The following is a 576,716-nucleotide window of genomic DNA, read 5'->3' as shown; positions in this document are numbered from 1 at the left end:
CACACGATACTGGGAATCATGGACTAGCCAAGCTGACATACATTTTTGGGGGGCACAACTCAATCCCTAACAGGAGGGTTATTAATTGGCCTAATTTCAATATTGTCCTGCCTCAGGCAACAGGGAGGCCTGAAGAGAGGGAGAAAGATGAGGGAACAGCTGGTCAGTAGAGCAGTCAGAACCCACACAACATTTATTAAGTTTGTTGTCTTATGTGGGCATGGTTCATAGTGTCCCAAAACAATTACAACAGTAACAGCAAAGATCACTGATCACAGGCCACCATAACAAATACAATAATAATGAAAAAGTTTCAAATACTGTGAGAATTACCAAAACGTGACACAGAGACATGAAGCAAACACATGCTTTTGGGAAAATAGCTTATGCAGGGTTGCCCCAAACCTCCGATTTGTAAAAAGATGCAGTATCTGCAAAGTGCAATAACGGGAAGCTCAATAAAATGAGGTATGCCTGTAATTGATTCCAATTGCTCTTTCCAGTTCAGTTGTTTTGGTGGAGGGACTGACCCTAGAGCTTTCAACACCACCACTTTGTGTGACATCATGCTTCAGCCAGAGTTTTGAGTCCCAGCTCAACTGACTCGGCATGTGACCTTGGGCAAGTCATGACCATGTCTCGAGCCTCAGTTCCCCATCTCTACAATGGGAGTTAACAGCACCTGGTTAGGTAACTGTGAAGCACCCAATACGGTGCTCGTATGCAGAGGTGCTGAAGGAAGGGAACACCTGAGGAGGTCAGTGGGCCTCTACCTGCCTCCCCTGACGAATCTGTTGCTGAGCTTTAGGAGAGGGCAGAGCCTGGTGGGTTGTCCTGGGCGAAGGGGTGGAAGAAGCTGTCCAGGCCTTGTCTGCAGCTGGTAAATAACTGTCAGGAGAGGCTGTCACCCCAATGTCCCTGGCATGGGGAAGCAAACACCAAGACAGAGATCTCAATGCCCTCCCTGAGCCCAGGGCAGCTGCTGGCCAGTGGGGATTCATGTCTATGCTCCAAGCCCAGGCAACCAGCACCATTGGCTGTCAAGGCCAGGTAGCCCTGGAGGAGACCACCTACACCCTCCTGCTCACCTCAAGTCACAGTGGGCATGGGACTGTCAGTGGCAGAGCCCAGGTAGGCAGGGAGCTTCCATGCCCATCTCCCTTGTAGATGCCATTTCTAAGGGTGTTAGGGTAAAAGGCTCGACCCCAGCTTTCTCCTCTTAAGCTTCAGCATGCAAACTCCAGGAAAGGGTGCGCTCTGGGGGCAATTCCTGAAGCTGAGCTCTGGTTCGGGCTCCAAGGACAGGAATGAGCTAGCCAGGCAAGGGGGAGGGCAGGGCCAAGCACTCAGCTGTCCCCGCCTTCAGGGGCTCCATGTCTGTCCTCTGCTGGGGAGGGGGCTGCATACCTTGGCACAGCTGCATGGCCTTCAGGGACCCTCAGTAACTGGATTGGGGGCAGAGGGCCCGGGGAAGATATCCAGCAGCACCTGTGGGGAAAAGCCTGGGTCAGGCCTCCGTGAGGGGCCCTAAGGGGCTCTAGCTCAGCCTGTTGTGCAGAGAGCCTACTCTTTCTGGGCCCCAGTGTCCTCTCTGAATACCGAGGCTGGGCCCAGTCTGGCATCCTTGTCCACTCGCTATTCACGAAGCCCTGCTCTGTCCCTCCTGGCAGGAAGACAGGACTGTGGTAGAAGTGCTGGACTTTGCTGACATGGGAGTGTAGAGCAGGAAGTAGCCTCCCACTGAGGGGGCTCCAGCACTTCTGGGGTAAGGCAGCTTGGAGCCAAGACTGCACCATGGGTATGAAGGTTTGGCGGGTGATGCACCCAAGGCTCCAGCAAAGGAAGTGAAGCATGTGGCGTCAGGCGGGGGGCAAGTCCACACCAGGAGTAGAGGGGGAGGTATGGCCCAGGCTGGGAGCCTGGAAAAGAGCTAAGGCACTTAGAAGATCCTGAGCCGCAGGGACCATTCAAGGGAGGATGGCTGGCGCCGATGCGGCCAAGGGCAGGGTAAAAGGGCTCATGAGGTGAGAGGAGGTGGCGATACCCCAGGACCCGCCTGGCACATGCCCGCAGGAAGCTCCCATGTGTGACCTTATGCACACGTACAGGTCTCAGCCACTGGGCCCAGCTCACGGCGCTGGGGGTCCAGACCCCTGACTTCTGGCCCTCAGCCTGGAGCCCTGCCCTAGCCCCAAACTGAGAGCACCGTTGCACCCCACACTCCAGATGCTGGGCCTGAGTGTCTATCCACCCTGCCCTCCCCGGTCTCTTCAGAGGACAGGACTAGGACTGGGGGGGGGGGCATCTGGAAGGTGGCCAGGTGTCTTCTGGGAGGTGGGTGGGCTCGAGCCACTTGTCTGATGGGGAAGTCTTGTCTGCTGTCCAGGTGAAAGGCCATGGAACCTGCACAGGGAGATGCTCACCATTTCCCCAAGAGCGTCTCCACAGCCCCCCCCTCCCAGAGTGCCCTCATTCTGCAGCACTCTGAAGAACGAGTGCCCCACCCCTACCCCACAACTCCCAGAAGGCTTCTCAGCCACTTCCTCACATGCACACCAGGCAGGCCCACCCACAGCCTCTCAGTCCCCTTCCATGGTGGCAGATGGGATCCCTGCACCCACACCTCACCACAGCCAGGCCCACACCACTCACCCACACCTCACCACAGCCGGACTCACACCACTCCTCACCCACACCTCACCACAGCCGGACTCACACCACTCCTCACCCACACCTCACACCACAGCCAGGCCCACACCACTCCTCACCCACACCTCACACCACAGCTGGACTCACACCACTCCTCACCCACGCCTCACACCACAGCCAGGCTCACACCACTCCTCACCCACACCTCACACCACAGCCGGACTCACACCACTCCTCACCCACATCACACCACAGCCAGGCCCACACCGCTCCTCACCCACACCTCACCACAGCCGGACTCACACCACTCCTCACCCATACCTCATACCACAGCCAGGCCCACACCACTCCTCACCCACACCTCACACCACAGCCGGACTCACACCACTCCTCACCCACACCTCACCACAGCCAGGCCCACACCACTCCTCACCCACACCTCACACCACAGCTGGACTCACACCACTCCTCACCCACCCCTCACCACAGCCGGACTCACACCACTCCTCACCCACACCTCACCACAGCCAGGCCCACACCACTCCTCACCCACACCTCACCACAGCCAGGCCCACACCACTTCTCACCCACACCTCACCACAGCCGGACTCACACCACTCCTCACCCACACCTCACACCACAGCCAGGCCCACACCACTCCTCACCCACACCTCACAACAGCCGGACTCACACTACTCCTCACCCACACCTCACACCACAGCCAGGCCCACACCACTCCTCACCCACACCTCACCACAGCCAGGCCCACACCACTCCTCACCCACACCTCACCACAGCCGGACTCACACCACTCCTCACCCACACCTCACCACAGCCAGGCCCACACCACTCCTCACCCACACCTCACCACAGCCAGGCCCACACCACTCCTCACCCACACCTCACCACAGCCAGGCCCACACCACTTCTCACCCACACCTCACCACAGCCGGACTCACACCACTCCTCACCCACACCTCACACCACAGCCAGGCCCACACCACTCCTCACCCACACCTCACAACAGCCGGACTCACACTACTCCTCACCCACACCTCACACCACAGCCAGGCCCACACCACTCCTCACCCACACCTCACCACAGCCAGGCCCACACCACTCCTCACCCACACCTCACCACAGCCGGACTCACACCACTCCTCACCCACACCTCACACCACAGCCAGGCCCACACCACTCCTCACCCACACCTCACACCACAGCTGGACTCACACCACTCCTCACCCACACCTCACACCACAGCTGGACTCACACCACTCCTCACCCACACCTCACCACAGCCGGACTCACACCACTCCTCACCCACACCTCACACCACAGCCAGGCCCACACCACTCCTCACCCACACCTCACACCACAGCTGGACTCACACCACTCCTCACCCACACCTCACACCACAGCTGGACTCACACCACTCCTCACCCACACCTCACCACAGCCGGACTCACACCACTCTTCACCCACACCTCACACCACAGCCAGGCCCACACCACTCCTCACCCACACCTCACCACAGCCGGACTCACACCACTCCTCACCCACACCTCACACCACAGCCAGGCCCACGCCACTCCTCACCCACACCTCACCACAGCCAGGCCCACGCCACTCCTCACCTACATCTCACACCACAGCCGGGCTGACACCACTCTTCACACCTCTCACGTCATACCCACACTACATCCACACCTCACACCCTATATCCATACCGCACCCCTACACCACACCCCATATCCATACTGTACCCCCACACCTCATACCCACACCCCACAACCATATCATACCCCCAAACCTCACACCTCTACCCCACACTTCCACCTCATACTCTACACCCACACCTCACCTCACCCCATACCTACAGCCCACACGTCACACCTCCACCCTACACCTCACCTTACCCCACACCTCCACCTCATACTCTACACCCACACCTCCACCTCACACTCTAGACCCCACACCCCACCTCACCCCCACACCTCACACTCGCAGCCTCATCCTCACCTGGCCTTGGCTGGTCCCTCCACCCAATCTTTGTTGGAAAAACATTGTGCTGCACTTTCTAGAAGAAAGCAGATTCCAGCTAGAAGCCAACACAAGTGAAGGCATGGAACACGCGGCCCCGCGAGGAGACAGGCTGCCAGGACTGGCAGGGCTGTCCTCACAGCCCTGAGACGGAGATTGGGGTGGTGTGGAGGGAAAGCGGCTCCCTCTGCTGAGGACACATGGCACCGTGGCCAGGGGGTGCAGGGTCAGCAGGAGACGGAGTTGCAGTTCCCCCGACACTGGCCCTTTTCTTTCTGCAAACACCAGTGTGGCTCAGGTGTGCAAGGGGTCTGGCTGTGTGCTTAGAACAGAGAGGAAGGGGGTGTCTGTTTCCCTGAAGGCCAAGGGGGGCCGCAGAGTCAGGGTGTCAGGCAGGAGACAAATCTCAGGGAGTTAGTGACATTTAGGCTGAGGTCTGGGCTGACCTGCGCGTCCCCAGGCCCCTTCCAGCCACGTGCTCTCTGAGCAGTGCTTCTGCACTGTGCCCACATTGTCTCACCTATCAGGCCAGTGACAGCCCCGTGTGCTGGGCCACACTGTCACTACCCTGTGTAGGGAGCAGCCAGGGGGAGACACGGGAGTGGCCTGAGGGCACATCTGTCTGCCTAACCCAGCAACGTCCCGAGGCTTGGTAGAGAGGTCCTGCCTGCAGGTTCGGGAATGGATAGACGTAGCCCCCTCATGGACGGGAACCCGATGTGATGTCAGCATCACTGAATTCCACAGCCCTCACTGGCTGGGACCCTGCCTCGGGAGCCGCCCATGTGGAGCTGCTGTGTAAGCCACCTGAGCTCCCAGAAGACACAGGACGCACTGATAGGCCCCCACGGGAAGAAAAAAGAGCCGCCACTGAGTAAGCAGAGACTTCTTGAGGGAGGTGGCGTTTCAGAGGGAAAAGACGTCGCAGGCTGACGTGGGCAGGAGGGCCCCAAAGACCCACAGCAGCTGGGCAGAGCCAGGCGGCAGTGGGCAGCCAGGCCAGGCGTCCGGGGAGCCAGGTCATGCCACGTTTAAAGACATAGCTCTACTCTCTGTAGAGCCCCGACCACCCTACCAGTGCCCTGGGCCAAATCTGGAAACAGAAATGAAGTGAGGAGCCACAAGGCGTCTGTAAAATTAGATGACAATGTCACTTAGCCCTTAGAGCTTTGGCAGCTGTGTCTGCTGGGCAGAGACCACCCACGAGGTGGCTTCTCTGCCCTGTTGGGAGCCCACAGCAGGGCGCTCTATCTGCTTAGCCACTGCCTGGGGGCCCAGGTCACCAGCCAAGGTCCCCTGATGCCCGCTGGTGTTGCGGTGAGGCCCAGTATCCCACGGGGACGAGGGCTTGGCACAGACTCCGTCTCAGTGAGCACAGCCAGCCTCATACAGCAACAACGTGTGGTTTATTTTTGGATATACAGTGTTTGCGGCCATTTCAAAAAAGTCCAACGTCCACCTCACGTCTGCCCTCCCTGCTCTCTGGAGCGGACAGCCAGGCAAGGGCCAGGGCTGTGGGTCGCCCACCACAGCCTCACATACCCAGCACACAGCGATGCGGCCGTGGCAGTGTGCCGACAGCCACCTGCCCTCCGATGACAGTGGGCAAGAAGCCCCGCTTGGACAGAGAGCGAGGCCCCTGCAGGGAGGGGCCAGTGAAGCCTGGCTGCCCCCACCTGCCGCAGCCACTGCAGCCCTGCTCCCTCTGGGAAGGATGCTCAGATTGCAGGTCGGACAGGCCCACAGGGAAGCACAGCTGAACCCTCCAGGTGCCTGAGGCAGTCACGGGGCGTCCAGGCGGTCCTTTTCTCCAGAACTCAGCACCCTTGGGCCTCTCCATACAGGAACGCAGGGCAGGGAGGGGTGAGGCCCAAAGCAGAAAATTATGAGGGGACCCGGGGTTACTGACTCCGCCCTCCAGCAACAAACCAGACTCAAACCAACTCCAGGCTCTCCAGTGATCCGTGTCCCCTGAGATGGTCCTGAGCTGGACTGCTGCCCTATCTATGCCTGTCCATCACTCACCAGCAGGGCCCTGCCCACTTCAGGAAGTGACCCCATCGGGAAAGGCAGGTGCAGGGGTGGGGTCTTTCAGAGTAACACCCTCCCCACTCTACATTCTGGGTGTCTAGAGGCGTTTCAGCTTCACTCTCTTTCTGGAAGTCCACATTTGCAGCACTGGCACTTGGCCATTGCAGAAAGCCTCCTGCGCTACCCGGCCGGGCCGGCAGGGGGAGGCACGTTTCTGAGAAGAGCCCAGCTTAGGTGCGCTAGGTGCACTGCCAGGCCAGCAAGTCTACCCCGGCTTCATTAACCCTTTCCTGACATAACAGCAGAAAACCAAAACCACCTGACAATCAAATGAATGCCATTTCCAACAGAACTTGGATTGCTAACACGATTGTTGCTTGTCTGAACTTTCTGGGAACTTGATAAAGTCAATCCCTTCTGCAGACAGTTGATAAGGTGGGGTTTTAATGAGTGACGACCTCACCTTTTACCGAGCGTCCCGGCCATGCAGCAGACTGTGTCAGATCTAAGAAAGTCAGCTTCTGCTACAGCAGCATCAGCAGAGGCCTTGCACGCTTGTCTTAAGATACAGGTATACACATATATATACACGTATATACATATACACACATAGGCATATACGTACACACTCTCTGTCTGGATGAATCATCTCAACCGGGGGCAGGCAGGTGGGTCTTTGGCTTGGCACTCTCACCAGAGCTAGCTCCAAGAACCTTTGTTAACAACCAAATGTTTTAGATCCTATCACAGACAAGGTCAATTAAGCTCTAAATTGGGCCTAGCTACAGAAATTTTGCCGTGGAATGGTCCCAAATTTCATACCCACAGTGTCATTGCTTTCAGATGTGAACATCTGCTCAGGACATCTGGCTGTGATACTTCGCCTCCCTCAGAGCCAATGACATAACCCTGGAGGTGTGTGGGGGGGGGGTGTCTCCGCGTCTCACAACACGTCTAGAGGACTCGTTAGGAGGAGGAGCTGGGACAAGGCCTGGGAGAAGGTGACTTACTTCTCGGTTAGTACTCAGCAGTGGTCCACTCAGACACCAGGCCCTTCTACCGTCTGCGCTGCTCACACCACTGGTGTGGCCTTTGAGCGGTGGCCAGCAGGGAAGGCCTCACAGGAGGCCTCTAAGCCCCTCTTGTGGCCTAGGCACACCTGCCTCATGCTGGTTTGGCAGGAAAGGGCTGGAGAAAGTGGCCACTCTTGGCCAGCACAGGGGCTCTTGGGGAGCCCCACCTGTGCCCCACAGCCTCCCAGGTGCAGACACTTTGAAGCGAGGGAAACGGCAGTGTGGCCTGGACTCAGGTGACACTAACTCGAGATACTCAAATTTCTCTTCCTTTTCAGACTCAGGAAATAGCTGTAAAATGGCCTCCACTCACCACACCGAATGCCCAAACCACAGGCTGCATCTGTGCTCTTGACCAAGCCGATCGGGCGGCAGAGCACTGAGTGACCCACGGGCCACCCCAGGCCAGCCAGAAGCCCCTGCTGGAAGAGATTCCGCAGCCCTACATCAAGTGTGCCTGCTCTTGGGGCCCAGGGTCACCTCTGCCCTGGGAACAAAATGTCAGCCTAGGCCTTGGGCCAGGGGACAGGAGCTGAGGCCCTGCTGGGGCCCTGGAGCCACCCCTTCTCCTGCCCCACCCAACCACGCAGGTCTGCACTCCCCCGGCTGATGTTGGAGGAAGGGCCCAGAGCAGCTGGGGTCTGCCCAGATACCCGGTTTATTCTTGACCCAGAGGGGCTCAGATAAAACGTGGTTTGGGGTCCCGGCTGGGCATTGCTGTACAGGGGGGTGTGGGCAGGCAGCAATGCCCACCTGCTGGCAGTCTGAGGGCTGGCCAGCACAGGGCCTGCTTGGGATGGCACAGAGGACACCTCCCAGAGGCTGTGGCTGAAGGACAGGCAAGCAGCCCCATAAGGCGGGTGAGGCTCGGGGGCACTCTCCCTCCCTCGGTTCCTACGGTGGTGGGTGGGAGTTCCTGTACATGGGCGTCCTGACCAGGCGCAGATGCATAACAAGGGGGACACAGGCCCCAGACACGCTGACGGCATGTTTAGGGTGATGTGAGAGGAAGCGCCTGGCAGGTGTGGGGCACGAGGCACAGAGAGGTTCTGGCTCATGCCCGCATGCAGCGTGTCGCACGAGCCATATCGCTCACATGGATATAGAAATAGTTACGTTAAAATTCATCTCTTTACTGATAGAATTCAATTTCAAATCCTGAGAAGAAAAGAAAGGGAAGGATGGGCTGGGTGTCTGCTGCCCGCCACCCCCCAGAGTGCATGTGTCCGGAGACCCAGGCCGCCTGCATCTCGCTGGGGGAGCACCCTCCAGAGCTCGATGACACCAACTCCCACCCAGGGGACAGATGGAGAGGCTAGTGGCCGCCTGCAGGGGTAGGGGCATCGTGTCCCAGATGCAGGAACGGCTTTGGCCTGGCTCCGATTAACAGCGTCTGACGCTAGCTACAGCATGGAGGGCTAGCAGGAGGGCTGCTCTCCCTTCCTGTGAGGACTCAGGCTCGACCCCGACGTTCCCACCTACATTCCCTGCATGGTCCCCTCACCACAAAGGGGCGTTTCTGCCAGATGGCAGAAGACACAGTGGCCGCCTGGCCCTGTGCTGGCAAGGCGGAAGCCATCCGGAACAGCTGCTCCGCAGAGTCCCCACCGCCCCTCCTCACCGCCCACTCCCCAGCCTCAGCCCGTGGTGCCCTGGTGGACATTCCGCAAACACTTCAGCAGCCGGTGGTATGGGCTTCCCGGGGCCGCCACCACCTCGAACACAGACTGGAAGGCCCTGCGGTCAAGCTCCTCCTCTATCTGGTGGCGGTAAAAGTCTGTGGCGACCAGGCAGAAGAGGTTCACATCCACCGGCTCCAGCTTGCCCATCCTGCTGATGACGTGTGGGAGGCTACAAGGGGGTTAAGGAGCAGGCAAGCAGTGTGGGGCTGTCCCGTCCCGTGTCCCGTCCCGTCAGCACGCTCGCTGCCCGCCCCATGGCTCCTGTCACCTGAGCCGGCAGCAGGGAGGGTGGTCCGCAGCCCAGGCTTGGCAGAGCAGAGCGGAAGGGCTGGGCGCAGGGAGAGCGCCGCCTCAGCACTTACCGGGCCTGGCTCCCAGCGGCGAGTTCAGCAGCTGGTGCTCCTGCTGCTGCTCTGGCCAGTGAGCCAGTGCCTGCCTGCCCGCCCACCCATCCAGCCCCGCACGCTGTGCAAGGCCTGTCAGCACGGGACAGCTGCCTGCTTTAAGGCTCTTGTGGTCTGTCTGGGGAAGGCTGCCAAGGGGGGCTTTCTGGCAGAGACAGCACTTCAGGGGTGGGGACTGGATCTTACTTAAGACTTGTGCCTGAGAGGTTGGCACGGATTGATGACAGAGAATAATGAGAAGCAGCATAACTGGACACCCCCAGCTGCTGTGGACGGATTGGGGCTGGGTGATGTCCGGGGGCCTCACTGCCTACACTGTGCTGCCCGAAGCCCACCGGGCCCTCCCCACCCCTGCTCCTAGGGGAGCCACCTCAGCCTGAGGAGGACAAGAGGCTCAGACCCCTGCTCACAGGGGCCTTGAGCGCTCGGCTCCTCCAGACATTCCTGGGTAGACGGCTGACATCTTCTTCGTGTTTCCTTATCAGTGGGTGTTCTCTTGGCCTGAGGTAAACAGCATCTTGACACCTGGGGCTTTTTGTTTTGTTTTTGGCAGAGATCAGGCCTCAAAAACTTTAACTAAAAACACAAGAACTCCACGCTGACGGAAGACGGGGGACTGCTGGGAGGCAGGGCCACAGGGCCCAGGGAAGGATACACTGCTGACACCCAAGGGCTGGTGGAGGCGCTGACAAAGAAGCAGGAGAGGCTCCACATGGCCATGGCCACGGGTGTCCGCTGTGTGAAGTTGGAGAGCGAGAGCATCACCCAGTCGCGCACCATGGATGACTGCCCCGTGCTGTGCAGCGTCTGGAACACCTGGAAGACAGCGGAAGCCAGGGCCATGGGGGGTGCCGAGCTGACGGGACGCAGGGACACGGGGCCATGTGGGGTGCGGAGCTGACAGGATGCAGGGACGTGGGGCTGTGGGGATGCAGAGCTGATGGGAAGCAGGGATGTGGGGCAGAGGAGGATGTAGGGGTGGCAGGGGGCATGGGGCTGTAGGGGCACGGACGGCAGGGGAGGACACAGGGTGGCAGGCAGGCCTGCAGCTGCAGTCTGCAGAAGGAAGGAAGGCAGTCTGATGGGCAGATCTATGTCCTGAGGTGGAATTGGTGCGACGAGGCCTGGCGGGGGTGTGCCTCCAGGCTGCCCTCCCACCGCATCCCAGCCCGCTGGCGCCTCTCACCTTGTACACAACAGTGGCCATGAACTGGGGGTACGGCTGCTGGTTAGACAGAAACTCCCCGATGACCTTGTTCATGACGTCCTGGGGTGGGAAGAAGTCGTCCAGAAACTGTGGAAGGATCCGGGCCACCACTCTGGCTTCACAAGGAAAGCCCTTCCGAATCCTGAGGAAAAGGAAGTGGTCAGGGCCCCTCTGATTCCCAGAGCGCCTAGCTCTGACCTGGCAAAATGCTGGGGCCACAGCACAGGCAGCCTGACCTGGGACCCGGGCTGGGGCTCCCGGAATGGGGTCCATGGAAAGCAGGACCCCATCCCTCCCTTTCGTCTGCGGTGAGTCCTAGGAACCAAGAAGGGGCTGCTCAGTCACATAAAGCAAAACACAAAGTAAAACTCGAGAAATATTCTGATGGTGACATCGTAGATGACAATGGAACACTCGAACAGAACCTGTCCCCATTACGGTCCACTTTTTCCCCCGTCAGAAGCTCCCTGAACTTCCCAACAAAGCATATCCTGATGAGGCAGACTCCTTCTCAATCGTCTGGGACCCCAAGTGCACTTGTGTGGGCTCCGCCCTCAACAGGCCATAAAACTGGCCTCAGGAGAGTATCCTCTGAGCTGCCTGCAGACAGTTGCCCTACTATGATTTTATCGTGCACACACAACGTCTGTAGTTACAGAAAAGGTCAGAAGTGGCCCAGAACCTGGGCTTAGCTGATTCCAGGGGTGCCACAACCTTCCTGCCCACACGCCAGCTGCTGCCGTTGACAGGGCACCACCACTGCATTGAAAGTCACCTGCTGTCAGGGCTTTGCAACGTAGCGACGCGTTTCCCCAGTGCTCACAAGCAGCCACGTGAAGCAAGCACGGGCACCGTGCTCCTAAAATCCCTCATGTGTGCACATGTTTGCTCCGCTGGCCTCGAGAATGGCGCTCCTGGGGCAGGGGCCTGGGCTGTGACCTCCGGCCTCAGCTCCTACAAGTGCCCATGTGTTGGAGGGCCTCAGTGAGCATGCGTGGAGGAGTCAGCGGCCATCAACACTCAGGTTAGAATCTAATATGGAAGCAGGCTTGCGTGTGCTCAGCTGCCCAGGCCACCTCAGCCAGCCTAAGTGCGTGGGCACAGGGGATGATCCCGTAAAGCGTCTCCTGTACAAAACCAAAAGACGCCACCAATGGAACTACCTGAGGACCACAGGTAACATGGAGCAGGCTGGTCTCTGAGAGGCCGGAACCCATCCCTCAGCCAAATGAGGGGCTGGGAGCAGTCCTGGGCCTGCTCTTGAGAGGTGCCCGCTTCCCAGGACAGCAAACTAAGTTGATTCTGAGTAAGTGTGGAGAGCCTGGGAGCAGCGCTCAGGGGTTCTGGCTTGGTGTCTGTTTACACCTTCTCCGTGACCTACTGGAGGCTTGTCCAGAGCTGTTTCTCACACTGCTTGGAGGCTCTATCATATGTCCTCCCGTGGCCTGGAAGGATCACAATATGTGTCCCAGGAGCTAAGAAAGCGCTGCTCCAATCCCAGCTGTGGGTCTGGCTTCTTGCTCAGGACAGAATGGGAAGCTGAACCTGCTAGCTTAGTGTCTCCCACAGTCCTCATGAATGTGCCCCATCCTGACACCCTGACTCTGTTCCGGGAATGTTGAGTATACTGGGGGGGGGCCTGGAGTCTGAAACACCTCATTCCAGGACTACCAGCGCCATGGAGCCCCAAGTTAGAGCCCTGATTGGGGAGCCACAAGCAGGGGAGCCCTGAGTGGGGAATGCAAGTGACAAGCCCTGAGTGGAGAGCCCTGAGGGGAGCCCGAGTGGGGAACCCTGAGTGAGGTGTCCTGTGGAGCCTGAGTGGGGGGCCCTGAGTGGGGAGCCACAAACAGGGGAGTCCTGAGAAGGGAGCCACCAACGGGAGTCCTGAGTGGGGAGCCCTGACTGGGGAACCCAAGTGAGGAGCCCTGAGTGGGGAACCTGAGTGGGCAGTCCTAAGTGGGGAGCCCTGAATTAGGAGTCCAAGTGGAAAGCCCTGAGTGGGATGCTGAGTGAGGAGCTCGAGTCGGGAGCCACAAACAGGGGAGTCCTGAGTGGGAAGTCCTGAGTGGGAAGCCCTGAGTGGGGAACCTAAGCGGGGAGCCCTGAGTGGGGAGCCTGAATGGGGAGCCACAAACAGGGGAGCCTCGAGTGGGGAGCCCTGAGTGGGGAACTGCGGGCAGGGGATCCCCAGTGGGAAGCCCAAGCAGAGAGCCTCGAGCAGGGGAGCCGTGGGGCCTTGGTCGCAATGCCCTGAGAGGTGGCGGTGAGGTGGGCAAGTGTGCACGGATGGAGCTGCTCCAGCTGAAATTCAAGGACAGTCAAGAGCAGAGAGGCAGGTGTCAGGTCTCACCTGTCGAAAAGGACAGATACCCGCTCCATAGCCACGATCACCGACTCGCTGTCCGGGGCTGCAGGGGTGGGGTCTGCCGTCTTCCCTGGGCTGACTTTCTCCTTCCCTGGAACACAGCCATCAACCCCAAAGTCAGTACCTGGTGACGCTGACCAGGCCTGCAGAACACACTTGACACATGGCCTGACAGACTCCTCAGGCTGACCCAAAGTCAGGACCCCACTCAGGGCCCTTGCTTGGCAGTGCAGCGGGGCCAGGGATCACATCTCAGAGCCACTCTTGTCTGTCCTGACCCTGACACAGAGGGTTGCGACCCTGAGCGTGTCCCCCCACCTCCCCGCTCGTGGCTTTAGAAACTCCTCCCCAGATACAGTGATGGGCTGGTTGAGAGTGTCCAAGCCCAGGGGCACTGGCAGCTCCTTGTCCACACACGTGGGTAGTGAGCTGCGGTGTCCACTCACTGCAGGACAGGCCTGGACGAGCCCCGGGCTGCATACCTGTGTACATGCAGGTGAGCATCAGGCCCAGGGCGGCCATGGCGCGGTGCGGGCTGTGCACGTTGACACGGTCGACGCTCAGCTTGACCAAGGACTCGGTGTCCAGCCGCGACAGCTGCTCCGAGAGGAGGAGGCGCTCCAGGCCCCGCAAGACGCAGTGGAAGACGGCCGATGGGGTGGACTCCTCGCTGCCCGACAGCATCACACCGCACATCTGGGCAGAGAGAGACCACTCAAATCCACACATCTCCTGTCTGCCTCCCTGCCTCCCTGCAGACTGAATCCACCAGGACGATGACAGAGAGGACAGCCGTGGAGGCTGCCACACTGCCGCAGGGAAGCTGGGCTGGGGCCACACATCTGACCGGTGCTCACCTGGATGATGGAGGCAGAGAACTCAGGCCCCACATCCAGGGGGTAGTTCTCGATCAGGTAGAAGGCGGTGGCACACATCAGTAGGACGTGCTGTTGGCTGTGGACGTTCACGCAGCTGGAACACGGATGATAACGGAGCTCAGCGGGATGCAGCGGGTGGCAGCGCACACCTCTAGAGCCAGGCGTGCCTCTCATGTGACAGTGGGTGCCCCCAGACACCCCCCACCCACGTGCTCAGAGCCTCGTGCCCGTGTGTCCTGGGGCCTGTCTACCATCAGACGGCACCTCCAGGCCACGTGCCCTGACCCTGTCCCAGCACTTCCTGCTCTTCGTAATGTTCCATGCCCTTCTCAGCCTCTCCCGCCTTAGGAGTTGCAGGGTCAAACTGTCATACTGACACCTGTGCCCCTCACTATGTGGGCAGGCCGCGGGGCTCTTGAATCCATGCCCTGTTCTGCCTCCCGCCCCTGCCATGCTGTCAGCACACTTGGAGTGGCCCATCTGGGCCTGGCTCAGGGAGCGCGGAGGGACCCCAGCACCGGCTGCCCTGCTTGCACAGAGCTCATCATCCCTCGAGGAGGCCAACGGCAACAGTCCTCACCATGCCAGCCTGGACCAGGGCAGGGGCCTCTGGCGGGTCCCAAACACCAGTGCCGTCAAACATGCCCCACTCACATTGTCCTGTCCTGAAGCCTCCCACACGCTGCCTCACTGCGATCTCGGCCGTCGGACCTTCGAGGCATCACCACCTCATTCCAAACCTTCCAGTGAACTCTCCCTACCTCCTTGCTTTCGGGCTGCTCTCGTCAGATGGACGGCTGACTCCCTCCCGCAGCCTCACCACAGCTCCATGTGCCCCCCCACCCGGGGGTGGTTGTCGAGGCAGCTCCTCCTGGCAGGAGTCTAGAGCCTCGGGTTTAGCCCCGTCTCTCTGGGACAGCAAACTGGAAGCTCAGCCCTGGGACACTGCTGTGAGCCTGAAGGGTCATAGCTGTAACGAGTGCCTTTCTTTCTAAGGAGCTTCGTGTCAGCTGTGCTTTATCAGGGAGGTAGCTGAGCAAAACCGGCACAGAGGGCCGCTGTCAAGTAAGGTGGTGTGAGAACGAGACCAGAGCGGGAAGCTTGGGGAGCACTGGGGCACGGAGGCTGGGAGTGGGGTGCTGCCGGGAGGCTGCGCTCGGGGGTCAGGCCGGGACTTAGCAGGCAGAGAAGGAGTGCTCCTATCACTGAGGGCGCGAAGCCGGTGTGTGTGTGCAAGCGTACAGGTGGAAGGGTGTGGTAGAAGCCAAAGGAGGGGGTGTGTTCCAGCAACTGGTGGAGGGAGCCCCCGAGAGACAGTGGCAGGGACGGTACTGCGCCCTCCTGCCCCGCAGACCCTAGGCCAGTGCTGCCTGTGAGCAGCAGGCCTGCCTGGGTCCCCCAACATCTGCACGCAAGCCTGCGGTCTGGGGTGCACTCACTGGGCGACGGCCTTGAGATTGGAGAGCAGGTAGTCGCTGACGACAGGGATGAGCTGCTTGGCGGTGTCGTCCAGCAGGTCACACTCGAGTACGTAGAGCACACCGTGCAGGGCCCCGATCCGGCTGGGCAGGTGGCTGCTCCGGAGCGCGCTCTCCAGCAGACGGCTGACTGGCTCGGCCACGGCCTTGTCCTAGAGCAGGCACACACGGAGGCTCGCCCCGCACCAGACAGCGCACTCTGCCCGCACTGACCCCTGCGGGGGGTCCAGTCAGAAGCTGTGGCTCTCTGGGAGGAGGAAGTGAGATGGGAGACCAGCAAGCAGGGAAAGTCTGCTGGCAGGCCTAGCTGCCATCCTCAGAAAGGCCGCTTTGGAGGCGGGCCCTGGTCTGGAAACGGGGAACAGGTTCTCGCCACGCCTAAACTGTGCAAACAACCCGGTTCATTCTGAAGGACAGTAACCTGCCTTCCTTCGGGGGGGTCTGAAATCTTGCTATGTACCAGGTGGAGGTGCCTACGTGACCGGCCCTAATAAAAACCCCGGGCGCCGAGTCCATAACAGGCCTCCCTGGTAGACAATACTTCAAATGTGCTGTCATGCTCGTTGTGGGGGGAATGAAGTACGTCCCGTGAGAGTCCATAGGGAGAAGACCCAGGAAGCTCACGCCTGGTTTCCCCAGACTTGGCCCCATGCACCTTTTCCCTGTGCTCAGCTTGCTCTGTGTACTCTTGCTGTAATGACACTCAGCCGAGAGTACCACTACCTGCTGAGTCCTGTCAGTCGTCCTAGTGAACCACCAAACTTGGGAGTGGTCTTGGACACAACTAGCTTATACTAGCTTAGACCAAAACAGCATCAGTTTCATTGAGCATCTTAAATACAATGAAGTTAAAAAAAATGAGTACCATGTTTCTTGAGATTTGCTCCAATCAGTGAAGGGAACAGCTTCACAGAACACAGAGCCCCGGCAGTGAAGGGAAGAGCTTCACAGAACACACAGGGCCCCGATAGTGAAGGGAAGAGCTTCACAGAACACACAGGGCCCCGACAGTGAAGGGAAGAGCTTCACAGAACACACAGGGCCCCGACAGTGAAGGGAAGAGCTTCACAGAACACACAGGGCCCCGACAGTGAAGGGAAGAGCTTCACAGAACACACAGGGCCCCGACAGTGAAGGGAAGAGCTTCACAGAACACACAGGGCCCCGACAGTGAAGGGAAGAGCTTCACAGAACACACAGGGCCCCGACAGTGAAGGGAAGAGCTTCACAGAACACACAGGGCCCCGACAGTGAAGGGAAGAGCTTCACAGAACACACAGGGCCCCGACAGTGAAGGGAAGAGCTTCACAGAACACACAGGGCCCCGATAGTGAAGGGAAGAGCTTCACAGAACACATAGGGCCTGAGGCAGGTGGTGGCCTGTGGGTTTGTAGACCATTCCCATTCCATGAACTAGCAGCTGGCTGATGCCCTCATCTTCCTCAAAGGCAGTGACCGCGGGTGGGAATTCTGCACCCTTATTGTCCTAGGCTGAGAGTGACTCCCTCTCCTCCTTCTGAGCTTGTCCCAGTGCTCGGTCCCCGCCCCCACCCCCACAAGGCTGTGTGGCACCTTCTTAAAAGCTACCCCCACCCGTCTCCAGACCTCCTTCCAAAAGCATAATCCTCGGGTTTGCTGTCTGTGGACTGCAGATTTCCCTGGGTCTGACAAGTATCTCAAAAGACACAGAGAATCTGGCGTGACGCTGTGCCGACGCACACTACGCGAGCACCTGCACAGAGACGGGGTCTTTACACAGTGCTCGTGTGCACACACGAGCACTGGGGGGCCGTGCCATGCATGCCTCAGGGCCTGTGCCTCACTATTATTCTATATGTGATTGGCTGACAACGTGGCATTTCCCTAAGGGGATCTGGGCCTAGGCACAAAAACACAATTACAATTCACCCGGCAGCTGAAACTCCCCACAAAGATAAAAGGACCCTTACAAGTCCAGCTGCTTTTACAGTCTCTGCAATCCGAGGGGGTACACTTTGAAGAGATGTGTTCACAGAATGGTAGCCAACACACGCATTGTTTCTGCTCCCTGAGGGCCTCTAGTAAGTCACCAGCGTGGCTCCAGGGCTGGGAGCCCCCGTGGCAGACAAAACCTGCTTGGAACCTGTGGCTCAACGAGGGCAAGCTCCACGTGGGAGCCCGGATGGGAAGGGGCAGCGCGGTTGTGGGCCCTGGGATCACAAACCTTGAGCAAGGCTGCTAGCCGCCTGCAGCTTGGCTGGCCTGGGTGTGATGTGGACAATGATGGGCCTTACCTTCATCAGGCTGTGGAAGGTTATGTGGCGGGAGGGAGAGCCCAACAAGCGCCAGCTGCGGTTACTACTGTTATACTTGGAAAGGCAGGAAGCTCTCAGAACTCTGGGGGAGGGGGCCACGATGACCCCAAATGCCTGACCCCTGGCAGCAGCATGGGCTGAACGATGCATCCCTATTGCTCTCATGAAAAGGGTCCCTGGAGGCATCTGAGGGAGAAAACACTCGATAATGGGCTGCTGCCACTCAACAAAGAGCAAACAGGATGCCGAAAGACAGCTTGGAGTTGAGCTGTATCTCTCTGATGGCAGAGCCGAGATCCCTGAGTATGCTCTGACAAGCAGGGCCCACAGGTATGTGTCTCACTGTACACGGAGCAGATGTTTACATAATACTAAACCCACTGCTGTCGGGTGGATTCTGATTCATAGCAGCCCCACAGGACAGAGCAGAACTGCCCCATAGAGTTTCCAGGGAGAGGCTGGTAGAGTCAAACTACCAACCTTTTGGTTAGCAGCCGTGGCTCTTAACCACTGCGCCACCAGGGCTCCTTACAGGATACTAACTGTGGTATTGTGAGAACACCGTGGAGAAGGCACTAGGTGCTGCACTGGCTGAATTCTAACAAACCAGAGGCAGAACAGGAGGCACTTAGGAGGAGCTGTGTGAGTCTTATGTTGAGAGACAACGGTACCCGGTGGAAATGGAGATGCCCAGCCACTCCCAGGAGAGAGACTGTAGACAGAGGTGCACAGGGACCTGAGACAAGCCGAGGAGGCCCGGGGCCATCGGGCCCGTTGGCAGGCCGTGGCAGAAGAGGGAGGAGGGAATCATGTGTTCACTGTCTACTCTTGTGGGCGCTCCTGGAACATGAGGAGGAAGGGGTCCAGGAGGCCCACACCTGGCTCGCCCCCAACATGTTGCTTCACGTGGACTGTAGGAAGACAACATCAATGGACTCTTCCCCCTCCCCTTGGTCCTCTCAGCTCACATGGGCTATGGAAGTTCAGGATGGGTCTTCAAAGGCTGGGGCCGCACCTAGAACCTTCTGCCGACAGTAGGCACCAACAAGGGGAACCCAAGAGCTCTGGTAGACAGCATGGCTCCAAGCTGCCTCCAGCTTACCATGCCCAGGACGGCGGCTGCTTTGCACGTGGCTGGCACCAGATACTGAATGAGAATCTCGTCTTCTGAAGGGTGCACCCTCCGCAGCTCTGTCAGCGTCGTGTACATCATCTCAAACTGGTTGCGTTCAGTGAACAAGTCTGAGACCACAAGAAGCTGTGGACACAGAAGTGAGGGCAGAAAGGAGGAATTATGCCACGAGGACTGTGGGAAACTCGGTCTACAACGCTGCTGGGGCAATGCATGTTGTGATGGTCCAGACAGAATAAAATCCAGATATATGTGGGCTGCAAACTGAAAGGCTGGCGGTTCAAGTCCACCCAGAGGCATCTTGGAAGAAAGGCCCTGCAATCTACTTCTGAAAAAATCAGCCATTGAAAACCCTCTGGAGCACAGTGCTGCTCCAACACACACGGGGTCGCCATGAGTCTGAACAGACTTGACAGCATCTGGCTCTTTTTCTTTCCATAAACAAATGCTCTTTAGGGTCCTCACTGGTCTCAAGAATGGAAAGGAACCCTCGACCAGAAAGCGTGTGGCGGCTGCCCTGGATTGGTGCTGCCACACAGGGCCCCGCGGTCCTGAGATGACTGCACAGACCACGGAAGCAAGCCTTTACAGCTTCCACAGCAATCTCCACAGCACTTTTACTGGGTTTTAAGAGTCTCAGCCTGCCATGGATTGGAAATTTAAAAAAACCATTCATTTCCTTCCCTGGCTTGAGAAACATGAAGTTAACTACAGATTTGTAAGAGTTCCTTCACAGATTACCAGAGACTATACACCACCAAAGGAGCCCTGATGGCACAGGGGTTAAATGCTCGGCTGCTAACTGAAAGGTCAGTGGTTCAAATCCACCAAGGGCTCTGCGGGAGAAAAGACCTGGTGATCTGCTCCCGAAAAGATTACAGCCTGGGAAACCCTACGGGACAGTTCTACTCTGTCCTACGGGGTCATTATGAGTCCAAATCAACTGACGGCAATGGGTTTGGTTTTTTGGATTATACCACCTAGGTTGTTGCTGGGGGCGCGGGGGCTGGGTTGGAGGTTGTTGCTGGGGGTGTGTGGGAGTGTGGGTGTGTGTGTCTAAGGCCCTGAAAGGTGAACTCACAGATCGAACCACTTCACTGATGAGAATGACGGGAGTTCTCCTGGCTGAGCTTGATGGCAGGACCCAGCGACTGTACAGTTCAAGCAAAAACTGCGAGCAGGAATGGATGTCCACCCCAGCCCGGTGTTTCCTGAAGAGAGCACACAGAAAAATGAGTATTTTTCACCCTTTCAAATACCCCCAAACAAATCAAATGACCAATGAAAAACGTCTAATTGCTTCAAAAAATCTTCAAATGGCAAATGGAGAACCTGGAGTTGGCAGGCGACGTGGGTGGTGAGGAAGGCACGGGCACTTCAGCCTCCTCCTCCTCCTCCTCGTCCCACTCCTCTTCCCGCAGGGGTGTGATGTTGTTTCCCAGCCACACAGAGTGTATTGAAACCTTCAGGAGAAACAGGTCACTCAGGCCAGCACTCAGAGCAAGCACACCAGGGGGACTGCTCCTGGTGCACTTGGCTCCACAGCTGAGCGGCAAGGGCAGCCTGGCCTGAGAATAACCCCGTGGAATGGACTGTCACATAGCAGGGCAGGAGGGCAGAGGCACAGGAGGGCACCTGGTAGAGGAGCCTCACAGAGCTGAGACGACTAGAGAGCTGCGTGAAAGCTTCAACCTCAGGGAAAAAAAGACCTGGAATGAGGAGTGGTCACTCCCACAGGAGCAGTGAGGAGGGGGTGAAGGAAAAAAGCTTGAGAATGGAGACTGTCATGGCCAAGGGATATCTGAATAAAGTCCTGGCAAGAATGGAAACAGTTCATGAGATTTCAAGCCAGGTACTCACTCACTGGTAGTTATCTGTGGTAAGCCTGGTACTCACTCACTGGGAGTTATCTATGGTGAGTCTGGTACTCACTCACTGGTCATTGTCTGTGGTAACCCTGATACTCACTCACTGGTAGTTATCTGTGGTGAGCCTGGTACTCACTCATTGGTCATTGTCTGTGGCAACCCTGATACTCACTCACTGGTGGTTATCTGTGGTAAGCATGGTACTCACTCACTGGGAGTTATCTATGGTGAGTCTGGTACTCACTCACTGGTCATTGTCTGTGGTAACCCTGATACTCACTCACTGGTAGTTATCTGTGGTGAGCCTGGTATTCACTCACTGGTCATTGTCTGTGGCAACCCTGATACTCACTCACTGGTAGTTATCTGTGGTAAGCATGGTACTCACTCACTGGGAGTTATCTATGGTGAGTCTGGTACTCACTCACTGGTCATCGTCTGTGGTAACCCTGATACTCACTCACTGGTAGTTATCTGTGGTAAGCATGGTACTCACTTACTGGGAGTTACCTATGGTGAGTCTGGTACTCATTCACTGGTCATCAACTGTGGTAAGCCTGGTACTCACTCAGTGGTAGTTATCTGTGGTAAGCTCGGTACTCACTCACAGGTAAGCTATTTGTGGTAAGGCTGGTACTTACTCACTGGTAGCTATTTGTGGTGAGCCTAGTACTCATTCACCGGTCATCTGTGGTAAGCCTGGTACTCACTCACTGGTAGCTTTGTGATAAACCTGGTACACACTCATAGGTAGCTATTTGTGGTAAACCCCATCTGTCGGAATTACTTGCTAAAAAACGGCCCTCTACAAATCCAAAAGGAGTTGATGTGCTAATTTTGGAAATGGCAGGGTAGGGGATAACTGGGAAAGCTGGGGGGCTGAGGGTGGTGCTGGGAGCAGTGTAATTGGGCCCACGAGGGGTGAGCCTCCCCAGGAGGCGGCTAGGGCTCCTGCTATCTGCCCCATGCCCCTGTACACCCCACCTCGAAACGCCTATTGAGCGTTTGCTGAATGAAGGAAGACGTGAAAGCAAGCTGTGTTTCCACAAACAGCTATTTTCCAAAACCGGTGCCACTGATCCCAACTCCTGCTCTGCACAGCCACTACTCCTGTCAGTCCCACCCCGAGCAGGCTGGCAGTAGGCAGGGCAGACTGAAGGCCAGGGCCCAGACGGCCTACCTGGGGCTGCGAATAAACTGTGATTTCGTAAAAGCAATCTTCAGGCCTCATCTCCCCACCCTACCCTCTTACTGCTTCCCAAAAGCAAGTGGTAGCTCAGTACTGGGGTGATCTGGGGGCCAGCAGCCCACACACGGCAGGGCTGGCATTACATTTCAGCCCCCATTTGCAAATGGATGGGCTGGGGCACGGACGCTGGGGAAGCACGCAGTCACGTGGCTGATGATGGGCTCAGTGCCCAGCGGCCCTAGCTTGGCCCCAGGCACCCGGAGAAGAGTTCTCGCATAGCCTGCTCTTCAGACACACCTGGCCATCAAACTCACAGCGGGTTCGAAGGGCCACTGTCCCTTATCTAGGGGGGATGCTTCTCCGCAAAGGAGAAAGAATGGAGGCATCTGTTGGTGGCTCCTTTTTCAACTGACGGAGTCTAAAACACGACCAGAGCAGCAGCTCCCTGCTTCTCACGCCCTCGCTCGCTAAGGCCAGCAGGCACGGGCAGGACCACGGGGGGCTGTGCCAGCAGAGGACGGGAGCCAGGGACAGAGCGTACGAACCCAAAGCCCTCAGAACTATCAAATATTCTGAACGCCATTCGGATAGATTTCTTCTGAAACTAAAGCTACGAAGAAAGCCGCTGAGGGGGAGTGACGGCAGTGGGACCGCACCACATCATCAGTAAACCAGCGACGCGCTGAGAGGGGTGACGGCAGTGGGACCGCACCACATCATCAGTAAACCAGCGACGCGCTGAGGGGGGGTGACGGCAGTGGGACCGCACCACATCATCAGTAAACCAGCGACGCGCTGAGAGGGGTGACGGCAGTGGGACCGCACCACATCATCAGTAAACCAGCGACGCGCTGAGGGGGGGTGACGGCAGTGGGACCGCACCACGTCATCAGTAAACCAGCGACGCGCTGAGGGGGTGACGGCAGTGGTGGGGGGGAAGGCGCAGGGACGCTCAGGCCCACCACCAGGCCCGCGGATGTTGACTGAGCGCACCTAGACAGGCGCCGCCCTGAATGCTCCACGGCGTGCCCGCAGTGTATGAGCACCACGAGACGCACCACGTGTTTGTGGCTGTCCCGTTTCTCTGCTACCTGCCCAGCTACCTGCCACTAGGTGGTCGAGCTGACATTCAAACTGTCTGCCCACTGAGAACACTGTGGCCGCTTTTTTTCTCTGAGCTGGTGGCTGCAGAGCGTGTGCCCAGCTTTGCAGCCCACTGGAGCCAGGGGCCCTCACTGCCTGAGCTCTCCTTCCTGACAGCGCTGCACAGCCCGGGCCCTTGTGTCCCCGGCCTAACCTTTCCCACCTGATTCTAGCTCTCACACTCTCCTGTATCTCACACACACTTATCCCATCACATTTATACAAAATACCCGAGTGCAGGGGACAAGGCCGTGGGCCGACAGGCTGGTGAAAACAAACCTGGCCAAGCTTGTAGCTCATGTTCCCCAGCTCCCGCTCGGGGTTGGTCTGGAGCAGGAGCCTGTCATGGCTGATGAGGGCACCTGCAAAGCAAAGGCACCATGAGGCTAGTGTAGACACCCTGTGATGACCATGTGTCAGGACAGAGCCCCAGCCCTCCAAGTCATTCTCTCCCGGCCCCGCAGGTGCCCCGTGCTCCCCGCAGCTGATGAGGGCACCTGCAAAGTAACGACATTACAAGGCTGTGGTACAGACGCCCTGTGATGATGGCGTGTGGGCACAGCTCAGCGCACAGCCCTAGCCCTCTGAGCTGCCCTCTCCCTGCTGGGCAGGCGCCCCGTGCTCCCCCACGGCTGCTTTGCCTGGGCCTCTGGCATAGGTGTGCAGAACCTCCCAGGTCTTCAGGGCTTTATCACTCTGTAACCTGTTGGACCGACAGGGCCGTGGGGCAATCTAGACATCATTTTTCCTGGCTCATGGCTTGTTCCTCAGCCTCTGACTCTGCAACAGGGCTGAGCTGACAAAGCACGTGGTCAGCAGCTACGGACAAGGCACAGAGCCCAAGCAGGTGCTCACTCTGCAGCCCCAACGACAGTTCCAATGGATAAGACCTTCTGGCTCTGCCTTGGCACCGTGCTGCCCTGCTCTGCCTACCAGGTGCAGGCACAGGCCTGATTCCCCGTGATGCTGTCTCTCCCCAAGTACACCCACCATCTCCCACACGCTGCACGCCCAGGCCAGATGACTGCCTCACCCCCACGCTGCTGTCTCTCCCTGTGTACACCCACCGTCTCCTGCACACTCCACGCCCCACACCAGATGACCACCTCACCCCCACGTGTCCCACTGCCTGGACCTCCGATGAAGGCCCAGTCTCCGATCCTCTCTGTCATCCTAGCATCCTTCAAAATTTGAAAGGTGAAAACCACCAGAGCTTCCCCAGCTTTGCCCGGAAACGAGAAAGAACTCGTACAATTCCGGATGGAGATCCTGCCAAGAGGCTCCTGACTCCCCGCCCTGGAAGCATCTGTTCTCCTCAGAGCTCCTGGGGTCCCTACTCTGAACCTCCTCCAGTCTGGCTTCCTTGACAGCTAGCTGTGTCAATGCTTCATCCCCCGCCTTGGCCAGGAGCTCCTGAGGGCTGGCCCCACAGCCCTTCCACCTCATGGTCTGCAGCACCTGGTGCCCAGGTAAACATGTGCTTGCGGGAAACACTGCCCTTGCTTATGAAACCCTTTTCAGGCACCAGCTTCTGAGCGCGTAAACCTGCAAGATCTAACAACTTCTGAAAAACCAAGAAATCACAAAGACTGCTAAATACCGTTGTGTCAACAGAAGACATGGGCATTAAAAAAAACCCCACAGAATTCTCCTTCTTTAACCCCGGGTCACGTGCCCACAGGGCAGGTGCCTGACTTGGGGCCCAGCTGGAAATCCATGTGGCCAAGGCAGGGGAGCTCCGCCACCGAGCCAGTAGGTGCCTGCAGGTGGGATGCCTCAGAGAAGCCAGAGACCCAGTGTTTCTGTGAGTGCTCTTGACCCTGAACAGAAGACCCCATACAGGTTGCATCTTTCAGCCTCTAAGAACTCTTCTACTTCCCAAGCTCGAGTGGCGAGTCCTCAAAGACGGTGCTCCAGTTCACATTCAGACTTCGTGTCCTCAAGACGGTTACCACCACCAGCCCTGAGTGAGACTCTTCTCTGACCAGGGCCATGTGTGGGAGCTGCTACGAGCACCACCACCATTCAGGGCTACCTGCCTAACCAGTGTTTTCAACATGCCAGTCATGGCCCGCTCCAGACCAAGTACAAACAGCCCCCAGCTCCCCTGCACAGGTACCTGTAGTAGCTGGAGACAGAGAAGGGACGGGGTCCCATGCTTGATACGAATGATGGGTGGCGATATTCTCTCTCTTGGAAACCATTGCTTGAACTTCCTGCTCTACAATTCCTCTGATAACACTTAACTTCCTCCCAAACCTAAAATTCAGAACAAAAGTTAAACAACAGTTTCCTTCCTTCAAAATCCTAACAGTGAAAAACACTGGGACGCCCCAGCTTTGCCCAGAGGCGACGGAGGAGCCTGTACAATTGCAAACAGGGACTCAGGTACAAGCCAGCTCCCGTCCGTTCCTCCGTATTCGGGCACTCTAGGAGCTTGTCCGTTCTTGTTCTTCTAGAGCCTGCCCCTCAACTCTCAAATGACCCCGTGCAATTCTGTGTCTTACTTCAGCCTGGCCCCAGGCATGAAGTCATCCCTGGAGATACCAGAACCCTCCACCTTTTCAGCACCTCTCGAAGGAAGGCAGGGGTGCACTGTTTTTGTTTTTAATTTTGACAATGAAAGAAGGGGTGCCAGGTGAGTGCTGGTTACCCAGGGAGGACCCTCCCTGTTTCCCACGGGCGTCTGTGCCCGAGGACATGCAGGAGCTGCAGGCAGACCTGGTTTCGAGCGCTTTCAGGGGCTTGTTCCGGGGCTGCTGCTCCAAGCAGCTCACAGCAGGGTTGCCGGCCACAGGAACGGTCATGGCACTTAGCACCAAGGAGGTGATGGCCTGCACAGCCAGAACGTTGATCTGGGTTCTCTCTGTGTCTTCCTAGAAGGAGAGCCCAGAGGTTACCAGGTTATGAGCAGCAGAACCCAGCAACCAACCCGGTGTCACCCCACACAGAGCAGGGTAGGCCATGATTCTTGAGCCAGAGGGCCACACAGTCTTGTCAGGAGGAGAGGAAATCTGAGTATATGTGGAAGTAAGACCTGGGTGCCAGGAAGGACGTGAGCCCCCAGCCGTGGAGGACACGAGCCCTCAGCCAGGAAGGACGTGAGCCCCTAGCCATGGAAGACATGAGCCCTCGGCCAGGAAGGATGTGAGCCCCCAGCCATGGAGGACATGAGCCCTCAGCCAGGAAGGACATGAGCCCCCAGCCATGGAGGACACGAGCCCCCAGCCATGGAGGACATGAGTCCTTGGCCAGGAGGGACGTGAATCCCCGAGCCACAGTCTTCTTCATCTGCATAAGGGCACACTAGCATAGCATAGAACTCACAAACATCTATCTGCCCTGAGATAAATCTGTTGGGCAAATGTTTACTTTTCAAAGCAAGGTTTCCTGTGGACACAAAACTCCCAATAGGAATTATTCTTTAAGAAACTGTCCTTAAATTTCCTCCCTGATTTTAGGGACTCTGCATATAACAATGTGTTAGCTCTTAGCTTTAAAACAATCTAGATGATTGTTTTCTCTCTGGGCTGTTATTTTTACAAGTTCATATAGCACCTACTATCAGAAATTGAGGACTCACATCACACGACTTTTATATCTGACTTTGCTTTACCAGGACATGGTTCTCATTCATACCGTATTAAGATAACGTTAACACTCTGAGAAGCCTAATAAAACCTTTGTCTAAGACAGTCAGGGAGAGTAACCACACGTCCATACTCCTGGCCTTCATGAAGTGCCTTTTCACCTTAGCTCAAATCACACACGCCTCTGAATATCAACAAATAAAGAGAGCTCAGAAGTACCGACAAGGACGTGGGTGTGCCCACCCTTCACAGGCCTACAGGCTGCACTGCTGCAGCACTGGAATTTCAGACATGCCAGCGTCTAGGAGGTTTGTCCCCGCTTGAGGACATCGGTCACAACACAATCTGGCTTACTCCTTTGAAAATAAGGTGGGGGGAAAAATGCAGCCCGCTGCCTTCCTCGTGCCCACCACTAACGGGTGACAAGCTGCCCGCTGGTCTCCCCGTCACGAGGTCCCAGCCACAGCTGTAGCATTCACATGGCACTGGGCCCACCTGGCCTGCCTGTCACAGGTCGCAGCCGCAGCGTTTACGTGGTGCCGGGCCTGCCCGTGGTCTTACTTCTGGCTGGCTCTCCTCCTGCTCCATGGCGAGAGGCTGTGTCACCAGAACTCCGAGGAGGGTGGCCCACGTTTCCTCAAACTGGGTGCGGCTGGTCCACCCTGGGAAGGCAAAGACTAGCTGAGGACAGAGTCCCCAACTCCTGGGCTGTTGCACACGAAGCTGAGAGTCACCCTCATTCCGCACTGCACTTGGGACAGGCACTGCTCCCGGGCTGCTGAGATTAACCCCTCTCTGCCCAGGGGACACTGCCATCTCCATTTACCAACGCAAAACACACAGAGTTGGCTCCACTGCCAGGCCACAGGATGGGTAAGCGGCACAGGCAGAATTCAACCCAGCAGTCTGCTTCAGGGGCCACAGCCTGACCACGGCCGTGCCCGCCCAGAATGAGGAGAGGGAGGTCAGGCAACCAGGCCTAGAAGGGTCAGAGCCACTCTGTCCAGCTCACGCAGCGATGCCATCAGTTGAGGTGAGGGTGCGCAGATGTATGGTGCCACTAAACACCACTGACCTGCCCACCTCACGTGGGTGGACTGCACGGCGTGTGCGCTTGATAAAGCTGCTGAAAAAAAAGAAGTTAAAGCAATGGTTTCTCTGACCCTGTCCACAAGTAGCAAAAACAGGGGATCGAAAGAGGACACAGTCCACTTAGGAACATTCCAGGGCTCCGTGAGGGCATGTCTGCTGGGTCATCCTCAAGTGTCATCACCAATGGGTGACGTTCAAAGTGGCCTTCAGTAAACACTCTGAAACCCAAAACCAAATCCATTGCTGTTGAGTCAATTCCAGCTCCTAGCGACCCTATGGGACATAGCAGAACTGCCCCATAGGGTTGCCAGAGAGCAACTGGTGGATTTGAACTGCCGACCTTTTGGTTAGCAGCCGTAGTTCTTAACCACTGCACCACCAGGACTCCTATACAGATATAAATCTATCTGAATGTCTCTAAGGAGGAGCCATGGTAGTACAGTGGTTAAGAGCTGGGCTGCTAACCAAAAGGTCAGCAGTTCAGATCCGCCAAGCGCTCCTTGGAAACCCTGTGGTGCAGTTCTACTCTGTCCTGTAGGGTCACTATGAGTTGGAATCGACTCAACAGCAACGGGTTTGGTTTGCTTTTATATGCCTCTAAGCCTAAATTTTTTTTTTAAGCCTATCTACATCGAGTTTACCAAAGAGATCCTGAGGTTTGATTTTTTAGTTCTTCTGTCCTTTGGATAGCACCACTTTTTTTTTTTTTTTGTCCTTAGCAACCCCACATCTGTCACCTGTAGCCTGAGGCATAGAAGCCTTAAGTGCAGCCTCAGAGGAAGGGGGAGAGGCCAGGAGAGGGTCTGGCCACCTTTAAGGAGAGGAAGGCGACAAGCTCCTCCCTCGTGTTCCATTTTGGACACAGCAGTGAGCTGTCCACTGACCAACAGAGAAAAGCAGAGGCAGGGAGGTACCTGCTGCCTGAACTCCTGGGATCAAAAGAAACACAAAATGCGCAAACACTGTAAAGAGCAGACCGCTGGGGGACCAAGGGAGGGACCTGATGATGGGTCAGGACTGCTGAGCGACAAGGATGTCCCAGGGAGACACCTTGGAAGGAGCACAGCCATGGAGGACTGACGTGCTACAACCCCACCAGACTGGAACTCCAGCGATAAAGTGGAGACAAAGAGTGGGAATTTACACTTAGCTTCGGAAAGCAGAGAAGAAAGCCAACAGGGAAACCCTTAATACTACCATTTACTGAGACACCATGTGTGGGTGCCTCTGTGTAGTTTCTAATTTTGCAGCAACTCTCTGAGAGGTAAAAATGGCCTGCCAGTACTGCCCAGTATAGCTATTGGAGGCACAGCCCTGGGCCATCTGAGCCCCATGTCATCTTTTTCTCCACTCTAGCAGGCTGACTCCCAGGAATTTTATGCCAAGAGATTTAACAAACCATCCTCCCCACCGTGTACATTCTACAGATAAAAAGATGGACCCCAAGGCTAAGAGAACAGGCTCAAACAGGTAAACACAAGGAAACACTCTGAGAAAAACACTATTTAGCGTAAGTGCATAATAACCAAAGCAACCATTGCAGTGGTGGGGTTGATTCTGACTCACAGTGATCCTATAGGACAGAGGAGAACTTCCCCATAGGTCTTCAAGGAGCGGCTGGTGGATTCTAACTACTGAACCTTTTGATTGGCAGCCAAGCTCTTAACCACTGTGCCACCAGGGCTCCAGGTTAAATTTGGCTTTACATTATCAATTACAAGTGCACCTATCCTGACTTCTAACAAACGTGATATAAAAACCTGGGATTAAACACACGCGTGCACACACAGATCTAATTTATTATCGTAGAGGAGGGTTTCAGAATATACTGCAAACCATCGTGGTGTGCGTTTCTACCCCCTCCTGGCTCTTTCATGGAGTAAGAGCAGAAGCCCTAAGACATAACCTTGGTCCCTATTAGGTGTCCTGTGGTGTCTGAGGGCTCTGAGGGAGGAATCTGAGGAATCAAATCTGAGGAATACCTAGGGTATTGATTCGATAGATGAACTCTTTGAAGACCTCCTTTTCCTGAAGAAACTCCACAGGGATCTCAGGAAGTGCTGTGCCAAAGTCCCCTCCGGGTTTGGGTGACCACCCGAGTTTCCACACCTGAGAACATAAAAAGAAATAACCTTGCCCAGACTGGGTCAGGATAGCCGCGGTGAGGAAACAAAGAAACCCCACTCCTCTGCCCCCATGTCCCTCCTGAGCCCAACCGCCCATGGAATGCTTATACAGGCGTTCCTGAAAGCAAGCTCGCTGCCTTCCCGGGAAAGCTGCTCCAAGTCTTGTGGCTCAGGATCACCTTCCCCATGGACTGTTCACCCAAATCTGCCCTGGCCCCTCCTCATCCGGCCGCTTCCCCTCCCACTAACACTGCCACACATCTAAGTCAGTCTGGCTCCCCACAGGAAGACAGGTGTGTATACTAACAGCCAGTCTTGGGTGAAGTTCAGCCACACATCGAGGAAATACTTATTGGCAAGCAGGCCCCCAAACAGCCCTGCTGTCCGTTTCCATAAGGCTGTGGGGCCCTACTCGGTGGCCTTCGGTGGCCTGACAAGCACTGTGCAGGGACAATCCCCTAAGGCAGACTCGGCTGTCCAGCCAGCTCTGCCGACAGACCTCCCTGGACGAGGTGGATGACTAACAAGAGCCACAGGCCAAGCGTCCACTCCAGAGCCCGTGGCCGTGTGCCAGGCAAGGCCTCAGAGACAGCGCCTGTCAGACTTGCTCCAGCTCTGCTCATTTCACAGATGAAAATGATTCACTTTAAACCCCAGATACTCCCCACGCCCTCAGGTGCACTTCAGAGGGAGGTGTCAGCAGGGGAGCCACAGTGCGCAGCTCTCACCAGGGCCCTGCAGAGAGCTCCGCCTGGTGTGGATGACGCTACTCACTTGGCTGTTTGTCTACACTGCCTGACCCAGCTGAGGTACCCTTAAGTACGTCAGACACTGCTACCTCTAGACTACTCGCCTGGGTGGTGTGTCTACACTGCCTGACTCAGGTGAGGTTCCCTGAAGTACATCAGACACTGTCACTTCTAGACTACTCACCTGGGTGGTATGTCTACACTGCCCATCCCCGCTGAGGTACCCTCAAGTACATCAGACACTGTCCTCTAAACTACTTACTTGGGTGCTTTGTCTACACTGCATGTCCCGGGCTGAGGTAGTCTTAAGTATGTTGGACGCTGTCCCCTCTAGACTACTCACTGGGGTGGTGTGTCTACACTGCCCGTCCCGGCTGAGGGACCTTCAAGTACATCAGACGCTGTGCCCTCTAAACTCCTTGCTTGGGTGCTCTGTTTACACTGCCATGTCCCGGCTGAGGCACTCTCAAGTATCTTGGACACTGTCTCCTCTACACTACTCACTTTGGTAGTTTGTCTATGGTGCCCATCCCAGCTGAGGTACCCTCAAGTACATCAGACGCCATCCCCTCTAGACCACGACGGCAGCCTCCAGCGTCCTGAGTCCAGCCTCTGCTCTTCTCAAAGAGCATCGCCAGTCTCAAGCGCACCCTCTGCTGATCTGCAGCAGTGCCCCTGCCCAGGGGGATAAGGCTGAGAGCCCCGCGGTCCCCTGCCCAGGGGGATAAGGCTGAGAGCCCCGCGGTCTGCTGACGACCTGCTTCTCAGGTGTGCCCCTCCTTCCTTTTCCCCAGGGGACACGGGGCATCAGGGGTGCCAACGGCTCCCTGCTGTGACACTATGTCCAGGACTGCCACACGTGAGGCCTTTTCTCAGAGTGGGACGCTGCCTGGAAGGGTTTCAGGCCCCCCGGGAATGCCCATCTCACCTCTCAAGGTCTCCAGAGAGACTGCACCCAGGCCTGCAGGCACACGCCCCCCTCTGTGCGCTAACGCTGTCTGGCTAACATCCATCCACGGATTTGACCCTGCTGTGGAAGACGCTGCTGCTGCAAGGCTGGGGAGGGGAGGAAGCAAGCTCCCCGGGGAGAGGCCAGCCTCAACCTCCTCCAGCCCTTCTGGTCACTGGAAGTAGCAGCTGGTTAATAACGCCTATTCTAAACTGATCCTAAAAACAATTCAAAAGAGGGGCTGAAACGTGTGAGCAGTCCCCATAAGTGACCACTTGCAGAGAGAAATGCTCACAGGAGGGGTGGGGTCACTTGAGAGTTCTACCACCGCTCAGCTAGAGGTAAGACTTTAACCGTGTGACGGCTCACCTCACTTCACATGACGCCAAGGAAACAACAACAGTGTCACAACCAAAGCCCGAGGCTGTGGCCACAACGGCACCTCGAGACGCTGTGGCCACAACCACACACCAACATGCTGTGGTCACAACCGCACCTTGAGACGCTGTGGCCACAACCACACACCAACATGCTGTGGTCACAACCGCACCTTGAGACGCTGTGGCCACAACCACACACCAACATGCTGTGGTCACAACCATACCTCGAGATGCTGTGGCCACACCCGCAAACCAAGATGCTGTGGCCAACACCACACACCAAGATGCTGTGGTCACAACTGCACACCGAGACGCTGTGGTCATGACCACACACCGAGATGCTGTGGCCACCACTGCACCCTGCGATGCTGTAGCCAGGGCCTTCCTGACACATTTTCCCTTATTTTAGTCTTGGGCAATGAAAGTTTCGCACTCACCAGGGGCGGGACCCGTGTGTAGCTGTTGACGAGGGGTAGGCGGGCCAGGCTGATCACGGTGTTCTTTAGCACCGAGGTGAGGAAGGCGGGTGTGCAGCTGTTCCTTTTGTGACCCAGGGCGAGCACTGACTGCAGGGCCTCCACCATTTCCGCCACCATCTCACAGGCTGTGCTGATATACTGTGGACCTAGTTCAACAAGCAAGCATGGTGGAGAGAGGACCAGCTGGTCAGAACACACCCCAAGCCTGCCCACCCCCCCGCTCCTGATTCCCATCCCTTCCCAGTGCAAAGGGCCCACCCACCACCAGATACCCAAGCCAGGGACGTGTGGTCACCCCAGATGTCTTCTTCTGCCCCTCTGTCCACATCAACTCAGTCCCCATTGCCACCAGGATTGTCACAGCCTTCTTGAACTAGGTCTCCTGCCTCTGGTCTCCAGACCTTTGCCCATCCCTGGCGATGCGTACCAACACCCAGAGCAAGCGTGCAGTTCCTCAGCTGACGACGTCTGTCAGGACGCCTACCTGTCTCTGCTGCTCCCAGGACCCCAGGCTTGTCCCTACACTGGCATATACAGAACCATGCTGAAATCTCTAGTGCTCATGTTTCCCCTAGATCAGGGGCTCTCTGTGGGCTGGGGGTGGTGTCCTGACACACGGCACACCCTAGCCTTCTCAAATGAAGGGTGCCAAGTTCCACCTGGAACCCCCGATGCAAGTTGTTGAGGACCACGTGCACCCTGAGTAGAAACCACAGCACTAAACTAAAGCATCTGGAGTCTGGGGGTGCTCTGGATCCAGCCCTCAGCATGGATGAAAATGCTACTTGTTGAGTTGATTGATACATGTTTAGGATCAGAGGTGGATATTACCCACAGTCTAACAGATTGAACTATTTAGGCAACTTCCTAACATAGAGAAAGAATTCTTATTGAATTTAAAGAATTAAGTCTCAAGAGAAATAACCAAAAACTCACTGCCGCTGAGTCAGTTCCAACTCATAGTGCCTGGTTGCCTTTAATGAACGTTTTCTGGGAAACCTTTAAGAGGTATCATCGCATCAAGATAATTAAAAAACCAGGCTTCTTCCGGCTAGGTTGAAAGTAATTGGTCTAAAGAGGCTCACGGAGAATAAGCACAATCACATTAACCCAAATTCCACACGCTCCGCCGGGGCCCACACTGCTCTGACTCAAATCCTGAAAACCTGGACTATCTTCAGCGGAGATGCAAATTATAACTAAAATAACAGTCGGCACTCACTGAGTGCTTATCATAAACCTGGTACTTGTCCTGGTGCTTTGCATGTATTGACTTGGTTAAGCCTTACAACGATCTTGTAATGGTTGCACCATCCTCATCCTCATCTCAGAAAGGCCAGATAAACGACCTGCTTCAGGCCGCACAGCATAAAGGCCCGGCAGGGACATCAGCGTTCTGCGAGTTCCTCTGGGAGTCACAGAGGAATGGCCGGAAGGGGCCCGAGAGGTGCAGACGAGGGGTGGGGTGTTCCAGGCAGTGACCTCAAGTCTCCCTCCACGGAGGCTGAGCCACGCAACACCGCTGACCTGAAGTCAGTTTTCAAGACCCCACGTTCACTGCGTCATGAGTCTCTCTTAACAAGTGAATTCCAAGTCCCCAGAGACGTACATGGGGTGTTTGAGTCCACTCTGTCCTCTCTGATGGCCTTTGGCACGTTCGTCCTCCTCTCTGGGCTGAGAAGCTGGTCCCCAGGCCGCACTGCAACTGCGATACGACAGAGCAAACATGCCGTTCCCAACATGTCACGGCCCCACTACCCAGCCCCACAGCTGCGCTGCCGCACAGACACTCAGAGGGGCGGACTGTCAGGCGAGGTCGGGTTTCCTACGGTCACTGCGAGCAGGCAGGAAACACCAGAAACACCAGACTTAAGTACCAACCTCCTGGTTAGTCCTGAATTTCAAGGATTCGGCTATCGGCATTCAGGTTTCTAGATCCTTCCACTATTTGCCATCTCTAACCCTGAAGGTTTTTATCAGACACTTCATGATTCATTAAGGCTAAAAGCATAATCCCCAAGAAGTCTGTCTTTTAAAAATTAATCTCTGGATCTTGGTTTTCAAGTTGGCTACAAATGCGCAGATGAAAACAATTTAAACAGCGAAACTTCAAAATACCACTCTACAATGTTTAATTTAAAAACACAAAACTTCAAAACACCCCCTAACATGTAAACTATAACGTCTAATTTTTAAAATTTTTTTGGCTAACGACTCTCACCAAGAACACTGTCCCTTGGCAAGAGTAAGTAAATTTTATTTTATAAACCATTAGTATTACAATGCAGTATAGAAACAATTGTTTTGATTACAACAGAAAACAAGTCATCTTGTTAATCTTATGATCACTCAGGACTGAAAACACGAAAATGTCAACTAGGACCAGAGAGCAAGGGGATATGGCATTACAAGTTTTTGTTTTTTTAAGAAAGCGGCAGCCCCCAAATCTTAACAAAACGACTATAAATACAAGTTAAACTCCAGTGTAGGCTCCAAGAGGGTTATGAGCTGGGCCCTTCCACAGCAGGCCCGTTTTTACCTTCCTCCTTCCCCAGTTCCTGACGTGGGCCGGGCCCCAGGAGGCCGGGTCAGCCTGCATGGGCTAAACGTGCTGCGGAGGCTGGCCCGGCGGACGGGGACAAAAACACAGAGGCTGCCTTCCTGACGTGGGCCTGGCCCCAGGAGGCCGGGTCAGCCTGCATGGGCTAAACGTGCTGCGGAGCCGGGCCCGGCGGACGGGGACAGAAACACAGAGGCTGCCTTCCTGACGTGGGCCGGGCCCCAGGCGGCCAGGTCGGCCTGCATGGGCTAAACTTGCTTCAGGTGCTGGCCCGGCGGATGGGGAGGGAAACACAGAGGCTGCCTTCCTGACGTGGGCCTGGCCCCAGGAGGCCGGGTCAGCCTGCATGGGCTAAACGTGCTGCGGAGCCTGGCCCAGCGGATGGCTACTCACTGGTCTCGAGGATGAAGCGCACGCAGTGGATGAGGGAGCAGGCGTGGCTCACGAACTCTGGGGAGGAGACAACGAGCCAGAGGCCCGGCAGCCGCAGTGCTAAGCAGCAACAGTCCAGGCCGGCCTGCAGGTCCAGGCTCAGCGGCATCTGCTCATGGATTAAATGCCACGATAGGGCCTGCAGAAGAGACGCATTACAGAAACACGTCAGCACCAGCTTCCTGGCGATGCCACATAAGTTGCAGCAGGGTGGATCCGTGCGTAGCTGTCGGGGACTCAGGAGGCCAGCAGGTCCCAACCACACGGCCCTTCCCTGGAAGACAGCTCTCATCCTCCTCTCTGCTGCCCCCACTATGCCCCAGCACTCCCTCCTGACTCCAGCCCCAGAGCCCCGAGTTCACTTCCTCTCCGCTGCCCCCACCATCCTCCAGCACGCCCTCCTGGCTCTGGCAGCAGCGCCCTGGCTGGCTCACACCCAGAGTGCCTCTCTGATAGGAAGCCCACCCTCTTTGGGCTGCCTCATTCTCCAAGGCTCAGCTCTTGAGAGCTCTTCCTTGGCCCTGGGCCTCTGGGCCAGACCTGACACACTTTCCTGGGCTCGCACGGCACCAGGCTTGGCTCTGCATAACCACAGAGGCTGCTTGAGAGGATGGCTTTTGGAGACAGCCAGATGTACTTTCTAATGCCAAGCATGCTACTTCCTCGCTGGGTGGACCTGGGCAAGCCATTTAGACTCTCTGAGCCTTGCTTTCCTCATCTATAAGACAAGGGTAACAGAGCCCCCGCTCAGGGCTCTCTGAGAGAACCATGCCAGGCGAGACATGGGACAGCTTTCATCCTGCACACAGCAGGCGCTTTGCACCTGGCAGCTCTGCAGCCACCTCTGTACTGTGACCATGTTTGCGTGCCAGCCTGTCCCACTAAACGAAAAACCTGAAGATGGGGGTCACAACCCATCTCACCTGGTTCAGGGCCTGCCCAGCCCAGGTAAGTGTGTATCCAGTGTTTCCTGATCAGCTGAACGAATCCCCTTTGGACACGTCCCTGTCTCTGGTGTCAAGTGGCAGTGAGAGCTGTGCCGGGTCAGAAGTGCCGGGCCACACGGGCTGGGCCACGTGGGTTGGGTCTTGTGGGCTGGGCCATGCAGCCTGGGTCAGAAGGGCTGGGCCATGTGGCACTCTAGTTCGTGAAGGACCCAGGCCAGACCCTCCGTTGCACAGGTCTTCCGCAGCGTGCATGCCTTTCTTCGGTAATTATAAATGTTAGCACGAACTGCGTGTTAATTCCCCATGGCTGAAATGCCCAGCCTTACTGCTCAGAGTAAGACGATACATTACTCAGATTATTGTTATCTTTAGGTCTCCAAAATTAGGGTCCACATTATATTTTTAGGGCTCTTTTTCCCTGGGAAACCCTGGTGGCATAGTGGTTAAATGCTACAGCTTCTAACCAAAATGTCGGCAGTTTGATTCTACCAGGCGCTTCTTGGAAAATCTGTGGGGCAGTTCTACTCTGTCCTGTAGGGTCGCTATCAGTTGGAATTGACTCAACGGCAGCAGGTTTGGTTTTTGGTTTTTTTCCCTGGGAAAAAATTTTAAGTGGCTGGTCTGTCCTACAATCAAGGGCTTCACAGAATCAAGAAAATACAGAAGTCACAGGCAGCAGACCTGTGACCCTATCCAGTACTTGGGAGTCCCCCCAACAGCTCGGCTGCATCTCTCCAGTTATCCTGGCTTCTCTGTCGCTGGTGCCCTTTTCCCTCGGCTGCTGAACAGACACAGAGCGGACAGCACAGTGGAGGGACGGACACGGGGCTGGCAGTCCACACTCGGCCGGCTCTCCTGAACACCAGGTTACTGGGCTCTGCAGCAGAATGGTTACTGCTGTCCTAACTATCTCCTGAGGCCACTGTGACTGTCTGACCAAGAGGCTCTGGTGGGGTCAGTGCTGCGAGACACCCAGGACGGGGGAGACATGAGGAGCGACAGAAGGTGCTCACAGCTCCTGGTTTATAAACGACTCTCTAGTGTTCTCTGTACCTTCCCCTCCCACAGTCACATGCCATCTCACCTCCATGCTCCTGGGCCACTCCTATCCTGCCTCTCACCTCGAGTGTCATCACCACAAACTTGACAGCATCCTGCTCCTTGTCGTGGGGGAGGTGCAGATGGCTGGGCAGTGTGGAGAGCACCATCAGGTACTGGGCCAGGGCCCGGGCCAGCGTGGTCATCGCCTGGTACAGTGTGGTGTCCCCTGAAACAGAGGGGCTGTGTGGGTGGGTGCACACAGCGGGGGCCCTGGGCTCTTCTGTGAAGATCTGATGAGAGCGGATGGCATCTGTGCTCAGCAGGGAGTACCTTCACAGAAGACATCCAGAGCCCAACACGCGATTCTGGGGACTCACACTTCCCAGGGTGTGTCCAAGCGCTCCTGCGCGCACTAACAGAAGAGTGGCAAACACACACGGCGGGACAGGGCGAGCCTCGATTTAAGTGCTTCCCATTTGTGAGAGGGGCAGCACCCGCTGTGCATTCACTCTGTGCATGGGCACTCACTAGGCCCTACGAGCTTTTTAAGAAATAAGACAAGCTTTCATTTTCATTACCGAATAGGTCGTTCAGCTTGCTCCAGTAGGCCGAGGCCTCGGCGGGCAGGAAAGGCTGGAACGCCTGGTGGGTGGCAGGGAGCTGCTGGACGATGCTGGTCATACGGTCCAGAGTCACCAGACGGGCTGTTTCAAAGAGGTGGCTCCTCTGGCCTCCAGAAATTTCACTCATGCCAAGGCTTAAGCACGGGGCCAGCAGGCTTAGGTTGAACTCCTGAAAGTGAAGCGTTAGGGGTTAGCCACAACACCGCTAAGCTTGCAATTAGCCAGAAAAAAAAAAAAAAAAAAGCAATAGGAGAAAGGATAATACACACATCTCTGAGGTAATGTAGGTTGTATCATACAAATATTTTTAAGAATATCTGCCATAAATAAATTAATAATTCCATTTAACTTCTATGCTCAAAAAAAAAAAAAAAAAATGCTCGGTAGAGTATATTTCTTGCCTGTTTTGGATACTTAAATTTTTAAGTACTATTTGGATTTCTTTTTGATGTTTCAAATGTGTTTCAAATAAGAAATTTAATATGACTTAACATTTTAACTGATAAAAACACAAAATTAAGAAATCCATGAAGGACCAAAACTCCCTGAGAGTTTGGAAAAAAGACGTGGCATTCACAAGCAGCTAAGCCAAATCAAAGTAGCCACGGAAATGCCAAAACCCTGGTTGGAGGAAAAGCATTTCTGGTGACAAGGCTCCCACTTCTACTGTGTTTTGCCAATTTTTTTTTAACCATGTAAGGATTAAATTTCCCAGGTAGAATATCAAGTTTAGATTAGCTGATACTCAGAAAAGCCTATTTCATCATCGGTAACCCAAACGGAACCTTCCTGTTATAGTCAGTACTCCTGGGGCTATCAAAGCACAATTAAATGACTGCCCTAACGGGGAACACAACAGAGTCCCTGACTGAACAAGAGAGAAGTGTGGAACGGAATTCAGATTCATGGAGAAAGACCACAGTTAATGGTCTGACTGAGACTGGAGGAACCCCCGAAGCCATGGCCCCTGGACGCTCTGTTAACCCAGAACTAATACCATTCCCCAAACCCACTCTTCAGACAAAGATCAGACTGAACTATAAAACATAAACCCTTTGGGTTCTAACATGGGGAAACATGGCTGGAATTCCATCCCATCACTGACCAGATCAGAGTCTCTGCCATGAACAGAGAAAGGTGAATGCTACCATCATGAGTAAATCACAAGACGTCGAAATGCATCCAGCCAGCAGACGTGAGCAACCAGAGAGGTCAGGCCCAGACACCTCCATGCCACTCACCGAGTCCATCATGGACGCTCACCGAGTCCAGCATGAATGCTCACCAAGTTCATCACTGATGCCACCGAGTCCATCACAAACACACTCACCGGGTTCATCATGAACGCGCCCAGCTCGTCAGGAGGGATTCGATGCACCAGCTCCGCGCCTTCCAGCAGCGCAGAATCCGACCTAGTCCAACACTGGGACTTGACGAGGCGTATGTACCAATCCTGGAAAGAGTTGATGGTGGATCACAGGAACACAGGCAGGCAGGGCATGTGAGGCACTTCCACTTTACCAGCAATGGGCTGTTTCTTTGCCACCACCCCTCACACCTTAGGGTTCCAGACCAAAGATGGGGGGACCTCCCCCACTGGACTGTGAGAGCAGCTTTGGTGATATGAGACTTTGGCTGCTCGTGTGGGCTGTGCCTTCAGACTCACTGTTCCCCAGCTGGGACAACTGTCTCCCCCAAAACTCAGGGAGGGTGACCCCTCACTTGGCCCTGCACCATCACCCTCTCCTGGGATCAGTTGCTTTACTTGTCTCCCCTCAGCTCCTGGGTGCAGCTGGGGTTGGGGGCCGCACAATAAACAGAGGCTGAGAACTCAGGCCAGGGTTTTTGCTGTTCTATGCACGGGCTGTTGTTTTTTAAACCAAAGTTCATGTTTACACTGAACTCTCTCCAGGAAACAGAGTACCAAGGAGTACTCTGCCAATTCTTTTCCTATCATCTCAAATTCAGTAAAGGAGAAAAGACAGGAAACCATCTGAACTTCTCCAATAAGGCTGCCTTCCTGCAAAGGCTGGACAGGAAGAGGAAGCTGGCTCATTGGCCAGCCCTCAAGTGGGCGGCACTGGCAGTACACAGGGCCCCAAACAGTTCCCAACTCTGAAGTGCGAGCAGTGAGGGTGATGACCACTAACAATATCCCTGAACGTGGCAGAGTCCACACACAGGAAGCCAGAAAGTGCAAGGAAAGGGAGCACTCGCCACTGGCACATGCTTGAAGGCCTGTGCACTCACAGGTCCTGAAGGCCACGGCCAAGCGTCTCCTCACACCCACCCGACTCTCCACACCTCTGTACTAAAGGCCTGTGCACTCACGGGTCCTGAAGGCCACAGCCAAGCGTCTCCTCACACCCACCCAACTCTCCACACCCCTGTACTAAGGCCTGTGTGCTCACGGGTCCTGAAAGACATGGCCAGGCGTCTCCTCACACCCAGCTAACTCTCCACACCACTGTACTAAGGCCTGTGCACTCACGGGTCCTGAAGGCCACCGTCAAGCAACTCCTCACACCCACCCGACTCTCCACACCCCTGTACTAAGGCCTGTGCACTCGCAGGTCCTGAAGGCACGGCCAAGCATCTCCTCACACCCACCCGACTCTCCACACCCCTGTACTAAGGCCTGTGCACTCGCAGGTCCTGAAGGCCACGGCCAAGTGTCTCCTCACACCCACCCGACTCTCCACACCCCTGTACTAAGGCCTGTGCACTCGCAGGTCCTGAAGGCCATGGCCAAGTGTCTCCTCACATTCACCTGACTCTCCACATCCCTGTACTAAAGGCCTGTGCACTCACGGGTCCTGAATGCCATGGCCAAGTGTCTCCTCACACCCACCCGACTCTCCACACCCCTGTACTCAAGCCTGTGCACTCACGGGTCCTGAATGCCATGGTCAAGTGTCTCCTCACACCCACCCGACTCTCCACACCCCTGTACTAAGGCCTTTACGCTCACGGGTTCTGAAGGCCACGGCCAAGCCTCTCTTCGTATCCACCTGACTCTCTATACTCCTGTCCTAGGAGTTCCAAGTCAGCATTTCCTCTTACTACCACCCTTCTTGATGCCAAAGTCTCCACCCCACTCCCCAACCAGAGCCAATGTCAACTTGGGTTGGCTACAGACTCCCCCTGAGGTGGGACCCTGTGCGTCACTGGGGAGGAGCTGGGCAGGTTGCAGCCCTCAGGAGCGAGGTCAGCATCGGGACCTCCCGCTGACCACCGAACCCCTCACACAAGGACAAGTGCCTCTAAGTGGGCCCCAGGTGCCTCTCTCTCTCTCATACACACGCACACACAGAGAAAGTACTAGACACTTACTTTATCTGGGCTGACTGTTTCCAGGGACATCTGCTCATCCCCGTCCAGCGGGTGGGAAGTGACAGGAGGGGAGGGACTTGGTGACTCAGGGACAGTGGAGAGACGGAACCTGTCCAGCAGGGAGTAGAGTCTTTGGTGTCTGAAATGCAAACACACGGTTGACATTTTTAGGCTCCGTCTGAGCTTGGCAGGGTAAGGAAGAAATAACAATGGCTTCTTAAAGTAAGGTGCAACTTGTTTAGAACTTTTTCTTCATAACTATTTTCTCAACACTCAAGTAGGCCATGATGTAAATTGAGGCCCTGACTTACTTTTAATAACCACAGTTTACTCCCCATAAATATTTTCCAGAAATTTCATTTTTGCTCAGATATTGCAACAAGCACTGCCTGGCATGACAGCTAATAAAGACATTCTTTATGAATGCAGAAGTGACCATCTGCTCCAAGACCAAGTGCATGGGCTCTCCTGTTTAATCTCCTAACAAGGCTCAATGCATACCCATTTATGGTCATTAGCAGAGCCCTGATGGTGCAGTGGTTAAGTGCTCGGTTGCTAACCGAATTGTTGGCAGTTTGAATCAGTTGCTACGTTGGAGAAAGAAGTGGCAGTCTGCTTCCGTAAAGACTATAGCCTTAGAAACCCTATGGGGCAGTTCTACTCTGTCGTACACGGTCACTATGCATTAGAAACTGACTCAACGGCAATGGGTTTGGTAATTTCTTTTACTTATTTTTATGGTCATCTCATGAAAGAGTTGCACGTCTGGTCCTCATCTGGGCTGAATACAAAATCTAGGGTGAAAAGATAATAAAAGCTTGACCTCGCAGCATCTGCTACGTAACGCAGATGACTGCACAGCTCAGCCCTGTACACAGCAAAACCAAGCGGGCTTCCGCAGTACCCCCCCATGCCCCGCCCGCTGGAAGACACCACCCGCAAGCTGCACTTAAGACGGAGTCACAGCACGGTCATTATGTTCACACACACACATTTCCCCCGAAGGAGGAAAAAAGGTAAAGGCTTTGATTCATTTTTTATTGTTGTTGCAGTCATGGAAATATACTCACGTAACGATTTCTAATAAAGGCCTCTAAAAGACTTTGCAAACAAAACTAGGTGACTAAATAGCTATGAAGAGAGAAAATTTTAACAAGTTGCAGATATGATCCTTGCGTGCCAAGAACGGGGTAACATCTTTCAGATTTGACAACCCTCATTTAGCAACGAGATTATATGCTTGCTCGGATAAAGCGGGGGCTCCTGTTCCCACGTGCCACGGGACAGCGAAGAGACGACACAGAGACGGCCGGCTGGGCCGCCGCCTCTCACTTTTTATAAAGCCAGAGCCTTTTGTTTGTTTTGGGGAAGGCACTTCTGTGGTAACCCCCCCACTTCCGGACAGTGTCAATCTCCTGTCCCGTGACTCACTCCCTTACTAACCTACACTTCTGGATCTCGGTCATACGAGCAAGGCGTCCCCGCCTTTCCAGCCTTACCTCTGCGCCAAGCCGCTGCTCTGAAGGTACTCCTGAATCCTGTTCAGTTCTTCCAGCGGCAGCTGAGACACACTGCTCTGTGGGAGAAGGAGGATGTCGGTGGGTGTGCGACACACAGCCCAGCACCGTCATCTCATGCTCGCTCACAAGGGCTGAACCGAGACACGTGGAGCTTATTTTCGCAAAGGCAGACAAGAAGGAAGCACAGAGACGGTTATATCAGACACAAGGGACAGCGACTGGACACGTGACACCTGCTTCCATCAATGGCCACGTGAAGCACATGCCTGTGAGGAAAACCACCCAACTGTTGTACCTGCACTGCTACGCCATCACTAAATATCAACACCCGTGTCGTTTTCAAACCTGCACATTTGCAGCCAGCAGCATTTCCACGCGGCGACAGGCAAGGGTGTCGACCCTGCGCGCCAGCACGCGGAGCGGGGTGCCCAGCAGCCGGTCCACGTACAGCGTCAGCACGGCGCCCGACTGGCTGAGGTGGATGCCCTCCAGGCACTGCAGCGTCTTCCTCAGCATGGTCGGCTGGCGTGTGGGAGGAGAAAGGAAGGAGGGCAGATCGTTTTGCCCGTTGGAAACTGGTGTATTTTAAGGCAGAGAAAGCTCTGATCAGCACTAGCTGGCCGTATGAGGACTTACAGTCGAAAGGTTTTCACAGCGAGACTGAATTGCCTGGATGAAGAGGCCGCTGGCGGCAGAATTCCGGTGGACGGCGCTAATGAAGTCCTGGACCGGGGGCTCGTGGGACAGGCTGATGAGATCCTGAATGTGGTTCACGATGAGCCACGTCAGGTGCTCCGAGTCGTGCAGGTTCTGACACTGAGGAGACACAGCGAGCAAGAGACTCGTTTTCAAGGAGACGGGAAGAAACGCTAACGTCACAGAGGAGGAAACACAGATGCCAATTTTAACCCTCACTGAACGTGCAGACTAACTGAACGCAGCTGAGGGTTTACAGCACGATGGCAAAGTTCAGCTGCCGCGGGGAGACCAATGGACCCCCAGGGATCCTGTCCGTGAGGAAGCTGCCTATGGGTCCAGCGTGGTGTCCAGGGGCAGTGGGGGAATAGGGCGGCCCACACAAGGCAGCCTGCGCGGAGCCCTGTCGCTCAGGCGAGAAGTGTCCCCTCCACAGCCACTCCCGCCCCGCCAGGCTTCAGCGTGGCCCACTGAGGTCTGAGGGCGGGGTCGGTCGCTCTCCAATTTTCTAGTGGTTCAGCGGGAAAAAAGAGTTCACGGTAACTGTCACAGCTCTAATAAAATCCTGAACCCTGAAATGAACAGATTCTCACTTCCTCACTTCAGAGTCATAAGGAAACAGGAAATTTCCATTCTTAAATACACACGCTGCCTTTTCATCTAATCATCCTTCTAGGCAGGAACTGTAAACCCAGTCAGGTCCTTGACGTTTGGGTAGCAATTACTACTTTTCATTTGGGATCACTGGACAGTGTTAACTTGTAAAATTAATACTGCTTTCTCTTACATTTCTGTGAAAAGATATCATCCTATAATTACCTTAGTTCTCAAAAGTGGAACAAAATGGAAACATGACTTCCACATCAAGGACGTAAAGCAAAAAGTGGCTGCGAACAAGCTGCTATCACAGCAGAGCAGCTCTGGGGAGACAGCTCAGCTGAAGGGGCCTCCCCCGCCCGCCTGGGGGTCTGGCCGGGCCTCCCCCGCCCGCCTCGGGGGTCTGGCCGGGCCTCCCCCGCCGCCCTCGGGCGTCTGGCCGGGCCTCCCCCGCCCGCCTCGGGCGTCTGGCGGGGCCTCCCCCGCCCGCCTCGGGGGTCTGGCCGGGCCTCCTCCGCCCGCCTCGGGGGTCTGGCCGGGCCTCCTCAGCCCCCCTTGGGCGTCTGGCCATGCTCTGCTGTGATGCCTAATGGCGCCATGTTTGCTCCAACGAAACGTCTATGTTCTCGTACAGACGTGGAGAGGTACTGAACCCAACCGCAATGTAACAGCAGCTTGTCTCTGAGCAATACGATTACAGGTCTTATTTTTCCTCTGTTTGCATGTTTGGTTTTTGTAAATATTCTATGGTGAACATGTGATACTAGTTGTGTGGTTAAAAACTATATAAATGTTATTTTTTTTTACAAAAGAGTGGCATTCAAACAAAAATCTTTTAAAATGCAGCAACGAACATTTAACACCTTTTGTACAGATTAATAAAATTGAAAAAAAACCAGAACCCCAGTAAACACTGGTGACTTGTTCTCGTTATTATTATTGCTATCGTCATCATCCCACAGCTCCCCTTGACACAAGAGAGGTGCCCTGCACCGCATCTGGCCCAGGGTGGCCGCCATGCTTGCTGAATGAAGGGCGGCTGAGTAAAACCTTTTACAGAGACAAGCTGAAACCTCAGAGACTGGAGGGCCAGGTCTGGCTTCTACTTATACTCCAGAGCATGCGTGAACATGGGTTTCAGTTTTTTAGTTTGGCAGGGTATGTGGAATGGTGAGAAGTGGGTCTGGGCTTAAGACCGTCTGTAGGGAGCATCACCTCCCTGGGGTTACTTTCCCGGCCCCCACCCCCAACCGCACACATTTTCAAACTTACAACGTAATCACAGAAAAGAATGAGCGCTCCTCTTCGCACGATTTCTCGATTGCACATTCCCAGTTTGGAGGTCAAGTCAGACTCCTCCTCCTCTCCCAACATCTGAGGGCTGAGTGACTTGGTACTGGAAAGGCTGTGTCTTCTAGAAGAAGCAACAGATTGCACTGACAATAGCTATGTTCGAGTCTAGGTCTAAGACAGACAGTTATCTTAAACACTGCCATACCAGAAGGACGGGTGGGTAATATGTCTCCTCAGTTACGTACTCCTGAGCTCTGAAAAAGCACATATGAAAAACTAAAGAAAACTGGGCATTTTACAGGCAGAAAATATAAGATGCTTGACTGAAAGGTGAAACCCACCATTCTACAAAGACTGCCCATTCAACCAGCAGTCTGATTTCAGAACTGAAGACGAACTTGCCCTGGCTGTGTTGATAATGCCGCCATTGTTTGTGCAATTCCACATTTTTAATTTGCCATAAAAATTGCCCACTGCCAGAAAACAAGCCTTTAAACGTTCATATTTTACTATTCAGTTACCAACTGAACACTGTAACTGTAAACTTGCCCACAGTGTATATACTATTACAAAAAGTCTGCACTGGCTGACAAAATGGCTCTGCAAAACTAATTCCAGGCTAGTGAGAGTTATTTCCGAGTCTCTAGGGGGTGCAGTTACACCCTTGGGTGCTAACTGAATGGCTGGAGGCTGCAGTTCACCCTGAGGCACCCTGGAAGAAAGGCTTGACAATCTACTTCTGCAAACTCAGCCATTGGAAATCCCATGGAGCAAAGTTCTACCCCGACACACATGGGGTTGTCACGAGTCAGAGTAAACTGGATGGCAATTCATTGGTTTTTTTTTTTTTAAGTCTGCAAGTTATTTCTCTTTATATTTAACTTCTCACTTTGTCTTTTTAAGCAAAGGGGAATTATAAACTTCAAAACTCTCAATTCTAGCCAAAACATTTAAAACACAATTGTTATCACACATGAGAGATGCCATTCCTGCCCCTCCAACTTCAGGGTCTGACCCAGGACAATGCCATTCCCGTGGTGGCACAGTCTCGGCCACCTTCTGCACAGGTGTAATAGTGACGGAGGTCACGTCGGGGCAAGAATATCTGAAATGTATCAAGCGTTCCTGTAACGCATCAGGATTTGGAAGTGAAAAAAAAATTTCTACAGATTAAAAAAAAATTAAATTACCATTTCTCTTCCAACTGGTGTGCGTGTGGATAAGCAAACTGTGGTACCTCTAGACAATGGAATGTTACTCATCAAGAACAAGGAACAAACTGCTGATACATGCAACATTGCTGAGTCTCAAACGCATACTACTGAGTGAGAGAATCCAGACCCAGGAGGCCCCATATTGCAGGATTCGACCTCCATTACGTTCTGGAAATGGTTAAGCTATAGGGACAAAACATGGATCAGAAGCTGCCAGGACCCAGGGACGGAGCAAGGGGGTGATGACAGGGACATAGGGAAGCCTTGAAGTGACGGTTCTATATCTTGACTGTGGTGGCAGTAACCTATGTTCGTGTAGAAGAGTGCCCTGTACCATGTTGTAAAGTACACACCAATAAAACAGCCAACAGAAGCCCTGCCTTCCTCAGTCAGCCACCCTGCCAGGCCCATGAGATTCACGCTGACTCTCTTAATTTTCCTTTTTGCAATAATACAGCTATAGGGCAAAGAGCCTCCAAGAGGGAAAGGGTAGAGCTTGCAATTCAAATACTGACAGCAGACATAAAGAAGGTCCAACACCAACCCAAACCGAGTCCCAATGTGTGCCAGCGCGATGCCCAAGACTCAGGGCGGAGGCTGGTGGGGCCTGACAGCGAGCAGGCGGTCCTGTTCAGGATGCCTGTACCTGCAGTCCTCAGAGGGGGCGGACGGAGAGCAGCAGATCATCACTCAAAACCACACCACACCCACGGTGCTGCCAGTCACAGAGGACCCCAACATTTCCACCCCAACGGGGGCAATCAAAAAGCAATCCTAAATCCAGGATAATGTCTTCCAGAAAACAGGAGCCACCAAGGTCAGATCCCACTGAGGTGGCCGAGTGCTTCCTGGAGCTGGGCTCCCCAGGGTGACTGGGAGCCGGGCTGGTGCGAGAAGGGGCCTTGGCAGGATGAGCACAGACCCTGGGAGGGAGCCACTTGAACCTGTATAAGGGTCTGACAGAGCAACTGTATGCCTGTTGCGTCTAAAAACAAAAGACAGTGGTTTGTATTTTGCATTTCCTATTTCCAGGAATTCGTTTCTGTTACCTTCTGGAAAGAAAAGAAACTGCCCCCGCACAGGCACCGTACCAGGAGCGCTCTCCTAGCGCATGGTTTAGACGACACTCTGCTCCTGGGAGACAGTTTGGGCATGTGCGGGGTTTTTTTCCTCCCTTCTAACATAGTAGGACTTCAAACACTTCAGTACTAAGACACGTATTTCATCATATATTAGTTTTTTTTTTTTTTCCTTTCATATGACCATTAAGACGCTGTGGCTGGTGCTGCTGTGTACGGAGGAGTCAATTCCAACTCATAGCAACCCAGGCTACACAGCAGAACCATCCCATAGGGTTTCCGAGGCTGTCATCTTTACGGGAACAGATTGCCAGGTTTTTTCTCCCACAAAGCTGCAGTGGGTTTGAACCACCAACCTTTCGGTTAGCAGCTGAGCATTTAATCACAATGCCACCTTTATGAAACTGTAAGTATAGATAGCTTACAGAATCAACTAACTTTATTTCAGGGTAATAGAAGGGACATTACAAAATATTATAAACAGGGAAGTTGGGTCAGACACAATGGAGAGACACGGTCACAGAGTAAACCACCTGCCTTCATGACAAACTGCAGCTTGCCCTTGTGCACCCGGGTGGAGACGTCTGCCTGGTTCCTGTCGACATTCACTCCTGGTGTCATTCTTCTAAGCACTGACCATCTTGTCAGGCACTTCTGTCATTCCAGGTCTGGGGACGCGGCTCCCAGGTCCGGGACAGTTTCAGACATAACGTCACAGTAAACAGAGGCACGCACGTCAGAAAGGGAACGAGCGGACAGGCTGAGCAGGGAGGTCACGAAGCCGATAGAGAATACTTGCGAGACAAATGGCTTTTCAAACTTGAAGTTCAAACGACAGTTAAGATCCCACCAACACACAAAAGACCAAAGCACATACAACAGGGAAAGACACAGTGGAACCCTGGAGGGCTGGGCAACGGGGCCTCCCACTAGCCATGGAGCTGGTGGATACCACCCCACTCGGCTCACAGCCCCGTGGAGCCAGATGGACAACTCGAAGTGGAAGCATCACCTGGGAGCTTGGCAGAAATACTGTTTTCAGGCCCCGCCCGAGACCTGCAGGATCAGACTCTGTGTTTTCACCAGACACGTTTCAGTTTAAGAAGTGCTGAGCTGGGAGAAGCTGACTTTCTCCAGAGAGCTAGGAGGAATAGCTCAAACAGTTGATACGACACACTTACAGTGTAACGGTCCCATCTGCAACCAATCACAGGGAAGGCACAGGATGGGGCAATGTCCTGTTCCGTTGTGCGTGGGGTCGCCACGTGTCAGGGCCAGCACGACGGCAGAGAACAACAAAAACGGTCTCTAAGAATTTCCAATGTTTTCACTGGTCTGTCTGCTCCAACTCGATTATAAGTACTCTGAGGGCAGGAAACAGCTACTGTTTTTCCTTTTAACATCCCACAACACACGAAACCAAGCAGACGTGCCGTAACGCCTACCAGCACTGGACTTCCCAGCTGAAAGCAACAACGGATTTGTCCACATGGGACCCAGGGCCTCGGACAGCTTGCTGTGTCCACGCCAAGCAGAGCAGTGGCCGCAGCCCCAGGCCCTCATCGTCTTTTATGTCTAGAGCGTCCTCTCTATGGTGTGGCCTCAAGCCTTCCAGGAACGCTGCAGAGGACTCGGCTGGGGGCTTACAGCTCTTGCCTGCACACGTGTAAGGATGTATGAGCCAGCAAGCATCTAGAAATGGGGGCATAAACCCGACAACTTCTGGCAAAAGGAGGGCTACCCGCAATTACATACTTAATAAATCCTTTTGAATGCTTTTTTTCTTAAAGGTATTTCCAAGCAGTTTTGAAACCTACTTACTCATTACCTAAGAATAACCAGAACCACATTTAACTTATAACGAAATTAAGGCATTGCAAAACCTCTGGCTGTGGAACTAACTTAGGCACGAGGAGGACCTAGTGGAGGGGGACAGCAGGACAAGAATAACGGAAAGCTGGCATGGCGTCAGGGAGCTGGTCAAGCCCCACCGAACAAACGGAGGCTATTCTGAATGCCTTTACTCAGACCACATTGTTTCTTACAACACTAGTGCCTGTGAAAGAAAGAGTAACACAGAGCAGAAATTTTACACAACTTCGTGAAACATGGAACATGAAAATGCTTAATTAGTCCAAAGGACTAAGTGGCCACATTTACCATGGCCTCCACCAGACTGAGTCCAGTACAACGAGATGGCGCCCAGCTACCACCACTGACTGCTCTGACAGGGATCACAACAGAAGGTCTCAGACAGAGCAGCAGAAAAACGTAGAACAAAATTCTAACTCAAAAAAAAAAAAAAGGCCGCACTTGCTGGCCCGACAGAGACAAGGGAAACCCTGAGAGTATGGCCCCTGGACACCCTTTCAACTCAGTAATGTGGTCACTCCTGAGGTTTACCCTTCAGCCAAAGATTGAACAGAGAATGGAACAAAACAAGACTAAAGGAGTGTACCAACCCTGGGTCAAGGACTGGAAGGCAGGAGGGAACAGGAAAGCTGGTAACAGGAAGCCCAGGGTTGAGAAGGGAGAGTGTTGGCATATCGTGGGATTGTTAACCGATGTCACAGAACAATGTGTTTACTAACTGCTCGATGAGAAACTAGTTTGTTGTGTAAACCTTCATCTGAAGTAAGATTTAAAAAAAAACAATAAACAATTTGCCATCAAGTAGATCCTGACCCGTGGTAATGCCGTGTGTGTCAGAGTCCAGCTATACTCCAAAGAAAAGGCTTTAAGAGTGGCCAGATCTCAGGTTACTGCCAGTCTGCAGAGAGAGTACCCGGCCTGCCCCTGGGCCCGGAGGGGGCGCCCTGCGAAGCTTACTTTGGGGTCTGCTGCACCTCGGCCCACCAGCGGTAGTCGGTGTAGTTGGCCAGCAGCAGGAGCTGACACCAGAGCAGCACGAGGGACGGGTGGGTGGGGATCATGGCTCGCACACGCGAGTTCAGGCCCTCCAGGGCGTAGAAGCTGCCATCGGAGCCGTCGCTGGTGAATAGCCTAGTGGCGGCCGCCGTGATCCTCCGGAACATTCCTAGAACAAACCAGAAGTCAAGCAGATTAAGGGGAACCTGCCTCTGCTGGTCGCTGTGCTCCAAGGCCACGTGGTCCGTGAGGATCAGAAACAGAAGAGATAAGCACGCACTTACACGTCCTTTCCTACACTGATGTATCCAAAGCACTTGGCACTTAGAAACTGTGACTTTTCTAAGGAAAAAACAGACATTCTCTTTATTTAGTAGATCAACCAGGAAGGCAAGTTTTTTTCACTCTTGCGTTCTCTTCAGAGTGAATTTCCAGAAACATTTCAGTGGGACCAAGCTCTCCAAGGTACCCCACACCCCCAGCCTCAGGCGATGTAGGCCCCGGGCAGCTCCACTCAGCAGGGGGCCAGCAAGCACTCAGCACTGCCGGGCACGGGCCCAGGGTACGGGTATGGCGCAGCCTCAACGGTAACATGACACACTGCAGAAGTGGCAGGTCACCCACCCACCCTAATTACCTGCCATAACTAATGGCTCCTTTGCTTGCTAAGAGGCATTCCTAGGTGGTGCAAAAAGTTAAGCACTCAGCTACTAATGGAAAGGTTGATGGTTTGAGTCCACTCAGAGATATCAAAGAAGAAAAGCCTGGCGATCTACTTCCAAATGACCACGGCCACTGAAAACCCTGTGGAGTGCAATTCTACTCTGGACACATGGGGTCACCATGGGCTGGAGCTGCCTCGATGGCCACTGATTTGGTGATTTTGTTTGCTGAGAACTGAGGGGCAGAAACATTCCCAAGGGGCCGTGTGAGCAAGCATGACAGGTGCCCAGAGGAAAAAAACAAACAGCGTTCTCCCACAGTTCCTGGCTCTTGAAGGCTCCACACACACTACCAACAGCCCGAAGGCCACGCAGGCCCTGCTCCTTCGGCTTCTGCACACGACTGAAACGTACACTGGGACGGGAGTGCCCCCAGCACGGCAGCTGGCCCAGCACGGCTGGCCACACAGGCCGATGCAGGCCCACCCAGGAGCTCCTCCACAGCACCTGTCTCTGGGGCCTGGGAACAATCCCCTCCTGGAGTGAAGGACTCCACTTTATCCCCTCCTTTGGACAAGCACAAGCTCAGCTCGGCATGTTTCTCTCTTCACTGCCGTGGCTTTACGCGGGACAGACCCTCACCCCAAGGACAGACAGATGCCGGTGCATGGCCCCACACACTGCAAAGCACTGTGGGGAAGGCAGGGACGAAAGCCTGGCAGGAAATGCCTCCCTTCCCCAATACGGAGGACTCCTGGCATGACTGCAGGAGGGTCAAATCTGACTTCTGACTTCAGTGTCGGCACGTCCAATGTAAACAAGTCCTAAAACGGCAAAAACAACTAGGACATCTGTCTTCCCTTATCAGTTTGTGATCTGAGGCAAAGGAGCGCGCTCACCAAAGCCTGGCCGTCGGAAAAGAGAAATCCCACATGCCTCTGGTCCTTCCTGTTCCTAGGGTTTCTCTCTGGTCAGCACCGCCCCCCTTCCACCCCAACTCCAGCCCCCACACTGGCTGCATCCCTCTCTGGGCCCCCCGACCCTGCCTGGGTCCCTTGTGGGGTCAGAGGGCATGAGTGAGGAGCACAGCCTGCCAAGAAGGACTCTGGAGCCTGGCCATGGGGACGTGGAGGACAGACCATGGATGTGGGGCTTTAGTGAACAGGGAGTAAGACACCAGGATCAGAGTTGTTTTGGACAATTAAGCGTCAACGGAGGCAGTCTGCTTCTGTGAAGATTACAGCCTAGGAAACCGTACCAGGCAGTTCTACTCTGTCCTGTAGTCTCACTATGAGTCGGAACTGACTGGACAGCACACAACAACAACAATCATAAATGCTGATCTATTTAACAAGAATAAGAACCTCTGGAGATGAAACGGCTATGCTAGGTTGAAGAGTTTTAAACATACGATAGAGGTGTCAGCAGGACACCAAGTCACATGTCTAGAAGTTGGATGGAAATGAGACAGAGACAGTAGAGTGGCCAGGGCTATACAGACTATGACCAGGGTCATCCACCCACGCAAGCAATGACCAAAGTCACAAAGGGGATGATTCTACCAAGGGAGAGGACAGAGAGGAGGGAGGCAGAGAGAGAGAGAGAGACAGATAGACAAAGAAGAATCAAGAAGCCATCTAAGGATAGAAACTCAGGGAGCATGGACCTTTAAGAAGTTGCAAAGAGAAGGCTATGAAAGAGAAGTCAAGGGCAAAGAGGGCTTCAAAATGAAGAGGGTGGTTCCCCAGAACTACGCCGCCGGAGGATAGGGACGATAGGGACTTAGAAAAGACCACGGCTGGCCGCTGAGAAGGCCGTTTTGGTAAGGAGGACAAGAGGCAGACTGCTGTCAACTGAGAAGCAAGAAAGAAAGTGAAACACCAGAAGGAGTAAGAATCAACTTCTGGAATGTTCATTTTGAAAAGGTATGCAGTAAAAGAGAGGGAGGGGGGAATAATTAAGGAGGCAGCAAAGACAGGGCTAGTATTTTTCATGTTAGACTGGGTTTATGCAGCTGGAAACAAAAGAGAAGCAGCCCCAGGCGAGAAAGGGGAGAGAGACAGATGTCGCTCTAGAGGGTGTGTGCTGTGTAGTCTGGTGAGTAAACACAGGAAAATTTAAGACACAGCATGGAGGGTGTGAAAGAAGGTGCAAATGCGAGGTTTCCCTTGGGGCAGAAAAGGGAAAATGGCTCTGTTCTTTGTCAGTAGGACAAGATGATGGAAGGAGCCCGGTTTTGAGGTGAATGAAGGGCAGGAGGAACTGGACACGCCAAGTGGAAGGCCTTGCTTTCTCTCTGCAGAGAGCAAGAGTCGATTACTGTTGGGAACTGAGGTTTGAAGGTGGGGGTGTTCCGAGGAGAACTGGTAAAGGGTGTGGACAGACACCCTCCAGCCCTCCCAGGACCCTGTGTCTGATGGATTGTTGGGAAGTTATCAATGACGCTGTCGCAATACCCCCCTCGTCCTCCTCCAAAGGGCTTTGACTTTCATCACCCTGGAATCTCCTGGTGCTCATCCTTGTGGCATATCAGACACGGCAAACTGCCAGTCAAAATGTGTGCCCCAACCCCAACAGAGCTGTTGCTGGGAAGCGGTCACCTGCCAGGAGTCAACACTCCGCAGTACCCCGTGTCACTGCCAAAGAAACTGGGCAGAAGCCTTCCAGACCTCCTTTCTCCCTACCCCACCTGAGTCCAGAGGATGCTGAGGCCTGGGGGCAGGGGAGCCACAAGGAGGAAAGGGGCCTGGGGCCCGAGCCCCCACCTGGTGGGAAGCCACCATGAGCCAGGAGCACCCTCACTGCACTGTCACAGAACAAGACACGGACTTCTGTGCGGAGCCACGGGAACTGTGAGGCTTATCGGCCGCAGAGCTATCACCACTTTGACTAACACAGCAGCAATCCTGAGCCCACGGCTGAGGGCAGAAGATGGCTTTTCAGGGAACCTCTCTCCCTGTCTCACAAGCAGCAATGACTAGCTGACACCCAGAGGAAGAAGGCAAGGCTCTGGACAGTGAAGGTGGCACAGGTGGCAACTGACACTACCAGGACAAGGGAAGCAGAGGGGCCAAGTGCCCGCAGACAGCAATGAGCTGATGAGGACAGGCCAAGGGGCTTGAGCGCCCTGAGGCAGCAATGAACAGACGGAGGCTAGCCGAGGGGGCCAAGCGCCGAGACAGCGATGAGGTGACGAAGGCAGGCCGAGGGGGGCCATGCACCCCGAGACAGCGATGAGCTGACGAAGGCAGGCTGAGGGGGGCCAAGCACCCCGAGACAGCGATGAGCTGACGAAGGCAGGCTGAGGGGGGCCATGCACCCCGAGACAGCGATGAGCTGATGAAGGCAGGCTGAGGGGGGCCATGCACCCCGAGACAGCGATGAGCTGACGAAGGCAGGCTGTGGCAGGAAGGCACATGGTAGGCCGTGCCTGGAGAAGGCCTGAAGTTCACCAGCAGCTCCCACGGGCAGGCCTTCTGGAGCTGAGGAAGGAAGCACTGAAAGAACAGCGGAAGTGGCTCAGGAGACAAAGAAAGTCGCCTTCCAGAGCTGGCAGGGGGAAGTGAGGGTTCAGGCTCAGGAGGCAGGTTGCCTGGGTGCCCATCCCAAGCCTCCACCTATGGACTCAAACACTCCTCTATCTTGCTGTCTCCCAGTTTTCATATTGCGCTGAATCTGAACTAGGCACACAACTTTGGGAGTTGTGTCCCCAAGCCCCCACCAGCCAGGGGGACAGCTGAGGACTAGAAGTCAAGGTCACTATTGAGACTAGTTTCCATTTCGGAAAGAACATCTTAAACAGTCAGTCCAAAGGTGTCAAGTTCTGGAGGAGAGGTGGAATTCACTGCCCTTGCTTAAGCAAAGCATGAAGACAAATGATCACTTTTATATACTAAATGCAACTTGTTTATATAAAGGGGCAAGATGATTTATTTCAGTTCTACCTCCAAGCCACCAAATACAGTAATTCTGCCACCTAGTGTCTTTAATAGAAATTGAGTCAAAATAAATGAGAGAGACAGACCCCCCCCGCCCACCCATTTGCAAAGGTTTGGCCAATTAAACAACGTCCAAAAACACAAGCAGCAAAACCCATGTGCCGCAACACCACGCCCCTGCCCTATTCAGCAGAGCACATGGCCTCTCATACCTGTGCTGTCTGGTATAGTAACCACTAGCCACATGTAGCTATTTAAATTTAAGGGTAAACTAATGCAAATCATAAAAAACCAAACATCAGGCTTCTCAGTCACACCTGCCGTACTTCAAGTTCACAAGAGCCACAAGTGACCAAGGCAGCTGTAGTGGTGCAGATCTGGGGTGCCCCTGATGGCACAACATCGGCTGGACAGGATCTCAATGGACAGGAAACAGACTGCCCTGAACGTTGAGAAAAGGGGGACGAGAAGTCGGGGCTGTGGGACAGCAGTCACCGTCACTGCAGAGACCTGAGTGAATGTGCGCAAGGACGTGGGACACTCCACTCCTAACCACGAAGGCGGAAAGCAGCCCTCAGAGCTGAGCTGTCTCTTCCGGCACCAGTGCCACACCTGTCCACGGCAGGGTATTAAAATGCCCACTGTAATAGAAACGACATGCTGTTCATAAAAGAGGCATAATTACTGTCTCAGCTTTAAACCTAGTGTGGTGGGCCAGAGAAGCACTAATTAAAAGATCTTGAAAAAGAAAATTCTTTCACTGTTAGTAAATAAGAAGGCTTGAAACGAGAGACCTCTCTAAAATTAAATTCTGGCCATGCCCCTGTGCCCAGGGTTAATACCATGTAAGAGAGGCAGGCATAGAGATGCTCTCTCTCCGGGTCTTCCCAGGGCCACTTGCAGGGGTGGAGTATCCAACAGGCAAGGTAAGCACGGTGCTTACCTTGCTTACCAGATCGTCTATAGTGAACAATTTCACGTTTTTTCACCACATCAAAGATTCTGCTTCTAGGTATGGCTGGCATCTGTCTCTCTCAAACCACACAGCTCCTTCGTACAGAATCAAAGCCTCTTTTCAAATTTACAATCCCTGACAGGGACAGAGGACCCAGTAAGCAAGGTAAGCATGAGCTTACTTGTGCTTACTTCCTAATCTGCAGTGACCAATTTTACTACAGGTAAAAAGGTAAGCACCGTACTTGCCTTGCCTATTGGACAGTCCTCCCCTGGCCACGTGTGACTGGCCCTGCCTCTCCAGCCTCCTCTCCTGCCCTCAACCTCATTCGAAGCCTTTCTCTCAGCCTGGAACAGGTCTCTTCAAAAGGATAGCCCCTTCTCTCCCCTCAGAAAGCCTGCCCTGACCTATTCGTCCCTGATTTTTCTGTCATTGGGCCATCTTTTTCCTTCACAGGAAATATCACAATCTGCAACTACATATCTGTTTGCTGTTGTCCCCACTAACTGTAAGCACCACAAAGGCAAGGAGGGTGTCTGCCTTATGGCCCAGCATGTACCCAGAGCCCTGCACAGGGCCTGGCTGACTCCCTAAGTCCCTGTCGAATGAACAAAGGCTTCAACTCACTACTACTACTTGCTCTAAGGGTTTGTACCTAAAAATGTGTTTCTTTATAATTTACATTAAAATAATACATACACACAATTTAAAAATCCAGGAAGAGAGAGGGGCTTCTGATTCTAGAAGTCTCCTGTCCCCTCACTCCCCAAGGAAGCTTCTTTTTATTGATTCTGGGTTCAGTTCTTCTCCACATTCTGACTGCTGTGCTCTCTCACTTGTAGCAGGCCATCCCTTACTGTGTCTTCCTGTTCCTTCTGGAAAGTAACCCTTACCCTCAGAATAATGCTGCCCAGTCTCCGCCTTGCCGAGGCTGGCCAGAGGACCCATGGACAGGCAGGAGACCCAAGCAGGGCTAATCACACGCCTCCTTCATGGGCTGAGACCACAGGCTGCTGGAGGCCATTCCTCCTGCCCTGTGGAACGAACCTCCAGAGGAGGCAGCCCACACACAGAAAGCAGAGCTGAGGCATGAAAACACTCCATGTGGACAACAGAATTCAAACCACCAGGCCCAGCCTCACCTAAAAAGAACGACCAGCCCAGCACTTTCCAGGGGCCAGACCAAGAAATCCCTTTTCTTGCTCTAGTTTAGGATAGGGTTCCGTCACTGCAACTCAAAGACTGCTGAATAACTTCCGTGATTTACAGACTGGAGACAACCGTAGACACTGTTAATTCTACCCTATTAAAGATGAGTATGGATTGCACCTCAACATACAGAAAACAAAAATCCTAACAAATGGACCAATAAGCAACATCATGACAAATGGAGAAAATACTGAAGTTGTCAAGAATTTCATTCTACAACCACCGCCCACAGAAGCCACAGCCAAAAAATCAAACAACGTGTTTCATTGGGCAAATCTACTGCAAAAGGCCTGTTTAATGTTTTGAAAAGCAAAGATAACATTTTGAGGACTAAGGTGCACCTGACCCAAGCCATGGTGTTTTCAGTCATCTCACACGAATGTGAAAGCTGGACAATGAATAAGAACACCAAAGAAAAACTGATGCCTTTGAGTTATGGTATTGGTGAAGAATACTGAATACACCATGGACTGCCAGAAGGATGAACGAATCTTAGAAGAAATACAGCCAGAGTGCTCCTTGGAAGCGAGGATGGCAAGACTTCGTCTCACGTACTTTGGACAGGTTATCATGAGGAACCAGTCCCTGGAGAAGGACGTTATGCTTGATAAAGTAGAGGGTCAGTAAAAAAGAGGAAGACCTTCAACAAGATGGACTGACACAGTGGCTGCAACAATGGGCTCAAGCACAACGATTGTGAGGTTGGCGCGGGACCGGGCAGTGTTTTGCTCTGTTGTACACAGGGTCGCTAGGAGTTGGAACCAACCTGACAGCACCTAACAACGTTAAAGGTGAGACTTAGCTCCTTTACACTGCATCCTGCCAATCTGAATTATATTTTTGGTTCTCTTTGGTTACTTTTACAGCCTCTATTTTTTGTTCCGTCAACCTTAAACGTTATCACATAACCCAGAGCAACATGAGAAGATCCACACCTGCTCCTTATGTCCTTCCATCTCTTCCTCTGCCTTCCACTTCCCAGGCTAAGTCAGTTTTCCTTTTTTGTCTGTCAGAGCTAAAAACATTTTTATTCTATTCTACAACCATAATTCAGTAGTTAGGTCTTTCGTGTTTTATTCATACACTGATTCCAGAGATGAAAAATCCAATAGCATTTACATTATAATTATTGAATACTTTGCCTGATCAGAGCCAAGAAGCTTAGAAGGTTTGTACCTCTTTTCTCATGGTCCTTGGTCATAACCCTGCACCACTTAAAGGAAACATTTTTAATGCCAAGGTCTTTTGTCATATCAACTCCTTCCATCATATCATGCCACACTTTGGCTTGCTTCATAGTTGGACCACAGCTGCCTTGCTGTTTTTCCTAGAGATCAGAGTTGCCTTTGTTTTTTTCTAAGAGAAGAAAGATGTGCCTGTCCCATCACTGAAGTCTCCCAGCTTCTTATTCATTTTATTTAGAGAAAGATCCTTGAAAATGCTCATCCCCCTAGAAGCCACTGACTGTCCTAACAGGGACTGGCCGTGTCCAGTGCTGGCTGCACGGCTGACACCTTGTGACTTCCCTCTTGGGTTCATCGTCCTTTTTACCTCACGATCACTCGTAAGGGTAACAAAAACACCTCAGCCTTACAAATCTTAAAGCATCCGAGAGCCCTCAGGTCTACTCTCACCACCAACATATTCGAACAGCACACTGAGCACAGCTTCAGTGTCCAGCACAGCCCCGTCCTCGGAGTGTGTGCAGTGCAGGGCGGGGACACCCAAGTGCCCCACAGGCCCATCTGACCCACCTACCAGACTGTTTGCAGTGCAGGGCGGGGACGCCCAGGTGCCCCACAGGCCCATCTGACCCACCTACCAGACTGTGCGGTGCAGGGCGGGGACGCCCAGGTGCCCCACAGGCCCATCTGACCCACCTACCAGACTGTGTGCAGTGCAGGGCAGGGACGCCCAGGTGCCCCACAGGCCCATCTGACCCACCTACCAGACTGTGTGGTGCAGGGCGGGGACACCCAGGTGCCCCACAGGCCCATCTGACCCACTTACCAGACTTGAAGATGTGGATCAAACACATCAGCAGTGTGCCTAGCTCTTGGCAATAGAAAGTATGTTGCTGTTCACTCATTTCCACTTTCAGCTGTTTGGTGACAATGTCCTCTAAGAGAATGCCGACCAACTGGAGTAGAAATCTTCAAAGAAAGGGAAAAGGATCGAAGTGAATTAGTTGACTATGTACAGTATTTGTGTGAGGTATGTAAGAAATGCAGGTAAAATAAACTTAAAGTGAAACGTTTAACACCATCCCCTTGGACTAGGTCACTTTTTCTGAGTATCACCTTCCCTCTTACTAAATGGGACTGCTATAAGAATAAAATGAGACAAGTAGTGTTTACTTAACTTTTTAAAAGCTTTGTAAACTGTTAAGCATTACACAGATATACCTGACATATAAAATTTATGTCTCATGTTAAGCCACTTGCTTAAACGCAACACAGGTGCCTAGAAACCGTGGGAGAGAGCCATGCTACCTATGTTAAAACTCATACAAAAAGGCGCCATGCAGAGTTACTGGGTTTATTTCCATAAACAGCATGGGTCAGCTCCATCGGTGACAAACTCTGAGGGGGCAGCTAAACCGAAGTTACACAGTAGAGCCGGCCAGGAGAGCACGTGGTCTGAGATCATGCTCACAGGGCACATCTAAGGAGCGCTAAACTAGTGAGCCCTCTGGTCCCGCAGAGGTGGATACACACGTGACTAGCAGCAAGCACTCACAGTAGCTCCACGGTGATCACCACCCTCAGGGAGCTTCCAAACCAGCAACAAGGAAGACAGGTTTGGCACCACAGGCACGCCCAGGGGAGTGCCGTCCACCATGGCAGGAACAGTGTTTTATTAGTGACAGTGTTTAGAATCACCAGCACCCAGTGAGAATAAAAGTAAGACCAACTTGCAGTGGGTCTTCTCATGGTTTTAAATTCTCTGCGGACAAGGCACCCTACCGCCGCCCCGCCCTTGGTGTGCCACCATGCTGGAGTCTGTAACAAGAACACGAGACGGAACGTGGCAGAGCCGTGACAGAGGTACAAAGCAAGGGCTCAGGCAAGGCAGACCAAGCAAACACACTGGTACACAATTCTTTACCTGGTCACAGAGCTAAAGCAAGACTGGGAAAGTGCCGGAGTTATTCCAGGCTCTCTGCTCACAAAACACTACAGCGCTTCCCAAAAGACCTGCATTCGCTCACTAAAAGGTTCAGATATAAAACGTACCTGGAGAAGGTTTCTTCTGGCAAATTCTTCGTTTGTCTCCCTTCACTGTGCTCTTCCAGCATTGAATTACTGCTCCCTTCTCTTAACCTATTAATTACCGGACAGGAGATTAAATATGGGGAGAAGGAAAGCTCCTGAATGCGAGAAAGAACGATATCTTCAGTTGACTGGGAAATAAGAACCCTCAAAATGGCGAGGATCCCCGATATCCACAGCTGAACAGTGCTCACAGATGCCTGGAAGGAAGAAAACGAACCCGCTGTAGCAAAGGAAGACTCAACGTTAATTCTTTTCCTGGCTGTTGGTCTCATGGAAGAAAAAGGCCCCCACCGCACCATTCCACCGGTATGTCATGTCATTACGTCACCGGTTCTGAGTGTGGCCCCCAGAGAAGCAGCAACGACATCACCTGACAGCTTGCTAAAAATGCAAATTCTCAGGCCCCACCCAAACTCCCTGAACCAGAAATTCTGGGGGTGGTCCCGCTGATCTGCACCTTCACAAGCCCTCCTCCAGGAGACGGTTGTGAATCCAACAGCCCACCACGAGGCCAGATACTCACCATTGTGTTTGGAGTAACGAACATGCTCCGTAAAAGCATGTCCACAGGACGGAGGGACGAGGGGGCCAGGATTTCAAATAAAGTGTTTAACACTCCAAGGGCTTCATGAGAATCAACGTGCATCTGTTTCAAGTAAACATGACAATGGTCTCCGTGTAAGCCAACAAAAATGCCAGCATTACATAAATTGGCTTATACATCTCAAGGTCAAATGCCATCCCCTCAGTTAAATACACCTTAAGTATAATAGTGAACCAAGCTAATATTTTTCAGAACACTATATCAGCTATACCTTTACATAATGAAGACCTTTTAGATTATCATAAAAATAATAATTATCTTTCTGTGAATGACTCAAACAACATAACAGTAAAGCCTGTGAAAGCCAGAGCCTATGTATGATGGAAACCTGTCCGAGAAAGAAAATTCAAATATTTTCCACTAATAGAGAGAGAGAGAAAAGTGGTAAGACTGCACTCTGTCAGAGGTGAAAAACTTGTGAGACCCAGAAAAACAAGGAGGTCACCTCCACTCCCGCCTCCAGGCCAGCTGCCGCCACGCCTGCGTGGGTGGTCCAGTTGTCTCCTGCCCCGGCTCCCTGCTCTGCCCTTACCTCCCAAGTCTCCTCTCAACGTGACTGTAAGAAAGAGCCTCTTAAAAGTCAAATCCTATCATGCCACTCCTTAGCACCAAACCCTCTAGTGGCTCCCTGAAGTCCTCTACGTGGTAAAGAGCCTCCCAGGACCCGTCCAGGCCCCTCACCCAGGCCCCCAGGATCACCTCTCTCCTTCCTCTCATTCCACTCAGCCCATCACTTGCTCTGCCCACACCAGCCTCTGTGCTGCTTCCACCCCGACAGGCAAGTCCCACCTCGGGGTCTTTGCACGACTGTTTTTTCTGCCCGGAAGGTTCTCCCCAACACCTGCTAGACCCTCAAGTTTACTCAGATACCACCTCATTGGCAACACTTTTTCTCGTCACACAATTAGCAATGCCCGCCACCCCGTCTGTCAGACTGTTGTCCTGAGGTGGCTTGAGGGTTGCTGTGATGCTGGAAGCTCTGCCACCAGTATTTCGAGTACCAGCAGGGTCACCTCTGTGGACAGGTTTCAGAAGAGCTTCTGACTAAGAGAGACCAGGAAAAAAGGCCTGGAGATCTCCTTCCAAAAAGTAGCCAATGAAAACCTTATGGATCACAACAGAACGTTGTTCAATGAAGTGCTGGAAGATGAGCCCCTAGGTCGGAAGGCACTCAGTACACAGTGGCCGCAACAATGAGCATCAGCATACTAACGACCGTGGAGATGACACAGGACCAGGCAATGTTTCACTGTAACGTGTGGGGTCACTAACGACTGCGGCGATGACACAGGACCAGGCAATGTTTCACTGTTGTATGTCAGGTCACTAACGACTGTGGAGGTGACACAGGACCAGGCAATGTTTCACTGTTGTATGTCAGGTCACTAACGACTGTGGAGGTGACACAGGACCAGGCAATGTTTCACTGTAATATGTGGGGTTACTAACGACTGTGGAGGTGACACAGGACCAGGCAATGTTTCACTGATGTATGTCAGGTCACTAACGACTGTGGAGGTGACACAGGACCAGGCAATGTTTCACTGTAATATGTGGGGTCACTATCGACTGTGGAGGTGACACAGGACCAGGCAATGTTTCACTGTAATATGTGGGGTTACTAACGACTGTGGAGGTGACACAGGACCAGGCAATGTTTCACTGTAATATGTGGGGTTACTAACGACAGTGGAGGTGACACAGGACCAGGCAATGTTTCACTGTTGTATGTCAGGTCACTAACGACTGTGGAGGTGACACAGGACCAGGCAATGTTTCACTGTAATATGTGGGGTCACTATCGACTGTGGAGGTGACACAGGACCAGGCAATGTTTCACTGTAATATGTGGGGTTACTAACGACTGTGGAGGTGACACAGGACCAGGCAATGTTTCACTGTAATATGTGGGGTTACTAACGACTGTGGAGGTGACACAGGACCAGGGCATGTTTCACTGTAATATGTGGGGTTACTAACGACTGTGGAGGTGACACAGGACCAGGGCATACTTCACTGTAATATGTGGGGTTACTGACGACTGTGGAGGTGACACAGGACCAGGGCATGTTTCACTGTAATATGTGGGGTTACTAACGACTGTGGAGGTGACACAGGACCAGGGCATGTTTCACTGTAATATGTGGGGTTACTAACGACTGTGGAGGTGACACAGGACCAGGCCATGTTTCACTGTAATATGTGGGGTCACTAACGACTGTGGAGGTGACACAGGACCAGGCAATGTTTCACTGTTGTATGCGGGGTTACTAACGACTGTGGAGGTGACACAGGACCAGGCAATGTTTCACTGTAATATGCGGGGTTACTAACGACTGTGGAGGTGACACAGGACCAGGCCATGTTTCACTGTAATATGTGGGGTTACTAACGACTGTGGAGGTGACACAGGACCAGGCAATGTTTCACTGTTGTATGTCAGGTCACTAACGACTGTGGAGGTGACACAGGACCAGGCCATGTTTCACTGTAATATGTGGGGTTACTAACGACTGTGGAGGTGACACAGGACCAGGCCATGTTTCACTGTAATATGTGGGGTTACTAACAACTGTGGAGGTGACACAGGACCAGGGCATGTTTCACTGTAATATGTGGGGTTACTAACGACTGTGGAGGTGACACAGGACCAGGACATGTTTCACTGTAATATGTGGGGTTACTAACGACTGTGGAGGTGACACAGGACCAGGGCATGTTTCACTGTAATATGCGGGGTTACTAAGGACTGTGGAGGTGACACAGGACCAGGCAATGTTTCACTGTAATATGCGGGGTTACTAACGACTCTGGAGGTGACACAGGACCAGGCCATGTTTCACTGTAATATGCGGGGTTACTAACGACTGTGGAGGTGACACAGGACCAGGGCATGTTTCACTGTAATATGCGGGGTTACTAACGACTGTGGAGGTGACACAGGACCAGGCCATGTTTCACTGTAATATGCGGGGTTACTAACGACTGTGGAGGTGACACAGGACCAGGCCATGTTTCACTGTAATATGCGGGGTTACTAACGACTGTGGAGGTGACACAGGACCAGGGCATGTTTCACTATAATATGCGGGGTTACTAACGACTGTGGAGGTGACACAGGACCAGGGCATGTTTCACTGTAATATGCGGGGTTACTAACGACTGTGGAGGTGACACAGGACCAGGCCATGTTTCACTGTAATATGCGGGGTTACTAACGACTGTGGAGGTGACACAGGACCAGGCAATGTTTCACTGTAATATGTGGGGTTACTAACGACTGTGGAGGTGACACAGGACCAGGCAATGTTTCACTGTTGTATGTCAGGTCACTAACGACTGTGGAGGTGACACAGGACCAGGCAATGTTTCACTGTAATATGTGGGGTCACTATCGACTGTGGAGGTGACAGAGGACCAGGCAATGTTTCACTGTAATATGTGGGGTTACTAACGACTGTGGAGGTGACACAGGACCAGGCAACGTTTTACTGTAATATGTGGGGTTACTAACGACTGTGGAGGTGACACAGGACCAGGGCATGTTTCACTGTAATATGTGGGGTTACTAACAACTGTGGAGGTGACACAGGACCAGGGCATGTTTCACTGTAATATGTGGGGTTACTAACGACTGTGGAGGTGACACAGGACCAGGGCATGTTTCACTGTAATATGTGGGGTTACTAACGACTGTGGAGGTGACACAGGACCAGGGCATACTTCACTGTAATATGTGGGGTTACTGACGACTGTGGAGGTGACACAGGACCAGGCAATGTTTCACTGTAATATGCGGGGTTACTAACGACTGTGGAGGTGACACAGGACCAGGCCATGTTTCACTGTAATATGCGGGGTTACTAACGACTGTGGAGGTGACACAGGACCAGGGCATGTTTCACTGTAATATGTGGGGTTACTAACGACTGTAGAGGTGACACAGGACCAGGGCATGTTTCACTGTAATATGCGGGGTTACTAACGACTGTGGAGGTGACACAGGACCAGGGCATGTTTCACTGTAATATGCGGGGTTACTAACGACTGTGGAGGTGACACAGGACCAGGCAATGTTTCACTGTAATATGTGGGGTTACTAACGACTGTGGAGGTGACACAGGACCAGGCAATGTTTCACTGTAATATGTGGGGTTACTAACGACTGTGGAGGTGACACAGGACCAGGGCATGTTTCACTGTAATATGTGGGGTTACTAACGACTGTGGAGGTGACACAGGACCAGGCAATGTTTCACTGTAATATGTGGGGTTACTAACGACTGTGGAGGTGACACAGGACCAGGCAATGTTTCACTGTAATATGCGGGGTTACTAACGACTGTGGAGGTGACACAGGACCAGGCAATGTTTCACTGTAATATGTGGGGTTACTAACGACTGTGGAGGTGACACAGGACCAGGCAATGTTTCACTGTAATATGTGGGGTTACTAACGACTGTGGAGGTGACACAGGACCAGGCAATGTTTCACTGTAATATGTGGGGTTACTAACGACTGTGGAGGTGACACAGGACCAGGCAATGTTTCACTGTAATATGTGGGGTTACTAACGACTGTGGAGGTGACACAGGACCAGGCAATGTTTCACTGTAATATGTGGGGTTACTAACGACTGTGGAGGTGACACAGGACCAGGGCATGTTTCACTGTAATATGTGGGGTTACTAACGACTGTGGAGGTGACACAGGACTAGGCAATGTTTCACTGTAATATGTGGGGTCACTAACGACTGTGGAGGTGACACAGGACCAGGCAGTGTTTCACTGTAATATGTGGGGTCACTAACGACTGTGGAGGTGACACAGGACCAGGCCATGTTTCACTGTAATATGTGGGGTTACTAACGACTGTGGAGGTGACACAGGACCAGGCCATGTTTCACTGTTTTATGTGGGGTTACTAACGACTGTGGAGGTGACACAGGACCAGGCCATGTTTCACTGTTTTATGTGGGGTTACTAACGACTGTGGAGGTGACACAGGACCAGGGCATGTTTCACTGTAATATGTGGGGTTACTTAATGACTATGGAGGTGACACAGGACCAGGCAATGTTTCACTGTTATACGTGGGGCAGAAATTCAGCCAGCGTTTACTGTGCACTCAGGCCTTGGACCTCACCCTTCCTCAGGATGCGTACATGACAACAAGGAGCTAGAGCAAAGCTCACAGAGAATCACTTTCAAAACAGCGCCTACAGGCATGAAACCCATGACCATGTGAAAACACCAAATCCATCAACCTACTAAAATCGGTGTCTGCCAGCCTCACCAGAACCGAGACGCCCCTCCCCATTCTGTCACATGGTCTCAGGAAAGGAAGCCCTTTACTAAAGCAGAACAGGCAAAAAGTGATGAAGAAAGCAACTGTACACGGGAGCACGCCTGTAAGTTTTCATCAAATGCCAAGAATTACGAACTACTTGGTACTGTCTAGAGGACTAGTTTCTTTCACTGGGAAATCAAGATGGACAAACACGTCTGTGCTGGCTCCATTCAAAACACAGCCTGAAGCCTTGCCGGGCAGCTGACGTGACGTGCTGACGGGACCATCGCTGCTGCCCTGCAAGGCAGACTCATCCTGGCACAAAGGTGTCACCACAGTGGTGTACAGCTCTCTGCTCCCAGATGCCAGGGCCCATGTGGTCCAGCGACTTGGGGCTTACTTGGCTCTACCCTAAATGGCATAGCCAGGTCATTTTCTCCCACTGTATTTGTGGAAACAACCAATCACATTCTTTGTATTATAGAAATTCTGATTAACCGATGGGCAAGTGTTAGATTGCCTTTGAAGTGGTAAGAAGAACAACCCAAATTCTAAAGGTTGAAAGAAGCACTTGACTGATTAGAATGGAGGAAGCAGAGTAAAAGAGCAAAGGACGCAGGCTTTGGAGTCAGCCTGGACTCGGCCCTCGTGGACCACTTTGTAGCTGTGTGATGCTGTAACCTAGGCAACATTGCCAAGCCTCCCTTTGCTCAACCATGAAGTGAGCAGACGGGACCCACCAGACAGGGCCGTGGTACAGATACAGGAAATATCACTGCCCTGTGTCCGGCACTGGTGCTGCTGCCATAGATCTGGATCTACCGCAATTTAATGGACGCTGGGCACGATCACCCTCCTTCCACAAGTACCCTCACCCACCTACATGTCTCATAATTACTCCACACTAAGGTGCTAAGACTGTGACGACGGACCTGCTGCTTGGCCAGCATGGGCAGGATGATGTCCGCTATCTGTCGCGACAGCCGCTTCCACTTGTCTTCGTTCTCCTTGTGGCACTGCTGCAGGACGAGGGTGAACATCTCCAGCACCTGGAAGAGGCATGGCGGCGTCAGCAAGGCTCCCAGCAGAGAGTTCCCTTTTCCGTACTCAACGTTCCATCACTCGCAGGGATTCCAGCTCAGCTGAAGACCCTGGGGTCAAAACCCGCGCCTCCCCAACACGGCAGGTCCCTTCAGGCTGATGACTTGGGCCGGCACCCTAGGACGTGCAGTAGGCGGGGAAATCAGGAGGAAACGCAAGGGGCGCTTGGCGAATGGCTCAAGGGTACGCTCCAGCTGCACTCTCTGCCCTGGATGACTCGCTGTCAAGGTTATTACTACGGAGTCCACAAGAGTCACAATCAGCAAAAAGGCCACACTTAGAGGACCTTTGGCAAGACACAGCCAGCCCTGACTGAACTACACACTCTGCAGACACCTGCTGCTGCTGCGTACATCAACCTCAACTCTGTTCTCTTCAGGGGCCATCTCCAACAGCGCTTAGTTTCAACAGGGTCATACGAGGCCAAGCACTAGGAATTAGCATCACTAGTGACAATGTATGTCTAAATAAAAAATACTTAAAACCTGGGAAGGGTCTAGGCCCTGGTGGCACAGTGGTTATGAGCTTGGCTGCTGTTCGTATCCGCCAGCCACTCCTTGGATACGCTATGGGGCAGTTCTACTCTGTCCTATTGGGTTGCTATGAGTCAGAATCGACTGGACGGCAACAGGTTTGATGTTTTTGGTTTCAGGGTCTATGACATCCACTTGTGTGTGCATCATCTAAGGCTGCTTTCACACTACAGCAGCAGGGCTGAGCAGCCGCCGCAGAGACTGAATGGGCCACAGAGTTGAAGAGATTACTACCTGACCTTTTACAGAAAAAGTCTGCCGGCCCCTGGTCTATAATACATAACTGCTATAAAGAAGGAGGAAACCCTGATGGCATAGTGGTTAAGAGCTCGGCTGCTAACCAAAACGTCGGCAGTTCAAATCTACCAGCCGCTCCTTGGAAACCCTATGGGGCAGTGTACTCTGTGCTGTAGGGTCACTGTGAGTCAGAATCCACTCGATGGCAGCGGGCTTTCGGTTTTATAAAGAAGGAAACAGCCTAATCTCTATAAAACCTGCCCCAACCACCTGGCCGTCTCTCTTCGAGGGGTTTCTATACCACTTCTGCCACACGAGAGAAATCACCCTCAATTCCAGGAAAAGCTCTGTGAGCCAACCTCGACCTCACTAGCTGACCAGATCAGCCACCGTCTCTGTTCTCTCTCGTTCGACATGCACAGCTGATGAGCTACTCTCCGACTGGCTGCATTTGCCAGGAGTCACTCCTCAACCTCAGATCTCTTCATGGAAGTTGTACTTTTTACTGTAATTAGGTGGTGTAACTAAATATTAGGAAACCCTGGTGGTGTAGTGGTTAAGAGCTCGGCTGCTAACCAAAAAGTCCGCAGCTGGAATCCACCAGGCGCTCCTTGGAGACCCTATGGGGCAGTTCTACTCTGTCCTATAGGGTTGCTATGAGTTAGAATCAACTCAACGGCAACGGTTTTTTTTTTTTTTTTTTTTTAATTAAATATTAAATATTTAACTAAATGTTGTTGATGTTGTTGTTGCTGTGTGCTGCTGAGTCAATTCTGATTCATGGTGACCCTAAAGGACAGAGTAGAACTGCCCCATAGGGTCTCCTAGGCTGTTATCTTTATGGAAACAGATCGTCAGGTCTTTTCTTCCGAGGAGTAGATGGCGGGTTCAAACCACTGACCTTTCTGTTAGCAGCCAAGAGCTTAACCATTACGCCACGGGAACTCCGTAACTAAATCATTACATACATCAATAAACACCGATGCACAAAGTGTTGTCTCTGTGCAAAAAGTTTATGGTTTTGTAGACACTGAAAGACCAACAACTAAAGAGAACTGCCAAAATAAGCAAGGGCTGGCAACTGCCAAGTCAAAGGGAGGCGTCATTTAAGAAGCTAGATTGCTGTACTCAGACTGCCTTAAAATGTCTTTAAATTTTGCTCCACTTTGATGTTGGGTGCCGTCAAGTCAATTCTGATTCATGGCGACCCCATGTGACAGAACAGAACTGTCCTATGGCATTTTCTTGGCTGTAATCTTTATGGGAGCAGATGGCCAGGCCTTTCTCCTGTGGAGCTGCTGGGTGTGTTCAAACCGCCAACCTTTTGGTTAGCAGCCAAGTACACCACCAGGGCTCCTCTGCCCCACTCTCAGGAAAGTAAAACCAGAAATCCGTTCTAAGACAACGACCTTGGCCCTGTGTCAAAACATTGGTAACTAAATGTACAGTAAAAGTCTTAAAAGTATTCCCGATGTGAGGTGCCTATCACCTTTAAGAATCCCACCACTGTGGCCAACTTTGTCCGTTAACAGACCTTTGGTCCCCGTTTCAGGACGCTCTCTTGACTGTCAGATGTGCATCAGGTGGCTTCCCCAGGGGGCTGTACACCCTTCAGTGACAGGTACCACTGGCTCATCTGTTTCTCCGGCCTCCCCAGCCCTAGGGAGCCCAGAGCGTGTACAAAGCCACAATTCTTGTCTAACAGGTCAGCTCACTGGACAAAGTGGCACCTCGCCCGTGACGGACCCTGTCTCCACGTACCTGGTGGTACTGGATGAGTCTCAGCAGCATAGACACCACCACCTCTTTCTGGGTCTCCAGCTCCTTTCCTGCGTCTGCTTTGTTTGTCCCTCTCAGCACAAAGAGGTCGTGCACAATGGGCTGCAGGGCCGGGATAGCTGCGGGCACACGGGGAGCTGGTCAGCACTGTGTGAGCCACACTCCTGAAGACACAGCTCATGCTTCCACAGCGCTCTCAAGGGACAGACAAAGCTCTAGTCAGCACTGTGTGAGCCACACTCCTGAGGACAGAGCTCATGCTTCCAAAGGGCTCTCAAGGGACAGACAAAGCCCTAGTCAGCACTGTGTGAGCCACACTCCTGAGGACAGACCTCATGCTTCCACAGCGCTCTCAAGGGACAGACAAAGCTCTAGTCAGCACTGTGTGAGCCACACTCCTGAGGACAGAGCTCATGCTTCCACAGCGCTCTCAAGGGACAAAGCCCTAGTCAGCGCTGTGTTGAGCCACACTCCTGAAGACAGAGCTCGCGCTTCCACAGTGCTCTCAAGGGACAGACAAAGCCCTAGTCGGCGCTGTGTGAGCCACACGCCTGAAGACAGGCCTCATGCTTCCACAGCGCTCTCAAGGGACAGACAAAGCCCTAGTCTGCACTCGGGTTATAACAAGGGGCACATTACGGCTACTGATGAGCAGAAGAACGTGCAGTGAGATTACCATCACACCAGCACAGGAGGCTAAGGCCTTCCTCTGAACACTCATTTGTTTTGGGAAGACTTTTTGAAAAAAGAAAACTGGGGTCTCTGTGGCATAATATCACTTTTGAGAAAAGGTGACACAGGCTCAAAAGTCAATTAAAAAAATAATAAACCTTCCCAACTAACCAAAATAGCAACATTCCCGGTCTTGTGCATAATCTACTCCAGATTTAGCTGAAGAGGTGACGTTTCTCCAACAGGGTGTATTCAGACACACCATTAGATTTCTGTGCCGTCTTCAGTAAACTCAGTCTGTCATTACATAGCTTTCCCCAAGTCTTCTCTTTACACTAAACAGCAGTCAAGAAAATTCTTAGTCTAACGCACCCACGATGAATAAACCACGGAAGAAATGCCTTTCACTGGGAGAGGGTCTGACTACTTCTGTCGTGGCCCCCAGACAGGCATTCTCTGGGACCCCCTACAGATGGCCAGCCTCCCCGGTGAAGGTACTGGGCTGGCTGCCTGCTGAGTCCAGGTCCAAACACTCACCTATGTCCGGGAAACCAGAGTCGTCCCTGCGTTTGCCACGTGCATTTCCAACTCTCCCTGGCCTCTGGGTCCATACATGGAGTAACCTACTTTTGCTGAGGCAGGGACTGGAAGTGACAGCCAGGTTGTGGAAAGACTGGCTCACTTAGCGAGCATGAACATCAAGCCAACAGCCAGGCCCCTGCCTCTCGGCCCAGCTCAGCACCCTGCTCTACTGCAGGTACGTTCCGTGGAGGACAGTGGACACGATGGGGCCGTTCTTACATCTGGGGAGGTCTTAGGATACATCGCTATCAAAGTTCAAAAACCTACAGATCCCTGACAATGGAGTCAGAGGAGCCAGCAGGGAGTTGCTTGGAGATTGATTTTAAATGTTCAAGGAGAGATTTACAGCTCACTCTTAAAGCCACACACTCGTCCCAGAGGCTGGAGGGAGGCTGGTGAGCAGCTGACCATTTTCTGCAACCCATATTTAAGCTCCTTTAAGATAACCATGCAGGACCCGAGGTCGTGAGTCAGGGTCAAACTCTACCCTCCAACACCACTGGGTACTGGATAACATATCCTGTCACTTGATTTATGTCAAGTTGGATCTGTAAAGTCTTTGTGTTTCATACTGAAGAACAGGAGTATTTACGTGCAGAACCTACTGTCTCAGACCCATTTTTTTTGTATTTTTTTCTTCTAAGTAGATTATAAACTCCTGAGAGTAAAGAATGTACTCTACTTCTTTTCAACACCTCCAGCCACACACGTGCACGTGCAGGCACACACACACAAACACACACACACACACACAGAGCCTACAAAGCACAGGGCTGGACGTAGGCATGACAAGAGACTAAGGCTGCCAGGCACATCGCAGTTACTGAGGACCCCAGTTACCATGTGTCACAGCCTTCCTCCCACTGGCCATGATGCCATCGCAGAGCTGGATGATTTTAGGAATTCCAATGATCTGCTTTGAATGATAGCGTTCATAAGACAGCAATACCAAGAAGAAAAAGATGTTTGGGATAATCGCCTCCGATTCCCTGGAAACAAAAACAGCCATTTAGACGCTTCCTTTAAAAAGGAGGAGACACCATCCGTACAAGCAACACGATGCCACTCAGGACTCGAGGCTGAGAAGAGAGGACATCCAGCTAAAGGGAACTCAGCGATCTAATGGAACCCCATTGCCACCACCCAGCTGTCGGCCTACAAAATGGGGGCGCTGGCAGGTGAAGGGCTCAGTGCGGGCGTGGGGAAAAGCACCCCGGCAGCACTGGTGCACGCGAGGTGCCACCTGGCTAGCTCTCCCTCGGCCCCTTCCATCTCCAGTTGAGGAACCTGGATTCCAAAGGGAAAAGTGACTTGTCCGAGAAACACAGCCACACTGTCACAAGGATGCGATTAGGAATCTGGGTCTCTAGGCCTGAGGGAGGCTCCGAAACACTCTTCTTCTGCTCTGTGCGCCTTTAACTTCAGAAACTAAAGAATCTTACTTTTAATAATTATACTTAGAAATCTATGTCTGCCATAGCAAGAAGTATTAAATGTCTAGCAAGGAAAAGCGGCAATTAACGAAGTACACAGTAATTACGTTTTACTGAAGACAACTGTATCTGAAAAATGCTTTCTCTAAGAAGATTAAAACAATTAGTGCCCCATCAGATGAAATCTCACTTAACAATCTGGCATCATAATTAAGTGCTTTGAAATATGAAATGAGAACCGAAAACACATGTAATTAACGGATGCAGAGCTACTGAGACACTTCCTAATTTTTAGGGGACGCAGAAATGCACAGCGCGTTCATCACATTTCCACTGAGAAATGATCTAAGCAAAGCTGCCTAAGTGTCCTGTAAGGAAAAGGCCCATCTCAATCATCTAAATTCACATGTCAAGGCCTGACAAGGACAAGAGCGCTGAAGCAACAAAACACTCTTACCTGAACTGGTCCACTTCGATGTATTCGAACTGTTTCAGCACAAATCCAATAAACACCTTCAGGCAGGAAAATAAAAAATTTCACATCATGTAACAGGATTAAAATCTGCAAATTAGGTTAATTGTAAATAGCAGGTTGACATTTCTTTCTACTTATCTGTGTAAATTTTTAACACGTTTCCTGAGAGCAGATAAATCTGCTTATAGACAACAACTTAAACAAGTTCACTGAACACTGAGGTAAAGCCTCACTGAAAAAACAAACCTCAAAAGATAGCAGGCAGTACCCAAAAGACACACGTGGGGGCTCACGTGATCCAGCTCACGACAAACCATGAAGCACAGGTTTCTGCCTGCTGGTTTAGTGATGGCCAAATTAATGCATCCTCTGTCTCTCCCCACCCCCCACCCACACGGACCAGTTCAGCGGAGGGGCGAGGGGGGGTGGCCTGAGGGACAGAGGCGATGCCTTAGGACTAGATTAAACCCAGTTTTGCATCACGCTCTTCACACACATCCGTTTGCTCTTCCCTGGATGAGATACTTCAAAAGAGTAAAGTGTGGAGCTTCTATTTTTCTCACAGCCTCTGGGCATGATGCCAGACACACAGCAGGTGCTCAGTAAATCATTATCTGAATTGAGTTAAACCTTTCACCGGGTCTAGTTTTCTCTCTTTGTTCATCTAAACGCGCAGTGTATTGATTCCTAAGAATCTGCTGGGAGAGAGGCTGCTGTACAAAAGCCAAAGAGAGCAAATGTGGGCTACAGAAGGAATGGCATCAGAGACATAACACTACCAATGTGAGAGGTATCTGGAAATAGTTTGCTGGATTGTGGCAGAATGAGAGCTGGGGCCCGGAGTGAACCACAAGCTAACAATGCAGTTACCACGCATGCACAGACGAGCACGGGCAGTATGAAAGAACGCTGAAGCCACCCTCTCTCAAAGTTTATGTACTGGACAGAGATTTTAGAAAGACAGAAGAAAAAAAGCAAAAATCATTCGAGTTTTGATAAGGCTCCATGTAGAATGAGTAAAGAAGGAAATGTGACGAAGAGTCAAGTCTATCTAACAATTCTGAAGAGTGAAGAGTTGTTTATTTTTGTTGCTTACTAAACATGAGGAACATTGGTGGCTCAGTGGTAGGAGTCTTACCTCCCATCGGTGAGACCCGGGTTTGGCCAAAGCATCTCACGCACCGCCACCACCCGTCTGTTGGGGGGGCCTGCGTGCTGCTGTGACGCTCAACAGGTTCAGTGGAGCTTCTAGACTAAGACAGACCAGGAAGAAAGGCCTGGCGATCTAAATACCAGCCACTGGAAACCCAGTCCGATCCCCAACCTAACGCGGGATGGCACAGGATCGGGTGGAGTTTCGTTCCACTGGGCATGGGGTCACCATGAGCTAGGAGGGGCCGACTTGAGGGGCGCTAACCACAACTAACACTAACCACAACTGAAAAAAAGGTAGCCAAAAAGAGATCAGTCTGTAAAGACCACACGAGAAAATCAGCATCCACCTAGGATGGGTCGGGATCAGGAAATTCTTAGGAAAAAGTAGACTGCATCCTCTGATGTGTTCGTACTAGTATGGACCAGACCGATACTCTCTCTCCCCGCTGTGCATACTCACCGTGGCCCTGGGGTTCTTATCAGGAAGGACCCATGGAGCCCTCCTTATTCTGTGAGTCTCTGTCACACACCCAGGGGCCGGCTCCCCTCGTAGCCACTGCCACCCCCTGTGTGAGACCAGGGCTTCCCTCTACCAACCGCCTAGTGTGAAAGCTGAGGGAATGGAGCTGCCCAGCCACTCCTCAACAGCCTAGTCCCTAAAGAGCGCTTTCAGACTAACTCTCTTCTGATAACTTTAGTGAAGAAGGAAGAGTAGCGAGGTCAGGCCAAGGACTGAGCGCTGGGTCCACCCCTTGACACCGCTGACCCTCGAGATTGACCCCCCTTCATGCCACTTGTGGAGACTCAGTGTCTTGAACATGTGTCCTTGTTTCTCCTAGAGATACAGACACTTGGTGGTGAGCGAAGGTGCGGGCAGTTCTACAGACACTGTTAGGTCTAGGAGGAAATGGAGAATTACAACATCTCTATCTCCGAAACTTTCCTTACTCATGTGGAGAGCAGCCAGGATCCCAACTCAACAAGGACGGTCAGGGTCTGGCTGCCTCCAGGCAACCTCACCTGTAGTGAATTTAGCTAGACTCAGGCCTGATTAAGAGATGCAGCGTCATCAGTGACATATCTCGGTGCGTCTCCTAGCTGGTGCCAGAATCTCCCCCCGCAGTGAGGAAGGCAGGGCTGCTGAGGCTCCTACTTGTCAGAGGACAGTGACGCCGCACTGGAGCCAGGCCGTGTGGCTCCCAGGTGGAGGTGAGGAGCACAGCCGCAAGTACCTTTCTGTTGGATCTCATCCCTTTACAAGAGGCTAGTGGAGTCTGGACTGCTTGAAACTGTGTATCGTAACTGAGAGTCTCTATTTAAAACAATGGATTGTGCACAAATGTCCCCAAAACTATAAATCTTAATTATATTTTATAATTTGAATTCATACTTTGTTTGGAGTGAGGGCAGGCAAGTGGATGGGAAGAACCTTTGGCGATATTTTTAAGACTGAACCCAGCGGGGCACAACACAGACTTGGGAGGGAGGCCTGGGGCGCGGATGTCCAGACTGGCCAAGGCCTGCTCTGGGTCCAGGATTCTGCAAGCAGCCAGTTGCGTGCAAGAGGCAGGAATTGGTGGGGAACAAAACTGCACATTTTTTACGGTATATTTCAGTGTCTTTTTCAGGTGATTGATGAAAGAATACACAGACAGGGTGAAATGACGAACAGGGATGAGGCGAATGGCAAAGTGACAAACCTGATCCGAATCCAGAAGACAGTAATTGACCCGTAACTGAACCAGCTGCGCCAGCAAGTCTAAAACCTGCTTCTGTAATTGCACAGATGTTGTTGTTGTGTACTGTTTTAAAGCTTTTATAACAAGCGGCTCAAATAAGCGAATGTGATTATGAATAGCGTTCTATAAAAAAAAAAAAAGAAGGTTCATTAGTGATTCTTCTATGAAAAGCTTCAAGCGACCGATCTGCAAAGTCTCAGCTCAATGTTTATTTCTAGCACCGAAACTGTCTTGCGCTGAAGTGCCTTCTAAGCTACAGCTCACAATTACCTTATCTGCACGGTTCTTTGTGACGCCTGTGAGGTTTGTTTTCAGTTGGGAAGACACTTTCTGGAGCACGTCGAACCACCTGCCGAACAAAAAAGAGGGCAGAGACAAACATCCTTAAATATTCTCCTCCTATACTTGGCTCTACTCCAGTTCAGACGAATTTCATAGTCACAAAACCGTTAGTCTTTATAGTCAGAAAGAGCTTTAAAGGCCACTCAGTGTAATGATAGTACGTTCTTTTTTAAAGAAGATAACTGAACTAAACTTTGAGTCTGCAGTTGATGGATGGACAGTCATCAAATGCTGTCACCTGCAGGAAGCCACTCAGGGCTGAGCTCTCCTCTGCTGCCAGGAGAAGTCTCTAGGTGATGACAGAGAAATGGGAAAGTCCTAGGTCAGGGCTGAGCTTTCCCCTGCTACCAGGACGAAGTCTCTAGGTGATGACAGAGAAATGGGAAAGTCCTAGGAGACCAAAGCATCTCAAAGATTTGGTAATCTAGAGGGTAAAAAAATACAAAAAACTTAAAAAATACTTAAACCAACTACATCCTCTAAAAAATGTAAACACATACATGAGATTAAAACACAAGAAAACATACACATACACACGGGTGTTTGTTCATTTACTCCTGCGTTACCACACAAAGCACTCAGAGAGGCCTGCCCCCATTCGGACATACAGCTGGCACGTCAGTGACATTAATGTAAAGCCAGACACACGGGCATTTTCCTTGGGTCCTGACTTGAGTGTTTAAACTGTTGCTGTTTGGTTACTACATCTATAAAATAAGGGACTCTATTATTCTATTAGTGAGTAGCAACTCAAATACTGTATTTTTACAAAAATGACAAAGGCGTTATACGCTTTTTTTTTTGCCAACCGCATCCTCCCCCTGTGAGGTATTTTCACAAACATGCTATGCTAACTTTTTTCATAGCTACATGTAAAAAAAAAAAAAAAAAACTGGCACAGGGTGATTTGGAAAATACCGCACGGGAAGGGTGCAGTTGGCAAAATAACACGTGATGTGCTATTCGCATAGAAATACGGTATCTGCCAATAATGATGGTAATTTAAGAAACACCCACAGTATTAAGGCATCGCAGGCCAAAACATAAACGTAAGTGAAAAGAGGCTTTTAGCCATCGGGCTCATAAAACCCAAAGTCATCTATCCAGGATTTTTCTATGCCCTTCAAATGCCTCTGAAAGCTAACACACTGCCGTGTTGAAGCTGTCTTTTCACCTCAGTTAGAGACGAGAACAGCTCCACGACACACGCCACATCACAGAAAGGGGAATGTCATGAAATGTGCTTTAAGTGTACGAGGACGTGCCACATCACAGCTCTGCTGTGTTGATGGGAGTAGAGTCGGCGCTTCACGCACAGCCGCCTGGCCTCTTCTTCCTCTTCCCGACCACCTTTGGGATGGGAGAACCCCATAAACACCTATCCTGCTCACTGGACTAGGCACGTCTGTGAAGGCAGGGCTACTCCACAGCCACCTCTGCATCAACGATACAAAGCAGACCCTTGGAGATGTGAGTTAGTTTCCGCTTTTCACACAGATTCACTGGTCCTCTTTCGTGTCCCCACCAAAGACAGCACATGGACATGGGGGGCAGGGGGCTGTTACCCTGAGGCGTCCGGCTCCTGCTCCGCCTGCACCATGTTTCTCAGACTGGCATCTGCCAAGGCCTGGGTAAAGTGGGTATATGGCGCCATGAAGCAGTAATGGTAGAGGCCTGGCCGCACACTGGAGGAGCCGAGACGCTGGGCGTGGCCTTGAGACTTGCTGGGGTTGGAAGACAAGCCGTCGAACTGTGACGCCAAGTTTGTTCCAAAGAGAGTCTTCAACAACTACAGTGAAAGAGGCAAAGTCATCAACACGTGACTTCACGCAGCCTGAGCAGCACCTGGGGGTCTCCCACACAACCATCGAATCCATCCACAAGTAACTGGACGTCTGCATGAAATACGGACTGTGAAACGCTTACTGTGGGTCACGTCTGTACCCTGTGGCGCTGCTGCTGGATGTGCTGCTCAGACCTTCAATGATAACAACTGACCCTAGTACTTCGAGTGGCCTTATAACTCCAAGTGAGGCTGAGCATTCCAAACAAGGACCCGGAGAAGGCTGAGATGACGGCTAGGTACCAAAGAACCAGTGGAGCTACAGGTGCCCCGCCCTCCAGAGGGACAGACCTCCTCTGCCAAGAGCACGAGACGTGGAGGTGCAGGAAAAACACCCACTCTCCTACACTCCACCTTGGCCCTGAAAATGGAGTGAGCGAGGCCTGACAGGTAGGATGGCCAGATCGCCCTGTCCTTCCTGCTGACCACACCTCCCCCGACCCACCCTCTGAGTGACACACAGCATTGCAACATCAACTCCGCAGGGAGGGCTCTGCAGTACAGGACTGCTGAGGACTTCCTCACCTGCTGAACACAGACCGTCGCCATCATCGGCTCCCGGTTAAAGCAGGATTTCAGGTACCCAAGGATCTCCTCAACACACTACGGAGACAATAAGCAGGAAGACATTGAAGTAAGTGTTGTGAACCCTAGACAGGAATCAAAAACACAGGTAGCTTCTGTTTAAGTTGTACACATTAGTAAAAACCAGAGGAAGGCTGTAATTTCCAATTTATCATTTTGAACAGAGAAAAGCAATAAAAAGTACAGAAATCAAAGTAGACACATTTCAACTATTCATGCGTGCATTTAGTATTCATGTACTGACCCCTCTCTTCCTTCCTTCATTCATTCATTCAGCCAGGATTACTGTGGGTCTACTACAGGTCCAGCCCTATTTTCAGGGTAGGAATGCCTAACTATACAAGCATCAGAAAACCCCGAATTTGTGGAGCTTACATTCAAGTGACCGTAATACATTTCCCACAAAATAATGCACCCCTAATGTGCGATTCACCACAAAGTAGTCCTAGAAGGTCTCAAACGATCTGCAAAAGTGGCCAAAAAGACTGCCTTAACCTTCCTATCTCCCAAACTATTTTATCATCATCAAAAATCACAGGTACGGCATCTGGTATCCTTATGAAAAATCATAGGAAGACCCTAAATCTAAGAACCTCACTAACCAAGGTGTCATGGATTGAATTATGTCCCCCCAAAAACGTGTGTATCGACTTGGTTAGGCCAGGATTCCCAGTACTGTGTGGCTGTCCTCCATTTCGTGATTGTAATTTTATGTTGAGAGGATTAGGGTGGGATTATAACACCACCCTCACTCAGGTCACCTCCCTGATCCGAGGTAAAGGGAGTTTCCCTGGGGTGTGGCCTGCACTACTTTTTATCTCAAGAGATGAAAGGAAAGGAAAGGAAAGCAAGCAGAGAGTTGGGGACCTCAAGCCACCAAGAACGAAGCACCAGGAGCAGAGCACATCCTTTAGACCTGGGGTCCCTGCGTGAAGAAGCTCCTCGTCTGGGGGAATATTGATGAGAAGGCCGACAGAGAGAGAAAAGCCTTCCCCTGGAACCAACGCCCTGAATTTGGACTTGTAACCTACTTTACTGTGCGGAAATAAATTTCTCTTTGTTACAGCCATCCACTTGTGGTATTTCTGTTATGGCAGCACTAGACAACTAACACACAAGGCATGTGAATCAACGGTGTACTTCCTCAATCCCTAACTAATGGTAACCCAGTTGCTATTAACTTTGCTGAAAACCAACACCAATGATGCTGAAAATGCCTCTGGCTTAATTTACCTGATATAATTTCCTGTACTAAAAAGCAACAGACTTCTGTTGGCTTCAAATACTCAAGGGCCATACATTTTTAAAACTGATTTACTCAGATTAGATTCTAAATGCTGAAGGTTGTACTTTTCAGGGTTGACCTTGTTACGCGTCACCTTTTGTTTTTACTAGTGCATAGCAGATGCTTAATAAATGCTAGAAGAACTACAACCAGAGTCTTTCAAATCCCGATCTGTCTAACAACAGACCATACATCTTAACAACTGCATGGAACGTATGGAACACCTGACGTACACCAGACACTGAGCAGGCACTGGGAGCAGGGGACAGGATGCTGTGCCTGGCTCTCTAAGGCCAGGGTAACATGTCCCCATCGCAAATACTAATGTGCAATATAATGTAGAGAGACTTCCACTTCAAGAAGGGGTAAGTGAAATAAAATTTATCCTCCGGCCTGAAACAACCTGAAAAAATAAAAATACACAAAATAAGTGAAACAATAATTTTCAAGATACCGAGCATCACGCCTTGAAGGACAGGAGCAAATGAGGTGGCAGGTTGTGGCGCAAGGAGGGTGAGCAAGGTAAGCCCAGGGGACTCCTCAGTTGAGGAGAAGGAACTGAAGAGTCCTGGGAGACCAAGACAGCTAGGAGTCATAGGACAAGTTCCTGGGAAAAGAGGGCTCACAGAGAGAACCCTGGAGATCTGCAGGGCATTCGTCCCCTCGAGGACTGGCAGGTTGTGAGCGTGCAGGTGAAGGCGCTACCGAGGCTGGGGAAAGAAGCATCTGGAAGGACTGCAGGAGCAGTGCTTGTGCTCACATGGGCCTGAAAATGGGTACTGCTGCCACTAGCCAGATCGGAAAAACGCACCATTCATGGGCACTGAGAAGAGTACTTGGTAAGTGAACGAAGGCTGGTCTCAGCTGTGGTGAGTTAAGTAGCCTTAGACCATATACTGCTTCAACCCATCAAACAAATCAAAAAAGCAATACCCAAAAAATCAAACTACTTCCAAGTTACTTAACTGCATCCCAGAATAAAGCTCGAGAAAATTTACGGAAGCTACAGACTGGGAAGAAAAAAATCTTTGGGAATGACATATCTGATAAAGGTCCAATCTCTAAAATACATAGAAAACTTCAACAACTCAACAACAAAAAAGACATAATCCAATAAAAAAACGGGTAAAAGACATGAACAGATACTTCACCAAAGAGAACATTCAGGCAGCTACAAAATACATGAAAAGATGCTTCCCTATAGAACAGAGTAGAACTGCCCCGTAGAGTTTCCAAGGAGTGCCTGGTGGATTTGAACTGCCGACCTTTCGGTTAACAGCTGTGGCTCTTAACCACCATGCCATCAGGGTTCCCCATTAGCCATTACAGAGGTGCAGATCAAAACTACAATGAGATACCATCTCACCCTTGTAAAAATGGCACTGATCAAAAAAAACAAGACCTCAAATGCTGGCAAGGTTGGGGTAAGATTGAAACTCTCATACATCGCTGGTGGGATTGTAAAATGGTACAACCACTATAGAAACCGAATAATACTTCCTCAAAAAGCTAGAAATAGAAATACTTTATGATCCAGCAATCCCGCTCCTAGGTACGTGCCCTAGAGATCTAATAGCAGTGACATGAAGATACAAGTGCACACCTATGTTCACTGTAGCATTATTCACAGTAGTGAAAAGATGGAAACAACCCAAGTGCCTATCGACAGATGAATGAATAAACAAATTCTGGTACATACATAAGATGGAATATTATGCAGCTATAAAGAATAATGGTGCGTTCTCGAAACATTATAGCATGGATTAATATGGAGGACATGCTGAGTGAAATAAGTCAATCACAAAAGCACAAATGCTGTATGGTCTCACTTTTATAAAAAGACAAGAGTAGGCAGACATAGAGAAAGCAACATTCTTTGATGGTTATCAGGGATGGGAGGGGTAAGGAAGCGGAATCACTTTCTACACAGTAAACCCATTGCCATCAAGTCAATTCCGACTCATAGCGACCCTATGGGACGGAGTAGAACTGTCCCCATAGAGCTTCCAAGGAGCGGCTGGTAGATTCAAACTGCCAGCCTTTTGGTTAGCAGCCATAGCTCTTCACCTCTGCACCACCAGGGTTCTTTCGAGATAGTAGACACTTGTTATTTTTAGTGAGGGGAAAGGTAACAGACAATATGGGTGAAGTCTGTACAACTTGATCAAGGTAAATGATAACACTAAGAAGTACACAATAAGGGACAATTTTGGTAAAGGCTGACATATACAATTTTGCAATAAAAACAGTAATTAACACCCCAAAAATGTGTATGGTTACATAGGTAGAGATGTATGCATGCATGTGTACAGGAAGGCACATGTGAGCATATGGGTGTGCATGTACAGGTTATTTGTAAGCATATGTATATACATGTTTGTGTATGCTGCATACATATTCACATATACAATAAAGTACACAGCGGGGCACAGTTACAGATACTCCCTAGATATAACCAAACACCTCAGGGATTGGTTTACAGGGTTTGAAGGCTTAAGACCATTGTCTAATGGGACACCTTGGTCAACCACCATGACATGGTTTATAAAAATAATGCTCTACATCCTAGTTTGGTGAGTAGCATCTGGGGTCTTAAAAGATTGAGAGCGGCCACCCAAGATACAACTATTGGTCTGTACTTGTCTAGAGCAAAAGGGAAAGGAGGAAACCAAAGACTCAAAGAAGAAACTAGTCTACAGGACTAATGGCCCACACAAACCACAGCCTCCTCTATCACGAGACCAGAAGAACTAGATGGTGCCCAACTACCACTATTGACCATTCTGACCAGGGACACCAAAGACTGTCCTAGATAGAATGGGAGAAAAACATAGAACAAAACTCAAAGTCCTTAAAAAGGCCAGACTTCTGGACCAGTAGAGACTAGAGGAACCCCTGAGACTATCACCCTGAGATACCCTTTAAACTTGGAACTGAAGCCACACATGGAGGTCATCTTTCAGCCGAATAACAGATTTGCTCATATAATAAAAATATCAGCCATGAGTACTGTGCTCCTTTAAATAACCATCTATATGAGACCAAATGGTCATCATTGACCCTAGACCAGAGAGAAGAAAGAAATGACGGGGGCAGGGAAGCTAGATTAATGGGAACACAACAAGCAGAATGGGAATAATGATAATACTGGCACGTTGTGAAAAACGTACCAGGCACACAGAGGAGCCCTGGTGGTGCAGTGGTTAAGGACTCAGCTGCTAGCTAAAAAGGTCAGCAATTCGAAACCACCCGCTGTTCCTTGGAAACCCTATGGGGCAGTTCTACTCCATCCTACATGACTGCTATGAGTTGGGATCAGCTTGATGGCAATGGGTTTGATTTTCTGGTTTAGGCACACAGAGGCAGGAAATCATGGTCCACAGTGTAAACAATCAATCGAAGTGTAATTGATCAATCAAAAGTGACTCAGTGCTGACAGAGAGGTTGGAATTAACAGAGAAGGCCAGAACAAGGTATTTCTAACTGTATTCCATACGTTCAGGAAGTTACGCAGAGACATAAAAAAGGCCAAAATCAAACTTCCAGACATGAAAACGACAATGTCAATGATGAAAAACACACTGGATGGGATTAATGGCAAATCAGACACTGCAAGAGATGAAAAGATTAGTGAACTTGAAGACGCAGCAAAAGAAAGTAAACAAAATGAAGCAAGAGAGAAAGAATTAAAAAAAAAAAATAGAGAGAAAAGCATACCAGTGGACTATGGAACAACTTCATGCAAGCTACTATAAGGTCATGGGAGTCCCTTAGGAGAGGAGAAACGAGGTTTTTACTCATGTCACCTTCTCAGTGAGGCCCTCCAGGCCACCTTCAGGCAGGTGCAGGCCAAGTGTACTCGATGACAAGAAAGTCAATACAAACCTTCCCAATGTCCTGCAGAGTTGCCAGTTCTAGAAGCTGTGAAAGAACATCCAAGGCAGAGCGCAGAAACCCCCCGAACTTCTCGCTGCTGTTCTGGAGATCCAAGGTGACCTTGAGGGTGAAGGAGAGAAGACAGAGTTACAGGCACCGCCACTGTAGGACCTGAAGCAAAGATGCCAGTGTTGCCCACTGCAGTGCAATGTGCTCCACTGTGCAGCCCTACACGCTCGCTGCTCTGGGGGTATACGTGTGGGTGCCTCTGTGTGTGTGTCTGTGTGTGCAGGTATGTGTCTGTGTGTGTGTGTCTGTGTATGTATTTCTGTCTGTGTTCTCAGTGCTGGGAAAACACTTCAGAAAGGGAATTACTCTGAGACAGTCATATTAAAACTGTTATCTTTCAAAGGACATCATCAAAGTTATGCTGATACTACTGAAAGAAAGAATTCCCAGTCTCCTGTCAGATGAGGAGGATCTCTAAAAGGACCACGAGAACCAGTGTCTGATATACAGGCTTATCAAAAAATATGAAAAGAAGTCCCATTCCCCATGCTTTAGATCTCTGGGGAAATCAGTATCAAATTCAGACATAGTTCTTTGATGTGGCTACAAAAAGTATTAAATTAGTCTTCAAAACAAACAAACCCATTGCTGATGAGTCCACTCTGAGTCATAGTGACCCTACAGGACAGAGCAGAATGCCCCCATAGGGTTTCCAAGGAGTGGGTGATGGATTCAAACTGCCGACCTTTTGGTTAGCAGCTGAGCTCTTAATCACTATGGCACCAGGGCTCCAAATGAGCTTTAAGAATTAGTACTAAATTAAGATTCTATGGATTGGCTTACTGAAATCAGGCATCAATTCCTCCATTTACAGACTGAGAGGAGAGGTCAGGGACAAAGAAGATGTACAAGAATGAGGGCCAGAATGAATACTGGCAAAATGCTGTAAAAATGCTCCAATGAATAAAGGAACCCAGCCACCAATGATGAAGAGGCAAGTGCTGTCCATGCAAAAGGAGAGGCAAGCAGGCAAGAGAAAGACAGAAATGAAAATGTAAGCATACTGCTGACATCCGCTTGGGGTCAACAGGCCAAGGAAAGGAGGGAAAAAACCAGGAGGTGACAACTGAGGACCCAAGGGGCAGGGTGATGTGATGAAGCCATGCCAAGAGGAGATGGAGGGGAAGAGGTCAAAAGCCCGAGGAACGTGAGTGAAAATGGGCCCAGGGACACTTCTCTGCAGATGGCAGGGAGAGGAGGGGGCTTGGAGATGCTGGTGGCAAGGAGAGTTAATAGCAATGTACTCTGGGAAGGTCCATCTTTAGAGTAAACAGTAAGTCACCAGGTAACACTTAAGATACAAAGGACAATCTTGGGGCTTGGAGCAGAGCGGAAGAAGCTCTATGGAGACTTGGACGGGAATAGACCAGGGAAGAGCAAAGGGACTGCAGAGGCGCAGGAAGGCTAAGCGACGAGAGGGAAACAGTGTGCTCAGCAACTCAGCTGAAGGGACAAAGGGAACAGAGGTGACGGGCAAAGGTCCGCCTCGACATCCTAGTTACTCCAACACAACAGAGACGTCTGCAACTAGGCATGAACATGGTGGTACACACAGCAAAGGAAGCAGGGAATTCAACGCACCAGGGAGGCAAATTTAAAATGGTAGGTGGACCTCAGAGTCCAGGATATTCAGAAAGGAAAATGATAAACAGGAGCAGGCACACTGGGAGCACCCAAGAGTCAGAACTGAAGGCGCCATGAGCGAAACAGACTGACAAGAAATGCCTTCTCTGTGTAGCATCTGAAAGGTTTTGCTCCCTCTACTGGAAACCCTGGTGGCATAGTGCTTAAGTGCCACGGCTGCTAACCAAAAGGCTGGCAGTTCAAATCTACCAGGCGCTCCTTGGAAATTCTATGGGACAGTTCTGCTCTGTCCCGTAGGGTTGCTATGAGTCGGAATCGACTCAATGGCAAGGGGTTTTGTTTTTTTCTCCCTCTACTTGGGGGTTGATGCAAGAAACACCTGGCTAAAGAGAGCTCCTGTATCTTTTCTAAAATGTGGCTGAAGATTTTTCTTTCAAAATTATCATTATCTTGTCCTTTGGAAAAGACACCACACATACAAGGTTTATAAATGGTTTTCCAAAAAAAAAAAAAAAGAGAGAGAGAAGTATCTATTAGTAAAAATGAAAACAAAAAAGAATATCTGGTATTATGGACTGAATTGTGTCCCCCGCCCAAATATGTGCTGTAAATTCTAACTCCTATATCTGAGGTTATAATCCCATTTGGGAATGGTTTTTTCTTTGTTATGTTAAGAGGCCAACAGTGTGGGGTGTGCTCTAAGCCAATCACCTCTGAGACATAAAAAGAGCATATAAGGGCAGAGGAGCGAGTAGAGATGGGGGAAGACTGATGCCACACCACAGGAAGGTCACCAAGGAACCAGGACCTTCCCAGAGGTGACAGTGAAAGAAAGCCTTCCCCTACAGCCTGCGCCCTGAACTCGGGCTTCCAGCCTCCTAAACTCTGAGAAAATACCTTTCTGTTCCTTGAAGCCACCCACGTGGTATTTGTTACAGCAGCACTAGATAACTAAGACACCTGGGGATACACTGATTGAGAAACATGCAAGATAGGTGTGAGAGGCTTTTGCAAATGCTGTGAGGCACGTGGAGGAAGATGTGAACGAATGGCAGAAGCCCATGCTCCTGGACAAAAAAAAAAAAAATTTTTTTTTTTTTTTGAGGCCGCAATGTCTTCAGGTCTCAGTGCTCCCTAAATTAGTCTACAAATTCGATATGATCCCAATAGAAATACTCCCAGGATTTTTTCTGGAATAAGACAAGCTTATTCTACTATTCACATACAAAACCAGGTTAGGAACATTCAGGAAAATTCTAGAGAAGAATGGGGATGGACTGTGCGTGCAGAAACTGTTGAGACAGCGTATGCTTTGTGACGTGCATTTTCACAATAAAAACCTAAGAAGAATGGGGGAACTAACCCCCTCGAAAATGTTAGAAACCACAGTAATGAAAAAGTGTGCTTCCAATCCATGAAGAGATAGACAAACTGACGTAACAAAGCCGTGAAGGAAGCTATGGCTGCATGAGAGTTCAGTATGTGATGGGAGATGGACAAACTGATGTAACCAACAGTGAAGGAAGCTATGGCCGCATAAGAATTCAGTATGTGATGGGAGATGGCAGCGCTTCAAATCAATCAGGGCAGGAAAGAGCGGATTATTCAGTCATCAGCGCTGGGACAACTGGTAAGGCACCTGGAGAACAACTACATTAGACCCATACTTTGAATCTAATAGTAAAATAAACTGCAGATAGATTTTAAAAAATTTCAAAGTAAAAAATGGGTAAAAACATTACTGGAAACCATGGGAGGATTGCTGTTTAATGATCTCAGAACCTCAGAATAAGAGAGGCCTCGATACAAAATGACCCGTGCAGAAGAGTTCACACCACACGCCTGAGACTGCTGCCTCAGATGGGCCCACTGGCAAGCTGGGCCCTGGGCTGGTGGCCGGGAACTGGGATTCCAGGAGCTTCCCACCATCCTGACAGATAAGCAAGGCTCAATGAGCAAACCACGTGGTTTATGCTAAACAGCCCTGTGGGATTTTGGCCCATGCCAGGGAGAGGGTGCTTGGTGTGATCACCCCTCAATAGAAGCCCTGGGCGCTGAGTCTCTCTGGGCCTCCCCGACAGAAGTGTCACACTCATGTTGCGATGTTTTCATTGCTGGGGGGACTGGGCTTGGTGTGACCCTGAAGGAGGGAGTGAGCATCTGAAATGGCACCTGGACTCCTCCAACCCCACCTGTGACTTATTACTCTCTGATGTGGCCGTGTCCTTATATAGCGACACTCCTTACCCAGCTTACATAAACTAATAAACCTGAGGTGTGTGCTGTTTCATGAGTCCTTCTAGATTTTCAATCCCCAAATGTGGGGATGGCCTGGGGAACCCCAGACACAAAACCAATACACCTCAGAAGAGTTTATTTTTCCAATATGAAAATCCAAAATGTGTAACAGAAGCCACCGTCAACAAAGCTGAAAGACAATCACACTTGAAAAAAGCTGACTGTATTCACATTCCAAATGACAATCTGTGTGTGTGTGTGTCTGCACACGTGGATTCATTCTGTATATGTGCACACATGTACATCCTGCAAACCATAAAGAGATCGCCACCCACTGGAGATCCCCACCTGCATCTGCAGCACGCACGGAGAAGTAGAGGACCGTACCTTGTAGTTGGCGTGAGTAGCTTTCAGGACATCATGCAATTTGAGGTATGAAGGAAGGTGATAGAAACTTCCTAGCGATGAGGACTTACTTGTCGTAACGGGCCCTGAGGTATCAGCTTGTCTAGAAGCTTGAAAAACACACACAAAACATAAACTTTTAGATCAAAAGTAAAAACTTGCCAAGTTTAAACAGATGACCAGCAATAATGATTTTTAAAAAGTATTTCAGTAGAATAATATGCATGTCTTTCCTCTGACTTGCTGATTAACTGGAAATAAGGAGAAACTGACCAATAAACACAAATAGGATCTGAGTACCGAAAAAAGAGAGAAGAGAAAAAAAAGCAATATGCTGTAGTTATTTTGTCTCTTCTGCTTTATTCACCTGTGCGCTTGTCAAGGCACCAGCTTGAGAATCAGAGGCAGAGTGAGCTGAATGACCTTCACCAATCCCATGACCTCTGTGAACCTAAGGTCCCTCAGCACAGAATGTGGACAACCCCCGGATGGCACGCTTGCTGAGCGTTTTACTCAATCCCACGGGGACGGCCTGAGAAAATCTTTCACAGGCTGTAATGGGTACAAACATTACCATGAAGCTGGTATTATCCACCTTAGAGCAGCAGCACCACATAAACTGCTCTGCTCCTAAGTTTTAAGGATATTTTACTTGGAGCCATTAAGTTTATTTCATCCTGAAGAAAGGCGATCAGTCACATACTGACAATTTTGCATTTATAAAGTTCTGAACCTTTCAAGGCCAGTGAATCTTCCTGTTGTACTATAGTCAATCCTCAGAAAACTGCGCCTTGTGAAAAGCTTGGAGACATGAAGACACACTGTGGTGCACACTGACGGCCCGGGTAATTCCCATCACACAGAATGGACAAATACCCATCAGGCTGAAAAAGTCAGCTTTTAGTCTCTGAAACCAAACCAGGTGGAACTGTTTCTCAGACTTCACTACTCTATTTCCATAAAAACATCAAATATCATGTTTGTCTTGACGTGGATGTACGTTTAAATACAAAATCTCTGCCTTACGGATGCTGCTCCCTCCAGGTGCCCACTCCTGTTTCCTCCCCGCCATGTCTTCTTACCTGCACCAGCTTCTGTGCCCTTTTTTGGGCTCAGTGGTACAGAGGCCTGCTCTCCTGCTTCCTTCTCCTTTCCCTTCCGTCGGATTGGACTTAGAGAAGTGGGGTTTGTCAGAGAAGGCAAGGCTGCCTAAACAGAAAACAAGAGATGAGGAAGTACAATCAGCACAGAAACCGAAAACCACAGGACACGGCTCTACCCTCTCTTCCCTTTGAATCCATACTTATAAAGCTCGGCTACCGTACATACTTACACACTTTAACTCACTCTACAACTGAGCATGGCAGGTAATGACCCAGAACTTCCTAACAGGTGGGCTAGAAAGGAGCTATTGAGCCCCTGGGCCCTCAGGGAGCCCTGGAGGGCCTGAAGCAGCCAGAGCTGTGGGGACACCCCCCTCCGAGAGCAGGCAGCTAGGGTGTTCTATGTGTGCCAGGACACCCCCTCCCCCTGAGCGCAGGCAGCTAGAGTGTTCTATGTGTGCCAGGACACACCCTTCCCCCCTGCCCCAGAGCAGACAGCTAGGGTGTTCTGTGTGCCAGAACACACCCCCCGCCCCACCGCCAAGGGCAAGCAGCTAGGGTGCTCTGTGTGTGCCAGGACACCTCCCCACCAGGGCAGGCAGCTAGGGTGTTCTATGTGTGCCAGGACACCCCCCCCCTACAAGGACAGGCAGCTAGGGTGCTTTATGTGTGCCAGGACACCCCCCTACCAGGACAGGCAGCTAGGGTGCTTTATGTGTGCCAGGACACCCCTCCACCGGGGCAGGCAGCTAGGGTGCTCTATGTGTGCCAGGACACCTCCCCACCAGGGCAGGCAGCTAGGGTGTTCTATGTGTGCCAGGACAACCCCCCCCTACAAGGACAGGCAGCTAGGGTGCTTTATGTGTGCCAGGACACCCCCCTACCAGGACAGGCAGCTAGGGTGCTTTATGTGTGCCAGGACACCCCTCCACCGGGGCAGGCAGCTAGGGTGCTCTATGTGTGCCAGGACACCTCCCCACCAGGGCAGGCAGCTAGGGTGTTCTATGTGTGCCAGGACAACCCCCCCCTACAAGGACAGGCAGCTAGGGTGCTTTATGTGTGCCAGGACACCCCCCTACCAGGACAGGCAGCTAGGGTGCTTTATGTGTGCCAGGACACCCCTCCACTGGGGCAGGCAGCTAGGGTGCTCTATGTGTGCCAGGACACCTCCCCACCAGGGCAGGCAGCTAGGGTGTTCTATGTGTGCCAGGACACCCCCCCCCTACAAGGACAGGCAGCTAGGGTGCTTTATGTGTGCCAGGACACCCCCCTACCAGGACAGGCAGCTAGGGTGCTTTATGTGTGCCAGGACACCCCTCCACCGGGGCAGGCAGCTAGGGTGCTCTATGTGTGCCAGGACACCTCCCCACCAGGGCAGGCAGCTAGGGTGTTCTATGTGTGCCAGGACACCCCCCCCCTACAAGGACAGGCAGCTAGGGTGCTTTATGTGTGCCAGGACACCCCCCTACCAGGACAGGCAGCTAGGGTGCTTTATGTGTGCCAGGACACCCCTCCACCGGGGCAGGCAGCTAGGGTGCTCTATGTGTGCCAGGACACCTCCCCACCAGGGCAGGCAGCTAGGGTGTTCTATGTGTGCCAGGACACCCCCCCCTACAAGGACAGGCAGCTAGGGTGCTTTATGTGTGCCAGGACACCCCCCTACCAGGACAGGCAGCTAGGGTGCTTTATGTGTGCCAGGACACCCCTCCACCGGGGCAGGCAGCTAGGGTGCTCTATGTGTGCCAGGACACCTCCCCACCAGGGCAGGCAGCTAGGGTGTTCTATGTGTGCCAGGACAACCCCCCCCTACAAGGACAGGCAGCTAGGGTGCTTTATGTGTGCCAGGACACCCCCCTACCAGGACAGGCAGCTAGGGTGCTTTATGTGTGCCAGGACACCCCTCCACCGGGGCAGGCAGCTAGGGTGCTCTATGTGTGCCAGGACACCGGCCCCCCCGTCCAGGGCAAGCAGCTAGGGTGCTCTGTGTGTGCCAGGACACCTCCCCACCAGGGCAGGCAGCTAGGGTGTTCTATGTGTGCCAGGACACCCCCCCCCTACAAGGACAGGCAGCTAGGGTGCTTTATGTGTGCCAGGACACCCCCCTACCAGGACAGGCAGCTAGGGTGCTTTATGTGTGCCAGGACACCCCTCCACCGGGGCAGGCAGCTAGGGTGCTCTATGTGTGCCAGGACACCTCCCCACCAGGGCAGGCAGCTAGGGTGTTCTATGTGTGCCAGGACAACCCCCCCCTACAAGGACAGGCAGCTAGGGTGCTTTATGTGTGCCAGGACACCCCCCTACCAGGACAGGCAGCTAGGGTGCTTTATGTGTGCCAGGACACCCCTCCACCGGGGCAGGCAGCTAGGGTGCTCTATGTGTGCCAGGACACCGGCCCCCCCGTCCAGGGCAGGCAGCTAGGGTGCTGTGTGTGTGCCAGGACACCCGCCCCCCGCGAGGGCAGACAGCTAGGCTGCTCTATGTGCGCCAGCACACCCCCCCCACCGAGGGCAGGCAGCTAGGGTGCTCTATGTGTGCCAGGACACGAAGCAACGTTCTAAACTTCACCTCGGAGACAAAGAAACAGACTCAGACACGAGTTGACGTACTCAAGGTCACAGCTAACAAGCAGCAGAGCTGGAAGTCAACAAGCCCAGAGGGACCCCAAAGCCCACCCTCTTTCTAGAACGTGACCCATGGCAGGACACAGAAGGCTCGGGATGCCCAGGTTCCTGAGCTGCAGGAGGCAGCCTGCATGGTGGGCAGAGTGGGGACGAGATGGCAGACATGGACTGCAAGTGCCACCTCTGGCGCTCCCTAACTACATGACTCTAGGAAGGTCGCTTCGTGTATCTCCGAGCTTGGTCTGTGCAACAGGAAGAAGCATGGGGATAAAATGGCTGCATGGAGGAGTACGGACTGGAAGGAGCAAGAGAGGATGACAGAGACCAGCTAAGAGGCTACCCGCACCTTGAACGCATCACACTAAGTGAAAGGAGTCTTCCTCAAAAGACCGCCCATTATGTGACTCCATTTATGTGAAATGTCCAGAATAGGCAAATCTACAGAGACAGACAGAGTAGTGGTTGCCTAGGGCTGGAGGAACAGGAACAAAGGGAGGGGATGGCTAAAGGACGGAGAGTTTCTTTTAGGGTGATGAAAATGTTCTAAAGTTGATTGTGCTCATGGTTGTACAACTCTGTGGATATTCTAAAAAGCACGGAACCATACAGTGCCAAACCATGGAAATGAATGGGATGTGAATTGTATCTCACTAGAGCTGTTACCAAAACATACATTTGCAAGATATTTAGTAGGGAGTGGGAGAAAGATACAGCAGTCTGCTTCCATAGAGATGTACGGCCGTGGAAACCCTCTGGGGCAGTTCTACTCTGTCCTACAGGGTCGCTATGAGTCAGAATCAACTTGACAGCAATGGGTTTAGGAGGGAAAACTAGAGGCAAAAAAAAAAAAAAACGTGGTGGGCGAAAATGAAGCATTAGGCTGACTCCCCTAAGGACGATCACATTGGGGAGACGGGAGGCACCGGCCAGAAAGGAGAAGTCTGCTTCAGGCTGCCAAGTGTGAGCTGCCCACGCCACCCCCACGAGCATCATGCTGGCAGCTGAGCACACTGGACCGGAGCTCCGAGGCAGGAGAGGTGTGAGAGCCAACCAACTCCCTAGTGGGGCATGGTCCCACACAGGGCTGCCAGCTACACGGAGCTGCTGAAATCTAAGCACAAATGAACCACAAACAAAATTAGAAGTTCACTGCCTCAGTTGCACTAGCCACCTGTCTAGTGTTCACCAGCCTCATGCGGTTAGTGGCTACTGTCCTGGACAGTGCAGATATGGGACATTTCCATTGTAGTTGAGTTCTGCTGGACAGCGCTGGCCCAGAGAGAGAAGACAAGGTGACCTGAAACAGAGCCTAGGCCACACTGAATGGTGAGCAGAAAGGGCTAAACCAGGACAGTGATCTGGGAGCAGCAAGGGGAGGAAGAACAAATGAGACAACATACAAGCCAACTGAAAAGAATGTTTCGAGATGGGAGTAGCTGTATGAGATAATGCAAGAGGGTAAGACTGGGCCTGAAGAATACCACCCGACTGACAGGGGAGGCCTCACAGGAAGAGCTGCTGTGGAGCGGAGACAGCAGAAACCAGACTGGCAGGGCTTCAAGAACTGAGTCCAGGCCAGACGAGGCCACACGGGTCTTGTCAAGGGTGGCCTTCAGCTCGGGGCACTGGGAGACACGGCTCTTCAGAAAAGTTTGAAGCGGTGGGGAGGAGACAGAATGGGCCTCAAGAAGCAGGCAGAGTTGAAGAGAGTTTTTTACAGACAGAAGAAACTTGAGGTGAGATACACAGAAAGAGAATAATCAGACATAATTATAAGTTGATGGGTCTATTTTAAATTCATTGTGCAAACAGTTTAACATCTGTTGTGAAGTTGATCGTACTGACACTGTACTTCACAGAAAAGCAAAACTGTTTAGCCAGTGACGTGGGAGACATCAAATGAGCTATTTAAAGCAGCCACTTCAATTCTCAACTTCCCCGTCTAATGCTGAAAGCCTAAGAATAAAGCTAAAAAAACAAAAAAAAAAAGATTATTCAGGTCACCAAAAACTCCCCAAATGAACGTCTCTCTCGGAAGTGACCACGGAGCACTAGAAAGTACAAACTGTTTTAACTGAAAAGTTTCCAGGATGAGACAAGTGCTACTGTGCAGAAAAACAGAGGCCCTGTTAAGAAGGCAGAGGACAGAGAGGCCTGGCACACGCTCTCCAGCAGAACTCAAATCCAGGGGGGCCTTACCCCCTTTCGTCATTTCACGGAAGGAACACTAACTAGCTTTGTGAAAGCCATTCCCACAAGACAGCGCGTCTTTCGTAGGCAGAGCCATCTGGAAGTGAGAGAGATAACAGGGAAAATACTGGAATGCCAGAAGCTAGGTGAGTTTTATTGCCCTCTTAGAGGTGCCAGTAATGGGTAAATAACACAAAAAGGGCTATGGAATGATGATCACACGCTGATGTTCAATTTAGTCATGATATGGCCAGTTTTGTCCCTTTAAAGCCACAGAGGATACGGAGCAGAGAGATGACAGGGGGATGCCTGGAAGCCCGCAGAACCATGAAGGCCAAGTTAGAGCAGTCCTGAGTGAGAAGTTACCTTTACTGCTGGTCCAGGAGCCACATCGTCCAAGACGTGTGCACAGATATTGATCACCTTCAGCAGGTGAGAGAAGAGCTGCTCCACCATGGGCACCAGGGTTCGGTCACCCAGAGCTGGCCAGACCTCTTCTTGTTTGGTGGCCGCTGGATTGGCTTCTTCTTCGGTGGTCCATGAGCTTCTCAGAGATTTGGGAGCACTGGCTGTGTAACGGGCATGTACGTTACCTAACCATCTCCAGAGTGTGTGACAAGGGAACAGCTTGAGAAACACAGAGCCTTGAGACCTGGACATCTCCACCTGAGGCTCTACTGAAACCTTCAATTCAATGTGAAACTGACATTTCCCCCCAAAATCTGTGTTCCTACTCTCCATGGAAGTCACCACCATACACCCACCCAAAACACTGATGGTCATCCTAGACCCCTTCTTGATCCTTAGAACTGAAGTTCCACCAGTAACAAGCCTGTTGAGTCTGCCGCCTTAATGCTCTTTCACTCAGTCTCTTCCTCTAAATTCCAAAGCTGTTACAGGTAGTCCTCGACTTATGACGTTTTCAAGTTACAACAGTGAACATCTTACTGTTATAATTAATATGTACTACATACAATGTTGCAGCGTGTAACTTGCTGATGTCACCATCCTCAGATGTTCACTCGCGGATGTTCAAAGGTCAAAAAAGAGGTATTCAACTTACATCAGAACTGACTTAGGATGGAGTCATCAGGACGGAGCACTGCTGTAAGCTGAGGACTACCTGTATCTCAGTTCGGTCTCTCTCTCACCTTAACTAGGACAAGAACTCCTGATTGGGTTTCCTTATTTTCTCCTCCAACCCACGTGCAAGTCAGCTGAGTGACCTTTTAAAGTACTAATTCAACTTCCCAGAGACCCTTCAATGGCCTCCGAACAAAGTGAGTCCAGGCTTCTTAATGGAGACAAACAAGATCTCCCGCACACCCACTTCAATGGAGCTCATCTCACCAGCCACAGCCTCCAACCTAGCCCCCGTTCCACATGATGTCCAAAATTACCACCGTTCTCCAAACATCCCATAATTCTTCACATCTCCATGTCTTTGCACATGCTATGCCCTCTGTCTGGAGTGCCCTTTCCTGCCAACCCGCAAATCTCGAGTCCTGTCCTGATGCCCCCAAGGAGCGCTGACTGTGACCACACTGTGCTGCCACCATACTGAGTATCTCTTACTGACTTTTGGTCACATGTATCCCCCACTCATCTATAATCGACTTAAGAAAGGAGCCCACTTTACACTTTCTTACAGCCCCAGGGCCTGTACCTGGCACAGGTGCCCACTCCCAATCAAATGAAAACTGAGTCTGCACACAGCTGGCTGAAGAGCTAGGCTGGGGAAGGCCAGTGCAATGCATTCATGCGTACAGGTAGAGTCCCTGACTGGTACAAATGGTTAAGTGCTCAACTACTAGTCAAAAGGTTGCCAGTTCGAACCCACCCAGAGGCTCCTTGGAAGACAGGCCTAACGATCTGCTTCCAAAAAGTCACCGTCTTGAAAACCCAATGAAGCAGTTCTACTCAACACAGATGGGGTCGCCATGAGTCAAAATCAACTCAATGGTAACTAACAACGATGCATATGGTTGCGTCTGAAAATTTCACTAAAGGAACCAACCACCATTGGCAATGTCCTCACAATACTCTTCCTTCGTCCATTCACCACCCCGATCCCCCACGAGATAATAAAAATTGAAGAACCTGGAGTCCCTGTTCCAACTCAGTACCAGTACCTGCAAGCAAGTTCCCAGCTAAAGTCAGAGCGTCCTGGTGAGCGGAAAGATCCAAGGGGAACCAGGCTGACGAGAGCAGCGTGAGGATCATCGTGACCATCCCCACGGTACAGCTCTTTCTAGACTCGTCTGAGGCGCTCAGCGGGGGGACTCTGGAAGCAGAGGCGTTACAAGGTCACATTACGGAACTGTCTCAAGCCAACAGTCTTTCTCTTCTGAACCTAAAATGCAGGCATGCCACTCTCCATTTTATAATAGCACATAAATCAGGTTCACTGTTGTTAACATCTTTTCTGTAAATCATAACTCGATAAAAATTATTGGAGAAATGATCGCAGACAGCAGATCTGATTGAAAATACTGGAACTATTGTATGTTTTGATGGATTTTTAACTTTCTTTCAATTTTGATTTAGCACGCTTTATTCCAGTGCTGAAGTTGCTTAGAAGGCAAGTCTAACGTTGGACCTGTGATGGGAAACTTAGCTGCTCGATATATATTTGGTGAAAGGAGGAAAAGAATCGTTCAAGACCACTGAATGCAATCCACTTCAAAGAAACGTTAATGGTCTGTATGTGGACATGCCCAAGAAATCTACAGACTGACTTCCCAACGTGAGGGGGATTTGCCAAAACTGCTCTCCGTGATCGGGAAGCACTACGAAAGCTTACTCCTTAATGCTGCAGAAGACAACCCAAAATGATTGCACAGATGCCATGAGGGCCATCTACTGGAGGAAAACCATTTTAAATGAAAACAGCTAATACAACAATCCCTAAGCTATATACTCTTAGAGTTCACCCTAATTTTGTGTGCTAGGCCACATTTAGGAAATCCTGGCGGCTTAGTGGTTAAGTGCTATGGCTGCTAACCAAAGGGTCAGCAGTTCGAATCCACCAGGCGCTCCTTGGAAACTCCATGGGGCAGTTCTACTCTGTCCTATAAGGTCGGTATGAGTCAGAATCAACTCAATGGCAACGGGTTTGGTTTTTGGTTTTAGGTTACATTTGATTTCAAGCAAAAAATGTTTCTAAATGTTTAATGTACACTGGATAATTGTGGACTGAATCATGCCAGCACGTGTGAAATTTTCATGACAGAACCTACAGATCATATCCTCAAATCCCCAAAAGTGCTTCAGGTGAGCACTGGACCGCCATTAGAATGACAACGGTGTCCCCCAAGAGCTCGCAGCACCAGTTTCCACACAACTAAAAGGGAAGAAGCAAGTACTTGCTCAGGTATTTTTCCAAAAGGCCACATGGATAAAATACTTCATGAGAAAGAAAACAGGGGTCCAGTAACAGTGTCCCTGTGGTGTCACTGCAGACTGAGGGGAGGTACATACCCACAATGCCAACCCAAACTCCAGACGCAGACTGGAAAGGCAGTTGATAGAAGACACAAAGCTTCACAGCATCCAAACTAAAGAAGAAAGAAAGGAACAATAAAGCCTCACCCAGCCATCAAAAAGGTTACTGAATCCAACTTCCTTTTACCCTTTGTAAAAACTACAAACAATACAAAAACCAGTGTAGACCTGTGAATGACTTCCACCCTTAGGATACTGATTCCAGCACGGTAGAAATTCACACTGTAACAGACACAACCGCGTAACTGGAACAAGCTCAACGACAGGCCGGCCAGCCTGCAGAGAAGACATCGGCCGGGCTGCCGTCCTTCTGTCTGGAGTTGGACTGTCCTTCCCTGCCCCCTGGTTTGCTAAGCTGCTCAGGTCTGCTCCCTGCCTGACTCCAGGAAGCAGCAGGCCGGCATCCTCTTGGTTTCTGCATCCCCAGCCCACAGTGGTCCCGGCACACACAGGCGCACAGTAAGTAATTGCTGAACAACCCAGACACAGCCCAGACAATGTTTCCCTCCTTACCAAGACTTGGCCTGAAGGCAAAAGTCAGCATTTTCTACAACAAACATGAAGATTAACCTGCAAATCAGTAAATTACTGGTGGTGTAGTGGTTAAGAGGTACGGCTGCTAACCAATAAGGCTAGCAGTTCGAATCCACCAGGTGCTCCTTGCCGACTTGACGTCAATGGCTTTGGGTTTTGGTTCTTTGAATAATACTGTGTTTTCTGATTATAAAAGTATATTTGTTCATTTTAGAAAATCTGCAAATATTTGAAAAACATAAAGAAGAAAACAAAAAATCATCCACAATCCTAAAGTTCATTTTGGCAATTTCTGCCAGTCATTTTTCTGAGTATGTGAGGAATGAATACATGTGAATATTATTTTTCATTACTGAAGTCCCCATATGCATATTATTAAATATAAATACATTAAATTTAATGTATTTATGAAATTATTAAATACATATTTTTAAAATTCTCTAAAACATCATATTATTAAGAGGTGATAAATGTTGTTAGAGCCATTGAGTTGGCTCTGACCCACAGCAACACTCTGTAAAACAGGTCGAAACACTGTCCAGTCCTGCATCATCCTCCCTAATGTTGTTATGTTTGAGCCCATTGTTGCAGCCACTGTGTCAGTCTATCTTGTTGAGGGTCTTCCTCTTTTTTGCTGACCCTGTACTTTACCAAGCAGGATGTCCTTCTCCAGGGACTGGTCCCTCCTGACAACATATCCAAAGTACATGAGATGAAGTCTCACCATCTCTGCTTCTAAGGAACATTCTGACTGTACTTCTTCTAAGACAGGTTTTTCTCATTCTTCTGATAGTCCATGGTATATTCAATATTCTTTGCCAACATCATAATTCAAAGGCATGAATTATTCTTCGGTCTTCCTTATTTATTTATTGCCCAGCTTTCACATGGAAATGAAGTGATTGGAAAGACCATGGTTTGGGTCAAGTGCACCTTAGTCCTCAAAGTGACATCTTTGCTTTTTTACAGTTTAAAGAGGTCTTTTGCAGCAGCCACCGATCTCCTGACTGCTGCTTCCACGGGTGTTAATTGTGGATCCAAGTAAAACGAAATCCTTCGCCAAATACTACATACGTAAAAAATTTAACCATTCTTACCTTCTTGGACATTATGGTACTTTTGCAATTTTCGGCATCAAAAATAATGATACAGGTCATTATGTTATACAAAAACCTCTGTTGCCATTTCTGATTTCTTCCCTTGGTATATATTACGAGGTCACTGAGTCGATCATATCAGAGGTATCTTTAACTTCTGACGTATTACCAAACACACGATAGGTACTTAATCTCGTATACAGATACAGTGCCAACCTGTGTGCTCTGGTGGTATAACGCATGGTTTTTAGCAGACTCTGGAGCCAAATGCCCGGTGTGAATTCCAACTATGCCACTTACCCGCTGTGTGAACCTGCACAGTGTACTTAACCTCTCTGTGACTCGGTGTCCTCATCTGTAAAATGGGAACGATAAAACCCCCCTCATCCCCATACGGCTGTACCAGACTTAAATGAACCAGTGTGTGAAAAGTGCTGACAGCAGTGCTTGGCACATAGGAGGTGCCATATGTCACCCAGTATTAATCTGGAAAGACAGCATCAGTTGATACAGCCACCAGCCTAGGCATCGGCTCATTTGTACACATTTTACAGGAGCCCTGCTGGGACAACGGCTAAGCGCTGGGCTGCTCATGGAAAGGTTGGCAGTTCAGACCCGCCCAATGGCTCTGAGGGAGTGCTGGCAATCTACTCCCATAAAGATTACAGCCAAGGAAACCCTACGGGCAGTTCCACTGCCACACAGGGTCGCTATGAGTCAGCATCGACTTGACGGCACCCGACAACAGTGACAACTAATTTTCCAAGTGTTTCAATCATGAACTAAGCACCCCCTCACAAGCTGAGCAGTTGCCACGTGCCAAGCACCACACCAAGCATTGTCCATACATTAGCTCAGTTAATCCTTATAACAACCATGGAGGTATAGTTAGCCTCATAGCAGCTCAGAGAGATGAAATAATTTTATCAAAAAGTCCCACAAAATTACGATTGCGATGAGGATTGCATAGCCCTGTGAAAACAGTAAAAAACGCCGAATTGTATACTGTAAATGGGTGAATCGTCTGGTATGTGAATTGTATCTCAATAAAGCTGTGAAAACAGAAGAGTCCCACAACCAGTTTAAGTGGTACAGTCAGGAAGTTTACTGTCTATTACATTAAAAAAAAAACACTCGGGGCCCTCAAGTCGGTCCGACTGACAGTGACTCTACAGGATAAAGCAGAACTACCCCATAAGGTTTCCGAGGAGTGGCTGACGGATTCAAATGGCCGATCTTCTGGTTAGCAGCTGAGCTCTTAGCCACTAGGACCTTTAATTTTTCAAGACCCGCCGTTGGTTTGTTTGAGCCACATGAAATTAGCAAGATTTGACCTTTCTTGACCTGTAAAAACGGCAACCTCAGGAGGTTCAACCTGATTATTCTCCTTTGACCTTTTCAGCAGCTCTGTGATGTCTCTGGGGCTGGAGGAAAGTAACTCCATTCCAAAAAGTCTGCCTCACAGGAGCAGAAACAAGACTTAGCAGCACAGCCTCATTTCCCCAGCACAGGGTTAGCAGTGGGCTCTGAGCTGGTCTCCGAGGCCCACACAGAAGATCCAAACACACAGGATACAGACTGAGGTCCAATTCCAGAAGGCCTAGCAAACAGCCTGCTTCCCAGTTCAAGGCTCTGTTGATGTCTCCGTGCTGAGAACGCTTGTCGTCATCTGACAGGAAGACGTACCACTAACTCGAAGCCTGGTCTGCTACGCTAGACCTACTGGTTCCCAAGTGGAGTAGGAACAGGAAGAAAGCATACAATAACCAAAAACCAAACCCACTGCCTTTGAGTCGATTCCGACTCATAGCGACCCTACAGGACAGAGTAGAACTGCCCCATAGAGTTTCCAAGGAGCACCTGGCGGATTCGAACTGCCAACCTCTTGGTTAACAGCCGTAGCACTTAACCACTATGCCACCAGCATTTCCAAAGCATACAATATGTATTTTAAATTAACGAGCCTTTTGAAATTCCCATTCTTTGCAATGGTATCCATAATTTGTTATGATCCACAGAGTCAAATGCCTTTGCGTAGTCAATAAAACACAGGTAAACCTCCTTCTGGTATTCTCTGCCTTCAGCCAGGATCCATCTGACATCAGCAATGAAGCTGTTACACCAAAAAGGGAACATCACATATTTCAGTTGATAAGATTACGGCAGCTTTTGGTCTCATACTTATTTATGCCTCCATACTGGCTGATCCTCTTTGCTTTGCAACGAGCACGTATTACTCTCATAACATTCCTGTTGTAATAAACTAAGATCCTATTCACAGATGCACGATTCCTTAGGAAGCCCCAGAGATCAATAAGAGTGCTAACTGAAGGATCTCAGCCTTTAAGAACTGACCATACAGATACTGAAAATGAATTCCGTGAAGACCGACCAGGAAGGACTTACTGTGAGTGCGCGAGTGGTCGACGCGATTAGCTCACGGGAAACCGCAGCAATCACTCTGGAAAGGTTGTTTTCCAGGGTGACGTCTGTGATGCTCGGTAGTAAGTTATAGCCTCTATAGATTCTAGCAAGAAAAATATGGAGACTTAAAAGACACCATTAAAGTTTACGGTATTTTTAAACATCAAATGTCATTTAAGAGTTTAAAATTAAAGGCTAAGAGGAGTTACAGGTTAAATTAGAGACGGAAATATATTTGGTCATTACTGGTGAAAAGGGCCAAAATAACTCTCCCCCCACCCCGCCTCCACCCACCCCACACCCCTCGGTGCAACACTGGAGCAGAGCTGCCTCCTTCCCTTGCCAGAATCTCTACACATCAGAGAAGACAAAGGCAACCCCTCTCTACCACCGGACGCCCACGGCACTTTCGCTGCACTCCATTCGTGGCCCATGCCAACTCCTTTCCCCGGTCACAGTTATGGATAAATTCTAATTCCCTGACTGTTTAAATGAAGCCCAAACAGGATTCGTGCTTGACTGACTTTTGTATCCCTCACAGCGCCTTGTTGACTAGAGGCTCTCAGCAACACAAGTAAGGAGAACGTTCCATTATATTCATGGATAGATTTCAACAGAGCAGGGAGCTAAGGGCAAACACAGCTGCACACCTGGGAATTCTGTTCATCTCGCAAGAGCCAAACAGACGACTGTGTGTCAGAGGCAGGGGTACGGCTGTCACTGGGAACCTTTTCAACATAGTAGCTAGTAAACAATTTCAATTAAATATTATATTCATCAAGATAGAAGATGACACTGGTGAGGACTGAGCTTCTTGGCTCATGTAGACACATGAGACTATGTGGGGAGCTCCTGTCTGGAGGGGAGATGAAAAGGCAGAGGGGGACAGAAGCTGGCTGAATGGACACAGGGAATACAGGGTGCAGAGGAGGAGTGTGGTGTCTCACTAGGGGGAGAGCAACTAGGAATGCATAGCAAGGTGTATATAAGATTTTGTATGAGAGATTGACTTGATTTGTAAACTTTTTTCTTAAAGCACAATAAAAAAAAAAAATATTCATCTCTGTTGGTATCTAAGTATTCACTTTCTAAAATGACATTTGGAAAACAGCCATGCACTCTAAGCCTGTCAAATCCCTGATAATAAAATACTCTTACTCTGCTTCTACTTATCTTAAAGGAACATATATCCTGAATCTTTTCAGAGAGAGAAGATGTCAATTATGAGGTTGAACGAGAAAATTCTCTGAGAAGAAAATATTACGGTGGCCAAGAAATTATCTCCATGTGTGTGGAGGCTGCTGCTTTTGTTTTCTCCCCCCGCAGTCTTTCCATTAAAAAAGGTTGATATTTATTGTGGAACAATGACTTCAAAATTTAACAAGCTGAGTTCTAAATTCAGAAAAAAAAAGACCAAGTGATCAGTCAAACTTAGAAGCTGTTTAGTTTCAGTTTTTAAGAACTGCCACTGAGTAGAAAGGAGTGTCATATAAAACCAACGTGTAAAAGAGCATTTAAGGACAGAAGGCTAACAAGGCATTGGCTTGTTAGCATTTCTGCAGCCTTCTTTGTAAACAAATTCTAGAGAAAAACTACAGCCTCGTAAGACCACGTCTACTTGTGTTATTTTTACAGTCTATGCTGCTCAGCTGAGAATCACACAAGAATGGATTATGATAGCCCTTGACATTGATTTCAAAATCTTCTCACAACCAGTGTAAATAATGGCATTTGCAAATCACCACACGCTGATGCTCACCTAAACGTCCGTGGGAGTGACAGAACTACCATGCTCAATACAAAACCTGTTGTCATTGAGTCGATTCCGACTCACAGCGACCCTGTAGGACAGACAGAACTGTCCCATACGGTGTCCATGGCTGTACTGGTTTACAGAAGCAGATTGCTAGGTCTTTCTCCCGCTGAATGGCTGGTGGGTTCGTAACGCCAACCTTGCGGTTAGCAGCTGAGCACTTTAACCACGAATGGAGTGAAAAGCTTACGTGGACAAGCTTTTACATAAAGCAGCATAATGTAGGGGTTGTGCACCAAAACACAGCTGTCTGCGTGTGGACTGTGAGGAACCAACTACAAGAGTTGTGAATCACTGTTGTGTGGCCGAAGCAGTGCTGAAAACAGAAGCGGTAAATCCTGAAAGAGACAAATACCCTGTCCGGGAAGACCATCGACGCAAACACCCCGCCCTACGGCTTTTCCCTGGAAAAGGCTGTTTCAGACTGAAGCCTTAAAGGAAGGTGTAGGAGGGCGCGGTACCTGGTTATGGTGCTGACGGAGAAGTGGGACAGGGGCTGCACCTCGTGCATCAGAAGCTTCAGGTAGACGCTGCTTTGCTCTCTCGCCACGGCCACCACTGGATCAGCCTGGCCTTGGTCACACTTATAAAACAGCTTTGGGACAAGCCTAACACAAAAGGAAGCTTTATCTACTTAAGGAAGTCCAGGAGACTCACCTGTGTTTCACCGCCTTCCCGCGCCAGGTATGGCCGCCTACAAAACTGCCTACCAGAGGCGGCCACTGACGCTGTTTTCTTCCTCGTGCTAGTCTGTATAGCCCAAAAGTTCAACAAGGGACCTGCACTGCTTTAACAACGGCAGGTTAGGATTTTGTTGTTTTAATTCTCATTATTTTAGGCTCTTATGGTAGTGAACTCTGTGACAGTCTAAGCGTAGAGCGGCCAAAAATGAGCTCAGAAGATCTAGAAATACTGCTCTGTATCCTTTACCTCTTCCCTCTCTCCCACCACTTAGTACTCCAACCAAAAAAGTGAACGCAGAGAAAAGACACTTGGTAAATACCTCATCAAGGATGCCGCGGCAACATGCCGCACCCTGGGGTCTTCGTCCCCGAGCAGATAGATGACGACATTATTGAGCACTCGTTCTTGCAGTTTTAAAAGCTTTAAAGGAAAAGGTAACAAAAACACACGTGACCTCTCTATGTGAATAAATTCTAGGTATTTTGAAAAGCCAGTGAGGAACGCCTCAAGGCTACTAGTCTTAAATTCACACCATGCAACCACAACTTTTGTGATACAAACTGTGAAACAAATCTATAGCAAACTGCAAAGAAATGGAACACCTTTAGGTAAGGCCCTGAATGGGCACTCCCGAACGTGAAAGCCCCATCACAAAGTCTGATCACTTACCCCTGTGTAATGATGAGCCCCTCTGTGTAAGTTCTCTGCTTTTGCCTCCAAAAAGCTCACCAACCTGACAAAAAGCATATTTCCACAATGAAGTCATCCAGTTACCCAAGGAGACCCTGACAGACATGACAATGAAACACATGCTCCCTGGGGCGTCAGCCCAAGCCCATGGAAGGCTCTGAGAGGCCCACTTACTCGGACAACAGCAAGACTGACTTTCTAAATTAGAAGAATTTATATTCCCTTCAGTATGATATTACTTGGTAAATTGTTTTTTTCTGGAAAACCCATACAAGCACTTATTATTTTGAAATACCCTAAATGCCCTGCTGAATTAGATCAAACACACAGCATAGGAGTTCAGTGACTGTGGGGTGGGCCCTGAGACGCATCCCAGTTTCCACTGACTGGCTGCGTGGCTTTGGGCAAGTTACTTCCCTCCCAGGCTCAGTTTCCTCATCTGTGAAATGGGTGTAAGAACAAGACCTAATTCGCAGGAGACCTTCTGAAGGTTAAATGAAATGACCCAGGTAGGACACCTGTCCAACGCCCGGCACATAAACAGGCACTCTGTAAATGGTGGCTTAAAAAAAAGAAAACCTGGATAATAAAGGTAGAATTTCCCTTCTAAAAGACAGTGTTGAAAGAAAACATCTCCAACTAAGACTCTTCGAAAATCAAAGTTGCAACACCCCGAAAGCTATTTTTAAGCTCAACAAAACACAAATCAGCTCTGTTACCCGAGTGCTGTACAACGACGGGGACATTCTTTTCTAAGGGAACTGGTATGAGATACAAAGTTTTAAGAGCTTAAGACAAAGGTGAAAAAATCCACAGAGTCCTTTCATCTTTCATTCCCATTGTGCAGAGCACTTTAATGACTGAGAATAACAGAAAAATCCACCCCGTGCCTGTATTTTAAAATCCTACGTACAGGACGAAGTTCAGCAACAGCCAACGGCAGACAAAAGCAACCGCCAGCTGTCACCACCCAGACCGCTGAGATTCCTAGGAGACAGGTTACTTGATAACCATCACCGCATCCTGGACCCCAATGACAGGCTCAAACTTCTGAGACGCTTTTGCTCCGTAAATGCAGTGATTCTGGTTCCTCACCTGAAGTCGATCTCCGCGAGAGTTTCCAAGAGCTCCGTCCTCACCAGCCAGTAGGAGCTGCTCCTCAGCGCGAGCACGTCGATGACCAGCTGCAGGCCTAAGGTGCTGTAGCTGCTGCCACACAGGCTCATGACGCAGTGCTGAAACAAGGGAGGCACTTCTGCCAGACCGTGGAATTTTAAAAAGGGGGGTGTCCTATAAATTTGACGATCATGGGGTTTTTGGGTTTTGTTTTTTCAGGTAAATGTCTATTGTTGTTGGCTGGCCAGTTGTGACCCATGAAGCAGCTGATGTCTAAAGGTTCAACATTCTATCACCCGAGGCAATTCTACCTGGGGCAGCTCAGCCTGTACGCTAAAAATAAAGGTTAGATTAAATCATCGTTAAGGCTCACCTTAAGTTTTAACGTTCTATGGCCTAGCAGTATTTAAAAAAAAAAACACAGATTTTACACTTAATGCTTACAAAGTGTATTTCTAAATATGCCCGTCTGCAAAAGATACAATATGTCAAACAGGAGCCCTGGTGGCGCAGTGGTTAAGACCTCGGCTGCTAACCAAAAGATCGGCAGTTCAAATCCACCAGCCACTCCCTGGAAACCCTACGGGCAGTTCTACTCTGTCGTATAGGGTTGCTATAAGTCAGAATAGACTCGACAGCGACGGGTTTCGTTTTGGTTACATGTCAAACGAACATTCTGGGAATTACAACTTAAACTTCGGTCTATCGCGATTCAGCTTTATTTGCAATGTTTTTCTTTCTTAAGCTGAAAGGTGAATACGTTATTGTTTAGAGCTTTAGAATCTCCAGAAGTCTTTTCTATTAAGCTCCTATTTTAATGATAACAACAAGAAAATTTCTACTAATCAAAGAAATGACTTTCACAAAAGATGCTCACCCGCACTGCTGTACAAGCCAACTTGCAAGTGACGGAAGACTCATCTTTCAAGGTTTTCCGCAGCAAAGGAATGCAGTCCGCCAGGGAAAACGCATTTCCTGACCAGAGAACAAGCAGCAGACACCTTCGTTTGGACGTGGCCCTGGGAATGCCATCTGGAGAAGGCACCAGTGCACACACTGCTGTTACCTGTCAGGCTTCGCAGGGCGCCCAGCCAGTCACCCACGTGGAAGCGGGCTCGGTTGAGGATGGAGTAGATGAGGGTCCCGCAGAGGATGGCAGTGGCCCCTCGGACCTGAGGGTCTCCGTGATCAATGTAGTTCAAGATGTCTGAGACATACTGCTCCTCTGGGGAGACAAAGCGCCCGGCCATGATACGGTTCTCACCGCCAACGTCCTCCCTCAAAGTACAAGCTTAATCCCCAGGAAAGAAGGCGTGGGAGGGGCTATCCCAATCTAGAAATGACTTGACTATAATCATCCTAAGTGATAAAAATGTTTGGGGGTTTACAGGTTTCTAGATTCATCACACCCCTGGTATCAGCTCAACACTACTGACAGTCTGGATTATGATTCCAAATTTTCAGATTAAATTCCAGATTTTAATTTAAAAAACAGATTAGAAAAACTCAAGCTACGCATTATCGTATGTATTCAACGACACAAGTTTGTCCCCAAAGACAGAGAAAGAGAAGGCAGGCCTCCAAATGTGTGCATGATGGGAGACATAAAGCAGCTGCTGCCTCAGCCCTACCTGGCTATGAGTGAATACCTGCCTACAAGTGAATACCTGCCTGTGAGTGAACACCTGGCCTGTGAGTGAACACCTGGCCTGTGAGTGAATACCTGCCTGCGAGTGAATACCTGCCTGCGAGTGAACACCTGGCCTGTTTGAGTGAACACCTGCCTGCGAGTGAACACCTGGCCTGTGAACAAACACCTGCCTGACAGTCGGACACCTGCTTTTGAGTGTGAGCACCTGACCTGTGAGTATGAACACTTGCCTGTGAGTGTGAACACCTGTCTATGAGTAAGAGTGGAGGCAATTAGGACTAGACACAACTTGTATCTTGGATTCGTATAAATCCAACACGCACATATGTCCCCAGATTTCTACTTTTGATTGTGTGTGTGTCAACTACAACACTGTATCCAATGGAGGTCCAAAAATCTAAATATTATTGTGTACATGTTTTAGGGAGACACACCAAAGTCCAAATTAACTGAACATTTACTGCCCTAAAATGAAAAAAAAAGTCAAGACCATTTGAAGTTGTTTTCAAAATAATGACTGAATACGAGGACTAAGATGTGAACTTTCAACATACCGGGGTATTCCGCGATGTCGAGAGGTACTTTATAAAGTTTGCTGAAGAAAGACTCAGGATGAAGGGCCACGGCTGCACTGACACAGCTGACGGCCAGGGCCTTCACGCTCACCCTCACGTCCCGATCTGGGACCAGTGCTGCAGAGAAATACCGGGGTCACGTGCCTCAAAGCAGCAAACACTTCATCTTCACGTAACCAGGACCAGACCCACTAGCCCATCTGTCCCCATGACCCGCCCATCTCCCAGCAGGCGGTGGGAAACAAAGTTCACCCTCAAATTCACTCCCTCTGCTGCACTAAGAATATAAAAACCTGGCTGCCGAGGTGACCTCTGGGACCTAGCTGCCTTCTCCATCTCTGCACCTGTCTTTCTGAACTCACCGTTTTTTTCCCCAGTTAGCAAAAACGAAGCCGATAAAAGGCGGACACAGTGGACCAGAGGAGCAGCGTCGTCATCAGTGGACTGTCCTATGTCACCTTTGACTCTGCAAGGCTAGAACAGAGATGACTGGTGTTTTGTTTGTCTTATAATCAAAGGACCACACATTCATTCATTAGTGCATTCAACAAGTAGTTCCAGACAGCAGTTATGCTAGGTGCTAGGGACACACAGATGCGTGTCTCTGTGCCTGACCTCATAGAGGTCACCATGCACGGAAAGCAGACGTGTCAGAAGGCAGCAGTGACAGCATGGCACCTGTGCCGCGACAGGGATACGCTCAGTCTACAGGGAGGGCACCCTGCAAGGAGGGCAGGTGAGAGGCATGTTGAGAGTAGGCTGCTCAGGGAGTAAACGCGAGCAGCAGCCTTCCACAGGACGCATGGTCACTACCTGGGGGAAGGGTCTGGGGAAAACCCAAAGGCCAGAGGGAGTAAGGCTGCTATGACAGGAACCAGAAGCTGCTGCTGAAGGTTACAATACTGACTGAGCATCTACTAAGGATCTAATGATAAAACACCACTCCTTGCCCTCGAAAACTTTAAAACTAATTGTGAAGACAGGAAACTTCCATGTGAAAAGGTAAGCAATATAAAGAGATATTTTTAAAACCATTCAAAACTCTATGACACCAGTGTTCGCTGCAGCACTTTTCACAAGAGCCAAAAGGTGGAAACAACCAAAATGCCACCAACAGAAGAATGGAAAAACAAAACGCGGTACACACACACAATGGAATACCCCTCAGCCGTGAAGAGAGATGGAGTCCCAACGCTCGCCACAGCATGGGTGGACTGTGACACCATCACGCTGAGCTTCCAAACCCTTGCTGTCGGCTGATCCCAGTCCACAGCAAGCCTCCAGGACCTGGCAGAACGCCCCAGGGGGCTTCCGAGGCTGTCACCTTTATGGAAGCAGACTGCCACATCTTTCTCCCAAGGCACAGCTGGTGGGTTCAAACCGCCAACCTTTCGGTTAGCAGCCAAGAGCTTTAACCACTGCACCACCAGGGCTCCACGCTGAGCTCACTCAGTTGCAAAGACAAATACTGTATGATGTCGCTTACATAAAATAAGCAAATATTACTAGTGGTTACCGGGGGTGGGAAGAAGGGGGAAAGGGGGAGTTTTTGTTGAGGGGGCGCTCAGTTTATGTTAATGGTGGTAGAATAATCTAGAAAAGGATAGTGAGATTTGTTGCACAGCTTAAAGAAGGTAATCAGTGTCACTGAATTATACCAATAGAAATTGCCTAAAACAACTCTGAATCACAAGGTCCAATGTGAAACCAACCACGGGGATGGCGCAGACCAGGCAGCATCTCGTTCTGTTGCGCACACGGTCACCTGTGTTGGGGAGCTACTCGATGCCAGCTAACAACACAATGCAACAAAACCCAGAGCTGCTGCAAGGCCATGCAGGACCATCAAATGAATGGTTCAAGAAGTCAAAGCTACAGGTATCTAGCAAGGTAGCAATAAGTAAGGATCTGGGAAGGATCCTCAAAGGAGGCAAAACCTAAAGCAATTTCTGGCCTCTGGAGCACCACAAAGGCAGAGCAGGCCTAGGAAGAGGTCAGAACGTCTCAGGGAAAGAGATGAGGAGAAGTCTGGCACTGGGAAAGCAACAGGCTTGGAAGAGAGACAGTAGCCAGGGTGGTTCACAAACTCACATGTGGTCAGAAACAAGCCCAGTGGCCTCACCTTGCTTTCCTGATCACCTGGCTCAGCAGCTTCATCTCTTGCTGGGAATTTATCCACACTGCCGTCAGAAGACTGCCTACTGTGCCCCATGCCGGTCAGTAAACGCGCTTGTTGAAGGGCTTCAAAGACAGAGAATCCAGCTTAAGCGAAAAGTCTGCACAACCAGTGGCTTCCAATTAAAACACAAACACGTATTTACGCAGAGAGAACACGGAAGTACAGGGCGTACATGAAGGAAAAGCATGGCTAATCCTCAACTGTTACATATGCTCAGAAAACAAAGACACGGAAACACTTCTTCCTGGAGCGCAGATAAGCGAAAGCACCAGGGTTGAAGAGGAGCACGCACCGACCGGAGAGTTTCTGAGGGCATCCACGGCCTCGTCGGGAAGAACGCCAGCTACTTCCTCCTCCTCGTCCTGCAGCTGACCGATCTGCGTTCCTGAGAACTGGCTGTCCACACCGTCTAACACCTAAACAGGCAAGGCGGCTGTGAGAACCCCTGAAGCGTGGCGCCCACTCAGACCCCCCAAAACGGAGGTGCGAGGATAAAAGTCACGACCACCACCGCCAAAAGGATCACCTGCACAAAGCACGCGAACGAACGCTCGAACGCGCAGAAATCCTCCAGGTCTCATCGATTATACGTTACCAGCACGTTAAGAAAAGCTGTGTAGTCTTAAAAATTCCAAAAAAACTTCTACCCGGAAATTTCTCTTCACGATATCACAAAAAAGTCCAAACACAAATCTTTGTCTTCACGTAAAAGTAAAATTTGACAAGTCAGTCAGAAGTGAGAAAAAAAGTTTCTGGACAAAAACCTAATAATCTAACAGGTTATCTCCTAAACTGCTGGGACTGAATCCACTGACTTTTGGGCACGGTGTTTCATGTGTTTAGCCAGAAGCATACATTATGATTCCATATTGCAAAGTTTTTCATACCCACTGAAAATTCCCTGTGTAGTTTACTGAAAAATAAACTGTGTGGTGGACTCTGAAACCACTAACAAATGGCTGATATAAACTCTATTTTCTATATCACCTTAAAAAAACTTTCCAGGGTCCTCTCCAATAAAAAAAAATTAAAAAAAAAATTAAGCTACACGGTCATACACAAGCAGTGATTTCCACCCCCAGGTTAATTTACAAGGTAGCACAGCTGAGCTGGTCAACGGGTAACACAGGGCGTTCCGTCACAACGACAATCAACACTCATCGAACACCTTACTGTGCCACAGGCAGGATGCTCAGCGCTTCACGGGTATTACGTCCTTTACCCTACAAAACAGACTTAGGCCACAAGTACTGTTATCAGCTCCATTTTATGGATAAGAAAACTGAGGCATGAAGGGACATGACTGCTCCAGGCTACCCAGCCAGTACAGGGCACGGCCAAAATTCTCATGCTGGTGGGCGCCCCCAGGGCTCAGGCCCTCAACAGTGAGAGCCGTGGCCCTGGGCCCAGCGCCACCACTCAGAGCTCAAGTCAACTATAGCAAATAACCGGAGACTCCTTTGCAACTAACTGAGCGATGATGCTGCACCCGCAGGCCAGTCAGATGAGCTAAGTGAGCGCTCGGGTCAGTACTGCCCGTAGGACCATCTTATCTCCCACTGGCCGTCAGTTCCCACCCCTTCGGAACACCTCTGACCCTGTCATCAGCAGCCCCTGCAACCATCCCTAACTCACTTGCGGCATCTCACACTCACTCTCCAATTGCTGCTTCCTGTCTTGTTCCCTCTGGCGCCAACCTCAGCCCATTCACCCTTCAGCCACACCGGCAATAAGGCATTGGTCCTGCCACACCGTTCCCCTCCTCACCCAACTCAAAACTCACAGTCCACCACCGTCAGCACACCCTCACATGGGCCGTTAACTGCCTGGCCTCTCCTGCCTTATCTGACTCTCTAGGCTGAATCCCAATTCTGGGTAAATCTCAACTCCCCACCCACTCTGTGCCTGCACCTCGCAGCTGAGCTCCCGACTCTTGAGTCTTAAGGGGGCATTAGTGGTGCCTGGGAACGCCGCTGCGGCTCCCCAGCTCAGGGGTCCACAAACTCCAGCACGTGATAGGTCACCTGGGGGCAGCCCCCCTAGAGTTTCTGACTCGGTAGGGCTGAGGTGGGACCGTGGCCACGGGCTAAGTCCAGGTCCACGTCTACTGCTGCACAAGAACAAGTGCTGGTGACAGCACGGAGGGACGGCAGGGGACAGGCAGGGGCCAGGTCAGGGCCACCACAGCCACACCCTCACTGCGTGCCGGAGTCCCTGCGAGGGGGGCGGCAGCAATAGTATCATTTTACTTTCAGAAACCTGCACTTCAACAAAATATGATAAACAGCAAGTCTAATAGTGAGATGAAGAGCCTGGGGTCCACCACTGTAGCTAAGAAAAAAATGAGGTTATTTTACAAAAGTGAAACAAAAGCATAAACGAAGCAAACTTGTCCCTGTCGAGCTGAGGGGCTCACAGCGACCCTCTAGGACAGAGGAGAACTGTGCCATCGGGTTTCCAAGGCTGTAAATCCTCACAGAAGCAGACTGCCACCTTTCTCCCCAGGAGTGGCTGTTAAGGAGTCCAGCACTGCCCCAACTTCCCTTCTCCCTGCATGCTAATGAGAATCCATTTACCCTTTCCTGACTTAAAAGGTTTCCCACCTTGCCCATGATTTGACCTCTCCTCCTCCAGGTCCTCTAGCTAAAAACCCTGACGGTGAACCCGCTTCTCCAGCTGAGCAAACAAAAACTCACACTACCTTTAGAAACCACATCTACACAGCCACCTGAAGGGTGAGCAGTAGGGACACACTCCCTCTCCTATTTGTAGTTCCACGTTTCTGCATTCATTCCAGCAACTCCTTTCTACCTTACAAAAACTCTGCACAAATTAAAAGGCAACCTCAAAAAAAAAAAAAAAATTTTCTTTTTACTTTTTTAATTAAGAGCTTAAACCTCCTAAAAATTAAAAACTTTCATTCATCAAAACACCTTACCCAAAAAGTGAAAAGACAAGATAGAGTCCAAATAATATCTTCAGAAACCATTTATCTGACAAGAATCTAATAAAAATATAAGTAAAACTTCAGCAACTTAAACAACAAAAAGACAAATAATGTGGAATGTATGAAATACAAATCTGAGAAAACTGAAAGTCATCAAAAATGAAATGGAACGCATAAACATCGATATCCTAGGCATTAGTGAGCTGAAATGGACTGGTATTAGGCATTTTGAATTGGACAACCAGGAGGTGCCAGGAATGACAACTGAAGAGGAACGGTGCTGCATTCATAGTCAAAAGGTAAGGCAGAGGGTCAGTGGAAAAGAGGAAGACCCTCGACGAGATGGACTGACATAGCAGCTTCAACAATGAGTTCAAACAAAGCAATGATTGTGAGGACGGCATAGGACCTGGCAGTGTTTCGTTCTGTTGTATATACGGTCGCTATGAGCTGGAACCAACTCAACGGCACCTAACAAAAACAAAGATGGCTAAGAAACAAACAGAAAATAACAAATGTTGGCAGGGATATGAAATGCTTATCCATTGCTGGTGGGACTGCAAAATGGTACAGCCATTGTGGAAAACAGTGTGGTGAGTCTTTAAAAAACTAAAAATAGAACTACCCTATGACCCAGCAATTCCACTCCTAGGTATGTACCCAAAAGACTTGAAAGCAGAGGCTCAAACAGAAACTTGCACACAAATGTTCACTGCAGCGCTGTTCACAACAGCCAAAAGGTGGAAAGAACCTAGAAGCCCATCAACAGATGAACGGACACGCATACAAGGGAATACTACTCAGCCAGTAGGAGAAACAGTCTCGACACGTGCTCCAACATGGGTGGAGTTCAAAGACGGTATGCTGAGTGACGTAAGCAATCACAGAAAGACAAAAAATGTAGACCTCACTCACTTAAATAGTTCAGAAAAGGCAAATGTACAGAAAACAAACCTTATCAGTGGTTACCAGGGGCAGGAGGGAGGGAGAAGTGGGGGTTAACACTGATGGGAACATCCTGTTAATTACGGGTAGGGCTGCACAGCCGACAACTGTAATCGCTGTAAGTTGTACACCTGTAAGAAGTTGAACTGGCAAAAGCTGTGTGATAGATACACCAACGAGGAAGACAAAACAAAAAAGAGTAGGTGCTGAGGCTGCTTATGAACAACCAAAAACCTCATGAGATTTGGTTTCTTTAATTGGAGGTTTAGGGTCATGGTTTCACGGGTGTAAAGGATTAAATTGTGTCCCCCCAAAATATCTGTCAGCTTCATTAGGCCATGTGTGGCTGTCCTCCATTTTGTGATTTTCCTATGTGTTGTAAATCATAATCTCTACCTGTGGTTAAAAGGATTGGGGTGGGATGTAACGCTCTTGCTCAGGCCATATCCCTGATTCAAGGTAAAGGGATTTTCCCTGGAGTGTGGCCTACACCGCCTTTCATCTCTCAAGAGATAAAAGGAAAGGGAAGCAAGAGGAGAGTCGGGAGCCTCACACCATCAAGAAAGAAGCACCAGGAGCAGAGTGTTTCCTTTAGAGCCGGGGTACCTGCACCTGCGAAGCTCCTCGACCAGGGGAAGGTTGAGGACAAGGATTTTCCTCCAGAGCCGACAGAGACAGAAGGCCTTCCTCTGAAGTGGATGCCCTGAATTTGGACTTCTACTGTGAGAAAATAAATTTCTCTTTGTTAAAGCCATCCACTTGGGGTGTTTCTGTTGTGGCATCACTAGATGACTAAGACAATGGAACATCCCAGTTACCTGGGCTAATAACAAGTTTATTGCTTCTCTTCTACCACAGTTCAACGTGTAGTGCATTAAAAGTTTGCAAGCAGCCATCCAAGGCACAAAAATTGGTCTCTATTCACCTGGAACCTCAGGGGAAGAAGGACAGCCAGGAATAGGAGGAGGACGATATGGAATGCGAGGTGAATTACCTCCACGGACAACTGCCTCCTCTGCCATAGAGACAGACAGGGTTAACCGTGCTGGCAGAACAAAAGAGCTGTTAAAAGATCACCATCTAGAAGTTGGGTAAACAGGAACCACACCCTGTCAACATGAGATAAGGCTGAAACAACCGTGAATTACTATCTCCTTCTTAGTGTTTTTCTAGTCCCTTCCCCCTTTACAGGCTCCCACAGAAAAACAAAGTGTGACTGCTGTTTAACCTTCCTTAGCCCTCCGGAGATGGTGATCTAGTGCCAAAGATCAGTGCGCTTCCACTATATCCCATAATAAGTGAGGCCAAGGGCTGCGGAGAGGACTCCATCTTGAATATTAGCGGGTTCCATCTTGGATTCCAGATGAGTGCAACCTAATTGACATGCACCGCCATTCTGAGAAGTACCCGCCCCTTGAAAGAAGCCCACTAATTATTCATCACCGTACTGTCTCCACCGAACCCGGATAAGCCCTAGCCTTGCTTCCTTTTCGAGTCAGCCTCTTGGAAAGGCTTAGTCCTCCACTGACTCCTTTTGCTTGACTCAAGCAAAATAAATCTTGCTGAAGATAAAGTTTGTCTTTCACGTGTATTCTTTCTCAGGGAAAGACAAGGACCCTTTGTGTCAGATTGGCGATTGGTAATACCATGTGACCAAAAGAAATGGATGGTGCCCAGCTACCATTACTGAACATTTTGATCAAGGATTCTATAAAAGAGTTCTGATCCAAAGGGGCAAAATGCAGAACAGAATTTCAAATTCTCATGGACTCCAGAAATTCTGGAGTCATAAAGGTTAGACAAATCCCTGAAGCCAACGCCCTGAGATAATCTTTAAACCTTCAACCAAACATATCCCCTGAAGTCTTCAACCAAACAATACTTGAGCTTAACTACTAAAAAATGTCTGCCTTGAGCATTATGCTCTTTTAAGAACTATATATATGGGATCAAATTGACAACAGCAACTCAAAACATTAAATAGGAACCCTAGGGGGCAGTGAGTTTATGTTAATGGGGGAGGAACAACTCAGAAAAGGAGGGTGAGCATGGCTGCACAACTCAAAGAATGTACTCAATGTCGCTGAATTGTACGTGGAGAAACGGTTAGATCGGTGCATGTTTTGCTGTGCGTATTCTCAATAACACCAAACTAAATAATTTTTTTTTTAGATCGTTTATATGAGACAATTACTATAAAGCCAAGGCGAAAGAGTAAGGGAACAGGGAAACCAGATTACTGGAAGCAAAACATCCAGAAAGGAATTGATGAACATGTTAACACACTGTGAATTATGTAACCAATGTCTCTGGACAACTTGTATAGTAATGTAAATGGGAAAATTTGCTGTCTAAATATGCACTGAAAATACAATAAAATATTATTTAAAAATATATATAAAGCCCTACAAACAGTTAAAAAAAAAAAGACTTAAGCAAATTCATAGATGAAAAGAAGCCTAAAGAACATGTTTTTAATAAATTCAGTAGTATGAACTTGATAACACAACTTTTCATACTAAAATTGGGGTGTAAAGCTCAGTATATACTTGTACCAAACTTTCTGACTGGACTATCCTTGAGATGTTTCTGACCCACTAGCTCAGAGATCACCGCTTTTTAAACCCACGCTGTAATAACATGGGATGTGTTGTAAAAGTTTTTGAAAAGTTATACAGTGTCAATATAACGCAGAGTATTGATGGGTATAACGCACAGTATTGATGCTATTAGAAGGCCTGGTGGCACAACAGTTAAGCCCTCAGCTGCTAACTGTGAGGTTGGTGGCTAGAATCCACCCAGCGGCTCCACAGGACAAAGACCTGGCAATTTGCTCCTGTAAAGATTACAGCCTAGGAAACCCTATGGGCACTTCTACTAAGTCACAGGGTCGCCGTGAGTTGGAATGGACTTCACGGCACCTGACAACACCCACATTAATGTTATTAATCATTTTCATTAAGACCACAGGTCTGCTGGTAATGGGTTACTAAGACTTTGTAAATAATTGTTTAAGCTGGGCCCAACAAGGTTTTAAAACATTTGCCATGCACTGAATTTTGGCAGAGTTCATACAATCAACTAATCAGATTTTTCAATCCCATAGTCAGCACAAATAAAACCAAGCTATTGCCTCCAGTGAAGGCCTCAAACGGGGTCAAGCTCCCAGTGAAGAGCTGGGCTGGCGGCCTTGGCACTGCTATCAAGATTGGAACAAGCAGGGGGGTCCCCAAGGGAAGAGCTTGGAGATAGGACAGGCCCTGCGCACTTACAATTTCAGAACTGTCTGAAGGGGTCACGGCCGAGTCGGGACCTTCTGTGGTGGTCTGGGAGCTGTCGCTGATGGGGGAGGAGGCCTGGGTCCCGTCGTTCAAGTCCATGGCGGGGTCAGACGGGACAGCGCTGATCTGGCTGGAGCTGGGGCTCAGGATGTCCTCCTCGTCCCCCTCAGTGGCAGCACTTGCCAGGTCGCAGCTGGCCAGGTCCACAGAGTCCGACTGCAGAGTGTGCTGCGACCGGGGCTGTTCAGTAATGATATCGTGACCTGTGGAGTCGGCGGCTGAGCTCACAGACCCAGGAGTCGAAACCCCGGAAGAAGCAGCCAACTCACTGGTGATCTCACCCTTCACGGAGGCTGGAAAAAAGCAACGCTCATTCAACAAAGGGTCGAAATAACATTAAACATGGAATCAAACCAAGCGTTTTAACTGCAAAACGTCATCAAATAGAGTGGAAATTTGCACCAGTAAACCTCAAAGGCAATACAATAATGACTACAGCTGCCTTCTGCTACAGTTCATATTAACAAAATTGGGACTATCAACAGGTATTTTTTAAATGCTATGAGTATTCTCAAATGGCGTTTCATTATAAAAACTAAAGAAAGCATGGCTAGTAACATTGCCACTCCAAGTTCTTCAGCAAGTACTCCAGCGTGAGCTGGGAGTAACAGCTTGGGTCTTATAAGTCAGAGGCCGCCTGATAAGGGGAACTCAGCCGGGTGGTCACGACACGCCAGTCCTCCGAAAGGGGCAAAAACCACGGCAATGTCCTAGCTTTGGGGTGGTCTTTCCTTCTTCCAAGAATCCTGGGAAGCACAAACTGTAAAGCACTCAACTATTAACCAAAAAATGATGGTTCAAACCCACCCAGAGGTACCTCAAAAGAAAGGCTTGGTGATTGGCTCCCCAAAGGCCACACCTGAAAACCCTATGGAGCAGCTCTACCCTGTGCACACGGGGTCAACCCAAGTCGGAAATGACTGAAGGCAACTGGTGGGTTTGTCTCCTTCTTCCAAGACCCTGTTCAAGGCTTTCAGTCAGTCCCAGTCTCCTATAAAATAAAGGCACACCACATCTCCTAGTTTGGTTTTTAAATTCCCACTAAGGCATACATGTGCACACACCAAAAAACTCACTAGGCCAAGACACGCACCAAGCCCACGGGCGCTCCTGGAGGAGACTGGCACTGCGGACTGGTGAGCTTCATGGTGCTCAGCAGACTTGTAATTTTTTGTGGTTTTTAACAATTTTATTTAATTTTTATAATCACAAAAAGTTGATGTCTATTTTGTAAGATAAACGAATAAACAGCCACCACTGGAATTATTCCGATTTTCCTCCCCAAATATCGCAGCACTACTCTCAGTTATCTAAAAATATTCTTTTGGATACAAGTATAGCACCCAAACACTCCCATTTGTCCCAGTTATCAGCATCTTAGTCAGTATTCATCTTTTATAAGATAAGCAAAGAATTTAATTAGGTAACTATCTGTCAACAAACACAGATTCAAGTCACACTACCCACAGACAACGTGTAATCCCCTTCTCCCCTCAATGCGCAGCCCATCGTGAGAGCACTCTACCGGCCCGGCGCCCCGTCCCTACGGCTTACGCTCGGAGTATAAGCCGAACGTATAAACGGCCCAGACCAAGCAGGAAAGCAGCAGACACGTACTGTAGGACAACGCGCCTGCACACACACGCATGCACACACACGCGCCCATACACACAGGCCAACGTCAGCACAACGTCCAAGTGAAAACACACACCCATGCAAACATGCACACACACCAAAATCCACACTACAAAAGAAGCTTGAGCTATCCACCGTTTCCACGTGAAAACACATACACACACACGTGCACGCACACACGCCAAAACCCACACTACAAAAGAAGCTTGAGCTATCCACTGTTTCCACATGAAAACACATACACACACACGTGCGTGCACACACGCCAAAATCCACACTACAGAAGCTTGAGCCATCCACCATTCCCACGTGAAAACACATACACACACACGTGCATGCACACACGCCAAAATCCACACTATAAAAGAAGCTTGAGCCATCCACCGTTTCCACGTGAAAACACATACACACACGTGCGTGCACACACGCCAAAATCCACACTATAAAAGAAGCTTGAGGTATCCACCGTTTCCACGTGAAAGCATACACAAACGCACCAACACGTGCACTACAGAAGAGGTTAAGCTATCCACCCTTTCCGCAAGCTGCCTTTCTGGCCACCGTCCAGCACCCTCGAGCAGCACCCCACAGACAGGTTCCTGGGGAGAGTCGGGGTGAGAGGACAGTGGAGCAGATGCAGGCCTGCCTGGCTGGCAGAGAAGGAGAGCTACCTGAAAAGGTGGAGCTGCTGACGTCTGACCGGGATTCAGAGTCGTCTTCCAAGGGTTCTTCTTCTCCTAAGAGCACTTTACCTATTAAACGATGCAGCGACAGTCCTTTTTAGTTGGCTAGAAATGAGGACTTTAAAAATTAAATCCACATTCTAAGTGGCAAGCCACCAGCATATCTGATTCACGCTTCCACACAGCTGGGCACCGTATGCAGACCAGTTCATACCTCTACGGTACCGAATGCCAAGTACACTGAGGACTTTTATCATGTTCTCAAAATCAATATGCTCATACGGGAAAAAAGCTAAAAGCGATGATTCTGAAGCTGTATAGCAAAGTACAGTGGAACCTGTGAGAGCTGGAGCTCGGGGGACTGCCTTGTTTCTGGGTCTCACAGGTTTTCTGCCTTTGACAGGGTGCAGTCTTACCACTTCTCTATCCCTCTCTATTAGTGGAAAATATTTGGTTTTCCTTCTCTGACAGGTTTCCACTTACACAGGTTTTACTATATTGTAATAATTAATAAATACTTATTGATTTAGATTATTGTTAATGCTAAATAACCAATATTTAATCTTAAAAACCATAAGTTATGGCTAGACAATGCCAATTCTGTTGGCCCTTGGAATTTTCATGTCGTACTCACAATGACACACACCAAAACTTCTACATGTAACTTTTATAGCTAAAGTTCACTCCTATTTTATTACCCTTTAGTTTGCTAGGCTCCATGGCCGACCATCAGAACTCGAGCACTAAGATCAAGCACTGTCATCTTTGGCAACGTTCTAAAAATACATTTTATAGTTCAAGGTTTCCAAATCACAGTAATAAGAAAAAAAAAAGAAACTAAAAGTTTTAACATGACTTAACCTGACTCGCTAAATTTTCATTAATACACTACATGTGAATTTCATTAAATGACACTATCAAAATAATTACTGGCAAATTTCTAAGCCCTTATTGCCCTACTCTTCAACAGGTCATGGGAGTGACAACTGCCACAAACCTACACGGACACGACACTAAAGAAACAGTAACAGTAAACACGCAAAAAATAAAAAACCAAGTCCCAACGCAGCTAATACAGTAACTCTCATATATACTAAATAATAAAAAAAATAATAGGGCTCTTAATTAAGGAGCCCTGGTGGCACAATGGTTAAGTGCTCAGCGGCTAACCAAAGGGTCAGCAGTTCAAACCCACCAGCAACTCCACAGGAGAAAAGACCTGAGGATCCAGTCCTGTAAAGATTACAGCCTAGAAAACCCTGCGGGGCAGTTCTGCTCTGTCACACGGGTGCTGTGAGTCGTATTCGACTTGACAACACCTAACGGCAACGACAGGACTCTTTATTGTGGAACAAGTCATTTACCGTGACAAATCAAATAAAGTTTCAAAAAGGTGAATCTAAATGAGTCTCTACCCCCAAACCAGGGGTCCCAGGGAGCCCTCCCTAGTTACGTAGGACCCTAGCAGGTATGAGGCCAGGGCTGCCGTCTGTCTGGCCCACTCCCTAAACCCTAACCCCAGCGAGAACTCTGCTTTTACCTACTTTACACATTGGCAGACTTCACTGGGAAAAAAGATTTTTCTGCTACAACAAGCTAGTTTTAAAACCATAGTGATTAGAGAGAGAGAGAGACACCGAGGCTGTGTCCTGTGTACCCACAGACGAGGACAAAGCAGCCGATCTCACCACTGGGAATCAGCAGCTTTCACGTCTGTCACTGGAAACGTGACTAGGAAACAAGGCAACTGTCAGAATAACTAAGCCACATGCCCCCAAACTGCTTCCTAATCTAAGGACTGAATATACCATGGACACTGACTGGACCACGGACTGCCCAAAGAACAAACAGATCTGTCTCGAAAGAAGCGCAGCCAGAATGCTCTTTAGGAGCATACTATGGACATGTTGTCAGGAGGGCCCAGTCCCTGGAGAAGGACAGCATGCCCGGTAAAGCAGAGGGTCAGCAGAAAAGATGAAGACCCTCAGCAAGATGGACTGACACAGTGGCTGCAACAACGGGCTCAGGCATGACAACAACCGCGAGGATGGCGCAGGGCCGGGCAGTGTTTCGTTCTGTTGTGCACGGCGTCACCTGAGTCAGAGCCAACCTGAAGGCACCTGACAACAACAATTTAAGAATAGAGAGGCTCACTTTTCCTGGAATCCTTTCAGCTTTTCAACAGCCTCACTGTTCCACCAGAATCTCAAACCTGATGAAGTATTCCACACGATGATGGTCCAATTATTATTGATCGAACATTCTTCTAGGTCACATTTACTTAATTCAGTGAGGGCTAGAATGTTAGGAGTGTCCTATTAAGATTCGATTCAATATTGCAAATAATATCAGGTGGAAGACACCATTAAACACTCAAGTCATGACACAAAACAGGATTAGTCTCTGGGAATTCAATGTTTTTCCCATGGAAATTCAGACTAGAAAAGAAATAGCTGGTAGTGCAGAGTCGGGTAGCGTGGACCCACGCTATTGGGTTAGACCAGAAACACTGTGATTTAATAAATCAATTGTATCAGAACATATTAGTATATACAAAGTTAAACATGGCTGGAAAATGATAACCAGGCCCAAATCAGCGAAGTCATTAATCAAACAAAAGAAGCTATTTATGATATTCCTGACTACTATCAGACAAACTGTATAGAGAAGTTACCTTTACAAAACCTTAACGCATCCCCAAAGCAGGCGGGGGGCAAACGACAGCCTGCCTGTTCTTGCTGATAAGTTCTCCTGGCCCACAGGCACAGGCATACACACAGTATGGCCCACGAGGCTAAAGTACTTACTATCTGGCTCCTTCTAGAAAAAGCTTGCTGATCTCTGACCTAAAGCTCTGGAAACTTGGGCTGAAGCAGCTCTGATACAGAAGTTTTTCAAAGGCACCCTACAGAACTATTCAGGCCTAGTTAGCAGATTCCAGCAACGTTTACACGTGCAACCAATCTGATTAGAAGAGAGAGACACAGAGTCCAATGCACTGTGAAAATACACAGAAAGCAGCAAGGTTCAACATGAGACTTTGATTTGAAATAATCACCTTTTTGTTTTCTTGAGAGGACAGGGCTGCATGAAGAACCCCCTCCAGCTGTAAATCACAGAAAAGGACAGATGAAATCAAGACAACAAGCAGCTACAGTCTAGAAGGGATTCAGGTATCTTCAAAGGGCTGGATTCAGTTTTAAGTCTGGAGAAAATGTGGTGAACAGATCTCCAAAGCAGGTGTTCAAACACGGTATTTCAATACATTTACTTTAAACAACATGAAAGTTATACTCAGACTCAATTGTATAGTTCTGAAGATATGACCTAGAACGTCAAATGAGCTAAAATAAATTGCATTTAAAAAGACATATTAAAAATATTTGAAACAGCAGATTATCTGGTCAACTAATAATCAAGTATACCACCACAGACCTGCATTAAAAGCAATCATTAGAAATAAATATTTCTACTAATCTGTAAGGCCTGCACCCCACAGAGAAAAGGATTGTTCAGTACAAAGAACAGTGAACAAGACATATGAACATTTTCTGCTCATGGTTCAGGCAAACATTTATGTTCAAACGAGGCCGTGATTAGACATCAGGTAAAACCTCTCTAATTGTCTAATCAAACCTAACTGTCTAAGCTGGGAGTGAAAGGCCGTGCTGGACACACACTGCAGTGGTCGAGGAAAGGTCCTGTGAGTCAGCAAATACCTACCAAACGCCCACTAGGTGTCGGACCCTAAGGTTGGGATTTGGGAATTCCCAAGTCAGCCACTAAGGTTGGGAGGAAAACCAGCAGTCACTACTCTAGGGCAGTGTTCCTTAAGAGTATTCACATTTCACCTTGGAGTTAGGGCCCAGTCCCCAAGAGCATGTGGAGTTAGACCCAGTCCCCAAGACCACATGGAGTTAGGGTCCAGTCCCCAAGAATACATGGAGTTAGGCCCAGTCCCCAAGAGCACATGGAGTTAGGGCCCAGTCCCCAAGAGCACATGGAGTTAGGGCCCAGTCCCCAAGAGCACATGGAGTTAGGCCCAGTCCCCAAGAGCACATGGAGTTAGTGCCCAGTCCCCAAGAGCACATGGAGTTAGGCCCAGTCCCCAAGAGCACATGGAGTTAGGGCCCAGTCCCCAAGAGCACATGGAGTTAGTGCCCAGTCCCCAAGAATACATGGAGTTAGGGCCCAGTCCCCAAGAATACATGGAGGTAGGCCCAGTCCCCAAGAGCAAATGGAGTTAGGGCCCAGTCCCCAAGACTACACGGAGTTAGGGCCCAGTCCCCAAGAACACATGGAGTTAGGGCCCAGTCCCCAAGAGCACATGGAGTTAGGGCCCAGTCCCCAAGAGCACATGGAGTTAGGGCCCAGTCCCCAAGAATACATGGAGTTAGGCCCAGTCCCCAAGAGCACATGGAGTTAGGGCCCAGTCCCCAAGAATACATGGAGTTAGGGCCCAGTCCCCAAGAGCACATGGAGTTAGGGCCCAGTCCCCAAGAATACATGGAGTTAGGGCCCAGTCCCCAAGACTACACGGAGTTAGGGCCCAGTCCCCAAGAACACATGGAGTTAGGGCCCAGTCCCCAAGAGCACATGGAGTTAGGGCCCAGTCCCCAAGAATACATGGAGTTAGGCCCAGTCCCCAAGAGCACATGGAGTTAGGGCCCAGTCCCTAAGAGCTTATGAAATTAGGGCCCAGACCCCAAGACTATATGGAATTAGGCCCAGTTCCCAAAAGCACAGAGAGAAGTGCAGAGACCAGGCAGTGGAAGTGGCTGCCTCAGGAATGGAAGGGATTTTCTAGTCAGTTGGGGGGATAAAAAGGACCAAAAGGGCAGAAAAGAACTCTAAAATCCTTCTGAAGATCCCATCTCTGGCAAAGTGACCTGAAGGACCATGGAGATGCTTTCTGTAACAGTTTCGCCTCTTGACCCTTGAGAAGACACATGGAGGCTGCCAAGTGGGACTGAACCAGAGTCTGGAGGTTGGGCTTTACTTTTGGCCTTGTCTTACCACCCAGCCTTTCTATCCTTTAGTCCTGTGTGCAAAACAAGGACAACACCTGCATTAATGAAAGTTGTGCAAAAAATTAAATGTAAACTGCTCAGCATAGTGCTGAGGCCAAAACTCAATAAAGGGTCACTAAGACTGTGGTCAAAGAGCCCTAGTGGCACAGTGGCTAAAGCGTTTGGCTGCTAAATGAAAGGTCAGCGGTTGGAACCCACCAGCTGCTCTGTGGGAGAAAGACCTGGCAATCTGCTTCCATAAAGATTACAGCCTAGGAAATCCTATGGGGTAGTTCTACTCTGTCCTATAGTGTCTCTGTGAGTCAGAATGGATTCGACCATACCAGGTTTGGTTTGGTTTGGTTGACCTTCCTACAGGGTCTCTATGAGGCAGTGGTTTCAGTATGTGGCTGTGCTACGCAGTGGTTTCAGCACTGCGGCCGCGTCAGGCAGTGGTTTCAGCACTGCGGCCGCGTCAGGCAGTGGTTTCAGTACTGTGGCTGTGTTAAGCAGTGGTATCAGTACTGCGGCCGTGTTAGACAGTGGTTGTTCGGTACTGCAGCCGCGTCAGGCAGTGGTTTCAGTACTGCGGCTGTGTTAAGCAGTGGTTTCAGTACTGCGGCCGCGTCAGGCAGTGGTTTCAGTACTGCGGCCGTGTCAGGCAGTGGTTTCAGTACTGTGGCCGTGTTAGGCAGTGGTTTCAGTACTGCAGCCGCGTCAGGCAGTGGTTTCAGTACTGCAGCCGCGTCAGGCAGTGGTTTCAGTACTGTGGCCGTGTTAGGCAGTGGTTTCAGTACTGTGGCCGTGTTAGGCAGTGGTTTCAGTACTGCGGCCGCGTCAGGCAGTGGTTTCAGTACTGCGGCCGCGTCAGGCAGTGGTTTCAGTACTGTGGCCGTGTTAGGCAGTGGTTTCAGTACTGCAGCCGCGTCAGGCAGTGGTTTCAGTACTGTGGCTGTGTTAGATAATGGTTTCAGTACTGCGGCTGCGTCAGGCAGTGGTTTCAGTACTGCAGCCGTGTTAGACAGTGGTTGTTTAGTACTGCGGCCGCGTCAGGCAGTGGTTTCAGTACTGTGGCCGCGTCAGGCAGTGGTTTCAGTACTGCGGCCGTGTTAAGCAGTGGTTTCAGTACTGTGGCTGTGTTAGATAATGGTTTCAGTACTGCGGCTGCGTCAGGCAGTGGTTTCAGTACTGCGGCCGCGTCAGGCAGTGGTTTCAGTACTGCAGCCGTGTTAGACAGTGGTTGTTTAGTACTGCGGCCGCGTCAGGCAGTGGTTTCAGTACTGCGGCCGTGTTAAGCAGTGGTTTCAGTACTGCGGCCGTGTCAGGCAGTGGTTTCAGTACTGCGGCCGCGTCAGGCAGTGGTTTCAGTACTGCGGCCGTGTTAAGCAGTGGTTTCAGTACTGTGGCCGCGTCAGGCAGTGGTTTCAGTACTGCGGCCGTGTTAAGCAGTGGTTTCAGTACTGCGGCCGTGTTAGGCAGTGGTTTCAGTACTGCGGCCGTGTTAGGCAGTGGTTTCAGTACTGCGGCCGTGTTAGGCAGTGGTTTCAGTACTGCGGCCGTGTTAGGCAGTGGTTTCAGTACTGCGGCCGCGTCAGGCAGTGGTTTCAGTACTGTGGCCGCGTCAGGCAGTGGTTTCAGTACTGTGGCCGTGTTAGACAGTGGTTGTTTAGTACTGCGGCCGTGTCAGGCAGTGGTTTCAGTACTGCGGCCGTGTTAAGCAGTGGTTTCAGTACTGCGGCCGTGTCAGGCAGTGGTTTCAGTACTGCGGCCGTGTCAGGCAGTGGTTTCAGTACTGCGGCCGCGTCAGGCAGTGGTTTCAGTACTGCGGCCGTGTTAAGCAGTGGTTTCAGTACTGTGGCCGCGTCAGGCAGTGGTTTCAGTACTGCGGCCGTGTTAAGCAGTGGTTTCAGTACTGCGGCCGTGTTAGGCAGTGGTTTCAGTACTGCGGCCGCGTCAGGCAGTGGTTTCAGTACTGCGGCCGTGTTAGGCAGTGGTTTCAGTACTGCAGCCGCGTCAGGCAGTGGTTTCAGTACTGTGGCTGTGTTAGATAGTGGTTTCAGTACTGCGGCCGCGTCAGGCAGTGGTTTCAGTACTGCGGCCGTGTTAAGCAGTGGTTTCAGTACTGCGGCCGTGTCAGGCAGTGGTTTCAGTACTGCGGCCGCGTCAGGCAGTGGTTTCAGTACTGCGGCCGTGTTAGGCAGTGGTTTCAGTACTGCGGCCGCGTCAGGCAGTGGTTTCAGTACTGTGGCTGTGTTAAGCAGTGGTTTCAGTACTGCGGCCGTGTTAGGCAGTGGTTGTTTAGTACTGCGGCCGCGTCAGGCAGTGGTTTCAGTACTGCGGCCGTGTTAAGCAGTGGTTTCAGTACTGCGGCCGTGTTAGGCAGTGGTTTCAGTACTGCGGCCGCGTCAGGCAGTGGTTTCAGTACTGCGGCCGTGTTAGGCAGTGGTTTCAGTACTGCGGCCGTGTTAGGCAGTGGTTTCAGTACTGCGGCCGCGTCAGGCAGTGGTTTCAGTACTGTGGCTGTGTTAGACAGTGGTTGTTTAGTACTGCAGCCACGTCAGGCAGTGGTTTCAGTACTGCAGGTGCGTCAGGCAGTGGTTTCAGTACTGCGGCCGTGTTAGGCAGTGGTTTCAGTACTGCGGCCGTGTTAGGCAGTGGTTTCAGTACTGCGGCCGTGTTAGGCAGTGGTTTCAGTACTGTGGCTGTGTTAAGCAGTGGTTGCTTAGTACTGCAGCCACGTCAGAGAGTGGTTCCAGTACTGCGGTCGCATCAGACAGTGGTTTCAGTACTGTGGCCGTGTTAAGCAGTGGTTTCAGTACTGCGGTCGCATCAGACAGTGGTTTCAGTACTGCGGCTGTGTTAGGCAGTGGTTCTTTAGTGCTGCAATTGTGTTAATCACAGCAGCCCGGTCTCTAAGGACTCACCTATGAGCTCCACAATGCTCCCACTCCGGCTCCGACAGCTCGGCTCATCCCTGGCCATAGAGAGCCGCCCGAGGCCACCAGCTGTGGTCAGGGCCTGCAGGAGCTCCGGGGGAGGCGTCCTGAAAATCTGCTGCAGCAGTTCCAGGGCGCCAGTGACAACGTTGTGGTCCGGGTGCTGCGTGTAATGCAGAGTCAGCTCATAAACCTAGATGTAAAAACACAGGTAGTACTGCCATGGGTTACAAGTGTCTCCCAGATTTTTACTTGTCTGTTTTTTGGTTTTTTTTTAATTAACTTTTATTGAGCTTCAAGTGAACGTTTACAAATCAAGTCAGACTGTCACATATTAGTTTATATACACCTTACTCCATACTCCCACTTGCTCTCCCCCTAATGAGTCAGCCCTTCCAGTCTCTCCTTTCGTGACAATTTTGCCAGCTTCCAACTCTCTCTATCCTCCCATCATTCCTCCACACAGGAGATGCCAACACAGTCTCAAGTGACCACTTGATATAATTAGCTCACTCTTCATCAGCATCTCTCTCCTACCCACTGTCCAGTCCCTTTCATGTCTGATGAGTTGTCTTCGGGGATGGTTCCTGTCCTGGGCCAACAGAAGGTTTGGGGACCATGACCGCCGGGATTCCTCTTGTCTCAGTCAGACCATTAAGTCTGGTCTTTTTATGAGAATTTTGGGTCTGCATCCCACTGATCTCCTGCTCCCTCAGGGGTTCTCTGTTGTGCTCCCTGTCAGGGCAGTCATCGGTTGTGGCCGGGCACCATCTAGTTCTTCTGGTCTCAGGATGATGTAAGTCTCTGGCTCATGTGGCCCTTTCTGTCTCTTGGGCTCTTAGTTATCGTGTGACTTGTCTGGTTTTTGACAGACTTTTGCTGGCAATAATTGTGCCTTAACTTTTCCCCAAGAAAGTCTTATCACTTCTAACACTGTGATCACTAGCTTCCACGTTATCCTGTAAATTCCCATGATTTATGCATTGCAAATTTCTTAAAAATAAACATAGCCCTTCCACCCTGACCCCACACAGCTAGAAATTGGGAACCTAGGCTTCCACCCTGACCCCACACAGCTGGAGGCAGTGAACCTAGGCTTCTGCCCTGACCCCACACAGCTAGAGGCAGTGAACCTAGGCTTCCACCCTGACCCCACACAGCTAGAAATCGTGAGCGTGGCACAGGCGCCCAGGCAGTCCAGCTCCAGAGCCTACTCTCTTAACACTAGACCATAACGCTTCTCTCCCAAATCAGTCAATTCTTTGAATTTTAATCGTTGTGTAGAAGGACTAGAGGAACCCACGCAACTCCCACCTGGACAAGCTGCTCCGTGGAAGGAGAGACTTCCATTTCTTTGCGCGTCACCCCAAAGCTCCCTTTCAGGCTCATGTCCTTGACCTGCTGCTGCAGCAAGGGCACCAGGTACCTCAAGGTGAGCAGCACGCCCAGGATGAGAAGGGTGGGGTGCTCGTCCTCCACAGGAACCAGCAGGCCTGTAACCACAGCAATAACAGTTCCTCACCTCTGACCCTCTGACCCAGGGCAGGACCCCATCAAAAGGCTGGCAGTGAGGGACAAGCAGGGCACCAACATTACTGTAAAAAACACACAGCATGACGGAACGACCAGGACACAACTAAAGAGAATGCTGACACACTGTGAAAAATGCAACTCATGTCGCTGGACAACTGGTGTAGAGATTGTAGATGGGAACCTCATTTGCTGTGTAAACTTTCACCAAAAACATAATAAAATGTTTTAAAAAAAAATCTATATAGTGTACCTCACTATGTGGCCAGGATCCGTGAGTAGCTTGGTGAGGCCCTTTAGAGTAGCTTTACTGTATCTGAAAGGCAGGCAGCTCTCTGGTATCACTTGCCCACACACTCACCTCAGCACTTCTGCTGTTGAGTTCTACAATTCCCCAAACTGTAGGAGAAGCTGTCAGTAGACCCAGGAGCTGGATGGAGAAACACGGGCCCCCTGAGGATAGCCTAAGGCCCCGGGACTCACTGTGCAGAACCACTGCCCTTAGCTATGCAGTTCTGCTACAGAGGGTCAGCCCAGGAAGAGGTGTGGGGCTGTCATCTGGCCATGCCCACTGGCCCAGCTGGGTGTTCCTGTGCTCGGCTGTGTCTGTACTGAGGACAGGGCCTTTTCCTAGTCTCACAAAGACCCCCATGGGCTCAGGGCAGCCCCACATTAGCTTATTCTGCCAGTCAGCAGATGCAAATGGCCTGGCCCAGAAGCCCAGGGAGTGTTTGCTTTCCAAAATTTGCAAAGGCCGGTCTAGGGCAAACAGGACAGTGGCTAACCCACCTGCACGTACCTAAGAGCACATTCAGTAGCCAGCTGTAAAAGTACTGCGTCCTCCTGCAGTGCTGGCAGACGCTCACCGCCGACCCAGCAGCCGTCCGCCGGATGGTTGGTGAGCTGGACTTCAGGTTCGCCATGAAAGCCTTCAGCAGGACCTACATAGGCAAAAACCCAACCAGATATCGTATGGCTCGTAAGGCTTGTCTTGCATCAGAAGCTCTGAATTCTCACAGGGTATGAGCTGTGAACAATTCCAGACTTGCCTACGGTTAAATGGAAGCACTCTGCCTTGGAATACTCAAGGGCCGTGCGTGAGCACAGAGTCTATCTACCCCTCCATAAGCTGTGCTGAGGGCCGCGTGAGCACAGAGTCTATCTATTCCTCCATAAGCTGTGCTGAGAGCCACGTGAGCACAGAGTCTATCTACTCCTCCACAAATCGGGCCGAGGGCCACACAAGCAGAGTCTATCTACCCCTCCATAAGCCGTGCTGAGGGTTGCATGACCATGGAGTCTATCTACAAATTGGGCTGAGGGCCACACAAGCAGAGTCTATCTACCCCTCCATAAGCTGTGCTGAGGCCCATGTGACCATGGAGTCTATCTACTCCTCCATAGCTGTGCTGAGGGCCGCGTGACCATGGAGTCTATCTACTCCTACATAAGCTGTGCTGAGGGCCACGTGACCACGGAGTCTGTCTACTCCCACATAAGCTGTGCTGAGGGCCGCGTGACCACGGAGTCTATCTACTCCCACATAAGCTGTGCTGAGGGCCACGTGACCACGGAGTCTATCTACTCCCACATAAGCTGTGCTGAGGGCCGCGTGACCACGGAGTCTATCTACTCCCACATAAGCTGTGCTGAGGGCTGCGTGACCACGGAGTCCATCTACTCCTACATAAGCTGTGCTGAGGGTTTCGCTCAGCATCGCCGTCCTTGTGTGAGGGAACCCTCAGCTCTAGACAAGGTGGGCCCAGCGTATTCAGGAACGAGGTCAGTAACACAACGCTATGTAAAATAAAGGCAGGCAACAAAAACAAAAAAGAATATCACTGAGGGGAAAAGAGCACCAGCCAACAACAGCAGTGTCCTGGCCTAAGAGCGGCTGGTGAACATGCTGCTGACGTCAAAAGCGACGCTCTCAGAAAGTCGTATCTGGAAAAAGCCTGGAAACTAGCTGAATAATGACCACATGATACTCAGCACCAGGGCGCTCCCCAGAAACTAGACAGTAAGAGCTTGCCGCTGGCCTCCAGGAGAGCCCAAAGGAATAGGTGCTACAGCGACCATAACAATGGTGATTCATGTCCCAGCAGAGACAACCAAAGGATGGAAAGGACGACATCGCTCTGCACTGGTGTGGTAACTGTTCCCTAAGACCCCACCCCCAGCCTCCTGACTGTGAGCTGGGCCTTTGTGAGCCACCAACTGTGAGCAGAACTCGGAAAGGGCATGCCACTACGTGGGGCCCTCGGTAAGTAAGCTGGCATGTGGATGGTAACTCAGCTTCTCCGGCACACTGTGGGCAGTAAGACCTGGTTCTCAGAGACGCAGCAACTCCTGATAAGTCTTCACGTCAGACTTCCGGAGCCTGCATGGTGGACGACCAGACCTATGACCACAAGAGCCCCGATGCTGTAGGGCCTCCAGCTCCTCCTCAGGACACCACCTGGCGGACTCAATCAGCTTATCGCCGACAAACTTTTTAGCTGCAAAAAGATACTGGCATCTTAAAGAATTCCTTGGAGTGAAAAATCCACACATCACTGCAAAAGTAGAGTAAGAATCATTCCATACAAGTCCAAAGCACAGCTTCAAACCAGTTCATTCCAGTTCAACCCGCTGCTGAGAATCTGCGTGTCTAACAAATTCTGAGGAAGTTATACAAAACAATCACCTGTGGGTTTTATTAAAATGTAGATTCTGATTTGGTACATCTCGGGTAGAAACGTTAATTCTCAGCAGGGGTTGAATCCAGATGAACCAGTCCAAAGCCCTGGTCCAGACTTCTCAGCACAATGAAAAGCTAAGCACTCTTATGAAAAGCCAGTTCACCGTAAACTTAAATACTCTGGAATATAAATGATAAAATCAAATCTGAGAGATCAAGGGGTCCTTATAAGGTCCAACTCCCCACAGCCCCAAGAAGCCCCCTCTAGAGGGAACTGCCAGACATATACAAACAAAAAAAACCAAACTCTTTGCCATCCAGTCAATTCCGACTCATAAGGATCCTGTAGGACAGAGCAGAACTGCCCATTAGGGTTTCCATGGAGCGCCTGGTGGAATGAAACTGCCAACCTTTAGTTGGCAGCTGAACTCTTAACCACTATGCCACCAGGTTTCCACAGACATACACAGGCCACACAAAAATTTTCCCATAAGGGAGAAGGAAGCATATTATACTTGAGGGCGGATGGCTCCATTTTTCAAAACACAACAACAACAAGCAGTATTCATAACACGCAAGAACTTTGTAGTCCTGGGTCTAAAACCCACGTGTTCAACTACGATGCTGTTGTTGTTGGTGGGTGCTGTGGAGTTGATTCTGACTGACACCGACCCTATGAACAACAGAATGAAATACTGCCTGGTCCTGCACCATCCTTACAATCATTGTCATACTTGAGCTCATTGTTGCAGCCACTGTGTTAATCCACCTCATTGAGGCTCTTCCTCTTTTCCGCTGACCCTGTACTCTGTCGAGCATGATGTCCTTCTCCAGGGACTGATCCCTCCTGACATCATGTCCAAAGTATGTAAGACACAATCTCACCATCCTTGCTTCTAAGGAGCATTCTGGCCGCACTTCTTCCAAGACAGATTTGTTCATTCTTTTGGCAGTCCATGGTATATTCAATATTCTCCGCCAACACCACAAATCAAAGACATCAATTCTTCCTTGGTCTTCCTTATTCATTGTCCAGCTTTCACATGCATATGATGCGAATGAAAGTACCATGGCTTGGGTCAGGCTCATCATGGTCTTCAAGGCGACATCTTTGCTGTTCAACACTTTAAAGAAGTCCTTTGCAGCAGATTTACCCAATGCAATGAATCTTTTGATTTCCTGACTGCTGCTTCCATGGCTGTTCACTGCGGATCCAAGTAAAATGAAATCCTTGACAACTTCAGTCTTTCCATTTATCATGATGTTGCTCATTGGTCCAGTTGTGAGGATTTTTGTTTTCTTTATGTTGAGGTGTAATCCATACTGTGGTCTTTGATCTTCATTAGTAAGTGCTTCAAGTCCTTTTCACTTTCAGCAAGCAAGGTTGTGTCATCTGCATAATGCAGGTTGTTAAAGAGTCTTCCTCCAATCCTGATGCCCCGTTCTTCTTCATATAGTCCAGCTTCTCGTATTATTTGCTCAGCATACAAATTAAATAGGTATGGGGAAAAGATATAACCCTGACGCACACCTTTCCTGACTTTAAACCAATCAGTATCCCCTTGATCTGTCCGAACAGCTGCCTCTTGATCTATGCAAAGGTTCCTCATGAGCACAATTAAGTGCTCTGGAATTCCCATTCTTCACAATGTTATCCATAGTGTGTTATGATCTACACAGTGGAATGCCTTTGCATAGTCAATAAAACACAGGTAAACATCCTTCTGGTACTCTCTGCTTTCAGCCAGGATCCATCTGGCATCAGCAACGATATCCCTAGTTCCACGTCCTCTTCTGAAACCCACCTGAATTTCTGGCAGTTCCCTGTCGATTTACTGCTGCAGCCGTTTTTGAATGATCTTCAGCAGAATTTTGCTTGTGTGTGGTATTAATGATATTGTTCTATAATTTCCACATTCGGTTGGATCATCTTTCTTGGGAATAGGCATAAATATGGATCTCTTCCAGTCAGTTAGCCAGGAAGCTGTCTTCCATATTTTTTGGCATAGACAAGTGAGCACCTCCAGCGCTGCATCTGTCTGTTGAAACTTCTCAATTGATATTCCATCAATTCCTGGAGCCTTGTTTTTCGCCAATGCCTTCAGAGCAGCCTGGACTTCTTCCTTCAGTACCATTGGTTCCTGATCATATGCTACCTCTTGAAATGGTTGAATATCGACTAATTCTTTTTGGTATAATGACTGTGTGTATTCCTTCCATCTTCTTTTGATGCTTCCTGCATCGTTTAATATTTTCCCCACAGAATCCTTCACTATCGCAACTCGAGGCTTGAATTTTTTCTTCAGTTCTTTCAGCTTGAGAAACGCCGAGCGTGTTCTTCCCTTTTGGTTTTCCATCTCCAGCTCTTTGCACATGTCATTATAATACTTTGTCTTCTTGGGCCGCCCTTTGAAATCTTCTGTTCAGTTCTTTTATTTCATCAATTCTTCCTTTTGCTTTAGCTGCTCGACGCTCAAGACCAAGTTTCAGAGTCTCCTCTGACATCCATCTTGGCCTTTTCTTTCTTTCCTGTCTTTTCAGTGACCTCTTGCTTTCTTCATGGATGATGTCCGTGATGTCATTCCACAACTCATCTGGTGTTCGGTCACTAGCGTTCAGTCCATCAAATCTATTCTTGAGATGGTCTCTAAATTCAGGTGGGATATATTCAAGGTCATATTTTGGCTCCTGTGGACTTGCTCTGATTTTCTTCAGTTTCAGCTTGAACTTGCATATGAGCTATTGATGGCGTGTTCCACGGTCGGGCCCCGGCCTTGTTCTGACTGATGATATTGAGCTTTTCCATCGTTCCTTTCCACAGACGCAGTCAATCTGATTTCTGTGTGTTCTATCTGGCAAGGTCCATGTATATAGTCGCCATTTATGTTGGTGAAAGAAGGTATTTGCAATGAAGAAGTCGTTGGTCTTGCAAAATTCTATCATTCGATCTCTGGCATTGTTCTTATCACTAAGGCCGTATTTTCCAACTGCCGATCCTTCGTTTCCAACTTTCGCATTCCAGTTGCCAGTAATTATCAATGCATCTTGATTGCATGTTTGATCAATTTCAGACTGTAGCAGCTGATAAAAATCTTCAGTTTCTTCATCTTTGGCCCTAGTGGTTGGTGCATATATTTGAATAATAGTCATATTAACTGGTCTTCCTTGTAGGCGTATGGATATTATCCTATCCCTGACAGCGTTGTACTTCAGGATAGATCTTGAAATGTTCTTTTTGATGATGAATGCAACACCATTCCTCTTCGAGTTGTCATTCCCAGCATTGTAGACTATATGACTGTCCAATTCAAAATGGCCAATAACAGTCCATTTCAGCTCACTAATGCCTGGGATATCAATGTTTATGTGTTCCATTTCATTTTTGATGATTTCCAATTTTCCTTGATTCATACTTTGTACATTCCAGGTTCCAATTATTAAACATTAATGGATGTTTGTAGCTGTTTCTTCTCATTTTGAGTCGTGCCACATCAGTGAATGAAGGTCCCGAAAGCTTTACTCCATCCACGTTATTAAGGTTGACTCTACTTTGAGGAGGCAGCTCTTCCCCAGTCATCTTTTGAATGCCTTCCAACCTGGGGGCTCATCTTTCAGCACTATATCAGACACTGTTCCGCTGCTATTCATAAGGTTTTCGCTGGCTAATGCTTTTCAGAAGTAGACTGCTGGGTCCTTCTTCCTAGTCTGTCTTAGTCTGGAGCCTCAGCTGAATCCATCCTTCATGGGTGACCCTGCTGGTATCTAAATACCAGTGGCACAGCTTCCAGCATCACAGCAACAAGCAAGCCCCCAAAGTATAACAAACTGACACAGTACGACAAAGCTACAATACAATGGACAAACTGGGGCACAGTCATACAATGGAATACTACACAGCTATGAAACCTGCACTAACTCCTAACATGCATACCAGCATAGACGCATCTTACAGACTTAACGTTGTGCAAAAGAAACCAGACAAACTACACGATCCTATGTACACAGAATTCACAGACAGACTGTCTGTGGCATCAGAAGCCAGGGCAGTGGTTACGTTTGAGGAAGAAGGAGGGAGTCATGCCTGGGAGCCGGCATGAGGGGGTTCTGGGGTGCTGGTAACATTCTAGGTCTTGGCCTGGGTGGCAGTTATAAGGGTAAGTTCATTTTGTGATCATTCATCAAGGGGTACATTCATGATTTATATACCTCCTGTATGTATATTATACGTCAATTAAAAGAAAAGTCAGTGCTCTAGTGGGTCTCATCGACTTGGAGCTGACAGAGCCTTCGACCTGCAGCTTCTGACAGTAATCCGGAGAACGAGACTACACCACAGGTTGGGAGACTTCTGAGCACGCGTGCTGGAATGAACACGTGAACCTCCGCTACCCAGAAACCCCACCACCATCATGTAAAGCAGTTTTACAAAAATAAACCTTCAAAGGACAAAGACAGGGCAGGGACGACAGCAGGCAGAGGTGTCAACAAAACTGTGGAAGCTGGAAAGTAAACTAGCAGGAACTGAGTCGTCAGCACACAGAAAGACACTCAAACCCCAGTGTTCTGGGGGAATGGGAGGAGAAGCATGAGGGCTAGCCAACAAAAAACAAGCTTATTCAAGCCAGAGAGCTCCCAGAAAACTCCGGATTTGGCGGCCCCAGGTACATTTGAAGGTGGAGTGGGGATGGAAACGGCTGCTGGCCTCACTGCTTCTTGTGCAAACTCCCAACCACTCAACCCCAAATGTCCTCTCCCATTCAAGGCAGCCCAGGGAGTGTCCTCTCTCTCCCAGCAAAGACTGGGAGGGACAATCTCTAGAGAGGCTTGCACAGCTGAGGACAGATGTGAGACACTTTCAGAAAACAGATAAACTAAGCAGAAGTCTGCATTCTGAATAACGAGCCTGCCGACTCCCATTTATGCTAAGGTCCCAGGACGTATGTGGCCAAGCTTATGCCTCCAGTAAGGAGAATTCTTCTCTAAAGATGCTGACTGGCTCATGAGAAAAAGCTTTACGGATGCTGACATTTAAAGGATCCAGCAAGAAGAGAGCAGGCTCACCATCCCCAGGCAGCTCATCCGATGACAGGGTTTGCCCACACACTAGCTTCCGATTAACATTTTAGTATCTCACTCACACTAAATGGACAGCCTCTGACAAAAACAAAAAGACCAGAACGAAGAGAAGAGAGAAAGCCAAAAGCAAAAGACAATGTAGGGGTCAAAAGAAGGTGTCGAGAAACTGTAATCGATATTCTCAGGAAGGTAAGACACCTGCTTCATGAAACAAGAACAGGATGCCATAAAATACAAACATCTTGAAAACAAGAGCAAGCTCTTAGAAATCCAGAACGTAACAGCAGGAACAAAAACTGAATAGAAGGGTTCGAGGTGGACACCTTGTAAAAAGTAGAGAAAACGAAGGGAAAAATAGAAGACAAAAAAAATGTGAGTCAATCCAGGAAGGCCGATATCTAACAAATGTTAGAAAGAGAGAGAAAATAAAGAGGAGGAAACTGTCCAAGATTTACTAACGTTATGCAGAACTAAAGAATGCCAAGTTCCCAAATCATAAAACCTACCAAGTACCTGGCATTTAACCTCCCCCTCCCCCTCAAAATCAAAAGCTCCAGAGAAAAACAAAAGTTAAGGCCTGGGTCATTTAACTTCCCTGCAGCAACACCGGGAACTGTAAGACAGTAGAGCGAAGCCTCTAACATGCTGAGGGGAAGACTTCCATCCCAGAACTCTGTACCTAGTCAGGTGTGAGAGGGGAAGAAAGGCATTTTTAGGAAGACAAAATCTCAAACAATTCACCTGCCATCGCCCTTTCTCAGGAAGCTACTAGAGGATGTGTTCCACCAAAACGAGGACGTAAACCTAGAAAGATGAAGGTACTGGATCCAGGAATTAGGCATCCAACAGGAGGGCAGCAAGGGTACTCCCAGGATGACTCATTCCAAAACCCCGTGACATAGGACTTAACGTCTCCTTAGCATTGACAGGAGCCCTGGTGGCACAGTGGTTAAGAGCTACAGCTGCTATGAGTCAGAACTGACTCGATGGCAACGGGTGTGGCAACAGGTTGTATTAACAAGGAAATTGAAAAGCTCAGAGAAAAAAATGATAGGCTAAATCATTTATTCAAAGTCATACAACTAATAACAACAGCAGCAACTAACTGAGTGCCTTCTGTGGGCTGGGCATGCCGTAAGCTCTTTACACGCATTAATTCATGTAACTTTCAGAATAACCCTATGTGGGAACTGCTGATTTCCCATTTACAGAGAAGGAAGCAAGGAAACAAGCTTAGAGCAGTTAGGTAATTTGTCAAAGGGCAAAGAGCTAGTAAAGAAGGCAGAATTTCAATCCAGGTCCACCTACTTCCAAAAAGAGCGCTCAACCACTGTACTACACTACCTCCCAGGGAGCTATTTGGGATCAAACACAGGATTTACCCAAAAAAAAGGAGAAGGTCAAGAGTTCTGTAGCCTCAGACCATGTGATGGGGTCACAGTTTCCAGACATTGTAAGTAAAACACTAAAGCAGGTTTGGGGGCAGAACAAGCCGGAAGTCAAGTGGGTCATGACCTGGTGTCTGAGATGACAGGATGTGAGCATTCACGGACCTTCTCCAGGTGCAGCCCTCCCATGGCCCCTATCCTTAACCAGGTCAAGGAATAAATCTAGTCCACCAAGAACCAGGCTGCTCAGGAAAAATGCCTTCTGAATTTGCATCTATAAACCAACTCCCTATTCAACCCTCAATGTGCAGCAAGAAAGTAGAAGTCGAAAGAAGCTCTCATGTGCCTCAAAATAACTCAAATGATTTTACTCTAAATTAGGAAGCACAATGTAACTCAAGAAGGGCTGCCCTCCCAAAGCCCTAAGTCCTCACAAGACCCATTCACGGTGTCGTTCTGACGGTTGCGAGCCGAGGCCAAGATCATACCTTAATTTCATTGTCGTTCGCAAAATTGCCAAAGGAAGCCATAATTTTGGGTATAGCTGCAGCCAAGGTCTCCTGAACAGACTCCTCAGGTCGCTTGCTTATTCGAGTCAGGCAAGGCAACAGGTTTACCAGGTAAGGCCTGCACAAGTGAACGGAACACACATTATTCTTCCAGGTCTGCTTTAATGAGAAATACAAGCAACGATTTTAATACCTGTTAGGGAAAAGCCAGTTTTTATACACAAATAACACTTAGTGGAGACCGGACGAGGGCAAACCTCAGCTGCAAGAACCAAACCAAAAAACCAAACCCACTGCCGTTGAGTCGATTCCAACTCATAGCGACCCTACAGGAGAGAACAGAACAGCCCCACAGAGTTTCCAAGGAGTGCCTGGTGGATTTGAACTGCTGACCTCTTGGTTAGCAGCTGTGGCACTTAACCACTAGGCCACTGCAAGAACAGAAGGATGACATGCAGGGGAAGTGCCAATGGTGTGGGAGACACACCCTCCATCTCCCCCACATCAAGACGACTCTAGAAAGCCTGGTTTGAAATTATCTGCAGTAAGCTACAACAGCTATTAAAATACTTGTATTTTTAATTGAAAAACAAACAATAATATTAAAAAACACCATTTTAAAAACCAATACTGAAAAAGGAGAATTAAAAAACCAAAACACTGTTTAAATAAGGCCTTACAGGTAAGGCTGGGTCCTCTCGAGAAAGCAGAACGGAGAACATGGGAAAGGAGAATCACGGGACGGACAAGCGGACACGCCATCCAGTCACTGAACCGACGCACAGGGAGCGGGGCGGGCAGGCCGGGCTACTCTCAGTGCGCAGAACGGAGAACATGGGAAAGGAGAATCACGGGACGGACAAGCGGACACGCCATCCAGTCGCTGAACCGATGCACAGGGAGCGGGGCGGGCAGGCCGGGCTACTCTCAGTGCGCAGAACGGTACGGTCCTCCCCTCTAGTGGCAGAGACAGGCAACACACAGGTCCACAGATGACCTGATAGTAAGACTACTCTGGGCCCTGGTGGTACAATGGTTAAGCGCTTGGCTACTAACCAAAAACTCGCTGGTTTGAATCCACCCAACAATTCCATGGGAGAAAGATCTGGCGATCTGCTACCATAAAAATTACAGACTAGAAAACCCTATGGGGCAGTTCTACTCTGTCCTATAGGGCCGCTATGAGTCAAAGCCGACTTGAGGGCACCTAACATCACATCGAGTGGCATGTTGGAATATATTAGACAGGGAGGCTAGGTGGACTTCTCTGAAGAGTTGGCTTTGCTGCTGAGACCTGGTGTGGGGGTAAAAGGGGGGACTTTCATCAAGAGGAAAAACACTGCCTTGTTTGAAGAACATGGAGAGGACATCAGGGCGTGAGCTTACTGGGCCGTCAGACAAGCCCCCCGGCCTGTGAGGATGGTGATGAGTCAGGATCTCACATGAACGGCACTGGGAAACGAGAGAGAATTTTAAGTAAAGGAATGGCAGGACTCAATTTATATCTTTTAAGGTCACTTTAGCTGCTGCGTGAACACTTGGGATGTGTCGCTTCAGAGCTATGGCAAATCTTCAAAATAAAGACAGTAAAAGGAAAAAGGTTTTAATAAAAGGAAACTACTTCCTTAACAATTGTACCTCTACAGACATATAAGATTCTCATTAAAACTCACTCAGGGGAATAAATCAGTGTTTAATAGTAATAGGGAGGGTTTAGCCTTGTCTACTGTTACTCAGGGATGGGGTCAAAGGTCTATGGGACATTGGCACATTGTACTAGCTGAGAAGCAGAGAAGGAAACCATTGGTAAAAACCCTGACCTCACAGCTGGCTAGGGCCCTACTTACTCACAGTTTAACATTCAAATACAGACATATGCACATTTTTCTGTAATTCCTATAATAAGCAATAATGAAGCTGGTATGCTAACCTTCAACCACCTGACCAGCATCTTGGTGTCAAACGAGGAGCCCTGGTGGTGCAGTGGATAAGCACTCAGCTGCTAACCAAAAGGTCGGCAGTTCAAATCCACCAGCCACTCCTTGGAAGCCCTATGTGGCAGTTCTATTCCGTCCTATAAGGTCACTATGAGTTGGAATCAACTTGACGGCAATGGGTTTTCGGATTTATGTGCCAGACACTGTTACTGGGTTGGGCTGCCTCAGAGAACAGACAGAGAAGATCCCTGCTGCCCTGGTACTTACAGCCTAGAAGTCTCTGGGGCGGGTGGGATACAGAATGAACAAGCACACAAAGAAAATGCACAGGAAATTTCTGACAGGTGTAAGTGCTAGGAAGGAAGAATCAAACACGGCCACATGGACGGTAACGGGAGCAGGGCAACGCTGGGCACTAACCAACTCCAGAGTACGACCACTTACCTGCATTTCTGCGGCCGAACCAGGTGAGCGAGCTCAGCGAACCTCCAGAGAGCAGCGCGCAGACTACGAGGAGCACCGTTCTGGGGATTAAGGGCGCGTTACAGGGTCAGAGCTGCAGACACTGGACGCCAAGGGGACGGCTACAGAAGCCAAAGCATTTTTTTTATAGTGCTAGTTTCTATTCTTAGGGAAAAGGCTATTTCCATATATAAAACATCTGATAACAACTTCAGAAATCTTAAGGTCTAGTGGGCTTCAATTATAAAGATACAAAAAATAAGTTACCATCTTTAATTTCCACCCTGTTAAATAAAAATGAAACAGCAACCTTTTGAAGAAAAATAAAATAAGTCTACTCTACCCAACAGCATTTCATTCATACATTTTTTACTTATTAAAGATGAAATTTCACACATGCTGTTCAATAGTGTAAAAATACTGTTTTTTCAACCATGGAAAATATAAGCCTACCTTTTTAATTTCCTTATAGAGTTCTAACTGCAGCCTCGGAAGGTTAGAATCCATCAAAGCCTGCAACAAAATACAAGAGACTGGTTTGTGAAAAACACACTGCATCATCAGCAGTTCCAGAGGAAGCAAAAAGGTGACTAAGACGTCAAAGTTGTGGCGAAGTAAAATGTAATAGCGGTCACACTAAGAACCTGCTCATCACGGAAGAAAGATGCATGTATGTGCAGGCAGTCACTGAATAAACTAGGTGCAAGCCAATCACCTGAACAAAATACGGAAACAAGAAGAATTTCATTTTTATTATAATCAAGTGCTACAAAATATCAAAATTAAGATGTCAGATGATTCAAATGAATTCTAATGCTCTTTATTAAACCTTTATGGATCAAGCCTTCTTCATTACAAGTTTACTTGCTGGTGGCACTCTAGCAGACGATGGCCCGGTGAGTCTGTGGTGCCCAAAGGAGCCGGGGGCGAACTCCTGAGATCAGCATGCCCCCCTCCCGCCTCCATCCTGGAAATACTCCTCAATGCGGAATCCCGTGTCCTTTCTGAAGGCCTGGCCTTTCCTCGTTGGCCCGGATTCTTATAGCCCCATGGCTCCATGACCCACTGCCTGTGAGGGGCATCACTGTTCCTCAAAGCCAATCTCTCATCCCCCTCCCTACTCATTCACAGGCGTAAACCAAAAAGAATGGCCACAAGGCCAGCTGCAAGCCAACAGGAATGGCTAACAGCAACCACGCCCAGCTGCATGCAGGCCACGTTAGAGAAGGGCTTCTCAAGTGGGAAGAAAGGCAGAAGATTTCAGGGCATCCATCTCTCATGTGTAAACTCTCCCTTGCCCACCAGAGAGGAAAGATGTAATCAGGCCTCAAGGGAAAGCCCTCTTGCCACTGTGATGGGCAGCATTTGATGTCTAAGAATCACTGGTCTGAGGAGACTCAGATGGGTCTACTACTGGTCCAGCAAGCTTGAAAATCTACAGCAGAGTCACATTTGGGGAGGTTCTAAAGTATAATAATGTCTGAGAAATTTTTAAATCTTAATTCTGCTGTCTTGGTTTGAAGGTACTGCAAGTCCTCAAATGAGCAAACCAAACTGGACAAATGTATTAAAACACTACCTTTCAAATAAAATCAGAAGCTGTTGACTTCTGACTTGTAAACGAATACCAAACTTATTTTATAACAAGAGAAGCTAAAACTCAAATCCCTGATAATAGCACAGAGTGAGCTTTTAAAGTATCCCAACAACTGGAGGTGGTTAACATACCACCTGGCTCTTCTCCCCTCCTGGACCTCCTGCCTCCACATGGGAACACGTGCTCAGCTGCCAAATCCAGCCCATGTCTGCCTCCTCACTCACGGTCCTAATGCCACTGTCCTACTTCAAGGCTCCACTCCCTCTTTCCTGGATGTCTTGGTCCCCAAATGGATGGATTCTTGTACCTCCAGCCTTTCTCAACTCCAAGCCATCCACCCCTCGCCAGTAGATTGCTTCTCCTAAATAAAGCCTCCCCTGACCTTCAAGGGCTCCCAGAACTGGCCCTCGGGCCTTCCACTCTCTGGCGGCATACCACCAGCCCCCCCACCTCTTCCCTGCAGTCTCCAGTGCTCTCTGCCAGCCCTGAGAGGTGGATGCTGCAGTGATTAAGGAGGAAGGCTCTGACATGTACTCTTTCACATAGTAGCTACTGACCCCCGGGCGCCTTCTCTGCCTCCCTAGACAGAAGCGGACTGTCCTCCGGCTGCCATGACAGTTTGCAGTACAAGGTAAACCACGGGCTAGGCTATTCCTATGGGCACATGCTGCACGGCCAGGCCGTAAGCTACCTGAGGCCAGGGCGTGCTGCCAGGCTGTGTGTCAGGTCCTCAGAGCATTTTCTGCATAAAGGAAACCCAATTTGTGCATGGTGTTCCTGGGCTCCGTGGAGCCTGGTCCTCGTCGCACACACATGGCGATACTCATCGGAAGACAAGAGCCCAGACATGACTCAAAGGGCTGTTCCTGCCCTCCCTTACACGTGGCCTAGCTGAGACCTTCTCTGACTCCATCCTCATTCTTCTGTGCCCATCCTTTCCTCTGCCGCGGTGGAAGACCTAGCGGACCCCCAACCCCACCCCCAGCCTGCTTAACCTGACCACCACAGCATCAGGCAGCAAGAAATTGAGAGCAAGTGGACGCCACTCAGCCAAAAATAGGCTGAGAGAGACTGGCCTCACCCTGTGTTCAGGGGCTAGCAAGAGAATGGAAATCTTTGCACGTGGAGACTGGAAACAGAAGAAATGGGAAAGAGGTAGGGAGAGAGCGGGGAGGAGAACCCAGCACCTAAAGCCATGTCCCGGGGCCAAGGGCCCACAGCCCCCAAAACACACACCAAGCTCTTCTACACAGCAGGTCTTGGGAACAGGGTTCGCGAGAGACAGCCTGGAAAACGGTACGCCGCCCAGCTACGAGGCGACCAAGGTCACGAGGCGGCCAAGGCTACGAGGCGGCCAAGGCTATGAGGCGACCAAGGCGAGGGCGGTGTTTGGCCGTACTGTTCTTTCTGTCCTTCTTACTCCCCTCCTGCCATGACGAAGGAAGCCCAGGGTGGGCCTCTCTAGATTTTCTGATTCTGAGGGCCAAAGTCCAACACCTGAGACAGCAGGAAAAGCCCAGCCTGGTCCTGCCAGCGGGAATAACACAAGCCAGGATACTCAGCCCTGCAGAGAAGCTGTTAACCGAGAGCAGACCTCTGCCAGTGTGCTGTGGGGCTTCCACAGGAGAGCATCCCAGATGGACTACCTGGCAAGGAGAACAGGGTGGCCCGGCTCCAGCCAGGCCATAACTGTGGGAGGTCTGTGCAAGCAAAGCACGAAACGCAAATGAAGGCACTTTCCTCCAGAGGGGAAAGGGGGAGCAAGAACCCTCACGGCTACAGAGAAGCCAGCACCAAGACTATAGAAGGCATGGCTAGCCAGGAAACAATATGCTAGACAGGTGGGCAAGTTTCCTTGGGCAATGGAATACCCCGGAATCTGTACCAACCACAGAAGGTAGAGAGCCGCCATTGCTCTGAGGGGCCCCTCCATCTCTCTGGGTAAGAATGCAAGAACCTCATTATTAGCGACAACACTTCTTGCCACTTGAAGGATCGCATGTGTGGCAAGGACGATGCTGGGCACGTCACATTTAATCGTCACGCACATCCTCAAACACAAACCACAAAACTGTCTGTTCCCATTTTATAGTTCAGAAAACTGAGGCTCACAGAAATTACATACATTTCACAAAGTTGTTCAGCTAGTACGCGGCAGAGGCAAGATTCAAACACAGGGCTCTCTCACTCCAGAATATGTATGTTCTTTCTGCCCGGCAATGTCAACTCACGTCTCCTTACACATAGGGTAAAAGGGTGGTCATCCTTCTGAGGAAGGCTGGACACAGGAAAGAAAAAGGACAGCTTGTTTCTTGACCAATGTAAAACTTGACCACTCTCCAAAGAAAGACATTGAGAAGAGTCCACAGGACAGTTTTTTTCTTCAAGATCCTCCTGATGAAGGGAAATAATGACGTGACACAGGTAAGAGTTCTTGGTTTGTGTGCCCAACTAAGTATTACCAGGAAGGAAGACAGCCTTCAAAGGAAATGAAGAGACCTGAGGTCTTCTCAAAGCCTTATCTTTCAGGGCTGGGACTCAAAGTAGTAGGAGAAAATGAGAAGAATGGGAAAGACTCAACAAATAAAGATTCCTATGGAGCAAGGAACAAGACACATTTTCTCCTTAACCATTATCAAGAAATAGTCTTGGGAGAAAGTGTCAAGAACTATATCAGAAAGCCTTCCACAGTGCTGGTCAGCCTACAATGAGAACAATATTTAACACTGGACACCGTCATGGATGGAACTGTGTCCCCTGAAAATGGTGCGGGCCATTATTCCCAGTATTATGTGATTGTCCACCATGTTATCATCTAATGTTATTTTTCTATGTGTTATAAATCCGACCTTTACAGTGTTAATGAGACACGATAAGAGGCAGTTATGTTAATGAGGCAGGACTCAATCTAAGATTAGGTTGTGTTTTAAGTCAATCTCTTTTAAGATATAAAAGAGAGAAGCGAGAAAAAAGACAGGGGGACCTCAAACCATCAAGAAACAAGAGCCAGCAGACTAGCACGTCCTTTGGACCTGGGGTCTGTGAGCTTAGAAGAAGCTCCTTCACCAGGGAAGACTGATGACAAGGAATTTTCCTCCAGAGCCGACAGAGAGAGAGCCTTCCCCTGGAGCTGGCACCCTGAATTTGAACTTTTAGCCTTCTAGACTGTGAGATAATAAATGTCCGTTTGTTAAAGCCATCCACTTGTGGTATTTCTGTTATAGCAGCGCTAGATAACTAAGACGGACACCCACTCAAAAGACCCCATCACAGACTCAATGGTTCTCTACAAGGTGACCAGGATGGGATGGGGCCTCAAACCAGGACTCCAGCTAGGGGAAGGGTAGGATGATGACAACAAGGACAGTCTTCCAATAGATTAAGAATTGGCATATGGAAGAAGGACTGTTTCATGATCTTAATCTAAAGCAGCAGAACACAGAATAAGGGATTAAAGTGTGCCCCGGGCACAAACTCTGCATCAGGAAGTAATGGCAGCACGAGACTGTCCCCATCTCGCTCCTTAACTCACCCGTTCCCGCTATCCAAGTGGCTTTGGCTTTCTGGCTTCATCCTTTCCTGGGATCTCCTTTCTCCCGTTCACTTCACACTAACTCCAGCTAACCTGCTACCTGAAGAAGTCACATCTTTACCTGTAAGCAGTACTGCCTGAGCCAGGCCTTAGGAGGGGCAGTGAAAGGAAACGGAGAAAGAGGGGCTGCAGACACCACAGGGAGACTCCACCCGGCCCCCTGCTTTCCAGGGCTTCTAAGTTGGTGCCTGTAGGGATGGTTTCCGCAAAGCACCCAGTGGCCCTCATCAGAGCCCACCACTGACCTAGGCGCTGTGGAGGCACGAGGGTGAACACAGTCTGCAGCTCAGAAGGCAGCTTCTGAGCCAGCAGATAGAGCGTGCACACTGGTAGATATCAGAGCACCTCCAAACCACATGCCCTAACTTTAAAAAGATGCTTTTTCATTAAGAGGCTCGGCTACTCAAAATACAAGAATGCCGGATTATGGCTTCTTCTCCCAGCCTAGAAGGTTTACAGCTTTAAAGGAGAACACGGTCCACGTGGTTCTTACTTTTATGACTTTGTTGAGACATTCATCGGCCACCATCCGGACATCCGACTCTGCATCGTCACTGCACAGCAGAAAGAGTTCCATAGCGATGCCTAGGAGCTTCTGAAATTCTGGAGAATTTCTACATTGAAAACAAAGAGAGAGATAAATTGTCACAGCCAAGAGGAGCCTCAGGGGACACGATGGCTAAATGTAATGTGGTCTCCTGGGTGGGAGTCTGGTACAGAAAAATGACGTTAGGGAAAAACTAACGAGCTGTGAACTCATCGTGGACTTCAGTTAGTGATAACGTATCAACGTTAACTCACTGATGGCAACCAACGTACCACCCTGACGTAAGACACTACCCACAGGGAGGACCGAGCAGAGGGCGTGCGGGAGCTGTCCCACAGGGAGGACCGAGCAGAGGGCGTGCGGGAGCTGTCCCACAGGGAGGACCGAGCAGAGGGCGTGCGGGAGCTGTCCCACAGGGAGGACCGAGCAGAGGGCGTGCGGGAGCTGTCCCACAGGGAGGACCGAGCAGAGGGCGTGCGGGAGCTGTCCCACAGGGAGGACCGAGCAGAGGGCGTGCGGGAGCTGTCCCACAGGGAGGACCGAGCAGAGGGCGTGCGGGAGCCGTCCCACAGGGAGGACCGAGCAGAGGGCGTCCGGGAGCCGTTCCACAGGGAGGACCGAGCAGAGGGCGTGCGGGAGCCGTCCCACAGGGAGGACCGAGCAGAGGGCGTCCGGGAGCCGTCCCACAGGGAGGACCGAGCAGAGGGCGTGCGGGAGCCGTCCCACAGGGAGGACCGAGCAGAGGGCGTGCGGGAGCCGTCCCACAGGGAGGACCGAGCAGAGGGCGTGCGGGAGCCGTCCCACAGGGAGGACCGAGCAGAGGGCGTGCGGGAGCCGTCCCACAGGGAGGACCGAGCAGAGGGCGTGCGGGAGCCGTCCCACAGGGAGGACCGAGCAGAGGGCGTCCGGGAGCCGTCCCACAGGGAGGACCGAGCAGAGGGCGTGCGGGAGCCGTCCCACAGGGAGGACCGAGCAGAGGGCGTGCGGGAGCCGTCCCACAGGGAGGACCGAGCAGAGGGCGTGCGGGAGCCGTCCCACAGGGAGGACCGAGCAGAGGGCGTGCGGGAGCCGTCCCACAGGGAGGACCGAGCAGAGGGCGTCCGGGAGCCGTCCCACAGGGAGGACCGAGCAGAGGGCGTGCGGGAGCCGTCCCACAGGGAGGACCGAGCAGAGGGCGTGCGGGAGCCGTCCCACAGGGAGGACCGAGCAGAGGGCGTCCGGGAGCCGTCCCACAGGGAGGACCGAGCAGAGGGCGTGCGGGAGCCGTCCCACAGGGAGGACCGAGCAGAGGGCGTGCGGGAGCTGTCCCACAGGGAGGACCGAGCAGAGGGCGTGCGGGAGCTGTCCATACGGCCTTACACCTACTCTGTGCATCTAAAACTGCCCTAAAATGAGAGGTTCATTAGCAAAAGGAGACTTTATTTTCAAGGCATACTTCATGTTTTCTGTTTAACTTTTCACTGAAAACCTTAAGACACCGCTTCAGATACTTAAATCTCAGACAGCCGCCTGCTCTCTACCGACAGGTTACTTTCACTCTTATTACAACATTCTCGAAACCCTGGAAATCAGTATGAGTAGAACGTTTTTTATTCCTGTTTCATCTTGCTCTCGGTCAGTTCTGAAGCATCGCAAGATCTCACACTCAGCGTAACTGTGGCCACTGGGCTTCTGCGGCTCTAGATACACTGTTACCCACTGCTGTTAAGTCAATTCCAACTCATAGCGACCCTGCAGGACAGAGCAGAACTGCCCGTACGATTTCCAAGGAGCAGCTGGTGGTGAGCAGCAAAGCTCTTAACCACTGTGCCACCAGGGCTCCACAGTCCACAAAAACTGAAGTCTGCTTAATTTTCACAAAGTATTATAAAAATGTTTAACTGAGAGAGCTGCTTTAAACTGTTGCGGCCCAGCTGGCCAGACACAGCCAAGAGAGAAGTGGATGGGCCACACACACGAAACTGACTTCAAAGCACTCCCAAGTATCACAGACCAGTAATGCCCGAATGCCTCTGCTACGCACTGAAACATCCCAATCGGACTGCGGCTTCATGATCTCAGCCTCGTCTGAAATGGAGCCCCCCGCCCCGGCTCTAGGTAATCATCTCTACCAGTCGTCAGAAGAGAGCCATGCGCCTAAGAGAAAGCAGAACACCGCATTAGTAACAGCCAACAAAAGTCTAAGGACAAGAAACAAAATTTGCCACTCAGCAATACTTCAGACCACAGCTAATGGAGTACAGCTGGGAACAGAGAACCAAGAGGTGCTAGAATAGGATAGCCTTCAAACACTCAGCATTGTCAACAGATTTACAACCTGAACTACGTATGTCATTTCCTGTTTTCTACAAGACACAACAAAATTAAGAAACAGGTAAAATTCATTTTAGTAGTGTATTTCACCCAAATCAAAAAAAAAAAAAAACCAAACCCCTTGGGGCTGAGTCAATTCCAACTCTCAGCAACCTTGCAGGACAGAGTAGAAGCTGTCCCACAGGGTTTCCAAGGCTGTAATCTTTATGGCAGCAGGCTGCCACTTCTTTCTCCTGTGCAATGGCCGGTGGGTTTGAACCACCGACCTTTCAGTCAGTAGTCAAGCACTTAACCTTTGTGCCACCAGTGCTCCTTTCATTTAACCCAATACATCCAAAACAGTACCAGCATGTAAACAACATGAAGAAATTACTGAGATACATAACAATCTTTTTTACAACGCATCTCAATTCAGACAAAAAATTTCCATCCGGAAGACTTTACCTGTATTTAGACTTCATAAAATTCACAGCTGAAAAAGTAGGTTCACATACCATTTCCAACCATACTTAAAAGTTCTCCAACAACCGAACCAAGTCTCAGTTTTTAAATTTTGTCTATTTCTTATTTAGAGATCTTGTGGTGATTTGTGTTTCTCCAGGAATTTGTCCATTTCATCTAAGCTGCCAATTTACTGGCATAAAAAAACCGTTATGGTCCTTCTCTTATCTATAGCATTTGTATTGATGTCATTGTCCTCATTCCTGATGCCAACAATTTGTGACTTTGCTCTTTTACTCCTGAGCAGCCTCGCTAAAGGATTACCAATTTTATTAACGTTCTCAAAACCCATCGCTGTCGAGTCAATTCAGACTCATGGCGACCCTACAAGCTTTTGGTTTTATTGATTTCCTGTATGTTTTCCTGTTTTCTAGTTCACTGACGTCACCTTGAGGACTAAGGTGCGCCTGACCCAAGCCATGGTATTTTCAATCGCCTCATATGCATGAGAAAGCTGGACAACGAATAAAAAAGACTCAAGAAGAGTTGATGCCTTTGAATTACATGGTTGGCGACGAATATTGGATATACCACAGACTGCCAGAACAACAAACGAACCTGTCTTAGAGGCACAGCCAGAGTGCTCCTTAGAAGCAAGGGTGGTGAGGTTTCATTTCATGTACTTTGGCCATGTTATCAGGAGGGATCAGCCCCTGGAGAGGGACATCATGCTTGGTAGAGGGTCAGCAAAAAGGAGGAAGGTGCTTAAGGAAATGGGCTGACGCAGTGGCTGCAACGATGGGCTCAAGCGTAACAACAATCATGAGGATGGCGCAGGGCTGGGCAGTGTTTCCTTCTGTTGTACATGGGGTCACGTTAGGTCAACAGCACCTAACGATGACAAGTTCACTGACTTCTGCTCTTATCCTTACTATGTCCAGTTTTCTGATTTCTTTGGGTTTCACTTGCTCTTCTTTTTCCAGTTTCTAAGGTGGAAATTGAAGTCACTGATCTGAGACCTTTCTTCTTTTCTAAAATAGGCAGTCGGTGCTATCAGGACTTTTAAAGGCTCAGGACATGGTCTATCCTAGTAAATGTTCCGTGAGCACTTGAAAAGAATGTGTATTCTGCTGTTGGGAGCAGCGTTCTATAAATGTCAATCAGGTCAAGATGGCTGAGTGTGTTCAAATCTTCTGTATCTAGATTTTATGTCTACGTGTTCTAGGAATTATTGACGGAGGGCTGCTGAGATCTCCAGTTGTAACCGTGGATTTGTCTATTTCTGCCTGCAGTTCCATCAGGTTTTGCTCTGTGTAGTTCTGAAGCTCTGTAGTTAGGTACGTAAATATTTAAGATTGTTATGTACACTTGATGAACTAACTACTTGATCATTAGGAAATGACCATCTTTATCCTTGGTAATATTGCTCTAAAATCTACTTTGTCTGATATTAATACAACCACTCTAACTTTCTTTTAATGTCCCTGGGTGGCACAAGAAGTGCTCGGCTGCTAACCAAAAGGTTGGCTGTTTGTGTACATTCAGAGGCACATTGGGAGAAAGGCCTGGCAACTTACTTCCCCAAAAATTAGCCACCAAAAGCCCTACGGAGCACAGTTCTACTCTGACACACATGGAGTGTCCATGAGTCGGAATTAATAGCAATTAGTTTTAGCTTTCTTTTGATTAGTGCTAGTATATCTCTTTCTACTCCTTTCTTTGTAGCCTATACGTGTCTTTATACGTAAAACGAGTTTTTGTAGGCCGCATACACTGGGTCCTGCTTTTCATCTGATATGAAAATCTCTGCCTTTTACTTTAATGTTATGATAGAGATGATCAGTATAAACACACCTTCATACTGTTCGTCTCGTTTTTCCCTTGTGCTCTTTCTTCTCCTTTTCCCCTTTTTCTGGTTTCTTCTAGGTTGAATATTGTTGTGATTCCACTTTATCTCCTTTTTTGGTTTATTACTTATAACTCTGTTGTATTTTTTTTTTTTTTTTTTTACCTGTTTTGGTGTTTACAGCATATAACTTTATCATACTCTACTTCACATACAGCGTAACAAATTAACAACAGTATTGTATTAGATTGCTATGGCTGTTGTAAAAAATTATCACAAACTGGATATCTTAAAAAAAAACAGACACTTATTCTCTCATAGTTCTCGAGGCCAGAAATTCAAAATCAAGGTGCTGGCAGGGCTGTGCTCCCTCCGGAGCCTCTCAGGGAGAGTCCATTCCTTATCTCTTCCAGTTCTCGGGGGCTGCCAGTGTTCCTCGGCTTGTGGTCACATCAATTTTCAAGGCCAGCATCTTCAAATCTCTCCCTGCTCCATCTTCACATCATTCTCTCTCTCTCTCTCTCTCTCTCTCGTATTCTGTGTGTGTGTGACGTCTCCCTCTGCCCCCCTCTTAAGGATACATATGATTGAATTTAGGGCCTCCCATAAAAATCCAGGATAATCTCTCCACCTCAAGCCTCTTACTCATATCTGCAGAGATCCTTTTTCCTTATGACGTAACATTTACAGGATCCAGGGATTAAGGTCTGGTATCTTTGGGGGGGGCCATTACGCCACCTCCTATAAGCATATTTCTGCTTTTCTAAGTTTTTATGCTATTGTTGTCACACGTTACTTCTACATGTTATAAATGCCAAAACAGATTATTTTTGCTTTAAAGAGCCAATTAACATTTAAAGAAATTAAAAATAAAAGGGAAGTGTCATTTACATTTACCCACCATAATTACCATTTTCGCTGCTCTTCATTCACTGGTATATATCCAGATTTCTGTCTGGTGCCATCTTCCATCTCCCCGAAACACTTTATCTCTTGTAGTCGTGGTCTGCTGGACAGAAATTACTTCAGCTTCTGTATACCTGAAAATGTCCTTATTTCACTTTTGTTTTTGAGGTGTGTCGTAACTGGGTAGACTACTGCGGTATCTTCCTGCAGGGCTTCGAAGATAACGCCCCACTGACCGCTGGGTCACAGCGTCCCCAACGAGAAGTCAGCTGTCACATATGCTTTCGCCCAGTCTGGGTCTTTTTAATATCGCGTCTCTGCTTCATAGATTCAATCTTTTCTTTGGCTTCTTAAACACGATGTTTTTGTCTACTGATTTTACCATCTGTGTCATTTATGCGTTGGTCTCAAGTGATTTCTCTTATGAATCATGTTCTCCTGCTGCTTTGCATTCTTGATCATTTTTTTGGTCGATGAGAATATACACAGCAGAACATACACCAATTTAACCATTTCTACATGTACAATTCAGTGACACTGATTATACTCTGAGCTGTGCAACCCCTCTTACCTCCTTTTCCAAGTTGTTCCTCCCTCATGAACATAAACTCACTGCCCCCTAAGCTTTCTAACTAATCTTCCGAGTGGCTGTTGTCAACGTGGTCCCACATAGATAGTTCTTAAAGAAGCACTATAGTCATTTTTATAGTCAAGGCAGACATTCTTTACTAGTTAATTAAACTACTGTTTGGTTTAAAGAAGACTTCATGGGACATTTCTGGTTTAAGGTTTTAAAGATTATCTCAGGGCAATAATTTCAAGAATCCATCCAGCCTCCATAGCTCCAGAAAGTGTGGATTCCATGAGAATCTGAATTATGTTCTGCATTCCTCCCCCACCCCCTAATCAGGATTCCTCTATATAGAATCTTTGCTCAAAACATTCAGGGCTGGTAGCTGGGCACCACCCAGTTCTTCTGGTCTCGTGGCAAAGGAGGCAGTAGTTCACGGAGGCAGTTAGCCACACCTTCCATCCCTCCTCCTGTTTCTGCCTCTCCTTCCTCCTGTTGCTCCGGGCAAACAGAGTCCAGTTGTGCGTCCCTGGCCTTCACTGGGTGCCAGACTGGGAATCGCACCTTACTGGGTGCTATGTATTTCTGGATTCCTATATATGTATTTGAACTTTGCTCTGGGATGCGGTCACTTTGAATGAGTTTGATCCTACTGAGTCTAATCCTATTGAGTTTTGCTTTGAAGCGTTATTAGGTGGAATCAGAGCAATACTTTAATCTAGCAATACTTCATTTCTGAGGCAAAGCCCCCCTGAGTTCTCTATCAGCTGCTCTGTGAATGACGTTTTTCCACTGCGGCTGGTGTGAACGGGAACTTTTCCCAGCCCTGTGTTAGTTTCGGCAGTTGCTCCTTCTAACCCTGTCAGATGACTCTATCCCCGTGCAGTCCTCACAAGCGTGGGTTTATCAGGACCCAGTTAAAGTCCCGGGGGACCTTTTGCACGTGTCCAGCGCTCTCTATGCCGCTCTCTCCTCTCAGGTATCACACCCTGTGACCTCTAGCCACCTTGACCTCCCCAGGCTACCAGCTCCGTCCCCTCCACGCAGCACACCAGCTGGCTTGGCCCCGTGGTTGCCTCTCCTGTGTCACAGCCTGGAAACTCTCTCCAAGAAGTAAGCTGGAGAAACTATAGGGCTCATCTCATTAGTTTTGCATTTTTCAAAGATCACCATTCTTTACCTGATGCCCTGGTGCCTTGTTACAAATCCATTGTTACATATATTTTACCCTTTTTTTCAACCATTTCAGGACAAAAAGTAAATCTTGTTCTTCGTACTACCCAGGATAGAAGCAAAATTCTTTCATTTTTTTTTTTTAAACTTTATTTTTTTTTAATATATTTTTCTTATCTTTTACGGTCACAAATATAAATATATATCAATCATCTTTTTATGTTAATTAGCATTCCCTTGTTTACCTGTGGAGCCTCGGTGGCACAGTGATTAAGGTCTCAGCTGCTAACCAAAAGGTCTGCAGTTCAAATATACCAGTTGCTCCTTGGAAACCCTACAGGACAGTCCCACTCTGTCCTAAAGGGTCCCTATGAGTTGGAATCGATTCGATGGCAATGGGTATTGTATAAATGTGCCTTTTCCATTCCCCATGGCCAGTAAAGGAGCCCTGGTGGTGAACTGGTTAAGAGCTACAGTTGCTAACCAAAAGGCTGGCAGTTCGAATCCATCTGCTGCTCCTTGGAAACCCTATAGAGCAGTTCTACTCTGTCCTATAATGTTGGAATCAACTTGATGGTAACAGGTTTGGTTTCAGTTTAGGTCAATAAAATTATCTCCAATTTTTTAATGGGATGAAAACACTGCACAATATTGTTAAAAACTTCCCTAGAGCTATACGCCCAGAAGTAAAACTGCTGAGCTCAACACCGATGGCATCCTAGGGCTGCCAAACTACTCTCTAGGAAGATTCTTGCTCCTCTGACGAAAGTCCCGAGCACTTCTTAAATGTCCACTCATTTGACAGGTGAAGAAGAGACTTATTTTTGTTTTAGTTTCATCCTGTTATTATTAGTAAAGGTGAACATTTTTTCTTAGGAAGCACTAAATAAGTGTTAGCCATTATGCTTATTCCACCACCTGTCTGTCAGTTTGTTGTCTGTGGGGGTTCACATGTTGCCGTAAGGCTGGAAGCTCTGCCACCGGTATTTCAAATACCAGCAGGGTCACCCATGGTGGACAGGCTTCAGTGGAGCTTCCAGACTAACACAGACTAGGAAGAAGGACCTGGCAGTCTACTTCCAAAAAAGACTGGCCAATGAAAAACGGATGGGTAACAGTGGAACACCATCTGGTACAGTGCCAGAAGATGAGCCCCTCAGGTTGGAAGGCACTCAAAGTATGACTGGGGAAGAGCTGCCTCACCAAGTAGAAAAAAAAAACCAAACCCATTGCCATCAAGTCGATTCCAACTCATAGCGACCCTATAGCGACCCTATAGAGTCATCAAGTAGAGTAGACCTTAATGACGTGGACAGAGCCAAGCTTTCGGGACCTTCATTTGCTGAGATAGCATGACTTGAAAGAGAAGAAACAGCTGTAAGCATCCACTAATAATCAGAATGCAGAAAGCACAAAGTATGAATCTAGGAAAATTGGAAGTCATAAAAAAATGAAATAGAATGCATAAACATCAATATCCTAGGCATTAGTGAGCTGAAATGGACTGGTGTTGGCCGTTTTGTTTTGTTTAAGATGTTGGAACATTCTTTATTACAAATGGAAAAAATAGACCTGTGGTTACTTATGATTCCTGTCTGAAGCTGACGTGAGTTGTCTGTTGTTGTCAGAAGGTGTGGACTCCAACTGTATGATTACAAGTATCTACACTCTTTAGGACCAATATTTAAAAACAGATTAGATACATGACTCATGTATTCTGCAGTCATGTTTTACAGTATAGTTGAAAGTCAAGCGTCATCATAAAAAATGCAAAACTATTCACAAACAAGAAAATTATTTTTATTCTTTTCCCTGAGCAAGCTGTATTTATTTTTCAAGGGAAATTTATTGACCCACTGCCTTCAAGATATATGCTACATTTTATTCTTCCATGACTTTATTTTTGTTTTTGCAGAAAAAAATCAGAGTTGTTTTTACTCCACACATCCTTTTCTTCTGGAGTACGAAGAAATAACTGATCAGCTACAGGGAAACTGGCGTGCCCCCAGGATGTTAATGTTGGAAGCAATCTAACAATGAAGCTTTAGGTGAGCTGCTTTTGTAGCAGTTCCTTAAACACAGAATTAACAATGCTAAATTTAAGACAAAGATGCAGAACTGTACATGTAATAAACCCACTGCTGTCAAGTAGATTCTGACTCAGAGAGACCCTACAGGACAGAGTAGAACTGCCCCACAGGATATCTAAAAAGTGGCTGGTGGATTCGAACTGCTGACCTTTTGGATAGCAGCAAGCCGCTTAACCACTGTGCCACCACACATGTAATAAAGAGCCTAAATTCATTTTTGATGTTTGACTGCTGACAACTTTCAAGTCTCATCGCTTCCCTTCCCTTTTCTGTTCCACATGTGGGCGTGCTGATTAGAAAGCCTGAGTGCTCTGTCCCTTGGCGCTAGTGGGAAGTTCAAACCACGCAAGCCCCAACCTCTGTTCACCAGCCCTATCCCCTAACCATAATAAAAACCCCAACTGAGTCTCCGTTTCTGTTCTCTCAAGGCATTTTCAGACCTGCTTAGGAGATTGCCCTGCTCTTCTCGGAAAGCCTCATTATGTCAGTCATAAGCCTTTTCAGACCCTCTTGGTGTGTGTATAAGTGCATCAGTCTTGACAGCCAAACTAAATTTTAGGCCAGGGGTCCATCCCATCTCTGCAGGACAATCACAACAGTACAGAATGATCTCATTTAAAAAATTATACATATGTACGTATGTATGTATGTATACGCCTTGTGTTACAGAGTGGAACCACTTCATGGGATATTCTTGGCCGTAACCATTAAATAGCAGTTCATCAAGCCTTTCTTCAATAGCTGCTGGGTAGGTTCAAACCACCAATGTTTAGGTTAAGAGCCAATCACAACCACTTGTGCCACCCACCATGAACTGGAATTGACTCGACAGCAGCAGTTACACACACACACACAATTACGGTACTGGCCATTCTGAATCGGATAATCATATGGTCTATTATGCCGGGAATGACAAATTACAGGGGAACGGCCTCACGTTGTCAAAAAGAACATTTCTGTATCTATCCTGAAGTACAACACGGTCAGTGGTAAGATGAAATCCACATACCTACAATAAAGACAACTTAATATGACTATGCCTCAACCCTACAAGCACTCCTTTTTCTATGCCAAGAAATTTGGAAGAAGCCTACTTGTTAAGGATTTCATTTTACTTCAATGCACAATCAATGCCCTTGGAAACAGCGGTCGAGAAATCAAACAACATATTGCATTGGGCACATCTGCAAAAACCCTCTTTAAAGTGTTAAAAAGCAAATGTGTCACTTTGAGGCCTAAGGTGCACCTAACCCAAGCCATGGTATTTTCAATCGCCTCATATGCATGCAAAAGCTGGACAACGAACAAGGAAGATAGAAGAAGAATCGATGCATTTGAACTATGACACTGGTGAAGAACAGTGAATATACCACGGACTGCCAGAAGAACAAACAAGTCTGTCTTGGAAGAAGCACTGCCAGAGTGCTCCTTACAAGTTAGGATGGCAAGACTTCCACTCATGTACTTATGGACATGTGATCAGGAGAAGCCAGTCCCTGGAAAAGGACATCATGCTTAATAAAGTAGAGGGTCAATGAAAAAGAGGAAGACCTCCAACGAGATGGGCTGACACAGTGGCTTCAACGATGGGCCCAAACACAGCAAAGACTGTGAGGATGGTGCAGGACCGGGCAGCGTTTTATTTTGTTGTACGCAGGGTCGCTATGAGTCAGAACCGACTGTATGGCACTTAACAACGGCAACACTAGGCTTGTTTGCCTTTTTTTTTCTTTTCTTTTCTGAGCTAGCCATTTATGTTTTGGGGCTATTTTTTAATTATTGATACTTGTCTTTTTCTTATTGATTTATAATGACTCTTTATACAGGGTATTAAACCTTTGATAAACATGTTGTCAATACTTTCACCAAGTGGAATTTGCTTTCCATTTTGTTTAAGAGCGATTCTGACATACTGAAAATACTGTTCCTTTTATCCTACTAGCCTTCTTCGGGCTGAGATTATATTTTATTCTTGTGGTAATGACTTAATTTTCTTTTACACTTAGTTAATTAATGTGATGTTTGTCTGTCTGCAATATGAGGTAGAGACCTCATTTTCCCTCAAATGGTCGGTTATTCCTACAATCACTTATTCAGTAACTCATCATTTCCTTACTAACATAAAATGCTATCTCTATAACAAATCCATGCACACAGGTATATAAATGTCTCTAAGTTTCTCTCCGTGCCTGCTTTCACGTCCAGCTGCTAGCTGCATGTGCGTGTACAGGCCTCAACACTTTACTGACGGCACGTATTCATTCTTAGAGATGAGCCACAGAATCGCCTTAACAAGTCCAAAAATACTTCTACTAGAATGTGATCCATAGTATATGCATTTTATTGATTTTTTTTTTTTTTTTTTTGTAGAAAGTCAACTTTAGCATATAAAATCTCCCCATCCAGGAAGAAAAGTAGTGTATATCTTTCAGGAAAGTACATCTTTCAGGAAAGTTGTGTATTTCTTGCTAATTCCTTGAAATTTTATTTTTTGGTGCTACTGTGAATTGGGATCTTTAACCTCTATGTTTTCTAAGTGATTTATGCTAATACATGAAAAAAAAACCTATGTATCTCTATATTCATTTTTACCTAGCCAGCTTAGCAAGGTAGCCTGTGTCTGTAACAGGTTGCTCAGATGAGATTTCCTAGGTATTCCCAAGAGGATACTTGTCAAAAACAAATCCCCAGGCTGTATCCCACCAGAAGGTTTAAGTGTGCTTGGGAAACGCAGCACTGAGGTATTCTCATTACTCCACTTTTGATGTGTTTCCCAGATGATTTTGAAGTTCATTCATATTTAGAAACAGTTGCTTAAACCACCAAACTGGCTACACATTTACCATGTATGAGACATTTAGATGATTCCCCGTATAAAGAACTTCAGAAGCTGTCACTCAACACCACGGGAGACAAGACCAGCTTATTACAGAGGCTACAGAAAAGTTCTAAGGTTTATTTACATTTAAGAAAGGACAACAGGAAATACCAGCCATCAATAAGATTTCACGAAACATCACATTTACATAAAATATCCACTTCAGCTATACACTCGGAAATCTATTCGTCTTACTAACTAGTGCTGCTGGAACAAAAAACATCATGAGTAGGTTCCTTTAAAAAACAGAAAGTATTTTGTCCGTTCGGGAGGCCAGAAGTCCTGATTCTGGCCGTGGCTCTAGAGGGAGGTCCTTCTTCGTTAGTAGCCCCAGGACTTCCTTGGAATTCCTTGGCATTTCTTGGCGTCTGCCTTCCCCCGTGTGTGTCCCTGCCTATCCTGCTTTTATAACTCAAAAGTGGTTAAGATTTAGGACTCGTTCTTCTCAGGTATAACCTCACTAACAAAAGAAACCCCTTTTTCCAAACAGCGTCATGTTTACAGATATCAGAAAAAAGAAAAAAAAAACCTGCCATTGAGTTGATTCTAACTCATAGCAACCCTACACGACACAGCAGAACTGCCCCATAGGGTTTCCAAGGAGTGGCTGGTAGATTCGAACACCCAACCATTTGGTTAGCAGCCCTATCTTTTAACCACTGTGCCACCAGGCTCAGCAGTTAGAATTTCAAAACATACTTCTGGGGGCATAATTCAATCCATAACATTCCACCCTTTGGCCCTCCGAGACTGTCCTTCCCGTGTGCAAAGCATGTTTGCCCTATCGCATCATCCCCACTAGTCTTAACTGATTCCAGCACCCACTCTAAGTCCAGAACCTCATCTTCCGAATCGTCTGCATCACGTATGGGCGAGACTCTGGGTGTGCTCCATCCTGGGACGAAATTCTTCTCCACCTTCGGACCTGTGACACCTAGACTCCAAGGTGTCCGCTTCCAAAGTACAGTGGTGAGTCAGGCGTAAAACAGACATTCCCATTCTAAAATGGATACACTGGTGGAAAAGAAATAATTGCAGGTATCAACCAAGTCCAAACCAGCAGGACAAATCCCATTAACACTCAAGGCTTAAAAATAATCCTCTGTTCTCCAGGCAGACTTGGGCAACGGCCCTGCCCTCTGAAATCTCAGCACTGGCTACACTCTCTGGGCTTTGGGCAGAGGGCTCTCAGCCCTGGATGTCAGCCCCACCTTCCAGGCCCACTGGGATGGTGGCCTCATTCTCCTGGCCCACCAGCACAGCAGCCCTGGCACCTCAACTTTGGGCAATGGCTCTGTTCTCTTGGCCCACTGGAATAAAAGCCTAACCCTCCAGAACCAAGGTGGCAGAGACCCCCACTCTTTGAAATCAAGCAGGAGTTCTACCCTTTGAGACCTAGGGGACAGTGAGTCCACCCTTTGAAACCCAGGAAGTGGAGGCCCTGCCCCATACCCCTTTCTGACAGTTCTGCTGGTCTCCAAGTTGCTCCAGGACAGTACCTTCCTTTTCCTGGAGGATAACAGGTGCTCACAACCAACTAGCTCCATTGCCCCCATCCTGCCTGTAGAGTTCCAGGAGGCAGACAGCTTCCTTCACTGTCCCTTTCAGTCTGAGCTGACAGGTTTTCTGCTGAGGTGGTTATTAGATCCATCGGTCACAGGCCTAAAAAACGTGCAGCCACACCCTAAGTGTCAGTTTCAGGGCACACTCTCTTAAGTCTTCACAGCAGAATTTTTCAAATCTTTAAGTTCTGGTTTCTTTTTGCACAGTTCGTGTCTCACTCTATCTTCTTCCTCCTGTATTTTATCATAAGCGGCAAGAAGAAATGATGCCGTGTCGTCAAGATTTCACCTATAAATCTCAGCTGAATATCACTTACAAGCTTTACTTTCCACAAAACATTCAAACATAATTCAGGCAAGTTCTCCATCACTTCTTAATAAGGATCGTCTTTCCTCCAGTTCCAATAACTGGTTCATCATTTCCTTTTAAAGCCTCACCAAAGGAACGTTTAACATTCACATTTCTAGCAGCCTTCTGTTCAGGACAAAAGCTTTCCCCACAGCTCTCTATTCCTACTGTGCCCTCGTCAGAATTGCCCTTAATATCCACAGTTCTTACAAGAGTCTCTTCAAATCAATCTAGGCTCTTACTATCAAGCACATCAAAATTCCTCCAGTCTCTGCCCATTACCCAGTTACAAAGCCCTTACCAGATTTTATGTTTATTACAGCAGCACCCCAGTCATGGTACCTAGTACTGCCATGCCAAAAAACACCACAAGTGGGAAACTTTAAAAAACAGAAATTTGTTCTTTCTAGGTTCAGAAGGTCACAAGTCCTAATTCAGCGTGTGGCTCCAGGGGGAGGTCCTTCTTTGTCAGTGACCCCAGGAGTTTCTCTGGGTTCCCTGGCATTACATCTTCCTCCTGTCTCTCCCTGTGCCTATTCAGCTTTTTAACACTCAGAATTGATTCTGATTTAGGACCCACACTACTCTGCTATGGCCTCGTTAACGTAACTAAAGAAAACCTGTATTTTTAAACAGGGTGCTATTTACAGGTACAGGGGCTAGGATTTTGACACACATTTTTGTGGGGCACAATTCAATTCCTATCACCTCGCAAGGGATGGAGAGCATCTTAAAAGAAACTTATTTGTTCTTTGAGCCAGTGAGACCAAGGACGACCTCTACGGCTCTGTAAGAAATACTATCAGACTTTAAACACAGAAGAAAATATTCTTTGATGGTTATGAGGGTGGGGAGGGAGGCAGAGGAGGAGGGAGGGAGAAGAGTATTCACTAATTAGATAGTAGACAAGAACTATTTTAGGTGAAGGGAAAGACAACACACAATACAGGAGAAGTCAGCACAACTGGACTAAACCAAAAGCAAAGAAGTTTCCTGAATAAACTGAAAGCTTCGAAGGCCAGCGTAGCAGGGGCAGAGGTCTGGGGACCATGGTTTCAGGGGACATCTCAGTCAACTGACATGATAAAATCTATTAAGAAAACATTCTGCATCCCACTTTGGAGAGGGGCATGTGGGGTATTAAACGCTAGCAAGCGGCCATCTAAGATGCATCAATTGGTCTCAACCCACCTGGAGCAAAGGAGAATGAAGAACACTAAGAACACAAGGTAAGCACGAGCCCATGAGACAGAACGGGCCACATAAACCAGAGACTACATCAGTGTGAGACCAGGAGAGCTAGATGGTGCCTGGCTACAACCGATGACTGCCCTGACAGGGAACACAACAGAGAACCCCTGAGGGAGCAGGAGAGCAGTGGCATGCAGACCTCAAATTCTTGTAAAAAGACCAGACTTAATGGTCTGAGTGAGACTAGAAGGATCCCGGAGGTCATGGAACCCAGCCCTTCTGTTAGCCCAAGACTGGAACCATTCCCAAAGCCAACTCTTCAGGCAGGGATTGGACTGGACTATAAGACAGAAAATGATACTGGTGGGAGTGAACTTGTTGGCTCAAGTAGACACTTGAGACTATGTGGCCAGCTCCTGTCTGGAGGGGAGATGAGAAGGCAGAGGGGGACATGGCTGAACGGACATGGGGAATAGAGGGTGGAGAGAAGGAGCGTGCTATCTCATTTGGGGGAGAGCAACTAGGAATACATAGCATGGTATATATAAATGTTTGTATGAGAAACTGACTTGATCTGTAAACTTTTACTTCAAGCACAATAAAAAAAAATTAAAAAGAAAATCGATTTGGCACTTCCTTAAAAAGCTAGAAATAGAACTACCATTTAATCCAGCAATCCTACTCCTTGCAATATATCCTGGAGAAATAAGAGCCTTTACACGAACAGATATATGCACACCAATGTTCACTGTAGCACTGTGTACAATAGGAAAAAGCTGGAAGCAACCAAGGTGCCCATCAGTGGATGAATGGATAAGTAAATTATGGTATATTCACACAATGGAATACTACGCATCAATAAAGAACAGTGAGGAACCTGTGAAACATTTCACATGGAGGAATCTGGAAGGCATTATGCTCAGTGAAATTAGGCAGTTGCAAAAGGACAAATATTGTATAAGACCACTATCATAAAAACTCCAGAAATAGTGTAGACAGAGAAGAAAATATTCTTTGATGGTTACGAGAGCGGGGAGGGAGGGAGGGTGGGAGAGGGATATTCACTAATTAGATAGTAGATAAGAACTATTTTAGGTGACAGAAAAGACAACACACAATACAGGAGAGGTCAGCACAACTGGACTAAACCAAAAGCAAAGAAGTTTCTTGAATAAACTCAATGCTTTGAAGGCCAGCATAGCAGGGGTGGCAGTTTGGGGACCATGGTTCCAGGGGACATCTAAGTCAATTGGCATAAAAAATCTATTAAGAAAATATTCCGCATCCCACCTTGGAGAGAGGCGTCTGGGGTCTTATTTGTTAGCACGCAGCCATCTAAGATGCATCAGTTGGTCTCAACCCACCTGGAGCAAAGGAGAATGAAAAACACCAAGGACACAAAGTAATTATGAGCCCAAAAGACAGAAAGGGCCACATGAACCAGAGACTACCTCATCCTGAGACCAGAAGAACTAGATGGTGCCCGGCCACAACCAATGACTGCCCTGACAGGGAACACAACAGAGAACCCCTGAGGGAGCAGGAGAGCAGTAGGATACAGACCCCAAATTCTCATAAAAAGATCAGACTTAATGGTCTGACTAAGAATAGAAGGACCCCGGTGCTCATGGTCCACAGACCTTCTGTGGGCCCAGGACAGGAACCTTTCCCGAAGCCAACTCTTCAGACAGGGATTAGACTGGACAATGGGTTGGAGAGGGATGCTGGTAAGGAGTGAGCTTCTTGGATCAGGTGGACACTTGAGACTATGTTGGCATCTCCTCCCTGGAGGGGAGATGAGGGGGTGGAGGGGGTTAGAAGCTGACAAAATGGACACGAAAAGAGAGTAGAGGGAGGCAGCGGGCTGTCTCATTAGGCGGAGAGCAACTGGGAGCATGTAGCAAGGTATATATAAGTTTCTGTGTGAGAGACTGACTTGATTTGTAAACTTTCACTTAAAGCACAGTAAAAATTAAAAAAAAAAAAAAAAGATTTCCTATTAGCATGCATCTCTTTAGAACAAGAATATCCTGAACTGTCTCTATTACTCCATGAAAACAGAAGAGATACACTAATGAGAAAACTGTTAACTATCATTTTGATTGAAGGAGGCAAACTGAACCAAAAATCCATCTTAAGATATCTCAACATAAATTATTAATATGTGGAATCTGAGCCAACAATCCATCGATCCCACTGAGAATTATCAAGAAACAAAATGACAAGTACAAAGCACAAAGCAGTCAGATTAAGAGAGGTTTCATTTTGGCGGTCAATAAACTTGTTTCAGAGTAAAACAATGTTCTCTGAGACTTGATGGTGGAGGTCAGGTGGACAAAGCTGTGCTAGAGCAGCAGGACATCAAACGTCTGTCAAATAGTTAAGGTTGTTTCACACAAAAGTAGTGGTAATTTACACTATGGACAACGAACATCGTAAAAGGACACATTCCCCTCTCAGGCAGCTTAGGAATATATAGTTCTTTACAGTGTTTTCACACTTATCAGCTGATTTCAAAGGAGCTCTATAAACTGGAGTTCACAATTCATAGATGAAACAAGAGGGTCAAAGAAGCTAAAACTTTCTAAAATCATTCAGCTGTTAAGTAGTACTGAAAAAATTCAAATTTTTTTTTTTTTTTTACTTTTAACATAGTGCTGTTTGATAGAATACCACGCTAACAGAATTTAAAAAAAATTTGGGGGGGGACATAGTCTCATTTGCTATTTCTTTTTTTTCCTCACATTTCTCTGAGTTAGGTAGAAACAAAAATCATCCACCATATTTCACAAACGAGGGCACGAGATAAATTAAAGTGGAGGACTATATATGAAATCACTTTGGAAAGTATGAAATACAAATGCAAGGCTGCAATAAAACTCAGTGAATCACCAAATATACTAAAGTCAAGGTTATTTTTCAAAGAGTGTTTTCTAACAGATTATGAGGCACTCTCTCCAACTTCCAGCAGGAGAGCAACATGAATTTTTTTACTCCAAGGGGAAAAGCAAGGGGAGAAGGATTTCACAGGTGTCCATCTGCGTGAGAGAATTCAGATACCACAGGTACATACGGCTCCCACGTCAGCCACTGGAAACAGGCCTGAAATATCCAACCATCCACAGCCACCAGGAGCCATGGTCAGGAAGGCAGACGGTCAAAACCCAGGAGGATGAGGAGAACTAGCAGAGAAGCTTCCCAAGAAGGTGCCACTAGTTCACCGCAGTGAGAAAGATCACGCAAGGAAAGCTGAGCTCGGGCCGCGGCCTGCGACCCCAGCAGCCCCAGAGCAGGTGAGCAGGCACTGGCCACCCCGGGAGCACAGGCCCTGCTACAGGGGCGGGATCACAGCCACAACTGCCAAGAAAAGTTAATAAAAGATACGCTGCGTTCGATTGTCTCACACTGTTCCACTTAATGCAAAAAAAAAAAAAATGTGAAAGTACCAAACAAAAAGGATTTTTAAATAATTACACAGTTACCAGCACAGCTAATTAAATAAAAACATGCTGTTCAATTATTTTAATAGTTACAACTGTTGTATGTAAGATTACAAAATGGAAACTTTACTCATTACTGTGTCTAGATATCCTTGATATATATAGCCAGAAATCTGGGGACAGGCCTTTATTTTAAATGGACTTTTTTAAAGGTTTTAAGACAAATGAGGACACAAGGAATATTCTAGCGTATTTGCATTGAAAATATAAAGTTCTTACATTCTCTGAGAGTTCAAAGTGCAATTACCTGAGAGACTGCGCCACTATGTTTTCACATATTGTCAGACAATGATTCACACGATCTTTCTTGGTGTTTAAGAGTTCTTTCTTTCTAAAAAACAAAAACGAAAAAGACAGGAAATGAAGACGGGTTGAATTAACCACTGCCTTTATTTCTACATACTCACCCATTTTCCCCCACTCACTCAGTAAGCACTCATTGAGGACTACGAATAATCCACCATACTTGCGCTGAGAGGCAGGCTGGGGACCAGAACAGGGAGGCAGAGACAAGCTCACAGTCTGGGATTACCACCACCCCACTGCAGTTAGGTGATGTGACTAAAGAAGCTGACTGTCCCGACTTTAGAGAAAGAAAATTGAAGTCTACGGTGATTTGCTCGAGATCACACAGGTACCACTGATCCGCGGAATTTGGATTTGCTAGCCCCCGCAATCCTGTGAGCCACATGAGTCTCAGCCCCCGCAATCCTGTGAGCCACAGGCGCCTCCAGCCCCCGCAATCCTGTGAGCCACAGAGGTCTCAGGCCCCGCAATCCTGTGAGCCATAAGAGTCTCAGTCCCCGCAATCCTGTGAGCCACAGAGGTCTCCAGCCCCTGCAATTCTGTGAGCCACAGGAGTCTCGGGCCCTGCAATCCTGTGAGCCACAGAGGTCTCCAGCCCCTGCAATTCTGTGAGCCACAGGAGTCTCGGGCCCTGCAATCCTGTGAGCCACAGGCGCCTCCAGCCCCTGCAATCCTGTGAGCCACAGGAGTCTCAGGCCCCGCAATCCTGTGAGCCACTGGTACCTCCAGCCCCACGCAATCCTGTGAGCCACAGAGGTCTCCAGCCCCCACAATCCTGTGAGCCACAGAGGTCTCCAGCCCCTGCAATCCTGTGAGCCACAGGCACCTCCAGCCCCCACAATCCTGTGAGCCACAGGCGCCTCCAGCCCCCACAATTCTGTGAGCCACAGGAGTCCCAGGCCCTGCAATCCTGTGAGCCACAGGCGCCTCCAGCCCCCGCAATCCTGTGAGCCACAGGAGTCTCAGGCCCCGCAATCCTGTGAGCCACTGGTGCCTCCAGCCCCCCGCAATCCTGTGAGCCACAGAGGTCTCCAGCCCCCACAGTCCTGTGAGCCACAGAGGTCTCCAGCCCCTGCAATCCTGTGAGCCACAGGCACCTCCAGCCCCCACAATCCTGTGAGCCACAGGCGCCTCCAGCCCCTGCAATCCTGTGAGCCACAGGAGTCTCAGGCCCCGCAATCCTGTGAGCCACTGGTGCCTCCAGCCCCCCGCAATCCTGTGAGCCACAGAGGTCTCCAGCCCCCACAATCCTGCGAGCCACAGAAGTCTCCAGTCCCTGCAATCCTGTGAGCCACAGGCATCTCAGTCCCCACAATTCTGTGAGCCACAGGCACCTCCAGCCCCCGCAATCCTGTGAGCCACAGGCGCCTCCAGCCCCTGCAATCCTGTGAGCCACGGAAGTCTCAGTCCCCGCAATCCTGTGAGCCACAAGGGGCTCCAGCCCCCGCAATCCCGTGAGCCACAGGGGGCTCCAGCTCCCGCAATCCTGTGAGCCACAGGCACCTCCAGCCCCCGCAATCCTGTGAGCCACAGGGGCCTCCAGCCCCCGCAATCCTACGAGCCACAGAAGTCTCCAGCCCCCACAATCCCGTGAGCCACAGCAGTCTCCAGCCTGCCACCTACTTGGCAGCCCCAATCACTGCGTGAGCCACCTCCTTGAAGTGAATCTCTATACATAAACCATCGCCATCAATTCAATTCTGACTCAGAGCGACCCTACAGGATGGAGTAAAACTGGCCCGTAGGGTTTCCACGGCTGTAAATCTGTACGGAAGCAGACTACCACATCTTTTTCCTGCAGAGCAGCTGGTGTGTTCAAATCGCCAACCTTTCGGTTAGCAGCCGAGCACCTAAAGACTGTGCAGCCAGGGATCCTTTATTTATTTATATATAAATATATATAAACACAAATATAAACATATACCTCACTGGTTTTGCTCCTCGAGACAACACAGACTAATACTAACCCAGACTAAGCCAGGACTTAAACCCAAGTCTTCTGGCTTTAAATCTAACCTGTGGCTCACCAACTCACATTCAGTTTTTTTCCTTGTTCACATGACTGAAACTGGATGCAGCTTATAACTGATGGCATGTCAGCTGAATTAGCAACTCTTTTTTCTTTCTCAGTACACAGATCTATGATAATGGAATAAAATAAAACGGACAGTATATTCAATTCAATGAAATACAGTAATATAATACCTAAAACATACACCAAAAGGAACCCTGGTGGCACAGTGGTTAAGTGCTCAGCACTAACCAAAAGGGCTGTGATTCAAACCTACTAGCTGCTCTGTGGGAGAAAGACGTGGCAATCTACTTCCATAAAGATTACAACCTTGCCAACACTATGGGGCAGTTCTCTGTCTTGTGGACCAGCTATGATTTAGAATCAACTCGATGTCAACAGGTTTGATTTTTTTATACACACACCAAGCTGCCTCCATTTCTCAGTATCCCACTGTTAACTGACAGCAGGCAGCATACCACACAGGCCTCATACTTGCTATTATGTATAAAACAAAGTATAAATAATGGCTAATTAATTACTTCTATGGAGCCCTGGTGGTGTAGTGGTTAAGAGCCTGGCTGCTAACCAAAAGGCTGGCAGTTCGAATCCATCACCTACTCCTTGGAAACCCTATGGAACAGTTCTACTCTGTCCTACAGGGTTGCTATGAGTAGGAATTGACTGTACAGCAAGGTTTTTTTTAAATCACTTCTAAATCCCCAACCAGCTGGAAATAAGCCTGTGGCTCAGAGCCTTTCCCAAAAGCCTCCTAGTAAGACTTCTGGGCCGAGCAAAAGGAGGTAGTAAACAGCCTGACCTGATGAGGATCAGATTAGAGGTGCTTCATTCCCACCCAAACCTGTGGTTTCAAATGTCTTCAAGGTAAGCATCATCAAAGTAAGGTAGAACGGGATGACCGATCCAAAGAAGAAGCCAAAAACCTGAAGCAGGTGCAAAAACTATGTCCCGAAAAGACCTCTGGGCAGGGTTACTAGTACCTGACAACAAATAGGCCAGAAAACTACTAAGTTCCTGAGGGAGCCCAGAGAAATCCAAAGTCTAACCTGTGACTGGCTGCTTAATCCCCAATGTAACACTCAAGCCCAAGAAGTGCACCTGAAGGAACAGAATGCTGGGATTATGCAAGTCCAGTGAAGAGCTGGATCTACACAGCGGCTGCGACAACTGGCTCAGGCTTAACAATGACCGTGGGGTGGTGCAGTTAACAATGACCGTGGGGTGGTGCAGTTAACAATGACCGTGGGGTGGTGCAGTTAACAATGACCGTGGGGTGGTGCAGTTATCAATGACCGTGGGGTGGTGCAGTTAACAATGACCGTGGGGGTGGTGCAGTTAACAATGACTGTGGGGTGGTGCAGTTAACAATGACTGTGGGGTGGTGCAGTTAACAATGACTGTGGGGTGGTGCAGTTAACACTGACTGTGGGGTGGTGCAGTTAACAATGACTGTGGGGTGGTGCAGTTAACAATGACTGTGGGGTGGTGCACAATGGACCAGCCTTTCGTTCTGGTGTACAGAGGGTCGCTTTGAGTCAGAACTGACTCGACGGCATCTACCAACAACAATGAAGGCATGTCCTTGAAAGGCACTTCAGACATGGCTGGGAAGGATAATCCAAAAAAAAAAAAAAAAAAACCCGTTGCCATCAAGTCGATTCCAACTCATCGTGAAAAGATAACAGGCAAAGAAAAATCACCAAAGGGCAGTCACAGACCAAGAAGAAAAACAGACCAGAGCTCCAAGTGGAGAAAAGAGCCAGGGTCTAGAAACCTCTTTCATGGAACTGGAATGGGGTCTTCCAAAGACTGTCCATCGGCACCAAGGTCCAGTGATGCTGTTTCCATTCATCACTTTCCAAAAGGGACTTCCATTGGCAAGCTGTATTGCAGACTGCTAATCATCCACTGTGACGGCTGATGTTATGCGTCAGCCTGGCTAGGCCATGACTGTAATTATCCTCCATTTTTTGTGATCTGATGTAATTATCCTCCATTTTGTATGTTGTAAACCCTAACCTACACATGTTATTGAGGCAGGATAAGTAACCAGTGTATCATGAGTCACACCTCTTGTAGTCTTGCCCCTACTCAAGTATCTGATGTGAGGGAGGTTTCCTTGGGGTGTCACCTGCATCCAATGTATATGGATGCTCTGGCAAAGCTCTCCCTTGCCCTGGATTCTGCATTAGACTCATCACCCTCTGACCTCTGGTTCTTGGGACATGAACCAGCAGACTTCCACTAGACCTGCAGATTTTTGGTTCGTCAGCCCCTCCAACCCCGTGAGTCAGGAGATGCCTCCAGCCTGACGCCTGATGCATGGATTTGGGACTTGGCAGCCTTCACAACTGTGTGAGCCATTTCCTTGAGATAAATCTCTCTATACATGATTATACGTATACTGTTCACTGGTTTTGCTGCAGCCTAAGACACATACCAACAACCCATTCTTCCCTTCCTGGGTACACGACCTCCGAGTTGGAAGTGACATTTCCTAGTTTCCTTGCAACTAGATGTAGACACATGACTTAGCTCTTACCACTGAATGGGGGCAGAAGCAGTATGTGGAACTTCTGCCTTGCTTGCTTGCTCTGGGTACCTCCCCTTTCTATTTCCCCCCAGCTGGAATACACATCCCTGACACCCGGTTTTGATAATACAGATAAAGACAACAACTAGAAGACAGCAGAGCGACAAGATGGAAGGATCTTGGGTTCCTAAATGACCATAAGAAACAGAGGTTCCTTCCCCATCATCACCACCAGCCTCCCATCTGCACGAACCACTCACTTCACAAGTGCTATGATGTGACCAACCCAAATGCCCTGCACCTGGTGGACAGACACACAAACTGGCACACCCACACAATGGAACACTACGATAGAAAAGGAACAAACCACAGACACACACAACAAGGATGAGCCTCAAATGCATTACGCTAAGTGAAATAAACAGACTCGAAGGCTACATACTGTGTGATTCCATTTATGTGATATGCTGGAACAGACAAATTGAACCATCAGTAATTTCTAGGGGCTAGGGTGAAGGGCTGACAGCAAGGAGAAAGAGGGAAGTTTTGGGGAGGAGGATGGAACTGCTCTAAATCTTAATTGTGGTAACAGTCACACAGCTTTGTGTGTTTGTCAAAACTCCCAGAGCTGTACATAAAGTGCAATAAATTGCTTTTATGTGGCCCTTCTCACCTTTTTTTTTTCTCACCATGGTCTGGTGACTCCCACAGAATGGCTGGGTGGGACTATGCAAATAAGGTGCATGGGGGCTGCGGTAGATTAATCACTGTTTTGTGTGGCCTTTCTAGTCATGGTCTTATAACTCCCACCCAGGTGACTGGACGGGACTGTGTGATAGGGTAATCGTGGCCTACCAAGGGAACTGAGGAAACCCTCGTGGCATAGTGATTAAGAGCTATGGCTTCTAACCAAAAGGTCGGCAGTTTGACTCCACCAGGTGCTCCTTGGGAACTCTATGAGGCAGTTCTACTCTGTCCTATTGGGTCACTATGAGTCAGAATTGACTCGACGGCAATGGGTTTGGTTTGTTTTTTTTGGAAGGGGATAGGTCAGTTTTGCCTTAAAAGAGAGCCAATTTCAGAGCAGAGAGGAAGGCCCCATGACCACCGAGGAAGAACAGCCAGGAGCCAAGGCGTCCTTTGGACCTGGAACTCCTGTGCTAGGAGGCTCCTGGGACCAGGAGCCAAAGAGCAAGCTGTAACCCTGAAGACGGTGAGAAGCGGTGGCAGCAGAGGCCCGGCAGCAGAGATCCAGCAGCAGGAGACAGCACAGTGGGCTTCCTGGACCATAGGGAGAGAAAGCTGAGTGCCTTTGGACCTGGAACTCCTGTGCTGGGCAGCTCCTGGGACCAGAAGACAAAGAGCAAGCCGTAACCCTTAAGACAGTCAGAAGCGGTAGCAGCAGAAACCCGGCAGCAGAGATCCAGCAGCAGAAGACAGCACAGTGGGCTTCCTGGCCCATAGGGAGAGAAAACTGAGTGCCTTTGGACCTAGAACTCCCGTGCTGGAAGGCTCCTGGGACCAGGAGACAAAAAGCAAGCTGTAACCCTGAAGATGGTGAGAAGTGGTGGCAGAAGAGACCCGGCAGCAGAGACCCAGCAGCAGGAGACAGTGCAGTGGGCTTTCTGGCCCATGGACAGAGAAAATGAGTGCCTCTGGACAGAGACTGAGGGCCAGGCAGAGGCGTGCCTGTGAGCACAGCTGAGACGAGGCTATCCTGATGGAAGAACTGTATCCTGTGTTCCTGAACCTGAATTGTAACCTGTTACTTCCCTAATAAACCCCATGATTGTAAGTATGATCTGTGAGTTCTATGTGGCCACTGCAATGAATTATCGAACCCAGGAGAGAAGTTGACAGCACTGTGCAAGGGCACGGCTGGTGTCAGAATTAGTGAAGATCTTGGAGAGAGGAGGCACGTCTGGTCGCTACCTCATAGCAATCAGTCTTGGGCTGTTGATCTTAGTTTTCCTTCCCCTGGTGAAGTCAGAGGAGGTCAGATGCTGCCCCCATGTCATCTGTACAGGGCCCATCAAGGGGATGAGACTGGACATGTTGCAAACAATGAAAATAAGACACGTGGAACCCTACAGAGGTGGGAACCATGCAAATAAAGTATATGAAACCCTAACGAGGGGATTGGTCAGTTTTGCCACCCTGTTAGGCTTAAAAAGAGAGCCAATCCCACAGCAGAGGAGGGGCCTCACTACCAACAAAAAAGAAGAGCTAGGAGTGGAGCACATCTCTGCACTGAGAACCCCCTAGACCCAGGAGACAGACAGAGAGCTGTAACACTGGAGAAGGTACAAGACAACAAGAAACAGCGGCACAGAAAAGGTGGGAGCAGAACTAGGAGACCAGCACAAGACAGCGCAGTGGGCTTCCTGGCCCACAGAGTAAGGTGGCTGCAGTGGGTGTACCAACCTACAGTGCAAGAGAGCTGAGCACCTTCGGGCAAGAGGCTTGCTGGCAGAGTAGGGTGACTCAGGGCACTTATCAGCAGGGCTAAAAAAAGCTTTGTAATACTTGCCCAAGCAGGACAAATGCCAGGCTGAGGGCTAATGGCTGAGAGAGGAGCCTGTCCTCAGGGGGCCAAGAAAAACCTGTCTGTCCTGAGGGGGCCAAGAGGAACCTTTCCTGGGGGGCCGAGAGGAGGCCTGCTCAGCCAAGTGGAGCAAAGATAGCAGTCCCGTACTGAAGAAGGGAGCCTTTGCCTGCAGGCTTCCTGATCCTGATCTCGAGCTGTAGCCTGTTGGTCCTGACCCTGCAAGTAACCTACTGCTTCCCTAATAAGCCCATCATCATGAGTACTGTCTGTGAGTTCTGTGCAGCCACAGCAACAAACCATTAAACCCAGCAGAGAAGTAGAGGGTGCCATGGAGGGGGCAGCTGGTATCAGGATTGGATAAAGCGAGGAGAGAAGAGGTATGTCTGACCTCTGCCTCACAGGGATCAGCCTGGGGCTGATGCTAATCTAGATCCTCTCCTCCCCCTTGTGAAGACAGACGAGGAGTCTGACGATGTCACGTGGCCATTTTGACAGACTGCTAAAAAGAGCGCACATTTACTGTGTGTAAAGTATATCTCAATTTAAAAACAGACAAAAAAAGTGGTATAAAAACTAAAATGCTCTCTTCTTTTAGCCACTATATTGAAGTCTGTTACAGCAGCTTAGATTTTACCCAGTTTAAGTCAACCATTAAGAAAATTTAAGAACACTGACCATTTTAAGCATTTTAAGCATTAAACTCATCTGTCCATTACCTTTTGATTTCCCAAGTGAAACCTGTCCAAGGCCCTGACTGGACTGAATCCACACTCAGTCTCCCAGCTGGTACACCTAGCTCTCCTAGGTGGTGGCCACTCAGTGTGGCTGTCCATTACACTGGTGTCTAAAAAGACTCCTTTGCTGTTGTGAGCTGTCGTCAGGTGGGCCCTGACTCACAGCAACCCCACACACAAGGCAACAAAACACCGCATGGTGCTGCGCCATCCTCACGATCAGGCCACTGGTCCACAGAGTTCAATGATCTTTGGAAGTAGACTGTCAGGCCTTTCTTCCAAGTCTGTCTTAGTCTGGAAGTTCCAGTGAAACTTGTCCAGCATTACAGCAACACACAAGCCTCCACTGAAAAGACAGATGGTGGCTATGCACAAGATGCACTGGCCGGGAGTTAAACCCGGGTCTCCTGCAAGGAAGGTGGGAATTCTCTCACTGAACCATCAACGCCCCCATCAAAAAGACTCCTTACGGGGGTGATAATGAAAAGAAAAGGTGACAAACACTGACTAGGTGGGTCCCACAACTTAATGCCAGTCAGAATAGAAATATTCTTGATCTGAGATTTTCAGCAAAGTCTGGGAGTCTATGCACAACCTTGAAGACTGTGGAGTGTCCTCCTGCAATCCTGAAAGCTGCTCAGGGCATGACCGTGGCAAGTCCCCTCGCTCTCTGGGCCCAGCTTTTCCCATCTGTGAGTGATGGGGTCAGCTACATGAGTGGGAGTAACCAGGTACCTCTGGATGGTCCTGGCTTCCTGGAGCATAGCCTAGAGAAGGAGATGCTTCAGTAAGAAAGATAGCTGTGATAAAGGGCTAATTCTCCCGTGGACAGGGAAGGAGGCATCCTAAACAAGATGATTCCCAAGGTCCCTTCAAGTTGTCACATTATAAGAGTTTATGAAGCAGAAAATGCTCCCTGGACTCAACAAGCTGGCTCCCCACATTGAGGAAAGTGGCACGTCAATACGTCAATCATCTCTGTGGTTATAAAATTACAATGCAGGGTTCCAACGTACACAGCACTCAGCAGGGCCACCAGGGAACACCAGAAGAGGCAGGTAAAAGATGGATGGCTTTCACACTGAGTACCCAGATCCCGGACTAAGAACCAGTGGGGCCACAGAACATTTATCTATCTTCCTGGAAGTGACAGATATAAACATTAGTTTTAAAAAAGGCTTTATCTCTCTCCTCATCTATAAAATAAACCAAAACAGGACAATTAACAGAAACAATCCACCTGTTGCCTCGAGTTTCCCTCACAAGACCTACTTATGACATCATCCATGCCAAAACTTGAGCAAAGGTTTACCAGACTACGACTGTTAGAGACAGAATACTGTTTAACCCCCTTGGTGATGCAAAGAGGCTGCACTCAACTACTAACCTAAAGATTGGGGGTTCCAACCCATCCAGTGGTACCACGGCAGAAACACCTGGCGATCTGCTTCCATGAGGACCACAGCCCAGAAGATTCTATGGAGCAGTTCCACTCCACAGTCACTGACTCCAGGGCGGTGGGTTTGGGTTTGGTTGGGCTGTCTGTTTAGGTTCAGCTCCTCCGTAGTCACTGACTCCAGGGCAGTGGGTTTGGGTTTGGTTGGGCTGTCTGTTTAGGTTCAGCTCCTCCGTAGTCACTGACTCCAGGGTGGTGGGTTTGGGTTTGGTTGGGCTGTCTGTTTAGGGTCAGCTCCTCCGTAGTCACTGACTCCAGGGCGGTGGGTTTGGGTTTGGTTGGGCTGTCTGTTTAGGGTCAGCTCCTCCGTAGTCACTGACTCCAGGGCGGTGGGTTTGGGTTTGGTTGGGCTGTCTGTTCAGGTTCAGCTCCTCCGTAGTCACTGACTCCAGGGCGATGGGTTTGGGTTTGGTTTGGGCTATCTGTTTGGGTTCAGCTCCTCCTCCGGCCTCCTGGAGAATAAGGCTGTCTTATTCACCAAGCTCCCCCTCTCCAGGCCCCACCACACCCCTGCCACACTATTTGGTAATGTTCCTTTGATTATCTCTCCAGGGACTACAGACTCACTGAGAGCTAGGACCCCATGGTATCTCCATTACTAGTGTTTAGCACACCTACACGTTACAGGTGTTTCATAAGGAGCTGGCTAGTGAATGGATAAATAAAAAATGTGTTCTGTACAAGAATAGGTAAAATACACATTAAAGCTGATCACAAGTTCATGAGTCAGTCTTACAAAGAGATTCAGAAAATAAACTGTAAATATTCTTCACTTTAAACTTAAATTTCTGGAACCAAGAGATGAAAAAAGGTAGACACAGCAAAGCTTAAAAAAGAAAATAACTCTGAAGCAATCCCACAGGTACTTGAACTCAAATTCCGTACAGTGTGGAATTCAGCCCACAGGCTCTGAAATCCCTCAGACTTTAATTAAGACAAGCAGTCACAGGACCTTTTTTTCAAACCTTCAACGACCCTGACTATCAAGACTTTACTATCAAAGAGGACAGCATACTTCCTATGATTGTCACCAAAGAAGGCACATATTTTAAATTTCTCTCACCCCATCCAAAATCATATCTCAATAATGAAAATCTTTTTGGAGAAAACAAAAACTGGTTTAACACATTTCAGTTTAAATTTTTTCTACCCTTCAATAAGGTAGCCTTGTTGTTATTGTTGTTAACTGCCATCAAATTGGCCGTGACTCAAGGTAACCTTGAATACTGCCTGCAGGTAGACACTCAGAGTCTTCAGTGATTGCTAGTCTTGCGATCAGAACTCAAACAATAGTTATTAAGCACCCATTCTGAGTGAGAAACACTGTTGTTGTGGCAGGCTGCCTTCGAGCGAATCCCAGCTCATGGCAACCCCATGCACAACCAAAGAAAATGCTACCGGGTCCTGCACCATCCCGCGGAAGGCTGCAGATTAGACCTTGTAACCCTTAAGGTTTTCACCGGCTGATTTTTTTTGGAAGCCAATTGCCAGGCTTTTCTTCTCAGTCTGGAAGCTCCGCTGAAGCCTGTTCAGCATCACAGCAACACACAAGCCTCCAATGACAAGGTGGGTGGTGGCCGCATACGAGGTGTGCTCCCTGGGAACCAAGCCCAGGTCCCCCATAAGGAAGGTGAGAACTGCACCAATAAACCAGCACTGCCCCAGTGAGAAGTATAAAAACCACCAAGCTGCTACCAAAATATTCTGATTTTGCCCATTTTTCTTAGACCCACTGTTATTTCTAACATGGCTAAACATGTATGCGAGCTGATAAACGAATCACACAATTTTACTACGTCAAACTGTCATCAAACCAGATTGCAAACGCAGGCAGTAAAATAAAAACCTTATAAATAGTATCTCCTTTTTTTATTTTATTTTATTTTATTTTACCATGAAGCCCCTGGGCGGTGCAAACTGTTTCTGTGCTCGGCTACTAACCGAAAGGTTGGCAGGTTGAGTCCACCTGGAGGCACCTTGGAAGAAAGGCCGGCCCATCTACTTCCGAAAAACCAGCCATTGGAAACCCTACAGGGCACACTTCTACTCGGACACACGGGGTCGCCGTAAGTCAAGGTGACTGGACGGCACCGAGTTTGTTTCTTATCACACTGAAGAATATTCAGCTTTTAAAGGGTGAAGATCAGACTTTATCCTCAGGCATTCCAATGAAGAGAACATTAGCCAAAAATCTCAGAAAATGAAAATAAATAAATCCTTTCAGTACCATTCACTGAAAAAGCAGAAGGGCAATGTGATTAGTAAATACAATTAGCCACCTCGGAGCCAACCTGGGAAGCTGGTTTCCCAAAGCCCATTACAACTCGGCCCCCGGCTGCCTTGTCAAAGTGCCCCACCCTCCATGGAATTCCAGCCATCCAAAGTGAAGCTGTTTTGGTCCTGCATCTTCAAAACCTTCATCAGGGCACATTCTGTGCCCTGCCTGAGGCACCCTCTTCCTCTCTCATCTTGTCTCCTGAGCAAGCCTGAAGTCTAAGAAAATGACAACTACTTCATCCTCCCGCGGAATGTCAACAGATCGATGAACTGTAAGGTAAGCGTGGAAATTAGAGGGAAAATGGAACACCCCGCTCTGAGAGCAGATCCCAGAGACACAGGGAAGGAAAACGGCTCTTTGGCCACTTTTGGTAAACGTAGTCATTTTAATTTCACCTTCAAAATTAAAACATCTAAACCTCGGGCAACCTCCTCTCATGTGTAATGAAGCCATCTGCACACAAGCACACATTTCTAAGGAGGGCCAGGACAAAATCTAGGACCCTACAGCATGCTGTAATAACAAAAAAAAGATCAAAAAGCTAATTCTGAAAAAGCAAATCCAAGCCTTCCTATTTAAACCCTCATATTTACAACTGTTTTATTTTAAGATTATGCATCAAAAATGCCAAACCGATTGGGAAGCACGGATAGGGAGAGGCCTGGGTTACTCAAGGAACTGAACAGAGTCAGTCAGTGTCCCATATGCACATTGACAAGCACTTTCCCAGGTTGGGGAGGGGGACTCCGAGTCTCCTGCAGGAGCAACAGAGACCCAGGTCCTCCGGCTTCTGGTCAGCTGCTCTTGAAATTTCACCAAATACAATACTTACGTGAGAGTGTTCCTGGAAAACAGGACTTGTTCACAAAGTTTTTTTGAAGAAAGGAATCCATTCCTTAGTGGGCTAGCCCTACTGTGAAGGAATGGGATACCAAAAACCAACTGAGGATTCTGTCCTGTACTTTGTCCAGTAGAGATGGTTTAGAAAACCACGCTTAGTTTAACATTGAGCAGATTTATCTGGAAGAACTAAGCTGGCACCCTGTCCCACAGCATTCACAAAATCCACGCCAGGTAGACAGCAGACCTAAGTGGGAAAGGCAAATCAAAAAAGCTTTTACACAACACTACAAGAAAATGCTTCACGACCTTGAGGGAATGAAAAATTAATCCAAGAAGATACAAACAGCACTAACCATAAAGGAAAAATGTGATAAACTGGACTTCATTAAAATTAGGGCCTTCCGTTCATGAGAAAATACCAGTTTGTGAGCGAAAAGCCCAGCCGTGGTGGGAGAAGACAGTTTTGCCCTCATCACCAACACAGACCCCTATCCAGACCCCTCTCCAGAAAAGCTCCAAAGGAGTAAGAAAGATACACAGTCTGACAGAAAAACTGATAAGAGACTTTCACAAAGGAATCACCCTGCTGCCATCAAGTCGATTCCGACTCATACAGCAACCCTTGTAGGACAGGGTAGAATTGCCCCATAGGGTTTCCAACGAGCAGCTGGTGGATTCGAACTGTCCATCTCTTGGTTAGCAGCCAAGCTCTTAACCACTGCGCCATCAGGGCTCCTCCCAGGAGAATCACAGCAGAGGCAATCCTGATGGCAAATAAACGTACGAAAAGTGCGCAATCTCAACAGTTATCGGGAAACTGTGTAGGCATTATAAAACCGTGAAAGGTACGCACTGGACTGGCTAAAACGTAAAATTATCACAATACGAAACATCGTCAACTATCCAGGGGGACCATGAGATGTCCAATGCACCACTGAAGACGCGCCTACAACCCAGGGATTCCACCACATGGTGAAAAGGCATGTGCGCACCGCAGGAAACACGCACGAGAATGCTCACAGCAGCATGTCATCATCAAACACGAGGCTAATTTTAGCTACAATCCCCAGTAGTTCGGGCAAATGTTAGGCTAGTTGTTGTTCCATAATGTAACCTGTTAATGGAATGACCTTCCATAACGGAATCTAATGGAATCAGTCAGTTGAAAGGGGAGTTTCCTTAGGGTATGATTTGCCTACAGACCATAAATACTTTGGCAGGTGTCTCTCCTCCTCACCCTGCGCTCTACCTATCACCTGACCTATGGACACTGGGTCAGGAATTCTGTTTCATACTTTCTCCAGTAAAGATGCATTAGAAAATCTTAGTTTAACGTCGAGCAGATTTATATGGAAGAATTCAACTGGAACCCTGTACCACATCATTCACAAAATCAACTCCAGGTGGAAAGCAGACCGAAATGGGAAGAGCAGGTGTCTCCAGCCTGCCACCTGACTACAGATTTTGAAGACTTGCCAGCCCCCACAATCACGTGAGCCATCCCTTGAAGTAAACCAGTCAGCCACTCAGGGGAGAGAGACAGATTTCTGTCCAAGTATCTATCTATGGTCCGGAGGCAGAACTAAGGAAAAACTCCCCCTTTCAATTGACTGATCCCATTAGATTATATTATGGAAGGTCATTCTATTACATACATTATATTACGGAACTATATATATGTATACATACAAATATACATACACTACGTGTATGCGTATGGGCGTCTACGTATATACACACGCACACATATACATATATAAGTTGTTTCTAGGCGCTGTCAAGTCGGTTCCAACTCACAGCACCGCCATGTACAACACAACGAAACACTGCCCGGTCCTGCACCAAACTCACAATCGTTATACTTGAACCCATTGTTGCAGCCACTGTGTCAATCTATCTCGTTGAGGGTCTTCCTCTTTTTTGCTGATCCTCTACTTTACCAAGCATGATGTCCTTCTCCAGGGACTGGTCCCTCCTGATAACATGTCCAAAGTAAGCAAGGCTTAGTCTTGCCATTCTTGCTTCTAAGGAGTATTCTGGCTGTATTTCTTCCAAGAGAGATTTGTTCATTCTTTTGGCAGTCCATAGTATATTCAATATTCTTCACCAACACTGTAATTCAAAGGCATTAATTCTTCTTCTTCATCTTCCCATCCATTATCCCGCTTTTGCATGCATATGAGGCAACTGAAAACACCATGGCTTAGGTCTAGCACACCTCAGTCTTCAAGGTGACATCTCTGCTTTTTAACACTTTAAAGAGGTCCTTGCCCAGTGCAATGTGTCTTTTGATTTCCTGACTGCTGCTTCCATGAGTGTTGACTGTGGATCCAAGTAAAATGAAATCCTTGACAACCTCAATCTTTTCTCCGTTTATCATGATGTTGCTTATTGGTCCAGTTGTGAGGATTTCTATTTTCTTTATGTTGAGGTGTAATCCATCCTGAAGGCTGTGGTCTTTGGTCTTCATCAGTAAGTGCTTCAAGTCCTCTTCACTTTCAGCAAGCAAGGCTGTACCATCTGTATGACACAGGCTATTAATGACTCTTCCTCCAATCCTGATGCACCGTTCTTTGTGTGTGTGTGTGTGTGTGTGTGTGTGTGTGTGTGTACATATATATATAAAACAAACCCATTGCCATTGAATCAATTCTGACTCATAGTGACTCTATAGGGCAGAGTAGAACTGCCCCGTAGGGTTTCCAAGAAGCTTCTGGTGGATTTGAACTGCCAACCTTTTGGTTAGCAGCCAAGCTCTTAACCACTACGCCACAGGTGGTCCATCCGTTTTGGGGTTTTTTGTTTTTTTTTTTTTTTGGTACATCTTATCATCAGTAATATGTACTAGATACAATGTTACAGTGTGTGATTTGCTGCTGATGTCATCATTCTCAGATGTTCACTTGCAGATGCTCAATGTTATGATTTCTGTTGGAAACACTGCCGTATAGATTTAGTTTTCTAAACTAACTCAGGCTTCGGTTGCTTGAAAACATGGACCCAAATGTCGATCGGCAGATTCAGGAAGCAGTAAGATGCTACCACAAATATATAAAGAAAAAAATAAAAGGATCATACAGACAACTCCCACTAATTTTCTGACTAGCAACGGCATCTCCATTCCCAGGAATAATTCCAGGTGATCCAGAACCTTCCATAAGTGGAGTTATTACTGCAACTGAGAAAATATCAACACTGACTAACTCTTCATCATTGGAGTAAATTTTTATGATTTGTGTATTTTTTATATACGAATGCATTAAAATACAACTGTAAATTTAACGTTTCCAACCCCCCCAAAAAATAAGGATCAGATTTATAAAGATACTCATAATAAAAGCCAATAAAAATGAAAACTAAGAAAAAAAATGAAGTCTTCGACTTAGGTCAGAACTCACTGTAAATAGGAGATTAACTGCATATATAGGACATACATAACTGTATGTGTATGTGTGTATCTGGTTCTTTTAACTACAGAATTCTAAGACACAACCGAAGATTAGAAAAATAATTGTGGTATGTCCATATAATGGAATATTACTGTCTTAGGCTGGGTTCTCTGGAGAAGTATAAATACATAGACAGAAATTATATCATGGAAACGGTTAACGTGATTGTAGAGGCTGGAACGTCCCAAGTCCATGGATCAGAATAGAGGCTGCAGGGGCTTGTGAACCCAAAATTGGCAGGTCAGACAGCAGGGCTCCCGCTTTCAGGCTGTGAAGATCAATGAATTCCAAGATCTGCAGATAAGCTGATAGCTCAAGTCCCAAGAGCCGGAGGTCAGACAAACAGGAGGCAGCTGCAGGATCCAGAGGCAGCAAAAAGCCAGAACATCTGCTTATATTCAGATGCAGGCCACACCCCCAAGGAAACTCCGCTTCAACTGACTGGCTACTCACAGCAGGTTCCATCCCAGGAGTGATCACATATAAACACTGAGAATCATGGCCCAGCCAAGGTGACACACAATATTAACTATCACAATTATATAGCAGCAAAAATGAACAAACTACAACTACATGAGCAAATTTTAAAAACATAAGGTTGAACAAAAGAAGCCAGACACACACGTATGTGCGTATGTACATATCTTAGTTATCTACTGCTGCTATAGCAGAAATACAACAAGTGGGTGGCTTTAACAAACAAATTTATTTCTCACAGTTTAGCAGGCTAGAGTCTGAATTCAAGGTACCAGCTCTAAGGGAAGGCTTTCTCTCTCTGTCAGCTCTGGAGGAAGGTCATCGTCTCTTTGAGCTTCTGCTCCTAGGCGATCTTCAAGTGACCTGGCATCTCCCTTCCCCCATCTCTGCTTCCTTTGCTTGCTTGTTTAATCTCTTTTATATCTCAAAAGAGATTGACTCAAGACACACCCTATACTAACATAACAAAGACAATCCAATCCCAAATGGGATTATAACCACAGGCATAGAGGTTAGGATTTACAACACATATTTTGTGGAGAAACCATTCAATCGCTAACAGTATACATGCATATTTTAATCTACATGATTCCACTTACATGACAGGTGGCAAAACTGCAAAGCAAGGCAGCAATAACCGTAAAATGAGGGCAGTGGCTCCTCTCCAGGTAGGAGGAGGGGATGGTGAGAAAGACATACCAAGGGCACTTCTGGGTGCTATCAAGGCTCCAGTTCTTGACTGGATGGTGGTTAGAAGTTGTAGACACTCTTCTGTATGTAAATGATAAAAGGGGGACACAAGTTTCTAAAGCAGAGAGCTGGCAAACAAAAAGAAATAGAGAAAAGGTTTATCTTGAAGATAAAGGTAAAAATTATGAGAAGTATTTTTCTACGTTTAACAAAATATAGGCTCTAATTCCAACTATTCATTCAACAAGTATATACTGAGAACTTACTGTGAGCCAGACACTCTGGACTCAGCAGTAATTAAAACAAATACTCTGTCCTATCGCTTATGTTCTAGTAACAGGAGTAAATATCTCATAAGTCATTGTGGTAACCCAAAACCAAATCCATTGCCTTCGAGTCGATTCTGACTCCTAGTGACTTTTTAGGACAGAGTAGAATTGTCTCATAGGGTTTCCAAGGAAACCTTTTGGTTAGCAGCTGAGCTCTTAACCACTGTGCCACCAGGGCTCCCAGGTGGTGGTTTAAGTGCTAACAACTGAAGCAGGTGGAAGGAAATGGAATGTGACGTATCAGCTGATCTTCTCCTCACAGGAAGCCTAAGGGTGTGCACTGTTACACTATCATCCACATTTTTACCCAGGAGAAGACCAGGGCTCAGAGAGAGAAAGTATCTTGGCCAAAGTCACACAGTTGTTAAGTGGCCGAGCTGAAAATCAAATCTAGGGCCATAGAAATGGCAGAAAAAGAAAGATAACTACCATGAAAATATATATTAAGGTTGTACTTAAAAATAAAAGTGCTGTTTGACTAGGGGAACCAAGGTCTAAGATTTCTTCAGTCTACGGTTTGCATCACAGAAAACAAAAGGAAAAACCAACCAGTTACCGCTGAGTCAGCCCCAACTCACGGCGACCCCACGTGTGCAGAGCAGAACGGTGCTTCGCAGGGTTTTCACGGCTGCGACCTTTCGGAAGCAGGTCACCAGGGCTTTCCTTTCAGGTGCCTGTGGGTGGGTTTGAACTGCCAACCCTTTAGTTACTAGCCCAGTGCTTCTTAACCATTTGCACTACCCAGGGACTCCCTACATCATAGGAAACGGTCATTAAAGCCGAGTTTTTCTTACTAGTGATCTAACTAAATACAGTAACAATTACTAACAGGAGAAGGTGTGATTCAAAAACCAGTCTACTTAGGCTTAGTGAAAGAAGCCGAACAAAAGGCCATACACTGCATGATTCTGTTAACACAGAGCGTCCAGGATAGGCAAATCTATACCGAAAGCAAACTGGTGCTGGGGGGGGCGGGGGGAAGGAATGGGGAGCGGCTGCTAAAGGGCACAGAGTTTCCTTTATTGGGGTGATGACGTTCTGCACAACTTGGGAATGTACTAAAATTCACTAAGCTGAAGCTTTTCTAAAATGGTGAATTTTACACTACATGAATAATACTGCAGTTTCCAAGGAATTCTTTTACTTTTCTGCTTTTCTATTCTCAAGTCTCCTAGCCTGAAATTAGTAGTGCCAGGTACTTGACACTTCTGGGATTTGAAAACCAAAAGGAGAAACATAGATAAATATACATATTTTTTTTTTTTAAGGAGAAAAAAAAGGTCTGTAAATACCATCAACTCTTCCTTCCTTCAAAAGAGACGCAGAATCTGACTGCTTGTTAGCCACGTGCCTGATGCAACCACCGACATGTCTAGCTTTGGTAACTCCAGCTGCCTCTCAACTGTCTCCCTCTTCCACCTGCAGCCCCTGTTGGTCAGGGCAGCCTTTTAAGAAAATTTCATGCAATACGTACCCATTTACATGCAGCTGTACTAAAGACAGGAGGCCCCTGTAGAGGTTACCCGTTTCCCCCAGTGGCAGCATCCTGCAGGACCCCAGTGCGTCCTCACACCAGGACATTGACACTGCTCCATCCACTGACTTCGCTGAGATGGCCAGCTCTGCCTGTGCTCATTCTAGCACGAGTGCACTTGGTTCTACAGTCTTATCACACTAGCAGGTTCGCACACCCACCAGCAGTCACAGTCACAACACAGAACACATCCACCATTTCCGCTTTTACAACCACACCCACCTCCTTCCCCCTGCTCCCTTACCTCCACCCCACCACACTGTCCCTAACCCCTGAAAGAAAAAAAAAACAATCAGTTGCCTTAGAGCCCATTCCAACTCATAGTGATCCTACAGGACAGAGGAAAACTGCCCCATAGGGTCTCCAAGTAGCAGCTGGTGGATTAGAGCAGTCGAGCTCTTAACCACTACACCACCAGGGCTGGCAACCACTCATCTCTTCTCCATTTCTAAAACGTTATATAAATGGAATCATACAGTATAGTAACCTTTTGGGATTGGCTTTTTGTACATGGCATAATTTCTTCCAGATGCATCCAAGTTGTTGTGTATATCTAGTTCCTTTTTATTGCTGAGTACACAGCAGATATGAAAGCTGGACAATGAATAAGGAAACAGGAGAAGAACTGATGCCTCCGAATCACGGTGTTGCCAAAGGATACTGAATATACCATGGACTGCCAGGAGAACGAACAAACGTCTCTTGGAAGAGGTATGGCCAGGATGCTCCTTGGAAGCGAGGATGGTGAGACTTCATCTCACATACTGTGGACACGTTATCGAAAAGAACCAGTCCCTGAAGAAGGACATCATGCTTGGTAAAGAAGAGGGTCAGCGAAAAAGAGGAAGACCCCAAGAAGATGGACTAACACAGTGGCTGTAACAATGGGCTCGAACATAACGGTTACAAGGATGGCGCAGGACTGGGCAGTGTTTTGTTCTGCTGTATGTATTATTGTTATTAGGTGCTGCCAAGTCAGTGCCAACTCACAGCGACCCTATGTACATAAGGTCTGGTGCATATAGGGTCACTATGAGTCAGAAGTGGCTCAACAGCACCTCAAAACAACAGTCCGTGGTATGGACGTACCCGTGTTCACCATTCGCCACTAACAAATGTCTGAGCTGATTCCAGTTTTTGGCTATTACAAATAAAGCTGCTATGAACATTTGTGCACAGGTTTTTACGTGAATACAAGTTTTCATTTTTCAGCAATAAATGCCCCACAGTACAACTGCTGGGCTATACGGTGGTTGCCTGTTTTATAAGAAACTGCCAAACATTTTCCAGGTTGGCTGCACCATCTTGCATTCCCACCAGCAACACGAGAGACCCAGTTTCTCCACATCCTCGCTAGTATTCGAAACTGTCAGAACAGTATTTTTAGAACATTAGTCAGATCATGTTTTACCACACAGGTCTACATCCGCTCAGGGTAAAATCCAAAGTCCTTATATACTGGTGGCGTTGTTGCTGTTAATAGCCATCGAGTCAATTCCGACTTATGGCAACCCCACATGTGCAGAGCAGAACTGCTCCGCAGGGTTTTCAAGGCTGCAACCTTTCGGAAGCACATTCCCAGGCCTGTCTTCTGAGGCGCCTCTCGGTAGGTTTGAACCGCCAACCTTTCGGTTATTAGTCGAGTGTTTAACCACTTGCGCTACCCAGGGACTCTGTTGTATCAATGATATTGATGTACAAGGCCCTATATAACTGACAATCCCCATCCCACTTCTCTAACCTCAATTCCCATTTCTTCCTTCTGCGTCAGCACTGGCCTCCTGACTGGTCCTCCCATACTGAAAGCACACCCCCACCTTCCTCTTCCCTCCACCACGTGGCTTGTTCCCGCCCTTCCCGCAGGATTCTGCCTAATGTCCCCCCTCGGTGCCACTCTCCTTCAGACCCTCAGCTACACTGTGCATTGCCCGCTCCAGGGGCGTCCTCCCCCGCCAGCTGTTGTGTTTTTCTCCACAGGATTTGGCACCATGGGTTTTGTTCCCAGCGCCTACGGCAGTGCCTGGCACACAGCAGGCACTTAATAAAGACCAGCAGAAGGAATGAGTGAATGAATTCATGTGGCAGGGTTGACAGGGATCCTTCCAGGTCGTCTAGTCCAACCACTCCCTTCTCACGCTCCACTTCATCCCACACGCCCGCTCCACTTCATCCCACACGCCCGCACCCCTACCCAGCCCACTCAAATCCCTGTTCCCAGTAGCTAGGAGCTCTCCAAAAGCCCACTTGTCAGTATACTAGAATCTGCTTTTCGGCTTATACTCATCGGCCGAGGACAGGTAAGTCCCGCTGCCTGGTTGCACCTGTAAATGTATCAGCAATGCAGGTCTTCCTCCCAAAGGCGTGCAGCACTACTTTCAACAACGGAGGTAAGGCGTGTTGACTACAGCGGAGCTTCCCGAACTTTCACGTGTACGTAAGCTGCTCCAGAACTTGTTAAAATGCAGAATCATATTCGGCAGGTCTGAGGTCAGGCGGGGACTCGGCATTTCTCCCACGCAATGGCAGGGTGCTGGTCCCGAAGGCACACTTGGAGTAGCGAGGATCTGCGGCTACTGTAACAGCTACCGTAACAGCCGTCTGTAAGCTGACTCGATTTAACACAGTTACACAGGGTTCTAGTTTTCCTTCTCGGGGACTGCATAAGACTGTGTACTGAAGGTGGAGCCCTTCAGAGGTAGTTTACCAAATGGTTGGCTCACCGAGGGGGACTGCAGGTAATGGGGTAGGGCCGCCCTGAAGGTGGAGAGGATAAGTCATAGCCTGTTTGAAAGTTGGGACAATTTAAGCTATTTGCCTTTTCATGTCCAAAAGTTCTCTCTTAAAAAGAAATTCTGCAATATCATATACCAAAAAAAAAGCATTGCCATCAAGTCAATCCCAACTCATAGCAACCCCACAGGGCAGAGGAGAACCGCCCCACACGGTCTCCAAGGAGCAGCTGCTGGATTCCAACTGCCAGCCTTTTAGTCAGCAGCCAAGCTCTTAACCGCTGCACCACCAGGGCGCTGAACAATACTATATCGCTATTAATAAAAAGTATACGTACTGCTATGGGGGCGGTAGTGGTTCAGGGGTGTAATCCTCACCTCCCACAAAGGAGAGCTGGGTTCAAGTCCCAGCCACACACTTCATGTGCAGCCACCACCCGTCTGTCAGCGGAGGCTTGTGTGTTGCTGTGATGCTGAACAGGTTTCAGCGGAGCTTCCAGACTAAGACAGACTAGGAAGAAAGGCCTGGCGGTCTGCTTCAAAAACTCAGCCACACATCTGGGGTCCTAAATGCTAACAAGCGGCCATCTAAGATGCATCCATTGGTCTCAACCCACCTGGATCAAAGGAGAATGAAGAACACCAAGGTCACACGACAACTAAGAGCCCAAGAGACAGAAAGGGCCACATGAACCAGAGACCTACATCATCCTGAGACCGGAAGAACTAGATGGTGTCTGGCCACAACCGACTACGGCCCTGACAGGGAGCACAACAGAGAACCCCTGAGGGAGCAGGAGATCAGTGGGATGCAGACCCCAAATTCTCACAAAAAGACCAGACTTAATGGTCTGACTGAGACTAGAGGAATCCCAGCAGTCATGGTCCCCAAACCTTCTGTTGGCCCAGGACAGGAACCATTCCCGAAGACAACTCAGCAGACATGAAAGGGACTGGACAATGGGCTGGAGAGAGATGCTGATGAAGGGTGAGCTACTTGTATCAGGTGGACACTTGAGACTGTGTTGGCATCTCCGGTCTGGAGGGGGGATGGGAGGGCAGAGAGGGTGAGAAACTGGCAAAATTGTCACGAAAGGAGAGACTGGAAGGGCTGACTCATTAGGTGGAGAGTAAATGGGAGTATGTAGTAAGGTGTATGTAAGTTTTTATGTGAGAGACTGACTTGATTTGTAAACTTTCACTTAAAGCACAATAAAAATTATTAAAAAAAACTCAGCCACTGAAAGCTGCACGGATCACAACGGCCAGATCCTGCTGTGCGTGAGATCACCACGCGCTGGGGGCCGACTCAATGGCAGCCAGCAAGAGCAACGTGGGTACCTCTGTGGAACGACATCCGTGGTGTACTGCTAAGTGGAGAAAATGCAGACACAGTGCAATCTCAGGCACGCAAACAACCAAAAAACATATTTAATGTGTATATATAAATTCCAAAAGATCTGAAAAGAAGACATAGGAAATGTAATACGTTACTTTTAGAGAATAAGACTAGAAGGACAGACTGTGGGGAAGGCTTTGCTTTTTATCTTCTGGGTTTTTTTTTTTTTTTAACCTTTAATATATTATGTAACTCCTAGAATTTTTTTTAACTAGTTAAAAAGTAACCAAAACAAAAATATCCTCTGAAGTCTCCTTGAAACCAAACACTAGTTTAGCTTAACTAGTAAAGAATGTCTCCCTTGAGCATTATGCTTTTTTAAGGTCTAAAAAAAAAAATTAAAAAAAAAATTTTTTTTTTTTTATACGGGGTCAAATTGACAACAGGAGTTCAAAAGGTTAAATAGGAACCCTAAGGGGCAGTGAGTTTATGCTAATGGAGGTGGAACGACTCAGAAGGAGGGTGAGAATGGTTGCACAACTCAAAGGATGTGATCAATGTCATGGAGTTGTACGTGGAAAAACTGCTGAATTGGTCTGTTTTGCTCTGCATATCCTCAACAATAACGAAAAAATAATGAGTTTTTAAAAATAACCAAAAAAGGAAATGATTCCCAAAAGAGGTTCTCCATGTTTAACCTTGGGGTCAGCCTGCTGCCTGTTTCAGCAGCTTGTGAGCTAAGAACGACTTTACATTTTTAAATGGCTGACAAAAATAAATCAAAAGAAGACTATTTCAGGACTTGAAAATTAATACGATATTTAAATTTCAGTGTTACCGATAAGATTTCACTGGACATGGCCCCACTCACTCCTCTACATGCTGCCCACAGCACCATGGCTGGAGCACCTTGGGCAGAGGAGAGAGGATCAAGAGAGAACACACACCAGATCACTCAGTAGAAACGTAGGAGGGCAGAAATCTGCCTGGCTGCAAAGTGAACCCCTGAGAAACCTGTCTGCCCCCGCCCCTGCTCTGGATAGAAGGAAAAAGGCTTCCCTGAACCCACAGGAACCCAAAAACAAACAAAAAAACTATTAGTGGTAATAAATGAGTTCAGCTAAGGTTGGGAGATACCAGATTAATATACCACGTCTTGGTGCATTTCTATACATTGGTAACTAGCAATTAAGAATCAAGAAAACAATTCCATCTACCATAGTGTCAAAAAGAATACCTAGAAAAAAATTTAACCAAGGAAGTAAAAGACTTGTACACTGAAAACTGCAAGACCTTGCTCAAAGAAAACCCAATTAAATAGAAAGACATCCCATGTTCATGGATTGGAAAACTTAATGCAGTTAAGATGATGATACTTCCTAAACTGACCTACAGACTCAAAGCAACCCGTTTTGTTAACCGTCAGATCCTCAGAGCCCAGAACAGTGCCTAGAACATAACAAGCATTCAGTTAATGTCAATGGCATGAACGAATGAAAAAGCAAAGCTGTCCTAAGAGAAAGTCTTTCTGCCCTTCACTCCCATCACCTGACACATTTCTTCTTGCCTGGACCCCAGATGTGTGATCTGGAGGTATGACAGCCATACTTTGATTAAGAGGTAGCAAGAATGAGGACAAAGGCTTGCAAGTTAAGTGTAAGAAAGAGCCTGGGTCCTTGAACTTTTGCTGCACCTCCTCAAACAGACATCTTTTTGTCTTATCATAAACTCTTAGACCTGTTTAAGATATTGTAGCAGTATTTTCTCTTATTTGCAGCTGAATATAATCCCAACTGATAACTACCAACTATAGCTAAATATGGAGCCCTGGTGGCTAAGTAGTTAAGCGGTCATAGAGCTCGGGCTGCTAACCAAAAGGATGACAGTTGGATTCCACCAGCCACTCCTTGGAAACCCTATGGGGCAGTTCTACTCTATCCTATAGGGTTGCTATGAGTTGGAATCAACTCGACAGCACACAACAACAACAATAACATAGATAAATTACATCATGCTTAGCAGGCATCAACAAATCTTGCTGGTTCTACCTCCAAAATTCAGTCACTTCTCTCCTTGCCCACTGCCAACACCATGATGAGACCCACCACCATCTCACCTCATCACTGCAGTAGCTTCCCACCTGGCTTCCTGCTTCTGCTCACACTCCCCTCACTCTGCTCTCAGACAGCCTTTACTTTAAAAGGAACTCAGATCACACCACTCCTCAGGTCAAACCCTCCAGTGGCTGCCCTTAGCGCTCTGAATAAATACCAACGTCTTCATTTCCACGTACAAGGATGGTCCTATTGTTCTGGTATGGCATTCCCTCTACCTGTCTGACCTCACTTCTACTGCTTTCCCCCTCATTCCATTCCCCCAGCCAGGGACCCCCTTGCTACTCCTCAAACAGGTGCTTCGTACCTGTTCTCTCGCCAGAGGTCCCACCCACGTATTCTCACAGCTAGACCTCTGACTCTTCTCAGGTCTTACTCAAAAGCCATCAATCACCTCAGTGGACCTTCCCTGGACACCCAATCAAAAATGTCAACACTTAACCCTGACATGTCCCACTCCTCTTCGCTTCTTTACTGTTCCCCCTTCATTTGTCACTATCTAACACTGTATATTTTACTTCCATGCCTGGCTTACTGTCTATGTTCCTCACTAAAAGGGCAAGATGTGTCTGTTCACTGCTGGAGCCCTACAACTATTAACAGCCCCTGGCACAGAGAAGATGTTTGATAAATACTGATTGATGAACGAATAGCTGAAGTCAGGGAAAAACTAGTTGAGAATCTGGAGAAGAATGAGAAAGTGCCAAAAACAAGTGACAGTAACCTCATAGTGACTATCAGGACCTGTCCGAGCTCTGCCATGCGCACGCACGCCCGCCCAGCCATGCGCACACATGCCATCCCAGCCACTCGCATGCATGCCATCCTGGCAGTACTGCAGCCAGTCCCACCCAGAACTCCTGCATCCTATCTGCTGAGCAGAAAGCAGCCACTCAGATATGTCAACTGAAGCGCACACAGGGCTAGGACACTACAGTTCCACAAAACAGAGAGGGAGAGCCACAAACAAAAAACAGGCACTTTCTCAATTGCTGATGGCTGATCTTACTTTGGGGAAGAGATTTTTCAGCTGAAGCATCTAAACAGAAATGCCAAGATCCAAACTTGTGAGCAGCGAGTTTGTTAACTGAAAATTAATCACTATTCTCTTCAACAGCAAGATACATTAGAAGTAGGGTCTTTACTTACTTTATTTACAGTAATTATAACTAAACCCTATGGCAGCTGATTTCAGAGCATGCTAAGAGCCTTTAAGTTTCTATTCTAAAACACTTGCTTTAAGAAAATTTAAGGTCTAAACATTTTCACTGATTATATCTGCAAGGATACAGAAAAAACTTTAAGAGTAGTTGCCTTCGGGGATGATGTTAGGTACTTAGGAGAAAGGAGTGGGAGGGAGATATTTTAATTATTACCCTTTTGTAATTGTGGAATTTGTTAATCATCTTAATGTATTACTTATACAAAAATAATAGATTAGATTTTTAAAATAAATCAATCACACATTACCTTAAAATAATGAAACAAAATCTACCTACTTTGTCAAGCCAGCCTGAGAAGGAAACCTCTGTTACCCATATTTTGAAGATAAGCAAATTCATGTCCTGTCAAGTCAGCATAAGAAAGAGAAGGCGTCTGTTTAGACTGACCAAGTGTTTGAACAAGCCACCAGTGGACAACAGCGAGGTCTTCCTCCCCATCCCTCCCCATCGAGGACCCTGCCTAGTGCTTCCCGCTTTTACACAAGATACACACATATGCGGACGTGTGACTATAAATTATGTGCTGCAGAGATAAGCCAAACTGTCAAAAAGTTTCTCTGGATATTCAAACAGGTTTTAAGGAAAAAAATAATTTCTTTCTTTCTAAATTTTATTCTAACAATTAATCCAACATAACCTCCCTGAATCCTCATTATCTAATTAAACTCTCAGGACACACAGCAAAGATCATACAAGAAATATAAAGAACAAGTTACTAAAAATGAATCAGTCTTAACACAGTAAGACTCCTCAAGGGGCTGATTCCTGAAAACTCTTTCCTGTTGACTGCTATCTTGTACACACCAAGATCAGAAATAAAACACCTGGAGGTGAGAGAGAAGCTTGAACTGCAGCATGCTGTTGTTGTGTGCTGTATCACGAGGGCTCCTTGAAAATTGCAGCACCCATAACCCACTGCCCTCGAGTCAATTCAGACTCATAGTGACCCTGCGGGACTACTGGTCCACAGGGCTTCCAAGGGCGACCTTTTTTTGGCTTAGCAGCCGTAGCTTACTGTAGCTCTTAACCCCTACTGAACACTCAGCACAGACACTTCCAGGAAAAGCCCTTGAGTCCTATCAGAAGGTGCTATTAATGGTCTGAGAAGCTCTGCCGGCACAGTGCTTAAGGCTCTGCTGCTAACTCAGCGGTTGGCAGTTTGAACCCCCCAGCCGCTCTGAGGGAGAGAGACATGGCAGTTTGCTTCCGTAAAGATGTGCAGCCTTGGGAACCCTATGGGGCAGTTCTATGCTGTCCTATACTATGAGTCAGAATCTGATTCAACTGCCAATGGATTTGGGTTTATCAATGGTCTTTTTGTTTGAAAAATTCTCCCCAGGCACAGGCAGCGGAGATCCCTGCCTATCTAAGAGTAACAGAATGTCAGCAACGAAACAAAACAGCAGCTCGTTTACTGGCACCCCTGAGATGTCCCTGGGGTCCACACACACCCCACGTTTTAACAAGCTTGACTAGGATACTGGCAAAATGTACCCCTCATTCATCTCCCAGCAATCCGTCTCTCCCTGGGCAATGTGTCCTCCTTGTCCCCGAAGGAGACCATCAACTTTCCCTAATATTTAAGTCGGCTTTATTAGTTCCCACTGGTTAACGACAACCACCTAAGCAACTCATCTCTTCCTCCGCAATCGCGACTTGCTCAAATTCCTGCAGACCAACACCTGAGCTTACGTCGGCGGGTCTCTTACGTGACGCTTAAAAAAACGTTACTACCACTACGATTCATGAAGCAAATGCAATGCCTGGAGAATCTGGGAATACGGTCTCAAGTCACAGGCTGTTTAAAGTGCCACTTGGGAGAGCACTCTCCATTGGACGGCGTCCTCAGGCCCCTGCCCCCCCCAACCACTCCCGCCTAGACGTCCTAAACCATTATGTCATCCACTGTCCCCACATCACTCCAGCGCCAATTCCGGGCTCCCCTCGAGGTGCCCTGCGCCCCCAGCCCTCCTCCCTCTCGGACTAGCGGAGAGGAAGGGAAGCGGCCTGGAGGAAGCCAAACGGGACGTGGTCTCTAACTCCTCTAAGTTCCCTTCCTGACACACTTAAGACATCACCCCTACCCCCGTTTTTTGCAAATAAAAAGAAACAAGTTCTTTTCCTAACTCTCATCACCTAGGGAAGGCCAGAGCCTGGGGCCGTGACTTCCCTCGGTGGCTTCAGGAGGGGCCCCAGCGAGTCTCCACGTCCCCTCGCAGAAGGACGGAGACCCCAGAGAGGGGGCCCCGGGGGAGCAGGGGCTGCGGGCCCGCTGCCGGAGCTGGGCTCTCCCAGCAGGAGGGGGCAGGTGCCAACCTCCCGGGGGCTGCGAGGCCGCCACTCTCGCCGCGCGCGGGGCGGCCCAGACCGCAGGGACGCCGCTCCCCGAGCCGTCGCCCGAGGTCCCGCCCCGGGAAGAGAGGCTGCAGGGGCCCCGCGCTCCGAGCCGGGCCCGGCACTCACGGTCGGTGCAGCGGCTCCTCGGCCACGGCCGGGCCGGGCGGCGGCGGCGGGGGCGGGGGCGGCGGCGGCGGCTGCGTCTGCAGCTGAGGAGGCTGAGGCGGCGGAGGCTGCTGCTGTTGCTGCTGCTGCTGCTGCTGCTGGAAGGACTTGAGAGACTCGAAAGCCTTCATCAGCTTTTCCAGGGTCGCCATGGCGGCCTCCCGTCCGGCCGGGGCAACTCCCGGAGCCCTGGGCCCGACTCGCGGCGACGCGACGCCGCTCAGCAGCGGGGCAATGAATGGGGCCCGGGGCCGCAGCCAAAAGCGGAACCGGGGCGCTCGGCCATTTTAGAACTGTCCCGGCAGCCCCCGCGCCTCCCTACGTACCGAGACGCTCCGCGGCGGAGGCGGGGCCACGCCGGCTGGCGGGATTGACAGCCCGCGGCGACGGCTTCTGCCAATGGCCGGCCGAGGCGGCGGCCCGCCCACAGCGCCGCAGGCACGCAGCCTCGAGAGCTCCGGCCACGAGACCCAGCGCCGCGCCCCGCAAAGGCGCGGGGCGGGGCGTGCGGGAAGGGGCGGGGACGGGGCGGGGCGCGGCGGGCAGGGGGTGGGGGGAGGGGGCGGGGAGTGTTGGGAGGTGAATGGAGACAGGCGGCAGTGAATGAAGGAGGGAGGCGGAGCGCGGAGGAAAGGGCGGGACGAGAGAGAAAAAAACGAGGGGAGGGGGCGGGGCTAAGTCGGGGGGCGGGGCGCAACCAGGAGTACGGAACGTCGATGGGGCGGGGGCGGGGCCGGGGAGAGGGCGGGGCCGGGCTGGGGGGCGGGTCCGGTTGGGTAGGGGCGGGGCCGAGCCGGGGGCGGGGCATGGCTGAGGGCGGGAAGGACGGGGCCAGTCCGGGTAGGGGCTGGGCCGAGCCGGGGCGGGGCCTGTCTGGGGGCGGGGGTCAGGGCGGGGCAGAGCAGGGGCGGGGCCGGCTGGGGAGAGGGCGGGGCCGACTCGGGGGCGGGGCTTTCCGGAAGGGGCGGGCCCGGGCCCGGACGGAAGCAGACAGGAGACCAGCGGCCGGGGCGGTTCTGATCCGCCCTGACACGGCGCGGTCTGGCCGCCCGGCTCGCGAACAGGGGCTCCCGGACCGTGGCGCCGACCCTCTTGGGCGAAGCTCCAGCCCACGAGCGCCGTGCCGGGAGCCTGGCGAACGTGCGCCCTTTGCATCCTCAGCCGCCCGCCGTGGCTCCGAGAGGCAGCAGTGCTGCGGGTGGGAGCGGGCCGGGAGGGCGCCGGGGCACCGGGCTGCAGCTGCCCGTTCTCCGCTCGCCGGTTCCGGCTCTAGCTGCCGGACGAAGGTGGGACGAACGGGGCGTCGGAAAACAAACAATATTCTTAGGCAATGTTTAAGAAAATCGAAATTAATGCAAAAAACCCATCGGGAACAAAATATCCGAATACACAGTAGTGCCATTACTGAGTTTTCCCCTTGCCACGGGCTCCTGCATGGCCGGCCGGGGGCGCTGTTCCCCGGGCTCAGCCTCGCCGGCCGCTCTGCTCACCTGGGGAGCCGCCCCCTCGGCCCCGCGCAGGAAGGCGCCCCCGACGACTGGCGGCGCAGCGAGAGCGGCTGTGGCTGGGAGGTCCGTGCGCCCCACGTTGGCAGGTGATCGGCGCACTCGCTGGCCAGGCCCCGGTCATTCCCCTGCCGGGAGGAACGGGGAACAGCTGCATAGAAAACTGATTATGGTCGGTGGCTACTGAGGACCCGAGAGATCTGCCTTTCAGGGGTGAGGAGCCCAGGTGCCCCCCGTCCCCTAAAGCAGAGGCCCTGGCAGGGCAGGCGCCACAGCAGCTGGGCACCTTCCAGGACTCCCACCATGGGCGGAAGGAGGGGAGAGCGGGCCTGCAGCAGGTACAGGTGGGTAAAGTGGTAAAGCTACTCAGTCAACGGTGCTGCTCAGAGGCTGTGGCTGGTGCAGTGAGAAGCCCCTGGAACAGGTATATCAGGGCACCGCAGAGATGCCCCTACAGGAATGACCCCCACCCCCACCCAAGGGGCACCCCCTCCACAGCGGGTGGAGGTCGCTGCTCTCTCCAGTGTTGGTCTATGAGACACCTACTCATGCTGAGGGTGGTGATGGCTGGTGCTGGAGGGTCCTGGCTCCAGGGACTCCTTATCTCCTGGGGAGGTAGCTGAGCTTGCACAGGGAGGGAGTAGGAGGGCAGCTCTTCCCACCTGGCCACAGGGAGCCCCTCAGGGAGAGCAAGGTACAGCCAACCCAAGCCTTCACACTCAGATGCCTTCACACCTGCTCTCGGTGTTCCCTCTTCTGTGGCCACAAGCCACAGCCCCACCCTCTCCCAGAGCCTGTCAAGCATCCCAAAGTGTTCAGGTAAATGGAAACCCAGTAACAGGACAGGAAGCCTTGTTCCCAAGGGACAGCAATGGCCTCCCCTTCCTGGGGTAAGGACAGCAGAGAAACAAGAGGCCAAACTTCAGTCCCTGTTCCCTGAGACTAATAAAGGCCCTGTCCACTGTGTCAGGTGGGGTACCAGCTCCCACCCAGGGCAGGGCATGATGTGTTACTTGCTGGGGGAGGACGACTTCCAAGATAGCCTCAATGACCCCCAACTGCTAGGATTCACGCCCTTGTGTGCTCCCCTCCCATAAGTGCGGGCTGGACCTGGCAGTTACTGTTCCCCAATATGGCAAATGTGATAGGAGGTCACTCCGGCGATTTGGTCATGAAGATGGTGACTTCCATCTTGCTGGCACTCTATTACGTTCTCAGCTTGCACATTTTGATGAAGTAAGAGGCCATGTCGGAGAGGCCCAGGTGGCAAGGAACTGAGGGTGGCCTCCAGTCAACAGCCGATGGAGAAGTGAGTCCTGCCAACCCCACATGAGTTGGGAAGTGGATCCTTCCCATCGAGCTTCCAGGTGGGAAGCAGCATGTGAGAGACCAAGGAACAGAGGACCTGGTTAAGTGGTGCCCGGATCCCCAGCCCTCAGGAACATGAGACAATGCCTGTGTTGTTTAAGCCACCATGTCGGGGGTGATCTGTTACGGCAATAGATAAGTCAGACAGTTTCCTCCTAATAACTACTCTGACCTTCTTTAGTCATAAAAAACAGTAACAACAAAATAGTTGCCGTCAAAGTGGACTCTGACTCATGCTGACGCCACGCGTGTCAGAGCAGAAGCGTGCTCTAGCGGACTCTGACTCATGCTGACCCCACACGTGTCAGAGCAGAAGCGTGCTCTAGTGGACTCTGACTCATGCTGACCCCACGCGTGTCAGAGCAGAAGCATGCTCTACAGGGTTTTCAGTGGCTAATTTTTGCGAAGTAAGTTGACAGGCCTTCCTTCTGAGGAGCCTCTGAGTGGACCTGGACGTTTTGGTTAGCATCTGAGTACATAACTCTTTGAGCCACTCAGGGCCTCTCAACTTGTTGCCATTGCCGGCGAGGTGCTTCTGATTGAGAACAACCCTGTAGGACAGAGTAGAACTGCCTCCACAGGGATTCCAAAGCTGTAATCTATATGGAAACAGAACATCACATCTCTCCCCCGCGGAGTAGCTGGTGGGTTCGAACCTCTAAACTAGCAGCCAGGTGATCAACCACTACGCCACCAGGACTCCTTGCGGGGACTCCAGGACCTCGAGTTTTAGCTGAGCACTTTGACACTTAGCTAAAATACATTTCCCATTTTTCCTTTCAGCCATGTGACTAAATAAATTCCGCCAAGGAGATGAAAACAGAAGCAATGGGTGCTATTCTAGAAAGTCTCCGTAAAAGGGCGGGGTACACCCATCTTGAAGGGACCCCGGTAGCACAATGATTAAGCAGTCAGCTGCTAATCGAAAGGTCGGTGGTTCTAACCCATCAGCCGCTCCACAGGAGAAAAATGTGTCAGTCTGCTTCCATAAAGATTACAGCCTAGGAATCCTTATGGGGCAGTTCTACTCGGTCCTATAGGGTTGCTGTGAGTCGGAATCGACTTGACGGCAACCACCACCACCCATCTTGGAGTCCCTGGGTGGTGCAAACGTTGAACATGCTTGGCTGCTACCCAAAAGGCTGGAGGTTTGAGCTCACCCAGAAACACGTCAGAAGAAAGGCCTGGCGATCTACTTCCAAAAGATCACAGCCACTGAAAACTCTACAGCGCACTCTCTGCTCTCACACGCTGGGGGCGCCCATCTTCTCGCTGCCCAGGGATGAGGAGATATGGGTTGGCAACTGAGCAGCCACTTTTTTATTGTGCTTTAGATGAAGGTTTACAGAGCAAATTAATTTCTCATCAACCAACTATTACACATATTGTTTTGTGACGTTAGTTACCAACTTTGCAATGTGTCAGCACTGTCCCCTTCTCCACCCTGGGTTCCCCATTTCCATTCATCCAGCTTTTCTGTCCCCTTCTGCCTTCTCATCCTTGCCCCTAGGCTGGTGTGCCCACTTAGTCTCGTAGACATGGTTGAGCTACATGTATTACTGTTTGTTCTATGGGCCTGTCTAATCCTTGGCTGGTGAACTTCAGGAGTGACTTCGGTACAGAGTCATGTCCAGGGGCCATACTCTCAGGGTTTCTCCAGTCTCTGTCAGGCCAGTAGGTCTGATCTGTTTTTGTGAGTTAGAATTTTGTTCTACATTTTTCTCCAGCTCTGTCCAGAACCCTCTATTGTGATCCCTGTCAGAGCAGTCGGTGGTGGTAGCCGGGCACCACCTAGTTGTGCTGGACTCCGTCTGGTGGAGGCTGTGGTGGTTGTGGTCCATTACTCCTTTGGACTAATCTTTCCTTGTGTCTTTGGTTTTCTTTATTCTCCCTTGCTCCAGATTGGATGGGACCAGGGAAGTATCTTAGATGGCCGGAGCAGCCATTTTGGATCATGACAACAAAAGCCATGTACTGGGATGGTAGAGCTGGAAGGAGCCAGGCCCAAATGACTGGGTGGACTCTGACAGGGTCACAACAGAGGGTCCTGGACACAGCTGGAGAAAAATGTAGAACAAGACTCTAACTCACACAAAAAAAGACCAGACTTACCAGTCTGACAGAGACTGGAGAAACCCCAAGAGTATGGCCCCCAGATACCCTTTTAACTCAGTACCGAAGTCACTCCTGAGGTTCACCCTTCAGCCAAAGATTGGACAGACCCATAAAACTAAATGAGACTAAAGGGGAACACCAGCCCAGGGGCAAGGACAAGAAGGCAGGAGGGGACAGGAAAGCTGCATAAATGGAAATGGGGAACCCAATATGGAGAAGGGGAGAACACTGGCACGTCCTGGGGTTGGCAACCAATGTCACAAAATATGTGTGTTGTTTAATGAGAAACTAATTTGCTCTGTAAACCTTCATCTAAAGCACCAGAAAAAATACACACATATATAGATAGATAGATAGATATAACAAATGACTGGGTGGCACTGCCGTTCCCGTGTAAGCTGCCCATCTCTGGACTTCTCTGGAGAGAGAAATACACCTGCACTTTGTTTAGACCATTGTTACATTGGTTATTCTGTTATATGCTTCCAAACAGAACTTTAACCAGCCCAGAGAGGTTGTGGGTCATGGAGACCTTGTACAGGGACAACAGATTACAGCCACTTCGGACCTGGCTGGGAGAAATTCACCTGCCCAGACTTACTGTAATCCAGGCTGACAAGAAAGCCTTGTAGAAAGGGACTGGAGAGAAGGCAGCTTTTTAATGTTCAGCGAGAAGTTTGGCATAGTCCAAAACAGAGGAATTAGAGATTACACAGCGGGGCAGGTAGTTTGGCACAGTGAGACACCAAAGCCTTAAAAACAGGCACAGTCCCTGAAGGGCAATGATACTTGCAGTCATCTACCCTAGGAAAATATTCACATATGTGTGAGGATGATCATTTATTATAGCAACATTCAGGACCAAAAAATGGAAACTACCTCAGTGCTGGCCAGAAGGAGCTTGGTTAAATGAATCACGGCAGAGCCGTATGACAGAAAACGGAGCAGCTGTCAAAATCCTGCTTCCGACAAGCATTCGTGACACAGAGAAAGACTGACGCTGCATGACCAGATTGCACTACTGGATAGCATGGCCCCACTTTTTTAAAGGAAAACACACACACACACACACACACGAATAGAAAAGACACTGGGAACCTGGTCACCTAGTCTATAACAATAGTTCTGTCTCTGGGCAGGGGAAAGGAGCCCTGGTAGTGCAGTGGCTAAGCACTCAGGCCAAAAGGTCTGTGGGTCAAACTCACCAGCTGCTCTGTGGGACAAATACGTGGCAGTTGGCGTCCCCAAAGATCTGTAGCCTTGGAAACCCTGTAGGGCAGTTCTGTCCAGTAGGGTCACTATGATGTGGCAGTTGGCTTCCCTAAAGACAGCCTTGGAAAACCTACAGGGCAGTTCTGTTCTGTCCAGTAGGGTCACTAATATGTGGCAGTTGGCTTCCCTCAAGACTGACAGCCTTGGAAAACCTATAGGGCAGTTCCACTCTGTCTTATAGGGTCACTATGAGTTGACTCCAGTGGCAACTTTTCTTTGGCCAGAGGAATTAAGAATCATTTGTATCTTGTGCCCTTCCGTATCTTACAAATGTTCAGCAATGAACATATATTGTTGTTGTTAGGTGCCATTGAGTCACTTCTGACTCATAGCAACCTTATGTACCACAGAACACACCACCACCAGCTCCTGCGCCATCCTCACAATCATTGTCATGCATGAGCTCACTGTTGCAGCCACTGTGTCAGTCCACCTCGATGAGGCTCTTCCTCTTTTCCGCTGACCCTGTGCTCTGCCGAGCATGACGTCCTTCTCCAGGGACTGATCCCTCCTGACAACATGTCCAAAGTATGTGAGATGCAGTCCCGCCATCCTTGCCTCTAAGGAGCATTCTGGCCGCACTTCTTCCAAGACAGATTTGTTCGTTCTTTTGGCAGTCCCTGGTATATTCGATATTCTTCGCCAACACCACAATTCAAATGCGTCTATTCTTATTCAGTCTTCCTTATTCATTGTCCAGCTTTTGCATGCATACGAGGCAATTGAAAACACAGGTGCACCTTAGTCTTCAAGGTGACGTCTTTGCTTTTCAGCACTTTAAAGAGGTCTTTTGCAGTAGATTTGCCCAATACAACGCATCTTTTGATTTCTTGACTGCTACTTCCATGTGTGTTGATTGTGGATCCAGGTAAAATGAAATCCTTGACAACTTCAATCTTTTCCCCATTGATCATGATGTTGCTTATTGGTCCAGTTGTGAGGATTTTTGTTTTCTTTATGTTGAGGTGTAATCCATACTGAAGGCTGTGGTCTTTGATCTTCATCAGTAAGTGCTTCAAGTCCTCTTCATTTTCAGCAAGCAAGGTCGTGTCATCTGCATAACGCAGGTTGTTAATGAGTCTTCTTCCAATCCTGATGCCCCGTTCTTCTTCATGTAGTCCAGCTTCTTGGCTTATTTGCTCAGCATACAGACTGAATAGGTATGGTGAAAGGATACAACCCTGAGGCACACCTTTCCTGACAAATGGATGCAGTGATGGAAGTATTCACTTGTCTATGCCAAGAAAACTGGAAGACAGCTATCTGGCCAACTGACTGGAAGAGCTCTGTATTTATGCTTATTCCCAAGAAAGGTGATCCCTGTGTATGCAGAAATTATGAAACAATATCATTACTATCACATGCAAGTAAAATTTTGCTGAAGATCACTCAACAGTGGCTGCCGCAGTGTATCGACAGGCAACTGCCAGGAACTCAAGCCAGATTCAAAAGAGGACGCGCAATCAGGGGTATCATTGCTGATGTCAAATGGATCCTGGCTGAAAACAGAGCATACCACAAAGATGTTTACCTGTGTTTTGACTATGCAAAGGCATTTAACTGCGTGGATCACAACAAATTATGGGTAACAATGCAAAAAATGTAGATTCCAGAACACCTAATTGTGCTCATGAAGAACCTGTACATAGATCGAGGCAGTCTTTTGAACAGAACAAGGGGATACTGTGTGGTTTAAAGTCAGGAAAGGTGTTCAGACTTAGTTGTGTCAAATTATTTTATAATTGTCTATGTATTTTTTTCCCCACTATGCTCATTTTTAGTGGAATCCTGGTGGTGCACTGGTTAAGAGCTTGGCTGCTAACCAAAAGGTCAGCAGTTCGAACCCACCAGCTGTTCTTTGGAAGCCCTGGGGAGCAGGCAGTTCTGTTTAGAATTGACTCTACAGCAATGAGTTCGTTTTTTTTTTTTTTTTTGTATGGCTCATTTTCTTTCAGTAATACCTTTTGACAAAGTCTGACAAGAATGAGAGAGAGAAAAGTATCCAATGAGTTGCATTTGGTAAACAATCAAGCAGCTGTGTCCAGTGAGGACCAACTGGATGGCCAACGTCAATGGAGGCCTGGTGGGGTTCTCCTGAGAGCTCTGTCTTCAGTCCTGTCCTCTCAGCATCTGTAAAGGCAACATTTGTAAAGATCGAGAAGACACGACCATCATGGTACAATGCCAGGAAGCTCTTTGCATGCTGGGCTCCTCTCGTGATTACCGCTCAAATGTCATCTTCCCTGGGAAACCTGTCCTGATGGAGGCCCCACCCCCCACACTCTGCATCCATCTCCAGGACTAGGACGCCTTGCAGCCTCACAGCGTAAGAATTTTTTCTTCCTTGCTTGTCTTCCATCTGGCCCACACATAGAGGAAAGCTTGTCCTCCACTAGAACACTCCACAAGGAGTGAATGTCTTCTCAAACAGTAGGAACACAAAGAAGTGTGACGAATGAATGAATTTAAAGCTCCGGGTTTAATCCCTAGTATGGTCAGCCCTATTTCCTGTTACCCTCATACCTCCGTAAGCACTCCTCCAAAATGGTCTGGAAGACCAGGTTGGAATTTAGATTTCCTGGACTCCTCAGAGATGGGCACCACCATATGGCGGCGTGGGAAGGCTTCCCGGCCCACTTACTGCCTGCAGCTCTATCCTGCATTGCAAAGAGCCTCCCATGTCCACAAGTGGACACCCCAGACTGCCTGTCCAAATTCCATCTGTTCTTTCCACAAACACCCACCCCACTGACCAATCTTTGGGCCTAGCGATGGGGCTACCAGTGGTATGGTCTTCCCTTGGAAAGACAGGTTTAGATTAGAGGCCCTGGAAGCAACTCAGGGCCAGTTGAACGGGGAGTTCTGGGGAACAGGTCTTGATGGGCCTATCTGCCCTGCCCATGTTCTTCTCACCTTGCATGTGGGAGGGGAGCACAGAGGAGTCCAGAGAGGCGCTCTTTAAGTGTGGCACCCAGGTGTGGAGTGGTCTGGCTTTAAAGTCATTTGGTTCATACTGAAGTGGTAGATTAATTTTCCTCTAGTTCATGACTGGGCTTTTCAAAGAACAATTTCATCAGCTGAAAAGTTTTATGTGCGTTGTGTTTTCTTTTTATATCGCCTTGCAATGATGTTATCTGTTCACGACAGAACTGTGTGTGCAGGACTTTCCTGGACCAGCAATGGCGGTAATTTTATGATGTGCTATTTTTTTTTTATGGTAGTGATGGTTTTGGGTGGCTTTTTGTTTTTTTGGTTCAAGACCAGCCACTTCCACTGATACAGGAATGCGCAACTCTTTTATAACTGATCTCCTGAGAAGGGATGGGTGTGTCTTCTGATTCTGTAATGCTGTCTTATCTCGGGGGACCCTTAACATTAGCCACTTCTCACCTCCAACCTGCCTCCCTCTCCCCCAAAGGTGGTGCTTTCACAAGACGGCCACCTCTTGCCACGCACCTTCCAAGCCCATTTCAGTTCCCCAGTTGTCCTCGCTGTGACCCGCCAGGTATACCTCAGCTGGGCTAGACCCTCTCTATCTGGTAGCACCCGAGAGGATGTTATGTGTGTCATTGTGAGGACCCTGTGAGCCCCCCACACACCCCTCTGCTCCAGGCTGGCTTACAGTAATCTGACCACTGTGAGCCCCACACACCCCCTGCTCCAGGCTGGCTTACAATAAGCTGACCACTGTGAGGCCCCTGTGAGCCCCCCACACACACCCTCTGCTCCAGGCTGGCTTACAGTAATCTGACCACTGTGAGCCCCACACACCCCCTGCTCCAGGCTGGCTTACAGTAAGCTGACCGCTGTGAGGCCCCTGTGAGCCCCCCACACACACTCTCTGCTCCAGGCTGGCTTACAGTAAGCTGACCGCTGTGAGGCCCCTGTGAGCCCCCCACACACACTCTCTGCTCCAGGCTGGCTTACAGTAAGCTGACCGCTGTGAGGCCCCTGTGAGCACCCCCCCACACCCTCTGCTCCAGGCTGGCTTACAGTAAGCTGACCGCTGTGAGGCCCCTGTGAGCCCCCCACACATACCCTCTGCTCCAGGCTGGCTTACAGTAAGCTGACCGCTGTGAGGCCCCTGTGAGCCCCCCACACACACCCTCTGCTCCAGGCTGGCTTACAGTAAGCTGACCACTGTGAGCCCCCCACACCCTCTGCTCCAGCGCTGGCCTACAGTAAGCTGAAGTTTCCAGTATTCCCCGTCTCCTCGTTACAAGGTAAGCAGGGCTGCGGGTTATTTTGTGTGCTCGCTCTGTTATCCTACATGGCTTCTGGGGGTTTGGGATGAGATCCAGGGTCACAGAGAGTCACCTCTTTCAGAGCATAGGTACGTGTGTGTGAGTGTCCACAAGGACACGGACCTCAGGAAGGTAGAAATCACGGTGAGGGAGGCAAGGCCGACATGATGCCTGTCTCAGGGACACAGCGTGAAAGGAAGTGAGCAAAGACTTCGAAGCCACTGGTCGTGAGGGCAGTACCGCCTGCTCCAACCACTGCTGGGCTGATGCTGGCCTGGTCATTCCTTCCAAACGTCCCTTGGGGAACGCTGTAGGCCAAGCCCACTTCCCTCTCTGTGGGCTCACCTGGAGGTAGAGCCCAGCACAGGGTCCATGCCTGGGATTCCTCGGGGTGGCATGGTGGGACTCAGGTGGCTTTTTTGCAATACAGCTCCAGTGGAGAGACAGCTCCGGTGTCAGTGGAGGGAAATCTGTAAACTCACAAGGTAGGCTCTAAGTATGCTGTAGGCATTTATTACGACTCAGAGCATGTGCCCCTGCTTGGCACAGAGGTGTGGCCTTGCAAGGTCCGCACGGTGAACGGCTCAGCGTCTCCTCAGCTCCTCTTTCTTCTCGCTGGGTATGGAGCTGAGACAGCCCTGCAACACACAGCAGAATGGAGGCCACATTACATTGTTGATGCAAGCCAGACCAACTCCTTGAAGTATACACACAAAAAAAGAAAAAGAAAAATTCTTTTTTTTCTTTTTTTGTGTGTATATATATTTTTTTCTTTTTTTGTGTGTACACACAGTGAGTGACAAAACATTTGGGGGATGCTAATTTTAAGTAAAAACCTTAAACACGTTCTTATTTAAGGCATGAAGGATACTGAACTTACATACATACAGAATGCCTCAGCACCGTCGCGCCTCTCATGTCTAGTGCCGCGTGCTGACTCAGGCCTGCACAGTCTGTAGTTGGGCACGTACAGGCGTGCCAGCCACAGAGCTCACGCAGGAGGCACCGCTTCACTATGTGCAGCTGGTGTCTATCTACTGTGGAGTCTCCGGAGGGGCTCCACCTGACAGCAAGGACATGGGGACATGGCCGTGTGAGGAGAGTCCCCAAGCTGACACACTGAGCACTGAGAGGACGTAAACTGTGGATTCCCCAGAAGGGCTCCACCCGACAGTGTGGACACGGGAACATGGCCGCATGAGGACAGCCCTCGAGCCAGCACAGTGAGCACTGGAGGACATGAACCGTGGATTCTTCAGAAGGGCTCCACCTGACAGCGTAGACGTGGGGACATGACCAGGTGAGGGCAGCCCTTGAGCCAGCACAGTGAGCACTGAGAGGAAGTGAACTGTGGATTCCCCAGAAGAGCTCCACCTGATAGTGTGGACACGGGTACATGGCCGTGTGAGAAGAGTCCCCAAGCCAGTACAGTGAGCACTGAGAGGACGTGAACTATGGATTCCCCAGAAGGGCTCCGCCTGACAGCGTGGACACGGGGACATGGCCATGTGAGAAGAGTCCCCGAGCCGACACAGTGAGCACTGAGAAGACACGAACTGTGGATTCCCCAGAAGGGCTCCACCTGACAGCGTGGACATGGGGACATGGCCATGTGAGGACAGCCCTCGAGCCAGCACAGTACTGAGAGGCAGGCACTCGTGAGGGTGACGAGTCAGCTCACACAGCCCCAGTTCTCGGGTGATTATGGTGAATGCTGCTTTGGGAGGTTTTCACTGTCTCAGGCTTGCTTTTTATACCGAAAAAAGATGGATCCAAATATTAGCGGATGACCTCAGCGTCGATTTCTCAAGGGCAGAGAGGGAAGGCAGGACGATCCAATAGTCCAAGGAGACAAAGTTCACTTGGAAAAAATAGTTTCTAAATGTAATACTACTAAAGAAAGCCCCTCAAAACTCTCCTCCCATTTTCAAAAGTGTGTCAACTTTCCTTGTGAAGGAAGCTAATGAGATGACAACTACGAGAACCACAATGTATACCCAAGAGATTTAAATAACATGCATTGTTTTCTACTGTCCTCTAGGATTCTGATTTCCGGTCTTAGCTAAAATGCTTTGTCACTGACACAGGGCTCTATTTCCAGTGTTGGTGAGCCATACTTCTTGGAGTAGAACAGAGTCTTCGTGCCAACAACAGACACCACTGTGAGGCCATTCCTGGTTGGCTCTAAATAGCACCATATGGCTCTTCAACTGTGTTTTTACCTTTTGCAACTTTTTTTTCCTATTAGCACATTACATTTAAAAAAATCACAATCAAAGTTTATTAAGAAAATGTTCTGCATCCCATTTTGGTGAGTGGCATCTGGGGTCTTAAAAGCTAGCAAGCAGCCATCTAAGATGCATCAATTGGTCCCAACCCACCTGGAGCAAAGGAGAATGAAGAACACCAAAGACACAAGGAAAACACAAGCCCAAAGACAGCAAGGGCCACATAAACCAGACTCTCCATCAGCCCAAGACCAGAAGAACTAGATGGTGCCCAGCTACCACCAATGACTGCCTTGACAGGGAACACAACAGAGGTTCCCTGATGGAGCAGGAGAAAACTGGGGTGCGGAGCTCAAATTCTAGTAAAAAGACCAGACTTAATGGTCTGGCTGAGACCGGAGGAACCCCAGAAGACATGGTCCCTGGGCTCTTTGTTAGCCCAAAACTAAAACCATTCCTGAAGCCAACTCTCAGACGAAGATCAGACTGGACTATAAGACGTAAGATGATACTCTTGAAGAGAGTGCTTCTTAGCTCAAGTAGACGCAAGAAACTGAATGGGCAGCTCCCATCTGGAGGCAAGATGAGAAGGCAGAAAGGGACAGGAGCTGGTTGAATGGTGACGTGAAATACGGGGTGGAAAGAGTATGCCGTCATGTTACTGGGAGAGCAACTAGGGTCACATAATGACATGTTTATAAATTTTTGTATTAGAAACTAACTTGAACTGTAAACTTTTGCTTAAACCACAATAAAAAAGTATATAAAAATTTTTTTTAAATCACAATAAGTTGTACCCCTATAAAAAGTTAAATTGGCAAAAGTTGTGTGACAGATATATTTACAACAATGACAAAAAAGAGTAGCTGCGGAGTCCACTTATGTATAACCAAACACCTCACGGGATTTGGTTTCTTGGTTTGGAGGTTTAGGGTCTTGGTTTTATGGGACATCCCAGTTAACTGGCTTAGTAACATGTTCAGTGCCTCTGTTCTACCTTCTAGTTTGTTGTATAGTGCCTGGGGTCTTAAAAGCTCGCGAGCAGCCATCCAAGGCACAACAATTAGTTTCTATTCACCTGGAGCAACAGAGGAAGAAGGAGAGTCTAGGAATAAGAGGAGGATATGGAATGTGTGGCTAATTCCGTCCACGAACAACTGCCTCCTTCGCCATGAGACCAGAAGAACTGGATGGTGCCTGGCTACCCTTACTGAACACCTTGATCAAAGATTCTATAGAAGAATACTGATCAAAAGGGGGGAAATGTGGAACAGAATTTCAAATTCTCATGGGCTCCAGACTTTGTAGAACCATGAAGTTTGGATGTACTCCCCAGACTATGCCGTGAGATAATCTTTAAGCCTTAAACCAAAAATATCCCTTGAAGTCATCTTAAAAAGGAACAACAGTTTAGCTAAATAGTTAAAAAAAAAAAAAAAAAAGTCTGCCTTGAGCATTATGCTCTTTTAAGAACTATCTCTATGGGATCATAATCATAGGGACTTATAAGGTCACTGAGTCAGAACTGACTCAATGGCAATGGGGTTTTTTTTTTTCTTATATGGGATCAAAAGTGACAACAGCAACTGGAAAGATTAGAGAGGAACCTTAGGGAGCAGTGAATTTGTATTAACGGGGAGGAACAACTCAGAAAAGGAGGGCGAGAACGGCTGCCCACCTTGGAGAACGTGACCAGTGTCACAAAACGGCACATGTAGAAACTGAGCTGGTGTATATTCTGCTGCATTTGTTCTCAAGAACAAAAACAAACAAACAAACATCACAAGACGCTGTTTACCAGTCTCTTGAGGAGCCAGTACAAGAAGCCCCTCTTTGGTTTTTGAATGGGGGGACATGATGTCTCTTCTAGATCATCTGCAAAGTCTTCCTCAGTTCCACTGTCATTGAGGTCCTTGAAACAGTTGGATTCGATGATCTGCACAGACAGAAGGGCAGAAAAGGGAGGCGTGGTGAGACGCGTAAGCCAGCGACCCCATGACCCCTGCCTGTACCCTTGCTCAACCCTAGTCTCACCAAAGGCACTGGACCCACGCCGGGTCCCCATCCGAGATTCCCACGTTCCTTGCTTCCGGACGTCTTCTTGGGATAACTAATGTGGCCTCCTCCTCTAACTGGGTGCACCCCCGAAGCAATTAACTACTGAGGCCGTGGCTGCCCAGCCATCCCTGCCTACGGAGTGGGGCTTGGGGTGGTAAGCCAGCGCAATCAGACCTAAGGTGGCACCTCTGTCCACTCCCTGTAAATCGGACCAGAGGCAGCATCCATGCTTGGGGCTGGCCTATGTATGATCCAGACCTGTGGCCAGACATTTTTCATAATTCTTCCTCCCAAAATAGATACGGAGTCCTGGAGTCTGGTTAAGAGCTCGGCTGCTAACCCAAAGGGTTCACAGTTTGAATCTACCAGGCACTCCTTCAGAAACTCTATGGGGCAGTTCTATTCTGTCCTATAGGGTTGCTATGAGTCAAAATTGATGGGAATGGGTTAAAATAGATATACGTATACTTTGATAAACCTATATACGTAAAACAGCTAAAAAGACATTTTAAAAAGGACACTGTAGAAGACACCTACAGATATGCACGTAATTTTTCTTTTGGGGTCGTCACTAGCATAAACCTGGGGTGCTGCAGAGGCAGTACCTCATTCTGCCAGGGGATGGAGACACAGCCCGTGACAAAGGTGGCGTAGAACTCCTCATCTCTGGTGTCCAGGTAGACTCCCTTCACGATGGAGAATCGCCCGATATCCAAGACGTCCTTGCAGTACACGGCATGTGGCTGGGCACAAAGAGAGTCACCCACCATGAGATGGCCAGGGTCAGGCTTCGTTTCCTCAGTTTGAGAGAGTGGCAGGCACTGAGAACGGACATGGACGCCCTGTCTGCCCAGTTCACCCTTGCTCTCTCACACACGTACTCCTGAGGGCCACCCTTTCTTCTGAATTACAGATAGAGGCAGGGGGTGAAGGAGGGTGGGTCAGGGACAGAGCACTGGGAGGACAAGAGCCCGTTTCCTGTGGGACCCTCTCAGATGGCTCTGCCATCTCCAGCCTCAGTGGCATTTTCCTGCACACCCTGTGACAGTCTGGGTGAGGAGCGGAGGGCCGGCTGGCCACACCTCTTACCACTGCTCATCTGACGGCCTTGGGTGGTGGGTGCAGGGGCTCAGGGACAGTAGCCTGGCCCTACCGTTCTCACCAGCAGGCAGGCAGGGTGCACGGGGTGAGGCTGCCTCCCGCCAGCACAGCTGCTGCACCCCTGGACTGAGGGGTACAGTGCCTAGGATGCCGCAGCGCGGCGCCGGCTAGGCCACCGCAGGAGGCCCTGGGTGTTCTGAGAACACGTGCCCCCACCAGGCCAGGACCAGGATACCATGACAGTGAGTGCTGTCATCGAAGCCACAAGGTCCTGCAGGTCATTGGTCTGAACATCTTATTGGTAAGAAACCACCATCATTGGACCATGCACTCACCATTGACGGGAGCCTGCCCCGCACAGGGAAGGAGGGAAATGGAAGTGGTCTGCAGTCCCCACCCCCATCCTTGACTGCGGCCCAGGCCCAAGGCTCAGACACCCGGGCTGCCTGGAGCCCCAGGCTGCCCCACATGCCGGCACAGCCCTCACCCCTCCAACGAACTACTGATGAGTTATCGTTAGACCCTCCACAGTGTATCAAATTACGCAGACCACACAGAAGCCTTCCGAGCCTCTGCCTGGTGTACGTCCCAACTGTCACTCTGTCCTCATCTTGTCTGTCCGGCTGTTTGTTTTACTGCCCCTCTCTGCAGATGACGAAGAGCTCCAGGGGAGCAGAGCCCTCGCTTGCCTTGTTCTCCGCTGTGGCCCTAAGGCCTAGAACCGAGCCTGGCAGGTAGCACTCAGTGAGTATGCAATGAATGAATGAATAAATGAACTGAAAGGAAGCAGTTACTCTTCTGACATATACTATGACTGCAAAGTACACAGAAAAGTTTTAAAAGCTGAAGCTCTTTTAATTGTGAATTTTAATTCCATCAAGCCGAAGTTCCTCTCCGATCTTTGCCTTTCTAGAACACCTCTGTAGCTAACTGCCAGAGTCCAAGCTGCTTTCATCCATTTATTCTTCATTCAGCACAAATTACTGTCTACCAGCATTTCCACAGCACCAGGTGCTGGGCTGGGCACTTAGATACATGGCCTCGTTTGACCCCAATAGCAAGCTCTCAAAGGAAGCAGAGTTGGCACCCCCATTGGATGGGGGGTTCCATCTCAGAGACGTCTAGTGGCTGCTCCTGGGCTCGTGGTGAAGCCAGCCACAGCCCCTAATCTCATGAAAGAAGGGGCAGTGCATCTGAGACAGCAGCGGCAGCAGGGCCGCTGGATAAGGACGTGAATGCATATGGTCTGTTCTGGGAACCCCCACCCCAGTGTGGCTGGGATACAAGGGCCAAGAGTTGACACTGGCAAGGAGGTCAGAGAGGAAGACACGGGTAAGGCAGGGAGGGTGAGAGGTGGTGCTGGAGCTTCTGAGGAGGGTGGTGACACGGCTCAGCCACCTGTCCACCACACAGCTTGGCCACCAGTCCAGCAGCAGTGCAGCCAAGGCCACAGACACAAGCAGCCCCAGTGTTGGGAGCTCTCCGTGGAAGGCCAGTGATGGGTCTGCTGAGTGGTGGAGGGACAGGGGCAGCTGGGTGAGGAAGAATCAGGTATGGGGCAGTAGAGGGCAGAAACCACACCTGGCTGTAGCCACACCTGGCTGTAGCCACACCTGGCTGTAGCCACAGCTGGCTGTACCAGGTGAGTCGAGACCTGCTCTAAACAATGGACTCATCAGGTGGGTCAGTTCTTGGACACCCTGCTGGGCATCTGGCAGCCGACTTACATCAGGACAGAAAGGGGGATCCAGCATATTTGCTTCCAGCCTCTTGAAGTTGATGTCCTTGAACACGGGATGCTGTTTGACTTCAGCCGCTCCGCCCCCCTTGCAGCCCAACCGCTGCTCTGGGTTCTTGGTGAGTAACTGTGGAAGAGACAGATGGAGAAAAGCACACACTCAGAACGTCTCCTCCATAATCACCTGAAGAATGAGAGGCAGCGGAGGGCACCTCCACCTAAACAAATAAAGGCACTCAATTTTCAGCAAAGCCCATTAATTCAGATTTCACTCATTGGCAATACGTGATAGGAGCTGGGCTAAAGTTCTGCCTTTGAGTTTTCAACAAATAAAGCGTTTGCTAAGTAAATCCTTAAGGGAAAATTTTAATCACGCAAAAATTGGGGGAACTTGTTTAAGGTAGTAGAAGCTGCTGAGCACGCTGGGGTTCCCACTGTAATGCGGTTGTGTTTGTAATTAGAAGCTGTTTTAATCTATTCATTAAACAGGTCACTAAGGAACTCAGACGAAGCAAACATCCAGCAAATCTGCTTCTAGAAACTGCTCTTAAATAGAGGGGGTATCTTTCAAAAGTATTCCTTGTAAGTTGTGTTGGCAAATGTTTTGGTGTGTATATTTTCACAATTTTTTTAAAAAATTATTCCTTACATACTAATACAGCTATCGCCAGTTCAAGTAGGCCCTTCCACACAATTACGATCAGTTGGAAAGGTTTGGCTGTGCTCAAAGGCAACACATTGAGGAGCCGAACTAAAAACCCAAATCCACTGCTATCAAGTCCATTCCAACTCATAGCAACCCTGTAGGACAGAGCAGAACTGCCCCACAGGGTTTCCAAGGCTGTAAATTTTTATGGAAGCAGACTGCCACATCTTTCTCCTGGGGAGTGGCTGGCTGGTGGTTTGAACCGCCGACCTTTCGGTTACCAGCCCAGTGCTTTAGCCACTGTGCCACCAGGACTCCTTTAATTAAAGATCTGGACCTCTAAAATTCAGTCAAGACCAGTGGTTGGGAAACTGTCCAAAGGATTATCTCGCCAGATGCCTGTTTTTGTTAATAAAGTTTTATTGGAACACACCACGCTTGTTGACTTGCCTGGTGCCTATGGCTGCTTTTGCATTGTTGAAATAGAGACATGCCAGGCCTAAAAGAGTTACCGTCTGGCCCCTGACTAAGGTCAGCACCCATTCCCTTTTTGAATATAAGTCAAAGTCCCTGACACCTCCTGGTCCCAGCTCAGCCACACACTCCCTGCCCCCACTCCCCACCCCCAGCCCTCACTGCCTGAGCTCCTGAGGCACAGACCCCCTTCTTCTGCATCCTTACATCCGCCACGCTACGTCACCCCTGGGCCTATACCCACACTTTGCCCTCTGCCTAGCCAGGTCTTACTAAGTCCCAGCTTCCTGGCCCCACCCTGGGTCCAGCTCCCTGGCCCTAGCTCTCCAGCCTCACATCAAGCTGCAAGCCTCCCATCAGTGGATGTGCACAGAGTACCGGGACCAGGTGCACCGCAGGACCAGGCCCAGGCCCATGCCCATGCCCAGGCAGGTGAGCCAGGCACAGAGAATGACTTCCCTCACTTTCAGCACCTCAGCTGAACCCCATCCCCGCCTGCAGCCGCTCCACACTGGTCTCTATTGTTAAGACAATGCTGGCTCTTGAAATGCCACCCTCCAATCCCCGTTTGTTGGAATTTAGCCTATTCTTCAAGAGCTCATCATTTCCCTCTTAACAATTACTGAGGACTTACTGTGTTACTGTGTGTGTGTGATCTCACTGTATCCTCCCAACAACACTGCAAGGAAGGACTTACTATCACCCCCATTTTATAAGTGGGAAACCTGAGGTCAGAGAAGCTCGAAACGGGGAGCTGAGACAGCCTGGCCTTGACTTCAAGGCCAGTGCTCCGATCACAGCAACACAAGGCCCCTCATTCAAACACTACCTTCTTGCCCAGCACCCACAACAGACCAGGATTTCTTCGCCCTGAAAACCCCTGTGATCTGTTTCTGTCTTGTGTGCGGCACCTGCCACGTTCTGCCTCTTCACTGTAGTTCCTTTCATGCCTGCCACAGGCCTCCCATCCAACTGCGGGCTCCTTAGGGCCAGCGTCCGTTCCTAATTTCTATCTTTACGTTCCTGTAGCCGACCAGTCTAGTGTATAGCAAGCACTCAGTAAATATTTATCAAACCGAACATAAAGGGTAGCCTTGCCAGACATCATTTAATGTGAGTAGCTGACTAACAACTGTCAACCCAAAGCAGAAGCTGGAAGAACAGCCAAGCCGATGCCACACGCTCAGTGACAAGCCTGTAACAGGCATTCCTTCTTCTATTGAGACAAATGAAAGGCAAAAACCAAAACAGTTATTCTTCGGCCACCATCAGCTCATCCCAGTTACTGATACACGTAGTGACAGCTGTAATTCCTGGTGGCTGCAGGACCCACCTAGCTGACCCAGGCCCAGCCTCTGAGTCTGTGGCCTCCCTTTCTCTAGTGTCCTTGTCCTCTGCCCCCTCACTCACATCATACAGGCTTGGTGACCAGTAACTGCACCCCTCCATCAGCTCCAGCCAAGGGGCCCTGAGCCAGCAGATTTCAGGTCACACTCCATCTGCAACCACCGTTCAGCACCCCCACTCTCCTTGGGATCCAGCCGAGATTCCAGGGTCCATGATTTAATCCCTCCTTTGCAGGCATGTGACTCCCTTGCCTCCCTCCTGCTTCAACACGCATGCCCGACTAAACCACAATATGGGTACAAGTGGCTCCTGCAGGCGCCACGCCCAACTGGGCTCACTTGAGATCCAGGTCCTCCATCCTCAAGGGCCCAGTGCTGCTGAGGGAGCCTCTCCTCCCCTGGACCCTTGGCCCCCCGCTCCTACTGCCTCTCCCTGCAATGCTCCTGCCCTCCCCGGCTGCCAGCTGCCGGCCGGCCGAGCACACAGAAGCCCCCAGGGAGCGTCCACCGCTCAGGGTCCACATCTCCCCACCACCTGGCCTGCAGGCCCCAGCTGCTCCTTGTCCATACCCTCCCCTCGCGCTCTGGGTGCCATCCTCTCACCCAACACAGGACTTCACCTCAGCAGTTCTCCCCTTCACGCTCCAGTGTTTGCTCCCCAACTCAGGCTTGGCGGCACCCGGGGCACCTCATACCTCATCCACCACACCAGCCAACGCTGTGGACTCTGCCTCAAGAGACACCCAGGATCTGGCCACATCTCACCAGTGCCTCTGCTGCTACCGTACCTGAACTGCCACCGGAGTCAGCGCGAAGCCTCCTAGCTGCTCTCCTCCCTCCCATCCGACCGCCCCTTCTCATCCTGGCAGCTGAGGACCCCACACTCCCTGACATCACGCTCTGACCGGCTGCACTGCCTTCTGTTCCCGGCTCATCCAGCCCCTGCCCATTTCCCTCACTCAGGCCACACAGCCAGTGGCCCACCAGGCATGCTGCCCCTCACGGCGCTCTGCCCAGAAGGCTCCAGACCTCGCTTCCTGCAGATCCTGCCGCCATTCAGAATCATGACCCCCAGTCCTGACACCGCCCCCCCCCCCGAAGCTTTACTGTCCTCCAGGGCAGGTGCCCCACCTGACGTCCTCAATTTTCCCCCTTTGCTACACGTACTGTCTCTCCCACCTACCCTCAGCAGAATGAGAGCACCCTGAGGGCAGGCGGGGATGTGGCAGTCTCAATCAAGGGAACCCCCAGCACCTGGACAGTCCCAGCACATAGAAGATGCTCAATAAATCTTTGTTGAGTGAAAATAAAAAACGTGCTAAAAAATAATCACTATTGGTTTAAGAGAGTGAAGTGATAAAGAGAGCTTCTCTCATTCACCTGGCGTCTGGGCAGCTGGGGTAGTAAGAGTGCCACCCACCATCAGATGGATTTGGGGGCAAACCTGGCCGTTCCTTACTAATCTTCTGATCATGGACAAGCGTCTCACTCCCGGGCCCCTGACTCCTCGCTGTAACACCCAGGTAACAATGTCAAGTACATAGGGCTCTTAACAGAATGAAGGAACATATCTGCAGAGCTCCCAGCACAGGGCCTGGCACACAACAGGCCTTCAGTTCAAGGTGTCCATCCTGCAAATCTGCTGCAGAAGACCTCTTCAAAGTTCTGAAGAGCAAAGAGGTCACTTTGAGGACTAAGGTGCGCCTACCCAGGCCACGGTGTTTTCAATCGCCGCATATGCATGTGAAGGCTGGACAATGAAAAAGGAAGATGGAACTGATGCGTTCAAGTCGTGGTGCTGGGGAAGGATACCAGTTATACCGTGGACTGCCAGAAGAATGAATAAGTCAGTCTTCGAAGAAATACAACCAGAATGCGCCTGAGAAATGAGGATGGTGGGACTTCACCTCCTTTACATTGGACGTGTTATCAGGAAAGACCAATCGCTAGAAAACGACATCATGTTTGATACAGCAGAGGGTCAGCAAAAACGAGGGAAACCCTCCGTGAGATGGACTAACACAAGAGCCCCAACAAGAGACACAAACATATCAACAACAAGAAGACGGCACAGGACTGGGCAACATTTTGTCCTATTACACAGAAGGTCACTGTGAGTCACAGCCAACTGGGTGGCAACTAACCACAGTAGCACATTATGAACACAATCCCTGGCAGTCAGCTAAAGAGAAAGCAGCAGAGAAAACAAACAAAATCAAACAAAGTGAGGAGGGAGAAAAATCTTACTATTTCAAAAATACATTAAACATTCTGTTTTGTGTTTAATTTCCTATAAAATGAGCCAATGAAACAAAGCTCAGCTGTTTTCTGAAAAGAGAATAACCTTGGCGGCACCCTGCCTTTTCCAGAGCATCTCTTGAGAAAGAAAATGAGGAGTTTCACTCAGCTCTGCTCTAATGGGTCAGAAAACCAACTAAGCCGTTTTCCTACTGACCGGAGGTAAAGGGCCGTGAGGTGAGCCCCATGGAGCTGGCGCTCTTACTGCAGCTGCTGCACTAGCTAGTACAGAGCTTTGCTGAAGGCCTGGCTAAAAACTGGCAGCCTGACAGCTGTCTTTAACTTGCCAGTGAAAACAACTAGCGTGAGTTAAGGGTTGAATTTCCAAACCTCGGTAGAAGCGGACCCACCATCTTGCAGATGGATTTGGCGTCCTCTGAAAACTTCTCAGAATACTCCTCGTTGTCCTTCTTCACTCTTCGGTCGATTTCCTCCCGTTTGACTTTCTCTTTGAATTTTCTGAATGGAGAATGTCCCTGAATCATTTCATATATCAGACAGCCAAGTCCCCACCAGTCAGGACTAAATGTATAGTTTTCATTATTGATAACTTCTGGAGCTACATAACAAATACAGGAAATGAAATTAAATTATGGCTTTGAATTCTCTTGTAATTAATTCCAAATAACATATTAGCAATTGAATGTGACAACATGGATGGCCCTTGGTGTCAGTAACTAAGTAAAAGAAGCATGACAAATGGCCTCCTATGGCGTGGGGTTCCATTTATCTGAAATGTTCCGAATAGCCGAATCCATAGAAACAGAGGTAGATTCATGGTTTCCTAGGGCTGGGGGCGGGCAGGGGATGGGAGTGACAGCTCATGGGTACAGGGTTCCTTCTGGAGTGACGGACCGTTCAGCAATTAGATGGTGCTAATTGACGGCTGCACGGCTCTATGAATACGCTAAAAACTACTGAGTTGTGCACTGTACAGTGAGCGGTTTATGACACATGATTTCTCTCTACAGAGCTGTTGTTACTCAATAACAGCTCACGCCACTCAGCCACAGTGGCCCAACCTGTGTGGTGCACCTCAGGAGGCTCACTCAAAGGATGAAATTAATTGCCACAGAGTACGCTAACATGGGGGAAGTGGTGCTACAGGTAAGATCTGTCTCCTGAGCAGGGTGTCCCCTCCAAACACATGGCTCCCCAGTTCCCTGGCCAACTGTTCCCCAGTTAGACAAAAATCCCCAAAGCAGGGGATAGCAGAGACAGTGGGACACAGGGCCTTATCGCAGGGCTCTGCAGTGGCCCTCAGTTCCCAATGCTGGAGGCCACTCCTGGGTCGGCCTGGCACTGCCTGGTACTTCTTACAGAGCCCCAATCCCCACGTCAGGGAAAGCTGGGCCCAGGGGCCAGAAGGTTACTACTCTGGAGCTGAATCAAGCCAGTAAGTGCCTCCAGTTTCATGGATGCTCCGCCATAACCAGGGATGATAATATCCCGGGTGCACTCGGGAGTCTGAGGGGCCAACATGCAGAGCCAGGGGGCCTGCTGTCCTGGTTCTCCTGCAATGAGCTGCGTGGCCTGGAGACACAGAGCCCTCTGTGGGCCGCCTTTCCCTCCCTCTGTAGAAACAGGAGGGTGGACAAGGCAGTGTCAACACTAACTGGTCAAAGGCTTCACAATGCCATCTGTGCTGTCTAGTAGCAAAGTCGTGTGTCAGAACTGCAGGTACGCATGCATTTTCATTTCTTGGTATGTTGAGTGCTCAGGCAGACAAAAAGTATGAAGACGGCTGACGTGATGTCTCACATACCCATGTAACCGACTGTTCCAACTCGTCCTCGAATCGTCTCCCCTTCTGGGATCTCCGCGGCTAAACCAAGATCGGAAATCCGGATATGTCCTGTGCGTGTTCAAACACGTTACACAAATCAGAGTGGGAAGTACTGACACTTTAACAACGATAAGTAACAGGATAGAAAATCGTCTTAAAAACCGTGGATGGAATTAATACCATTTCATACTCTGAAACACTTAAATTGAATATTGCAGCGAACTTTTCCACATTTAGCAAAATGCCATACATGCCTGTGGTTTCACTAACAGCAGGAAGTTAGACTCATGCCCGGCTAGTGACTCTGCCTTTGCACAGTCAATAAAACACAGGCAAACCTCCTTCTGGTGTTCTCTGCTTTCAGCCAGGATCCATCTGACATCAGCAATGATGTCCCTGGTTCCACGTCCTCTTCTGACCTTGGCCTGAATTTCTGGCTATTCCCTGTCGATATACTGCTGCAGCTGTTTTTGAATGATCTTTTGAATGACTACGCAAAGGCATTCGACTGTGTCGATCAAAACAAACTATGGTTAACACAGCGAAGACTGGGAATTCCAGAACACTTAATTGTGCTCATGAGGAACCTGTATATAGATCAAGAGGCAGTTGTTCGGAGAGAACAAGGGGGTACTGCATGGTTTAAAGTCAGGAAAGGTGTGCATCACGGCTGAATCTTTTCACCACACCTATTCAATCTGTATGCTGAGCAGGTAATCTGAGAAGCTGGACTATAAGAAGGATGGGCCATCAGGATTGGAGGAAGACTCATTAACAACCTGCATTATGCAGATGACACAACCTTGCTTGCTGAAAGTGAAGAGGACTTGAAGCACTTACTGATGAACATCAAAGACCACAGTCTTCAGTATGGATTACACCTCAACATGAAGAAAACAAAAATCCTCACACCTGGACCAATAAGCAACATCATGATAAACGGAGAAAAGATTGAAATTGTCAAGGATTTCATTTTACTTGGATCCACAATCAACACCCACGGAAGCAACAGTCAAGAAATCAAAAGACACATTACATTGGGCAAATCTGCTACAAAGGACCTCTTCAAAGTGTTGAAGAGCAAAGATGTCACCCTGAAGACTAAGGTGCACCTGATCCAAGCCATGCTATTTTCAATCGCATCATATGCATGTGAAAGCTGGACAATGAATAAGGAAGACCAAAGAAGAGTTGACGCCTTTGAATTACAGTGTTGGAGAAGAATACTGATTATACCACGGACTGCCAAAAGGACGAACAAATCTGTCTTGGAATAAGTACAACCAGAATGTTCCTTAGAAGCAAGGATGGCAAGACTGCATCTTACATACTCTGGACACACTGTCAGGAAGGATCAGTCCCTGGATAAGGACACCATGCTTGGTAAAGTACAGGAAGACCCTCAGTGAGATGGATTGACACAGTGGCTGCAACAATGGGCTCAAGCATAACAACAATTGTGAGCATGGCCCAGGACCAGGCAGTGTTTCATTTTATGGTACACAGGGTCACTATGAGTTGGAACTGACTCAACAGCACCTAACAACAACAGTGACTATGCAAAGGCATTCGACTGTGTGGATCATGACAAATTATAGATAACATTGCGTAGAATGGGAATTCCAGAACCCTTAGCTGTGCTCATGAGCAATCTGTACTTTGCCCAAGAGACAGTTACTCACATAGAACACGGGGATACTGTGCAGTTTAAAATAAAAAAAGGTGTGTTTCAGGGTTGTATCCTTTCACCATACCTATTCGAACTGCACGCTGAGCAAATAATCTGAGAAGCTGGAATATATGAAGAACGGGGCATCAGGATTGGTGGGAGACTCATTAACAGCCTACGTTATGCAGATGACACAACAAATGCCAACAGAGTTCAGGGAAAGAACAGAATTGAATTATACACATATGGTATTCTACTAAAAGATATACGTTATGTGTAATACCTTACGTACACAACAGGATTTAAATATTTGTTGAATTCCTTACTTATGAGAATAACAAATTATATGAAACATCCTTTGGAGAGCATAGTAAGATCAACCAGCCTTGAGGGCAGACACCCTGTTCAACTTCTTCACCACTGTATACCCAAGATTCTACTAAAATGCCTGATATGTAACCAGTTGCCATCCAGTCGATTCCAACTCATGGCCAACCCCATATGCACACAGTAGAACTGCTCCACAGGGTTTTCATGGCTGGTACCTTTCAGAAGCAGATTTCCAGGGCTTTCCTCCAAAGTACCTCTAGGTGGGTTTGAACCACCAACCTTTTGGTTAGTAGTTCAGGCACTTAGCTATTTGTGCCATCCAGGGCCTCCCAGCACACTCAAAAACCAAACCCATTGCCATCGAGTCAATTCTGACTCATAGTGACCCTGTGTACTATGCCACCAGGGTTTCCAAGCACACAGTAGATGTCATCTCGTTGACGGTCTTCGTCTTTAAACCACGCAGTATCTCCTTGTTCTGTTCGAACACCTGCCTCTTGATCTATGTATAGGTTCCTCATGAGCACAATTATGTGTTGTGGCATTCCCATTCTTCGTGGTGTTATCCATAATTTGTTATGATTCACAGGGTTGAATACCTTTGCATAGTCAATAAAACACAGGTAGCATCTTTTTGGTCATCTCTGGAGGATAATAATCAACACAATACTCTGAAAGGTGGAACTAAAGGAAAGCCTGCAATCATTTCACCTGAGTTTCCCGAGTGAATAGTTGAGGAGACAACAACAAATGAGTGAGGAAAGAGGGAAGGAATGAGAACATCCTCACTTTATGATGTCCAACAACACAACTGACCATTATGCGAGAGACCGACGAGAGTGGAATGCTGGATGGACAAAGCTAAGAACGTCTGAAGCCACAGATCAACCTGAACACCATCAAAACAGAGGGCCTCAGCCACCACGCGCCTCCTGATGTAACCTCACAGGAAGTACACAGGAAGGGAGCTTACCAAGCCTGGATCTGTCTAGGCTCCAGATCTACCTACTGGCTCTCAGGAGAGCAGGGGACAGAAAACTCATTAAATCCAGGGAAGTCCAGAATACGGGACCTTCCGCAGGACAAACAAGCTGGCTTCACACACAAACGAATGACAAAAAGAGGAGAGAAGGAACCTCTATGGTAAAAAGACTCAACAAGATGCCAACCAAACGTAACGTGGACTTCTTTGAATCCTGATTCAACGCACAACTGTAAAAACGTTTATGAAATAATTGGGGAAAGTTTAAAGCTGATGGGATACGAGGCTACGTTAAATTTTAAAAAGTTAAGTATTTTTGGAAGCAATTATAGCATTGCTTTATGTTTAAAAGGAAACCCTGGTGGCATAGTGGTTAAGAGCTACAGCTGCTAACCAAAAGGTTGGCAGTTCGAATCCACCAGGCACTCCTTGGAAACTGTATGGGGCAGTTCTACTCTGTCCTATGGGGTTGCTATGAGTCAGAATCGACCTGACGGCAACGGGTTTGTTTTTTTTTTTTTTACGTTTAAAAGAAAACAGTGTTGTTATCTTTCAGAGAGACAGATACTTCATGGATGAAATGAAGTGATGTTTATAGACTTGGCTTTAAAATAATTTCAGTAATAAAGTAGTAATGGTTTTTACAAAAACTCACTATTTACCACCCCTTTCAGGGATGTTTCTATTCCAGAAAACCAATGCCTCCTGTACGGAAAAGACAAGCATGATAGAGTTTTGTTATCTCAGCCATCACCTGAATCTATGAACCAAATCCCCCTTAATATATAACGCTGCAAAATGAGTGTGGCAAATTTAGGTCAGACCAGTCATAACAAGCACCTCACAACCCCAGTGATTTGCTTTTTCACCTAAAGCCGCCATAAAGGCTGAATTCTACTTTTCGAGAAGGGAAATTAGAAAGTATTTACAGAGGCAGTCATGTCATGCTTATTGTATTTGTTAACCTGACAATACTAGGCTCAAAGATGGAGTCACTTACGCTAAGCCCCAAGTCAGCAAAGGGAAACCTAGCTAGTTTCTATTTTCTGTAAGTGTTTAACCTTCCCTGGAGCTGAAACATAAGTCAGTCAATCGTCTCTCCCAGAAACGGAAACCTAAGCCAGGCAGTCAGGGCTTGCTTGCTCAGTTTCACCTAATTCCAAACTGCCCCTTGATCCCAAATAAGAAATGAAAATGCCCACCAGCCAGTCTGAAATTTGCCCAGTAGAGCTTCCTTATTCCTGAGTGTGCCAAGAAAAACCCTTCCACTTCGTACCGCTCTTTGGAGCTCCTGTCTGACTTCCAGACCAGATGTTCCCCAATTTGTGAACTGCAAACAAAGCTTGTGAGTTCGTACACAAATTTTATCTTGTAGAAATTTTATTTTTAACATAGTCAATGGCTGACAGGTGGAAATTAGGATGGAAGTTCTTTTCAATGAATGGTGCTGGGTCAACTGGCAATATACACTAAAAATGTACCTTAACCTCAACCTCACACCATACATAAAAATAAATTCCAGACGGGATTACAGAAGTAAAGAGGAAGATAACACAGGAAGGTTTTTAGAAGAAAACAACGTTTTTGTGACAGTGACATAGGGTAGGCACAGATTTCTTAAGCAAACACAAAAAGCACCAACATACGGATAACCAGTTCTTAAATGGGAGCGTGCTAAAATTTAGAATGGCTAGGGCATCTGCTTCTAGCCAAGAAGTAGAACCTGACACAAAACTTGCCCTCCCACCACCAGCAGTTACAAACACAACTGTTGACACGGTTCAACAGGCAACAGAGGGCTGTGCTTCCCAAGAAGGGAAGAAAACACGGGAGGCAAGCCCTCCCGTCACCCTGGTGTCCTACGTAGATGCGATTTGCAGATGGCGGCCAAGAAGTGGGAGCCTAGGCACAGCAAGGTGGTCTTGTTAAACTGAGGAGATGGAGGTTAAAGTTGGGGAGAGATGAGTTATCCAAAATCCATAGGATAAAGTTTAGAAGGAGCTATGCAGAGAAATCCTTCAGTACCATTGGTTCCTGATCACATGCCACCTCTAGAAATGGCTGAACATCGACTAATTCTCTTTGGTATTATGACTCTGTGTATTCCTTCCATCTTCTTTTGATGCTTCCTGTGTTTAGTATTTCCCCCATAGAATCCTTCACTATTGCAACTTGAGGCTTGCAATAGTGCAGTAGGCAGTGCGTCAGTCTCATAATCTGAAGGTCCTGAGTTCGAGCCTTGAAGAGGGCGGTTCTGTTTGGAAACCCTGGTGGCATAGTGGTTAAGAGCTACGGTTGCTAACCAAAGGGTCAGCAGTTCAAATCCACCAGGCACTCCTTGGAAACTCTATGCGGCAGTTCTACTCTGTCCTATAGGGTCGCTATGAGTTGGAATTGACTCTATGGCAACAGGTTTAGTTTTAATGGGTACACAGAGAAGGATCTATAAATATCTGGTCCTTCTTGAGTCCACTTAAAAATAAATAATTTTTTGAATAAGTAATGTATTCACATAGTCCAAAAATCAAAAATATATAATGAGGTATCACTATTCACATAAAGTTCTCCTTCCCCACCTCCTTCCACTATTAAGAGTTTATGACCCTTCCTCTATGTTTATGTATAAACAAGGAAATATAAATATGCTTTCTTATTTTGCCTCTTTCTTTACACAAAAGCTCACATATAAATACACTGTTCTGTACTTTTTTCCAGCTAACAAGCCATCTTAGAGATCACTCCACACTTCTACACACGGTGCTTCCTCCCTCTTTAAGCTGCTTCAGTGCCACCTTTAATCAGCAGCCAAACACAAATCAACGAGCTAGAAGCTCTGGATGCGGCCCTGGGCAAGTCACTCCTCAAATTTTCAAACTTCCCTAAAACGAGAATTCCAGTATCTTCCTCACAGTGTATGATTTTCATGCACAAAGTAGACAACAAGCTTGAAAGCAGTTGGCAAAAGTATAAAGGAGTCTACGAATTAAAGATACCCAATGTTTTTGTTTTTTGCCATCAAGATTCTCACCACTTGATGGAAAGTTCTCTTTGTCCTCTTCTCCTCTGAGGAGTCATTTTGGCCCCGTCTTAGGCTCTTTACTAGACTGAAAGACCCTTCTTAGACTGCCAAGAGAAATCACTTCCTTCCAACATTGCTCATATGGTTACTTGTCAATACAATTGTCTACAGCAGTACTGGCAACAGTTCACACATTTCTCTGGAGCAGTTATCACCCCAGAGAAATCAAGGTCTGTGTGGGCACTTGTGTTGGCAAAGAGCCAGCCCCAAAGGGTCACGCCTATCCATTCTCACATGGTCCCCAATTGCCAGTCACACAAAGCCCACGTGCCATCTTTGCTCTGGCTCTGTGACATGTGTTCTGTGGAAAAAGGACAGCACCATGAGCAGCAGGCTGGTGTTCAGGAGGGCACTGGATTAAAGGCACATGTAGAAAGCAAGATGTAGGTTAACAACAGGAAACCGAAAAGAGAAAATGCTCTTCCTTAGAGTTTCATGTCCTTCTAAACCTCCATTATTAACTGAAAACCATGACTACCCCTGATCCTTGCCTAAATAACCAAAAACCAAACCCACTGCCGTCAAGTCGATTCTGACTCATAGTGACCCTGCGGGACAAGTAGAACTGCTCCATAGGGTTTCCAAGGCTGTCAATCTTTACAGAAGCAGGCTACCACACCTTCCTCCCATGGAGTGGCTGGTGGGTTCAAACCACTGACCATTTTTTGGTTAGCAGCCAAGCACTTTAACCATTGCACCACCAGGGCTCCTCTACCTAAATACAGGGGAATGGCAATGTTCTCTACCACTTGTTTTTTAAAGAACATGCACCAGGGTTTCTGTGCTTTTTGTTTCTGTTCTGCATTAACTGGCTAAAGCCACATTACCCTTCTGTGTCCAAGTCTCTCTAGCAAAGAGTCTGCTTTAGACATGGAAGACGCACTCTCATTAGCCTTCTGTGTCCAACTCCCTCTATCAGAGTCTGCTTTAGACATGGCAGGCATGTTCTCACTCACCACGGTCATCCAGGAGAATGTTCTCAGGCTTCAAGTCTCTATGAGGAAAAGAACAATGACAAAAACTCAGTTATTCAGAAGCCAGCCGTGCCCCTCAGCATGCACCCGAATCACCGGCAATGTCTCCACGGCCATGAGCAATAGCAAGGGTGGCAGAAAACAAAACCGTCCTGTGTGGGTCCCATGACGACCCCTCATGCTGCTGTAAAGTGCTCATCACCACATGGCTTAAACGCAGCAGGACAAGAGTTCTGCACCACCCATTTCAGCAAACAACTTACCCAGGATGACAGTGCAAAACGAGCTGCTTCCTGTAGTTATGCAGATTTCACTTCAGTGATTAGGAGGGCAGCCCAGGAGCAAGGGCAGGACTTCATCTTTCATAAAACTGACTCACTTTCTCTTACCATTAATGCTTTTCAAAATTTCAACAACTGGACGAGGGGGGGAGGGAGGGAGGGAGAGGGTTTTTTATTGATTAATTAGTAGATAAGAACTGCTTTAGGTGAAGGGAAAGACAACACTCAATACATGGAAGGTCAGCTCAATTGGACTGGACCAAAAGCAAAGAAGTTTCCGGGATAAAATGAATGCTTCAAAGGTCAGCGGAGCAAGGGCGGGGGTTTGGGGACCATGGTTTAAGGGGACTTCTAAGTCAACTGGCAAAATAATTCTATTATGAAAACATTCTGCATCCCACTTTGAAATGTGGCGTCTGGGGTCTTAAATGCTAACAAGCGGCCATCTAAGATGCATCAATTGGTCTCAACTCACCTGGAGCAAAGGAGAATGAAGAACACCAAGGTCACACGACAACTAAGAGCCCAAGAGACAGAAAGGGCCACATGAACCAGAGACCTACATCATCCTGAGACCAGAAGAACTAGTTGGTGCCCGGCCACAATCGATGACTGCCCTGACAGGGAGCACAACAGAGAACCCCTGAGGGAGCAGGAGATCAGTGGGATGCAGACCCCAAATTCTCACAAAAAGACCATACTTAATGGTCTGACTGAGACTAGAGGAATCCCAGCGGCCATGCTCCCCAGACCTTCTGTTGGCAGAGGACAGGAACCATCCCCGAAGACAACTCATCAGACATGAAAGGGACTGGACAGTGGGTGGGAGAGAGATGCTGATGAAGAGTGAGTTAATTAAATCAGGTGGACACTTGAGATTGTGTTGGCAACTCTTGTCTGGAGGGGGGATGGGAGGATAGAGAGAGTGGGAAGCTGGCAAAATTGTCACGAAAGGAGAGACTGGAAGGGCTGACTCATTAAGGGGAGAGCAAGTGGGAGTACGGAGTAAGATGTATATAAACTTATATGTGACAGACTGACTTGATTTGTAAACGTTCACTTGAAGCTCAATAAAAGTTAATAAAAAAAAAACAATAAAATAAATAAATAAATAAAAGCAAAATTTCAACAACTGGAAATGTCCCATAGGAGGACCTGGTTCTGGGGGTGAGACAGACATGGATTCCAATCCCAGCTCTGCTGTCAGCTGGGTGGCCTCAGTGTCCTCACCTGTGGAACAGGGTGGTCACTGCCCACCTCTTGTCCTGGGTCACTGCAGGGTTTGGGGAACTCATGTCTCACAGCAGGAAGGCGGCACAAACAGAAGTTACCAGCATTCACAGGGATGCCACGGACTTCTAATCAGATGAAGTTATTAAAGGCTAAAATATTCTAGATTTAATATCTCAAACTACCTACTCTTTTTTTCTCTTAGACTACTAAAATTAATAACAGGGCTCAGCAAGGACACAAGATCACTACACAAAAATCAACTGAATTTCTACATACTGTTGTTGTTGTTAGGTACCGTTGAGTCGGTTCTGACTCACAGTGACCTTATGTACAACAGAACAAAACACTGCCCGGTCCTGTGCCATCCTCACAGTCACTGCTGTGAACAAGTCATAAATGGAATTAAGAAAACAATTCCATTCAAAATACTGTAAAAAAGGATAAAACACTTTGGAGCAAATTTAACAAAAGAACTGTAAGATTTGTATGCTAAAAATGACGAAACATTGTTGAAATAAAGGAGATCTAAAAAAATAGAAACACTCTCATGTTCACTGGACCTAAAATGTTTCAGATGTCTATTATCTGCAAATTGATCTACAGATCAACACGATCCTTAGCAGTCTATTTTTTTTTGTGCAGAAACTGACAAACTGATCCTAAAATGTACATGGAAATGCAAAGAACTCAGAATGGCCACAACAATATTTAGAAAGGACAAAGTTGTAGGACTTTTAAAGTTCCCTACTTCCAAAGTTACTCTAAAGCTACAAGACAGTGTGGTATTGGAATGAGAAGAGACGTACTTACTGATTGGTGGAGCAAAGCTGGTAGCCCAGAAATAAAGCCTCACATTTATAGTCAATTGATTTGGACAAAGGTGTTACGGAAATTGAGGGGGGAAATGACAGTATTTTCAACAAATGGTGCTAGAGTACAGACCCTGACTCCACACCATACTCAAATACTAACTCACAATGAATCATGAACCTCCACGAAAGAGTGAAAATGATAAGACTCTTAAAAGATAGTGTAAGAGAGAATCTTTGTGACCTTGGGTTAGTCAAAGGTTTCTTAGATATTACACCAAAAGTATAACTGATAAAAGAAAAAAGTGATAAATTGGACTTCATCAAAATTAAAAACTTCTTCAGGAAGGAAGAGAGGGAAGGAGGGAAGAAGAAAGGACGTAAGGAAAGAAGAAAAGAAAATGAAAAGACAAGTCACAACAGGGAGAAAATATTTGCAAATTATTTATCTGGTCAAGGACTTGTACTCAGAATAAAGAATTCTTACAGCTCACTAAGAAGGCAAGTGTAACATGGCCAAAATATCTGAATAGACATTTAACCAAAGATTTGTTGTTGTTCTGAGGTGCTGTCGAGTCGGTTCCGACTCATAGTATCCCGAATTACGATAGAAAAAAACACCGCCCGGTCCTGCACCGTCCTCACAATCCTTGCTATGCTTGAGCCCGTTGTTGTAGCCACTGTGTCAATCCATCTCGTTGAGGGTCTTCCTCTTTTTCGGTGACCCTCTACTGTACCAAGAAACCCTGGTGGTGTAGTGGTTAAGTGCTACGGCTGCTAACCATAGGGTCGGCAGTTCGAATCAGCCAGGCGACCCTTGGAAACTCTACGGGGCAGTTCTACTGTCGTATAGAGTTGCTGTGAGTCAGAATTGACTCGACAGCACTGGGCTTGGTTTTTTTTTTTTTTTTTGCTTTCTACTTTACCAAGCATGATGTCCCTCTCCAGGGACTGGTCCCTCCTGGTAACGTGCCCAAAGTACGTAAGACATACTCTCAGCATCCTTACTTCTAAGGAGCATTCTGGTTGTACTTCTTCCAAGATAGACCAAAGAATTGACATCTTTGAATTTTGGTGTTGGCAAAGAACATTGAGTATACCTTCTTTGGTCCTCCTTATTCATTGTCCAGCTTTCACATGCATATGAGGCGGCTGAAAACACCAGGGCTTAGGTCAGGCACACCTTAGTCTTCAAGGTGAAATCTTTGCGTTTCAACACTTTAAAGAGGTCTTTTACAGCAGATGTGCCCAATGCAATGTGTCTTTTGATTTCTTGACTGCTGCTTCCACGAGTGTTGATTGTGGATGCAAGTAAGATGAAATTCTTGACAACTTCAATCTTTTCTCTATTTCTCATGATGTTTATTGGTCCAGTTATGAGGATTTTTGTTTTCTTTATGTTGAAGTGTAATCCATACTGAAGGCTGTGGTCTTCGATCTTCATCATTAAGTGCTTCAAGTCGTCTTCACTTTCAGCAAGCAAGGTTGTGTCATCTGCATATCGTTGATTGTTAGTGAGTTTTTCTCCAATCCTCATGCCCTGTTCTTCTTCATATAGTCCAGCTTCTCGGATTATGTGCTCAGCATACAGATTAGGATACAAACCTGATGCACACCTTTCTTGACTTTAAACCACGCAGTATCCCCTTGTCCTGTTCGAACGACTGCCTCTTGATCTATGTACAGGTTCCTCATGAGCACAATTACATGTTCTGGAATTCCCATTCTTCTCAATGTTATCCATAATTTGTTATGATCCACACAGTCGAATGCCTTTGCATAGTCAATAAAACATACGCAAACATCTTTCTGGTATTCTCTGCTTTCAGCCAGAATCCATCTGACATCAGCAACGATATCCCTGGTTCCGTGTCTCTTCTGATCTTGGCTTGAATTTCTGGCAGTTCCCTGTTGATGTATTGCGGCAGCCGCTTTTCAATGCTCTTCAGCAAAATTTTACTTGCATGTGATATTAATGATATTGTTTGATAATTTCTACATTCGGTTGGATCAAAATGACCAATAAGCACATGAAAAGATGTACTACGCAACCAGTAGGATGGCTATTTCAAAAAGACAGACAATAACAAGTGATGAAGACGTGCTGAATTGGAATGTAAGATTGCGCAGCTACTTTGGAAAAGTTTGGCATTTTCTTAAAAAGGTGTCATGGATTGTATTATGTCCCCCCAAAAATGTGTGTATTAACTTGGTTAGGCCATGTGTGGTTGTCCTCCATTCTCTGATTTTCTTATGTGTTATAAATCATAATCTCTGCCTGTGGTTAAAAGGATTAGGGTGGGATGTAACACCCTTGCTCAGGTCACATCTCTGATCCAATATAAAGGAAGTTTCCCTGGGGTGTGACCTGCACCACCTTTTTTTTTTTTTTTAATAACTTTTATTAAGCTTCAAGTGAACGTTTACAAATCCAATCAGTCTGTCACATATAAGTTTACATACATCTCACTCCCTACTCCCACTTACTCTCCCCCTCTTGAGTCAGCCCTTTCAGTCTCTCCTCTCTTGACAATTTTGCCGGCTTCCCTCTCTCTCTATCCTCCCATCCCCCCTCCAGACAAGAGTTGCCAACACAATCTCAAGTGTCCACCTGATATGATTACCTCACTCTTCATCAGCGTCTCTCTCCCACCCGCTGACCAGTCCCTTTCATGTCTGATGAGTTGTCTTCGGGGATGGTTCCTGTCCTGTGCCAACAGAAGGTCTGGGGAGCATGGCCGCCGGGATTCCTCTAGTCTCAGTCAGACCATTAAGTTTGGTCTTTTTGTGAGAATTTGGGGTCTGTATCCCACTGATCTCCTGCTCCCTCAGGGGTTCTCTGTTGTGCTCCCTGTCAGGGCAGTCATCGATTGTGGCCGGGCACCAACTAGTTCTTCTGGTCTCAGGATGATGTAGGTCTCTGGTTCATGTGGCCCTTTCTGTCTCTTGGGCTCTTGGTTGTCGTGTGGCCTTGGTGTTCTTCATTCTCCTTTGCTCCAGGTGAGTTGAGACCAATTGATGCATCTTAGATGGCCGCTTGTTAGCATTTAAGACCCCAGACGCCACATTTCAAAGTGGGATGCAGAATGATTTCATAATAGAATTATTTTGCCAATTGACTTAGAAGTCCCCGCAAACCATGGTCCCCAGACCCCCGCGCTTGCTCCGCTGACCTTTGAAGCATTCATTTTATCCCGGAAACTTCTCTGCTTTTGGTCCAGTCCAATTGAGCTGACCTTCCATGTATTGAGTGTTGTCTTTCCCTTCACCTAAAGCAGTTCTTATCTACTGATTAATCAATAAAAAAACCCTCTCCCACCCTCTCTCCCTTCCCCCCTCGTAACCACAAAAGTATGTGTTCTTCTCAGGTTTACTATTTCTCAAGATCTTATAATAGTGGTCTTATACAATATTTGTCCTTTTGCCTCTGACTAATTTTGCTCAGCATAATGCCTTCCAGGTTCCTCCATGTTATGAAATGTTTCAGAGATTCGTCACTGTTCTTTAGCGATGCGTAGTATTCCATTGTGTGAATATACCACAATTTATTTACCCATTCATCCGTTGATGGACACCTTGGTTGCTTCCAACTTTTTGCTATTGTAAACAGAGCTGCAATAAACATGGGTGTGCATATATCTGTTTGTATGAAGGCTCTTGTATCTCTAGGGTATATTCCCAGGAGTGGGATTTCTGGGTTGTATGGTACTTCTATTTCTAACTGTTTAAGATAACGCCAGATAGATTTCCAAAGTGGCTGTACCATTTTACATTCCCACCAGCAGTGTATGAGAGTTCCAATCTCTCCGCAGCCTCTCCAACATTTATTATTTTGTGTTTTTTGGATTAATGCCAGCCTTGCTGGTGTGAGATGGAATCTCATCGTAGTTTTAATTTGCATTTCTCTAATGGCTAATGATCGAGAGCATTTTCTCACGTATCTGTTGGCTGCCTGAATATCTCCTTTAGTGAAATGTGTGTTCATATCCTTTGCCCACTTCTTGATTGGGTTGTTTGTCTTTTTGTGGTTGAGTTTTGACAGAATCATGTAGATTTTAGAGATCAGGCGCTGGTCGGAGATGTCATAGCTGAAAATTCTTTCCCAGTCTGTAGGTGGTCTTTTTACTCTTTTGGAGAAGTCTTTAGATGAGCATAGGTGTTTGATTTTTAGGAGCTCCCAGTTATAGGGTTTCTCTTCATCATTTTTGGTAATATTTTGTATTCTGTTTATACCTTGTATTAGGGCTCCTACGGTTGTCCCAATTTTTTCTTCCATGATCTTTATCGTTTTAGTCTTTATGTTTAGGTCTTTGATCCACTTGGAGTTAGTTTTTGTGCATGGTGTGAGGTATGGGTCCTGTTTCATTTATTTGCAAATGGATATCCAGTTATGCCAGCACCATTTGTTAAAAAGGCTATCTTTTCCCCAATTAATTGACACTGGTCCTTTGTCAAATATCAGCTGCTCATACGTGGATGGATCTATGTCTGGGTTCTCAATTCTGTTCCATTGGTCTATGTGCCTGTTGTTGTACCAGTACCAGGCTGTTTTGACTACTGTGGCTGTGTAATAGGTTCTGAAGTCAGGTAAAGTGAGGCCTCCCACTTTCTTCTTCTTTTTCAGTAGTGCTTTGCTTATCCGGGGCTTCTTTCCCTTCCATATGAAATTGGTGATTTGTTTCTCTATCCCCTTAAAATATGACATTGGAATTTGGATCAGAAGTGCGTTAAATGTATAGATGGCTTTTGGTAGAATAGACATTTTTACTATGTTAAGTCTTCCTATCTATGAGCAAGGTATGTTTTTCCACTTAAGTAAGTCCTTTTCAATTTCTTGTAGTAGAGCTTTGTAGTTTTCTTTGTATAGGTCTTTTACATCCTTGGTAAGATTTATTCCTAAGTATCTTATCTTCTTGGGGGCTACTGTGAATGGTATTGATTTGGTTATTTCCTCTTCGGTGTTCTTTTTGTTGATGTAGAGGAATCCAAGTGATTTTTGTATGTTTATTTTATAACCTGAGACTCTGCCAAACTCTTCTATTAGTTTCAGTAGTTTTCTGGAGGATTCCTTAGGGTTTTCTGTGTATATAATCATGTCATCTGCAAATAGTGATAACTTTACTTCTTCCTTGCCAATCCGGATACCTTTTATTTCTTTGTCTAGCCTAATTGCCCTGGCTAGGACTTCTAGCAAGATGTTGAATAAGAGCGGTGATAAAGGGCATCCTTGTCTGGTTCCCGTTCTCAAGGGAAATGCTTTCGGGTTCTCTCCATTTAGAGTGATATTGGCTGTTGGCTTTGCATAGATGCCCTTTATTATGTTGAGGAATTTTCCTTCAATTCCTATTTTGGTAAGAGTTTTTATCATAAATGGGTGTTGGACTTTGTCAAATGCCTTTTCTGCATCAATTGATAAGATCATGTGGTTTTTGTCTTTTGTTTTATTTATGTGATGGATTACATTAATGGTTTTTCTGATATTAAACCAGCCTTGCATACCTGGTATAAATCCCACTTGATCATGGTGAATTATTTTTTTGATGTGTTGTTGGATTCTATTGGCTAGAATTTTGTTGAGGATTTTTGCATCAATGTTCATGAGGGATATAGGTCTATAATTTTCTTTTTTTGTAATGTCTTTACCTGGTTTTGGTATCAGGGAGATGGTGGCTTCATAGAATGAGTTGGGTAGTATTCCGTCATTTTCTATGCTTTGGAATACCTTTAGTAGTAGTGGTGTTAACTCTTCTCTGAAAGTTTTTTAGAACTCTGCAGTGAAGCCGTCCGGGCCAGGGCTTTTTTTTGTTGGGAGTTTTTTGATTACCGTTTCAATCTCTTTTTTTGTTATGGGTCCATTTTTAGTTTTTTCTATTTAGTTGTTCTACTTCTGAATGTGTTAGTTTAGGTAGGTAGTGTTTTTCCAGGAATTCACCCATTTCTTCTAGGTTTTCAAATTTGTTAGAGTACAATTTTTCATAATAATCTGAAATGATTCTTTTAATTTCATTTGGTTCTGTTGTGATGTGGTCCTTCTCGTTTCTTATTCGGGTTATTTGTTTCCTTTCCTGTATTTCTTTAGTCAGTCTAGCCAATGGTTTATCAATTTTGTTAATTTTTTCAAAGAACCAGCTTTTGGCTTTGTTAATTCTTTCAATTGTTTTTCTGTTCTCTAATTCATTTAGTTCAGCTCTAATTTTTATTATTTGTTTTCTTCTGGTGCCTGATGGATTCTTTTGTTGCTCACTTTCTATTTGTTCAAGTTGTAGGGACAGTTCTCTGATTTGGGCTCTTTCTTCTTTTTGTATGTGTGCATTTATCGATATAAATTGGCCTCTGAGCACTGCTTTTGCTGTGTCCCAGAGGTTTTGATAGGAAGTATTTTCATTCTCGTTGCTTTCTATGAATTTCCTTATTCCCTCCTTGATGTCTTCTATAACCCAGTCTTTTTTCAGGAGGGTATTGTTCATTTTCCAAGTATTTGATTTCTTTTCCCTAGTTTTTCTGTTATTGATCTCTAGTTTTATTGCCTTATGGTCTGAGAAGATGCTTTGTAATATTTCGATGTTTTGGACTCTGCAAAGGTTTGTTTTATGACCTAATATGTGGTCTATTCTAGAGAATGTTCCATGTGCGCTAGAAAAAAAAGTATATTTTGCAGCAGTTGGGTGGAGAGTTCTGTATAAGTCAATGAGATCAAGTTGGTTGACTGTTGTAATTAGATCTTCCGTGTCTCTATTGAGCTTCTTACGAGATGTCCTGTCCTTCTCCGAAAGTGGTGTGTTGAAGTCTCCTACTATAATTGTGGAGGTATCTATCTCGCTTTTCAATTCTGTTAAAATTTGATTTATGTATCTTGCAGCCCTGTCATTGGGTGCATAAATATTTAATATGGTTATGTCTTCCTGATCAATTGTCCCTTTTATCATTATATAGTGTCCTTCTTTATCCTTTGTGGTGGATTGAAGTCTAAAGTCTATTTTGTCAGAAATTAATATTGCTACTCCTCTTCTTTTTTGCTTATTGTTTGCTTGATATACTTTTTTCCATCCTTTGAGTTTTAGTTTGTTTGTGTCTCTAAGTCTAAGGTGTGTCTCTTGTAGGCAGCATATAGATGGATCGTGTTTCTTTATCCAGTCTGTGACTCTCTGTCTCTTTATTGGTGCATTTAGTCTATTTACATTCAGGGTAATTATAGATAAATAAGTTTTTAGTGCTGTCATTTTGATGCCTTTTTATGTGTGTTGTTGACAATTTCATTTTTCCGCAAACTTTTTCGTGCTGAGGCATTTTTCTTAGTAAATTGTGAGATCCTCATTTTCATAGTGCTTGACTTTATGTTAGTTGAGTCGTTACGTTTTTCTTGGCTTTTATCTTGAGTCATAGAGTTGTTATACCTTTTTGTGGTTACCTTATTATTTACCCCTATTTTTCTAAGTAAAAACCTAACTTGTATTGTTCTATATCGCCTTGTATCACTCTCCATATGGCAGTTCAATGCCTCCTGTATTTAGTCCCTCTTTGATTATTGTGATCTTTTACCTGTTGACTTCCATGATTCCCTGTTGTGTGTATTTTTTTTTTAATTAATCTTAATTTGTTTGTTTTTGTGATTTCCCTATTTGAGTTGATATCAGGACGTTCTGTTCTGTGACCTTGTGTTGTGCTGATATCTGATATTATTGGTTCTCTGACCAAACAATATCCTTTAGTATTTCTTGTAGCTTTGGTTTGGTTTTTGCAAATTCTCTAAACTTGTGTTTGTCTGTAAATATCTTAATTTCGCCTTCATATTTCAGAGAGAGTTTTGCTGGATATATGATCCTTGGCTGGCAGTTTTTCTCCTTCAGTGTTCTGTATATGTCGTCCCACTCCCTTCTTGCCTGCATGGTTTCTGCTGAGTAGTCTGAACTTATTCTTATTGATTCTCCCTTGAAGAAAACCTTTCTTTTCTCCCTGGCTGCTTTTAAAATTTTCTGTTTATCTTTGGTTTTGGTGAGTTTGATGATAATATGTCTTGGTGTTTTTCTTTTTGGATCAATCTTAAATGGGGTTCGATGAGCATCTTGGATACATATCCTTTCGTTTTTCATGATGTCAGGGAAGTTTTCTCTCAGGAGTTCTTCAACTATTTTCTCTGTGTTTTCTGTTCCCTCTCCCTGTTCTGGGACTCCAATCATCCGCAGGTTATCCTTCTTGATAGAGTCCCACATAATTCTTAAGGTTTCTTCATTTTTTTAAATTCTTTTATCTGATTTTTTTTCAGCCATATTGGTGTCGATTCCCTGGTCCTCCAGATGTCCCAGTCTGCATGCTAATTGCTTGAGTCTGCTCCTCTGACTTCCTAGTGCGTTGTCTAATTCTGTAATTTTATTGTTAATCTTTTGGATTTCTACATGTTGTCTCTCTATGGATTCCTGCAACTTATTAATTTTTCCACTATGTTCTTGAATAATCTTTTTGAGTTCTTCAACAGTTTTATCGGTGTGTTCCTTGGCTTTTTCTGCAGTTATCCTAATTTCATTTGTGATATCTTTAAGCATTCTGTAAATTAGTTTTTTATATTCTGTATCTGATAATTCCAGGATTGTATCTTCATTTGGGAAAGATTTTGATTCTTTTGTTTGGGGGGTTGGAGAAGCTGTCATGGTCTGCTTCTTTAAGTGGTTTGATATGGATTGTTGTCTCCGAGCCATCACTGGGAAATTAGTTTTTCCAGAAAATCCGCTAAAAAAAAAATGCAGTCAGACCCCTATCAGAGTTCTCCCTCTGGCTCAGGCTATTCGGATGTTAATGAAGCCGCCTGGGGAGGGTGGGGGAGGGAACAGACAGATAGGAGAGTAACACCTCAGAATATAGCCAGAGTTGCTTGTCTTGCTTGGAATGACTATTATATCTGAGATTCCCGCGGGCACGTCGCCTATGTGTGCTGGCTGTGTGGAGATTGCCCGGGGGGTCTGGCCCGCTGGAGTCACGGTCAGATCCTCCGCTTACAGCCCCACGCCCAGCGTCAAGGCTCCCCTACTGGGACGGTGCACTCTCGACTCCAAAATCAGTCGCTGCCTCCCAGTGACTTCTCGTCCCTCCAGCCGCGTGGCCATGCTGCCCCCGAGAACCAGGTGGGCCCCCTCCCGGGGTTAGTTCAGATGGGTGGAGCAGCTCCCCGTGCTTGTGCCGTGACCAAGTGTCCCAGCTGGGACGCTGTTCTCCCTGCTCCAATACCAGTCGCTGCCTCCTGGGGACTTCTCCTACCGGCTGAGTCCCACGCCGCCCACGCGACCCGGCTGGGCCCCTTCCCGGGGTTAGTTCAGGGGGGTGGAGCAGCTCTCCGTGTTTATGCCGTACCTGCATCCAGTCCAAATCCCGGCGAGACGGTTCCCCGGCTGGGACGCTGCTCTTCCTGCTCCAAGACCAGTCACTGCCTCCTGGGGACTTCTCCTACCGGCTGCGTTCCACACCACCCGCGGAACCGGCTGGTCTCCCTCCAGGGGTTAGTTCAGGGGGGTGGAGCAGCTCTCTGTGCTTGTGCCGTACCTGACTGGTACGCTGGCTCCAGGCTCTGGAAGCAATCGCTGCTTCCCCGTATTAGTTCGTTCTCCGTCTCTAAATCTGTGTTTGTTGTTCAGGGTTCGTAGATTGTTATGTATGTGATCTATTCACTTGTTTTTCCGTGTCTTTGTTGTAAGAGGGATCCGAGGTAGCGTCTGCCTAGTCCGCCATCTTGGCTCCGCCCCCTTGCACCACCTTTTAATCTCTCGGGAGATAAAAGGAAAGGGAAGCAAGCAGAGAACGGGGACCTCATACCACCAGGAAAGCAGCACGAGCAGCAGACCGCATCCTTTGGACCTGGCGTCCCTGCACCTGAGAAGTTCTTCAACCAGGGGAAGGAACTTCCTCCAGGGCCGAAAGAGAGAGAAAGCCTTCCCCTGGAGCTGACACCCTGAATTTGGACTTGTAACCTACTTGACTGTGAGTGAATAAATTTTTCTTTGTTAAAGCCATCCACTTGTGGTATTTCTCTTATAGCAGTACTAGATGAATAAGACAAAAGGTAAACAAAAATTTGCCATACAACCAAGAATTTCAACTCCTAGTATCCACCCAAGAGAAATAAAAACCTATGTCCACACAAAAAGTTGTATACAAATGTTCTTAGCTGCATATTCTTAACAGTTAAAAAGTGGAAACAACTCAAATGTCCATCAACTGGTGAATGAATAAACAAAATGTGGTATATTCATACAAGAATATTGTAACAATAAAAAGGAACCAACTACTGATATGTGCTACAACATGGATGAACCTCAAAAACACTATGCTACGTTGAAAGAAGCCAGACACAAAAGACCACATACTGTATGATCCCATTTATGTGGAATGTTCAGAAAAGGTCAATCTGTGGAGACCAAAACTAGATCAGTGGCTGGGGATGGGAAAAGGAAGTGGCTGTAAACCGGCATAGGGGGCTTTCCGGGGTGGTGGAAATGTTCTAAATTTGGACTGTAGCGATGGGTGCTTTACCCCATACACTTACAAAAAAAGTGAAGAATACGCTTAAAATGAGAAAGTTTATGGTATGGAAAATATCTCAGTAAAACTGGTGATTTTAAAATATGTGTTCAATCTCCATCCCTCCCACCCACTTGCGCACGAGGCCGGCAACCCAGGCTTTGAACCCTGGCTCTGCCTCCAAGGGAGGGGGGTCCTGGGTGGGTTACTTAGCCGTTCCTAGTTTCAGTGGGCATGACACCCTGTGGCGCACAGAGGACATGCTCCATTATGCTAAGAGAACGGATGAGTGGGTGCTCAGCTCTCTGTGAGAACCTGAAAACTTGGGGTGCTTTCAGGCTTCGAAGACTCTGTTCTGACTACAAGCCTCTTTTCTGTTTAACTGAAATGTTTCACAGGAATTGATTTTATACTAGTTCGTGTGACCACATGACTCCATAATACCTCTCTGAACTTTCTGGTTAGCACAGAACGAGAGCTGGTTCTGCCGGGCACAGCCTATCAGCTAGCAGTCCTACCTCATCTTCAGTTACCTAATAAAGAGGGGATTTGTTTTCAGTTAACGAAGCCATGATTAGGGAGGTAATCCACCCTCTTCACATATGGGCTGAGAACGGCTGCGAGCTAAGGCTACAATACCCACCTCTGGGGAATGAAGAGTGACACCTTCCAAGAAACATGTGCCCCTCTGGCCCTGCACACCCACTCAGGCCCCAGAAAGGCCCTCTCATCTTGGGCCGATACAACCCCATCTCTGCATTTGGGCCAACATGAGCAATATGGTAGCCACAGTGTCCCCCAAGCTAAGAGGCCCCACAGAGGTTTTCCAGTAAGGTGCAAACCTCTCTATTAAATGGCGTTGAGAGAAAACAGAGGCCCAGAGAGATTAAGTTAAATAAATGGTGGCCCAAGATTTTAATTTCTATGTTTGCTTGTAGCGTCTCTTGCCTAAAATATTAAGGATTATGATTTTTAAAAACTTAAGGGCATATAAAAAAAAAAAGAAAAAAACTAGTGCCATCGAACTTCTCCTAAAACTTGTGAACATCATTTTCTAACTCTTCCATATTAACATGAGGCTGTATGTCACAGAGGTTTGAACCCATTCCTGCCACTCACTACTGGGTGCTTTGGGCAGGTGCCTTCACCTCTCTGAGCCTCGCTTCCCTTATCTATAAAACAGGATAGTAACAGCACCTCCTTCTTAGAATAGCCACGAGGGCTAATGTGGTAGGATACGCAAAGCATCCTGCAGGGCGTGGAGCCCAAGGAACCGGCACAGTGAGTGTCTGCTGTGATCACTCCGGGCCTCATCCCTACAAAAGCAGCGGGGTGTAGGAAGAAGGCTACAGCTCTGAGTCAGACATACCTCCAAATCCAGCTCCGGGGCTTATTGGCAACACCCCGACCAAGTGCTCCGACCTCTTGGACAACACCTACCTACCTACCCAGTGGGACTGAAGAGGGTGTTCAAAGACAACGTGAACGGGGCAGCAAGGGAAAGACCTAGAGTTTCTCAGAGTGGTTCAGTGACCAGATGATTTTTTGAGACTACGTTTTCTTTTAAACACCAGCAGACATGCTTTTAGCATTTAGTTGAAAAGAAATGGACTACCACTCTACTAGAAGCTATGGTAGAGATCTGCCATGTTAGCCTTGGGTGGGGCTGGGAATGAGGCCCAAGATTGTGTGCGCCCACCCCCCACTGCGAGCTCCATCTTGGAGGGAAGGTGTGACTGAGACAACACTGAAAGAGTGTTAGAACAGATGTGGACGCTGCTCCTTCCAGGAATGACAGACACGGGCCATTGGGAAATGCCCTTTGGGCATCTCCAATCCCTCTCCCAGCTTTTATCTGTTTTGATTTTCCTATTGTTTGTGTACAAGACCAATAAGCAACATCATGGTAAATGGAGAAAAGATTGAAGTTGTCAAGGATTTCGTTTTACTTGGATCCACAATCAACGCCCATGGAAGCAGCAGTCAAGAAACCAAACCATACATTGCACCGGGCAAATCTGCTGCAAAAGATCTCTTTAAAGTATTAAAAAGCAAAGATGTCACTGTGAGGATGAAGGTGTGCCTGACTCAAGCCATGGTGCTTTCAATTGTCTCATTAAAAAAAAATATGCACATGCAAGCTGAGCAATGAATACAGAAGCCAAAGAAGAGTGAATGCCTTTGAATTGTGGTGCTGGTGACGAATACTGAGTATACCACGGACTGCCGGAAGAACCAACAAATCTGTCTTGGAAGAGTAAGGCCAGAATGCTCATTAGAGGCAAGAATGGCAAGGCTTCATCTCACATACTTTGAACATGTTGTCAGGAGGGATCAGTCCCTGGAGAAGGACATCATGCTCGGTAGACTAGAGAGTCAGTGAAAAAGAAGAAGACCCTCAGCAAGATGGACTGACACAGCCGCTGCAACAATGGGCTCAAAGCGTAACATCAACCGTGAGGTGGCGCAGGACCAGGCCGTGTTCCATTCTGTTGTGCACAGGGTCGCTATGGGTCAGAATGACCTGACAGCACCTACCAACGACCTAATATTGTTTCTGTAATTGCTAAAAAATGTAATGAAATTGAAAACATTAAAAAAGAAAAAACTCTAAAATTTTCAATCTCTTTTTGTTTGTGGTAAAAAAAAATAAGTATAACAAAACAATTGGCATTTCAACATTTTTAACGTGTAAAATTCAGTGGCATTAATTATGCTCACCACATTCTGCAATCATCACCTCTATCCATTTCTAAACCTTTCTATCACCCTTAACAGAAACTCAGTGCCCTTTAAGCAATGGCTCCTCCTTTCCCCTCCCCTCCTCCTCTGATGACCACAAAAGAACTTTGGTCTCTAGGCATTTGCCTCTTCTAAATATTTCATATAAGTGGGATCCTATAATATTTGTCCTTCTGTGACTGACTGACTTCACTCAGTGTAACATCTTCCAAGTTCATCCTTGGAGCGTGCATCAGGACTTCATTTCTCGTTAGGGCTGAGCAGTATTCCACTGGCCGTATTACCAGATACTGTTTATCCATCTTTCTGTTGATGGAAGTTTCAGTTGTTTCTACCTCTCAGCTACTGTAAATACTGCTGCAGTGAACACTAGCGTACAAGTATCTGTTTGCGTTTCTGCTTTCAATCATTTTGGGTATATGCCTAGGAGTGAAAATACTGGGTCATACGGTACTTCTATGTTTAACTTTTTAAAGAACTGCCAAATTGTTTTCTATAGCAGCTGTACCATTTTAGGATCCCACCAGCAACGGATGAGGGTTCCAATTTCTCCACATCCTCACCAACACCTCTTGTTTTCTCTCTCTCGCTCTTTTTTTTATCACAGCCACCCTAGTGGGGTGAAGTCTTATTGTGTATGCCATGGGCTGCCAGAAGAACAAATCTGTCTTGGAAGAAGTACACCCAGAAAGCTCATTCGAAGCAAGGATGGTGACACTTTGTCTCACATACTTTGGAAATGCTACTGGGAGGGACCGGTCCCTGGAGAAGGACATGCTTGGTTAAGCAGGTGGTCGGTGAAAAAGAGGAAGACCCTCAACGAGATCGACTGACACAGTGGCTGCAACAGTGGGCTCAAGCAAAACAATAATTGTGAGGATGGCACAGGACTGGGCAGTTTTTGGTTGTGTTGTACATGGGGTCACTATGAGTTGGAACTGACTCGACGGCACCGAATAACAACAGTGACTGATGCTGTTGAACATCTTTTCATTTGCTTGTTCATAGTCTTTATGCCATACCCATGTGCATAAATATTGTACATAGTTCTCCCATTAGTGCTGACAGGCCAAAGATTCCCACAACTGGCTTCAGGCCATAGATGGGTCTCAGGAAAAGCTTTTACGTGAAAAAAAAAAAAACAACCCAGAACCCCAGTACTATTTAATAAGGAAGTGGGTATTCCTGCATGATAATATTCAGATGGTGTTAGGGTGCTCACAGAGTCTGGTCCTAGCTAAAGCATTTTAATCAATCTGATTTCACAGAAATAACATACCTAAATTAATTCCTAAAAGACATTTGAAACCTCTTTCAGACTTCTACATAATCAATAAAATACAGAAATGGAACATAGGAGTTTCAGGGTGAAAGTACTTAACTGGACTTAAAAAATATGTACGTATAAATATATATTAAATATATATAACACACATATATAGATACATATTGTCTGAGGCTGGGTTCTCTAGAGAAGTCAAACCAGTAAAGCATACAAGTATATACATAGAATCATGGTCCAGCCACACTGACACACAACCTTAGCCATCACAGACATAAAAAACAAACACAAAAAACACACCTGTTGCCACTGAGTTGCTTCTGACTCCTAGTGACCCTATAACAGAACTGCCCATAGGGTTTCTGAGGAGCAGCTGGTGGATTCGAACTGCCAACCTTTTGGTTAGCAGCTGAGCTTTTAAGGACTGCCCCACCAGAGCTCCTATATATATAAATAAAATGTATATATATTTGTTTTATTACTGTTATTTTGTTTTATATGACTTCTTAGAGGAAAAATCGTCTTTCTCTGAGAAATACAGTACTTTTTCTCTTAAGACTCTCCCCCAACACATACATTTTACTCCATTCACTTGCTTTTTTTTAGTATAATTGATTTATTTTGTTGTTGTTGAGAATACATACAGCAAAACACACATCAAGTTTCTGCATGTACCATTTAGTGACACTGATTACATTCTTCAAGTTATGGAACCATTCTCACCCCTTTTCTGAGTTGTTCTTCCCCATTAACATAATAAATTCACACCCCCCATGACTCCTATCTAATCGTTCAAGTTGCTATTGTCAATTTGATCCCATATAGATATTTCTTCAAAGAGCATAATGCTCAAAGCAGGCGTTCTTTACTAGTTAAGCTAAACTACTGTCCATTCACCTGCTTTCATCATTGGATATTTCAGACAAAGCCAACTTACACAGAGGTATCTGAGGGTACAACACAAATTACTACAACCTTAAAGTCACACAGCCCACGGAACTAACACAACCTGTGCGTCTCTATCAGATGAGAGTCTTGTCTGTGGGCCGTGGGCCTCGGCCAGGGCTCCACGCTGCCCGCCGTCTGCAGCGCTTGACCATAATGTCTGACCCCTTTGGGGTTTCCTGAGCCATCCTGAGCTACCCTCCTTGTACGAGTTGTTATGTTGTCTTATGCGTTTTATCTGAACAAACAGAGGTCTATGGAGGTAAAAGATGAAATACTCCAGCAAGATCACATCTGGAATAAAAGGCCTCTATTTTTTATGACCCTATGGAAAACCCTAGTGGCGTAGTAGCTAAGTGCTATGGCTGCTAACCAAAAGGTCAGCAGTTCAAATCCACCAGGCACTCCTTGGAAACTCTATGGGGCAGTTCTACTCTGCTGTATAGGGTCACTATGAGTCGGAATCAACTCGATGGCAATGGGGCTTTTTTATGACACTATGAGGTCCATGGATGGTGCCAACAGTTTGCGCTGGACTACCAGCCAAAAGTTTGGTGTTCAACCCCCCTAGCAGTGGGGAAGAAAGGCCTGGCCATCTGCTTCCATAAAAATTACAGCCCAGAAAACCCTATGGAGCAGTTCTACTCTGTAACACATGGGGTCGTCATGAATCAGAATCAACTCAAGGATAATGCGTGTGTGTGTGTTTTTTAATGACTCTATGGCTTTTTATTAATCTCCTAACTTTTTCTCCAAACAAATAACAGATGCCAGAGGCACACTTCAGGGCCTGGCAGGCACTAGAAAGCCAACACTTGCCTCCCCTTTCTCCCTGGGCAGTTCTCTTCCCATCCAGGACACACACAGCACCCTCCTCCCAGCAAAACCTACCCCTCCCCTCTCCTACTCCACCCCCAGCCATCTTCAGGGTGGCAGGATGAGGCCCAGCTCCTCCAGGAAGCCTTCTCTGATCAGGCCTGGATCTAATTTAAAGTACCAATCACAGAATTTCAGGAGTTTGTCACGTGTAACTGCCCATGAAATGCGGGGCTCTCTTAGAAGGCTTCCAAAAGGTGTCATAGCGTCTAAGCGATGATTCCAGGACGCAGGCCCAGCAGTAAGGGCTGCCAGCTCACTGGGTGGAGAAGGCGAGGTGGCCCACAGGCTCTGGGTTCTCGCCGGTGACATTCGGCTTACTGAGGAGTCCTGGAAGCCCTGCCCAGCACCTTGGAGAGAAGCTTCTCCTCTTTCGACTGCTGACCTATCTGAGCATCTGCAGTGTCTCTCTGCAGAAACGAAGCTCCTCTTTCTGCCACCTGGTTTAAGAACAGTGGTCAGGTGACAATCCAGGAATACAGTAAAAAGGGCACAGACACCCTTCCTCGGAGGCACCCAAGTGGTGCTTTCAGCGGTCCTTAGATTGTAAGGGGGAAGTACCACCTGAAGCTGGAGGCCATCGGCCATTCATTGGGTAAATATTCAGCAGGTACCAACTTATGCCAGGTGCTGTGGCTACAGCGATGGAGAGGGCAGGCATGGCTCCAGCTTTCAGCGGTGTGGGTCCAGCCCACATCTCTCACCACATCAGCCTTGAGAGCAAATGGGAGCCCGAGGCTAAAGGATGGCAAAAAGGAAACCTTCCTGCCAATCCAGCAATACACCCTGAGACTGGAAGCAAGAAGAGAGGGCGTGACTGTGCAAGCCTGTGATCATATCTCTGGCCCCAGTCTGCAGGAAGAAAACAGGACTACAACCTCCAACAGCCCCATTCCACACTCAGTCCCATCAGTCTCTACCCACGGGGAACTGTTTCTAGAGGCATCGTCTCCAGGAAGCAATCTTTGTTCAGGCTTTGAAGGAAGGGCCATGTCAGCCCCACTGCCCAACCCGGTATTGTGGTCCTTGAGAGATACTGACCTTGGTCTGGGATATGAAAGACAAATAGGAGTCAAAGTTCATCAGAATAAGGATGAAGAAGGTAAAGGACTTCTAAGAAGCTGCCAGTCTAGCTCGATCAGGCCTAGAGTGGGGAAAAGTTCACAAGCCTCCAGTGAGGGGCGGGGGGAGGGGGCGCCTTCATTGTGCACATGCTGAAGGGTGAGCTACAGATTCTCAGGATGACTGCAAGGGGTTGCACTGAGGAAAGGCGTCCCACAGGGGAAAGAGCAGGTGCTGAGGAGAGAGACGGGACAGAGCACGAGAGGCTGGGGCATCAAGGACACGGGCACAGCAAGAGCGCAGGTCCCCACAAGGGGCAGGAGGACATGGATACAAAGCGCGGGTCCCCACCAGGGGCTGCAAGGACATGGGTACAAAAGCACAGGTCCCCACCAGGGGCTGCAAGGGCACGGGTACAAAGCACAGGTCCCCACCAGGGGCTGCAAGGGCACGGGTACAAAGCACGGGTCCCCACCAGGGGGCAGCAAGGGCACGGGTACAAAGCACGGGTCCCCACCAGGGGGCAGCAAGGGCACGGATACAAAGCACAGGTCCCCACCAGGGGGCAGCAAGGGCACGGATACAAAGCACAGGTCCCCACCAGGGGGCAGCAAGGGCACGGATACAAAGCACAGGTCCCCACCAGGGGGCAGCAGCACACAGGCTGGAGAAGCAGGATGTTGCATCATGAGAAGTCATAACAGCCTGGCTTAAGAAGGTGACGGGGAGACACAGAGGGACACGGGACCAGATCTGCATGTTAGAAAGACATGCCACCAGCTATGGAGGGGGATTGGGGCGAGACTGGCATTAGGGAACAGTTCAGAACGTTCTGCCTGCCAGGGCCTAACGAACACATGGAACTAACTCAGCGACGCTAGAAAATAAAGTAAGAGCTGGTGATCAAATGGGTGCAGAGGACCAGGGTGATGGATACACAGACCCCTCTCTATTAGGAGTTTAGGGGACAGGGTGAGGCTACAAACTCCAGTTTGTTTGCATTCGTCTACTAACCTAAAGGTTGGCAGTTCAAACCCACCCTGCGCCACCACAGAAGAACGTCCTGGCTATCTGCTTCATAAAGATTAGAGCCAAGGAAACCCTGTGGAGCAGCTCTACTCGGTGACACACGAGGCCACCGTGAGTTGGAATCAACTGGTCGGCAACAGGAAAGAAGCCCTGTCTTGGTCGTCTGGTGCTGCTGGAACAGAAACACCACACCTCTCTCTGACAAGAGAAGAGAACTCATCACTGGCGACACCGAGCTGACAGACACAGAATCAGAACGGCACAGTTAAAACAGGAGGATAGACTGGGTGGAGACATGAGAAATAAAGTAGTCATGGCAGAAAAAGCAGCAGCTCAAATTCTTCGTTACCTAGTACTGCTATCACAGAAATACCACACGTGGATGGCTTTAACAAAAAGAAATTTATTTCTTCACAGTAAAGTAGGCTAAAAGTCCAAATTTAGGGCGTCAGCTCCAGGGAAGGCTTTCTGTCTCTATCAGCCTTCTCATCAATCTTCTCCTGGACTAGGAGCTTCTCCTCGCAGGAGCCCCAGGTCCAAAGGATGGGCTCTGCTCCCGGCACTGCTTTCTTGCTGGTATGAGGTCTCCCCGACCCTTGCTTCCCTTTCATCTTGTAAAATAAAAGGTGGTGCAGGCCACCCCCCAGGGAAACTCCATTTACACTGGATCAGGGATGTGACCTCCTTAGTAAGAGTGTTACAATCCTACCCTAATCCTCTTTAACATAAAATTACAATCACAAAATGGAGGACAACCACATAGTACTGGGAATCATGGCCCAGCCAAATTGACATACACATTTTTGGGGGACATGCTACAGTCCACGACAGACATCCGTTAGGGAAAGTCTTGCATATAGTTGGCAGATGAACCAAGCATATGGTTGGCTGGGGGGAGGGGGATGGCTTCTTCCTAAAACTAGATCGCTGACTGCACTAAACTAATCCTGAGAACTATTAAGTTTGCTTTTCTTTGCTGAATTCTAAGATGCAGAATAAGTATTATTAACTTAAGTCATATAACTGGCGTATTCTTTTGTTGGGACCGAACAGCTGGCCTTACAAGGACTGCCGGAATAGCTAAGAATCTTGGAAATGGGCTCTTCTCGTGCTTCCGTGAACAGTACTGCTGTTGTTTTTAGGTGTTGTTGAGTCGGTTCCGACTTATAGCGACCGTACAGAACAGAGAAGAACTGCCCCATAGGGTTTCCAAGGAGCAGGCTGGTGGATTTGAACTGCCGATCTTTTGGTTAGCAGCTGAGCTCTTAACCACTGCATCACCAGGGCTCCATGAATAGTATTATGTACCTTTATTCAATCAAATTAACAAGTAAAAACTAAACTTCCACTTTAAAGACTATTTACTAGACAGTACATACAAATTTTTAGTGGTTAGGAGCTACGGCTGCTAACCAAAAGGACCACAGTTCAAATTCACCAGGCGCTCCTTGGAAACTCTATGGGGCAGTTCTACTCTGTCCTATAGGGTTGCCATGAGTCAGAATCGACTCGATGGCAGTTGGTTTTTTTCTTTGTTTTTACATAAAAATTATTAATCTTTGAAGAGAAACTAAAAAAGACCAAGGCTGACCTCCAATTGGCCATATTTCCAAGAGTGTGAGTGAGCATGCCCTCAGGAATGGCTGAAGAGGGGCCTCTCCAGCTGCCTCCTGCTCAGGCCCTTGAGCAGTCACACAGGCTGTCTGGAGGTTGAAGGCGCTGCAGGCACAGGCTTCCAGGCTCACACGCATCATTAGTGCTTACCTGTACACAATTCTTTCCCGCTGTAAATCGTCCAAGCCACAGCACAGCTCTGCAGCATAGAACACAGCTCTGTGCTCGTCAAAGCCAGGATTGCCCAGGTTATAGATGTGAAACTTCAGATCCCCTCCATTCATGATGGTTAGCACCAAGCACAAGGCGTCTCTGGTTTCGTACGTGTAGGATAAACTAACCTAAAGGCAACAGTGGCAAAAAAACAAAACACAGAAACCTGCTGGTTTCATTTGTGCTTTACTCCACTGCTGACAATAATATTCAAATAATCTGTGTTAGAATTACAACACCCAACTACAACATGCTTCTGGGATACATACTATACACCTCAGGTCCTTCTCCTGCCTGTACCTACTGACAGACCCCTTTAGCAAAGGACACCATACCCGTGCATCAAGCGACATGGCTCGATATGAAGGTCTGTACACAGGAGCTGTATGTACAAAGGAGAGAAATTTCTGTCTAAAATTTACCAAGTGAGCTGGTGGCAAAGCTTCACGAAGACCCTAGGATCATGATGCCTGAAGCTCTGCCCCAGTCACTGGGTCGCCATTATCCGACACACAACTTACACCGCCACCAGCCAGGCAAGAGCACTCCTGAGCACTCCTGTTGTTCCATGCCCTACTGAGACCTTTGCCAATATTCAGATTCTTGGCCACGCTCATGGGGGCACACTGGTCTCTCCCTGTGGTTTTGTGTTTCTCTGTACATGCAAATATGGTGGACACTTCTCATACTTCTTTTATAGTTATTGTCGTTGCTGTGATTTCTACTCATAGCAACCCTATGGACAACAAACTTGAGCAGGCATTTCAGAAAAGAGGATATCCAAATGGTTAATAAACCTACTTATAGGGTCACTGAGGAGCCCTGGTGGTACAATGGTTAAGCACTTGCCTGCTAACCGAAAGGTTTGCGGTTTGAACTCACCAGCCGCTCTGCAGGAGAAGATGTGACAGCCTGCTTCCATAAAGATGACAGCCTTGGAAACCCTACGCGGCAGTTCTACTCTGTCCTTCAGGGCTGCTACGTTAGAGACTTTTCCCGAGGGTTTGATGTTTTCTGATGCTATTACAAGTGGTGTCCCTTAAATTTTTCATTTTCTAATTGTGGCTTGGCTAAATTCTCCGTTATCACTGAATGCTTCGAAGGTCAGCGGAGCAAGGGCGGGGGTTTGGGGACTTCTAAGTCAATTGGCAAAATAAATTCTATTAAGAAAACATTCTGCATCCCACTTTGAAGAGTGGCGTCTGGGGTCTTAAATGCTAACAAGCGGCCATCTAAGATGCATCAGTTGGTCTCAACCCACCTGGATCAAAGGAGAATGAAGAACACCAAGGTCACAAGATAATTATGAGCCCAAGAGACAGAAAGGGCCACATGAACTAGAGACTTACATCATCCTGAGACCAGAAGAACTAGTCGGTGCCCGGCCACAACCGATGACTGCCCTGACAGGGAGCACGACAGAGAACCCCTGAGGGAGCAGGAGAACAGTGCGATGCAGACCCCAAATTCTCATAAAAAGACCAGACTTGATGGTCTGACTGAGACTAGAGGAATCCAGGCGGTCATGGTCCCCAAATCTTCTGTTGGCCCAGGACAGGAACCATTCCCGAAGACAACTCATCAGACATGGAAGGGACTGGACAATGGGTTGGAGAGAGATGCTGACGAAGAGTGAGCTACTTGTATCAGGTGGACACTTGAGACTGTGTTGGCATCTCCGGTCTGGAGGGGTGATGGGAGGGTAGAGAGGGTTAGAAGCTGGCAAGACCATCACGAAAGGAGAGACTGGAAGGAGGGAGCGGGCTGACTCACTAGAGGGAGAGTAAATGGGAGTGTGTAGTAAGGTGTATTTAAGTTTATATGTGAGAGACTGACTTGATTTGTAAACTTTCACTTAAAGCACAATAAAAATTATTTAAAAAAAAAATTCCCCGTTATCTAGAAAGTCATGGATTCTCTATTACATAATTATGTCGTCTCAAAACAATGACAATTTTATCTGTTTGGTGCTTTTTTTTTTTTTTCCTTACCCCTCTGACTTTTTTTTCCTTTGCCCTACTGCATAGCTAGACCCTGCAGAATAATGCTGGATAGAAATGGTGACAGCAGAACCCTGGTCGCATTCCAGACTGCAGAGAGGGTTCCAGCACGTCCCCACTAAGCATGAGGAAGGCTAGGTGGTTTTGAAGGCGGCCCCTTCAATTCCGAGCTTGCTTAGTGGTTTAATTATGGATGGGTACTGAGTTTTACCCAGGGCTTTTCTCCAGCTACTGAGATGATCACACAGTTTTTCTCCTTTATTCTGCTAATGGGAAATTATACTAACTGACTTTCGCTCCTGGAGTAAACCCAATTTGGTCATGACATATTAAATAGCAAGAGAGATACGAGTTGCATGTAGAGGGACAGACTAATGGCAATGAGAACAGAGGAAGGAGTGATGTTTCCAAGACACGCAGCCTCTACGGAGGTCGCCCACTGTGAACGGTGGTGCCTGGCTGGGCGTGTGACAGACAGCTCAGCGGCAGGAAATTTGTGGCTAGTGCTTCCCCAGCCCCTGATTAGGCATTAACAAGGATCCTCCACTTTCTCCCTCTAGTGAATATTCATTCACTCATTCAACAAATATTAAAGAAACACCGAGAACCTTCTACCGTGCCAGGTCCAGTCCTAGATGCTGGAGACATAGCAGAGAACAAGACCCTCAAAGCCTCTGCCCTGTGCAGTGGTGGGGTGGTCAGGGCAGGTGAGAGATGATGAATGAATGAACACAGAGGAAATGTTGGAGTGTAAATGAAGACAGAGTGAGCTGCAAACAAGTGCCTACAAAAGCAGAGGAGGAGGCAGCCGGGCAAAGACAAGAGGGGACGAGGGGGTGCTCCGGGCAGACCAGGAAGTGCTCCCAAGCCCGCAGCGGAAGTGCCTGGCGTGAGACAGTGGGAGAGAGTGCAGGAGCCCAGTCACTCGGTGTCTGAGAGGCCAAGGCAGAGGGTTTAGTTCATTCTTCGTGTGATGGGAAGCCAAGGAGGGTTTTAACCAGGAAAGTGGAACGACCTCCCTGAAATCTTCAAGAGATCGCTTTCGTGGCTGTGAGCAGAGCAGACGGCAAGGGCCCCAGATGCAAGTGGGGAGCTCGATCTGAAGTGTGTCACTCAGAGGAGACAGGAGAGAGGTGACAGCGGCGGAGAGGAGGGCTGAATGTGGCCTGCGACCTGCTGGTTGGCTGTAAGCAGGGATAAGCAGCAGAATCAAGATGGAGGAAAACTTCTCCAGGTTCCCTGGAAGAGGCCAAGGATACAGAAACCAAATAACTACTATTCATGTCCCCTTCATAAAGCCAGGTTATGGATTCCTATGGCCCAGGCTTCCTACACAAAAAGGTTTAAAGCAACTCCCAAGACGAACAATTTTCATGTAACCGTGCCTACGACTGACACATAAGCCTTTGCTGCTGAAGTTAAGTGACAGCTGTGAAGGCACGTCACTTCAGCCCTTCTGTCCCTGGCACAAAGCGGCTGGCCCAAGGACTGAGAAATAAATGAGGATGAGAACACTACATGTCATTTTATAAACGATCTCTCACACTCCCTCTTCACCCAGACCTTCATTTCCAGGAGACACTACCGGCAATATGAAATGAGATGGAGAGAAGCTAGGTGTGGAGATGTAAACCACACTACACAATGTACGGCCTAAGGCCTGCAATGAACCTTTGGATTCTTACCAGTCCCCTTGATGTTGAATCCTCACCTGAAACTGTGAAGGTGGAATTTGAGGCTTCGTACAACTGGGCGACTCTAATTGAGAGCTTAGCAGAAAACCGGCTAAGTGTCAGAAAAGGACAAAGACAGAAAAGCGATGGCGGCCAAAGAGAAGAGGCCTGAGTGAGAGGGGTGAGAGAAGATCAAAGTCAGAGTGCCCCCCACGGGGCTGAGCAGCAGGTGGCCGGCGGGGCGGCACTCACGATGAGGCTGGTGGCAAACTGAAGCGTGAGCGAGCCCATGGAGAGGGTTTGGACTGTCCCAGGAGCAGGAACCTTAACAGGCAACAACACCAAGGGGACTACGAGGACTTGAGGGCACTCTGTAAGCTTGAAGGTATGAAGTGTCACAGGTGGGGACAGACGATGGTGGGTGACAACAGACTCAGAACAAATGAGAACGCAGAAGCAGGGGCACACCGCTGTGTCGTGTCCAGTAAGATGTGACCAGGAAAGAAGAGGGCTGGGGCTGAAGACAAAACCAGCACCTGCTGATATTACCAGACAGCAAAACCCCACACCAACTAGGAGACAGCCCACACAGGTTCCAGGGTCCCAGGAAAGTGAGCGAGGCAGTCGAGCAGGGGTCTTCAGACACATACACTAGAAATCAAGCAGCAGATGGTGTGGACAAAACGAAGACACTTACTACAAATCTGCTGTGCACTTTTTCTAAGATTCTTTTCTCATTCAGAGCCATGGCTTCACCTTTCCTCTTCTTTATCCTCTTCTTCTCTAGTTTTTTACAGGCATACATTTTTCCTGTAGCTCGCACTTGGCAGGCACACACCTAGTTTAAAAAAAAAAAAAAAAGGGTGGGGGGGTTCATATACACCTGACATTCCTTAGGCTAAAAACAGAAAGCAGTTTTCTCTATGGTAAAGAGCAGCAACGGCATCTGATGTGCTAAGATCACTTCGATGTGGAGGACTGGGGTACGGGGGCCGGCCCTCCCTCTCTCTAGAAGGACCAGGACCACAGAGGGCTGCCGTGAGAACCCAGTGAGTTCAATGCTGCACTTTATCAACTCTGAGACGGCACAGAAACACCGCTCGTTGCTCACATGTGATCACGGTGCATCTGCTTGGTTCAAACACGTCCCATATGCCTGTTGGATTTTTTGTAAAACAGCGAGAGTCCTAAAATGTGAAACCTTAGAGATTTTTAATTTTTTTTAAAGACAAGAGTTCAAGAATATGAGGAGATATATTTCATAGAACTTACAGACTTTTATACCTTTACTGTGTTTAGTTAGTTCTTAAAGCAAAATTTATATATTATTTAATGTTACATTATGAAGGATTTTCAACATACAAAAGTGGAGAGCTTCCACGTGCACATCAGCCAGTTTCCACAGTTACCAAGATAGGGTCACTCTTGTCTTGTCTGACTCCCACCTGCTGCACACACACACTACATGCACACACACACTACACACACACACACTACATGCACACACACACGTGCACACACACCACACACTACATGCATGCACACACTACACACACGCTACACGCACACATACACTATGTGCACACACGTGCACACACCACACACACACGTGCACACACACCACACTACATGCACGCACACACTACACACACGCTACATGCACACATACACTATGTGCACACACGTGCACACACACCACACACATACGCTATGCGCACACACGTGCATGCACACACACTACATGCATGCACACACTACACACATGCTACATGCACACGCTACACGCACACACATGTGCACACACATGCACACACGTGCACACACGCGCACACGCACGCACACACGTGCACACAAACATCACACACACTACATGCACGCACACACTACACACACATGCTACACACACACTACATGCACACACATGTGCACACACACACCACACACACTACACACACGCTACACGCACACATACACTACATGCACGCACACACTACACGCACACACACACATGCACACACACACACCAGATTACTTTAAAAGCAAATGCAAGACATGATGTAATTTGATCCAACAATAAAATAACTTTAATGGTAACAGTAAAATACAGAGGTCGCTGTGGGAAACCCCGGAAGGGTCAATAAAGACATGATAAAAACAGCTCACCTGGAATCCCAAGATCGCTGTCGTCGATGTTCTGCTGTACAAGCTTCCAAGCCTACGTCTGTGCAGGAACACGTGGCCTGCCCCCTCCCCAGCAAATCTGGGCTTGTACTACACAACAGATTCTATTTTTATAGCTTCCTTTTTTAATTTTATGGTGTGACTATTTCCTATCATTAAATGTTCTCCTAAAATGAGTCTTAATTATAGCGTAGCATTCCATCATACGACTATTCTAAAATTTATTTAATCACCTTCATACCATTTAGCCTTCTCACACAAATCCTTGCATATGTCTCTACCATAAACTTCAGATAAATTCTTACAAGTGGGATCGCCAAGGCAAGGAGAATCACACCCTTTTGGAGAGGAAAGAGAGAGAAGGTAAGGGCACCAGGCACTGTGCGCACAGCTAGATACAACCCCGTGAAAAGGTATTATTGCCCCCGATTAAGCCTGAGGAAGCTCAGGCCCTAAGGGGTCAAGACTATAGCCCGAGATTACACAGCTAAGAAGTGACACGACTGGGATTTGAGCTCAGGCCCACTCGACTCCAAAGTCTACGCTCTTTCCACTGTAGGACATTGTCTCTAAAACCATGAAAACAGAGATACCGACCCAGTTCCCCTCCACCATTCCTGCCTCTGTGCCTTACAAATCTCTCTTGGAGAACTTAAAGCATAAACAAAAGAATTATTGTTAACAACAGAAGACTAACATGCTTGTCCTTTCAAATCCACTAGAAGATTCTGGTGCTAGTATTTGGGCAAAGGAAACACAGGACTGAATTCTGATGTGAGGGCTCCTCCTGAGAGGCACTCAGGACAGAGCGTAGAACATGTAAGCATACCCCTTGTAGGTGTTGACAGACAGTTACAGCACGCGCCCAACACATTTGTGAAAAGCCACAGTGGCTTATGCCTCCATCCAATTGTTTGTTTGGAAACACAGTGAAGGCATTAGAAGCAATCTATAAAATCATAAGTACGCCAAGTCTTTCACAAGACTTTCAGTAACAAATTCGTTAACATGCTCCTACTGAGTACGTTTAGAATATTATATATGGCTATAATTAGAACTTCACTCTTTTGTAAATGGGAGACCCGTATTCCCAAAACCTTTTTCCTCTGTTCTCTGACAAAATTGGAGTCTGTACTTGGAGACTATGAAAGGCAAAATAGCATGATCTGAAGGAGAAAATGGCCTTCCTTCTCCAGGAAGTATTCCACAGGGGATGGACTCCTTAAAAAGACATAAAGAGGGGCGGAATACTCTGAAAGGTCACCACAACTGTGTAAGAGGCACAACACGGCTAACTTTCCTGAAATAATGACTGTGATGACCGGTTTCTTACCATGTCAAACTACATTGTATAACAGATCCTACCTGCAGTGCAGAACCCCTTAGGCCACCTTCCTCACTAACTTCTAATAGAATGCTGGTGGCTCTGGCTTCGAACTGGAACTTGGGAGCATGTATGACTGAACCTACACCCAGGCAGCGTAGCCTGTTTCTGACTTAGACGTACCGTGTCGGCCCCCCAGTGACTCTCCTGGCTCTTGAACCAAATATGGTCACACCAAATACTTACTGAGGTCGTTAACAGCTCTTTACACCACCTAAAGCGGAACGGCGTGCTGCTCTCTCTCTGTCCACCGGCTACAGTGGTCCCTATCTAGGACAGCCACATTTAAAGAGGGTCGTTCATGAATTTATGCGCGGTTTACGTAGGACTTCCCTGAACTTACACTTTTTCACGTAGGTGTGAGGTACATATATATGTATACAGACAGACATATACACAAACAGAGTTAAGGAAGCATATTTAATTATATACTCTGATTACATAAAATTTTAGGCTATTCCTCAAAGTTCATCAAGTTATGGAAATGGAGTAATGGCAAATTCACACTATGGAATCAGGGTAATCTTTTGCATCAGGACAAACTGTTAGTCCTCAGAGTCTGAACACTGGACAAGGGAAAAAAGCTTCTGAATGAAATATGCAGCAAAAGGTAAAGTCACAAAGAATAATGAAGTTTTTTGAAGTTTGTAGCAAAGTACTTTCTGCACAACATTCCATCTGAATTCTTCTGACTGACTAAAACATTATTCCCAAGACGCACAGCAAGGAAACTTATCGGTCAAGTCAATCCCTTAGCTGGAGATAATGTCTTTTAATTACCTGGCCGTCTAGTTACCCAGAAGCAGGGTGCAGAACTGGTCACATACTACTCACCTCTCCAAATCCACCTTTTCCTAGAACTCTGTAATGTCTAAATGTGCGCCTTGTTACTGGTTGCCTAATCAATTGAAAAAAAAAAAGAAAGAAAAGGTTTCAGGCCTCACGTTGCACTGTTAGGTTAAGAGTGGAGAGCTGGTTCTCGTTTTGGCCTCCTGTGTGAACCACGCTGCTCAAAGGGAAAGCCCAGGACGGAGGGTGGGCTCCGGCACTGCGGCTCCCTCTGGAGCGGCTGCTCTCTCCAGGAGCTGCAGGTGACTTGGACTAGTCACACATGCATGTAACACAGAACATTTATTGATGACACTGAATTTAGATGTGCAAGGGTCCAACTCTCCTAACTAATCAAACAGAGGTCTCCAACCAGCCCACACTATGACATGTCTGTGTTGTGATACACGCACATTCTCAGCTATGCTAACAGCTTTACCTCTTTGAGCCTGTCGGAATGCTGGGGAGGAAACGACACACACACAGCATGCTGTCCTTGGAGAAAACAACCCCAAAGGTGTTTGTACCTAACTGCAGTGTCTCATGACAAATGGATGAACTTGAAATCTCATCCACCAACAATGACTGCGACGACTGCAGCAGCTGTACGGTGATGACAACACTGACAGCGGTGGTGGCCGGCACTTCTGAGCACTCACTTAGTGTGCCAGGCACTGTGCTAAGCACTTCATACACATTTCTCAGGTGCTCCTATTAGCCATTCGAGCTTCAACTCAAAAAAGTGAAGTAAGTTGTCAGAAACCACCCAGCTAGTAAGAGGCTGAGCTGGGGCTCAGGCTGCAAAGTCTGCCCACCGCACTGTACGACGTTCCTGCAAGCCCAAGGCGTGTGTGACCGTCTAGCATGCCAACAGGGCCAAGCCCAAGGCGTGTGTGACCGTCTAGCATGCCAACAGGGCCAAGCCCAAGGCGTGTGTGACCGTCTAGCATGCCAACAGGGCCAAGCCCAAGGCGTGTGTGACCGTCTAGCATGCCAACAGGGCCAAGCCCAAGGCGTGTGTGACCGTCTAGCATGCCAACAGGGCCAGCTGCCATTTAAATGAGTCAACTGAATGAGGGGAAATTTTAAACAGGTAGTCCCTGACTTACGACGTGTTCGAGTTACAACCAACCACAGTTAGGACCGTCTGTGTTTTTTTTGTACATCACATCATCAGCAATACGCACTCCATGCATGCAACGTTGCAGCATTTAATTTGCTGATGTTCCCATCACCAGATGTTCATTTGCAGGTGTTCAAAGATGGGATTTATAAAGATACTGATAATAATAAAAGGCAGTAATAATGAAAAGTAAAAAAAAAAAAAGGTACTCAATTTATGTCAGAACTGACTTACAACAGAGTCGTCAGAATTGGCACCCTGTTGTAAATTGGAGACTACCTGTAATACTGATAATTTCTATACAAAAATACCACATATGACCCGAGACTTCCAACAGCATTTCTGACAGATGGAAAAGTATAAATCAATCAGTATGCATTACGAGAAGTTATTACTTGTTTCACTGAGTTTTAAATTAGACCATACCTTTCCCGCCATTTCCACTGTAAAAACTGAGAAAAATATGAGCTTTCTTGGTATTCTTCAAATGGTTTTCCACTTAAATAGTTATGGACAATTCTAGAAAAGAATTTTACACAATTACAAATGTATTGCATTACAATATGAAAACTGTGTTTGCATTAATTACCACTGGCTATGGGAGAGTCAATCATTACTTGACAACTACTTGACAACTAGATATTCAGAGAGAATTCCATGCCAGTTTTCCAATGCCGTCAGTGAAAACATGAAGGCAAAATTCAGAGGAAATCATTTCACCCTCCCAAAGTCAGTCAGTTCTATTGCACATATGTGGACATCAGAGAAATGCTTACTTGATTAAAATAATCTATCAGTAAAAAGACCACAGTTTAAAACGCATCCAAGGTGCGTGTGTGCACAAATGTGTGTGTGCTTCACGGCTCAAACCCACCCAGTGGAATGCAAGAGAAAGGCCTGGTGACCTGCTTCTGTAAAGACTGCAACCAAGAAAACCCTGTGGGGCAGTTCTACGCTGTAACACATGGGATCACCATGAGTCAGAGTCGACTCCACGACAACAGGGTTTTGTCTGTTCAAGGAGTGCAAGAATGTGCACCAGGTCAGCAGGATTTATTTTGCTCTTTGCTATTATAAAAAAAAAAAAAGAGTGCCTGACATGGGGGAGCCCACAACAAACGCGTGCCGAGTGGGGAGTTAAGCGATACCTGAGTGTCAGCATACGTGTACAAAGGATGATGTGTTTTGGGCCTAGGTCACCTCAGAAACCATTTTTCTTCCTGTGTCCATAAGGAAGCTGAATTGAGCTCAAGTGCTCTGGCTTAGAATTTTCCTGGGCATGTTGCACAGATCCAGAGAAAAGATATTTTCAGTGAGTGCCTAGGTCTAAAAAGTCATTTTATGGGAATCTTTTTTTTTTTTTTTTCATCCTAGACACGAGCATTCTGGGAGGCTGAGCAGAAAGGGCCTGGAGCCAGCAAAGAGATGCTAGGGACAACGTGTTATTACTTTGCTTCATTTACCTTTGCTAGTGAAGGTGACGGTCTTACTTTGGAAAGCTCTCTGGTAAGAGCTTGTTTAATGCAGACAACGTCCTGCAAGCCCTCTGTCTCAGGCTCAGCCTCAGATGCCAGGCGCAGGGCTGGGCACAGACTACTCACCTAGTGCATTCCTCGAAGACTTCCTTGGAAGGGTCCTCTTCTAGTCTCTCTTTACATTTTGTCACAACATCCTGAGGTATTTCTAGTAAAGGGGCTTCAGGCGTCTGAATCCAGCACAGAACAAATACGTAACAATTAGTGATTTTATAATTTGCTAGTCACTGATAAAAACCTAATGCTTACTGTAGAAAAACCAAAACACTGTGTATGAAGTAACGAGTCAAAGTGCGCCTTCGCCCTCCCCCAGCCCGCTCTCCAGGGTTCACGGCCTGCTGTCTGTCTTTGTAGGCCTTGCTCTATACATATAAAAATACACACAAGCCCTCAGAAATACAGGCAGTTTCTTTTTCCTCGTACCAACCAAAAAAACCAAACCTGTTACTGTCGATTCCGACTCATAGTAAAAAAACCCTTATAGCTTTGTAAGTGTGTGCCTACACCTTAGAGCTACCATGTCTGCAGCATTTTCCAGACTATAGGTTTATCTTCCCCTTTCAACATTCCGGAGCCCTGGTGGCGCAGCAGTGGTGGTGACCAAAAGGTCACCAGTTAGAATCCAACAGCCAATTCTTGGAAACCCTATGGGGCAGTTCTACTTGGTCCTGTAGGGTCGCTATGAGTGGGAATTGAATCAATGGCAACAGGTTTGATTTTGGGTATTCAACACGCTAGTTGCCAATTTTCCTCACTACAAACACTACCACCATGAACATCAACGTACATTTGTGTTTCTATGGGACAGATTCCTGTAACTAGAACTGCTAGCTCAAAGGATGCATGGTTATAAACACTGACATGTACTGCAAAACCGCCCTCCAAAGAGTCTCTACCACCTGACACTCCAGGTACCAGGTTCCCAATCTCTTTAACTCTCATCCAGAGCATTTGAGAAAAAGAAAACACATGGCAGACTGTTGCCCAGATTCACTGAAAATGCGCCCGGATGGTGTTAATGTGACACGTCATTTGTCACCAGAAATCAGGGATGCACCCCAGGCTGACTTCAGAATGTGGCACAGTCACACCACGTACAGGTAGCTGTAAACATCTCTCACTATGACCAAGCCGCAGATGTCTGACTGTCCTGTCCTTCCTCGTCTACAGCCACGACACCCACCAAGACTACTTTTTAACCATTTTCTTTCTCCTTGATGACCTCCTTTGCTGTGTGTTATTTCTCCAGGAGAGATGAAGAAGAAAAAGAGAACAAGATAAATGAGACTTGCCTTCTACTCCTCCCGATTAGGGTCCCCCCAATACTTAGATGCTACAATCGCTACCCGTGAAAAGAGCAGTCGATGAGGCACGATACCAAGGCTGGGGCTGAGGAGAGATCACAGGCCTTGGGCCTGCTGGACATTACTGCTGGCCTTTTCCTCCTGTCTCTACATGTCTGAACTCTGGCTCCATTACCGACTAGCTGTGTAGCCTCGGGCATGTCACCTAACCACGCTGTTTCACAGTCTTATTATAAAAACAGACATAATGATGGTATCTTTCCCACAGATTTTTTGGAGACGATTACATAGGGTATTACACGCCCAACGTTAGAGCAGCACTCACGAAGTGCCGGCTTCACTGTTACCGCTCTTTTCAGCCCTACGGTAGAGTGCCTGGCCACTCAACACTTGCTCCTGCTGCTCAGGAGTTCCTACAGAACAGAGGCCACACAGAGGGAAGCCGCTTACAGCTCTCATCTCAGCTACAAACCAAGCTCCAGGAGCCTGGAGAATCAAAAAACATGAAAACTAAGACCAGTCGAAGCAAATAAAATTCTCTAATTCTACATTCTGTTAAGAGACAATATAAAAAAAAAAATAGAAACTTTTAAATTCGTAGACTCAATTTCCTAAGAGCTTTAATTGCTGATTTCCCCACTGAATCAAAGGAAAAGGCAGAAGAGAAGCATTTATATGGAATTAAAGCTGTCAATGTATTGGCTATATCTTATCTGGTGCATAAAACCGGCTCTGGTGCTGGATTGTAAGTAAGCTGTTCACAAGTCTGCACAGCTAAAAAAGAAAACGCACCTCCTCACTGAAGAACGTATCTAGGACCTTCAGTCCACAGTCTCTCTGGTGCTCATCAGGGGCCACTTCATATTCTGCCTGGTGACAGACAGGAGAAAAGGAAACTGTCGGTTACGCTGCGTCACTGACTGCGTGATGGGTTAAGTCCTCTGCCTTGCTGAGTTGACCTGGCACCCTCACAACCAGGGAGCATTTAACCATTTAATCAAGTGTCTACAGCCCTTGGAGGTTAACAGAGCAGCAGACAACGCTTTCCACAGTCCTCTCTGTGCCATGTTATGTTCTCAGCCAATAAATGTGGCTATACAATGGGACAAAATAAGCTGCCTGGGCTGCTCTCAGACGTTAAGATTTGAGAGAGACATGGCTAAGAATCACTGTATTTACTTTTACTTTTCAAGACTCATTTTATTGGTGGGAAATACGGTGAGAGCGTACAGGTAAGATTAAGCCAGTATTTTCCAGTCAACCCTTTGTGAACTAGCACTAGTCCTGAGAAGTCAAGTGAAAAGAGAAAGAGGTCTTTTTTCCCCAACAACACACTGAACCTACTTTGTTATTTACCTGTTCTTGCTGTACTGAGCCTTTCGGTCCGTTAATCTCAAAGTACACCTGGGCACAGAGGAAACGCCTCAAACAAGCATGACTGTTAGTGCCTCAGGAAAAGACATCTAGCATATCCTAACTGCTCGGTTAACAAATGACTGACAGCTAACAGTGTAAAACCAAAATGCTATCAGAATGTTCTAGAAAAATACAAAGCGATGAGACTTTGGGAACTCTACAAATCTCAAACCTGCTTGACCTTATATCAAAGGACAAAAAAATTATACACATACACATATTAGCTAGTGACAGTGTAAGACAGGGCACAATCACCTATTTAACAATTCTTCTATCTCAATCTGGACCCTGAGCGGTGCAAATAGCTAAGTACTTGGCTACTAACCAAAAGGTTGGCAACTCATGCCCACCCAGAGGTTGGCAACTCATGCCCACCCAGAGGTTGGCAACTCATGCCCACCTGGAGGTTGGCAACTCATGCCCACTCAGAGGTTGGCAACTCATACCCACCCAGAGGCACCTCAAAAGAAAGGTCTGGTGACCTACTACTGCAAGACCACAGTCACTAAAAACCCTGCGCAGTACAGTTCTCCTCTGAACCACATGGGGTCGCCATGAGTCAGAATGAACTCAACGACAACTGGTTTGGCTTCTTTTTCTTTTTTTTTTGGTATCTTAATCTAGTCCACTGTATTTGTCAAATAAACCAAAACTTGATCTAATAATGATGACAATTCTAAGTGTACAGGATGGGAAGATACTCCACTTTGTAAGGTGGGCAAGACCTTAGGAAAAGAATCAAGAGAAGACCTGTACACTGGTCATTAGGTGGCTTTTCGATTTAATCTACCGCACTCTAAGCTTTATGTCACTTATCCTTGGAGCTTCAGTAATCACCAACATACCTTTCATGTTTCTTACTTCACACTTAATTTAATTTAAAATAAGCCATCCCTAGTTTAACGCATCTTGAGGACTAAGGTGTGCCTGGTCCAAGCCGTGGCGTTTTCAACTGCCTCATATGCACGTGAAAGCTTGACAACGAATAAGGAAGACCGAAGAAGAAGTGACACCTTTGAATTGTGGTGCTGGAGAAGAATATTGAATATACCATAGACTGCCAAAAGAACGAACAAGTCTGTCTTGGAACAAGTGCAACCAGAATGCTCCTTAGAAGCAAGAATGGCAAGACCACGCTTCACATCCTTTAGACATGTTATCAGGAGGTATGAGTCCCTGGAGAAGGACATCATGCTTGGTAAAGTAGAGGATCAGTGAAACAGAGGAAAACTCTCAACAAGATGGACTGACACAGTGGCTGCAACAGTGGGCTCAAGCGTAACAACGATTGTAAGGGTGGCGCAGGACCGGGCGGTGTTTTGTTCTGTTGTGCATAGGGTCACTATGAGTCGGAACCGACTTGGTGGCACCTAACAATAACAACAGTTTAAAAAAAAAAAAGCCCAATGTGACCCTACATTCTACTCTAGCCACTGCACTACCTCCTGGGACCCTGTTTGCAAGCAGAATTCTCAGAAGAGAGGTCTGTACTCACTGTCTACACTTCCTTTCCTCTTACTTACTCCTCAACTCGCCCCACGGTGGCATTCAGCTCCACCACTTCAGCCTGCTTGTGAAAGGTGAAAATCTGTGTCAAGCTCATGGTGGCAGACCCCACCTACATTTTACAGAGGTTTTAGGTGAGGAAAACAAATGATGTTACAGACCTTCGGTCTGGGTGGAGACTTGGTCAAATCCCCTACTGCAGCAGGGGAAGAGTTACCATCATCCCATAATGTATTCTTAGGGAGACTCTAAGAGTTCTTGGCCACAGAGGCCACACTCAGCCTCTTAAGAAGAAGCCCTCCAGGGCTCGCTCCCTCTACTACAAGCGTCCTGCTGAGTACAATGAACCTCAATGAAAAGAGACATTCTCGAAAAAGTATCCAACTACATTTTTGGAGATCTTTCTCATCAGCCTGTCTTACAACTTTACAGGTAAACTCACTTCTTATAGTAAGACATAAGAAAAGAGAAATGATTCTTAACAACTACTAACAACTATTAAAAATGTGTGAAGGGTCAAGAGCAGAGCCTGATTAATATGTAAACAGAGAGGGTAGGCAAGGAAAATAATCTCATTAAAAAGTAACTATAATATTGAATAATCTAAAGCTTTCCAATCCACAAAGAATGTCCTTCCATTTTTTTAGGTCTCCTTTGAGAGTGTACAAGACTGTCACCTTCCTGGTTAAATTTATTCTTAGATACTTTATTCTTTTAGATGCTACTGTAAATTGTAATGTTTCCTTAATTTCCTTTTCCACTCGCTCATTGCTGATATACAGAAACCCGACTGATTTTCGGGTGTTGTCTCTGTACCCTGTCACTTTGTTGAATTCATGTATTAGTCCTAACAAGTGAATGCACACCTTTTATGAGGTTTTGGGTATTTTCAGGTAACACCCTGGAGATCATCGCTATGCCACAGCCCTTCATAAAAAACTTACTCTCCCCGTGAATTACAGCCTCCATATCTGTTAACGGCTGTACCTCCTGAATCTGGCCAGAAGAACCATCTTTTCTTGCATTGTTACCTGAGAATGGATGCGTGCTGACCCTTTCACACTTCAAGCCTACCCATATTCAGGGTATCATCTATCATGCGCTGTGTGAGGTGGCAGGGTGATGAAAAGGTGACTCAGTTATGGCTGAGCCTTAAAGAGTCTGTGAAATCAACATGTACTGTGGGCCAATTATGTATCAGGAGTAACAGTTGATGCTGGGCATATGGTCATACACAGGGCTAAAGGAGCCCAAATGCCACAGTAGTGGTCTGCATCCTGTTATGTGAAATCAGAGGAAGGTGCCTGGGATCAGCCTTGGGGTGATGGTGGGAAGGAGAGGAGAGGACTGCTGCACAGAAGTCACAATGCTCATGCCAACACTTCTATGAAAGCTAAGCGCTGCAGGTCTGGCATGAATTGACCAGGCAAATGGAAAGTGCCAGGTGAGGGGTGGGTGAGAGCCAACCTCCAGGTGCCTAGCTCAGGTGTGCAGGTAGAATATGAGCTATTATGAGAGACTTGGCCACAGTGGGAAAGAGCTGCTATGAAACATCTATGAGGAAATGGACAAGAGGCTCGTGGAACCCGCATGCAGAAGTGACAGGGAAGGTCAGAGTGGGAGGTACCAAAATAGGAGCCATCCACACACAGGCGTCAGGTGAGAGATCAGAAGAGTGGATGATATCATACAGAGCTGAAAGGACGGAAGGGTCAAGAGCAGAGCCTGATCAATATCTGAACAGAGAGAGCAGGGCAAAGAAGAACTGGAAAAGAAACGATAAGAGAAAAAGACAACCAAAGGGGCCATCACAAAAGCCTAAATGAGAGAATTTCAAGAAGGGGCTAGTCAAGAGGTTAACAGACCCAGAGATTCAAGCATGATGCCTCAGGTGAAGCCACTGAATTTTGCAATTAGGGGGCATTGGAAGAGCAGTGAAGCCACAAGCCAGATAGCAGCTGCAGAGAGAAGTGAGGACATGGAGGCTGAAGGAAGCTGATACACTGAACACACGAAAAGGGCCTCACATTTCATTCTGGGTCCTTCACAGGCCCAACACAGGGCTGACAACCATCAGGCTGATGACTCAGTCAGAACAATTTCCCAGGCTACGGTCAAAGGCGTTGTGCTTACCATGACTAGCAGCTAGTACACTGTTTACTTGAAGAACCTTCAAACTGAGGTTCTGGGTTTTCTGGACACAACATGGCATGCCACTGATGGAAATGAAAGCAGTCTGACGCAGTTATGGTCTCGTCTTTTTCCAAATTGTGGCTATGTATATATAAAGCTCAACATTTGTCAACTCAACACTTTTGACGTCTACAGCTCTGCCACCAATCACATCAGTCATGCTGTGCAGCCATCACCAGCATCTGTCTGCTGCCACATTTTCCAGCCCTGGTTTCTTCACGTGTCAGCTTGGCAGGGCGTACCCCCTAGATGTTCAGTGAAATACTCACCTATGTGTTGCTGTGCAGGGACCCGGTAGATGTGATCAAAGTCCATAATCAGCTAGTTGTAAAAAGGGAGATTATCCTAGATGATCTAGATGGGCCTGATGCAATGCACTGAAAGGCCTTAAAAGCAGAGCTAAGGCTTCCCTGAAGCAGAAATTCCACTGGTGCCCATAAGCTCCAGCTTGCCCTTCCTGATGGCCTGCCCTATGGATTCTGGACTTGCACAGCCACCCCCACAATCAGGTAAGCCAATGCCTTGTTGTTGTTGCTGTTAGGTGCCGTTAAGTCTGCTCCGACTCATAGTGACCCTGTGCACAACAGAATGAAACACTGCCCAGTTCTGAGCCATCCTTACAATCGTTGTTATGCTTGAGTCCATTGTTGCAGCCACTGTGTCAATCCACCTTGTTGAGGGTCTTCCTCTTTTCTGCCGACCCTGTACTCTGCCAAGCATGATGTCCTTCTCCAGGGACTCATCCCTCCCGACAACATGTCCAAAGTATGTAAGATGCAATCTTGCCATCCTTGCTTCTAAGGAGCATTCTGGCTGTACTTCTTTCAAGATAGATTTGTTCATTCTTTTAGCAGTCCATGCTATATATTCAATATTCTTTGCCAACACCACAACTCAAAGGTGTCAATTATTCTTCAGTCTTCCTTATTCATTGTCCAGTTTTCACATGCATATGATGTGATTGAAAATACCATGGCTTGGGTCAGGCGCACCTTAGTCTTTGACGTGACAATTTTGCTTTTCAACACTTGAAAAGGGTCTTTTGCAGCAGATTTGCCCAATGCAATGCGTCTTTTGATTTCTTGACTGCTGCTTCCATAGCTGTTGATTGTGGATCCAAGTAAAATGAAATCCTTGACAACTTCAATTTTTTCTCCGTTTATCATGATGTTGCTCATTGGTCCAGTTGTGAAGATTTTTGTTTTCTTTATGTTGAGATGTAATCCATACTGAAGGCTGTGGTCTTTGATCTTTGTTAGTAAGGGCTTCAAGGCCTTTTCACTTTCAGCAAGCAAGGTTGTGTCATCTGTATAATGCAGGTTGTTAAAGAGTCTTCCTCCAATCCTGATGCCCTGTTCTTCCTCATATAGTCCAGCTTCTCATATTATTTGTTCAGCATATGGATTGAATAGGTATGGTGAAAGGATACAACCCTGACACACACCTTTCCTGACTTTAAACCACTCAGTATCCTCTTCTTCTGATCTATGCCTTCCTTGTAGGCATATGGATATTATCCTATCACTGACAGCGTTGTACTTCAGGATAGATCTTGAAATGTTCTTTTTGACGATAAATACAACACCATTCCTCTTCAAGTTGCCACTCCCAGCATAGTAGACTATATGATTGCCTGACTCAAAATGACCAATACCAGTCCATTTCAGCTAATGCCTAGGATATTAATGTTTATGCATTCCATTTCATTTTTGATGGTTTCCAATTTTTCTAGATTCATACTTTGTACTTTCCAGGTTCCGATTATTAATGGATATTTGCAATTGCTTCTTCTCATTTTGAGTTGTGCCACATCAGCAAATGAAGGTCCGGAAAGCTTGACTCAATCCACGTCATTAAGGTCGACTCTACTTTGAGGAGGCAGCTCTTCCCCAGTCATCTTTTGAGCGCCTTCCAACCAAGATAGGCAAGATCCTCAACATGTTTTTCTGCGAGATTAGATTATAATTTTTAAAAGATTTTATAAAGCTACACCAGAGGAAAAAAAAAAGACTCAATGGTGTAACAGTGCTCTGCATATAATACATATTTGTTGATGTAACTAGCACAGGCCAAAGCAGAGAGAAACTTCACAACTTAGCACAAATAGCGGAAGTCAAAGAGTTTTTTTTGTCAAATCGCACCAATGCTTCACTGTTCAGCTGTCTCTGAATTTCACAGCTGTGAAACATCTAAGCTTGCCAGGGTATCCACAAAGGTTTAGAAAAACAAAATTGCTTTACCAACGAGGAAATCACAGTAAATCTCAAACAGGATACAGGAGAATGTTGGAAACTTTAGAAGCACAGTGAATTCCATTCATCCTTCTTCCACTAAGTGTCTTCCTTCCATAAGCGTCTGGATTAAAGTGTTTTAAGGATATAGTATCTGCCAGTTGAGGGCAGGAAGGATACTTTTGGGAGGCTGAACAATCGTATTGTCTTAAATAGCTTTTCAATCTTTTTACACATTAAGGCAGCATGCTTCTAAGTTATTCATAAGTGCATGTGATTCTCCAATACCTGGGATGTAAGTCTACATCAGCTACCACTTGATACTAAAGGCATTTCTGCACCAAGAAGATAATGTAACACCAAGTCAACTACTTTATCCAATCTTGCTTCATTGTCAAGGTCTAATATATTAAGTTACAGAGATCTCTTCTTAGTTTTTAACTTTTTTAAAAACACAAGATTGCACATTTCAACACAGGGAGAAATTGCTTACCACTGCATCCAAGAACTCAATGCATCTGTTTAGATCAGGTTTTGTTTCACAGAATTGTCTGAAGAGAAGTCTTCCTATCGGCTGCTTGTCACAAAGACTGCTATAATCCTTTTCTACAGGAAGAAACGGAAAAGAAGCAAACGAATATAATCGTTACAATTCACAAAGTGCTTTTCTGAACCTTACTGTTTCCACTAGATGCAATAAAAGTTATGAAGGGTACATGCAGTTTTTTTTTTTTTTTTTAATTACTGTTTTGTTTACTGATATAGACGGGTTTTCATGAACATTTAAAATATGTTTATCTTTGGCCACAGCCAAAGATAGGTGAAAGATTTGATAAATAAAGATGTGTGAAGCCTGACTAGAAATGGTCCTGCTCCTCTCAGACAGGAAATACACAAGGACCAGAATTTCTTGATAAACTGAGCAGTCAGGACCACAAACAGATCTGGGTCTGTCCGTCGGTCACCTACACCACCCACCCCGTGTGCCTTGCATACACTGCATGGGTATGAGACACACTGCAGAAATACACTAAATCTGATTTTAAAGTCTTTTCCATTTAGCTACCTTTCTATGCTTCAGAAAAGTTACAGATATTGTATACACTCAATGATTTTTTGAATTGCTCATTTTTGTTTTTTTCTTTTCAGTAGGATAATATGTTGTCATATGCCTTAAACCAAACACTGATACTTTTCTGAGAACCGACTAACGAATCAGTCCTGAGGGCACTGAGTTGATTCTGACTCATGGCGACTGTGTGTGTCAGGGAAGACTGCACTCCACACGGTTTTCAATGGCTGTAATCTTATGGCAAACTCCGCAGGTGGGGCCAATAGTTTGTGCTCAACTGCTAACCTAAAGGTTGGCAGTTCAAACCCACCTAGTGGTACTGCAAAAGATAACCTTGGTGATCTGCTTTCATTCAGATTACAGCTAAGAAAACCCTATGGAGCAGTTCTACGCTGTAACACATGGGGATGACATGAATCAGAATCTACTTCACATCAACTAACGACGGCAATCTTACAGACGCAGATTGGCAGGACTTTCTTTGGCACTGCTGCTGGGTAAATCTGAATCACCAACCTTTCAGTTAGTAGTTCACCACAAACAAGGCACTAATATTTGGTGAACGTGTCAAGGACAGAAAACATAAATCTTATGCCCAAAGTGGTTAATTTAAACTTCAGCAAGAAAATCCATGGCTCTTTTAGCAGGGGTTCTCAACTTGAAATGAATGTAACAATTTTCAGGTATCTAGAGAGTGAACCTAAAGCTGAAGAAAAAAATACAATTCCTGAGAGGTAAGCAACCCATAACTGATTTAAATTCCTCAGGTAAAGCATTTATTAATGTCTTCTCAAAGAAGAGTCAATCTTAATGACGTGGATGGAGTCAAGCGTTCACAACCTTCATTTGCTGATGTGGCACGACTCAAAATGAGAAGAAACAGCTGCAAACATCCATTAGTAATCGGAACACGGAATGTACGAAGTATGAATCTAGGAAAATTGGAATCATCAAAAATGAAATGGAACACATAAACATCAATATCCTAGACATTAGTGAGCTAAAATGGACTGGTATTGGCCATTTTCAAAAGACAATCGTATGGTCAACTATGCTGGGAATGACAGACTGAACAGAAATGGCGTCACATTTGCTGTCAAAATGAACATTTCAAAAACTATCCTAAAATATAACATTGTCAGTCATAAGACAATACCCACAGGCCTACAAGGAAGACCATTTAATACAGCTGTTATTCAAATTTATGTACCAACCACTAAGGCCAAAGACGAAGAAACTAAAGATTTTTACCAACTTCTGTAGTCTGAAATTGATCAAACATGCAATCAAGACACATTGACAATTACTGGCAATTGGAATGCAAAAGTTGAAAACAAAGAAGGATCGGTAGTTGGGAAATATGGCCTTAGTGATAGAAATGATGCCAGTGATCTCATGATAGACTTTTCCAAGACCAATGACTACTTCATTGCAAACACCTTTTTTGAACAACATAAACAAAGACTATACACATGGACCTCACCAGATGGAATACACAGGAATGAAATCAACTACATATGTGGATAGAGATGATGGAAAAGCTCAGTATCATCAGTCAGAACAAGGCCAGGAGCCGACTGTGGAACAGACCATTAATGGTTCATATGCAAGTTCAAAATGAAGTTGAAGAAAATTAGAACAAGTTGACAAGAGCCAAAGTACAACCTTGAGTATATCCCACCTGAATTGAAAGACCATCTCAAGAACAGATTTGATGCATTGAACACTAATGACCAAAGACCAGGTGAGTTGTGGAATGACATCAAAGACATCACACATGAAGAAAGCAAGGGGTCATTGAAAAGACAGGAAAGAAAGAAAGACTGAATGGATGTCAGAAGAGACTCTGAAACTTGCTGTTGAACAGAGCAGCTAAAGCAAAAGGAAGAAATGATAAAGTAAAAGCTGAACAGAAGATTTCAAAGGGCAGCTAAAGAGGACAAAGTAAAATATCATAATGAAATATACAAAGACCTAGAGATAGAAAACCAAAAGGGATGGTATTGAAGGAAGAGGTCCAAGATGCACTGAAGGCACTGGCAAAAAACAGGGCTTCAGGAATTGACAGAATACCAACTGAGATGTTTCAACAAATGGATGCACCGCTGGAGATGCTCACTCATCTATGCCAAGAAATTTGGAAGACAGGAGACAGCACCAAGATGGAGGAGTAGTCGGACACTTTCTGTGGTCCCTCTTACAATACAGACTAGAAAAAAAAAGGGAACCGATTATATACGACAATCTAAGAGCCCTGAACATCAAAGGCAGAGTTGAGGAATCAGACTGAGCAGCATGGGGAGGGAAAGACAGTTCAGAAGGAGCAAGGAGTTGCCAGACCTGACCTGGTGGGAACCAGTACCCTGCAGGCTGGATCACCTGGCGTACACAATGAGGCAAGCAGTGGCACTTGGGACAAGCTTTCTACATCAGGAGAGATCGAGCAGCAGAGAATCTGCTCAGCACTCCAGAACCAGTGAGAAGTAGTACTCGATCGACAAAAGAAAAGTACATGCATTTAACCTACTGCACAGATCAAAAAAAGCACCCCTTGTGGGAAGAATCTCTCTCTCATTTATCTGCCCCTCCTCGCTCTAGACCAGGTCCCAGGTGGCTTCAGTGATTGCCGTGTCCCCTGGGCCAGAAATAGGAGCCGTCACACATCCTGAGCCATTCTCCCAACTTTGAAGAGGGCAGAAATTAACAACAGGAAAAAATAATCTGCCAGCTCCCCTAAGCCAGGACCTCAGTGCAGGCACGGCCCCTTTGCCTAGGCACAGGCATAAGTGGTCTGAATGCCTTTCACCCCCGCACAGACCTACGTGGGCCCATTTCAGCAGCACAGGCCCTCATTAGCACAGTACACCAGGATATATACCTGAAGCCTATTTTCAACTATATCAGCTATAAAGGGGAGTAGCAGATTTGTGACATTTGACATTGCCCTGCCCATTAAGCAAGGCCCTCACCTACCTACATCAGAGGTTGAGGACTGGTGGCTTTTCCCACGCCACCTTGCCACCTGACACGGGGGTTCAAGAATAAGTGGTACCTCCCAATCCTTACAGCCAACAGCAGTGGGTGCCTGTAGTCTGACTGTAAAACCCACCCATCTATGTGCTGTAGGGAACAGGGACACCCTTTCCTCCCAGACACTCAGGTGCAGCCCTCTGCACTGCTCAGCACATGACCCCCTACTACAGCCAGATACCTGTGCCTACTCCAGTCACCCCGCCTGTCTAGGACTGTAGGTGAGAGCCTGCACTCCACACTTGGTGACTGACTACCTGGACACCTGAACTGAAACCATACAAGAAAAGTAAGTGGACTCCTGTCCTCACATACCTAATAACAGCTCTAACTACCTGGTGACAGGATGTGAGAGCTTCAAAGACACCAATAATCAAACTAGCTCACACAACCAGCCTATTTGGGCATATCAAAACAAAACAAAACAAGAAGTTAGTACACCGTAAGCAAACAGAAAATAAATAAATACAATAACTTATTGATTGGTGGTTTGGAGACAACAGTCAGTATCAAATCACATAAAGAGGCAGACCACAACGGCTTCAACAAGCTCCCAAAACAGTCAAGAAATCTTCCAGATGAAGAGGGTATCCTGGAATTACCAGAGGTAGAATACAAAAGATTAATACACAGAACTCTTTAAGAGATCAGGAAGGAGATAAGGCAAAACACAGACAAGCCAAGGGGCACACAGACAAAGCAATAAGAGGAACTTAAGAAGACAAGAGGAGAGCATAATGACAAATTTAATAGGTTGCAAGAATCCACAGAAAGACAAAAAACCCACTGCTGTCAAGTCAATTCCGACTCATAGCAACCCTATAGGACAGAGTAGAACTGCCCCATAGAGTTTCCAAGGAACACCCAGCAGATTCGAACTGCCAACCTTTTGGTTAGCAGCCATAGCACTTAACCACTACGCCACCAGGGTTTCCCATAGAGAGACAGCAAATGGAAATCCAGAAGATTAACAATAAAATTTCAGAATTAGACAACTCAATTGAAAGTCACAGGAGCAGAATTGAGGAAGTGGAAGTCAGAATTAGTGAGACTGAAGATAAAGCACTTGACACCAATATATCTGAGGAAAAAACCAGATAAAAAATTTTTTAAAATGAACAAACCCTACGAATTATGTAGACTCTATCAAAAGTGACAGGAGTACCAGAATAGGGGGTGTAATAGAAAATACAGAGAGAATTGTTGAAGATTTGTTGGCAGAAAACTTCCCTGGTATCATGAAAGATGGGAAGATATCTACCCAAGATGCTCATTGAACACCACACAAGGTAGATCTCAAAAGAAAGTCACCAAGACATATTATAATCAAACTTGCCAAAACTAAATATAAAGTGAGAATTTTAAGAATGGCCAGGATAAACGAAAAGTCACCTACAAAGGAGAGTCAATAAGATCAAGCTTGGACTACTCAGCAGAAACCATGAAGGCAAGAAGGCAATGTGATGACATATATAAAGCGTTGAAGGAAAAAAATTGCCAGCCAAGAATTACATATCCAGCAAAACGTTCTCTCAGATATGATGGTGAAATTAGGGCATTTCCAGATAAGTTTCCAGAAGTTTAGGGAATTTGTAAAAACCAAACCAAAACTGTAAGAATATTAAAGGGAGTCCTTTAATCAGTAACATCAGCTAACAACCCAAGATTAGAACATAGGCCAGAAAAACCAAATATGAACCCAAATAGGGAAGTCACAAAAATAAGTCTAAGCTAAAACAGTGAAAATAGGGAAACAGAGATGTCAGCATGTAAAAGATGACAACATTAAAACAAAAAAGAGGAACTAAATAATGTTGTTATAGATCTTTCATATGGAGAAGTCAAGGCAACATAAAGAAAAAAAAGATTGGTTTAAACTTAGAAAAATAGGGGTAAATATTGAGGTAACCACAAAGGAACTAACAATCTTACACACCAAAATAGAAAACATAAAGACTCAGCAAACACAAACTCAACAAAGATGAAAATACACACAGAAAGATGACTCAGTCCAGAAAGTTAAGTGGAACAAAGAAGCTGTCAACAACACACACAAAAATACAACAAAATGACAGCACTAAACGCATACCTATCCGTAATTATGCTGAATGTAAATGGACTAATGCACCAACGAAGAGACAGAGGGGCAGAATGGATTAAAAAAAACAAAACCAGGATCCACCTCTATGCTGCCTACAAGAGACATACCTTAGACTTAAAGATACAAACTAAAACTCAAAGGATAGAAAAAAATATATCAAACAATCAAAAAAGAGCAGGAGTGGCAATATTAATCTCTGACAAAATAGATATTAAAGCAAAACCCACCACAAAGGAGAAGGAAGGACACTATTTAATGATTAAAGGGTCAATACATCAGGAGGACACAACCATATTAAATATTCACACACATGATGACGAGGCTCCAAAAGACATAAAACAAACTCTAGCAGCATTGAAAAGTGAGATAGACAGCTCCACAGTAATAGTAGGAGACTTCAACACACCAGAACATCCAGAAAGAAGCTCAATAAAGATAGGGAAGATCTAAATGCCACAATCAACCAACTTGACCTCATAGACATATACACAACACTCTGCCCAAGAGCAGCCAAGTATACTTTCTTTTCCAGCACACGTCGAACATTCTCCAGAACAGACCACATATTAGGTCACACAGCAAGCCTTAACCAAATCCAAAGCATCGAAATATAGCAAAGCATCTTTTCTGACCATAAAGCCATAAAAGCAGAAATCAGTAACAGAAAAAGCAAGGAAAAAAAAAAACCAAATACACAGAAACTGAACAACGCCTTGCTCAAAAACTACTGGGTTATAGAAGAAATTAAGGACAGAATAAAGAAATTCACAGATCAGATAAGAATGAAAACACATCTTACCAGAACCTTTGGGACGCAGCAAAAGCAGAGCTCAAAGGTCAATTTACAGCAATAAATATACACATCCAAAAAAGAAGAAAATGCCAAAAGCAAAACATTAACCATACAACTCGAACGAACAGAAAGAGAGCAGCAAAAGAAGCCCTCGGGCACCACAAGTAAGCAAATTATAAAAATTAGGGCAGAATTAAATGAAATAGAGAAGAGGAAACATCTGAAAGAGTTAACAAGACCAAAAGCTGGTTCTTCGAAAAGATCAACAAAACCGATAAACCACTGGCCAAACTGACAAAAGAAAAACAGGAAAGCAAGCAAATAACCGGAATAAGAAATAAGATGGGTGATATTACAACATACTCAGCTGAAATTAAAAGAATCATAACAGAATACTATGAAAAATTCTACTCTACCAAATTTAAAAACCTAGAGGATATGGACAAATTTCTCAAAACACACTACCTACCTAAACTAACGCAAACAGAGGTAAAACAACTAAATAAACCTGTAACAAAAGAAGAGATTGAAAAGGTAATTTAAAAACTTCCAACAACAGAAAAAAAAGCCCTGGCCTTGACGGCTTCAGTGGAAGTCTACCAAGCTTTCAGAGAAGAGATAACACCACTCCTACTAAAGGTATTTCAGAGCACAGAAAAGGACGGAACACTCCCAAACTCATTCTAGGAAGCCAGCATAACCCTGATGCCAAAACCAGGTAAAGACACCACAAAAAGCGAAAACTACAGACCAATATCCCTCATGAAGACAGAGGCAAAAACCCTCAACAAAGTTCTATAGAATTCAATAATGTATCAAAAAAATAATTCACCATGACCAAGTGGGATTCATACCAGGTGTGCACAGATGGTTCAACATCAGAAAAACAATGTAATCCATCACATAAAAAATAAAACAAAAGACAAGAACCACATGATCTTATCAATTGATGCAGAAAAGGCATTTGACAAAGTCCAACATCCATTCGTGATAAAAACTCTCACGGTGCAGAACTCAGATTCTAGTAAAAAGACCAGGCTTAATGGTCTGACTGAGACTGGCGGGACCCCGGAAGACATGACCCCTGGACTCTGCGTTAGCCCAGAGCTGAAACCATTCCCGAAGCCAACTCTTCAGACAAAAATAAAACTGGACTACAAGACATACAATGATACTCGTAAAGAAAGTGCTTCTTAGCTCAAGTAGATATAAATGGGCAGCTCCTGTCCAGAAGCGAGGTTAGAAGGCAAAAAGGGGCAGGAGCTGGTTGAATGAGCATGGGAAATCTGGGGTGGAAAGGAAGTGTGTGCTCTCACATTCCAGGAGGAGCAACTAGGGTCACCCTGTGTTCATAAATTTTCTATGAGAAACTAACTTGAACTGTAAACTTCAACTTAAAGCACAATTAAAAAAAAAAAGATTAAAAGAAAAAGAATAGATCTGATGCACTGAACACTAATAACCGAAGGAAGACCAGACAAGTTGTGCGAGGACATCATACATGAAGAAGGCAAGAGGTCATCAAAAAGCCAGGAAAAAAAGAAAAGACCAAAAAATACCAAAGACACAAGGAAAATATGAGCCCAAGAGACAGAAAGGGCCACATAAACCAGAGACTTTATCAGCCTGAGACCAGAAGAACTAGATAGTTCTCGGCTACCACCAACGACCACCCTGACAGGGAACACAACAGAGAGTCCCTGATGGAGCAGAAGAAAAGTGGGGTGCCGAACTCAAATTCTAGTAAAAAGACTGGACTTAATGGTCTGACTGAGACTGGAGGGACACCAGAAGACATGGCCCCTGGATCCTCTGTTAGCCCAAAACTAAAACCATTCCTGAAGCCAACACTTCAGACAAAGATTAGACTGGACTATAAGACGTAAAATGATACTGGCGAGGAATGTTTCTTAGCTCAAGTAGATACATGAGACTAAGTGGGCAGCTCCTGCCTGGAGGCGTGATGAGAAGGCAGAGGGAGACAGGAGCTGGTTGAATGGACATGGGAAATCTGGGGTAGAAAGGGGGAGTGTGCAGTCAGATTACAGGGAGAGCAACTAGGGTCATAAGTTTTTTGTATGAGAAACTGACTTGAATTGTAAACTTTCACTTAAAGTACACACGCACACACACACAAACTAAATGGATGTTAGAAAAGACTCTGAAAGTTGCTCTTGAACGTCAAGTAACTAAAGAGAAAGGAAGAAATGATGAAATAAAAGAGCTGAACACAAGATTTCAAAGGGCAGCTTGGGAAGACAAAGTAAAGTATTAAAATGACACGTGCAAAGACCTGGATATAGAAAACCAGAAGTGAAGAACATGCTTGGAATTTCTCAAGCTTTAAGAACTGGAGAAAAAATTCAAGCTTCAAGTTGCAGTAATGAAAGATTCAAAGGGGAGAATATTAAACAACAGCAGGAAGCATCAAAAGATGGAAGGAATACACAGAGTCACTGTGTCGTTGTTAGGTGCCGCCGAGTCAGTTCTGACTCATAGTGACCCTATGAACAACAGAATGAAACACTGTCGGGTCCTGTGCCATCCTCACAATCCTTGTTATGCTTTGAACCCACTGTTGCAGTCGCTGTGTCGATTCATCTTGTTGAGGGTCTTCCTCTTTCCCGCTGACCCTGTACTTTACCAAGCATGACGTCCTTCTCCAAGGACTGATCCCTCTTGAAAACATGTCCAAAATACGTAAGACACACAGTCTTGCCACCCTTGCTTCTAAGGAGCATTCTGGTTGTACTTCTTCCAAGACAGATTTGTTCATTATTTTGGCAGTCCATGGTATTTCAACACTTTTCACCAACACCACAATTCAAAGGTGTCAGTTCTTCTTCAGTCTTCCTTATTCATTGTCCAGCTTTCACAAGCATATGATGCGATTGAAAACAACATTGCTTGGGTCGGGCGCACCTTAGTCTTCAAGGTGACATCCTTGCTTTTCAACACTTTAAAGAGGTCCTTTGCGGCAGCTCTGCCCCATGCAATGTGTCTTTTGATTTCTTGACTACTGCTTCCATGGGTGTTGATTGTGGATCCAAGTAAAATGAAATCCTTGACAACTTTAATCTTTTCTCCATTTACCATGATTTTGCTTATTGGACCAGTTGTCTTATAGAGTCACTATAAGAGGCAGAATGGGATCAGGAACGGAAGGAAGAGGTGCAAGCTGCACTAAAGATATTGGGAGAAAACAAGGCTCCAGGAATTGATGGAATATCAATTGAGATGTTTCAACCAACAGATGCAGCGCTGCAAGTGCTCACTCGTCAATGCAAGAAATTTGGAGGACAGCTACCTGGCTGAGATCCATATTTATGCCTATCCCCAAGAAAGGTGATCCAACCCAATACAGAAATTATCGAACGATATCATTAATATCACACATTCAAAAGCAGCCGCAGCATTATATAGACAGGGAGCTGCCAGAAATTCAAGCTGGATTCAGAAAAGGACATGGAATCAAGGATATTATTGCTGATGTCAGATGGATCCTAGCTGAATGCAGAGGATACCAGAAAGATGTTTACCTGTGTTTTATTGACTATGCAAAGGCATTCGACTGTGTGGATCATAACAAATTATGGATAACACTGCGAAGAACGGGAATTCCAGAACATTTAATTGTCCTCATGAGGGACCTGTACATAGACCAAGAGGCAGTAGTTCAAATAGAACAAGGGGATACCGCGTGTTTTAAAGTTAGGAAAGGTGTGCATCAGGGTTGTACTCTTTCACCATACTTATTCAATCTGTATGCCGAGCAAATAATCTGAGAAGCTGGACTATATGAAGAAGAATTCAGTATCAAGATTGCAGAAAGACTCATAAACAACCTGTGATATGCAGATGACACAATCTTGATTGCTGAAAGTGAAGAGGGCTTGAAGAACTTACTGATGAAGATCAAAGACCACAGTCTTCACTATGGATTACACCTCAACATAAAGAAGACAAAAATCCTCACAACTGGACCAATAAGCAACATCATGATAAGAGATAAAAAGGCTGAAGCTGTCAAGGATTTCATTTTACTTGAATCTGCTATCAACAATCATGGAAGCAGCAGTCAAGAAATCAAAAGACAAATTGCATTGGGCAAATCTGCTGCAAAGGACCTCTTTAAAGCATTAAAAAGCAAAGATGTCACCTTAAAGACTATTGTGTGCCTGACCAAGCTATGGCGTCTAGAATTACCTCACATGCATGTGAAAACCAGATGATGAATAAGGAAAACCAAAGGAGAACAGGCACCTTTGAATTGTGGCATTGGCAAAGAATCCTGATTATACCATGGGCTGCCAAAAGAACAAACGAATCTGTTTTGCAAGAAGTACAACCAGAATGCTCCTTAGAAGCAAGGATGGCGAGACTACGTCTCACATACTTTGGACATGTTGTCAGGAGGGGCCAACCCCTGAAGAAGGGCAACATGCTTGGTAAAGTAGAGGGTCAGTGAATACGAAGACCCTTTACAAAATGGATTGACACAGTGGCTACAATAATGGGCTCAAGCATAACAACAATTGTGAGCAGGGGCGGGACTGGGCAGTGAGTGCTTCGTTGTATTGTACATAGGGTCGCTGTAAGTGGGAAACGACTCGACAGCACCTAATAACAACAACAATATATATATGTGCTGTTGTTGTTAGGTGCCATCGAATGACCCTGCTGCTATTTGAATACCAGTGGCCTAGCTTCCAGCATCACAGCAACATCTAAGCTCCCACAGTACGACAAACTGACAGACGCACAGGGGATACACACACACACACACACACACGCACACACAATGGAATATCATTCATTCATAAAGAAGAACAAAGTAATGACTCATGACACAGTATAGAAGAGCGCTGGAAACATTACGCTAAGGGAAAGGAGTTAGTCACAAAAGGTCACACGTTATATGATTCCCATTTATATGAGCTGTCCAGAACAGGCAAGTCCACAGAGACAGAAAGGAGATCAGCGGTTGCCTGGGCTCGAGGAGCAGAAGGGAGAGATGTGGAATGACTGCCAGTGGATAAGGGATTTCTTTTGAAAATGTTCTAAAATTGACCGTGGCGATGGTTGCACAACTCTGTGAATAAGCTGAAAACCACTGAATTGTACACTTTAAGTAGGTGAATTGTATGGTATGTGAATTACATCTCAATAAATTTGGCATTAAAAAATCTTAATGAAGTTAAAAATTAAAACAACTGGGTAGTCCAATGAGGGGGAATCACCTCTGTCTTTACACCATCTGAAGCTAATTCTCATAGTTAAAAGTTAAAATTTCTTTTTATTTTATTTATTTGGTTAGATGCACACCAAAATACACACCATTGCAACAGTTTCTATCTGTACAATTCCATGACACTGATTACATTCTTCAAGGTATACAACCATTCTCACCCTCCTTTTCTCAGTTGTTCCTCCCCCACTGAAACCCGCTGCCGTCGAGGCCATTCTGACTCATAGCGACCCTATAGGACAGAGTAGAACTCCCCACAGAGTTTCCAAGGAGCACCTTGCGGATTCAAACTGCTGACCTCTTGGTTAGCAGCCATAGCACTTAACCACTATGCCACCGGGGTTTCCGTTCCTCCCCCATTAACATAAATTCACTCTCCCCTGAGTTTCTTATCTAATCTTTTGAGCTGCTGTTGTCAATTCGATCCCATATATACAGTTCTTAAAAGTGCTCCAGGAAGTCTGGAATTCATGAGAATTTGAAATTTTGTTCTGCATTCCCCCCCTTTAATCAGGATTCTTCTATGGAATCTTTGATCAAAATGTTCAGTAATGGTAGCTGGGCACCATCCAGTTCTTCTGGTCTCATGGCAAAGGAGGCAGTTGTTCATGGAGGCAATTAGCCACACCTTCCATTCCTCCTCGTATTCCTGACTCTCCTTCTTCCAGGTGAACAGAGGCCAATTGTTGTGCCTTGGATGGCTGCTTGCAGCCTTTTAAGACCCCATACACTACACATCAAACCAAGAGGTAGAACAGAAACACTAAGCAAGTTATTATGCCAATTACCTGGGATGTTCCATGAAACCATGACCTAAACACAAAACCAAGAAACCAAATCCCACGAGGATTTTGGCTGTACATAAGCAGCCTCAGCAGGTACTCTTTTTTTTTTTTTTTTTGCCACTGTTTTAAATACGCCTATCACACAACTATTCATAAGGTTTTCACTGGCTAATGCTTTTCAGAAGTAGGCTGCCAGGTCTTTCTTAGTCTGGAAGCTCAGCTGAAACCTGTCTTCCATGGGTGACCCTGCCGGTATCTGAATACCGGTGGCATAGCTTCCAGAATCATAGCAACACACAAACCACCACAGTGAAACAAACTGACAGACAAATCTGTCTTGGAAGAAGTACAACCAGAATGCTCCTTAGAAGCAAGGATGGCGAGACTGCATCTTACATACTTGCACCTGTTGTCAGGAGGGATCAGTCCCTGGAGAAGGACATCATGCTTGGCAGAGTATGGGGTCAGCGGAAAAGAGGAAGACCCTCAATGAGGTGGACTGACACAGTGGCTGCAACAGTGAGCTCAAACATAAAAACGAGTTTAAGGATGGCGCAGGACCAGGCAGTGTTTCGTTCTGTTGTACACGGGGTCACTATGAGTCCGAACGGACTTGACAGCACCTAACAACAACAACATCACACAACTTGTGCCAATTCAACTTTTTACAGGTGTACAACTTTAAAAAAATCTGTTGTTGAGTCGATTCCAACGCACAGCGACCCTATAGGACAGGGCAGAACAGCCCATAAGGTTTCCAAGGCATGGCTGGTGGATTCGAACTGCTGGCTCTAAGTGTACAACTTATTCACAGAAATTATAATAATATAATAACTATAATAATCGGCTGTGCAACCCTGTCCTTAATCAGTGCAGTATTCCATCACCATTAACCCCACCTTTTCCACTCCTTTCCGCCCCGGTAACCTCTAAAAAACTTTGTTCTCTATACATTTGACTCTTCTTATCTGTATGTAAGTGAGGTCATACAATATTTGTCATCTGTGATTGACTTATCTCGCTCAGCATATTGTCTTCAAGCTCCATTCACACTATAGCATCTCTCGAGACTTCATGTCTTCTACTGGCTGAGTAGATCCCATTGTATTATGTACCACATTCTGTGCATCCGTTCACCTGCTGACAGGCATTCAGGCTGTTTCCGCCTCTGGCTGTCGTGAATGGTGCTGAGATGACCACTGGTGTACGAGTCTCTGCTTGAGTCTCTGCTTTCAAGTCGTTTGGGTCTATACCTAGGAGTGGAATAGTGGGATGACATGGTGGTTTTATTCCTAGCTTTTTGAGGAACTGCCACACTGTTTTCCACAGCACTGTACCACTTTGCATTCCCACCAGCAACGGATAAGGGTTCCAACTTTCCACATCCTCACCAACATTTGTTCTTCTCTGTTTTGTTTTGTTTTTTATCTTAGCCATCCTGGCAAAATCCGTTGCTCTCGAGTTGACTCTGACTCTCTGCAACCCTACAGGGCAGAAGAGAACCGCCCCACGGGGTCTCCAAGGTGGGGCTGGTGGTCTCGGACCACCGACCTTTTAGCCCAACCACTGCGCCCCCAGTACGCCATCCAGCGGGAGTGACGTGGTGTCTCGTGGTGGTTTTGATTTGCGTCTCTCTGACAGCTAACGATGCTGAGCGTCTTGTCACGTGTTTGGTGACAATCTGAACGTCCTCGTTAGTGAAATATCTATTCAAGTCTTTTGCCCACTGTCTGACGGGGTTATTTGCCTTTTTGTTGTTAAGTAGTCCAAGTTTTACACATATTTCGGTTATTAGAATCTTGTCGGATACATGGTTTCCAAAGGTATTCTTTCAGGCCATAGCTTGTCTTTCACTTTTTTGGTAAAGTCTTTCAATGAACAAAGATTTTTAATTTTTATGAGGTTAAAATTTCTTAAGAAGGAACTTTATTAATACTAAAAGAAAGATGGCATCTTCGTCATCTAGTGCTGCCATAACAGAAATACCACAAGTGGATGGCTTTAACAAAGAGAAATTTATTCTCTGACAGCTTAGGAGCCTAGAAGTCCGAATTCAGGGTGCCAGCCCCAGGGGAAGGCTTTCTCTCTGATGGCTCTGAAGGAAGGTCCTTGTCATCAATCTTCTCCTGATCTAGGAGCTTCTCACACAGGGATCCTGGGTCCAAAAGACGTGCTATTCTCCTGGCTCTTGTTTCTTGGTGGCATGAGGTCCCTGTGTCTCTCTGCTCACTTCTCTCTTTTATACCTCAAAAGAGATTGAGTTAAAACACAATCTAATCTTGTAGAATGAATCCTGCCTCATTAACGTCACTGCCACTAATCCCACCCCATTAACATTGTAGAGGTAGGATTTACAATACATAGCAAATTTTATCAGATGGCAAAATGGTGGTCAATCACACAATGCTGCGAGTCACGGCCTAGCCCAGTTAACACACATTTTTGGTGGACTCAATTCAATCCATAACAGATGCACTTTGAAAAATAATCTTGGCATAAAGGCATCCTTCCTAAGCACAACATGAAGTTCAGAAGCTAAGAAAAAAAGATTGATGTATTTGTCTACATACAAATTTAAAATTCCATATGAAAAAAAGAGCATAAGACAAAAGGCAAAAATCTCAATTATAAAATATATTCACATTAGCTATAAAAGGATAACTTCCTTCATGTATAAAGAGCTTCTATAAAGGAATTAGAAAAATTAACCCAACAGAAATGCTCGATTTCATTCATAATTAAAACAAGAGGCCATTTTTCAAATTATATACCCTTTAAACTGGAAATCTACCTTTAAAAAAGTTACTATTATGATTATACCGGAGACGTGGTTCTCCACCTGACTTCTCATGCCCATGTCAAGGCCCGTGGCCACCACTTACAGTTTTCAACAGCTGTAGAGTACTCCATCACACTGATAGGCCACGTTTTTATGGGACTAGTTTTTTCCTGAAGTCAGTGTCAGTAAGCCTTGTTAATATGCATAGAGAACTGTCTGGAAGGATACTGGGAAACAGTCCACAGTGTTTACTTCGGGGGGTGACCGATTCATGGAAAGAGGAACTCTATTTTATGATTCTTCTGTATACGACAATAAGTATATATCAATTCTTCACAAATATTTTTAATGTCTACTTTGATGAGTAGCATCTGGGGTCCTAAAAGCCTGTGAGCGGCCATCTAAGATACTCCACTGGTCTCATCCCATCTGGAGCAAGGGAGAATGAAGAAAACCAAAGACACAAGCAAGCGAAAGATTAGTCCAAAGGACTAATGGACCACAACTACCACACCTCCACCAGACTGAGTTCAGCACAACTAGATAGTGCCTGGCTACCACCACCAACTGCTCTGTCAGGGATCACAACAGAGCATCCCAGGTACAGCTGGAGAAAAATGTAGAACAAAATTCTAACTCACAAAAAAAGACCAGACTTACTGGTCTGACAGAGACTGTAGAAACCCCGAGACTATGGCCCCGGACTCCCTTTTAACTCAGTACTGAAATCACTCCTTAGGTCCACCCTTCAGCCAAAGACAAATCAGGTGCATAAAACAAAACCAGACTAAAGGGGTACACCAGCCTAGGGGAAAGGACGAGAAAGCAGGAGGGGACAGGAAAGCTGGTCATGGGGAACTCAATGGCGAGAAGGGGAGAGTGTTGACACGTTGTGGGGTTGGCAACTAATGTCACAAAATAACATGTGTATTAACTGTTTAACGAGAAACCAGTTAGATCTGTAAACCTTCATCTAAAGCACAATTAAAAAAAAAATCATTGGTGAAACGGAACAACCAGAATGGCAATGAGAATGTTCATGCATTGTGAAGAATATAACCAATGTCACTGAACAATCTGCATAATATTGTCACACAAGAACCTAAACTGCAGTGTATACCTTCACCAAAACACAGTAAGATACAATCAAAAAAAAAATCTTTTTAAGTGAAAAAGTCAACAGCCACAAACTTTATAACCGGAGGTTAGAAAACCTAAAGGATTCTTTTCCCGGGGAAGAATCATGAAGCTATAATGAGAATCTAACATACAATTTTTGGAACAATTATAGAAATCAAGAAAGAATAACAACTACTAAATGGTACCATGCCAAACGCCCCCGCAGACATCGTCTACTCACCGATGGAGTGCCTAAGCTCGCTGCACTTGCTCACAGGGGGTAGCTTCAGCATCTCCTTCCATTTTTTACTACGACTGCTTCTTTTTCCATATCCTCCTGGATTTAAAAAAATTAAAAGGCATTTTTTAAAGAAAAGATCAGAGGTAACCAACAATAACAACTATTCCCACTAACCTATCTACCTCTGTTTTAGTAGTTTGAATACCTATGATGAATAAAAACACAAGTTTATAATCATTTGTCTTATCTGGAAGGCAGCTAGGAGAGTAGCAATCCCAAGTGATGCAGTCAGTCGCTGGCACGGTCGTTTAGAAACCATATAGCCTTGACCTTCTCTAATAGTTCTTTTGAGTCTCCCAACTTGTAGACCAGATCTAACACCGCACACCATACAGGGCTGCTTATAAATGCCGGTTTATTGGGTACCTACTATGTACCAAACACCTTCAAAGCACTGGGAATACAGTGGTGAAAAAGACGAAGTCCCTCCTCTACCTTCCAGGGAGGGAGAGAGAGAAACAAACGAATCAGGCAATGGTAAGTAATAAGAAAAAAACTAAACCGAGCGTAAGAGATAAATGATTGAAACAAAACCAAGGAGGGTAAAGGCGGCGGGGTGCTATGCTGGCTAAGGGGGGGCCAGAGAAGGCCTCTCTGTGAGGGTCAGGCCTGAAGGATGTGAGGGAGTCTTGGGGCATTCTGGGGGAAGGACATCCTATGGAGGGAGAAGGATGGTGGGAAAATACACTAATTGGTATCAGAAGGTTTTTTTAAGCAACAAATTAAAAAAAAAAATTAACTCAGAAATTAGAGCCTTCAATCAAAAGCGTTCTGGAGAGATGATAAAATTACTGAATTTTATCAAAGAGAAAATACCCTAGTTTCAGCTGGGCAGCCAAAAGGCTCCAGTCCTACTGGAAGAGGAAGAAAATCAGCAGGATAGCTGCGTTTCACTGAGAGGTTTGGTAAATACAGAAAGGGTCAATTTTAAAAATGGCAATCTTTAAAGTATCAGTGATCAAAGAAGCAAACCCTGAATGACCCAGACAACTTAAAGTACAGAATAACTTATTCTCTAGTTTTAGAAATCAATGGTTTTGATGTATTTCATGAAATAAATGTCTTTTATTAGATAAAAATTTTTTTTTTTAAGTTATGTAATTGAGATTTCTTTGTCCTTTGGGAACACTGATAACCAATGTTCAGCTCTGCACAGAACCCAGGGACAGGAATCCTATACACCCAAGAGCCAGGTTACACATGCCAGAAACTGAGAGACCTATCTTCAACTTTTTTAATACATAGATTAGAAAATTATTAGGTTTGGCTTCAGTGAAAAAGAACTGAAGCTCAAAAACTTCATAATGGTGAACCTCCAAGGCATAAATATGCCAATTCTAATTATTTCCATCATTATTAAACCTTCATGTCATCTCTCCTTTTTCCCAGAACAAAGCAAGAGTGTCTTCAGGATGGTTAACGATGATGGTTGAGGAAAACGATGAACATACTTAATGTCATGGAACTGTACACGTGAAGACTGCTGAAATGGCAAATGTTTTGTACCTATACATTTGTTATCGATGTGGTTAGGAGCTGTCAAGTCAGTTCCGACTCATAGCGACCCAATGTACAACAGAACAAAATACCGCCCAGTCCTGTGCCATCCTCACAATCGCTGCTGTGCTCGAGCCCATCGTCGCAGCCACTGTGTCAATCCATCTCGTCTGAAGGCCTTCCTCTCTTTTGCTGACCCTCTACTTTACCAAGCATGATGTCCTTCTACCAGGAACTGACCCTCCTAATGTCATGTCCAAAGGATGTGAGACAAAGTCTCATGACCTCGCTTCCAAGCAGCATTCTGACTGTACTTCTTCCAAAACAAATTTGTTTCATTCTCCTGGCAGTCCATGGTATATTCAATATTCTTAGCCAACACCATAATTCAAAAGCATCAATTCTTCTTTGGTTTTCCTTATTTATTGTTCAGCTTTTACATGCATATGATGTGAATGAAAATACCATGGCCTGGGCTCCTGTCTGGAGGTGAGATGAGAAGGCAGAGGGGGACAGAAGCTGGCTGAACGGACACAGGGAATACAGGGTGGAGGGAAGGAGTGTGCTGTCTCATTAGAGGGAGAGCAACTAGGAGTACATAGCAAGGTGTATATAAATTTTTGTATGAAAGACTGACTTGATTTGTAAACTTTCACTTAAAGCACAATAAAAAATTTTAAAAACAAATAAAAATTTAAAAATGGGGGGGGGAATACCATAGCTTGGGTCAGGCACACCTCAGTCCTGAAAGTGACATCTTTGCTTTTTTAAAGCTGTGAAGAGGTCTTTTGCAGCAGATTTGCCCGATGCAATGCGTCATTTTATTTCTTGACTGCTGCTTCCATGGGTGTTGATTGTGGATCCAGGTAAAATGAAATCCTTAACAACTTCAATATTTTATCCCATTGTGAGGATTTCTGTTTTCTTTACGTTGAGGTATAATCCATACTGAACGCTGTGGTCTTTGATCTTCATCAGTAAGTGTTTCAAGCCCAAATCCCTTTCCACAAGCAAGGCTATATCATTTGCATATCACAGGGTGTTAACGAATCTTCCTCCGGTCCTGATGTCCTATTCTTCTTCATAGAGTCCAACTTCTCGCATTATTTGCTCAGCATACAGGCTGAGTAAATACGGTGAAAGGATACAACCCTGATGCACACCTGTCCTGATTTTAAATCCCCCAGTATCCCCTTGTTTTGTTTGAATCACTCCCTCTTAGTCTACATACCGGTTCCTCATGAGCACAATTAAGTGTTCTAGAATTCCCATTCTTTACAATGTTATCTATAATTTGCTATGATCCACACAGTCAAATGCCTTTGCACAGTCAATAAAACACAGGTAAACATCTTTCTGGTATTCTCTGCTTTCAGACAAGCTCCATGTGATGTCAGCAATGTTATCCCTTGTTCCACTCCCTCTTTTGAATCTAGCTTGAATTTCTGGCAGCTCTCTGTTGATATACTGCTGCAACCATTTTTTAATTATCTTCAGCAAAATTTTACTTCTGTGTGATATTAATGATATTCTCCAATAATTTCTGCATTCTGTTGAATCACCTTTATTTGGAATAGGTACAAATATGGATCTCTTCCAGTCGGTTGGCCAGGAAACTGTCCTCCAAATTTCTTGGCATAGACAAGTGAGCGCTTCCAACGTTCCATTTGTTTGTTGAAACATCTCAATTTGTGTTTCATCAATTCCTGGAGCCTTGTTTTTTGCCAATGCCCTCAGTGCAACTTGGACTTCTTCCTTCAGTACCATTAGTTCTTGATCATATGCTACGTCCTGAAGTGACTGAAGGTCTACCAGTTGTTTTTGGTGCAGGGACTCCGTGTATTCCTTCCATCTTGTTTTGATGTTTCCTGCATCGTTCAATATTTTGTATCCATAGGGTCCTTCAAAATTGCAACTCGAGGCTTGAATTTTTTCTTTAGTTCTTTCAGTTTGAGAAACGTCCCACATGTTCTTCCTTTCTGGTTTTTCTAGCTCCAGGTCTTTGCACACTTCATTATAATACTTCATCTTCTACAAATGCTTTTCAATAATGTAACAAAAATTCACTTTCTTTTATTATCTAACCAAATGCACTAATTTTATGTTGAACAAGCTTTTCCTCTAACTTTGACAACAACATGTAGAGCAACAGATTTTGACAGACTGAAACAGTTAAGACAAGTATCTTAGCTATCCAGTGCTGCCAGGGCAGATTATCCAGTAGACAAGCTAAGCACAGTACTTACCTTGCTTACCAGATCATCTGTAGTGAACAAATTCACATGCATTTCACCACATCTTTGGTGAAACCCATGTGAAATCATTCACTACATGTAAGTAAGCACAGATAAGCCCGTGCTTCTTGCTTACTGAAAAAAATCTGTCCCTGTCAGAAATTCTAAATTTGAAAAGAGGCTTTGCAAAGTTGCAGTGAGGCTGGGAGAGAGACAAACACCAGGCATACCTTGCAGCAGAGTCTTTGATGTGGTGAAAAAATGTGAAATTCTTTACTACAGATGATCTAGGAAGCATGATAAGCACCATGCTTACCTTGCCTACTAGATAATCCACTCAAGCGCTGCTGTAACAGAAATACCACAAGTGGATGGCTTTAACAAACAGAAATTTACTCTCTCACAGTTTAGGAGGCTAGAAGTCTGAATTTGGGGCGCAGGCTCTAGGGGAAGGCTGTCTCTCTCTGTCGCCTCTGGGGATAGATCCTTGTCTCTGTTCAACACCTGTGGGTGAGGCATTCCTTGGGGATCTCCATGTGGTGACGACAATCTTTCCCCAGCTCTCCTCTACTCACTTGTTTAATCTTTTATATCTCAAAAGAGACTGACTTGAGACATACCCTACACTCATCCTGCCTCATTAACATAACAAAAGCAGTCCATTCCCAAATGGGACTATAACCACAGGCATTGAGGTTGGGATTTACAGCACATATTTTGGGGGGACACAATTCAATTCATAATAAGCAAATAAAAAAATCTAAAAATACACACCAATTATCGCAAGGAACCAACGACACACTGAGGGGAGAAGAGAGGAAGGAGGCCACCCACAGTATCCTCATGAGGAAAAGAAATGGCAAGAAATACACATTCAAACAGTCTCACAGGAATACATTACCTTTATCATGTTCAATTAGGAGCCTTGGTAGCACAGTGGTTAAAGTGCTTGGCTGCTAACCAAAAGGTCAGTGGTTCAAATCTACCAGCTGCTCCATGAAAGATGTGGCAGTCTGCTTCTGTAAGGATTTGCAGCCTTGGAAACCCTATGAGGCAGTTCTACTCTGTCCTACAGGGTCACTATGCATCAGAACGAACTCGAGGGCACTTGGTTTGGTTTTGGAACATGTTTAATTAGATAAAAAATTAGGACTTCCAACCAATTCGTTCGGGTTGGAATCCTGCTGAGAATTTGCATTTCCACCCCAGATATACTGAATCCTAATCTACACTTTAAGAAGACTCCCAGGTGTCTTAGTCATCTAGTGCTGCTATAACAGAAACGCCACAAGTGGATGGCTTTAACAAAAACAAGTTTATTCTCTCACAGTCCAGTAGGCTAGAAGTCCAAATTCAGGGCGCCAGCTCCAGGGGAAGGCTTTCTCTCTCTCAGCTCTGGAGGAAGGTCCTTGTCATCGTCTTCCCTTGGTCTGAGAGCACCTCAGTGCAGGAACCTCAGGTCCAAAGGACATGCTATGCTCCTGGCACTGCTTTCTTGGTGGTATGAGGTCCCCACATCTCTCTGCTTGCTTCTTTTATTTCTCAAAAGAGATTGGCTTAAGATACTACCTAATCTTGTAGACCTCATCAATATAACTGCTGCTAATCCATCTTATTACATCATAGTGATAGGATTTGCAACATAGAGGAAAATCATATAAAATGGTGGGCAATCACACAATACTGAGAATCATGGCGCAGCTAAGTTGACAGATATTTTGGGGGGACGCAATTCTATCCATGACACCAGGTGATGGGATCCTGTTAAAACGTAGATTATGATTCAGTATATCTGGGGTGGTGTGATGGTTAAGATTGTGTGTCAACTTGGCTGGGCCATGATTCTTAGTGTTTATATGTGATCACCCCCATGATGGGAACTGCTGTGAGTAGGCTATCAGCTGAAAGCGAGCTTCCCTGGGCATGTAGCCTGCATCCGAATACAAATGGATGCTCTGGCTTTTGCCCTCTCTGGATCCTGCAGCTGCCTTCTGTTTGTCTGATCACTGGTCCTTGGGATTTGAGCTAGCAGCTTACCTGCTGATCTTGGGATTCGTTGATATTCACAGCCTGTGCGCAAGAGCCTTGCTCTCCAACTTGCCAATCTTGGATTCTCCAGCCCCTTTGCTATGTGAATGAGGAGGAGCCTCTATCCTGATCCACAGACTTGGGACGTTCCAGACTGTGCAACTGTATGAGCCATTTCCTTATATAAATCTCTCTCTCTGTATATATTTATACAGTTTACTGGTTTTGTTTCTCTAGAAAACCCTCAAGACAGGTGGGAATGCAAATTCTCATCAAGGGGTCTAACTAGAATGAACCAGTTCAAAACCATGATAAGAATTTCCAGGTTGATTACGCTCCTCCAAAAATAAGTCAATGTAGAGTCAGTTAACTCAGTTATAAAGTCCAATCAGCCCAAGTTTAAAAAAAAAATTAAAACTCATCATGTCACCAATTAGCTTAGTAAGGGAAGAAGCCATAATGTCTGAGACTAACCAAGGAGAACCAAGAAGTTAGGAGTCCCCTGTGGCTCAGTGGGTAGAAGGCTGCAGCTGGAACCCAGCTAGAGGCGCTTCGGGAGACAGGCCTGGCCATCTGCTTCTGAAAGGTCACAGGCTTGAAAACCCCAAGGAGTAGTTCTACTCTGCACACATGGGTCACCACGAGTCAGAGTCAACTCGACAGCAACTAACAACCGTGTGTTACAAGCGCAGAAATAATTGCTGAACACAGTGTTGAATGAAAGAACCAAGAAATTTCTATGCAAAAGTTAGAGGTTGGGGTTTTCTTCTCTTTCCTTCCTACCTAATACAGACCTTTGGGATAAACTAATACAGCAACTGACTTTTAGGGCTTTCTATAAAACTGAGTTGACTATCAGTTCTAGAGATCATCACGAAGGCAAGTATTTTATTGTTAAGAACAATCTAGTCAAACGACATGAAGTCATTTGTTGTTTAAGTACTTAAAAGATATTGCCCACATTCCCTACTTTATATTCATTCAGGAATGAAAATGGACATGCAAACATGAGCCTGATAAGCGCTCCATTTAATGACTCGCTGTGGTGTTTAATAACTCATTCTGGCATTTAATGACTCGCTGTGGTGAGAACCCTCACCCCACACAGCAGTCACCTAAGCAGAGTCATCTCACTGAAGATAGACACCCAGGCTCCCAGCTTACTGAGTTAACAGATTCCACGGCTGGTTTTCTTTCCTTGTTGGACCTAGTACAACGTTTAACTAAACACAATCGTAACAAACAGCAGGAAAAAAGCCACCGGCCCCTCAGTTCTTTCTCATTCCATAACATGAGTTCCAAGGTTCTGAATTTCACAAAACAGAACTAATTTAAAGGGAGGCAGGAGAAGAATACATTAATGTTTCCCTGTAAGTACCTTCCACCACACATCTGTCGGCTTGTCATACTGTGGTGCCTCACGTGTTGCTGTGATGGTAGAAACTATGTCACTGGTATTTCAAATACCAGTAGGGTCACCCAGGTGCACAGGTTTCAGCGGAGCTTCCAGACTAAGACAGGCTTGGAAGGATCTGGAGGTCTACTTCTAAAAAGTTGGCCGGTGGAAACCTCAGGAATAGCAGCAGGACACTGTCTGATACAGTGCCGGAAGATGAGCCCCTCGGGTTAGAAGGCACTCAAAATATGACTGGGGAAGAGCCACTACAAATCAGATAATCATATGGTCTACTATGCAGGGAGTGACAATTTGAAGAGGAATGATGTCACTTTCATCATCAAAAAGAACATTTCAAGATCCATCCTGAAGTATAACGCTGTCAGTGATAGGATAATATCCACATGCCTACAAGGATGACCAGTGAATACAACTGATATTCAAATTTATGCACCAACCACTAATGCCAAAGATGAGAAAATTGATGATTTTTTACCAACTTCTGCAGTCTGAAATTGATCAAACATGCAATGAATATGCACTGATCATTACTGGAGATTGGAACGCAAAAGTTGGGAAATATGGCCTTGGTGGTAGAAATGATGCTGAAGATTGCATGACAGAATTTTGCAAGACTAAGGACTTCTTCATTTAAAATACCTTTTCCAACAACATAAACGGTGACTATACACGTAGGCCTCACTAGATGAAAAACACAGGAATCAAGATCTACCTTATGTGAAGTTCAATGAGCATCTTGGATAGATATGTTCTCATCTTTCACGATATTAGGGAAGTTTTCTGCCAACAAATCTTCAACAATTCTCTCTGTATTTTCTGTCATCCCTCCCTGTTCTGGCACTCCAATCACTAGTAGGTTATTTCTCTTGATAGAGACCCACATGATTCTTAAGGTTTCTTCATTTTTTAAATTCTTTTATCTGGTTTTTCGTCAAATATATTAGTGCCAAGTGATTTATCTTCAAGTTCAGAAATTCTGCCTTCCCCTTCCTCAAATCTGCTCCTCTTTCTATTGCCTACTTCTGTAATTTTATTAATCTTCTGAATTTTTGATTGCTGTCTATGGATTTTTCCAGCTTATTAAATTTTTCATTATGTTCCCAAAAAATCTTTTTAATTTTTTCAGTTGCTTTATCTGTGTGTTCCTTGGCTTGTTCTGTATATTGCCTCATTTCCTTCCTGATGTCTTGAAAGGTTCTATACATTAATCTTTTGTATTCTGCCTCTGGTAATTCCAGGAATGCACTTTCATCTAGAAGATCCCTTGATTCCTTGTTTTGAGAGCTTGTTGAGGCGATCATGGTCTGTTTCTTTATGTGACTTGATATTGACTGTTGTCTCCAAGATATCCGTAAGTTATTGTATTAGTTTATTTTATGTTTGCTTACTGTGTCATAGCTTCTTACTTTTTTTTATTTTGATATGCCCAAATGGGTTGCTTTGGAGCTCTGGTGTCCTGTCCCCAGCTGGCTAGAACTGTTATCCGGTATATCAGCCTAGGAGTCCATTCACATTTCTTGTATGAATTTGGCTCAGGTGTCCAGGTAGCTGGTCATCAGGTGCATGGTACAGGCTCTGTCCTACAGTCTTAGAGGGGCAGGGGTGATTGGTATAGGTGCTGGTATCTGGTTGCAGCAGTGGGTCACACTCTGAATGAGGCGGGAGGCTGAGAATCGTCCCCCACGTGTCTCTGAGGAAAGCGTGTCCCTGATCCCTAGAGCGTATAGGTGGGTGGGTTCTACAGACGGACTATGGGCACCCAATGATTTTGGTTCTAAGGACTGGGAGGTACCAGTTATCCTTGGACCCCTGTTGCGGGTGGCTGGGTGACCTGAGTGGAGCCAACAGTCCTTAGGCCCCCGATGTGGGTAGGTTAAGGACCCTGTTTAATAGGCAAAGCAATGTCAAACGTCAAACACCCAGCTCTCTGCTGCACAGCTGAAACGGTTGGATTCTGTGAACAAGGGCCTATTTTCCTGAAATAGGCCCACACAGGTCCATGAAGAGGGGAAAGGTACTCCAAGTCCATGGACTGTTTACACCTGGATAGGAGCCGCTTCTCTCCTGAGCTCCTCCCGTTAGTGGAGCTGGGAAATTCTTTTCCCCCAATTGCAAATTTATTCCATCTCCAAGGCCAGGAGGATGGCTCTAGGCGCTCAACAGTGCCTGTCTCAGGTCTAGGGAACTCAGCTGCTGAAGCCGGCTTGGGGGCCGGGAGACATGGAAAACATATGCAAGTACTTAGCTTTTGCCAAGAGCTCCACTCTTCTCTAGTTCCAGAGGTATGAGTCTGCTGTGTGGCTGGCTGCTTCTCCCTGAGGCAACTGTGGCCAAAAGCTAGTACCAGCCCACCACTGCTGCTCTGGGGATGGTGCCTGAGGGCTCCCCACAATTCAGGTCCAGTAACTCCTCTCCGCTTCTGAACCGTCTCTTCTTCCCCTGCCCCTCGGTTCCCTTTCTAAGCTTGCCTTTGATGCTCAGCTCTCCTAGCTTGTCATAAATATACTCGTTTCACTTGTTTTTTCGGGTCTCTGTTGTAAGAAAAAAAAAATTTTTTTTTTTTTTGTTGTTGTAAGAGCGCTCACCGGAAGCACCTGTCTATTCCGCCATCCTGGCTCTGCCTCTCAAAACACAGGAATCAAATCAACTGCATCCATGGAATGAAATGATGGAAAAGCTCAATATTATCTGTCACAACAAGTTCAGGGGGCGACTGCAGAGCATACCATCAATTGCTCCTACGCAAGTTCAAGTTGAAGCTGAAGAAAATTAAAACAAGTCTGCAAGAGCCAAAATACAACCTTGAGTGTATGCCATCTGTATTTGGAGATCATCCCAAGAGTAGATTTGACACGATGAACACTAATGACTGAAGACCAGACGGGTTGTGGGATGACATCAGGGACATCATACATGAAGATAGCAAGAGATCATTAAAAAGACAGGAAAGAAAAAAAAAAACACCAAAATAGATGTCAGAAAAGGCTCTGAAACTTGCTCTTCAACGTAGACTAGCTAAAGCAAATGGAAGAAATGATGAAAGAAAAGACCTGTAAGAGATTTCAAAGCAGCTCAAGAAGACAAAGTATTAAAACGAGATGTGCAAGGACCTGGAGTTAGAAAACCAAAAAGGAAGAACATGCTCAGTATTTCTCAAGCTGAAAGACCTGAAGAAAAAATTCAAGCGTCGTGTCGCAATTTTGAAAGATTCTATGGGCTAAATACTAAACGACTCAGGAAGCATCAAAAGAAGATGGAAGGAATATACGCAATCACTGTACTAAAAAAAACTGGTTGACCTTCAACCATTTCAGGAGGTAGTGTATGATCAAGAACCGGTAATACTGAAGGAAGAAGTCCAGGCTGCACTGAAGCCAATGGCGAAAAATAAGGCTCCAGGAATTAACGAAACACCAATTGAAATGTTTCATCAAAGGGATGCAGCACTGGAGGTGTTCTTCTTGTTGTTGATAGGTGCCATCGAGTCAGTTCCAACTCACAGCGACCCTATGCACAACAGAACGAAACACTGCCTGGTCCTGCACCATCCGTACAATCGTTGTTATGCTTGGGCCTACTGTTGCAGCCACTATGTCACTCCTCCTCGTTGAGTGTCTTCCTCTTTCCTGCTGACCCTGTATTATGCCAAGCATGATGCCTTCTCCGGAGACTGATCCCTCCTGACAACATGTTAAAAGTATGTAAGATGTAGTCTCGCCATCCCTGCTTCTAAGGAGCATTCTGGTTGTACTTCTTCCAAGACAGATTTATTCGTTCTTTCGGCAGTCAACGGTATATTCAATACTCTTCGCCAACACCACAATTCAAAGGCGTCAACTCTTCTTCAGTCTTCCTTATTCATTGTCCAGCTTTCACACGCATATGATGCGATTGAAAATACCATGACTTGGGTCAGGCGCACCTGAGTCTTCAACATGACATCTTTGCTCTTTAGCACTTTAAAGAGGTCCTTTGCAGCAGATTTACCCAATGCAATGCGTCTTTTGATTTCTTGACTGTTGCTTCCATGGGTGTTGCTTGTGGATCCAGGTAAAATGAAATCCTTGACAACTTCAATCTTTTCTCCGTTTATCATGATGTTGCTCATTGGTCCAGTTGTGAGGATTTTTGTTTTCTTTATGTTGAGGTGCAATCCATACTGAAGGCTATGGTCTTTGATCTTCATTAGTAAGTGCTTCAAGTTCTCTCCACCTTCAGCAAGCAAGGTTGTGTCATCTGCATAAGGCAGGTTGTTAATGAATCTTCCTCCAATCCTGATGCCTCCTTCTTCTTCATATAGTCCAGCTTTTTGTATTATTTGCTCAGCATATAGATTGGATAGGTATGGTGAAAGAATACAACCCTGGTGCACACCTTTCCTGACTTTAAACCAATCAGTATCCCCTTATTTTGTACAAACAACTGCCTCTTGATCTATGTAAAGGTTCCTCATGAGCACAATTAAGTGTTCTGGAATTCCCATTCTTCGCAATGTTATCCATAATTTGTTATGATCCACACAGTCAAATGCCTTTGCATGGTCAACAAAACACAGGTAAACATCTTTCTGGTATTCTCTGCTCTCAGCCAGGATCCATCTGACATCAGCAATGATATCCCTGGTTCTATGTCCTCTTCTGAAACCGGCCTGAATTTCTGGCAGTTCCCTGTTGATATACTGCTGCAGCTGTTTTTGAATGATCTTCAGCAAAATTTTACTTCTGTGTGACATTAATGATATTGTTTTATAATTTCCACATTCGGTTGGATCACCTTTCTTGGGAATAGGCATAAATATGGATCTCTTCTTTTTTTTCCAGTCAGTTGGCCAGGAAGCTGTCTTCCATATTTCTTGGCATAGATGAGTGAGCACCTCCAGCACTGCATCAGTTTGTTGAAACATCTCAATTGATATTCCATCAATTCCTGGAGCCTTGTTTTTTGCCAATGCCTTCAGAGCTGCTTGGATTTCTTCCTTCAGTAGCATCGATTCCTGATCATATGCCACCTCTTGAAATGGTTGAACATCGATTAATTCTTTTTGGCATAATGACTCTGTGTATTCCTTCCATCTTTTTTTTTGATGCTTCCTGCGTTGTTTAATATTTTCTCCATAGAATCCTTCACTATTGCAACTCGAGGCTTGTATTTTTTCTGCAGTACTTTCAGCTTGAGAAACACCAAGCGTGTTCTTCCCTTTTGGTTTTCCATCTCCAGCTCTTTGCACATTCATTATAATACTTTACTTTGTCTTCTCAAGCCGCTCTTTGAAATCTTCAGTTCAGTTCTTTTACTTCATCAACTCTTCCTTTTGCTTTAGCTGCTCGACGTTCGAGAGCAAGTTTCAGAGTCTCCTCCGACATCTATCTTGGTCTTTTCTTTCTTTCCTGTCTTTTCAATGACCTCTTGCTTTCTTCATGGATGATGTCCTTGATGTCATTCCACAACTCGTCCGGTCTTCAATCACCAGTGTTCAATGCGTCAAATCTATTCTTGAGATGGTCTCTAAATTCAGGCAGGACATATTCCAGGTCATATTTTAGCTCTCGTGGACTTGCTCTTATTTTCTTCAGTTTCGGCTTGAACTTGCATATGAGCAATTGATGGTCTGTTCCACAGTTGGCCCTTGGCCTTGTTCTGACTGATGATATTAAGCTTTTCCATTGTCTCTTTCCACAGATGTAGTCAATTTGATTTCTTTGCGTTCCACCTGGCAAGGTCCATGTGTACAGTCTCCATTTATGTTGGTCAAAGAAGGTATTTGCAATGAAGGACTCGTTGGTCTTGCAAAATTCTATCATTCGATCTCCAGCATTGTTTCTATCACCAAGGCCATATTTTCTAACTACTGATCCTTCTTCTTTGTTTCCAACTTCCACATTAAAATCACCAGTAATTATCAATGTATCTTGATTGCATGTTTGATCAATTTCAGACTGTAGCAGCTGATACAAATCTTCTATTTTTTCATCTTTGGCCCTAGTGGCTGGTGCATATATTTGAATAATAGTCGTATTAACTGGTCTTCCTTGTAGGTGTATGGATATTATCCTATCACTGACAGCACTGTACTTCAGGACAGATCTTGAAATGTTCTTTTTGACGATGAATGCAACACCACTTCTCTTCACGTTGTCATTCCCAACATAGTAGACTACATGATTAGCTGATTCAAAATGGCCAACACCAGTCCACTTCAGCTCACTAATGCCTAGAATATCAATGTTTATGTGCTCCACTTCATTTCTGACGATTTCTAATTTTCCTAGATTCATACTTCGTACATTCTAGGTTCCGATTATTAATGGATGTTTGCAGCCGTTTCTTCTCATTTTGAGTCATGCCATATCAGCAAATGAAGGTCGCAAAAGCTTTACTCCATCCAAGTGTCTGTCAATTTGTCGTATTGTGGGGGATTGTGTGTTGCTGTGATGCTGGAAGCTATGCCACCGGTATCCAGATACCAGCAGGCTAACCCATGGAGGACAGGTTTCAGCTGAGCTTCCAGGCTAAGACAGACTAGGAAGAAGGGCCGGCAGTCTACTTCTGAAAAGTATTAGCCCGTGAAAATCTTATGAACAGCAGTGGAACACTGTCTGATATAGTGCCGGAAGATGAGCCCCTCAGGTTGGAAGGCACTCATAAGACAACTGGGGAAGAGCTGCCTCCTGAAAGCAGAGTTGACCTTAATGACACGGATGGAGTAAAGCTTTCAGGACCTTCATTCGCACTGGAGGTACTGACTTGTTTACACCAAGGAATTTGGCAGACAGCTACCTTGGCCCGCTGACTGGAAGACATCTATTTTTTTGCCCATTCCAAAGACAGGTGATCCAACAAAATGAGGAAATTGTTGAACAACATTATTAATATCACACACTAGTAAAATTTTGCTGAAGACAATTCAAAAGCAGTTACAGCAATTCATTGACAGGCAACCGCCAGAAATTCAAGTCGGATTCAGAAGAGGACGGGGAATGAGAGATATCATTGCTGATGTCTGATAGATACCGGCTGAAAGCTGAATATCAGAAAGACGTTTACCTGTTTATTGACTACGCAAAGGCATTCAACTGCGTGGACCGTAACAAATTATGGATAACATTGCGAAGAATGGGAATTCTAGAACACTTAATTTTGCTCATGTGGAACTTGTACATAGACCAAGAGGCAGTCATTTGTATAGAACAAGGGATACTGGATGGTTTAAAATCAGGAAAGGTGTGCATCAAGGTTGTATCTTTTCACTATACTTACTTAATAGGTATGCTGATGAAATAATTCGAGAAGTTGGACTATATGAAGAAGAATGTGGCATCAGGATTGGAGGAAGGCTCATTAACAACCTGCGTTATGCAGATGACACAACCTTGCTTCCGGAAAGGGAAGAGGACTTGAAGCACTTACTGATGAAGATCAAAGATCACAGCCTTCAGTATGGATTACGCCCCAACATAATACAAAAATCCTCAGACTGGAATAAGCAGCATCAGGATAAAGAGAGAAAGGACTGAAGTTGTCAAGGATTTCATTTTACCTGGATCCACAATCAACACTCTTGGAAGCAGCAGTCAAGAAATCAATGGACATTTTGCACTGGGCAAATCTGCTAAAAAAGACTCTTTAAAATGCTGAAAAGCAAAGGTATCACCTTGAGGACTAAGGTGTGCCTGACCCAAGCCATCATATTTTCAGTCTCCTCATATGCACGTAAAAGCTGCACAAGGTTATAACAAAGACTGAAAAAAAATTGATGTCTTTGAATTATGGTGCTAGCGAAGAGTATTGAATATACCATGGACTGCCTGAAAGACGAACAAGTCTGTCTTGGAGGAAGTAGCCAAAGTGCTACTTGGGAGCAAGGATGGCAAGATTTCATCTCACATACTTTGGATGTGTTACCAGGAGAGACCAGTCCCTGGATAAGGACATCATGCTTGGTAAAGTGGAGGGTCAGGGAAAGAAGAGGAAGACTCTCAACAAGATGGACTGACACAGTAGCAACAACAATGGGTTCAAGCATAACAACAACTGTGAGGATGGCACAGGACCACACAGTGCTTTGTTCTTTTGTATGTAGGGTTGCTATGAGTTGGAACCAAATTGACAGCACCTAACAACAACAACACTATTCTCATTTAACCGTAAAAAAAAAAAACCTGTCATCGCTTCAATTCATAACAACCCTATAGGACAGAGTAGAACGGCCCCAAAGGGTTTTCAAGGAGTGCCTAGTGGATTCGAACTACCGACCTTTTGGTTAGCAGCCGTAGCTCTTAACCACTACACCACCAAGGTTTCCTTCATTTAAGCACAGGCCAGTGACAATGTGGCCCCGGCATTTCTGTCCCTGGAGAAATCTAGTTCTGACAGGTATATTGCTGTTTTTAGAACACAATTCCTAATCTACTGACGGATGATCAATAATGGGACTCCCTTGTTCATCTGAATGCCATCATCTAGTGTTGCTTAAGAACAGCTTGGGTCCCTCACACACCCAACAATAACTCCTGTTCTAAGCCTTTCTCTCAAGTGCCCATGGAGTGGAAGGAAGGGACTGGCCAAGGCTGATTTCAGTGCTCCTGGTGGGGACAGGCCTCCCCAGGCAGGGTCGTGGGAGGGAGCTGCATGGACTGTGATGCCTTGTCCAACACTGAGGGTTTGTTTGGTCTGTGGTACACAAGGCTGTGTGCAAACTGTACCTCAGTAAAAAGAAATAAATAGATCTCACGTCCCTCAGCTGTGTTGCTGGTTGTAGAAAAGTATCCATTTCATATTTTTAAAAAATTTCTCAGAGCATGAAATTAAAAAAAAAAAAAGCACATGCATCTGCCAAGCATCTGAGGTAGGTCCATCTGCTCTGACTGCACCCACTGGCACTCTCTATGTGGTTATCCAAGACCCCAGGAATGAAGCACACACGCCGGCCACGGCCCGCGTTGTCCTGCATGATTTAGTCCAGCCCACTGCGCAAGCCACACAGGCTCGCTGCTGTCCTGCGACACACCTCAGGGCCTCTGCCTTTGCTGCTCCCTCCACTTGGACCCCTCCCCCAGGTGTCCTCACGCCTCCTGGTCTCTTTCCCACACCTCTCCACAGAAGGACCACCACGACCACTATATCTGGAATGTAACCTCCTCCCAACACTTTCGCCCTCCACCTGTTTTTGTCACCTCTGTAGCACTGCTGTCCCAACAGACATGAGGTCTGACAGAGAGCTGAAGAGCACTGTCTCCAAAGAGGACGACAGGGTCTACTCCTGGATGTCCCCCACCCACAACTAGCTGGGTGACAACTTCTCCATGCCTCATCTGTAAAATGGGGTATTTACAGGATCTACCTCTTGGGCCTGTAGGGAGAAATAATTGAGTTACTACAGTGTCTGCCATTTTTGAAAACGATATGTGTTAGCTACCATCGTCTTAGTTGTCAACACCATTATTATCAGAGATGACATTCCTTATTTATTTACTTATTTGCTATTATCGATCTTCCCCCACCAGAATGTCAGTTCCATGAGGACAGGAGCTTTGTCTTACCCACTGCTGCATCCCAAGACCTGGGACAGTGCTTGCACAGTGTACATAAAACCCATCGCCACTGAGTCAATTGCGACTCATAGTGACCCTACAGGACAGAGCAGAACTGATCCATAGGGCTTCTAAGGCTGTAAATCTTTACGGAAGCAGACTGCTACATCTTTCTCCCACAGGACGGCTGATGGGTTCACACTGCTGATCTTTCAGTTAGCAGCCAAGTGCTTAACCACTGCACCACTAGGGCTCCTTTGGCACAGAGCAGGTATTTTAAAAATACCTGTTGATACACAAAAACCAACTCAAAATGGATCAAAGACCCAAGTGTTAAGCCTAAAATCTATAAAGTTCATAGAAGAAAATATATGGACAAATATGGTGTATAAATAGACTATCAAACATAAGCAGAAATGCACAAATGGCAGCAGGCAAACTAGATAACTGGGACCTCCTAAAAATTAAATACTTATGCTCATGAACAGACTTCACCAAAAGAGTAAAACGAGAACCTACAGATTGGGGAAAAAAAAAAAAATTAGCTACGACATTATCTGGCAAGGGTCTAATCTCTAAAATTTACAGAAAATTTCAACAACTCAACAACAAAAAGACAAATAATCCAATTAAAAAATGGGCAAAGGACATGAACAGACACCTCACCGAAGAAGAGATTCAGACAGCTAACAAACACACGAAGAGACGCTCCTGTTCCCTAGCCATTAGAGAGATGCAAATCAAAACTACAACGAGATACCATCCTACTCCTGCAAAAATGGCACTGATCAAAAAAACAGAAAACAACAAATGCTGGCGAGGTTGTGGGGAGACCGGAACTATTATATGCTGCTGGTGGGTCTATAAAGTGGTACAATCACTATGGAAAATGGTATGGTGTTTCCTCAAAAAGCTAGAAATAGAAATACCATATGATCCAGCAATCTCACTCCTAGGAATGTATCCTAGAAAAATAAGAGCCGTCACACAAAGAGACATATGCACACCCACATTCATTGCTGCATTATTCATAACAGCAAAAAGGTGAAGCAACCTAAATGTTCATCAATTGATGAATGGGTAAATAAATTGTGGTACATATACACACAGTGTTAATACTACGCAACACTGAAGAACAATGATGAATCCGCGAAACATCTCACAATGTGGATGAATCCGGAGGGCATTATGCTGAGTGAAATAGATCAATCACAAAAGGACAAACATTGCATGAGACCACTGTTATAAAAACCCAAGGAAAGGTTTTCACGCTAAAAAAAACAATCTTTGATGTTTACAAGGGAGGGGAGGGGTGGGGAGGGAAAATCCCTAACTACATAGTAGACAAAGATTAATTTTGATGAAGTAAAAGACAACACAAAATATAGGGGAAGTCAGCACAACATGAAAAAGGCAAAGCCATAGAAGCTTCCTAGACACATCCAAACACCTTGAGGGATTGAGTTACTGAGGCTACAGGCTGGAGACCATGGTCTTGGGGGACAACTAGGTCAACTGGCATAACATGGTTCATAAAGAAACTGTTCTACATCCTACTTTGGTGAGTAGCATCTGGAGTCTAAAAGCTTGTGAACGGCCATCTAAGATACGTCTATTGGTCCCATCCTGTCGGGAGCAAAGAAGAATGCAGAAAACCAAAGACACAAGAAAAATATTAAATATTAGTCTAAAGGACTAATGGGCCGCATGAACCACAGCCTCCACCAGCCTGAGCCCAGAATAAACAGATGGTACCTGGGTACCACCACTGACCACTCTGACATGGATCACAATAGAGGTCCCAGACAGGGCGGGAGAAAAATGTACGGCAAAACTCAAATGCTCGAAAAAAAGATCAGACTCACTGGTTTGACAGAGACTGGAGGGACCCTGAGACCATGGCCCCTGGACGCCCTGCTAACTCAGAACTGAAGCCATCCTGAAGTCCACTTCTCAGCCAACAAACAATAACACATGTCAGGAACGTACTTCTTAGTTCAATCAAGTCTACGAGACCAAATGGGCAACATCTGCCCAAAAAAGCAAAGGTAAGAATGCAGGAAGAGGCAGGAAAACTAGAACGGACACTGAGAACCCAGGGTAGAAAAGTAAAGGGGGAGAATGCTGACACATTGCAGCGGTTGCAATCAATGTCACAAAACAATTTGTGAATAAATTTTTGAATAAAAACTAATTTGCTCGGTAAACTTTCACCTAAAACCTAATAAAAGTTTTTTTTTAAACTTCACAATAGGTTTACACACAGGAAGAAACATTCTTTGATGGTTACCCAGGATGGGAGGAGGAGGAAGAGAGAATCACTAACTAGACAGTAAAACCAAACCCACTGCCATCGAGTCAGTTCAATTCATTGCAACCCTATAGGACAGAGTAGAACTGCCCCACAGGGTTTCCAAGAAGCAGCTGGTGGATTCGAACTGCCAACCTTTTCATTAGCAGCCAAGCTCTTAACCACTGTGCCAACAGCTCCAACTAGATAGCAGACATGTATTAAATCCTGTGAAGGGAAAGGCAGTACACAATATGGGGGAAGCCAGTACAATGTGACCAATGCAAAGGAAGATACTGAGAGGTACACAAGAATAAAGGGCAACTATGGTAAATACTATAACATACACAATCCTGCAACAACAGCAATAACAAATGGTAATTTGTGAGTGGATACGTTGATAGCTATGCACATTAACAGGTGTGGGAGAACACAGGAGAGAATACCTACGTGCATATATAGGTACAGCTGTGGATATGTCCACATACATATTTCCATGTACTGCATGTGTATTCATACATGTAACGGAGCAGTTATACAGACTTCTTAGACATAACCAAACGCCTTGAGTGACTGAGCTATGGGGCTTGAAGGCTATGGAATATAGTTTCAGAGGACATCTAGGTCAATTGGCATAGTATAGTTCATAAAGATACACTTCTACGTCCTAGTTTGGTGAGTAGTGTCTGGGGTCTTAAAAGCTTGTAAGCAGCCATTTAAGATAGAACTATCCGTCTCCTTCTGTCTGGAACAGAGGAGAGTGAAGAAAATAAAAAGACTAAAGGAAACAATTAGTGCAAAGGACTAATGGACTACGTGAACCACAGCCTCCTCTAGCCTGAGATCAGAAGAACTAGATGGTGCCCGCCACCACTTCTGACTGTTCTGATCAGGAACACAGCAGAAGGGCCTGGTTAGAAAGGGCAAAAAACGTAGAACAAAATTCAAATTCATAAAAAAGACCAGATCTACTGGTCTGATAGAGACTGGAGGAACCACCAAGACTACTGCCCTAAGACATCCTTCTAATCTGGAACTGAAGCCACTTCTGGAGGCCACTTTAAGCCAAATAATAGAGTAGAACTGCCCCCACAGAGTTTTCAAGGAGCACCTGGTGGATTCAAACTGTCGACCTCCTGGCTAGCAGCTGTAGCACTTATCCACAATGCCACCAGAGTTTCCAATAATAGATTGGTCTATAAAATAAACAATAACACCTGTGGTTCTTTAACACTCAACTGCAGGAGACCAAAGGGCAACATTCGCCCAAAAGCAAAGATGAGAAGACAGGGAGGGGCAGGGAAACCAGATGAATGGAAACAGGGAATCCGGGGTGGAAACTGGGAGAGTGATGACACATTGTGGGGATTACAACCAATGACATGCACAATTTGTCTATGAATTATTGACTGGAAAACTAATTTTCTCTGTAAACTTTCACCTAAAGCACAATAAAATGTTTAAAAAAAAGACTGTTGAAAGAATGACCAACTCAAGAAATACATGTTGCATGACTGCACATGTAAACGTGTACCTACCACACTAACCACTGTGAACCTCTCAGCTTTTGGAACTCAGCAGATCTGAGAAGGAATACTGGACAACTTATTTAACCTGAGTCTCAGGTCCCTCACGAGTTAAATGAGGCTAAATTCCACACTTCCCAAGCTGTAGTGAAGGGTATGTGAAGTAGTTATGTAGTGTGCAATGCTTGGCACACAGTAAATACTCAATAAACACCACTAATTTGTATTCCTAAAGAAAAACACTAACGCCAAAATGAGGCAGACGGACAGAGGCTTGCAAGCATCTGAAAAGGACCATTTTTCCGGGTAGTGAGCTACATGCAAACCTTGGGGAGCTGGTTTTGAGCCAAGCTGTTTGTTTTCTAAGCTAGTGACCTAGCTCATGTCTTGCTGCTTCATCATGGCTCTGGGACGTAACAAAATCTATGACTACAACCACCACTGACGCTGAGCACTTTCTAAGTGTCAAACATCAGGCCACTTCATCCCATTTCACCCTCCTGCCAGCTCTGGGACGTGGAGGAGTGTTCACGGGTCCTGTTTCACAGATGAGAATGAGGTGAAGGTCCATGATTAAACAGCCCGTGAGATGAACATCCAGGGTTCACACTAGTATACAACGGACCCAAAGCCCACACTCACAGGGGTACAGGCTCTGGAGTCAGGTGGCCTCAGTTTGATTCCCAGCTCCCAACGCACAAACCATGTTAGTACTGAACCTCTCTGAGCCATTTCCTTAAGCTCTACAATGGGTATGGGTGGGGAAACACCTCTTACAGACTCCTGGTTTCTAGTCCTAGCTCTGCCTTTTCGCAGGAGGCGCAGTGAGGTACCTGGTTGGTGGGCAACACTCAGTCCACATTTCCTGACTGGGACAGCAATCTCCCCAAGGCCCTCAGTCTGGGGCTATTTTGTGTTTCTCCTTCCTTTTTGACCTGGAGCACAGGAGGCGGGAAACTGGACAAATATGCTGGTCCTGCAGGCAAAATCTTCTCTTCTCTGACTTCTCCACCGGTTCAGAGCGTGAGGTGGGGCCCCTAAGCCCAGGAGCTCCCTTAGAGGATCAGCATGAGGACTCACTGGGATAACACCTTAGCACACTGCCTGGTCAGGCACACACTTACTAACACCTGCTGATGTCAGCTGTCCTCACTGACCACCAGGCTCTGCAGGCAAGCGTGCCCTGTGCTTTAATTCCTCTTATCGACCCAAACCTTTAGTTTCCAACACATATTTCATCTTCTTTTTCTTGAACCTAACAAAAATAACAAATTGCTTCCTTAGTCTCCGAATACTAAGTGCCAATTATATGCCTAGCTCTTAAAAAGGGTACAAAGTGAAGATAAGAGATAGGGCCTACCCCTATATAGATTACAATTCAGAACCAACAGCAACACTTTCAGGAACCTCACATTCCAGACCCCCAGAAAGCAGAAAGTGGAGGGAGTTGGATGAAGGAGAGAAAGCTACACAGAAGAGGATGAGGTTAAACTGGACCCTGAAGGATGGAGAGAGAGACTAAGTAGGAAGCAAGAAGAGCCCACTACACAGAAGGTGGGAGAGCAGACAAGAATGTATCCAAAGGAACCTAAGAGTTGTTGATATACACAACAAAATGCAGGCAGAATCCCTGGGTATGGGAACAGCTCAAGTACAAGAAAGGAAACAAACATATTGGCTACTACACCTCTGGAGTCAAAGTGTTTATAAGCTAGTTCTAGAAACTCTAGAAATAACACTTTCAGCCTCCTGAATTAGGACTTTTGACACAACTTTGAGGCTTCTCCCCACTCGACCCTCCAGTCGGCGTCCTCCTGTGCCGCTGTCACCTTCTTTCTCTTCCTCCTCTCTCCCACCGCCTATCCCCCCCCATACTCTTCACCCTCCCAGCCCCTCTAGTCCTGGCACCCAGGGCACCGGGGTTGTTCAATTCAGCATATAAATGTACCCTTGCCATAACCCTTTGTTGTCCCTTCACCCACAGCGCCCCCTTTTTTTACCTGTACCCCAAATCCTTTCGGGATCCCCTATCCCCTATTGGGTGTGGCCTTGGTGGGGCTGTGAAACACCGGTGCCGACCTAGTCTACTGAATGCTCTCTCCCAAGATAATCAATCTTGAAAGGAGGCAAAATCAGAAAAAATGTGGGCTCTGCTGACCCAGGGGCAGCGGCCACCAAGACCTGACTGCCAATCAGAAGCCCCTGGTCTAACTCCATCTGAAACTGTGCCAGCCAGTGCCATCTAGCACTCCGACCCTCACTCCGGCTCAGTTTTTCCGTTGGCACTGCTCACTCGCTAACACCATGTCTTCTACGTATCTCTCTATCTCCCCGTTAGAAGGGGAGCTCCCGAGTGGCAGGAACTTCTGACCATGTTGTCTGTGCTGTAGGCCTGACCTACAACAGTGCCTGACACAGAAAAGGTACTCATAAATACCTGCCGAATGAACGAATGGATGGGCGGGCCCTTGTCCTGTCCTTTTCCAGCCTGGTTTTTAGGTTCCTGCTTTAATTCTCTAAGCCACCTATCATCTTTTCAATAAATTTCCTGTTTGCTTAAGTTAGCTCCTTGCAAGCAAAAATCCTGGGAGGTAGGGGGCTTAGCAAAGAGGAAGCATTGGTGGGAACAGGTATGTTAACTATGCGTCAGGTGCTAAACAAACTGACAAAAAACAGGACCAGCCTGAAACCAGCATGGACCTGCTAGCTATAAGACCAGAATTCACATTAAATGTGACTATCTTATATTCCTCCCTCTACACTTTTGCTCTCACGTTCTCTAAAAGGGGTTAAAGCCCCTTTGGGGATCGGCACAGTGGCTGTAACATGTAAGCTCAAACATAACAACGATTGTGAGGATGGTGCAAGACTGGGTACTGTCTTGCTCTGTTGTACTCTGGGTCGCTAGGAGTCGGAACAACTCGACAGCACCTAACAACAACATGAGTTGTAACTGAATCGGAAGCGACGTGATGGCGCCTAACAACAAACAAAAACAGCAGCAGAGGTGTGATGAGAAGCAGTGATTTAAAGTGATTAAAAGTCATAAACTGCTTAACCAAGGTGTTACAGAGAAAAAAATCCAAAAAAAAAATTAAAAGCAGTGATTTTTGAGTTTTATTTCATTAATAATATGATCATTTCAGACTTCGAGTGTGCCTGGCCCAGTTACACACAACGGCTAGTCCAATGCTGCAGCATCCGCCAACGTTCCTGTATGGGAGGGAAGGGTTTCTAGCAATCTTCTCTCACTCAAGGACCAACAAGAGAGAGAGCGAGAGCGACAGCGAGAGCCAGACATGCAGAGACAGACAGCAAGAGAGAGAGACACAGAGAGACAGATGGCGAGAGACAGAGACAGACAGCAAGAGAGAGACACACAGCAAGAGACAAAGACTGAGAGAGACAGAGACAGACGGACAGTGAGGGAGAAAGACAGGGAGAGACACAGAGACAGAAAGAGAGAAGAGACTAATTCTATTTGGAATAAACTGGGAAATGACAGGACTCACCAATATTAAACAAACATTGCACTTCCCAGGGCCAAAATACAACCGTTGTGCTATGTCCACTCATTTCTAAAGCTAATGTTCTAAACATGAGCCAGAGAAACTAAAAGCAGAGTGATCCATGAACAGACATTGTGCCAGGAAGACACTTCCTGGGATATACTCTACACGTTTCTACAGCAAACCAACCACTACAGCTGTCGACTTGGGAAAACAGCCTTAAGTTAAAACCAACACTCAGCATACACCCACATATTACTGATATTTCATATTCAACTTTCCTAAGCGTTAACCAAATCCAACATGAGGCCTCTTTTTGAACAGGATTAAACACTGAGCACTGGAGGCAGAGCTGGAAGAGCCACAAAACCGTAAGTTACTACGGGACTCTTCAGGGAACAAAGTGCTGGGCGTCTGTGGTGAAACATACTGGTTTCATGTTATTTACCATTTATAAAGCACTTATCTCTTTATACAACACTTATCTCTTTGGCATAGTGGTTAAACGCTACGGCTGCTAAGCAAAAGGTCGGCAGTTCGAATTCACCAGGTACTCCCTGGAAACTCCACAGGCAGTTCTACTCTGTTCTATAAGGTTGCTATGAGTCAGAATCAACTTGACAGCAGCGGGTTTGATTTGGCTGGGTATCTCTGTCGGAAGGAGCCCTGATGCTGCCATGGTTAAAGCACTCGACTGCTAACCAAAAAGTCAGCGGTTTAAACGCACCAGCCATTCTGCGGGAGAAAGACGTGGCAGTCTGCTTCCATAGAGATTACAGCCTTGGAAACCCTTTGGGGGCAGTTTACCCTGTCCTACAGGGTCACTGAGTCTGAATCGACTCGACAGCAATGGGTTTAGTTTGATGTCCGTCAGAGACCTCGTGGCACGGTAGTTAAGCACACACGGCTGCTAACCAAAAGGTCAGCGGTTGGAACACACCAGCATTCCGTGGGAGAAAGATGCGACAGTCTGCTTCCATACAGATTACAGCCTTGGAAGCCCTGTGGGGCAGTTTTACTCTGTCCTTCAGGGTCGCTTATGAGTCGGTATTGACTTGACAACATACAACAACAAATTTCTGCAGCATCATAACAAAGGCGGTTTTGGCACAATACTCACTTTTTGTATCTCATACCCAGATATGAAGGTAAGGCAAGCAGGCAGAGTAGAAAGAACCAGTGTCACCAGGTGGAAACCCCAGGGTTTTGCTCAGCATGACTTGTATCGGCAAATAAATGAGACAGAGGTGGGAGAACAGGAAAAGCACCTTTATTTCGTTGTACAAGGAAACGGAGTCAGTCGGAGCTGCTGCAGCCAAGACTGCTGGCCAAGGGCAGGCAGGCAAGTTACTTTAAAAGGGTTTCACAAGTAGGGAGTTCATTCTTAATCGTACTACTACTACTACTGCTACTACTACACAGGCACAATGAGGTTTACATAGAACTTCCAAGCAAAAGCGGGATTCAAATGCAAAGCTGGGGGGTGGGGTCCTGGTTTGGACCTGACTGCTCTGAGGATAAATCATTCTGTGACGACCTTGGAGTTCAGGGTGATGACCTTGGAGTTCAGGGTGACGGACAAGACAGAACCAGATCCCCAGTAACAGAGACAGGAGAGAGCGGATTTGCTCTCAGCACGCCACGGCTTTAACAGAAAACTAAGGCCTGGCTCTCTCCACTCACTCTCAGTTCTACAGAAAAGAGGTGAGCGAACACACACAAACACTGAGGGTGAGGAACCCGCACTCAGCTCTCCATCTCAGAAACACTTCACAAGAGAAGGGCCTCTTTTTCTTCATCCCAAGCCTTCCACTTAACCCCTGAATTGAGTATTTAATTCCATTACTTCAGTTACTTCAAGAACTCCTGTACCAGGTTTATAACTCAGGTCTCAAACGTGTGGGGAAACCACGCCACTTCTCATCAAGACCTCTCCTCCCGAAGAGGAAATGAGAGGGCAGAGGCGGTTAGAAGCTGGCGGAAGGGACACGAAAATAGAGAGCGGAGGGAAGGAGCTGGCTGTCTCGTTACAGGGAGAGCAATTAGGAGTGTATAGCAAGGTATACACAGATTTTTATATGAGAGGCTGACTTCATTTGTAAACTTTCACTTAAAGCACAATAAAAATTAATTAAAAAAAAAAAACCTTTCTTCCTGAAAGGCATGTCACATAAACGGGAGATGGAGAAGCACCCAAAGGAACAAGAAAAAAGTGAAACAGCTGATGTGTTTCCGTCTAGATTAATTGCTCTCACAGACATACCCTATAATCCAATGGCAACATGAACTGTCAACGGTGTTCAACGAACAGCCCATGTCCCCAGGAACACCACTTCCCTGACGCTGTTGCCTAGCACTGAAGCCTGAAGCTCCAGGGAACTGTGCATTTCACTCCAATTTCCAGGGTGTCCTCAAATATCTAGCGCTGGTGGCAGGAAGCTGACAGCCTGTGTGTACTCTGTGCTGGCACAAAGACAGAACGGCTGCTAGGTCACTCCAGGAAATGACCCAAAGTCACCACCTCAGAGTGAACCACCTTGGCTGGGAGAGGAAATTCAGGTCTGTGAGGCAGGAGACAGGGACACGTTGTCTGAGGCAGAGGACTTGACTCTGGTGGTCTCCAGAAGAGCAGGGCCAATTGCTCCTTTCATATTGATCGTTATTGTTTTTGGGTGCCATCCAGTCGATTCCCACTCATAGTAACCCAATGTGACACAGCAAGCTGACCTCTAAGGTTTCCTGGGCTGTAATCTTCGCCGGAGGCGGCTCTGGAAACACAGGGGTTAAGTGATCAACAGGCTGCTAACTGAGAGGTTGGTGGTTCCAACCCACCAGCCGCTCAGCAGGAGAAAGATGTGGCAGCCGGCTTCTGTAAAGACTTACAGCCCTTGGAAACCCTACTGGGCAGTTCTATTGTTTGGTTTTTAAGAAATCTTTAAGGGAGCAGATTGCCAGGTTTTTCTCCGGCGGATCTGCCGGGTGGGTTCAAACGGCCAATCTTTCAAAGGGTGAAGTATTACTAACTTGTTTTTGTTTAACCTGTCACCAGGTTGCGCTGTTAACCCACTTTAAACACTATACAGCTTTGAAGAAGACCTGGAAAACAAACTTTATTACAATCCCAGGGTCTAAAAACACTCCTCGGGGGTTCACCGTGGTCGCTCACTTCCAGGAGCCTTTTCTCGGACTTTTGTTAAAAATCTCTGAGGCAGGGAGTCTGTCTGCCACCTGCACTTGGCCCTCCTGCTCCCCCACCTCCAAGGCAGGGGGTCTGTCTGCCGGCTGCACTTGGTCCTCCTGCTCTTCCCCCCCCAACCCCGCGGACACGCAGACAGGACCCCGCTCCCCAGGTGCTGAAAGCACTTGTGTGACCCCAGATGGCCCAGTAAGCGCAGCACTGGGAGCAGGTATGCGCTGCGACTCCTCCCCACCCCTGCTCCCCATCAGGTGTGCACTATGGCTCCCCCGGCTCCCCCCCCGTTCCCCTCCCCGGCTCCCCCCCCGGCTCTCCCCGGCCCCCCCCCGGTTCCCCGCCCCCCGGCTCTCCCCAGGCTCCCCCCCGGCTGCCCCCGGTTCCCCCCCGGGCTCCCCCCCGGGCTCCCTCGCCCGGCTCCCCCCGGCTCTCCCCGGCCCCCCCCCGGTTTCCTCCCCGGCTGCCCCCCGGGCTCCCCCCCGGCTCTCCCCGGCCCCCCCCCCGGTTCCCCGCCCCCCGGCTCTCCCCAGGATCCCCCCCGGCTGCCCCCGGTTCCCCCCCGGCTGCCCCCCGGGCTCCCCCCGGTTCCCCTCCCGGTCCCCCCCGGCAGGCCAGGGCACCTCGGGCTCGCGCCCACCCACCTTCGCGGGCCTTCAGCAGCAGCCTGTTGGCCACCATGTTCTCGATCTCCACGTTGCGCCACCGCCCCCGCCGCAGCCGCAGCCGCCGAGGCCGATCCCGCCGCCGCTGCCGCCGGGCAGGAGCTGGGGCCGCCGCCCGCCCGCCGGGCCCCCGCTGGAGCCGCCGCCGGGGCCGGTCCGGGAAGCCGTAGGCGCCGGGGCCAGCGAGGGAGCGGACGGGGCTGGGGCGGCGGGCGGCCGGGCCTCCGCGGGTCACCGCTCTCACTGTCGCCGCGCCGCCGCCGCCGCCCGGGCTCCTCTCGGTCCCATCGCCCTGGCCTCCCGCGCGCAACGCCCTCCTCAGGGCCGGGCCCCCGGGCCGCCCCGAGTCTCCGCCGAGCCCCGCTGCAGGGACGCGCTCGCTGGCAGGGCCGTCGCCCCCGGCGGCGACGGCTGCTGCCGCCGCCGCCCGCCGCTCGCCCACCGGCCGGCCGGCTAACGGCTTCCCGGAAGAGGGAGCCCGAGCGCCCCGCCGCCGCCGCGCTAGAGGCCGTGCGGCGTCACGCGGAGCACTACAACTCCCCGAAGGCACCGCGCGAACAGGAAGTGCAGTCGGGGGATGCGAGGCCTGCTGGGAGTTGAAGTTGCTCCGAACCCCTGTGGAGTTCGGCCTGTCACCGATGTGCCCCGTTCTCGCGACAACTGCGGAGCTGGCGCAGTTGTCGCGAGAAGAGGGGGACGGTCGTACCTTGTCGCCGGCACGTGTTTCGTCAGGTATTCTTGCTTCTACCTGGCCCGAGGTCGTCCAGCCCGGGCAGGCGTCTCTCCTCACGGTCTGGTTCGCCTCCTTGCCCGGGTCCGGGGCCCGTGAGGAGCCGAGCGCCTAGGGGTGCTGCGCCATGGGAAAGTCCAAGTCGGCCGGAGCCAGAAGGAAGCCCCCCGGGGCCCAGGCTGGGGCGCGGGGAGTCAAGGCGAAGCCCAACCCCAACCCCTTCGAGGTGAAAGTCAACAAGCAGAAGTTCCAGATCCTGGGCAGGAAGACGCGCCACGACGTGGGGCTGCCCGGCGTGTCCCGCGCGCGGGCCATCAAGAAGGTAAGCGGAGCAGCCACCGGCCGCGGGGTCGCGCCCCACCTGCACCCGCTGGGCTCCGGACCCTCCTCCCCGCTGGGCTCCGGACCCTCCTCCCCGCTGGGCTCCGGACCGTCCTCCCGGCTGGGCTCCGGACCCTCCTCCCCGCTGGGCTCAGGACCCTCCTCCCGGCTGGGCTCAGGACCCTCCTCCCCGCTGGGCTCAGGACCTTCCTCCCTGGCCCTCCTCCCAGCTGGGCTCAGGACCCTCCTCCCCGCTGGGCTCCGGATCCTCCTCCCCCCCCCGGGCTCAGGACCCTCCTCCCCGCTGGGCTCAGGACCCTCCTCCCCGCTGGGCTCAGGACCCTCCTCCCCGCTGGGCTCAGGACCCTCCTCCCCGCTGGGCTCAGGACCCTCCTCCCCGCTGGGTTCAGGACCTTCCTCCCCGGCCCTCCTCCCCGCTGGGTTCAGGATCTTCCTCCCCGGCCCTCCTCCCGGCTGGGTTCAGGACCTTTCTCCCCACCCCTTCTCCCCGCTGGGTTCAGGACCTTCCTCCCCTCTGGGCTCAGGACCTTCCTCCCCGGCCCTCCTCCCGGCTGGGTTCAGGACCTTCCTCCCCGGCCCTCCTCTCCTCTGGGCTCAGGACCTTCCTCCCCGGCCCTCCTCCTGGCTGGGTTCGGGGCCCACACCAAACTCTGTCGTGGTTGTCTGTTTGGGCACCTCTACTAGACCCAGCGTTGTGGGAGCAGGGATGGTGCCTTCCTCGTTTTGATGTCCCCGGTGCCTGACCCTCTATACAGCTGTCAGTGAACGCATCTCACTTGCTAGACTGCTCTGTGGTTGCTGTCATGTCAGCCAGACTCACGGCAACCCTGTGCACAGCTGGCCCTGTGCCATCCCCATGATCGTTCATGAATAGGGTTGTTGCGCTCCGTGGGGTTTTCATGGGCTGCTTTCCGGACGTAGATCACCAGGCCTTTCTGCCTAGTCTTAGTCTAGAAACTCCACTGAAGCTTGTTCAGCATCATAGCAACACACCTGTGGAGCGCCTCAGAGGACTTGGTACTTTTGCTTCAGATTCAGTCCAGTGAGTGGTGGTCTGTGTGCACCTTCTGAGGCATGTTAGTGGCTTGCTCGACAGCAGTCCTGGTTACTCTGAGGACATGTTTGTAGCTGGTAAGTGGCAGGGCTGGGCTTGAATTAAGGTCTGATTGTCTGCGAGGCTCTCATGCCACACTGAGCTCCCTTGTTGAAGGTCTCTTCTAGCTCCTGGGGAATCAGAGATAAATAAGCTTTAGTCTGGTCTATATTCTGGCACACAGTATGCGATCCAGTTGATTTTTAATTGAGTCAAACATCGGCCTTTCTGGTAGGAGCTTGCAGTGTGATGGACTTCTCCAAATGTGATGTGTTCTGTCTTTGCAGGATTGGAAAAGCGGCTAAATTAAATGAGCAGCCGCTGCTTGCATTTGTCCGGGGGGGAAAAAAAACTCTAATTAGCGTCTTTTCTTGCCTAGCTGCTTCTTGACCCCTTTTTTTCTTCTCTTTTTGCTCCCATTTTTAACCTTCAGTGGCAGTGTTGGTTTTGTTCATCTTCAACCCTGGGAAATGATGTATACCTGGAGCAGAATCTGGTCCATCTCCTAAATCAAAGATAGTTCAGGTCTGAAGCTTGAAACCAGGATGGCAAGGGGAGAGCCAGCCTCCCTCCCCCCAGCCTTCCTTGTCAGTTTGGTTGTTGCTGGTTGCCTTTGAGTCTATTCTAACTCCTGCGGCCCCACGTGTGCAAAGTAGAACTGCTCCATAGAGTCTTTAAGGCTGACTTCTCAGAAGCAGGTCGCCAGACCTGACTTCTGATCCACCTCTGGATGGGTTCGAACCACCAAACTTTTGGCTAGTAGTTGAGCGTATAAACATAATTCACAAATTAGAGGAATTCTGAAGAATGCAGGAACTAAGAAATGTTCACATCCTGGGTTACATCAGGGGTTTCAAATATCTCGGAAATGCCTTGTTTGTGGCGAATTTGGAAAACCATTGAATTAGACCGTTACAGGGGCCTTCCACTGTTTAATGGTTTTGCCTTGGAACCAATTCCTTTTGCCACTGGTTGCTATATAAAACCGGGTTAAATGACAGTCCCTTAGCATACTTAAGGGTGTCAGCAGTGAGTAACAGAGCCATCTCAGGGCCTGGAGGCCAAAATCATTCCTCATCCCCGCTTTATGGAATTCAACCTTAAGGACGGCCAGCTTTGAATAATGCCGGAATTGTTTATTGGCTTGCTGTGAGAAATATCAAATTATCTGATACTTGTCAGGCGTTTCAAATCCACCAGCTGCTCCGTGGGAGGAAAGACCTGGCAATCTGCTCCTGTAAAGATTAAAAAAAAAACAGCCTAAGAAACCCTTTGGGGCAGTTCTGCTCTGTCACTATGGGTCGTTAGGATTTGAAATCAACTTGACAGCATCCAACAACAACGTTAGTTGTTAGGATTCCCTGGGTGGTGCAAACGGTGAGTGCGCTTAGCTGCTAACCAAAAGGTGGAAAGTTTAAGTTCACCCAAAAGCACCGCAGAAGAAAGACCTGGCAATCTACTTCCAAAAAATCAGCCACTAAAAACCCTGTGGAGCCCAGTTCTACTCTGACACACACGGGGTCGCCATGAGTCAGAGTTGACTCGAGGGCAGCTTTTTTTTCAGTTAACTTTTGCGTTTAAAACATTGGTCTCTATTGATGTTCTAAAGCATAAACCTCTAAACCATAACCCAAAATTTAATTAAAAAAAAAACCTTTGTTCATGGTCTTGCATCCTATACAAAGGTGTGGCTGTAAACGTTATAGGAATGCCATCTACGGAAAACATGCCCTGTCCCTCCAGCACGGAAGGGGTCTGAACTCATTCCGCTTTTCCAAATGTATCAAAAGTGCCAAATTGTTTAGCCGCAGGAAGCCCTTCGCTGGACCGTAATTTAGCTGCTGCAGCAGAGAAAGCAGTTCAACGCCTTGAGTCTGGCTGGGTCCCTTTCTACCCTTCCTTTCTCCCAGCACTAACTAATAGACTCCAAAGAGGAAAAGTAAGTAGCTGAACCGTTATCGCTGAGAATGAGTTGGTTCTCCCTGTTGGAGATCCTGTCTGTAGGGAAGGCCCGCGTGGGAATGAAGCAGACTGCACAGATCTTGACATTGCGGTGACCAGCTCTGGTCGTTCCAAACGTGGCCCGTTCCGGTGTCTTCTTTACCGGAAATCACAGGGAATTTTTGTGAGGTCATATTGTGATCTGATTTTCAGTGTATCTAGATTTTAATAAAGGAGCCCTGGTGGCGCAGTGGTTAAGTGCTCAGCTGCTGACGGAAAGGTCGACAGTTTGAACGCACCAGCCACTCCTCGGGAGAAGGATGTAGCAGTCTGCTTCCATAAAGATTACACCCTTGGAAACCCTATGGGGCAATTCTCCTTTGTCCTATAGGGTCAGCATGAGTCTGAACTGACTCGATGGCAATGAGGTTAGACTTTCTTACTCTGAACTTTAAAGTGTGCACTGTTGTGGTTTACCTTTTACTGAAAATCATAGGAAGTTTTTTTGAGATCCTGTTATGCTCTCTTTTTCAGCGTACCCAGACATTACTAAAAGAATATAAAGACAGGAATAAGTCCAATGTGTTCAAAGATAAGCGCTTCGGGGAATACAACAGCAACTTAAGCCCCGAGGAGAAGATGATGAAGAGGTTTGCGCTGGAGCAACAGGTACGAATACAGTCAGAGGAGGGCTCTGCTGCACCAGTCACCTGCGCCAGGTGCGGCTGCCTTCCTGTCACTCGTTTGTACCTTCATGGGCTCTCACCCACCAGGTACTGGCGAGGTCTTGAACCCTCTCCTGATCTGGCTAGGCCAAGGGGAAGCCACCTTCTGCAAATGTTAATTGAGTGGATAAGTATCTTAACCAGCCATTCGTGCTGGAGTTTTTGCCTGAATTGCTGCCTTTAACTCCGCTGGTGAACAGAATGGGTGCAGTCCTGGTGGGTAAGCCTGTGCCTTTGCCTGTGGCTTCGTCTGCCCATTGATCTCTGTTTGTTACATGGCCTGGAATAATCTTAAGGCTGCTCAGGATACATGTCCAAGTTCCACATAGAATGGAAAGGTTTTCGATTTTTGCTATTAAACGAAGGTGGAGATATTAGGAAACTAATTTTTTTTTTCCTTCTGTTAGCGACATCATGAAAAAAAGAGCATCTACAACCTAAACGAAGACGAAGAGTTAACGCATTATGGCCAGTCGTTGGCAGACATTGAAAAGCTAAATGACATTGTGGACAGCGACAGTGACACTGAGGAGCGCGGAACGCTGTCTGGTGAGGCTGGGGCAGGCTTGCTGAGGGGCTGCAGCATCTGCTCCAAGCTAGAGCTTCTTCCTGCCCTTTTCGGAGACGTACGATAAAAGCGGCATTGATCGCTAAGCTTCTAAGAGATTCCACAAATTATATTTTGCAAAGCTGTGTCACTACCTTTAAAGCCTTTTTGCTTTACAAGAAATTTTTTTATGGTCAGAACTTTAAGAAGATATACACGTACGTATGGAAAGAGAGAGCAAAGCTAGCTAGCTTTTATGGGCTGAGAACCCACTTTAATATCCATTATCTTATTTGAAGAGACCCCAGGTGATGCAAAAGGTAAATGGGTTTGACTACTAACCAAGAGATTGGAGGTTCAAGTCCACCCCAACACACCTTGGGAGAAAGTCCTGGCAATATCTTCCAAAAAATCACTCTGGCACACAGCTTTACTCTGACACACATGGGTTCTCCAAGAGTCAGACTTGACTCAATGGTACCTGGTTTTCTCCATTCCAAATGTGATGATTCACAGTGTTTTATTTTTGTTTTCTGCCCTGGAGAGTAGTGTAAACTGAGGTCCGATGACTCTTGTTGGTGATTCGGGCTCTTGCCATTTATCTCAGGGATGTTTTCCACTCCCAGCCCCAACAGATGGAGCGAGGAACGGGAGAGAGCTGGAACCACGGTGAACCTGCAGTCTGCTCCCTGCCGGAGCTTCACTTCAGCTCGTTTGACTGTGTCTGCCCAGCTTTCAGTTAGAAAATAGCTGTTCTGTGTTTCCAGCCACTGGGGGTTTCTGTGTCTCTGGACTTGAGGCCCACCCGTGGTGTGTAAGGGCACCGTGCCGGGGTCTCGTGCCCAGCATGGGTGAGAACTTCTCGAGTGTGGGATCACTCGGGTCCCAGGGCTGCATCCGGGAATTGTCGGCAGGGCACGGCTACAGATTTTCCCTGATGGTTTTTCCCACCCTTTGTCTCCAGCCGAGTTGACTGCTGCCCATTTCGGAGGGGGCGGTGGGCTCCTTAACAAGACTGCTTCACAGCAAAGTGAGGAGGGGGACAAAGCAAAGTCACGCAAAGAACTGATCGAGGAGCTGATTGCCAAGTCAAAGCAGGAGAAGGTGGGTCACTTAGCCTTCTTGGCGTGGAGAGGCTACATCATAAGAGGCACTCAGCAACCTTTCTGAGAGCTTTTTTCCCTGTACGTTTAATATGTCGTATCAGTTTTGATTAGGAGTATTTTTTAAAATTTTCCACGTGTATACTTTGATTTGGGGGCATGGGGGTGGAGAATATTTTGATGTGTATCAGGATTTGCAAAATATCAGCGTTTTCACCAACTTAAAGCAAACTGCTTAGATGATCTAGATGAATGGTTTATAGAAGGAAATTCTTTCTACCTGATGAGGTTTTGTAGTTTTACATACGAGTTCAAGTGGTCTCTTTGCTGTGACACGCGTGGTGTTGGTGAAGTGGTTATGTGTGCGTTCTGACGCCTGACGTCAGGCTGCGCTTCTGGAGTCGACAGTAAAGGCCTGAGGTGCTGTGTTTTCTTTTTTCCCCAGAGGGAGAGGCAGGCTCAACGGGAGAACGCCCTGGAGCTTACAGAGAAGCTCGACCAGGATTGGAAAGAAATCCAGACTCTCTTACCACATAAAACACCCAAGTCAGAGAACAAAGAGAAGAAGGAGAAACCCAAGGTAGGAGTCAGGCTCTCATCAATGAATACTGAATTTCCTTCTGTTGTTGATTTTTCTATGAAGAAGCTAGTGGGCTGTCCCTTGTCTGTTTCCTTGACATTCATAGCTTCTGTTCTCCCTTCCTGCTGGGACCTGAGTTTCCTGTCGAGCTTTTAAATTGAGTTATATGACATCTGTCATGTCAGGGTGGAAACAGACTAGAAGTTACTTCAGCATTTACCCCGGGCGAATTAAAGGAAACCAAAACCAAACCTGCTGCCATTGAGTTGCTTCCAACTGAGCGACCGTAGGATAGAGTGGAAGTGCCCTGTAGAGTTTCCGAGGCTGTAATCTTTACAGGAGCAGATCGCCACATCTTTCTTCCACAAAGTGGCTGGTGGGTTCAAACCGCTGAAGTCTCAGTTAGCCGCCGAGCATTTCTCCACCGCAGCAGAGCAGCTTTCTCTCCGGAAGAAAAAAGACTTAGATGTGGCTGGCTTCCCCCATGCGAGTGTCCAGCCAGGAACCGCCAGGAAACTAGCCATGCAGATCTTTTCATAGGAAAAAATACCAGTGATGACAAAGGTCTTCTTCCTCACGTAGCCTGATGCGTATGACGTGATGGTTCGTGAGCTCGGCTTTGAGATGAAGGCACAGCCCTCGGACAGGATGAAGACGGAGGAGGAGCTGGCCAAGGAGGAGCAAGAGCGGCTCAAGAAGCTGGAGGTATGGGTGAGGGGGCCAGGGCCAGGGGGACGGGGCCAGGGGCAGGTGAGTGTGCACACTCTGAGAGAGGTCGCGGCGCAGCAGCCTGTGGGAGTGTCCCGTTCTGTTTTGTAAAGCCTGTCACTGTCTTTCTACCTGAAGCCCTTTCTGCTTTGATAAGTGAGATGGGCTAAAGTTACAGTGTGTTTTATCAATGGAACCTCTTTAGTTTGTTTAAAGTTTGTGTTTACTCAACTGTAAATATTCTTGTTTCTTATTGCAAAAGTGATAAAGCCAAGTAAAATGCAACTAATACCTAAAGATACCAAACTGAAAAAAAGATGCTCCTTATAACCCCACTACCCCGAAACAGCTGTTAATGATATGGTACATTGTCTTCTCAACTTTTTTCTATGCCTTAATTTTTTTTATTTTAATTTCATTACATTAAGACATATGAAGTGGAGACATGTACCACCAGCCTTTTTCACTTAGCCCCATCATGGTCTCTGCCCATGTCTGTCGCCTCTCTCCAGCAGTGAAGGTGTGGGCAGCTGGCGTCCTTTCTGTGGGCATCAGTGCAGGCTGTCGTCTGTCTGTCTCCAGCAGTGGAGGTGTGGGCAGCTGGCGTCCTTTCTGTGGGCGTCAGTGCAGGCTGTCGTCTGTCTGTCTCCAGCAGTGGAGGTGTGGGCATCTGGCATCCTCTCTGTGGGCATCAGTGCAGGCTGTCGTCTGTCTGTCTCCAGCAGTGAAGGTGTGGGCAGCTGGCGTCCTTTCTGTGGGCGTCAGTGCAGGCTGTCGTCTGTCTGTCTCCAGCAGTGGAGGTGTGGGCATCTGGCATCCTCTCTGTGGGCATCAGTGCAGGCTGTCGTCTGTCTGTCTCCAGCAGTGGAGGTGTGGGCAGCTGGCGTCCTCTCTGTGGGCGTCAGTGCAGGCTGTCGTCTGTCTGTCTCCAGCAGTGGAGGTGTGGGCATCTGGCATCCTCTCTGTGGGCATCAGTGCAGGCTGTCGTCTGTCTGTCTCCAGCAGTGGAGGTGTGGGCAGCTGGCATCCTCTCTGTGGGCATCAGTGCAGGCTGTTGTCTGTCTGTCTCCAGCAGTGAAGGTGTGGGCAGCTAGTGTCCTGGGTGTGGGCGTCAGTGCAGGCTGTCCTTGCTCCTCATCCATCGTATGCATGGAAGGAGTTAAAGTCAACTGACCGGCATAACTGGGACAAAGAGACCTGAGAATAAGGCGTTCCTCCTTGTGGCTGGAAAGTACAGTAAAACCTGTGTAAGGCAGAAACCTGTCAGAGAAGGAAAATGCAAATATTTTTTGCCAACACGAGCAATAGAGAAGTGGTAAGACTGCACCCTGCCAAAGGCAGAAAACAAACAAAACCAAGGAAACAAGGCAGTCCTGTCGAGTTCTGGCTCTCACAGGTTTCCCTTTATAGCTTTCACAAAGTTCTGTTTTTGTTCTGTAAGAAGGCCGTTTGTGTGATGTTTACTGTGTGTGCACCCTTGATTTAATTACAAGAGCAGAAGGCACCTGCATCACGGCCCCTTGGGTGGGGAGGGCTGGGGGCTCACGGGTGGCTGTGAGGGGCTCAGGCAGCCTGCTTCCATGGGGTGGGGAGGGCTGGAGGCTCATGGGTAGCTGCGGGGGGCTCAGGCAGACTGCTTCTGTGGGGTAGGAAGGGCTGGGGGGTCACAGTGGCTGCAGGGGGGCTTAGGCAGCCTGCTTCTGTGGGGTAGGAAGGGCTGGGGGCTCACAGTGGCTGCAGGGGGGCTCAGGCAGCCTGCTTCTGTGGGGTACAGAAGGCCGGGGGCTCACAGTGGCTGCAGGGGGTGCTCAGGCAGCCTGCTTCTGTGGGGTAGGAAGGGCTGGGGGCTCACAGTGGCTGCAGGGGGGCTCAGGCAGCCTGCTTCTGTGGGGTGCAGAAGGCCGGGGGCTCACAATGGCTGCAGGGGGTGCTCAGGCAGACTGCTTCTGTGGGGTAGGAAGGGCTGGAGTCTCACAGTGGCTGCAGGGGGCTCAGGCAGCCTGCTTCCTTCTCAGACTGGAAGACACCCTATGACTCTCCTTATTCTCTGGCTCAGGCTGAAAGGCTTCGAAGAATGTTTGGAAAAGATGAGGATGAGAATACTAAGAAACCGAAACACATGTCAGCAGACGACTTGAGTGATGGTTTCATACTGGACAGAGATGACCGGCGTTTGCTGTCTTACAAAGTAAGATGTTTGGCTTCGTTTCCTTTTTTTTTTTCTTTTTTGTTTCAAAGACTACACTTTCTGACAGGTCATTTAATGGGTTTAGCGTAGATGGGAATTTTTAAGAGAATTTTCACAGTTTCTCTCTAAAAGTCCTTTACCTGGGTGTTTCTGGGTGTATTAGATACCACACCTTTGTAGGAACGACTGTAACAACGGAGCTTGACCCGCAACTTGGAGAAGGAATGCAGACGGTGAAATTAGACTAGAGCCCTGGAGGCGCGACAGCTAAATCGTGTGGCTAACTGAAAGGTTTTGGTTAGAACCCACCAGCGGCTGTGAGGGAGAAAAGACCTGGCCTCGGCAACCCTCTGAGGCATTTCTGCTGTCACATAGGAACCTACTCGATGGACAGTACCTAGCAACAGTCTCATTACCTGTTTGCTCAGTTACGTCAGCTGTCTTTGTTCATGAACGATTGTCTGCATGACCTTACTAGCACTGATGATAAAGGCGCTAACCCAAGGTCAGGATTTTGAATTCTAAAGAAGTTTTACTTACATCAGCTTTAGTTTTTACCCTAGTGTTATCAGACATGTGAGTAATTCTCATTTCCAACTTTTTGAGCAAAAAAATTGCATGTCTAAGATTGGTACAGTTTCTCCTTCACAAACCTTAAAGGTCTGTCCCCACCCCCATGTTGGAGGGCAGCAGTCAGGGTCCGGGCAAGACAGAAGAAGGCCATCCAGGTATTTCAACCAGAAAAGATCCAAAACAGGAAACTGGGTACCCACAAAACGTTGGGCTATCTGAAGAGCAGTCAGGGGTCACTCCTGGGTGTTTAGATCCCACCCCCTCAAGGTGCAGCCTGAACCCCAGGAAGCCACTGCTGTGCCAGGTGTTCCCAAACCAGGGACTGCAGTGGGGGCTCCAGCACCTATGGCTGCCGAAGCCCTGGCCCGGCCATGCCCTCCAAGTCTCACACTGTGCAGCTCCTGGCGGGACTGAAGCCTGCCAGCGTCCTGGTGCAGGGAGGCCTGGGAGACAGTTCCTTGCCTGTCAGCCCTGTGGCTCAGTGGGTGGCATGGAACGGCCGAGAAGGGGACCCAATGCCAGCGGACAGGGCCGCACAGAGGGCTGTGGCCCTTGCGGATGGGCAGCAGGGCACCTGTACCGTATGCAGTGTTCTGATGCAGCTACAGGGGCTCAGCCTGCTGTCCCTGCCTGTGTAGGGTGAACTGTGAGTCCCACTTCACTTCGCAGGATGGAAAGATGAACGTAGAGGAGGATGTCAAAGAAGAGGGAAGCAGGGAAGCCGGCAGCAGTGAGAGCGAAGGGGAAGAGGAGCAAGATTCGAGCGGGGAGGACATGGAGCAGAGCGATGGCCCGGAGAGCCACTCGGACCTGGACTCCAATGTGGAGAGTGAGGAAGACAGCGAGAGCCCAAAGAAGGGGCAGCTTCAGACTCCCGGGAAGAGACGCGCAGGCAGTGACCAGAACACTCGCGCCACTGCCAGAGCCGAGCTGCCCTACACATTTGCAGGTAGATGCCGTCAGGTTCTCACATCCAGGGCCTGGGGCCTTCACGGAAGCCTGTGCTAGGTTAGTCTGTCTCCTGGCTTCACCTGTGGAGTTGGATGAAGGGCACGCAGTTGCGGCAGGCTCGTGGGCATCAGGCGGGGTCCAGGCAGGATTGTGAGCGTTTGTTGCGTGGCCAGACTCAGGCCAGCACGCACTGTTATTGCAGGCAAGTGTTTATGGTCCTTTCAGCCACGGGTCTGATGTGCAGGTGGCTGCTGGTCCACCAGGGCAGGCCTGGTCAGGTGGCCGGCTGTGAGGCTCCCTGATCTCAGACCTGGTACTCTGCTTGGCCAGGGACACCTCCTACAGGCTGCAGCGTGTTGCTTTGTTCACTATGTCAAGAAAAGGCATCCAGTTTAGTAAACAGCCCAAGTTGTCACGTGGCTTAGGCTAGCGTTAGAGGCTGGCCTCTGGAAGTAACCTTCCGGAGGGGAGGCTCTCAGGAGGGACTGGCTTTGTTTGCCGGGCTTGGCCCTGAGCCAGGCCGGATGTCAAACCTCACACTAGCCCCGCGGTAGTCGAGCCACTTCCTGTCAGGGAAGGAGTGACAACTGTTTCCTCCTGAGATGGCTCTCGAGGCTCACTGTTAGTTCAGTCACACCTAAAATCCTCAGGACTTGTGGAGCTAACAAGAGCGAAATAAATATTTACATAAAGCGCGTGTTCAGTTATCTGTTTTGCTGAAAGTAGAGAAGTCATTTAGTTTTTACCTCGGTGTTGTCAGGAGCGCAAGTAGCCCTTATCTTTGGCTTTAAGTGTGGAACACGTCTGATGTTTTTGGTAGCTCCTGAGTCCTACGAGGAACTGAAATCGTTGTTATCCAGAAGATCTGTGAACGAGCAGCTGCTGGTGGTGGAGAGGATTCAGAAATGCAACCATCCCAGCCTGGCAGAGGGAAACAAAGCCAAGTTAGAAGTACGCAGGAGCGGATGCGCGTGGGGTGTGGGCAAGGCTGGGGGGAGCCTGAGTCCCCGTGCAGTGGGCTATACCACAGCACACCTTGGTCCTCACCAGCAGGGCGCGTCGGCCACCTCAGTCAACTGCTGGCGGTGACTGCTCAGGGGCACTGGGTCTGTGCGGGCAGAGGTCCCCCTGAGCCTCCTGTAGCCCGGGGGGAGGCAGGCCCTGTCACCTTCACTTCACAGGTGAGGAAACGAAGGCCTGCTGGGCTGCACTCACAGCCACCCCTCTAGAGCCAGCCTGGTAGCAGCAGTGAAGGCGCCTTCTCTCCCTCAGTCGGCCGTTCTGCAGACACAGCCCCACACCTTTCCCTCTCAGCCACACCCAAGCACTCAGCAGGGTCCCCGTCGCCTCTTGTGAGAAGGCTCCTGCTGGCGGCCCTGCCCTCACCATGTGGTTCTGCGCAGAGTCTGGGTGACCAGGAAGGTGTGTGCTGGGTGTGCTTCCTGGCACTCACCACCGAGTTCCTCTCTGCATTCGTGTTCCCGCAGAAGCTGTTCGGCTTCCTTTTGGAATACATCGGGGATTTGGCTACAGGGGACCCACCAGACCTCGAAGTGATCGACAAGTTGGTCGTGTGAGTGACAGTGATGGCATGTCTGGAGGTGGGGCTGGGTGTGACAAGCTCTACCCAATTTAGAGCCATAAACATGCATTCAGAGTAATTAGGGAGGCACAGGAATGGCGTTCCAAGGCCCGGGTGCTGGGTCCCCATGGACTTGTATGTGGTCCCCAAGCACAGGCCGCTGCAGGGTTTAATGATGATGGCTGCCGCGCTGAGCTTACCAGCCTGTGCCACCCAGGGCACCGTAGCAATGGAAGGTTTTTTTTTTTTTACCCACAAAGACAGGGGCTTTAAATCAGCTGAACCCCTCAGATCTGTTTGTAGCATTTGGTGGGTAATTTACTTTTGTCTGGTTCACCAGTGAAGCACTGCGTCCCGTCTGGGGGAGTTGAGGGGCAGCAGGCACAGGCAGACAGCCGTCCGTGGTTGTTCCAGTACCCTGCCCCCAGGTCCCCACCTCAGTGGACTCTTAGGGGCATGTGCCTGGGAACAGAGTTGTGCTGGGAAGCACTGCCCCTCCCTGGCCTTGGGCGGCCACTTCACCCTCCGTGCGCTAGAAGCTCCGAGAGAGCAGTACCCCACCGAGTGCCCCTGGCACATGGTACTGTTGGCTGACAGAAGGCGTGAGGGGCAGAGTTCTCACTCAGGCATGAGGCAGCGTCGGGGGTTTGTCAGCAAGAGCCCCTTTTCCCATCATGCCATTACAGACACCCTGTTAGAACAGCACCCAGCTTCCCAGCCGTGTGGGGAGGGGTGAGTGAGTGAACGTGTGAGTTGGACCGTCAGCCATGCCTGGAACGTGCAGTGCGCTCCAGGTCTGCAGGATTACTGTGGATACAGCTGTTTCTCCCACCACCGTAGTGCTGACAAGTTACGGGCAGATGTTTAGGAAATGGCAAAAATGGTTGTAGATTACAAGCAGTCCCCAGGTTACCAACGAAATCCTTTCCAGGACTTCCAACCAGTTCATTCTGGTTCGACCCCCTGCTGAGAATTCCCATGGCCACCCCAGACACACTGAATCAGAGCCTACAGGTTAACAAGATTGCCCAAGGGATTCAGTGTATCTGGGGTGGCCATGCACATTCTCAGCCAGGGGTCACACCAGGTGCGATCCTGTTCAAAGCCCTGATCTGTCCCTAAGTGTGTCCTTAAGTCAGATTTGTAGGTAAAACGGAACCGGTGCACACAGTTCTCAATTAGCCTTGCTTTAGTGCAAGAGAGGAGCCCTGGTGGTGCAGTGGTTAAGTGCTCAGCTGCTAATGGAAAGGGCAGCGGCGTGGACTCACCAGATGCTCTGGGGGACGAAGCTGCGGCAGTGTGCTCTGTAAAGGGGGTCAAAGCTGCAGCAGTGTGTGTGCTCTGTAAAGGGGACGAAGCCGCGGCAGTGTGTGTGCTCTGTAAAGGGGGACGAAGCCGCGGCAGTGTGTGTGCTCTGTAAAGGGGGACGAAGCCGCGGCAGTGTGTGTGCTCTGTAAAGGGGGACGAAGCCGCGGCAGTGTGCTCTGGAAAGGGGGAGGAAGCCGCGGCAGTGTGCTCTGGAAAGGGGGACGGAGCCGCTGCAGTGTGCTCTGGAACGGGGGAGGAAGCCGCGGCAGTGTGCTCTGGAAAGGGGGACGAAGCTGCAGTAGTGTGTGTGCTCTGTAAAGGGGGTCGAAGCTGCAGTAGTGTGTGTGTGCTCTGTAAAGGGGGTCGAAGCTGCGGCAGTGTGTGTGCTCTGTAAAGGGGGACGAAGCCGCGGCAGTGTGTGTGCTCTGTAAAGGGGGACGAAGCCGCAGCAGTGTGCTCTGGAAAGGGGGACGAAGCTGCGGCAGTGTGTGTGCTCTGTAAAGGGGGACGAAGCTGCGGCAGTGTGTGTGCTCTGTAAACGGGGACGAAGCTGCGGCAGTGTGTGTGCTCTGTAAAGGGGGTCGAAGCTGCGGCAGTGTGTGTGCTCTGTAAAGGGGGTCGAAGCTGCGGCAGTGTGTGTGCTCTGTAAAGGGGGACGAAGCTGCCGCAGTGTGTGTGCTCTGTAAAGGGGGACGAAGCTGCGGCAGTGTGTGTGCTCTGTAAAGGGGGTCGAAGCTGCGGCAGTGTGTGTGCTCTGTAAAGGCGGACGAAGCTGCGGCAGTGTGTGTGCTCTGTAAAGGGGGACGAAGCTGCGGCAGTGTGTGTGCTCTGTAAAGGGGGACGAAGCTGCGGCAGTGTGTGTGCTCTGTAAAGGGGGTCGAAGCTGCGGCAGTGTGTGTGCTCTGTAAAGGGGGACGAAGCTGCGGCAGTGTGTGTGCTCTGTAAAGGCGGACGAAGCTGCGGCAGTGTGTGTGCTCTGTAAAGGGGGACGAAGCTGCGGCAGTGTGTGTGCTCTGTAAAGGGGGACGAAGCTGCGGCAGTGTGTGTGCTCTGTAAAGGGGGACGAAGCTGCGGCAGTGTGTGTGCTCTGTAAAGGGGGATGAAGCTGCGGCAGTGTGTGTGCTCTGTAAACGGAGATGAAGCTGCGCAGTGTGTGTGCTCTGTAAACGGAGATGAAGCTGCGGCAGTGTGCTCTGTAAAGACGCGCGGCCCTGGAAACCCTGTGGGTAGCTCTCGCTGTCGGCTGTGCTATAGCGCGAGGACTACAATGACGTAAAAGGTGCATTCGCCGCGAGGGAAGTTGACTGTGGTGAAGAATTTGTTGCAAATAGCGGGTGTTTCATTTGTTTCAAAGTGAAGGCCAATTCCTATAACGGAAGGGCAAGTATGAGTCTGACGTTCATAATCTGGGGACTTACTGAATTGCAAACCCTACCAGGTGAGCAGCCAGGTAGCAGTGTGAGGGAAGGTGGGTCTACCCAGGGCCCCAGTCCCAGGCAGCGATGACGGCGCAGGAAGTGGCAGACGGGGGGCAGGGGGTTTGGGGTATTTTCCGTGTTGTGTTCTCTGCAGTCACGGTCCCAAATGTGTTTCTGATGAGCAGGCAGCTGTATAACCTCTGCCAGCTGTTTCCGGAAGCTGCGAGCGACGCTGTGAGGTTTGTTCTCCGCGACGCCATGCACGAGATGGAGGCGGTGTTGGAAACCAAGGGCCGTGCCGCCTTCCCGGGCCTGGATGTGGTGAGCAGCGTGCCCTGGGCACAGGCGGGGGCTTGCCCACTGACATATGGCAGCGAGAACTCAAATTCCAGTTCACCCCACCCAGAAGGGCTAACAACTGGAGCGCACGGCTCTCAGAGGTCAGAGGTTGGCCACCCAGAGTCCCCTGGAGGGAGGAAGGGGGCCAGACCCGGGAGGGCGCTTACACGTGAGCAGCGAACATGGGTGCAGGATAAACAGGGATCCTGCTTCCATTCGAGATGAACAGCCACCAGCAGTCTAAACGGCAGAGAGGCTCCAGGGCGCACAGACCGACATCACAGGGCTGAGTGGCCCAGCCTGGGGCTGACGCACCTGGTCTTGGTCTCTCTGTTCGTTCACTGAGGGACATTGGAACCACTGTGGTTTTCAGGAGTTTTGTGACAGTGGTGCTGCCTGTCCTGCGTTCCTATTTGTGACGTTCCTAAGCTTAACCTAGAGGAAATGTTTGCTCCAAGATCTTGTCTGTCCCGGTTCCCAGCCTTGGTGTCGAGATGTTTTAACAATGAGCAGCAGAAACTGAGAAGTCAGGGTTCAGGTTCATGGTTTTAATTTCCAGTTGCAGCCAGGTCGATTCCAACTCATGGCGATGTCAGAGTAGAACTGCACTCTGAAAGGTTTTCAATGGCTGATTTTTCAGAAGTAGATTGCCAAGCCTTTCTTCCGAGGCACCTGCGGGTGGACTTGAACCTCCAACCTGTCAGTTAAGTGTTTGCACCATCCAGGGCCTCCAGTGGTTTTAATAAAACCCAAACCCATTGTTGTCAAGTTGATTCCAACTCATAGACACCCAGTAGGACACAGAAGAACGGCCCCATAGGGTTTCCAAGGCTGTAACTCTTCATGAAGGCAGACTGCCATGTCTTTCTCCCGCAGAATGGCTGGTAGGCTCAAAACACCAACTTTCTGGTTAGCACCCAAGTGCTTTAACCACTGTGCCACCCAGGATCCTTATAGATGCCCCAAAATACAGTCTTCACTAGTTCCCATAAACCATCGCCTCTCCTTTAATTGGTTCTGCTGTGAGCCCACCTTCTTACGCACGCTCGCCTGTCTGACATTGATGCCGACAGTGCCTCTTCTATGGGGGTTGCTGTTGGAGACACGGGCTGCGAGCAGGGCGGAGGACCAAGCTTGTTCTCTCCTGGAGGAGCGCTGGCAGGAGCTGTGGGCTGGCTGCCGGGGTCACAGTCCAGCCCCTTCCACCAGCTGGGTGGGTGGGTGGGTCCTCAGTCCTTCAGAGCTTCCTCCCTTGTGTGCAGAAAGGTGATTCTTACAGCAAGCCCACCCAGCACAGTGCTGCGAGGGGACACAGCTGCCAACAGGTGGCTGTCACTGTCACAATCAGTTACTGACTCACCTTTGTGGCTCCGTTGGGACAGTGAGAAGTGGCAGAGCAGGGGGAGAGGAGCTGGTGGGCCTTGGGGCCGGCACAGGTCTCGTTTCCGTGCTGCCCTCGTGCTCTGCAGTGTGGGAGAAGCAGCTTGCCCCCTGAGCTCCCTCAGTCCCAAATCAGGAGGCGGGGTAGAGGAAGGCCCCCGGTGCTCATGGGACTGATGCCCAAGTCCCTGCCGCGACAGAAGGCAAGACGGGCCCCTGGGCTGTGCGGGTGCATGGAAGCAGCCCATTCCGGTGCTTTGGGGATTGTCTGGTGGCTCCGGCTAGGCAGAAGTTCTGAGATTCTGCAGGGTGGGGCCCCGAGGCTCTGATCCTGAGCCAGCCGTGTGAGCGCTCTGTGCCAGTGTCACTTGTGGGACCCCAGTCTGTGACCGCGCAGCCCCACCTCTGTGGGTAAGTGTGGTCTTGGGAGAGTGGCTGAGGCAGCCCCACATCTGCCTGCCACTCCGGGGCCTCAGCCTCTGTCCTCACATCCTCGGTTTTAAGTGACGGTAGCAATAACTGCAGGTGTATTGGTGCCTCACTTGGTGACAGCCTGGCCCAGGGCATCTGCACATGGCCCTGCTGAGCCCTTCCTGCCCCCTTTGCTGCCCTCAGGAGGCCCGCCCCCCCACCACCACTGTGCTCACTGCCCCAGGGCATCTGTGGGTGGGGCACCCTGTCCTGCCTCAGCGTGCCTGTCCTAGTAAACGACAGGAGTCAGACCCTGGTCCCCTCAGAGAGGCCTGCCTTCAGAGCACACCTGTTGCTGACGCTGGGGCCTGCTGAGGAGTCTGGAGTGTGGGCTCTGCGGTGGGTCCTCGCTTGTGTGAAGAGCAGAGGGGAGAAGCCTGGCCGAGGCGGGCAGAACAGGGAGAGCAGAGGGGACAGCTCTCTCCAACCCTGTTCCAGCCCCGCCGCCACCACCTACTCCCGAGACTCAGCGCAGGCTCTTCCTCCGTGAGGGGCCTTTTCCCTCCCACAGCTACGCCCCCCTCTGCGGATCTCTGCTCATGCCCCCCTCAGGCCACCCACACGCCCCCGCCCTGCTCCAGCTCACCTCTGACCTCTCCCCGACTGTCACTTGTTTATTGTCCGTCTCCCGCAAGGAGCCTGCAGGCGACTTTGTACCCACATTCTTAGCCCAGAGCGGTGCCCGGCTCCCTGCGAACATGCCTGCTTCTGAAGGGACCAGGCATCCCTTCTCCCCTTTGTCACATGTCACACCAAGGTGACTCCTGTGTTCAAGGAAACTTAACTTGCAGAGGATATTTCCCCAGTAGAAACAAGACAGTGATGTGTCGTCAGGGGGTGGGGGCAATGGGGTAGTGAAAAAATGGCTTTCTCTCCTGCCCTGTGTCAGGTTGTTCCCGAGACCCTCCCCGGCCCTGGCTCAGCAGCTCCAGCAGGGCAGGGCTCGGTCTGACAGCCCGGAAACTACTGAAAACACCTCTGTCTCCTCGTCACTGGTTCTCTGTGACAAGCACACCTGTTTCGTTAAGGAGACTGTAAGATGTTTCTGGGTAAACATGAAAAAAAGTTGTAGGTAAAAAGGGAAAATGACCCCTAGCATGTTTGGTGTGCCCCAGCACCAGGCCTGGCTCACGTGACATTCTCACTGATGCTCTCGACAACCCCACAAGGCATAGTACAGCCAGACGACAGACACTGAGGCCTCGGAGATCTTACCCAGGACCCCTGAGCCAGAGGTCACAGAACCAGGGCCTGATGACTGAGTAGCCTTTGACCTCCTTGTGCCACAGCAGACAAGTTACTGACAAGTTTTCAGTCAGAGTGGCTGCCTCTCTGCCCATCACAGGTCATCAAGCTATGGTTCCTGCTTCTGGTGTGGTGACACGCGTCACTGTGTGGGAGGATGTGGTCCCTGGCGTGAACTGTTTGCGCTCAACCACTAACGTAAAGTTTGCCCATTTGAACCCACCCAGCAGTGTTGTGGAAGAAAGGCCCGGTGACCTGCTTCCTAAAGATGACAGCTGAGAAAACCCTATGGAGCAATTCTCTAACACATGCGGTCGCCATGAGTCTGAATCGACTCGATGGCAGTTTAGTTTCTTTGGCTCCACTGGAAGATAGAATTTCTAACCTAAGATACCGTAAGCTCCTTCTGCCAAGACGAAGGGGTTCTCCTGGCAGGCAGCTTCTGTGGCCTCCCCAGAGGGCTCTGCTGGCGGCTCTGGCCTGTCAGGATGTCGGCTCGGGCCTGGCGAGGGTTGATTGCTGGCTGTCCTTCCTCCTCCTGTGACAGTGACGTGAAAAAGTGAGGTTTCTTCCTGCCACGCTCACGGACCTGGTGCCGAGCTGAGGCCAAAGGGCAGCCGGCACCCAGATAACCCCCATCCCTCCTGAGGCTCTGGGCTGGCAACGGGGCTCATAAACGGGCCCTGTTCACGGGCTAGAGTGGTACAGGCGTGCTTCCAGTTACAGATCGCCGGCTGTGTGTGGTGTGTGTACAATTCCGTGGTGAGCCTGTGTGGACAGTGAGTGGTGTTTGCACATGGATGTGTGTACACACATGTGGTGTGTGTGTGCACATGTGTAAACATGCACAGGGGAGGTGCTAACGCCTGTCACGGGAGCCCCCCATCTGGCAGTGCGAGTGACAGCCGTGAGGTGACCAGTGTGAAAACTTGAAGCCTGCGGGTGCTCTGCTGCCTTCTGCTTCTAAAGCGGCTTTGCTGTCGGGCCCTTTTTAGTGGCAGTGTCACAGGCTTCGTTTCACCTTCTTTGATCTGTGTGACACCCCTTCCTCTCCAGCTCATTTATTTGAAGATCGCGGGGATACTGTTTCCAACTTCTGACTTCTGGCATCCGGTGGTGACCCCTGCGCTGGTGTGCATGAGCCAGCTGCTCACGAAGGTGAGTCGGGGCAGGGCTCCTGCCCTGAGTACTCGGTGGGTCCCAGTGGAGACTCTCGGGGTGGTGCAGGAGAAAAGCCTGTCTAAAGTGCCTGTGGAGACCGTCAGCTCGTGAGTGCTGAGGTCGTGCTCAGCACCGGGTCCTGTGCCCGGGGCCTCCACTCAGGCAGCCCCAATTGGGGGACCTGTTTCAGTACCTGGTGATTGTGCAAGGTGGAACCCCCAAAACGATCTTTTAAGTCGGGGTAAAGGTGTCCAGTGGGATATGGGTCACGTTCCTTTTTGGGCTTAAAAATCCAGACAGCTCGCTTTCCTTTACTGGGCACGGGCTTGAGGCACGTTTATGGCAGTAACCATGCCCCACGTAGGACGGAACGTGGCCGTACGTATGCTTCATTAGCCCATGAGGGGTATGGTGGCCGTTCCTGCTCAGCAGTGAGCTCAGCGAAACACGCAGGTCACCTGTGGAACAGCTTGTCGCCTGGAGCGGCATTCCCGCAGGCAGCTCCCAACGCTGATGTCTCCGTGTCCCTTCGCAGTGCCCCGTGCTCTCCCTCCAGGACGTGGTCAAGGGGCTCTTCGTATGCTGCCTGTTTCTGGAGTACGTGTCTCTGTCCCAGAGGTTCGTGCCCGAGCTCGTTAACTTCCTCCTTGGGATCCTTCACATTGCAGCACCAAACAAGCCCGCTCTGGGTGAGTCTGCCTAAGGGAGCTTTGAAAAGTGCTTCTAAAGACATCTTGATGTCATTCATTTATGGTCATTTTAGAACATTTGGAATATAAAAAAAAAACTAATGCTGTCGAGTTGGTTCAGACTCCTGGAGACCGTAGAGCTGCCCCCATAGGATTTCCAAAGCTGTAAATCTTTACAGAAACAATGCCATGTCTTGGTTCAAACCCCTGACCTTTTGGTTCATAGCTGAGCACTTTAACCACTGTGCTACCAGGGCTCCTCATAGACAAGTATAAAGAAGACAAACCTGAAGCCCCAGCATCCAGAGACCTACCCTTTTGCCCTGTGTGAACGGATGCCCACTCCCGCATTTTGAAAACGGATCACACATCTGTGCCGTCCGGCACTGTGGCCAGTAGCCATGTGGGCTCTTGAGCGCTTGAAGTGTGACCAGTCCAAAGTGAGATGTGGTTTTACACCTCGTCATAAAATATGCACCAGATGTCCCAGACTTGGGACAGAGAATACACGTCAGCTCAGTCATTTTTTAAATTGAGTATGTGCCGAAATAATATTTGTTATTTTGAGTTAAGTGAAATGTGTTGTTAGGTTTAGTTGTCCCATTTTCTTTATTCTTTGTTAACATGGCCACGGGACTGTTTCAAGTCCCCCCCGGCGCCTTGTGTTCCTGGTAGACAGCGCTGCCCTAGTAGGGTGACCACAACGCTAGGAGTGGGGGGGCAGTGTCCTGGTGGCCGGGAGTGGACGTGTGTCCATCTTCTAGCTGACTCATCCTCACCTTGGCGCCCCTCTGAGCCAAGCTCACTCCCTGTGGCACCTCCTCAGCCTCACCTTCCCCTCAGGGTTGCTGGTTAGCCTGGTCTGTGTTCCCTAACGGTTTCATGCGTGCAGGTTTGCTGTCCCCAGCCTGACCCGAGGCCCTCCTTGTCCAGCACATCGCGTGGTGCTGAGTACCTGTGGGTGCCACAAAGGCTGCATCCCTCAGTCACGCACTATCGGGTGTCCTGGCCTTCCTCCCCCTCAGGGCCCTGAGCACCCCATGGTCCGAGCACGCCTCGTCACCGCACTTCCTGCCCATACCTCCTGTACTCCCTAGCTGTACCCACCACGCAAACACTGGGCACCTCCTATGTGGAGGCAGGCATCAGGCCCTGGAGACACACAGTCACAGGAAGGCCCAGGTCGGCAGCCCAGGGCACACAGTGGGGTGGTGGCACACTGCACGGGCACTCACCTCCCACAGGCGCTCTACATTGCCCGTCTCCTGCTCGAGGGCTGGACTTCGGTCCCCTGATGGGCCCAGCCACCTGCACTGTGTGGTGTGCAGCAGGCCCACAAGAAGTACATGTTGAATGCAAATCTCAGACGAGGCCATGCCTCTGTTCTCCTCCCACAGCACCTGGCATTGACCACCCACCTCAGCACCGTTTCCACATCTGCCTTCACCCACAGGACCCAAGCTCGTTGAACAGGCACCCCCAGTGCCTAGCATGGCCCAGAGACACCGTACAGAGTTAGTGTTAGTTCAAGCATGCGATTTACGGGTCTGGTGCTGGAGACCCTGCCTACGAGCCTCATTGTTCACAGCACATCCCTGTCGCACTTGGCATTCAGGTTACGCTCTGGTGCACCCTTTCAGAGCGCACGGGAAGAACTCGGAACTGCTCTTGGTTTCCAACAGAGAGGATGCAGCCACTTGGCAGAGGAGGCGCCTGCCCCTGCACTGGGCCAGCGGACTGAAAGCCCAGACTGAGACAGAGACAAACCACACTAGGTGTGTGCCGGGTGCAGGCGAGAAGGGACGGGACTCTGGGGGTGACTCTCCCCTTCCCGCAGCAACAGTCCAGGCCCCAGAGAGGCCCAGCTGGCCTGGAGGGCTCAGGGCCCAGCACCCATAAACCCATGGCCATTGAGTCAATTCCAACCCATAGCGGCCCCACAGGACAGAGTAGAACTGCCCCATTGGATATCCAGGGAGTGACTGGAGGATTCAAACTTCTGGTTAGCAGCTGACGTCTTAACCACTGAGCCGCCAAGGCCCGGCTCAGAGCCCCAAATGCAGAAGGAGTGGCTGATGCACTTTGATTTATGTTGGGTTAAAAGCCTTTCTGCGGAGTAACGGCCGTTCTTTGCGGGCGGGTGGGGGCATTTCCCAAAACATGTACGTTATTTTCAAGATACATCGGTTTGATTCCTTGGATAGTTATTTGGAAACTGAAGTGAAGGTGTTCTCTCAAGCCTGGGTTGCGTCCCCTCCACATTCCTGCTGGTTCAGGGAAGCGAGATGACGTTTCCTTTAGTGCCTTGTGCTGTGGAGCCTCGCTGCAGCCCAGGGGTGCAGCTGTCCCCTCAGCAAGCACTAGGCGACGCTCGTGCTCCCAGAGCTGTGGGCTAGAGGTGTTACTTCTGTGCGTGGCTGAGATGTGGGAGAGTAGCCTGGCCCCTGCCCCCGCCTCAGGCTGTCCTGCCTGGCCGTGTGTCTGGCCCTCGTGAAGCGCTGCGTGCTGCTGTACGGTGCCCTGCCGTCCTTCCGGGACATCATGAAGCCCCTGCAAGTGGCGCTGATGGAGCACCTGACTGACTGCAACCACCCCCAGGACCTCCAGGTGAGGCTCGGTCCGTGGCGGGAGGAGGTGAGGGGTGCCTTTTGTCATTAAGGTGCAGCTCTGGGAGTCGAGGACACCAGCTAGGCAGACCAGTGAACAGGAATGGGCATGGAGTTATGACAGAGAGGAGGCCGAGGAGAGGTTGGTTATGAGGTTTCTTCATTTGAGGTTTCCTGTAGCGCCGCTGGACAGGACTGAGAACGCCGAGTCCAGCCCCAGATTTTATCTAAAAAGCAAAAGATCGTCCAGTGCTGCCTCCAGAGGCTGCCGTCCCTCCACGCTGTTGGAGGGCAAGCCACAAATCAGACTGTAGACCCATCCCTTCCCCTCGACTTCCACCTGATGAGACCCGGCCGAGCTTGTCCTGTGGGCCTGGCCTGGCTGGTTGTGCCTGGGTGGGCGTCGGGACACTGAAGATAAGCATCCGGAAAAGGGCTGCACGTGCAGGGCCAGTACAGGGGAAGGCCGCCTTGGACGTTCTGCAAGGACTGAGCCCTCGGACGGGGGCCTTTGCCAGGTGGCCTGCGTCCTGGGGCACGTGTGCAAGGGGCAGGGCTGGTCTAGCTGGCCATGCAGAAGTCTCCTCAGAGACCCTGGCAAACTGTCCTAAAACCTTAGGTTTTGTCAGAGGTCAACCTGTTTAACAGGAAACGGTGCAGAGGGGAATGGCCGGGAAAGACGGCAGCGTGCTGTCCTTGTGGCGGCCCTCGTGGCGGCCCCGTCCTCCAGGGCCCACGGGGGCACGTCACAGCGCACGTTCCTCATGCTTTAGGAGCTGTGTCAGAGCACCCTGGCAGACATGGAGAACCAGAAGCAGTGCTACCGGCCACTGGTGTGTGAGAAGAGCAAGCCAGTTCCCCTGAAACTCTTCACCCCCCGGCTGGTCAAAGTGTGAGTGTCTGTGCCCCTCAGAGCGCTGCCCCAGCTCCGCGAAGGGGTCCGGCGTGGAGCATGGGGCCAGCCAGGGCAGCGCGGCGCCTCCTGGGGTTGAACGAGGGCAGGCCCACCTCCTTACAAAGGTCTGCAGACGAGCCTCTGCCTGCGTGGCCGCTGCATCTGGTGACCAGTATGGGGGCGGCACAGGTGGCCAGGCTAGGGCACCGCGGGCAGCAGTGGGTGCTGTAGCACAAGCCAGGACCCCCTGACGCCGGCCACCGGTGTCCCTGCAGCCTGGAGTTTGGCCGGAAGCAGGGCAGCACCAAGGAGGAGCAGGAGCGGAGGCGGCTGATTCACAAGCACAGACGGGAGTTCAAGGGGGCCGTGCGGGAGATCCGCAAGGACAACCAGTTCCTGGCCCGGATGCAGCTCTCAGAGACCATGGAGCGGTGAGTGGGGCGACCTGGAGGGTGGCGAGCTGGCGCGTGCCAGGCCATGGGGTGACTGAGGTCCCCGCACCCCCACCTCCCACTGCGGCTGTCCGACCTCTGCTTTGGGAAGGCCAGTAAACTAACCCAGAGCCCATATTTGCACTTCACCTTTCAGGGACGCAGAAAGGAAGCGAAAAGTGAAGCAGCTGTTCAACAGCCTGGCGACGCAGGAGGGCGAATGGAAGGCCCTGAAGAGGAAGAAGTTCAAGAAATGAATGAGGGCGCAGTGGTCGCAGGGTGAGCGGCCTACACGCAGCGCCTGGCCAGGCGTGTGCAGGGACTCTGAGGTCACTTCCTGAGCTGCGGACACTATTCCCTGACAGCTGTTGTTAGTCAGCTAGAAGCCGTTCATGTTCACGGTGTGCAGGGACTCACTCCAAGGTCACTTGTGAAGCTGCGGGCACTGCTGTGTCAGCTCTGTTAATAAACTAAAAATAGCTTTCGTTCATGGTGTGCAGACCAGCCTTGGTTAACGCGAGATTTTGGTTAACGCGAGATTTGGGCCTGGGGGCCCAGCCGATGGGTGTTTTCCCCTTTAATCTTCACTCAGTGCCCCAGGGCGCCAGCCTTGAGTCTCAGTGCCACTGCCGCAGCTGTTGGGGCCCAGAGAAGGGCGGCTCCGTCACAGTGACCCCGTTTGAGCTGCACCCCGGCACCACAGGCAGTAGTGGGTGCAGAGCTGGAGACAGGGATGCTGTGCTTTGGGTCCTGAGCTCATACGCTGAGCAGCAAAGTATTAACTTCCCTGGCTCTGTGGTGCCCAGGGGAAGGACCGAGAAGTCCGTCTCTCCTCCAGGGATCACCTGCTGAACGGAACCACTTGGGGCGGGGCAGGGCTGCACCTGAAGCCTGCACCTTCCTGCTGGCCCTGCTCCTCCAGTTCTGGGCAAGCGGGTGGGCAGGCAGGCAGGGAAGGGAAGGGGTGCACACTCTCTGTTGGCCCTGTGGGGGACCTACTGAGGCAGAGCTGGTCTCACCCAATCCACAAAAATCCCCTGGCCAACTCCTGGTTGCCCCGGAACCCTGGGCAGCTACACAGCCACCTCTGCTGTCCCGGCCACATGGCTCTGATGGAGCCCTGTCCTCTCACAGGCCTGTCCTCCCTGGCCCAGGGGACACTTCACCCCTGTTGGGCTAGTCAGAACCCTCCCAGGGGCCTCATATCCAAAAGTCCCTGTCTGGGAGAGGGACAGCTGTGCCCAACCCCAGGGGCAACACCGCCCTGATCCAGAAGCTGAAGAGGGTCCTGGAGGAGGTGAGGCCAGGGGCCGTTCTCTGCCTGGGGTTCGACTTCCCCACCAGTGCTCAGCCCAGGCTCACACCCTCCCGGCAGGCCTTGTGGCCCTATGCTGTGCTCCGGGAGGCCAGAGAATGGCAGGGCGTCCCCCTCACCCCACACTTCCTATGCTGTGGCTTGGGGCTGCTGGGGGTAGGGACCAGAGGGCTGAGGGAATACAGAGGGTGTGGAGGTGCATAGTGCCTACTCCAGAGGACCCCAGGGAGCCCCACCCACGGCCTGTACGGGGCGGGCTCTCCTTCGTTGCCAGTGGTGGAGATGGATGGCCCAGAGCTGTCAGCAGCCCTGCAGGTTAAGCTAGGAGACCTGCTCAGTGAAGAGGGAGTCTGATAACTGGGCTAGGTGTGAGGAGCTGAGAAAGAGGGTAGGACAGAACTGATGTTCCGGGTCCGCCCATCTAGCCTAAGAAGCTCTAACAACAGCTAGCCTTTTTTCTCAGGGATATGGTGGGAGGGGCAGTCGGAGCCCAGCTGCAGCCTTCCCTGTGACCCACGGTGAGCTTTGTGCGCAGGACCCCACATGCGGCCTGGTTTCCTGGGCATGAAGAGTGGGGGCTAGTACTCCCTGCCTGGCCGCCTTGACGAGGAACACAGCCCACAGCAGGCGACAGCCTGTCTGCACCTCCCTCCCCTGGTCCTGAGCATGTGTCAACGTCCCAGGAGCTGCTGAGCCCAGCATGTCCACTACACGCCTGGGTGCTCCACTGTGTCCGTTATCGGGGGGCGGGGAGCGAGGCCCTATTGCAGCACAAGAGGGGGCGTGCAGACCACCTTCCTGCATCAGCTGTGGAGCAACCTGCTGGTCGTGGGGGGCTGAGCCCACTACTGAAGCTGAGCTTGCTCGCTGTGAGTAAAGTGTTCCTACAGTGCCCGTGCGTGTCGTGTCTCGGTGGCTCCGACACACCACGCCGTGGGTTACTATCCACTAGGAAGTGGGGCTCCTGGAGGTGGTAACAGGCATCACTTACAGGCCACTGCAGGGTGGGCAGTGACTAGGCGGGAAGAGAACAAACATTACCTGATAGATGAAGGGACTGAGTCTTCTCTTGGGGTAAAGTAGCTTGTCTTCAGCTGCACAAAGTAATTACATGGTGTCAGGTGAAAGCGTGGCTTTCTCGGTTTTGTTTCTGTTGTTGGTTTATGACTTAGAAGACCCGGTGTGTTAGAGAAGAACTGTTCCATAAGGTTTTCTTGGCTGTAATCTTCACGGAAGCAGATTGCCAGGCCTGTTTTCTGTGGTGTTGCTCGGTGGGTTTGAACTGCCAACCTTTTAGTTATCAGCCTGAGTACAAACTGTTCGTGCCAGGGACCTTGAAAGCACGACTTTGCTGTCTTTATATGCAAGTAAAGTGGGTTAGGGCGGGCGAAGAGAGCCGAGGTGATAGTGGTGCACTGCAGGAGCCCTGTACCAGTCAACCTGGATACCAAAAAAACCAAAACCAAACCCGCTGCTGTCGAGTCGATTCCAACTCATAGCGATCCTATAAGGACAGAGCAAAGCTGCCCCATGGGGTTTCTGAGGAGCGGCTGGTGGATTTGAACTGTCGATCTTCTGGTTAGCAACCGAGCTCTTAACCACAACACCACCAGAGCTGGATGCAGAAGCCCATTTCCCAGAGTTCCCTTCGTGCAAGAAGATCAGATGGTGGGAGGGAAGCGGGAGTGGCCATCGGGGGGCCCTGGTATGGTTGACACTTGCAGCAGCAGGGCCTAGACCCTCCAGCTGCTTCCGAGTCTCCCTCCAGCTTCTGAGTCCTAGGCAGGTATGAGCACCCCTGCAGCGAGTACTAGCCTCTCTTGAGGTGATCCAGGGCAGCATGGCTGCAGGCCTGGGCCCAGGTGAGGCCAGTGCATCTTGCTGCTGTGGTCTTCAGTCAGTCGTCTCTGCTCTCCCCATTGTCACGTCACATCCTTCCAGGACTCCACACTCAGCACAAGTTGCAGAAAAAACAGGCTGAGCAACAGTAGTCCACCCGTGGTCTACCTCCCCAATACATCCCTGTTGTGAGTTGAACTGTGTCCCCCAAAAAGACAGGTTGACATTCTAACCCCGTACTTGTGAATGTCATCCTATTTGAAAATAGGGGTTTTGTTACCCGTTAAGTCAAATGAGATCATATAGGAGTAGGGAGGGACTTTATCCCGTGTTTTACAAAAGGGAGAACAGGAGATGGTCGCACTCGGAGAAAACACGCCAGCAGAAGCGAGTGGGGAGAGAGGATGGAGCAGAGGCCCCCTCCGAAGGAACCAACGTGGCTGGCACCCTCATCTCTGACCCCCAGTCTCCAAAACTGGGAGACACACACTTCTGCTCTTTAAAGCCACCCACTTGTATTTTGTTGCTGCAGACCTGGGGGTGCGCGTGGGGGTGGCCCAGGCAGGTATGGGGCAGCTGGTCCCCCCCATTCCCCAGTCGATGGCAGCGGCGCCGGTCGCCGGCTCAGGCGCACAGACGGGCTCAGACAGTGCCCCCTCCCCAGGGACTGCAAGCCCTGCCCTCCCCGAGGGCCGTGTGCTGCCGGCCTATCTGGGGGCGCGGAGCGGTGCGCGGGGTGTCAGGTGGGACCCCATTGTACAGCCCCGTGGTGCCTGGAGGCGCCCCCCGGGAGGCTTCGGGGGACAAGAGTCACGGCCTGAAGGCTGAAGGACGAGGCCAGGGATGGCAGGCGGCCCCAGCGCCCGCGGGCTCTGCAAGGCGCCCTGCACCGGCCCCGCGCGGCCCGCAGAACCGGCCGAGGACGAGCCCGGACGGCCGCGCAGCCCGGCTCCAGAAGACGGAGGCACCGCCCGCCGCCGGAAGAGGAAGCGCCGGCCGTGCCCGACTTCCTGGGGCGGGGCTTGGTCGGGGCGTGGCCACCCGCGCGCCCCGCCCCTAGCTCCGCCCCGCCCCGCCCGCGTATCTGGCGGCCCGTTCCGCGTCCGCCCGTCCGTCCTGAGCGCGCGGCCGCCGAGGTGGGGCGCGGGGAGGGGGGCGCGGTCCCGCCGCGGGGGCGCGCGGGGAGGGAGGAGGTGCTCGGCGGCCGGGGTGCGCCCCCGCGGGGAGACCGAGCCCGGCCGGGGGCGCGCGGCCCGGAGCCGCCAGCCCGGCCTCAGTTTCCCCGTTGGAAGCCGGCCCGCAGCGCCCGCCGCCCGGCCGTCCGAGAACGCGGGGGCGGTGTGGGCCGGACCCCCGCCGGCCCGGGTGGCCGCCGTGCCGGCCGTTTACTTGCGCAAGCCGAGCTTCCTGCCGGCCGGGCCGGCGCGGTCTCTGGGCGCGGGCTGGGGAGGCCCGGAGGGTCCCCGGCGCGAGGCGGAGGGCCCTCTACCCTTCAGGCCGGGCCGGGGTCGGCGGGCTCGGTGTCCCCCGTGGCAGGCTGGGCGGCCGGGGGGTCCTCACTTGTTCCAACATCCCGCAGCCAGGCCGGAGGCGGCACGACACCATGGGGCTGGGCGGGGGCGAAGGCTGCACCCCGCGTCCCCCGATCCGCCCGCAGCCCGCGTCCGAGCGCCGCGTGGTCACCGTGGTCTTCCTGGGCCTCCTGCTTGACCTCCTGGCCTTCACGTTGCTGCTGCCCCTGCTGCCCGGGCTGCTGGAGGGCCACGGCCGCGCCCAGGTGCGCCCCGCTCCGTGCGCCCCACCCAGGCCCAACGGTTGACCTGGCACGCCCCCATCACGTCCCCTGTGCCCCCAGGACCCCCTCTATGGCTCGTGGCAGCGCGGGGTGGACTGGTTCGCCTCGGCCATCGGAATGCCAGCTGAGAAACGGTACAACAGCGTCCTGTTTGGAGGTACGTCCACAACCCCCGAGTGGGCCCGTTGGGGTCCTGTCCTCGCGGACTTCAGTCCCCGGCCTGGGGTCCTTTCCACACGTCTTGCTCTGGGGACGTCTGCCTGTTTCCGCGCCCACATTCTCCCTCTCTGCTGGGGCTGAGGCTGGGTGACCTGGAGCGCAGGCCACGCTGGCACCAGACCCCCGGGAAGGGGACGCGTGGACCGTGCGTGACCGTGACCGCGCGCTCCCTCAGGTCTGGTGGGCTCCGGCTTCTCCGCTCTGCAGTTCCTCTCGGCCCCGCTCTCGGGCGCCGCCTCTGACCGCCTCGGAAGGCGCCCGCTGATGCTGCTGTCCTTGGTATGCACCTTCGCGGGTCGGTCCAGGCTGGGGGAGGACCGATGCTGTGTCTCCTCAGGGCCCCCATCACCTCCGTGTGTGTTCAGGTGCTGCCTCCTGTGGCGACACTGGTCTGTCCCAGAGCTGCCCGAGCCTTAGGGGGGTCCTGGCTCCACCCGGGGAACAGAAATGGCCTTCTGATGGCCGGAGCAGTGGAGGGCAGGGGGTGAGGAGTGTTACCTGGGTTTGCCAGCCCCAATCTGGGATCCTCCTATTTCAAGTGACCACCTCAAGTGACCACGCCTATCTCTTGTTACCGCCTGGAGGGCAGGTGGGTCTAGTCACCTCCTATGCTGTGTGGGCCGCCTCAAGGAGCTTCGCCGCCTTCCTGGCCTCCAGAGTGATCGGAGGCATCAGCAAGGGGAACGTCAGCCTGTCCACGGCCATCGTTGCTGACCTGGGCTCACCCGAGGCCCGCAGCCGAGGCATGGTGAGTGCACACACAGACACCAGAGGCCGAGGGCCAGGTGGGGGCTCCCGGTGTCGTGCCTGGCAGCTGAGGGCTTTCTTCCACAGGCTGTCATTGGGGTGGCCTTCTCACTGGGCTTCACGTTGGGTCCCCTGCTGGGCGCTGCCCTGTCACTGGAGACGGCACCCTGGCTGGCACTGCTCTTCGCCACCTCCGACCTGCTCTTCATCTTCTGCTTCCTGCCAGAGACGCTGCCCCAGGAGCGGCGGGTAGGCCAGCCAGCCAGAGCATGACTCAGCCCCAAGGTGGCCCAGGGGCTGGTTGGGAGGTCCAAGGGAGGTGTCTAGAGGGTCTTGGGGCCACAGTTCCTCCACAGGGGACAGGGGTCACTCCTGTCCCTGGGTCACCAGCAGGGGCCAGCAGTGCCAGCCTCCCGGACAGGCCTCTATGCTTCCATGCCCACCAGGCACCCTCCATCACCCCGGGGTTCCGAGCCACTGTAGACCTGCTCAGCCCCCTGGCCCTACTCCGCTTCTCAGCCGTGGCCCGTGGCCAGGATCCACCGGCCGGAGACAGTAAGCGCCTCTACCCCTTCACGCTCAATGAGCTGCCCCGGGTTCCCACCCCAGCCGGCCCTCCCCTACCACCCACTCACCTGCTCCCCAGGGCTCCGCAGCCTGCGCCAACTGGGCCTGGTCTACTTCCTCTACCTCTTCCTGTTCTCGGGCCTGGAGTACACGCTGAGCTTCCTCGCCCACCAGCGCTTCCAGTTCAGCAGGTGGGCGCCCGGGCGATCCTGCACGGCCCTCTGGGATGTCCTCCTCCCCTCATCCTACCCACACCCTCCCCTTCTTAGAGCCACCCCGCTCCCCGGAAGCTTTGTGGCCATACACACTCTGCCCTGTCCCTGAGGCCAGCCAAGGGACTCCGGCGGCACCTTGCGTCCCCTGGCCGTCTGTGGTGGAGGCACTTACGGCACACCCTGGCCTGTCCCTGGGCCCAGCCAAGGGACTCCTGCAGCGGCTAGTGTCCCCTGGCCATCTGTGGCACTCACGGCATGCCCCCCCCCCCCCAGAAGCCTTGTGGCCATGCATACCCTGGCCTGTCCCTGGGCCCAGTCAAGGGACCCCGGTGGTGGCTAGTGTTCCCTGGCCATCTGTGGTGGAGGCACTCACGGCACGCCCCGCCCCCCAGTCTTCAGCAGGGGAAGATGTTCTTTTTCATTGGCCTGACCATGGCTGCTGTCCAGGGCACCTACGGCCGGCGCATCCGCGCTGGCAGGGAGCTTTCAGCAGTGAAGCGGGTATGGGGTCTCGGGGGTTCTCCTTGAAGTGGGGGGCAGTGCCCGGGGCTTGGCCGAGAACAGGGCAGGGCATGGGGCTGAGGCCTGCTGTGCCCCCAGGCCATCCTACTGCTGGTGCCAGCCTTCCTCCTCATCGGCTGGGGGCACTCGCTGCCCGTGCTGGGCCTGGGGCTGCTGCTCTACTCCTTCGGTGAGTGGGTCTGTGGGGCTGGGGAACACGATGGGGGGCTGATGGGGAGATGCCATGGGGGCTGGTGGCCCAGGCAGGGGTGGGGAGCAGGGCCACACCCCCAGCTGGCCTCACTCACCCCCTGCCCCCAGCTGCTGCTGTAGTCGTGCCCTGCCTGTCATCCATGGTCGCCGGCTATGGTGAGCACCCCCCAGCAGGTGGGCGGGGGTGGGAGGAGCGGCCGGGTGGTAGCCAGCTATGGTGAGCACCCCCCAGCAGGTGGGCGGGGTGGGAGGAGCAGCCAGCACCTGACACATCTGCCTACAGGCTCAGCAGGGCAGAAGGGCACTGTTATGGGTACGCTGCGGAGCCTGGGTGCTCTGGCCCGGGCAGTGGGTCCTGTCGTGGCCGCCTCAGGTAAGCATGGTGGCCACAGCACTGGGGTGGGCACAGCACTGGGGTGGGCACAGCACTGGGGTGGGCACAGCACTGGGGTGGGCACAGCACTGGGGTGTCCACGGGGTCCCACAGCTCTCCCCACTCCTAGCCTCTCCCCTCGGCTCCCACCTGCCCCGTCAATACCACTGCCCTGTCCCCACCCTCGTGCCGAGGCCACAGCTGTCTCCGCAGTGTACTGGCTAGCAGGGGCCCAGGCCTGCTTCACCGTGTGTGCTGGGCTCTTCCTGCTCCCCTTCCTGCTCCTGCACCATCTGAGGCCACCGCCCCTCAAGGACGAGTAGCTGGACCTGCCTGCCGCCCCAGACCACAGGAGCACCCCAATGCAAGAGCGCTGCAGCAGGAAGCAGAGGCCCAGACCCCTGGCTTCCTCCCTGGGCCAGATGCGGGGCGGCTGAACCACCACTGGCAGCGTGGACCTCCAGTGGCAGGAAGCCTGTGCGGTGCCCCCAGGCCGCCCTGTCTGCTAACTCCCCCGGGGACTCACAGACGGCAGCTTCCCGGCCCGAGCTGGTTCTCAGTCCCAGCAGGGTCAGTAACTCTGAAGTCTCCCTGGCTTTTTGTTCACCTGTTTTGTAACAATGACACACTCCTCTGTGACCAAATAAACCAGCTATTTTATACCAAGTGTCTCCTCCACATGCAGCTCGGCCTCACCCCCCAGGAAGGCCCACGACCTGGAGAAGCCTTTGGCTTCCGTTCTGCACAGTGGTGGGGCACGGCGGGGTGCATGCTGAGGACCTCAGGGGTGTGGGGTGCGCTGTGCGCCCCAGAGGGCTGCCTTTACCAGAGTCGCCCCCTCCCAGGTCAGAAACATCCCCTGCAGTCTGCTCAGGAAAGAGGGAAACTCCCAGTTCTGCGCAAACAGCGGGGTCAAAGGCCAGTCAGGCCAGCGCCCCGTGTTCCTCATGGCGGCTTCTGGGGACTACCAGCCAGGACTTTCCAGCCCAAAGCTACCAACAACACTTAATCAAGAAATAAACCTTCGGAGAGCTTTCCTTGGATCACTTGACGAGCATCTCTGGAAACCCTATTTTAAAGGAACAAAGACTAAGGAATTAAAACATAAAATTCCTCCCCAGGTTTAGACAAGGAAATGGCTTAGAGAATTTTATTTGTGAGTAGAACAACGTTACAATGAAGAAAGGAAGTACAGGACCTGACCTTGAAGTCTGTGTCCATATATGCAACTCTATCTCATACTGTAATACAAAGAATTAAAATAAGCTACAAAAGTGGAGAGTAAGTCACTGCGGACGGGGTGCCGAGGGGAAATGCAGAGTCCCTGGTGAACTGAACACAGCGACGGCATAGAACTGGACCAGGCGGCACAGCAGAAGGAAAGCAGCTGGCGCAGGAGGCAGGCAGGCCCTACAGGGTTAGCAGGGTTAGCACGGAAGCTCCAAGCGTTAGTGCCATGCAACCAGCCCAGGCCTGTCTGCAAGTCTTGTCCATGTCCCAAGGCGGCTCAGGCCACCCATGCCAGGACCAGATCACCCCCCCTCCACCTGGCTGTCTTGCCTGTCCCTCCTCTCCCCAGTGGTGGGCCTGTCTGGCTGCCCCATGCCTCATCAGGGTGGCACCAGAGAGGGACTGCCCCATCGAGTCCATCTGGCCCCTCACCAGCTCCCTCTAAGCTATTTTCTAATGATCTGAGTTAACTGAAAACTCAGAGGTGTCGACCAAGGCTCCATGTGACCCAGGTGCATGACGTCAGAACGGGACCCTTAGAGCTGACTTCTGCCTTTGATCAAAACCGGGCTGAGTTAAGGTAAGAATAGACGCCTTCTCAGTTCCAGAAACTTCACCAGATAAGGGCATAAACAGTGCTCTGCTGCCGTCTGCGGCAGGCTCTACGGAGATAACTAAAGAAGAAAGTGGCCCGTTCACGTTCACAGTGAGAAATGTAGGCTGAGTTGCAAATCTGCTGAAAAGAAAATTCTAGAAAGGACTCTTCCCCCTCCTGTGACAGGAATCCAGAGACCCCAGTGAGTAAGACAGTATGAGTTCCTGAATCTGTTTCCTGACGAGGGTCATCTATCAGACCCTGAATAGGACCGTGCCACGTGCACAGCCCTGTCTGTCTCAGGGTTTCTAGCCCAGCGCCCACCCCAGCCCCACTTCACGGCAGCCTGGCTGGCCAGCCGGAACATGGGTGTTTTCACAGGACCAGGGCTGTGTTTATGAGTCAGGTCAGGTCACATGAGCACATGATGCCAGCAGGAAGCCACGAGTCCGTCACTGAGACGCCTGAGGTGCGTGGAAGCCTAGCAGAGAAGATGCATGTTAGCTCAGGACAAGAAGGAAAAGCAAGGGAGACGGCCAAGGCTCAGGAGGTGAAGGCTGTAACCAGAGCTGGCAGAAGCCTCCAGAAGCTTCCAGCCAGGGCCACGATCTGGCCCACTGTGGGAAGAGGGTGTTTCAGGGAGCCAGTTGTGAGACTGGCCGACAGCACTCCCCACAGCAGCAACAAGGATGCAGAGATGGACGCGGAGAAGCGGGAGGCTGAGGGCCAGCGTGCGGGGCTGGGCGGGCTGCTGTGCGCACACTAGGTTAGCACCGTCTGCATCGGGTTTGGTCACGCCGTCAGAGGTGAACTCTGAACTCGAGCTACAGGGGAGGGACTGGCCTTGCATTCCATTACACGAGAAGACGGAGCACAGGACACAAGGGGGCATTCTGAGGGACGACAGTGTGGTGGGCCTTCAGGAGTCGCTCCTCTTCTTGCTCTTCTTCAGGAAGGAGGGGGTGCGGAATTTCTTCTTCTTTTTGGAAGGGGACTTGCCCGGGGACCCATCACTGCCAGGGTCCACGGCAGCCCCCTCCTCGGCAGCTGGGGAGGGGGCCTCTGCAGCCGCCTGGCCTGGGGCTGTAGGGGGGCTGGCTACCGTGGGGGACTTGGTAGGGCTCTGAGGGTCAGGGGCTTCCCCAAGACCCTCGTCCTCCTCCTTGTCTAACGCTGGGAAGCCAAGCGCTTCTGAAGGCTCATCAGGGGAGTGGTCGGGGAGAGTCGGCTTGAAGGTGGCAGCTTCCCTGTCATCTCCCAAAGTCTGCTCCGGTGGCAGGTCTGGGGCGGGGCGAGAGAGACAGGGTTAAAGTGCTGCTGCCCCAGATTTCAAAGGGGGCCAGAGACCATTTTTACCAAGACAAGAGTCATAAACAGTGGGTAACGTCTACTCTGCTTTGAGACTAGATGGAGCTGTGTTACTCATGGACAGTGTATCAACACATCAGTTCAGGCTCAGGCCTTAGTCCTGAGTCACCAAAGCAAACTGAGAACATCTGACATCACACAACATTCTGCATTAAACACGTGAAAAGAGTTAACAAATCTGACGGCATGTATTAGTTGTCCTATCGTTAAGCCTAAACATTGTCCACTGCCCCTGGTCTCCCCAAGGTAACCAGCAGAAAAGCCACGAGCGAGTCCCCAGGCTCCACGTGCAGTACCAACAACAAACGCACTATCTGGGCTGGAGAAATCAATGAAAAGAAAAACGGAAGAGCTATAGATGAGGGGTGCGGATGGAATGCAAGCCTTTTTACCCACTGGGGCATCGGGACGCAGAAGAGCGAGAGTGTGACTGATCTGCAGTGGCAGCCTCGTGCTGTCCCCACAGCCCGGCACCCTGACGTGCCCACGTGTGTCCCCCGCGCAGACCCAGTGGAGACCGGCTTGGTGGTAAGACAAAATTACGAGCAGCTGGCATCTTAGCCAACACCAACCAGTTGATGCTTCAAAATCAAGCCAACCTGCAGGGCTGTGCTGAGGCGCTGAGCTTGCATGGGTTAGGAGCGGCCCCAGGAGGCTCTGGTTCCCAAACCCTAGTGCTGGAGCATGGGGAGGCTGGGATCGTGCCCCTGGAGCTGCTCACCCACCCCTGCTAGATCCCTTGCCCCCTAGGACCAAGGAAGGGCTGCGACCCACACACCCCCAACCCTGAGGAGTTAGAATCCACTCGCAAAGCATGCCGCGGTTAGCACCGGGGCAGAGGTTGCCTGTGGGTGCTTAGGAGGACTGTTAGGATTTGACCAAATGTCACATTAAAAAAAAAGCCAATGTCACTCTTGTGCCTCAATTCAAAAGACCAGTCCCCATTCAAGCAAAGATATAACCAAATCCGACCCCCATGCACCTGGAGGCAAGATCTAACCCGTCTGAACCTCGTTCAGATTTATGTCGGATTGAGTATGGCAAAACGTTCCCACCAAGCAGTCAGGAGAACCCCAAAGGCTGAACAGAAGAGTAACCACTCCCCTGAGCCTCCGAGGTGGAGAGCGCCCCGAGCAGAGCAGGGCAGGCCCACCACACGTACTTGGGTGAGCCACCTCAGAAGGCCACGGCACAGGAACCAGGGCAGGGAAAAAAAAGGGAGTCTCTTTGTTTTAGGTAAACAGAAAACAAAAGTCAGTAAACAACAAAGAAGCAAGCGAATGAGGCAAAGCACAGGGACTCCTGGTTAGGCGGTGAGGGCCCGAGGCCAGCGGTACTTACTATGGCAACAGGTACTCTTTAGCACATCCACCTCCTGGGTGTAGCGCAGCCACAAGAAGAGAAAGCACAAGGAGAGAATCTATGCATCCAGTCACAGCCATTGTCACACAGAAAGAACAGGAGCCCTTCTCTGACACCACAGGGTGAGAGGTGAGCTGCAGGCTTCCATACAGACAAGGAGACACCGGTGTGCAGGGCCGAGGGACGAGACACACCAGACCACACCACGTCACAGACACGGGGTGGGCGGAGAGGCGGACAGAAGGTCGGGCTCTCATCGGACTAGCCCAACACGGCAAGTCAAGTCAACCCTTCCCGGGGTGTAATCTGAACATGATGGGGAGAAGGCAACGTGCAGCAACGGGCAAAATGGACATCACAGAATGGCAGTGGGACCTGGGCCTGAAGTCGCTCACCCCCCTTCACAACACCTCACTGAGGAACTCTTCTGCCTCAAGTCGCCCGGGCAGAAGCGATTCCGGCAGAGGGGGCTGGGCAGCCTCACGGCTGGGCGATGTCTTTATTAGCGTGAAGAGAACTAGCACTGGACAAACACAGAGGGCGCCTGTCAAGAGGCCATGCACCGGCCCACAAGGGGCAACCAGCACTCACCTTCCTCCAGCTTGACGGGGGTGCTGGGGGGGGTCTGGGGTGCAGCAGGAGGGTCTGGGGGGCTCGTCTCCTTCTGCTCTCTAGTCTCGTCCACATTCTCTGCAGATGCACATAAGTTGGAAACAGGGTAGAGAGTGCAGACACCATGAGTAACATCACCTCAGTGGCCGGCTGTCAGCCCCCTGCCCATCTGGGTCCACACGCGGTGCCGAAGGGCTGCCCAGCTCCTAGGAAGGTCAAGGAGCCCTCCCAGCAGCCCAGACAGGCTGAGAGGCGGGCTGGGCCGGAGGGGCGCACTGCCACACCGCCTTCCTCCTCTTCCTTATGACTGTTATGACTGCTGTGTTGATCTGAGTTCCCGCACTGCCTGCCCCCCGCACTGAGCACCCCCACCCTACCCCCCATCTAAGTGCCCCAGGTCACTGGGCAGCTGCTCTGCAGGCTAGGCCCGGGGGGGCCTGGACGGGCAGGGAGAGGGAAGGGCCTGCTGCGCAGACAGCTCTGCTCGGAGAGCCTCGGGGACTAATCCCGATGGTCAGGGGAGCCCTCTTTCTGACTAGAAGCAGCCCGGCCTCCCCAAGGAGAAAGTCGAATCCTTGCCCACCACTCGTCAGCTCTGTGACCCTGGACAAGCCCCTCCTGCCACAGGCCTCTGTCTTAGTCACTGTAGATAAGCTTGTTGGGCTGGGCAGTTGCTAAGATGCCTTCGAGCAATGGCACCCTGGTTCTAATTTTCTATGTAGGGCATTTCTACCGATCATTTAAACCTGGCAGTGTAATGCACGTTTTCATCTTCTGAAGTAAAACATGCTGACAAGGGCCAGGCAAAAACTCAGGGGCCAGAGCCCATGCTCGAAGGCCAGCCATCGGTGACGGGCAGGGGTCTCCAGAGGGTGCCCACACTGGCACGTCCCCCGCGGGCGGGCGTCTCTGCAACCACAGAGTGCAGTTACACGGGGCCCCGTTCACTCTCTTGCCCTATCACCGTGCCCTAACATGTCTTAGGAGTTGTTTGACTAAAAAACACCAAAAACACGCCCACCTTTCCCAGACACCCACGCGCACATGCACACACGCAGGAGCTGGGATGCAGCCACATCACCAGCACTCACGCACACTCAGCAAGCTGGTTCCCACTGTATGGGGCAGCGTGGGCCACGCTCAGCAGGAACACACGGTACGAAAAGAAAGCTCCATTCCTGGAGACAACGGGATGTCGAGATCTGGGTCGCTCAGAATCGAGTGCAGTGAGATTTAGTTTTAATAAAGCACACCAGGCAGGGACAGTGTGACATACTGCAAACAACTCACAACAGTGTTTCGTACAATCGGCTTTCACCAGCAGCAACGTAATGGAAATCAAACGCTGCCTGAGGGGCAGTCCCCAGCCACCCCCCGTCCTCCAGGAGGGGGGCTGGTCCCGGCGCTGGATGTCTCAGGAAGGGCAGAGACGGTGTGGTTCCTGGGGGCACCCTGAGGAAGGCGGTTTGCCCCCCGACCCCGCCGCCCCCAGGTTTTGTGGCAAGGGGTCTGATGCCTCAGGAGTCACCTTTTCAACGCTCCCTAGGGGAGCCCGTCACATGCACATCTGAGACCCCTCTTAACAAGGCCACCTACAAGTGTACTTGGTCTTGAGGTTCCTCAGGGGTCACTAGAGTGCACAGGTCGAAAACGTGTGTGAAACAATATCCTGGTCTCAACCGAGGACAAGGCTAGCTTGTGGCCCTGACTCCTCACCCCACCCACACAGGAGCCCCTGTAAATCCCTGCCCTGACCCCTCACGGTGCACACTCACCTTCTGAGCCCCTGTGCTTCCTCTCCACCTCCCTGCGGTACTCCTCCAGCTCCCGGTCTGTGAGCACGTTGAAGGGGTTGGGGCCTGTGGTGCTGACGATCACGTGGGGCTGGTACTCCTTCTCGATGATAGCTTTAGAGGCGGTCACCAGCTCCCCCTAGGGACAAAAGGGCACACAGGGTCTCCTGAGAGCCCAGCCCCCGCAGGGCAATCGTCCCTCCATGGCAAGGCTGAGCAGTGGGGTGGGGGCGGCTGGGTTCGCTGTGCCTAGGCCTGGGCTCAGGCACACAAAACATGAAAACAGAGGCTACGAACAAACGTAACAGGAGGAAAAATGCTACACAAGCCCCTCAGGTTTCAGAAGCCAAGGCATCGAACACGGCACGGAGGACACCCAGCCTGAATGGATGCCACTCCTCACGGCCAGGTGGGATAACAGGGCCCTGCCCATCGTGTCTTATAAAACCCACCACCTCCTGCATGACCCCGTGCGTACCACGACCCCTAGCCCTAGGCAGGTGTGCTGGAGGTCTGTTCTTTGGACTAGGCGTCTAGAATGTTCCTATCTGCCTCCTGAAACTTATCCCAAAGCATTTACAGATAACAAAATGTCCCCAAACACCGGTGTTTATCTGAAGAATTTGGAAAACTGAAAATGTGTATAAAAGAAAACAGTGAGCAAGCAAGCAAAGCACAACAGCTAGCACTCAGACAGTCTCGAAGAAGGAAGCCGGCTGGGGCAGTGCAGTTCACCCCTCGCTCCGCCGCCCCAGCAGGCAGCTTGGCTGGGGCTGCGGGTCCCAAACGGCAGAGGCTCCTGTGACCAGAGCTCACATGCATGCATGTCACCCATGAGAGCCTCCACAAACAAGTGAGCCAGCGAAGGCCACACGGCTTGTGATGCCAGGCCTGCCCCTTCAGTGACAGGTGACTCCAAGGCAGAGCTTCCTGAGGGAAGTGACCACCAGACAGGTGCTGGGGAGCCCCAGGCCACTGAGCAGCTGCTCTGCAGGCTAGGCCCAGGGGCGCCTGGACGGGCAGGGAGAGGGAAGGGCCTGCTGCGCAGACAGCTCTGCTCGGAGAGCCTCGGGGACTAATCCCGATGGTCAGGGGAGCCCTCTTTCTGACTAGAAGCAGCCCGGCCTCCCCAAGGAGAAAGTCGAATCCTTGCCCACCACTCGTCAGCTCTCTGGCCCTGGACAAATCCCTCCTGCCACAGGCCTCTGTCTTAATCACTGCAGATAAGCCTGTTGGCTGGGCAATGGCTAAGATGCCTTTGAGTAATGGCATTCTAGAAGCCTATGGCAATCTGACTTGTTGCATCTGAGTCTTGGTATCACGGCCGATAAAATATGAGATTTGAGAGAAACATTTAAGTTAATCTAAATCAACTTTTAAAGTTAGTAAAAGAATAAAATACCAAGAAGTTGACTGTGATAGGTGTCAAAGCCCTTGTCCCAGCTCTGACGTTTCCCAGGGGACAAGCAGGCCCTTCTCGTGCAAGCTCAGGGAGGGCTCCAGGCTCCTAGCACAGGTGTAGCCCGACCTTGGCCGAGGGCCATCCAGGCTAGCTCAGAGCAGACATGGGTGCAGCGGGCCTGCTCTCTGGGGGGAAGGAGGCAGCAGTGCTTGAGGAAAAGGGGTCCCTATGGGCTAGGGAATGGACATTCCCTCAGGGGCCACAGGGGCTCCCAAGCTGCCCTCACTGCCTGGTCACCCACGAGGCTCTGAACAAGGCAGGCATCCATGAGCATTTCTGTGCTCAGCTGGGGCTGCGTGGCTGAGATGAGAGCTCTCTCTCTGAAGCTGTGCACACGTGGCTGTGACTCAGCCTCCCTGAGCATCAGGCTTTTCACCTGCAGACAGAACCAACTCAAGGTAAACAAGAGTCAACACAGGATGAATGTGTGCCACGCTGGGCCACGCACACACTAGGTGCTCAACAGAAGTCAGCTGAGGGCACCGAGGCGGGCCCACGGCCACCCACAGGGTGCCACGCACACAGTCAAGGACACTCTCGAGACAGAAACGGGACGGCAGAGTCCTTTCCCGAGCGGGATGACTTTGAGCATACACCTTCCCAGCCTAATCTCTGATGACTTAGTCAGTGTGCAGTCAAGCCCAGAGGAAAGCCACATCACTCTGGGATGTGAAAAACTGAGGTCAAGGAAGCCTTGCTGTTGCTGCTGCTGCTGCTGCCAGGTGCTGTTGAGACGGTTCCGGCTCATAGAGACCGTACGGACAACAGAGAGAGCGCAACACTGACCAGCCCTGCACCATCACAATCCTTGTTATACTTCAGCCCGTTGTTGCAGCCACTGTGTCCATCCATCTTGTTGAGGGTCTTCTTCTTTTTCACTGACCCTCTAATAACAAAGCACTAACCCAGTGACCCAGTGCCATCGAGTCGATTACAAGGCACTAGACGGGGCTTATTACTGTTTTTGAAATAGGGCATCTGGTAGGGCTGTGGGCTTGTTTCCACTGTTAAGCAAGCGTGGTGCTTTCTGGCAGAAGGACACGCCCCGCGTCGTGTGCAGAGGCAGCACCAGTGAGGGAAAGAGGCTGCAAGGTCCTTCAGAAAAGCCCCAGCTCCGGGGCCCCCAGCACCCCGCTCCTCAGAGCCTCCTGCTGGAGGCCAGCTCATATGCCCTTGCCTTATGGGGTTCTTAGGACACTTAACATTGTCCCCTTTACCAGCCAAGGAGAAATCCAACTTGCCGATGAGCAATACCATCTTCCAAGAACCAACAGTATGGATGTCCTGAAGCCCACATGGAAGGAAGTAGAAAACGAGCTCCAGGACAGGCCAACGCCCATCCTCAACATGGAAACGAAACCTGCTTAGGGCAGGAAAGGCTGTGGAGCACCGTGGACGTGGGGACAAGGTAAGCTGGAACGAGACTGCACGTCTGGCCGGGGATCTACCTGAAACAGTGTCTCGCTACCTGGGTTAGCTCTTTTTTGTTCACGCTGCTGATTATACCTGGACCCACCCATCACCCAGAAGTTCTCAGACTGGGGGAGTGGGTCAGGATCACCAGGAATTCTTGACAAAACGACACGTTTGGACTCACTCCCAAGGCCAGGGCAGGGGACTTTGTCTGTCCTTCATGAAACAGCCCAGCACCTGTTATGTACCCCAGTCTGAGCACCACTGGTGCAGAGCAGACCCGACACCATGCATGGAGGACAGCCCACCACACAGGCACCTTTAATGTGCCTCACCAGCTGCTTCTGGACAGCCGGGACACAGCACCAATCAAAACCACCACATGCAACTAATGCCAAAGGAACAGCCAGCCCTGCTCCAGCCCCGCAGATAGGCCACGTGGCTCTCAGACCCAAATACACCTTCACGGACACGTTCACTAACAAGAGAGCAACAGCTTACAGCCAAGATGTGACAACCAAGCAGACAGGGAGGGAGCACGTCTGTCTCCCTTGCTCTGAGAGGCTGCTCTAGGAACGGCAGTGCAGGGTAAATTCTAAGGATGGGGAAATGGGACACAGAGGATTAATGGCTCACTATGTGAACCATGTCACGAGCAGGTACTGCAGACAGGAGAGGCTCCAGCAGACAGCTTCCCCCTGCTAGTCAGTCGGCACCTCACTAACAGGAGACCTGCACCTCCTGGGAGGTGCGCTAACTCACAGAGAGCCCTGGACATCTCCTCTGAGTGAACGGACGGGAATCACAGCAACGAAGACTGACCTGGGCAGCCAGCCCTTTCCTGCCCTCGGGGCCATGCTCTGCATACACGCCAGCGCGCCCCTCGCCGTCACCAGGGCAGGGCAGGTGAGAAGAGAGGCAGCTCAAATGCTCAGGGAAGGTTGCCTTCCTTCTGGGCAAACGACGGCAGACAGATAGGCCTGCTGTCCATGTTACGTCCCCACGTGCATGGAGAAGTGGTACCTGGGGACTTCAACGGGCTCACTTTCCTAACCCTCTGCAAAGTTAAAAAAAAATTATCGGGGGTTTCTTTTTTGGGGGGTGGGGTCGATATGTCTCTTAAGTCTTTTTTGTTGTTGTTGTTGTTGAGAATATGCACAGAAAAACAGACACCAAATCAACAGACCCTACATGTGCAAGTCAGTGGCACTGATCACATCCTTCAGGTTGTACAGCCGTTCCACCCTCCTTTTCCGAGTTGTTCCTCCCCCATTACTATGAACTCACTGGCCCCTATGGTTCCTATCTAAGCTTTGGAGTTGCTGTCTTTAAAAAGCACGATGCTCAAGGCAGACATTCTTTACTAGTTAGGCTACACTATCGTTGGGCTTAAAGAAGACTTCAGGGGATATTTTGGTTTAAGGTTTAAAGATTATCTCAGGGCAGCAGTTTTGGGGGTTCATTCAGTAGCAGCGGCTCCACCAAGTCTGGGGCCCCCTGAGTCTTTTTTAACCTTGTGGTAAGTATAATACAGATAACACAAGGTTTGCATTGCCACCATCTACACGTGGACAACAGGCCCGGGAACCACTTCGGTCCGGTTCGACCCCCTGCTGAGAATTTGCTTTTCTAGCCCGGATATACTAAATCAGAATCGACATTTTAATAAGGTCCCCAGGCAATTCTTACAAGATCTTGTTAAAATGTAGATTCTGATTCAGTGTATCTGGGATGGAAAGGCAAATTCTCAGCAGGGGGTTGAACTGGAATGAACCAGTTTGAAGCCCTGAGGCACGGTTCAAGGACATTAATTACCTTCATCATGTTGTTCAACCATGACCATTTACCATTTCTTTTAAAGGTAAAAATACTTTTTTTTTTTTTTGAGAATTATGTTCTTTTAAGAACTAGCTATATGGGATCAAATTGATAACTTGAAAGATTAGATAGGAACCTTGGGAGGGGCAGTGAATTTATGTTAATATGGGAGGAACAACTCAGAAAAGGAGGGTGATGTCTTAGTCACCTAGTGCTGTCATAACAGAAATACCACAAGTGGATGACTTTAACAAAGAGAAATTTATTCTCTCACAGTCTAGTAGGCTAGAAGCCCGAATTCAGGGTGTCAGCTCTAGGGAAAGGCTTTCTCCCTCTGTCGGCTCTGGAGGAAGGGCCTTGTCATCAATCTTACCCTGGACTAAAAGCTTCTCGGTGCAGGGACCCCTGATCCACAGGACTCACTCTTCTCGCACTACTTTCTTGGTGGTGTGAGGTTCCCCGTCTCTCTGCTCACTTCTCTCTTTTATACCTCAAAAAGATTGACTTAAGATACAACCTAATCTTACAGATTGAGTCCTGCCTCAGTAACATCACAGAGGCAGGATTTACAACACATAGGAAACTCACAACAGATGACAGAATGGTGGACAATCACATAATACATGGCCTAGCCAAGCTGACAATACATTTATGGGAACACAATTCAATCCATTACAGCTGAGAATGGTTGCACAACTCAGAGAATGTAATCAATGTCACTAAATTGTACTCGTAGAATCTGTTGACTTGGTGTATGCTTGGCTGTGTATATTCTCAACAAGAAGAATGAAAAAATAAAATTTAGGAAGAAAAATAACTAAGTACATTTTCAAGAAGGGCTGACAAAGATTGATTTGTTTTATTTCCCATTCTTCCGAAACGACCTTTCAGTCAAATGACCTTGCAGTATGGTGTCCATTACATTTATGGGCCAGCAGCTGAGCAAGCGAGGGGTGAGCAGTCCCATGGAAGAGCGGCTGCCACTGCTAGCAGTTGGCTGAGACTGGCCCCTTTGAAACCAGCATCTCATAAAAGGCAAACTGCTGGGACCTCAAGGACATGCACTGCCCAAGGTCACATGCAGGATTTCAGAAACGCTCCCCACGTTTAAGATTGGCTAATTCTCAGCAACAACTCAAAACCAAAAAAAAAAACAACAAAAACCAAACCCACTGCCATCGAATCGATTCCGACTCACAGCAACAATATAGGACAGAGTAGAACTGTCCCATAGGGTTTCCAAAGAGCACCTGGTGGATTCAAACTGCCGACTTTTGGTTAGCAGCCGTAGCTCTTAACTACTATGCCACCAGGGTTTCCAGCAACAACTTAGAATGCTAAAAATTATAAAGATAACCTCATGCCTTAAAGAACAGGGTAGGCAGAACAGAACCTTCTATCCAAGCTCACTAGCAATCATTTAGAGATCTGCTCAGAGCTACACAGGTCACTAGAGTAACGCCCATAGAGGGGAAGCAGGTGAGGGAAGGGAAGGTGCAGCAGCGTCGCATACTGGTAGATAGCGAGGGACAGGGCAGTGAGTACCTTTCTAAAAGACAGAGATTTAGCGGGGCTAAAGGTCTGCTCTGTAAGCTCGAGCCCTTCGATAGTTTCCGTACAGTCAGAGAGGGGTGCGTCCTGCAACGGTAAACTGAGTCGTGAGAGCAAACTACGCCCATCTGCGAGACACCAACCCAGAGCACACGAAGGCAGCAGCTTCGAGCATGCAAGAGCCACACCCACAGGGACAGCGATGGAGCGTGCATATGACACAGACCAGGACTCGGGGCCAGCCAGGCAGCGTCAACAACGCAACTGGGAAGTTGACTCCTGCAGAGTCACGCTGTAAAGCACAAGACTGCACACTCATCCTCACAGACAACTGCTCCCGTGGCTCCCTCCTATGCACTGCTGCTATCATCCTTTACAGAAATGCACATACAGGTGGCTCACATTTACGGGAGCACTTGGTTACAGACAGGCAATTCGTACAAGAGCCAGAGCCCAGCAGCCCCACCCTCCTCCAGCAGCTGGCACAGGACACTGCTCAAACGCCCCAGCGGGCCGCCCCATGCCGCATGCATCAGGAGAGGAGTCTGGAGGGACGCCGGGCCCTTGGCATGCTTGTGCTGGTCTAGGCCTGAGAGGAGAGTGGCTGTGTTATTTCTTACCATGAAGACTTTTCACAAACAGCTGGTGGCCTAGCATACTCACCTCACAGTCACAATCTCTTGATTTGGGGTAATTTTGCAGCAGATGGTCATTAGTGCCACCACCCACTAATGTCAGAGACGTCCTGAGCTCTCACCTGGACAAGACTCCTGTCCATCATGACACCAGACAAGACCTGGGACTGAGGGCCAGCCGTCTTAATGTCCTGCAGGTTCTGCTCTCGGATCTGAGGACAGGAAGGAAAAACACAGTACAGAGAAACCCTGCCACGGCCCTGGCTCACACTGCCTGCGGCACTCCAGCCGCCATGGCACATGCAGGTCTACACATCCATGCTGCCCTGCCTCATGAAGCAGTGAGCACAGTGTCTGCCAGGCTGGCTGCTGGGCATGGGCTACTGTGATCTTCCTCCCCTTCTAGACAGGCTGCAGGGCAGAGCCGTCCCTCACTCACTCACTCACGGTATTTCCCATGTGCCCGTCCCACAGTGGCATAGGGCACTGATGGGGAACGTCAGCATAGCAAGCGGACTTGTGTCACTCTCACGCTCTTAAGCACCAAGTACTGCCCCCCGCCCCCACCCTTGGGAAAAGCCCTGGAAGGGAGGAGCAGCCATCTGTCCTCACTAGGAGCAGACTTTACGGCTCTAACTCTAGCCTGCTACATGAACAACCATGAGTTCAAGAACCAGCGGCGCCCCGAGTGTCCTCTGCTTCCACCCCCACCGGTCAGCTGAGCAACAGAGGCAGCATAAGAGGTGACATCAGCCACAAGAGTGGTGACAGAGTCCTCAGAGGGCCAAACACACCCTCTGTGCTGCAAACGCGAGCACCGTCCCACCCACCGGCCTCCTCCCTGCACAAAAGCCTCCACTGAGCGGGGACGGCGGTACGTACCTTGTTCCTCATCTCCTGGACCTCTTTTGGGTTAGTGTTCAACGGAACGAACAGGTTAGGGACGGCAGAGGTGGAGACTTTATGTCCATCCTCTCTAGTCCACTGTAACATCAAGAACAGGTGAGAAGTCAGGACCATGACAACGAGAGACGACAGCAGCACCCAACCGTCCCATGTTTATATCACATCTTGTCATGCACTGAACGTCCCAGAGCGAGAACTGAACCAATGACTGCACCCCCAGGTCACTGCAGCAGAGTTGAGGGGGGTAGGGAGTGTCACACAGAAAACAGTTAACAATGACTCCCCAAAAGTGCCATTTAAAATGCCTAGCTGAAATCTCCGGCAGGCACAGGCTGGCTGCAGCCTCCCGGGGAAGCTGGCAGGAGGTCCTTCAGAGAGACCATTGGTTCACCACTCTGAGAGGCTGCCAACGCCAAAGCAAACTGAAAGCGTGAGATGACAGAGTCATGAAAAGCGGTGTGACGTGACCACCCAGGCGCAGTGGCAGGTTCTGCACCGTGAGGCAGAGTGGGCATCACCAAAGCTGAGCGTTGAAATAAACCACAGCATCAGAACGCGTTGTTTGCGTAACCATTTCAACCCGAGAACATTACTGTACGGTCGCTTATACAGCGGCTACCTGGTGGAAGAGTTTGTGATGTTGAATATTTTATATAACGTGATCATTTTAAGTGTTACAAAAATATCCCAAACAAACTCGAAGCGCTTCATGAGTCCTCAGCTTAGGGTGTTTTAGGTGTCAGTGCGTATCGTCGGCACACAGGTGCCCAGCAGGCCGCTTGCATATCTGTTTTCGAATCTCCAATCAAATATGAGCTTTTTAATCAAATTCCAATTCTTAGGCATGAATAGGCACTGAACGTTAAAACACGCCCGTCTTGGAGAGCAGATGTTACGCCTTTCAGGGTATTTTCAAGAGGCGGTAAGATAGCCATAAACCATAAGACTTTAAAGAAAGCAACGAAAGTGTAAAACGCTTAGCCACTGTGAAGGCAAACGTGGAATGGACATGGAGCTGTGGGGTACTCACTGACGGTTATCTTCTCAGATAAAAATAACTCCAGCTTTTTATTAAAAATAATTTTTAGTCGAGACATTAGAACAACCTCATAAGCTTTGATACGTTTGAAAAATGAACAGCAATCATTATAAGCGAATATACCAACCTGGGAACACTGCACGGGATTTCTATCACTCCAGAACAATAAGAAACAAATGTCAAGGCTGAACGAGGTCTCCCCTTCATTGCATACATTGACTAAAACATCTACCGAGATTTCATTTCTTTTCAAGCTAGCAGGAAATCGAGCTCACAGCTGCTGCGCCATACACCCCTGGGAAAACTCCTCACAGCAAATCTGCATTACCCATTTACATCCTCAGTGGAGAGTTTGTTTTTAAGTCTTGCTTCCTTTAGCGAGTGAAATAAATAAAAACTAAAATGAACCCAAAAGGAAGGGAAAAAGGAAAGGATAGAAGGAGGACTAAGGGAGGGAGAGAGAGAGGGCTGGTGGAAGGAGAGAGAACACGCTCACACACGCTAAACCCCGTCAAGTTCACGCAGGGCTGCTTGGCCCACGTGACACACTTGGCTAGGAGCACAGAGGCTCCCACCAGCAAGTGTGCATCAGGAACACACCAGAACCACCTAGGAAGACGGAATTTCTTTTTTTTTCAATAGATCTATGAAGTAAAAGACCTGTTACCAGGGAACAGAACGCCCAGTTTGCTTCTCTGGTACCCACTGTCTTAGGAACATCTAGCCTAATTCCAGCTGAAGCCCTGCTCCAGCCTCGGCCCCTCACACAGGCTGAGCCCCGGGCTTATGGGGACAGGCCTCCCCTACGCTGTAACGCAGGAGCCGGGAGACCTGTCAAAGCCTAGGTTTTGGTCTGTGAAGACCACTCAGGAGGAATCGGCTCAGACAGCGCCTGAGCACTGTACACAGGAGCACCTCTTGGGCCGATGGGAACTGAGCAGCGTTGGGACTGGCACCAAGCTCCTTGCGGCACCTGTCGCTGGTGCCTGCTGATGGCCTGCGCTGCACTTGGGTCATGCCGCACCCAGTGGGGGCCGAAAGCCCCCCACTCATGGCCGTCTACTCACATGCACAGTCCATGCAGAGGGCAGCTGGCTGTGACGTTCGGAGGCTTTGGGAGAGAAGGAGGGGACGAAGCTCACGAGAGAGGACAGGGCAGCGAACAGCATACCGGTGAGTCACCGGGGAAACTGCTTAAGAACACACAGAAGCTTTGAAGAAGGACTCCAGGGACCGGGTGGGATCACTGGAGTCAACAACACGCAAGCATTAGGCTTGTGACGATAGCACTACCTTTTCATGCAGGAAGTGTTAAGGGCCCTGAAATACAACGTGAATTAAATGAGGGCCTATTTTTACTCTGAGGTTAATGCAGGTACGTTATTTTGTCTTTTTGCACCGTATGGAGTCAGGTTATGCTGGGATGACTAGTGAGGTCCATCATATCTTAAGCAGTTTCAAGCAGAAAGTATTACTCAGGTTTTGGCGACTGGCTGAGGTGGACTTGGTTCAGACTAAAGGGAGGTGAGTGCTCTGTGTTAGGGGGTGGGCTCCCAAAGCCTCCGAAGTCCCGGCTGCCCCACTTCTCTACGTCATCTAACTATGAACAGTAAGGAGGCACAGACCAAGCAGTTGGTAATACAGCTTGGCACGCAGACACCGGACGAGAGAGACTGCAGCAAGGGTTTCACGTGATCGTGTGTAATGCTCGTCCACACCTTAGTCTTCGACTTGGGACTGCTTCCATTCTGCCCTTCCTCGGGAGCTTCATCGCCCCGGCCAGAGTTCAGCCATCTTGTCTTCTCTCGCTGCTGCTTCTGAAAACTGTGTCTGAGGGGCGAGCCAGTGCCCGAATCACCGTCACTAGCAAAGGAGTAACCCGTGACACTGGCAGGAACCTCCACATCGCTGTACTTTTTAGATTTCTCTCTCAGAGCAGGGTATCGATAAGGGTAGCCAGTTCTGTAACCCTATGGGCCAAAGAGAATGAAAGACAGTCAGTATTCCCGATCCCCAACTGGACTTTGCTGTGGAGACCGAGGGAACACCTCCACAGTTCCTGAAGTGGAGACCCAGCAGAAATGCACACATGTTCACCAAAAGACAGGCAGCAGAGTGCTCACCACAGCCCTACTCGTAACAGCCCCAGTGGAGAACCAACTCCAGCGTCGCCGACAGCAGAACGTGTAAGCTGTGCTGTACCCCTACAGTGCAGTATGACACAGAATGAAAATCAGTGACTGCTGAAGGCTGTGTGGATGACATAGATATGATGCCGAGCGAAAACCCAAATGCAAAAGAACACACACCGTACGATTCCATTTATAAAAAACACAAAAAAAGGCAAAATCAAGCTTTGAGGCTGGAAGACAGGGGTGTGGTGACAGAGCCGGGTGGGGAGGGCTCCTGAGGTTCTGTAAGGTTCTGTCTGCTGATCTGGGTGCTGGTCACAGTGCGTTCAGTTTTTAAAACTCGACAAACTGAATACTTACAATATATGCACTTCCCTGTTGATACCTGATTACTTCAATGAAAAGTTAAAATTGAAGAAAACAAACAGGGCTACTTGCTGCTGGATACAGTACAGGTTACACTAACCAACCTAACAGGTATTTATATTTTTTCTTTTTAATCACAGTCTTAAACACTGTGATAATCTTTAGGTATGACCAAGCAAGCGCACCTCATGACAATTAGTTCCCAGCAAAATCATTCGACGCTTGAACAGAACAACGTTCAAGTGCAACCTTGAATTCTGCCTCGTGACCGTTAACCATGCTCTGAAGCACGTGCCCCGCAGGACTCTCGCCTTGGTAACAGCACCTAACCCACCTTTTCCCCACAGACAACCTCCTCTGGGGCAGGCACCTTGTCTTACTCAGGTCTGCCCACTGCTGAGCACCTGTGGGTGTCTGGGTGTGGCAGACAGACTCGAGGGTCACGCTTTGTGTAACACCCTCCCTCTGAGTGTGAGCGGTATCTGGGGCTCGCTCCTAACCAGTGGACCTCAGCAAAGGAGACAGGGTACCAGAGACAAACGCAGGCCCAACCTACAAAGGCCTCTCCTCCACTGCTGGCTTTCAAGAGGCCAATGGCCATGAATTCCACAGCCCGAAGAAAACGAATTCTGCTGGAACCCCAGGGGGGCATGGAAGCAGATCCTTGCCCGATGAGAGGCCAGCCCTGACCCACACCCTGACTGTAACTTGTGAGACCCTGGCTAAGCTGTGCCTGGACTCCTGACCCACGGAAACAATGAATGGGTGTTGTTTTAAGCCATTGAGTTTGTACTGATTTGTTAAGCAACACAGAAGGCCAACACACTGATCATCCAAAAGACATCTGCCAAATTGTCTGACTGACTCATATGTGCGCCATGACACTCCCGGCACCTTTACAACAAACGACAACTCGAGGGAGCTAAGACTTGAAAGGATTACACTGGGCTTGCCCTACCAATGAGCTGGGGTCTGCATCCACCTGCTGGCCTATCCTACAACGTCCACAACGCTCACTGCTGGCACTCCCCCGAGCTGGCACTCCCCACGGTGGGCTCTGCGCCTCTGTGAGGGCCGGCCTCTTGGAGGTTACCTTCACTACCAGACACTCTTCTAATGCATCAAAAAAGGTGACGACAACCCTGAATGGAGCTTTTTTTCTTACATAAACTACCCGCAGAGACAGGCAATGTCTGCACTAGCCACACTCCCACTTACAAGTATGCTTTACCGAGGAATAATAAAAAATCATGACTTCGCTACAAAGACTGTCTTCAGAAAAATACCGTTCTTATTCACTCAAGTCTCCTGTTGGTTAGGAGGCAGGGCTTCGATTAATCGCCACGACTTCAGGATAAACCCCCAGGACTGCACAAACACCATTTTATCCTGAGAGGGTGTGTGTTTTTTCTCGATTCTTCCCCCTTCAATGCTGTCAAATCAAAATTAAAGGCAATACTCTGACCTTACACCTCTTACATGGCTTGTAGTTAAAAATATGAATCCGTTCCGCCTTGAGAAATTGGAATTGTATCTTGATTTTGAAAAACAATGTAGTGTTTCTCCTAACTGCACGTGTTGAAGTCTCTCTTACAGTGTGGGAGTCTTCAGCTCTGCTTTCTGTCCCACCCACTGTGCAACAAGCAGCCTGTGCGGCTGATTCCAACACTGAGTCAAAAGATGGCTACGCTCAGGGATTGGCGGTCTGGCCTCTCATAAACCCAAGACCTCCTAATATTAAAAACCACAATCTGTGCGCATGAGGGACGTTTGTCTTGAACGTCTCCCTTACTGACTTCCCGTCACTATCAAACCTGAGTTACTGGCTCATCTAGCTTCTCTCTGCCCACCTCCCAAACCTGTTGACATGCACACGCCACGGCAGGGTGGCGCCCCCAACTGGCGTCTCCTCTTCCATTCCTCATTGAGTTTTAGAGAGAAGAGCAGTGAAATGTCAAAATAGCTAACAGGAAGAAAACCTGGGGCAGTCTGTCCAGGGCATCTCGTCACGCCTCAGCGCACTGGGCCACTCTGAGCACCTGGCACTCCCTCTGCAGTCCCTGGCCACTGCAGCCCCACTCTCAAACCCATGGACATCCCTGACGTTACACTGTTGTGGTAGGCCACCTAACTCTAGCCACTTTTTCATCCTCTCGGTTAGCTATCTCTCCTTTCCCTGCTGTCCCTGATCTGCTGCTTCCATCCTCAGTTACCTCTCTCTCCTCCCTCTGCAGTCTCTCAGCAGTCCTGGCCCTGGCTTTGGTGGCTGAGCCTGGCACCCACACCCACATTGGCTCCTGCCGCTCCCATCGCACCTGCCGCCACACATTCACACCTGCTAGGCTTACTGCCTGAGAAGCGCTGCGGCAGGGTGGTTTAATGCTTGGTCGCTAGCTGAAAGGTCAGTGGTTTGAACCCACCAGCCACTCCACAGGACAAAGAGGTGGCAGTCTGCTCCTATAAAGATTACAGCCTTGGACACCCTATGGGGCAGTGCTACTCAGCCCTACAGAGTCACTATGAGTCAGAATTGACTTGATGGCAACAGGTTTGGTTTGGTTTTTTTCTGGCAGGTGGCTTACTGTGGACTCACCTGTTCGTCTCCCTGACTAGGCGATGGCTTTGTGTCCCTGCACCAACAACCCCGGTGTCTCCTGTGCAGTAGACACACAGATAATACCTGTGCACCACAACACCCGGGCCCAATTAACCAGGGCTTACTGTTGAAACCCACCCCCGCCCACCGTGCTGCCAAAAAAAAAAAAAAAAAAACACTGCACCAACTGATTTCAAAATTCTCCCCTCCATAGCCTGGTCGGGGATGATGGTCATGAGCTGGTTTGCTAGAAGTTTCTCAGCTGTCTTAGTGGTTAGTTCTCCAGAGCAGGCTGCAGAGCCGTGTTCCCTGTGCTCACTAAGCCCAAAGAGAAGGCTATCTTTAGGAAACAAAACAAGAAACCCTCCCTTCTCCATTTCTCCGCAATCTGGCTTAAAAGTTAACAAGCCTGGTGCCTCTTCAGGACTGAAGGGTGAAAGCAGTGTCCTTCCCTGGCACTTAGACACTGAATGTTTTTTACTCCCTATAAAAACAGCCATGTCTGTGCTTTCAGAAAAAGCTTTATCACTGAGTGAGGGCGACATTCTTACCAGGTTATCAAGCATCCGCATGAGGGCTTCGAATTCCTGCTCCCCAATCTGCCACCTGGGAGGCAATCCGGTGCTCCCCTCCCCTGCCGGAGACTCCGGGGACCGGGACTTGGCTTTGTACTTCCCGGGATCCAGCAGGACTAGGTTGTCTGGGCCTCCTGCGCTGGCCAGCGTACGAACCTTTTCCAAAACAAGAAACACAAAGGCTTGAGTTCCTCACGGAGCCCCCGAGAGCCAGGGCTATGAGATAGAGCAGGTTTCAACAGAGATCCAATCACTGGAGCAGAGACTATGAGACGCAGGCTAGGCAGTGACGGACTAGTCGCTGGGCATTTTCAAAGGTCTGTCTTTAGCATGAATACACTGTTGGGCACTCACACTTGGAGGCCAACTGGGAAAATCAAAGCACTCCTAAGAATGCACGAAGCAGAGCCTGGAGACTTCCGGCCCCCAGACCCCAGACCCGAGTGGGGGGGCAGTGGGAAGAGCACACACGTGGGCGGGCCACGGGCCTGGCTCCCTGGCCCACACCAGCTGTAAGCTGGGCAAGGCTCTTCCTCTTCGCACCTGTTTTATCAAAAGGGGTGCACCTACTGCAGAGCCTGGCACATACCAGGGATGCCACACACAGCAGTGGTTTATGTACCGGAAAAAGAAAAATTAGAAACCAAAGCCCAGTGATCTTTTGCCAACTTAAATCAGTGAAATGGCATTTGTCCTGGTCAATTTCCAAATCCATGAGCTCATCTTGGGCAAACAGACTCCTGCAAGACTCATGGCTGCAAAGCAAATACAAAAGTCGTCGTGAAGGCCAGAGACACCTGAGTGAACTGCAGACCGAGGGAATGGCCAGCGCTTACCTGGATCTCACAGGCCACCACAAGGTTGTGAATGTAGTAGAACGCCTCCTCAACAGTCTCTCCAACTGAGACCAGCCCATGGTTTCGGAGAATGAGGACCTGAAGGGACAGCATGGATTCTCCATGAGCTAGGTGAACAGGCTGACGCTTGACTTTTTCTTCTCCCTCTATAATTTCAAGACCAGATTAGGTGCCTACTGACCTTACTCTTAGGTCCCAAATTTTTCTGAATCAAAACCTTTTCCTCCTCATCAACGAGAATCCCGTGATAGTCATGATAAGCCACTTCTCCAAGGGACAGTGCCTCCGGGGAGATTGGCAAGAGGCCGCACTTCATCGCAGACACCTAGAGACCAGGTGGTCACTGTTAATGCAGGCAAAACAGTGAGCGCTCTCCTCACAGAAACAGAGGAGGGAAGATGTTCATTTTATTCTCTTCTTGGAAATAAATGAAACCGTGAACTTAGGATAAACGTGAATTCTGTGGCTCACTAATTAGCCTAAAGACAAAGCTATCAACAAGCCTTAGACAGTCTCAAAAGAAAATCTCATTGTTTAAGACTTTTTCACATTAGTTACAAATTCTATATAAGTCAGACTTTATGATAAGACAAGCAGACACTCATGATATTTCAAAAGATAGGCTGCCAAAGTCCAGGTGTGCTATTCATCTTAGGGTGTAGGTAAGACTGAAACACCAGAAAACTAATATCATGTAATTTCTCTATATTTATTTAACTCAAACTGAATCTCAAAGTAAAAATAGCTAAGTGTTTGAATTTGATATAACCCTTAAGTGTCCTATAATCCCCCTATCTGGCCTTAGACTAGGCTAGCTTGGAATGTCTTCTACGAAGAGCAGCATCGGACCCTAGTCTAACAGGATCCCAAGATGTGGATGATATCTATCGGTGCCAACAATTCCATAGGGAAAAGCTTATCTAAAAAGACAGTATCACATTTAATTCCTTTCATAGCTTCAGCCTTCCTATAAGAAATTCCCTTACCATGCAAAATTATTTGGATGACAATTTTTAAAACATACGGCACGGTGGCTGTTTACAACTGTATTCTCAAAGGTATCTCTAATGATTCTTCAACACGCGTGGACTTCTAGTGGCTGGGATAGCGTGCGTTCTTTTAGAAAAAAGTTACACCACTCAGAGAATGACACATCTAATAAAACTCTGGCACTCTGAAGCCTACGGTCAAAGTGAAATAAACCAGTCGGAGCTAAGACTCACCCCAACGATCAAATGCGCAGGCATCCAAACACCAACACGGCACCTGGCGTGCATCACTAAACCGACACCAGCACCTGGCGTGCATCACTAAACCGACAACGGCACCTGGCGTGCATTGCTAAACCCACAACGGCACCTGGCGCGCATCGCTAAACCCACAACGGCACCTGGCGCGCATCGCTAAACCCACAACGGCACCTGGTGCACAAACGAGCCCCAAACACATTAAAGTATAAAACTAGCAATAAAAGGCAAAGCTTTAAGTGTTCTGCTTTCGCTTGATTTTGTGCCAACAATCAGAATGTGCATTTTCGTGCCGAGAGGCCTGGCGCCTTGTCCAGTGGTCGACTCACCGCTGCCCCTGCTGGCGTGTGAATATGGACCACGCATCTCACATCCGGTCGGGCAGCATAAATCGCAGAATGTAAGGTGAAGCCAGCTTGATTGACTCCCAGATTAGTGCTTCCTCGATCTACTACATCTCCTTGTAGATTGATTTTAACCTTAAATTAGGAAAATTTTTAAAGGTTAAGAGGATTTCAAATTGCCCCAAATAGAAAATATTTTTTTTAATTTTATTATGTTGTTGTTGAGAATACACACAGCAAAATATACACCAATTCAATCATTTCTACATGTACAATTCAGTGACACTGATTACATTCTTTGAGTTGTGCAACCATTCTCACCCTTCTTTTCTGAGTTGTTCCTCCCTAATTAACATAATCTCATTGCTCCCCAAGGTTCCTATCCATTCTTTCAAGTTGCTGTCGTCACTTGGATACCATATAGATAGCTCTTAAAAAAGCCTAATGCTCAAGGCAGAGCTTTTTTACCGTTAGACTGAACTACTGTTTGATTTTAAGAAGACTACAGGGAATGTTTTTGGTTTAAGGTTTAAAGACTTTTTCAGGGCAATAGTTTTAGGAGTTCATCCAATCTTCATGACACTAGGAAGTCTAGAGTCCATGAGAATTTGAAATTCTGTTCTGCATTTTCCCCCTTTTGATTAGGATTCTTTTATAGAATCTTTGATCAAAATGTTCAGTAATGGTAGCTGGGCACCAGCTAGTTCTTCTGGTCTCATGGCAAAGGAGGCAGTTGTTCATGGAGGCAATTAGCCACACATTCCCTATCCTCGTCCTATTCCTGACTCTCCTACTTCCTCTGTTGCTCCAGGCAAATAGAGACCAATGGTTGTGCCTTGGGTGGCCGCTTGCAACCTCCTAAAACCCCAGGCACTATGCATCGATCTAGGAGGTAGAAGAGAAGCACTAAATGCGTTATTAGGCCAATTACCTGGGATGTCCCGTGAGACCGTGGCCCTAAACCTCCAAACCCAAGAACCAAACCCCAGGACTACCTGGTTGTACGTGAGCAGCCTCGGTAGGGTTGTCGTCGTTGTAAACGTATCTATCACACAACTTTTCCCAGTTCAACTTTTTACAGGTATAGAACTTACTGACAGCAATTAAAACAATTGGCTGTTCAACCCTACCCTTAATCAATGCAATTTTCCATCACTGTTAACCCCCAGTTCCCCGTCCCTCCCACTCCTGGTAACCACTAATAAACTTTGTTCTCTATATATTTGCCTTTTCTTGCCTTTTTATATAAATGAGATCATATAGTATTTGTCCTTCTGTGAGTGACTTATTTGACTCAACGTATCTTCCAGCTTCATCATATTGTGGCATATATCAAGACTCCATTTCGCCTACGGGCTGAGGAGTATTCCAGTCTATGTATGTGCCACGTTTTGTTCACCCATTCATCTGTTCATGGGCATTTAGGTTGTTTCCACCTTTCGGCTACTTGTGAATAGTACTGCAATGAACACTGGTGTACAAGTCTCTATCTGAGTCTCTGCTTTCCGGTCTTCTGGGTGTACACCTAGGAGTGGAATTGCTGGGTCAAATGGCAGTTCTATTTTTAGTTTTCTGAGGAACTGCCACACTGATTTCCACAATGACTGTACCATTTTGCATTCCCACCAGAAATGGATAAGGGTTCCAATTTCCCCACAACTGTACCAACATCTGTAATTGTTTTTTAACTTAGCCACCCTAGTGGGAGTGAAATGGTATTTCATTGTGGTTTTGATTTGCACTCTAACCAGAGAATATTTAAACCAGTTGAAATATTTACAATTTCTTTCAAAGGTTTTTCTAACTGAATTAATCACAAAAAATATGGAGTCCTTCATCTTTCTTGGGTTTTACATGTTAGCTAAATTTGAAGATGCTTAATTATCTAATATGACCCACACCTATGTGATGCCCGAGAAGAGTGGTCCATTCTTACCAAGCTGGAAGCAGTCACTTCGCTGTAAAGCAGTCCAAAAGGTACAATGAGGAAGTGCTCCTGCTCAGAGCTCACTCTGGTCTGCAGGGAGAATTGCCCAGTTAGCTCAAAAATCCAATTACAGCCCATTCCATCTCTTGCCGCCCCAAAAAGCCCCAAAGTTAATCTATACTCACACATCACAGGTTTGTTGTGAGTATTATGTGAGCTAATTAGGAAAGTACTTAAGCACAATGCCTGTCACAAAGCTAAGAGGTATTGGAAGCTTTCTACTAATACACAACCGTAACTTAATTTGCCAGGTACATAAAGTACACCTTGGTCACATACATAGTAACTGACTTTATAGAGAAAAAAACAATTCTACACTAGTGCTCTGATAAACCCGCCGCCATCAAGTTAATTCCGACTCATAGCGACCCTGTAGGGCAGAGGAGAACTGCCCCATAGGGTTTCCAAGGCTGTCATCTTTACAGAAGCAGACTACCACATCTTTTTCCCATGGAGCGCCTGATGGGTTTGAACCACTGACCTTTTGGTTAGCAGCTGAGCACTTAACCACTGTGCCATGAGGGCTCATAAAAACCACAAACGATAGAGTGCCCTATCTGCTTGATTCATTTAAAAAAATTCTCTATGATGCCATATTGTCCCAATTTTGCTCCTTCCTCAATACTGTTGTCCTTTCACAACAATCCATTCAACAGTGCAGGTCTGGCACATACCCTTTACCAAGCACTCTGCTAAACACTAGTGAGAGAGATGTGAATCCTGTCCTCAAAATATTCAGTCTAACTTTATAAGATTTGAGAACAGAATCAAAAGACTTCCTACAGATAACATGAGAATCCATTTACTACTGGGTTAAGAAATCCAGAATTCTAACCAGCCCAAGGTATGTGGAACTCAGTGTTTGTTGGATAAGACCTTAGGTGTGTGCTCCCGCTTCATCACCAGCGGAACAACATCTTCTGTGGCGGCCCTAACAGAAACACCTGCAGCTGCTGCTAGGGTGGTCCCAGGAAACAGGGTGCACACACATCCTGCATTCCCTCAGCCTCATTCCGCCAGTGCTCAGCGAGGCCTGCTAGGTCATGGGCACTGTGGGACAGCAGTAAGTAAATGGATGCTGTAGAGACCTAATCATTAAAACAGTCCACCTCACACTCGGCAGAATGTCTGTCTGGGATTTTCACCACTGCTTCTAGCATTCGACAGAAAACAAGTTCTATCCCCCTTCTACAATTTAGTTCTCAAATGCCTGAAACTACCCCATCTTCTCTTATGTTGTCTTTATGCTAAACGCACCTTCGTTTCCTCAGCATAAAGTAACGGGAGTAAGAGCACAGGACCCAAAGTCACGGAGGTATAGAGCCCTCTGCAGTAGACAGTTGGGCCTTTTGGTTCCAGTTCTGAGAGCAGGACCACACCTGAGGCCAACGAGTGGGGGCCTACCTACTAAGAGAGACCATCTGGGGGCACAATGCTGACTAAGCCTCAGGAGGCCTGTGGTGAAGCCAACAAAAGCCTGGGAAGACCAAGGCCTCACTGGAGCTTCCGGGGTTGGAAAGTACAGGGCTGGGAGTGGCAGCAGAGCAGTCTGAGTGGGCAGAGCTGCAAAGCGCTTAGGGCTGCGACAGCACCAGAAGCAATGGAGACCAGAGCCGGCAAGACACCGGCAGAAACCTCACTGAGAGCAAGACGCCCAGAGAGACTAGTGGCACAGTAGTGCAGCACAGCAGCCCGAGGCCAGCAGAAGCTTGGGCCCAGCCTGGGTGCCCCCTCCCCACAGTAGGGGTTGGCGTCAGAGCAGTTTCTGCTTTGAGAGCTCAGGTCAGCCAGAGAACTGGACCAGGTAGCTACAGGGATAGGGGGGCAGAGCTAGCTAAGCCAAGTCTCAGAGAGAAAGAGAGAGAACCTGGCAATGTAAGAGTGAACACCAATTTCTCACTATGAAACCATTATTTAAGAGGGCACATTTATTTGTATTCTTGTTTGGTATCTACTTTCCGTGTGCTAACACTCTGGTGGCATCTTGTGTGTTCTGGCTCTGACTGAACGGACATGACATTTATGAAGGGACCACTGTTAGTGAACAACCTGTGTGTGCACCACAACAGTAAATGCGTACTGTTTAAACACCTGTGGGTGTACCACAGGTATATACGGTCGGAGCTAAAATCCTAGCTGTGCCGTGAACTGGTGCCCTGAGCTCCTGTTCGCCTTATCTGTGAAATGGGGGTTATGAGGGCTCCCCCCCATGATGAAGTGCTCAATAAATGGCACTGTTGTTGTCAGGTGCTATCAAATCAGTCCCGACTCACAGTGACCCTACGTACAACAGAACGAAACACTGCCTCGACCTGCACCATCCTTACAGTCTTTGCTATGCTTGAGATTGTTATTGCAGCCACTGTGTCAATTTATCTCGTTGAGGGTCATCTTCTTTTTCACTGACCCTCTACTTTATCAGGAGCCATGGTGGCACGTGGTGGTTAAGCATTCAGCTTCCAACCAAAAGGTCAGCAGTTTGAATCCACCAGCTGCTGCTTGGAAACCCTTCGAAGCACTTTTCTACTCTGTCCTATAGGGTTGTTATGGGTCGGAATTGACTTGATGGCAATGGGTTTTTTTTTGGGGGGGGGGTTCTACTTTACAAAGGACGATGTCCCTTCTCCAGGGATTGGTCCCTCCTGATAACATGTTCAAAGTATGTGAGATGAAGTCTTGCCATCCTTGCTTCTAAAGAGCATTCTGGGTGTACTTCCTCCCAGACAGATTTGTTTGTTCCTCTGGTCATCTGTGGTATTGTATTCAGTACTCTTTGCCAACACCATAATTCAAAGGCATCAATTCTTTGGTTTCCGTATTCATTGCCCAACTTTTGCATGCATATGAGGTAAATGAAAACACCATGGCTTGGGTCAGGCACATCAAAGTGACATCTTCACTTTTTAACGCTTCAAAGAGTTCTTTTGTAGCAGATTTGCCCAATGCAATAAGTTGTTAGATTCCTTGACTGCTGCCTCCATGGGCTTTGATTGTGGATGCAAGTAAAATGAAATCCTTGATGACTTCAATCTTTTCTCTGTTTATCATGATGTTGCTTATTGGTCCAGTTGCGAGGATTTTTGTTTATGTTGAGGTGTAACCCATACCGTAGGCTGTGGTCTTTAATCTTCATTAGTAAGTGCTTGAAGTTCTCTCCACTTCCAGCAAGCAAGGTTGTGTCATCTGCATAATGCAGGTTGTTAATGAGTCTTCCTCCAATCCTAATGCCATATTCTTCTTCACATAGTCCAACTTCCTCAGATTATTTGCTCAGCATACAGACTGAATAAGTACGGTGAAAGGACACAACCTGATACACACCTTTCCTGATTTTAAACCACGCAGTATCCCTTTGTTCTGTTCGAACAACTGCCTCTTGGTCTATGTACAGGTTCTTCATGAGCACAATTAAGTGTCCTGGAATTCACATTCTTTGTAGTGTTACCCATAATTTGTTATGATCCACACAGTCAAATGCCTTTGCATAGTCAATAAAACACAGGTATTCTCTGCTTTCAGCCAAGATCCATCTGCCATCAGCAACGACATCCCTGGTTCCACGTCCTCTTCTGAATCCACTTCGAACTTCTGGCAGTCCCTGTTGATGCACTGCTGCCACCACTTTGGAATGAGCGTCAGCAAAATTTTACTTGTGTGAATTAATGATACTGTTTGATAATTTCCACATTCTGTTGGATCTCCTTCCTTTGGAATGGGCACAAATATGGATCTCTCCCAGTCAGTTAACCAGGAAGCTGTCTTCCAAATTTCCTGACATAGAAGCGAGTACTTCCAGTGCTGCATCCATTTGTTGAAACATCTCAATTGGTTTTTCCATCAATTCCTAAACCCTTGTTTTTCCCAATGCCTTCAGTGCATCTTGGACTTCTTCCTTTACTACCATCCGTTCCTGATCATTCACTACCTGCTGAAATGGTTGAACGTCGACCGATTCTTTTTGGTATAGTGACTCTGTGTATTCCTCCCATTTTCTTTTGATGCTTCCTGTGTTATTCAATATTGTCCTCATAGAATCCTTCAATATTGCAACTCAAGGCTTAAATTTTTTATTCAGATCTTTCAGCTTGACAAATGAGGAGTGTGTCCTTCCCGTTTGGTTTTCTAACTCCAAGTTTTTGCACATTTCATTACTTTATCTTTTCAAGCTGCCCTTTGAAATCTTCTTTTCAGCTGTTTTACTTCATCATTTCTTCTGTTCACTTTAGTTACACAACGTTCAAGTTTCAGAGTCTCTTCTAACATCCACTTTGGTCTTTTTTTTTCTGTCTTTTTAATGACGTTTCTGCTTTCTTCAGGTACAGCATCCTGAATGTCACTCCACAACTCATATGATCTTTGCTCATGTTCAACGAGTCAAATCTATCCTCTGAAACGGTCTCTAAACTCAGGTGGGATATACTCAAGGTCATACTTTGGCTCTCATGAACTCGCTCGGACTTTCTTCAGCTTCAACTTTAACTTGCACATGAGCAATTGATGGTCTGTTCCACAGTCGGCCCCTGGCCTTGTTCTGACTGATGATATTGAGCTTTTTTCCATTGTCTCTTTCCACAGATGCAGTTGATTTGATTCCTGTGTATTCCATCTGGCGAGGTCCACATGTACAGCTGCTGTGTATGTTGGTGAAAAGGTTATTTGCAATGAAGAAGTCACTGGTCTTGCAAAATTCTATCATGCGATCTCCAGCACTGTTTCTATCACCGAGGCCATATTTTCCAACTATCAATCCTTCTTCTTTGTTCCCAACTTTCGCATTCCAATAACCAGTAATTATCAATGCATCCTGATTGCATGTTTGATCAATTTCAGACTGCAGAAGTTGGTAAAAAGCTTTAATCTCCTCATCTTTGGCATTAGTGGTTGGTGCGTAAATTTGATAATAGTCGTATTAACTGGTCTTCCTTGTATGCATATGACTATTATCCTATCGCTGACAGTGTTATACTTCAGGGTAGATCTTGAAATGTTTTTTTTGACAAGGAAGGCAATTCGTTATTTCCAGCATAGTAGACCATATGATTGTCTGATTCAAAATGACCAATACCAATCCATTCCAGCTCACTAATGCCTAGGATATCAATGTTTATTCATTCCACTTCATTTCTGACGACTTCCAATTTTCCTAGACTCATACTTCCTACATTCCAGGTTCCAATTATTAATACATGTTTGCAGCTTTTCTCATTTTGAGTTGTGCCCCATCAGCAAATGAAGGTCCCGAAAGCTTGACTCCATCACGTCATTAAGGTCGACTCTACTTTGTGGAAGCAGCTCTTCCGCAGTCATCTGTTGAGTGTCTTCCAACCCGCGGGGCTCCTCTTCCGGCACTATATCAGACAGTGTTCCACTGCTATTCATAAGGTTTTCACTGGCTAATTTTTTCAGAAGTAGGTCGCCAAGTACTTCTTCCTAGTCTGTCTTAGTCTGGAAGCTCCACTAAAACCTGAGTCTCTACATCCTCGTTAATACTTGGTATTGCCCACCTTTTAAAAAATTTAAATCTGATGTCTATGAAATGGTATTTTACTGTGGTTTTAATTTACAATTTCCTCATTACTAATGAGTTCAGCATTTTTTCATATTTTTATAAACCATTTTTATTTCCTCTTCTCTGAAATTCCTTTATCTTTTGCCCATTTTTACTGGTTTGTCTTTTTCTTAATGATTAAGAGCTCTTTATTCTGGATATTAATCTTTTGTTGGCTGCATGCAGGGCAAAATCTCCCAGGTTATGGCTGTTATTTTCCCTCACTTTACAGTGTTTTTTAATGAAGAGAATGTGCTCATTTTAATGTAACCAAATTTACCCATTTTTCCTTTTTGAGATTAGTACTTTTTTGGGTCTTAAGAAATCTTTCCTCAGGTCACAGTGTATTGATTCTAAAATTTTTACAGTATTCCCTTTCACATTAAATCCTTACTTCACAGGAATTGCTTTGTGAACACGTACAGTATAGGAGAGGGCTCCAATATAATTTCCAATCCAACACCCACTATAGCCTAGTCCATCCTTCCTCCAAGTCTACAGTGCAAATCCTTTGTGTATCTGATTTCCATACATGTAGATCTGGTTCTGGACTCTCTGTTCTATTCCACTGGTCTATTGTCTATTCCTTTGTTCAAGCGTACTATCTTCATTACTATCACTTTACATAATAAGTTTGACATCTGGTAGGAAAAATCTTCTTGCCTATTTCCTCAGGGGTCTCTTAGCTGTTCTTGGACTTCTGCTCTTCTATACAAATGATAGAATCATGCTGTCAGGTTCCATATTATAAAATAGTACACAGCCATCTTTAACCATTTTTTCCCTTTGATATATATACTTATTTCACACAACTATAAAGCATATATATTTTATGTATTTTTTCTAATAATCAACATTTTTCATGTTTTCACATGGTCTTTATAAATATTTTTAATAGTGTGTAACATTGCTTCATACGGATATCAAATAATCAAGCCATTTCATCACCTACTGCTAAATACTTAAGACTCTCAAAATTTTCTCATTATTATAAATAATGCTTCAATTAATTAATCTGTACATATATGATTTCTTTGACTTATTTCCTTAGGATATAGCTCCAAGAGTAAGCACAACAGTTCTACATATTTTAATGGAAAAAGCTTAAAACATAAGATTCTCTGAGTCTGAGGCAAAATGGACAAAGTGCCAAATACAAACTAAAAGTGAAAAAAAGAGAACGGCTCTTCAAAGCAAGTGCCTTCGGCAGTGCTTCCTCCCTAATGGGACCAGCTTCTCCTTCTTTCAGTATTCTACTGCCCATCTCCGGGCCACTCACTGAAAACAAAAATCACCCCTAACTCATTATCTCTAGCAGAGAGCTCTATCAAGTCCCAGAAGCACAATGCATCATTCATGAAATGTGGGCTCCAGACCACGGCTGTGGGGGCTCAACATTGCTGACTCCAGAATGGAGCACTGAACTAAACACCTGCCAGTTTCTGCAGGTGCTAGCCCTGAAAGCACTCCACTGACCCAGAGAGGCACTTAGGGTGTAGGGAGGCCTAGCCATCAGTTAAGCACCACCATCCCACTGCGCTAACTGGGCCACCCTGGCTTGCTCCCCTGCAAAGGTTCCTCTAATCCTGCACAATCTTAAAACGGAGCTCTAATTCAATCATCATTGATCCTGTAGCACCTGGCGGAACTTTTAAATCGCTTCAGCAGAAAATCTCTATGACCCGCTTTCAAAGAAAGGCAGAATGACCTGTTGCACTGATAAATGCTGCTAATATTTGTTTTTCTGCAAAATGTCTATATAATAGCACTTAGACTGTAAAACAAAAAGTGCATGGCATAAACGGGGGCGGGGGGGGGCTTCCTTAAATGTTCTCTCGTTCACTCTTTAAAAGAGACAGAAAATATTTCTGATAGCCTGAATTTCTTTTTTTACTCAATATGAACCACACAAAACAGATCACTTACAGAAGAGTCAACACTTCACTAAGGTCTTGATTCTGCCAAGTCCAAAACAATTAAGAGAAAAAACAAGCAACTGAGGCAATGCAAACTTATTTCAATAGCATTCATGGCAGGACTACAGGTAAACAGCATTTTAAAACCCCAAAGAAAGTGAGGCCACTCTGAAAGCCACAGTTCACATTTCCCATTACAGCTGCAACATTTTCACGGAGTGAATCTTTCGGAAACCATGGAGCACTACAGCTCCACATACGGCATTCTGCCAAGGATAATCAGCCAGAGAGGCCAGTAATTATCCACGTGGGCACAAGGAAGAGAGCTGGCACCTGTGATGGGCCAAATGGACCCACTGATCAAGTATCAGAGGCACAAGGGAGTTTGCACTAGACAATTTTACTGAGGTAAATTTCATCTCAGCTGGGGATTTCATTCAATTGTTCACCCAACAAAGTCTTCTTGCGTGCCTATATGTGCCAGGCAGCTGGTCCTGGGGGTACAGTAGGGACCATGCTGTGTGGCCTGATGGTAACTGCCAATGGGAAAAGGTGGCAGCAGAGAAGGGGAGTCGGGCAAGGCTGGCGGGGTAATGCACACAGCAGCAGCGTGAGTACCACGTCTGGGTGTGCCAGGCGCAGGTCTGCACTGTGAAAAGCTCACTGCAGCAGTGATGAGACAGGGCTCGCTCACCACCACTAGCAAAGATTAATACATCAACACACGTGCACTGGTCACAATAATGAGCCCCAGACCTGCATCGCGGGACAACAAATGCACCTTTTTTGGTTACAGAACGGAGCTAAACTAAGCACCTGCTGGTGATGAGCCCACATCTGAAAAACCTACAAGCGTGTTTGAGTGTGAACAAGAGCATGACATAATCTAAACAACTGTTGGCACTGGCTGCCTCAAGACAGACAGGATTCAGACACTGTCTTTATAAACCTGTGCAGGTATCACTCGTTAAGATGAGCGTGTGCTATACTGATAACCTAAAATAGTCAATAAAAGAAAGTAAACCTCAAAACGGGAGAGTACAACAAGGTTAACTGAAGGAAGGAGGCAAAGAAAGAGGCTAACTCTACAAAAGAATTTCAAAAAAGAAGCCTGACAGTGCAGCAAGGAACCGGAGAGGGCAGAAGATGGAATTCCCGGCCCAGAGGGCAGAGTATGGCCACAGAAAGGACAGTGTAACAGGAGGCCAGGAGTACAGAATGGCACAGACTTCAGCAAGTAGTGCCAGTTTTCTGTGATGTCATGAGGTCATCTACTGGGAGGGGTCAGGAGTTGCGAAGGGGGAACAAGCGGTCTGGACACAGAGAAATTTGGACAGTGTAAAGAGAGGTGTCCTCAGGGGTGCAGGCAGTGCTGCGGAGGCAGGAATTTGTGGAGCAAGCCGAAGGCTCTGCTAGGAGGCCCTCCCTAGAGGCCTCTGGATGCCCAGGGCACAGAGGGGTACTAGGGGGCTGGGAAGGGTGCTGCTGAACTGCCAGACCAGAAATCCAAGCTGGACAAACCAGGCTGATGTTTCAGGGTGCAGAGGGGTCCCCAGGGCAGGACTAGTCTTGTTTGTTGATATCACCCCAGAGCTTAGAGCCCTTGCTGGCCACTAGAAAGCAGATGCCCAGTAAACCTTATAAATGCATTTTAGAAAACAGAGCTCCTAGTAGTATTAAAAAACTGGAGTGGTTTAAGAAACAAGTATGAAAACTAGAAGGCTCTGGTCAGAGTGGAAAAGAATTGGAGGAACTGCCCACACTTTGGCAAACACTCATGTATTAGGTTAGCGTGCAAGAAGAAAGAGGTTTTAAAGAATTAATGATCTCTTAACTTGTAAACCAAACTGGCTGATTCTCAGGCTATTATGCTCTGCAGGCAGGAATCAGACTGGAAGACAGTCGAAGATTTACTGCAGCTCGGCCTGCTTCCCTCTTCTCCTAAGTGGAAAGAGGTATTGCCAGACACACTATATTCCATCCACCATTCGGTGACGACGGCACTTAAGACTCACCGTGATATGATTGTAAATCAGCTGAGACCATCCGAAGAGGTCCGCCAATCTATAGAACGCCGCCAGCTTACAGCGCAGTAACTTCTCCCCTTTGTCATAGGCAATAGAGTCAGAGCCTCTCAGGTCATTCACAGGAGTCACCATCCCAAGACCTGAAACAAAGAAAAACAAAATGCAGACATCTACCATTTCTTATCCAGTAACAACGGTTCTGAGATAGTCATCATCCACATTAAGCCATGAAGTAAGTCTCAGAAATTTTCTAAACACTGTGTTCTCTAAGATCAATACAATTAAGTTAGAAATCAGTAACAAAAACAGAGTAAAACAAAATGAACACTTGGAAATTCATAAGTTCTTTCAAACTCATCGCTCAAAGAAGACACAACGGAGGCAGCCACTGTGGCGCTTAGGAGCACACACTGGAGCCTATGCCAGGGCTCACAGCCCGGTTCACGGCTTTCAGGCAGTAAGTTCCCCTTCTGTGCCTCCATCTCCTCATCTGTAAAAGAGATCATGAGAAGGACAGCTCTTCATTCTTTTATCTGGAATTCCAAAATCCAAACAGATCTACAAAGTTCAAGTTCTACGTGAAACCCAACTGAACAGGCTGAGAGGTGACTTACAATCTTTACTAACATCTTAGAATAAACAGCCAACACGTTCCGCTGCAGAAACATCAGTATGTTTGCTTACAAGACGTCCTGCTGGGGGTGTGTACACAGATACATACTGACATATACATTTATATATATGTATACACACTATTCCTCTCGGGAAAAAAAAACGAAAAGATGGGGCGGGAAAAAACTTAATAGTAAGAGTGAGAAAAGAGGGACAAAGCCACAAATATAGCAGAGATTACAAGACGAAGATTTCTACCTCATGACAATACATTTGAAGGTGAAAAAGAGGCCAATTTTCCTTAAACCCATACACACAGACACACACATGCACACATGCAGGTTCAAGTCTAACGTAACTGATTTAAGAGCATTCAGGATAATAGCTCTCAGCAAACAAGGAACAGGAGGGAACTTCCTTAACTTGATAAAGGACAGCTACAGGAAAATACCACTGTCAGACATAATGACCAATGACAGGTCCCCCTAAACCAGGAGCAATGCCAACATGTGTGCTGTCTCACTCTCACTAAATACCGTAGTGGGGTCCTGGCAAATACGAGGCTGGAAAAGAAGTAAATACACATTGAATAAGAAAAAAAAATAAGCATTTGATTGCAATCCCATTTGGTCATGATGTATTACCCTTTTTACACATCGATAGATTTGATTCTTTTTTTTTTAAGTATCTCGAACATGTAGAAGAATAGAGAATACAATCACGTATCCACCATTTTGATTCAGCAGAGGGCAATCTTCTGCTGCAGAGACTTTATTATTTATTTTCAAAACTGAGCTGAAATTTAAATAACGCATGGAGAGCCACTTTAAAGTGGACAGTCCAGGGGCAGTCAGTGCATTCACCATGCTGTGCGGCACCCCCTCTCTCTAGTTCCAAAACTTTTCCACCACCCCAGAAGAACGACACCCCACCAACCATTCCCCTGCCCCCATCCCCGGGCAAGCAACCATCTCCTGTCTATGGATGTACCTATTATGAATATTTCATATTTAAGGAATCACAGGTAACCCTTTGTGTTTGGCTTCTTTCACTTAACACAATGTTTTTGAGATTCATCCAAGTTGTAGTATATACTAGGACTTCATTCATTTTTATGGCTGAATGATATCCTGTCCTAAGTATATACGGAGCCCTGGAGGCATGAGGGAAACCCTGGTAGCGTAGTGGTTAAGTGCTACAGCTGCTAACCAAAAGGTTGGCAGTTCGAATCCACCAGGCGCTCCTTGGAAACTCTACGGGGCAGTTCTGCTCTGTCCTTATAGGGTCATTATGAGTCGGAATCGACTCGACAGCATTGGGTTTGGGTTTGGTTTGGAGGCGTGGGAGTTGCTGCTTGGCTTGGCTTAGGACTAGGCTGCTAACCAAATGGGGATGCAGTGGCTCTATAGGAGAAAGACCTGGCCATCTGCTCCTGTAAAGATTACAGCCTGGAAAACTCGATGGGGCAGTTCCACTCTGTCACACAGGGCTGCTCGGAGTTGAGATTACAGCCTAGAAAACTCGATGGGGCAGTTCCACTCTGTCACACAGGGCTGCTCGGAGTTGAGATTACAGCCTGGAAAACTCGATGGGGCAGTTCCACTCTGTCACACAGGGCTGCTCGGAGTTGAGATTACAGCCTGGAAAACTCGATGGGGCAGTTCCACTCTGTCACACAGGGCTGCTCGGAGTTGAGATTACAGCCTGGAAAACTCGATGGGGCAGTTCCACTCTGTCACACAGGACTGCTCGGAGTTGAGATTACAGCCTAGAAAACTCGATGGGGCAGTTCCACTCTGTCACACAGGGCTGCTCGGAGTTGAGATTACAGCCTGGAAAACTCGATGGGGCAGTTCCACTCTGTCACACAGGGCTGCTCGGAGTTGAGATTACAGCCTGGAAAACTCGATGGGGCAGTTCCACTCTGTCACAGAGGGCTGCTCGGAGTTGAGATTACAGCCTGGAAAACTCGATGGGGCAGTTCCACTCTGTCACACAGGGCTGCTCGGAGTTGAAGGCCGACTCGACCACACACGACAACAGTGTGCGTACACACTGACATTCATTTGCTGACAGGCATTTGGATTGTTTCCACCTTTCGGCTATTATTAATAATGGTGCTATAAACATCTGTGGACAGACTTCTATGTGAACATATATTTCATTTTCTCCCATTCTGTAAGTTGTCTTTTCATAGTTTTGATCAGGTACATTGATGAAAAGCTATTAATTTTTTTTCACTATACACATATTTAATAATCCAGACACCAGCCTAAAGTCCAAAGAAATGCTTAAAAAGTTCAAGTGTATTTTAAATGTCAAATCGATTTACAAGTTTTGTTAAAATTGCTTTCTTTTTTAATTTTACTGTGCTTTAGGTGAAAGTTTATAGTGCAAGTTAGTTTCTCATTTAAAAATTTATACACAAATTGTTTTGTGACATTGGTTGCAATCCCTCCAATGTGTCAGCACTCTCCCTCATTCCACCCCAGGTTCCCCATGTTCATTCCTCCAGTATTCCTGTCCCTTCTGCCTTCTCGTCTTTGCTTTCGGGCAGGTGTTGCCCGTTTGGTCTCATATACTTGAATGAACTAAGAAGCACGTTCCTCACGTGTTATTGTTTGTTCTATAGGCCTGCCTAATCTTTGGCTGAAAGGTGCCCTTTGAGAGTGGCTTCAGTTCAGAGTTTGCCAGGTGTTCAGGGGCCAGAGTGTTGGGGGTATTAATTTTTATTAAGACCAATTTCTTTCATTTGCTGTTTATGTTTTTGGTATCAAATCTAAGAATCCATGGCCACATCTGAGGTAATAAATATTTAGCCCTAGGCTCTTTTCTAACAGCTCTTCTGTTTAGGCCATTGATCCATTTTGAGTTCATTTCTGTACACGGAGTGAGGTAGGGTCCAAATTCGTTCTTCTGCATGTGATTATCCAACTGTCCCAGCACCATTTACCAAAGAGGGTATTCCTTCCCCATTGAATGGATTGTCACCCTTGCTGAAAATCAATTGGCCATAGATGTTTGGGTTTATTTCTAGACTCTCAGTTCTACTCCATTGGTCTATATGTCTATCTTTATGCCAGTACCACACTGTTTTAATCGCTTAATTTGTTTAAATTAGAAGTGTGACTCCAACTTTGTTCTTCTTTTTCAATACTGTTTTGGCTATTTGAGGCCTCTTCCAATTTCATATCAACTTGAGGATCAACTTTTTCATTACCGCAAAAGGGCCACTGGAATTTTGATATGGATTACACTGAATATGTAGATCACTTTGGGGAGTATTATCTAAAAAATATTAAATCTTTCAATCCACGAACATGGAATGTCTATTTAACTAGGTTTTCTTTAATATGTGGAAACCCTGGTGGGGTAGTGGTTAAGTGCTATGGCTGCTAATCAAAAGGCCAGCAGTTGGAACTCACCAGGCGCACCTTGGAAACTCTATGGGGCAGTTCTGCTCTGTCCTGTAGGGTCGCTATGAGTTGGAATCAACTCAACAGCAACAGGTGTTTTTTTTTTTTTTTAATTATCTATCAACAATGTTTTATAGTTTTCAATGTACCAGACTTCTGCCTCCATGATTAAATTTACTTCTAGGCATTTCATTCATTTGGATGCTAGTATAAATGGAATTGCTTTCTTAACTTCCTTTATGAGTTGTTCACTGCTAGTGTTTAGACACACACAGATTTATGTACACTGCTATCGTACTCTGCAACTTTTATAAATCTGTTTATTAGCTGTAATACTTTTTTGGTAGATTCCTTAGGGTTTTCTACATCATAAGATCATATCATCTGCAAAAACAGTTTGACTTATTCCTTCCCAATTAAATGCCTTTTATTTCTTTTTCTTGTCTAACTGCTCTGACGAGGACCTCCAATAAAATGTCTAAAAGCAGTAGTGGTGACAGCAGATATCCTTGTCTTGTTCAGATCTTTTATTTTAAATAGCTGATTTTTAGACGATTTTGCAAAGATGGTGGCTATAGCAGCACAGTTTTTAAATCTTCTTAAATCCCCATTCCTGCACAAAAAAAAAATTAGTGAGAGTAACTAAGATAGCAAAACAAAAACTCAAGAATGACATCTACAACAAAAAACGCAGACCCATGAACCTGAAAATCTAAGAGGGTGGGCCTAGCACAGATAGAATGGATGATATCAGGGTCTGTGCAGAACAAAGCAGCAGGAGGCCAAGGGCCATCTGACAGACCTGACTAAGAAGGACCAAGAACTCACTGGAAAGCTCAGAGGGCCAATGTGAAAACAGCAGCTGAGCTCAAGGGGAGTTCTGCACACTGTGTTGCCGTGTGCCATAGAGTCTATTTCAATACACAGCAACCCTATAGGACAGAGTAGAACTGCCCCATGGGTTTCCTAGGCTATCCTCTTTACAGGAGCAGATCTCCAGGTCTTTCCTCCCATGGAGCTGCTGGGCGGGTTTGAACCACCAACGTTTCCAGTCAGCAGCTCAGCACTTAACCATCTGCACCAGCAGGACTCCTCTGCACAATTTAACCCCTGCATAACCCACAAACTAAGGATATCCAAAACTCTTCCAGGATAAAGTCCCACACTGAGAAACTTGTGAAAATTAGAATCTAAATTCAGCAGCACAGTACTACAGAGAAAAGGGAAGAAAAGATCCAGATAACAGCAGGGGAGGGAACAGAGTCAGATCTCATTAAATAAGCTGCCAATCTGTTTACATGTCACAAAAACAGCTGGCTGCAAAGCCATGGCATTAGAAAAGCTTTTCTGACCAGCCTCCTTCAGGAAAACTAATTTTATACTAACATGAGCAGGAAAATATCATTATCAAATGCCATGCAAAATTTATTATAAGAAAAAACGAGCAGAATAACATCACTACAGATAATAAAAGCACACCAGAACAACACAACCAGAAAACAGACGAGAACAATAACCTATTATTTCAAAACAGGGTAAAGACATTAAGAAAACAAAAGAAGATATGAATAAAAATGAAATCAAACTAGAAAAATTCAGACATTAGGTGTTACAACATAGAAGCAACTAGAAATAAAAAAAAATAATTTAAAACATAAATAAAACTAGAAGTTGCATAAGAGTAAATAAACGCAAGAGAAACAGAGGGAGGACCCCTGGTGGTGCAGTGGTTAAGAGCTCGGCTGCTAACCAAAAGGCTGGCTGTTCGAATCCACCAGCCACTCCTTGGAAACCCTATGGGGCAGTTCTAGTTCTACTCTATCAAAAAAGGGTCACTATGAATCAGAATCGACCTGATGGCCACGGGACTGGATCCATGCAAAAGGCCTAGAAAGAGCCACCCAGTGACAATGAGCACCCCTAGCAGCCAGAACGAACTTTCATTTCCCACAAAAAGAAATCAAGGTTTCTTAGAGAAGTGGCCGATTCCAGATCTGGGGCAGGAAACGTACAAGGTGAGGCTGGACCATCTCGTCGCAGCAGACAGCAAGGAAGCTGTCAAAGCCTGTGAGCTCACAAGGACTCGGGTCAACCTGAAGCGGCTCCTGAGGCCAAAGACCAGACAAATCTGAGCATCGAAAAGGTGAATAACTTCAATGATTTAAACTCATTAAATATGATTAAATCCATGAATTCAAAATGATACTACGAAAATAATCTATTTGGTCGCCTCTGGGGGATAACAGAAAACCAACCTATTATTCTGAAAACTATAAAGGAGAAAAAACCAGCCGTGGTGGAGTCGATCCCGACGCACGGCAAACCTAGGAGCGTCGGGGGACGTGCGCTCTGCAGGGTTTTCAGTAGCTGGCTTCTTTGGGAGCAGCCTGTCAGGCCCTTCTTCCAGGGCACCTCTGGATGGACCCAAACTGCCAACCTCTTGGTTCGCAGCTGAGCAGCTACCCATCTGTGCTACACAGGGACTCCACAAGGGAGGAGAATCAAGCATTTGCCCTGCCTCTCCTGAAGAGCCAAAGGGAAGTTCCTCCTCGCAGCAATATTCCAGCTAACGGATACGGAAGGGACGATGGGATTAAAAGGTCCCCGTCTTGGAGCCCTGAGTAAACGAAGTGCTGTCATTAGCTGCTGTAGGGCCCGCTCCGACTCCTGGCAACCCTACACATGACAGAACAAAACGCTGCCCGGTCCTGTGCCATCTTCACAACTGCTGGTATGTCTGAGTCCATAGGCAGTAGGGTTTGAGTCCATAACTCCTATCCTCCACAAATAAATCACTAGGCTTTTCTTACTAGTCTGTCTCCCAGTCTGGAAGCTCTGCTGAACCTGTCCACCACGGGTGAGCCTGCTAGTACGTCAAATACCAGCGGCATAGCTTCTAGCATCCTAGGAACATGCAGGCCACCACAGTGTGACACACTGACAGACGAGTGGTGGTGGCAAATCAACGGACCTAGGCACTGGGCATCAATGGCTGCTAAAACAAAGAGGAACAGCCAGATGAACGTACCTCCTGATAGAAAACACAGCACCAACTACGACGCGGCAGATCTTGTCAGAAAACTGAATCTAAATTCGATCAAGCTCTTAGATTCAACTACCAAGTTACTGGGAACACAGGAGACTAAGAGGCATGCTCACTGTACCAGGGAGACGGAAACAGCAGTGTTCAAACCGTGGGAACAAACGTTTTTAAATAGAGAGGGAGAGAGAAATGCCAATTAAAAAAGACTTAAGAGATATTTAGAAAACACACAAAAACTAAACCACAATATTTAGGGATGGAAGTTTGGGTGATAAAACTAAAAAGAAAAGCAAAGGGGTGACTACCATGTAATCAGGATGGCCGCTCCTTTCAATAGGGTGAGAGGAGGATTAGGGCAAGTGACTAATAAACCTTTATTCCTTGAGCTGGGTGGTGGTTATAAAGGCATTGTAAATATGACCTGAGGGCAGTGTCTGACTCCTCTCACTTCACAAGGGGGAAAGAGAACCAAGATCAACAGCCCAAGGCTGATTCCTATGAGGTGGAGGCCAAACATGTGTCCTCTCTCTGCCATTGTTACCAACTCTGACTGGCACCCACCATCCCTCCCACAGCACTCTCTACTTCTCCGCTAGGTTCAACAATTCACGGCAATGTCCACACAGAGCTCACAGACCATACTCACGATTATAGGGTGTACTGGGGAAGTAACAGGTTACAATTCAGGCTCAGGAACACTCAGGATACTGTTCTTCCATCAGGACAGCCTCTTCCCAGCCACGCTCACTGGCATGCTTCTCCCTGGCACCACCCCCCGCCCCGGCCTCTGCCCAGAAGCACTCAGCTTTCTCTCTCCGTGGGCTGGGAAGCCCACCACGCCATCTCCTGCTGCTGGGTCTCTGCTGCTGGGTCTCTGCCACAGCTTCTCACGGTCTTCAACCCCAGCAGGATGGCAAAATTGACCAATCCCCTTGGTAGGCCACCATTACCCTACTGCACAGTCCTGCCCAATCACTTGGGTATGAGTTACAAAACCATGGATGGCTAGAAAAGTCACACAAAAGTGATCTAATCGCACTGCAGATGTTTACCTTACAATTACTCATAAGCTGTACACATCATTTGTTCTATGTCATTTTCTGTATGTTATATTTTACAACAACGGTTAAAAATTTGTTCTTAAATTTTTACTTTTAAGAAACAAACTGCTAGGTACAATTAAAGCTAATTAGGTTTCTTTCTTGTCTTCTCTTTTTTTTGGTGTGGCATTATGGAAATGATGATTCCCTTTTCTCTGAAGAGACAACAATATGCAAGTCAAATGCATTATTCTTCCATTATTTAACTCATATCAAAGGCCCCTGAAATTCATTAGGAACCCACATGAAAACTGCACTGGCTGCCATTTGATTCCAGGATGGAGGTTAAGCCAGTAAATTAAATGTAGTGATTCTTCACACTCTCTCGTCATTAATGGAGTATCACCGCTGTTGAATGGCAGGCAGCTTCTAAGACAACTATGGAACTGATTAACATAAAAGCCAGGTCATCTAATAGGCACCAATGCCTTGCGTGGTCAACAAGAAGCCAACTATCCACACGGAACCATCAGACGCTGATGCGGGGCATAACACCCAGCAGGCCAGGTCAGCTGACACTCAGGTTACCCTGGGCTCCACCTTGTCACGACGCTTACAAACAGCTCTGGCAAAGCTCCACTTTTGCACAGCTCACCATTCTTTGCTCACATTCATCCATCTAACATTTTTTCTCTGCCTTTCTTTGGGAATTTCTGTTTCTCATTAGTTTGCAAGCAGCAATGAAGAATGGTGGGTAAGAAATGTTGGTCTGGCTAAAATTAGTTCATGCAAAACTAATGTGCTGTTCTGTAAGCATTATTTCTGTGTACTTTGTTTTAGTTCATAAGGGGTCTGAGAAGTCACATAAAAATCTCTCACCGGCCTGGGAATAACAGAGTCATGCTAGCTCATCAAAAAGGATTTTCTTAGGTGTGCAGTCTCCCTTTTACTATGACTAAAACATGTATTTCAAAATACTCAGTTCTATGTATTCCATAGTTGCATGGCCACTTTACATATAGAAAGCTTAAGAAAATTTTACCTGGAAAATCACAAGCATATATAAAAATGTAAGGGACCACTCACTCATGTTTAAGGCAGCCATCCCTCCTTGCGGAGCTGCTGGGTAGACGTTTGGGACATTGGTGGTCATAAAATCCGCAATCTGCTGTAAGGCCAAGAGGCCCGTGGGGTTCTTCCCCTTCTTAAATTGCTCCTGTATCATCGATTCCAATTCTTCACAGAAAGCCTAATAAAAGGACAAATTAAAACTGTGAGATATTATTTCTTTTTGTTCCTTGGACAACTATCACATAGACCAATTTTTTGTTTGTCTGAATCCAGTGCTAAAAAGGGAAATCGATACTCTTATAGTTGGCTACTGACAGCATAAACTGGTACATTCTTTTCTGGAAAGTAATTTCACAGTATAAAAGCTTAAAACTCTGAAGAGGAATTCTATCCCTAGAAATATATTCTAAGGAAAGAATGAATGTTGTGCTCAAAGAATCATTTATAAAGATGTTCTTGCCAGCATTACTAAGAAAAGGGAAAGACAGGTAACAGGCTACATTTCGAAAAATAAAGGACTGATTAAATACACTGAAACCACCTTATAATTAAGCATGGAGCGCAGAAAAAAATTAGACGACATAAAACGGCTCTCGCTATACTGAGTAAAAAAGGTTACAAAGCAATATAGTCAGTTTTGTAAGTACATACCTAAACAAAGGACTAAAAGCACATCAAAACGTTAATTGCATTTTCTAAAACAACAAATTTTTTTTAAACTACTTTTTAAGTCACAAAAGAAACCCTAAGAGATTGATCCTTTATCAAATAATCCAAAACTAAGCAAAAACGTCACTATGATGGTGATTTTAACATAAAGTCACTATTGTAACCGTTGTACAAAGACAGCGCTGCATGACCTGACGATGCGACCTAGAAGACAGCCACGTGTGGTATTACTGTGGTTCACAGCGCTGATCATGGCACCAGGTCAAATCAAACAGCCAGGTACTGTGAAAGCCTGCTATGTGCCTGGCACCATGCTAGGTATTTTGTAGGAAATGAATTTTTAAGTGGTTCCAATATATAAAGCCCTCTGGAAAAGTAATAAGAGAAAAAAAAGGAGAAATAAACACCTGTGGTGTAGTGGTTAAGAGCTACAGCTGCTAAGCAAAAGGTCAGCAGTTAGAATCCACCAGGCGCTCTTTGGAACCTATGGGCCAGTTCTACTCGATCTTACAGGGTCGCTATGAGTCGGAATCGACTCGACAGCAATGGGTTTTTGGTTTTCAAAAGGAGCCCTGGTAGCACGGTGGTTAAGTGCTTGGCTGCTAACGGTAAGGTCAGCAGTTCAAACCCACCAGTGGCTCCAAGGGTGAAAGAGCTGGTGATCTTCTCCTGCCAAGATTATAGCCTTGGAAACCCTACCGGGCACTTGAACTCTGTCCTAAAGGGTTGCTTGCTATAAGTAGGAATCAACTCCATGGCAATGGATTTTTGGGTGGTACAACGGTTAAGTGCTTAGCTGCTAATCAAAAGATTGGCGACTCTAACCCACCCAGGGGCTCTGCGGAAGAAAAAGACCTGGAGATCTGCTCCCATAAAGACTACAGCCTAGAAATGCCTGTGGGACAGTTCTACTCTGTTGCATGGGGTCACTATGAGTGGAAAATTAACAACAGTAGCCTCCTTTATGACTGCTCCACAGAGTCTTCTTGGCTGTAATCTTAACAGGTCACACATAAAGTTGCTATGAGTCGGAACTGACTAGACAGAAACAGGATTTTATTTTATTATTATTATTTTTAATTTTAACAGAGCAGGTTCCCAGACCTTTCTTTTGTGGCACTACTGGGTGGGCTGAACTGCCAACCTTTAGGTCAGTAGTTGAGCGCAAACATTCACGCCACCTATGGAAAACTCCACGGAGCAGTTCTACCTGTAGGACATGGGGGTGCCATGAGTCAGAATCAACCTGATGGCAGGGGACTTGGTTTCATTTTTTTGTCCTTTATGATAGAGTCCCTCTTGGCGGCTGAAAGGCTGCTGATTCAAATCCACCCAGAGGTATCCTGGAAAAAAAAGCCTGGTGATCTACTTACTTCTGAAAAATTAGCCATTGAAAAGCCTATGGAGCACAGCTGTGCTCGGACACACATGGGATTGCCATGAGTTGGAATCGCCTTGGCAGTAACTGGCCTGCCATGTATAAGGCCCTGATTTCCTGTGTTAAGATAAGGTGATTAGGCCACAACAGAACGTATGAACTGAAGTATCAGAGGAAGAAGAGGACTCTCGACAGAGAAGCAGCTTCTGCTCTTACTGGGCTCTGCAGGATCATGGACACCCGCTTCTTCTGCTCCATCATATTGAAGTCCTGGCGAAGGTCTGGGGCCATGTTCCTCTCTCGCAAGTATTCTGGATTATTCTCATCCACCCTGTCAAAGTATCTCTCCTTGTGAGGGGCTGTGGTTGGCGGTGGTGAGGTCACCACGGCAGCTCGAGTATCACCATTCATTGCACAATCCTTCTAGGCTCCTACAGAATCAAAACAAAAGAACTGATTGTTTTTGGAGTCAATGTCCAGCCGTGTTTCATAAAACGAGCACGTCAGCCCGATAAACACACTCTTCAGTGTGAGGGCACTCCGGCTCACTCAGAGTGGCAGCCATGACGTGGGAGGCTTCTTTGTGGCCTCACAGGCACGAGGCTGACCAGTCGGCTCCCAAGCTCCCAGTAGCCAATGCTTTTTTTGTCCTGATCATTGTTCTTCAAGGAACAGAAGGAGAACAATCTAACAAAGCTATCATGTCCTCTGACAAATCTAAAAAGGGCCAGATATCAAACTCTGGACCACGGGACAGTTTCAAGTCCTGGTACTGCCCCACACAGGCAGGATCTGTTTATAGCAGAAGAGCTCATTTCTGGAGAAATACAATTTCCAGTATTTTTCTCAAAAAGTACTGGTAGTGGTTCTGCAAGGGATTCCCTCAACAGAGCAACAGCAAAGAAGCTGCCTGTACCTCTGTATTCGTCCGAATGGGAAACACTCCTCATCTGCATCAGCTTTCTGGGTCAAGAGCCACAGCAGGTAGAAAACGTCAGCACGCCCCAGTTTGTGAGTAACTTACAAAGATGCCAAGATGACTCCAATTTACAAGTCTGCTAATATGGCTAAGTACTTTACCTTCTTTTTAATCCCAGTCTTCTATGTGAAATGTTAAAACACACTAAATTAAATTCACCTTTAACTACTAAGTCACTAAGCAGCACATTTACAGATCATATTAACAGTTCGATTTCTATTCTGCTTCTATGAACCACTGAAGGAGAGCTTTAAGGATACACATGCGGTATTTACTGGGCATCTATTATGTTCAGTCACTGTGCTGGCACTAGAAGTACAAAGACGCATGGAGGAAGGCCGCGGTGTCGATCTGGGAGGCAGCAGCATACAGATGGTAGCTAACGCCACGAGAGGAGGGGAAACTGCATACGCAATATAAATTGGAAGAATTTAAACGGAGAAGAAAGTGCACAACCAACACCTAGAACAGTCGCCAGCACATACTGAGGGTGTAGCTAAAAATATTTTGAAGGAAAGAATAAAGCGACAAGCTGAGAAACAGTCTCTGAAGCCACAGGCAGCTCGTTCTCACGGACAGTGCGTGTCCCTAAAGCTCACGAAGAGAGCAAACGAGGCAGGGATTCCAAAGAGCTCATTAAGCAGCAACTGAACAGTAATTGGTGCTCCTTCTCCAAACGGATCGTGTATCCAAGTGTAAAGGAAAACACTATTAAACTCCTAGGCCACAGGGAGTCAACCTTTGGGACTCTGCGTGAAGCAAAGTCTTCCTGCTTATATGATAGCGAAAGGACACACAACAGAAGAGAAACTGAACTTCATTGATATCAAAGAGTTTTATTCCTCAAAGGATAGCATCAAGCAAGTGGAAGGGCAAGCCACAGAATGGGAGAAAATATGCGCAAAACGTGTATCTGAGAAGAGACTCACGCTCAGGATATGCAAGGAGCTCTTACAACTCAATTATAAGAAAAATAATTTAAAAGCCCTGAAAACCACCAAGTGGTCTCAGCGGATGCCATGTAGAGCAGAAAAACTGCCCAGTTGAGCCTTGCCTAAATTCTTGATCCACAGTATCCAGAACTATTATAAAATCATTATTTTAAGCTATGAAGTTGTGAGGTGCATTGTTATGCTGCCCCCCCAAAAAAAGTCAATAATGAGGACAATGATAGCAGCTAGAATTGTACGCCAGACATTGTTCTTTATTTGTATTTGATCCCCTCATCTGACTTATTTTTGATATACTATCATTTTCCTCATTTTATAGATGAGGAAACTTAGGTTACTCAGCTAGGAAATAACAGAGCTGGGATTCAAACCCAGGCAGTGTGGCACCAAAGCTTTTGTCCTCAACCTCTGAGCCCTGTTTGTTCGTGACGATGACGATGACGACGACAATGGTGGTGATGGGAGAATTCATCAAATACAGGGGAACAATATCTCTATGGGGATAGAAAGGGATGGAACCAAGGGCACAGGTGGAGAGACTGGCCTTGAACAAGAAGACCACAACACTGAATACGGGCTGGTACTGCTAGCTTTCCAATAGTCTAACAACCGACTGTCAGCTGTTCAAGGTGCGTATGAGTCACCTGGGATCCTGGTAAGGTACAAATTCAGGAGGTCTGTGGGGAGAGCCTGAGATTCTACATGTTTCTTAAGTTGCCAGGTGATATCACGGCCACTGGTCCCTTGGACCACACCTTGAACAGCAGGTTTGGTTTTTTTTTACTTTTTATTCTGTTGAAATACAAATAACAAAACATTTGTCAGTTCAACCATCTCTGCATGTGCAATCTTCCAAATTATTGCATCACTGCTGACAGAAATTCAGCGCCCCCTAAGCAATGACTCCCCCTTTCCTCCTCCCTTCCACCCCTGGTAACCACTAATAAACTCTACTCTCTATGTATTTGCCTATCCTGGACATTTCATGTAAGTGCAGTCACACAGTATTTGTCTTGTTGTGTCTGACTTTTTTTACTCAGCACAGTGTTTTCAAGACCCATCCGTGTCATAGCATGTACCTAAATTTCATTTTTCTTTATGGTTGAATAATATTTCATTGTATGGATGTACCACATTTTGTTTACCCATCCATTTGTTGATGGACATTTAGGCCATTTCCACTTTCTGGCTATTGTGAATAGTGATGCAATGATATTGGTGTACGAAAGTTTCTCATTTTGATGGAGTCTGTCTTTTGTTGCTCATGCTTTTCGGGTCCTATCTAAGAATCCACTGTCGAAAACTAGGTTCTGAATCATGACTCATATGCTTTGTTCTAAGGGTTACATCTAGTTATTTCATCTATTTTGAGTTACCCTTCACATACGGCGTGAGATATGGGTCGAACCTCATTCCTCCGCATGTACAGATCCACCTGTTCTGGCACCGTTTATTGAAGAGACTACTCTTTCCCCACTGGATGGAGTTAGCACCTTTATTAAAAATTGACTGGCCACAGATGTATGGGTTTATGTCTGGACTCTCAACTCTATCCCATTGGTCTGTGTGTCTATCATTGTATGAGTACCAGACTGTTTTGACTACTGTAGCTTTATAGTATGCTTTAAAATCAGGAAGTATGAGTCCTACTTTGTTCTTTTTCAAGATTGTTTTTGCTTGTTTAGAGCCTCTTGCAACTCCATATACATTTGAGGACTGATTTTCTCATTTCTGCAAAGAATGCTGTTGAAATTTTGATAAGGATCGTGTTGAATCCATAGATCGCTTTGGGCAGTACTCACATCTTTCTGCACAATGTAAGTGTTCCAATCCATGAACATGGAATGTCTTCCCATTTATTTAGATTTTCTTTAATTTCTTTAGCAACGTTTTATAGTTTTCAGCATACAAGTCTTTTGCCTCCCTGGCTAAATTTATTCCTAGGTATTTTATTCGTTTAGATGCTATTGTAAATGGAATTGTTTTCTTAATTTCCTTTTCAGGTTGCTCATTGCTGGTGTATAGAAACCTAACTAATTTTTGTGTGTCAGCCTGGTTCCCCACAACTTTGCTGAACTGAAGGTTTTAAAGAATAGTTTGTTTATGCAAAAAATAGTTTTATGGTGGTACCAACAGTCAAAGACTCATTTGAAGAACAGATTTTTTCTTTTACAAAAAAAAAAAAGATCAATTTGAATACTGCTCTTCTGAAACCTAAATATACGCTGGAAATAAAAGCATGCTTAAAGTGGATGCTCCAAGAACTTACAGACAAAGCATGAACACAACCGGGGACTAAACGTCAACATACAGAATAAATGAACCAATGATCTAAGTGCAGTCTTTAAAACCTACTCCTCTCTAAATGTACCCTTTAAATTATTTAGTCTAATCTGCTTATTTCAATCTAGTTTGATCCAAAAGGATGACCCAAAGAACATAATAACGATTGTACGATAACATTTCTTCATTAGATGTAGACAAAGTTGAACATTCTTCGCCAGTAATAAGAATGTTCCACTCCAGCGTTTCTTTAAAAAAAAAAAAAGGACAAAAGGATATCCAGCATATCCCAAATTTAAGTCATTTTCATCAGTAAATAAGGACATGGGGTTACATTTCAGAGGCAACCGTAGATGCCTCCTGGTTCCCAGAGCAGACTGAAAGGGAAGACTCTCCATAAAACCAACATGTTGGAGATAGGGCAGTGCTTGCTTTCCTTTTACTACAAGTCGCCGTGGGAAGGGCGTAAGATGAAGATCACAGGCTAGCTATCCACTCCACTCCTTCAATAAGGAAGTCCAGAAACGTAATCAAAGTATACATCTTCTGAGCCTAATAATCAAGATTTAGCATAATTCCACTTACAAGTTTAAACTTGAACTTGGTCTTTATCAATTATGGCTTCAGGTTTCATTAACTTGGTGTTTAAGAGTTTTATGAGTGTGTTTAAGACAGTGAGCTCCTCTAAGAAGATCTCCGCAAAGAAGCACAATTACTACTTAATCCAAATTTGAAAGAAAGAAAGAAAGAAAAAATACAGATTAAAAAAAAATTTCTGGCAACATTTTTAGAATAACCTATAGGAATAATCTCAATGTCCAACAATAACCAAACGGTTGTAACAGAAATCTTAGAATCTTTACAATATTATAAAACAGTGACTTTTTATATAATACACATATTATATTAAGTTAAAAAAACAAAATTTCCTATTCTATTATATAATGTAATCAATATTATGTATATAATTACACATGGACAAGATGATATAATGGCAAACAAATTTTATTAAAGTTGACTAAGTTGACTGAAGAAAGTATGGATGAATATTTCTCTTTATCTCAGTAATATTTTAAAAAACAAAACAAAAACTTACACATCCAAGTGAAAGCAAAGGTCAGGATGAGCCATGACAAACAAGTTTGGCCTGCCCCATGGGGCATCGCAAATTCACCCATGACATCACTCTAATCTCTATAGCTCACCCCTGGACCCCACAATAGCGCATTTGGTTTCTCTGGGTCCAGTCTCCTAACAACCCCCACACCCACCCATTCTCTACAACTCAGCCAGAGAGAGGGTTTTAAATGTAAGTCAGGTCCATGTCCCTCACTCCTCTACTTAAAACATGATGACTAGCACCCAAAACTATTGCTCTGAGATCATCTTTAGACCTTAAACCTCAAATGAAAACTTTCCCCCAGAAGTCTGCTTTGAATCAAACAACAGCTTGTCTGCCTTGAGCACTGAGCCCTTGCAACGATCTGAAAAAAAAAAAACCACTGAGCAGATTCCGACTCACAGCGACCCTATAGGGCAGAGTAAAACTGCCCCATAGGGTTTCCAAAGAGCGGCTGGTGGATTCCAACTGCCAACTGCCAACTGCCAGCCCAGCTCTTAACCACTGGGATCAAGCTGACAACAGCAACTCGAAAGGTTAGGTGAGAAGTTTAGGGGGCAGTGAGTTTACGTTAACAATGGTAGGAAAGTTGGAAGAGAACAGAGGGAACGGTTACACAACTTATACAATGTAAACAATGTCACTGAATTGTACCTGCAGAATTTGTTGAGATGGTGTGTCCTTTGCTGTGTATATTTTCACCAAAAAATTAATTAAAAAAAAAAGGCAGCCTTTCCCGGACAGAGCTGGAGAAAAATGCCGAACAAAATTTTAACTCACAAAGAAAAAAGAGCAGACTTATTGGCCTGACAGACTGGAGAAACCCCGAGCGGATGGCCCCAGGACACCCTTTCAGCTCAGTAATGAAGTCACTCCTAGGGTTCACCCTTCAGCCAGAGATTAGACAGGACCATAAAACAAAATGAGACTAAAGGAGCACACCAGCCCAGGGGCAAGGACTGGAAGGCAGGAGGGGACAGGAAAGCTGGTAACAGCAAACCCAAGGCAGAGAAGGGAGAGTGCTGACACGTCGTGGGGTTTTGGCAGCCAGTGTCACAAAGCAATATGTGTACTAATGGTTTGATGAAAAGCCAGTTTGTTCTGTACAACTTCATGTAAAGTACAAAAATAACTACATGCATATTAAGAAAAAAAAGGCAGCCCCAATGTGGGTGATCACCTGAAGAATATTGAATTAGCAGATGTTGTGTTTCTACGTTTTTACAACAATAAGAAAAAATAAAATAAATTTAAAAACCTGATGGCTCATATGTGGACATTACTTGAATCCTGATTCAAACAAAGTGCAAAAAAAATTTTAAATGACATTTGAGACAATTAGAAATTTGAACATTAACTGGATTTTGATGGTATTAAGGAATTACTGTTAAAATTTTTAGATGTGATAATAGCGCTGAGTTATGTTACATACATGCAGAAATATTTACGGATGGAACAATATGATGGCCGCAATTTTCCTCAGAATTACATGGGGAGGAGGTGTGGGTGTGCCCGTGAGCTGGTAACTGCTGAGGCTGGATGAAGGGCAAGGCAGGCAGGGTTCATTACCCTCTTCGGTTTCGTGCCGGTCTGAAATGCCCCACAATTCCTGCTGCTCTTAGAACAGACCACCACCAGGTCTGATGTAAGCTGGGCTCTGCCTGCCTTCGGATGAACGTATTTCAGCTATGTTCCTTCAGACTGATACTACTGCCATCAGGATGGAAGGATACTTTAAAATTAATATCCCTTTTCTAATGTTCCAGAAGACACCACTCTGCCTAGTATGTTATGGGTTGACCTGCAAATAACAAAGGGTGTCCTGGAATAGGCTTTCTCAGCAAAGGTATTCGAGCTCGAGGATGACCCGTCCTCACTAATGTGTAACTAAACCTCAGGTCTGAAACCAGACCAAAAATGCCCCTCCAAAATACCTACTAAGCTAATTCTAAAGCTTTTGAACAGGTTCAGTTATTTCTGGGCATGTCCCTCCGAGTAGAGACGGTTTTGCTATGGTGAGGTGCTCCAAGTGTTCATTCGATTCACCTGAGTCCCTCGAGCCAGAACACTCAAAGGAAAGGCTCAAACAAGGAAGCAGGTAGCCATGGAAGAAATCCCTGGGTAGAGCACCTGCTGGAAGACCCAGGGCTCTCTCAGGGTTTCTAAACGTTCTTAAAGACATTGCTCAGAAACCACACTGACTGCCAACTAATAACGAATTATTGTTCCACGGAAACAGTCAGGTGGCATAGATGTGGTGGCCCATGTGATAATCAAAATGGTGGCCTCCGCTGGCGTCCTTGGCCACCTGACGCCCAGCTCCAGACAGCCTTTAAAATTTTCAATAGCAGAACAAAAGAGGTAACCTCTGTGATATTTTCCTTTACTTCTATTAACTCTTTATGCTTCATGTATTTTCACTAGAGCTACTTTTCACGTATGTGCAGGGTGCCAGAGATAAGAAGATACGAAATGAATAAGAGATGGGAGACAAACGTACTAAGACACCCTTGGTGCTATGACACAAATCTACTTACAGGTCAGCAGGGGACCGTGTCCGATTGTGGGAGGCAGAAGGGCAGAGAGGGCTGTCAGGAGAGCTTCAGAGAAGAGGTGCTTTCAGAACTAAGCAGGTATTCACCTGGTGGCTCGGGGAAGGCGGCAGTCGAATGGTGAATGAACACCTACTGCGCTTGAAAACAGAGCACGGGCCACAGCACAGAAGGAACGGCACAGTGAGCGGAAAGCTTTCCTTTCAACTTACACTTAGCACCTGGCAGCCAGGAGGTGCTCAAAGAAGCTCCTGACGACCTAACTCAACGACCGCAGTCTCTCTTTTCCAATCCTTTCAGCTCCTACTCATCCTGAAGACCCAACACACATACTTCCCACTCTGTGACGCTTTCCACAAGCCCCTGGGCCTGGCGCTAGGCCTCTGTGTTCCCACCTCTTCTACAGCTGTTTCCAAGCAGGACCAAACTGTACATGCTCACTCCATCACCAGTTGGTAGGCCCAGGAAGAAGAGTAACAATCAATTTCTAGTTTGCTTGTATAATCCAGCTCTGGGGCCCAACAGAGACTGTCCTTGAAGCAGGGGATCCCCTGCCAGGGCAGCCTAACTCCTCTGGGAGGACGGCTCCAGGAGGTTTGGATCAGGCGTGAAACCACATCATCAGGACACACTCAGTGAAATGGGAGGTGGGGACTTCACTGGAAAGATTTTGGACAGACCTGGAGGAGCCACGCGGATGGCTAAGCCCCGTGAGGGTGTGACCCAGACAAATGGCTGAGAGTGCAGTGCTGTGCAGGCAGTCTGTACCCTGCCCAGCACCCAGGCTCGGCGCCAGAAGAGACAGAGCCCCAGCCAGAAATGCATTATAAACTCTCAGAAACCTAAGGTCCTAGAAGGGGTATGGGGCCAATCAATCAAATGAGAGAAGGGGAACCTGAATATCTACTGGCAGGAGGGAACCCAACATCAGAACCCCCCTCCCAAATAAAACAGAACAGAACCACAGTAAGTTATAGCCAGTACCGTTTCCATCACTACCCTAGCTACCCACCACCCTCAAGGAGAAACACCTACCTTATCCTGAGGGCTCCCCTTCACGGCTTCAGGGGACTGAGCGTGCCCCACTTGGGACATGAGAGCTCAGGAAAAGCCTTTAATTATTCTGATCGGATCATTTCTATTCCTGTACCACAGGATGTTCTCTTGCGAGGAAACTGCTCAAAAGTTCCCTTTAAAATCACCAAGCTACCCATCGTTGACTGCCCACACTATGCCGAGCACCAGCTTAAAGCTCATTTTTACACGTACTACCTCAATTTTTTTTTCTGCAAATAAGAAAACTGAGGCACAGAGCAGTTAAGCAGCCAGTGGTAGGGTTGCTGGGGTCTGAACGCAGGCTGTCTGCCTTGAGTCCCTCCCACACCTACCCTGCACGCCGCCTCTCACCATCGAGGCTCAGCACAGCTCAAGTGAGAAAGAAAGCAAACGTAAGTCGAAGCAACGCTCCGCAGCCCTGCCTCCCACACTGATGCTCATTCTCACCGGTAACTGATTATCAGGGTGGGTCTTCTTGCCCCCCATTTTACATTAAAGTAACAGGCTCCCAGCCTAAATCTTCCACATTTTATTAAGTTTTTGCATACAGTTATATAGCAGTTGCTGTTTTTAATTACAGTATTTAATATGGTACCTCATGGAGTCCCTGGGTGGCGTAACGGTTAAGTGCTCAGCTACTAACTGAAAGGTTGGCGCTTTGCATCTACCCAAAAAGCAGCTCGAAAGCAAAGCCTGCCGATCTGAAAGGTCACAGCCATTGAAAACCTCATGGCGCACAATTCTAATCTGAAACACATGGGGTCGCCATGAATTGGAATCAACTCGACGCAACTGGTTTATTTTTGTATAGCACCCTGTGTGTAGCCACCACCCATCTGTCCGTGGAGGCTCGCATGTTGCTGTGATGCTGAACAGGTCCTAGACTAAGGCAGACTAGGAAAAAAGACCTGGTGACCTACTTCCAAAAATCATCTGGTAAAAACCCTATGGATCACAATGGTCCGATCCCACTGTACATGGGGTCACCATCACTCAGGGACCGACTTGAGAGCCGCGAACAGCAACAACATGGGAACATTATAAGAGAGATTCAAGTTACTTGCTTAAGGCAACGGAGCCTTAAGGAGACGCATGAGCTGGAAATCAGGACTGTGAATTGGAGGCTGTGCTCTTATTGCCTCTCATTAAACTGTCTTCTTGCTGATGCCAAGATTTTCCGGGCCAGGGGTCGCTGGTCAGACCTACTCAGGCCACTGTATAACTTCAACATGCCTCAGTCTCCTCATATGTAAAAAAAAAAAAAAAAGGATCTCCCCAACCTGGGATCAAACGAGACAATGTCGCTGAGAGCCCACCGGAAATGACAGAACAGCACAGAGGCATAAACAGCAACTCTCCTGCTCCCAGAACCCATGCCTCATTTACTCCAAGCTTGGTCCAGGAGAGTGCGATGGGAAAATGTGGTGGGTCTGGAAGAGTGACCAGTGTGCGAGGGTGATACGGCCGTGCCAAAGGCCACCGTGGTGCACGCACAGATGGCTTAACTCTGCCAACCCCACGCGACTTCTCCAGTTTCCAACCAAGAAGCAGATTCTGAGCTTTACTTCCTGAGGCCGCACAATAAAGAAATGGCAGAGCAGAGTCAACTTGAACCCAGGGCCACTGGCTCCAAACGCCTGGCTCATCTGCGGGAGCACAGCAAGTGGAAGCTTGAACCCTGGGAAGCACAGGCGGGCATCCTGGGCCCCTCTGCCCGCTCAGCTGGGTCTCCCCACCGCTCAGCACATAACAGGTGCTCCGCAGTAACTGTTAAATAAATGGATGGCAAAGAGATTCAAAACTATGCTGCACTCCAGATTCTCCCAAAACCTGCTCTGTGACAGTCTATTTAAGGGGACAGCCAGTGCCTTTGCGTGACACGCGAGAAGCTATCTATCGGTGCACTCTCGACAAGTGTTTTCAAAAAGTTCCACAAGCCAGACTGCAATTAAGGCTTCAGGAGAGAGATCCGGGAGAAGTAATTTCATAGATGCTGCCTCACAGATTCAGCAAATAACTGACACAAGACAAAGGATGTTTCCAGCACAGTTATTACACTGACTCACATATTCTAAGTCAGTTCCACACAAAAATACACGAAACTCGACTTTATCCTCTGAGACAGTGTCAACTCTATTCCTATTTTTGCTCTTTTGTAATACTGTTACTATGCTTAATTTACTATAATAATTATTTTTATTTTTAACTATATTTTTTCTTAAGTCTTTCAAAATTTACCGTTTACTGAAACAAAACTTTTCCTAAATTCCCTTCCATCATGGCAGCGCACTAAGGGAGAGTTTGAGCGGACCTGGATTTGTTTTTCCTGAGTGGAGGCTAGATGGGGAGATGTCAGGGCTGGAGGTCTGGAAGATTAAACCAGGGGCCACGGAAGCGAACAGGCAGTTTTCCCAGAATTCAGTGGTCAGCAACTGAACATTCCTATTTGTAAAGGAACTGGTTCCTGTGGGAGACAAATGACAAAAGGAAGCTTCGAAGATACTGTTCAGCCAGGGCTAACAAACTGAGCGTACTAAAAATACAGTACATGTATTCTGTGCACGCAAAGGCTGGACACAAGCTACTTGATTAACTACGGAACTTCTAAAGATGGTGCCAGGTTTTCCCTTTCAGAGCCAGGCAGGAAGCATGTAAAATCACAAGAACAAGCCGAGTTAAGACTCTGCCAAAGGTATGCTCTCTGGGAAACAATTACGCCAGCTGATGGGGACTTAAAACTCTAAGCTATCAAGTATTCAGGAGTACACAAATTCTTAGGTGGAATGTTTTTCACAAAAACCTCTGAGGCCCAGTGCCTCAGTTTACACGAGTGTCAGTTCGTTCTCTAGCCGTGTTCATCTCTCTCACCCAATCTCAAAGCAGCATCAGCTGAGCCATCCCTTCCTTCAGGAAACACAGGCCTCCTTGGGCTTTCCCGGCACCACGGGTTCTGGTTTCCATCCTCCCTGACCACTCCTGTGAGTCTCCCTGCTGTGGCCCTCCTCTACTAACCTCCAAGTACGGGGTGCCCAGGACTCTGAGCTGCTCTCTCTTCCCTATCTAGACTCTCCTGTGGGATGGCGCCCAGCCCCATGCCTTTAAATACCATTTCTGCCAGAGGTTCTCAGCCCTGGCTATACATGACAGCGACCTGGAGAGATTTACCAAACAAGACTGGAGCCCAACCCAGACCAAGCGAATCAGTAGCTATGGAAGGGGAGCCTGTGGGTCTGCATTTTTAAAGCACCCCAGGTGATTCAAACTTACACTCAGAGCTGAGAACTCTGATCTGGATACCAGCTCTGGTGGTGCAGTGGTTAAGAGCTCAGCTGTGGGTCAAAAGGTTGGCAGTTCAAAACCTACCAGCTGCTCCTTGGAAACCCTACGGGGCAGTTCTACTCTGTCCTATAGGGTCGCTAGGAGTTGGAATCGACTTGATGGCCACAGGTTTTTTTTTGGATCTAGATAAACTAATGGATTTCAAATTTTTACTTCCACACCTAAACTCTCGCCAGGTCCAAACCTGTAGGCCCAAATGCCAGCGAACGTCTGAATGTTTAAAAGCCACTCAAAGTTCATCCATCCAAAACTGAACTCTTAATTTTCCCCTCTGACATCCTGACCCCTGCTTCTACTCTTCACATTCCATAAAAACTTAATCACGTCACGCCTCTGCTTAATTCCCACCAGTGGCTGCCCACAACCCCTAGAATCAAATCGGAAATTGTGCCCACAGCCTGCAGTGCCCGCTCCTCCTCGCTCCCTGGGCCCCACAACACCAGCCTCCTTTCTGCCCTCAAACACACTCAGCACCTTCCTGCCTCAGAGCCTTTGTGCCTACCGGCCTCTCTGCCTGGAACCACCTCATCTCACAGAACTTCCAGGGGCCCACTCTTTATCAGGCAGGTTTCGGGTCAAATTTCACCTCCAAATTTTGAAATTAGCGTCTGTGACCACCCTATCTAAAGTAGCCCCCATTCCCTGCTCTCTCAAATCGCCCTGGGTTTTGAGTTTTTGTTTTTTCTTTCCCTTCAAAGCACTTATCGCCACTGTCAGAGCACAGACTCCCAAGCCACACTGCTTGAGTTCAAATTCGAGCTCAGCCACTACTGGGCTCGGTAACTTTGGGAAAATTATTAACTTCTCCAGGCTCGGTTTCCACATCTGAAATATGAGGATAGCCAACAGTACTTACCTTATAAAGTTCACGCACGTAAAATACTTAGAAAAAGGTGTCTGATCTACTTAAAAACCATCTGTATGAGATCAAAGTGTCAACAATTACTCAGAAGCAAAGATGAGAAGACACAGGGGCAGGGAAACTAGAGCTGTAGAAATGGAACAACCAGAACACAATTACAGAGAACGCTGACACATGGTGATAAATGTCACTAATGTCACTGAACAATTAGTGTGGGAATTGTCAAATGGGAACCTAACGTGCTGTGTAAATTTTCACCAAAAAATCAATAAAAAAAAAAATTTTTTTTAAAGGTGCCTGGCACAGAGGGCACGCTCAAATGTTAGCTATTAGTGTCACTGACAAAAATTTAACATCTGTTGTCCCTATGAGAATGCCATCCCCAAGGGGGCAGGAGCTCGGCTGTCTCCTACACTGCTGTGTTCACAGGGCAAATACGTAACAGACCCTGGAGAAATACGTATTAAAAGAGGATAATTCACCTCCAGGTCTGATATTCTGGGCCGGCAATGGTAGTCTAACTCTAATCTCCACAGACATTCAATTTTAGGAGAAACACCTAAGAAAAGCCATTGCTTTGCTTCATTCTATCCCAACTGACGTATGACTGAACAGGCCCTAGGGACGCACAGCACACTAAACGGACTCCAAACCTCAGCTCACCGCATGCAAGAAAATTCCAGACTGCGAATGGACGATCTGTAAATCAAACTGGGTTTTGTGCCTCTGAATTACCTCGGTTTCATGTTTCTAAGAATTACGTCAATTCCCAAAGTTGATACACAAAGCAAAAGTAGCGAGATCTGCCTAGAGCTTGTTTGACCCAGAGACTCAAGCAAGTACAACTGCCAAAAGAAAAAAAACAACAAACCTATTGCCATCGAGTCAATTCCAACTCACAGCAACCCTATAGGGCAGGGTAGAACTGCCCCATAGGGTTTCCAAGTGGATTCGAACTGCCAACCTTTTGGTTAGCAGTTGAGCTCTTAACCACTGTGCACCCAAAAAAAACCCATTGCATCGAGTCGATTCCGACTCATAGCAACCCTATAGGACAGGGTAGAACTGCCCAATAGAGTTTCCCCAGGGACAGGGAAATAAAAGTAAGAAACTAAAAAAGTAGGAAAAGGAGAATCCTAGACCTCACAGAAGCAGCAATTAAGAGTGTGTTGTACTACAATGAGGTCCACCTAGATTGCAGGGCTACCCAGCTGTGTACGTCAGGAGGCAGAGGTTAAACAGATACACACGCATGAATGCTCTACGGAGATGTCAGAAGGAAGAACAAACCCACTCTGCAACCTAGGAGGGACTGCCCCACAGCACTATCCTAAAAGATAAGAACGCTTCCCTGAAAAAAATACTTATCAATACCAGGGGAATAGAATAATTATGAAACCATAAGACGGTAAACTATTCAGTTATAAAATTGTTAACGTGACTAATATGTAGAACACGGCCTGTGATTTACGTTGTTAAAACCGCACACACGAATTGTACTGCAGCCATGTAACGAGGTCAGCACACAACAGAGTTGCAGAGGCCAACATCTGCGAGGCAGAGGCCAACATCTGCGAGGCAGAGGCCAACATCTGCGAGGCAGTGGCTTCTGCCAACCCCTCCCTCCCTCTGCAGCCCCTCGTATTGCTTTGCTGAAACAAGAACAGGCCGTTTTCTTGGTTGTTTCTGGATGGTCCCACAGCTGTTTTCCACCTGTAATCTGGATGAAGTCAGTCTCCCGTGGGAGGTCTGTAGACAGTAAAAAAGTACGTGAGCGAGTTGTAGGACCCTCAGGTCCTGTGGATGCTGAAAGGCAGTGCCATGCAATGGCAAGGACACTTAACAACGGGTCCCTGGGCCAGCTCCCAATCTCTACCTCAGTTCTTCTCATCGATAGGAGGGGGATGCTAGTATGTCTTACAAGACTGTAGAGGACTGGACATGATAAGCTCTATCGGATGTCTGCTGTTCTTATGGTGCGAGCAGCAAGTTCTGTGAGTTGCGCACTCACCGGCCAGCGGAATCATGACAGGGGTACCTTCAACTCCCTCCCTTTGTTCATGGAAGGCTCTCCTTCTTGACAAGTCAGCTCTAGGCTCAGACAGAGGAAACTCCCTGAAGTTGCTGGGTAGACAGGGGCCATTTCTTTCTTTCTTTCTTTTTTTCCCCCCGGATTTTTTTCCTTTTATTATTGTACTTTGGATGAAGGTTTACAGAACTAGCTTCTCAATAAACTGTTAGTACACATGTTGTTTTGTGGCACTAGTTACCAACTCCAATCACCAGCTTTCCTGTCCCCTCCTGCCTTCTTTGCCCCTGGGTTGGTGCACCCCTTTAGTCTTGTTTTGTTTTATGGGCCTGTCCAATCCTTGGCTGAAGGGTGAACCTCAGGAGTGACTTCATTATTGAAGTAAAAGGGTGTCCGGAGGCCATACTCTCAGGGTTTCTCCAGTCTCTGGAGGCCCACAAGTCTGGCCTTTTTTTGACAGTTAGAATTTTGTTCTATATTTTTCTCTAGCTCTGTCCGGAACCCTTTATTGTGATCCCTGTCAGAGCAGTCAGTGGTGGTAGACAGGCACCATATAGCTGTGCTGGACTCAGTCTGGTGGAGACTGTGGTAGTTGTGGTCCGTCAGTCCTTTGGACTAATCTTTCCCTTGTGTCTTTAGTTTTCTTCATTCTTCCTCGCTCCTGAAGGGGTGAGACCAGTGGAGTATCTCAGGTGGCCCACTCACAAGCGTTTAAGACTCCAGACGCTACTCACCAAAGTAGAATGCGTAACGTTTTCTTTATAAACTATGTTATGCCAGTTAAGCCAGATGTTCCTTAGATCATGGTCACCACAGCGACAGGGTATATTTCAATATGGATATTAAACAGAAAGCTCTAGTTAACTAAATATTCTGATTAATAATAAAACTACCAGTTTTAAAGCTCTTGGAATGTAATAAAATACATACCTAACCCTGGTGGCACAATGGTTAATGGTTAAGCACTTGGCTGCTAACCAAAAGGTCGGTGGTTCGAACCCACTAGTAACTGCAGGAGAAAAGACCTGGTCATCTGCTCCCATAAAGATTTAAGCCTAGGAAACCCTATGGGGCAGTTCTACTCCATCCTATAGGGTCACTATGAGTCGGAATGAACTGAACAGCACACAACAACAAGGAATATTAAACAAATTAACTTTTGATGGTTAAAATTATTTTACTCACCTAAATTAATGCCAATCAACCTCACAAATAAAAATCCCATTTTTTCCAAAAAGTACTAATCTTTTTGGGATTAAGGAAAACCCTACTAATTTTTGTACTCCTTTTTTTACTACTGTTAAGAGCTCAGCTGCTAATCAAAAGGTCGGCAATTCCCATCAACCAGCCACTCCTTGAAAACCCAATCGGGCTGCTATGAGTCAGAATCAACTCAACAACAATCGGTTTGGTTTTTGGGGTTTTTTTTTTGGGGGGGGGGTTAAAAATAAAAACAAAATGCTAGCCACAAGAAGATCCACATATGAATATCATTACCATTGCGGTCCAGTCTATTCCGACTCACAGTAACCCTACAGGACAGAGTAGAACTGCCCCATAGAGTTTCCAAGGAGCACCTGGTGGATTCAAACTGCTGACCTTTTGGTTAGCAGCCACAGCACTTAACCATTACGCCACCAGGGTTTCCACGCATAAATGCTTTAAATATGAGAGTACAGATGAAACTTTTAGAAGTAAAATCTTCTCAATCGAGGGGGAAAACAACTTGGAGGACAGCAGGAAAGATTCACATTCCTCAAATCACTGAGAGCTGATTTCACCCAGACACAGTAAGGGGCAATTATGCAATTGGAAAGTGGGAGGAACTCTGCAAGAGGACCAGGTGAAACAGGAAGTAGTGTGTGCTTAGAAGAGACCCTCTACTTCAAAGGAGAAGAGATGACGCTTCCCTTCCACGCTACCATGTGCTACTGAGCTAAGCAATACCAGCAAATTTAACCTGACCTTCACCCAGTTCTGAAATGACCAAACAGCTGATTCTTTTCTTTACTGTCTTCCTAGGAAAATCTTGCAGCCTGTCTTGACCTTCTTAGAGTTATACAAGATAGAAACAATCTATTGAGTCAAGTTTTCAGCACCAGTCCTCAAAAGAATAAGAACTCTGGTTAACTAAGTGGCAATTTACACAACATACTTTAAAACGATTTCCATACAACAGTTCAAAAAATGCCCTCTCAAATAATAACACTGCAAATAAACTAACCACCCAAAAAGTGTGACCCCAACAGCAGCAGATCCTTTTGACAATCCTGGCCTTCTTGCTTTCTTCAAGTATGACGTTCCTGATGTCATCCCACAACTCGTGTGGTCTTCCATCATTAGTGCTCAACGCATCAAACCTGTTCTTGAGATGATCTCCAATTACAGGTGGGATATACTCAAGGTCGTATTTTGGCCCTCATGGACTTGTTTTAATTTTCTTCAGCTTCACCTTGAACTTTCCTATGAGCAACTGATGGTCTGTTCTGTAGTCGGCCCCTGCCCTTGTTCTGACTGATGATATTGAGCTTCTCCACCATTTCTTTCTACAGATATAGTTGATTTGATTCCTGTGTGTATTCCATCTGGTTAGGTCCACATGTACAGTCACCATTCATGTTACTGGAAAAAGGTATTTGATAAAAAGTAGTAGAACTATTAGACTTTTCCCTAATCTGACTTTCCCGGCCTATTATCTTCTGTAATTTTATTTTTCAATGAGCAAATATTTTAACATTTTCTATATTTAGATTTGTTAAATCTCTTCCATTCTAATTTATTTTTATTTTAAAGGGAAAGTTACCCTTCCTTCCTAGGCACATGTCTAATAAAATGTTCCAAGACGTTTCAAGGCAGTCTCTGATAAACCTTTTTGTTTTTCTCCACAGTGTTGTTACAATTTTAAACATGCCTCTTTCATCCTCCTGGAATTTATTTGATGAATAATATATGATATTGACAGAGGGTGATGTTTAAGGTTGTATGTCAACTTGGTTGTGCCATGACTGTCAGTGGTTTGGCGGTCGTATGATTTTGTGATCACTTCCATGATGAGATTTGATATAATGTGATCAACCCCATGATAGGATCTGCTGTGAGCAGTCAATCAGCTGAAAGGGAGTTTCCTTGGGGGTGTGGTCTGCATTAAATGTAAGTGGACTTTCTGGCAACACTCGTGGGCTTTTGCTCGCTCTGGATCCTGCAGCTGGCTCCTGTTCATCTGACCTCCAGCTCCTGGAACTTTAGCTAGCTAGCAGCTTACCTGAGGTCTTGCCTGCTGATCTTGCAATCTGTGGATCTTTGCAGCCTCTGAGCAAGAGCCCTGCTGATCTTCGGTTCGCCAGCCCTTGCAGCTTCGTGAATCAGGAGAAACCTCTATCCTCACCCGTGGACTTGAGATGTTCCAACATCTACAACCACATGAGCTGTTTCCTTGATATAAATCTCTCTCTACATTTACACACTTTACTGGTTTTGCTTCTCTAGAGAACCTAGCCTAAGACACAGAGCAAACCAGGTTTTCCAAGTTGTCTTTCAGTTATATCAATGCTAATAATCTTTCCTCAAAGACTCTCCACCGTAGACAGCTGATCCATGTTTCTATTTCTGTAACAGTGATAGCCAAGGCAGTCAGGAGCTCCTTACCTGCTCCTCCTGTCCATTACCAAACAAAACCTTAGGTGACGGCGCGGGCTGTGGCTCAGCTGGGAGCTGCTCAAACCAAGCAGAACCTGCCCCCTCCCGTCCGCTGTCCCCAAAGCACCGGATATGATTCAAGCCAGCCAAACCCAGTTTACCAGCCTGCACGCCAAAGAAAAACCTGCAATTTGTCTTACTGCGCCTACAAGCCATGATAACCTGTGTAGTCCATGATGTTTGTACGTACTTCCTTGTGAGAGACAGTATAAAAGGTTCTGCCTCCCTTTGCTCAGGGAGCTTGATTTGAGGTCTACACCTCCGTGCTCCTTGCCTGCGCACTTGGAATAAATACTCTCCCCCTCCTCATCTCAGTGTGTCTTTGTTGACAAGAAGCTACATCGAGCAGAACCTGCACTGGGGTAACACCTGCAGCGCCCTTTACTGCTTCATAACCTACAACTGTCTGACCTTGAAAAGTTTATTATCTTTTGTGCCTCCGTTTCCTCATTTGTAATAAAATACATTAAGTCATATGTCCCAAGGTTGTTGAGACAATTAGAAATAATCAATGTAAAATATCTAGTACAATGTCTGGCCAACAGTGGACCCCAAATAAAATAGTAAATATTTTAATTATTCTAGCATCTAATGGGAACTCAAAAGCAATGGGCTAAAAAAATTAATTCAAAAATTCAAAAACAGTTTAACCAATTAAAAGTTAAAATATATTTTAATTAAAAGTATATTCCATTATAAACTCATCTGACTTTAGTGTTTAATTTTTTAAGTAAAATTGCTACATTCAATCTGTATTAACACATTTAGCACCCATTATTTAGTGAGATATCACTTTAGCTCAATCTCTAAGTCAATACTGTAGGGAAGAGAACTGAAACTGACTTGGGTGTGGTTTTGAAAACAACTCTGGGTGAGGCAATGAAAGATAAGCCAACCATCTGTTTAACTGAACAAATTGAAGTGAACTTCAATGTATCCTATTCTGTTTATATTTCCAAACTCGGAGTGGTAACACTGGTACAGAAGATAATTTGGCTTTGGTCCTCATAAAAATTCCATTAGTCTCTCAATGCTAGCTGATTTATAAATGTGCTTTGCTCATATCTAGAGTTCAGACATTACTAGCGACATGCCTAAGTTGATCCCACTTCAGCCACTTGCTTGCTGTGTAATCTTGCGCACATCTCTTCATCTCTCTCTGCCTGTTTATATGTAAAATGGGGGTATCACTGTCTACACTTCCTTGGTTTAAGATTACACGAGTAAAATTTGTGTCACATGTTTAGTACTGTGGCTGGCACCTAGTAAATATTCAACAAATGGCAGCTATGCTGCTAACCAAAAGGTTAGCAGTTCAAATCCACCAGCTACTTCTTGGAAACCCTACAGGGCAGTTTTACTCTGTCCTAGAGGGTAGGCGTGAGTCGGAATTGACGCAACGGCAATTTTTTTTTTTTTTTGTATCATTAATATTATCATTGGAGATAGCAGTAGCATCTTTAAAGACTGACTGACTCTCCATAGAAAGGGTACTGGGAGACCACTGGGGACAGTATGTGCACAGCTACACACATAGCCACTGCTTATTCGAACTCTCTCGTACAAACTGGACCACTGATCTGTAAGCATCAATTTTTAATTCAACCTCTAGGCTGCATGTCTGTTAAAGGCAACAGCTATCACAGTTACCTTCTGACGTGCCCAACACAATGCTCTGAACACAGACCTTCACTAAACGCTTATTAAATCTATACTGTAGAAAAACAAAAACCTGAAATCACACATTTTGAGCACCAGAAGGAACTTGAAAAGTCCCCTGGTCATTTTACAGATGATAAAATTAAGTCTTGGGCAGAAATAATAACTTTACAAAGTCTCACGTGGTGATGCTCAGTGGTAAAGCTGGAGCTGGATGCTCCCTGTGTGTGCCAAGCAGAACACGGACGACACACCTCGGCCTTCACCTCGTCCTTCCACGGACCTTCAGACTGTGCGTGTTACAATCAGCCTCTTACTGAAAATGCCTTTCATCATTTTTAGAACAGCACGCTACTACTTCCACTACCAATAACAAAACATTTAGAGATCTCAAATAAAGCAGATATTCTGTGAGGCTGTTCCACTCAAGAAGATTCTCCATAAAAAACAAATGTTACTTGCATTTTCAGAAATACATGAAACCTCCAAGGGCCAAAGACCCAAAACCATGAAATTGAAACTGGAACTCTGAATGGAAAACGCCTCCCAAAGGTGCTGTTATCAGCGAACAAATGCCAAGACAAGCATTGCTAGAGGCGAAAAAAGACCTTATAACAGGGCTAAAGTGGTCTCCGGTGGGTGACGTAAATTCAAATCCTCTCAGGAAGAAATATCAATTTTGATCCCCAGGTGTTTCCACAGGATGAAATCAATTAAACATGAGCTCCAAGTCAACAAACCCAGAAACAACCTCCACAAGTGACAGCCATCAGAAACACTAAACCATAGGTTTAGATCCTCAACACTTCAGATACTAGAATTATAATACAGAACACAGACCAAACAGTATAAAATGTTTAAAAAATAAATTAATTGCCAATATGACAAGAAGAATACACTATCAAAAACAAGAAAGTGGAGTTGAAAAAGAAATCAAATAAAACTTTTAGAAATGAAATACAACACTGATTTCTTTTTTTAAATCTACAGATGAATTAACGGCAGCTCACGAACCAAAAGCTGGCAGTTCAAACCAACCCAGCCGCTCCTCAGAGAAAGACCTGGCCATCTGCTTCCACAAAGATGACAGCCAAGAAAACCCTATGGGGCAGTTCTACTCTGTAATATGGGGTCGCTATGAGGTGAAATAAAGTAGAGGGCACCTGACAACAGCAAATAGACACAAATAGAGAATTAGTGAATGAAAAGATAGGTTTGAAAAAAATTATTCAGAAACCAGCACAGGGAAAACAAGGAATTTGCAGAATAGCAAAAAAAAAAAAAAAAAATCTAAAAGCAGCCTGAGGAAAAAAGGAAGATCTTCTATAAAGGAATGACATTTTCTAACCCTTTAAACCAACTCTTAAAGTTACACTACAGCTATTTTCCACAGTTACTAATGTCCTGATTACCTGAGTTTCAAAACACCCACCTTTCCATATACTTCTTGGGGAAAAAATGTACAACCAGTAAGATGTAACTCACCTATCTATTCTTGCAAGTGTCACAGAGCCTTGATTTTTTACTGAGAATAAAGATGATGTCACGGCTTTTTCACAGCACAGTAAAATCTGGGGTCAATGGCCTTAAGCGGTGAAATAAAGTACAAGTAACTCATTTTATGAAAAAGATACCAGCAGCCTTCCATAGTTGGAGTCAGCAAAATCTACACTGTTTCCAGGAGGTCTGTACATCACCCTAGCGCTTTATGAAGCAATCAAAATGGAAATTATTCACTTAGAGAAAATAAAATGTACTTTAAAAGAGAACTGCTGGCTTGATTTTTATAAAACAGAAATGATAAAATAGCTGTGAGCGCATGATATGAAACATCTCACTGGCCTGAACAGCTCGGACAGAGATATTCTCCTTCGTGTCCTTACAGCGAAAGCCCTAGCAAGAGCCCTGTGCTGTCGCCCTCACTGACTTCCTGTCTGTCTGACCTGACAAACTGTGAACCTTTGAAGTGCAGGATCTGCGTGCCTGTTACCTCTGACTCTCCAGTGACCTGTACTTGTCTGGTACAATGAAGGCCTTTTAGTAACTTCAAAGAATCAATAAATCTCTTAAATGCTACTATTTTCACTTAGAAACTGAGACAAAGAAAATTCATACCCTTATCACCTAATGGCTGGAAAATCAATGCTTCCCTGAAGAAATTCCCTGCTTTCCAAAACAGATCAACAATCAAACATCCTATGCAGAAAGCAGAGCTCAGTCAATGTTCCAGAGACGTGAGGAGATGAGGACGCTGTCAAAGTCCCTGTGCGGCAGCCCATGCAGACGATGCTGAGAACAGACTAAGTTCTCTGGAATGACAGGTCAGCTGGTTCCCCTAAAGATCCTTGGCTGAACATCACATCCCTTCTTTCAGCAGACACTCAGTCCTGAAGGGAATTCACTCCCTAAGGCTCAAGTTCCATTCCTAACCCTCCCTTCCTGTCTCAAGCATTATGCAACAATAATTTGATTAATGGTATCAACTGGGAACAAGACTGGCCTGTGAACTAAAACAGGCGCCCAACAAACCATGGACAGTGAGATAAGATTCCACCGTCAAACGCTCTTCCCGAGATGCACAAAAAACTTCCTCCCCCGTCTCATTCACATCTCTTATCAAATGTCACCTCCTCAGAGAGGCCTATCCTGACTAAAACCCAAAAAAACCAAACCCACCGCCTTCAAGTTGATTCTGACTCACAGCAACCCTATAGGACAGAGAAGAACTGGCCCACAGGGTTTCCAAGGCTGTAATCTTTATGGAAGCAGACCACCCCATCTTTCTCCCACAGAACAGCTTGATGGGTTCAAACCACTAACCTTTTGGTTAGCAGTCAGGCACTTAACTACTGCATTGTCATGGCTCCTTCCTCCTGCCCCTAGTAACCACAAATAAACTCTTCCTTGATGCATTTGTTTATTCTAAATATTTCATAAATTGGGATCATACAGTATTTGTCCTTTTATGTATGACTAACTTCTTTCAGCATAGTTTGAAGGTTCATTCATGTCATAGCATATATCAGAACTTAATTCTCTTTATGGCTGAATAATATTTCATTGTTTGTATACACCACATTCTTGTTTATCCATTAATCCATGGATGTACAGTTGGGTTGTATCTATCTTTTGGCTACTATGAATAATGTTGCAATGAACAGTGATGTACAAGTCATCTATTTCAGTCTCTGCTTTCAAGTCTTTGGGATATATACCTAGGAACTGGTGAAACTGCTGAGTCATATGGTAATTCTACGTTTAACATTTTGAAGAACTGCAGAATTGTTCTACACAGAAACCACATCATTTTAAATTACTGGTAGGAATGGAAATGCAAATACCTTTTTTCAGCAACATAAACGGCAACTACACAGGTGGACCTCCCCAGGGGGAATACACAGGAATCAAGTTGACTACATCTGTGGAGACGATGTAAAAACTCAATATCATCAGTCAGAACAAGGCCAGGGGCAACTGCCGATCAGACCATCAATTGTTCATACGCAAGTTCAAGCTGAAACTGAAGAAAATTAGAACAAGTCGACAAAGGCCAAAGTACAACACTGAGAATATTCTACCTGAATTTAGAGACCAACTAAACAACAGATTTGACACATTGAACACTAATGACCGAAGACCAGACAGGTTGTGGAATAACATCAAGGACGTCACACATGGAGAAAGCAAGAGGTCATAAAAAAAAAACAGGCAAGAAAGAAAAGACAAAATAAATGTCAGAAGAGACTCTGAAACTTGCTCTTGAACATTGACTAGCTAAAGCAAAAGGAAGTAATTATGAAGTAAAAGAGCTGAACAGAAGATTTCACAGGGCGGCCTGAAAAGACAAAGTATTACAATTAAATGTGCAAAGACCTAGAGACCCAAAACCAAAAACGGAAAAACACGCTCAGCATTTCTCAAACTCAAAGAACTGAAGAAAAAATTCAAGCCTCAAGTTGCCATACTGAAGGATTCTATGGGGAAAATATTAAACAACACAGGAAGCATCAAAACAGATGGAAGGAATACACAAAAAAAGAATTAGTCAATGTTCAACCATTTCATGATCAGGAACCAATGGTAGTGAAGGACAAAGTCCAAGCTGCACTGAAGGCACTGGCAAAAAACAAGGCTCTAGGAATTGAATTGACAGAATACCAGCTGAGGTGTTTCAACAAACAGATGCAGCACTGGAAGTGCTCACTGGTCTACGGCAAGAAATTTGGAAGAGAGCTACCTGACCAACTCCCTAGAAGAGATCCTAGTTACGCCTATTCCCGAGAAAGGGGATCCAACCGAATGCAGAAATTACCGAATAATATCATTAATATCACATGAAAGCAAAATTTTGGTGAAGATCATTCAAAAGTAGCTGCAGCAGTATATCAACAGGGAACTGCCAGAAATTCGGGCCAGATTCAGAAGAGGGCGTGGAACCAGGGATGTCATTGCTGACGTCAGATGGATCCTGGCTGAAAGCAGAGAATGCCAGAAAGATGTTTACCTGTGTTTTATTGACTACGCAAAGGCATTCAAATGTGCGGATCAAAACTAATTATGGATAACACTGCAAAGCATGGGAATTCCAGAATACCTAACAATGTTCATGAGGACTCTATACACAGATAAGGCAGTCATTCAAACAAAACAAGGGAATACGGAGTAGTTTAAAATCAGGAAAAGTGAGTGTCAGGGTTGTATTCTTTCACCATACCTATTCAATCTGTATGCCGACCAAACAATCCAAGAAGCTGGACTATATGAAGAACGGGGCATCAGGATTGGGGGAAGACTCATTAAAAACCTACATTATGCTTGCTAAAACTGAAGAGGAATTAAAGCACTTACTGATGAAGATCAAAGACTATGGCCTTCAGCTCAACATAATGAAAACAAAAATTCCCACAACTGGAGCAACAAGCAACATCATGATAAAAAGACAAAAGGTTGAAGTTGTTAAGGATTTCATTTTACTGGATCCACAATCAACATCCCTGGAAGCAGCAATCAAGAAATCGAACAACGCACTGCGTTAGGCAAATCCACTGCAAAGACCTCTTTAAGGTGTTGAAAAGCAAAGATGTCACTTTGAACAACTAAGGTACACCTGACCCAAGCCACAGTGTTTTCAATAGCCTCCTACACACACGAAAGCTGGACAATGAATAAGGAAGACTGAAGAAGAACCGATCCCTTTGAATTATGGTATAAGTGAAGAATTTCAATATACCATGGACTGCCAAAAAAAAATTCCGCCAAAAGAATAAACAAATATGTCTTGAAAGAAGTACAACCAGAATGCTCCTTAGAAGCAAAGATGGCGAGACTACATCTCATATACTTTGGACATGTTTTCAGGAGGGATCAGTCCCTGAAGAAGGACACAATGCTTGGTAAAGTAGAAGGTCAGAGAAAAAGAGGAAGACCCTCAATGAGACACATTAACACAGTGACTGCAACAATGGGCTCAAGCATAACGACGATTGTGAGGATGGCGCAGGACTGGGCAGTGTTTCATTCTGCTGTACACAGGGTCGCTGTGAATTGGAACTGACTCAATGGTACCTAACAACAACAAAAACAATAGTAGGAGACTTCAACATACCACTCTCGGTAAAGGACATAATATCTAGAAAGAAACTCAGCAAAGATACAGAAGATCTAAAGGCCACAATCAGCCAACTTGACCTCATAGACATATACAGAATACTCCACCCATAAGCAGTAAAAGTACATACTCTTTTCCAAAGCACATGGAACGTTTACCAGAATAGACTACATCATGGCCCGCAAAGCAACTCTCAACAAAATCCAAAACACTGAGATAATACAAAGTATCTTCTCTGATCACAATGCCATCAAGGTAGAAACTAACAACAGCAAGAGCAAGGAAAAAAAATCAAATATGTGGAAACTGAATAACACCCTTGTGATGGTTAAGATTGTGTGTCAACTTAGCTGGGCCATGATTCTCAAGTGTTGATATGTGATCACTCCCAGGACTGAATCTGCTGTGAGTAGCCACTCAGCTGAAGGGGCGTTTTCTTGGATGTGTGGGCTGCATCCAAATACGCAGATGTTCTGGCTTTTTTTGCTCGTTCTGGATCCTGCGGCTGCCTCCTGTTCATCTGACCTCCAGCTCTTGGGACTCGAACTATCAGCTTATCTGCAGATCTGGGATTTGTAGATCTTCACAGACTAAAAGCGGCAGCCCTGCTCTCTGACCTGCTGATCTTGGGTTTGCCAGCCCCTGCAGCCATGTGAATTGAGAGAAGCCTCTATCCTGATCCATGGACAAGGGACGTTCCAGCCTCTATAATCCCATAAGCCATTTCCTTAATATAAATCTCTCTCTATATTCGACTCGACAGCACGGGTTTATATGTATTTATATGCTTTACTGGTTTTGCTTCTCTAGAGAACCCTCCCTAAAACTACCCTGCTGAAAAACCACTCCGTAATAGAAGAAATCAAAGACGGAATAAAAAAATTCCTAAAATCAAACGAGAATGAAAATACATCATACCAAAACCTTTGGGACACAACAAAGGCAGCACTCAGAGGCCAATTTATATAGCATTAGATGCACACATCAAAAAAAGAAGAGACAAAATGAAAACATGAGCTACACAACTTCAACAAGTAGAGAACAGCAAAAGAAGTCCACAGCCACCAGAAGAAAAGAAATAATAAAGATCAGAGCAGAAAAAACATGGAAGCAACCAAGGTGCCCATCAACGGATGAATGGATAAATAAATTATGGTATATTCACACAATGGAATACTACGCATCGATAAAGAACAGTGAGGAATCTGTGAAACATTTCATAACATGGAGGAACCTGGAAGGCATTATACTGAGTGAAATTAGTCAGTTGCAAAAGGATAAATATCGTATAAGACCACTATTATAAGAACTTGAGAAAAATAGTTTAAACTGAGAAGAAAACATTCTTTTGTGGTTACAAGTGGGGGCAGGGAGGGAGGGTGGGAGGGGGTATTCACTAATTAGATAGTAGATAAGAACTACTTTAGGTAAAGGGAAAGACAGCACACAGTACAGGAGAGGTCAGCACAGTTGGACTAAACCAAAAGCAAAGAAGTTTCCTGAATAAACTGAATGCTTTCAAGGCCAGCATAGCAGGGGCAGGGGTCTGGGGACCATGGTTTCAGGGGACATCTAAGTCAACTGGCATAATAAAATCTATTAAGAAAACATTCTGCATCCCACTTTGAAGAGTGGTGTCTGGGGTCTTAAATGCTAGCAAGCAGCCATCTAAGATGCATCAATTGGTCTCAACCCACCTGGATCAAAGGAGAATGAAGAACACCAAGGACGCAAGGTGATTACGAGCCCAAGAGACAGAAAGGGGCACATGAACCAGCGACTACATCATCCTGAGACCAGAAGAACTAGATGGTGCCCGGCTACAACAGATAACTGCCCCGACAGGGAACACAACAGAGAGCCCCTGAGGGAGCAGGAGAGCAGTGGGATGCAGACCCCAAATTCTCATAAGACCAGACTTAATGGTCTGAATGAGACTGGAAGGACCTCGGTGGTCATGGCCCCCAGATTTTCTGTTGCCCCAGGACAGTAACCATTCCCGAAGCCAACTCTTCAGACATGGATTGGACTGGACAGTGGGTTGGAGAGGGATGCTGGTGAGGAGTGAGCTTCTTGGATCAGGTGGACACTTGAGACTATGTTGGCATCTCCTGCCTGGAGGGGAGATGAGAGGGTGGAGGGAGTTAGAAGCTGGCGAAAAGGACATGAAAAGAGAGAGTGGAGGGAGAGAGCAGGCTGTCTCATTAGGGGGAGAGTAATTGGGTGTGTGTAGCAAGGTGTACATGGGTTTTTGTGTGAGAGACTGACTTGATTTGTAAACTTTCACTTAAAGCACAATAAAAATTATAAAAAAATAAAAAAAGATGATCAGAGCCGAAATAAAAAAGAACAGAAGGAATCAACAAAGCCAAAGGTTGGTTCTTTGAAAGGATCAACAAAATCGACAAACCACTGGCGAAAGTGACAAATAAAAAACAGGAGAAGATGCAAATAGCCCAAATAATAAATGAAATGGGAGACATTACCACACACAACTGAAGTAAAAAGGATCATAACAGAGTACTATGAAAAAGTATACTCCAGGAAGTCTGAAAACCTAGAGAAAAAGGACAAATTTCTAGAAAAACACTACCTACCCAAACTAACAAAAACTGAAGTTGAAAATCTGAACAGGCCCGTAACAAGAGAAGAGACTGAAAAGGTAATTTTAAAAAACTCACAACAGACAAAAATCCCTGACCAGAATTCATTGGAGAATTCTGCCAATCATTCAGAGGAGAGCTTATACCACCTACTACTCTATCTGGGAATACAGAAAAGGAAGGGATGCTACCAAATTCATTCTATGAAGCCAAAACCAGGCAAAGACGCCACAAAAAAAAGAAAATTACAGACCGATATCTCTCATGAATATAGATACAAAAATTCTCAACAAAATTCTAGCCAACAGGATTCAGCATCATACCAAACAAATAATACACCATGACGAAGTGGGATTCCTACCAGGTGTCTCAGTCATCCAGTGCTGCTATGACAGAACTACCGCAAGTGGATGGCTTTAACAGAGAGGAATTTATTCTCTCACAGCCTAGGAGCCTACAAGTCCAAATTTGGGGCATCAGCTCCACAGGTAGACTCTCTCTCTGTGGCCACTGAAAGAAGGTCCTTGTCATCAACCTTCCCTTGGTCTGGGAGCATCTCCATGCAGGAACCTCAGGTACAAAGGACACGCTCTGCTCCTGGCACTGCTTTCTTGGTGGGATGAGGTCCCCCTCTCTGCTCACTTCCCTTTCCTTTTATCTCTTGTAAGATAAAAGGTGGTGCAGGCAACACCCCAGGGAAACTCCTTTACACTGGATCAGGGATGCGACCTTAGTAAGGGCGTTACAATCCCACCCTAATCCTCTTTAACATAATCCAATCTTGCCTCATTAACCACAGACAGAGATCAGGATTTACAACACATAGTTTTTTGGGTCTTTTTTAGGAAAATTAAGTCTCAAAATGGAGGACAACCACACCATACTGGGAATCATGGCCCAACCAAGTTAACACATATTTTGGGGGGACACAATTCAATCCATGACGCCAGGTATGCAACGATGGCTCACCATTAGAAAACCCATCAGTGTAATCCACCACATAAATAAATCACATGATCATCTCAATAGATGCACAAAAGGCATTAGACAAAGTCCAACACCCATTCCTGATAAAAACTCTCAATAAAATAGGTATGGAAGGGAAATTCCTCAACATAACAAAGGGCATCTATACAAAACCAATAGCCAACACCATTCTTAATGAAATCATTCCACTTGAGAATGGGAACAAGACAAGGATGCCCTTTATCACCATTCCTATTTAACACTGTGCTGGAAGTTCTAACTAGAGCAGTAAGGCAAGAGAAAGAAATAAACGGCATTCAAATTGTTAAGGAAGAAGTACAACTGTCCCTATTTGCAGACAATATGATACTACACGTAGAAAACCCAAAAGACTCCACAGGAAAACTACTGGAGCTAATAGAAAGATTCAGCAAAGTGGCTGGACACAAGACAAACATACAAAGATCAGGTGGATTCCTATACACCAATAAAGAGAACTACAAAAGGAAATCAGGAAAACAGTATCATTTATAATAGCCCTTAAAAAAACAAAATACTTAAAAATAAATCTAACCAGGAATGTAAAAGACCTATACAAAGAAAACTAAACACTACTACAAGAAACCAAAAGACACCTACATAAATGGAAAAACATACCATGCTCAGGGATAGGCAGATTCAACATTGTGAAAATGTCAATTCTACCCAAAGGAATCCACAAATCCAATGCAATCCCGATCCAAATACAAACAGCATTCCTTAACGAGATGGAAAAGCTAATCACTAACTTTACACGGAAAGGAAAGAGGCCCCGGAAAACTAAAGCACTACTGAAGAAGAAGAATAAAGTAGAAGAACTTGCGCTACCTGACCTCAGACCCTACTACACAGCTACAGTAGTCAAAAGAGCCTGGTACTGGTATGACAGACATACTGACCAATGGAAGAGAATTGAGAACCCCGATGTAAATCCATCCACCAGCGGTCACCTGATGATCAACAAAGACCCCAAGTCCATCAAATGGGAAAAAGACAAATAGTGATGGCAAAACTGGATGTCCACCTGCAAAAAAATGTAACAGGAGCCATACCTCACACTATACACAAAAACTAATTCAAAATGTATCCAAGACCTAAATAAAAAAAAAAACCAAACCCATTGCCATCAAGTCAATTCTGACTCATAGTGACCCTACAGGACAGAGTAGAACTGCCCCATAGAGTTTCTAAGGAGCACCTGGCAGATTCGAACTGCTGACCCTTTGGTTAGCAGCCGTAGCACTCGGCCACTAGAGGACCTAATAAATGGCATTAACAGAATATGAAACAAAACTAACAATACACAAATATCAGAAGATAAGCTAGATAACTGGGATCTTCTAAAAATGAAATACCTATGCTCATCAAAAGACTTCACCAAAAGACTAAAAAGAGAACCTACAGACTGGGAAAAAATTTTTGGCTGTGACAAATCTGACAAAGGCCCACCCACCCCAGTGTTGTCGAGTTGATTCCAACTCATAGCAACCCTATAGGACAGAGTAGAACTGCCCCATACAGTTTCCAAGGAGTGCCTGGCGGATTCGAACTGCCGACCCTTTGGTTAGCAGCCATAGCACTTAGCCACTACACCACCAGGGTTTCCAACAAAGGTCTAATCTCTAAAATCTATAAGAAAATCCAACACCTCTACAACAAAAAGACAAACAATCCAATTAAAAAATGGGCAAAGGATATTAACAGACACTTCGCCAAAGAAGACACTCAAAGAGCTAACAGATACATGAGGAACTGCTCACGATCACTAGCCATTCGAGAAATGCAAATCAAAACCACAAGAAGACACCATCTCACCTCGGCGTTACTGGCATGAATCAAAAAAACAGAAAATAACAAATGTCGAAGAGGCTACGGGGAGACTGAAACGCTTATGCACTGCTGGTAGGAATGCAAAATGGTACAACGATTCTGGAAAACAATATGGCGCTTCCTTAGAAAGCTAGAAATACAAATACCATATGATCCAGCAATCCCACTTCTAGGAATATATTCTAGAGAAATAAGAGCCATCACATCAATAAACATATGCACACCCATGTTCACTGCAGCATTGTTCACAATACCAAAAGGATAGAAACAACCTAGATACCCACCAACAGATGAATGGATAAACAAACTATGGTACATACACACAATGGAGTACTAAGCAACGATAAAGAACAATGATGAATCTGCAAAGCATCTCACAACATCAATGAATTTGGAGGCCATTATGCTGAGTGAAATAAGTCAATCACAAAAGTACAAATATTGTATGAGACTACTACTATAAAAACTCATGCAAAGGTTTACACACAAAAAGAAACAACCTTTGATGGTTACGAGGGAGGGGAGGGGAAGGAAAAATACTAAATAAACAATAGATAAGAAATAACTTTGGTGAAAGGTAAGACAGTACACAATATGGGGAAGCCAGCACAACCTGTCCAAGGCAAGGTCATGGAAGCTCCACAGACACATCCAAACTCCCTGAGGGACCAAATGACTGGGCTGAGGGCTGTGGGGACCACGGTCTCGGGGAACATCTAGCTCAACTGGTATAACATAGTTTATAAAGAAAATGTTCTACATTCTACTTTGGTGATTAGCCTCTGGGGTCTTAAAAGCTTGTGAGCGACCATCTAAGATACTCCACTGGTCTCTCCCCGTCTGTAAAAAAGGAAGGAAGAAAGAAGAAAATCAGACACAAGGGAAAGATTAGTCCAAGGGACGAATGGACCACAACTACCACAGTCTCCACCAGACTGAGTCCAGCACAACCAGATGGTGTCCGGCTACCACCACCGACTACCTGAACAGAGATCACAACAGAGGGTCCCTGACAGAGCTGGAGAAAAATATAAAACAAAATTCTAACTCACAAAAAAAAAAGACCAGACCAGACTTACTGGTATGACAGAGATTGGAGAAATTCTGAGAATATGGCCCCTGGACATCCTTGTAGCTCAGTAACGAAGTCACTCCTGAAGTTCACCCTTCAGCAAAAGATTAGATAGGTCCATAAAACAAAACCAGACTAAATGGGCACACCAGCCCAGGGGCAAGGACAAGCAGACAGGAGAAGACAGGAAAGCTGGTAATGGGGAACCCAAAGTCGAGACGAGGCAAGTGTTAACAAGTAGTGGGGATGGCAACCAATGTCACAAAACAATGTATTAATTGCTTAAAGAGAAACTTGTTTGTTTTGTACACCTTCATCTAAAGTACAAGAAAAAAAAAAAATCCTCACAACTGGACCAGTAACCAACATCACGATAAACAGAGAAAAGACTGACACTGTCAAAGATTTCATTCTCCTTGGACCCACAATCAACACCCATAGAAGAAGCAGTCAAGACACCAAACAACGTATTGCACTGGCAAATCCGCTGCAAAAGACCTCTTTAAAATGTTAAAAAGCGAAGATGTCACTTTAAGGACTAAGGTCCGCTGGACCCAAGCCACAGTGTTTTCAGTCACCTCATATGCACACAAAAGCTAGACAATGAATAAGGAAGATCGAAGAACTGATGCTTTTGAACTGTGGTGTTGGCAAAGAATATTGAATATACCATGAACTGCCAAAAGAACAAACAAATCTGTCTTGGAAGAAGTACAACCAGAATGCTCCTTAGAAGCAAGCATGGCGAAGCTACGTTTCAAAGACTTTGGTCATGTTATCAGGAGGGATCAGTCCCTGGAGGACATCCTGTTTGGTAAACCAAGAGGGTCAGCAAAAAAGAGGCGGACGCTCAATGAGATGGACTGACACACTGGCTGCAACACTGTGTTCAAGCATAGCAACAATTGTTAGGATGGCACAGGACCAGGCAGGCAGTGTTTTGTTCTATTGTGCACGGGGTTGCTATCAGTCGGAACCCACCTGAGGGCGCCTAACAACTGTAAACTGAATTATTTTCTTAATTATCTTTCTCAGATTGTTCACTTTTGCCATATAGAAACCTGAGCAATTCTTTTGTGTTTATCTTGTACCCTGTGACTTTGCTGAATTCATTTCTTAGCTCTGGTTACCTTTTTCGTGGATCTGGTGATACTTGCTAAACACAGGATCATGTTATCTGTGAATAGAGTTTTTTCTTTCTTTCCTATTTGGATATTTTTTATTTCTTTTTCTTGCCTAATTGCTCTGGCTAGAATTTCTAGTACAATGACAAATAGCAATGGTGAAAGCTGGCAACCCTGTCTTACTCCCAATCTTAGAATATTATTTCTTTATTATCTATCTCTCTTCCTATGAATTCCCAAGAGAAGGAGGGATGTGTCTTATTCTCTGTGTGCTCCTGCACTGTCTATAGTACCTAAAACAGTATCCAGTATATAAGAGATGCTCAATAAGTATGAATGAATAGATGGGACTGGTATGCCATTTTAAAAATTCTATACAGTGAAAAGATATGCTTGCAAACAATGTTTGTTTGGTTTGGTTGTTTATTTGTCTGTCTGTCTGTTTGTTTTACCCTGGCAGAGTAGGTTTTCAAGATATTTGGCCAGTTAAAATTTAAGAAAACTGTCCCACAGACTCTAATCCTACTGTGTCTTAAAATGTCATTTTTTCTATGCAGCATAAATTCATAAAAAGCCTTGTCAAAATGTGTTTTCAAAACTTTTATGCTAACATATATCAGACACACTGTTATATAACATTAGTCATAACAATTGTTCAAAAAGGTACTTTTGGAATAAATAAAGCTCAAAGGGCAAAGTGAATTAAACTTGCTTCCCTCCATTCCTTTAACTCAAGTTTCCTGCACATGCAAGGTCAGAACAAGCGTTAACTATTAAACAGTCAAGTTAAAGTTTAACATTTTAAGGAGCTATGTGATGGCCAGCAGACACTGACCAAATACTAAGGAAGATATTCTGTAAACTTTAAAAAAGGAAATTCCTTCAAATTGCCAAAATAACCTCCAAAAGCATGAGAAAAATAAAAATAAAACAACGTGTAAGTTTCACAGGATAAGGGTTTTTATTGCCTTAGCGACTCCTTACTTTTGATTCTCAAGGAGGCTAGGAATTAAAGAAAAAGAAAATATTGCACACAGGAAAAAATTTAAAAGTCCTGTTGCTAATGTAATCAGAGAGGAGATTAAAAAAAAAAGACATAGCAAGCACTGTACATCAGACACACGCTGACAAATACGCCACACTGAGTCTGGATAATTTATACTAGGGTAATCACAGGTAATAGAAACAAAAAATTTAATAAATGCAAAAATCTCAGATTAAAAAAAATTCAGTTTTTTCTAACTCGATTCTTTTCAGACTCAATATCCGTAAATTCTACTCCACCTCGCAGCTTTGCAGCAAGAGTTCCACACCAAATCACTCTAACCTTAATATTTCCTAAGAAAATATTAAGCATGTGATAACCTAAGCAAATAAATTGGACAACAATGACTATGTCCTGGAAAAATCTAAATTAAAAGCCAAGTATGTCTGAACGATTCTTCACACTAAAATGGTTCTGACTTTACGAAAGCAATTAATGTTGAGGGTCCTGCAAGGACGGCCTTATCTGCACTTTAAACTATTTAACTACAGAAATCTGGTTTTACAGTTAGCTTTTCAGGAAAGCATGTATTTATTACACAAAGTATAAAAGAAACTTGTATCTAGTTCAGTACCTGGCACATCTACAGAAGCCCCCAAAAAACTAGTTAAATAAATTGAGCAGAGAATAATCACAGATCAAGGACTCAGAAGAATTTCTTATACCTTGGCAAATGTGATTTAAAATTCAAATATTTTAAGTTATATTTTACTGTATGGGAATTATCCCTCGATTTAAAAAACACATTTTACTATCTGTTCATTACTCTACCTTCTATCATTCTGAGAACATTCTGTAGTCAAAATAACTAAAGATGACCCAATTTACAATTCTCACACAGAAATGTGCTCTACCCAGCAGCTACGGCACCGCAGGTTTTCACTGGATGTCTTCCCAAGACAGGGCATTCTGTGACCAGAGTTGATCCCTGTCCCGTAAAATGAGACATGAGGTGTCAACACCAGGCTCTGCTGTCTCCAGCACTTCCTTATCTTACGTAACTGTCCAGACTCACTTGATAACACTCTTCCCTCCTGCCCATCCTCAAACCAGGGAAAACTTAACTCTGCTGCCCCTCAGTCATGATTAATGTGTAAGATTTCACACTCTATTTCCATAAAGTGAAGTACAGGGTAGGCAAAACTAACTGAATTATAATAAATAAAAATATACAGTATCTATAGAGACAAAGTAGATTAGTGGTTGCCTATGGCTGGTGGCCTCCGGAAACCCTGGTGGTGTAGTGATTAAGATCTACGGCTGCTAACCAAAAGGTCAGCCGTTCAAATCCACCACGCACTCCTCGGAAAACCTATAGAACAGCTCTACTCTGTCCTATAGGGTCGCTATGAGTCGGAATCAACTTGACGGCAATGGCTTTGGTTTGGTTTGGTTTTCCATATATACACAGTTATGCACTGCACAACGTCCGTTTGAGCAACTTCCAACCTCGTAGACGCCACAGTCCCATGAGGTTATGATAGAGTTCAGAAATCCCAAGCAGAGGACGTAGTGGATTTAGGCATGTTGCGCTCGACAATCACAAAGATCCTCAAAAAACAAAGAAAAAATCTCCAAACTCTTACAGGATCGGCTCTACTGAAAGCTACGAGGCTAACAAAAATGCAAGAGGGACCTATATGAGATATGGGAAAATTGCTACTGATGTGGATTGAGGACCAAACACAAAAGCTAATCCCTCTCAGTACACGGAGGATCACTGCTACCATATGAAGCCTGTTTGGGAAGCTTGAAGAAAAAGCAGGGCCAGACCACGACGTCAAGTTTAGTGCTCCCTGTGGGTGGTTCAGGTGCTTCAGCGTTTTCACTGAATAATGTGGGTGAATGGTGAGTCTGCGAGCCGTGAGGCAACAGAACTTGTCGAAACCTTAGATAAACTGATTGTACAGGGGGGTTATTTGCCCCAGCCAATTTCTAATATGGACAAATCCTCCTTATTCTGGAAGTGAACACCTGAAAGGACCTTCATCTATAATATGGTGCTCACACAATGTCCAAATCACGTAACGTCCTATTTCACAGAACGTACTATGGGCCTTCAGCAACGCTTGACTGCATACGCACACACATACTCACCTACACACACACCCACACACAGACTGAAACCTGTGAGAGCCAGAACTCCATGGAACTGCCCTGCTTTTCTGGGTCTGCAAGTTTTCCATCTTTGACAGGTTTTATATATGCAAATGACACAACCCTACTTGCTGCAAGTGAAGAGGACTTGAAGCACTCACTGATAAAGATCAAAGACCACAGGCTTCAGTATGGATTATATCTCAACATAAAAAAAACATAAATCCTCACAACTGGACCAATGAGCAACATCATGACAAATGGAGAAAAGATCGATGTTGTCAAGGATTTCATTCTACCTGGATCAGCAACCAACACCCATGGAAGCAGCAGCAGTCAAGAAATCAAACCATGTATTGCACTGGGCAAACCTGCTGCAAAAGACCTCTTTCAAGTGTTCAAAAGCACAGATGTCACTTCAAGGGCTACAGTGCACCTGACCCAGGCCATGGTGTTTTCAATCACCTCATATGCCTGTGAAAGCTGGACAGTGAGTCAGGAAGAATGAAGAACCGATGCATCTGAATTAGAGTGCTGGCAAAGAGTGAATACACCACAGGCTGCCAGAAGAACAGACAAATCTATCTTGGAAGAAGTACAGCCAGAGTGCTCCTTGGAAGTGAGGAAGGCAAGACTTAGTCTCACGTACTCAGTACACGTTATCAGGAGGGAACAGTTCACGGAGAAGGATACCATGCTTGGTAAAGCTGAGAGGCAGCAAAAGAGAACCTCAGCAAGACGGATTGACACAGCAGCTGCAATGGTGGGCTCAAGCACAGTAATGATTGTGAGGATGGCACAGGACCAGGCAGTGTTTTGTTCTGTTGTACACAGGGCTGCAGTGAGTCAGAACTGACTCGACAGCACCTAACAACAACAACGACAGTATTTCCTAGTGATAAATCTCCACAGATCATGTTTGGAAACTTTAGATTCCCTCATTAGTAAGCATCATACAAACAGTGTTTCCAGAGTGTGTCCTCTGTGCTACGTGCTGGGATCACGGCTTTTATTCGAATACACAGTCTACACATGAAGTAGGGCAGACAGGAACAGGAAGTCCATGTGCAGTGAAGATCCTTACAGGGGAAATAAGGAGTGCTAGGAGCCCGAGTACAGGACACGGTTAAATGCTCAACTACTAAATGACAGACTGGCAGTCTGAACCCACCAAGAGGTGCCTTGGAAGAAAGGCCTGGCAATCTTCTAACAGGTCAGAGCCTTTGAAGTCCTACGGAGCACAGTACTACTCTACAACACATGGGACTGTCATGAGTCAGAATGAGCTCAACGGTAACCAGTTTACCGGTTAGGGAACGCAGAGCTCCAAATAGGAGCCTAGGGAAGGTCTAAGGAAGTAAAATTGAATCAATGAAGTCTAAGCAGTGGTCATCTTCCAGTTCTTAGATACAGAATTTTATACTACTGTTCTCGCTCCTTAACTTCATTTTAAAAGGCTCTGCTTGTGTTCAGGACTTGTGTTCTTTACAATACATCCTGCTATAATGACAAAGGAAACCCTGGTGGCGTAGTGGTTAAGTGCTACGGCTGTTAACTAAAAAGTCGGCAATTGGAATCTGCCAGGCGCTCCTTGGAAACCCTATAGGGCAGTTCTACTCTGTCCTATAGGGTCGCTATGAGTCGGAATCAACTGGACAGCAGTGGGTTTGGTTTTTTGGTTATAATGACAAAAGATGTCACTGTTCCAAAACCAACCCCTCTAACAGTGCACTGGATCTCTCGGTCTGGGTGTCACTGTTCCAAGACCAAGCCCTCTAACGGTGCACTGGATCTCTCGGTCTGGGTGTCACTGTTCCAAGACCAAGCCCTCTAACAGTGCACTGGATCTCTCGGTCTGGGTGTCACTGTTCCAAGACCAAGCCCTCTAACTGTGCACTGGATCTCTCGGTCTGGGTGTCACTGTTCCAAGACCAAGCCCTCTAACGGTGCACTGGATCTCTCGGTCTGGGTGTCACTGTTCCAAGACCAAGCCCTCTAACGGAGCACTGGATCTCTCGGTCTGGGTGTCACTGTTCCAAGACCAAGCCCTCTAACGGTGCACTGGATCTCTCGGTCTGGGTGTCACTGTTCCAAGACCAAGCCCTCTAACGGTGCACTGGATCTCTCGGTCTGGGTGTCACTGTTCCAAGACCTAGCCCTCTAACAGTGTACTGGATCTCTCAGTCTGGGTGTCACTGTTCTAAGACCTAGCCCTCTAACAGGGCACTGGATCTCTCAGTCTGGGTGTCACTGTTCCAAGACCAAGCCCTCTAACAGTGCACTGGATCTCTCAATCTGGGTGCACCTGACTCCCAGGCAGGCACTTGGGCTCTGTTCTGAGACGTAGTAAAGTACTAGGAAACGGTTTGATTCTTTCGAGTCTTGCTTTTAAAATGGTAAGCAGGAAGAGAAGGGACCAATGCTTAGTCTACTGTGTGCTCTACCCAGTGCCCTATGAATTCTGAGGTTTCTAATCTGGCTGGTGGTAACAGCCACTCTTCCCAGGCCTGTGTTATCTCCAAGCACTCCTTCCTCTCATCCTGTCAGGTGGTTCTCTCCTCTGCCTTGCAGAGTTTCCTCACACATATGCAGAACAAAGCTCGATAATATTTATAGGGAAAAAAATACTCAGAACCCAAACAATGTAAAATTTATAATGTCTGGCATCCAATCAAAAAATTTCAGACATGCAAAGAAGTAGAAAAATATGACACATATGAAGGCGATCAATCAATCAATCCTAGTCCAGGACTGAAAAATAAGTTCAAATGAGCAGGCAGGATGGTTAAAACAGCTAGCAAGACGTATTCCACGTTCAAGACTTTAAACAGAGAGATGAAAGATACAAACTGAGCTTCTAAAGATGAAAGCTACAATGTATAAGATGAAAAATACATTGAATGAGATTATTAACGGTAGATTAAACACTAAAAAAAGGAATGAATTTATTAAAGCAATAAAAACTATCCAAAACATAGGAGAGAGAGGCAGGGCCTAGATGGCGGGGTAGTCAGACGCTCCCAGTGGTCCCTCTTATGACAAAGACCCAAAAAAACAAGAGAATCAATTACATATGACAATCTCGGGGCCCTGAATATCAAAGGCAAAGTTGAGCAATCGGACTGAGTGGCAGGGGGAGGGAGAGACGGTTCAGAAGCAGCAAGGAGCTGCTGGGGACTGGCATCCGCAGGCAGAATCTGCCGGCGCAAGCGGGGTGCAAGCGGGGTGAGACGAGCAGGAGCACTTGGGATGCATCTTCCCAACCAGGAGCGACCAAGCAGCGGGAACGCTCGCTCACGCCTCCACGATCAGCGAAAAGCGTAGCTCTTGGACAAAGCCAAGTACTTGTGTCTAATTTACCACACGGACCAAAAACCATCTCTTTGGAAAAAATTCTCTCCCATTTAACTGACCCCTCCCCACTCTGCACCGGGTCCCTGGCCAGCTTCAGTGACAGCCACCTTCCCTGGGCTGGAAGCAGGACCTGTTGCGTACCCTATGCCATCCTCCCAGCCTTGGAGAAGGAACAAATTAACAAACAGGAAAAAAATAACCTGCTTGCTCCCCTAAGCTGGGAACTCAGGGCAGGCACAGCTCCTTTGCCTGGGCACAGGCATGAGGGGTCCACAGACTCTGAACGCCGTTAACCCCTACACAGACCTGTGTGGGCCCATTCCCGCAGTGTAGGCCCTCATTAGCACACTGTAACAGGGCATATACCTGAAGTCTAACTCCAACTGTTTCAGCTATACGGTAGAGAGGCAGGTTCGTGATGTTTGATGCCGCTCTGCCTATTAAGCAGGGTCCTCACCTACCCACATCAGGGACCTGAGGACTGGTAGCTCCACCCACACCACCTAGCCACCCTCAACAGAGGTCCAAGGATAAGTGGTGCCTCCCAATCTTATGGCCAACAGCATTGGCTGCCCATAGTCCAGCTGCAAAACCCACCCACCTATGCGCTCTAGGGAACAGGGAACACTTTCCTCAGACACTCAGGGGCGGTTGTCAGTCCCCTGCCTTGCTCAGTGCATGGCCCCTATTGCAGCCAGATACCTGTGCCTACACCAATCACACCTGCTCATCTAAGACTGTAGGTGAGAGCCTGCTCCACACATTTGGTGATCAGCTACCTGGACACCTGAGCTGAATCCATTCAAGAAAAAGTAAGCAGACTTCTGGACTCAAATACAAGACAAAACAGAAAAGATAATTTAAGGACATGAACAGAGCATCAGCGAGACGTGGAACAACTTCGCATGGTCTACCATACACGGAATTGGGGTCCCGAATGGAGAGGGCCTGGAGGGGAAACAACACATGAAGAAATAATGGCTAAAATATTTTCAAATTTCATGAAAACTATTAGCACAGAGATCCAATAAGCTCAATGAATCACAAGCACAAGAAACATGAAGAAGACTACTGTATACAAAGAAACAGAAAATGCTTAAAGCCAGCGATTTAAAAAAAAAAACAAAAAACTTAGAAGCAGCCAGAGAAAAAGGACATATTATATTATATACAAAGGAAGAAAGATGAGAATGGCAGCAGATTTTGCTTGTAGGAACCAATGAAAGCAAGAAGACAGTGGACCAACATCTTCAAAGTACTGAAAGATTTTAGTCCAACAGTTCTGAGTTACACAAGTCTTGTGACTCGAACCCACAATTTTACAAACTTCTGTGGCAGTCACACCTGTGAATCACAAGCATTAATCCTGCAACACTATCATCTCACTTAGCTGGATCAGATGGAACGTATTCAGCATCTGATTTGTTTAATGTTTTGCACCCAAAAGGCATGAGATAAATAAAAGCTGGGAGCACATTAAAAAAATGTTAAACAATACTAGTAATGGTTCCTCTCTACTTTTCTGCCTCCAAGTATATTCTAAATATGTGATGATAAATAACACACTTGAGTTGCATCTATCACTTACAAAGTACTTTTCCAATACTCATAAAAACTATGGAGAAGATAAGGAAGAGATCAAACCACTGTATACATGGGGAAACTGTTAGGGACTGGACTGAGTCTCCCAAAATGACTTGCTAAGTCCTAACCTCTGGTACCTGGGAACGCGAGTTTGCTCGGAAGCAGGGTCTTTGAAGACGTTGTCAGTGAACATGCAGCCGTACTGGAGTAGGCTGAGTCCCTGTTTTGGTTATCTGGTGCTACTGCTGTAACAGAAATACTGCAACTGGACAGCTTTAACAAACGGAAATTTATTTTCTCACAGTTTAGGAGGCTAGAAGTCTGAATTCAGGGCACCAGCTCTAGGGAAAGGCTTTCTCTGTCAGCTCTGGAGAAAGGTCCTTGTCTCTTCTGAGCTTCTGCTCCTGGGCAATCCTCATGTGCACAGCATCTCTCTCCTCCCATCTCTCTCTGCTCCCTCGTTTAATCACAGAAGGGACTGACTCAAGATACGCCCTACACTAATCTTGTCTCATTAACAAAACAATGACAACTCATTCCCAAATGGAATTATAACCAGAGATACAGAGATTAGAGTTCACAACACATATTTTGGGGGGGACACAATTCAATCCATAACATTCTACTTTTGGCCCCCCAAAATTCATGTCCTTGTCACATGCAAAACACATTGACCCCACCACATCACCCCAAAAGTCTTAAATCCACTCCACGTCCAAAATCTCACCTTCTGAATCATCTAAACCAAATACAGGTAAAACTTTAGGTGTATTCCATCCTGGGGCAAAATTCTTCTTCATCTGTGAACCTGTGAAATCTAGGCTACAAGTTTACTATTTTCAAGGTAAATGGTGAAACAGGCACAAGGTAGACATTTCCATTACAAATGGAAGAAACTGGAGGGAAAGAAAGGATAACGGGCATCAAGCAAGTCCCAAACCCAGCAAAACAATTTACATTATCTCTAAAGCCTGAAAAATAATCCTCTGTTCTATGGGACCATCAAAGCAATGGCCCTGACCTTCAAACTCTTGAGTATTGGCCACACCTTCCAGATTCTGGGTGGAGGCCCCTCAGCCCTAGGCTTCAGCTCCACCTTCTAGACCCATTGGAACAGCAACTCTGCTCCCTTGGCTTTGGGCAAACCCATTCTCCTAGTACATCCAAGTGGCAACCCCACCCCCTTGGCCCTGGCAAGCCCCATTCTTCTGCCCCTGGGGCACAGCAGCCCTGCCACCTCAACTTTGGCCAGCAGCCCCATCCCCCTGGCACAACTTAAAAGCAGTCCCACACTTTGGAACCAAGTTAGCGAAGGTTCAACTCTTTGAAATCTAGGAGGCTGTGGCTCCACCCTTTGAGATCCAGGAGCCCGTGGGCCCACCCTCTGAAACCAAGAAGACCCTGCTTCCCATGCACCTTCCAATAGTTCTGCTGATCTCTAAGCTGTTCCAGGAATTTTCTTTTTCTTTTCCTGGAGGAGAACAAATGTAGCTCCTCTGGCCTGTTTCCTGCCTGTAGAATTCCAAAGAGCAGTGTTCTTTCCTTTTGTTCTTTCTCTTTCCCCTTCAACCTAAGCTGATGGGTTTTCTGCTGTGGTTGTTGGTTAGATCCATCAGTCATAGGTTTAATTTCTTTAACAAAAGATTGTGTAGCCATGTCCTTGGTGAACATTCTAGGACATGTGTCCTTAGTTTGTAAAACAGAACTTTCCAAATCTTTAAGTTCTGTTTTCATTTTGCACCATTCATTTTTAAGTCTACCTCTTTCCTCACATTTTATTATAAGCAGCAAAGAGAAATCGTGTGGTCCCTTTAAGATCCTCCTTGAAAATCTCACCGGCCAGATATCCAAGTTCATTACTTACAAGTTCTACCTTCCACCAAACATTTGAACACAGTATAAATAAGTTCTTTGCCACTGCATAAAAAGTATCACTCCTCCTCCACTGTCCAATCACACAATCATCATTTTCTTTTAAAGCCTCACCAGAAGCACATTTAACGTTCACATTTCTAGCAACATTGTGTTGCTGGCACCACATGTTTCAGCGATAGAGACTTTCTCTATTGCTCTCACTTCCTCTGAGCCCTTACCAGAATTGCTTTTGACGTCCATAATTCTAGCAGCAGTGTCTTCAAGGCAAGCTAGGCTTTTACTATTAGGCACCTTAAAACTCTTCCAGCCTCTACCCATTAAACAATTCCAAAACCAGTTCCACATTGTAAGTATTTATTAGAGCAGCATTCCCACTTCTCAGTACCAAGTTCTTAGTTATTGTCATGGATTGAATTGTATCCGCCAAAAATATGTGTCAACTTGGTTGGGCCATGATTCCCAGTATTGTGTAGCTGTCCCCCATTTTGTGATTTTCCTATGTGTTATAAATCATAATCTCTGTCTGCGGTTAAAGAAGATTAGGGTGGGATGTAACACCCTTGCTCAGGTCACATCCCTGATCCAGTGTAAAGGGAGTTTCCCTGGAGTGTGGCCTGCACCATCTTTTATCTTACAAGAGATGAAAGGGAAGCAAGCAGAGACTTGGGGACCTCATACCTCCGAGAAAGCAGTGCCAAGGGCAGAGCACATCCTTTGGACACAGGGTTCCTGTGGAGAGAAGCTCCTAGTCCAAGGGAAGATAGATGAAAAGGACCTTCCTCCAGAGCCGACAGAGAGAAAAAGCCTTCCCCTGGAGCTGACACCCTGATTTTGGACTTCTAGCCTAACAGACTGTGAGAAAATAAATTTCTCCTTGTTAAAGCCACCCACTTGTGTTATTTCTCTTAAGCAGCACTAGATGTCTAAGACAGCTATCTACTCAGTGCTGCCATAACAGAAATTCTACAAGTGGGCCGCTTTAACAAACAGAAATTCATCTTCTCACACCTTAGAAGGCCAGAAGTCCAAATTCAGGGTGCCAGCTCTAGAGGAAGGCTTTCTCTGCCAGCTCGAGAGGAATGGCCTTGTCTCTTCTGACCTTCTGTTCCTTGGTGATCTTCATGTGCTTGGCAGCTCTCTTCCCCGTCTCTGTCCTGTTCCCTTGTTTAATCTCTTTTATATCTCAAGATACACTCCACACCAATCCTGCCTCATTAACATAACAAAGACAATCCCTTCCCAAACAGGATTATAACCACCAGCACAGAGGTTAGGATTTAAAACACATATTTTAGGGGGACACAATAAAACCCATAACAGTGCTAACCCAGTATGAGCAGTATCCTTGTAAAAGAGCAGAGACACAGACAAGACACACAGAGGGAAGATGGCCACGTGAAGGCTGGAGCTAGGCTGTGGCTTCAAGCCAAGGGCTGCCAGACTCTAGGAGGGACAAGAAAGGATCTTTCCCTCAAGCCTTCAGTGAAAGCATGGCTCTGCCAACAGCCTGAGTTCAGACTTCTAGCCTTCAAATTTGTGAGACAGAGTATTTCTGTCATTTTAAGCCACTCATTCTGTGGTACTTTGCTATGACACCATGGTAAACTAATACAGAAACTAAAGTTCAGAAAAAGAGGAAGTGATTTGCCCAGGTGCGGTAGAGGAAGTAGAGGAGATGAGGCAAAGAAATGGGCCCACCATTTCTTAGGTTCTTCCTCTGGGTCAGGTATAATGCCAGCCAGTTCATGTACAATGTATCTACAGCCACGGCCATCGAGGAGGCTCTGACCATAGCGACCGTACAGGACAGGGTCTTCGAAACCGCAACCTTCACGGAAGCAGACTGCCACATCTTTCTCCGCGGACTGGCCGGTGGGTTAACCACTCACCTCTGGGTTAGCAGTTGAGCGCTTGACCACTGCGTCACCACAGCTTCTTCAGGAAACAAGATTATGTAACTTGGCAAAGAAAGTTACACAGCTTAGTGTAATGAGGTCTAACTCCAAATAGCTCCTTCTATTAAACCACAACTGAAATGTGCTGCACTAAAGAAGAAGCATAAAACATAAACTTTGGGGGTAAAGCAAGAATAATGAAGTTGAAAATTCTACTCAAAGTAAAGCAGATTTTTTGATAAAAAGAAAGAACACCCTTAACAACGGATGTTGGCGATGGCCGCACAACACGATTAATGTAACTGATGCCACTAAACGGTACGTGTGAAAAACATCAAATCGGCAATTTTTTTTTTTTTTAATAACAATTGAAAAAAGAAAGGATCTTGTGAGCAGTATATCAACAGGGAACTGCCAGAATTTCAGGCAGGATTCAGAAGAGGACGTGGAACCAGGTATGTCACTGCTGCTGTCAGGTGGATCCTGGCTGAAAGCAGAGAACACCAGAAGGATGTTTACCCATTGCCTTAGTTGTCTAGCACTGCTGTAACAGAAACACCACAAGTGGCTGGCTTTAACCAAGAGAAGTTTATTCTCTCACAGTCCAGTAAGCTAGAAGTCCGAATTCAGGGCGCCGACTCCAGGGGAAGGCTTTCTCTCTCTGTCGGCTCTGGAGTTAGGTCCTCGTCATCAGTCTTTGCTTGGTCTGGGAGCATCTCAGCACAGGAATCTCAGGTTCAAGGGCGTGCTCTGCTCCCAGGGCTGCTTTTTTGACAGTATGAGGACCCCAACTCTCTGCCTGCTTCCCTTTCATCTCTTGAGAGATAAAAGTTGTGCAGGCCACACCCTGGGGAACTCCCTTTACATTGGACCAGGGAGGTGATCTAAGTAAGGATGGTGTTACGATCCCACCCTAAACCTCTCAACATAAAATTACAATCACAAAATGGAAGACAACCACACAATACTGAGAATCATGGCCTAAGCAAGTTGATACACACATTTTTGGGGGGACATAATTCAATCCATGACACTTGTGTTTTATTAACTACACAAAGGCATTCAACCATGCGGATGATCACAAATTACGGGTAACGCTGCCAAGAACAGGAATTCCTGAACACTTAATTGTGCGCATGAGGAACCTGTACACAGATCAAGAGGCAGTCGTTCAAACAGAAGAAGGGGATACTGAGTAGTTTAAAGTCAGAAAAGGTGTGCATCAGGGTTGTATTCTTTCACCATACTTATTCAATCTGTATGCTGAACAAATAATCCAAGAAACTGGATTATGAAGAACAGGATGCCGGAATTGGAGGAAGACTCATTAACAACCTGCGTTATGCAGATGACACAACCTTGCTTGCTGAAAGTGAAGAGGACTTGAAGCACTTACTGATGAAGATCAAAGACCACAGCCTTCAGTATGGATTACACCTCAACATAAAGAAAACAGAAATCTTCACAACTGGACCAATGAGCAACATCATGATAAACGGAGAAAAGATTGAAGTTGTCAAGGACTTCATTTTACTTCGATCCACAATCAACACTCATGGAAGCAGCAGTCAAGAAATCAAAAGACGCATTGCACTGGGTACATCTGCTGCAAAAGACCTCTTTCAAGAATTGAAAAGCAAGGATATCACTTTGAAGACTAAGGTGCGCCTGACCCAAGCCATGGCGTTTTCAATCTTGTCACATGCATGTGAAAGCTGGACAACGAATAAGGAAGACAGAAGAATTGACGCCTTTGAATTGTGGTGTTGGCGAAGAATACTGACTATACCATGGACTGCCAAAAGGATGAACAAGTGTATCTTAGAATAAATACAACCAGAACGCTCCTTAGAAGCAAGGATGGCGAGATTACGTCTCACATGCTTTGGACGTATCATCAGAAGGGATCAGCATAACAATGATTCTGAGGATGGGGCAAGACCAGGCAGTGTTTCACTCCATTGTACATAGGGTTGCTATGAGTCAGAATAGACCAGATGGCACCTAACAGTAACAGGGCAGGACTTAGAGAACTACAGCCCCCAGGACATATCAGGGCCACTGCGTGTTTTTTTTAATAAAGCACACAAGCTAAAAATGGGTTTTTTAATTTTCAAAGGTTGAAAAAAAATCCAAAAAATAGTAACATGTCATGTTGTTGTTGTGGTTGTTAGGTGCTGCTGAGTTGGTTCTAACTCATTGCGACCCTATGTACAACAGAAGGGAACGCTGCCCGGTCCTGCGCCATCCTCACATTGTTGCAGCCACTGTGTCAATCCATCTTGTCAAGGGCCCTCCTCTTTTCTGCTGTCATAACACATGAAAATGAATTTAAACTTCAGCGTTTATGAAGTTTTATCAAGACACCATCATAGTCATTTATGTATTATACCTATGGCTGCTTTTGCACAGTGACAACAGAGCTGAGTAGCTGCACCTAAGATCACATCACCTACAGTGTTTAGTGTCTGGTCCTTCACAGACAGATGCCTGCTCTAAGGGCAAAGACGAGCCACACTTCCACAACTAAGATCACATCACCTACAGTGTTTAGTGTCTGGTCCTTCACAGAAAGACGCCTGCTCTAAGGGCAAAGATGAGCCACACTTCCACAACTAAGATCACATCACCTACAGTGTTTAGTGTCTGGTCCTTCACAGAAAGACGCCTGCTCTAAGGGCAAAGACAAGCCACACTTCCACAACTAAGATCACATCGCCTACAGTGTTTAGTGTCTGGTCCTTCACAGAAAGGTGCCTGCTCTAAGGGCAAAGACGAGCCACACTTCCTTTAATGATCATCCATGAACACTGCACCTTTAAGGGAAAAGACGAGCCACACTTCCTTTAATGATCATCCATGAACACTGCACCTTATGACTAAGCTCTTTAAAGATACATACACAGGTAAGTAGGTAGGCAGATATCCATTGTCGGGTCCCCTCTGATTTATGGCAACCTTAGGTACAGCAGAACTAAATGTTGCCTGGTCCTGTGTCCTTCTCATGATCACTGGCACGTTCCCTGTGGCACCTATTGTACCAGCTCATGGCATCAAGCGTCCTCCTTGCCCTCACCGACCCTCTCCTTCATTAAACCTGATGTCCTCCCCCAGCGACTCCTCCCTCCTGATGACATGTCCAATGCAAGTGAGCTGGGTAATGTTGTGATTCATATGTTTCCATTGGCTATTTTTGGAAGTAGATGGCCAGGCCTTTCTTCCTCGTCTGTTCTAGTCTGGAAGCTCCACTGAAACCGGTCCACCATGGGTAACCTTGCTGGTATTTGAAATACTGGTAGTTTAGCTTCCAGCATCAGAGAAACATGAAAGCCATCACAGTACGACAAGCTGACAGATGGGTGGTGATTTTTAAAAATAACATTAATTCAACACATATATAAGGGCCTACTCTGTGGTAAGCATTGTACTAGATTCTGGAAATAAAGTAGCAGACATAGCTCTTGCTCTCATGGGGATGACCAAGACCAACAGTTATAATCAAGTGTCAAAAGTGTTAGGACTCAGGAAGTATACAAAAGGCAGGCAGTATAGCCTGATGGTTAAGAGCACAGTCTCCAGAGTCAGACAGGCCTGGTTTGACGCCCAGCTCCACCAATTCCTAGCTGTGTGAACTTGGGCAATTACTTACTCTCTTGGTTTTTTTCAACTGAAAAGATAAAAGTATCTACCTATCAGGATGTTATAAGGATTAAATAACGCATAGAAGCACAATGACTGGCACATAACACTTAAAAAGATAAAAATTCAAATTTAAAACCTGAATTCTGGAAATTCTATGTTGCCTATCAAGAGCATCACCCTATTTTTTTGACAACCATTTAAATAGAGAGAGTGACAAGTAAGAAAGGCAAGTCCAGTGGCAGTACGCCATGATGCAGGCACGCAATACGGACAGTAACCCCACAGCCACAGAATGGTGGTCCCGGGTCCACTGCAACGCTGGCCAAATGGGGACCACTGTTCAACGAGCGATATCACAGAACGGTGGTTCCTGATCCGGGGATGCCGCCTAATCTCCTGGCCCCAGGTTGGGATTCAGCAGGTCTGGCAGTGGGGATCTCTGCATCTGTGGGTACGTGTTTTTAAACCACTGGCCGAAAACATGGCGCCAAAAAAGCTTAAGTCTAAAAAATCTTTCATTTCTCCTTCACGAAATGACATTTTGCTTTACCCCCTGTACTCATCTTTCAAAATCAAGTTTAAATTCTACCTTCTTTTTGTAGCCTTCTCTGAAGCTTATGACCTTATGTTGTTAGCTATCATTTTCCCTGAAGGTTTATGGCCACATGTTTTTAGTTACCATTTTGCCAAGAGTGACTTAATTTCACAAAGACTTCACAGACTGAATCTTAAATCATTCATTTACTCCACAAATATTTATTGGTTACCTACTATATGTCAGGTTACCGTGCTCAGTATACAGTAAAAAAAAAAAAGTAGACAGTGGGAGGCAAAAATCAAGGCCTGGTAAGAGACAAGAGTGTGGGTGTGAGACAAGAGGTAAGACTGAAGTTGTGGGAGGAGACCAAACCTCAGAAACCTGGCCCAGCTCAGGATTTACAGGCTGTGGAGACCCACTGGAAAGCTCTACATGGGAAGTGACATGGTCGAGCCCATGACTCAGGTAAACCATTCTAGCAAGGGCACAGAAATGCCAGCTTAAACGGGGGGTAAATATGGTCTCAGCCTTCATGGGACATCATTCCTGTGGAAGACCAAACAAGAATAAACAAGTAAATAATTAAAATTGAGAGCAATCAAGGAGGATCTTGTTACGGGACACTTAAGCAGAGGCCATGCTTAAATGAAAAGGAGCTGCCACGTAGAGTGGCATAAGAATGGGTTGGGCAGAAGGATCAGTGTGCAACTAACTGAAGCCGAAAGAGCTGGCGCGCTGCAGGAAGAACGCTGCAAATGCAGCATCGATGAGCAAGGGGACGAACAGCAGAAAGGAAGCCTGGAGATCACAGCAAGAAGTCTGGATTTTACTCTAAGTCGGGCAGAACACGATGTGATTTGTGTTTCATGTAAATCACCCTGGCTGATGGGTGGAGAATAGATGGGGAGAAAGGAGACAGGAAATAAGAAGGGCAGCCACAGCGGTGGTCCGAGGGAAAGATGACAGCTGTTGGAACCAAGGCGGTGAGAGTGGAGATGAAGACAGAAGGGCTGATTCCAGGTACATTTTACAGGCAAAACTGACAAAACTGATGTTAGCAAGACGGCATTAACGACCATGGCTACAGGCATTGTTTTTCACATACTTAAAATCTACAGGTTTAGTATTTTAGATTTTAAAGCCTAAATGTTTCAGAGGCAATGAATATGTGGATGGACAATGGGTGAGAGAACAATGGGTAAAAACACAAGATCACTATGATATTAACGACCTGATTAGTTAGAATGAACTTACTGTGTCAAAGTGAATTAGATGATTTTATCTCAAAAATGACATATCTGAAACCCACCCAAAACATTACCGCAACTGACAGGCTGAAATGACAGCTGTTTTAAAAAGAAAAAGGCAAAACTGTAGCTGTTAACTACCACATAATGTTGCTGTTGTTGTTAGGTGCTAAGGAATCGGTTCCAATACAGCGACCCTGTATACAACAGAATGAAAAACACGGCCTGGTCCTGCGCCATCCTCACCATCGTTGTTATGCTTCGGCCCAGTGTTGCAGCCACGGTGACGATCCATCTCATTAAGGGTCTTCCTCTTTATCGCTTACCCTCTACTTTATCAAGCATGATGTCCTTCTCCAGGGACTGATCCCTCCTAACAACATGTCTAAAGTATGTGAGATGTAGTTTCCCCATCCTTGCTTCCAAGGAGCATGCTCGTTGAACTTCTTCCAAGACATATTTTTCATTCTTTTGGCAGTCCATGGAGCATTCAATATTCTTCTCCAACATTACAGTTCAAAGGCATCAATTCTTTGGTCCTCCTTATTCATCGTCCAGCTTTCACACGCATGAGGCGATCCAAAACACCATGGCTTGGGTCAGGCACACCTCAGTCCTGAAGGTGACATCTTTGCTTTTTAACACTTTAAAGAGGTCTCTTGCAGATCTGCCCAATGCAATGCATCTTTTGATTTCCTGACTGCTGCTTCCATGAGTGTTGATTGTGGATCCAGCTAAAATGAAATCCTTAACAACCTCAATCTTTTCTCCATTTATCACGATCTTGCTCACTGGTCCAGTTGTGAGGATTTCCGTTTTCTTTATGCTGAGCTGTAATCCATACCGAAGGCTGTGGTCTCTGATCTTCATTAGTAAGTGCTTCAAGTCCTCTTCACTTTCAGCAAGTAAGGTTGTGTCATCTCTGTAAAGCAGGTTGTTAATGAATCTTCCCCCAATCCTGATGCCCTGTTCTTCTTCATATAGTCCAGCTTCTCGGATTATTTGCTCAACACACAGATTGAAGAGGTATGGTGAAAGGACACAGCCCTGACGCACACCGTTCCTGACTTTAAATCACGCAGTATCCCCTTGTTACACACCAACAGAAGACTAAAATCTTCTCAGTAGAATGGAATGCTGCAGTATTACATCACACTACATGAATAATCCCTTCCATTCTGATAACTTAAAATATACCAGAAAATTCTCACCGAACCACAGTACAGTATCAGGAAAAATGCCACTACTGGATTTTTGTGGTGAGCTCACATTAAAAAGCAGTCATATCTTGCCAAATAAACCATGTTATAACCACATAAAGGAGTACTATGCAATCCTAAGAAGGAAAGAGAAATATATCTATATTATACCACGAATTGGCACCACAATTTAATGTCAAGTGAAAAAAGCATGGTGGAAAAAGTGTCATATACTACCTGTCACTGTCGAGTCGATTCCAAGTCATAGTGACCCTACAGGACAGAGCAGAAATGCCCCAAGTAGTTTCCAAGGAGAAGGTGGTGGATTCAAACCACCAGCCTTCTGGTTAGCAGCCGAGCTCTTAACCACCATGCCACCAGGGCTCCAAACCGATGCCATCAAGTAGATTCCAACTCATAGCAATCCTACAGGACAGGGAAGAACTGCCCAAGAGGGTTTCTAAGGAGCAGCTGGTGGGTTTAAACCTCCTCGTGGTACAGTGAATAAGAGCTCAGCTGCTAACCAAAGGGTCGGCAGTTCAAATCCACCAGCGGCTCCTTGGAAACATACTACCACCTAACAAATAAAAGAGGTATGAATACACTCTAACTACAAAATTACAAATTAAAAAAGCATCTATGAGAGAAGGTGGGAACAGGGTGAACGGGACAGGGACAAAAGCGAAACTTCTTTGAACCTGCCCTGTTTTATAGATTTGACTCTGAAAGTCTTTAATATCTTACTTACTTATAAAACAAAGCTAAATTTTAAAAAAAGCAACCCCTAGTTACTGAAAGCAAAATGGAAAAGAAAATGAACTTAACTATATATTTACAGTTGTGCCAAAACCATACAGTAACTATTCTGACTTTAAAACACAGTAAATTGACTACACATCCCTAGCAAGGATGCAAAAGACATTCTTAAGCTGTTTTCACTGGTAGGTGGTAGCGTTTGCATTATTCTTCCGAGACTAAGATGTATATAGCGTGAGATAAAACAATGAGCAATTAGAACAGAGCTAATTTGGAAGAAAAAAGATATAGGTATATAATCGAGAAGGTTAAGTCAAATTCTATACTCTGGAATATGAATTAGAAGTATCAGTAATCCATGTCCAGAGGAGTTAGGGGCCAATGCGAACAGGTTCCTGCTGGGCAAATATGGGACGATCTCAACATCAATAAGAAAAATACCTATGATGGATTTAAACACATCAAAAATGTTTAAACCCATGAGTTTATAATGACACAAACACACATATACAACTTGCTGGCCACTTTTGAAGGATGATAGGCAAACAACTCATTATTTTGAAAAGTGGTAAATAAATGAGAGGAATTTAGCATTTATCCTTTCATAAATAAGTTATACTTCAAGGTAACCAAATAGTGGATGAGGGGAAACGTCTCTTTATAGAAGTATTCCAGGTAGTAAATAAAGAAGTTACAGAACTAAATTATCAGCCTTTTTCAATGCCTACTTAAATGATTCTAGGCATCCAGCATCAAGGGCTGCTCACAAGAAGAAAGTCACTATCTGCCTACTTACCTGTGAAGACTTCTTGCCAAAAATAAATCAAACCTGAATCTGATTACGCCCTTAGATATAATTACAAGAAATTCTGTATCATTAAACTACAACACAGAATAAAATCCAGGCTGTGCGTAACTCCGCAGGACAAACCACAGAACTTCAGCAGGAAATAAATTACAAGAGAAAACAAATGACAGAGGGGTAGTCTACAGATTAACACCAGTCAAAAGGTACAGGTTTTGGATTCTGATTCAAACTGCTAAAAAATATTATGAAGCAACTGAGGAAATGTGAACACTGGCTGGATATTTGAAGATATTAAGGAATTGGCAATCATTTTTTGTGACAGTGATATGTGTTTCTCTTTTTTAAAAAAACAGTATCTTTTAGATACACATACTGAAATATTTAACAGTTAAAACGATGCTTCTGTGATTTTAAGGTACAGACGAAGCAAAGCTGGCTGAGAGCTGGTATGACGGGAGCTCAGTGATAGGAAATGAGGACTTACTACACTGTTCTATCTACTTACATGCATATATAAAGACTTAAAATGTAAAAACAAAAAAAAATTAAACAGTCAATTTAAACTCTAAGCTTCATATAATAAAAATGCCTTACTATCTTATAAAGCATTTCCATATTTTCCTGATTCAACACAAGGACTACTAAAAGAACTAACTAAAAACTTACAATCCATTAGCCATTAGAGAAATGCAGATCAAAACTACAATGAGATTTCATCTCACTCCAACAAGGCTGGCATTAATCCAAAAAGCACAAAATAATAAATGCTGGAGAGGCTGTGGAAAGATTGGAATACTTATACACTGCTGGTGGGAATGTCAAATGGTACAACCACTTTGGAAATCGATTTGGCCCCTCTTTAAAAAGTTAGAAATAGAACTACCATACGATCCAGCAATCCCACTCCTTGGAATATATCCTAGAGGAATAAGAGCCTTTACACGAACAGATATATGCACACCCATGTTCACTGCAGCACTGTTTACAACAGCAAAAACATGAAAGCAACCAAGGTGCCCATCAACGGATGAATGGATAAATAAATTATGGTATATTCACACAATGGAATACTACGCATCGATAAAGAACAGTGAGGAATCTGTGAAACATTTCATAACATGGAGGAACCTGGAAGGCATTATGCTGAGTGAAATTAATCAGCTGGAAAAGGACAAATATTGTATAAGACCACTATTATAAGAACTTGAGAAATAGTTTAAACTGAGAAGAAAACATTCTTTTGTGGTTACGAGAGGGGGGACGGAGGGAGGGCGGGAGAAGGGTATTTACCAATTACGTAGTAGATAAGAACTACTTTAGGTGAAGGGAAAGACAGCACACAATACAGGAGAGGTCAGCACAGTTGGACTAAACCAAAAGCAAAGAAGTTTCCTGAGTAAACTGAATGTTTCGAAGGCCAGCGTAGCAGGGGCAGGGGTCTGGGGACCATGGTTTCAGGGGACATCTAAGTCAATTGGCATAATAAAATCTATTAACATTCTGCATCCCACTTTGAAGAGTGGTGTCTGGGGTCTTAAATGCTAGCAAACAGCCATCTAAGATGCATCAATTGGTCTCAACCCACCTGGATCAAAGGAGAATGAAGAACACCAAGGTCACACGACAACTAAGAGCCCAAGAGACAGAAAGGGCCACGTGAACCAGCGACTACATCATCCTGAGACCAGAAGAACTAGATGGTGCCCGGCTACAACAGATGACTGCCCTGACAGAGAACACAACAGAGAACCCCTGAGGGAGCAGGAGAGCAGTGGGATGCAGACCCCAAATTCTCGTAAGACCAGACTTAATGGTCTGAATGAGACTGGAAGGACCCCGGTGATCATGGCCCCCAGACCTTCTGTTGCCCCAGGACAGGAACCATTCCCAAAGCCAACTCTTCAGACATGGATTGGACTGGACAATGGGTTGGGGAGGAGTGAGCTTCTTGGATCAGGTGGACACTTGAGACTATGTTGGCATCTCCTGCCTGGAGGGGAGATGAGAGGGTGGAGGGGGTTAGAAGCTGGCGAAAAGGACACGAAAAGAGAGACTGGAGGGAGAGGGCAGGCTGTCTCATTAGGCGGAGAGTAACTGGGAGTGTGTAGCAAGGTGTATGTGGGTTTTTGTGTGAGAGACTGACTTGATTTGTAAACTTTCACTTAAAGCACAATAAAAATTATTTAAAAAAAAAAAATTACAATCCCCTAAAGAAACAGCTATTATGTAAAGTCAATAACAAAACTGAAACAAAACACGATCAGTTATCAGATACTGTCAAAACTTGTATAAATTATTTTTTAGAAAACATTCCACTGCTCGCAGACTGGGTAGAGTTTATTCACATCATCCAGTGAGCCTCTGTAACTCTAAAACCTAAACACGCCAAGTAGTCAACTAACAGATCATGCCAGCTGTACCGCTGTAAACCACACCAAAGCTCCGGAAAGCAGTTCTGACTGTCAAAACCACTCGCTTCCTTTAAAAAACAACTTTTCTTTCTTTCTTTTTTTTTTTGCTATTCTAGTTTTTCCCATAGTCAGAATCAAGAGTATACTAAAATTTTGGATTAAAAAAAATAACTTATACATTGCTAGCATTTGCCCATAATTAAAGACTCCGATTTTTACCATCCCACCTTGGTACCACTCACCTGCCTGCCTGAAATGCCCTTCCCTCCTTGGTGCCTGTTGGACTGCTGGTCCGCTCAAGGTTTGTTTTCAATGGACGCCTCTACTGATGCGTTCAGCAAAGACAGCATCCTATTTCCTACTCCTATTAAGACTGCAACTAATTTTTCACACACAAAAAAATCCTTCTATAATAACTTGCCAGCAATGCATACAGCTACCAGCTGTGTTTTTGGTCCTTGGGGATATGACAATTGCTGTACGTCATTGTAGACATAAAATCCTTCGGTCACACCAACAGCGATTTCAGAAGAACCAAAAACATTTCAAGGTAGATATGCATAAAGTGAACACGAGTCACCTAACGACGTACCTTCAGCCAGGAATTACAACAGCAAAAGAAATTCTCAAAGGCAAAGGCCCTGTGACAACTCCTCCCCCCGCCCCCCAAAAAAGTCCGAAAACGAATGAATAGAGCGATGGGGGGCGAAGACCGCCAACAGCCAGCCCTGTCGCTGAAGTCCCAGCACGGCCGCTCTGACGCCCGCGGGCAGCCTGGCTCTTCTCCCAGGGCAGAAGCTGTCACTCCGGTCCACGAGCGCCGACCTGCCCTGCGGGCTCCAGGCCGGGAGGGGCCGTCACTAGGAGCGGCCCGGCCCCTGCAGAGCCCCCGCCCGGCCCCTGCAGAGCCCCCGCCCGGCCCAGGGGCGCCTGCCCCTCGCCTCGAGGCCCCGTCCCCCTGCACCGCGTCTACGCGGCGGCCGGCGACAGTGACCACTCCCCGGGCGGCCCTGCAGCAGCCCGGCCGAGCGTCCTGCCGCCCCCGGGACCAGAGCGCCCCCGGCCGGCGTCGCCTCCACCTCCCAGCGCTGCCGGGGCGCGGCCCACCCCGCGGCCGAGGCTCGCGCCCAGCTCCCCACGTCGCTCGGCCTGCTCGGGCCCCCGCGGCCGCAAGCCCCGCGCTCCGGACGCCCCGGGCCCTGACGCCCCTTCCGTGGGGCGAGAGCCCGGCCGCGCCCGCTCCGCTAGGCCGTCACCCGCCGCCCGGCCCGCGGGCCTCACCTCAGGGGCGAACCGTGGGCAGCACGCGGGGCTCCGCGGGCCGAGTGCGTCCGCCGCGCCCGTCCGACCTCTCCGCGGGGCTCGGCTCCGGCCGGGCTCCGCCTCCTGCCCGCCGCGCGCACCCTAGCCCGGAGCCCCAGCGCCGCCGGCCTCTCCGCCCCCTCAGCCCTCGCCCCACCCGGTCCAGGGTGCGGCCTGCGGCGCCGCAGCCCAACACCGCGCCTCCTCATTGGTCCGGCGCCTCGCGCACCGCCTGAACAACGCGCCGTGCCATTGGCTGCAAGCGGCAGCGCGTGGAGGGGCGGGCACGCGCGGCTGGGGGCAGGGCCTTGGGGGCGGGGCCGGGAGGCCTCCCCGCCTCCCGCTTCCGGGCTCGGGGCGCAGACAAGCTCACGCGCCACCGATCGACTCGGCGGCCGCCTCGGGACGGCGGGCCGCGATCCTACTGGCTCTGTCGCTGACGGTCGGCTGCGCAAGCCGCGCCTCCCATAGCCCTGGGGCGCCCCCCCAGCCGGCACCAGTCATTCATTCATTCACTGTCGGTCGTCAGACGTTTTTGGGGGGCCTGCTGTGGCCAGGTCCACAGGACGCGCACGCTAAACGGCCCGTTCTGGGTCACAGCCTCATCCTCCGGCCAGGGGGCTGCCCGGCCCGGGTCAGTGGGGAGGCAGGGGCGTGGCGTACAGAGCCCAGGGGCCCAGCCTCACGACACTCGCTCACCCTTCTCCAGCAGACCGCGGGGCGCTGGTTCCCCAGAGGCTCCTGCGGAAGGGCGGGTCCGCGGGCAGAGTTTTGGGGCGGGGCTGGCAGACAAGGTGGGGCCAGTGTGTGAGCCCTGATAAGGCTCCACAGGTGGGGCCGCTGCTCGGCACCGGGAGCCCTGGCCTGATGAAGCTGGCTCACCTCTGCAGGGCCAGGGAATGAATTTGGACAGGGCACTGGTAGGGCCAGGCCACCAGCCAATGACGTGGAGTCTAGCTTACGAGACCAGACAGAACAGCACCTTCCCCGTACTATCCCTCCTGTTTTCTCATCTGAGCCCCAAAAGGGCCAAGGGAAACAGACTGGCAGGACCTGTTGTTCCCATTACACCCACAGGAAGCTGAGGCCCAGAGAGGAGCAGTGGCAAAATAGTGTGGAACTCAGGCCTCCTCTCCCAACGGGGCCCCCTTCCACTTTGCCCAGAGAAGGGTCGGGAATACTGTCTGTGGGCGTAAGTGACCTTTCTTGGGGCACTTCTCCAAGAAGTTGACTTTTCTCAGAAGACTCCAAGTTCTGTCACTTCTCACTTCTTGCTCCCACTTAACACAAGGTCTGACCCTCAAGAGGTATCAGTGAGGGCTTGCCGAAAGAAGAGAAGGAGAAAGGGAGCGGGACAGGAAGGTATGAGTGTGTTAAGTAGAGATACGGCAGATACAAAAAAGGCCCAAAGCAAACATCTAGAGGTGAAAAATACCCTGTCTGAGATGAAAAATACACGGGATGGGATTACCAGATTAGACACAGCAGAAAAAAAGGTAAGTGAATTTGGAGACATAACAAAAGAATCTAAATGAAACACAGAGAGAAAAGAGAATGGAAAAGAATGACCACAATGTGCTGTGGGACAACTTCAAGGGGCCTAATATATATATAATTGGTGTCTCTGAAAGTGGAGGTGAGGGGTAACGGGATAGAAATAATATTTAAAGATACAATGGCTGAAATTCTTACAAACTTTATGAAAACTACAAACCTAAAGATCCAAGAAGCTCACAAAGTAGTTTCTAGTTTGGTACTGGTAGAAACAGCACATTTCTATGGAGCATTGAGAGACCATAGGCCAGGACTGCCCATCGTGAGCTGTCAGACCCACCAGCTCATAAGGTCAGGCAGGTCCAGCAGGGATCCATCATAATCTGGAAGTGGTAGATCTAGGGTGGAACCCTAGCAGGCCCAGAGATAGGTGGTCCAGACCCCACAACACCCACTGCTATAGCACTGATGTCTGCCCCTCGGTTCACACCTGTGGTTCTTAGGGGAGTTCCCTATGACCCAGTGACAGAGGAGGGAAAAGCCTGAGCTTGGTTCCCAGGGAGCTTGGCTCAATATGTTAGTGTGAGTTGGACATAGCCTGGTGCTGCACTGTCCTCACTCAGGAGTCACCCTGAAAAATAGTGGAGAGGGGAAATCGTCCCAGTAGGCAAACATCCACATGGTGAACTTGGCCATTCACCTTGTGTGGAGAGAGATATGGACTAAGCTGAACGGTAGAAAATGGTTTTGCTGGTTGGTCAGGAGCCCGAAAAGTCACAAAGAACACCAACCAAAATGGGAAGATTGATAACTCAACAGCATTAAAAATAAGAACTTCTGTTGCTTCCATTAACAACTGCCTCCTTTGCCATGAGACCAGAAGAACCAGATGGTGCCTGGCTATCACAACTGAAAATTTTGATCAAAGATTCTGTAGAAGAATCCTGACCAAAAGGGGGAAAATGTAGGACAGAATTTCAAATTTTCATAGAATCCAGAATTTCTGGAGCCATGGAGTCTGGATGAACCCCCCAAACTAATGCCCTGAGATAATCTTTACATCTTAAACCAAAAATATCCCCTAAAACCTTCTTATAACCAAACAATAGTTTGGCTTAATTAGTAAAGAATGTCTGCCTTGAGAATTATGCTCTTTAAGAATTATCTACGTGGGATCAAATTGGAAACCGCAATTCAAAAGATTAGATAGGAACCTTAGGGGGGCAATGAGTGTATGTCAATGTAGAGAAACAACTCAGAAAAGGAGGGTGAGAATGGTTGCACAACTTGAAGAGTGTAATCAATGTCATTGAGATGTACATGTGGAAACTTGAATTGGTGTATGTTTTTGCTGTGTATTTTTTCAACAACAACAAAAAATAAAACAAATTATTTTTAAAAAAGAAGAACTTCTGGTTATCAAAAGACAACACAGAGACAGCCAAGACAAGCCATGGAGTTAGAGAAGATATTTGTAACCCATTCCTGACAACATAAAGAGCTCCTACAGATTAATAAGAAAAAGACACACAGCACATAGAAAAACAGGCAAAAGACTCAAGTAGACATTTCACAGGAGAGGAAAATCAAAATGGTTAAACATGTGAAAATGTGCCCAATCTCCTTAGAAGTTAGCTAAATACAAATTAAAACCGTAATTATATACCCACCAGATCAGCAAGAATGAAAGGTACACCAAGCAATTGGAGTGATAGAATGATGTGGTGCCCAGTGGGAGTGGAAACTGGAAGAATATTCCTGAAATACAGTTAAGGGGACCTTCCCCTAGGATGCAGGAATCAGACTCCTGGGGACAGACACTAGGGACACTCATGCACATGCCTTAGAGACATGAATACCATTGATTGTTCCCATTGTCTGTGGTTGCCCCAAACTGGAAACAACCCAAAAGTCCCTCTACAGTTAAAGGGATACACGAGCTCTGATACGGTCACACAACAGAATGGCACGCAGCAACGAACTCAAACAGACCTCAGCTATGCACAGCGACACGGAGAAATCCCACAAGACAGAATGCCGAGCAAAAGAAGCCAGGCACTCAAGCCTGTACCTGTGTAATTCTGTTCAAATAACACACAAGCAGGCAACACCCTGGGGTTTACGTGCACACTTGGGAGGTAAAGGCCTAGAGAAGGGGGCAGTGCTGGTTCAGTGGTTGAATTCCCGTCTTCCACACGGGAGACCCAGGCTCGAATCCCAGCCGATGCACCTCATGTACAGCTAATACCTGTCTGTCAGTGGAAGCTTGTGTGTTGCTGACCAGGTTTCAATGGAGCTTCCAGACTAAGATGGACTAGGAGGAAAGGCCTGGCAATCTACTTCAAAAACTCAGCCAACGAAAACCCAGCCTGATCCCCAGCCAAACGTGACAGACACAGGACTGGGCAACATTTCATTCTGTTGTGTGTGGGGTCGGCATGAGTCAGGGGCTGACTAGATGGCAGCTAACCACAACACAACAACAAAGGCATACATGGGTCAGGGGTGCTGTGATGGGGAGGGCAAGTAGGCGCTTCTGGGGTGCTGGTGAAGCTATTTGTCGGCGGGGGTCATGATTATACAGAATTGGTTAGGCTGTACGTTTATGGTATTTCCACTTGTCCATATGTGTGTTTTACTCCACAGGAAATAAAGGAGGGGCGACGGGATGAGCATGCTGCAACTCTGAGTGGCTCCAGGCATGGCCAGGGCTGAAGCTGGAGGGTGATGGAGGGGCAGCTGCCAGGCAGCCTCGATGGCCTAATGAGGTCCTTGAGGAGCCAAGGAAGGGTCTTCAGGGGGGCAGGTGAGGTCAGGGTCTGCTCCACGCACCGTGAATCTCCCTTCTGCGAGAGTGGCTGGCAGGGAGCCTGAAAGGGACCATAACTTGCATACACTTTTCTGGTGGTGAGGGTTTGTCTATCCATCACCTTTGGGGGGCCACTGCGCCCCGTGAGGGTGAGTCCCTCCCCAAGGCCTGCCATCAGAACATGAAGACAGACAGGGAGCAGTAGGCTGTGTGTAAGTGAGCCCAGTGGGGGCCTCAATGCTGCTGGACCACAAAGAAGGCTGTGACCCCTCCCCTTGCTCCACCTCCTCTGGAATGATCTTAGTGTCCTCTTAGCCATCCCCTTCCAGGCAAGAAGCGCTGCAGGCCCAGGCTTTCTGCCTTTTCTTCCCTAGCCCCTGCTCAGGGACCCCACCAGGGCCTCAGACGCTAGAAGCGTCTCCTTGGAGCTGCAGCCTGAGCCCCAGACAGCAGGGGGCGCTCCACTCAATGTGATTCCTCTCCCTAGCAGTGACCCAGAGTTGGGAGTAGGCAGTAGGTAGTGGGAACGGCTCTGCTGGGTGAGGCACTCCCAAAGCCCTGGAAGCAGACGGAGTGGACTAAACACACTCTCTAAATGACTATGGGTTGTGAGGGTTGGTGGGACCAGGGCCTGGGCTCAGAGCAGTGAAGAACAGACCAGGGTCACATAGCAGTAAGTGGCAGGGCTGGGACTTGAACCCAGGCCTCTCTAAGCCTCAGTTTTCTTATCTCTAAAATGGGTGTAATAGCAGCTGTTTGTCCGAGCAAATGTCCAGGCCCCAGCCCAGCAGTAGGAACTGGGAAGTGTTCAGTAAATGGACTGGAACGTTCATGGTGGGTCTCGGCAGGGGGTGGGAACCCCTTCTGGCCGCACCATCACGCCCGGAGACTATGGCCTGAGACCCTGCCCCTGGCACGCAATACACACACTCTTGCAACTGAGGCCTCAGACCAGGGGGCAGTTTGAGAAGAGGTGGGCCACTCTGCCCGGCAGGCCCCAGGCCCAAAAGGTGAGGTGAGCAGGGCTGGGCCAGAGTGCGCCTCACAAGCCATAGGCCTCATCTGTCCAGGTGGCCAGAGGACTTGTCACCCAGCTCTGGGCCTCAGGACCCCAAACCTTCCAGTTCAGACAGCTATTCCAATACGTTTCAGCCAGTGAGCTGGCTCCAAAGACCCCACAGAAATTCATAAAGGGTGATAAGGCCCCACGTCCTGCCACACCCTGCAGGCCTTGGCACTGGCTGGAAACCGCTTCTCTGATCCAACCGCGCATTTTAGAGTTTTGCAAGAAGGGACACCTCAGCCTAGAGGCGGGATGGCATGCCTCCCCCAGGGCTCCCGAGTTCAGGGCAGAGAAAAAAAGAATTTCAACTGCAGGGAGAAAGAATCGCTGGCGTTCCCCAAAGATGGCGCGGACGGCCAGAAACTCCCAGTGCCCCAAACTCTACTGCGCCCACACCTACCCTCCCAGGAGGGGCTGACGAGAAAGCACTTGCGGAGATGGAGATGCCTGGACATCCAGCTCCTGGAAGCAGAGGGACGTTGCCGTCCGCGGGGCCTGTCGCCCCACTGCATTCCTCAGTGCCCCCAGGGCCACAGTCTCCCGCCTCCACTAGCCCTCTTCATCTCTCTCTCCTCCAGAGCAGCAGACACGTAGCCCCTCAGAACACGCCTGGTGGCTTCCGAAGAAACAGCCCATTCCCAGGGAGGGTTAGTCATCCACTGTCCTTGGCGTGGTGTTTACAGAGCAAGCTTCTTCTTCCCCAACATACAGTGGGCTGAGGAGCAGGTGATCCTGGGGTCCCTTCCGGCCCTGACCTCAGCCAAGCCTGACCCTGGGGTTCCTTCCAGCCCTGACCCAGGCTGAGTCTGGCCCTAAGGTCCCTACTGGCCCTGACCCCAGCTGAGTGTAGCCCTGAGGTCCATTTCAGCCCTGACCAGGGCCAAGCATGATCCTGGGGTTCCTTTTGGCCCTGACCCTGAGTCTGATTCTGGGGTCCCTTCTGGCCCTGACCCCAGCGGAGTATGACCTTGGGGTCCCTTCTGGCCCTCACCTCAGCCAAGCCTGACCCTGGGGTCCCTTCTGGCCCTGACCCCAGCTAAGTCTACTTTCATGACAAATCTAGCTTGGGCAGCCATGCCAGGAGAGGGCCTGCTGGAATTTCATGGCAGAAAGTGAGAAGCGATCAGGGCTGGGCCAGGTATCCCTAGGCGACTGGGGCACCTGGGTAACACCAGCCGCACCCACCTTTGGCCTAGCCAGGCCTACTCCTCCAGCCCCAGGGTAGCCGTCACTTCCTCCAGGAAGCCTCCCTATGGCCCATGCTGGGTTCCGAGCTCCCCAGCCCCACACACCGCTGCTCTGGACACTATGCGCCATGAGTGCCTCATGTTCACTTGTCCCCACGCTGGATTGCGAGCCCCTAGCCAGGACAGGGCATTGCTCACATGCACACCCAGCTCCAGGTGCCAGGCTCCCAGGAGCCGCTCGATAACTGCTCATTAATTCTGTGAATAAACCATCTGCAGTTGTGGGGGGCCTTGGGTGCCTCAGCCCTGCTGCCCAGCCCGGGGTCTGACCTGTGGTGACAGAGCCTGGCATTTCAGAGTGTGGCTCTGAGCCCAGACTGCCGAGGGTCCGGGTCCTCTGTTATGTTACTGACTAGCTGTGAGCCTTGGACAAGTCCCTTGAACCCTGTGCCCTGTAAGCCCAGAAGAGTAACAGCAGCCAAGGCTGAGGTCTTGGAGCCTGCTGGCCTGTCCCTGTGCACATCTGTACAGGTGCTCAGGATACCTGGGTCCTCCTTCCTTCCCAATCAAGCCCCGGGCACTGAGGCAAAGGTCCTTTGTGCTTTATTGTGTGGCAAGGGCCCTCTAGGGGCCTGTGTCTTAGCGTTACTGTGGGTGCTGGGACCAGCCCTGCCCCCATTGACTGCTCCGGCCTGCCCAGCTCCCGGCCCCTTGAGGGTAGATATGCTGGGCCAGGGCCGGGCTGCCTGTCCAGGAAGACTAGCTGTGGCTCAGTCCTGGGATCTGGGCTCCTGGGAGGTGGGAAAGGACAGGGCACAGAGGGAGATCCCCTCAGTCTGCAGCAGCCCGTGCCCTGGGCCCAGCCCTGGGGACCCAGCCTGCTGGGTGGGGCTGGGCCTGGCCAGATTCTAGAAGGTGCCAGCCTCGTGAGCCCGGGTTAGGGCAACGTGCTGCAGCCGGCTCCTCCTCCCGCTGCAGCCGGCTCCTCCTCCCGCGTAGTCCGTCTCCGTTTGCGTGGCCTGTCTGCCCGGCCGCCCGGGGCAGGGTCACCTGGGCCCGGCACAGCCATAGGGGTGCCGCAGCAGCAGGCTGTGGTGGCTGGGCAGCACGTGGGTGTGGTAGTGCTCCACCAGGCTGCCCACGCTCTCGAACAGGACCTCGCCCTCCAGGTAGAACTTGGAGTCCTGTGGGGTGGAGGGTGGCGGGTCAGGGGGGCCTCCCTCCCCGCCGGTGCCCCATCTGTACCCCGGGGCCGGTGGCAGTTACAACAGTGCAGCCAGGCCTGCTCTTGGCACCCCGAGTGACCTCCATGTCTGAGTACCCTACCAAGCCTGTGCGCCCCAAGCCCCCACTTCACCCCCTCCCCTATCCAGGGAACCCCTGGAAAAGTCTGTAAATAAACGCAAGGTCTGGGGACGATCACCCTGTCCCCTCCAGGGTCCACTGGGAACAATGCTAGGCCAGGAGAGGAGGGAGGCTGAGGTGACAGGGGAGGGGTGGGGGAAGATAGGAGACAGGTGGGAGAGAGGCGGGGGGAGGGGGTGAAGGAGGGGTGGGGTGGTGTCCTGGAGATGCCTGCCCGGCCCACCCCCCACCCCATCCCGTCAGGGACTCCCCTGCCTCCAGCACCACCCCTGGCTGAGCCCCAGGCCAGGTTGATCCCACCCGGGGCGCTCAGGCCGGGGGCCCACTTACCTTCTCAAAGATGCGGTAGTTCCTCACTTTGCTGGCGGTTTCGTCCCACACTACCAGTACCTGAGGGGGGGCAGAGAATGAGGATGGCTCAGCTGAGAGGCAGTGGGACCTCAGGGGACAGGCCCAGGGGAGCAGGGGCATAGGGGCGGGGGAGGGGAGAGGGGGTCACCAGACACACGGACAGCAGGGACAGACAGGCAGCCTCTCCCCCTGGGGCTCCTCTGGCCCCAAATGGCTTCTGATGAGAATCGAATAACAGTAGCAGGTCCACACCATAACCATCCCTGATGCACATGGGGAAACTAAGGCTCAGTGAAGTCAGGGCAGAGGCAGAGCAGGTCGAGGACTTCCTGCCGTCCCCACTGCCCCCCTACAGCCTCCCCTTAAAGGGCTACGACCCCCCACCAGAGTCCTTTTACCCCCGCCAGCACCTCCCTTCCACTCAAGCCCTTGCTGGGAGGTGGCCAGTGGCCCTCAATCTGCAGATGCTGTTTTGTTCCTGAGAAGAGACTGGGGGGTCTGCTGGGCAGAGTCCCCGGAGACAGGTTGGGTTGAGATGACAAAAGAGGCCGCGTGAGGAAGTGATACATAAACTGTGAAGTCCCAGGCTCATGAGGCGCAGCAGTCTCTGGGGACCACTGCTCAGCAGGTGACCGCCACGCACCTGCCCAAGGCACCTACCTTCCCAGACTTGGTGGAGGAGTTCCGAATGCAGTAGAGACCATTCTGCGGCTCTCCCCGGCTTGTGGCTTTGAACAACCTGAAACACAAGAGCCACGTTGAGCGGTCACCGTCCTCTGACAGCTTTCTGGGGAACCCCCAAACCCACTCCGTGACACGAACTTTTCTCTTCTGGCTCTTTGTTTCTTTTTGCCATTTTAACCATTTTTAAGCATGCAATCCAGTTATTACTGTTGTTGGGTGCCATCAAGTCGATTTCGACTCACAGCGGCCCCATGTGACAGAACGGCCCCACAGGGTTTACAGGCGGTAGTCTTTACGGGAGCAGATCGCCAGGTCTTTCTCCCTAGGAGCAGCTGGGTGGTTTGACCTACCAATCCTTCAGTTCACAGCTGAGTGTTTAACCATTGAGCCACCAGTACAATTCTGTGACATTAATTACATACACCACACACTGCAGCCATCTCTACAAAACTTCATCAACTCAGACACTCTGTGCCCACTAAGGAATAACTCCGCTTTCCCTCTTCCCCCTGGCCCCTGGTAACCTCTAATCTAATTTTGTCTCTAAGCATTTGCCTATCCTGGACACTTTATGTACGTGGAATCGTACGCTATTTGTCCTGTTGTGTCTGATTTATGTAACTCAGCATGGCGTTCTCAGGGCTCATCCATGTCATAGCATGTATCAGGAGTTCATTCTTCTTTGGAGCTGAGTAATATTCCATTATATGTGTCCCATTATATTATATGTATACGAGGAGCCCTGGAGGCCCAACAGGTAAGTACTTGGCAGTTAACCGAAAGGCTGGCTGTTCAAACCCACTAGCAGCTCCATGGAGAAAAGACTTGGCAATCTGCTCCCATGGAGATTACAGCCTAGAAAACCCTATGGGGCAGTTCTCCTCTGTCACATAGGTTGCTATGAATCTAAGATCGACTTGATGGCACCCAACAACAACATTAAAGTATGTACATGCCACATGTTGTGTATCCGTTCCTCTGCTGTTGGACACTTGGGTTGTTCCAACCTATTGACTCTTGTGAAAAGTGCTGCAGTGAAAATAACATACAGGTGTCCGTTGCAGTCCCTGCTTCCAACTCCTGGGGATACAGCTAGGAGCGGAATTGCTGGGTCACGTGGTAACTCTGTTTGCCTTGTTGAGGAGTTTCTCCTCTTGGCCTTCCAAGAGGGCAGGCTGCCGTGCAGACTGGGCAGGCCTGTGCACAGCTCTGGGCCGGGCCCTTGGGAGTGACTGGGAGCCGGGATTCTTGCTGCACTCAGGGCTGGCTACTTACGCCAGCAACTGCCCAGCACCAATGCAAGAGAGGCGGACAGAGACACAGGAAGACAACAGGGGACCTGGTACCCTGTCCGCGCCCAAAACAAGGCTTTGGGGAAAGAAGGAGCTTGAGCTGACCTTTCCACTTCGAAGGATTCCGTTGTGTTGATGAAGACCGAGTTGGGCAGCGGCACCTGGAGAGAGGCCGAAGGTGGTCAGCGGCCACCCCACGCCCACCCCCACTGCCTGCTGGCCTATGCCGGGGCCCAGGGCTTTGCACGGTGCCCCATCCCTCCCTCAGCTGCACACCCCTGGGGGCTCCTGGCTTGGGATGGCTAGCTGGGGTCCCTCTCAGCCCACGTGCGTGCCTGCCCGGTGGGATCTGTACTCTCACTCAGCCTTACCTTCTCATAGCCTTCATCTGAGTCCTCCTGGCCAACGTCTGCCTGCAAGCAATGCCGGGGCTTTTCAAAGGAGAAGTTCTTAAAACTCTGTCCATCTGGGGGCGATCGCCTGGGAGAGGATAGGGAAAGGAAGGAGAGACCCCAATGTGGTCAGACATGGATGACCACCCTCTGCCCCCTCTCCCCTTGCCCTCCTGCTGGCAGTGGAAGCCAGCACCTTCCAACGGACATGCCACGCTCAGCATCAGTGGAGTCCATGGGGTCAGGCTACTGCAGCCCCAGGGCTGTAAAATGCCCACAATAACAGAGCTCCTGGGAAGGACCCTTGCTGACCACCCTGGGTGACCAGAATCGCCTGAGGCCTGGAGGCCTGAGTTGGGGGCAGGGCTGCTATTGGCCAGGGGACCCTAGGGGCCTGAGCTCTGGGGATGCCACACGTGGACTACTGTCCTGGATGCTGTGGGGGAGAGCATCTGCCAGGCTTTGGAACCTTGGCCCAGGCACAACCCTCTACATGTATATGGAGCAGGTCAAACCTACGAGCTGACCCCAAGAGACACACCCTCGTGTGTCTAAGGGGAGTCTCCTTGGCCAAACCTCCTGGTCTTCAGGAAGGATTAATTGAGACCACGGGTGGCCAGAGGACCCTGAGGCTGTGTTCACATGGGCTGCAGGCAGTGGGTGAGGGCCACGCCCGGGACGCTCAGTGTCGGCGCATGCTGTTCTGCAATGCACGGACTCACATGGGCTCCAAATTCAGCTCTCGGCACGTGAGCGGCTGCCAAGGGGCTGAGCCTTTGAGACCCTCATGAAACAGAACCACGAGTGTGACAGCAGACTCTCCTGGGCACCTCTCAAAATGGGCAGCAGGGAATTTGAAGAAGCCAGCAAGGCCCCAGGGTTGGAAGGTCACCATGGTCAGAGGCACTGGGTGCGTCAGGTTAGCATGGCCATGTGAGGCTCATGCCTGTAATCCTATGCCCCCCACCGTGCCAGGTGGGGTACTCAGCCCACCGCAGGTTCCGGACACCTTTGACCATGAGCCCTGGGGGTGGATGGACCTGAGGGATTGGGATACACTGGTCTCTAGGACGTGCCTTCTGCTGCCTGATCAGGAGCCCCGCTCCTGGGACTGCCCATCCAGTAAAACCGAAAGCATTTCCATTAGGGCTCGGGGTGAGACAAAGGCTGTCCACATTGCAGCGATCTCCCCATCAGGAAGGGATCAGAGGCAGCTGGGTCTCCCCAGAGGCAGGAGGAGACACACCCCAAGCCCCAGGCAAGGCAGGAAAGGCCCGGTGCTGGGTCTGGACTGGAGGCTAGAGGAGGCATGCCAGCTTGGGGTGGCTCCCGTCCCCACATCACTGGTCCCAGGGCAGGCAGTCAGACCTGCAGGGACCTCCACTGACCCTACAGGGTCCTCAGACAACACAGCAGGGCTCCAGGGGTCTGTGTCCCCAAAGCCACATTGACCACTGCCTCCCAGGGCCAGCCCCCCAGAGGACTGGCTGTCGTCAGGGGCCAGGTTGGATAGGAGGTGCCCCACCCCCCCAGGTCTGGATCAGAGGCCCCCCCACACCCTGGGCCTGGATCAGAGGCCCCCTCCACATCCTGGGCCGGTATCAGAGGCCCCCCACACACACCCTAGGTCTGGATCAGAGGCCCCCTGTACCCCAGGTCTGGCGCAGGGTCGGCCACTCGACCTAGGCAGGGCAGAGCATTCAAAGAACCTGGCTTTCTACCCGAGACCACAATGACCACTGCCACCCAGGGCAGCCACCAGTGCCAGGCCTAGTCCCCACTGGACTGGATGTTATTCAGGGGCCAGGTTGGATCATAGGCCCTCTCATACCCCTGCGTTTAGATCAGAGGCCCCCTATACCCCCCAATCTTGATCAGGGCTCCTCTCTATACCTTGGCTCTGTATCAGGGGCCCCCTGCACCCCCAGGTCTGGATCAGGGGCCCCCTGCACTCCCAGGTCTGGATCAGGGCCCGTCTCTGCATCTCGGGTCTGGACCAGGGGTCCCCTACACCCCCAGGTCTGGATCAGAGCTCCTCTCTGTACCTCAGGTCTGGATCAGAGCCCCTCTCTGCACCTCAGGTCTGACTCAGAGGCCCCTGGTACCCCCAGTTCTAAATCAGAGGCCCCTTACAGCCCCAGGTCTAGATCAGAGGCCCCTTGTACCCCCAGGGCTGGCAGAGGGGAGACCACTCGACCTAGGAAGGGCAGAGAAGTCAAGGAACCTGGCCTTCTACCTTGGGCCCCAGCCACCCAGCACTCAATCATGGGCTGCGAGTGTGAGGACGGTCACGTCAGGCAGGGGTCCCAGTGGATGGGGGGGGCACCAGTGTGTTGCAGACTTACTGGAGGTGGGGCAGCGGCAGCTTCTCTGGCCTGGGCAAAATCTCAGGCTGGGCTGGGGCCTCAGGTGGTGGCAGCTTCAGGGCGTGAGGTTTGGGGGCCACAGGGGGTACAAAGAGTCCAGGCTTGGCTACTTCCCTCTGGGTGGCCGCCTCAGCCATCTTCAGAAACTTGGGCTTGCTGGGCGGCACGGGTGGGGGTTCAGGCATGGGTGGCCCCCGGGGGGACAGGTGGAAGCACTTGAGCTTGTCACAGTTCCTGGTGGCAGTGGCGGCCACAGCGGCAGAGATGGCACTGGTCCCGTGGGCAGGGGTCCAGGGCTTCTTACTGGGGCAGGTGCTCTCCCAGAAGCAAGGGGGCTTCCGGAGGCTGGGTGTGGCAAGCAGGCTACCCAGTGGGGGGTCACTAGACCTTCGGGAGCTGGCAGGTACCCTGGGGCCAGGCTCAACCAGCCTCAATGGTGGGTCCCTCTTGGCGTCCTCAGGTGTCAGGCCCACATCTGGGAGGCCATGCTTAGGGGGTGGGGGTGGCAGCAGGGGTCCTGGACCCTTGGAGGTGAAGGAGTGGGCGCGGGGCACCTCGGAGAAGACCGGCTTCTTGGATGTGGGCACTGGGGGTGGCGGGTAGGTGGGTGGGTGGATCAGGGCATCTGCAGATAGAGGAGACCCAGACTAGTAAACAGAGGCCACCTGCCCAGAGGCTAGGCCAGCATGCCTTCTGCAAGGCCCCCCTGGCCCTTGACCTGCTCCAGCCACTCCCGGGCCCTGCCCACGCCCACCCTCCACAGACCAGCCAAGTGCCCCGGCAGGGGCCTTCGGAGACTCCAGGGGTGGAGCTGAGAGAAGAGAAGAGGCCAGGGGTGTCTGAGGGTTTGGCCTGAGTGAGGGAAAGGAGGGGTGTCCAAAGCGGGCAGGGGGAGGGCTAGGGCAGGGCAGCTAGGGAGGGAGACAGGGAGTCTGTATGTGTGCCTGACAAGCTCCAGACATTGTAAGACACTCCGGGGGTGTGGAAGGTGTCGAGTGGACTGTTGGGGCACAAACCCAGAGCTCAGGGGTGCGGTTCCCGCCGGCAACGTGCACCGGAGCCCACAGCATAGGGATGACACTTTGTCACCAGCGGTGCAGAGGAGGGAGTGCGCGACCGGGGAATGAAGAGGGGCAGCACAGTGAGGCAGGAGGGGGCCCCCATGAGCATGGGGTGGCCTGGAGCAGAGAGGACCAAGCACTGGGTGGGAGGGTGCCCAGGCCAGGTGCCACTCACGGGAAGCTGAGCATTGGATGTGGCCTGGGGGAGGGGTCACTTGGGACCGCGACAAGAGTGGTTTTGGGGAGGTGGGGAGAAAGCTGCCTGGAGTGGTAGGCTGGAGGGAGGGGAGAGCCTGGGCTGATCGGGTCTGCAGGCAGCGCCAGGACACAGAGATCACGGCCATGAGCCTGAGGGTGCCATCTGCATATCCACCCACACGGGCTCCAGCGGGAGTAGGTAGACACTCAGATCTCCCCAGGGCTGGGGGCCAAGCTAACAGGCTGAGACAGAGACGTGGGGCGAGGGGGCGATGAGGTGGGGGTATGGACCCCGCATGGGAAAGGGGGGACCTGAGGTTGGGCTGCGGGGCAGACAGAGAAGGTCCAGGGGCTGGAGGATTGTGGGTGCTGAGGCCCCAGGAAGGAGCCAGGAAGAGGGGCGGGGTGGGTGGAGGGTGGAGAGGGGGAAGCATTGGAGGAAGAGGCCGAGGAAGGCAGGGGTGGGGATAGAAGGAGCAGTCAAGAAACTGTGAGATCAGCAGGAAGAGAGGAGGCTGAGGAGAGGCCGGGGCTGCAGGCCCCACGAAGAAGGGGGGCTGGAGAGATGAGGGGTTGGGGGCCCAGGCAGGATCATTACCATGAAGGAAAGGCTGAAGAGATGAGGGGCTGGGGGGACCAGGGAGGGTCATCAGCACAAAGAAGGGGAGGGCTAGAGAGAGCCCTGGGCTGCGGGGCCTGGGGAGGGCGATTACCAGGAAGAAGGAGAGCCAGAGAGATGACGGGAGGCTGGGCGGGGAGAGCCCAGGAGGGTCATTGCTATGAAGGGGAGGGCTGGAGAGATAAGGGGTTGGCGGGGCCCAAGGAGGGTCATCACCATGAAGAAGGGGGACTGGAGAGATGAGGGGTAGGGGGGCCCAATGAAGGTCATTACCATGAAGAAGGGGAGGGCTGGAGAGAGGCGGGCACTGCAGGGCCCGGGGAGGGCAGAGGTCTGTAACCCAAGGGGCAGGACAAAGGAGGGATGACGGCAGGACTGAGGCACAGGAGGGCCTGGGCCCTGTGCTGCCCAGTCCAAACCCCTGACTGCATGGTGGCCCGCCTCCCTTGCTGGGCTATGAGCTTTGGGGGTGAGAACAGGGGCCAGGACCCTATGTGGCAGGCTGGCCCCCAATTAGGGCTCCACAGTGAGCTGTTGACCAGACGGAAACGGGTCCCGTGTGGACCCCTGCCTCCTCAGTGCCCTCCTTCCCCTGCCTCAGCCCCAGGCTGCCCCAGCCCAGCCATCAAGTATGGGCCCACCCACACCCTATCAGCACCTTCTGCACCCTGCTCACCATCCCAGCTGGGATAACTGCAGGACCCTTCGAATACCTGGGCCACAGCAGGGAAACTGAGGCCCAGGAGGCACACAGGTCTGGCCTAAGACCACTCAGTCTAGAGCAGCATGCGGCCAGCACCCCCAGCCTGGGGGGAGGCTCTCTTCCCACTGGGCACTCCCTGGCCCACCCACGTGCCCTAGCCCACCTACCCTCGGGCTTCCCAGGTTCGGGGGAGTCAGGCTCCATGTATGAGTCATCCTCGTCATCATGCTCGTAGTCTGTGTGGGGGCAGAGAGGTCAGACCCAGCCCCAGGCCCAGCTGCAGTGAGGACAGGGCAGCAGGGCAGCCCACAGTCGGACCCGGCCCCCGGCCCAGCTGTGGCAAGGACAGGGCAACGGGGCAGCAAGCTGGCCCACGGTCAGACCCAGCCCCAGGCCCAGCTGCAGCAAGGGGTGGCAGGGCAGCAGGGGGGCCCACTGAGCCCAGGACATGGGCAGGTCCAGCTGAGCCTCAGAACAATGCTCCACCCGGGGGGCCGAGAGTCAGGGCAGCATGAGGGTGAGGAAAAGGTGGGAGGATTTGAACCCAGTAGCCAGGAGGGCACTCTCACTCTGCCAAAGGGACCAGCAGAGAAGATAGCCAAATGCGCCCTCTCCCCACTGTGGCAGCCTGAGAGGAGGCTGGGTCTGGACAGCAGTGGGGTGGCAACAGCGCTAACCTTCATTGTCTGTGGGGTATGGAGAGAGGGTGATGTCCACGGGCCGCTCCACCGCGCCATAGAAGCTGTCAGTGTCCGAGCTGGAGTCACTGAGCACGGGGGCAGAGGGGCAGCAAGCATGAGGCAGGGGCGGTCCCTTGGCCACACACACACACAGAGACGTGGACAGACACATAGACACACACAACACACACACAGGCACACAAGCACACACACAGATACCCAGATATATACGGACACATACGGACAGACACACGGACACATAGAGAGGCATGCAGATACATGTGCCCACACACGCACATTCAGACAGACATAGACATGTGGACACGCACAACACTCATGCACACACACAAATACACAGAGACAAGGACAGCAGACACCTGGACACGAACTGACACACAGACACACAGACACAAACAGGCTGGTGTACGCACCCACACACACACTTGCACCCATGGTCTGGCTGCCACCTCCAGAAAAACCTTTTCTCAGGGGATTCTGGGCCAAGCTCCCAGGCTGGGAGGCAGCTCACATGTCCCATCCCAGGTGCCCCAGTGACAGGCCTGGGAGCCCCAACCTCTTACCGCCTGCCCCACCCAAGGCCCACCTGGTGTCCACGGGCAGCTCCTTCTTCTCGTGGAAGTGGCCGATCTCCCTGCGCAGCAGGGCCATCCAGCTCTGTGGGTCACCAGGGCCACAGTGGGCATGGTGCCCCAGGCAAGCCTCACGGTCCACCTCCCCTTCCCCTGACTGCCCAGGCTGGCCTGCAGTGACTACCCAGGCTGGGGGCCCAAGGCCCTGGCTGGGTCAAGCCCCACCATATGACCTGGGCTCAGCCGGGTCCCTCAGGCCTGGCAAAGGGCCTCTATCAGCCCCCAGGCACCTCTGCTCCCTGCCGGGGCCCTGGTACCACCCCACAGCCCCCAGCACCTTGCGCTCGTCCTCAGAGGAGGCTGAGAAGAACCACGTTCGGTGCTTCTTGCTGATGTGGATGACCTTAAAGGGGAAGACGTTGTGGGACGTGGTCTCTTCAACCGCTCGCATCACCCTGTAGGCACACGCCAACAGTCACCACCTGGTCCACGCGGGCCGACCACTAGAGCCCACCATCCCCACCCAGTGACAGCCCCCAGCCTGTGGACAGGGCTTGGACCCACGCCATGCCCAAAACACACGGGCAGATCTGCTCCGGGCTGGGGTCTAGAGCCTTCTGGCCGAGGGACGCACACAGGCAGGGGCAGTGGGCATACAGAGAGGCCCTGGGCTCTCAGAAGGCTGCGTGCAAGCAGGTGCATGCAGGGCCCTCTGCTGCTGCTGCCCACCAATGCCACTGCTGACCATCTTTGCAGGGACGCCGTCCTTGCACCTCCAGCCTTGGCTGGGCCCCGGCAGCTGTTGGGGCTGCATGAGGCTTCATGGTGACCTTTGCCCAGCCCCCGCTGCCCGGCAGCACCTCAGGCACGTTTCAGGGAAGCCCGTGACTCATGTCTGCTCTGCAGGCTGCTCCCTGCCCGGATGTGGGGTTTTCAGAGAAATGAGAATGATTACCATAGGGGTGGCCCTCCAGGAACCTGGACAGGGGAGGCTGTTCTGGACCATTGGGGGCCTAGAAGAGCCCCTCAGGCCTAGCTAGTCCTGCTGGGCTGGGCAATGCCCTGGGGTCGTGTTCACAGCGTGGCTGGCACCCACTAGAGGCCAGAGGGCAGTGTGTTTGGGGAAAGTAATGAGCCTCACCAGTGGCCTCAGAGGCAGACCTCTCTGTGCCTGCCCTGATACCCACAGGGGCCCCGGAGCCTGGTCCTGCTTTGGCCACTGCCTCAGGTGCTCCACCAAGGATGTGACCAGGTATAATTCAAGGCCCTAGAGTCTCACCCTGAGGATCCTGGTCCCGCCCTACCACCTAGTGACCCTGAGCTCGTTGGTGCCTATTTCTCATAGGCAGTGGGACTGGTCCATCACAGTGGGTGGAGGGGCACAGACTAATGCAGTAGGGTGCAGGGCCCGGGGTGGGGGGACAATACCCAGGACCATAGCGCCCAGGGAGCCACCACTTAGGCTGTGCTCCGTGGAACCCCCAAAGCCACGGGGTGGACACCGTGTGAGCTACCGGGCCCACATGCACCGTCCCACCCCATGCAAAGTGCCACAGGCCCCTGATAGCGTAGGACAACTGACCAGGGATGGGGTCTGGCCCACAGCAGGTGCGGGGCCCCAGAGCACCAGGGTCAGGGCCAAGGGAAGCCTGGGTTCCTGGCTCCTTGGAAGGAAGCTGTGGAGGGTGAGGGGCAGGGAGGCGAGGGACGAGAAGCAGAGCCACTGGGCCGTGTGGACTCTGGAGAGCAGGCTGCCCCAGCCCTTGGGCCTGTCTATGAGGCCACAGGAAGCCTCCAGCTGGGCCCTGATCTCAGCAGAGGATGTGGACAAGGGGCCTCAAGAGTGAAGTCTGAGGGGCAATAGGAGGGGCTGGGGGCAGGGCGTAGAGGCAGCGAAGGAAGTAGCAGCCGTGGGACTCGGCCCACAGGGAATGAAGACAGAGGCCATCTCCGGAGGCCTAGACTCTCCTGGGTGGGAATGGGGGCTGGGCCCAGCTGGCGGGGCCGTGGGGGCAGCGGGCAGAGTGGGTGCTCACCGGTTATAGCCGCTCAGTGAGAAGGCGCCCTGCGGGGAGGCTGACGTGCTGCTCTTGAAGTAGTAGATACACCGTTTGTGGACGATGACAAAACGCAGGGGCCCTGTGGATGGCGGGCGGAGGGGTACTGAGCGCCAGACCTCCACCTCGATCCCACAGGATGGAAGGTAGGGGAGTGGTCCGGCATGGAGCTCTCCCCATGGTCTACTGCGGGCCCAGTGCAGACAACTTCATGGCCATCCGCAGGGAAGGGGGTAGCTTGGGCTTGGTGGAGCCACCAGGGGCCCCAGGGACAAAGCCCGGGAGGCTAGCTTGAGGGAGGCAGAGCCACAGCCAGATGAGCCCACAGCAGAGGGAAGCCTGGCTGGGGGGCTACAGGTCTGCTGGGTGTCTGCCTCCCCTGAGGCCGGTGGAGCAAGAGCAGGGGCAAGGGGCAGTGCCAGGGCCCAGAAAGCGGGCCAGCCAGCCACTGTGTGAGCTGACCCCCAGGTTGGACAGCTATGTTGAGAAGTCCCACACTCTGCTGCCCATCCCTGGGCAGGCCTTCTGAGGCCCAGGGAAGGTCAGTTTCTGCCCTCCTCGGGGTGAGGCTCCTGGTCCAAAGGGGAGTTCAGCCACTGGTACCCACAATGGGACCAAACAGCCCAGCCTATGGCCACTTGGCCAGGCAGCTCAGGAACAGGGAGACAGGGGGCAGTGCTGGGCACAGGCGAGGGGCACCTGTGGCCAGTCAGGGGGATGAGCCAGGCCCTGGGACTCTTTGGCCTTCAGCTGTCTGGCAGCTGGGCATCTCCCAAGCCTGGAGGCTTCCTCTCCCGGTCTACTGTCCCAGGGGCCTGAGCAAGAGCCCCGTGCAGCTCTGGTGGTCCATCACTCAGCTGCGGGCTTGGCTTGTTACATGGCTTCACTGTGAACTGACAGACTCACTCATTGAACTGAGTAAGGCAAGCACCCCTTCCAGGGACCAGACCTGCCAAGCCACCCTGAGGTCCCCAGCTCTGGACAGCAGGTCAGTACTGAGCCCCCCAGGGCCTGTCCCATCTATTTACCGAGATACACCCCCAGGGCTCTCTCCAAAGTCCTGTGGGATGCGGAGGCCAACCCCAGGTCCCCCAGGAGCTGCAGGCCACCAGAGAGGGGAAGGAAACTCCAGAGGGAGGGCCCACAACACACCAGCTAAGGAAGTTCAGGCTCAGAGAGGGTGGTCACTTGTCCAAGGAGGCCCAGCTCTGCTCCTCACCTCCCAGCAGGCTCTGTCTAGGATTCTAGACAGTGCTTCCCCACTCCCACCCAGGGACTCACATTTGAGCAGCTGCAGCTGGGTGCCCCCCTTTTTGTGCAGGTAGCCAGCCTTGGTTACACCCCCAGGCATGGTTAGCAAGTTCTGGGCACCGATGGCCTTCATGGGCACAGGCCAGTACGTCTCCTCTGCCGCCATGAAGCTGCAACACAGGGGAAGGGGACCCAGTTCAGCCAGGGGTGGGGACAGGACAGCTTAGCCAGGGGCACGCAGGAGGGCACTGCCAAGATCCCAGAGATGGCACAGAGGGCTAGGCAGCGAGGGGTGAAGAAACCCCAGGCCTGGGGTGGGATAGGAAAGGGAAGCAGGGCCACCCCACCCCTTCCATCAGCCCCACTGAGGCCACGCACTCGACCCCCAGGAATCCTGGGAGCTAGGTGTGTCCCTTCACTGCACTTAGCACACACCTACTGCACACCTGCTGCACTCAAGGCCCCTGCTGACACAGCCCTGGTCAGTCAGGCCCTAGCCCCTTAACCACTTAGAGTCTGAGTGCCAATTAAGCCTATAAGGGGTCTGCCTCAGAAAGGAAGTCAAGGAGGGCTTCTTGGAGGAGGTGGCACTGGTGCTGCAACCTGAAACCAAAAACCCAAACCCACTGTCTAGTCAGTTCCAACTCATGGCAACCTCATGTGTTACAGAGAACTGAGCTCCACGGGGGTTTTCTCGGCTGTCATCTTTACGGAAGCAGATTACCGGACCTTTCTCCTAAGGTGTGCTGAGTGTGTTTGAACCACCAAACTTTTAGTTGGTAGCCAGGAACAAAGGTGAGGGCAAACCGTTTGCGGCACCCAGGGTCCTTGGGAAGGAGTTAGAGAGGTGCAGGGGCTGTGGCAGGTTCCCAGCACCCTCCCCACCAGCCCTGAGTGAGCAGGGCACAGGTGAGGAGCACTTCACCATCCACCCCACCTGCCCCTAGCTAGCTGCCATCAGCCCGTTCTTGAGGTCCGGAGACCAGGAAGCAAGGGAAGTGTGTAGCCAAGAGCTCCCATGGTCTGGGCTCTCATTCTGGGTTCTCTAGTATCTCTAGGCCTCAGTTACCAGGGCTGTAAAGTGGAAATACCTGCCTCCAAGGTAGGTGGGAGACAGAGGCAGCAGGAGCTTGGCAGGCAGCATACCCTGTCAGCAGTGGCCGGGACAATCTGTGTCCCCATCAGCCTCGAGCACCACTCACCTTCCCTGCCCAAGCCCAGAGGGGATTACACGGGCACGGTCACCGTTGCTCCAGAATGCGCTGACCTCCTCGGGGCTGACTGCCCTGCCCCAAAGGCCCCAACACTTCAGGCCATGGCATCAGGTCCTGCCCCTTTCTCCAGTTCTAGCCAAGCTCCAGCCACTCTCCCTGAAACTTGTCAGGCTGTCTCACACTTCCGGCCTCAGCCTCTGCCCGGAATGAACTCCACCCTTTCCCACCTGGCAAGCTCCTACTCATCCTTCAAGACCCAGATTAAGAGTCTCTTCTTCCAAGAGGCATTCCCAAATGCCCAGTTGCATTCCGGACCTCCCCACCCCAAGGTGCCTCTGAACAGCACCCTTCCGCCCAACCCTATTGTCTGTGCCTGGGGGTGGCCCTGCCCCCGCCTCATCCTGGGCTGGCTCCCTGCTGGGACCACACTGGAGTTGGATGGGACAGGCAAGTGGCCAGTGTTCTATTGAGCCTGGCGGTGGCCGGAGCTACGGTCAGCCCCAGGGGCCCAGTCTGGATTGAGACTCTTGTCACTACGCCTCCCCTCAAAAAAAAAAAAAAAAAAAAAAATCCCACACACAAAGAGAACCCTACTACTCTGAGCAAGCCAGCAACCTCTGACAAACGTGCGGCAGAGGTGTCACTGCCTTCCAGGGCCGCCAAGGACCCGGGCTGCCTCTGAGCCCCGAGGCAGAGCCACTCCCGACCCCCACCCAAACCCCTGGGGGTTGGGGGTCGTATAGTCCCGGCAGAGGCTCGGGAACAAAGGCGCGGTCACACTCCCGCGGCTGCCGACCCAGGCTGGGGACAGGGCCCCCGAAGGGCAGGGAGGGAGGGAGGTAACGGCGACCCGCGTACGCCCCGTAGACCCCCCGAGCGCCCGCCCAGCCGCGCCCGCCTTTGTTCCCGCAGGAAGAGGATGGGCGCAGAGCAGCGCGCCGCCTCGGGCCGCGGGGCCGGAGCTCAGGGGCCAGGGTCCGGGTCCAGGGTCCCGGCTCAGGCCCGGGGTCCCGGGTCCGGGGTCCCGGGTCGGGTCTGGGCTTGGTACTCACGGTGTCCACGCGGCAGGCAGGGCGGCCGTCGGCTTCCGGGGGGTGGCCCGCGCCCGCCGTCCCTGCGCGCAGGCACACTGCCCGGGGCCGGGCCCCCGCGCGGCCGCCTCGTCCCGGGCACCGCCCGCCTCCCGCCGGGCCCAGCTCCGCGGCCGGGGCCCCGCGCCCTCCATGCCGCCGGCCGGGCTCTGCGCCCCGCGGCTCCGCCCCTCGCGCGGGCGGGCCTGCGGCCAGGTGAGCCCAGGCCCGCCCCCCTCACGTCACCGCGCCTGCGGCCCCAAGGGCCTCGGTTTCCCCCGTCTGCGGCACTGACAGGGAGAGGGGCCGGAAGGGGCTGTCACGTTTTTGCCGCCTGGAGTCAAGAAGTACATCCGCGAGGACCTGGGAGCCGAGCTGAAAGATACAGATGATGCCCTTGGCCGGGCAGACGGAGAGCCTGGTCTCCATCCCACCCAGCCCCTTGCTGGCCAGCACCCTTGGCAAAGAGGCCTTTCGTCCTCAGTCTACACCTCTGTAAAATGGAGTTGGTGGCAATGCCTGCCTCCCATGGCTGTGGTGGGGTTTAAGTGGTCTGGCTGGCCAAGTGCCCCCACCAGGCTGCCATGAAGTCAGACCCCCAGGCAGGTCTGCCAGTCCCCGGACCTCCCTGGGCCTGCCACTTTGCCTACCAGACCCCATTGGGCTCCACTCCTAGAGGCCCCTAAGGAGTCAGAGGTCTGGGCCTTGGGAGCTCCCACCTGCTTGGGCATATGTGGGCACCTCTCCCAGCAGACAAGTCCCTCAGGCTGGCCAGAGCCTGGTGAAGGCCTTGCTGACCTTGCAGGAACCCTCCTGCTCTGCGCCCACCTGTGTACAGGCTGCCACGGATAGGGACCACCTGCAGCAGAGGGCAGCAGGAGCCCCAGATGGGCCCTCAAGCCTTGGTGGTAGCTCTGACCACTTGTACTGGGTAGAGGTTTGGAGGCCTCCCCCTCAGGCCAGCTCTCAGCCCCTTCCTAGTGCAGTCTTCTCGCCCCAAGGCTCCATCCCACCTGCTCCCAGTGCTCTCCCCCTGCCCTCCCCTGGAGTCATACAGAGCCCTCAGGCCACCTCCTTGACCAGCCACCCTGCCCCTCTCTGCTGCTTCTGGGCAGTCACTCACCACTTCCTTTCCTCAGGCCTCTCCCCGACTCAGCTCTCTTTCCCTCCATCACCCTCCACCAAGCTCATTCTCCAACACACACACCAGTCCCATCACTGGCGCCTTCCTCGTGGACTCTCCTCCTGCCCGCCCCCCCCCCACTGTGTGCCTGTGCCAGCCAGACCCCAAGGCTCCCTAGTCCCCACATCCGCTAAGCTCCCACCTCCAGGTCTTTGTCCACTATTTCCACTTCCTGGAGTTGAAACTGAGCTAACAGCCCTACAATCCTTCACAGACTCTTCTAGAAAACGACTCATTCTGTGAAGCTGGTATTACCCTGCTACCAAAAGCAGACAGACACCACAAGAAAAGAAAGCTACAGACCAATATCCCTTAGGAAGACAGATGCGAAAATCCTCAACAAAATACTAGCAAAACCAAATCCAGCAACGTATAAAAAGAATTTGACGCTATGATCAAGTGGGATTTATTTGTCCCAGGAATGCAAGGTTGGTTTAATGTCCAAAATCAATTAATGTAGTATACCGTATCAATAAAGACAAAAACCAACATGATCATCTCAACAGATTCAGAAAAAACATTTGACAAAATTCAATAATCCTTCATAATAAAAAGACTCAACAAACCAGGAATGAAAGGTAACTTCCTCAACCTAGGTGGTACAAACGGCTAAGCACCTGACTACTCACCAAGATGTTGGTGGTTTGAACCCGCTCAGAGGTGCCTCAGAAGAATGGCCTGGCAATCTGCTTCTGAAAGATCATGGCCTTGAAAACACTATGGAGCTCAGTTCTACTCGGACACACCTGGGGTTGCCATGAGTCGGAATTGACTTGGTGGCAACTGTTTTTGTTTGTTTCCTTAATCTGATAAAGGATATCTATAAAATGTTTTAAAATCAGGAAAGACGTAGGTCATGGTTGTATCCTTTTACTATACTCGTTCAGTCTGTACGCTGAGCAAATAATCCGAGAAGCTGGACTATATGAAGAAGAATAGGGCATCAGGATTGGAGGAAGACTCATTAACAACGTCTGTTATGCAGATGACACAAGGTTCCTTGCTGAAAGTGAAGAGGACTTGAAGCACTTACTGATGAAGACCAAAGACCACAGCCTTCAGTGTGGATTACACCTCAACATAAAGAAAACAAAAATCCTCACAACCGGACCAATGAGCAACATCATGATAAACCAAGAAAAGATTAAAGTTGTCAAGGATTTCATTTTACTTGAATCCACAATCAACACCCATGGAAGCAGCACTTAAGAAATCAGGAAATCAAATGACACACTGTGGAAAAGCAAAGATGTCACTTTAAAGACTAAAGTGCGCCTGACCCAAGCCGTGGTATTTTTTAATCGCCTTATACACATGCAAAAGTTGGACAATGAATAAGAAAGACCAAAAAACTGATGCCTTTGAATTATGCTGTTGGCAAAAAATACTGAATATACAATAGACTTCCAGAAGAATGAAGAAATCTGTCTTGGAAGAAGTACAAGCAGAATGCTCTTTAGTAACAAGGATGGGGAGATTCATCTCACGTACTTGGGACACGTTATCAGGAGGGACCAATTCCTGGAGAAGAACATCATACTTGGTAAAACAGAGGGTCAGCAAAAGAGAGGAAGACCCTCAAGGAGACGGACTGACACAGTGGCTGCAACGATGGACACACACACAGCAATGATTCTGAGGATGGCACAGGACCGACTCCCTGGCACCTAACAACAACAACAACAAAAACAAACCCAGAGCTAACATCATACTTAATGGTGAAAGTCTGAATGCCTCCCCTTAGCTTAGAATAAGACAAACCTATCTGCTCTCACCATTTCTATTGAACATTGTACTGGAGGTTCTAGCCAGTGCAATGAGGCATGAAACGGAAATACAAGGCATTCAGATTAGAAAGGAGAAGTGAGACTATTCACAGATTACATCATTTTATATACAGTATACAGAATGCCAAGGAACCCACTAAAAACTAGTAGAATTAATAAACAAGTTCGGCTGTGGGGCACAAGATCAATATACAAAATGGAATTCTTTGTCTATACGCTAGTGACAAACAACCCAAAAACGAAAGGCAGAGTTGACTCGAGCATCCCCTCTACAGGCAGCTTCCCTGACCTCTTGGGGGGGGATCACGTGTCCCTCTGTGGGGCTAGCACTGCCTTCCCTCCACCGATCACCGATCACGTTAGGTGGTAACTGTCCCTTATCCCCACCAGCTCAGGCCTGGCACAGAGGGCACCCAAGGAGCCCTGAAGGAGGAGTGGAGGGTTGGCACTGGCAGCTGGGGGGGGTTGTGGGTTGCCTAGAAGGTACAGGCAGCTGAGACAGAGCCCCCCACCCTACTGTGAGGAGACCTGGCCTGCACACGTGTATGCATATTTTGTGGGGGGGGCTGCAGTGAGGACAGATGGAGCCTACTGCCTCCTGCTGGTTCCATACCTGGGTGAGGCTCAGGGTGAAGAGCTGGGGGCAGGTTACAGCCACCATCTGGTTCAGCTCAGCAGCCAGGGAGGCCAGCTGGCTCCCACCTGGCTGTTGTCTGACTACAGGAAGGAGGAGGTCCTTAGGTGGCCAGTGACTGACTTGTGTGGGGAGGGCCAGGTGTGCCCTAAGAATGTCCTTTCTTCAGAGACAGACACTAACACCCCCAGCCCCACTCCAGTGGATGGATCAAGGGGGAGCCCCAACCTCCTCCACCCCACCCGGCCCTGGCCTGCACCAACAGGTGAGCCAACCAGGAGCCCAGTGCCAGGCCCAGGATGGGGGTGAGAAGAAGAAGTGATGGGCCAAGGATGATGGTGATGATGGTGACCACACAGCTGTCGGGGAATTTCACTGCAGCTCGCAGACTCCAGCCCCACCCGTGCCTGGGAAAGCTTCGGGGAGGCCCCAAGCAGCAGCTCACTGGCCATGTCCCTCAGTGTCCACCCATCACGCAGCCCCAGGGACTGGAAGGTTAGCTCCATTCATTTACCAAGGGGTCCCCACGGACCTTCCTGCCAGCTCCATGAGGAGCTTCAGTTGCCTCTGTAGAAGCTGCTGGGAGTGTCAGGGGACTCTCGGGAGTGGACTCTTCAGGCCACTTCACTCAGTAGAGGGCAGGCCCACATCCATGTGCCAGCCAGGGACCAAGAGGGATGCGCCCCTGAAAGCTCCCACCATGGGGCTCTAGACTGATGCTCCAGTGGGCGGCGTGGGCCCTGTGCCTGCAGGTCAGTGCCGGCTGCCTGGGGCAGCGTTGGGGCAGACAATTCTGGGTGGCTGCTGTGCTCTGAGCCTTCTAGAAGCGTGTGGCCCGTATGCATACGTGAATGTGGGTGCTTGCTGGCACTGTGTGGACGTGTGTTCACACAATCAGGGAAGCAGGCCACCTCTCCCACATGCTCCATGTCTCTCCTGTGGCGCCCACCCCCCGCCTTCTCAAACCTGAGCCTTGTAGAGGTGTCTGAGGTCTGGGGCTGCTGGAGGCAGGGCAGAACAGGCAGAAAAACTGCTCTGTCCCCAAAGAGACAGCCCCCGCTGAGTAAGGGCAGCTCTATGGCTCCCACCTGCCAGGTGGTCATCCCCTCACAGCCCCACACATGAGCCGTGGCTCCGCATACCCACTTAATGGCATGGATGGAGACTCGGAGGGGGTATGCATGTGAGCTTGCCTGAGGGAAGTTATACGTGTACACACTGTGTCCCTGTGTGTGCTTGCCTGTGTGTGTGTACGCACATGTGTGAGAATGGGGTAGGGGTCCTGGAGGGCTGGGCCCCTGCAGGCTCTCCTCTGACGCCTGCAGAGGCGGCCCTGGTTGTGGTGAGGGAGCTGGTGCCAGGGAGTTGCCTTCAGTGGTGACCAGGCTGGCCCATCTGTGAAAGCCACAGGGGAAAGGGGTGGGGGCCCAGCCTAAGCACAGAGACCAGGTGCCCTCAGTGCCCTCATTGTTGCACACACACACTCATATGTGTAGTCATACACACACTCATGCACACACTCACCACACTCATACATACACACTTGTACACATACATGTATTTACACACACACGTGTATACTGACACTCATTTGTGTACTCACACATACACATACATGTACATACTCTCACACATGTGTATACTGACACACATGTGTATACAGACACTCATTTGTGCACACTCACACATGTACATGTACTTACTCTCACACATGTGTATACAGACACTCATTTGTGCACACTCACATGTACATGTACTTACTCTCACACACATACACACATCTGTATACTGACACTCTTTTGTGCACACTCACACATACACATACATGCACACTGAAACACACATCACTCTCTCACGCTCACACTCAGATGCATGTGGGCATTCTCACACATGCCCACGCACACACCTGCGTATACTGATATTCAGGCACGCTCACTCACACGTCCTCACACTACTACCACATGTAGGCGGGCTCTACCTCACGGCTCGCTAACCCCACAGGCCCGTGCTTTCTCGTGTTTCAGAGAGGAGCATCCTGAGGCCACGAGAGGCTCCGGACTTGCACCAAGAGCTTGGGCCCTCGCTGTGAGCCAGGCCCCATGTTTCCTGGGGTCACCCCACGTCATCATCATGACCCGAACCAGCATCATCTTCACGTCATCGCTGAAGACACCGAGGCTCAGAGACACTGAGTAACTTCCCCAAAGTCACACAGCCAGTAGACGGTGGAGCACCCTGAGCCCGACTCCAGCATACAGCTTCGGGCTGGGATGAGGTCCCTGGGTGCCCCCCCACCCCGCCCAGCCTCACGTCAACTCTTGTTTCTCCCCTTTCAGTTTCCCTTTCTTCCTTCCTCTTCCCGGAATCCTTCTCCAGAAGAGAATTAAAAGTGGAAATCAGAACCAAAAGCCTCCTATAAAGGCCCGGCAAGCAGCCCCACCAGGGAACACAATGCTGGCCCGGGGGGTGGGTGGCACAACCTGAGCCCCATGAATGGAGCCTTCTGTGCCCACAAGTCCCTGAGGCAAGCCACCAGGTCCTCAGCCCTGTGCCAGGCCCAGAGCACAGCACCCCTGGGTGGTCAGCAGGGACTTCACTCAGATCTGTGCCCCAGAACACACTGTACACCCCACCCCCAGGGCACACACAGGATCTAACCACCAAGGCTACCCCAAGCGGGGGTGCGGAGGGGATGGGAGAGGCTCACCCCAACACCCCCCTGCAGGCCGGCCTCACCTCCCTCCCGGGTACAGGCTCTCAGGCCAGGTCTGGGGGAGTCCTCGCAACAGGCCCTCCTTGTGATCCCCCTGTGCCCCACCCAGTCCTGAAGCCAGATGGGCCACTCTCTCTCATGGGTCCAGGGTCCTTGGGGCCCTGACGAGTGCCCTGGCTCCCACACTGCCACCTCCCAGGCCCCCAGCCCTGGGGCCACCCCACTGACCTGATGGCACTGACCCAACACATCACTCTCCTACTGCCTGGGGACAGGCTGAGTCAGGCGTCCTGCGGCCCAGGGAGGCCATGCGGCTCAGGGGCCGTGGGTAGTGGTGGTGGTCCACTTGTCCCCACACTGCCCAGCCCGATGCCCAGGCCACCGTGCAGGCTCCCTCCTGCTAACAGCCACCTGCTGCATTTGGTGTCTGAGGCCGCTGGGCTTCCTCCCTCCCGGGACTTCCTGCCTGTCGCCAGGCCCTGGTGGCGCCACTTCCTGCCCTCCCACTCCTTTGGGGATCTGACACCCACCTGAGGCCCAGAGCTGCACCCAACTCACTGATCGGCCTGGTGGACATCAGTCCCCTCCTCCCAGCACTAATTCCCGCTGTGGTCACAGACTCAGCTCTCCAGGCTTGAGGTCAGCTGTGTCCCCAGGGAGGAAGCTGGCCCCCATGGCACCTCTGCAGAACAAGGGGGCCCCTCACGGCCCAGGGCATGGGTCTGCCTCCTGGCACCAGGGTGCCTGCCTGGCACGAGCCTGTGGGACACCCCACACAGGCGCTCACAACATGCTCCTTCCTACCTTTGGGTGCCCACCCAGTTCTATCGTCCCTTGCTGCCCCAGAAGGCCGTTCTGGTTTCACAGTGGCCACCTCGCCTGCCCTTTGACTCCGAGCCTGGGCGCTGGTATTTCTCAATCGCTGCTCCTCCCTTCCCCCATCCTCTCCTCCCCACGCCAGCGTCTGCTGCAGGCTAGCAGGCCCCAGCGAGCCTTCATGCAGCCTCCCCCCTCACCCCTGCTCTCTGGGGCTCTGCAAACACCTGCATTTCTAGAGAGCAGTTTATGACTTAGTGTGGCCAAGACCTCTCCTGTCACCCCCGTCCCTGTCCTTGTCCCCACTCCCGGGCCTGCTCCACTTCCACCAGACCCTGTTCCTCCCCTGACCCAGGCCCAGGCGGGGTGGGGATTCCAACCCAGCCTTTCAGCGCTTAACCCCCATGCCGAGCATGAGTCTCAAAGGCCTAACTCTCCCCGGGGGGCATAGTCAAGTTGGGGGGTGACGTAAGAAAAAGGGCGCTCTCTGGGGCCGGAGGCCTCCCCAGTGGCAGAGTTCGAGGGTGACAGAAGGCCACGGACCACAAGAACCGGAAGGCCTCATCTTCCTGTCCACCAGGTTTCCTAGGAGATGGGTACGTGTCCCCCACCCCATGTCCATGGCTCCAGCACTGACAGGCCCTGGACACTACCTCTCACAACTGATTGTACAGTCCCCTAACTGTCCCGTGTGGGGTGTGGGCCGGAGGCAGTCCTGGGCTCAGCTGTGTCTGTACCTCAGTCCTGCTGGAGAGGCTCCAAGCCACCACGGGGGACGTGTTGGGGGCCGCAGACCACCCCATCTCTTCCAGAGTGTGAGGAGCTTGGGGTGTGTGTCTAGGGCTTCCTTAGGGTGGGCACAGCCTCCTCGGCCTCCCTAAGCCTGTGCCAGCTCTGTGCCCACAAGCAGTGAGGGCAGACCACGCCTTCCACAGAAAGCTGGCCACCACAGAAAGGCCAGGGGAGGGCCGAGGCACCTCTTGTCCTTCACCTTTGCAGCCTGGTCAGAGTGGGGAAGGGGCAACAATTCTAGCTCTGTCCTTTGCCAGCTGTGTGACCTCAAGTTACTGACTTGGCCTCTCTGAGCCTCGGTTTTGCCATCTATGAAGTGGGCACTGAGGACTGAGATAAAATTGCAGGTGAGGAATTCCTGGGCCAGGGTCTGGCCATGGAACAGCCAGGATAATCCAGGAGGCAACTTCAGGCTGGGCTGGGGCATCGTGGGGCTGTGGGGGCCCAGGTGAGGTGCCAGATCAGTGGGCACAGGGTCAGGGAGGCTTCCCGAAGGAGGGAGGGCCAGGTCTAACAGAGGAGGAAGAGGTTGCTGAGAGGGGGGTGGGATGAGGGAGTTGCATGCAGGGGAGGGGTTAGAAGGGAGCAGCTCCCGGGGTGGGGGGAAAGTCACAAGCACTGAGGCTCGAGGCTTGGGGAGGGAGGTAGGCGGTGCAGGCACCAGGAGAGGACGGAATCAGCCAGCTCTCCCGGGGATGTCCCGCATCTCACCGGATGGACAGACGGACTGATGGGTGGATGTGGAGGCCAGAGGTCAGTTCAGGAGTCAGGCCCTGCCCCCTGCCCCTGCCCCATGAAGGCACCCAAGGATGTAAACACAGTAGAGGCAAAAGTTGGCAGGGAGGGCCACGTTCCACCCAGACTCTGTTCCAGGGTAGACCTGGTCCAGCACCTCGATGCTGTGGAAGGGTCTGGGCCCAGGTGAAAAACAGGTTGGCCAGGGGACCCCGATGGAGTTCAGGAGACTCGAGCTACTATGTGACCTAGGCAGGTGCATCATCTCTGGGCCTCAGTTTCCCCATGTGCCCTCCCATCTCCCGAGGCAACATTGTATCACTGCAGTGAATAACACTGACGTTGTTGTTGTTGCTAGGTGCCATCGAGTCCATTCTGACTCATAGTGACTATGTACAACAAAACACTGCCGGGTCCCGCGCCATCCTCACAATCATTGCTATGTAGGAGCCCATTGTTGCAGTCACTGTGTCTACCCATCTCGTCTAAGGATCTTCCTCTTTTTCGCTGACCCTCTACTTTACCAAGCATGACGTCCTTCTCCAGGAATTAGTCCCTCCTGATAACATGTCCAAATGCTCCTTGCTTCTAAGGAGCATTCTGCCTGTACTTCTTCCAAGACAGATTTGTTCCTTCTTTTGGCAGTCCATGGTATATTCAATATTCTTCGCTGACACCATAATTCAAAGGCATCAATTCTTCTTCTGTCTTCCTTATTCATTGTCCAGCTTTCACATGCAGATGAGGTAATTGGAAATGTCATGCCTTGGGTCAGGAACATCTTAGCCCTTAAAGTGACACCTTTGCTTTTTAACACTTTAAAGAAATCCCTTGCAGCAGGTTTGCCCAATGCAGAGTGTCATCTGATCTCTTGGCTGCTGCTTCCATGGGCGTTGATTGTGGATCCAAGCAACATGAAATCCTTGACAACTTGAATATTTCCTCCATTTGTTGCTTATTGGTCCAGTTGTGAGGATTTTTGTTTTCTTTATATTGAGATGCAATCCATACCTAAGGTGGTGGTCTTTGATCATCATCAGTAAGTGCCTCAAGTACTCTTTCACTTTCAGAAAGCAAGGTTGTGTCATCTGCATATGGAAGGTTGTTAATAACTCTTCCTCCAATCCTCATGCCCTGTTCTTCATATAGTAAAGCTTCTCGGAATATTTGCTCAGCATATAGATTGAATACAGTGAAATGATACAACCCTGACACACACCTTTCCTGACTTTAAACCATGCAGTATCCCCTTGTTCTGTTTGAATGACTGCCTCTCGGTCTATGTACACAGGCTCCTCATGAGCACAATTAAATATTCTGAAATTCCCATTCTTCGCAATGTTATCCATAATTTGTTATGATCCACAGAGATGAATGCCTTTGCGTAGTCGGTAAAACACAGGTAAACGTCTTCCTGGCATTCTCTGCTCTCAGCCAGGATCTGTCTGACATTGGCAACGATAGTTCTTGCTCTCTCATCCGCTTCTGAATTCTGTTTGAATTTCTGGCAGTTCCCTGTCGATGTCCTGTTGTAATCGCTTTTGAATGATCTTCAGCAAAATTTTATTTGTGTATGATATTATTCAATAATTTCCACATTCTGTTGGATCTGCTTTCTTTGGAATGGGCACAGATATGGATCTCTTCCAGTCAGTTGGCCAGGTAGCTGTCTTCCAAATTTCATGGCATAGACAACTGAGTGCTTCTAGTGCTGCATTAGTTTGTTGAAACATCTCAATTGGTATTTCGTCAGTTCTTGGAGCCTTGTTTTTCGCCAATGACTTCAGTGCAGCTTAGACTTCTTCCTTTGGTACCATTGGTTCTTGATCATACGCTACCTCCTGAAATGGTTGAATGTCAACCAATTCTTTTTGGTACAGTGACTCTGCGCATTCCTATCATCTTCTCTTGACTCTTCCTGTGTCGTTTAATATTTTCCCTGTAGAACCCTTCAATAGTGCAACTCGAGACTTGAATTTTTTCTTCAGTTCCTTCAGCTTGAGAAATGTCCATCGTGTTCTTCCCTTTTGGTTTTCTATCTCACTTATGGTTTTGCACATGTCATTATAATACTTTGTCTTCTTGAGCTGTCCTCTGAAGTCTTCTGTTCAGCTCTTTTACTTTCTCATTTCTTCATTTTGCTTTAGCTACTCAATGTTCAAGAGCAACTTTCAGAGTCTCTTCTGACATCCAGTTTGGTCTTTTCTTTCTTTCTTGTCTTTTAAATGACCTTTTTTTTTTTTTCATGTATAATGCCCTTGATGTCATTCCACAACTCACCTGGTTTTCGGTCATTAGTGTTCAATGCATCAAACTCATTCTTGAGATGGTCTCTAAATTCTACTGGGATATACTCAAGGTCATACTTTGGCTCTCTTGGACTTGTTCTAGTTTTCTCCAGCATCAGCTTGAACTTGCATATGAGTAACTTATGGTCTGTTCCACAGTCGGCCCCTGTCCTTGTTCTGACTGATGATATTGAGCTTTTCCATTTTCTCTTTCCACAGATGCAGTTGATTTGTTTCCTGTGTGTTCCATCTGGCAAGGTCAACGTGTATAGTTGCCATTCATGTTGTTGAGAAAAGGTATTTGCAATGAAGAAGTCATTGGTGTCGAAAAATTCTATCATACTATCTCTGGCATTGTTTCTATCACCAAGGCCATATTTTCTAACTACCAATCCTTCTTTTTGTTTCCAACTTCTGCATTCCAATCACCAGTAATTATAGATGCATCTTGATTGCATGTTTGATCAATTTCAGACTGAAGAAGTTGGTAAAAATCTTTAATATCTACATCTTTGGCCTTAATGGTTGGCACATAAATTTGAATAATAGTCGTATTAACTGGTCTTCCTTGTAGGCGTATGGATATTATCCTATCACTGACAGCGTTGTACTTCAGGACAGATCTTGAAATGTTCTTTTGACGATGAACGCAGCACCATTCCTCTTCAATTTGTCATTCCCGGCACAGTAGACCATATGATTGTCTGATTTGAAATGGCCAGTACCAGTCCATTTTAGCTCACTAATGCCTAGGATATCAATGTTTGTGTGCTCCATTTCATTTTTGACCACCTCCAATTTTCCTAGATTCATACTTCCTATACCCCACATTCCTATTATTAATAGATGTTTGCAGCTGTTTCTTCTAATTCTGAGTCGTGCCACATCAGCAGATGAAGGTCCTGAAGGCTTGACTCCATCCACGTCATTAAGGTTGACCCTACTCTGAGGAGGCAGCTCTTCCCTAGTCGTATTTTGAGTGCCTTCCAATCTGAGGGACTTATCTTCTGGCACTATATCAGAAAATGTTCTGCTGCTATCCATAAGGTTTTCACTGGCTAATGCTTTTCAGAAGTAGGCTGCCGGGTCCTTCTTCCTACTCTGTCTTAGTCTGGAAGCTCAGCTGAAACCTGCCCACCACGGGTGACCCTGCTGGTATCTGAATACCAGTGGCATAGCTTCCAGCATCACAGCAACACTCAAGCCACCACAGTACGACAAACCAACAGACGTGTGGTGGAACACTGACATTAGTATTCCAGAAAACAGGGGCTTTCGAGCCCCCCTCCCCCCCAATAATAGTAGCTCCAGAGCGTTACCCTGTGCTGGCAATAACTGTGGTAACACCCTACACCAGGACCCAGGCAGCGAGATGTGGGGCTAGGGCAGGGCTAGGGGTCGCCAGCAGCCCTGGTGTCCTTTGCCCTGCCTCCCCAGGTTGCAGCTCCTACTCCCCACTCCCCAGGGCTTGTGTCTCAGTCTGCCAGGCTTGGGATCTCCCCCCATGGCCAGAGCCAGGGCACTCACCAGGTGAGTGGGAGCTAGCCAGCAGGGCTGGGCACGGCCAAGGGTCAGCCTTGAAAAAAGGGAGCAAAGTTTTCACTCTGGGTTCCAGACACCTGCAGCCAGTAAAGTGTGCAGTGAGCACCAGCCCAGTGGTAACTCTGCAGCATGGCCACCAAGCCTGCCCCACCCTGGCACCTTCTCAGCTCGGTGCTCACAGCCCGGGAGGCTGGTCCTGACCTCATCTCCACTGGATGAAAGAGGAGACTGAGGTTCAGAGAGGAGCGGCAACTACTGGGTCCACAGCCAGGGAAGGGTGGAGTGGGAACTTGGGCCGGTGCCTGGGACTTAGGCTGGTTCCCTTTCCCCAGCCCTGGTGCCCACCTGCCACCATGAGGATCAGCTAGGGCATCGATGGTGCCAAAGAGGGCCTGCCTGGCTCAGCAGGAGGCTGGACCCAGGGAGGGGTGATTGGGCATGCCCCACTGGGAAAATCTCAAGCTCTCAGAATAAGCTGCTTTGCACCAGCCCTTTCCACAGGGCCCCGGTCTGCCCCACAGCCAGCCTGGCCAGGCCGAGCCTCTGGCATAGAGAGTGGAGAAGGGCAGGCCAGCCCTGGGACATACCCGCCACTCCACCTGGCCAGTTGGGTGGCTGGGGCAAGCTTCCTCCCCTCTCGGAGCCCCACTCTGCTCACTGTAAGAGGGGGCCATACATGCCTTTCAGAATTGAGCTCTGAGAATTCCCAGGGAACTCTGGGGGCTGAGTGCTAGTTGGATTGCTGCAGGTGCCCTAGAGGGTAGGGCCTTGCCTGGGGACACATGGCATAGCGGATTGGATGGTTACCCCCAAAAAGATTTGTCCATGCCCTAACCCCCCCAAAAAACCCAAACCTGTTGCCATCGAGTCAATTCCGACTCATAGCAACCCTATAGGACAGAGTAGAGCTACCAAGGAGCAGCTGGTGGATTCAAACTGCTGACCTTTGGTTAGCAGCCGAGCTCCCAACCACTGGGCTACCAGGGCTCTTCCCAACCCCCCGGAACCTGTGAATGTGACCTTATTTGGAAAAGGGTCTTTGGAGATGTGCTTAATGAAGGAACCTGAGCTGAGGTCATCCTGGATTAGCCAGGGGGCCCTAAATCCAATGCCAAGTGTCCTTACCAGAGACACACAGAGGGAAGACAGCCATATGGAGATGGAGGCAGAGGCTGGAGAGATGCGGTCATCAGTCCAGAGAGCCAGCAGCCTCCTGAAGCTGGGAGAGACAATGAGCCTCCCCTGGAGCCTCCGGAGGCAGCATGGCCCTGCCAACACCTTGATTTTGGCCCAGTCACACCGATTTCAGACTCCCAGACAGCCCTTCTTCAGCTCAGTCAAGCCATTTCTACCATGGAGCTGCCTCCAGAGCCACTGTTCTGACCTACCTGGTGTGTGGCACTTTGTTACCACAGCACGGGACGCTCAAACAATGGGGACCAGACAGAGTCCTTTCCGTGGACAAACTGCATGCTCTGCTCATAGTCTTGTCCAAATCGGGGGCATACCAGCAGAGAGACCCTGGCTCTGCCAGGCTGTGGGCAGCCCCCCTCCTCCCGCTGGATGGGGGCCTCCCTGAGCCAGCCTTCTGCAGGTCCACAGCCTGGGGGTAGCTCCCACTTCCCGTAGCTCTGTGCTCAGGGTTGGCTCATGTCAGCCCAGCATGCCACCCCTGCCTCACCCACATTTCCCAGCAGACTTGCCTCCCTTCCTCCTGACCCCTGGCCAGCCTTCCTTGGCTCAGTCAAACCATGTCTACCATGGAGCAGAGGCCAGGCTGGCTTCCTGGTTGGGCATAGGGGCCCACTGTGCTGCTCACCCTGAGTCCCACCTCTGAGCCTGTCACGCAGTACCACCATGCCCCATCCTTGGCACATTCAACTGCCTCCACCAGGAAACTGAGTCCTCCCCAACAAACGCTCCCTCATCCTTCGCCAGAATGGAACCATCTAGAACCTCATCCCCTTCTCTGAAATATTCAACTCAATGGCATTGCCCCACCTGCCAAAATGTCACTACATGTGTATCCCCGGAACCACCATGGGCCCCACTGAACCCCAGGTCGATGCCTGGGCAGGCCCAAGAGATGGATGATGGGCAGATGGGGTCAGTGTCATGTTCACACATAGGTACAGGGTCAAACCCTGGACGAGGCCAGAACATGCCTGGATTCTCCCTCAGAGCACAGAGTGAAGAATTTGTGACTCAGAGCTAATGTGACCTTCAACAACAGTGTCTTTCAAAGAGCTGACATGCAGCATAGCTAAATCCTCAGAAAACAGTGGCGTGCTGGGGACTCGGAGGCCCCCAGGGGCTTCTCCTGTGTCTGGGGGGCAAAAGGGACTGGGGGAAGTGCAGGAAGGGGCCCCCAGGCACAGCTGCCCTGTGGGCCTGGGTTACCGAGGACAAGGCCCAAGATGGAAGTAACCATCTTGAACCCTTGGCCCTCAAGTTCTGTCAATGCCCTCACACCCTGGATGTCCCACCAGCCTCCTTTCTCGGGCCTGGGAGAGAGCATTTCTGAGCGGGCTGTATCTTTGGAGGTCGGCGGCGTGTAGTGGGAGTGGGGCTCACAGAGCCTGCTGCAGAGGTGATGCCCATGGAACCCTGGAGAGGCCTGGCCAGGCAAGGGAGATGGAAGCAGGGGTTCCAGGCAGACAGCCCCGTCCTCATCATCAGGGGACAAGGCCAGGGGTCTGCCCAAGGCAGGGGGTGGCCAGGACAGCAGGGCTGGAGCTGAGACCTTGCTCGCCTTGTGACATCTTCCTGTTCCAAACCCAGGGATGTACCAAGGGTAACGAGAGCCCAGGGGCCATCTCTAAGCTGTGCTCCCTCCCCCCAATTTCAGGATGAAGAGGCGTTTATTGCGGTGACACCTCAACAGAAACGCCTTCCCTCTCTTGTCTGGCTGCCTCGGTCAGGCACCTTTCATATTTGTGGCACCTCGGAATGTCATTCCCCGCCTTGTCTGGCATCCCCTTGGACTTGCCCCCAAGTGCCCCTCTCTGTCCCCTCCCCTCCTCACTATGCCTCTGCCCAAAAAAGCCAGCAGAAGTTTTGTCAGGATTCACACTTCAGTTCATCACAAACACCCACAGTTCCCCCCTCTTCACTGCTCGAGAGCATGTTCTTGAGAGCACTGACGTGGACGGCCCACCCGCCAGGTTCCTGGCACCTTGTTCCCTTGAGGCTGTGGCCGCCCTCACTGGCCCTGCCCCCTCCTGGCCTTCAGAGCCTGCTGCTCCTGTCTGCTGCCCTTCTGGTCCCCCCTTCCAAAGAGAGGGGCTGCCCCACCATGTGGCCCACTTGGGCCTTAGTTTCCTCATCCAAGGGGACGGCGTTGTGCTGAGGCCTCCCTCGCATAATGGGTGGGCAGGGTTGCACCAGGGCACCTGGTCATTGGGTGTTGTGGACTGAATCAGGCCCCCCCAAAATGCATCAGAATCCTAACCGCTGTCCCTGTGGATGCGATTCTATTTGGAAATAGGGTTTTCTTTCATGTTGTTCTTGTTGTGTGCCATTGAGTCAAAGCTGACTCACAGCGACCCTATGGACAGAGTAGAACTGCCCATAGAGTTTCCTAGGCTATAAATCTTTACGGAAGCAGGCTGCCATGTCTTTCTCCGGAGGATCGGCTCATGGGTTCAAACAGCCAATCTTTTCTTTAGCAGCTGAGCGCTAAACCACTTTGCCACCAGGGCTCCTTTTATGTTAAACACACAAAAAAAGCCCGTTGCCATCAAGTCAATTTCGACCCGTAGCGACCCTATAGGACAGAGTAGAACTGCCCCATAGGGTTTCCAAGGAGCGGCCGGTGGATTCAAACTGCTGACGTTCTGGTTAGGAGCCTTCTCACTTAACCACTGCGCCACCAGGGCTCCAAAGAGACCATATCAGTGTAGGGCATATCCTAAACAAAATCACTTCTGAGTTACAAAAGGAACAGATAGGACACAGACGGGCTGCATACTGGGGAAGGCAGGTGCCATGTGAGGGTCCTTGAAAACCGAGGAGCACCGGGGCTGCCCACAGGAGGAATCACACGGCAGAGACCCTGGTTTGACCCCCAGCCTCCAGAACTGTAAGAAAACAAACGTGTATTCTTTAAAGCCACCCTCTTGTGGTGTTTGCATTACAGCAACACTAGGAGACCAAGGGGAGCCCTGGCGGTGCAGTGGTTAAGAGCTCAGCTGCTGACCAAAAGGTCAGCAGTTCAACTCCACCAGCTGCTCCTTGGAAACCCTATGGGGCAGTTCTACTCTGTCCTATAGGGTCGCTAGGAGTCAGAATCGACTTGATGGCAAGAGGTTTGGTTTTTTTTTTTAGGAGACTAGGGCACTCAGGTTCCGTTGTCATGCTGTGTCTGGAAGAGAGATGCCAAAAGAGAAGTCCCCTGGGAATGCCCCGCTCAGAGCCCACAGACATAAGCCCACTGTACTCGTTAGGGGCCAGCCAGGGCCCTGCTGCAGCCGGACCCTCGGGGGGAGGAAGCAAGTGCTTGGCCTCCCCGCCTGCTCACCCTTGCCTGTTCTGAGCTGTGTTCTCAGTATGTGGGTGACCGCCTTTGTGTCTCTTCCCCACCCTGGGCGGTTCCCTCAGTCTGGAGCACCAACTCTCTGGGCCCTTCTCCTGCCCTTGTCCAGACCCCGCTCCCTCTGGGCTGGACCTCACTGCCCTTGCCCAACACAGGCCTCAGCCCCCTGCAGGACCCTCCCCATCCCAAGCCGGTCCTTCACTCCCCCATTATCCTCGTCCGTTGACAACCTGCTGCTCCCCCAACACCAAGGATCTCCATGCGTCTGTCCATGGCATGCCCGGCGCCTTCCCAGCCTGGGGACGAAGCATGAAGCAGGTACCAGGTACCTCTGGCAGGAATGGGTCACACCTACATCCGACACTACACCCTCCTCACAGCCCAGCCTGCAGGCTCGTTTGCTGGATTAAACCATTCCTCTCAGCCAAGGGCCCCCATTTCAGCACCTCCTTCCCTGGAGGACCCGGTTACACGAGGGGGTACACAGCACAGGGCTCTGCCGCCCATGGAGCAGGGCCTGGACACCCTGTGACTCGGGCCCCCCATGACTCGGTCAGGACATCACCTCTCTCAGCCTCAGGTTCCTTGTCCACGAAGCAAGACCTGCGATGATGCTGGTAGGCAGAGGGGCTGGGGTACACCTCCCACCCCAAGCACCCACCAGAGTCCATCTCTGCTGCTGACCCTCCTGGCCATAGGGCTGCGCTGGGCGGGAAATCCTCTGAGTACTTTTGTGGGGACTCCCGGAAGGGGTCTCTTCTCTGAGGTCAAAGTCAGACTTCGCCCAGGGACAGGGAGCCCACGAGGGCAAGACTTCTCCAAACCCCAGCAGCCCCACCACTCCACCTCCCATGCCACGCTGGTCGCACCACATTGGTCCATTGAGCACACGCTGGCTATTAACCACCACATTTGGGGTCGAGGAGGCTCTGGACACCGGCTCTGCCTGCCCTCGCTTGTTCTGAGTGCCGGGCATGCTTCCCCAGCCAGGCTGCACCCTCAGGACAGCTGCAGCCCTGGCCCATCCCACAGCAGCGGAGGGCTACCCTAGCTGGAGCTCTCCTGGGGACACCCATGTCACACACGTAACTGTTGGGACAGGCTTCCTACTGGCTGAGGCCAAGGCAAGGGGCTCAGTGTGAGGGCCAAGGATGCCAAGCTGGTGAGCCGGGGGAGGGGCTACCTGCTACAGCCAACAAAATCCCCCCCGGCCGAGAGATGAACATCTCCCGTCTTCCAGATGAGGAAGTTGAAGTGTGAGTGTTCCAATCCTTAGCAACCCATGCAGTGCAGCTGTGTGACCCAGAGCCGGGGCCATATCACCCATGCCAGGGAGACCTGGGCCACCAAAGGCCCTGTGGTCCTGGCAGGCCCTCCTACCCAGCGTTTCCTGCTGAGCCTGTCTCAGAGGAGCAGAAGGAGGAGCCCCAGGAAGTCACTGCAGGCCTGGCCACAGCGGGACGGGGGCCTGGGGGTGGCTGAGTGTCTGGCCGGCCCTCACAGACCCAGGCTTTTGCTTTAAACTTATCTCCAGAGCCCACACGGGGAGGCTGGCCAGGAAACTCTCCCGGCCACAAGCCCCCACCCTGGGCCCTGCTTCCACTGCCATTTCCCCGGGGGGAAGAGGGGCCTGGTGCTCACCCAGAACAACCTTGGGCAAAGAAGCAGAACCCTGGGCCTCAGTTTCCCCATCTGTAACCCAGCTGTTCCAGCAGCTGTCGGGCCTAGCACTGTCAGAGCCTAGGGGGGTGGGCTGCGTGGCGGAAGGGTAGGCCACCTGGGGAGAGGCGGTCCGCACAGGGGGAGAGCTCCACGTTTCCCACTCTGATGAGCAGCCTCTCTGCACCCCACAGTTCTAGGCGCAGGGACACAGCAGTGACCTCTGCCCCTGAGGAGGCAAAGAGGCGGTGGTCAGTGCAGGTGAGGGCCGCTGCTCCACTGCGGGGCCTCTGTCTGAGGCAATGATGCTTCCAGCAGACCCAAATGATGTGGGGAGCAGCACCCCAGAGAGAGAGGGAGGCCCCTCCAGAGCCACTGTCCCAAGCCCACCAGGCAGCTGGGAAAACTGAGAGCAGAGGGCACTGAGAATGGTACGAGGTTGCTGCTACCGGGCTGGGCTGGGCTGGGCGAGCCGGCACTGGGGGACGATGACCACCCAGACCTCATCTCCCCAGCACCCTCTTTTCTTTTTTTAATCTTTTTGTTTTGAAATAATTATTGATTCACAGGAAATCCCAAACGCAGTAGAGATAAGGTCTGCATACCCTCCGCTTGATTTACCCAACGGCAACATATCACATAATCCTAGCACAAGTTCAAAGCCAGACCATCAGCACTGGGACAACCTGTGTATACACACGGGTATGTAAATTTATTGTGTGTATGCTTGCATAGCCACCAACATAGTCAGTGTACAGAACACTCCCAGCACCACGAGGCTCCTTTATGCCACATTTCTAAGCACACTCTACCTGCCTTGCCGAAACCCCAGCGTTTCCTGCAGGATAATCACACTCGGAACCCCAGTATCCAAGCTGCCCTCACCGTCCACCCAGGGCTCCTATCTGCTGGGGGAGAAACCCTCTGGCTCACGTCCTCCTGACATCTGCTCCACCCAGATACTCTGATGCCACAGCCACGTCCTGTGAGCATCTGCACTTAGGGTGGCCTCTCAAGGGGATTCCATGGAGAGTGTCTCGGGTGGGCAAACAGCTTGTGCAAAGGCCCTGGGGTTGGAGTGAGAGGAAGCATGTACCCTCAGGCAGGAGGGGATGGAGGCAGGTCCACGCCAGCACCCTTGTAAAGCCATGTGCCCAGCTGAGTGTAGACTGGCTCGCAGACCTGCTCAGGTGCCTCTAGGCCTGGGCTCAAGTTCTAGCTTCACCCCCTGAGCTAGGACCTGGTACAAGTCACTTCGCCCCTGGGCCTGCGCCTCCTCATCAGCAAAATGGGCTTCCTGATGACAAAGCCATGTTCCCGTGAGCTCCAGACCAGGTGTTCATGGAGACCCTGCTACAGACACCTGCCACAGGCTGGGTCCCCAGTGCCCACTGTGGGTGCAAGGGGCCCTCGCTCAGCCCAGGTTCAGTGCTGGGGGAGGTGACAGCAAGGGCACACAGTGGGGACACCAAGGCCACGGCAGGAGGCAGGGGTGGTAGAGGCACCACACTGTTCCTGATGGAGCCAAGGTAAAGGCAGATGTCCAGCACGAGGACAGCTCAGGCCGGCACACACAGATATCTATCTGCAGCATCAGCTTGCGCCACCGAGAGGAGAGTGGAAGGGGAGGGGGGTGCTGCCACCGGCCCCAGGGAAGCTCTGGCCCCACCATCCTTGGTCCCAGGCTGCAGGGAGGGGCCTGGGCCCCCATCTGAGCTCATAGGGCAGGGAGCCACGTCAGTCCCTGGATGCCCTGTCCCTGAGCCCCTCACCATCATGAGAAACAAGGTCTGGTGACTCGTCCAGCCCCTGCAGAGGCGACCCCAGCTGCTGAGGGGCAAGAGCACAGGCTTGAGCCAGCTGACCGGCTCCTGGGTCAGGGAGGTAGAGGCCAGAGCTCAGGGTTACAAGGTGTAGCTTGAGGTCTCGGCTCCTCCCTGCACCCCTGAGCATCTCTGGGCCCCTCGCACAGCCAGTGAACCCCAGTTCACAGTCTGCCCAATGGTATGTTCTGAGCTGCCCACTGACCAGAGGCCAGAGCTCGTCCCTCCCCTTCTCCCACCCACGTCATCACTTCCGGGTTAGGACCTCTTCTGCTTAATCTATTTGCTTTAGCCCTCAGTCCCTAATGCTCATATTCCGAAACTATTCTCTACCTTGCTTTTCTTTGACCCGGCCAAAGCATCAGTTCATTTTTACTCTCTAGGTTTTTAATCCTACTGCATTGCCTTGTGCTTGTGGTCAGTTTTAAAAGCCTTCCTCAAGAGAGCCCCCTGCCTGACCTGGTCTCGCCCAACCCTGCTGGCTTCTGCCTGGGTCATCTACAGTTGACCTCGGAAGGAAACCAGGGGATGGCCAGCCCCTCAGCCAGGCCGCAGCGGCCATGACTGCTCCCAGGCAGAGGTTTCTGGCTGGACAGAGGCAGGGAGGGGGAGGTGCGGACAGAAAGGCTGACAGAAGCAGACCAGAGGAGGGGGCCCAGGAGTGGGGACACAGGAAGAGTTGATGACAGAGACAAAAAGAGGGAAGGAGGTTGGGGAACTGAGAGCAATGCGTTCCTCCTGGGGCCCTGAGAAGCCCACGCCTCCCAGCCTAGGGGGTGGGCTGGCTGGGTGACTCACTACTGGCTGCGGACCGCCCCTCGGCATGGCCACAGGGGCCTGGGCTGACCTGTTGTTCCCGGGCCTCACACTGCCCCATTGTTCAGAGGCTCAGAAGGCGCTGGCCGGGGGCCCAGGGTGACAGGAAAGGGGCCCGGCCCCCAGCCTCGCCTACCCCTCCCAGTCCAGCTGGCCCCAGCACTTGGCAGACAGGTCAGGAAGGGGCAGGGCAGGGGAAACAGAGCAGGGGGTCACCTCTGCTACTCTTCCTTTCCACCCACTGCATCTAGCTGGGTTCTGACCACGGCCAGGCCTCAGGTGTCCACAGGACCCTCCACTCCCCTCCTCCTGTCCTGGGCCAGCAGGTCCCAGCCATGGCAGAGCGGTGGCTCGCAAAGGTGATTCTGCCCAGCCCCAAGGTCTCCTATCCGCACTCTTGCCCGTGCTGTGCCCCACTGGACACCCCTCATGCCATCCTCTGACCCCTCACATCATTGGCAAACTCCTGTCTGGCCTTCTGAGATCCCCCAGCTACCCAGGCCGGGGGGCAGTGCCCTCAGGGGTCCCCAGGCTGAGTCTGGGGACCCAGAACCCAGTGCAGAATTCACTCCCAGTGCTCACAGCAGGGCCCTTCCTCAGCCAGGCCACCTCTACAGCCTGGGACCCAAGCTAGCCAGAGGCCTTGGCTCTTCCATCTGCCCAGCCCCCTCCACCTACCCCCTGGCACAGGGAGCCTCTGAAGGCCTCCCCAGACCCCCATGGGCGAACTGTCCCATGGGGTCCCCAGGGGCAATGCAAGTGCTCCATTTGACCCTTGGCTAAAGTGAGGCTCCCAGAGATGAGGGCGCTTCTCCAAGGCCCCACAGGGCTGGTGGTTGGCGGAGCTCCTGGGTGGCACCCTGAAGGCAGCCCCTCCTGGCTGAGGAACTGCCCTGGGACTGTGCTGGTGGGGGGCACAGCTCAGTGCCCACTGTAGGGACACAGCCTCAGGGCCGAATCTGAAGCAGCTATGCTCCCCACCACCCAGGAGAGAGGCCTGGCCCAGCAGAGAGGCAGGAGGCAGAAGTTAGGGGCAGGAGGGGCACTGCTGGAGCCCAAGGCTAGCCCCCTTCCCCCGCATCCCTGGCGGCCCCTCTCTGGGGTCACTAACCCCGCCCTGGCTGCCTGATCCCTCCATCATCACACCGATAACCCTGCTGCAAGCCCTTCTCCCACCGTCCCCTTCTTACTGCCCCCTGGCCCCAGCCTTCAACCTGGACCCCAGCCTGAGCCCCTTCACTGGTCTCCTCTGGCTGTGGTGGGAGTAGAAGGGGCCTCCGGGAACCAGAGGGAGCTCTGGAGCCGTCTCAGCACCTGGGGACAGAATCCCACCTCCTGCCCGCTGCCCTCAGGCTCTGCCCCCAGCTGCCTCTCCCCTTCTCCCTGCCCTCCCTCCTGCCCCCTGTCTGGCCCCCCAGCCAGGCCCCTCTTCTTTACTCCTGGGCTCCCAGCCAAAGAAGGCCCCCACCCTGTGTGCCCTCGCCCGGGGGAAATCTGGCTTTTCCTCAGACCACTATTTGGCACCAGCTGCCCCCTCCCCCAGTGCCATCCTGGGTGCAGGTCTGCGGAGACGTGGGTAAATTCACATGGCATCCACTGACTGGGCCAGGAGGGGGCCATGTCCTTCCCCTTCTCTGGGCTGAGCCACTGGCCACCCCAACCACAAAACAGCCTCCCCCTTGGTGCCCACTGGCAGGGGCTATGGGCATGGGGCAGGGCCCACGAGACCTTCCCCAGAGTGGGGGGCACCTTTCTCAACTCCCTTCCCCAGCAACTTCCTGCCCCTGGAGGGGGCACAGCCACCAACAGCAACACTTCACCTCCTCCTGTTGATGCTCAGACAGCCCCCCACGGGGCCAACCCTGCTGAAATCAGGCTCCCAAGACCCGGTGTTGGGCTGGTGGCTCAGGGGCAGGCTCCACCCTCCCCCATTTTATGGCAAGTGGGCACCAGGACCACATGAATGGAGCCACACCCAGGGCCCCTGGAGCCAAGGCCTAGCTGGGCAAGAGCCTGGAGCCTGCTCCCAGCCCAGGGCTCTCCCTGTACCACCCGCCAGGTGGAGGACAGCTCCCTGAGACCCATGCAGCGTCCTCCTCAGGCCCAGCCCCCGCCCACCTCCTCAGGCCCTGCAGCGCTGAGTCTGGAAGCTGGGGAGCCCAGAGCCGGGCCTGGGCCTTAGTGAGTGCCCCGAAGGACAGTTATTCCAGACACTCCTGACCCCCACAGTCCCATCCTCGAGGCTCCCCAGAGGGCAGAGAGCAGGCACTGAGGGGTCCCAACCCTGGGACGCGCCAGGTGGCTGCTTCTAAGGCTTCCTGCCCTCAGGGTGAGGTACCCCTGGAGCTGCCCAGGCAGCCTGCCCTTCTTGCTGGGGCGGATTTGGCGGGGGGGCGGGGAGCGGGGAGGAATTCGCAGGGGAAGGGCAGCCAGCTGGGGGGACAGCAGGGAAAAGGTCCAAACACAGAGTGGGGTGCAGGGTGGCAGGTGGCGGGCCCTCCCCTGCCAGAGGGTGAGACCCTCACCCTGAGCTGAATGGGTCAGCAGGGAGGGGCTGAGCCAGCCAAGTCCATGCATCTGCCCCTCTGGCCACACTCCTTGAGGCTGGACCTCCCAGAGAAGGTAAGCGATGCCAAGGCCACACAGCCTGGCCTATGGAGCCATCAGAGCCCCCCAGTACCAGGCGGCTACTCCTTGCTCCTAGAAGTTTCAGACCACCAATGGCCAGGGCAATGGGAGTCACCCCCACTTCACCGAGGGTCAGGAGACACAGCCATCCCATGCTTTGCCCCGCCCCCCCCGCCCCCCCCCCCGCCCCCCCCCCCGTGGTCAAATGCACCAGCCGACTGCTGACCTGCCTGCCAGGGCCAGGCCCCAGCACACTAGGGGCTCTAGGGGTCTGCCCAGCCCTGGCCCCTCCGGAAAGGGGAGGAGAGGAAGCAGCCTGGGGTTAGCGGGAGGGGTGTTTTTCAAGCCACAGGATGAGCATAGTTCCTGGCCTGCCTCCCTCAAGCTCCAAGCCCAGGCACGGGTACAATCCCCGGCACGGGTACAATCCCCTCCCATGTCCACTCAGGGCTTCCCAGCAAGCTTTTCCGGTTTCTTTCCCATCAATCTCCTAGAGGTTACTGGTGTGACTTTACTAGGACCTGCCCTGAACCTGGCTCCCTGGGACCCACAGCCCAGGTCCCTCTGTGGCAGTAGGCTCCGGGGAGCCCAGGCTGACCTCAGTCTTTGTGACAACACATCTCCAGAAAGGAAGAGCCACAGAGAAAGGGATAGCCTCAGCTCTGGGTGGGGCCTACGGAGGCGTCAGCTCTCAGGGGCCCCAGGCTTCCCACCTGTGTGCAGCTGGGGCCACCAAGACCAGGCCCAGGTTCCTCGCCGCATGTGGCAGTTACTGGTAGCTGGTGAGGGCTGTGGCAGTGGGGTCCCTTGAGGGGGGTGTCTGTGATGGAAACTGGAGAGTTCCACGCGAGGCCATCAACACAACCTGCTATTATCTCAGGGTGGGCGGAGGCCGGGCCAGCCCTTTCTAGGATGAGGGCACACCTCTCGATGACGCTGAGCAAGAGTTAAACATGAGGAAAGCAATGAGACAACTTCAAAGAGAACTGCACGGAGGCTGCGGCTGCCTTCAGCCTACGAAGCCCCAGAACCACAGTGCCTACCCGCCCACTTCAGGTCTGCAAGAGCTTCTGGAATGTTCCAGAATGGAACCTCCCAGCTCAGGAGGAAGACACTGGGAGAGTCCATGCCCCTCACCAGCCAGCATCCTCGCCCTCACCCTCCCTCGGGGCCAGTCCCTTCGGGGCACTGCCTGTGCTTTCTGGGGGCGGGCGGAGGCAGACAGCTAAACAGGCATGGTGACTGGCAGTTGGGTAGGGGGCTCAGGGCAGCACCCAGCTGGGGAGAGGGTGTTAAGGGAGAGAGTCCCTGAACACCACATGGGGCACACATTGAGCCTTTAATAAAAATTGCTTCTGAGGGAGAGAGAGTGGCAGGTGGGCCCCATGGCTGAGCTTCAGCCTCCTGCAACAGTGGGTGTCTGCCAGCAGGTCCTGCCCCTGGCCAGTAGCCTGTCCATTCCCTGAGGCCCATGCTTAGCACAGGGCCTGGTGCACAGGGCACTCACACATGTGGGAGAAGCAGAGAGCTGGGGGCAGCATCTTTGTAAAGGAGGCCAGTCACTGCCCCAAAGTGGGTGGTGGGCACTGCCCCAGGCCCCCCAGGCTGTGGAGAAAAGCCAAGTCCAAGACCCCCCGCAGCATTCCAGGCCTCCAGCAGGCCCCTCTTCCTGCCTTGGCTGAGGTTGCCAGCTGATGGCTTGGCCAACTTCTTCCCTGGCCCAGGGCAGTGGGCAGAGTGGGTATGGGGACGCTCAACTCTAATGCCACAGAGGTTGGAAGAACTCCCCAAAATGGAGCTGCCTGTCTGTGCCGGGTTAAGGGCGGGGAGGCCCAGGCCAGGGGAGGGGTGCGGCCCTGATGGGAGCCTCACGGGGCCAGCAATGGCCACAGTGAGGAAGGCATCATCCCGTGAACTAGGACCATTTTCACTCCATTTCATAAGGAGGGGGCTGAAGCCCAGAGGGGACACAGGCTGTCCCCGTGGCCTGAAGGTAGCTCCCTGCTGGTCCTGGGAGAAGCCCAGTCCTGACTTGCTTCAGGTGGTACCTCCTCTGGGAAGCCTCTAGAAAGCCTGCCCAGGCTCAGTGGCATCACTAGGGTTGGTGTCACCCCTGCATGGACCTCCTCCTGTACCAGACCACACAGAATCCTTAGGGATGTTTTTTGTACGACATTACTCATAAATCATTATTCCCATATATCGCTCCTTCTTATCCTTTAATTACTTCTTCATTTCTAAAAAGTTATTGATATAGGTTCACAAATATTAATGACCACAATATTGTAGCTAAAACACCAGAAAATTTGACAAAACCAAAATCAAACCAACCCTGTTGCTCATCGAGCCGACTCTGATTCATAACAGCGACTATAAGAACGCCAGCAGCCAGGACAACGCGTGTATAGCACATGCAGACGAAACCAAGTGATTGGAAACATCATTACAATGGATAACAATGACAGCTCTGACCAGAGCACATTACAAGGTTCAAAAATTAAATTAGCATAGAGTTTTAGCCTTGTAGGTATATCAATACATGTAAGCTGGGCTTAAAGCCCTGGTAAGGCGGTGGTTAAGAGCTCAGCTGCTAACCAAAAGGTCAGCAGTTCGAGTCCACCAGCTGCTCCTTGGAAGCTCTATAGGGCAGTTCTACTCTGTCCTATAGGGTCGCTGTGAGTTGGAATCGATTCAATGACAACAGATTTTTTTTTTTTGGAAGCTGGGTTTACAAAAAATGTTTTTGTTGTTATAACTAACTACAGGGATATTTTTATAAAAAAATAACAAATTTCTGCTGAAAAATTGCACAAAAATCTTATGGACAGTCATTTTGGTGTGACAGTGTCACCTGGTGTGGTCTGCACCCCCGTACTCCTGTAGTGATGCCACTGCCCAGGCTGGCTCAGCTCCGTGATCACGGAGGAGCCCACCCCTGCCCCTGTCTTGTATGCACCATACCAGCCTGGTGGACTCCTGGTAGGGACCCCGCTTCCTTCTCTGGGTTCCAGCAGGCACACACCCTGTACCCCAGTGGCAGGCAGAAACAGCGCATGCGTGCTTGGCAGTGGGCCACCCTGCCCCGGGCTCAGCAGGCATGCAATAAACAAGACTCACAAGGAAGCAAAGGGTGCTTCTCGGAACCACAGCCTGGGGACATGGGCCCTGGCAGCAGGGGGAGGGCTGGGGTGGGGGAGGGAAGCATGGGTACACTGTGTGCTGTGCAAGACTTTCAGGCCTACCAGGCCGCCCTGGGCACTTTTGCAGCTGAGAGCTGGCTGGCAAAGAGCGATTAGGTATGGCTGTGGCCAGCCCACGTGGACCATGGGCCACACATGAAAGAAGCACCAGGTGGCAGGCCTAGAAGGGGCTGACCACTCAGGTGGCGGTGCAGCTGGAGCCGCAGAAGTTCCAGTGCCAAGGGAGGGGCGGGGGTGTGGGAGGGTGGCCAGGACACCATTGTCCCCTCCTGGGAGTCCCCTTGCTGTGCATTCCTGTCTGACCCACGTCTCCACCAGCTCCCAAGCCCATAGAGCCCAGATGGACTTGAACTTCTCACCCCTGGAGTCCAGGTGCAGCTCAGGAGCTTGGTCCCCGAGCCCAAATCCAACTGTGCCACCAGGGTCAGGGCCTTCTATCACCTCATCACCTCATGCTACAGACGGAGAAACTGAGGCTCAGGAAGTGTCATGCACTGATAAGGCTCAGGTCCTGGCCCACAGCTGAGAGGCAGCTCTATTTGCCTGGCCTCATCTTGCCACCTCTGCATCCCCCTGCACAGGCCAAGGGGACAGTGAGGAGGCTGCTCCAGTGCCCCAGGGAGTCTGGGCCTGCCTGCCTGCAGCCACAAAAACCCAGAATGCCCCCTGCCTCCAGGACATGGGCAGCCCACACGTGGGACTGTCCTCAGTCCTTGGATGCCTGGGGAGAGCCACTGAGGGGGGTCCAGAGGCCTCCCGGGGAAGTGCTGTCTACCCTGGGGGGAGGTAAAGGGTTCCAGTGGCTGGAGAACCCCCTCTGCCTGCCCGCCACAGCTCTCCTCACTTTTGTATCCTCCCTCATCCATGCCCTCACCACACCCAGCCACGCACCAGGCCACACTGGTCAAACTGGTCCACTCTGCCCCTGCCACCCTCTGGCTGAGTCTGTCCCCTTCCTTCATGGCTGTCCACCATGGCTCAGAGACCCCTCCTCCCCACTGCAAACCCTGCATTCACTGGCCCACCTGTTTTGTTGCCCACCTAGCTCGGCCAGGATGCCCAGTGCTGCCAGGCCACCTGGGATCATTAAAGGACCCCAGAGTGTGTGCCTGGGGTTGAGCAGAGGCCAACACCCAGCCGGCAGGAGGAGGGAAGGGCCTGTTTGTGCCCACTCCCCTTGACGTCCACACCACAGGGCTTTGAGGATGGAACCCAGGAGGATCCTGGCTCCCAGCTTGGAGGGCCAGTCTTGGAGCCTGGCCACTCCTGATGGATTCAGGCCTCTGCCTACGAGGCTCACTTGGACAGGGACCTGGGAGCAATGCTTTGCCTGGGCAGGGCCACTGTGCAGGGGTCCAGAGGCCTCCTGGGGAAGTGCTGTCTACCCTGGGGTGGGGGGTGGAGGATCCCAGTGGCTGGAGAACCCCCTCTCCCTGCCCCCCACAGCCCTCCTGGCTTTCAGGCCTCTCTGGACCCAGCCCCAACCCCATCACAGCTGTCCCTGCTGTCCAGCCAGCACTCACAGCAGCCCCAAGGGCCGGATAAAACACCCCCAGTGGCTCATGGTCATGGAACGCCATCCATGTACCACCACCAGGCCCTGGGACAGACACTCACAATCTCCCACGAGATAGAAAGTGGTGCCACCACCACATTTAGAGATGAGGAAGCAGACGTGCAGAGGTGTGAAGCCTCCTGCACGAGACCACTCAGCTGGTGCATCGGATTCAAACTTAGGGTGCCAGTTCCAGAGTTCATGCTCTTCCTCCCAGCCCCTCTGAGGCCAAGGCTAGGTGCTTTGGTCTCTCTGGGCCCCCTGTGAGTTCCCCATCTGTAAGCCTGCATGCATGGGTGCTTCTTTGTGAGCAGGGAGCTTGGCCGGGGCTGACTCAGTAGCCCACTTCCCTTTGTCCTTCCAACAGGAAGGACCAAGGCAGGCTGGAGTCCGCCCACCCTCTCTCTGTCTGTATCAGGCTGGCTTCCTTGGTGGGCTCCTCCTCCACCCTGCAGGCCTCAGAGGTTCCCCAAAGGGCCAGGCCCCTTGCTAGCCCCCCTCTTGCCAGAGGACCCTGGTCATCAGTTCCTGGATGGACCTGCCTACCTGTCTCCCCTCCTGCCTGCCCCCTCTGCCCAGGGTGTTCCAACACCGCAGCCAGAGTATGGGAAGGGGACGGAGTCCTCACCTTTTGGGGCCCCCCAGGCACTACCAGGAGTGAGCACTATACTTGGAGCCCACAGACCCGGGCTTCCTGAGGTTCCTGGAGCACTGTCTTGGGTCAAGGGCACAGTGTCCGAGAGGGAGCCAGGAGAAGATGGTGCAGAGCCTGAGCCAAAGACTGCAGGAGGCTCGCCCAGGGTAGCACTGAGTTAGTGCCCGGGTTGGGTTTGAATCCAGGGCCCTGCTTCCCACTCCAGGACTTGCCAATACCCTCAGACTCGTGATGGAAGACAATTATAAACACAGCATCATCACTCACCACGGTGGACATAGCTTCTTGAGCCCCTTCATGCCAGCACCTGCCTAGGCACATGACATGCAAGATCACATGCATATTGACCTCCCAGCAACCCCTGGATCCCAGGCAGAGCTCACCCCAGGCCAGGGGTTCTGAAGACACTTTCTGGGAAGAGCTGCTTTACCACACAGCCACCACACCAAGGGGTGCAACAGTACCAGCATTGTCCGGAGGAAGAACTGGAGGCAGGGAGGGGCCGAGGCACTCAGGGTCACTCACAGCAGAGCAGAGCTCAGAGCAGTTGCGGGCTCACTACGGCATCCCCAGGGGGAGAGGACCGTAAGCCCATTCCACCCACCCAGGAGAAGCTGAGGCCCAGGCAGTAGGAAAGGCTGGGCCGCTGGGAGGGGCCGAATCCACATGTGGCAGGGGCTGTCCCCACCCTCAGCTCCCCCTTCCACTCTGCCGTCCTCTCTGGGACGCACTGTTGCTAATGACTGTCCCAGACGCTCCCCAGTCATGGGGCTATCAGTCACTCACACTTCAGTGTGAATCAGCGCCCATAGCCGGCTTTCCTCCACCTTTGCGAGACCGGCTAAGGGAATGAAAGTTTTTGATTACCGGGAGGAGTTCGGGCGGGGGGCGCAAAAGGGGGTTTGCGACGGTCTGCGTGCCCCAGGGGCTGGGGAAGCGGTGGCCCGAGGAGCAGCAAGGACAAGGGGACCAACTCGACGCCACCGCCCGCACCCCAGGCGTCCCGTAGCGAGGCCTCCTCCCTCGGGGTCCTCGCGCTTCCTCCGCCGTGCCCGGTCCGGCGCCTCCAGGCCCCGCTCGGGCCAAGCCGCGGAGGGGGACAAAGCGGCCCGGGGCTGGCCAGCCCGGGGGCGCGATCCCGCCCCGCCGCCGAGACCCTCCGCCGCGCCTTACCCGGCGGAGGCTCCGCTCCGGGCCAGCGGGATCTCCGTCCTGCCGCGGCTCTGCGCTGGGCGGCCGGGAGCTTCTGTCCGCGGGGCCAGTCGTCAGCGGTTCTTCCTGCCCGGGCCAGCCCGGCCTGCCCAGCCGCGCCTGTCAGGAGCGCCATCCTCCAGGCCCCGCCCCGCCCCGCCCCGCCCCCCTGCCCAGCCCCGCCTGCCAGGAGCGCCATCCTCCAGGCCCCGCCCCGCCCCGCCCCCCTGCCCAGCCACGCCTGCCAGGAGCGCCATCCTCCAGGCCCCGCCCCGCCCCGCCCCCCTGCCCAGCCCCGCCTGCCAGGAGCGCCATCCTCCAGGCCCCGCCCCGCCCCGCCCCCCTGCCCAGCCCCGCCTGCCAGGAGCGCCATCCTCCAGGCCCCGCCCCGCCCCGCCCCCCTGCCCAGCCCCGCCTGCCAGGAGCGCCATCCTCCAGGCCCCGCCCCGCCCCGCCCCCTGCCCAGCCACGCCTGCCAGGAGCGCCATCCTCCAGGCCCCGCCCCGCCCCGCCCCCCTGCCCAGCCACGCCTGCCAGGAGCGCCATCCTCCAGGCCCCGCCCCGCCCCGCCCCCCTGCCCAGCCACGCCTGTCATGAGCACCACCCTCCAGGCCCCGCCCCACCACCAAGCACTGCCCCCCGTCTGCCCAGCCTCGCCTGCCAGGAGTGCCATCCTCCAGGCCCCACCCCCACGCCAGGCCCCGCCTCCCAGCTCCGCCCCCCGTCCGCCCAGGCCCTTCAGTCCAGCCCTCTCCATCAGCCTGGCCCCGCCTCCCAGGAATTCTCCAACGCCAGGCCCCGCCCCCACCTCCAGGCTCCGCCTTCCAGTCCTTCTCCGTCTGCCGAGCCCTTTCAATCCAACTCGCCTGTCAGCGTGGCCCCGCCTCTCCAAGACAAGCCCCAACAGCCAGGCCCCGCCCCCAACCGGTAGGCCCCGCCCCGCCTGTCTGGACCCTTCTGTCCAACCCTTCTCCATCAACCTGGCCCCGCCTCCCTGAGCGCCCCGCCCCTGCCCGTCCTCCACTGACTGCCTTCATGAGTCGAGGCTCTAGGCCCAGATGGCAGTCAAGGGTCCGAGGTTGGGTGCGTCGGGAGGGGAGGAGCCCTGACATATCTCCACTTCCGCCCCCTAGAAGGCCTCCCGGTTTGCTCCAGAGCACAATCGGTACACGCAGGTGAGGGAATGAACAGTGTGTCCGGCCCCGTGACCACCCCAACCGTGCCCGCAATCCTGGTGGCCCCGCTGGAGGAGGGGCTGCTCTCCCTAACCCCGCGATCCTGAGCCTGCGGGAGGAGGTGCCACCCCACTCCCGCCCAGGACCCCATGCAGGCCTGTGGGTCTGCATCAGGTCAGGGCGTCCTGTCGACCAAGGAAGATTCCCTGGAACCTTGCCGCTTGTTCCCAACAGCCTCCCGGCACTTTCACCCCTCGGGATTTCTCACCCTCAGACCATGTCCCAGACCCCATGGCCCAGGAGTATGACTCCAGGGCGGTGAGGTAGCAGACATCCAATCCCAGAAAACAAGGCCCTTTCACTTTGCTTCCTGTGTCCACCACCCCACGTCCTCTAATGGGGTGGAGGTGGAAGACAGGTCCAGCTTTAGACCCAGTAACCGGGCTTAAGCGGAGGGGCCTGGGGAAGGGGCTTGGCAGGGCAGCAGCAAAGGGACTTCCTGGAAAGTGATGGCTTCTAAAACTAGAAAACCAAACCCACTGCCACCGAGTCAATTCCCACTCACAGTGACCCTATAGGACAGAGCAGAACTGCCTATAGGGTTTCCAAGGCTGTAATCTTTACTGGCTCAAGCATAACAAGGACTGTGAGCATGGCACAGGACCGGGCAGTGTTTCCATCCTTCTGTGGTGCATAGGGTCGCTATGAGTCAGAACCGACTTGACAACACCCAACCAGAACAACAACAACAATCTTTATGGAAGTGGACTGCTACATCTTTCTCCCTCAGAACAACTGGTGGGTGTGAACTGCCAATCTTTTGGTTAGCAGCCAAGTACTTTAACCAATAGGGCTCCTTTTTTTAAAACAAGGAGGGCCCATTTGCTGGGGAGATGACAGGAGAAACCTGGGGCAGGATGGGAGCAGGCAGAGTCCCTGTGGCCCTTGAGCACCCAGGGTTGACAGATACTCATCCTTCCCGGCCCAGGGCCACCTCTGGCTGTAACTCCACCCACTGGCCCACCCCTGGCTCTCAGAGCTGGGCTTGGATCCCAGAGAGTGAGGAGGCAGCTGCTGGCCAGCTGGGCAGGTTACCTGTTCACCCTCTGGGGGTACGTGTCCCAAGCCTCCCCAGCCATAGGTCTTCCCTGGCCTGCTGCCCTGTCTGGGAACTGCTCACCCCGCCTAAGTTTGTCTGTGACACCTCTGCCCTGATTTCTCTCTCCCGGGCTGTTTTACCCTCTTCTGGGAGGTGGCGTAGGGGGCAGGGCCCTTCCTGCGGGCTCGCTGCTGGTGCTGGGCCACAAGTCCCCAAATCCCACCCCTCCCAGCCTAGGGAAGCAGCCAGGCCCCGCTCCCTTCTGCACCCCAGTGTTGCCACCATCACTGCCACACAGTCACCACTCACCTGGAAGAGGGCTCTGCGTGGAGGAGACTTGAGGTGGGCTGGGGTGGGGTTCCTGACCATCACCCACCACCTCCGGCTAGGCACGCCTTCCATGATGTCCACTTCAGCAGTTATTCCCCAGCATGACCAAGTGCCCAGCCCACTCCAGGCTCTGTGGACCCCGAGATGGTGCCAGGAAATTCCTGCCCTTGAGGCTCATGGGAGGGGGCAGATAGACACACGGGCAGACACCACCCGAGCGGGTAGCTGGGGAAGGGAGCGCAGCAAAGCCAGTCATCGGTGCCCTCAAAGAGCAGGACGCATAGGGCGAGTTTCAGATGCCAAGCTCAAAAGTGAGGGACAGAGACCAGGGCGGAGGAAGTCTTGTCATTAGGGGCACTGTGGACGAGTTTGGACAGAGCAAGTGTCTCCAGGGAATGATCACCCAAGAATGCAAATCAGACAACAAGAAGGCACTGAGCATCCCCTGTGGGCGGGGCCTGGGCCAAGGCTGGAGCGAGGCAAGGCCTCCACCTGGGGGAGAATCCCACATCTGAATTGCTCCTTCCTCCCTCCCTCTCTCCTTTCCTTCTATCTCTCTCTCTGTCCTACCTCCCCGCCCCATCATCAGTCCAAACCTGAGCCTGTGTGGGGAGGGGATCCCACCTGGGACCCCATGGTGTCTTGGAGCAGCATGTCTGAGCCAGGAGGAGCTGGGAACCCAGGTTTTTGCCCCTGGAGCTGGCAGGAGAGGTGTGGGTGAGAAGGAGGGTCTTGCCTGCTGGTGAGGGTACAGAGGCCAGGGAGGACCCCCCACTGGCCAGGCAAAAGGAATGGTGAGGTCTCTGCAGAGCTCCTCCACTTTCAGAGCACACGGTGATACCCGAACCAAGCTCACAGGACAATGGCCAAAGAGCAGGGGCTCAGACCCCTACTGCCCCCACCCCCAGAGGTAGCCATGACTGCCGATTTGGTGGGCTGCACCCAGAATCATGCATCCATGACAAATTATGGATAACAGTGCAAAGAATGGGGATTCCAGAACACTTAGTTGTGCTCATGCAGAAACTGTACATAGATTACGAGGCAGTCCTTCGGACAAAACAAGGGGATATACTGCGAGGTTTAAAGTCAGGAAAGGTGGGGAACCCAAGGTCGAGAAGGGAGGAGTGTTGATATCTCATGGGGTTGGCAACCAGTGCCACAAAACAATACGTGTATTAACGGTTTAATGAGAAAATACTTTGCTCTGTAAACCTTCATCTAAAGTACAGTAAAATAAAAAAATAAAGTCAGGAAAGATGTGTGTCAGGGTTGTATCCTTTCACCATACCTATTCAATCTGTATGCTGAGCAAATAATCTGAGAAGCTAGACTGTACGAAGAAGAGGCATCAGGACTGCAGAAAGACTCGTAAACAACCTGCGATATGCAGATGACACAATCTTGCTTGCTGAAAGTGAAGAGGACTTGAAGCACTTACTGATGAAGATCAAAGACCACAGCCTTATAAACAGTATATAAAACATCATTAACTATGCAGAGGAAAAACTAGATAACTGGGAGCTCCTAAAAATCAAACACCTATGCTCATCCAAGACTTCACCAAAAGAGTAAAAAGATTACCTACAGACCGGGAAAAAGTTCTTAGCTATGATATTTCTGATCAATGTCTGATCTCTAAAATCTACGTAATACTGCAAAAACTCAACCGCAAAAAGACAAATAACCCAATTAAAAAATGGGCAAAAGATATGAACAGAAACCTCACTAAAGACGACATTCAAGTAGCTAACAGACACATGAGGAAATGTTCACGATCATTAGCCATTAGAGAAATGCAAATCAAAACTACAATGAGATACCGTCCCACTCCAACAAGGCTGGCATTAATCCAAAAAACACAAAATAATAAATATTGGAGAGGTTGTGGAGAGACTGGAACACTTATACACTGCTGGTGGGAATGCACAATGGTACAACCACTTTGGAAATCGATTTGGCGCTTCCTTAAAAAGCTAGAAACAAAACTACTGTATGATCCAGCAATCCCACTCCTTGGAATATATCCTAGAGAAATAAGAGCCTTTACACAAACAGATATATGGACACCCATGTTCATTGCAACACTGTTTACAATAGCAAAAAGATGGAAGCCCATCGAGGTGCCCATCGAGGGATGAATGGATAAATAAATTACAGTATATTCACACAATAGAATACCACGCATCAATAAACAACTATGAATCTGTGAAACATTTCATAACATGGGGGAATCTGGAAGGCATTATGCTGAGTGAAATTAGTCAGCTGCAAAAGGACAAATATTGTATAAGACGAAGAACTTGAGAAATAGTTTAAACAGAGAAGAAAATATTCTTTGATGGTTATGGGAGGGGAAGGGAGGGAGGGTGGGAGACCGGTATTTACTAATTAGATAGTAGATAAGAACTACTTTAGGTGAAGGGAAGGACAGCACACAATACAGGGGAGTTCAGCACAATTGGACTAAAGCAAAAGCAAAGAAGTTTCCTGAATAAATTGAATGCTTCGAAGGCCAGCGTAGCAGGGGCAGGGGTCTGGGGACCATGGTTTCAGGGGACATCTAAGTCAATTGGCATAATAAAATCTATTAAGAAAACATTCTTCATTCCATTTGGAAAGTGGCATCTGGGGTCTTAAAGGCTAGCAAGGGGCCATCTAAGATGCATCAATTGGTCTCAACCCACCTGGATCAAAGGAGAATGAAGAACACCAAGGACAGAAGGTAATTATGAGCCCAAGAGACAGAAAGGGGCACATGAACCAGCAACTACATCACCCTGAGACCAGAAGAACTAGATGATGCCCAGCTACAACTGATGACTGCCCTGACAGGAAACACAACAGAGAACCCCCGAGGGAGCAGGACGGCAGTGGAATGCAGACCCCAAATTCTCATAAGACCAGACTTAATGGTCTGACTGAGACTGGAAGGACCCCGGTGGTCATGGCCCCCAGACCTTCTGTTGCCCCAGGACAGGAACCATTCCTGTAGGCAACTCTTCAGACAGGGACTGGACTGGACAATGGGATACAAAAAGATGCTGGTGAAGAATGAGCTTCTTGATCAAGTAGACGCTTGAGACTACGTTGGCATCTCCTATCTGGAGGGGAGATAAGAGGGAAGAGGGGGTTAAAGCTGGCGGAATGGACACGAAAAGAGAGAGTGGAGGGAAGGAGCGGGCTGTCTCATTGGGGGGAGAGCAATTAGGAGTATATATTAAGGTGTATACAAATTTTTGTACGAAAGACTGACTTGATTTGTAAACTTTCACTTAAAGCACAATAAAAAAAAAAAAAAAAAGAAAGAAAGAGACCATAGCCTTCAGTATGGATTACAGCGCAACATAAAGAAAAGAGAAATCCTCACAACTAGACCAATAATCAACACCATGATAAACAGAGAAAAGATTGAAGTTGTCAAGGATATCATTTTACTTGGATGGACAATCAACGCCCATGGAAGCAGCAGTTGAGAAATCAAATGATGCATTGCACTGGGCAAATCTGCTGCAAAAGAGCACTTTAAAGTGTTCAGAAGCAAACACGTCACCTTGAGGACTAAGGTGAGCCTGACCTAAGCCATGGCGTTTTCGATGGCTTCATATATATGTGAAAGCTGGATGATGAATAAAGAAGAAGGAAGAGGAATTGATGCCTTTGAATTATGGCATCGGAGAGGAATATTGAATATACCACGGACTGCCAGAAGAACAAAGAGATCTGTCTTGGAAGAAGAACAGCCAGAATGCTCTTTAGAAGCAAGGATGACGAGACTTTGTCTCACATACTTTGGGCATGTTATCAGAAGCGACCGTTTCTGAAGAAGGACATCACGCTTGGCAAAGTAGAGGATCGGCGAAAAAGAGGAGGACCCTCAATGAGATGGATTGACACAGTGGCTGCAACAATGGGCTCAAGCATAGCAACAATTGTGAGGATGGTGCAGGACCGGGCAGTGTTTTGTTCTGTTGTTCACCGGGTCACTACGAGTCAGAACCGACTCAGCAGCGCCTAACAACAGCAACACTCAATCTTAGAACATCCAGAAGGTGGGGGGCAGGCCCCTGCTACGGCACAAAGTGGGGGGTCAGGATGGGGAGGGCACAATATGGCTTTAAGGGACACCTGCGTGAGCCCTGGCCACACACACAGCTCAGACCTGCAACCTCCCTGTCATTCTTTTTTTTTCCCTAAGAAAGACATTTATACAATTATGTGAGTACAGGCATATACTGTATACACATGTACTATACACACAGTCGAGTGATCCTGAAGAAAAAACTGATGCATTTGAATCATGGTGTTGGCAAAGAAGAGTGACTATCCCACGGACTGCCAGAGGAATGAGTTAAAACGTCTTGGAAGAAGTACAGCCAGAATGCTCCTTGGAAGTGAGGATAGCGAGACTTTGTCTCACGTACTTTGGTCGTATTATCAGAAGGAATCAGTCCCTGGAGAAGGACATCATGCTTGGTAAAGTAGAGGGTCAGCGAAAAAGAAGAAGATCCTCAATGAGATAGGTTGACACAGTGGCTGTAACAATGGGCTCAAGCACAGCAACAATTGTGAGGATGGCACAGGACCAGGCGTTGTTTTGTTCTGTTGTTCACTATGAGTCAGAGCCGCTCATGGGCATCTAAAACGACAAAGTGAAATCTTAAGTGTGCAGCTCAAGAAATGTTTCCACAGCCAGGTACTGGTACAATGACAGATACAGTGACCGATGGAACAGAGTTGAGAACCCAGATGTAAATCCACTCACCTAATGTCACCTGATCTTCAACAAGGGCCTGTTGTTGTTGTTGTTGTTGTTGTTGTTGTTGTTAGGTGCCATCGAGTTGGTTCCGACTCATAGCGACCCCATGCAAAACAGAATGAAACACTGCCCGGTCCTGTGCCATCCTTACAATCGTTGTTATGCTTGAGCTCATTGTTGCAGCCACTGTGTCAATCCACGTCATTGAGGGTCTTCTGCTTTTCCACTGACCCTGTACTCTGCCAAGCACGAGGTCCTTCTCCAGGGACTGATCCCTTCTGACAACATGTCCAAAGTATGTAAGACGCAGTCTCGCCATCCTTGCCTCTAAGGAGCATTCTGGCCGCACTTCGTCCAAGACAGATTTGTTCGTTCTTTTGGCAGTCCATGGTATATTCAATGTTCTTCGCCAACACCACAATTCAAAGGTATCAATTCTTTGGTCTTCCTTATTCATCATCCGGCTTTCACATGCATATGATGCGATTGAAAATACCATGGCTTTGGTCAGGCGCACCTTAGTGTTCAAGGTGACATCTTTGCCCTTCAACACTTTGAAGAGGTCCTCTGCACCAGATTTGCCCAATGCAATGTGTCTTTTGATTTCTTGACTGCTGCTTCCATGGCTGTTGATTGTGGGTCCAAATAAAATGAAATCCTTGACAACTTCAATCTTTTCTCCATTTATCATGATGTTGCTCATTGGTCGAGTCGTGAGGATTTTTGTTTTTTTTATGTTGAGGTGTAATCCATACTGAAGGCTGTGGTCTTTGATCTTCATTAGTAAGTGCTTCAAGTCCTCTTCACTTTCAGCAAGCAAGGTTGTGTCATCTGCATAACACAGGTTGTTAATGAGTCTTCCTCCAATCCTGATGCCCCGTTCTTCTTCATATAGTCCAGTTTCTCGTATTATTTGTTCAGCATACAGATTAAATAGGTATGGTGAAAGAATACAACCCTGACGCACACCTTTCCTGACTTTAAACCAATCAGTATCCCCTTGTTCTGTCCAAACAACTGCCTCTTGATCTATGTAAAGGTTCCTCATGAGCACAATTAAGTGTTCTGGAATTCCCATTCTTCGCAGTGTTATCCATAGTTTGTTATGATCCACACAGTCGAATGCCTTTGCATAGTCAATAAAACACAGGTAAACATCTTTCTGGTATTCTCTGCTTTCAGCCAGGATCCATCTGACATCAGCAATGATATCCCTGGTTCCACATCCTTTTCTGAAACCAGCCCAAATTTCTGGCAGTTCCCTGTCGATATACTGCTGCAGCTGTTTTTGAATGATCTTCAGCAAAATTTTGCTTGCGTGTGATATTAACGATATTGTTCTATAATTTCCACTTTTGGTTGGATCACCTTTCTTGGGAACAGACATAAATATGGACCTCTTCCAGTCAGTTGGCCAGGAAGCCGTCTTCCATATTTCTTGGCATAGACGAGTGAGCACCTCCAGCGCTGCATCTGTTTGTTGAAACGTCTCAATTGATGTTCCATCAATTCCTGGAGCCTTGTTTTTTGCCAATGCCTTCAGAGCAGCTTGGACTTCTTCCTTCACTACCATCGGTTCCTGATCATATGCCACCTCTTGAAATGGTTGAATATCAACTAATCCTTTTCGGTATAATGACTCTGTGTATTCCTTCCATCTTCTTTTGATGCTTCCTGTGTCATTTAATATTTTCCCCATGGAATCATTCACTATTGCAACTTGAGGCTTGAATTTTTTCTTCAGTTCTTTCAGCCTGAGAAATGCCCAGTTTGTTTTTCCTTTATGGTTTTCTATCTTCAGGTCTTTGCACATGTCATTATAATACTTTACTTTGTCTTCTCAAGCCACCCTTTGAAATCTTCTGTTCAGTTCTTTTACTTCATCAATTCTTCCTTTTTCTTTAGCTGCTGGACACTCAAGAGCAAGATTCAGAGTCTCCTCTGACATCCATCTTGGTCTTTTCTTTCTTTCCTGTCTTTTCAGTGACCTCTTGCTTTCTTCATGGATGATGTCCTTGATGTCCTTCCACAACTCATCTGGTCTGCGGTCACTGTGTTCAATGCGTCAAACCTATTCTTGAGGTGGTCTCTAAATTCAGGTGGGTATACTCAAAGTCATATTTTGGCTCTCAGGGACTTGCTCTGATTTTCTTCAGTTTCAGCTTGAACTTGCATATGAGCAATTGATGGTCTGTCCCACAGCTGGTCCTTGGGCTTGTTCTGACTGATGATATTGTGCTTTTCCATCGTCTCTTTCCACAGATGTAGTCAATTTGATTTCTGTGTGTTCCATCTGGCGAGGTCCATGTGTATAGTCGCCATTTATGTTGGTGAAAGAAGGTATTTGCAATGAAGAAGTCATTGGTCTTGCAAAATTCTATCATTCGATCTCCGGCATTGTTTCTATCACCAAGGCCGTATTTTCCAACTACTGATCCTTCTTCTCTGTTTCCAACTTTCGCGTTCCAATCGCGAGTAATTATCAATGCATCTTGATTGCATGTTCGATCAATTTCAGACTGTAGCAGCTGATAAAAATCTTCTATTTCTTCAACTTTGGCCCTAGTGGTTGGTGGGTAAATTTGAATAATAGTCGTATTAACTGGTCTTCCCTGTAGGCATATGGATATTATCCTATCACTGACAGCATTGTACTTCAGAATAGGTTTTGAAACATTCTTTTTGACGATGAATGCGACACCATTCCTCTTCAAGTTGTCATTCCCAGCATAGTAGACTATATGATGGTCTGATTCAAAATGGCCATTTCAGCTCACTAATGCCTAGGGTATCGATGTTTATGCATTCCATTTCATTTTTGACGATTTCCAATTTTCCTAGATTCATACTTTGTACATTCTAGGTTCCGATTATTAATGGATGTTTGCAGCTGTTTCTTCTCATTTTGAGTCGTGCCACATCAGCAAATGAAGGTCCCGAAAGCTTTACTCCATCCATGTCATTAAGGTCGACCCTACTTTGAGGAGGCAGCTCTTCCCTTGTCGTGTTTTGAGTGCCTTCCACCCTGGGGAGCTCATCTTCCAGCACTATATCACACAGTGTTCCGCTGCTATTCATAAGGTTTTCACTGGCTAATGCTTTTCAGAAGTAGACTGCCAGGTTCTTCTTCCTAGTCTGTCTTAGTCTGGAAGCTCAGCTGAAACCTGTCCTCCATGGGTGACCCTGCTGGTATCTGAATACTGGTGGCATAGCTTCCAGCATCACAGCAACACACAACCCCCCAAAGTACGACAAACTGACAGACACGTGGGGGTCAACTAGGGCCTAAAGCCCATCAAATGGGGAAAAGACAGTCTTTAACGAATGGTGCTGGCAAAACTGGATGTCCATCTGCAAAAAAATGAAACAGGACCCACACCTCACACCATATACAAAAACTAACGCAAAATGGGTCAAAGACCTAAATAGAAAGCCCAAAACTATGAAGTTCATAGAAGAAAAAATAGGATCAATGCCAGAGGCCCTAATACATGGCATTCACAGGATACAAACCACAACCAACACGACACAAGCTCCAGAGGATAAGCTAGATAACTGGGATCTTCTAAGAATTAAAAACTTATGCTCATCAAAAGACCTCACCAAAAGAGTAAAAAGAGAACCCACAGACTGGGAAAAAATTTTGGGATATTATAAATCATACAAAGGTCTAATCTGTAAAATCTACAGGAAAATTCAACACTTCTACAACAAAAAGACAAATAATCCAATTAAAAAATGGGCAAAGGAAATGAACAGACTCTTCACCAAAGAAGACATTCAAGCAGCCAACAGACACAGGAGGAAATGCTCACGATCTCTAGCCATTAGAGAAATGCAAATCAAAACCACAACAAGACACCATCTCACCCCTGCATTACTGGCATGAATCAATAAAACAGGAAATAACAAATGTTGGAGAGGCTGCAGGGAGATCAGAACTCTTATGCACTGCTGGTGGGAATGCAAAATGATACAACCATTTTGGAAAACCATATGGTACTTCCGTAGGAAGCTAGAAATAGAAAGACGGTATGATCCAGCCATCCCACTCCTAAGAATCTATCCTAGAGAAAGATGAGTCATCACATGAATAGACATATGCACACCCATGTTCATTGCAGCATTGTTCACAATACCAAAAAGATGGAAACAACCTAAAAGCCCATCAACAGACGAATGGATAAACAAACTGTGGTACATACACACAATGGAGTATTATGCAATAATAAAGCACAACGATGAATCTGTGAAGCACCCCACAACACAGATGAATCTGGAAGGCATTATACTGAGTGAAATCAGTGAATCACAAAAGAACAAATATTGTATGAGACCACAACTGTAAAAACTCATGGAAAGGATTACATACAAAAAGAAACAATCTTTGATGGTTACGAGGGACAGGAGGGGTGGGAACAGAAAAACACTAAATAGACAATAAATAAATGGTAACTTTGTACACAATACAGGGGAAACCAGCACAACCTGTGCAAGGCAAGGTCGTTGTCGGTCCATAGACACATCCAAACGCACTGAGGGACTAGATTGCTGGGCTGAGGGCTGTGGGGACCATGGTCTATGGGAACATCTAGCTCAGCTGGCTTAACATAGTTTATAAAGAAAATGTTCTACATTCTACTTTGGTGAGTAGCATCTGGAGTCTTAAAAGCCTATGAGTGGCCATCTAGGATACTCCATTGGTCTCTCCCCTTCAGGAGCAAGGAAGAATGAAGAAAATTAAGATACAAGGGAAAGACTAGTCCGAAGGACTAATGGACCACATCTACTATGGCCTCCACCAGACTGAGTCCAGTACAAATAGGTGGAACCCGGCTACCACCGCTGACTGCTCTGACAGGAATCACAATAGAGGGTCCCAGACAGAGCTGGAGAAAAATGTAGAACAAAATTCTAATTCAGAAAGAAAGACCAGACTTGCTGGCCTGACAGAGACTGGAGAAACCCTGAGAGTATGGCTCCCAGACACCCTTTCAGCTCCGTAATGCAGTCACTCCTGGGCTTCACCCTTCAGTCAAAGATTGAACGGGCCCAGAAAACAAAATGAGACTAAAGGGGAGCACCAGCCCTGGGGCAAGGACTAGAAGGCAGTAGGGGACAGAAAAGTTGGTACCAGGGATCCCAAGGTAGAGAAGGGAGAGTGTTGACATGTTGTGGGGTTGTTAAGCAATGTCATAAAACAATATGTGTGCTAACTGTTCTGTAAACCTTCATCTAAAGTACAACAAAAAAAATGTTTACACTTGTACACTCTTCTGTGGCCACTAACCCGATAATAATATAGAATATTACCATCACCCAGCAATTGCTGACGTCAGGTGGAGCCTGGCTGAAAGCAGATAATACCAGAAAGATATTTACCTGTGTTTTATTGAGTATGCAAAGGCATTTGAATGTGTGGATCATAACAAATTATGGATAAACATTGCAAAGAATGGGAATCCCAGAACACTTAGTTGTACTCAGGAGGAACCTGTTCATAGATCAAGAGGCAGTCATTGGAACGGAACAAGGGGATACTGAGTGGTTAAAGTCAGGAAAGGCATGGGTCAGGGTTGTATCCTTTCACCACACTTATGCGATCCATATGCTGAACAAATAATCTGAGACAAACTATAGGGTCACTATGAGTCAGAACCGACTCCAAGGCACCTAACAGCAACAAAAACAACCATCGTCCAGAACGTCCCCTGTGTCCTTGCCAGTTAGCAGCACGGACTGCTCCCCTCCCTGGAGTCCTGACTTCTAATGCCATGGATTAAGTCAGCACCTTCTCGAACTTTTACAAAGGGAGCCTCACGGCCTGTGCTGGCTGCGCTGGCTCCGTTTGCTCACGACAGTGGTGTTGAGGTTCACTTGTGTTGCGGCATGTGTCAGAAGTTCACTCCCTTTTATCGCTGTGTACTGCACCAGGGTGTGAATATGCCACAACCTGTCCGGCCACGTTCCTATTTATAGACACTTAGGTGGTTTCCAATTCAGGGCAATTATGACTAAAGCTAAGGAGCCCTGGTGGCACAATGGTTAAGCTCTCCACTGCTAAGCAAAAGGTGAGTGGTTCGAGCCCACCCAGTGGCTCCACAGGAGAAAGACCTGGCAATCTGCCTCCATAAAGATTAAAGCCTAGAAAACCCTACGGGGCAGTTCTACTCTATCACACGAGGTCAGTATGAGTCGGAATCAACTCGATGGCACCCAGCAACAACAACCACATTCTTGGGCACGCTTCGCTGGACATAAGCGTTTGTTCCGACTCAGAGGTGTTGCTGACGTTCCCCTTCTCCCACACCCACAGGCTGTCCATCAGAAAGCCCTGTTGGCTCTGCAAAGCACACCAAGAACCAAGCCCCTCTCTGCCCATGCTGGGCTCAGCCCCATTCCCCCTTGTCTGATCTCTATCTGATCCCCCGACCCTGCCCTTGCCCCAAGGTCATTGCCATACCAGAGACGACGTAGGCCAGATCGTGTCATTTCTCCACATGGAAACTTCCATGGCTCCCACCTTCTCCAGAGCCATGCCTGAGTCCTTATTGTGGCCACAGGCCTGCATGATTTGGCCATTACTTCTCCCAGCTCCTCGCCCACTCTCCCTGCCTACCCCCTCTGTGTTCACAAGGCTGGTGCCTTGCTTCCTCCAACACACCAGGCACAAACCATCTCAGGGCCTGTGCACTGGCTGTTCCCTGCTCCTAGATCACCCTTCCCCCAGATTTCTGCATGGCTCAGCTCCTCACTTCCCTCGGTCTCTGCTGCCCTATGGCTTTACTAGAAAGTTCTCTCCTCACTTCTCTTTTTAGCTGTACCCTTCCCTGTCCCCCTCTGATCCCCTATGTATTATTTGCTGTAGTCAGCCCCCTCTAGAATGCCATCTCATGGGGGCAGTCCCCAGGGCTTCGTGACTCCCTGGCACATAGTAGATGTTCAATAAATAGTCGATGGATAGATGGGATGAATAAACAAAGTCCTCAAGAGCATCTCCAAGGACAGTGTTTCTCCCACGTTCTCAGCAGTTTTTAGTTGGAGTTGCCGACTGGAGCCTGTGTCCAGAGGACTCACTGAGCACTAGCTCTGCCCGTTCCTTCCCCAGGGTGGCCCCACAGTCTGGCCAGGTGCCTCCTCACCAGGCTTTGTGGGGCTATGGCATGGGCTTGGAACACCCTAGAAGGCCTGTTCCTGGGCAGGACCAAGGCCGCAGGGCTACGCCAGTTTGCCCCTTACTCCTGGCCTGCTTGGTTTGGGGTGGGGAAGGAAAACAGGCTCCCTCCACAGTCCCCAACCTGGGATGAGGCCTTTTGGAGTGCCCTGGGCAGGGCCTCTGGCCACACAGCACAGCAGGCAGTGTGGGGTGCAGAGAGACAGGTGTGGGGGTGAGGGTGAGAGTGAGGGAGTGGGGGCTGGTGGCTCGGCTCTCGGGGAGGACATGGCTCCTTGCCCAGGAATAGACCCAGCCAAAAAGATAGATTCCAGAAGGAGGGCTTGGCCTCAGCCACCCGGCATCAGGCTGGCAGCAGCTCCGAGAACAGGATGGCAGGACGTAGCCAGGCACTGGGCCCTGGCCTGAGGGACCCACCCACATCTCGTGCTCTGGGAGGGAAGCCCACTGGGCAGGAGCCACCCCACCCCACCCCAGGCTCCAGGCAGTCACAGGTCTGACCTAAGCTCTCTCACACTGGGCCTTGCCTGGAGGGTGGCGGGTAGAGGGGTCTTCCTTGCCCAGAGAGAAGAAGAGGGCAGAAGAGAGGGGCCACTAGACAGATGGAGGGCAGTGAGGTGGCTCATGGGATGCCTGTGAGCTGGGCTAGAGGCTGGGACACGGGGGATGTCTCAGGCCTAATCCAGACTCAAGGCCAGAGCTCCCTGCAGGCTGGCTCCCGCCGCCCAAACCTGCTGCTGCCTCCCCCCTCAGAGAGAGCTGGCTCAGCATCCCTGCCCTGGAGGGCTCCTGCCCCAGCTCATGCCCAGAGGCCCACCTCCATCCCACCCTCAACACATTGCACAGAACTTGCTGGACTCCCTTGGGCACTGGAGGGCAGGGCCCTATTGGTCAGCTCTGGGTTCCCAGCATGGTCCAGTGCAGGGCCCCACACAGGGCTTGTCCCCAGTGGATGGCCTGGGCCTGTGAGCACCTGGAGGGCAGCACCTTTGTCCATCGGCCCCTCTGCCCTGGTGCCCTGCACGGACCTTTGCTCCCTTCTTGGCCAGCCCTGACAGCAGGGGCAGGCTGAAGAGGTTGGGGAAGGCTTTTTGGGGTCAGGTGACTGAGTTGATCCCCGACAACTTGGGGGGAACTTCAGGTGGAGGTATAACCAGTGTTTTAAGCCCTGGAGGCAAAAAGAAGCTGGAGGCCACGACAAGTAGCCCAGCCGACAGCCCCCAAGGCCAGAGCCACCTCCCCAAGGGGCCCTGCCCAGCTGCCACACGCATACCCTGGCCCTGGGGCCACTACCCTCGCCCTCAGAGAGGTTCGCTTGGGTAAATTTTTTACATAAAAACACAGTCCCACGCAGGTCCCACTGTGCAGTTCTATTTTAAACACCAGCGTCTGTGGGTGGCGGCCCACGCAGGCTCTTGCTTTTCTATATTTACAGCCGAACACATCCGGGTCTCAGCCCCCGGAGCCCGATTTGGAACTTGAAAGCAGCCTGTTCTATTCTGGGTCCTGCTTCCGGCCTGCATTTTGGGGGCGGGTGTTTGTACACAGGGCGCCTTCTCTGCCCCCTCCCCTGGGCTCCTGGTCACAGCCATGTGACCTCCAGGAAGGCTCTGGGTCTGGAAGGGGAAGCCCACATGGGGCTTGGGAAGAGGAAGCTGTGGCCACCACAACTTCGAGGGCCCCACGTCACCCGGAGGGCTGCCTTCCCAGGCTTGGGAGGGGCAGGGGCTTTTTTCTGGCCTGTGCTGGACCCAGGGTCAAGGAGCAGGAGATATGAGGGCGTGAGGTGGCCGGTATCCCTGAAAAGCCCTCTAACCAAGCCTGGAGGGATGGAGGAATGGGAGAGCTGCAATCTGGGGGGGCCAGGGACCACCAGGAGAAACTCGAGGGCTGGCCCCCACCATGGCTCCCCACCATGCTTCCTCTGGAGAGAATGAGCAAGTTGCCCCACCAGGCTCCCGGAACACCCTGCCTAGCCTGGCTTCATGGGGCACTGTGTGGGCCCCTGAAACTGCTATGATCTGGGAGTGAGCCCCATTTTCAGATGAGAAGGCTGAGTCTCTGAGAGGTGAAGCTTGTGGCAGAGTTCGGGTCTAATCCAAGACATCTGGCTGCAGAGCCTATGTGAGCTCTCTCCCCTGAGCCACACAGAAACAGTTTTCCTCTGTTTGTTTGGTTTGGCTTGTTTCGTATTGTGAAAAATTGAGGGAAAAGTCCCATCCACTCATTCTTAAATTGGGTTGAGATGCCTGGGTAACCACTCAGGGGAGAAAGAGACCCTACCTCCCACCTTATGCCAAAATAAGATTCAGCCAGATCAAAGACTTCAAGCATGAAAACAAAAAAAGAATCCCAAAACTTATTATAAGAAAATGTAGGTATCTACATGCTATGGGGTGAGGCAGGCTTCCTAAGCCCACCACCAAAGGTAGAAACGATCAACTATTGAACATAAAAAAAAGGTTCGGTGGATTTGGCAACACAAAAGTGACCAAAAAAAAAAAAAAAAAAACCCAGAAAATTGAAAGGAAAAGCACGAACCGTGAAGGAATGTGTGCCAAATCCATGCACTAGCAAGGGGCAAATATAAAAAGCACTTTTACATGTTATTTACAAGTTTTTACCTTTATTCAAAAAATGGGCCCAAACAGCAAATCACAAAAGAAAGAAATACATGTGTGGCCAATCACACAAATTTAAACATGTTCTGCCTCACTGGTAATTAAATAAATACAAAGGAGATAGCATTTTTGCTTTTCAAAGATAAACCTTTCATGTGACACCCCAGTATGTAAAAGTAGGTAATGGCAGCATTTTATTACTACATGTTTATGCGCTTAAGGAGTCCCTGGGTGGTGCAAAGAGTTAAGCGCTGGGCTACTAACCAAAAGGTTGGTGGTTCGAATCTACCCAGAGATGCCTCGGATGAAAGGCCTGGTGATCTACTTCTGAAAGGTTACAGCCATGAAAATCCCATGGAGCAGTTCTACTCTGCAAAACAGGGGATCTCTGTGAGTCCGAATTGACTCGACAGCAATTGATTCTGTATATTACATATGCATTTACTTCTGTAAGTTCAGCCAGTAAGAGTCCCCAGTTGCATGAGCTTACTCCCTGGCTGGGTGTCATCAGAACAGGCCTGACCTTGTTGACAAGCTGCTTCACAGCCACAATTGCAGGGTGACAGGGCACTGCCCCAACAGAATCGCTGCTCCCTTCCTGTGCTAGCCGAACTTGGCTCAGGGGGCTGTGGCAGGGTGCCCCTCACACTACACTACCTGAGCATGTGTGCAGGAGACCACAGCATGAAAAGATTATTCTTACCAATGCCACACTTAAACAGGGTGCTAGGCTGTCAGGGATACTGTCTTTCCAGGGCTGCCCCAAAATGAGTTGATCCTGAGGCACAAGAACGGCAACAAGGTAAAATGGGCAAATAACACATTTGAGTGTGTGTTTTATTTTTAGTTTCTATTTTTTTATTAGAGTTGTACATGCAGGTAATGTAGAGAGTTACATAGTTTTGCAAGGCTTGTTATAAAACACAGCCCAACCTCCCACCCCCAGGCAATAGCCTTCAACTTAAAAAGAAAAGAAAAATATATATAAACGAACCAAAAAAAAAAAGCCATTTTAATTATTTTTAAATGTACAATACAGTGGCACTCATTAATCCACCATGTTGTACGACGGTCACCACTGTCCATTTCCAATTTGTTTTTTCATCATCCCAGGCGGAAACTCAGGGGTATGTAAGCAATAACTTCCCCTTTCCTCCTCCCACCCGCCCCTGGTAACCACTAATAAACCTGGGTATGTATATGTTTGCCTATTCAAGGTATTTCATATTCACCACTCATCTGTCAGGCTATGGTGCTTTGGTGGCTTGCGTGTTGCTGTGACGCCGGAAGCTACACCACCAGTATTTCAAATGCCAGCAGGGTGGCCCATGGTGGATAGGTTTCAGTGGATCCTCCAGACTAAGACAGACTAGGACGAAGGACCTGGCGATCTACTTCTAAAAAAATTGGCCAGAAAAACCTTATGAATAACAGAAGAACACCAATATACTGCCGAAAGATAAGCCCCTCAGGCTGGAAGACACTCAAAATACGACTGGGAAAGAGCTTCCTCCACAAAGTAGAGTTGACATTAATGATGAGAATGGGATAAAGCTTTCAGGACCTTCATTTGCTGGTGTGGCATGACTTAAAATGAGAATAAACAGCTATAAACATCCACTAATAATACTGTTGTTAGGTGCCATCGAGTTGTTTCTGACTCATAGCAACCCTATGTACATCAGAACGAAACGCTGCCCGGTCCTGCGCCATCCTCACAATCGTTGTTCTGCTCGAGCCCGTTGCGGCAGCGACTGTGTTAATCCATCTCACGGAGGGTCTTCCTCTTTTTTTTGCTGACCCTCTACTTTACCAAGCATGCTGTCCTTCTCCAGGGACTAATCCCTCCTGATAACTTGTCCAAAGTATGTTAGACATAGTCTCACCATCCTTGCTTCTAAGGAGCTTTCTGGTTGTACTTCTTCCAAGACAGACTTGTTCATTCTTTTAGCAGCCCATGGCATATTCAATATTCTTCTCCAATACCACAATTCAAAAGCATCAATTCTTCCGTTTTCCTTATTCATCATCCAGCTTTCACATGCATATGAGGCGATTGAAAACACCATGGCTTGGGTCAGGCACAGCTTAGTCTTCAAGGGGCTATCTTTGCTTTTCAACACTTTAAAGAGGTCTTTTGCAGCAAATTTGCCCGATGCAACACGTCTTTTGATTTTTTGACTGCTGCTTCCATGGGTGTGATTAATAATAATAATAGGAACATGTAATGTATGAAATATGAATCTAGGAAAATTGGAAGTTGTCAAAAATGAAATGAACACTTGAAGATCGATATCCTAGGCATTGCTGAGCTGAAAGGGACTGGTATTGGCCATTTTGATTCAGACAATCATATGGTCTACCATGCCAGGAATGGCGTATTGAAGAGGAACAACGTCACATTCATTGTCAAAAGGAACATATCAAGATCTATCCTGAAATACAAAGCCATCAGTGGCAGGATAATATCCATAAGCCTACAAAGAAGACCAGTTAAAACGATTATTATTCAAATTTACGCACCTACCACTAGTACCAAAAATGAAGAAATTGAAGATTTTTACCAACTTCTGCATTCTGAAATTGATTAAACATGCAGTCAAGATGCATTGATAATTGCTGGTGATTATAATGCAAAATTTGGAAACAAAGAAGGATCAGTAATTGGAAAATATGGCCTTGGTGATAAAAACAATGCAGGAAATAGAATAGTAGAATTTTGCAAGACCAATGATCTATTCATTAGAAATACCTTTTCTCAACAACATAAATTGCAACTATACACGTGTACCTCACCAGATGGAATACACAGGAGTAAAATTGACTACATCTGTGGAAAGAAATGATGGAGAAGCTCAATATCATCAGAACAAGGCCAGAGTTTAAGGCAGAACAGATCACTTGCTCATATGCAAGTTCAAGTTGAAGCTGAAGAAAATTTAAACAAGTCCATGAGAGCCAAAGTACAATCTTGAGTATATCCCACCTGAATTTAGAGACTATCTTAAGAATAGATTTGATGCATTAAACACTAACGACCAAAGACCAGACGAGTTGTGGAATGACATTAAGGACATCATACATGAAGAAAGCAAGAGGTCATTAAAAAGACAGGAAATAAAGAAAGACCAAAATGGATGTCTGAAGAGACCCTGAAAGTTGCTCTTGAATGTAGAGTAGCTAAAGTGAAAGGAAGAAATAATGAAGTGTAAGAGCTGAACAGAAGATTTCAAAGGGTAGCTCAAAAAAACAAAGTGTAAAAGATCTATACAAAGAAAACTAAAAAAAAATACTGCAAGAAATCAAAGAGCTCTACATAAACGGAAAAACATACCATGCTCACGGATAGGTAGACTCAACATTGTGAAAACGTCAGTACAGCCCAAAGCAGTCTACAAATACAATGCAATCCCTAACCAAATACCAACAGCATTCTTTAAAGAGATGGAAAAACTAATCATCAACTCTATATGGAAAGGGAAGAAGCCCTGGATAAATAAAGAACTATTTAAGAAGAAGAATAAAGTAGGATGACTTGCACTACCTGACCTCAGGACCTACTATACAGTTATGGTAGTCAAAACAGCCTGGTACTGGTACAATGACAGATACAGTGACCAATGGGACAGAACTGAGAACCCAGATGTAAATCCATACACCTATGGTCACCTGATGTTCAACAAATACCCAATGTCCATAAAATGAGGAAAAGACAGTTTTTTTTTAAATTTTTATTGAGCTTTAAGTGAAAGTTTACAAATCAAGTCAGTCTGTCACATATAAGCTTATATACACCTTACTCCATACTTCCACTTACTCTCCCCCTAATGAGTCAGCCCTTCCAGTCTCTCCTTTCGTGACAATTTTGCCAGTTTCTAACCCTCTCTACCCTCCTATCTCCCCTCCAGACAGGAGATGCCAACACAGTCTCAAGTGTCCACCTGATACAAGTAGCTCACTCTTCATCAGCATCTCTCTCCAACCCATTGTCCAGTCCCTTCCAAGTCTGATGAGTTGTCTTCGGGAATGGTTCCTGTCCTGGGCCAACAGAAGATTTGGGGACCATGACCGCCAGGATTCCTCTAGTCTCAGTCAGACCATTAAGTCTGGTAAAAGACAGTCTTTTTAACAAATGGTGCTGGCAAAACTAGACATCCGTCTTCAAAAAAATGAAACAGGACCCATACCTCACACCATACACAAAAACTAATTCAAAATGGATCAAAGACCTAAATATAAAACTGAAAACTATAAAGATCATAGAAGGAAAAATAGGATCAATGCTAGAGGACCTAATGTACGGTATTAACAGGATACAAACCTTAACTAACAATGCACAAACTCCAGAAGATAAGCTAGATAACTCGGATCTACAAAAAATTAAACACTTATGCTCATCAAAAGACTTCACCAAAAGAGTAAAAAGGGAACTTGGAAACCAGGAAAAAAAATTTGGCTATGGCAAATCTGACAAAGGTCTAATCTCTAAAATCTACAGGAAAGTTTATCACCTCTACAACAAAAAGATAATCCAATTAAAAAATGGGCAAGGAAAATGAACAGACACTCGACAAATGAAGATATTCAAGCAGCTAACAGACAGATGAGGAAATGCTCATGATGACTAGCCATTAGAGAAACGCAAAACAAAACTACAATGAGATACTATCTCATCCGTCATTACTGGAACGAATCAAAAAACAGAAAATAGGAAATACAGCCATTTTGGAAAATGGTATGGTGGTTCCTTAGAAAACTAGAAATAGAAATACTGTATGATCCAGAAATCCCACTCCTAGAGAAATGAGTCATCACATGAATAGACATATGCACACCCATGTTCATTGCAGCATTGTTCACAATGGCAAAAGGATGGAAACAACCTGGATGCCCATCAACAGACGAATGGATAAACAAACAATGGTAAATACACACAACGGAGCACTAAGCAACGATAAAGAACAATGATGAATCTGTGAAGCTTCTCACAACATGGATGAATCTGGAGGGCATTACGATGAGGGAAATAAGTCAATCACAAAAGGAAAAATTTTGTTTGCGACTACTACTATAAAAATTCATGAAAATGTTTACACACAAAAAGAAACAATCTTTGATGGTTACAAGGGAGGGGAGCAGTGGGGACAGAAAAAACACTAAATAGACAATAGATAAGCGGTAACTTTGGTGAAGGGTAAGACAGTACACGATACTAGGAAGCCAGCACAACTTGTACAAGGCAAGGTCATAGAAGCTCCATAGACACATCCAAACTCCCTGACAGACCGAATTGCTGGGCTGAGGGCTGGGGGATCATGGTCTCGGGGAACTTCTAGCTCAATTGGCATAGCAGAGTTTATAAAGAAAATATTCTACATTCTACTTTGGCGAGTAGCATCTAGGGTCTTAAAAGCCTGCGAGCAGCCATCTAGGATACTTCACTGGTCTCACCTTTCAGGAGCAAGGAAGAACGAAGAAAACTAAAGATACAAGGGAAAGATTAGTCTGAAGCATTAATGGACCACATTTACCACGGCCTCTACCAGACTGAGTCCAGTACAACTAGATGGCGCCCAGCTATGACCACTGACTGCTCTGACAAGGATCACGATAGAGAGTCCTAGACAGAGCTGGAAAAAAATGTAGAACAAAATTCTAACTCAAAAAGAAAGACCAGACTTGCTGGTCTGACAGAGACTGGAGAAACCCTGAGAGAATGGCCCCCAGACACTCTTTCACCACAGTAATGAAGTCACTCCTGAGGTTCACCCTTCAGCCAAAGTTTAGACAGGCCCATAAAACAAAACGAGCCTAAAGGGGCACACCAGCCTAGGGGCAAGTACTAGAAGGCAGGAGGCAACAGGAATGCTGGTAATAGGGAACTCAAGTTCGAAAAGAGAGAGTGTTGACATGTCGTGGGGTTGGTAACCAATGTCACAAAGCAATACATGTACTAAATTGTTTAATGAAAAGCTAGTTTGTTCTGTAAATCCTCATCTAAAATACAATAAAAAAATTATTTAAAAAAAGACAAAGTACTGTAAAAAAATGTGCAAAGACCTAGCGTTAGAAAACCAAAAGTAAGAACAGCCTCGGCATTTCCCAAGCTGAAAGAAGTGAAAAAAGAATTCAAAACTTGATTTGTATTACTGAAGGATTCTATGGGCAAAATATTGAACGATGCATAAAGCATCAAAAGAAGATGGACGGAATACACAGATTCACTGTACCAAAAAGAACTGGTCGATGTTCAATCATTTCAGGAGGTAGCATATGATCAAGAACTGATGGTTCTGAAGGAAGAAGTCCAAGCTGCACTGAAGGCATTGACAAAAAACAAGGTTTCAGGGATTGATGGAATACCAATAGAGATGTTTCAACAAACAGATGCAGCCCTGGAAGTGCTCACTCATCTATGCCAAGGAATCTGGAAGACAGCTACCTGGCCAACCGACTGGAAGAGATCCATATTTATGCCTATTCCCAAGAAAAGTGATCCAACTGAATGCAGAAATTATCAAACAATATTATTAATGTCACACACAAGTAAAATTTTGCTGAAGATATTCAAAAATGGTTGTAGCAGTTCATCACCAGGGAACCGCCAGAAATTCCAGCTGGATTCAGAAGAGGACGTGGAACCAGGGCTATCACTGCTGATGTCAGATGGATCTTGGCTGAAAGCAGAGAATATCAGAAAGATGTTTACCTGTGTTTTATTGACTATGTAAAGGCATTCCACTGTGTGGATCATGATAAATTATGGGTAACATGGTGAAAAATGAGAATTCCTGAACATTTAATTGTGTTCATGCAGAACCTGTCCTGTACATAGACCAAGAGGCAGTCCTTTGAACCTGAGCTTCCAGCCAGTTCATTCCGATTGGAGCCCCTGCTGAGAACTTGCATTTCCGCTCCAGATAAAGTGAATCAGAATCCACAGTTTAACAAGATCCCCAGGTGATTCTCATGTATACTAAATTTTGGGGGCCGATATAACAAATAACCTAAAACGTAAGGGCTTAAAACAACACACATTTATTCTTTTACAGTTCTGGAGATCAAAGTTCAAGGTGTCGCCAATGGTGCATTCATTCTGGAGGCTCCTTGGGAGAATCTGTTTCCTTGCCTTTTTCAGTTCCTAGAGGCCACCCACATTCCTTGGTTTCTGGCCCCCTTCTTTATCTTCAAAGCCAGCAATGGTGGGTCTTTCTCACATGTGGTCACTCTGACTTTCTCTTCTGCCTCCTCTTCTACTTTTAAGGACCCTCCCGCTCCCTGTCTGTCAGTTTGTCATACTGCGGTGGCTCGCATAATGCTATGATGCTGAAAGCTATGCCACCAGTATTTCAAATACCAGCAGGGTCACTCACGTTGGGGACATTTCACCAGAGCTTCCCAACCAAGCAGACTAGGAAGAAAGTCTGGAAATCTACTTCCAAAAATCATCCAATGAAAACCTTATGTATTACAACAGAACACTGTCCTGACAGATGATATGGTCTGCAGAATAACAGCCCCCAAAGATGCCCCATCCTAATCCCTGGAACCTGTGTGTACATTATGTTACATGGCAAGGGGAGATTAAGGTTGCAGATGGAACTAAGTTTGCTAATCGGCTGACTTTGAGGTGGGGAGATTTTCTTTGATTATCATGATGGGCTCGCTGTAATCTTAGATAGATAGTTGCCCTCGAGTTGACCCTGATTCATGACGACCTTGTAAACAACATAATTAAAGAAAACAAAAATCCTCACAACTGGACAAATAAGCCACATCATGATAAATGGAGAAAAGATTGAAGTTGTCAAGGATTTCATTTTACTTGGATCCACAATCAACAGCCATGGAAGCAGCAGTCAAGAAATCAAACGATGTATTGCATTGGGCAAATCTGCTGCAAAAGACCTCTTTAAAGTGATAAAAAGCAAAAATGTCAGTGAAGACTAAGGTGCGTCTGACCCAAGTCATGGTATTTTCAATCACCTCATATGCATGTGAAAGCTGGACAATGAACAAAGAAGCCCAAAGAAGAATTGATGCCTTTGAATCGTGGTGTTGGTGAACAATATCAAGTATACCATGGACCGCCAAAAGAATAAACAAATCTGTCTTGGAAGAAGTACAGCCAGAGTGCTCCTTGGAAGCTCAGAACCCTGCAATGCTCTCCATTTTACTCTGAGGAGACGCCATAGTCTCCATGGTGGTCTTTAAGACCCTCACAGTGGTCTTCAAGACTCCCACGACCTGGGCCCTGTTTCTTCTCCAGTCTCCCCACCACTCCCCTCATCCACCGTGGTCTAGCCTCTCAGGCCTTCTTTCTGTTCCTTAACAGCCAGAGACACTTCTCTGGGCTTTTGTGCCCACTATTCCCTCCTCCTGGAATGCTGTTCCAGGAATCTGCATTTCTCCCTCCTCACACCTTTTGAGTCTTTGCTCAGGTGTTCTATTTAGTGCTGCCTCCTGGTGAATAGACATTTCACCAAAGAGGATATAGAAATGGCCACCAAACACATGAAAAGATGCTCAATGTCACTAGCATTGTTGTTGTTAGTTACCAGTGAGTCAGAGACACAAATGAAAACCACAGTGAGATACCACCTCACCCTCAATAGAATGGCTATGATCAAAGAAATGGAAAATAACAGACGTTGGAAAGGCTGCCCTGCCCCTGCATTCCCATTCCTCTTACCCTGCCAAGACAATGGGCAAGGTCTTCAAAGTCCAATCATGCTGCAAGATCCCGAGTGCTGGGGCTGGGAAGGCCTGTATCATCACTCTTCACATTCCTTGATCTTCTCCTTCAGTCTCACAACTGAGCTGGGGAATTCCAGACAGGCGATTCTGTGTGTGTGCTAAATATACATGTAACGACAGATTATGGGAGAGAATTTTGTGGAACTATATATCTGATGAGGAATTAATACCCAGAATTCATAAAGAACTCTGAGAACAACAAAAAGACAAAAAATAAAATTAGAAAATGGGCAAAAGACTTGACTAGACGTTTTACCAAATATATACAAATAGACACCAAACATGTGAAAAGCTGCTGAACGTCATTAGCATTGTAGTTGTTGTTATTAGTTGTCGGTGAGTCACGGACCCAAATCAAAACCATGACGAGATACTACCTCACCATCACTAGAATGGCTATGATCAAGAAAATGGAAAATAGCAGGTGTTGGAGAGGATATGGAGAAATCGGAACCCTTGTCCATTGCTGGTGGGAGTGCAAAGTGGCAGAGAAACTATGCAAAAGAGTTTGGCGGTTCCTCAAAAAGTTGGACACAGAATTACCATATCCCAATCCTAGGTTGCTGTTGTTGTTAGGTGCTGTCAAGTCCATTCCAACTCGTAGCGACCCTATGTAGAACAGAACGAAACACTGCCTGGTCCTGTGCCATACTCACAATTGTTGTTATGCTTAAGCCCATTGTTGCAGCCACTGTGTCAATCCATCTTATTGAGGGTTTTCCTCTTTTTTGCTGACCCTCTACTTTACCAAGCATGATGTCTTTCTCCAGGGACTGGTTTCTCCTGATAACATGTCCAAAGTATGTGAGACATAGTCTTGCCATCCTTGTTTCTAAGGAGCATTCTGGCTATACTTCTTCCAAGACAGACTTGTTATTCTTTGGCAGTCCATGGTATATTCAATATTCTTCACCAGCACCATAATACAAAGGCATCAATTCTTCTTGGGTCTTCCTTATTCATTGTCCAGCTTTTGCATGCATATGAGACAATTGAAAACACCATGACTTGGGTCAGGCACACTTTAGTCTTCAAGGTGACAGCTTTAAAAAAAAATTTTTTTTAACACTTTAAAGAAGTCTTTTGCAGCAGATTAGCCCAATGTAATGCGTCTTTTGATTTCTTGACTGCTACTTCCACGGATGTTGATTGTGGATCCAAGTATAATGAAATCCTTGACAACCTCAATCTTTTCTTCTTTTATCATGATGTTGCATATTGGTCAAATGGAAAGGATTTTTGTTTTCTTTATGTTGAGATGTAATCCATACTGAAGGCTGTGGTCTTTGATCTTCATCAGTAAGTGCTTCAAGTCCTCTTCATTTTCAGCAAGCAAGGTTAAGTCTTCCTCCAATCCTGATGCCCCATTCTTCTTCATGTAGTCCAGCTTCTAGGATTATTTGCTCAGCATTCAGATTGAATACGTATGGTGAAAGGTTACAACCCTGACACACATCTTTCCTGACTTTAAACCACACAGTATAACCTTGTTCTCTTCGAACAACTGCCTCTTGATCTATGTAACGGTTCCTCATGAGCACAATTAAGTGTTCTGGAATTCTCATTCTTTGCAACTTTATTCATAATTTGTTATAATCCACACACTTGAATGCTATTGCATAGTCAATAAAACACAGGTAAACATCTCTCTGGTATTTTCTGCTTTCAGCCAGGATCCATTTGATATCAGCAATGATATCCCTGCTTCTACATTGTCTTCTGAATCAGGCTTGAATTTCTGGCAGTTCCCTGTCGATGTACTGCTGCAGCTGCTGTTGAATGATCTTCAGCAAAATTTTACTTGTGTTTGGTACTGATATTGTTTGATAATTTATCCATTCAGTTGGATCATCTTTCTTGGGAAGAGCTTAAATATGGTTCTCTTTCAATCGGTTGGCCAGGTAGCTGTCTTCCAAATTTCTTGGCATAAAGGAGTGAACACTTCCAATGCTGCATCCTTTTGTTGAAACATCTCAATTGATATTCTGTCAATTCCTGGAGGCTTGTTTTTTGCCAATGCCTTCAGTGCAGCTTGGACTTCTTCCTTCGGTACCATCTGTTCATGACTACGTTCTATCTCCTGAAATAGTTGAACGTTGACCAATTCTTTTTGGTATAGTGATTCTGTGTATTCCTTCCAAGATGGAAGGAACCCTTGGCATATACTCAAAATAATGGAAAGCAGGAACACAAACAGAAACCTATATACCAATGTTCATTGCAGCAGTATTCACAAAGTCAAAATGTGGAAACAAATGAAATATCCATCAACAGATGAACAGATAAACAAAATATGGTATATAAACACAACGGAATATTACTCGGCCATAAAGACTCAAAATGAGAAGAAATAGCTATAAACATCCATTAATAACAGGAACATGGAATGTTCAAAGTATGAACCTAAGATAATCAGAAATCGTAAAGAATGAAACTGAACACATAAACATTGATATCCTAGGCATTAGTAAGCTGAAATGGCCTGGTACTGTCCATTTTGAATCTGACAATCATATGGTCTACTATGCCAGAAATGACTGATAGAAAAGGAATGGCATTGCATTCATCATCAAAAAGAACATTTCAAGCTCTATCCTGAAATACAATGCTGTCAGTGATAAGATAATATCCATATGCCTACAAGGAAGACCAGTTATTATGACTACTTTTCAAATTTGTGCACCAACCACTAAGGCCAAAGATGAAGAAATCGAAGTTTTTACCAAATTCCGCAGTCTGAAATTCATCAAACGTGCAATCAAGGTACATGTGTAATTACTGGTGACTGGGATGTGAAAGTTGGAAACAAAGAAGGATTGGTAGCTGGAAAATACGGCCCTAGTGATAGAAACGATGCTAGAGATCAAATGATAGAATTTTGCAAGACCAACGACTTCTTCATTGAAAATACCTTTTTTTTCAACAACATAAATGACAACTATGGATGTGGACCTCACTAGATGGAATGCACAGGAATCCAGTCGACTACATTTGTGGAAAGAGATGATGGAAAAACCCAATATCATCAGTCAGAACAAGGCCAGGGACCAACTGTGGAACAGATCGTCAATTGCTCGTATGCAAGCTCAAACTGAAGTTGAAGAAAACAAGAACAAGTCCACAAGTGCCAACGTACAACCTTGAGTAGATCCCACCTGAATTTAGAGACCATCTCAAGAATAGATTTGACGCAATGAAAACTAATGCCCGAAGACCAGACGACTTGTGGGATAACTCCAGGACATCCTACATCCAGAAAGCAAGAGGTCATTAAAAAAATGGAAAAGAAAGAAAACACGAAAATGGTTGTTGAAGAAACTCTGAAAGTTGCTCTTGAACACAGAGTAGCTACAGTGAATGGAAGAAATGATGAAGTAAAAGAGCTGAACGGAAGATTTCAAAGGGTGGCTCAAAAAGACAATGTAAAGTATTATAACGAAATGTGCAAAAACCTGGGGTTAGAAAACCGAAAGGGAAGAACGTGCTCAGCATTTCTCAAGCTGAAAGGAAGTAAGAAAAAATTCAAGCCTCAAGTTGCAATATTGAAGGATTCAATGGGGGAAAATATTAAAGGACTCACCAAGCATCAAAAGAAGATGGAAGGAATACAAAGAGTCATTGTACCAAAAAGATTTTGTTGATGTTCAGTATCGATTATACCATGGACTGCCAGAAGAACAAATCTGTCTTGGGAGAAGCTACAGCCAGAATCCTCATTAGAAGCAAGGATGGCAAGACCTCCTCTCACATACTTTGGACATGTTATCAAGAGGAACCAGTCCCTGGAGAAGGACATCATGCTTGGGTCAGCAAAAAAAGAGGAAGAGTAGGGTGGATTGACACAGTGGCTGTAACAATGGGCTCAAGCATAGCAATGACTGTGAGGATGGTGCAAGACTGGGCAGTGTTTCCGTCTTTTGTACGTGGGGTTGCTATGAGCTAGCACTGACTCGACGGCACCTAACAACAACAACTATTTCAGAAGGTAGCATATGATCGAGATCCAGTGGTTCTGAAGGAAGCAGTCCAAACTGCACAGAAGGCATTGGTGAAATCCAGGAATTCACGGAATACCAATTAAGGTGTTTCAACAAACGGACACAGTGTTAGAGGTGCTCACTCATCTATGCCAAGAAATCTGGAAGATAGTTAGCTAACTGACTAGAAGAGATCCATATTAGTACCCATTCCAGAGAAAGATGATCCAAAAGAATGTGCAAATTATTGAATAATATCACTCATGAGTAAAATTTTGCTGAAGATCATTCAAAAGTGGTTGCAGCAGTATGTTGACAGGAAGCTGCCAGAAATTCAAGCTGGATTCAGAAGAGGATGTGGAACCAGGGATATCACTGCTGATGTCAGATGGATCTTGGCTGAAAGTAGAAAATGCCAGAAGATGTTTACTTGTGTTTTGTTGACTATGCAAAGGCATTTGACTGAGCGTATCATAGCAAATTATGGATAACATTGCAAAGAATGGGAATTCCAGAACACTTATTTGTGCTCATGAGGAACCTGTACATAGAACAAGAAGCAGTTGTTTGAACAGAACAAGAGGGTATTGGCTGGTTTAAAGTCAAGAAAGGTGTGCGCCAGTGTTGTATCCTTTCACCATACTTATTTAATCTGTACGCTGAGAAAATAATCCGAGAAGCTGGACTATACGAAGAAGAACATGGCATTAGGATTGGAGGAAGGCTCATTAACAACCTGCGATATACAGATGACACAACCGTGCTTGCTGAAAGAGAAGAGGACTTGAAGCACTTACAGATGAAAATAAAGACCACAGCCTTTGGTATGGATAACACCTCAACATCAACAAAAAATTCCTCACCACTTGACCAATATGCAATATCATGATAAACAGAAAAAATGCTGAAGTTGCCAGGGATTTCATTTTACTTGGATCCACAATCAATCCCCATGGAAGCAGCAGTCAAGAAATCAAATGACATGTTGCATTGTGCAAATCTGCTGCAAAAGACCTCTTTAAAATGTTAAAAAGCAAAAATGTCACTTTAAGGATTAAGGTGCACCTGACCCACCAAAAAACCCATTGCCATAGATTCTGGCTCATAGCGACCCTATAGAGCCATGGCGTTTTCAATTGCCTCATGTGCATGTGAAAGCTGGACAATGAATAAGGAAGACTGAAGAAGAACTGATGCCTTTGAATTATGGCGTTGGCAAAGAAAATTGAATATACCATGGACTGTCAGAAGAACGAACAAGTTTGTCTTGGAAGAAGTACAACCAGAATGCTCCTTAGAAGCAAGGATGATGAGAATTCATCGCACATACTTTGGACATGTTATCAGGAGGGAACAGTCCCTGGAGAAGGACATCATGCTTGGTAAAGTAGGGGGTCAGCGAAAAAGAAGAAGACCCTCAGCAACAATGGGCTCAAGCATCAAAGGAGAATGAACACCAAAGACACAAGGTAATTATGAGCCCAAGAGACAGAAAGGGCCACATAAACCAGAGACTACATCAGCCTGAGACCAGAAGAACTAGATGGTGCCCGGCTACAACCGATGGCTGCCCTGACAGGGAACACAACAGAGGACCCCTGAGGGAGCAGGACAGCAGTGGGATGCGGATCCCAAATTCTCATAAAATTGTGGTCTTAATGGTCTGACTGAGACTAGAGGGACCCTGGAGGTCATGGTCCCAGGCCTTTTGTTAGCCCAAGACTGGAACCATTCCCAAATCCAACTCCTCAGATATGGATTGGACTGGACTATGGGATAGAAAATGATAGTGGTGAGGAGTGAGCTTCTTGGATCAAGTAGACACATGAGACTACGTGGGCAGCTCCTGTCTGGAGGGGAGATGAGAGGGCAGAAGGGATCAGAGGCTGGCCGAATGGACACGAAAATATAGAGTGGAGAGAAGGAGTGTGCTGTCTTATTAGGGGGAGAGCAACTAGGAGTATGTAGCAAGGTGTATACAAATTTTTATATGAGAGACTGACTTGATTTGTGAACTTTCACTTAGAAGAAAATAAAAATTAAAAAAACAATGGGCTCAAGCATAACAACGATGGTGACGATGGTGCAGGACTGGGCAGTATTTTGTTCTGTTGTACACAGAACACCATGGGTCGTAACCTACTCAAAGGCACGTACCAACAACAACATAAAGAGAAATGAAGGCCTGATACATGCCACAAAATCGGTGAACCGTGAAAACATTATGCTGAGTGAAAAAATCAGACGCAAAAGGACAAATATTTTATGGTCCCACTTACCTGAAATAGGCAAATATATAAAAACCAAAGCTTAATAGTGGTTACCTGGGGTTGGAGGGAGGGGGAAAGGGGAGGTTAATGCTCAGGGGGCATTGAGTTTATGTTAGTGGTGGTGGAATGATTGGGGAAAGGATAGTTAGTGCCAATGGCTGGACAACGCGATGCATGTAACCAATGTTCCTGAATTATACCCATAAAAATTGTTGAATGGGCAAATGTTTTGTTATGCATGTATTTACCACAATAATACAAACAAGAACAGTAACTTTTGCACTGCTGTTTGTTTTATTACAAATTTTCCTGTCTTCATTTGTTTAATGAATGATAATAACCTGATTTAATTTGTGTTTAAAAAAATCCCTTTGCAATGCATAGAATGGCCACCCGACCCCCCCAGGCCAGGTGAGCCGACTCCGCAGCGGAGAGCGGATACAATGTCAGGGAAGTCAAACAATCGTGGTGTGGATGGAGCCAGCAAGACCAGCTGAGGAGAGGGGACGGTCAGCGACATCTCTACCCAGCCAACCCAGGGGACAGCCAATCTCTGTCTAAATGTTCAAGAGTTATATATCAGCTATAAACCTGAAATGAACATGTACTATCTTGCTTGTAGGCAGATATGTCTCTGTAGCATTCTGGAAGGCCAGGTCTGTACTGACCATCTTGGGTCCCTCTGGGTTCTTTACGTGAACTTGGCAGAAGTTGGTCTTGTCTCTGTCCCTGCCTGCAGCCTCTCCCATGTACTCCCGCCGGGAGCCCACCCCATTCGCCCGCCAAGCCCTGTCTGTACCGCACCTGGGCACATGCACCAGCGGCACCACGGGCCAAAGCTGGGGCCAGACCTGCACAGGGCTGTTTGCCCAGGGAATTTGGGTCCTGGTGCCTATAGTGTGGTCTAGGAGTGGGCATAGGCTCTGGGTGGGCACATCCCTTTGCGGGGCAGGGGTGTGAGAACAGAGGGACTGTGAGGAAGAGGGGTTATGAGAACTGATAGGCCATAAGGATTGGGGGCAGGGGTGTGCGGACAGAGGGACTGTGAGGGAGGGGGGCTGTGAGAACAAGGGCTGTGAGGACAGAGGGACTGTGGGGGAGGGGGACTATGAGAATGGAGGGCTATGAGGGCAAAGGGATTGTGGGCGGGCTGCGAGGACAGGGGGCTGTGAGGGCAGGGGGCTGTGAGGACAGAGGGACTGTGAGGGAGGGGGCTGTGAGGACAGGAGCCAGTCTGTGAGGACAGAGGAACAGTGAGGACAAGGGGCTGTAAGGATGGGGGGCAGGGGTGTGATGACAGAGGGGGCGTGAGGACAGAGGGGGCATGAGGAAGGGGGGCTGTGAGGATAGGGGGCAGGGGAGTGAGGACAGAGGGCTGTGCATATGGAGGGAGTGGTGAGGATGGAGGGGCCTTGTGCATGGAGGGGCAAGGTGAACAAAGGGGCCATGGGCATAGAGGGGACTCAAGGGCAGAGGGGGCTTGAACACAGAGGGAGCATTGTGGATAGAGGGGGCCCTGGGGATGGAGAGGCCTTGAGGATGGAGGGGACCACGGTGACCATCAATGGCCTGAGCTGTGTAGCACAAGGCTGGGGCCTGCCTTATTGGACACACCCTCACACCACCTCGGAGTTCTCTCTACAGGCCAGGAACCCACCTCAGTCTCAGGGTCCCAGGCTCTTAAATGGGTGCTGGATTTCCTCAGGATCAGACCTGCAGCTAGGGGAGATGGAAATGGGGAAAGTCGACTTGAGTCTGCCTGGGCCCAGCCTGGCCACTCTACCCCCAGGCCCTCGCCTAGTGTCCACATGGTGGGCTCTGGGGCAGGGACATCTGGGGCTCACTCTGTCCCAGTTCCTCCATGGATTGAATTGTATCCCCCAAAGATATGTGTTGTAAATCCTAACCCCTATACTTGTGGACTCATAGGGACCATATGGGATTGTTATGAGTCAGAATCAACTCCACGGCACAAACAACAACATACTTGTGGATGTGATCTCATTTGTGAATAAAGTTTCCTTTGTTATGTTAACGAGGCTGTATTTTTTATCGATGTAGGGTGTGTGTTAAGCCAATCACTTGAGATACAAAAAGTGCAGGTTAGGTACAGAAGTAAGGAAGTACAAATGGAGAATGACTGATGCCATGTGGATGTCACCAAGGAGCTGAGGAAGAGAAGGACAAGGACCTTTCCCCAAGGCCATGGAGAGTCTTCCCCTACAGCTGGTGCCTGAATTCAGACTTTCAGTCTCCTACACCGTGAGAAAATAAACTTCTGTTCATTAAAGCCATCCACATGCGGTATTTCTGTTACGGCAGCAGTTCGATTCTCAAGCTAGAGCCAACCGGTGTTGTTTTCCATGGGCTCAGCCCCAAGCTTGGTGTGGATGATAAACCCACATCCGAGGAAGGAAACCTTCAAAAGCCTTCAAGCTTGATTTGCCCTTGGAATCACTGTGGGGGAACTCCTACTTTGACTGGGTGGACTGGGAAAAACGTTTCAGGTTGGTATGGGAATTTGGGGAAGAGGAGTGAAGAAGCTACGGTGGGAAAAGACCGGCCCCCTCTGGGGCTGTGCCCGGAGAATAGGCTCGTGCATTAAGGTTGCCCGCTCCGCCGCACGCGAGGGGTGAGATTCTGGTCCTCTCTGGCCTCGGTGTCGCTGTCTGACCTAATCCAGGCCACGTGCGAGATCAGCCCCTGGAGGACAGAGAGCGCCTATTAAACAGCTTTTGGGATGTGGCTGTTTTCCTGCTGCTCCATGTTGCCAATTTCGGACCCAAGCTCAGGTCGAACCCTCGCGGTCCTCTTTGACCGCTGCTTTCCCGCACCCCCACGTGACACATGTCAGTGGGGGCATCAGAGGCCCCTCAGCCCCATACCGCGGCCCGGCCGTGGGCGGGAACGCTCTCCTCACCCGGGTCGCCTACCCTCCAGCCGGATTCCCGGACTCCTCCCAGGACGCCGGCCAGTGGGGCTAGCGCACCAAGCACCTGCCAGGCCGCTGGGCGCCAGAACAAGCAGAGCCGGCCGGGCTCGGGGGGCGGGGTCTGGGCCTGTACGGGGTGGGGGTCTGGGCCTCCACGGGGCGGGGCCGGGGCTCGACGGCAGGGTCTGGGCCTACACAGGGCGGGGCCAGGGCTCGGGGGCGGGGTCCAGGCCTCCACGGGGCGGGGTCTGGACCTCCACGGGGCGGGGCCAGGGCTCGGGGGCGGGGTCTGAGCCTGCACGGGGCGGGGTCTGGGCCTCCACAGGGCGGGGCCGGGCTCGGGGGCGGGGTCTGGGCCTCCACGGGGCGGCGGTCTGGACCTCCACGGGGCGGGGCCGGGCTCGGGGGCGGGGTCTGAGCCTGCACGGGGCGGGGTCTGGGCCTCCACAGGGCGGGGCCGGGCTCGGGGGCGGGGTCTGGGCCTGCACAGGGCGGGGTCTGGGCCTCCACAGGGCGGGGCCGGGCTCAGGGGCGGGGTCTGGGCCCGCACGGGCCGGGGTCTGGGCCTCCACAGGGCGGGGCCGGGCTCGGGGGCGGGGTCTGGGCCTCCACGGGGCGGCGGTCTGGACCTCCACGGGGCGGGGCCGGGCTCGGGGGCGGGGTCTGAGCCTGCACGGGGCGGGGTCTGGGCCTCCACAGGGCAGGGCCCGGCTCTTCGTGGGGCGGGGCCGTAGTACAGGGGCAGGGCCAGGCCGTCCACTGGGGAGAGGCCAGAGTACTGTTGGCGAGGCCTGGGCTGGGCTCTCGGCAGGGGCGTGGCCGAGGCGGGGGGCGGGGGCCTGATTCTCACAAGGTCGGGGACTCTCGCAACCAGCTAGGCCGGACTCGTCCACTGAGGAGGGGCCCGACCGCCGTCAGGGGTGTGGCCAGAGAACAGGGGCGGGGCTGCCAGCAGGGGCGCGGCTGTCAGCAGGGGCGGGGCCGGCCTCGGCGGGGGCGGGGCCGGGCCCTCGAGGGGCGGGGCCGACGGGAAAAGTTCCGGGAAAGCTCACGGCCCGCCGCCCGGCCGGCGCGGAAGTTCCCGGCGGCGGCGCCCCGGCCGCCCTGCTCGGCGCCATGTGGGGGGGCGCGGAGGCGGAGGCGGGGGTCCCGCGCGCGGCCTCGGTGCTCTGTAACCTGTACCACGAGGCGGGGCAGCGGCTGCGGCGCCTGCAGGACCAGCTGGTCGCCCGCGACGCCCTCATCGAGCGCCTCCGTGCCCGCCTGGCCGCGCAGGAGGCGGACACGGCGCCGTCACTCGTGGATGCTCTGCTGGAGCAGGTGGCGCGCTACCGGGAGCAGCTGCGGGGGCAGGAGGGCGGTGACGGCGAGGAGGTGGCTGCGCTGCGCCAGGTGCGGGGGAGGGGCGAGGGGCGGGGTCGGGGTGGGGGTGGGGCGAGGGGCGTGGTGGGGGCGGGGTGGCGTGAGGGACGGGGTGGGGTGAGGGGCGAGGTCGGGGTGGGGGTGGGGGTCGTGGTGGGCGTGGGGGTGGGGGTAAGGGGCGGGGTGGGGTGAGGGGCGGGGTCGGGGTCCGGTGAGGGCCAGGGTCCAGGATGAGAAGCGAGGTCTGGGTTGAGGGGTGGGGTCCGGAATGTTGAGCGGGATGAGGGGAGCCGGCCTGAGGAGTGGGGATAGGGGCGGGCCGGAATTCGAGGAGGTTTTTTTTACAGGTGGAGTACAGGTGAGGCCAGGGAAGCAGGGTTTCTGTGTCTTGTAGGTTAACAAGGGGGCATATGGGAAAGTTACTAAGTCTTATCTAAGTCACATGAGAAAAGCAGTTATTTGTAGTGGTGGTTCAGTGGTAGAGCTCTCACCTTCTGTGTAGGAGACCCGGGTTCCATGCCTGCCAGTGCACCTCGTGGGCAGCCACGGCCCGTCTGTCAGTGCAGACCTGCCTGTTACTGTGATGCTGAACAGGTTTCAGGGGAGCTTTCAGACTAAGATGGGCTAGGAAGGAAGGTCTGGAGATCTACTTTCAAAAATCCAAAACAGACAAAACCATTGCCATCAAGTCAATTGTTGTTAGGTGCCCGTAAGTCAGTTCCGACTCATAGCGACCCCATGCACAACAGAACGAAACACTGCCCCGTCCTGCGCCTTCCTTAACAATCGTTGCTATTCTTGAGCTCATTATTGCAGCCACTGTGTCAGTCCCCCTCGTTGAGGGTCTTCCTCTTTTCCGCTGTACTCTGCCAAGCATGATGTCCTTCTCCAGGGACTCATCCCTCCTGACAACATGTCCAAAGTATGTAAGACTCGGTCTTGCCATCCTTGCCTCTAAGGAGCATTCTGGCCGCACTTCGTCCAAGACAGATTTGTTCGTTGTTTTGGCAGTCCATGGTATAATCAATATCCTTCGCCAACACCACAATTCAAAGGTGTCAACTCTTCTTCGGTCTTTCTTATTCATTGTCCAGCTTTCACATGCATATGATGCGATTGAAAATAGCATGGCTTCAGTCAGGCGCACCTTAATCTTCAGGGTGACATCTTTGCTCTTCAAAACTTTAAAGAGGTCCTTTGCACCAGATTTGCCCAATGCAATGCGTCTTTTGATTTCTTGACTGCTGCTTCCATGGCTGTTGATTGTGGATCCAAGTAAAATGAAATCCTTGACAACTTCGATCTTTTCTCCATTTATCATGATGTTGCTCATTGGTCCAGTTGTGAGGATTTTTGTTTTATGTTGAGGTGTAATCCATACTGAAGGCTGTGGTCTTTGATCTTCATTAGTAAGTGCTTCAAGTCCTCTTCACTTTCAGCAAGCAAGGTTGTGTCATCTGCATAACGCAGGTTGTTAATGAGTCTTCCTCCAATCCTGATGCCCCGTTCTTCTTCATATAGTCCAGCTTCTCGTATTATTTGTTCAGCATACAGGTTAAATAGGTATGGTGAAAGAATACAACCCTGACGCACACCTTTCCTGACTTTAAACCGATCAGTATCCCCTTGTTCTGTCTGAACAACTGCCTGTTGATCTATGTAAAGGTTCCTCATGAGCGCAATTAAGTGTTCAGGAATTCCCATTCTTCGCAGTGTTATCCATAGTTTGTTATGATCCACACAGTCAAATACCTTTGCATAGTCAATAAAACATAGGTAAACATCCTTCTGCTATTCTCTGCTTTCAGCCAGGATCCATCTGACATCAGCAATGATATCCCTGGTTCCACGTCCTCTTCTGAAACCAGCCTGAATTTCTGGTAGTTCCCTGTTGATATACTGCTGCAGCTGTTTTTGAATGATCTTCAGCAAAATTTTGCTTGTGTGTGATATTAATGATATTGTTCTATAATTTCCACATTCGGTTGGATCACCTTTCTTGGGAATAGGCATAAATATGGATCTCTTCCAGTCAGTTGGCCAGGAAACTGTCTTCCATATTTCTTGGCATAGACGAGTGAGCACCTCCAGCGCTGCATCTGTTTGTTGAAACATCTCAACTGATATTCCATCAATTCCTGGAGCCTTGTTTTTCACCAGTGCTTCAGAGCAGCTTGGACTTCTTCCTTCAGTACCATTGGTTCCTGATCATATGCCCACGTGTCTGTCAGTTTGTCATATTGTGGGGGCTTGTGTGTTGCTGTGATGCTGGAAGCTATACCACCGGTATTCAGATACCAGCAGGGTCACCTATGGAGGACAGGTTTCAGCTGAGCTTCCAGACTAAGACAGACTAGGAAGAAGGACCCGGCAGTCTACTGAAAAGCATTAGCCAGTGAAAACCTTATGAATAGCAGCGGAACATTGTCTGATATAGTGCTGGAAGATGAGCTCTCCAGGTTGGAAGGCACTCAAAAGATGACTGGGAAAGAGCTGCCTCCTCAAAGTAGAGTCGATCTTAATGACGTGGATGGAGTAAAGCTTTGGGGACCTTCATTTGCTGATGTGGCACAACTCAAAATGAGAAGAAACAGCTGCAAACATCCATTAATAATTGGAACCTGGAATGTATGAAGTATGTATCTAGGAAAATTCGAAATCATCAAAAATTAAATGGAATGCATAAACATCGATATCATAGGCATTAGTGAGCTGAAATGGACTGGTATTGGCCATTTTGAATCGGACAATCACATAGTCTACTATGCTGGGAATGACAACTCGAAGAGGAGTGATGTTGCATTCATCGTCAAATAGAGCGTTTCAAGATCTATCCTGAAGTACAACGCTGTCAGCGATAGGATAATATCCATGCGCCTACAAGGAAGACCAGTTAATAAGACTATTATTGAAATTTACGCACCAACCACTAGGGCCAAAGATGAAGAAATAGAAGATTTTTATCAGCTGCTTCAGTCTGAAATTGATTGAACATGCAATCAAGATGCATTGATAATTACTCGCGATTGGAATGCGAAAGTTGGAAACAGAGAAGAAGGATCAGTAGTTGGAAAATATGGCCTTGGTGATAGAAACAATGCCAGAGATCGAATGATAGAATTTTGCAAGACCAATGACTTCTTCATTGCAAATACCTTCTTTCAAGTCAAATCAGCCGGTGAAAATTCTATGGAGACCCATGGTCTGATCTTTGACCCATCGTGGGGATGGTGCAGGGTGGGGCAGCGTTGTTTCATTCTGTTGTGCATGGAGTCACCATGAGTCAGGGGCAACTAAAAAAAAAAAAAAACCTGTAGCCATTGAATCCATTCCGACTCATAGTGACTCTATAGGACAGAGTAGAACTGCCCCATAGGATTTCCAAGGAGCACCTGGTAGATTCGAACTGCCAACCTTTTGGTTAGCAGCCTGGGCTCTTAACCACTGTGCCATGAGGGCCCCAGGGGCAGCTACATAGCATCTAAAAACAGCACCCCATCCAGGAATGTGTCTTTCACTATCACTAGTATCACGTTTGGAAACCCTGGTGGGAGATATTGTCCCACTCACCCGTTCCTGCTTCCCCAGGCCACAGCCCAAGTGCTTGGTACATGGCAAAGGCACCATTGATGGTACCCTGTTATGATTCACGCTGGCCCCATTCTCTTACTGCACAGCTCTGGCTTGTGGGGACGCACACTGAAGACTGGCCAGGAAGGGAGGAGTGGACAGAGGCCAAGGAGGTCATGGCTCGGCCTTGTTTGTAAGGCTTGTCTCAAGGCTGTTAAGGCTCTTGAGGGGCATGTTCGCCCAGTCGCTGAGTTTGTGTGTGGTTTCTGTGTGTGAAAAGCTGGACTCTAGGATAGTCCTTGAAGAGCTACTGTGTCCTGTGCTCTGTCCCTCACTGGATGAGGACATGCGAGCCACCAGGGAGGATGCTCCAGCTGCCAGGGAGGACGTGCCGCCTGGCTGGCCACCCAGCCATCCTGCCTTTGTTCCCTTGGCTTTGGGGAGTCAAAGACACAAGGGAAGAAGCCAGCCAAGCAGGATGTGTGTCGTCACTGAGCAAGTCGCCACATGAGCGAGCTGTTCATGCTGACGTGTAGAAGCTGATTGTAAGGGAGAGAAAAGGCAGGTGGCCCTCAGTTCCTCTGCCCTTCCTGCCATCTCACGCAGTTGGTTTTCGGTGCTGTAGTCTGGCCATCTTTGCTTCTAAGGAGCATTGTGGCTGTACTTCCAAGACAGATTTGTTCATTCTTTTGGCAGTCTATGGTATATTCAATATTCTTTGCCAGCACAACAATTCAGAGGCATCAATTCTTCTTTGGTCTTCCTTATTCACTGTCCAGTTTTCACATGCATATGAGGCAACTGAAAACAACAGTGCTTGGGTCAGGCGCACCTTAGTCTTCCAGGTAAAAATCTTTGCTTTTCAACACTTTAAAGAGGTCCTTTGTAGCAGATTTGTCAAGTGCAATGGGTCTTTTAATTTCTTGACTGCTGCTTCCATGGGCATTGATTGTAGATCCAACTGAAATGAAATCCTTGACAAATTCAGTATTTTTTCTATTTATCACGATGTTGCTTATTGGTCCAGCTGTGAGGATTTTTGTTTTCTTTATGTTGAGGTGTGATCCATACTGAAGGCCGTGGTCTTTGATCTTCATCAGTAAGTGCCTCAAGTCTTCTTCACTTTCGGCAAGTAGGGTTGTGTCATCAGCATTATGCAGGTTGTTGATAAGTCTTAGTCTGATCCTGATGCCTTGTTCTTCTTCATAGGGTTCAGCTTCTCAGATATTTTCCTTAGCATACAGATTGAATAAGTATGGTGAAAGGATACAACCCTGATGCACACCTTTCCTGACTTTAAACCATGCAGTGTCCCTTCGTTCTGTTCAAACAACCACCTCTTGATCTGTGTACAGGTTCCTCATGAGCACAATGAAGTGTTCTGGAATTCCCATTCTTTATAACATTCTCTATAACTTGTTATGATCCACACAGTTGAACACCTTTGCATAGTGAATAAAACACAGGTAAACATCTTTCTGGTATTCTCTGCTTTCAGCCAAGACCCACCTGACATCAGTAATGACATCCCTGCTTCCATGTCCTCTTCTGAATCTGGCCTGAATTTCTGGCAGTTCCCTGTCAAAGTACTGCTGCAGCCGTTTTGAATGATCTTCAGCAAAATTTTACTTGCGCTTGATATTAATGATATTTTGTTCGATAGTTCCCACATTCAGATGGATTACCTTTCTTTGGAATAGGCAGAAATACGGATCTTTTCCAGTCAATTGGCCATGAAGCTGTCTTCCATATTTCTTGGCATAGATGAGTGAGCACTTCCAGCGCTGCATCTGTTTGTTGAAACATCTCAATTGTATTCCGTCAATTCCTGGAGCCTTGTTTTTCCCCAAAGCCTTCAGAGCAGCTTGGACCTCTTCCTTCAGTACCATCGGTTCCCGATCATATGCCGCCTTATGAAATGGCTGAACATTGACCAATTCTTTTTGGTACAGTGACTCTGTGTATCCCTTCTGTCTTCTTTTGATGCTTTCTGCGTTGTTCAATATTTTTCCTGTAGAATCCTTCAATGAATTTTTTTTTTTTCAGTTCTTTCAGCTTGAAAAATACTGAGCATGTTACTCCCTGTTAGTTTTCTAACTCCAGGTCTTTACCCAAAAAACCCAGTGCCATCGAGTCGATTCCGACTCATAGCGACCCTATAGGACAGAGTAGAACTGCCCCATAGAGGTCTTTGCGCATGTCATTATAATACTTTGTCTTCTCGAGCTGCCCTTTGAAATCATCTGTTCAGCTCTTTTACTTGATCATTTCCTCCACTTGCTACTCAACATTCAAGAGCAAGTTTCAGCGTCTCTTCTGACCTCCATTCTGGTCTTTTCCTTCCTTCCTGTCTTTTCAGTGACCTCTTGCTTTCTTCGTGTATGATGTCCTTGATGTCATTCCACAACTCATCTGGTCTTTGGTCATTAGTGTTCAACGCATCAAATCTATTCTTGAGATGGTCTCTAAATACAGGTGGGATATACTCAAGGTTGTACTTTGTCTCTTGTGGACTTGTTCTAATTTTCTGCAGCTTCAACTTGAACTTGCATATGAGCAATTGATGGTCTATTCTGCACTTGACCCCTGGCCTTATTGTGACTGATGATATTGATCTATCCTGATGTACAACGCTGTCAGTGATAGGATACTATCCATACACCTATGAGAAACAGCAGTTAATGCGACTGTTATTCAGATTTACTCACCAACCACTAAGGCCAAAGATGAAGAAATTGAAGATTTTTACCAACTTCTGCCGTCTGAAATCGATCGAACATACAGTCAGGATGCATTGATAATTATTGGTGATTGGAATGCAAAAGTTGGAGACAAAGAAGAAGGATCGGTAGTTGGAATATATGGCCTTGGTGATAGAAATGATGCTGGAGATCGCATGATAGAATTTTGCCAAGACCAATGACTTCTTCATTGCAAATACTTTTTTTCACCAACATAAATGGTGACTATATATGTGGACCTCACCTGATGGAATGCATAGGAATCAAATCGACTACATCTGTGGAGAGAGACAATGGAAAAACTCAATATCATCAACATATGAATGGATAAGCAAAATGTTGCGTAGACATTAGACATATTGCGTGGACATTAGACATACAATGTAATAGTACTCAGCCACAAAGAGAAATGAACTCCTGACACGTGCCATACAGGGATGAACTTTTAAGACGTTATGCTGAGTGAAATAAGTCAGACACAAAAGGACAAATATTTTATGATTTCACTTACACGAAATATCTAGAACCGGCAAATGTAGAGACAAAAATTTTATTAGTGGTTACGAGGGGAGTCCCTGGGTGGTGCGAACAGTTAAGCACTTGACTACTAGCGGCAATGTGGGCTGTTTTAACCCACCCAGAGGCATCTCAGAAGACAGGCCTGGTATCTGCTTCCAAAAGTTCACAGCCTTGAAAACCCTGTGGAGCGATTCTACTGTGACTCCCATGGGTTCGCCGTGAGTCATCATGGAGTCAGCTCTACTCGGTAACAACTAACAACATCAAACCGGGTTGGAGGGAGTCATTATTTATGGATCAGTGAGTTTATGGTGACAGAAAATTCGGCAGCCATTATTGGTGGGGGTTACACAACATGGTTAACGTAATTGATGTCACCAAATTGTTGACATGAAAAATGTTAAATTGGCAGATGTTGTGTAATATATATTTTTAAAACAATGAAAAAAAGTGCCCTGAAGGATTCAGAGAGAGTGAGAGAGAAATACAGAGAGAGAAGAATGTTCCCTGGGCTACCCGCCTAGAGGGCTGTGGCCTGTTCCTGGTTTACACCATGAAATCTTGGGTGGAGGGGCCTCAGGAGCGCCCTTGCCTAGCAGACGTGGGGATGGTCCAGGACCAGCGTGGGGCCTGGTGTCTCAAAGGTAACCCCAGCCGTGCCGTATACTATGGGCATATTTGTACAAGTCCAAGGGTTATGTGGCATTTTGTGATAGCAAAATCCCGGAAGCAGCTCCAATGTCCACCAGCAGGAGGCGTGCTCAGTAATCTGGGATCTGTGACAGAGTTCTAGGCCATTATAAGGAGCCCGAGTGGCCAGGGCCAGATTAAGGGATGTGAGAGCCCTAAAACTGACCGTCGGTGGTGCCCCTCCTCTGTAAAATTTACATTTGAACTGAGACAAAACTTAATATTTGAAAATTAGTAAGTAAAAAAATAATTGATTTGCAACACGTAATTCTGTTCTTCAGGTCTGAGATAATCAAAAGAAATAGTACTTACAAAGCAGTCCGGAATAATTTCATTTGTTTGTCATACGATGTTTGTTGGGGGGCCCTTTGAAGATCTCCAAGACAGAGGCACAGCAAGGAGGGCAGAGAGGGGTACTTACTCTGTGGCCAAGTCCATGGGGGCACCAGAAGAGGTGCAGAATGAAATTCCGAGGCACCAGTGGAGTTACTAGGCGGTTGCTGGGGTACGGACTTCACTGGGTGACACCGTCAGAAGGAGTGACACCACACGGTCCAGAGATACATCCAAGACCAAACTATGCAGCAGAAAGCCCGTGCCCACTTCAGCCAGGTTGTGGCGCTGCTGTCTGCTGCCGCGGCTCTTGGCATCTGCCAGGATGATTCACCGGCCTGGAGGCGTGACTGATGCCACCACCACCACCATCGCTGTGGCCCCGGGCGACCCTGGAGCCCACCTGTCAGCCTGCCTGCCACCTGGGATGCAGGCGCTGCGGGAAATCACACGCAGGCTGTGGCCGCACTCGGCTTTTTGTTTCCATCACGGCTATCAACATCTATTCATCTTAAAATCTGAGGGAGGTGCAACTTAGAGATTGCCCCTGGGCACTCAATTTAGGGGCACAATTTAGAGATTGCCCCTGGGGGCTCTTACCCTTGCTAGGCCCCTGCTCCACAAGTGTTTTTCATCTGAAAATACTTAAAAACTTGCACACTCACTTTCCCTCCTTTGATGCTGCATCGTCCCGGTTCATTAGACGACTGCTGATATCCCACGGAGGCGAGAACCATCACAAAGAGCGGGATACAAATACAAGTGTGCTCAATCTGAAGGCATTTTGGTTGGCTTTGCCAGGACAGGACCAGATAGGTCACGAGTCACGTGATGATAGTGCCGTTGGTGTGTTCTTACGTGGTCAGCGAGAGAACTGCCTGTGAGGTTATGCCTGACCGGTCTAAAATGAAGAGGAAAATAGAATTATTGTCATGTACAAAATTTACAAGCTGTACATTTTATATCTTTGTGGAATTATTTGGAGATACGTATGTAACTGAGGTACCAGGAGCACCCCTTGTCCAATAGTAAGTTTGCTTTGAGAGTCAAAACAGTATCAAGCAATTTCTTAAAAGAAAGTCTGAAAGGAAACAGAAAATAAAATATATTTATATAATTTTTGTTCTATTTAGATAATAAATTTCCTTACATGGAAATATGTAAATATTCTGATAAAATATAAATGTAATTTTTTGATAAACACCCTTTGTTGCTTTCTTGGAAGATGAATTTGGTAACATAGTCATTGTTGCAAAACAAACATATTTTGCATGAAAAATAAGTATTGAATTTTGCGTCGTCTTAATGTGCCTAATACCTCATTTATTAGCATATAGAGACTAATATCAAGCACTGTGTCCTATGCAACAGATAATAAAAACAAAACTCTCTTGATACATAAATAGACCTTGTCGTGTTAAATTTAATATTTCCAAGTATACTTTGGATGTTTGCTATGTTAGTATTATCTGAAATTATTCCTTGTGTTGGTATTAAATGTATGCTAGACTGCATTCATGTGTGTGCCAAACGTATTTTAAAGTTACAAATGTTACTGTTTAGAAAACTTAGGACATAACTTTGTACACAAATGCTATACAGTTAAAAAGTAACGCGACTGAATTCATCGCAATTGTTGACTTGTTTGAGTTCCCTCGCTCTTGCGTGTCACCTGGGGCTGCAGTTCCCATTTATCATTTACCAGGATGTTCACAAGCACATACCCTTGTGTTTATATCGTGGCAAAGAGCATTGCTGGCCTTTCTGGCTGGAGGTGCTGGATCAGCAAGCGGGTGTGCACCAGACGGTTCTCTCAAGATGCATCAGAGACATGTTATCTATTCATGTAATCCGTCCTTGCGCAGTAACCGCTCGTGTTGGATCCAGCTGCATACTGGGTGCATGTAGCAAGAGTTAGACTCGACAGCCCACGTCCACCTCTTGTTTATTAGAAAGAAATAGTGTACTCCCAAGAGACCTGCCAAGATAAGGAGTTTCAGTTACACGGGAGGGGGCTGTGGAGACAGGTGGCAGCAAAGGTGTGGAAGTGGTTGGGGCCCCACAGCTTAAACAGCCTTCGTGTGGGCGCCCTCGTGACCCTGCGTGTGGGCGCCCTCGTGACGCTGTGTGGGCGCCCTCGTGACCCTGCGTGTGGGCGCCCTCGTGACCCTGTGTGGACTTTATTTCCGCCGGCACGTTCTCACCCACAGGAGCTGGAAGGAGTTTCATTTAGCGCCCCTCCGGTTCCCTCCCGCTGTGGCGCTCACTTTTCCTTGTGTTTGGTCTGCTCGGCATCTGCGGGTCTTTGCTTTGGACAACTGATGGCCCTGATTTGTTGATGCCCTAAGCATGTGCTTACCTTGCTTGTTGGGTAATCTGCCCCTGCTGGTGGCACAGCGGTTGAGGCTCGGCTGCTAACTGAAAGGTCAGTGGTTTGAACCCAGCAGCCACTCCATGGGAGAAAGATGTGGCAGTCTGCTTCTGTAAGGATTACAGCCCTGGAAACCCTGCGGGGCAGCTCTGCTCTGTCCTGTACGGTCACTCTGAGTTGGAATCAACTCAACAGCAATGGTTTTTCTAAGAGTCCCTGAGTGTTGCAAATGTTTGATACCCAAAGACTGGAGGTTTGAGTCCACCCAGAGGCACCTTGGAAGAAAGGCCTGGCGATTTACTTCTGAAAAATCACCCATTGAAAACCCTATGGAGGACGGTTCTACTCTGACACACTTGGGGTCGCCAGGAGACAGAGTTGACTTGACAGCAACTAGCTTTTTGGTTGGTTTTCTTTGGAAACAGGAGAGCACGAATTTCAGGTTGCGTATGAAACAAATTGTAATTCTAAAGACTTTTTTCTCCTTAAAGAAGTTATCGGGGTGGGGCTTCTCGCTGTCTTATCAGAGCAGTGTTTGGAATTGGCACAGTCGGCAATTTATGAAGTAAAATCTGAAACTAGGACCCTGCTCGTGAAAATAAAATTTTGGATGACGTTTCAGGAGAGAACACCATAGGTTGAAAATCTCCAAAGTTCATTACTGGTCCAAAAGCGGACTTCAGAATGAGCCTGCGTGCTGTCTGGCGGCGGGACCACCATGCAGGGTGTTCTCTCTTGATAGAAACGTGTTTTTCTGATGTTGCTTCTTGTCATCAAATAACCTGGAGTTTTGAACTTCCGCATAGGAGATCGAGAGGCTGAATGAGCGGCTGGAGGAGAAGGAGAGGAAGACGCAGGCGCTGAGGGAGCCACTGTGCGCCAGGGAGGAGGAGCAAGCTCTGCAGGCACGTGCCTGGGCCACCGGTGACGTGCTGTGCCGCTCCCTGGCCAGCGAGGCCCACCAGCTTCGGAGGACGCTGGCCGCCACCGCCCACATGTGCCAGCAGCTGGCCCAGTGTCTGGAGGAGAGGCAGCGGGAAGGCAGGGGCGCAGAGACCCCCAAAGAGGTGGGTGGCTTGGTTTCCTAGCGCAGCTGTTACAGAACTACCACAGGTGGGTGGCTTTAAAGAAATTAATTTTCTCACAGTCGGAGAGGCTAGAAGTCGGAATACAGGGCACGGGCTCTAGGGGAGGCTCTCTCCGTGCCTGCCCTGGGGAAGACCCTGTCTCTTCCACCCTTCCTCTGCTCCTCGGAGATGGTTATGTGGCATCTGTCTTCTCCCGTTTGGACTTGCTTCTGTGTCTGACTGCCTCTTTTATGTCTCAGAAGTGATTAGGTTTAGGACCCACCTGACACTGATATGGCCTGGTTAACATAATAAAGAAGTCCCTATTCCCAAACAGAATCACACCCACAGGTCTAGGGGTAGGATTCCAGCATGTATTTGGGGGCACAGTCGGGCACAACAGCAGGAATGAGTGGTGCCCGGGACCTGCTCCTTCTCGCCCGTGCTTACTCAGATCGCTGCGCAGACACAGGGACCATATGGTCCTCAGTGACGTGAGTCAGCTGTGGGGGCAGAAGGAGGAACAGGCGCCATGCAGGAGGAAGGGAGGGCCCGCTCCACCCCATCATGCTGCCCGGTCCCACGCCAGGGGCACCCTGGTCTCCTTGGTCTCCTCAGCCTTGACTGGTGAGAAGGGAGGGCTGGGGGCGGTTGATGAGGAGACTGAGGCAGGGCCAGTGAGACCACTGGGAGGGCAGCGCCTCCGAGTCTTCAATGTGCAGCTGCCAGGCGGCACACTGCTCCTCTGTGTTCCCGGTGTCTGAGCAGACCTGGCTGGCCGTGGCCTCGATGCTCCTCTAGGCCTCACTCCTTCATCAGCCACACGGAGGGCAGAGACGCCCGTGTGTGTCCAATGGCGCTGACAGGCAGGGCTGGGCGCTGTGGGAGCTGTGGAATGTGCATAGCGGCCTGCCAGCTGGGCACCAGGACAGGTGGGTTTGGGCCATATGCTGTAGGTGGCCTAGTGGTGGGGGGGGTCATCAAAGGGAATTGTACAGGGTAGAGCCGTTGTTGGGGGCGGGGGGCTCCCAAGAGACCAGGGGGTTCCTGGGCTGGGGTGTTGGGAGCAGGAAGAGCAGGGGGTGGGTAGGGCCTCTGTGAGCCAAGCCAGGCATCTTCCATCTGTCTGTTTGTCCATTAGCCCTCACTCCAGCCTGCCAGTGTGTTCATGGTTGTCTGGGTTAGGCCTCCAAGGAGGAGGCAGGAGGAGGGTCAGGTGGGGGCCATGGCCCTCCTGGGACAGCCTCCTGGGCCCCCACAGAGACCAGCCCTCTGACAAGATGTGGGAGCAGCCACATGCCTCTGCTTGTCAGAAAGTCCTCTGCCTGTCAGTGGGGTCCCCAGGCTCAGTGTGACGGGTTCTGTGAAAAGGGAGCCTCAGGAGGGACAGTTTGCTTCAGAAACCAGAAAGAAGGCAGCTGCCTGGGAGAGAGGACGTCCTGCTCATTCTGAGTCGTTGTGCCCTTCCCTGTAGGATTTCTACGTGGACCCACTTGCGGGTGCACCTGCAGCAGACATAGGGGAGTGGGGGCATGCATGGAGGGAATGGAGCCCCCACGGCAGTCTCCAGGTCATCTCTCTCCTCAGCCCTGGATAGGCCGAGCCCCAGGGGCAGCTGGTCAGGACCTGCTTCCTCTGTCCTGAGCCCTCAGGGGGCAGCCAGTCAGGACCTACGGGGATGGCCAGTTAGGACCTGCTTCCTGTGTCCTGAGCCCCCAGGGGACAGCCGGTCAGGACCTGCTTCCTCTGTCCTGAGCCCCCAGAGGACAGCCGGTCAGGACCTACGGGGATGGCCAGTTAGGACCTGCTTCCTGTGTCCTGAGTCCCCAGGGGGCAGCCGGTCAGGACCTACGGGGATGGCTGGTCAGGACCTGCTTCCTGTGTCCTGAGCCCCCAGGGGACAGCCGGTCAGGACCTGCTTCCTGTGTCCTGAGCCCCCAGAGGGCAGCCAGTCAGGACCTACGGGGATGGCCAGTTAGCACCTGCTTCCTGTGTCCTGAGTCCCCAGGGGACAGCTGGTCAGGACCTGCTTCCTGTGTCCTGAGTCCCCAGGGGATGGCCGGTCAGGACCTGCTTCCTCTGTCCTTCAAGGGGAATTCTCAGAATTAATGTCAGCAGCAGACAGTCTGCCAAACTGCTGTCTGCTGGATTTCTAGGGTGCACACATTTCACGGAACGGTTTTTGGTTAGGCCTGCGCCCTGTTGTGGCGACTGGCTTAGGATGTGGTTTATAGGACGCGGTCCTCCAATTTCGCCACTCGGCACAGGTTAGTTTGCTGTGCACAAAAACTACCACTGTTGACACTCCTGTCTGCAAACAGGACAGTGTTGTGGGCTTGGAAGAAGACAGGCTTGTCTCAAAAAGAGAAGATTTTACTACACCTGGGGTGCTAGTGCCTGTAAGCATTACTGCCCTTCCAGTTGTCATCCAGTCGATCCAACCCATGGTGGCCCATAGGGTTTTCAGTGGCTGATTTTTCAGAAATAGATTGCCAGGCCTTTCTTCCAAGGTGCCTCTGGGTGGACTCAAACCTCCAACCTTTCCATTAGCAGCCATGGATGTTCACCTTTGTCCTACCCAGGGACTCCTTATGGCCTTGCTCTTGGGTGCCATCCAGTCAGTTCTGACTCATCGTGGCTCCATGTGTTACAGAGTGGAACTGCCCCATAGGGTTTCCTAGGTTATAATCACTATGGGAACAGATTGCCAGGTCTTTCTTCCTCAGAGCGGCTGGCGGGTTTGAACCATTGACCTTTCAGTTAGCAGCAGCTGAGTGTGTTAACCATTGTACCACCCAGGGACTCCTTTGTGGCCTTAAAACTCGTCGCTGTCGAGTCGATTCCAACTCATAGCGACCCTGTAGGACAGAGTAGAGTTGCCCCGTAGGGCATCCAAAGAGCGGCTGGTGGATTCAAACTGCCGACCTTTTGGTTAGCAGCCAAACTCTTAACCACTGTGCCACCAGGGCTCCTTAGGATGTTTAAACTTGGAATGTTTAAAAGACAAATAGCTCCCATGGGTGGTACAGTGGGACAGAGATAGTGTCACCAACTTTGTGACTCAGAGACCCTCCCCTGGGCCAGGCAGGGGCGAGTGGTCATAGGGTGACACCTGAGGCCACCTCCCCCTGGACTGGGCGGCAGCAGGTTCATCCTCTCAGCTCAGAGGAACAATGGCCTGCCCCCGTGCCGGGTGCACTGGAGACACCAGGCCCCAGCCTCCAGGCTGGGGGATGACTTGTGCCCCACGCTGTTCTCTGGGGCACGCACGGCCAAGCGTGGTGATACAGTGTCTCCTCTGCCCCTCTTCCTGCAGCCAGAGCACGCCAGCAGGGACGCTGCTATCCAGGCCGAGGTTGAGCAGTTACGGGAAGAAAACCGGCAGTTGAAGGCGAAGATCACTTACGTGAGTCTCCCCCATTTCATCTGAGAAGAAGGTCCACCCTCACCAGGTGCAGTAGGCGCCTGCTTTACTCCAGGGGTGCCCTTCTGGCAGGTCTGCACAGTTCTGGGGGACCGACCTTCCTGGCTGTGTGAACATACACCCTGCAACCTCAACACGCATTCCTGTGGTGGAATGAGGCGCAGGCCCTGCTGGAGGAGCGGAGTTGTCGGGGCAGGGGGCAGTCACAGTGGATTAGCTTGGATTTGAGAGCGTTGCTGTGGGGGTCATCATGGTGTCAGGAGCCACCCTGTGAACTTGGGGACCTCTGTGCAGAGCAAAGTGGGGCAGCGCCCACTGAGAGGGGACCTGCCCGTCCCCTCATCCCGTGGGGGGCCCTGGGTTGGTGCTGACTGCGGCTGCCCCCCAGGTGGAGGACCTTAACGCCAAGTGGCAGCGGTATGATGCCAGCCGGGACGAGTATGTGCAGGGGCTGCGGGCTCAGCTTCGGGGGCTGCAGACCCTGCGCCAGCCCGAGGGGCCCTCTCCAGCCGGGCTCCTGAAAAAGGAGATTTCTAGGCTCAACCGTCAGCTGGAAGAGACGCTCGGCGACTGTGCGGCGGCCCGGCGGGAGCTGGCAGCTGCTCAGGAGGCCCGGGATGCTGCGCTGGAGCGGGTACAGATGCTGGAACAGCAGGTCTGGGGGGGCCGAGGGGGCATGGCTGGACACCCCGGCTGGGGGCGGGGGCAGGAGGGGCTGGATGCGTCCCTGCCTGAGCAGACGCTGCGGTGGTTGTGGCAGGACCCACTGTCTGGTCTCCCTGTAGATCCTCGTGTACAAGGATGACTTCTCATCAGAGCGGGCGGACCGGGAGCGAGCTCAGAGCAGGTTCCAGGAGCTCTGGGACATGGTGGCCTGCCTGCAGCGCCAGGTGCCCAGGACACAGGTGGGTCCTTTGTGTTGGCATGCACGCTCCCTTCTGGTTTTCTTCCCCTGCGTTTCGAGCCTTTCCGAGTGAGCCAGACCCTGGCCTGTGGCAAGTGAGGGTGTTGGGAGGGCCCCCTGAGCTATCAGCCTCATCTGCCACCCGCACCTGCGTGTCCCAAGTACTTACCTGGGGATAGGGTGGGCAAGGTGGGGTGTGGGTGGAGAGGTGTCTGTGCTGCACCCAGTTCTGGCTACCCTGGCACTCAGTGAGGACGCTGAGGCCCCAGCCACTCACTAACCTCGCCCACGGCCGGCACATGGAGCCCAAGGATCGGGGCTGTCCCTACCGTGTGGGCATCTCCCGGGGGAACTGGTGCAAGGGACCAAGCAGACTGTGGCTCTGGGTCAGGTGTGTGCTTCCCCTCTCCCCACGGGGACGATCCCCGCCGGTCCTCTTGAGTCCTTCCCTGCCCTGGAACAGAAGCCCATAGGAGGGGGCCCAGACCAGCAGCCGTCTTTTCTTGTGAGTGAAGGGGTGGGGATCGTGGTGAGCCTGTGTTTCCCAGGCCTCCAGGCTCACAGGAGGTGCCCGTCCCACCCCAGGGGTGGCTCCACCCAGAGCCCTGCCCACCCCCCCCCACTCCCCTGGCAGGACTGCACACCTTGGATGGGCGTCCTCCATGTGTCCCCAGGAGGATTGGAAACCCAGCCAGGCTTGGGCGTGTCCTCGGTGCTATCCCAGCCTCCAGGTGGGGACCCAGGACTGGACGGTGCGGTCTCTGGCCTCTGTGGTCACCAGGAGGCCGCAGCCTTGGATGGAGGCTGTAACGGGCTGGTCAGGAGCAGGTGTCAGTGGCCTCTCATGGCTCAGGCCAGGGCAGCAAGCAGAGCCAGGAGGGTCCCAGCCAACTCCCTGGGTGCCACGGTCAGGCTTGGCCTGCAGCAGGGTTGCGGGTGCTGACAGGCATCCTTGAGTACTCGTGGAGCGTCTGGTGTGCGTGTGGCCCACGGGTGGGGCGCTGACCATGCTGGGACACCGGGACCGTGGGTGCAGGTGGCAGTCAGCACCAGGGCAGTGCCGAGGGCTCCCCCTGTAGGGAGGTGCAGGGCAGGGTTGGCAGGAGTCTGCCTGGCCCCACCTGAACACTGTCCCCCACAGTGGGGTGGGGGGGTCCCACACGGGCTATCCTGCCCTCAGGAGCTCACAGCGCATATGCGTGACTTCATCAGATACATAGAATCTGTGTCACCAACTAGCACTTCCATGCTCTGGGCTCTGGGCCGCAGGGATGCAGGTGGAGCGTGTCCGTAGTTGGAGCCCCAGTGGCATCCTGCCCCCTGCCCAGCCAGTCAGTGGTCCTTGCCTCTCTTCTAGGACCCCTGGGAGCCAGGCCGGACTCACCTCGGGAGCAGTGCTTCTAAGTACTTGGGGACGGACGCCCTGGAGCCGGCAGTGCCCAGGGACCAGAGGCCGAGTTACTCCCGGCTGGAGCCCCCTGCAGAGGGTGGGTGCCCTGTCACAGACCCCAGGGGCCAGGGGGACCTTCAGTGCCCCCACTGCCAACAGCACTTCAGCGACGAGCAGGGCGAGGAGCTGCTCAGGCACATGGTCGAGTGCTGCCAGTGAGCCCACCTGTGCCTGCTCTCCGTCCTCCAGGCCAGCCACACCTGTGTCTGTGCCCTCTGTCCTCCAGGCCCGCCATGCCTGTGCTCACACCCTCCGTCCTCCAGGCGGGCCGTGCCTGTGCCCGATCTTCGTCCTCCAGGCCAGCAACTCCTGTGCCCACGCGCCCTGTGTGCCTGTGCACCCTCCAAATCCTCTAGGCCACCCCCACCTGTGCCTGCTTGCCCTCCACATGCTCATGCGCCCTCCAGGCCACCCCCCACCTGTGTTGGCTGAGCGTGGCCGCCCTGTGCAGTGTGGGTGTGTTCAGCATACAATGGATGGCGCTCCATCAAGACCTGGGTCTTGACCAGAACTGGGGCCGGGACTCCTGGAACTGGCCAGTTCTGGGGAAGCTGCCCACGGTGTGAAGGTGGGAAGCAGTCCCCAGCCTCAGTCTCTTGCAGTTAGGGGGCTGGATTGAGTTTGTGCCTGGGAACTGTGGGGCAGGACCATGAGCCACCCTGTGTGACAGCCCCACCCCACAGACATGCAAGGTCCCAGAGCGGAGGCCCAGCCTGTCTGCAGGACACATGGGGACATGGGAGCAGGTGGGACAGCCTTGGCCACCTCGTCTGTGCTAAGAGTGCTACAGGCAGGTGTGCCTGCCATATGTCCAAAAGTTAAAGCACGTTTATGCCCCTTCACTTTTGTAATAAAACATCCTCATCATGTGACTGGGCTGCAGAGGCCACAGTATTTTCCCTGGGAACAGGGCTCGCCCACCTGCCCAGGAGGCCGTGACAGGCAATGTGGGCCACCAGCCTTGCCTTCGGGTGGCATGGATGGACTGCCTGGGCATTTGGGGCAGAGGACTTGGTATTTAGGCTTTTTGCTGTTATCAACCAATGGAGCCAGCAAACTCCTTATCTCATGACCTTCACTCCAGGCAGTTAAAAAAAATTTGGGGACAGTTGAACATAGGTTCACCTTGTAAGTGGTCCTGGACTTTGGGAAACCATATCAGGAACTGCATCTGGAGGGTCATGGGCTGGTGCAGGGTTAGGATGCAGCTACTGGAACGGGGACCAGGTGTCAGCCCAGGATCCCAGGGCTGGCCTGTGTTCATCCCAGCCGGGCCATGAAGGGAAGGTAGGGAGGAGAACAGTGCTTCTCAGCTTCTGAGGGACCTGAGTGTCCAATGGCCTGATGGTGAGCTCATGCCCCCTCCCCCATTTGCTCCAGATCATGGTCCATCCCTCCCTGGCACTCGCTGGTGCTAGCTCAAGGTGACATCCTAGTGATGACATTCCATCCTACAGTGTCAGCAGGAGTCACTGTCCACATCATTAGGATGACAGCAGAAGCATGGGGAGGCTGCGGCTTTTGAGGTCCCCAAGACTGTGGGGCAGATGCTGCTGGGGAGGGGCAGTTCTACTTGGGTGAGGTTGGGGACTCTAGGCCATCTGGTTGGAGACCCCCATGGTGGCTGGCACAGTGGAAAAATTCTTGCATTGTTTTAAGGTGGACTGTAATGAATTAAGGAAACATTGCAATCTGTAGGGTAACCACTAAAGCAATAATAAAAATATTTAATTAAAAACCTAATAGAAAAAATATTTAATGATATACATTTTTTATTAATCCAAAGCAAGGCGAGGTAGGAGAAATAAAGGAATAAAGAAGAGATGAGACAAAGAGAAAAGAAATGGCAAGATGGTAGACAAACCCAACTATATCAGTAATTACATTAAATATAAATGGACCAAACACTCCAATATAGAGACAGAGATTGTCAGCTTGGGTAAAAACAAAAAAGACCCAACTATATACTCATTCAAAAGATACACTTTAAATATATAAGGACACAGGATGGAAATGATGAAAAAAATACAGTCCATGCCAACACTAACCAAGAAAATGGGAGTGGGTACATGATTATCAGGCAGAATGGACTTTAAGAAAAAATATTACTAGCAATAAGATACTGCATAACAGTAAGAAGGTAAACTTACCAGGAATATATAACATTCCTAAATTTGTATAGAGCTGATAATACTGCTTAAAGCAAAAGGAGAAATAAAGTGTACGACTGGAGATTTTAACATACTTCTCTCAGTAACAGAAGAAGCAGGAAAAAATTCAGTAAGGATATAGAGAACTTAAACAAAATAATTAACGGAGGTGGCAGAGTAGTCAGATGCCTCTGGTGAACGCTCTTACAACAAAGACCTGAAAAAACAACTAAAATGATTATATTTACGACAAGCTAGGAGCCCTGCACATCAAAGGCAAAGTTAGAAAACGGACTGAGCAGCAGGGGGAAGGAGAGACAGTTCAGAAGTGGATAGGAGTTGCTGGACCTGAATCACCATGAACCCTCAGGCACCATTCCCAGGAGTTGCTGCGGTGGGCTGGTGGTAGCATTCGGGCACAGTTTCCTCAGGGAGAAATAGCCAGCCACACAGCCTACTCACGACTCTAGAACCAGAGAAGAACAGTGCTCAGCAAAAGCTAAGAACTTGCATATATTTCACTGTGCCCCCAGCCCCCAAGCTGGCTTCAGTGGCTGTCGATTTCCCTGGGCCTGAGATAGGTCCTGCTGCTTGTCCTGAGCCATTCTCCCAGCCTTGAAGAAGGAACAAATTCACAATTGGGGAAAAAGATAATCTGCTGGCTCCACTAACCTAGTGAGCTCAGGACAAGCAGCGCCTGTCCAAGGATGGACGGACCATGGACTTTGAGTATCTTTCCCCCCTGCATGGACCTGTGTGGGCCTATTTCAGGAGAATAGGCCCTTGTTGGCAGACTGCAACTGTTTCAGCTGTGCAGTGGAGAGGTGTTTGATGTTTGATACCGCTTTGCCTATTAAACAGGGCCCTCACCTACCCACATCAGGGGCCTAAGGACTGGTGGCTCCACTCAGGTCACCCAGCCACCTGTGACGGGGCCCAAGGATAATTGGTACTTCCCAGTCCTTACAACCAAAAGCACTGGGTGCCCATGGCCCGCCTGCAGAACGCACCCATCTGTGTGCTCTAGGGAACAGGGACACACTTTCCTTACAGACACGCAGGGGGTGGTTGTCAGCCCCCCGCCCCTCTAATACTGTAGGACAGAGCCTGCACCACACACTTGATGATGAACTACCTGGACACCTGAGCTGAATCCATACAAGAAAAGTGAATGGACTCCTAGGGTGATATACCTGATAACAGTTCTAGCCATCTGGTGACGGGGTTAGAGCTTCAAAAGAAAATTATCAACCTAGCTCACTCAAGCAACCTATTTGGGCATATCAAAACAAAACAAAGCAAGAAGCTAGGATACAGTAAGTACACATAAAATAATACAATAACTTATAGATGGCTCAGAGACAAGAGTCAATATCAAATCACATAAAGAAACAGACCATGATTGCTTCAACAAGCTCTCAAAACAAAGAATCAAGGGATCGTCTGGATGAAGGTGCTTTCCTGGAATTACTGGATGCAGAATACAAAAGATTAATATACAGAACTCTTCGAGACATCAGGAATGAGATCAGGAAGGAGATCAGGCAATACGCAGAACAAGCCAAGGACCACATGGATAAAGCAGTTGAAGAAACTAAAAAGGTTATTCAAAAACAAAATGAAAAATTTAATAAGCTGCAAGAATCCATAGAGAAATAGCAATAAAAAGTTCAGAAGATTTAACAATAAAATTACAGAATTAGACAACTCAGTAGAAAGTCAGAGGAGCAGAATTGAGCAAGTGGAAGGCAGAATTGGTGAGACTGAAGATAGAGCACTTGGCACCAGTACATTTGAAGAAAAATCAGATAAAAGAATTTTAAAAAATGAAGAAAACCTAAGAATCATGTGGGATTCCATCAAGTGAAATAACCTACGACTGATTGGAGTCCCAGAGCAGGGAGGGATTACAGAGAATTGTTGAAGATTTGTTGGCAGAAAACTTCCCTGATACCGTGAAAGATGAAAAGATATCTATCCAACGTGCTCATCAAACTCCACATAAGGTAGATTTTAAAAGAAAGTCACCAAGACATATAATCAAACTTGCCAAAACCAAAGATAGAGAATTTTAAGAGCAACTAGGGATAAACGAAAAGTCACCTACAAAGGACAGTCAATAAGAATAAGCTCGGACTACTCAGCAGAAACCATGCAGGCAAGAAGGCAATGGGATGACTTATATAAAAACATTGAAGGAAAAAAATTGCCAGCCAAGAATCATATATCCAGCAAAACTGTCTCTCAAATATGAAGGCAAAACTAGGACATTTCTAGATAAACAGAAGTTTAGGGAATTCGTAAAAACCAAACCAAAACTACAAGAAATAATAAAGGGAGTTCTCAATAATATCAGATATCAACCTAAGACTAGAACACTGGACAGAGCAATCAGATGTCAACCCAGACAGGGAAATCACAAAAATAAAATAAGACAAAGTTGAAAACAGGGAAACAGAGATGGTAGGTAAAAGAAGACAACATTAAAATAATAAAGAGGGACTAAGAAATGTAGTCATAGGTCTTGAATATGGAAAGAAAGACAAGGTGATATAAAGAAATAAAAGTTAGGTTTAAACTTAGAAAAATAGCGGTAAATATTAAGGTAACTACAAAGGAGACTAACAATCCTACTCATCAAAACAAAATACAAGAAAAAAATTGAGACTCAGCAGAAACAAAAACAACGAATAAGAGGAAAAGACAATATATAAACAAAGTACTCAGCGCAAAAAATTAAGTGGGAAAAGGAAACTGTAAACAACACACAAAAAAAGACATCAAAATGACAGCACTAAACTCATACCTATCCATAATTACACTGAATGTAAATGGACTAAATGGACCAATAAAGAGAAAGAGAGTCTCAGACTGGATAAAAAAACACGATCTGTCTATATGCTGCCTATAAGAGACACACCTTAGACTTAGAGACACAAACTAAAATTCAAAAAAAAAATTCAAAGGATGGAAAAAAATATATCAAGCAAACAACAATCGAAAAAGAACAGGAGTGGCAACACTAATTGCTGACAAAATATATTTTTGAGTTAAATCCATGACAGTGCTCAGAGATCAATTTATATTAATAAATGCACACATCCAAAGAGAAGAAAGGGCCAAAATCAAAGAACTATCCCTACAACTTGATCAAATAGAGAGCAACAAAAGAAATCCTCAGGCACAAGAAGAAAGCAAATAATAAAAAAGAGCTGAATTAAATGAAATAGAGAACAGCTATACAATTGAAAGAGTTAACAAAACCGAAAGCTGGTTTGCTGAAAAAATTAACAAAATTGATAAACCACTGGCCAAACTGACAAAAGAAAAACAGGAGGGGAAGCAAATAACCCAAATAAGAAATCAGATGGGCGATATTACAACAGACCCAAATGAAAATGAAAAGAATCATATCGGGTTACCACGAAAAATTCTACTCTAACAAATTTGAAAACCTAGAAGAAATGGATGGATTTCTAGAAACACACTACCTACCTAAACTAATGCAAACAGAGGTAGAACAACTAAATAAACCCATAACAAAAGAAGAGAGTAAAAAAGTAATTTAAAAACTCCCAACAAAAAGAAAGCCGTGGCCCAGACAGCTTCACCACAGAGTTCTCCCAAACTTTCAGAGAAGAGTTAACACCACTACTACTAAAGGTATTTCAGAGCATAGAAAAGGACGGTATATTCCCAAACTCATTCTGTGAAGCCAGCATATCCATAATACCAAATCCAGATAAAGACACCACAAAAAAAGAAAATTAGAGACCTATATCCCTCATGAACTTAGATGCAGAAATCCTCAACAAAAGTTTAGCCAATAGAATTCAACAACATATCAAAAAAATAATTCACCATGACCAATTGGATTCATACCAGGTATGCAAGGATGGTTCAACATTAGAAAAACAATTAATGTAATCCATCATATAAATACAACAAAAGACAAGAACCACATGATCTTATCAATTGATGCAGAAAAGGCATTTGAGAAAGTTCAACACCAATTCATGATAAAAAACTCTCAGCACAATAGGAGTAGAAGGAAAATTCCTCAACATAATAAAGGGCATTTATACAAAGCCACAACATCATCCTAAATGGAGAGCGTCTGAAAGCATTCCCCTTGAGATCAGGAACCAGACAAAGATGCCCTTTATCACCACTCTTATTCAACGTTGTGCTGGAGGTCCTAGCCAGAGCAATTAGGCTAGATAAAGAAATAAAGGGCATCCAGATTGGCAAGGAAGAAGTCAAAGTATCTCTATTTCCAGATGACATGATCTTATACACAGAAAACCCCAAGGAATCCTCCAGAAAACTACTGAAACTAATAGAAGAGTTCAGCAGAGTATAAGGATACAAGATAAACATACAAAGATCAGTTGGATTCCTCAACACCAACAAAAAGAACATCGAAGAGGAAATCACCAAATCAATACCATTTACAGTAGCCTCCAAGAACATAAAATACTTAGAAATAAATATTGCCAGAAATGTAAAAGACCTAAACAAAGAAAACTACAAGACACTACTGCAAGAAATCAAAAGAGACCTACATAAGTGGAAAAACATACCTTGCTCATGAATGGAAAGACTTAACATTATAAAAATGTCTGTTCTACCAAAAGTGATCTATAGATACAATGCAATTCCAATCCAAATTCCAACTACATTTTTTAATGAGTTGGAGAAACAAATCACCAACTTCATATGGAAGGGAAAGAGGCCCCAGATAAGTAAAGCATTACTGAAAAAGAAGAACAAAGTGGGAGGCCTCACTCTACCTGATTTTAGACCTATCATACTGCCACAGTAGTCAAAATAGCCTGGTACTGGTACAACAACAGATACATAAACCAATGGAACAGAATGGAGAATCCAAACATAAATCCATCCACATATGAGCAGCTGATATTTGACAAAGGCCCGAGGTCAGTTAAATGGGGAAAAGACAGCCTCTTTAACAAATGGTGCTGGCATACCTGGATATCCATCTGCAAAAAAATGAAAAAAGACCCATACCTTACATCATGCACAAAAACTAACTGAAAATGGATCAAAGACCTAAATATAAAATCCAAAACGATAAAGATCATGGAAGAAAAAATAGGGACAATGCTAGGAGCCCTAATACATGGCATAAACAGTATACAAAACATTACTAACAATGCAGAAGAGAAACTAGATAACTGGGAGCTCCTAAAAATCAAACACTTATGCTCATCCAAAGACTTCACCAAGAAAGTAAAAAAGATTACCTACAGACTGGGAAAAAGTTTTTAGCTATGACATTTCTGATCAGCTTCTGATCTCTAAAATCTACATCATACTGCAAAAACTCAACAACAAAAAGACAAATAATCCAATTAAAAAACGGGTAAAGGATATGAACAGGCACTTCACTAAAGAAAACATTCAGGTAGCTAACAGATACATGAGGAAATGCTCACGATCATTAGCCATTAAAAAAAAAAAAGAGAGAAATGCAAATCAAAACTACAATGAGATTCCATCTCACTCCAACAAGGCTGGTGTTAATCCAAAAAACACAAAATAATAAATGTTGGAGAGGTTGTGGAGAAACTGGAACACTTATACACTGCTGGTGGGAATGTAAAATGGTACAACCATTTTGGGAATCAACTTGGTGCTTTAAAAAAGTAGAAATAGAACTACCATACGACCCAGCAATCCCACTCCTTGGAATATATCTTAGAGAAATAAGAGCCTTTACACGAACAGATATATGCACACTCATGTTCACTGCAGCACTGTTTACAATAGCAAAAAGATGGAAGCAACCAAGGTGCCTATCAACAGATGAATGGATAAATAAATTATGGTATATTCACACAATGGAATACCACGCATCAATAAACAACAACTATGAATCTGTGAAACATTTCATAACATGGAGGAATCTGGAAGGCATTATGCTGAGTGAAATTAGTCACTTGCAAAAGGACAAATATTGTATGAGACCACTATTATAAGAACTCAAAAAATAGTTTAAACAAAGAAGAACATATTCTTTGATGTTACAAGAATGGGGATGGAGGGAAGGAGAGGGGTTTTCATTAATTAGATAGTAGATAAGAGCTATTTAGGTGAAGGGAAAGACAACACACAATACAGGAGAGGTCAGCACAACTGGACTAAACCAAAAGCAAAGAAGTTTCCTGAATAAACTGAATGCTTCGAAGGCCAGCGTAGCAGGGGTGGGGGTTTGGGGACCATGGTTTCACGGGACATCTAGTTCAATTGGCATAATAAAATCTATTAAGAAAACATCCTGCATTCCACTTTGGAGAGTGGCATCTGGCCTCTTAAATGCTAGGAAGTGGCCATCTAAGATGCATCAATTGACCTCAACCCACCTGGAGCAAAGGAGAATGAAGAACACCAAAGACACAAGGTAATTATGAGCCTAAGAGACAGAAAGGGCCGCATAACCAGGGACTACATCAGCCTGAGTCCAGAAGAACCAGATGGTGCCTCGCTACAACCAATGACTGCCCTGACGGAACAAAACAGAGAACGCCTGAGGCAGCAGGAGAGTAGTGGGATGCAGACCTCAAATTCTCTTAAAAAGACCAGACTTAATGGTCTGACTGAGACTAAAAGAACCCCAGAGGTCATGGTCCCCAGACCTTCTGTTAGCTCAAGACAGGAACCATTCCCAAAGCCAACTCTTCAGACAGAGATTGAACTGGACTATGGGATAGAAAATGATACTGGTGAAGAGCGAGCTTCTTGAATGAAGTAGACACATGAGAGTATGTGGGTACCTCCTGTCTGGAGAGGAGATGAGAAGGCAGAGGGGGTCGGGAGCTGGCTGAATGGACACGAAAATAAGAAAGTGGAGGGTAGGAGTGTGCTGTCTCATTAGAGGGAGGGCAACTAGGAGTATATAGCAAGGTGTATACAAATTTTTGTATGAGAGACTGACTTGATTTGTAAACTTTCACTTAAACCGCAATTTTTTTTTTAATTAGCAAATTAGTTACCGGACCTAATTTACATACATACAATATTACACACAACAAAAGCCAACTATGTATTCTTCTCAGGTGTACATGGAACACTAACCAAAAAAAGACAATATTTGAGGCCATAAAGCAAGTCATAGCAAATTCCAAAGAATTGAAATCAAGGAAGTTGTGTTCTCTGACCACAATGAAATTAAACCATAAATCAGTAATAGAAAGATAGATAGCAAATTCTCACATGTTTGGATATTAAGCAACACACTTCTAAGTGATCTATAGGCAAGGAAATAAATCACAATGGAAGTTAGAAAATACTTTTAACTGAATGAGTATGAAAATACAACTTATCAAAAGCTGTGGAATTGTGTTCTGCTCCTAACCCAAAGATTGGTGGTTCGAACCCACCAGCCCTTCTGTGGGAGAAAGATGAGGCAGTCTGCTTATGTACAGATTTACAGCGTTGGAAACCCTGTGGGGCAATTCTACTCTGTCCTATGGGGTCGCTATCAGTCGGAATAGACTTGACAGTGGTGGTTTTGTAAATGAATATATTAGGCATGAAAAAAAGGCTGAAATTTAGTGATCCAAGTGTCCATCTCAAGAAGCAATGCAAAGAACTGCATTTTAACCCCCCCCAAAATGGAAGGAAATAATGGAAGAGCAATAAAGTAATGAAATAGAGAAAATCAGCAGTGCCAAGAGTTAGTTCTTTTAAGTATTAATAAAACTCATAACCCCCTAGCAAGACTTATCAAGAAAAAAGGCAGAAAACGCAAATTGCTAACATCAGGAATTAAAAGGGGGACATCCCTATAGAGCTTTCATTATTATTTCATAATGGGCAACATTATACTAATAAATTCGAAAACTGGAAGAAATGGATAAAATCCCTGAAAAACATAAATTACCAAAACTGACAGAAGAAGAAACAGAAAACCAGAATAGCTCTCTATCCACCAAATAAAGCTGTAATTAAAAGTATTTTCACAAGGAAAATTTTAGGCCCAGATGGGTTTCCTGGTGAATTCCTCCAAACATCTAAGAAAAATATAATACCAATCGTATATACACTCAGAAAATTGAAAGAAGGGAACAATTTCCAACTAACCTCATGACATCAAAACCTGAGAAAGACAAGGCAAGAAAGGAAATGACAGAGCAACATGTTTCATAAATACAGATGCAAAAATCCTAAAAATAACAAACTGAATTCAATAATATAAAAAAAGGTAATACATCATAACCAAGTGGGGTTTTGGTGATAAGAATACAAGATTGGTTTGACAGTTAAAAAAAAAAAAAAATCAATGTAATTCACCATAGTAACGGAATAACAGAAAAACCATATGATCATCTCAATAGCTGCAGAAAAATCATATGACAAAATTCATGATTTTGATTATGATTTAAAAAAAAAGCTGAGCAAATAGAAGGAATTTCCTCAATCAGAGAAAGGAGTCTGGGTATGTCCCCAAACCCTACTAACATTATACTTCATGATGAAATATTTAATGGTGTTCCCACTGGGTTCAGATCAAGGCAAGTGTGTTCACTCTTACTATTTCAACATATTACAGGGGGTCTTAACCAGTGCAATAAGGAAATAAAAAGGAGGAAAGGTAGAATGATTGGAAAAGAAATAAAACTGTCTCTATTCTCAGAAGACATGATTATGTGGAAAATTGTAAGGAATCTAAAAAAAGACTAATTTGACAGTCTCAGGATACAAAGTCGATATATGAAAAGGCAATTGTATTTCTTTCTTTTTTCCCTATTATGACTGCCCTGGTCAAGTCGTGCTGATTTCCTCATTATTGTGTACTGTCTTAGCCTTCACCCAAGTTACCACTTATCTAGTATTTAATATTTTTCCCTCCCTAACCCTACCTTCCCTCTTAGCTGTCAAAGATTGTTTCTTTTTATTTATAAAAACACCTCTTAATGTGTTTTTATAATAGTGGTCTCATACAGTATTTGTCCTTCTATGATTGACTTAGTTCACTCAGCATAATGCCCTCTAGATTCATCCATGTTGTGAGATGTTTTCACAGATTCATCATTGTTCTTTACTGTTGCGTACTATTTCATTGTGTTTTTTTACGTACCATAGTTTGTTTATCCATTCATCTGTTGATGGGCACTTAGGTTTTTCCATCTTTTTGGTATTGTGAATAATGCTGCAATGAACATGGGCATTGTCGTAGTTATCTAGTGCTGCTATAACAGAAATACCACAAGCGGATGGCTTTAACAAAGAGAAGTTTATATTCTCATAGTAAAGTAGGCTAAAAGTCCAAATGCAAGGCGTCAGCTCCAGGGGAAGGCTTTTCTCTGTGTTGACTCTGGAGGAAGGTCCTTGTCCTCATAGTTGAGGAGCTTCTCAGGCGCAAGGACCCCAAGGTCCAAAGGACACGCTCTGCTCCTGGTGCTGCTTTCTTGGTGGTATGAAGTCCCCAACTTTCTGCTTGCTTCCCTTTTATCTTGAGAGATAAAAGGTGGTGCAGGCCGCACCCCAGGGAAACTCCCTTTACCTTGAATCAGGGAGGTGATCTGAGTAAGGGTGGTGTTACAATCCCACCCTAATCTTCTCAACATAAAATTACAATTGCACTCACACCAGCAAGGCTGGCATTAATCCAAAAAACACAAAATAATAAATGTTGGAGAGGCTGCGGAGAGATTGGAACTCTCATACACTGCTGGTGGGAAAGTAAAATGGTACAACCACTTTGGAAATCTATCTGGCGTTATCTTAAACAGTTAGAAATAGAACTACCATACAACCCAGAAATCCCACTCCTAGGAATATACCCTAGAGATACAAGAGCCTTCATACAAACAGATATATGCACACCCATGTTTATTGCAGCTCTGTTTACAATAGCAAAAAGTTGGAAGCCACCAAGGTGTCCATCAACGGATGAATGGGTAAATAAATTGTGGTATATTCACACAATGGAATACTACGCATCGATAAAGAACAGTGACGAATCTCTGAAACATTTCATAACATGGAGGAACCTGGAAGGCATTATACTGAGCGAAATTAGTCAGAGGCAAAAGGACAAATATTGTATAAGACCACTATTATAAGATCTTGAGAAATAGTAAACCTGAGAAGAACACATACTTTTGTGGTTACGAGGGGGGGAGGGAGGGAGGGTGGGAGAGGGTTTTTTATTGATTAATCAGTAGATAAGAACTGCTTTAGGTGAAGGGAAAGACAACACTCAATACATGGAAGGTCAGCTCAATTGGACTGGACCAAAAGCAAAGAAGTTTCCGGGATAAAATGAATGCTTCAAAGGTCAGCGGAGCAAGCGCGGGGGTCTGGGGAACATGGTTTGCGGGGACTTCTAAGTCAATTGGCAAAATAGTTCTATTATGAAATCATTCTGCATCCCACTTTGAAATGTGGCGTCTGGGGTCTTAAATGCTAACAAGCGGCCATCTAAGATGCAGCAATTGGTCTCAACCCACCTGGAGCAAAGGAAAATGAAGAACACCAAGGCCACACGACAACTAAGAGCCCAAGAGACAGAAAGGGCCACATGAACCAGAGACCTACATCATCCTGAGACCAGAAGAACTAGTTGGTGCCCGGCCACAATCGATGACTACCCTGACAGGGAGCACAGCAGAGGACCCCTGAGGGAGCAGGAGATCAGTGGGATACAGACCCCAAATTCTCATAAAAAGACCAAACTTAATGGTCTGACTGAGACTGGAGGAATCCCAGCGGCCATGCTCCCCAGACCTTCTGTTGGCACAGGACAGGAACCATCCCCGAAGACAACTCATCAGAAATGAAAGGGACTGGTCAGCGGGTGGGAGAGAGACGCTGATGAAGAGTGAGTTTATTATATCAGGTGGACACTTGAGATTGTGTTGGCAACTCTTGTCTGGAGGGGGGATGGGAGGATAGAGAGAGAGGGAAGCCGGCAAAAGTGTCAAGAAAGGAGAGACTGAAAGGGCTGACTCAAGAGGGGGAGAGCAAGTAGGAGTAGGGAGTGAGATGTATGTAAACTTATATGTGACAGACTGATTGGATTTGTAAACGTTCACTTGAAGCTTAATAAAAGTTATTAAAAAAAAAAACAAAAAAAAACTCCGTATCAAAAAAAAAAAAAAAAGAATTATCTATATGGGATCAAATTAACAAAGCAACTTGAAAAGTTAAACAGGAAGCTTAGGGTGCAGTGAGTGAGTTATGTTAATGGGGGAGGAACAACTCAGAAAAGGAGGGTGAGAACAGTTGCACAACTTGAATGTAATCAATGTCACTGAATGGTACACACAGAAATTGTTGAATTGGTGTATGTTCTGCTGTGTATATTTTCAACAACAAAAATAAATTATTATTAATAATAAAAAGGAAAAAAAAAAGTTAAACAAAGAAGTACCATATGATCTAGCATCCCACACCTACGTATATAACCCAAAGAATTAAAAGCAGGAATGCAAACTGATACTTGCACAACAATGTTCCTTGAAGCACTATTCTCAATAACCAAAAGGTGGAAACAACTAAGATGTCCATCAGCATTTTAAATGTGGTACATACATACAATTGAGTAAAAAAAAAAAAAAAAAAAAATTACAATTGCAAAATGAAGGACAGTCGCACAATACTGGGTATCATGGCCTAACCAAGCTGATACACACATTTTTGGGGGGACATAATTCTATAACTGTAATTCAATCCATGACAGGCATGCATGTCTATTCATGTGACGGCTCTTATTTCTCCAGGATATATTCCTAGGAGTGGGATAGCTGGATCATCTGGTATTTTTATTTCTAGCTTTTTAAGGAATCGCCATACTGTTTTCCAAAATGGTTGTACCATTTTGCATTTCATCAGCAGTGCATTAAAGTCCCAGTCTCCCCACAACCTCTCCAACATTTGTTATTATTATCTTTTTATTATTCATTCCAGTAATGTCGGGGTGAGATGGCACCTCATTGTAGTTTTGATATGCGTTTCTCTAATGGCTAGTGATCGGGAGCGTTTCCTCCTGTGTCTGTTAGCAGCCTGAATGTCTTCTTTGGTGAAGTGTCTGTTCATATCCTTTGCCCATTTTTTAATTGGATTATTTGGCTTTTTATTGCAGAGGTGTTGGATTTTCCTGTACATTGTAGAGATTAAACCTTTGTCGGATATGTCATAGCCAAAATTTTTTTCCCAGTCCGTAGGTTCTCTTTTGGTGAAATCTTTTGATGAGCATAAGAGTTTAATTTTTAGTAGATCCCAGTTATCTATCCTATCTTCTGGTGTTTGTGTATTGCTAATTATGGTTTGTATGCTGTTTATGCCATATATTAGGGCACCTAATGTTGACTCTTTTTTTCTTCCATGATCTTTATAGTTTTTGGTTTTATGTTTAGGTCTTTGATCCATTTTGAATTAGTTTTTGTGTATGGTGTGAAGTATGGGTCTTGTTTCATTTTTTTACAGATGGACATCCAGTTTTGCCAGTGTCGTTTGTTAAAAAGGTTGTCTTTTCCCCATTTAATGGACTTTGGGACTTTGTCAAAGATCAGGTGACCAGAGGTGGATGGATTTACATCTGGGTTTTCAATTCTTTTCCACTGGTCAATGTGTCTGTTGTTGTACAAGTACCAGGCTGTTTTGACTACCGTAGCTGCTATGTAACAATTTCTGAGGTCAGGTAGTGTGAGGTCTCCTTTGTTCTTTTTTTTCAATAATGCTTTACTTATCTGGGGCCTCTTTCTTTCCATATAAAGTTTTTTTTTTTAATTTATTTATTGTGCTTTAGGTGAAAGTTTACAAATCAAGTCTCATACAAAAAGCCATACACACCCCGCTGTGCACACCCAGCTGCTCTCCCTCTAATGAGACAGCACATTCCTCCTCTCCACCCTGTATTCCCCGCATCCATTCAACCAGCCCGTCCCCCTCTTCTCATCTCACCACCAGAAAGGAGTTGTCCACAGAGTCTCGTGTGTCTACTTGAGCCATGAATTTCACTCTCTATATAAAGTTAATGATTAGTTTTTCCATCTCGTTAAAAAATTCTGTTAGTATTTGGATCAGAATTGCATTGGATTCATAGATTGCTTTGGGTAGAATCCACATTTTTACAAAGTTGAGTCTACCTGTCCATTAACATGGTACATTTTTCCATTTATGTAGGACTTCTTTGGTTTCTAGCAGTAGTGTTTTTTAGTTCTCTTTGTATAGGTCTTTTATGTACCTGTTTAAATTTATTCCTAAGTATTTTATTTTCTTAGGTGCTTGAAAACTCTATGGGGCAGTTCTACTCTGTCCTATAGGGTCGCTATGAGTCGGAATCGACTCGACGGCACTGGGTTTATTTTAAGTGGTATTGCTTTCCTGATTTCCTTTTCGTAGTTCTATTGATTGGTGTATAGGAATCCAATTGATTTTTGTGTGTTTATCTTGTACCCTGCTACTCTACTGAATCTATTAGTTTCAGTAGTTTTCTTGTGGAGCCTTTAGGATTCTCTATCTATAATATCATATTATCCGCAAATAGGGATAGTTTTACTTCTTCCTTACCAATTTTGATGCCCTTTATTTCCTTTTCTTGCCTTATTTCTCTAGCTAAGACTTCCAGCACAATGTTAAACAGGAGTAGTGATTGTCTTAGGCTGGGTTCTCTAGAGAAGCAAAACCAGTAAAGCATATATATATATATATATATATATAGACAGATTTATATCAAGGAAATGGCTTACACAGTTGTAGAGGCTGGAAAGTTCCAAGTCTGTGGGTCAGAATAGAGGCTTCTCCTGATGCATGTAGCTGTAGGGGCTGGCAAACCCAAGACTGGTAGGTCAGAGAGCAGGGCTCTTGCTCATAGGCTGCAAAGTTCGACGGCAAGACTGCAGATAAAAGCTGGTAGCTCAAGCTCCAAGAACCAGAGGTCAGATAACAGGAGCCAGCTGTGAGATCCAGAGCAAGAAAAAGCCCACGAGCCTTGCCAGAAAGTCCACTTATACTTAATGCAGACCACATGCCCAAGGAAACTCCCTTTCAACTGACTGACTACTCACAGCAGATCCCATCATGGAGGTGATCACATCATCATGTGACTGCCAAACTGCATCATAACTGCCAAGCCACTGAGAATCATGGCCCAGCCAAGTTGACACACTTTAACTATCGCAGTGATGAAGGGCATCCTGGTCTTGTTCCTGTTCTCAAAGGGAATGTTTTCAGCCTCTCTCTGTTGAAAATGATGTTGGTTGTTGGTTTTGTATGTTGTTATTAGGTGTTGTTGAGTTGGTTCTGACTTATATATACAATAGAACAAAACACTGCCTGGTACTGTGCCATCCTCACAATCATTGTTATGCTTGAGCCGATTGTTCCAACCACTGTGTCAATCCATCTTGTTGATGGTCTTCTTCTTTTTTGCTGGCCCTCTACTTTACCAAGCACGATGTCCTTCTCCAGGGATTGATCCTTCCTGATAACATTTCCAAAGTATAGGAGACTCACCATGCTTGCTTCTAAGAAGCATACTGATTGTATTTCTTCCAAGACAGATGTTTGTTCTTTTGGCAGTCCATGGTATATTCAATATTCTTCATCGACACCATGATTCAAAAGCATCAACTCTTCTTCAGTCTTCCTTATTCATCATCCAGTTTTTGCATGCATATGAGGTGATTGAAAACACCATGGCTTGGGTCGGCACACCTTAGTCTTCAAGGTGACATCTTTACTTTTTAACACCTTAAAGAGGTCTTTTGCAGCAGATTTGCACAATGCAATGCATCTTTTGATTTCTTGACTGCTGCTTCCATATGTATTGATTGTGGATCCAAGTAAAATGAAATCCTTAACAACATTAATCTTTTCTTCATTGTTCATGATGTTGCTCACTGGTCCAGTTTTGAGGATTTTTGTTTTCTTTATGTTGAGGTACAATCCATACTGAAGGCTGTGGTCTTTGATCTTCATCAGTAAGTGCTTCAAGTCCTCTTCATTTTCATCAAGCAAGGTTGTGTCATCTGCATATCACAGGTTGTTAATGTCTTCCTTCAATCCTGATGCCCTGTTCTTCATATACTCCAGCTTCTCAGATTATCTGCTCAGCATACAGAATGAATAAGTATAGTGAAAGGGTACAACCCTGACGCACACCTTTCCTGATTTTAAACCACACAGTATCCCCATGTTCTGTTCGAACAGCTGCCTCTTGATATATGTACAGGTTCCTCATGAACACAATTAAGTGTTCTGGAATTTCCATTTTTCACAATGTTATCCATAATTTGTTATGATCCACACAGTCAAATGCCTTTGCATAGTCAAGAAAACACAGGTAAACATCTTTCTGGTATTATCTGCTTTCTGCCAAGATGCATCTGACATCAGCAATGATATCCTTTGTTCCACGTTCTCTTCAGAATCCGGCTTGAATTTTTGACAGTTCCCTTTTTTGAATGATCTTCAGCAAAATACAGTTCCCACTTTTGAATGATCTTCAGCAAAATTTTGCTTGCATGTTATATTAATATATGATATGGCTCAATAATTTCCGCATTCTGTTGGATCACTTTTCTTTGGAATAGGCACAAATTTGGATCTCTTCCAGTCAGTTGGCCAGGTAGCTGTCTTCCAAATTTCTTGGCATAGACGAGTGAGCACGTCCAGCACTGCATCTGTTTCTTGAAACATCTCAGTTGGTACTCCATCAATTCCTGGAGACTTGTTTTTCATCAGTGCCTTCAGTGCAGCTTGGATATCTTCCTCTGTCACCATTGGTTCCTGATCGTATGCTGCCTCCTGAGATGCTTAAATGTCGACCACTTCTTTTTGTATAGTGACTTTGTGTATCCCTTCCATCTTCTTTTGATACTTCCTGCGCCATTTAATATCTTCTCCATAGAATCCTTCAATATTGCAACTCTAAGCTTGAATTTTTTCTTCCTTTCTTTCACCTTGAGAAATGCTGAGCATGTTCTTCCCTTTACTTTTCTCTCTCCAGCGCGTCATTGTAACACTCTGCTTTGTCCTCCTGAGCTGCCCTGTGGAGTCTTCTGCTGGCTCCAGCGCGTCATTGTAACGCTCTACTTTGTCCTCCTGAGCTGCCCTGTGGAGTCCTCTGCTGGCTCCAGCGCGTCATTGTAACGCTCTGCTTTGTCCTCCTGAGCTGCCCTGTGGAGTCCTCTGCTGGCTCCAGCGCGTCATTGTAACGCTCTGCTTTGTCCTCCTGAGCTGCCCTGTGGAGTCCTCTGCTGGCTCCAGCGCGTCATTGTAACGCTCTGCTTTGTCCTCCTGAGCTGCCCTGTGGAGTCCTCTGCTGGCTCCAGCGCGTCATTGTAACGCTCTGCTTTGTCCTCCTGAGCTGCCCTGTGGAGTCCTCTGCTGGCTCCAGCGCGTCATTGTAACGCTCTGCTTTGTCCTCCTGAGCTGCCCTGTGGAGTCCTCTGCTGGCTCCAGCGCGTCATTGTAACGCTCTGCTTTGTCCTCCTGAGGTGCCCTGTGGACTCTTCTGCTGGCTCCAGCACGTCATTGTAACGCTCTGCTTTGTCCTCCTGAGCTGCCCTGTGGAGTCCTCTGCTGGCTCCAGCGCGTCATTGTAACGCTCTGCTTTGTCCTCCTGAGCTGCCCTGTGGAGTCTTCTGCTGGCTCCAGCGCGTCATTGTAACGCTCTGCTTTGTCCTCCTGAGCTGCCCTGTGGAGTCTTCTGCTGGCTCCAGCGCGTCATTGTAACGCTCTGCTTTGTCCTCCTGAGCTGCCCTGTGGAGTCTTCTGCTGGCTCCAGCGCGTCATTGTAACGCTCTGCTTTGTCCTCCTGAGCTGCCCTGTGGAGTCTTCTGCTGGCTCCAGCGCGTCATTGTAACGCTCTGCTTTGTCCTCCTGAGCTGCCCTGTGGAGTCTTCTGCTGGCTCCAGCGCGTCATTGTAACGCTCTGCTTTGTCCTCCTGAGCTGCCCTGTGGAGTCTTCTGCTGGCTCCAGCGCGTCATTGTAACGCTCTGCTTTGTCCTCCTGAGCTGCCCTGTGGAGTCCTCTGCTGGCTCCAGCGCGTC

The 576,716-nt window shown here is 48.7% G+C and overlaps 8 protein-coding genes across 36 annotated transcripts in view; 3 read left to right on the top strand and 5 right to left on the bottom strand.

Moving 5' to 3' along the window:
* The window catches only part of MSANTD1 (Myb/SANT DNA binding domain containing 1), a 20,081-nt gene extending 17,721 nt beyond the window's left edge, over positions 1 to 2,360 (bottom strand). For both annotated transcript variants that reach the window (XM_049886677.1, XM_049886678.1), the window contains exon 1: positions 1,408 to 2,360. In XM_049886677.1, the coding sequence (XP_049742634.1) occupies positions 1,408 to 1,423 (16 nt within the window). In that variant the 5' untranslated portion in view covers positions 1,424 to 2,360. The remainder of the gene's footprint in view (positions 1 to 1,407) is intronic.
* A 2,435-nt stretch (positions 2,361 to 4,795) lies between these two features.
* HTT (huntingtin) lies at positions 4,796 to 196,122 on the bottom strand. Of its 4 annotated transcripts, XM_049886645.1 has the most exons (67): positions 195,767 to 196,122; positions 166,937 to 167,020; positions 147,816 to 147,936; positions 142,587 to 142,646; positions 142,116 to 142,195; positions 139,714 to 139,852; positions 130,881 to 131,022; positions 129,866 to 130,044; positions 128,540 to 128,744; positions 123,665 to 123,712; positions 120,595 to 120,675; positions 118,220 to 118,581; positions 111,348 to 111,471; positions 110,999 to 111,117; positions 109,239 to 109,350; positions 108,856 to 108,993; positions 107,717 to 107,875; positions 107,528 to 107,625; positions 106,630 to 106,769; positions 105,514 to 105,577; positions 105,164 to 105,264; positions 104,622 to 104,768; positions 102,330 to 102,450; positions 98,269 to 98,345; positions 96,921 to 97,072; positions 95,155 to 95,357; positions 89,957 to 90,083; positions 88,857 to 88,984; positions 84,588 to 84,698; positions 79,358 to 79,435; positions 78,555 to 78,778; positions 76,918 to 76,996; positions 76,609 to 76,770; positions 73,736 to 73,791; positions 72,686 to 72,834; positions 70,574 to 70,710; positions 67,874 to 67,990; positions 61,570 to 61,692; positions 61,008 to 61,243; positions 59,782 to 59,924; positions 50,969 to 51,176; positions 45,826 to 45,967; positions 43,897 to 44,076; positions 43,606 to 43,782; positions 43,240 to 43,316; positions 41,741 to 41,879; positions 39,738 to 39,860; positions 38,363 to 38,576; positions 37,865 to 38,010; positions 35,758 to 35,935; positions 34,414 to 34,509; positions 32,763 to 32,950; positions 30,104 to 30,230; positions 27,591 to 27,691; positions 26,161 to 26,315; positions 25,559 to 25,698; positions 23,719 to 23,801; positions 20,572 to 20,702; positions 20,321 to 20,450; positions 19,210 to 19,365; positions 15,775 to 15,965; positions 14,315 to 14,429; positions 13,940 to 14,153; positions 13,443 to 13,548; positions 11,069 to 11,231; positions 10,538 to 10,698; positions 4,984 to 9,647 (listed from the first exon to the last, which is right to left on the bottom strand). In XM_049886645.1, the coding sequence occupies exons 1-67, from the start codon at positions 195,955 to 195,957 to the stop codon at positions 9,434 to 9,436; spliced, it is 9,372 nt and encodes a 3,123-aa protein (XP_049742602.1). In that variant the 5' UTR covers positions 195,958 to 196,122; the 3' UTR covers positions 4,984 to 9,433. The 4 variants fall into 4 exon arrangements, with proteins under 4 accessions (XP_049742605.1, XP_049742602.1, XP_049742603.1 ...); XM_049886646.1 differs by lacking the exon at positions 123,665 to 123,712; XM_049886648.1 differs by lacking the exons at positions 110,999 to 111,117; positions 111,348 to 111,471 and having other exon boundaries at positions 4,796 to 9,647.
* Positions 196,123 to 206,806: 10,684 nt separating this feature from the next.
* Positions 206,807 to 314,723, bottom strand: GRK4 (G protein-coupled receptor kinase 4). 5 transcript variants are annotated; one of them, XM_049886640.1, is made up of 16 exons: positions 314,078 to 314,723; positions 286,153 to 286,248; positions 269,478 to 269,590; positions 262,431 to 262,508; positions 260,401 to 260,504; positions 259,226 to 259,318; positions 257,683 to 257,746; positions 253,981 to 254,121; positions 249,548 to 249,738; positions 227,001 to 227,038; positions 219,964 to 220,053; positions 218,549 to 218,757; positions 213,424 to 213,561; positions 211,201 to 211,338; positions 210,336 to 210,473; positions 206,807 to 206,947 (listed from the first exon to the last, which is right to left on the bottom strand). In XM_049886640.1, the coding sequence occupies exons 1-16, from the start codon at positions 314,112 to 314,114 to the stop codon at positions 206,894 to 206,896; spliced, it is 1,722 nt and encodes a 573-aa protein (XP_049742597.1). In that variant the 5' UTR covers positions 314,115 to 314,723; the 3' UTR covers positions 206,807 to 206,893. The 5 variants fall into 5 exon arrangements, with proteins under 5 accessions (XP_049742597.1, XP_049742599.1, XP_049742598.1 ...); XM_049886642.1 differs by lacking the exon at positions 227,001 to 227,038 and having other exon boundaries at positions 218,549 to 218,657; XM_049886641.1 differs by lacking the exon at positions 262,431 to 262,508 and having other exon boundaries at positions 314,078 to 314,568.
* Positions 314,724 to 314,924: 201 nt separating this feature from the next.
* On the top strand, positions 314,925 to 339,614 carry NOP14 (NOP14 nucleolar protein). 3 transcript variants are annotated; one of them, XM_049886636.1, is made up of 19 exons: positions 314,925 to 315,150; positions 318,739 to 318,873; positions 319,337 to 319,478; positions 320,441 to 320,580; positions 321,025 to 321,159; positions 321,742 to 321,864; positions 323,924 to 324,055; positions 325,298 to 325,577; positions 326,400 to 326,530; positions 327,067 to 327,152; positions 330,073 to 330,208; positions 334,379 to 334,480; positions 335,019 to 335,172; positions 336,570 to 336,686; positions 336,788 to 336,947; positions 337,632 to 337,779; positions 338,552 to 338,670; positions 338,949 to 339,104; positions 339,262 to 339,614. In XM_049886636.1, exons 1-19 carry the CDS (start codon positions 314,956 to 314,958, stop codon positions 339,359 to 339,361), a joined length of 2,691 nt encoding a protein of 896 aa, XP_049742593.1. In that variant the 5' UTR covers positions 314,925 to 314,955; the 3' UTR covers positions 339,362 to 339,614. The 3 variants fall into 3 exon arrangements, with proteins under 3 accessions (XP_049742593.1, XP_049742595.1, XP_049742596.1); XM_049886638.1 differs by lacking the exon at positions 336,570 to 336,686; XM_049886639.1 differs by lacking the exons at positions 338,552 to 338,670; positions 338,949 to 339,104; positions 339,262 to 339,614 and having other exon boundaries at positions 336,813 to 336,947; positions 337,632 to 337,719.
* Positions 339,615 to 343,313: 3,699 nt separating this feature from the next.
* MFSD10 (major facilitator superfamily domain containing 10) lies at positions 343,314 to 347,550 on the top strand. Of its 3 annotated transcripts, none has more exons than XM_049886634.1 (13): positions 343,314 to 343,394; positions 343,838 to 344,035; positions 344,114 to 344,210; positions 344,448 to 344,551; positions 344,862 to 345,020; positions 345,107 to 345,268; positions 345,466 to 345,574; positions 345,666 to 345,777; positions 346,194 to 346,302; positions 346,402 to 346,492; positions 346,624 to 346,671; positions 346,799 to 346,888; positions 347,102 to 347,550. In XM_049886634.1, exons 2-13 carry the CDS (start codon positions 343,862 to 343,864, stop codon positions 347,209 to 347,211), a joined length of 1,365 nt encoding a protein of 454 aa, XP_049742591.1. In that variant the 5' UTR covers positions 343,314 to 343,394; positions 343,838 to 343,861; the 3' UTR covers positions 347,212 to 347,550. The 3 variants fall into 3 exon arrangements, with proteins under 3 accessions (XP_049742591.1, XP_049742592.1, XP_049742590.1); XM_049886635.1 differs by having other exon boundaries at positions 343,326 to 343,394; positions 343,842 to 344,035; XM_049886633.1 differs by lacking the exon at positions 343,314 to 343,394 and having other exon boundaries at positions 343,467 to 344,035.
* Positions 347,551 to 347,998: 448 nt separating this feature from the next.
* On the bottom strand, positions 347,999 to 451,738 carry ADD1 (adducin 1). 13 transcript variants are annotated; one of them, XM_049886628.1, is made up of 17 exons: positions 450,996 to 451,163; positions 393,713 to 393,927; positions 391,465 to 391,627; positions 382,256 to 382,407; positions 372,726 to 372,806; positions 370,775 to 370,924; positions 369,380 to 369,523; positions 369,178 to 369,276; positions 368,318 to 368,497; positions 364,298 to 364,642; positions 361,610 to 361,711; positions 360,850 to 360,939; positions 360,087 to 360,179; positions 353,831 to 353,987; positions 352,035 to 352,133; positions 351,423 to 351,456; positions 349,919 to 349,994 (listed from the first exon to the last, which is right to left on the bottom strand). In XM_049886628.1, coding segments are annotated over exons 2-17 (2,085 nt in total). In that variant the 5' UTR covers positions 393,908 to 393,927; positions 450,996 to 451,163; the 3' UTR covers positions 349,919 to 349,993. The 13 variants fall into 13 exon arrangements, with proteins under 13 accessions (XP_049742581.1, XP_049742576.1, XP_049742583.1 ...); XM_049886624.1 differs by lacking the exons at positions 351,423 to 351,456; positions 450,996 to 451,163 and adding an exon at positions 451,716 to 451,738 and having other exon boundaries at positions 347,999 to 349,994; XM_049886619.1 differs by lacking the exon at positions 351,423 to 351,456 and having other exon boundaries at positions 347,999 to 349,994; positions 450,996 to 451,164.
* A 6,412-nt stretch (positions 451,739 to 458,150) lies between these two features.
* Positions 458,151 to 504,148, bottom strand: SH3BP2 (SH3 domain binding protein 2). 4 transcript variants are annotated; one of them, XM_049886617.1, is made up of 14 exons: positions 503,996 to 504,148; positions 498,126 to 498,348; positions 471,209 to 471,348; positions 469,907 to 470,009; positions 468,208 to 468,325; positions 467,885 to 467,955; positions 467,278 to 467,366; positions 466,768 to 466,836; positions 463,999 to 464,644; positions 461,633 to 461,741; positions 461,367 to 461,422; positions 459,946 to 460,024; positions 459,265 to 459,324; positions 458,151 to 458,753 (listed from the first exon to the last, which is right to left on the bottom strand). In XM_049886617.1, the coding sequence occupies exons 3-14, from the start codon at positions 471,342 to 471,344 to the stop codon at positions 458,616 to 458,618; spliced, it is 1,674 nt and encodes a 557-aa protein (XP_049742574.1). In that variant the 5' UTR covers positions 471,345 to 471,348; positions 498,126 to 498,348; positions 503,996 to 504,148; the 3' UTR covers positions 458,151 to 458,615. The 4 variants fall into 4 exon arrangements, with proteins under 4 accessions (XP_049742574.1, XP_049742573.1, XP_049742572.1 ...); XM_049886616.1 differs by lacking the exon at positions 498,126 to 498,348; XM_049886615.1 differs by lacking the exons at positions 498,126 to 498,348; positions 503,996 to 504,148 and adding an exon at positions 473,445 to 474,460.
* A 36,009-nt stretch (positions 504,149 to 540,157) lies between these two features.
* TNIP2 (TNFAIP3 interacting protein 2) lies at positions 540,158 to 559,341 on the top strand. 2 transcript variants are annotated; one of them, XM_049886605.1, is made up of 6 exons: positions 540,158 to 540,499; positions 551,500 to 551,760; positions 555,077 to 555,166; positions 555,573 to 555,818; positions 555,970 to 556,089; positions 557,446 to 559,341. In XM_049886605.1, exons 1-6 carry the CDS (start codon positions 540,224 to 540,226, stop codon positions 557,695 to 557,697), a joined length of 1,245 nt encoding a protein of 414 aa, XP_049742562.1. In that variant the 5' UTR covers positions 540,158 to 540,223; the 3' UTR covers positions 557,698 to 559,341. The 2 variants fall into 2 exon arrangements, with proteins under 2 accessions (XP_049742562.1, XP_049742561.1); XM_049886604.1 differs by having other exon boundaries at positions 555,573 to 555,839; positions 557,446 to 559,339.
* Positions 559,342 to 576,716: the final 17,375 nt, after the last annotated feature.

The sequence above is a fragment of the Elephas maximus genome, chromosome 5 (assembly GCF_024166365.1).
Source record: "Elephas maximus indicus isolate mEleMax1 chromosome 5, mEleMax1 primary haplotype, whole genome shotgun sequence".
Taxonomy (NCBI): domain Eukaryota; kingdom Metazoa; phylum Chordata; class Mammalia; order Proboscidea; family Elephantidae; genus Elephas; species Elephas maximus.
Note: the sequence above shows the minus strand (reverse complement) of the source record. Positions and strands in the feature narration are given on the sequence as shown.

Bases quoted from the DNA above. Each gene is read 5' to 3' on its own strand.
- ADD1 (XM_049886624.1), bottom strand. From the start codon at position 393,907: ATGAATGGTGATACTCGAGCTGCCGTGGTGACCTCACCACCGCCAACC. The intron at 361,712-364,297 runs GTCTGTGCCTCC...TTGATGTTACAG, and splicing joins GCTGTATTACCAACTGCTTG to TGGACTAGAGAGGATGGACA. The intron at 353,988-360,086 runs GTACTCACTGCC...TTTTGTCCCTAG, and splicing joins AATCTCTGTCTTTTAGAAAG to GGGGAGCTGGTGACCGCCTC.
- GRK4 (XM_049886640.1), bottom strand. From the start codon at position 314,114: ATGGTGGCCAACAGGCTGCTGCTGAAGGCCCGCGAAG. The intron at 218,758-219,963 runs GTATGTGAGACA...TTTGTTATGTAG, and splicing joins TGGAACAGTCGGTTACATGG to CTCCAGAAGTTATCAATAAT. The intron at 210,474-211,200 runs GTACTGCCTCTG...CTGTCTGTGCAG, and splicing joins CCATCCCCTGGCAGAATGAG to ATCATCGAATCCAACTGTTT.
- SH3BP2 (XM_049886615.1), bottom strand. From the start codon at position 473,617: ATGGAGGGCGCGGGGCCCCGGCCGCGGAGCTGGGCCCGGCGGGAGGCG. The intron at 467,367-467,884 runs GTGGGCCTTGGG...CCCCGTGCTCAG, and splicing joins GAGCTGCCCGTGGACACCAG to TGACTCCAGCTCGGACACTG. The intron at 458,754-459,264 runs GTAAGTGGGCCC...TCCACCCCACAG, and splicing joins ACTACCGCATCTTTGAGAAG to GACTCCAAGTTCTACCTGGA.
- TNIP2 (XM_049886604.1), top strand. From the start codon at position 540,224: ATGTGGGGGGGCGCGGAGGCGGAGGCGGGGGTCCCGCGCGCGGCCTCG. The intron at 555,167-555,572 runs GTGAGTCTCCCC...GCTGCCCCCCAG, and splicing joins TGAAGGCGAAGATCACTTAC to GTGGAGGACCTTAACGCCAA. The intron at 555,840-555,969 runs GTCTGGGGGGGC...GTCTCCCTGTAG, and splicing joins TACAGATGCTGGAACAGCAG to ATCCTCGTGTACAAGGATGA.
- NOP14 (XM_049886636.1), top strand. From the start codon at position 314,956: ATGGGAAAGTCCAAGTCGGCCGGAGCCAGAAGGAAGCCCCCCGGGGCC. The intron at 336,687-336,787 runs GTTAGTGTTAGT...CTTGGCATTCAG, and splicing joins GCCCAGAGACACCGTACAGA to GTTACGCTCTGGTGCACCCT. The intron at 336,948-337,631 runs GTGTGTGCCGGG...CCCCCGCCTCAG, and splicing joins ACAGAGACAAACCACACTAG to GCTGTCCTGCCTGGCCGTGT.
- HTT (XM_049886645.1), bottom strand. From the start codon at position 195,957: ATGGCGACCCTGGAAAAGCTGATGAAGGCTTTCGAGTCTCTCAAGTCC. The intron at 109,351-110,998 runs GTGAGGCCACTG...TCTCTGTTCTAG, and splicing joins CAGGTGATCAGGAAAGCAAG to CCTTGCAGAGTCAAAGGTGA. The intron at 10,699-11,068 runs GTGAGAGGCGCC...GCTGTCTTCCAG, and splicing joins TGGCCACTGTTGTGTACAAG to GTGTTCCAGACGCTGCACAG.
- MFSD10 (XM_049886634.1), top strand. From the start codon at position 343,862: ATGGGGCTGGGCGGGGGCGAAGGCTGCACCCCGCGTCCCCCGATCCGC. The intron at 344,552-344,861 runs GTATGCACCTTC...CCTGGAGGGCAG, and splicing joins CGCTGATGCTGCTGTCCTTG to GTGGGTCTAGTCACCTCCTA. The intron at 346,303-346,401 runs GTATGGGGTCTC...CTGTGCCCCCAG, and splicing joins AGCTTTCAGCAGTGAAGCGG to GCCATCCTACTGCTGGTGCC.